Raw genomic sequence first — 527,263 nt, 5'->3', positions numbered from 1 at the left:
AGACTCCCAAGGAATCTCCCTCGAGGTATCCATGGATCACTCAGCAGCCGTCAGCGTCGTATTTTCCCCCGTACGACAAAAAAAGAACGCCAGGAGCGTCCTAGAGAGTAAACCCTGATTTTCTCGCATGGAGGGTGTGAATCGTCCGCACGAGTTTCCTTACCTCCTTGGTCCCGGTTTTCAAGACGTGGAAGCTCCATTAATATCGAATCTATTTGCACGGCGGCGCCGACTGGAATATTTAAGTTTACACTTTAAATCACACCCCCGAGCGAGTGGTGGAGTCGCGGCCTCGGAAGCTAGGGAGACGGGAGAAAAAGACGGATGAGGGTAATACCGCGAGAAAGGTAGACACAGTGTCGTGAGACAGAAAGTATGAGGGGAAGAAGAAGAGGGGGGAGGTCAACGTGGGCTGGGGGAGAGAGAAAAGAGGGAAAGGAGAGAACGAAGCCACCTGTCGCTCCCGTCGCCCTAGCTGAGACAGTCTCGACAAACACTCGACAGGTGCCGCAGCGATTACGTACCTTTATTCCGCGAAGAACTCGCTTCGTTATCTTTAAAGCGGAACTCGTCGAGACGCCAAGCCGAACGAGTGCTTCGTTTAGTCGCTTTAGTCCAGGTCGCATCGCGTGCCATTTCGTTTCGACCTTTTCTCAGCCCCTTTTTTCCCCCCTTTACTGTCCCTTTTTTCTTCTAGCAGTAACTTTACCGTCCCGTTTCTTCGCGACATTACGTCGCGTCGTCTACTTGTCTCTCGACGCGTTTCTTTCTCCTCCCTTCGTTCCTATTAATATTTCACGTATGCTTACGCAGATGCCATCTTTCCCTTCGCTCGAACCCTCAGGAATTCTCGTTTAGCTTGTCGACTTCGATTTTTATAAGTAGCCTTCGAAACTCGGCCAGAAGAAACGACGACGACCGTGGGAGTTGCTTTCCATCGAAATAAAAGACCGCTCCCTAGCTCGGTTCACAGGATCTCCGTTTCTTTTTGCTCGAGTCACGCCGCCCGCCCCTTTCCTAGTTTCTTTCTCTCGGTTCCCTCCTCTCGTTCTTCGCTTAAATGTCATTGATTTTTAGCCGCGAGCTCGTCGGTAAGACAATTTAGGGTGGAATGTCTCGTGCGCCGTTTCGTTTCTCTCCCTGTGAACGCGCCCTTTTATTCTTCCACCTCTTCGAACCGTGTCCCAAGTTTCTTGCGATCCTCGTCCTTTCTCCACCCTCTTGTGAAACGTGTCACGCCGTTGTTTCTTCTCTCGACACGCCTCCACCGCCTCAGACCCGACGTACCCGCTTTGCTTACAGATTAAACGTATCGTTCTTTCGTTTTTCTCCTCGCTACTCCACCGGTCCTGCCCGACCATGGTAATTCTTATAATTAGTCACAGTCGGCCATGGTTTAGCTCGCACCGTTTTTTTTTCATCTACTTTATTCTAAAAACGAAAAACCTCTCTCGAATTAAAACTATGCAAAACTCACCCACGCAACGCTCAAAATTATGAAATCCACGGAAAATTTATCTTTCATCTCTTCCTATCCTTCTAGTCTCCGAATTTTTATATCTCATTCTTATTTCAATAAACAGAAAGACTTAATATTTTAAAAGAATCTTTACGAATCGAGTAGAGTAACGATACATTCCTCGGTATTTTTGTTGTTTTTATCACGAGTTTGATAAAATCAAGAAATTTTATTCTCGATAGAAATATGCGATTGCTTCGAAAGTAATGCAAAAGGGAATAGCACGGCTACGATAAAATATTATTCTACTTTCAATATTATAGAGCAACTCCCATAATCTTCAACAGTTCCACTAGATCTGGAAGACAAATTTCGCTGTTTCTCTTCGGCAGTCATAGTACCTTTCTCCGGGAACATTCCGTTTCCAAGATCCAGCGGCGCCTCATCCGCGATTATTCCACCGTCGAGCATCCCCTTCTATTTTTCACGAACTTCGACGTTCCCGTTTGTCTACCTCCCGGTTCCCTTATTGACATTCCTCCCTGTACGCTGCTTCGTCTCGCGCTTCTTTCTTCGCGAACGCGGCGCAATAAGAGCTTGGGGTAGCAGGACAGGCGGACATTTATTACGCCAGGAGAGTCCCCCAGGAATGAGCCGACCTCCCGATACAAAGGCGACGTGAAACACAAGGACCACGTTCTTCTCGAAGACAGTAAAAAAGTCGCCGAGTTGCGGCGTCGTTAATGGTCTCGTTCTCGAAACGTCGCTGAAGATACCGTTGCCGAGATAGAGGCTACGGATCTAGCATGCGAAGGGGAGGAATATTTCGTCCTTGAACAATGAGAAGCTCGAAATCCGCTCGTTCCTTCCTATTTTATCGCGGAATCTTTGCGAGATGGAACTTACCAAGCATGAAAATTAACCAGTATTCAAAGGCAGTCGAGCTGGATTGGATTAAAGTTGATATGCGTATTTAGGATTATTCTACTTGGAGGCGTCCAGAGAAATGGAAATTGGTTCACGTTCTCTTTTCAAACGAGAAGTTTGCATTCATAAGTACACATTGATAAGTGTAACTTTCCGCACATAATTATAAAAGTAGAGATTTGCAAATTTTCCTTGTTAGTTAAAAGTGTCATGTCTGCAAATTAGAAAGAAAAGAAAAATAAGTAGAATATAGCAAAATCAGTGATTGAAGCAAAATCTCCACCACTCGCCTATCGGCTCTGACTACCTCAATTATACAGATTAATGCAAATATAGATAACGACGTAGCTTAACGAAGTTGTTTAAAATGGACTTTTTTAAGGAGACACGTTAACTGAGAAAATCGCGTTCCTGATCTTGCCTGAAAAATCTCCCTTGATTACCCAACGGAAAAATAACAAAATCACGGTTCGCTTGATCCCTGAAGTACGTCACAGCTACGACGTAAACGTCGTGACTGATCCTATTGCACGATCGATAAGTAATTAGGAGAAGTCGCTCAGAGCTTAATGAAATAGTGTCGCGCCGGCTGGCGGGCGAGAATGAAACAATGGAGGAAAGAGGGTAAATGAATGACAGAATGATCGAGAGTAAGTGCGCAGGTTGAAATCGACCCAACGAAATAGAATAAACTGTGATAGAAATAAAATGTACATGACTTTAGAGATGGAATTACTCGATGAAAATATCGCCAAAGTTTCACATATCGTCAGAATCACTCGTTCAACCATAGAGAATTTACGAGGTAAGAAAAAACGACGTTGGAAAATGATTTCAGGCCCAGATGCAAGCAGGTAGGTAAGATTTCATTTGCCCGAAAATGGGCAGGCAGCAGCAGGTGCAGCTGCGATGAAATATTCCATAGGGTCGTGTCGTTTGAGGCAGCAAGGTCGCATAGCGTGAAACGCCGGAAGGTCAAGTGCCACTTTCCGCTGCCTGTCCCGTACGTTCCCCCTTCTGACCTTTCCTGATTTATTCTTCGAGCTTGGGGGACGCTGAAAAACAGCCGTTGCAAGATTCAACGGTCTGTCTGCTTCTGGTTCGCGAACAAACCAACTCCCTACATAATTTACCTTCGAATTGTGGTCTGGTAATCGATGCCGTTTCTGCCCCTTAACGATCATCGCGCAACAACCGCCGGAAACGGACACGACGATGGATGGCCCCTCGAAGAATCATGGTCTCCGTACCACGAGCTCTCGAGTTTCCTCGAGAAGATTTTTAGATTTTCCGAGCAAATTGATCGTGAATCGAGTGTTGGACGCGTTACATCCGTGTTTTATTTTTCACAGAAGATAGATCGCGTGACAAGAAAAAGTATTTCCGTTTTATTTGTCGTAACATCGAGATGAAAATTCAAACGCGCGACGATCACAAGTTTTGCACGATGCATGGCTTATCGACGGTGGCGTTGGATCGATCCTTCCACCGATGGAAAAGCGCCGGCTGCGAGTTTTATTGCGCGTAACGAGGCCACCGAAAACTGCGTACCATAAAGGGATAACATGCAGATAAAAACTGAGCGCGAAAGATCGTCGTTTGTACGCGCCTCGATCAATCAACCTTTCCCTTTGCCCCTCCACGTCGATCGTCGTCGTTCCTTTATCTAGACTAGCTTTCAACGATGGAATCCGCTTCCACCTCGCGAAACTCGACGAGAATGTCGATGAACAAAATCCAGACAACGATAATCGTTTACTGCAGTGTTGTTGTTGCGCAACAACAACGACCCAACCTAACCCTCGTCCGACGTTCTGATCCTTCATCGTTAACAACGTGGACGATTAAACGAACGTTAGCCAGCGCCGACGAGAACGTTCCGCGCGAGCGGAGCCTGCGAGCTGATTAATGAACCGGTCTTATCGTTGCGGTGGATTATTCCCACCTGCGAGCTGCGCTTTAAAGGCAGTGATAAAATGAGAGAAGTCGACTAACTTGGTTACTTACACACGATTCAATTTGTACCAATAATGTCTTTGCCCCTTTTGTTTGGTCCAAGTTAATTACACTGTGCTGAGTAATGATATGCAGAGTGTTTGATCTCGAGGGCTGATTATTCACTTACGCGACCTCCTCGCGAGTGGATGTACATGGCTACGTATCACGAGTTTTCAAGGTGAAATAAAATCACGGTAAATTGAGTACTCCAAAGCTAACGCATACGAACATTTGAGAGCATCGACTACTAGAGTGCACTTTTAAGATTTCATAAAGATATAGAAGAGCAATCCTCGTGTATAAATAAAATTCGAATGGCTCGCGCTCTTTAATGTGTCCGCGCACTTGGTACGAAACTTAATAAAACACGAGAACAACTTTGTAATAAATCTGAAAATAGCACTCCTTTAATACTTCGTGAACGAAACAAGCATCTTTATATAAAAATTTGCATATCGAGACAACACACAATATTTTACTATACTTAAACACCTTCGCTTCTATTTAATAAAAACTAGCAGATTCTCAGCCCTTCAAATGTCTTAATAAATATACAAATCTAACCCGAACCACATAATATTCCACTCAATATCCCATCCTTAGTCCTCAAAACTCGATCACCCTCGCAAACTATGCCTCGACGAAAGCCACCCCACGCACATATCCTCAGGGGACGTTTGTTCCGCGCAATTAAGGCCGGAGAAATGTCACAAACAACGAATTTACCGGTTAAGCGGCATCGTACTTCGTCCTCGTTGGCGTCGAAAGAACATCGAAAGCTCGTCGAGGCGTGTCGTGGCATAGCGTTATTAACGTGGACGATTAACGTGACGCCATGGCGGGACAGTCCGCGTCGTCCGCTCGTAGCTTTGTTCGTCTCAACGTTAATCGAGTACACGCGGCGCGTGGTCGTAGTGGCCAGAGAGACGAAAATAGGACGTATATTCCATGCGGTAGAAGCGCAATGTCAGTCGCCGGAAGTAGCTTGCTACGGTGCACGTCCGACTGAAATATTCCGGCTAAACTAACATCCGCGCTCCGCTGAAGCGCCTTCGGTACCTGCTGGCCATCCGCCGAGACCGCGTCCAGTTGCCTGAAAATTAATACACGAAACGCGGAAAAGGATGCACCGAGCTAGCCGCTGACCGCTATGGATTTATATATCAGCCCCTCATTTCTAGCTAAATCCGCACGTACTTTCTACACGTCAGCCTCGCCAAGGATCGACTCTGAATTGAATTCGCCGCGAAGTGGATCCGGTTTCAACCTCGTCCAGCTTAGACTCTGGCAAAACGCGAAAAATTTCGCCGTGGCCATTCAACCGTACGAGTGGCTTTTAAACGTGCGTGGAACTAAAGAAGCTTATATGAATGGAGTATTCGATTTAATCCATAGCTATGGTAAGGGAAGGTTATCTCGAATTCGGCATAGAACTTGTCTTTTTCAAGGCGGAAGAAAATGCAAATTACTTAGCTTCGTTCAAATAACCCTATCTTATCCAGGACATGTGGTAGATGACGTAAGCGATTTTTGAAAAATCCATAGAATTTATGGCGAAGAAAAGGAGAAACCAGTTCGCAGACTATCGGGAAAGAAATTTTTCCAAAGAAATAATTCGATAGAGAAATTGGAGAAATTACATAATGCTAAAGGGTGCGATTCGTAATAATTCCAAGCTCCGTGAAATGGACACGGGTTTTCATTAGGGAATGTCGAAAGAAATGGGGAATTTGAATGGAGCAAACGATGATAGAGATTGTTCGCAGCAAGACCGGCTAATTACCAAGACATTAATTAAGCCAGATAGCGTTGATACTGAGTCGCATTGAATATTATTCGCTGTGGAACAATTACATTCCCCTGATAATACTTGTCAACACGGTTACGGGTAAATTGCCTAAACATACGAACGATAAACGGTACCTGTCAGTGTGTACCAAGCTTCCTATCGTAGGTGAAAAGGCTGATTCACGAGTCGGGATTTAATAAAAACGAAGTGACTAGATAAAGATAGACGAGGTCGGAAAGCGGCGACTTCAAAAGCGAAATTGCGCTAAACAAGATTCGATTGTGTATCTGATGGAATAAAGGCAGGGTAATTTACTTTGCACGGCCAGAAGCAAATCAAACAGCTAGCGCAGGATACCTGTCGCGAACGGCTGCAACAATTAAGTTAAAAAAGTAATGGAAAAACGATAGAAGCACGCGGACCAAGCAAATCTAGTTTCGTTGTGTCCGGGCAGCCGCGCCGGAAATCGTGTGCCGCCGAAAAATCGGTCAATCGAATTGAAACACCCTATGTATATCGATACAAACCCTCCCTGCTGTTATTCCTTGCTCATTTCTAATTTATACGTTAAAAGCCGAAATGAAACGCGTAGATAGCCTGGAATCGACAAACAGAGGCGACTAGGTTTCAAGAGAGAATATAGAACCGGTAATTCATTAATTCGCCCTTCGCGATAGTAACACGCGGTCGCCATTCAAAAGGACGTGCTTGAATTACCAGCTGGATAGATAGCGCATTAACCACCAGCCGTGGTATTAATAACCACGCTGAGGAACGTTTCAAAGTTTCAACCAATGCGAGAAGCAGCTCGCGGGTCTGGCTCGTCGCGAGCGTGTTTCTGTAAGCACACCGAACCCGTTCTCCCTCCAGCTAGATAAAGCTCACCGGTGCGCAGATTAGATAAATTCACGGACAGGGGGAGACGCGGATGATTAAAGGATGGCTGCTGCCGAAAGGATCGCAGCCGGGATTAGTAATTACTAAACAGCTCTGCCAGCTAAACGGGGTCACGGCTTTGTGAGAGCTTCTTCGCGTTCCGAAAGTTCCCTTACACCTTGCTCGGATGCTTGTCTCGCGAGATCTTCGGATTACGAGAGCTTCAGCCAGAGGAGAACAACGACGATGCCGGAGAACGCGGATGGAAAATCGACGACTACGACACTACATGCCGTTCGTTCGTGAAGAAAGAGGAAAAATACGTAGAGAAAAAAAAGAGCGCGCGGAAAAATAGTCGAAGAAAAAATTACTTAACCCAGGAACAGAATTGGAACAGCGATCCCTCCAAGTTGATCGATCGATGGAATTATAATTAAGCTGTCGTTCTAAATTCGCGGCGAATTCTCACGGTAGAACTGTCAGGTGGAATATCGTTTCTGGCAAAAGACAAAGCTAGGCGTGTGTCGCGCGAAATCTCGAGAATTAATTAAAACGCGACGAGACCTGACGTTAGCGGCAGAAGTGGGGAGAGTGCTGACGAATGTAGGGGATACGGTAGTGAGAAGAAAGGAGCTAAAGACTCGCGATGCCTCTCGGCTGATGCGAAGCCGCCCGAGTCGAAAAGTGGACGACGACGCGGAATTTCACGCTCGTGACGAGGTTTATAATTAAACGGGGAGGCCGGCTCGCTAATGAAAACAGGCCCGTGCGCCGTGTCGACGTCGGTATTCTTTTCATAAATCATGTCGGCCGGAAATCCGCGGCCGAGCCTGCGAGAACCGAGCACCGTGTGCCGCGAAAGTCGCCGGTTAAGTGTTCCTTAAGATCGTTTTTGCCTCGAGACGAAAAGAGTAAAGTTTCGTACGCGTTGAAAAGTCGGAAGATGGAATTTGCCACGTTTGTTTCGATTGCGTTATCCTTGGCAGATGGGGGAACAAAGAAGAGGGAGGAAAAGTCCGCGGAATAAAATAGAAAAACTTGGAGTTTGAACAAAGTTTTAATTGGGTCCAAATATTGCAGTATAACGAAAGCAACGCGATTTCAAACAATTCCATGGAATCACAATCAGAATCGCGAACGCTCTATGTGTCTCTGGAAACTGGTCCAAAGAGACGCAAGGGTTTTAACGATCGTAACCCCTGCACCGTTACAAATTCCAGAGAGGAAGCCGTAGCAGATGAAACGAACGATTCACAATCGGCCGTGCCGAATCATTCGATTTTCATAGCTCGTTTCGAAGAGAACAATTCCTATCGGTGGCCGTTCGTACCGGCCAGCATCGCCACGGTAAACGGAATTCAAACTAAACCGCCATTCTCATTCGATATTTTCATTCGCCGATGGAAAGAAGATTAATACGACGGGTAATTAATTAGTGCCGTTTTTCACCTGTCACCACAGTGTCTGCCATAAAGAAGAGGAACGTCAGACACATCTCTCATATCCTTTAACGTATTACCTTCTTCCTTTCGGGATAACCGTTCGCTTAAAATGCTGACTTATTCTTGAATTTCCTAGTTAAAAACGTACCATCAATTTCAAAGAGAAAAGAAACCTTCCCTATATACATAGCTTCTTGCTTCCTGCTGCTGATTAGATTACAACGATAGGAAAATAAACTCTTGTAATAGAAATATCAAAAGTGGTTTAAACATTGATCAACTGGCGTATCTCTGAACGTAGTAGATACACTGTATTAAATATTAAGTTCTTTCGCGATGTTGAGGTTCTAAACAAAGCAGTAAAATATACATGAAAATGTCACCGACGACACAAGATCATCGAATCGTAAAACAACGCCCGAACTATCATGCAAAACGTATTCTCGAAGAAACATAATTTCCTGGATCATGGAGTATCGCGATAACCAGTCGAACATCTCGTTGCTTCCAAGGTCGGTCGTCGAACGCTCCAATAGCGTTCCCGTGATCCGGATATCGAGTGGAAATGAATTTTCCCGTTTTACTTGGCCACGCCGAATGAAACGCGTTCCCTTTGATCCTGACGACCGCCACTTTCGATCCACTCGTGAAGCACCAATCCTTCCGCATCGCGTGACAATGAGCCGACGACAACTTGCTCCAGAATCTAGAAATTGCCGCCTTTATACCTCCCATTCCTTTCTTCTATTCCCTGCTGACCACTACCGCGGTCGTTCAATTTCTGCCAAAGCTACATTCATACACGTACATATATACAATATATATATTTCCCTGTACACAGGAAAATTTGCAAAGGATTATTAGCATCTTTCAAGTTAAGGATGCTATTCTGTTTCCATTTTATAATTTCGCAATTTTGCGTCGATCAGCATAATCGGATAACCTGCAGTTTATAGAATTTCATACATTTATTACTGTTATATAAGCGAATTTATTAGTAGTTGTAGTATCTAAATTGTAACATTAGCATCTTCAACCCCTACATTAAATCTTCGACATAACCATCGAGTTAAACCGATACTTTTAAATAATATTACAAACTCGCTGCCCATCGCATCAACGTCGTAGGGCGAAGGGCATCCAAGCTTAATGTGAGATATCACGTAACGCGTAAACACAAGCGTGCATGGCTAATTAACCATAAAATGCGAGATTCTTCCGGTTGACACGGGCGGTGACGCAATGTTAAATGCGTAACTCGCCGCCTGTGGCGGATTCGCCACCTCGTCGGCGAAATTGTTTGGCGTAGCCTTCGTCAAAAGAAAAGTTTCATTAGCCTAATGAAACGAGTAGAGTGACTCGGGGGAAAAGCTAGACCGCGGCCACGGCCCGCATCCGGGACACGACGCGACGAAGAGAGGAGCGGTACGAGATGTACCGGCTACGCCAGCACTTTAATTAGAGAAATTAAATTTTCAAACGAAACACATGAGGGCCCGACCTAACCGGCCTCCCACCCTCGTCTCTGTATGTGGCTCCAACGCCGCCCTCGCTACCTGGCGGTTCCCCTTTTTCTACAGGAGTGGTAAACTGCGAAACGATTGTTGTCGACCAAAACTATGCCTTTGACCTAATTTTTTTGGAAAGGCCAGCTCATAAATTGGGTCGTTGTTTGTTAACTGGCTCCTATATACGTGTAGAATGTTTGAAAAAGCTGGGCTGAAATTTCAGGAGCATGTAGTATACATCAAAACAGCAGAAGTAAATATTTCATGGACACAATGAAATTTTCATGAAAAAGCAAAAGTTTCAATGCGGAGTATGTTATATGGGGTTCATATTTTTATTGTAGCAAAATTTTGGCAGATTCATTCTTCTCTGCTATCCCTTATGATATTTCAGTACTCGACATTAACATTTAATGAAATTTAACGTTGCAGAAACGAAATATACGGGGTTCACAAGCGGAATAGGATTATTGCACCATCATACAACGTGTACATCGTTGTACCGTCATACCAACACCCTGTACTTTCACATTTCTCACACACGCGTGAATTTAATTTGCGAGAATATTAATTTCCAATATGTACTTACGTACGAAGTGTAATTTTGCAAACAAGAGAATTAGGTCATCGACTTGACGAAGGTTGGAAGAAACAATAGAAGAATGAATGGCGAAACTTAAGAAAAGCGATACCATTGGAATCTCAATTGGCGTTATTATCGTTTCCGGGCAGGTCGTGTTCATCGTCGAGGCATGATTTCGTTTGGAGTCTCGCGGAGAAAAGTAGCTCCGAATCGAGTTTGTTCCCTGGACGATCGCTCGCGCCTCTTTTGCTGGCCGGTGTCTCGGAACGACGGCTGAATTATTAAACGTAACCGTATCGACTGCTAGAGTTTCCAACGTAAATTGCACGCTTTTAAACGGTAAATCGTACACTGGCTAGCTGTTTTGCCGCTCCCCTTTCCTCTGGTCTGCCTGGTAGCTCGTCTGTCCATTCATCGGTAAAACGGAATCCAGTCGAACCTGCCTTGTTTTCTATTCGTCCCCCGTTCTTTAGCGATAAAACTGGATAAAGCAGAATTCTGTAGGAGAACAGAACGGTCTAGGACTCGAGGTTTGCACGAAAATACGCGGCTGCTTCGATGAACGCGATATCGCGACCCATGGGAATTCCGGCCACACCTCGGGTAATCCATTTTGCGCCTAGCACGTGACACTAAATAGGGTTATCATCGTCTTTGTATCTAGCCTTTCTTTTACTTCTCCCTTCGCTCCTACACTCAGTTAGCAGAGTTAGTTTCTTACTACTTTTATCGCGTCCGGTTGCCAGCCCTTTCGCAGGGTATCTGGATTTATTTTGTAGATCGAATTCGAGATTAACGAGAAAATGACGTTATAAGAAACGGACGGAGTTAATGCAAATTATAAGAGTGAAACTATAGAACCGGAGGTTCCATAGGATGACGGCGAATACAAAAAATGAACCTCTCGGAGGCCAAACTGATCGACTCTATTTTTGATTAATTTCTTAATTTCGTTACATATGTAGCGGCACTCGACAGCAAAAATACTATCACTCGACACTAACTAGTGTCGGATGATGGCAGCGCAGTGGTTACCGCCTTAGGTTACGAGCGTTCGGAACCCGGGTTTCAAATCCCGGCGACCGGAGTCCGATTTTTCTTCCACGCATCTAAATTAGAAGAAAAATGCAGCAGTACCCCAGCAGCGACACCGGCGACCCGCAGCAGAACCTGTCTCACACTACACACGAGCAGTAGCGTGTCACGAGTCAAATTCTACTTACCATGTGTTACATCGCGTGTGATGGTCGGTGGCAGGTCCCTCACGGTCTAGCCGCCAAGACCTACACATCGTTACACTGACCCGCAATAAACCTAAGGAAACACCATAAACCGAATTTTTTTAGCTTAATCTCTATTCATATAAGTATTTTCGGTTTATGGATGGTCCTTAAAACAGTCCTTATGTTTATTGCACGCTCTTACAAATTACGGAGAAAGCGGGTGTTGTCTAGCGAAATAGCAGGATTTTCCCATGAACAAGGACACCCATGAGCTACATCTGCAGGAGACTTTCTCCTCATAATTTTATTTATTAACGTTGGCTATAACCAATGGGCATCGCGAATCATTACCATCACTTTTCTACAGAAAAGTGTGAACAACGAATCCGCGTTCTTAGTTCAAAAAGGCACACCCACACCGAGCTTTCCTCCTTAATAGTACGAGACGGGTCTACTACTGTTCTTCTAATCTTTGTGTAGTCAAGTCAACGGTCTTACCCTTAGAGCAGTCATCTACTAAAGTCAGACAACTCCTGATTCAATAACAGGATATCGTCATCACTACAATTTATGCGACAAGCGCGCTATCACCACAACTATATAGGCCAGACAGCAACAAACAAACATGTACTACCTCACATAAGTACTGTTACGTCCGGTGACTCTTTACAAAAAAGCAGGCAAGGTGGCAGCCAGATGTCCACACACCCTTATTGCGTACCCTCGATAGTTTTAAGGACCCACCATAAATCTTGGCATTTTCATAGTTAAGGTCCTTCACACCAAACAAGTATCTTTATTTCTAGTGTTTCTTAAATTTATTGTCTACTAGGGGAAAGTTCGTTTTTCTCACATATGGTATCTTCCGCTAGTAACTTTCTCTCGGGGGTGGCTAAGACCCTTCCTAGTCCACCCACCTTTTTATTATCCAATCAGAAACTATTGCTCTCACTTTCCCAGCAAAATTATCGTCAACAAATCCGATGGTCCCGTGCGCTAGACACACCCATCACTAGCTTTCCTCCGCCACAGCATCGTCACCGAATTTCACTAATTCTCCAACCTTAGAATAGTCAACATCTCTTTACTCCGGTTTTCATCCGTCAATCATTCACCTACTTAACTTATATTTACACACCAACGTAACTGGCTTCTATATAAAGTTGTTGGAAATATATAATATTATAACCTGTTAAACTCAGTGTTATACTTATTAAATCCCTATTATCCTAACAGAAATAAGGGGATCGATCATTTCGTGGCGTCGATTGTCTAATCGTAACGGGAATTTACGACTCCCGTTGACGTGCTTCCACGCGATCGCGTCTCTCCGCGAGTGGTCGTAACAAGTACACGAATGATATTCGATTCTCAAGAAACAGAAGACTGACTTCCATCGATCGACGTAATTTCAACAAGTGTATCAAATACGAGTGTAAAGGGGCACTCAAGATTTCCTCGAAATATACTTGATAACTGGTTAGATTAGCCAGTTAACGAATCATTGGTATGGTCACTAGATTTATCCCAGATTTATATCCGCGATCAAATCCTGAACCAATAAGGAAATGAAGTTATAGGATGCAACGAGGGCGAAGTTAATCTAATATAAATGGAATTATATCCCATATCGATTCTATAGATCGAACCGCAAGACAATAATAATAGGGAGAGTAAAATTATGCGACAGTTAAAAGAATCCCGATGGGATTTCTGGCAGGAAGTCAGCGTGTAATAATCAATCTAACTTGGACAGCCGGAGGTGCCGATACCGAGCGCGACCGGTTCGCAAATTATTTAACGCGGCGTAGCAAATACTTTCGCAAAGTCCATCTCCATTACCGGACTTACCTCGAACTCCACTCACACCGGCGCTCCCAGTCGGTGCTAACCTCATAAAACTTCGCCTCGGCCTTGGTGATACCTTATTCAATGAACCGTACGTTGACCAGATCACAGCCGTCCCTCGGTGTTCCATCAATCCAGCCAGCTACGGGGAAGCACAGAAAAAGAGAGAAAAAGAAAGAAGAGGATGATAAAAGAAAAAAGAGGAACAAGTGGGAACAAGGAGAAAGCGAAACGCCAAAGAATCAGAGAGAGAGAGAGAGAGAGAGAAGAGAAGAAAAACCGATGGATGGTGGAGTATGGCGGAAGGAAAAAGTCGAAAGGATAATTGACGAACAGCCTACGTATCTATGGAACGTGATATCGCCATTGATGGAAGCTCAAGCACCGGTACTCGCACCGCCTAACGAGCTGGCAACTCGTTTTACTTACGATCTCGAACACTAAACAGGGTTAGTGTTCCTGACTCGACTTCCATTCTGTCAAATCGCGTCCTCTCTCGCTCTATTCTCTGTTTCGCTGTTCGCCCATCGGGTTTCCATTTCTACTGTCGATCGTCGATGGTGGATTGTTCGAGAGGCGATCCGATGGTCCCGAGGAAACCGGCACGGAAAGTAAAGAAAAGAAGCTGGTAACTACGACTGGCGAAGCTGTAGTTGGAGTTGTTCGAGGATAGGGAATAGGAAGGAAGGAAGGAAGGAAGGAAAAGAAGGCTGCCAAGACTCTTTGGTCTTGGCTCTTGGGCGGTAACTCGATTTGTCGCCCGTCTTGAGCCAGATGGATCGGAAGTAGACGCGAACGCCGGCCGCATTTCAAGCAGGCTATATCCTCGGCCTTCTTGTACGTTTCGCGTGTTTTGTCGGCCACTCGTCCTCTCAACCGACCGACTACATAGATCCATTCGGCGGAGCAACAATCGCTACTTGTTCGCTCCACTAGTTAGTCCTTCTAGTTTACCGATTCAACTACGCTGCATCACTGTAGCGTACATATATCTGGATCCAAGTTTGGATTAACTTTGGATTAGTTGGACGTTTAAATATTACGCGGAGGAACTCGTGGCGCTACGCTGGAACAAAAGAAGATGGAGATTTAGAAAAGACGTCGCGCGATCTCGCGAAAGTTAAATTAATGCCTGTTTCTTGCCGGACCTTCGTCGTGGTGAAATAATGGAGTTGGTCGTTTCAGGTCGGAAACGTGGACGTTTCCAAGCGAATGGAGAAAGGACGAGAGAAGAATCGAGGGGTGAAAGGAATTCTCGATCGAATCGTGCGAAGTGAAAGAGAGCACGCGAGAGCCAGTGTTCACAAGGTTGAACTTCGAACGAGACTGCAACGCTTCGCCCCGATTTCACCGAAAAGACTGCGGCTAAACACCGGAAGCTACGAAACTTTGAACGGGGAGGAAGGGGACAAGACGGGCACCTACCCTGAGCTGGTCTCGTTCTCGAATAAGCATCTGTCCGAGAACAACATTCAAACTTTGTAACAAGTATCCCTCGTAACGACGGAACCAGTATTACCTCGGATTTTCCTCGAATCCGACAGCCAGCTTGCCTCGATATTAAGTCGCTGAATGTTTGAATTCCACGAACGGAACTTGCAGACTTCTCGCGCTCGCGGAAGCTTTCTGTCGCTTTCTCCGTACCGATCTGTGAGATCTGATTTTCCAAGAAATAAATAAATATAAATTTTGTCGTATACTTTGACGCATATCGTTCGCGGTATAACGCGTGAAAGCAAAGAGCAAATGCAAACAGAGAGACTTCCGGCGGAACGCATCAAGGGTGGAGAGAACCCTCGAGGTTGGCCAGAAAAGCGAACCGCTGAATTTCACGCACCCTCCGACACATACTCGAGACCGTTTTATCGGCGTGGCCGACTTTCTAACGAATCGTTCTCTCGATACAACAGCCCTCGAGCCGTGCTGCGATATAAAAGACGCGGAGAACCGGAAACGGAATTAAAAAGACAGTAAGTTGAAGCGAGAGCGATAAAAAAAAGGGACGGGTTGGGGTGAAAGGGCAACAAGCCTGAAGGAAAGCGAGACGGACGTTGCCGAAGAGACGAAAAGAGGAAACGTGAAACAGAGAAAGTATAAGGCTTGAAACAGACAAGAAGCGGGAAAAGGAGAAACAAAAAGAGAAAGAGAAAGGAAGAAAGAAAGAAAGGAAGGTCGAGTATCAGGGAGTCGAGAGTAGGAAGAGCAGGAGCAAGGCTGTAGTAGCGACTGAACCGGATGAGAGGTAGAGAGGGTGAGTGTTGCTGGATAGGTAGGTGGTATATAGAGGGCTGCAGGGTGCGGGTATCACGAGTAGAAAGTGCCGGGGGTGCCATTAGCGGGGTGTGTTTTGCGCCCGGGTCGCGCGATCAACTGCGAACCTCTCTCTGGTGAGGGTTGCGAACGGGCAGGGACGAGGAACCCTCTATTGTTACCGCTTTACCCGGCATGCATATTTAACGCCCGCGTTCCTCTTCCCTCTCTCTAATTCCGTTTCGCTCGCACCCTTCGCTCTATCTCTCTGTTTCTCTGGCCAACACAGCCTGCGTTCTCCAGCGAATCTCACTACCGCGCTTCCCTTTTCCTATATCCCTCTGTCTACCAGCTGCATTGCATCTACCTATCTATCGCGCTTTAATTTCCATGCTTCGATTCACGCCATCGTAACGTACGCAGTCACACGCGAGACCAACTATATAGACAGTCACGATCCCGAAAGAATGCGATTGGATAGGGGATGTTGAGGGCCCGCAGCACCCCTATTCAGAGGCAAGCCAAGAACCTGTAATACCGGGGCAACGAGGGTTCACCTTGCTACCTATCGATGAACCGTAATTTCAGTTTTTCGCCCTGATACCAGAGAATCGATTAATTATCAGGAATTATGCATGTGGGCCGGGATTACGGTAATTCGAAGGGATAATTGACGACGCGACTTAAGTCCCGTGGTTCTAGTAATTATCGTTCCAACATTTTGCTATATACCTACGCAATCTGTTCCACTTCGATAGTTCGGTTAGTCAGATTTTTACGTAGCAGCGATTGGAATCGAACGACTCGGGAAAATTCCGCTTTTACGTAAGGAAAGCGTCGTCCCGTGTTTCCACGTTCAACCGTATCGATTCCGGTTTGCTAATCGAGTGACCGTTACGCTGTTTCCGCTGGAACAAACGTTATTTTCCGGCTACGGTTCCGCGCGACGTACCGTAATCGCGTTATCGTTACCCAGCTACGTTTTCAGCGGCAGAAATTCCTGAAATTTCGCCGCTGTGCCTGGGAAAACGCAGTCGCGAACGCGAAACGAAAGACGTACGGGGATGCTGGCATGCAGATGCATATACACGTGCAGCCGATCGCATATTATCGCAATATGCGCGTACACGACCAACCGTGCGAACACGAAGGGACGCATAACAATTTTTATCACGGTTTTTAGCTTCCAACGGCCGAATACACGTGTGCGTTCGTCACGCTCTCTCTCCTTTATACCGCGTCGAACGCGGCATTTTTCCACAGTTTATATTAACTGGCTTTGGAGCTTCAAACAGGCTACCGTGACGAATAATAAACGCGACGATCGGTCCTGATAAATTTTGATGAATTAGCGTTCGTTTAGCTGCAACGCAGTTTCATCGATAAAGAAACTGTTCCGATTTCCATACATCGTTTTTCTGATATTAATGGATTACAATTACGTCGTGTCCACGAAAAATAAGAATTTATTTTTTCATGTACAGGCGGCCACTCGTTAAAAGTTCTCATCGCGACTATGGTGTTACGATATATCCGTAATAACAGTTTCGATCAAGGTTTTAAATGAATGTCAATCGATCTCTCAATTTATCCTCTAGTTATATATAACATATTCGATATTTCTTTTACCAACATGGGAAATTTTGATTCTGGAGGAACAACGCATCCATTATTTCAATTTCTGTACTGGAACAACGTACATCATTGAGGAAGAAAATATGATAGACGATAACCAGAAACTGTGGCAGCCACACAAGACGAATACGAGAGGAAAAAATTTCGATGGGCCTTTTGTGACGACGAAGCGATGCTGGATAATTTATTTTCGCCGCAATCGCGATGATAAATATTGCTCGGACAATAGTCGACGTCCGCGTCAAAAACGTCGATACGAACATCGCCGGACAAAACGGCGCAACAGCGAGTTACGAGTCCGGACTTTCTACCCGACGATTAATTGTTATCATTCCACGCGGTCCTCTCTATTGTCAAGTCAGGATGAAAACGCCAAGCTAACAATAATAGCCCTAGAACTAACGTGCCGATGATGAACGTACACTTTTGGGATGGCGTCGGCACAGCTCTCTGGACCACTTCTCATCTCGGATAGTTTCGTTCCGACGTTTAACACGGTCCATGACGCGTGTACGTCCGATCGCAAATAGAACAATTTCGACGAAACGTCGATATTTATGAAAATAAATATATCGGCGATAAATAAACAAAAGAAAAGTGCAAACAAACGAAACGAGAGTACAAACAAACAAATCGAATTATCTAATTTATACCCAAAAACCGATCGCCCCGTTTCTCCACTTTTCATGTATTAACAAGATACATCGTTGCACGTTTCAACCGTAGAGGGTACTAGAATAGATACTCGATCAAATATTTCTAACGATGTTCAAATTCCATCGAGTTGTGATCCATCGAGAAAAATCGTGTGTCCAGCGTCGCGTATCATAATATCGTTGAACGATAATGAAACAGGGAGTCAGCGATGGACGATCGTTAGCTATCAAACGGTGGAATTCAATATATTGCTGCGGCTAACGTACAATTAATTATCGAGCAGCGTATAGGTGGACACGGCGAATGATCATAGAGTGAATAGACCGGGACTCATATTGTTTGATCATTAGCCTCGTTAATTATTGCCTCCGCTACATTCCTCCTCCTAGCCACCCCCTTTGTCACGTTGCGCTCGCAGCACACCCTGACAAGGGAGCATCTGTCATTGTCGTTGTCGTTGTCAAACGTAACGCCCCAGTTAACGAGCGTATGCACATGGAAAAACTCGGAGCATGCGGTACGATCGCCTGAAAAGCTACTACGAAACAATAAGCATGAAAAACGCCGGACAAAACGCATTGTTTGCCCAATGCGTATATCGGTACCACGGAAATGCGTTCCTCGATACCGTGACACGGTAACCCGTCGCGAGCAACATATCGAACGGTACGATCGGTTGTTATCGAATCTCCTGTGTTCTACAACAAATTATACCCATGTACGGAGTGTAACATTTATCAAACGAACGTCGCAAACTAACAAAGATATTGCGAAATATTATTAACACGTCGTGAATCGTAGCTTCGCGAAGACGAGATTTTTTCACTTGTTTTAAGTATGTCAAAAATTAGTATCGAATCGCTGTACTACTGTCGCTCGGTATGCTGATTATATGATTCAATAATCTAGCTGCTAAATATTATCGAAAATTCAGTTATCAATTCTAGTTATCCTAACTCTGGCACGGAGAATTTCAGCTAAGTGGAAGGCCTGTTCCAGCCAAACCCACTCGCTTCATCGCCATATGGTGCTGTCTGCAATTCAAGGCGATACTCTCGGGATACCATAGAATACAGCACTGCATTTCTAACTGCGTTAGCCTACGTATATATTTCCCAAAACAGAGTGGTAAGAAAAATTCCTCGTGCCAAAATAATCAAATCTATATTCTTTGTACCAAGTACGAAGCCAAACTGTTTACGAGGCGATAGTGCAATTTCTCTTGCTCGTCACTTCCTATTAACTGTAAGTTGCAAGTGGCAAACTGCAGGTTAGATCGTCGAAATCCTAACTGCGAATCGAATCAATTCGAAAGGCAGAAACGTACGTGGTAAACAAAAAGACGAAAGAAGAAAAAACATTTTCGTTACAGGAGGTATCTCGACAGCAAACGAGGAAACGCTCTCGTATCGTGGTTATAGCACGAGTCTGGTCCAGCAATCGTATCGTCGCACATCGTAACTGGTTGCAATGTCTATCTAGATGATCCTGCACATCTGAACACCACGGTCTATCCCATACACACCTGTGGTCACCGTATAACACACCTGTATAAGAAAATATAGCTGCATCTAAATTCGAAGCGGTCTGCGGGCAAAAGACGTCACCAATTTAAACATAGACGTGCTACGAGCTCCATAAACTTTTAACGAGTAACCATGCTCGCACAGGCGGTCATATAGCCGGACTATTGAAAAATGCTCGTTACTGTTCGTTACGAATGTTCACCGAGAAAAAGTCTGTACGTCGAATTGGTTTCGTGTAAAATGAAGTAGAATGTGGTTTAGCGAGTACTTTTGCATCCAGACAATGCGTTCATCGACAATGAAGGTACGGAAGTTCCGGGTAAACGACTACCGTAACTAGGTGCAACGCGAGGAAATAGCAACGCGAGTATCAGTCGAGGGTTAATGCGGAACACCATAGTCAAGTGAGCTTAGTTAGGCTTAAGTTACATTGTACGGTGTGTTTAGTTCCTGCGGAAATTGTGTGCGCAATTACGTAGAATGGAGGAAAGCGAGTATTTAGGGAGGCACCCTTGCGAGTACGAGAAGATTAAAAGTAAATTTTAAAAAATAAACGACGTCTACTCGCGGTTTCCTCCGTTAAGAAGCCTAACTGGTTAAGTATGAAATAAATAGATGGTAAAAAAGGAAGAATAAAAAGTCGCGCGACCAAGTAGAATTCCAATAGAACATTTTTCAAAATTCAAGGGTCGTGAAAGTTTGCACGCAACGGCACTCCATCCACCGCAAAGTTTGCACGGCGAACTACGTGAACATTTAACGAAAAAAATTTCGGAAAACCGCCGGCCCGCATCGCGAGAGCGACACCGCCGCTAACGAGGTCAAGCTAAACGCGTTATTTAGTGGGCAACGAGCGTTTTAGAGAAATATCGCTCCACCAACGAAGCAGTTTAACTCCGTGACACAACGTACGTTGTCGTCTCGCGCGGATATTTCCCTGCTGAACTCGATCGAATTAGAAGAAACTTCGTCGAACATGAGATAGAGAGAGAGAAGACCATGAACGAAATTCGGTAAAATTACCGAAACAACTTTTCCCATTCGCAATCTTCGTCCTTCGTGCGCACGACAAACAGGTTCAGCAAGGCCAAAATTCATTAACGGAAGTTGGGGAAATTCAATGACTGAGCGCGTGCATGGTGCAGGATGAAAACGCCGTTACACCCTAAGTCTGTCGGTGAATTATTTAACGGTGAGGGCGAGCAGTCGGACAACCAAGCCGAATTCGTCTCGTTAACGGTTGCAACGGCGCGTCATTAAGGCTGGACGATGTTTATAGCGAAACGAGAGACCAGACTGGTCCCGACGAAATTAAACGTACCTGGATGGTTACGACACAACGGATTCGTAAAAATTCCGGTTGAATTACGATCGATACACGTCCACGGTAGAACGTGGGAAGCGCGCGACTTTACGATTTCCCTGGGAACTTTTTCGGTTTTCCAGCGGAACGATTGGGATATACCGGTTATAGCGTCGCTATTCATCGTAACCGCGAATAATTTACTACATTGACGACTCACGCTGTTCGTGCTTGATTTCTCTGAATCGAAACAGTCCACCGGATTTATTTCAATTTATTCGATCAGTCGAACAATCTCTGTCCATTTGATATTACTTCGTTCCGCTCCCCCTAAACCTGTTTCCTCTTCCTCGTCATTTTTAATAGGACACGATTAAAATCGGAATTCGTTTGCTTTCATCCGCGGTTCCGTGTTCCATCGTTCCTGATAATTTACAAACTGTACTGGTGAAAATGATGGGCGAATTTCCCACGCAGCGCGACTTTTGTCCGAACCGTGAGATAGAAGTCGACTCGTCGTGTTTCGTTTGAAAAGCACGAAGCAAGCGAATGGAAAATATTAATCGTAATCTGTTTACAAGATATTCAAAGTTACAACCAGCGTAGCCGTGAAATAACAGCTTCCGACTGATTATAAATTGCCAGCTAACTACTCGGCCTCTCCTCGTTTCTCTTCCTCCTACGCGAACAGCTTCCTACTAATGTTTTCGTCGAGCGTCGAAAATCGGATTAACGAAATGTTATCTTTAGACCACGATGAGATTATCTTCCGTCGACGCCATGATAGGATCGTCCTTTGACAAATATTAAATTTCATCGAGGCGAATCGTGTTACCGTAGCGGGGAAATTAATTCGATCGCGATCACGCGAATTTCTACCAATGAGATTTTCTCAACAGCTCCGTATAACCTCCGTGCTTGTTCATTTTCGAAAAAAGATTTTGTCCTGGTCCGGTTTCAAGAAGAGAAAAGAGGGTGCACGATGACGCTTTTTGTCACTTTTAGCCTCGGAAGCATCGGTTTCGTGGAGACGTTCGTTCTTTAATTAAATTTTGATTCGCAACGTCCCTGTATGCTCTTGGTGCACTCCGCTTTTAATAATCCGCCGTTTTACATGTTCCTCGTTGGCCCGATATTTTCCTCCGTGGCCTTCTTTCTTCCGCACGGTTTAATTAAATTCCCGGCAATTTGTGAACGCTTCCACGACCGAGACGCGCTCTTTTAGCCCTGATTTTCTACCAATAAATCGACATCGGGGTCGACGTAGAGCCGAACATCACCAGCTATTTTCACGCCCGGTTCCACACCCTCGCATCCCATGGACATACGTCAACAATAACGTTTTTCTTTCCGTTTCAACAACTACGCTCGTTGTGTTGACTTTACCCCTACCGATTCCTGCCACCACTTTCCTACCCTCTTTCATGCCGCTTGTGTCATTCCCACCGGTGTACATCGATACCTTGCGCCCTCTTTGGCTCGCTGTGTGCCCTTCTCTCGTCGTCGAGCCGCTTTTAATTAGATTTTCAATTAGATTTTAAAATGTACGCCGACCGTCGCCAGCAGCCGGCTTTGTCAACGACACGCGTGCGAGTAAATTACTTTCAGCGACGATTACCTGCCGCGTCGATTAGACCGACTCCAGCCTATGTGTGTATGTACTCGCGCGGCTGCGTATGCCTGCAATAGCTTCGTGCTACCTCTCCTCTCGTCCGTGTACTCCATCTCCTTTCCGCCCTTACACGATCCTACGCGCACCATCTCTTTTCTTTCGTTCTCGTTCCCCGACCATTTCCGTCCCGCCAACCCCCGATTTTCTGTCCTCGTCGACGCGGCTTCCGTTCTCCGTCTGGTTTCCGTCGACGCTCGTCGACGAGAGCTCTTCACGAATGCACGCGATTACCGGAAGTTCGTCGGCGCAGCGGCGGGATTGCGCGCTTCCTGAAAGAAAACGGGAATAGGCGCGTTCTCAGCGAAACAGTGTTCCGCGAATCGACGATCTCGAACGACGAACTTCCACCATTTTTTCTACTTCCCTTTCTTTCCATTTTTGTCCATCGGTCTCGGTTTCTTTCTCCCCTTTCGATCTATCCGTCGCGCCGAATACAGTAGCTGGCAGCTGTAATTTTTACCTATGAAGGTTTGGCTTTCGCTTTTCGATTGCTATCCATACGATCGATCACGATTGGTTTCAGTTTTCAGCTTTTTTCCAATTTCTTTGGTTTTTTCGCGGTTTCAATTCCTTTCACCTTTACCGATACATTCGTCGCGCCGGATATAGTAGCTGACTGCTGTAATTATTACGCGCGGAGCTTTCGCTCTCGTTCTTCGATCAAAATCGATATGATCGGTCGCGATCTGTCGATGATCGACATTGAGATGACAGTGACAGAGTCGAGTGACTTTGAACTGACCTCAAACTAACTTTGGTAGTATAATATATAATAGTCTCCAAACTCTCGATCTCTTCTCGATTTCTTAAAGACGACCACGAATTGACTTTCAAATAATCTCGAGACACGTTTCATGATCTTCCGACGATGTCCAAACAACTTTCCATGTAGTCTTGATATTGAATGTGTTTGTAATATTCTATACACAACTGTATAATAACTATACATATAACAACAAAATGACAACTATACATAATTTCTCTAATTTCTTCATGGAACAGACGTCACGATGTAATTGATGGCAAAGTTTTGAATTAATAATCCACGAAAGATATGGGCAGCCCTTCGGTTCCATCCTTCAAACGCCAGGGTGACGTCACCTTAACTCGCAGTTGTTGATCCTGCAGAGGCTGCAGGCCGGGTTCCTTGATATTTTCTACCCCCGCTGATTTCAATAAGATGCCTCAGGGCTTCTCGTAAAGCTTGACTCGCACCAGCCAACTTGGCGAGTTAATGTCTTTATGAAACGATAAGACGGAGGGATAATGAAACCAACGAAAGGGTCGCATGATTAAGTACCCTACCGTCTCGCGATAAATGAATTCTAGCTGCTAGCGGACCATTCGCGAGCCCCTTTCTTTACTTCCCTCCATCCGCTGACTAAGGTGTTAAATATTTTGAGGAAATGACTAGTTCCATCATTTCAAAGCCGTCAACTTTTCAATTATCTTTCACGTCCTCGATTCGCCATTGTTCGATCGAGATACAGACATGACAGGGCTGTTTAAAATGTTTAAACGGGAAACGACGAAGTTGCACCCATACGACAGGTCTGGAAAAGACAAAGACCAGGATTCCAAGATCGGAAGCGTTAAGTTACTTTAAGCACGAGCTAGTACATCGACCGATACACGTATGAGAGAAACGAAATGTTCAACTTTTAACGAGATTCTCTGGCAAGGGAAGTTTCTCACCAGGTTACGTCCTACGGAGAGATTGTTTCACGAAGGTCTATTTTGTTTTAGCCGGGCCATTAATTCGTTTTCCCTTCGAGAACACCCGGATCGTTGAAGGTTTCCTTCTTGCAAGGAGGGATGAAATGCGAGGATCCTCTGACACGGTTTTATGAACTCTGCGCGAATACGCGAACGCTTCAATTGCTCGTTTTACGATGAAAATCAACATTGGCAAACCGGACCGAACGCGAGCAAATATCATCCAAATTACCCTCCGCCCAAAACTCTCTGTTATTCGTTCCTTTTTTACACCGACCATATAAAAAGGACAGTGAGAAGGGAACGAACACACCGGGTACCTTTATGAGCGTAGGCTACGATTATTTGACGTACGTCAACGTTGCCCGTTCCGGTTGGCAGTTGCCGCATCTATCCTTTTTCCTTTTTCTCGTGTCTCTACCCTCGGTTTTTTCTTTCTTGTCATTTTTTCTGTTGTACCGTTGCCTGCAAAGTGCTCTCTGCGAAAACGTACACGCGTAAGCTGATTAAACGCACGCGTTCGCGTGCCCGGTGAAAGCACCGGTACACGCAAATCTTGGAGTAGTTACGACGAAACTCGAAATATCGTCACGAAGTCGAGTAAAAAATAATTTCGCAAATTACACGGTCAACGCAATGAAAGTCAAGGGATTAATCAACTAGTAATTACTCGCTTGATAATAATCTCTAATATGCTAATAATCTCTCGGTTATTTCTCTAGAGTGCTTCAATATCAATAGACATCGCTCAAACGAGAATCATATTCAAGAAGCATATTCAACATTCATATCAGATACATATTCAAAGTAGAGGAGTTTCTGTATTTTGTAGTATTTAGCGCGTAAAATTTCTTCCTCTTCTTGATTATATTCATCAAAATTACCTGTACATTTCCGGATTTCTTTCAAACTTTGTCTTAGTACGATACATACAGTATATTTGCAATTAGTTTTTGCAAGTGTCCGAATACTTTCGTCAACCTGTGTACGTTTATGCAGAGAAACAAAGGAAGAACGAAGGAAGAGAAGAGCATCTCACAGGGTATATCGATCGCAAGTGTTCAGATTCGATGAAAGAGAGGCCCAGGGCAAATTGGTGCTGAGATTATATCAACGCGGGTCGCGGCAGCAACCGTTTAATTCGGCGCCTCATTTGGACTCGAGCTGCCGGAGAAAATTCGGTTCAAAGACCGCACGAGGCTGGCAGCGAGCAATGAATCTTTCAACGGTGGCTCCGTTCTATCCTCTGCGTTTTATTACAGCCCTGTCTGTCGGTCTCGTGCCGCTCCAAAGTGCCAATTACGCAACCGAGGGCTCGAGAGGGCCCTTTCCGTGCTCGCGACCTGGCAAGAAGTTCGGCTTCTGGTCTGGGATTCTTTTAATCCTGGAAACAGGATCTCCTGCAACTGATTGGAAGAGCGAAGGAGCCAAAGGTTAAACGGAGATACGAATCGGCACAATGGAAAGAATAGATCGAAGGTGTACCATTCGCTTATCGCGATTTAGGAGAAAACGATAGATATTCGTCGATAATTTTTCCAAACGATAAGTCTCGTTGCTCTGTTAAAGGAACGTCGTAAAGTCAGATCGTACCGTTTTGTTGGATTAAAAAGTTTGCAAACGTCATCTGAATATTACTTACAGTGCTGTTACATTTGAGAATGCGTCTATTTGACAAATGCTTCTTTACATTAAATGTATTACTCGTATCTAACGAATGTTAAAAACGATCAGTTGATATCTCATCGGATTATTTTCGTCGTAGAAAGAAAAGAAAACTGGAACATGGAAAAAGATTTGCTCTATATTTTGATTCGTTGGTTGAATTATGCAAACGGTTATGGTGGAGCGTGGGTCGAGTGTTTTCGAAAGACCGTGTCAAAACTGAATTTTCAATGAAACTTGCTACGGTTATATAGAATCTTTCGGTCGTGGACTGTTGCGAAACACGCTTATCCCGGAGGGAAAGAAACCAGGGGATTGGGGAAGACATTGAAAGAGAAGCGGACAATGGAGGAGACGTATGAATATGGAGAACTCGTAACTTTCAAGCCACCCCCTGACGTGTCTAACGCTGACGTTCTACTATTCCGCCCGAAGGAAGATGCGAACTATATCGAGCAAGATCGAACGCTGTTTTCCCTCGACCGTGTACGGCTCCTTTATACACGTGTGAAACGTGTAATGGCCGGATGTTTGGTGAAAATCTTATTCCTCTGAAGATAGAATGGAAACTCTAAAACGGGGAAAATTTTTAACTCTCGTACGCGAACAACGTGTTCTCCTTGCTCGCCTTATTGATTCTCTAGACATAGATTTATAACATCTTTTATTCACAACGTTCTCGCAGACCTCTGAAAGAAACCTTTTCACGTGGAAGATCTACAAATTGCGTTTCTAATTTAAGTTTCTCCGACAAAAGAACCGAAACGACGCGATGAGAAACTGCCTGAATCCAAGACACAGAGAAACATATGCGAGCCAAGAAGGAGGAAGGAAATTCGACTTGGCAAACGGGAATCGAGTACGGTTTCTAAACGAAAACAGGAAACGCTAGGCGTTTTGCAAAGCGCGTCAAAGGACTAGCATTTTTACGGCACGATTGTCTCCGACGATTCAACGTCGGGATTAAAGCCGCATAAATCAGCCGAGTTGGCGGTCTCTAATCGGCCAGAAAACGCAGTCGGAATTGAAGAGTGAGACGTAGAAACAGTCGATCGTGCCAGAGAGTAAAGACTAGTGTGGAGAAGCTCTTGAAGGAACGGAGAGGAGAAAGAGACAGAGAGAGAGAAGGCTGGCTCGATAAATCTGCCGAAGGCCATAGAACAATTCGGTGCTTCGTACGAGTCCGCCACATCCGGCGTTTACCGCACGATAGAAAGTATCCGGCTGAACAAACTATGGCGCCAAAGAAGCAACCCCATTCGGTGGCCGCCTTTACTTCTTCTTCTTGCGCGCTGTCTCTGAAAAATAACGAGAAGGAGGCCGCAGGGAGCGCTGCCAAACATCGCGGTTGCATCCATGAAAATTGAATGCGGGGGTCGAAGAACAACTGGAAAAAAGAAGCGGAGAAACAAGTGGAGAAAGAGAGGATCGGCGAACGAGACACCGCGAAAAGGGGAATGCAATCTGTTCTCATGGACCCGGAGGAAACGCGAGATCTCTGGAACGCGACGTTTCCTCGATTCACTGAAACACTTCTGTCCCCGTTCCCCCAACTCTTTCTCGGAAACGTATCGTCGAGAGACATTACGCGCACCGCGGAAACTAATATCGGTGAAATTTCCCTCGACCAGACCGGTCGGAGAAGCGACTGAAACGACAATGACAACGCCAGACCGAGACACGGGAGACGCATACTTGAAATAACCTCTCGAAAACGGAACCGTCCCGCTGCCTGGCGTAGATAGAACGTGCGTAGGTAAACGACGAGTGTCGGACGAAGTCCCGTCCTGGTTCCTGCGGAATCCCATTGAGGGGAAACAAACCTAGCTTCGCAGCTATCCTGCCTACGTGGAATGTAATAATTGCATGCCCGTAGAGGTTGCTTCGTTCGTAACGAAATCTCTTCGACCTCGATATATTCTTCCATGCTGTTTACACGACGTATTACAGTATATTGTAGTATCGGGAATATGCTAATAATTAATGATGGTTTATTTACGAATATATGGATTGTACAGATGTTGATTAGACAGGAAACGATGGTTATTTAACATTAACTAATCACAATAATGTAGTATACTTTAGACAACGCAATAGTTAATTTGCAACTCTCGTCACAACTCTCTCTCTCTCTCTCTCTCTCTCTCTTTGACATTGACTGTGAATTTATCTTTCTGCCTTAACATCCCTTTTGTCCCTTTGTCTTAGTCTCATCACGCACGTGTTACGCAACCGCTCGTGGCCAGAGTCACCCAGACTTTTTTTCTATGAAATTCTTCAACTGAAGGACCGACGACACATTGATAGGCCTGTCGGCACCTCGGCTCGCGACAAAATTTATGGTTTACCCGATATGTTTTAGGGCCTTTTGTCCACGATACTACAATATAAAATGAAATAATTTGCGCTTCTGTAATAATGAATTGGCGTGTTTGTTTCATGCGAGTGTTAATTAGAGGACCAGAGAAAGAGAGAACACGAAGAGAAGATACTTGTCTTTGACCCTTCCGGAGATGTTATAATAAAAATTCCTAGGACAACAAACTCGTTAAACGCAGAGAAAACTGGAAAGAAGCTGCTTCTGTTTCCTATTGCTCGTTCGCAGAGGACAGCCGAGTACTTTAATCGGTTGTTTATCTCGGTAATTTTTCCAAGCACGCCGCAAATTGAACAATCCGGTAGTCCAAGTAATCCTGTCGGAACCTAAACACACTCTTATCCGCTCTTATCGCGCGCAGCGTTCCCCGTCCTTCCCTTTCGCCTCGGTTTGGCAACCAAGGACGTGGAATTTCCCCGGGAGACGATATCGATGGTGGAAGCGGATGGTGGAAAAGCACCGTGCTGGAATTCCCCGTGGAGAATATTCGATACCGCGCCACATAGGAAACGAAGACAGAAAATCACATACCGAAACATTACTCTCTCAACTGTCACAGTGCGTTCTTTGGTCGAACGATCTCCTATGTATCTTGAAGAAAGCAGAACGCCGATACAGAGAAGAAATCGATCGTCTTAATTCTCCATCCCATCGACCAAAACAAACAATCTTCTTGTCTCTTTAGACTCGACTGGACCACGTTTCCTACGTTGAAGAAATCATCGAACAGACTAGTTGAATTTTCTCCGGGAAAACAAGCGGGACAATCTCGAAACTCTTGATTATATAAATAAGAAGTCTCGAGGGTGCGACGCGTATGGACGTCCAGTGGAAAGACATTTTCAAAGTTTGCCAGTGTCCAGGCAGCGAAACTGGTCTCGCGAGGACACGAGAAGCACACGAGCATGGCAATTCCGAGTTCCTTTCTAGTTTTTCAACCGGCCGGCCTCGGGAAGACTGACCTGTTTCTCGTCTGGAATCGACTACAAACGGCTAAGAAACGATCGATGGAACCGTTCGATGGAAAAGGGAAAAATAAAGGAACGCGCGAGTCTCCCGAGAGAAAGCGTGTAATTAAATCAAGCTTGAAGAAAGGCGAATGCCCGGTTGAAGCAGCGAGGGGACCAGGGCGAGAAAATCGATTCATATTGCAATCAATTTACCCTCCTCCAAAGAACATTAATTACATTAAATCGGATCGCATAAAGTCATCGTGAGCTGCGCGTCGTTAACGATTCTCTGCGATATAATACAAGCCCCGGAATCCCTAAAAGAGTTCTATTCAGCAACGGCGGACAGACGAAAGAGGAATCGAATTAAGGAACGTCTCGGTGCTCGTTTACCCGCAGCAAATTCCGATAAGGTCGATGCCCGAAACAAATCGTCCCTATTTCGTAATTACGCGACTGGCCGAGGACGAAAATCGACGAAAGAGTCCGGAAAGTCGGACGCTCAGACGTAGAGCGAGGGCACGAGGGAAGCAGCTTGACAGCCGGGGAAAACCCCAGGGTACATAAGCGCCGTATAACCGACTCGAATAAGAGCCAATATTTGCTCGCCTGCGTCGCGAAGTAATCTCGCTCGCTTCTCGCGTACGCGAAACGAGCAGATTGAAGCATGTCGACGAATACGTCGAGACCGATACCGGATTTTCGTATGCATCATCACACCGACGAAACCTTTGCATACTTATTCCTTCTTGCCCTATTTTTCATAGATATTATCGAGTGTTTAATGAGTTTAGATACGTGCAACGGACACGAAGAACTCGGCAAATCATTTATAAAAGATCTCTGGTTTCGAATCGGTAAGACGTGAAATCAATCAGCGTGTAATATATCGTTTGCAATCTTTTTCGTTTAGTTCGCGACTCAATTCGAGTCTCAATAACACAGTTTGACGTCAAATTCAAAACTAAAATCTATCACGGTGGAAAATCGATCGGAAAAATATGGCGATAGGAAAGGTGAACTACGATAGCTTAAGGACATCTTTATCGTAAGAATACATTTACGACGTGAATAGAACGGGATTTAAGAGATTCTCGTACTCTTGACGGCCACATCGCTGGAAATTAAAGACAATCGTAACAAAAACCTAGCGTTATATCGATTCGGCACGATATTGGTTGGCCGATGAACGCCAACCGATATTTCCATTGGCCAGCCGCTACTAAACGATTACTTTTAATCTCGCATTAGATATAAAGGACCATTTGCAATTCTAATTACGCGAACCTTATCTACGCTAGCGCACTCCGCCGATGGCTTCCACGTCCATGTCCCGTCGTTTACTTTCACCTTCCCCTTTCGTCTCTTGCTCGTTTCTTTTTCCCGTGGAACGACGAGGATGCCACGACAATCACGATATTAAAGAGAATATCGCGTACGGCGGAGGAGAAAGAACAGGGCGGAACAAATTAAAAGGGATTTCTACCGTGAAAGAGATCCACGATGTTCTTTCAAATGATGCCTGGGAATTCTTGGATGGCGAAAGGACGCTGCTCCCGGATGCCTTTCTCTCATCCGTGCAACGCGAATGTGGATCAAACATTGTTTCCTATGGAACAATATTACCGAGTACCGTGGTAGATATTAACGTATCGATGGAACGCAGGAAATTTAATATTCAGTTAATACATATTGAACAGCACGACAGCGGGGGGAGGGGGATGGTCGCTGTTCGGTATCGCGACCGGGGTGAAGGAACTCATTTTCATTTATCTCCATTGAAAATGTCTCGCGCAAGTTTGTAAGTGGCCTGAAGTCCGGAAAAGCTCTTCGGGTTATGCCACTGGCTGGTACAGGGGCACGTTCGTGCAATAACGGTAATCGCCTCGATAAGTATCTGCCCTCTCTCCGGAAAACACATACTTCGAACTGGATCACGCTCTCTTGTTCCATGGGCGAAAAAGTCACGACACCGAAAGAATACAACGTATTAACGACGATTACCCGAAACGACAAACAGCCGGACGATTTCGCCAAAGAAAGAAACAATTCCACCTACATACGTTTTCTGATCGCTGAAGTAATAACAGGGACATACGTTTCGGACGTGTATATATGTATTTTCAGATTTATTTGAAATTCAACCGATTTTATCGCGATAGTCGAATCTCGTAGCGGTGCTAATGCAATTGTAAAATGTTTCGTATAACACGCGTGATATATTCATAGAAGGTTTCTACAAGCGTTTGCATACATTCGCGAGCCTGTGTATACGTCCAGCGCTATTGTATTTTCGGATTGAAATCCTTTCGCAGCCTTAGCTTTTCATCCATGCAAAAATGCTTTAATAAAAATGCCTGTTCACCACTGTAGTAAAAGGAGAATTAATAATAAGAGGGAGGAGAAGGATACGCAAGGCGCTTGAAGGGGAGGAAATGAAAATACGATTAAAAGGCATCCTCTGGTCGACGCTAGCCGTTGATACGACAGGCTATAATGCGTGCCGCGTAATTGAATAGACAATTAAACAGATTCAAGCTGGCTTCTGATGCCGCGCGTTAATTAAGTGCGGAGGGAAGTGAACTTTAAATGAGAAAACCGCTCCGGCATTCGTAATCTCAACCGACCGCGACGGAGTAGCAGAGGAACGATGCGGAGAACGGCGAAACGAGACAGAGAGAAAAGCAGAGAGAAAGGGAAAATCGGTTTGACAAAGATAGGTAGAAAGAGATTTTTTAACGGATGCGTCCTCGAAAAGAGCAGAAATCGAGGAGAACTGTGTTGGAAAGAGCGGCGGAAATTTTCAGCGTGCCTTCGGATGCCTCGCGTGAAACATCATTATATTTTCCCCGAGCACAAAAGCATGCCTTTTAATTAATCGAATCCAGCTTGATATCGGATATCAAAGAGACGTTTTCATTTCCGTAACGAGTTTTCCAGATATTTCGTTCTATAAACGTGAATTTTCGCCGGCATTTCGCTTAGCTTTCGCTCGGTGTTTCGCAACCGAGGCCAGTTGGGAGATGAGATCCTACACAGCGTAAATTCTAATTCAAATAAAAATCGTCAGCATAAATTTTCATACGGCCGCGAAAGGATTGCCGTCTCGGGAATGGGCCGTAATGTTGGCCAAACATTAACACGCGACGAGGAGGAGGCGCTACGGAGGTGGAGCGAGAGATCTTAACAAATTAATTTATATTCCGCGGCGACGGCAATTTCACGCTCCCTCCGCGGTGTATCGTCGTTGTCGTCGTCGTCGTCGCCGACGACGATGCGATGGTACCGCGCGTCTCCATGGAATACCTCGACGCGTGAAAACTCGCCTGTAAGTGTTCCATGGATCCGGAGGCCGTATTCCTATCGCGTAAAAATATCGTAAAAAAAGAAAGGAGAAAAAACGATTACTCGTAAAGTATACGGAATGGACGAGGAAAGAATGTTTAACGAACAGATGTAATTTCGTCAGCGAGCGTCCCACCATTTAATTCGCCGTGAATACGACTTCCCGATCGACGTGCGCGTTATTTGTAACAGCAGCCAGTCGCACCGACATACGTATGTTATACCATGTCGAAAACTTAACGCGTCCGGTCCCGGTTAACGTTCGTTATTTTACCACCAACTCGCATAGTAATATCTCAGATACGACATTGCGAACATTTCTATCCGCAGCTGCTGTAAAGCGGGATTTTCTCGTCCGCTTTATGATCCGATGATGGAACACGCTGTTTCCCTTGGCGTACTGGAGAAAAACAGTTCAAACAAATGCCAGCGACGAACAGCGCGATTAAAACACCTGCGCCAATCGGTTGCGAGGGGTTAGGACAATCCCACGGTACGCACGATATCGCTTCTCTTCGTAAACCTTTTTTACGACCACACCACCTCGACGCGCATAGTTGGGAAAGGAATAGAGGGGAAGAAAGTGGAAGACTTCCTCTAAGTTGTCCTGGAAACGGAACGCAGCCGGCTATAAAACTTTTCCGAGGAGTGTAACCAGCTAAGTTGCGTTTTACAACGAACCAAGAGGCTGGAACGTAAGTCCGTGTTGTCGTGATTTACGCGGCGGAATGTTACGGTGGTGAAGACATAATAGCCCGTTATTCCTCGATGAAGGTAGACTGCAGGTCTTCCGATATAAGGTACCGAAGAACCGAGTAAACGATTTCTGGTAGGCATCTAGAAAGATCACGATACTACTGGTTTACCAGGGGTGGTTCGGAAAGGACGTCGTCGAAGGACGCAAAACGACGAGAAGTACACGCGTTATTACGTCTACTATACCATGAGAGAAATAACGGGCGAAGCAGGAAACGGGGTAAGAGGGTGTCCTGGATCGGGGGAAGGCCGGAGCCGTAGCGGGCAATATGTTCCGAAATTGTTTTACTCCGGCCGGAGCAAAGAGAAGATAAAAATGTTCCGTCGTAGCTACGTCGCGCTGCTTTCTGCCCTGCCGAGCGCCGCGGAGTAACTTTTGCGGGATGTGATGTGGAAAATTGGATTCAAGTTTGGGGCGGAGTGTAGCCAGAAAGGGACAGCGTAGTTCGACGAGAGGAGAACGGTGGCGTGGGCGGTGAAGAGGACGAAGAAAGTAGGATATAGGTAAGAAGGAAGAAAAAGAGCGTAGAGGATGAGAGGAGGATCGAACGGAACGATGAAGAAGAAGAGACGAGCAAGAGAACGCGAGGAGGGGAAAAGTCTGAGAAAGGAATAGAAGAGCCAGAAGGGCAAAGACACGAGAAAGAGGTTAGCTCCGGAGCAAGGACACGCTCCTTTTATTGTATCCTCGCCCTCTTACCCTTCTGCCTTTTCTCTGCAACACCACCCCCGGCTCTCCTCCAACCCCTTCTCGCGAGTGTGTTTCCTTCGTTCTTCTCTTCGTTTCGTGCGTCCTCCTCTCTCGTTTCTACCGATACACACGCGACTCCCGGTTCCCCGTCAGCCACTACATCCCCTTCACGTACACGTAAGAGAGTACGCTTCGCGGCTCGGCCTTACTTCTCGTGTCTCGTCTACGATTTTCAACTCGACGAAGCGGTTCGACCGAGTAATTCCCTGGTGGCCGGAAGCAGAATCTCTCTTTTTCCACCTTCTCCGCTGCCGCGTACAGCTGCCGCGTACTGCCTCTTCCACCATCGTCATCCAGCGCACCACCGACGTTTCTAGACGCGTCTCTCACCGCACTATGCCACGCCGCCTCTGCTCTCTCTTTCTTTCTCTTCTCTTTGTCTTACCTCGCGCGACCGTTTCTACTCAACGAGCATTCGCCGATGTCTTGTTTTTGTTTCCTCGCCAGGGAAAAGAGACTCTCTGGGAATGTTGTAGATATTAATTGGGACGGAAATGGCCGTGGGCATTCTCGAACCGATCAGCCATTTGAGGTTCGACCTAACTGCCAGACGCAATTCGCCTGGTAATTTTTCTGAAAATCGATCGGTTCAATCGCCGCATCCACTCGCTAGAAACGTTGTGACGTTCTACTTCGTTTGAACAAGAGTAATTATTTTCCGATGCATCGCGGCTCGTTTCACCATCTTAACTCGTCGACAAATTTCTCCCTCCTCTCTATCCGTGCCAGAAAAACGTCCGCAATTTGTGCGACCTTTTTTTCCAGGCCAGAGAACAATAGTCTCTCGTTGAACGATCCCCCAAACCACTGACTAGCTGGAAGACCAAACACCGGCTCCTCTGAAGCGTCAATTATCCCTGGTCAGAGGCTGTTCAAGGTCAACAAAGTGACAGCACGAAATCGATAAACGTCCCGGTCGCATTAAGAACCATTCTCGCTCATTGATCATCGAGCAACGGATAAAAACAACGAGAGGCTCTCCTTGAAAAAAAAACATCAACCAACCAATAACGGTGACTGATATATTTTTATCGATCATCCAACGAAACAACCAATCAGATTCTAAAACGCTCAAGTGAACAGTTCAAAAAAAAAACAGAAATACAGAGAGAGAGAGAGAGAGAGAGAGAAGCAAAACAGTTACGAAAACTGACGGATCGACGAGCATGTGTAACGAGCAGCGCAACTTGCCCAATTCGAAGGCACTTTATAACCGATGAAAAACATCGATAAGCGATGGTCAATAACAGCGGAGAATATTTTATTTAGAGGTGCACATGGCCTCTCCCGGCCGAGATCCCAGTTATCGGAATACGTCTCTCGGTGTAATACACTGACCGGGAGAGACCGAAGAAGAATTTACTGACTGACCGATAAAATAGCGATACGTCCAGCGGCCCGTAGATGGGACGTGCGACAAGCCGGTAACGCTGGGATCAATGGACCACAGAATTTTTCGAAATGTCGTTAAATCCCCTGTGTCAGCAGGGCTCTGAAATCGATTCTTTGGACTCGAGCCCGCGGCTATTTCTGGTATCGAAGATATCGAGCTAGTCGCTGGCCGAAGTAAGCGTCTTAGACGCCTATAAGCGCTGAAACGCATCGCCCTCTTACCATTTTCTTTTCGCCCGGCTTTTCTAGATCTTTTACTCCCTGGATTTTCTCCATGGATCACGTCGATGTGAGATGCCTTCTGGTTAACCCATTGCTGTATATTTTATAGCAGCGGTCAAAAGTTTAAGACGACCACCCTTCCGATAAATCATCGCGCTGTATTATACAGATAATAAATAAACAACAGCTATGGAATAAATATAGTTAAAAATTAAACAAAATTAAATAAATAATGAATATTAAATTTCTCTCTGTTACACCCTATTAAATTTCGATTCATCAGAAAACAACACTTTTCACAGATCTGGTACTGTCCAGTGCACGCGTGCTCCAACGAAAGCAATTCCCAGCTTTCGATTTTTACAGCTGAGTATTAGATTCTTCCAAAAAATCAATAGCAATTCGAAAATGATCCTTTTCGAATAAATGGTGCATGCACTGGTTGTTTCTTGGTTCGTCGTAATAGCGTCCATTTCGTCCTAAACTTATAGGTAACATGTCTGCTTACAAGCTGTTTCAGATCTTCCAATAATTGCTATATTTCGACAAATGTCTTTTTCTTCTTGCATAGTGATTCTCCTATCTTCTGGACGTAGATCACTGATCATTGTACTCATGATTATCATTTAAATTTAGCAACCGTTATTATAAATTTAATATGTCACGTTCAATAAACTAATTATTGTTCGATTGATTCGAAACACTACCGTGTTTGAGTGCTCGTCTTAGTGTTCGCAGCAAATATAGCATCGAATCGTTTCATACTCGACCTCCTAAGTATTGTTCATGTTTTAAATATCTCGTGGTCGTTCGTAGATAAAGTGTGAGTGTATGTGCAATTGGTATATGTTCTATATATAATATGGTGCGATGTCAGAAAGATAGTTATCTTAAACTTTTCTCCGCTACTGCATATGTTTGGTACAAACATTAAGCTCGAACAAAGTAAATTTTCTTCTGCAAGTGAATTGAATCGTGTTGTAAATACGAGAGAAACTTCAGGGAACACTTTTCACGTTTCATACTACGTCATACTTTTAGTCGGTCAGTCTTCTGGTCCAGGCTTAGGTCGACGATGAATCCGACTTTACAGTTTCGAGGGTGGTCGAGTCATTTGGAGACCTTCCTGAGCTCTCTGAGCTCTCCCTCGACAGCCCCATAGCTTCAATCGTTAAATGACTACCCCAACCTTTCATCTTTCTACATATATATATATATATATATACCTTAGCTAAGAAAACTTAAATTCCAATCTCTTGAAACATTAAAGAATTGAGAATTATGCGAAGATCATTGAAAAGTTGAAATTGCGAAGTCGAAAGTTAGACGTTGCCAACAGGGAGAATCCTGCATTCGTAGAAATATCGCGAGAACGAGGAGCACCGTCTCGCGTTATTATTCGCGGCAGGGATCAGCCAAGTATAAACATCGCGGAGAAAGTCATACTCCTCTCCAATGACGATCGTTTGTCCCGCGTCTCACGAAGGAAGGCAAAATAAAGGGCCGAATGGCAGAATTTCGCTTGGCAAGCTGGAGCAGCTAATCTACCGACATAAAGTTGCTCCATAGAGTGAGAAGCAGAGGTGCTTTAACGCGTACCGCAAATTATACCCTAACCAGGAGAATTGGAGGATGAAACAGCAGCCAACCAAAGACGGAAGAATACGGAATGAAAAGAGAGGAAAGAAACGAGAGGGTGAGGAGTTTGCACGCGACTCTTTCCAAGGCAATCTGTAACTTCTCCATTCGACGCTAACAACCAACCAACACGAAGAGAAAGGCGAACACGAAGAGGGAGTTCTTCACACAGAGTCCGACTGCTCGACCTCTAATACCGTCTCCTTCGTCCCCTCATTTTGGCCACCATCTCCTTTCGGGAAAGTACGCTCCTCCGCCCCCTTGTTCCTTTGGTCTCGTTCCGAAGTGCCGTTTCTCGAATAAACAGTCTCGATGGAAAGGGAGCCGGTGGCCTGCTGTGGGTCGTCGAGGAAACGGGCTTGAAGGTAGGGGAATAGGGTGAAAACGACCAAGTCCTTTTCGAGGAGCCATGAGTAACGTGTGGTCTCGGTCTCGCTGGCCGCAGTAGCTTACTCGCTCTACAAACGTTCCTTGATGAGATCGACGTGAGTACTTGGAACTCTGTCTGGCTCTCGAACGAGGCTCCTCGAAAGTGTGGCTCGGTCGAGAGTCGTTCGGCCTCCGGTTAACGAACTAAATTTCCACGAGACGTTGTCTCTAATACCTTTAAGAAACGTTTGCGGCCCTTGCTGTACCACTCCCTTATTCACGCCAACTATTTTCGCAAATTATTTGTGAACGTGACCCAAAGTTTGGACGATCATCGCCACATACGCGGCTTTCGAGTCTCACCTTCTTTTCCTTTATCCTTATGTACGGGCACGTCGGAAACGAATCGCATTCGATGATCTCTGCGTCGAAAGGCACCTGTTGCCACTAGCCAGGCGGCTAATTCCTCGACGGGAAATCATCCGCTCAGCGATCTCTCCATTCGATAATTTCTTGAAAACTGACCAAATCGAACCCCTAGTTTTGAATAAATCGTACAAATTTTTTCTATGTAGACGTTGTTGCTAGCCGAAGAATAATCACCGATTAGAAGGAAATTGAAGTTGCGAAGAAACAATGATATATCAATGACGGCTATCGACTTGGTTCTGTTATATAGCGCGCGCTAGGTATACCTCCCATGGAATAAAGATTTACATTTCAATAGACAAGAAAAAAGCATCTTGAAAGCCCGGCAGGCTTCTTGTCTGGCTTTCTGGTCATTAAGAAAATGGATTCGTTCTTCTTCGAAATGGAGAAGCAACGTAGACGTCGTAAGATGATTTTCTAAGAAAAATAGAAGACGATGTACATCGGCTGCAAAGACGACACAGTCAATCAGCGAAATTAAAGGAAAACGTTGGCCTAATTGAAAAAGTTTTCTACGTGGATGGAAGATGAACTAGGCTCCAGGGGTTCACCAAACAGTTCAGCAAACAGGAAGTAAATGTTTAAACTGGGACGTAAAGCTCGGAAGGAATTACATTTAAATTAGATTACCGGTCCCGTAAATATTGGAATTCTACTCTAGCCGCCGCGCCGCTCGGGTGGAATCGTATTAAAAAATATGAATAAATATCACTCTCTCCCTCGAATATTATACCGTTCTATTGTCCCGCGAATGGAAACGCCCTTTGCTTCCGGTTAATTTCGTTGATACGTATTATTCACGCTGACCCACGGTAGCAGCAAAGTAGAACGCACGCGCATCTGGAATTTAATTAGCTTAATTAAATCCGGATTCTTGCTGAATCTTGCGCATTTCCACGAAATGCACACTGCACACCCATCCACACGTGCGCACACAACACGCACGGATCTAGACACACGCACACAGAGCAGATCGCCTGACCTGAAATAACGATGAAAGAATATGTTTGAACTGTGACTTAACTGGTAAAATATGCAACCCAATTTTGTAGTCCGGGAACGAAAACGCCAGCAGACGTCAAGCGCATTCGAATGCCAGCATTTTAAACGCAGTCCCATTCGAAAGGCGGAAAATACAGAAACTTTTAAAAAAAAATGCTCCCAGCCCGCGAGGGATAGATACTGAAACTCAAAAACGCGCATCACGGCGCGCTTCCCATGTTCATCGCATGGCAGCTCTTTCTCGTGAATTTTCACGAATTTCAGACGTTTCCTCGGTGGGAAACATCGATACTCTGAAATTTTGCGGCGACGGATAAAAAATGAAGTAGATTTCGAGAGCTCGCTAATGAAGCCGGTTTATAGCATGGAAATATCAAGCCGGGAGAAATAATTTTTAACATTTCCATATAATTTCATCAGATTCTTTTGAATATTCCTCCTGACTAAATAACAACAATGCTTATCCTATTCACTTCTTAAAAATCTTTATCGATTCTCTTAATATCTCAGCGACTATAATTATATCTTTGTTGCTCTGTCGTCCATTTAGTAACGAGCACAACCGGATCAAAATTACGTACGGCCTATTTACGTTCACGAGCAACAGTCAAATTCTGTTCCATTTGACCTGCTCTCGTGTTCTAGCCTGTGCGGGAGAGGATATCCTTCGAAGGAAGACTCGATGCAAGGAATGGGGCGGGACCCGTTCATGATTCAATCAACGAAGTTAAAGCGAGCGCGAAATGACGCGACACAAACTCGGGGCTTACCCCCGAGTTTTCATCCCCTTGAACGCATTACAGGAACGCACCATCCTTTCTTCGAATTCCATTCATACGAGCATCGTGCTCGCGTTTCGACGCTTCAATCCCAGACCAGAGTGTTTTAACGTATTTCGTGTACCATAGATGGTACACCGAACTTCCCAGTGCTGGATGTTGTAATAAAAAACACAAAAATATAAGTAAACAAATCTGAAATATTAACAATTATAAGTATAACAAGATAACAAATAGAAAGTCACACACACAAACTGTAATCAATGCATCCAAGATAGATCGTTCAAAGGCTACGAGACAGAGGAACCATTGAACTTCTCCCGTGAATCATCGTAGTACGGAACGATCGTATTTCGATGATAAAATAACTTTTCTATATTTTCTATTGCTATTTTCTATAGCAACATGTCTCGCAGGGAAACGATCCCGTTTTCCCGTTGTGTTTCGAACGGTTAATGGATTTTTTAAGTTCGCGAACAACGCCGATGGTGGATCGACTGAAGACACGGTGCCAACGATATTGCTCGGTTACTTTGGCTATATTTTCACAAAAAATATCTCACTGGTGAGGATCGCTTAAAGACGCAATTTAATCGGGAACTTTACATTCCATTACGCCGCGCCGTAGAAAAAGTACCGTATCGCCGGAAGTACGTTTTCGCGCCCCCTTCGACCCTCGGTCCACGTCTGGAATCGCTTTTTTAAAAGCTTCCTATCCGTCCAAAGAGCCTGCTCCAAGAAAAGTTCCCCTTTGAAACTGATTCGTCGAACTTTCATCGCAACGGACCCGGTCTCGTCATCAATAAATATTATCGTCTGACCGAGCACACTACCGACAGCGAAACGCCGAGTTTTCCTTTTCACTCTTTAAACACTGGAATTTTTGACCACTGAAAAATAACGACCGCGATCGAGCATAGCCATGCAAGGAATTTTATTTCTTCGCGCGAAACGAAGTTTCAATCCTCAACATCCATTGACAATCGTTTCGTTTCGTTCGGTTTCTGGGTCGCTTTTCGACTATAAAAGCTTACGAAACGTGGGACAACGATGAGAAAAAAGAAGCTACACAACGCGAAAGCCGCAACGACTGGGAATACACGCGTATTTTCTATCTCCCGATCTGTTCTTTTTCAAACTCATCTCGACAAACTGTAGGTCACCCTGTAGGAATCCGCGTATACACTTTTCAGTGGAATAATGTTTCGCGACGCATTTTGCGGCTGTGCCCGCGCAAACTTTGTCAAGTAAATATTTGACACAATCTGGCGCAAGTACGAAACAATCCGTCCTCCCCGTTGAAACAGGGGATCCGGTTGCGGCTGAAAGCACCACAGAACTCTGTTCCGATGCATTAGTAGCTTCCAGAGATGGACAGAGAGAAAGCATTTAACGATCTATTATAATATTCCTCGATAATCTGGCCAACAATCCACGTAACTACAAAATTCCATTCACGATATAGTCGCTATCCGAATAATCTGCCTATTGTTTTGTCCTTCCTAAAATTCTTCTTAAAATTTTATTTTCTAACAAAAGCAAACAAATGAGAAACAGTTTGTCAAAAGCTGTTTTAAAGAGATACATTTTTATCGAATATCTCGATAAGAGTTAGGAACTGGCACGATCACGACGTCGACTTATCCAGACGCTTATCTCGTAAAAGACGAGAGAGAACCTCTTCGCGTTTATCGTCTCGTTTGTATCTTCATGAGCCGATCCCACGTGTCTTATGCTGCTCGGGCACTCATGCGAAAATCCGCGACGTGGAAAGAGGCTGAAACCGGTGAAGGGAAAACTGAGACGCGGGCGAATAGAAGCGAACATCCATCCAGTCCCGTTTAATCCGCCGATGTTAGACGTGATCCATCTTTGTTGTCCTCACTGACTCGTCCTCCTTCTTCTTTAAGCAAGCTCGTCTAACGTCGAGCTGTATATTCCGCGTAGTCGAGTACACCGTTGGTTCCCCGGGACTGTTGCCTCCATCCGTGAACGCGCAGCTTCAACCGTCCTCTTCGTCGCAGTAAAGCCTCGTCGTTCTCCTTGCGTTGTTCCCTTTGCCGTTGTTGCGAGAGCCAAAGCCAGTTGACGCAGTCAGTGACTCGGCCACCTGGGAAATACCCAGTAATGCCCGCAAAGCTGGTTTCCTTTCTCGCTCTCCTCCTTCTTTCCTCTCTTACTTATTTCCCCGAATTCTTCCGGGTTTCTCCTTAAGGTCGCCTTTTTTTCGTAACACTGTCTGTCTTTAGTCACAGCCTTCTATTTCTACTATCCTCGGTCCTTGTTTCAATAGCTAGAGTTGTTCAAGTAAGAAGAGCACAGGGAGCCGAGCGTCTGCGAAAATTGCTACAGACTTCCGCTTCTCGAGCGATGTAATCAGAATTACGAACACGCGCTCTCGGACGTTGATGATTTAATTTATCGACCGACGGCAGCTCGAATAAAAAGACTCTGTGATTGGCTATTGTCGGTACACCATGTCGGAATTCGCTTCAGACATAATTGACCCGTTGTTTTAACGAAAACTGCAGGAAAATTTTGCGATGCAACATTCCAAGCCGCGTTAAATCAAGGGTATATGGATGCGAGGTATGTTTGTATATGTCTCGTGAACTTCGTCATCTCTTTGTTCCATTCTACACTTTCTAAAACATGGGTCGTATCTTATTCATTTTTTACGCTATTCATCGTCTTAGAAATTCCAACGGTACCGCCATCAATCTCTCTTCTTCGATATTGCTCCGTTCTTCTGCTCCTGTCTCTTCGTGCCTCTGGTCAGAATGCATTTCAATACTCTGTATGAAACATAGAGACTGAGCAAGGCAAGGACTGCTAATGTAACCATGACATCGATGAGATTGCGTTGACACCAGGACATGTTCGCTGCCTCGCTCCTGATGTATGGAGAAGCATTTCCCCGACCAACGTATTCTGTCCACCATACTGCTGTTTCTAACGGAGTATTTGGTCGATCTTTGAAAGCTTTCGAAAGCTTCTTGGCATTTTCACTGTACCTGTAACAGAAACGGGTCATAGCGATTAACATCGAATAGATTAAGATTTATAACAATTGGAAAATTTAACTTTAGTTATCATCGACGCATTGTTACGTTGCATCGATCACGCTACTGGCGCAATTGTTCTGCTTTTTATTTTCATTGAACATTCGTTGTTGATTCCTGTTTTGTTTTTGTTTGCTTAAACACCGATTGGAAAAAATTCCTATCGTTCTTCGGTAAAATGAAATTTCAGCAGCGGCGGAAAAGTATGAAATAACAGAGGCAATAAATGAATAACACTAACGGAATAGACGAAATGACGTAAATTTTTCAGGCAGAAAGGACAAGATCGTAATAACCCGGTCGCATCAGATTATACAACCAAACGACTTTCCACTTCCTGCACGTTTACTTGCTCGTGTTTCCATTTACCACGGCACAGCAAGTCACCGGTGACGCAGAACGTTCGGTGTTTTTTCTATCCTCAACTTTAACAACCGTGCCCGATACAATAGCCAGCGACTCGATGAATAATTCATGCAATATACCGATCGATCCGCTACTCGATATCGCGGCGAACGGGAAAAGATGCCGCGGGATACTTTATAAATATCTCCGAGAGCTTTTAACGGTACGCTTATCGTTCACCCGGAAACAACTGCGACCCCAGTATCGATGACAACCCATTGCAACCGTTTCGACAAAAGCAAAAAGAATCGTCGTTGGTTCGAGTTGAAACGCGTGTCCGTTCGAAACGTGCGCTGTCCGCACTGTCTGCGTACCTGGAGATACCATACGTGGACCATGTCGGGTTCACCAATCGAGAAACATAGACGTAAAAAAAAAAATTAGAGAGAAGAGTAGGAAAAAAGAGAGAAAAAGGTTACAACGATGGAGTAAACGAGGGATGAAGAGGAATAACAGAGGCCAGAGAAACGCTAGTGGATAGACGAAACGGATGAAGAGGAAGAGAGTGAGGGAGCGGGAGAGAGAGAGGGAGAGAGTGGGTTGCGCGCTCGCAACCAGCCCTGACGACCCGGAGCACACAATTTACCAATCGGTACTCTCCATTATTCGTGTTTACAGCTGCAGGCCGCGAATCAACCTGGTCCCCCTGTTATTTGCCTCGGTCAAATTCAGTCGCAGCCCTGCGGTGGTTTTGAATTAACCATCAATTTTAAGCGCGTTCGACGTCCCTTCCGTCAACGCAGCGCACAATCCATCCACCAGCGGGGACAGGCTACGATGTTTCGCAGGGTGTCGGACAGACGTTGCGCGAAGGGAATTAATTTATTGCCGGCAGAAAGCGGTGAGGAGGGGATAGGAAGGAGGATTTTCATGCGGGGGAAAGCGGAGTGAATGAAAACTAGCACCAAGTTGGAAAAAGAACGCAAACCTGAAAACGCGCTCGCTATAAGCCGACTAATTCGACAGAGACACGGTAATCGAAGATCGATGATTCGCTGTCGGCTCAGTGTCACTTTCGAGCTGAATATAATGCAACGTAATACCATCAGGAGTCGTTGAAGATGTATCGCGTACGATATTTCGAAAAATCGAGTCTGATTATAATCCTCGGGATATTACCATTTTCACTTCATCCAGAGAAAAAGTTGTGCAATATTGTAGAAATTTCTATCATAATATCCCGCGAGATGTGAAAAGGTAAGAGTATGAATGTAGTTAATTCGATGTTTTATTTATCGATGTGTTTCTAACAAGTTTTAGAACTAAAGGAAACTACGAACAAGCAAAGCTACACGAAGAAAATATTTAGAGATTCGTTTCAATGCACTAACACTATGTGGAAATATTTCCCAAGGGTGTAGTTATGAAATTACACGAGATAGTCTCTCGGACTTTTGCACAATTGATATATATTCTCCCTGAATAAACTACGCGGACACCCTCATACCCATTTTTCATCCCTTAATCTCAATCACTCGGTCCTTCCACGTATCTCGCAATGAACAATCTTGCCAAAGTCTCGTTCCGATGATAAAGACTTATATACCGAATAAACTAAATCTCTCTTTTATTTAACCTATATGTAATTGATCGTACGCTCCAATGATTCTCCGCGCATAGAGATCGAGGGACAGTTCGAAAGAGGATAGGTTTCGCGTTATCGGAAAACGAGCGAATTTATTTAGCCGGGAAAGTCCGAAGGCAGATGTCGCGAAAGTTACGCGAGAAACCATTTCTATCCCCATTTCTGAGGCCGACTCGTATCTCCGGGGGATCATAATTCCCGCGATATCTCGGGGATCGTTGTCGCTCCGGCTGGAGCGGCCCCGACACGTTACGAACTTACTTTCCGACTTGTAACGTTATCGCAGGGACTCGGGGAGGCCTGTGCTCGGCTCCCTCGATGCGACTTCGCCGTTCCGAAACTCGTGCACCCGCAACTCATCCACACGAACCACCCTGCGCGGGCAGAATTACTCGGTTTGGGGATTCTAATTGCAAACGGAGAAAGAAAGATGTTCCTCCATGTTCTACTACTGTGTTCCATCGCCGTAGAAACGGCTGCTGCAGCCGTTGTCCTACCTACGGCTGAATTACTTTGTTCCACCCTATTCGTGCTAGTATTTCGTGGAATACGTGAAATTTGCCCTCTTGCTCGGCATAATGTTTAAGCGTTTACAAGTATCGGTAAATGCGATTGTTTCTCACGTATACGCGTTGATTTCTCTACTTCTACGACGAGATAAAGTAACATCGAGTAACACGCTACCACGTTCGTAGCTTGAAATAGCACGGGCACAGAATTAAGGGATGATATTTCGAGAACACGAATTAACCAAGTAGAAGGAAAAAAAAAGAGAGGGAAAAGATAAAATTGTCTACGACCAGGAGCGAGCGTTGCACTCTAATTAACCATGTATAAACCATGGAAGGAGGTGGACGAATGTAAAGCAAAAAAGGGCCAGTTTATTTTGCCCAGGCTTTACTAACGTATTCGTGATGTGACTAGGTGTGAAAACAGGCTAAAACAGAGGTTGCTCGAGCGTGGCGGAAAAATTCGCTGTTGGCGAGAAACACGAAAGGTGCAGAGGCACGTAATAAATGAGACTTCCGGTTATCGGGATCTCACTAGGGTCCTTTGTCGGTTGCAAGTTCTCTGGGAACGAGTTACGAATAAACCACAGCCACCAACGTAGCGTCGAGCGTCGCTGAATATGCAATCGCATACGCGCAATTAAAATATTCGTCGACGCGACCGTCGATCTCGTGCAATTTTCACGCCAGGGAGGAAAACTAATTTTCCCTGTTAAATTTTTTTAAAGTTTGTTCCTGTTGAGTCGATAATTTACTGCGTTGGAGTTTAACGACACAAACTATAACTAGAACCAAAACTAGATCGAAAAGTTGGTCTGCTTTTGTTCAATAATAAAATACTAAAAGTACCTAATCGTCAATCTCTTGACATTCTCTACACACGTTTTGCTATATCTGTCCTGGTGTAATTCTACTGCATCATCATTGAGCGAAATGATCTACGAAAATTCCAGTAGTTCCTTCGTTCCTACGTTGACGCGTTATATCAGACACCCCCGTGAAATTCGTGGCGGACGGCAGCAAGTCCGCGCGAAAAGTAATTTTCGTCCCCTCGTAATTCCTTCGAAGTTACTTTACGATTCCAGGGTTCGTTGTCGCACATCGCCACTCTACTACGACCACTACGTCGCCACCACTATTCTGCCACTACCACTAGCTTCCTCGACACCTTACCAACTTACTTTCCGACTTGTAACGTTATCGCGGCGAACCGAGAAGCCTGCTCTCCTTCTCGAGCGGCCAATTAGCCGGCGTAACCGAACTCGCGCACGTACACCTATCTTCCGGCGCATTATTCAGGATTCTTGCGGTGCCGTCTTCTAAATTATAAAGCATAAATTTCGGATTGCGTTACAAATCGCGACGCAATTACACCGTGAAATTTCTGCACGGTCATTAAGTTACCACACGGATACATGACACGGACGAGCGACGCCACGTCATTTTGTCGATTTCACGCTGTCAATGGCGTGCGAATTTATATTTCTAATGGCGAGAGATCCAACAGTGCGCATATTGCGGAAATTTTTACTGTGGTCTAATACGCGGATAAAGATTTATTTCTTTTTTTGCAAATCTTCCGTAATTTCTTTGCTGCACATTTTAGCCGTTAGCGGTCCTAGTGTTTTTCCAATGTGAATCTACTGAATCATTTTTACAAAATCGCTACAAAACGCGGTGCTACATTGGAAGAATCGTTGATAATCGAATTACCGCATAACGGCAAACCAAAGGGAAAATCGCTTCAGACGATCGTGAAGCACGAAGGTTAGCTCAAGTTTGGCGAATAATCGTGTTATTTCGTCCGCGAAACGGGATACAGCTGTAACGTGGACCGCGAAACGCTTAACAAACAACCGCGGGAATGATTCGACGCGCATGGCCTACGGCACCCCAACTAATTGGGCCAGAAACAGAAAAGTCCGACACTGGGTATGTTTCATTCGCACCTGACACAAACAACGTTTAAATCCTCAATTACAGTCGCTGGCGCGTTACGCGGACAGGATATCCGTTTGACATACGTGGCCGTTAATTTTCGAACGCGCGGTTTCTGCGAATGAGCACAGCAGCGGGACACGAATAAATCACCTACTGGACCACTCTCGTAAAAATGGCCTTTTCTTACCTTGTTTACGATCTAATCGCATTAAATGATGGAACTACAAATTGTAGGATGATGTTACTCAATATGGAACAACACTTAACACGAGACACTGCGATATCTCGATAAGTAACAACAAACTCAATCGGCGACAGTGTAAAATATTTCGTTAAAAGCAAAAATCAAGCACAGGTTCACATTTGAGTTTCCCTTGGAAACCTGTGATTGAACGCAGTTAATCGTTGTGTTTGAAAACGTATAAGCGTTATTGAGAGGCGAGTTAAATAGAGATATTTTTTAGTGGAAGCAAGTTAAAAAATATTACTTTTGCATGATTTAGCATTAAAAATGTTTGTTTTCGAGAGTTCAGTACAATTTTACCTACAAATTTACTTTCATCTTAGCGTAAGTATTATTTCTTCGTCGAAATACGTACCTACCCAATGTGGAACACATTGAGTGTACGTATAATATGAAATATGTCAATAATGCTGCTACGATGATAGTGAGACGGAATTATATTTACTTTGCGGGGGTATTTACAAAAGAGACAATAATAATGAAAAATCAGTCCAATATATTCGCTGCACCATTCGCAAGTTCAACGTGTAGAAGACAAAGAAAATTGATATGATACGATATAAGTGGAAAGAATGGAAAATTTCAATTCATGAGATTGATCAATGTGACTTTTAAACGGGTTAAATGTCGAAAGAAATTGAATGTAACAAAAGTATTTCCAACTACTCGATCAATAATATAGAAACTTCGAAGCATATTTCAAATCAAGTAAATATCGAACTTACACTGGTAAACGAGTTTCAAGTTACTTGATCTCAACTACTTTAAAGGACTACAACTAGTTTTAAAGGAAGTTTAATTCTTAGAAGATGCACGTAGATATTAAAATGTGGAAAAGTTTCAACGATCGTGTGATAATTTCACGAGGTTAGAAATGAAACAGCAGAGCAAACACATTCTCGTTTAGACGCGTACTTATCGAGGCGCGTAGCACGCCGGAAGAAGAAAGAACAGGGGGAATATCCAGTGAAATGCCCTCAGGCCTCGAGCTCCGATCCAATTAGATTTTTAATAAAAGTTTACCCATCCCGCTGTCTCCTCCCGCGAATCACGTTCTCAGTTTGCGTCTCTGTGGGCTAAGAAAAAGATTAACTAGTTCTCAGGCTAACCTTTCTGATGCCCTGCCTCCGGATGATCTACAGTCAGTGGTGTATTTAAAGGCTCGTAAGCCTGTCTCTTATTTAAAAACGATACAAGGAAATCCTTAATTTCCTACGCGAAAAACTTTTCATCTATCCCCTCAGGCTTCTCTGTCATGAACGCTTCATTGAGTACTAAATTGATTGCAAATATTTGGTCGACCCCGTTACTCGCAGTGGATGTATTGTTGTTTACGCAGGTGTAACTTGATGACCGATCTATTTATGGTTGCTGACTAATGACTGAATAATTAACTTTCTCTAGCTATCGTACTCTTTTTAATTATGCATTACGTATTATGTAATTTATTATCGATCGATATTACAAGTGCTGCTAAAAGAACCAATAGGCTAGCTTTCTGATACACCAAATCTTGATGTATCTTTTTGTCGTTTCGTAAATTTCTTAAATTGTAAACCACCTGCGAGTCTTAGTAAAAGTTTACTTGTCAAATACCAGTCATTTTGTTTGATTCCTCATTTGCAAGTATGTATCATAAAGTCATATCCCAGAGGGTCTTAACAGTTTGAACCTCGGTAACAGCCGTTGGTAATTCCAAGTGTCGATCCTTAATCTAGGGGGACCACCCTCCTGCCGACTTCACAATCCCCGCTCTAAGGAAGTATCGCGCCACTGGCGCACTGGGAGGCAATGACTCGAGGTTGGTCACTTTCCAAAAATAAGTTCGTTAAGGGACGTCCTCTCAAGCTTCACTCATGGTACAAATTGAAATTCTAAGAAGCAGAAGGGGAGCGAGGCATCGGAGCAACTATAGTAGTGTTTTACTTAGTGTTTTAGCATCGCCAAAAATAGTTTATTTCTCATAGCGATCAGTTCTCGGAGGCTTGACAATCATAGTCCCTAGACGTCCTTCAAACGTGTATGAACATTTGGAACTGAAGATAAGTAGTCCTGAGCTCACTGTTAATTAAAGAATATTCACCAGTACACTCGATTCAACAGTTATTTCTCACAACAATAGATAGTCGTTCGAGTTATTTTTTTATTAATCGAAGCACACTTGTGCAAATCGCGAACGATTAACATTTTCATCGATCACAGAAACAGACGACTGTTAACGTTGCAGTATTAATTATTCGGTAACTTCCGCGCGATTGTTGTACTCATTTATCAAGAGATTTACCAAAATATTTACCAGAAGATTTATTAAGGAACACATCGAAAAGGATAATCGTAAAAGGGAAGAAGGAAAGAGAAGAAAAGATTCATATTTCCTGGAGTATAATTTCGCGACGGTGAAAATGGCAGACGAATCTGATTGCACGAACGAGATATTCGAGTAATTTCGTGAATCAGAGCTATCCGCTGAACGCGAGTTCCATTTGGATCGAGCTGGTATATCCTGGCTCTTCTCGTTTTAAGTAAACGAGTGCACAAGGAGGAGTCTGACCAACGGCGATCCTCAGAACCGGAAGGACCGATCCGGGTGAAGACGTGTTCCAGACGATTACTCTTCCAAATAAGTATTTCGAGTTCGAAAGGTGGGCGGTACCGTTGGCAAGCAACGTAGATGCATAAAGTTGTGCCTGTCTGTGGCAACGATTCTAAATTATCGCGTAGCAGTGAAGCAGAGATGTAAAATCTACGTATTCGTACTTGCTCGCCATCTCGTGCTATCGAAATTCCTTGGCAGATTTCACAGCAATAAGACCGGAAAAATACTCCAGTAAAACATGTACTGGAAAATATACGAGTTGTTGGCAAGAAATATTCTCCCGCGGGAGAGAGACAAAGAGAATAACGCGGAATCACCGACTCGATTTTATCACCGGCATCAATTAATCAGAGTCGATACGGGAACGTTTCATATTAACTCTGTAGGGAAGCGTGAGGATGGTATTATATAAGAATTTTAAAGGCAGGAATTTACGAGACATGGAAATTGCTCGTTTCCCGATATTTTCATTTCCAATGATATATGTATTTCCGCCATGACCATGTTCAACGCATGACGTTTGTCCAATCAACGAATGAAATTGGTCACGCATTCAGTTAACTTATTAAGGATCGAACATTAAAACGATACATGAAAGTTGCTTAAATGTATCATTATTAAAAAAATATAAAAGATATATTAGTAGAGTAATAGATACTTTGCAGCAGCTCAACACGATAAATCAGAGATTTTTCCCAGAAAGAACTTCACCGATTTAAAGGACGGTAATTTATCAGAGTGCTATAAATACTTCAATTTCTCCAAACTATATAAAATCGTAGAGAATCGTGGAAAAAAAAGTAGCGAGGAAAATGATAAACTATAACGATAAAAAAATGTGAACAAATTTGCAAATGACCGTGACACTTAACGAATGAAACTTCGAATCGAATCGGAAGTTACTAAATATTTATTTCAGACAACAAAAGCATCACCGTCCTGTCGCTGAGCCCGTTAAAAGGAACGAACATTTTGGTGGAAAATAATTAAAATAAGTAGAAACACGGCTGGATTACTCGCCAGCTATGAAACAGAAATTACAGCGAAGCAAGGTCGGTTTTAATAACGGCCGGGTCGCTTAATGCAGGCCGTCTTTCGATTCCGCTGATTCTGTCGATCCACGAACTCCTCCCCGGAGCCTCGTCCCATATATAACCTTGTAAAATCAAGCTTGCCGCGCGTCGACTCGATTGAAATTCACTCCGTCATCGCTAACTTACGTTGATTAAAGCGAACCAGAAACTTCTCCTTTTTCTCGGTCGATTCCCTATCGACTACCACGACCCTTCGCTACATCACCGTAATAATAACACGCGAGCGCGCCATATCATCCCAACTAATCGCAGCGAGAGCCGATAATTCTTGGCTTCGCGTTTCCGGCACGACAGCGATCCGATTTCGATACAGCAACACCGCTCACCAGTTGCTTGAAGAATGTGTCTCGCGAAAATGAAACACCCTATACAAAACGCCGTGTACATTCGTGTATGCACAAAGACAAGTTTACAGGTCTACACATGTAGAGACACGTGGATATGTGCGTGTATATAAAACCCTGATCTCGTTCCCCAGAGGCTTCTTCGTCGGGTGCTAGACGGTGGTTGGGAAAATCCAATCGCTTCCCGACGATATACGTCTTTGTAACTCGATAAGTCGAGCCGAGTAACGCGAGGAGGGGGATGGTCTCGGGAAGAAAATTTCGACGGCCAGCGGGGGCGACAGAGGGTGCAGAAAGGAGCATGATAAAACTAGATCCAAATCCGGAAATCTTATTCTTTTCTCGGATATTTCGATGCGTTTTTACTGGTTTTGGTCGCTACACGAGCTACGGTAATTTTCCATATTCCTTCGATAGTTTCGTCTGTTTTGGAAAAATCTAATTTTTACGTAGTCCAACAGATAAAATATTGGTATATAAAATAATATTAGTAATAATTTATGAATGCAAAACCGAAGAGATAAATAAACAAACAAATAAAGATTTAAGAAAACAAACTGAGAATACATCGGCAGGTTGATAACGTTTTCCATTTCCATATAACATCAATGGTACATATGCAATTCTGAATACGTGAGACCGACATGACACAGAACGTTATTAAACGAAAATATATTCCATAGAAGGGTGGAAAATTGCGGTTCTCTACCAAAAGAGAGGGCAACACTCGTTGAACGTTTGGAGAAGAAAAGTTGCTCGTTTGACACGATGTCGGGCCAAATACAGTTTAATTTCGCTCGATTCTCGGCAACGTACTTCTCGCAGCGATGGCGAATCGTTCGAGAAGACGAATTTCACCAAAGCATGTTCATTCAGCGAAGTAAATCCTGCTCTCGGTCGAACGAGACGAGGAGGAGAGGGGGAGAGAGCAAGAAACTCTCGCGGGAGAATTGAATTCGTCTCAGAAGTTTCGATTATTACAAGATCAAAGGCGTCTGTCAAGATTAGCTGTGTATATGGAGCTTAATAAATCGGTCGAATGCTAGAACGCGACGAAGAAAATGGAAGGCGGTATTCAACGAACGGAAGCGAAATGGTGACCGAACGAAAAAGAAACTCGCTGCGAAACAAGATCAGAGTCTTAGCGTATCTACTTGGAGATTTTCGATACGCCTTCGTTCGAAGTTGTGAGATGCTACGAGAAAGCTTTATCCTTAATGAGAGACTTCGATTAGCACGCTCCTTTCCTTCCTTTTGCCCTCAAGGGAATTTAAGAACCTCGTTTGTAATTTTTCACCGAAGAAGATTAAAAAGAATTTAAATTGTAGTTTTAACTGTCTTTATTCGACGATTTTTATTCCACTAAAAATACAAGTGATTTCAACTATACTTACTTAACAAAAATATATTTTCTAATTAAAATTGCAGAAGATTTTGAAGACGTATTATATAAATTCTGAATTGAATTCATCTTGTTCGTCAAGCTTGAAAATATCGCCTAAAATAATTACCATGCATCGGTAAAAATAAACCAAACCAACGACACAGTTTTAACATCAATTACTATCGAAGTAACGTTCGATTGTTGAAGGAGACTGGGTATAAAGATGTTAGGTTGACGTTCGCGAATGTCTGTATTAGGGTGGTTTCTAAATGCGGCTTTCGTGTACATCGAGCCAAATGCATTATTCAAACACTTGTACCCGTACACGTAACTTAAATAATGAAATTCAGCGGATCCGAGAAAGCCGGCTTTTTGCCCCGGGACTTCCTATAACTCCACAACGAAATATATTCCCGGTAAATGCAATACCAAAGACGTGAAAATTCCATTTGCAAATAAGCAACTTTTTAATCCGACACGGAGACTACCTACGGGGGGAAACGATACCCTGAAACTTCGTGCCTAAGTCGAGTTAACTATCGAATTCGCAGTGAAACCTGCCTCTCACAGAAACAAAACTAACATCCTGCATTGCCAAATCCTTCCATCTCGTGCTCAGCGAGCACGTAATTTCAACGAAAAACGAAGATTCCCGCAATTACAAAGCATTGTGCTTGATCCTTGGAGCCGTTCTCTCATTCGATACAGCAAACTCGTCGAGTCTATTCAACGTTGATCTAGTTTCCGGGATTGGAGAACGTATTCTTTGACGCCATTGCGGGAGACGCAAGTCGTTTAGATCGTTCAATGGGCGTAGTTCCTTTACAAACCTCCACTCTACAGTTTAAGAAACATCAATCAGAAGCAAAGTTTCTGGGTGCTCTCCGGTTACTCGCAGACTGACGCAGACTATCGAACGTTACCTCATTCATCAAAGCGGCACACCGAGACGGAACAGTTATCCCCGGCAAGCGTCCAATTACTTTCTCGTCCGGGGACGTTCCACGCGTCATTACGCAGCGTCTCCGGCCTTGTTCATTTCCAGCCCTTCTCGACCCTTCTCTTTATTATACACTTCCCTCGCGATTCTCGCTTTCTCTCTTGACCGATTTTTCCTTCTCTAATCCGTTCTGTGCTCTCGCTCGACCATTACGCGTCCCTTACGAGCAAGCAGGTGCGGCAAAGCACTCGTCGAAGCCACAGAGAGTCTCGCAAAGAAGAAGATACCCAACCTCTAGCGCGCGACGAATAAGAATCTCCGACTATACTTCGCCTCTCGAATAAATCCGAGCGAAAGGACGGTCGGTAAACGAGCCGCGGGGACTGGCATCCATGCCGATCGGACCGTCATAGTCGAGGAGCTAAGACTCGTCTAGCGAAAGGGTTACGCTCCGGGGAGAATAAGAACGAGAACAACAGGGCAATAAAGAACACGAGGTGAGGCGATGCTCGGTTGAGAGATAGGGGAGATCGAAAGAGAGGGAAGAGTAAACGGAGAAGAAAGATAGTCAAATAGGGAGCGCGAACTAAGCGAAAAATCAGAGGACAAAGCGTCGCTGGGAGAATGGAAAGAAGATGAGAGAGGCAAGGGGTTGAAAAGGAAAGGGGAGCGAATCGGGTGTCGGGCTAACTTGACGACGGAGCTGTACTATGTTATCCCTCAGCCGTAACCGAAGAAGAAGCGGAGGAACAGGGGCGTGCCTCGTACCTCCTTACAAACTGTCGAAACTTTGACTACCACCCTACCACCCTTCCGACTACTGGCTTTACGTGGCAGCTTGCTCGCCTTGCCGTACATAGACCGCACATACACACGCGAACATACGTAAGTATACCTTCACACGTATATAGTAAGTATACTGTCTTCTTTGACTGCAAAGTACATGTTTGCGTGCGCGTGTAGATTTTGGAGAACATACGGTACCCTCGAATGATGCCTGCGAGAAGTCCTCGTACGAGCAGTCGGACGAATTCGATAGTACCGTTTAATATCACCCTCGAACTTCGTTCATCAACGGAAGAGAACGAAGGGCGAGGAAGAAGTGGTTTTCGTGCAGCTAGTAATACGAGGACACGTGATTAAATACGACTTTGTGACGCTTCTTCTTCTTTGGCTGGAGGGAAATTAACGAGGAGACACAAAGTAGCTACGCTAATTATATAAAAAAAACCGTGTTCCCTCGTCCATAATTCGAGACCACGAGGAAGAAAAAGAGAGGGAGGAGAGGCAAACAGACAGTAAGAGAGACAGAGAGAAAGAGAGCGACTTTTTCATGGGAAAAGGTGGCACGGCAAAGGTGAGAAGAACGTATTATCGTATGGTAGTGTGTAAGTGGAAACACGAGCTGCGACGAAGAACGCCGTGAATGTCTCTAGGGCTCGATAAATTCGACGAAATTTCCGCGACGTTTATGTCCAACCTAAGACCCTGGAATCGTTACGATCTCACAGTTAGTGCTCTACAACTACAAGCTGAATATGATCGCCCCTGGTACACGATAGAGGAGAGGGGAAAGACCCACGGACAACAGAGACCATCACTGACATCGACTACATCCAGTAGCCGTGTATGCTGTTTGATCTCAATAGGAATGGTTGTAACTCGAAGTTGGCTTACAAGCGCAATCATGCGCAGAGATCTTTGGGAATTGAATGACCAGTTCGCATCGCCTCGCGGTATCCAAAAGGAGAACTGGAAATCGAACAAGCTGCACGTCGGTGACACGGGTCACGAGCCACCCTCTCTCTTTCTCATCCTGTCTCTCCTTTCCGAGAAGTCGCGAACCACAGACAATAATATAACTTTGGTTATAACGTTTAAAGATCGCATCTATCATCCGAAGTACCAAAGGACGATGTATTTCGCGATCTATGAAACAACTTGATCATTGCTACTTTGACTTTGTCGACCTTCGAATTTCACGATTCTGGTCGGTCTTTAGTGGCTCCATGGACGTTCAAACGAATCCTACAGCATCAAAGATTCTCAATGATAAACCGATATGGTATCTCTTTCCAGGAAGCAGAGTTTCCTCTATCGGAATTACATCGTTTAACGTAGCATTATTACGTTTATCCGCGACGACTTTCTTACATCGGACTTCAGGTTGCTCTAAAGTACAAGAACCGTGGCCGTAAATCACCGAGAAGTAGTGATTACGCGAGCACAACGGCAACCGGCACGGCACGACAACGAGCAACCCCGGCTAACACTGTTTCCAAATCGTTCGTTAATTTTATATCACTCGTGCATGAGACGTTGCGCTTAACAATTGCGCGGCGGCACGCGAACCATGGAAGAACAACGTTCGGTTAACGCCAGTACTCCTCTCGCATTTCATTGTGTCGTTACCTTTAACCTCTGTTCTACGCGACGAACATATTCGATCGACGCCGACTCGCGCATCGACGACGATCATTCAATCGAAAGGTAAATCCCGCAAACGACTGTCTGCACGGTCGGGAATTTGCATTGCGACGACGATAAAAATTCTGGCCAATGAAATATCAGAAAAAGACAAAGTCTCACGATGAATTCAGAATTCTCGAAGCATGTCGAAGCGAATCGCGTTCCATGTTCGATTCTCGACCGAACGACGTCGGATCGAGATGCTGTGGGCAACCGTCAAACGTCCGATTAACCGAGCCCCATATTTCGATCACGTAACAACCATGCAAATCGCGATCATCCAATTACGCGGCTCGAATCTATTTATTAATTAATATTCAAGGCGTTGCATAACGAGGATACAATCGCACCTGCATTGTCACAGCGCTGCGTAGGATAGCGACCATCTCTCTGTTTCAATCCTCCCTTTACCTCCCTGTCGAAGGTCCAAGACAGCGAGCTCGTAAATCCAGACGGTTGTAATTACCGGGACAGTAGCCGGGCTCCGTTGATCGCGAAGCTGCCAACGCTTTCATATCCGTACTGATTTATTAAACCGCTTTCATCCTCCGACGCGAGACTCGCATGCCAAGACCACGTAGTTAAATCGTGGTTCACCGAGTTTCCCATTCCCGTTCTAATCGATGCCTCCGATTTCTTCTTCTCGCGAAGGTCGAGAAAACACATTTCTATATTTTATTCCTTCAACCGATCCTCGAGCGCACACGACGAATCACAGTTAATATTGTAACATCGTAGCGGTGAAATTACGTCACTGTAAATACGACAAATTTACTATTCCATCAAACCCCTCCCACCTGCGATGGAAAGAGAGTACACACCGAGACAAAGCATACCATTATCCCGTTCCATTCCATTCCGTGAAGGATGGGAGAAGCTTGGGTTGGAAAAATCATTGGTAGACGAGGCGTAGCGAGGTAGACAGGTTCGTTTCACAGCGACACGGTGTCACGGGTGTACCGCAACCGGTTGAAAAATTCAACGTCAACCAATTATTCGGACGGGGGAAAACGGTCGGGGCGTCGCGTCGTGACGTCCGTAAACGCGAACGCGAGCGGCGTGGCGCGCGACTCGACCCGTGCGGTTAACAAGTTATTCGAGGGGCAGCCATTGAATAATGTAGAATTTAATTTCATCTCGGCTGCCGCTGTCCTCATCGACGCAGCGGGCACCAAGCGTTGATTCGCGCCGTGAAACATTTAGCGGCCGTGAAATTTCCCATGCGACCGGTCGGATACGGCCCGGCTGCACGACCAGCCCGGGTATTTGTCGATGGACGAGAACCATCCGGAGAACACGTCCGCTCTTTCCGCAATTCGTGCCTTGAATTTAGGACCGGGGCCGGCCAACGACGTGGAGAAAGGAAGAAAAAATGGGATGCCTGCCGGCTAGGGATGGCACGGCCGAAAGTGTGGGAGCAGGAGTGAAGGGAGGAAGGGGCGGACGAAAAGAAAGACGAGATATAAAGCGTCGGTGAAAAGACAAGGGCAGAGGGTTTTGGGCGAGATCGGTAGCAGGCTGAAAGAGGGAACGAGAAGGGTGGAAAAACGCCAGTGAGCCGCGTTACGGATTAACGGGGGCGCCTGTGCTACAACGACGATGCACTTCCCGGATATCCGAGCGTCCGGACAGCTCGTGAGATATTCAACGGACCGAATATCCGGACAGATTATACGATTTTCCTTTTTGTCACGAGTCTCACCCCCTCCCTCCACCGCTGTGTCTACATTTTCGTTGTTTTCTACCTCCTTTGTCCCCTTTCGTTTCTATTTCTTTCTCCGTATATTCCCTATCTTATCTCTACATCTCTGACACATCGACGGTATTCGATATAACCGAAATTTCACGTGAGAATTTCATAGCTGACACTTTGGGCGAGGCTGAATTCGTAAGAGAAATTGATTCGTGTATTTATCAGAAGAGGAAAATGTGTGGCCGGGATTCGACTTCCTTGTCATCGCGATCAACCGGTCTGTTATCGTGCCAACGTAGCATTAAATATTCGTATCGATATCATTCGCAGTCTCGACGTTCTAAATTCATCGCATCGCTTACCGGATATCCGTGTCTCCTCGACCGCGGGACGTGCTGACGAAGGTGAAACTAATTACGTCTATTCCACCCATTCATAGCCGCGATTATTGTGACGCGATGATTTAAATAGCTCAACGATCTTTTAGAAGAAATGTTCTCATACTCTTCGTGAAACCTTAAAGTGATCTGCGATTTTACGTATTGTTGAAGTGATCGCCACTTGTAAGAAAACTCTACATTTGGTCTTCGGTTTTCTTAAGCGCAAAGGTCATCGATAGCGCATAGACAAAAGAATGCGTCGATGACAGACCATAAGCGGTACACGTGCGACGTTGGCTTCAGGGTTCTTTTAGTCTCAGGGTAACATTGCTATCGTGAGGATCTGGACCAGCTTACATTGTATTTCACACTTTGTACTTTAATATTCACAATATATATATACTTACAATACCTTACAATTTACCCACGCGTTTCTTTAATTCCACATACACCGAATAACCTTAACACGTATAAAACTCTACACTTTTTTCCCCCCTCTGATAAATATTATACGCAATCGGACGATATGGACGAATAAACGAGATGGAGAAACGTACCTGGTATTGTTAAATATTTCATCCAAAGCGTGCTTCAAGGTTTGTTCATTCAGTTTGGTGAAATCCACCAGCAAAGCGACGCCTCTAGCTTGAGCCGCGATCGCATTCTGGTATTGATCACCGTAGAAAGGCATGAGAACCATTGGAACTCCGCTCTGAACTCCTTCCGACAAACCGAGAAGACCACCGTGTCCAAAGTAACACTTAACGTTTGGATGATCTGTAAAATAAATAAAAACCTGCTTCAGTTTCGTTCGGTGTATTCGGTCGATCCATTTATAAAACGAGCCATTCAAACTCGCACTTAATGAATCGATCGAAGGGAAACTAAATCGTTTCTCATGACTGTAAAAGCTGAGCGTCAAAACCAAACCGAAATCAAGCCATACGTCCGTAGAAATCGATTCTCGATATCGGAAATCCATGCCTCGAATTCACCGCGACACGTATATGTATTCTACCTCTTTCTTGTTTCACGATGAAAAGAGGAAGCGTGACGTGTCCCTATTCATAAATATCAAACGTTAGATTTCATTCGATCGCTGTGTAAAATGTAAAATATGAATGATCTCATAGAAAGGAAATCGCTTGGATAACGTTGAGAATACGCGATACAAATGATTAGAGTAGTATGAGCATTTTGGCAGAAATCGGTATAATAAGGCAGAGGTGTACGAGCCCTCGGGAATCTCTCGACTTTAAATAAATCCCAGTGTCGAGTATTCGGCTGAAAAATTCCTGTCGTCCTCGTTTATCGCGAGGAGTCACCCTCTATAAGAGGGCGGTTGCCACATCCCCGTTGCCATACAGGATTCCATACCACCTCCGGCGTCGATCCTAATGTCAAATTCCATTACCACACGACACCTCCCACCGTCTTCTCCCCGTTGTAGCAACCCTTCGGTCCCCCGACGCCTAAGTATCCCTTCCCCCTCGCTCTCGATTTGGGTACAGATGTAGACGAGCTGTAGGAGTTACGTTCGCCTTGCAGAACCGTAAGGGTGGTTCAGAGGGGCGAAGGTTCCACGGCAGAGCACCTCTCGAGGTTTCGCGCTCGCTCGATACATCGTCGCATCGGCGCGCGTCGATACGTGACAGAGGATATCTATCGGGGGCTGGTCTGAATTTTTGCGAGCGACATCGGGAATACGACAACCGGAGACCGAGAGAAAATCGGTCGGGCGTTCGCGCGATTTGCTCGAGATTTCCGTCAGCCGCGAGATACATTTTTACGGCGTCGCTGTAACGAGAAAATAACGCCACGGTATTTCCTCGACGATGCTAGCTAGCATCGTCTTTTACGACCGTCGGCAAGCCCACCCCTCCTGAGAATTGATATTTGGCCGTCTATGGGCTGAGCTAGTCGTAAGACCAATATAATGAGAGCAACGTGCTGTTTCTTATTGTAGAAGCGTACGTGTTGTAATATATCTTGTATCAGGTTGATTACGTTATAAACGATATTGTAAAATAAGAAACATATAAAATAAAAAAGGGTATTTCATTCGTTCAATTTGAACGATTTGATCATTCGTTAGACGGAAAATTACTGACCTATTAATGGGCTATGTGGATATCTTATAAAAGAATGTATATCTAAACTTAAATAGCCTTTAAGAAGCTTTATGAATGAAACTGAAAAACTTTAAGGAAACTGGCGAATCTTTAAAGGCGTTAAGACTGAAAGGTCAAATCTAAATGACCTACAAAACGATAGTTTACGATGGTAACCTTTCACTATGACAAACCATACTCGAGGAATAATGTACGTCGTCTTCTACGAATATCAAATATACGCAAACCTAGAACAGTATCTAGTAGTATCGAGATAAGATAAAAATTGATAATTTTCCCATTTTGATAAAGTTATCTGAACCGTTGACTCACCCAATTTCCCGAGAAGATAAGTTTATGGGACAAATTAAATAGCGATTGGTATTGGTATTGGTATTTGGAATTTCAGCGGTATATCACCAAAGAGTTAGCATTGCCAGACGGTGCGACGGCCTGACCAGTTTAATCCAGTAAAATCGTACAAGTAGCAAAGAAGTATACCCTATTCCTTAATGGAAAGCAAGAGGAATAAAGTAGATCTCGATAGAATGATTCCGCTCCTTGTTCCTCGGAGTAATGTAATCTATCGTTTCATCCCTGTCGTTATATCGTTAAATGCGATACTCGAGGGCATTGCGTGTCAACACATCTCCCATACCATCGATATCGTTGCCTCTAAAGTCAATTACATTAGCGAGTTCTATGCGAATTGACAAGATCGATGGCAAACAGGACACAGAACTGTTCCACGATCTAGAATCTAGAACAAGCCTTTGAGTTAATGTATCGATGGTACCAGATCCTATTTATTCGAATGATCTTCTCCGATTAAACTATCCCGATCTTCGAAAAGGATAAAATTCGCCGATAGCGAGTTTCCTAGTTCGAAAGTATAGCTAAATTTGCACGATACTTTCGCCCGATAGTTCTCCTATCTGTCGTTACAAACTTGCCCGATAAAAGTGTAGTTACCATGGTCGAACGGGGGAGGCTACGTGGCGCCAATTAAAGGACAAGGATTAACGATTTCCACGGTTTTATAAGAACGACCCTTACCGTAAGTTACGAGCGGACTCGTGCACCATTTCGCGTGCACCGTTTAAAGCGTGCGAAGCAGCAGGGGTAGGAGCAAAGCGTAGCCACAGATCTTATCAAGATCACGAAGACCGTGGGGGATAGCCACTGGCCACGCTTGCAAGGAGACGAAGGAAACGAGACCGGGATACACCGATCACGAAGAGAGATAATAAAATTAAAGCTATCGATCCCAGCCTCCGGTCGAGTTGCCGCTAGTTTTAGCTAGATTATCTGACCATCAAGGCTGCCCATCTTGTGCAATCGTCCAGCCATCGAAAAACTCGATCGTTACAGTCTTGACACCGATCTCTAAAACAACGTTCGACAACCAACCTTCGATTAATGATCGTAAATAAGCATCTCGACGATGTACAGTCGTCTCGGAACGAAACAAACATTTGTGATATCACGAAAAATGCAAGAAAAATTACAAATATTTGTATAAATGCATCAAAATCAGGATGGCACAGCACAAACGTGAATCTTACAAGCATATTAAATTTGAGCATAATAAAACGTTTTAAAGCAGTAGTCGAAGCGAAAGGATTTCGTACACGATATTCATTTGATCGAAATTTGTAATATTTCACGTTGAAAATTTGTAACATAATATCAATATCAAAGGTTTAACTTATTTTCCGATACTGCCATAATAAACGATATAGACATACCTTACTTGTTTTCCTCTATTTAATAATATAAGATCAAATTATTGTTTTGTTTCTTTTTGTAATGTAGGTAAATAAAAGAATATGTTACTAAAATTCACGTTGTTACTAAACATGTATTATCTTCATTTACCCATATATGTCAATCGTTAACTTATTTTCCGGGCAGACTGTACGTGTAATATTGTACGATCGTATAGCGTTAAACAAAACTTACATAATACGCCGATCTATCCATATCCTCAAGGAAGGTTTGATCAGAAGGCAGGGCGGTGTAACGTAACGTAATGTGACGACTAGATGTATGAAAAGGAGGCATGAATGACATTTCGTAATACACATCTACGTCACGAATGATGTCGCAGATATCGTGGTTATTTAAATTGTACATTTACGACATACGACGAACCCGTTCTACAATTAATAGGAAGGTGTACAAGCATATTAGGCACATTATCCCAGTGTTGTGCACCTGTCATTATTCGTGAGAATAAAATCCCAATATACATAGTCATCTCAATCGCGTATGTCGTAATTGTACCCATGACATGACTAACACAAATTATTTAAAATACAGACAATGGATGAAGATGACTAAGCTTATCTCTGTCGCGCAAGATTATTCGGTGAAATATGACCAACGCACGTGATGTAATTCCACTACGTAAGGAATTTCATAATCGAACAACAACATCGGACAACGTGTGGTTTTTGCACTATCAGAGAAGAAGGTTCACGAGCATGTGTGCGTGATCAAGTAGAGATCGATGCCACAAGGCTGACCACGTTAGTATCCAAGTTACAGGATAAAGTTCCATCGCGGAAGAGGATGGAAGAACCGACATGAACAATGCGACACGAAGGTATCCTTCGCCGGAGGTTTTAACGGTGATTTATGTTGCCAGCAGGTCGTTAGCGAGTTGCCTAATTAATGTCATTTCACTCGACAGTGGCCAAGAGCTGCGAAACTACTTACTGTTAGAGTTTCGATGGTCCCGTGTCTCCGTTCTTAGCCAACCAATTCGTCGAAAGATCATCCGCGCCAGGGTCTGCTGTATTTGAGACTGACAGGACAGTATGACGTCCTTTAAACGGATCTTCTTTGACAACCACATCGATTCCAGGAAGAAATTATTTAAGACTGCCCTTTCGATGCGATAATTACCGCACCCTCGACGAAATAACTACCTTTTAGAAGAAAGCCAAAAAGGAAGACGATCTGAGAACGTGAATGTTCGAAATCGTTTCCTTCGATGTTCAGGACTGCGTCACACGGTACGAAATATCATGGATGGTGAAATATTTCATGGAATATTGCATATCACGAGAAACCGATAATTGCTCGAGAGAACGTTATATCAAACGGTAATCACGATTAATCGAATACAGAGAGTCGATCAGGGCCGCGTCGAAAGCGATGTCATCCTACGCGCCGAAATAATTTCGAGATCGAAAAATAATTTGATGTCCAATCATCGACGATGACGCGTATACGCATAACACATAGGGCATCGATGACGCGATATCATTTCGAGGCAACGAAAGCTCCTCCTTTATGCATACCGTTTTGAAAGTTTCAAAACTGTTTGATGCTCGGCATCGCGGCCGCCGCGCTATGGCAAATATCGGTGCGTTGCCTCAGCCAAAATACGCTTCCTATATTTCGCCGCGATTTCCAAGGGCCGTTTCGATTAGCTCGATCCAGCGGCATGGAATTTCAATTTCGATTCCTAGTACCGATCCATTTCTCGCGCAACGTCGCGTCGTTGCATGATCTGTACGCCGCACCGTTGAGCAAACCGATTCCAACACGATTTATAACGCGATCTATAAGCTTGCTATATCCAACGCACCGTGTAAAAGGCAATGCTCTAGCTCCGATGAGAAGAAAGTGGAAGAAGAAAAATGAAGTAACAGTCTAAATAGAAGCGATCGAGAGAAGAAACAACGCGTTCACGTGACCCACTCGACCGTTCATAATGGCACAAGTGGCAATGCTGACTCGCAAAATTCCCAATGGAGCAAACGTTTATAAACAGTTTAAATCTTTTGACTGTACCAGGCGCATAAAGATAAATCGACCTTGTAATTCGTTGAATCTAATTTATTTATTGACCACATATGAACGACGACGGCAAAAGGTTCATAAACAAGACGTTTCTATTTTAATATATGCAATCGCCGTCAAACTGCTGACTGTAATTATGCATATCATTTCAGAGCTGTCGAACGAGTTGAAAATGAAAATTAACGTGCACGCGATGAAAAATTTGAAGGAGACACTTGGATTTATTAGCGTGCCGATACAGTTCGGAAAACGCAAGCATGCGAATACCGGACGATTTTAATGGAACAAACAATGATTCATTGTTTATCTCGTTCAACGACAAGTAACTTGTATATTGTTACGTAACGACGAAACGTCGTATTGTAAAACCTATATCTGATAACGATCATATAGAAGCTTCTTTTGTATTGGAATAAAATGGAAAATGTGGATAAACCCTTTATAAGCGAAAGCTCTCTACAGTTTTTGTAAAATTATACCGTTCCAGTAAGGGGCAAGCTATTAGAAAACGTAGAGGCCTATCGATGAAACATGATTCTAATGCGTATCAGCGAAACGAGCATCGCGTACGCTCGCATCGAACACCACGCTACAAGTCATTACTTTCACATAATACTAGGCTGACTTTTGCCGCTCTATTATCCCGCTATAGGTTACTCCAAATACCATTTCCAAATATCGTAGTAACGCGTAATAATATGAAACTATCAGTCAAGACTAGAAAAACATAGCAAAAAAAGATAATAAGGGAATAAAGTATCATACTTACTCAATATGTCGTACTGAGGCAGCCACTTCTCTATAAGGACGTTATTGGAATTATCCAATCCGGAATTATCCGGTATGCCATCCACTTCCCATTTCCAAATCACTTTTCGAGGTATAGAGGTGAAAACTTTGATAAACACTTTCAGTTTGTCCTCTGGCATGGAAGCTGTCTTTACCATCGAGCCCAGATTAAAATACAACACACCCTCGTGAGCTTCGTCCAAAAACTTTTTAATTTTCGGTGGCAAGGGTTTCACTTTCGGTGAGATGTGAATTCCACCTACCTCGATCACATTCGGTGGGAACGAGATAGCACCGTGAACAGAATAATGCGTGTTGACGAACATGAGTGATGCGTTGTTACTGATCGATTTCAAATCCGGAATTCCCGGACCGTAAAATTCGTTTGCCACGGAGTAATCGCGCCAATTGAACACTGTGCGAAATACCATCGTTGTTATAAATGCCGATACCGCGTTTATCATTCTTTGGAAGAAGTTCATTGGCCTTGGCAATCGAGTAAACATCGACGGTATGTAACTGGCCTCGTTGGATACTCCTAAATCATCGATGGCCCATGTCATCAACTGATGAGTGGATATTTGTATAAAAGGCACGTTAAACTTGTGTACGAGCGCCATGAAACAGTTGGTATTGAAGCTCTCGACAAGCATCAGATCGAACTTCTTCCCAGAGTCGACCAACTGTTTTACTTCTGGATTCTTCAGGGCAATATCGCAAACCAGTCCCGACATAGTGTACAGCATGTATAAGTCAGTAAATATTTGGAAGTAAGGACTTTCAATCGCATGTAGATCGACCACGTTTACAAACACACCGAGTTCTTCATTTCGCAGACTAATATCCTTGTAAGTGGGCAAAGGTTCTTCCGCGATCGCCTTCTCAGTTCTTGGAAAATGAGAAATTACCGTCAGGTCGTGACCTCGACGGCTTAGCTGCTCAAGAAGCGGTTTGAACACGTCGAAATGACTCTTACCGAGGTGAGCGAAGACTGCCAAGATTTTCAGCCGATTCTTTGGTACCGTGGAATTATTAGCGCCTGAACAAGACGTTAGAACCACCAGGAAAAGTACAAAAATAATTCGGTTTCCAGTAATCCACATGATTGAACAGTTTCCAGTTCTCGGTAGGACTCAGACACACACACACACTAACTTTCTCCTTCTTCGAAAGATGATCGGTACTCTGACGGACTACTATTCGAAGTCTGGCTATATGTATATCCCTCCTCTTCTACCAACGTCGGATTCGCCGCTGAATCCACGAATCCCACTACAAAACGTGTGTCACTTCGAACAGTTCTATTTCTTTAACGCGACTTCTAATTTAATGTAACCATGACCTTGGATTATCTACAAAAGAAATTAACGAGCATCACCTGCTTGTTAACTGGATATGACATTTCATTCTTTTATTTTTTTTTTTCCTTTACTTTAAGTGAAGTAAACACTTTAATGTACAATTCGATTAGAAATTGTTTATGCGTAACAACGTTTTATTAATATCATAGATATTTGAAGGAGGATTGTGAACAAAAAAGTCTATCGAATGACGAAATTTATTGACGTTTACTATTATGCGGATAACTACTATTACTTCCGAATAACGTTAACGTTTCTAATTTAAAAAGAGACAGTATTTTGGGACACGCGGCGATATTCAATATTTTATCTACTTATAGTAAATCAAAAGTAATTTGTACATGATCAAAAAATAAATAAATTTAATTTACTTTTTATGTCCAAAAAATTGTAATTACATATTGCTGATATCATGATATATCATGATGATATCGTATAATGCTGATATAAAGATCAAACATGTGAAGGTGTACACATAAACAATATAGAATTTTCAATTTATTAATAACTTTAAAAAATCTAGAAGCTCTATTAAATAAATCCAAAGTTTTAAATGCACTGCTATTTGGTTACGGTTTAACGAAACGTCGATACCAGTATCATGAATATTATCTGCTCTAAACATTAACATTAAAAACATTTTATGTTGTAGTTAAAACATAATAAGCATAATAATTTTATAACTGCAGTTGTTATTTGCATAGATAAAGCTATCCATGTGACTTATTGTAAAAAGCGATATTTTCGTTATCGATTTTTTCACAGTCTAAATTCCAAATATATATATGTACTTGTTATTGACAGAATTAAAATTATGGTTCACTTTGCCGTCCCACATATAAAAAATCGAAAATCGATTAGATATCGATATGATAAGGAATGCAACAGTGGACTGGGAAGTGATTACTTGTCACACTGTTCGTACGCGCCTGACATTTACGTAATAGATCAGGCTTATGACGCAATCTGTAACGACTAACGATGATTCGCTATTCCGGGCTTACCGCTGCAGTTGGAATTAGAAGCTTAAAAGAGTTCATGGTATCACGTATCTCGATTGTGTATTGATAAATGACGGTGTGCATGTTCTCTAACGTTTCCCTGTTACACGCTTGCTATTGTGACCCTCGTGTTAACGCGATAAAAATGTTGAAACTTGCACAAAGTTTCGAAAGTTTACAGTGTTACGAGAAAACTCTGAGGTCATTCGAATAACTTGAAAGAATTATCTCTCCTCAGAATAGCAGTGACATCCATCGAAATAAAGATGATTTGCGGAAATAAAGATATTGTAGCGGTAGATACGCTCAATTGGAAAAAATAACTTATCAGTTAGCTTTAACTACTTCTTTGATATATATACATATTCGGAAAATTACTCCGAAGAAATACGAGCAAACAATCATAGCGTTCTGCTTGTCATATGTCTTAATCGTAAAAATATTTTTCCAAGGTAAACATAAATAAAATTCCAAGATTATGATTCTATAACTGCGACGCTTCGAGTACTTTATATAGCCAGTGCACCGACTGTGACAGTTCTACGAGACGTAGGGATCAAACTACAACGAACGCGTACGAAAGATCAATGTTTGCCAGTGGACTAACTATGTTCGACTTACCTCGACAATTGATCAATCTCTACTAGCACAACCGACGTAACGCACGCCGCTCACGAAGAGTATTTATAGAGATGGACATTGAACATTAACCAAAATGACATTGTAACGTTTAGACCATCAGTTCACAATGCAAAACTCGACGCGCATTTTCAAAGGCACCACGGTGGATTCTCTAAAAAAAGATATTTATAATAAGATCTCGCATATATCTAGTAAATGAACCACGACTCTGCCGTATTAAAAGCCTCCATTCATTGTTGGATATTTTCTCGTGGAATTTCAACCTGTTCGGTACGCCGCAATAGCTATCCGACTTCGTTTGTCCTTCGCTCGCGACGCGAATAAATTCGTTGGATCGCGGAACAACAGGTAGAGGTTCGTTAAAATGTACATCGTGGCTGATGGTTTTATTAAATTAGCGACGAACGGTTTCTTCGTCGATTCGATTTAAAAGCAGAGGCAACAACACGCGCTAGCCGCAGTCGCGAGGCAAAGTAAAGCATGCGAAGGCAGAGACGACTCGATTCCCTTGATCCAACGGCACAGCGTTCTCTGTGTCACGTGCTTCTGTATTTTACTTTTTCCCGCTTTTTCGGCTTTCTCGCTCGACTGTATTACGTTGTAACGGCACTTTAGTTAATTACCTTGGAGCACCAATGGAACCAACCCTCCACTGTACGCCCACTCTTTATGCATATCCCTCTCTACTTCGTTTTTCCTTCGAGTGGTTTTCGATACTCTTCACTTTGTACTGTCCCCGATAATTCCACTCCGTGAAGCACGATTCCAGACAGGTAAATACGAAATACGAGAAAAGAAAAATATATGTATATAAATATAAAATACATATATGTATAAAAATATAGATTTTTCTTTTGTATTTTTCCCAAAGGTCTTACCTCTATCTCCCTCTCTTCGGGCCTTATCGTTCCGGTGACTCGCTTTCTTTAATTTTCCATTTGTCGTTCCACTTTCTGCTTTCTTTGTTCCATCCTAGTAGCAATCTAAAATAAACTTCTTGGATGCTGCACAGTTTGCCGATAATCGATCGAATGTTTGTATAACCATAGTAAACTGGCGACTTGGAAAAATCCATCGAAACGTTGTAACAATCTGAGAAAACAATTTAAAATACCGGATATTTTTCGACTGTTTCGTTTATTTTACATTAAGCTCCGTTCACACGAGCCACTGATTCATAATACTGAATGCTCAATGTAATTTCACGCCTTTGGCATAATTCTGTTTCGCTACGAGCGATTCGACAAAATCAACGAACTCGGTTTCAATTTCTAATTTTCTTCGGTTTCAAGAGGAAAATAACGTCGTGTCGGTGGAATATTTGCGATTACCTGGATCGTTGACAAGGAAGGCGCGCTGCACGCCAACCGACTCCTACATATTCCACAGAGAACTCAAAATTCGCTGACGCCCGTGGTGACACAAAATCACACGCGAGACATATATCCAGAACCAGGCCAAAGACTCGCAAGCTCGACATAATATTCCCCGAATCTCGAAATTCGCGTATCGAAACGGCTTTTATCATCTCAATGATTTGGAAGAGCGATTCTATTGATTCCTCCTCTCCTACCAATAAACTATCACAAAATACAAAGACATTAAAGTAACAAGAAAATATTTTACACCAGTTGCTCTGACTAAGAAAAGAACTGGAACTAACGACAGCGAAACGAATGTCCGATCTGCGAAGCAGGGTTGTGTTCCCAACTACCTAGCGTTGTATTTATGAAGTCCTAGTAGCGAAGAAGCCCGCGCCATAAATTCCCCATCGAAATCTCTTAATCCCAGGCACTGAACACCCTCGTCGCAAACGGGGGCAGTCGATAACGAATCCAGCAAATCAAAATAAACGATACCGTGCCACGAATATCCGTCGTGGAGCGTGCCTCGAAATTGATGCCTACCGCTCTGTCCTGCTACACGGGCCAAAACGCGATAAACCTCTCGATTCAGTTTGTTCCCGCGACGTACAAATTTTCTAGAAACTCGTGATGGCCAGTGGCCTTCGTTGTGGTCGTCGGTACAAGAATAGAGAAAATTGCAACCTCTCAAATGGACCAACCATGCCAATGGTTTGCCAGAGGATGTAGGTAATTGGCTGAACCCCATCGTTCCTTCGTCCCATTCTTTATCCTTTCTTCCGTCCTTTTCTTCTTATTTTTTCTCCTTTTTTTCCCCCGTTTGTCTCTTTCCCGGCCTTTTTGTGGCCATTTTCTCATGAGGAGAAACCGTCGATGCGCACTGGAAGAAATGAAAAGGAATAGTCAGAAAGTCAGGTATTTTTTAGCTACGCACAGCGAATACAAACAAAGAGAATCCGAGCGTCGGTCGGTTTGCGTTGTTTAATTCATGAATTCGCCAGCGGCAACCCGGCTGCAGTCAGGTGGGGAAAATTATCTACAAATTACCGGCAAGAGCGGTGCCAAAAGCGAGGCCACGAAACGTGCTAATCTACGAACGTTTCATCGGCTCGAAACAATCTCTTTCAAAAAAGTAGAGGATGAGAGAAAAAGAGAGCGAGAAAAACGAAGTATTGCGTTAATCCGATGCGGAAATTTCCGAGATCTGCGTTCATAATGCGCGCACGAATTGATCGGATATCCGTGATGCGAACGAACTAGCGAACCGACGCTCATATTGACTTTTAATTTAGAAGCGCGATCGCGTCGATACGATTCGGCAGATTTTATCGGGACTCGTTGCTAACTACTGTTTATCAAACACTAACGAAATCGTTCGCCTGAATACCTAACATAATTGGAGATCTCTCGGCTGGAATCGAAACACGCGTGAATTTTAACGAGAATGGCTTCCACGTGGGTTCATATTCCGCGTGCAACCTTCGCCGACGCGAGGGAGAAAAAAATAATAACACGCGAAACAAAGACCGTTTGTGTCTCAAGTAAAAAAGCTAACGCATCGCTGGATACGTTTCCACAGGTCGTTTCGAGTGAAAAATGTCGCGTCAATGCGTATCCAATTCGCGATAATATAGGAACGAAGGATAGGCAAAGAATCGACTCGATATTACGACTCACACGGACAGGTTCGGCGTTACACAAAGCTCGATGGCATCAGACTTTTTCCTTTGCAACTCCAACTTTTTCGTGCACTTCCCTTTGCCTTTCCTTTCTCATTCATTCCTGCGCATTTTCATTCCCTTCCCCGATGCATTTCGACCTATCTTCTTACATTTCGCACCTGTTTTGTCAAACATCTTTCATCTCGTGCTCGAGAGACTAGAACGATTACTGGAAGATTGAAGTATCAAATCATTAAAACAGTCGCTCAGAAAGAATTCCGATATTACGTACACGTCTCCCATCGAAACATGTGTTTCACATACAAATATTTAGCGTATTGTTTTCTCTGATATATCCTGTAGGGGCACCTGTAGCCTGAATCGAGCTAACGTAAAGAAATTAATAACCCTCTGTGTATTCCGTTGAGAAAAGGGTGCCGGAATATTTTTGCGAACTGCGAATGGCGCTCGGTGGCTTCTTTTTCAACGCGGTGCTTCCCTCCGTGGCGTTCCTTCTATCCTTTTCTCACTCGTCCGCCTGGTGTTCCCTCATAAAAGTTAATAAGCCGGCTGGCTGGGTTCGTCGATCCCGTGGAAATTGCGGGAGACCAAACACGCCTTCCTCGCGACATTTTATACCCCTATTCTATTCGTCGTTACGAACAACCTTCTCTCCCTGTTGCACTGTTTTTCACCCCCTTTCCTTGTCGCTTCTCCCTTTCTTCGCGAGTGTTTCTTCTGCTGCCCTTCCCTGTGTGCACGCACATCTACACGCTGACACACGATCGACCCTTCCTCCTCCCCTGGAAAGGATGACACGCGCAAAAGTAGACAAACTCGAGTTGCAAAATCCACTCTAGCGGCGAGAACGAGCGGCTAAGCTACTTGCCGTTAATGACACTCGAACAGAACGAAATATCTGCGGTAAAATCTCGCGAAAGTAGAGATCCTCTGTTTTTAAAAGCAGTCTATCGACGAACCAAAGTTCATCAACATTGTGCAACACGAAGCTAATGTTCTCTTAATTGTCTCTCCCGTTGCAACTGCGACTGTCTTAATTTACTCGCGTTAAGTGGTTAACAGTTGTACTTGTATAATTATATTTAGAGCGCGTGTATACGGCGTAGCTAACGCAATGTTTATGCTCAAGATACTTGGAACTTGTTAGTAGACAGAAAAGTTAAAATTCGTCTCATAGTTCATTACAACTTAGTTTTCTTACTACTTGGCTGGATATTTTTTAAGAAACATAAAATATTATTCTGACGATGGGCGTCACTGCGTCAATAGGCTCAATTACATGTTTTAATTCGTAACTTTGCGATATAAAGGAGACTGTTCTAATTTTAACAGACAATAAAACTTTATTACTCTTTAAGAGACTCTCGGTCTGTTACGATCAGGGCTGGAAATTTCTTCGTAAAACTATTCCATGAGATTAGTGGTACGTGACGAAATGAGCTTAATGCGTACCATCCTTTGACTCTTCCTTTCTCGTTTCTTTGATTTCACTCAGCAACGGTAACTACATCCATTCAAAAATTTAATCCACGGGTCGCGCTTTGATCATACGACGGAATCGATGAGCATCGCCAACATCGAATCACGTCGCCCCGCACCACCCTGGCTCGCTTTAATCATTTAAAGGAGCTTGATTCGCTCCTTCCACTAATTCGACTAACCCTTGCGGCCGCCAGCTGCTCGTTTCCTGGCTACCATCGAATTAATCGTTTCAATTTACCAAATACAAATGTGATAAGCTTTTAATTTATTATTTAAATCATTCTCTATTGAACGTCGCGGTACGGTAACTGCAAAAGTCATTACGGAATGAAATGCAAGTTTGCGCCGCTTATACCGCTTGTTTCTCTGTTTATACCATTTTCTCGACAAAATATCCGACGATATCACGTTGGGTTATTAAAAGCTTCGCGGCGGTAGATGGCAATTTCAATAATACCGCTTTAAGCTCGTCGCGAACATGCCTCGAAGAAGCGTCGCTTCTGGCACAGAACGGTCGCCAGCCAATTTATTATTCCGGAGGTATACAACGCACGCCCAGCTAGCCAGATGTGGCCCATCGACGCAAATTACGCGAGCCACGACGATATTTCTCCAAAAATTGCAACGGCCATGTCGTCGTTCTACGCTCCATCTTTCGCCACCCTCAACTGCGGCGGTATCGTGCGTTTTATTAGACATTACAATAACGTATGCATGAAAATTTCAGTAAGAAGACGCATTTCCACAAAAATTGCGCGCAACGTTGGAACGTCCTGCTTGGATGCACGATAACAAGCGAAAGGGGAGGGAGTAGTTTTTATTAAAAACGCGCGACACGAGGAAAGGATAGGATCAACGCGATATAGCTTTATTATCGCGGCTTTTAATATCTCTCGAGAACGAGACGCGTTTAATCCGCCTGATGCTACCAGGTCGCGTAGAACGCGATCGTTGACCGGCCTTGATTTCGTTGGACTAAGTGCAATTGTGCAAAGCCGTTGAAAATCAGACTAACGCATTGATAGAAACCGACTAATATTTTTTCGTGGTTCAAGCGTAATCTCCTAGACCAATTACATTATTAATAACTCTAAAAATAATATTTGAATGTATATTTATGTCGTTGTCTTAATTACTGGAGCTCGTGGCTTCCTATTTTAACAGTTTTGTAAAATTACCCGCGAATGTGTTGAAATAGGCATCGATCGAATTTTTACTCACAATTTTACTCTTACTACTCTTGTAATTGCAAATCTTCCATCTTATTGGTAAATGGACGGAAAATCAAAAAGGAAATCTTGTAACGATAGCTTGTAATGAAATCGCGTCGTATCTGCGGATTTGGCAGACGAGAGGAAAGAGATTGAAATACGAAGTAAGAGAAATCGTAACGACACCCAGACGGAATCTGTCCCCGTTCAATTATTTTAATGTATACGCTCGGTCGCGAACCAAGAAAGCGCTTTTTTTTTCTTCACAGCCAGGCCCAACGTTTGATCTTTGGTTCTCGGTAAACGTTCGAGAGTTATGCGTTCAAGAGAGAGAAGAGGAAAAACGAAAGGCAAGATCGCTGTTGAAGAAGGAAAGATGCAAAAGGAGGAAGAGAAAATCGTCACGAAGATCGAGCGGGAAAGAAAAAGAGGAGGCTAGAAACACAGGAAAATAGAGAGGGTTGCCGAGAGGCCGAAGAGACGTATGACTCCCAGGGGAAATTTAGGTGCGACCTCCATGTATCACGGAAGCTACCGTAAGTAGCTACGTAACCGACGTACGTACACAGCATACCCTCGCGATCCTACATGTACGCGGGTTGTACACGCGTGGGTAGAGACCACGGTTGCACGCGGCAGTCACCCTAAGTGTGCTACCAGCGATTTGCCCAATCGGGAAATCGCCGCGTAAACTGTAAACGACGCACAAAACGTTCGAGTTAGCAAATTGCTCGGCACAAAAGCGAGATTTACAGAAACCACCAAGCTACCTGGATGACAGAGAGATCGCTACACGGGGTCTAGTCTCCCCGAGGATCATACAATGTCCTTGCATCGCGTGTTTACCGAAGGTGGAAATTGCTCGTGTCTCTCGTATTTGCTTAATGTTATGGTTTAACATGGTGTCAGAGTATCATTGAATACTTAATGCTTGGAAGAAAGGATTTCTAAAGGAGAAAATGAGCTAGTGCTGGCTACCACGTAAAAGAGATGGAAATGGAATTGCACGATTACGCCAGCAAAAACGATGACTCGCCTGGAAAGTGCATTTCTCGAAAAAATTTCCATCGGTGTAAAAGAATAGATCACGTGGCGTTGAAAAGCTCTCTTGGCGCGCTATAAAAATCCGCTATCAGATCGCTTTCCACTCGAGGGGCGTGAAGCACGTATAATGGCGGGTAGCCGCGTTTTCCACGGATGCAAACCGGTGAACGGTCTACAGCCACGCGTGCGAGTAGGTGTAAAACCGAGCAATGACTACACCCCTACACCTCCGCTGTTACTAGGAAATTCTCTCCATCTCTCTCTCTCTCTCTCTCTCTCTCTCCTCTTTTTATCTCTGCCATGAAACACGAATACCTTCAACGATTTCGTTAATTTTAAACGCGCAACCAGATTTTCGGTATTCCACTCGATTTTAGATAAAATTAACCAAAGAGACGAATTTCTCCTTTTCACCCGATAAATTATTCATGAATTTCGTTTTAACTCGATACCCTCTCGAACGCCTGAGATGACCCTACAAAAAAAAAGTGTATATAAAATACTGTTTGCAGTTTACACCGCGTGTGTGACAGCAATGAATAATACTCGACCTCCAATGACGATAATCGGTTTTATCAGATACAAAAAGAGAAAATTGGAACATCAAACGAACAGTGAACACAAAGTGAACCTCAACTCCATCGTTGGGGATAGTCTTCTTTCTTCGTCGAGCATCGAACACGAAGATTTCGTGGCTGCGAGAGAAGAGGAGAAATGGTAATAAAATCGATGCCCTGGATCTGTCGTCGGTTTGTAATTGAATCAAATTAATCACCCTCGTCGACCTCGAGTCCACACTCTTCTCATCGTTGTAGGAGCGCGCCGCTTACCATCTCCAATTAATAGCAGAAAGCTGCACGTTTCGTTGGAACTTTATAAAACGAATCCAATTACGAGCGACCGTTTGTCAAAGGCTCAAAGCCACGGAAAGTTTCACCTCGGTTCGGAAATGACGTCGCCCGCCTGTTTTTCTTCCCTCCGTCTCTGTCAATAGGAATAAACGAGAAGCCGACGGACGCGGCCGACCCGCCATTAGCTTTAAAAGATACTCAGAAAATCGTATAATCAAGTGTACCGTCTGTTTACCACGTCTGGCTACAGTCGATCGTGTATTTCATAAATATTCGGCTTGTATTGATAGAAGTTGCAAAATAAATTGATAGGATTCGTGTTAATCGGAGAAAGTCTGTTGGTGGCAAGTGTCCCCCTTCCTTGATTAAATACAAGAAAATAAATAAACGTCCTATCAAGGATCGTCCTACATTTCGATACGGTGAACTCCTAGAGCCTCTCACCGATTCCCTAAACTAACACGTATCACGAATCTGACCGCGAGCAATAGGGCAGCAATTCTACCTGTTTAGGTAAACATCTCGACTGCTAAATTAATTATGCTTTCTGAAAGTACATGTTATGTCCTTGATGATCCTTTAAAAGGTTCCTGGCTTTCAGAATACACTCTTATGATACCGTAAGTAGAAAAGTGCCATCTATACACAGACAACGCGGTATTACAAGTTGTATAAGATGCTGTTTGTTTTTTAAACTAAACATTGATTTAATTTTTTAAATTACGAACTTTCTCATAATGAACGAACGTCAAAATTTAACAAGAAACTATCTATTTAATCTATTTTCCCTATGCTCTTTACTAAACAAACTGAATGGATTTCATACAATGGTTAAAGTTTACTCGTGCTTCGTGTAGGGAAACATGTAGATTGAACACCAAAGCAAATACGAGACGCCTCTACTTCAAGGTAAATAACAATTCCCTAATTGCTGCTGAATTTATATAATAGATAGACTGAGAAACGCTGGATGTTTAATTAATAAATCAACATTTGTATTCCAAAATCATTTAGCATTAAAGTAATAAATGAAATTACAATGAAAATCGATGCAACTATTCTTATCCATCCCCATTACAACAATAAAAATACGTCACACGTACTTTCAAGAGAAAAACTAATTTATTAACGTATAACAGATCAAAGATATTAACTGGATAAATACCTTACTATGAAAATTAGTTTCTAAATATTAAAAAATATTCTTTTACCAGAATATCCCCCGATCTTTTATTATAATTAGAATGACTATATGAAATTGTAACTGATAATTATTACAGTCCTATGATACATTACAATCTTATAAACATTACATACTTTGGTTCGATATTGCCTACAAAATTATCAGAATACATAACACTGCATGTCTTAGAATGCAATCCGTTCTTTTAACTAGGGATTGTGGCATTTACACATTATAAACAATCGTTAAGATTGTATTACTTGTTAAAACCTGCTTTTTTTCATTAAAAGATGTATTAATTTATTACTAACTTCGCTCCGATTTTGCTTACATTACAAATGCATATATATTACATGCCATCAGGCACCTGCAATAAACAGAATTTCAAATAGTGTATATTGCAGGTAATCTATGGACGGTAGATACTAAATGCTATATGCGAATTGATTTTATATATGAGAAAATGTTACTCAAAAATCTCTTTACAATACTTTACTACATTTTTTAAAACATGTCAAACTAAGTGAAGAAGGAATGAGTAGTATTCCTTACACTTTATTCTACTTGAAAATGCGAGAGCATTAACAATATCTCAATTAGAGATATCAACTACACTCTTAATCTATATATATATGTATATATATATGTACATCAATAAGAACACATTTGCCCCATTTCACTACATTTACCTCATTTGTAATATTAGAACTACGATTTCTGGAACATAAAAATGCGAGAATACATACGTAAAGCTAGATTTTACAAATCTAAATATTGGATTGCCCTGTAGCTTTTTCAAACGAACGTGTTAATACTTTATGATACGAAAATGTAATAAAAACTTAGATGGTGAAAAATAATAAGAAATTTGTAACGCTTCTCAGCTTAGAAATATTATATAATATATGCTACCTGAACTTAAAAAATTTTTTAAAGTAGCTTAGGTTTATCCACGTATTGTTTGCCGTGATGGATAATAGTTGCAAATGTACCAGCTACCATAGCACCCCAAAATAGCATATACAACAAAATTTCAGTAGTATATCTCGAAGGTAAAATTACGTGAGCAACCAACATGGATGATGCAACAAGGAGTACCAAAGGGAACGTAGCATAACGCCAATTCCTTTCCGATTCTAAAGGACATTGAAGTAACGTACATTCACCATCTTGTACGATGTACCGACCCAAGAATAAGTCCAATGAGTCCTGTTAAATGAATATATTGTAACTTATCATATGCAAACAATAACGAGAAATCTTTGAAAAAAAAAAGTTACATACTTGTCTATAACCGTCGGTGAAATTATTTTTATAGTATCTTGTTAAAGAATTCAAACCATCTCTGATTGCACCTAATTTAGTTCGTTTTCCAGTTCGAGTAAAATCTGTCTTCAATGCACCAGTACCTGAGTATTGAACACTTATAACGTCTGCATTGTCAGTCCAAATCTAGAACCAATGTTTTATATGAAATAAGAAATTTGAAATAGAAAAAAGAGCACAATTAAAGTTATACTCCTACCCGTTTGAATTGTTCTTCGACGCTAGGATGATCTTCAATCTTTCTAAGGACCTGCAACCTTGGTAACACATCATTAAGAACTTTCTTTGCAATCATACTTTGAACAACATTAGTTCTATCAAGACAATCGATGCAATTGGTACGGAAAACGCCGTCTTGCGTCGATAACAGTGTCCCATCTTCCAACAATAAAAAGTAACCCATCTGTTCTAATTCGGGAGCTAATCGATCGAGTAATACATTTAACCGGTCCCATCTCAATCTTCTACATTCAGCATGAAAATCAAAACTTTCGTACCGAACGTTCTGATTATTAATTCGTTGTACTACATTGCCGTATGCTTTTTCAAGTACAGCTTCTGGACCACGTTGGTCAATCTGTATTAAAATTACGATATTGGAATTAGAGTAGCCGTGATAAAAATTTAATTTCCTTCAATTCTGTTTATCAACTTACTAAATTTATCAATATTTGCTTCCCATAATGAAATATTTGAGTTTCAAAATGCCGTGCACAGGCAGTTTGATGATCCTCATGAGTACTCAATTGAGGTTTAGGTTTATATTTCAAATTTGGTGCCTGATACCAGAATAAAGGAATAGACCCTCGCGTTTGTACAAAAGACATGCGATGTCCATTAAATTCAACTAGTTGCTCTGTTTCTACATAATTAGAAACATTACCAGTAGTGTCTATGCCACGTGAAAACAACCTTGTTCCTGCACGATGCACACTTCGTCTAGATACTACACCCAAATTAAATGATGTACTACCAGTTACAGTAATAGTATTTAATGATACAACTAAAGAAACATTAAGGAAGATATATATATATGTGTATGTATATATCTATATAGTGTATTCTTTTCTTTTCTTTTGCTTGCAAGGATACATCCATGAATAATAGGCAGACAAAATTTATATTGCTCAGGCCTTGATGTTAGGTCTTGCAGGAGATAAGCATTCCATACAAATCTAAGGTCTGCCCTATCATGAAGTGGCATCTGTTTGATAAGAAAAGACATACTCCATCATTAGATAGCAACAACAATATAGAGTGATAAAAGTGATAAAAATAATAATAACCTGTAAAAATTCAGGAGGGGTGTTTTGAAGTCTTTGCATTGTATGACTGAGATCGTATGTGTAACTAAAATAAAAATAAGGTGTATTTAATACAGATTTAATCATTTCTACATATGTCGAATTGTTTTGCACTTGTTTTTCACTAAGATGTAATGAAGATTTAGTATAGGGTATAATATCTGTCGAAACTAGTTTAAAAATTTGATGACCAGCTATTGTTCCAACTTCTGCAGCATCTGTTATCACTATAAGATATCGGCACGCTAATAGTCTTATAGTTCCTACTATACCCCATATCTTTCTACGACTTGCAGTTGATGGAATTTGACTAGCTGTACCAGCTGAAATATGAATAAAGTGCTTAGGAAATTTATCTTACAATAATATCAAATGCAATCTACATGTCATTAATTACCTTGCATATAAATTTGCTGACTCACTCTATCAACTACAAGCAACACTTTAGTTCCAATAGGTTCTACATAAAACTTTTCAGGTGTTATGTATCTGAAAAAACAATCAATTATCAATATAGTTAAGGAGTCACCACATGATCCTTCACTCTGACTAGCTATTAATTACTTAATTTCACTAAAACAGCATATAAGAATGATACTCACAAATATAATTTGTCATATACATCTGTGTGTAACTTCATATTGTTACCAAGTATTTTCTACAATGCGTATTACGAGAATACAAATTAACAAAAAGATTAAATACAACACAAGAGAAAAAATAATCTATAATGACAATAAAAATTATGATCTGTACATATACGCGAAGTAGATTACGATGTAAACTTAGCTAGACATTAATTATCAAACTGTTGTCAACTTAATCTTTGAATTAGCATGTTCGAAATTTGGCAAAATCGGAGTAACCTCCGCACTTATCTAGTCTCTCTTATTCTTCACGACACGATTCACTATACACTATACTTCACTATACAGTGCTGCTATTCCATGAGCGTAGCAGATGTTGAAATTTTAGGTTGTCATAGTAGCCAACATTTTCTTGTTCATGTTATCAATAATATCATCTCAATGAATAAATATGTATTTAACATTCTGCTTCAGTAATAATATCTTGGTCAAATAAAGTAGTAACTCTTAATATATATGTGCATATCAATGTATATAGATCTGCAATTAATCAAAATGAAATTTTTGAACAAAAAGTATAAAAATTCATGTATAAAATTCCAATATCATGTTGAAATTATATACCATGGTATCCGTGTATACCCAATACTTAGATGGGGAACTCACGCCACTAACTTGAATTGATTATTGACTCTGTAATACTGCTAAATAGATGGAAACATATTAAATTCTGATTGGATACTGCGCTGAAATAAATTTTTGAACTTCTACGTGATACCTGTAAATATTATGCAACAAAATTTTACATATGAAGTATAACATTGAAATAAAACGAAAATAAATGTTTATTCCACATTTCTTATTAATAGGTCTCTAATTTACTAGGCACGCACAAAGCCCTAAGTATATTCACATATACGGAAATAAAAGCAGTGAAAATTTAGTTTGTATATTATTTCTAATAAAATATTAACATTTTTGGATAATAATGTTATATTAATTATGTAAAAGATTGCGTCTTTTTATATACATTATATATTTTATAAATTAAATATTGTAACGTTCTTGTCGATTGAAATATGGAATAACATAATTAGAATACTTGGCCTCCAGTACTATCAGTCGAATTGAAATCTATTCTCCAGTTCAGTCGTCACTACACCAATCATTTTAATTGACCAGTTCTGTTCTGGAGAGTTCGATAAGTGTCTTCAGTTCTGTAATTTGAGAACAATATTGTTATAGGAAATCAGCATAAAAGATGGTAAGTCTTAAGAAATATGTTAATTGTTTTGTATTGTAAAAGTAATGAAAGATGTTTTAGAACTTAATATTCTATGTAACATAATTGCTTAACCTACATTCGACCTTCAACATGTTTTCAAAGCATCATTGCTTTCAATTTACTATTTATCAATTATTGTAGCATGCTATACTGAATGAAACCACCTGTATTAAGGGAACTATTATTTAATAGTGATATGAGTTCAAAATGAAATACTATATAGAAACTTATTATTATATTTATGATTGGAAATTGAAAATATTATTAGTTAAATTTTTAAAAATATATGTCCATGCGAATAATCTATGTTTTCTTAAATTTTTTAGAGCGAGCCAATAAATGTGGTGGTTACGGGAGCTGCAGGGCAAATTGCATATTCTTTATTGTACCAGCTTGCTGCTGGTTCAGTTTTTGGTCCAAATCAACCAATAAATCTTCGTTTATTAGATATTCCTGTTATGATGAAAGTATTGGATGGAGTAGTTATGGAATTAGAAGACTTAGCTCTTCCACTTCTGAAAGGTAAAATTATATAAATTTAATAAATATAAATTTATGATTAAGCATTTTAGATAATTTAAAGCATTTTAGAAAAAATATATAAATATATATATTCTTTAATTGCATGTCTTAGGAAAATTGTTGCACATCCAATAAATAGAAGCCACAAAATTATATATTAAATATAATACAAAAATATAAAAATAACATATAGAGTATATAAATCATAAGATTATGATACAGAAGTAAATTTATAAGATTTCTTTCTCATGATTCATTTTATATGATAAATAGGAACATATAAATTCATAAGATCATATAATTTATAATGTAATTATGGACAGAAAACATTATGTAACATCAGTGTTATGTAAGAAACTAAATCATATTTTTAAGTCACTTTCTTATTTTAATAAAAATGCATTATACATGTATACACAAATATATCGTTTTTTATATTTTATTTACTATATGAACTTTTTATTTGTAGAAGTTGTTCCTACAGCTGATCCAAATGTAGCCTTCAAAAACGTAGCTGCAGCCTTTCTTGTTGGAGCAATGCCCCGAAAAGAAGGAATGGAGAGGAAAGATCTCCTAGCTGCTAATGTAGAAATTTTTAAAGTTCAAGGAGAAGCTCTAGACAAACATGCTCGAAAAGATGTTAAGGTCTTAGTTGTTGGCAATCCTGCTAATACAAATGCCTTAATTTGTTCTCATTATGCACCTTCTATTCCAAAGCAAAATTTTACTGCTATGACTAGATTGGATCAAAATCGTGCTCAAGCAGCTTTAGCAGCACGACTAAATGTACAGGTAATTAGTTTCAACGTTATATTAAGCATAAATATACTTCTACTTGAAAAGTAAATGAATAATTTCATATTTCTAAACAGGTTGATAAAGTAAAAAATGTTATTATCTGGGGCAATCACAGTTCAACTCAATATCCTGATGCAGCTCATGCTACTGTATCCCTTCAAGATTCCACTAAGCCAGTGCTTTCAACCATAAACAATGATAACTGGTTAAATACTACTTTCGTGGAAACGATTCAAAAACGTGGTGCAGCTGTGATAGCTGCTAGAAAAATGTCATCTGCAATGTCAGCTGCTAAAGCAGCTGGAGATCACATGAGAGATTGGTGGTTGGGTACCAAACCAGGAGAATGGGTTAGCATGGGGGTGCTGTCTGATGGCAGTTATGGAATTCCAAGAGATGTTGTGTTCTCTTTCCCAGTTACTATAGAAAATGGACAATACAAAATTGTTCAGGTAAATATTTTTTTATATCATCTTTTATATTTATACATACTTTGGAAACAAAACAATTACTTACACTGATTCTTTTCAGGGACTTCCAATCAGTGACTTTGCTAGATCAAAATTAAATATTACAGCCAAAGAATTAGAAGAGGAACGTGCAGAAGCAAATAATGTGCTACACAAAAAGTGACTAAGATCAGTAAAGTATGATACTGAGAGTGACTTACTTGTTTCAGCAAAATTATGAAAAATAAAATAAAATTTTTTAATGATATGAGTTGTGATATGTATTATACTATGGTTATGACCCTATGGAATTCATGTTTTTAAGACACAATATGTTAGTAGTATATATTAGTGATACATGATGTGGGATCTAATGAAATATCTATACATCTTTTCTAACTAGTACAGGAATTGTTAAATACATATGTTTATATTCATAAACTGTATAAAACATATAACAAATTATATTGAAAAACATGTTATACTTTATAACGTTTTTTTCTTTTATTCTTTCCCCAAGAATCAATAATAATTTATATTACAGTAATAGTAACTATTCCTCATATCGATATCGTTAATCAATCTTTTCACATTTATATTATTTTCATATCTTCTTCTAGACACTATTATTACAAGTATACTGATTTCCGCCTATAATTATAATTATTGAGTGAGCATTAAGTAGCATATTGTACAAAGATGCAGAGTGCTCAGCTTGCCAAGTCTTTATAACATTTTCATCAAAATGCTTTCAAACATTTTATATCTTCTTTTTCGTGTATTATATTTAGACACTCGCGCGTCTTTATAAACATGGTGATGCATTGATATTTAGTTAAAAGAACAAATATTTGAAGCTGTGAAAATTGGTCTAGATGCTAAAAAACATCGTTTTCATTGTGATTGATAAAAACTTAGCACTTTGCACAAGTAAATTTTGATTCACATCTTATAAGTTTTTATAACGCTGTATACATATATGTGAGAGGCATTCTGATAAAGAAAATAAAACTTTCATTAAAGATAACCCCTTTTCTTTTTTACATATGAATTACTTTCCAAACATGACAATATTCCATAAAGAAGACAATACGAACATTCGTTTTAAAATGAGGAACTGTAAAGTTTTTGTTCCACAAGAATAGCAAATATACTTGAAAACACTCGCATAAATTACATTTGCTGAGAAAATACAATTTCTATTGTATCTGGACAATTTATAATATAATTGTAGCCAATACCTGGAACGGATAACCTATGTTATTAAATTGTAAGTTAACTTTTTACATTAAATAAGCATTTGATATCATACTACAGTGCATATCACAATATTAATTTAAAGATCAGTTTACTCTATAAAAAACTAATATCAGTTCAAACAATACAACTTAAACGCATAACATAAAGTAATAAAGAAATAATTTGTTATCTTTTAAATTATAGATATTTATCAAAATAGACAAATTTAAACATATCAACAATAACATTAAATATTTAAATATTTATGATACATTATGAATTCTTATTAATTTCTTTTAAATAATTTTGGATATTGTAAATATTTCCGTTCCAGGATGCACTAAATTGTTTTTGTAAACCTATACTGATTCTTATTAAACAATTATTTTAGCTTTTTGTAGATAACATCAAGACCAAACTCGACTTTTGCGTATAGATTACACAATATAATCTGTGGAGCAAAGTTCGATTCGCTCATTTTAAGAGCGAATATTTCTTACTGCGTTATCGTAGCAGTTCTTTGCCTGAGAAGAAACGAGATTAATTTAAGTGAAATCCTCTCTCTCTAGTTGCTGCCAAGAGTCTTTCTTTAAGTATTTCTTCAGTGGGATATTCTGGTAATTTTAAATAATGAACACAGGTGTTAACAGAGGGATAACCACCTGAACCAGCATCTACTTTCCGCACAACAGTCAATCTGGGATGTAAATTACATAATCCCCCGGGAGGTAAAGCTGAACATCCAGTAGCAAATTGTAAGAAAGCCTTCCTTTCGGGACCAGTCAATGAAAGTAGAACATTGACAAATCTTTGGAAACCAGGACTGAAGCAGTAAAAAAGTATATTCTATTTAGTAAATTAGATTATGCAATAGTTAGTTATCTACATGTATTTCAAATATCCTTACCTTTCTCTTGTGTAACCTAGTTTTGGCTCAGTATAATTTAGCAGGTCCTCTCTGGTCCATTGTGGGTTTTGTTCTCCACAAAGCATAGCCCTTACTTCTTCCGGACTGAAAGCATGAAGTTTTTCCATTGGGAAGACTTTTGAAAAACCAGATTTAAACGATTCTAGTTGTCTTGAAATTCCTCGATCAAGACAGAAATTAATTGTCGTCTCAGCGTATTCTCTTGCATTTTCCATAGTAACTGAAATCTCCGCACCTCCTTCTATTAATTCTACCTGATTATATGCAAAGATTTTGGAACTTGGAGAATATGTCATTGTTAAAGACAAATCTTCAATAGGCACTGACATTCCGGATGAATGAGTAATATTTAATGTCGTTTCTTCGTCGGTAGAATTACGACCATCGGAAAGCGTTCTATCACGTTTAGCAATTGCCGTTTGTACCTCTTTCAAGAATTCACCTCTTACTGGATCGACAAGTACTAGATCTTCAATATCCAATAATCCAGCATACCAAGAAGGTGGTTCTAACGAGGAGTATGCTGTATCTGCTTCACCCTCTTCGGATATAAAGCTACTCGACATACTTGAAGATATACTTTCTTGTGTTACACCACTAAGACCAATCTTTTCATTTACATTGTTTGTGATGTCTCCGTGACACATTAATTTTAAGAAAGGACGGGATAATGGTAAATCTACTAATCTATTATCCTGCAAAACTTTTGCCAAAAAGACGCCCAAAAACCAGAAATGTCGAATAGCACGATCACAAGCTGCAGAATCTTGTGGTAAAGGAGCAGGAAACAGTCCACTCGGTCGAGTTACATAATATCCAGGAGGTCGAACCTGATCTCCAGAAACTCGTGATTGATCCGTATCAGGCGAATTTTCATCATCACATAACCATAAACCTAAGTCTTTACGTTGTAGTTCAGCAGCAACTAGTGCAAAGAACTCTAATGTTGGTCCAAGACCAGTTCCTTCTTCGCCGACAAATTCCACTTCTAGTATGCTCTTCCGACTTGCATGTACCTATTATATACATAATATAATACATATAATATATATACTTATACCTATAATACAATACAGTTTTTCTATCTTTTCTTGCACTAGAAATAATATATTATACTGTAAACACTAAATTTAATTATTAAATTATTAACTTACCTTCATTACTTGTTCTGCCCAGTCTAATAGTTTCTCTCCCCTAGGTACACTAACTCTTTCGTGTTTAAGTCTCCCAACGCGGAACTCATGAATGTCATCACGTCGTGGGCTTAAACCTGGTGCTCTTTGTCTTTCAAGAACAGCATCTCTTTGTGTTTGAAGCCACACAATGGATCGCGAGGCTCCGAAGGCAGTACAACTAAAGTACAATCGTCTAGTTTCAAAGGGTAATAAAAATGGACAACTTCTTGCTAGTTCTTCGCACCAATTCGGTAAAGCCCCGGCAGCTAATGCTAGAGGATCTTGAATTTGTTGTACTATCTTGTTTGTAATTTTCTTTGAAGTAAAGTCATCGGGATGAACCCAACATGTTGATTCCTCAAGTTCTTCATAATCGATGTGTTTACCATCATCATTAGTAGTGCTTAATACATAAACATGCCTCAATAGTTGCAATACATCCTCTACACTACATACTGAAGAATTTTGTGCTGTATTACGAGAATATAATGTAACAACTGGTGTTGCTCTTCCAGATGATTCTTCGTCCTTTGCTTCTTTATATATTATACTATAAAAAAGCATAGTCGTAATTTATTATTATTATTATTATTATTATATATTTATGTAGTATGTAAATATTTAATTTTTATAATACATTAAAGAATAAATATATTACGTGTAAGTTGGTTCCCATATTCTTCTTAATTTTTCTTGTCGACTACCCAATTCTGTCAGTTGCATTAATTCTTGTACTTGTTGGAAAATGCTGGCGTGTGGTTCTGTAAGAGCTAGTTCAACATCTGATACTCCAGGAAGGCCTGGTCCTTTTAGTGTTAAAGAAAGTTTCGGCATTGGCAATGAGCCTGAGCGTGTATTTGACTGAGTTTCACTACCAGGTGGTGGAATCTCCAAATCAGTGGTCTATAAAATATTTCATAATATAAATAAAATTATTATTATTATCATCATTTAAGTCTCTTAAATTTTTTTACTCAATTAACCTGATTAATATTAGTTCGTCCAGGTCGTGGATCAAAGGCAGGAATCAGAGCAGAGAATTGCCGTTTCAAAACAAACTCATCATCCCATGCACGTCTCTTGCTATTTTGAGGAGTTTCTTCTTCCACAAACGCTGCTAGAAGATTACGACTTACCATTACATCTTCATAATCACCATCACAACCCTCTCCTTCTTCTTCATTTTCTTCATCATCTTCCTATAAAAATAGGACACAAAAAATAAATATTCATTCCTCTACATTAAAATAAAATAATCTTTCCTAACGTACTTCTTGATCATTTTCATCGTTGTCTTCTTCTTCTTCAAGAACGCCATCTTCATCGTCTTCTAATTCAGTCAAAAGAGTTGGTCCACCTGTTGTTCTACCTCCACTAGCACTAGAACTTGCAATACCGCCGCAAGATTCCAAAAAATCTTCAAGACTAACCTGTAGCCATAACTGCTTATTACATTATATAGAATCATGTACTTTACTTTAAATTTTATATTCATGGCATATAATAAATATTATTTCACAACAAAAACATTTTTTATATTATTTCTTGGGTACTAAGCTTTACCTGTTCACTATCACTACTTGTACTAGTCAATGACATTGTAAGTGCTTGTCCTAGGCCGGGTCCAGTCGTTGTCGTAACACCACTACCAGCTACTTGACCACTGCTGGTTAAACTTGGATAACTTTGAGCAGTACTAAGTAAACCTCCAGGAAAATTAGGACTCAAGGCAAGTCGAACTAAACTCGATACAGAATTAGGTCCACGTGAATTTGAACCAGCATTAGAATTGGAAGCAATATGTTGTCCACCTGTGGGTCCTAAAACATTTTATTAGTAACTTATATCGTTAATTTATTAAAAAATACAAGCATTACATAAAATACAATTAAGAAAATTAAATTATTAATATGCAAATACTATTAAGCAACAATACATAGACACAAACCCAATGTTCGTCTTCGCGCCATTGCAGTGAAGGTTTCTAATAAACCAGATGCAGTTGTTGGTTCCAAAGTATTGTTAGCATCAGAACAAGCAAGGTTAGGAACAGACACAGACATAGGATTGGTAACAACAACAGGACATCCACCTGCCGTATTTTGTGTAGATGAGCTAGCTTCTTTGTCCCGACTACATTCTTTGGCAGCTAGTTTAGAGGAAACATGATTGTAAATAACAAAAAAGAAGCACAAATAGTACATTTCTTCATAAGTGAGTTATAAAGACTTTAGTGTAGGATTAGAATCTTTACATTATTTTATTTTAAAGTTATTTTATATTAAAAGAAAGAAACAGGAAATGGGGTATATAAACCAAGATTAATAATAATTATCATACCATCAGTAATCCCGGAGTGATGCCTCTGAACAGATTTAATCCTTAATGAATTCTCTTCTAATTCACCTGACACACTGATTCTAACAGGCACTAAACTAAGTAATTCTCCACTCAAAAAGCTATTAGTATTATTGCGTAATCTGTCGGCTCCTTCTCTGACACGATCCAACACTTCAGTAGCTTCAAGACTCAATAGGCCTGACCCTGGCTGTAAAAATATTTTAAATTTGAATGAATTGTAAACATTAGACAATTATCTTAATAAGTATGAGGGTGTCACACCTTATTTCCTCGCACAGTTGCAAAAAATGGTTTTGAGCTACTAGATGCTCGATTGCTGTTACTATTGGCAGGACAATCAGTGTTAAGGGCAAGACTCTCAACAATTGTTGCCAGATCACTTGTCACAGTAGTGTCAGGCCTGGGATGTAATACAACGGACAATTCGCTCGTTGAATTTGCCCCACCTTCACCGGTTACAGCAACAACCGCTTCAGCGCGAGCAACCGACAACACATTTTCAGCTATCGACTCAACGGCTTGCTGTTTATTATAAATACAAAATTGGCACTAGATTAGGCGAATTATTTTTTACTCTAATTAATAGTAGCATGTCTTAATGCTTTATGTCAAATGTAATTAAATCACGCATAAATCACGTATACTGCGGAGCTGGAAAGATGACTACCGAAACGATACGTCATGCGTTGCTATATATTGTATGTGTAACACTTTTAGCCAATAGACGTTAATTACCTTAACGTTTGTGTTGAGTCTATACAAAATAACTAATCAGACCCACATTCTTTACGCTAGTCTTCTTTCCAGCTCCGCATTATATATAAATGACATAAAATGATAAATATTTTAAATACCTTAACTGCTAAATTATCCGCACTTGCTGCTTGATCTGTAGAAGCTACTGAACCACGCATTGCAGTATCAGTACAATCTGGTAAACTAGGAGTACTACTGGATTTTCGTCCTGTTAAAACTCCGCCACCATTTTTACTTTTTGCTCCACTATCTGTATCAAGACCAGTACCAACTAATCTTAAATCGTATTTTCCTTCTGCACCCATTCTATAAGAATTAGAACCACCGTGATCCCATGTTACATCTATCCAACCATTGTGTAATTCCCCTGTTACTGTGCCTTCGCCTGAAATAATAAAGAAAATCTATTAATTCAAATACTAATTGAATAAAAACAATATTTGATCAATAAATTTCATTTTGCTATAAACATACCAGGCGGGACACCATCTTGATCTCTCCATTTCCAATCCAAACCTCTAGCCACTCTAGCACCAGCGACTAGATGACGGAGAACTTGAGCTTTAATTAATCTTCGTTGTTTTCGAACTCCAGCTTCAGCTTCTCTAGCTGCACGTCCCAAATCTTCGCAAACTCCAGTAACTTCCCCATAAACTTCAAATCCAGATACAGATAAATAATGTGTTTGACCAGAAGCATTCTTTCCAATTTGTTGTAATCTTAAATGACGCCAGCCCTGTGTTTCATCAGCTGGTGGCTCTAATGTCCAACTAGCTGTACTACCAGGCTCATTTAATGATGAATCATCTACATGAGCGTATAATGTTGTCCAAATAACACCATCCTTTGATGCTTGAAACATCCAATTCCGCAAGGCACTCCTACCATAGCCTCTTGCGTGCCTCAATGTGTAAGCGCTTGGAATAATCCAAACTCCTAAATCAATCGAAAACCATGCACGCCTATCATCGTTTGTATGACAGTTTAATGCTGATGGATCTCGACTTAAGATATCTTCAAGGTGGCCATATGGAAGATTTCTTCCATTACTCGATGTAACGACGACTAAACCATATTGACCGGGATTAACCCATTCGGTACAAGTTTTTGCATTTGTACCAATCCAATACAACAATCCATTTTCATCAAAATCATACTGATATTTAAAAGTTATCCTATTTCTATCTTTTAATTTCTTAACAAATGTAAAGGTTGACCTATCGTGATCATGCCATTGCTTTGCTACCATTTTCAATAAATGGTTTTCCAATTGTTGTATAGTACTTAATGGTTCCATTTTTAAACTTCGACCAGACCTATCAATTAAAGAACTTTCACCAGTTGCCTTTTCCAATCGAAAACGCAATCTTCTTGTTAAAATTTGTAAGCCATAACCTGAACCTGGTGTATCATACAAGTAAACAGGTAATTTTTCAATAGATTCTAAAACTGAAACCAATTTATGGACTAGAATTTTAGCAGAATTATGCTCTTTGTTAGCGTCTTTTGAGTGAAAACAGTTTTTAAATATTGCTATTCTTTGCATCCTGAGTTTTGTTGCTCGTAATGTAGGTGGTTGTGGTCCTGGTGGAGCTGCTAATAATGAAAGTAAAGTTTGCACAAGCCCGCTAGAATGAAGTTCGTATGCAGAAACTCTCCCTTCCTCGTTTAATAAATCTTTAAGTTCTTCCAGTGCACTTTGTAGTATATTACGCCACTCTCGATTTCCCGATTGTTGTTTTTGGCAAGCTTTTTCTATTTGACTAACAATAGTTCCTAGTTTAGCAACTACTCCACGTGGCTGTGCTTGGGCAGCCTTAAAATAACATTCATAAATATCCTGAGCTTGTACTTTAACTTTTTGTTTAATAGCTTCAATTTTAGATCTCAATCTTTTTCCTCTTTTACCAGCCCAACCTGCTGCAAATTCTGGACCTAAAAATAAAAGATAATAAAATATTTATTTTCTTTAATAAAGTACTAAATATTAACATTAATATCAATTTATTCATATTAGTATATAAATAAAAACTGAATACTTACCCAAACTTGTTTCTGCTGTAAAGGAATGCTTAGTACCACGATTTGATTCAAAAATAAATCCTGGTAAGTCTTCTCGTAAAATTGTTGCTTGTTGTTGACCATCGCTATTATGTATGCACAATTCACTTTCTTTTCTACTGGATAATGCCCAATTTCCTACCACTAGGCGGGTCGTACCAGGACGTGAAAGTACAGGTTGACTCACAGAATTTGGTTTAACTTGACTTCGTGCTCTTTGTAATTTTTCCAAAAACTCGCCACGGTTTTCTGCAAAGTATACGTTCTAGTAATTGATACAGTTAGTAAAACTGCGAGTGGTGTAAAGATTTTTAATGAACCGAATAATGTTGTGGCAGAGAATGTTTAAGTCATGCAGAAATAAAGGAATCTCCATGCAACTGATGATGTACACTGAAAGATAGGATAGCGTGCACAACTAGGAAAGTTGAACATGTGTGTACCTACCTTCAGTTGTAAGCGACTCTGTGTTCCTCCCCTTTCCTGTAGGCAGTTAGTAAAACCAGTTATTTACTAAACTATTCCCCTTGCGGAAGTTAATCACAAATGAAAACGATATAACATAAAAATGTGGTTCCAACAGAGTCAGTTCATCTGTCGCGAAGGGTGTGTGAGGGTGAAAAGAATACTTCAACAAGAAAGATAGTGGCAAGATGGACGAGACATAGGTGATGAATTTTGTGTTGATATTAAAAAAGGGAAGAACTCACCTGATGTGTCTGTCCCGCCTTCTGGACTGCCGCTAGAATACATCGTTGCTAATTTTCCATCGAGTATAAATCTAAACCATCCATTACTTCCATTTGATAGTTCTAAAGCTGCTGCATCAGACCAGACATATAAGCAATCACGACCTCTACAAATACACCAATCTCTCCAATGATAAGCTCTTCCAATTAAAAGTTCTCTCGCATCTTCCATTCTTTGTTCTTCAGATTGATTTGATTCTGCTTCTGGTTCTGGAACAGCCTCTTGTGGTCCAGCCAATGCAGCAACTTTTGAAAAGACTCCCAAACGAGCAAAATGTTCTAGAAATTCATCTTTGCCTTTTATCATCAAATCTTGTATCATTTGCAAAACCACTAAGTGTCCATCCTCATCCTCCTATTAAGATTAAAATAAAGATGTTGTAAATACAATGCTTTATAAATATTGAAAGTCCAATTAAGTCAAACAAAGATTTCTGGTCCATTTTTTCTTAGTTTAATACAAAATAAATATTGCACAATTTCTTATAGAACATATCTATAGTCCTTTTATTCAGTCATACTTTGTATGGCACGAATATAACAGCACAAATTTATTTATGAGCAAAATGATTACGCGATCCATTGAAATCACAAGCAAATGCCCATTAATCCCATCAGCAGCAGGCAGACAGTCAATAGAAGTGGACAACCAGCTTCGTGTCTAATCTATCATAATTAACACCTGTTTAGAGCAATTTCACTGGCCATTCACTGAAAGATCTGTGTGTCCTTCACTGTTATTATTTACAAAATTTGTACCTTAATGATCTTCTTACATCACATTTTATGCTAAAGAACAAATTGCACGTTGACTCTATATATTAATGCACATGGCACTTTTTGGTACTTATATGCGATGTAAAAAAAATTTTCTCAGCAAAGGAATATAAAACATGCGCATATTTGTTAGATCTCACCCTTTATACGAATTGTGTCATAAATACATTATGTTAATAGTAAATGAAATCTTTGCATAATTATTAATGAGATCAGTAAAAAGATAGTGGGATTTACGAATAGCATGTAAGGGGCACAAAGGACGTTTCAACTAGAGACTGGCAAATATACAACAGACGTTACCGTCTTATCAACAATGTAGTTCAGGGAACTGGAAGACTTGCGCGATGCGAGACAACGCAATTTTGGGCCAATTATCGGCTTGAGAGGCGGAGGTGGTGGTGATGGTGCTTTTATCTCAAGCTCCTGTGAACAATCTTAACTAAATCACTAGCATTGTCTGTCTTGCTGCCTGTCTGCCTGCATGAATACTAAAGATTTTAAAACATTGATTATACTATCTTATATGAATCTCGCAGGGCCTTAAAAAGTTTGTATAAACTAAAAAAGAAGAAATAAATTTATATAAAAAATATTGTATGTTTACCTCATTGTCCAGTACATTGGCAATTACTTCTACAAGCATAGCACCACAGCTTCCCATTCTATCAGAACCACATGTTTCAATAAGTAATTCTGGTTGAATATAATGCACCATCTTCCTGATTAAACTTAAACTGGCTTTCCTAATGCTTGGCAACATAGATGATTGAAATGTTGCACAGAATACTGGCAATAATCTTTTTAAGTATACTGGAGCCATTTCAGGATCACCTTTTGGTTCTGTGAATTCTGCTTCTGTTTCTGGTTTCCTATGTTCTTGATTTGGCAACATCCATTCTCCAGGAGATTGTAATATAGCTGCAACTTCTCTATGACCTTCGTCTACACGTTCTCTAGCTTTATCCAATGGCGTTTTCCCATCTTCATCTCGCAAATCAGGGTTTGCCCCATGTCTAAGTAATACTTTAGCAATAGCTGGTCTTCCAAAACAAGCAGCATAATGCAGACTAGAAGATCTTTGACCTTTATTAACATCTGCTCCTCTATCACACAAGAATTCAACCATTTCTTGAGTTCCGAATGCGGATGCCCAATTAAGCAATGTTTGTCCAACATCATCCATAAAATTAACTCCAATGCCTCCAGAATCTATGGCTTCTATTAACGCATCTGTGTCCTTTGACCGAATGCAATCAATCAACTGTCTATGAGATTTTTCACCAGCGCTTTCTGGACGCCTAAATCGTGGTAACACGGGACCGGATGGACCACCGCTTGTATTGCGGCCTAATGCTGACCTTCCTTCGAATAATAAAACTAACAATAAATCAACTAATCTCATGGAATCAAGTGCACATCGTTCATCTCCTTTTAAAGCTTTCTCAATCGCGTCTGGTAGTTCAGAACGTAAAAGGTCATGAGTTATAGATGGTGATCCCCTGCAAAGTGTTGATAGAAGACTAATTATAGTAGAAACAGATGCGCAAGAATTCGCTTCAGGAGTAGGAAGTGTTGTAGCTGTACTAGATGGTGGAGGTGTTTTTGGATTTCCAGAAGTAGTTGCTATTGATGTACCAGGCCCTGCTGCATTTGATAACCTATTTATAAACAGAAATAAAAGGATTATTTTGATACTTCTGAAATAAATATTTGTACAAGATTTATCATAAAATAATACCTATACAAAAGTTCAGAAACTAATCCATGGGAGGCTAATGGTGCAGGATCCGTGTTTCTTCTTGAAAATCTATCAGCCAATGATGCAAAACAACGGAGTGCTCCATCAGCAACATGTGCATCTTCATGTCTAAGTAACATTGATAAAGCTTCAACACAATCTGGCAAAGATTTATCTTGAGGTTCTACTTTCCCACATAAACGGGTCACCACAGCCATTGCTGAATGTAGTGTATCCCTGTGAACAAGAGCTCCATGCTCCCGAATAAAGCATAAAGCACATGGGAGACCACCAGCTTCGAGCACAGCACCCGCTTCCCTTGCACAGACAAGTTCTAATGCCTACAATAACATATATGTTGAATGTTTTTTAATATTATATTTGAGAACAATCAAATAATATAATACCTTTATGCATTGTTCAGCTAGGTCCCTACTAGTTCTAGAACCTAATCCAGCTCCAGATAAACGACTGCAAATAGCTTTCACAGCACCTTCCATGGCTATTACTCTGCGTATACATTCTGGTGAAAGATCAAAGTAATATGTAATAGCTCTAGCTGTCACTTCTAAAACACTATCTGGTGCAAGTTCATCCAAAAAAATTCTACATAATGCAGGAAGAAATGTGCGTGGAGGACAGCTAAAATAAAGTACATTTTATTATATTTTATTCAGTTAAAATAATAAACATTACCAATGTTTTCAACATACCATTCAAAGCATCGATCAACATTATCAGACATGAGCAATAACATGCACAATTGCTCTAAAGCAATTAACTGCATGTCTCTTTCATCTCCTTGGCCCATACTGAGCCATTCCAATAAAGTTTCAGGATCAACATCAGCCATCTTAATATAAATTATAAAGAAAATGATGAGTATATGGAAAGTACAAGTCTTAATATACTCCTATATAAATAATATTAAGGAATATGTTTAACACGTTCGTCGTCATGTCGCACATATCTATGCAACAGATATACTTCTGTGGGGGCCCCGTCACTAAATGATGGTGACGCTCTTCTTGTTCGAGTTAATTAATTAAATATACAATATTATATACAATATACAATATTATATACAATATACAATATTATATACAATATACAATATTAAAAACACATTATACCATACTCTTTATTAATTTATATTCTGGATAATATATTATATTATCCTATATCGTATGGTATTCGTTAAAATATTCCAAACACATTTGGGATGATTTTGGGTACTTCGAAAAATAGTTAGACTCCGTTATGACTATTCTCCTTACTTTCAAATATATTTTCAAGCTGTTTACTGAACATTTTTAGGAGGAAAAAATCACTGATGTACGTCTCACAAGTATGCTTCTCGACTAAATGAAAGATCTGAGATATCTAACATGAGATCCCTCGGAATACTCTAGCTGGATAGCTTATCGCTTTCTCCATTTCAGAAATAAATAATCTTTTCTTTACAATGAATCGAAGGCAATAAACAATGAATCGAAGGTGATAAACGATGAATTTCTGCTTGTCGCTCTATTTACATTCTGTGTACCTGCAATCGGATTTGGGCCCCACAGGAAACTTAGCCGAATCACGTAGAGCGACGAACGTGTTAATACTTATATAATTACAAAGAAATGATATAAAAAATATATATATATTTTGTAAATTTTTTTGTTGTATAACAGAACTTACCTTGTAAGTTTTATAGCACCAATTACCTAAGTATACCTCAAACTGACAATCTGAAAACAAAACAAATATATGTCAGAATAACTTAAGATATATTTACATTAAATATTAACATAATATTAATCCTACTTAAAAATGCAAAATTAATAAATGTCATTGGAAAATACCTAAAGCACACTATATTTAATTCACAAAAGACCAATAAGAAATACAAAAAAGAAACAAAAATAAATGTATAAAACTTCTTATGGTACGTCTATATTAAGAATTACATTGACAGCATTCTCCTTTCTCAGTTTCTTTATGGATAATGAAACGTAGCTTCTAAAAAAATTCAGCTATGTAAATACCAACGCAAATCATCGATGGATTATGGTTGAAGAAATTACGTATATTACAAATAATAACACGTAGTTATAAATTTGATATCGCAAAATTATGCTTGTCGATGAAGTACAAAGAAAGGTGAAAAAAGTTTGTCATGACGACGGCTGTAAGCGTGACACTATTTTAATAACACTGTGTAACCTTCAGGGAATTCAGAGAAGCAGTTGCTGTGCAGGTGCACATTATGAATTCAATATGCCTAAGAAATAATTATCTATAGTTTGGTAAATACGACCTGCTTACACAGGGAAACGTACCGTTGTGCACAGTATTCCATTATTCGGAAGGGGTCAGGTCGCCATCCTTCTAAAGACGTGTCGTTCTTCACTGCGAAAAACAACGTAACAATATCGTCGCGCTTGGTCCGTCAGTGACACGAAAAGTTTATCGCACTAACGGACCAATAAAGCACTCCTCCGCTCAAAAAGATCTCACTTTACCCTAATGTCGTAGTATATATTTCGCCATTTACGCGACGTTCAGTATAGTTAGTATATAGTAACTCGCAACTCTCTAAAAGTCGTGTTTTCAAAAGTGCGTACGAAGACGAGCGATTACTGGCAGATTTTCATGAAATCACACACAATTATACCTGTGTTGTACAAATGACTGTACCCGTATGACTGTACCCGTATGACTGTACGTTGTATATGCATACAACCGTTTATATACATGGTGATAGATAGGCATTTAACACGTTGAACACTCACCTTAACTGTGGCGCTGTGGGGCTCACCGGTGACCGGCGCTCCAAAATTTGTAAAAATACATAATTTGAACAAATGTTAATAGTTATAAATTTTTTATTATTACCATCGTTACTACAATGGCGTGACGAAATTAATGCAGTATAAGACATATAAAAATAATTTTATTTATACACGAAATATGCATCTATTACGCATACCCTCCCCCCCAGTGGCTATCCAATATGGTAAAAATCCCCATTTCCCGAGTTTTACCTCAATGAACAATAACTCTAAGGAACGTTTCGACTTGAAAGATGTTTAATGGCAATTAAAGGTCTTGACAATAAAGTAAAAAATGCTAAATCTTTGATAGTTCTTTAGGATTATTGCGGGTCAGAATAAATATTACCGAGGGATGGGTTATGATTTATGGTAGGTCCCAGGACGTAACAACATAGAACAATTATTTAACAACGCGAAGAAACAATATGAGATAATTGATAACCGCAAAAAATAAGTGAATCGCGCAAAATCGCACTTCAGCGCCACTGGGTCAACGGTGACCTCAGTGAGATAAATTCATCATGATTATACACCGTAACATATCTCTTGTAGATAATATTTCAACATTATATGTATCACATAATAAAAAATTCATCGTGGCGCCACGGACAATCTCTGTAAAACTAGCGTGGCATTCAACGTGTTAATACTACATCTCAAAAAGGCGTCACTTTTTCTTAATAATGTTCTTTTCATAAATATAGTCAAATTATTAATAATAAGAAATTTTGCTTTTAAAAAAATTTATAACAAAAATAAATCATATATTTTTTACACAACTTCACTGCTATACCTCACTTTTATAATATTAACATTTAAAGGATTTTAATACAATTATTCCTTTGTAAAAGTTAGTTGTAAAATACTATATATTAACATAACAGTATTAATGAAATAATATATCAAACTAAATTTTATTTTCTTCTCACAGCAGTTTTGCAATGATCTTTTCTCTTGCGCTCCAATGCTAAAACATTTTCAGTTATTTAAAAAATATTCTTTTATACATTTAAACATTACCTATATATATATACCTTGTCTTTCATTTATAATGCTTGTTCTTCTTTCTTTCAATTGAGTAGATAAATTTTGTAAAATACTTTCAATAAAATTATCTATAGCTATTGATATATTCATTGATGATATTGGTGCTCTACACACTGGACATTCTTTTTTCTTTTTGATCCATAGGTGTATACAATGGTGACAAAATGTATGCATACAATTTAATGTTGTTGCTTTCACAAATAATTCCGAACATATACTACAAGTTAGTTGTTCATCCATTATATCATTAACTTTATTAAGTACACTTTCTTCTTCTTCAGTCTTTATAGTAAGCTGAGTAGTATTTGTTAAATCTATTGTATCTATAATTTGATATTCTGAAGGATTATCCATAATTTCTAAACATATACAACTATCACTGAAATTTTTGGAAGACCCTGCAACTATACATAACAAAGCAATGAGTTTATTATAACTTAATAAAGTATTTAGTATTTTTATTATAAAAAGAATGTACCATCATTTTCTACTGTTCCTACTTTAGCTTCTTGTTCTCTTAAAGCCTTTTCTGCTATTTTTAATTTCTCCTCTAAAACTAACTTTTCATTTAACAGATGAGCTTGTATACTTTTTTCTTCTTTAACTCTATTCTCCATCATATTTTTCCATTCAGTTTGTTGTTCTTCTCTCCACTTTTCCATTTGCTCTTTCATTTTCATTTCCAACATTCCTTTTTCAAGCTTACTTACACTTAATGCTTTTTGCCACTTTTGTTTCTCTTCATTCAATTTTTTTTCAAATTCAACTCGTTCATTTTCCAATTTTTCTAATAATTCAGTATACCTGTATTTTAAATATTTTTCTTGATCATCACCATATTCTATTTTCTTTTTTAATGTTGTAATTTGTTTTGTAAGATCTTCAGCATTCTTTTCCGTAAAATTTTGCTGCTTTAAAAATTGCTCTAATTGCTGTTTTAGTTTATCTTGTTGCTTTTGTTCTATTTGTAATTTGTCTCTAAGAACTTTTTTTTGACATTCTTGATTTTCTACAAATGTTTTCTGTTCTACAAGAACATTGTCTAATACCTGTTTGTCTAGCTTAGGCTTTTTAACTAGAACATTGTCTAATACCTGTTCATCTAGCTTAGGTTTTTTAACTGTGTGTTTATATTTAATATCAAAGGTAAATAGATATTTAAATTCTTCAGATTCACTAAATTGTATAACATCCCCTTCATAGATTCTTTGACTCTGACCAGATACTACCGGAACAGCATTAACAAATGTAGCAGAAGAACTTACGTCTTTAATAGTCCACTCGTTTTCTTCACATCTTAAAATACAATGCTTTCTAGATATTACTGCATCCAAAATGATTTCATCATTATCTCTTGCACGACCTATTCTAAACTGTGAAGAAAATTTTTAATCAATGTTATTAAGAAAAAGAAATTGATTAAGGAAGTTTATTAAATAAGATAGTTTAAGATTCATGTTTGTCAAAATACCTCATTTTTATCAATGTGAATACTATGAGGAATGTAATTCTGATTATTAATTCTTATTAAAGTAGGTACATGCAGATCTTCAGTTGAATCATCCAATGTTGTCCTTTTTCCTACTTTCGAACCTTCCATCGTCCAAAGTTATTCTTTCATAAAAAAAACAAATTAAGAAGGATTGAATAATGCATTTGCTTTTTTAATTATATTTACTTTTTTATTGTTTACAGCGCTTTGCTTTACATTGTCAATAAGTGCAGGAAGATAATAAACAATAAAGTCACGCGATATAGAAACCAGTCCGAAATTCTTAACTGAATTTTCTGATTTCCATAAAAATAAACTATACATAAACACATAGAAACGACATCTCGCGGTAAATTTTGAACAGCACAAAGGGATAGATGCATAGAACTTTTAAGGATGATGTAGAAGTAGAGTATTTTCGTCCAAAGCCTACTAGAGGGCTCATCAGGCTTTATCTAGCAAGTTCCTGCTTTAGACATCAGGATAGGATAAGATTTTTTTTTTTTCTAGTTTATTTTTGGTTTTTACAACTTGTCCAGAAGGACATTTGGTAAAGTATTATATCTTAATGATTAGGAAAAAAAAAATAAAAATATGTGGGTGGCTACCCCCAACGGGGTGCCATCTTCGTGTTTACTAGGTTATATCTTTTATGAATAGGATAAGATGTTCAGAAATTGTACTTGTAGATGGTGCTTGTTGCTAGAGCATTAATGAGAGAGTTCTTTTGTCATCGAATCAGCAACCATCTGGCGGCAAAGTGGGGAGTGTCCCTACAAACTTATACAGATCATGGCATGATATAAAGATATAGTATGCACACAAACACACACACACACACACACACACACACAGAGTCTGTCCAATGAGACAAGATAGTAAACGTAAACAAAATTTGATTACGTATATATATACATATACACATACATATATATATGTGCCGGAGATGAAAGGATAACGGAAGCCCCCGTTAGAATCATTCGTGAAAAACCCCAATGCTGTGGTGTTTACAAAACGACCCAAACACAATCATTCGAAACTTGAGACAATGGACTTAGGCTCGGGGCAACAGTCACGGGATAAACGTTCTACCTGACAGAGATGTGGAATTGCATAGCTCGCCTTAAAGAATCGGCCGTACCGATACTTGACAATGAACATACCCGACAATAAACGGCCCCGTAGCTCGTCACCAAATGTTGATACATCATTCACAGTATGTTAGGATTTAGTGAACTAATGTCCCTCAGATTGGCAAGCGGTCTTTGTTTTATCAGCCCGTAGATCTGTCGCCTGTTACGGGAGGTCTGCTTTCCTCACATACGACGCTTCCTGCTAAGAGTTTTCTGTCAAGAGCGGCTAATATGCTTTTACAACCGCCAATATAGCAATTAACCGATTAACAGTAACGTCCATTTTTCTCACTCTCCGAGCGGAGGCTTTCTTCGATGAATCCGATGACCTCGTGCCCGTGGGCATACCCCATGATAATTTTCCTCTGCAGCGTCGTTGTGACGGAAGGTTATTCTCTTTCTGGCAGTCTCATGAGCCAGAGACCTGGTGTGTCTGTACGATCGGTGAAGAGTGAATCGAGCTACGAGTATATCACGAGGAGTGAGTCGAGTCCGACTTAGACTTTGAATCAAAGTATATTCGAAATCCCGTGGACCGTGGATTCGTCATATCGAATCTAAGGTCATTGTCATTAACGTCTAGTTACCGTGGTCAATTGTCGACCTTATACTGTCTATATCTGTAATAATAAACGTTATCTCGATTGTACAACGACGATGAACAACCCAGGCGCAGATTCATTACACGCCCCTAATCCAAGTCCTAACGCCAACACGACACATATATAAATTGAAATTATTAAGTAAAATGTAATATATGGAAATATTTGGTACATAAAATATTCTATTTGTGGTAAGAAATAGGTTTGTTTAGTATATATAAAAAATCTAAACAGAGACTCAAAGAACGATCTTCAAGTATTTAGAAGTTAAATATCAAATAAGAGACAGAAATGACACTGATAAAATTTGCTTTAATTCAGATAGTATTTATTTGATAGGTATATAATACATTGAATTTGTCAGCACAAGTGAGAGAAAACACACTTCTCGGCGACTAATACTTGCTTGCTCTTATATTCCTACACTACTGTAACCGAATGTACTTTTCTTCTTGTCCATGGAACGGAGTTTCTTTTTTCTCTTTTTTTTTTTTTGCTTTAAATATCAACTTTTTATCCAACCGACTATCTTTTCATATAGTAGTTGGTTAACAAGTCGCACCTGAAACAGCATAGTCTCTGGTAGATTTGATGTTGTACGTAAAAGGGAATACAGATAAATGTATCAATTCATCAGTATTTGGCAATTAAAACATGTGACGTTAAGAATATTATTAATTTCTTCTTTTTATGTCGAAGATGTATTATGAATATATAATACATTCCTTTGCGTAAGCGCATTACAACAAAATGAAATTTCAATGTTACAAAAGTTGCAATTTTAACGATAATTGGTATTATGTCTTAAAAGATTGGCAAGTAATTGATTTAATGCAACGAACCATAATAATCGTACTGTTCGGTAAGCTGCATATCAATGAAGAATAGCATTCTTCGGTAAACACAGCGAATGGCTCATCGACATTTTTTTCGAGGACAGGATCGATTTGACGGTCGTTGTCTATTTACAATATTTGCGATAAAGACTAATTAATTTATAAACATCGTTGTTATTTATGTACAGACGTAATATAAACGCATCATACCTTATAAAATGGACATGTGTAAAAGTGTCGCGAATCAAAGAAATAGTGACCCGATTCGACTTGGTTTTGAAAAATACATGGCTTATAATTGCCAATAGCCCACAACATCTACATCAAAACTAACAAACAATTTTCAAACGAAATTAATCGAACTTCTACGCGCAATTTTTCTATCTAAAAGATACAGTGACAATGACGTACAAAAGATGAAAATATACTTTGATTTCGCTCTATTCATCTCTTACATAAAACAAACGCAAAAAAACATAACAAAATTCTTAGTATGTACCTAAGATCGCAAAATATATATGCATGTATATACATATATGTATATATTTAAAACATAATTACTATAACGCATATGTAGCGAACGATTTCTCATTGTGCGATCTCGCGTACCAAAGTTTCTAACAACTAAAGAGCAGAGTTGATGTGAAGATAGAGAAGTTGGTATAGTAATCGTGATATTACAAAGAGTCATAATTTGAAAAAATATCGTAACACCATAAAAACACCGTTTCTAATCTAAATACCTAAGTAAGAATCAACTTCTTTATCTTCAACCGATTTTACCAATATATATAATCGTGACAAAACATCATCGAAACTGTCTCATTGGTTTGGTAAAATATATATCTCCCATCTGTTTGCAATCGAACGTATAAGTTACAGGTACAGAAGTAATAGAAAAAGTGCGCGTACAGTGTTTGAAATAACCATGTGAACGTTCATTTGCGTAAAAGGACATCATATTATCCTCGGAAATACTTGGAGTAATTGCCACAAAATTATTATGGAATCACCGAATGAACTTGCTCCAATCGAATTATTAGATTGAGTAATAAGTTCGTTCGTCTCAACCGCGTACGCATTTCGAGAAAATAAATGTAACAAAAATAAAAAAAATATTTGTAATGTGTATGTTACTAGAGTTAATAAACATATGGCTCAAAAATGAATTAAAAGATTTAATAGGGCAGAATGACTAATGAAGATTAATGTTGATGAAATAGCAATATCATTAATTGAACAAAACCCACGATACACAACTCGAGACATTACTAACAGTTTTAATATTCATAGAAATCAGTTTCATTACATTTAAACAAACTTGGAATTACAAATAAGCCGATGTTTGTATCTCGCACAAATTAATCGAGAAAAATTTACTAGAATAAATCTGAATATACGATTCTTTGTTGAAACGACACAAAAACAATTAAAATTTTTTAATAAAAAAAAAATGAGAAGTTTTGCAGTGAGGGAATAAATAAATCCCTAAAATATGGCAAAAGATCGTGGAGCAAAATAGTGCATGCATCAATTAGGTGTGTGTTATATAAATATTTTTGTAAAGAAAAGCGAACTTATTACTTAATCTAATACATTAGCCTGATCTAATACATTGAAGAGGATCGTGAGAACGTTACTTGATTTGAACGTTACCCCAAGCAAATTGTATTGGCAATGGAGGAATATCGCTACTCGTGGATGATTCGTCTTCACTGCTCGTGGCAGACGTTTCTTCTGAAATCATTGCTTCGCCACCTGCTTCTTGAGGCCTTTGACCTGCGCCACAATCTTCAGCCGCTGCAGCAGCTGCAGCCGCAGCAGCAACGGCAACGGCCATTGCAGAATTCGTAGTGACTGCTGTCGCAGAAGAAGAGGATGACGAAGAAGTAGACGAGGCTGAAGAAGACGGGTCGCTTCTGGGTCTTCGTCGAGCATTCGGTGTAGAATTAAACGTAGGCGCCCATCCAGATTCCTCGACTCGTGTGGAATCCGTAACGGAAATACTTTTGGATCTCGCTCTCATATCTACGGAAGCCCTTCTAGGCGTCAATCTAAGCGATCCTTGTCTCGACACTGTTGTCGTTGTTTCCGATCTACCCATTTTGGGTGGTGTTCCCAATGACGACCCATCGCATCCTCCTTTGAATTCGTCATCGATTTCCAACGTCCACGAAACTGAGTCACCTTTCTCCACCATAAACTTTACCATGGATTGCGAAGATTGCGGACCGTTCTTGTCGGGTGAGAGAGAATTTTCGACGTGCTCCGGGCCTAAAGAACGCGAAAGCCTAGGCGTCAAGTTCGCAAGAACGGTCACTACTTCGTTTTTTTGACGCAATCTCCATTGCAATTCCTCGTTACGTTGTGCCAAACGCTTGTTCTGCTTGGATATTTGATGAATCGATTCATGCAGTACCTCGTTATCGTGAGATATTTGCCTCTCCACAGCCTCTTTACATTGAAGCTGTGCTTTTAAATCTTCGCATCTGGCCTCAAGAGTGTCTACACGCTGTTGCAAAGCTTCCTTGTCCTCGATCTCTCGTTTAATATTATCGAGATCCGATCTCAAAGAAGCGTTCTCTTGGCTTTTAATTTCTAGCACCGATCTTAAAGATTCGACTTCTGCTGTCAGCGCAGCCCCCTGATCGTGAACGACAGATCTCCTCTTAAACTCCGTTTCTCTTCGTATAAGTTCAGCTTCTTGTTCAGTTCGCAATTTCACGATTACGGCACGATGTTCCTTTGCGACCTCATTTAAAGAATCTCGCAATCTGACCTCGCACCTGCGCCTTTCCTCCTGTAGGGCTGCTTCCAAGGTGGCAATTTGTTCTGCATGTCGAGCTTCCACTAAAAAAATCGGATACAAATTTTTTTCTTAGTATGATTGACGTCATAGAAGATAAATTGAAAAACGGAAGAAAAACAAAGTTAGGAGACGAGAGAACGGATTAAGTCCGTCGAACGTGCCAACCTATAATTAACTACGATGAACGTTACGTGGGCACTAAATTGAGCGTTTGTGAAGTTCCTGCGTGTGTCCACTTTTGAAAATTCTATCTCTGAATTATTTAACACTACCCGAGGTGCGCGTAGGCACATCAGCCTCGCAGATTTTAATTAACAATTGCTCTACTTTAAGGCTCTACTATTCAGCACGGCGTCAGGATCATTATGCTCGTTACCAAGAGAATATCATTATCATATGATGCATTGTGTCAGGCACAGAGTATGTAAAATATAAAATATACTTCACATATATGCTCTATTTGAAAAAACAAAATTAATCGACGTTATCGTTGAAATAAAGATATTGGAATCACAATGTAATAAAAATAAGGATGTCAAATTTTAGAAACTGCGCGTTACGATATATACGCACAATGCATTATATCGGTTTCTCACTTTCTCTAAGTAAAAGAAACACAAATAATTCTTGGCAAGACTTACGATCTTCACGAAGATGGTCCAAGGCTTTTCGATGATTCTCTCTCTCCGACTCTAATCTATCTTCAATGTCGAGGTTTCTAGCTGTTAATTTTTCGATTTCCGTACACGAAGATATCCATTCTTTTTTCATATTCTCATAATCTTTCTTTAGTTTTGGGGTAGAAAAGGCGTCCAACTGAACATTAGATTGTAAAAGAGAATATAAGGTCAAATTGGATGATATATGTTTAGACAGTAAAATAAGACATAATAAAAAATCAAAAGAAAGAGAAAACTACGTACCTCATAGGCCAAATATTGTATGGTGATAGAAAGGGCTTGTATAACTTGTTCCGCCGGTTTTACGCGAAGTGCATCATAAGGTATGTCGGTTTGTGCGGCCTGATCTCGCGTCTCTAAAGACGCTCTTGTCACCACATAGCTATTATTGTGCTCCTTAGTTTCGCGATCTGCAACCAATGCCACCGGTCCCATCACCATTACGATTCTTTGTTAAAATCGTAGCAGAAGTTATTTGTTATCTGTCAAACTGGTACACCACTTCGATTTGATAGATTTATTCCTTTGAGCTATTGATCGTACAATTCATATCGCTTCTTAAGTAATTCCGTCGTTATCTATATGAATAATAGCTTTGACCACACTCATTCTTCGACTTCGGACAACTCATCACGATGAAAGTTGAAGCAGATATCGTGGTAGATATAATACCGATACCTTATAAAATTGACTACGTCCAGACATTTTATACGAATAAATTTAGATGGTAGAATGAAGAAAGTTGTGCGGAAAACTTGTTTTAGGAGAAAAAACCGTATATTCCAGTCTTGGAAAGTCGAGCTACCTGTTTTTCAGGATATTTCAGCTATTCGGCTTGACGTACTGACCCCGCAGATGCGGAGGTATTTTGGAGAAAACGCAATTATCGCTGTGACACGCGGAAAATTCACATGCACAGATCATTAAATCGTAACGACAATTTGGCCTGGCTACGTCATTTGAGCTTCATCCTCCCATTATTACTGATGTACGTGAAAGCACGCGGATACGTCCGTAGCCCCGCACCACCACAGCTTTGATTCTATTGAGCACCTTGGACCAAGCTAAAAAAAGTGCAACTGGTAGATCGATCGAATTTAATCCAACAGTCAACCCCAGTGGAAAACGTTCAAGAGCACGGGCCAGTCAATGAAGACGCACTGGGTTAAGGTCAACTATACGATAGTCGTGCTGTGAACACGGAAAATCCAAGAAGTTAATGGTACCTAATGACCATTCTTAATGGAAACATCCAAATCGCTTATTACCCGAGTTTCCCCGAAATTGATCGGCTTATTTTCGACACAGGACTACGGAGTATCGAATATTTGTCACTTTCACAGTTGTTTATACATAGTTGTAAATCTACACATATTGCCATTCAACCTATTTTTCTAAAGTTTCTGCGATCCATCAACGTTCTTGGTTGAAAAAATATCTCAGATTACGTTACACTTTTTTTCCAATAAAAAAAGTATGTGTTCTCCATCTATATGAATCAAGTCTATTTGCACAATGAGCTCTTTTTATTCGATTTACACCAGTGATTCAGCTGAAAAATGCAAGTGAACTCGATCACGTCGGAATCATTGAATAACAATAATCGAGCAACAGACATGAGAGAAACCTAATCGGGATCGTCATTTGTAACGATTTGCTGGCCAAGTCCGCACTTCGACTGAATTAGCACGAGCCACAGGCTGCCTCGCGGAGCGATATATCCCTCCTTCCTTCTTGTCGACCACTCCTACCACCTTGAAATGAGGTGCAACCTCGAAGAATACGAAGACGATGGACACGCGGAAAGCTGTGTCTGGCCGGACACGCGCTCTACGCACTTCGAACGCACGACTTGAATATGACCCACAATATCTGAATATGTTTCCATAATTGCTTTAATGTGGCTCGTTTTCTTTCTACTTTACAAAAGGGAATCCAAGAAGCGTAATTTACGCCATACCGCCTTACTAAGAAATTAACATACAGAATGCTGAGGAGTATCAGTAGCAACTACCTATTGGTTTATTTATCATTCAGTTGTTCAAGTTTATGGATCATGAAAACGAGGACGATTTAAAATTCCGTTTCAACGGTATAACTCGTTCTAGTAATAAGGAAAGGTGAGGTTGTAGAAGATGAAAATCGGTAGGTGAACGGGCGATGAATTATTACAAAACGTCGTGCTCCGAATAAATTCGCTTTTCCATTTGGAATTAGTTACCCTTACATGGTAGTAAGTGGCCGTATTCGTATGGAACGGAGATACCTTCATGTCTATGGATATAGTGATTCGAAGATAATGAATCGAATGATCGACGATCGATAGCTCTCTTCCGCCAAGAAGACTTTGCAAACAATTGTTAATTCTACTCACCATTATCTGTTTCGTCACATCGTAACGTGAATGTAATGATATATTAGAACTATATTTTGGCTGATGGCAACGAAACACGTTTTTCTTCTACTGCGGTACTCTTATTTTCGATTAACCAGATGCTAATAAAATTATGTATAAATTCACAACAAAACTTTCTTGAAAGTATAATACTTCATAATGCCCTTAAAAAACACAGCGGATTGGACGATACAATTTACTGAGATCTTAGGATTACTTACTTAGTCTTACTTAGGTAAGCATTTCCCTAATTTATACTACTTATCGATATATTTTCCTGTGAGTGCTTCATAAATGATTAATAAAACAATAAATTAAAATGAAATGAAGTACAAGACCGTGACTCGTAGAAATTCAACTCGTAATTCAATGTTTTCTAGGACATGGACTGTCATTGATAATAATTTCTAATTCTAGCAATTTGTTCCACATAAGCGTACATGTCGAGTAAAAAAACTGATCCACTGGAAGTAACAATTAATAATGAATCGAAGTCAGCGAAATCGAGGATGAAACATTGATAAGAAAATCATCTTGAAAGCAGAAATGCGACTCTCTCGAAACTATCACCGAAACTGCCGGTTTAAAGAATTACTTTCGCTCGACTATTCCTGGTCCTTACTTGCTCTGATACTTTATTCTCTGCTATTGCCCTGCGGGTTTTTCAGCATCTTCCAACGAGGATAGGGAGCAGGATTTAGTCCCGAGGACTAGTGAAAGCTATAACTTTCTTCGAAACGACGAACAGTACAGAGTGATACGCACGTGTGCGTCCCCGTGCATGCGGAGAAACGGTCGTACGCACCGCAAAATGACCGTGGGACTTTTTTAGAAACTAGCTGCTGCCGGAGTAGCGCGGTCAATGAATTAGAAAGCACGACCTGCTGATGTTTCCTTACGGTGTTATCTTTTTCAGAAGACAACATTGAGAACAACATTCTTTTCTACTCCATAAAAATCAATAATCTATTAAAACAAGTTGTTTAAAATGATTGAGGTGTCTGTTGTAAAGTTCAATATATATATGTTACATGGATGGAGAACTTGGTAAAAACAAAACAGTTACAAAAATAGCATGAAGAATTGTTTCCAAATATTTTGTGAAATTGTACCTTTTATCGATATCGTTGAATTATGCTGCTTCGCTGGGACAGTAGTTAATCTCCTGGTTATTGTCGGCTTTCGCGTGGCTGATGGGCTCTTCTCTAGAAACAGAATTCGCTATGTTAACGAGAGCATGGTACATACACACCGGTAGTGCCTTAAATGATGTGTTATCGAGTTTGCAAGTACCGTACGCTGTAAACCGTTTTACTGTCCGCGTCAGATACCATACGCGAGAGCGCAAGAAACACACTCACTCATATAAGATAACTCGGACACGAAGTAATATTTTAAAATGATATTTACTGCAGTATATGGAGACCATGATTGCCATGATTCTCTTACAGCACAATCTATGCGCCATCTGAACTACCTATTCTATTCGTAATCATTGTCTACTATAGCAAACTATATTCGGAAGTCGCGTTACCGCTAAGAATGCCGATCACGAAGTTATATCATAAACAAGTTGTTCACAAATCACGTTCCTCTAGTGGAATATTTCAACGGTGTACACAAAACCCGCCAAACAATCAGACTGGGTGGCACGCCAAAGCTTCCTGTTTAAAATTGATGAAGGACTACTAGGACATCAACAGTGTTCGGTACGATCGGGGAGTTAAACCGCTTAGACGGTCGAGGCAAGGGATGCATACCGTTACAATTCTGATATATCATAAACAAAGTGATCGTGGATTTACACCTGTGACTAATTGTCGCCAAAGGCATACAGTGAAACACGGAAATAAATCGCGAAATTTAAAGATTTGGCATAAGTGCTGTCATAAACGTCCCAAGATCATTAATTTTTTACTCCGGGGAAAAGATCATTAATAACGTATAAATAAGTCTAACATATTATTATTTTTTTTATTAGTTTATAAGATAAGACAACTAAATTAGAAGATTTGAAGACTTGAAATTATCAAGAATTCGTAAGAATATCAATGTATAATACATCAACATTGATGATACAACGTATTGAGCGAATCGAACATGGCCACTTGCCAATGTTTTCAATGCTACGCCTGGATCAGAATAGATCTACTCTGATAGCCGAGTGTCGACATAACGTTGAACGCGTTTTTATATTTTTGTTCGTTAATATAAACGACTAGAGAGTGAGAGAGTGTTGCATGGAAGCAGGCGTCCGAAAAAAATCGTTCTCGTCGCATTAACGTCTCCAACCGGAAGCACGCAGCGGTGCCCTCGACCTTTCGCTTCCTCCGTTCAATCAGTGAATAGCAGGCATTTATGTATATACATATGTATATACGCACATATGCTGGACTACGATATGTGCAAACTCGTCTGACAATTTAGGGCGCGCAAACCGGACCCTCCATAACTCACCGAGATTGATAGGCGAAATTTCTACACAGTTCTTCTTCGTGTCGAAACTGTTGACACGATTCTGTTGATTACCACGACCGTTTGCTACCAGTCTTCTAGGTGGGTTTACCGATGTCGGTGATCTCTCTGAAAATACAAACATAAAAGTGAATTTCTTCATTATCATATAAGCGATGGAATAATAATAGTTTCATCTTTCTCTGTTCTTGCGTGTCTATTTATAACAGGGAATTACGAAAACAAGTAGTTTCCATAACACGTAGGATTACGTGTCGGATAGTTCATCGACCGTGGAATTTTGTTTTGCTCGTCAGTCGTAGTTACTTTAATAACATTTTGCGCATCATCGGAATTCGTGCTTGACGAGGCAATATAGCGGGACGAGCCCGACACGAAGAGCTAAGTTTGAACCATGCTCGTCGATTAAACCAACGAGGAAAAGAAAACGTTTATTATGTATACCAGGCTGCACGTAGCCGTTGCCTACGAGCTTCTGCATATAACGGCCTATACGAGCTCTCGTGTGCATAATATCTCGAACCGATCTTACACATGAAAGAAACTAGCCGCGCAAATATTCAAGACACGCGTTTAAAATAATCAACGACAGGTAGTTAAGTAATATTTCCACACCAATCCTTAATGACGATATTAATTGTACCTACAATCAAACGCATCAGCTACAAAATAATGCATTTTTATTTTCTTTAAGCGTATCCAGTAAACCATTACGATTCTATTTTAAGAATCGGAAAGTTTACCCTCTCTAATTGTTATTTTTTCGATATTATTTCACGATAAGCCGTTCATTGAAACGAGCCACGATTATGTAGTATTTTTGCACGTTTCTTATGCCTATGAAATATCATAAATCACTCGCGTTTCGCCAGCTACCGGTGAACGAGTGTGATATAATGAGGCGAACTACTTTCTGAAAGATTCCTCAAAATAACAGTAATCGATGGCCAGGGTAAAAGAGAAATCACGCGACAAGGTGTGTAAGTAGGGTACCTTTGATCCTCGGCCGTAACGTTTTAGACTTGTTTAAGAGAAACCGTTCGATCCGTCTACCTTTTCGAATGCCTATGCAACACATCGGGAGTCAGTCTCGCTTGTACTCGCGTCGCTTCAACTTTCTAGCGTTAAATGAACCACGAAGGAAAAGACAGCTGGTGGATAGTCACGGACATCCTTTTTCCTTTCTTTTTATGGAACGTGATTAAACGATTGACTAAAAGAAGAAGAGGCTTGATGGACTATTCGCATTTCCGTTGTGTAGATTAAAATCTGAACGTGATGAAAATCGTTCTAGGAGGTGAGTGTACGTCGGCAGTACCTTTTATTTATATGACCATACCTCGCTTGAAACTGCCGAGTCGCATTTTCGCCGAATCTCTGACGAAATCCGTCCGAAGAGCTGGCCTACCCTTCGATCCTTGCTGTCCCATTTTCAAACCTCTACTTTCACCGTCGCTTCACCGTCGTTTCATCCTCAATAAAATCATTATGTGGAACTGTGGCCAGGCAAATGTGCGCCTTCATCCCGTCGTATCTTCCGAGGCCATGGCGAGGCTTGTTAATCGGGTGGATTCCGTGACGATAACTAAACACTGACATCGTGAACGTTCACGATTATCCGGCAGCATCCTCCAATGTTATCCCAGAAAACGTTCAAATTGCAAAATTTTTTCTTTCTGGTCGCGGTTACGGTTGACACCAATTAGTACAATTCGCACAAGCAGCCTCACTTTCGCTCCATCGACGTTACTCTCGTAATGTCGCGCATGTTCTTTCGCGCTCCCTCGAAGAATCCGATTCCTTCGTGAGAAATCACGCGGACGAAAGTACGATCGACAGGTTCGATCATGGATTGCGCGTTCCTTCGGCGACCTGAATCGCAGAGTGTAACGACTGTCTTTCACCGGCGCGATCGACGATGTCTACAACCATGTGGGTTTAACATCCGACTCTGATGGCGATTGCGTAAGTGGTAGATCTGAACCGGGTGCGTACCGGTGGTCGTCGGCCTTGGGAACGCACGTGGTCGCCGGGTGCACCTGTCTAAAAGGGTGGGGACATACCGAGAGAACCACCGGCGTCGAGCGAAGGACGTGTACGCACAAGTATAAAGTGGCCAGTTGAAGAAAGGCAATGCCGGAAATAAACCACTAGTGCCGTTGACCTGTAAGCTTGACGTGAAGCTGCTAATGTACAACGAAGAGTTAGACCGAGTGGCTGATCGCCTTGAATCCCTCTATTCTTGCGTATAGCTCTGTCCAAGTACAAACAGGAACGTAGCCAAAGATTCCTTCCGTAACGGTATCTTGCGAAACTTTCATTGGAGTGTCCCAGAGAGGGGATGGTAAAATCCAGTCTTAAAGCATTCAGTCTTACGGCTCAGATTCCTCTGGCGATCGATGCGAAATGTGCCATAACATATTGTAGGCGTACACAGCAGGGTTGCTGGTTCAAGATACCGTATTCTTATTGATATTCGCCCAGACTCAACGTTGTCTTCGATCGTTCTTTCTATATCGGGTGAGAAAAAACGCGAACACTCTTGTGACATGGGTAGAAAATCAGGTCACGTCGAGCGCGTTCGTGAATACGATTGACACATTATATATATGTTGTAGTACAGCGTTTAAAGGGTGTCGAAAACACCCTACCCTAACACGAGAAACAAATAATACCAGGAGAAATTTACAGAGATTAGTGCTTAGCTCGAAGCTCGAGGTTGTACGAGCACAACTTTGATGCACTTTGCACCGTCACCTTGCGGCATTCACTGACGACGATACACCGGCTGTTCGTTCTTGCGCTCGCTCCTGTTCTTTTTGTCGCACACACGTAGCCTCTACCGTATACCCCCGATAAAACTGCTGACCCGAATGGGGTAGAGTATAGAGTAAGAGATCGTGAGAAAGGGGAATAGAGAGAACGAGAGTGAGAGAAGGACAGAAGATGTAGCAGCACCAGAAAACCAAAGGGGCGAAAGAGCGAGGAAGATGGAAGACCGGAAATGCAACACGCGTGCATAAACAGCGTCCGAGCGAGCACGAGGTCCGCCGAGGACTGCCGACTGGATGCTGCTGCTGCGACTGCTCACGGCCTGTCTCGATCCAATGGAAGCGAAACTGTCCAGTGGCGCCGGAAGAGGGGCATCGGCGCCCTCGCTCTTTTTCCTATCTAAGTTTCGCGCGCCTAGGACGGGTCGATACAAAACACCCTCCTACGCCCTCTTTTACGACTACTCCCACCCTTCTTTGCGGAACGAACCACCTACGCGTTATGTCTGCACCGGAAGGTTTCAGCGACGAATCAACGGCACACGTGTATTTAAACACCAAAATTGATCCATTCTGTCTCGGCAGCTTCAAGGATATTTTGGCTTTGAATTAAAGCCAGTAGAGGGAATGAAATACTTGAAAATCTACCTTGCACCTGTGCTTTTCAATGTAAAATCTACTTTCTAGGCTTTAGTCGTCAAGCTCGAATTTTTATGACTTTTGTTGCTCGTAGTGTATTCTTCTAGTCTATCATAAGAACGAACGAGTAATCTCTGTAGGTCAGACGATATTACCGATATCTTTTTATTGAAAAGATGCGCACGAAATTACTAGTTTGTATAAATGGGTGTTAATATTTTTCAAACGGTAAAATGTTTCTCATTTCAAGCTCTACTTTCTATATTGACATAAAGAAAAAGTATAGCACACTGAAGTGTTTTTAATATCATGCAAAACGGTTACTGGTTTTCTTGACCTTTGCGGTTCTGAGTTTTTTCTTTCTTTTTGTAAAATGGTATGCGGTCAAACATAATTCGATATCGCAAAATCAGCTGGTGTTGTATTTATTCAAGCTCCACTGATCTACACAAGGTCTCGCTTCAGACTACTACTATTCCATAACCTACCTCACTATCAATCATACATTGAAATATATAAATTGAAATATATAAATGAAGCAGTTACAAATAAAACGCTAATTAAAATTAAATTGCAGCACGTGTTACAGGCATTCTGTTAAACATTCAAGCATCATTAACACACACACATGAAGTGATAGATATACTATATTTTAATTTAATTTGCAATCATTTAAAAATATATATTAATTTGACTTACTTGGTGCGTCTTTGTTAGGTCCGGTGCTGAGATCACTCAAGGAGCTACGAACGGAGCTTCTGGCAGTTTCTTCGATTGGCGATTTTATTTCTTGTCGGCCACGTATTCTCCTGATAATTTGTAACTTCTTATCAAGGCTATATCAATAGAAACTTTTAGAAACAAAGATCTCGACAATTAATATCTCACCTTTTATCCTTATTATTGTTATTATTTGCATCACCAGATTTCTTTTGAGTTGATCCCGTAGGAGATGGTTGATTAAGGCTCTGGAGTACCCTTGATTTTACTTCCTTCCTGATCGATCTAGTCCTTTGTTCGCTTTTCCCAGCCTCGATTTTGCTCATAACGGCGTCCCATCGCCCACTCTTTCTAGCAGATCTCGGTAAACGTCGAGCTTCTTTCTCGGTTTCATCTTTCGGTCCAGACTCGATCATAGCCTTGATTTTCGAAACAACGTTCCTCTTAGGCATCTTGTATTTTTTTAATGGGACTGAATCAGCTTTGTTCTGCGTTTTCGATCTCATATTATCATTGCTTCTTTCCACTTCGATTATCGTAATATCAGTGGGATTCATCGAGCCGCTGGAGTCAGCCGATCCATCCAGAGGATTTACAGGAGCCTAAATATTATCCGTTAGGCGAACTATTTGAACAAATATATACAAACATATACCAAATAAACAAAACTATCGACTCGCCTGCAAATAATCCATAATAACATCCGCTTTGATCGGTGTCGGCTGGCTCCTCTGTGAGACCTCCGTATCAATAGTATCGGGAGTGTGATCCTCGTGTTCCACAACTGCCTCCTCAGGAACATGAAGTTCATCCTGTCTTTTATCGAGATCCGAATAAATCCCACTCGAATCCATTTCTTCTCCTGTAAAACTCGGACATCTTCGACCACCAGGCGCGCAGAAGAGGGTACCGTCGATCACTTGAGCTTTCCTATCGCCACGTACGATTTCCTCATATGCGTCAGCATCACTTTCCGTAAAGAAATCCGAATCCGTCATCGGATCTTGCCTGCAAGGAGCCGGTAGATTTGGCGGTGGTGCGACGGATGGTGGATCAGCCCCACGACTCGCTGGCCTCGAGTTCTCACCGTCACCTTGATAACCAGCCTCGAGACTAGTGATACTCGTTACCGATGTAACGAAACTGATAGGAACAGTGCCCCTAACAGGCTCCGTTGGCTTAGGATCGAGCGGTAACTCTTCCGGAGATGGTGTTCTCTCGCTTGAAGCTTCTTCGGTTGGCTCAACATCCGCTGACGGTCTCGATGCAGATGCTCGCGTTAACGCCAATCTAGAGCCTGCTGATCCCGTAAGATTTTCGCAGGATGGTGTCCTGGAGCACTCTAGTGCAACTGTGAAGTCGGTCATTTGGTCGGGGGTCAATATGCCGAGGCTTTCGTCGTGTTCAAAGGAATTCTGCTTATTGAGCATCAAATAGTGTGGTGTATTTACTGCGTTATCATTATAATTGCCTAGGGACGTTTCCAAGAGGCAGCTCTCACCAGCGTCCTCGATCATATTCAACTGAGAATTTTCGAGCAAACTGTACAAATGATAATAAAGAAATTTTTATTAAATGAAGAATAATAATTGATAAAAAAGTGCCATTGTGCCATTTTTTTTTTTTTTTTTTTTTTTTTTTGATCGATAGAACAAAAGTTTTTCTTTAAATAATCTGGTTTATGAGGAGGTTCATAAACGACTGTTCTAATACCTGACTCTCGTGGGTACTAGCGTTTTACATTTAAAATTTACCCTCTATTATTCTACAACAGATTTACAATTTTCAAAATGTATTGTCATAAAAATCATCCTAACATTTTTACTAGATGAAAGATTAAATTAATGCTGAAAGCAAACATTTTCGCCGTAAATAAACAGCGACATTTATAGAATTTGTACTCAAGCAGATAAGCATTTGGTCAAAGAGGTGCGATAGAATTAATAAAATCTTATGGTGTACCTGAAAAAGCTGCTCTTTTCTTCGGCAAAGTGAACCAACTGTTGCACGTCATCTTTGTCAATATCCCATACAGGTGATATCGTGAACGTCTTATGTCCCGAATCTGTTGATCAAGTAAGAAAATACATAATAACTAAATTTTCTCATTTAACTATTTCTGTCGTAAGTACGTAAATAATTACTGTCACCTTCGATCGACGGTGTAGACACAGCTCGCGTCCCGCACTTTGTTTTAGGAGCGCTGGTCTCGTCCTCGGCATCGACGAATGATAAACATCCCGGGAGTACCAATGAACGTCGATGTCCAGATACAAGCGTCGGCGTACCAAGTACTCTCGATTTCGGGAAAAAAGACGGCCGTGCCGCGCGTGGTACTGGTATCCGACTTTCCCCGACGTTCTGCAATCACACAGACAAAATGATAAATTCGCGTGCGTAAACTAGGTTACCATAAAACTATTTCACGCATTCGCTTAGCCAGTCAACAGACATACATACATTCCACCGAGAGAGTTACAAATTCCTTCATTTATCCTCTAATTAGTTGAATCGTTCCATAGCCTGAAGCTTCAGTTAACTGAATATAGACAGACTTAATCGCATTGTAGTGATCGTCGCAATGACGTAGTAGGTTCACACTGGTGTCTTTAGATCGCGTCAAAGGTTAAGACGACATTCAATTAGATTATTGGTAGGCAAAAGAATCTAAAAAATGCCTGATTTTTCAAGGTTAAGATAAATTCTTGACCCGAAGATGAAGACGAAGAGTCCGTTGCCCTTGGCCCATCTCCAAATAAAACCCTTCGTCCCGAGGTGAATCAGAAGTGTCTCTCTGGCAGTTGGCTAATTTAATTTTAGCCCTGGTCAACCACGTTACTTCTGTCTTGTGACTACCTTTACCCAGTGCCTCCTGTTTCTCCTCATCTTCGTACGTAAGAACACGCGTAACACGTTCCCCTTTAGCCTATTTAATGATCAACGAAAACATTACTCGGTGGTCGATTAGCTTTATCGTTCGACCGCGAATCCGCTCGTATAATATGTACCCGTCTATCTAGTATCGTACAAATATCAAGCTGGCCGAAGCGTTTCTATCAAAGTTCGAATATCAGACACTTGGAGTATTTGTTCGTGATCCGACTGATAAAATCGACCACAAACAAGATTTAGCTATGCAGCTTTGTAATAGTCCAGAACGAAAAGCTACGTTAGCTTGTTACTAATAATAGTATTACCAATAGCTAGCTGAAAGTGAGGAACCGACTACCAGAGTAACAGAGTGCGTTCACCGACGATCCTGTTGAACGACGTCGTCGGCTGAGAACTGGGTTACAGCTCGCGAGTTTATTTACTACGAATCGGTTCTCGTCGATCCATACACTGCGTGCAAATTCTTTTGCTGAAACGCTATTTTATTTTTTATATTCACATTCACATCGAACGCTAATATTTCGTCCAATAACTTTTCACAGAAAAGCAATAAATTATTCAAGAATCATGCATTATTGCATTACACACACGTATACATACATATACATAGTATACATATATAGCTATCTACGTACAATATATGACGTATCAATCTTTTTCTAGTGGTTACAACACAACATCAATATTGCGACTCGGTAGCTTCTAAATCAATCGATATTCGCAAAACGCTTGTTATCGATCTAGGAAAATGTCAAGGCCAGACAGGGCAACGAGTAGATATCAAACAAAACGAATAGTATGTTAAATATTGCGCTGGCTTTGTGACGGCGCGAAGGAAACGTGGCAAGAATCGGAATCAACGTGTGTACACGCGTTGACAAGCCGATGACGAGCAAAGGCCAGGCCCTGAGCATAACTTTATTCCATTAGGCCTTAATTTGTGTCAATTCGAGCCGCCTACCCGGTCGTTATCTCTTGCTACGCGAGACGAAGCAACTGTGTTAATTAAGAGCACATTCGTTTAGATTTTTGTCGATCTAACGGAATCACAGCAAATCCTTGAAATCTCACCGACAACACAATGCTATCATTCAACGGAGAAGAAGAAAGAAAAAAGAAGAAGAATAGGAAGCGGAAAAAGAAATATTCACACGATTTAACTAGCGGTCCAATTCGCTATTTGAAATCGTTACACTTTGCTTTGGCATAAATGTCATTTTTTCCGATCAGCGAAATCAGCATCGAGATGAAAAATGCCTGAAACGCTTTCTACGAACAGAAAGACTTTCTAAAAGGCCGCCGCGTTTAGAGTTATAAATTGCGACGCATTTGCGCATTCAGTTGTTTTTGCTTGCCGGATGTCGTCATTAATTCAAATTAAACAGCGAAAAGAAAAAAAAAGAAGGAAAAGAAACTGGGTGAGGAAATAAAAAAGTTGCTGCAGTTTTGCATAATTTCACTAGCCGGCAGGCATAAGTTGCGAATAGCGTTTGGCAACGTTGGTCTACGATTTACTCGATCCACTGTGCGCGACCACGTAAGTGACAAGCACACGTGACGCGTGTTATGATTCCATAGCTACATAATTCCGGCTTGTCGTAATTTAAATAGAATTAATTACTGCACCTGTGCGAACTTCACTGTGCTCTCGACTGCGATCGTCTACGCCGACACGTTTATATTCCGTGTACACGTAACAGCTTTGATAAGATTATAAGTGAAGGTCCATCGGACCTGGCCACGTATCAAACACGGAAAAATACTTGTTATTGCCCAATAACATTTACACAGGTATCGTCAAATAACGACCGAACATTGTTAAAGCAGAACACAATCGAAACACATCAGCATATGACCGTTACTTAGCGCATCTTTGCTTGCGTAATCACCGATCTTTGGAACACCGAATTCAACACGCGAACGAAACCACACAACAAAACTATCCCTCTCCGATTTCCATTCGTTTACCTATCCATACGAAATAAAACAAGAATAAAAGCGAGAACATGAAGAGTCACGCGAAAAGAGAAGCTCAACTCACGATCGCCTCAACGTTCCTCTTCACGGTTATTTGGTCGCCTCATAATTTGATTCGACGCCACTTTCCCTGGCTGCACAAAAACACTTCGGTTGGATAGTCCTCGCTAGAGGACTATTAATAAAGCCAACTTTCCGTGTACTGAGTCACGGGACGAGGATTCACCCCGTTCCAGTAATTCGTAAATACGACGCATTTGCGACACGCATTTTATTACGTACGTATGCGAGACAATAAAACGGAGTCCCGTTGCGGACGAGTTCAACTCGAGAACCGAAATTTCCCTCCGCAGGGAAACGCGGGAAAGTTTTCCAACTACGAAAGAGAAGCGACCGGATCGATAGCGACAGCACGATCGCGATGCGCCCGCCGCGTGTACGACAATGAGACGTTCCGGATTCGCTCGGTGATCCCCTGGTACTACCTATGCCACCACCGCGAGCATCCGCACACCGATACACAACCATACAACCAAACAGATAGATATACGCTATACACGCGTGCCCTCCTCATATACACCTTCACCACGCGAACGACGTGGACTGACACTCCGCAACAACGATTACTATTCTTCAGAAACACACGGTTTCTGCATTCACCGGCCCGTGAATCCGTATACGAGCACACACGGTGCCGATGTACACGAAGACTGTACAGTGAACGTCATCAACCGAAGAACAAGGCTACGTTTAACTTGCGAGCTTGACTCCACGTTTTTTCCTGCATACGATCGTAATTAGCGGTACGTTCTCATAGAATTCCTTCTATCGAGGTTGAAGTAAACTTCGTTCTATCTATCGATAAGTGCAAGTGCAGATGTAAAAAGAGAAAATGAGCAATTCTTATTCGTAGAAATCGAGGACCGCTATTGAAAATATTTCTACGTTCTCTTTTTCATCTTTTCTTTTCCCTCGTATAGAAGAATATAACGTAGGAAAGTAAAGAACGAGATAAACGTAAGAGACAACTTTCACCGACGATTATCTACACTGTACGCACGATAAAATCGAGTCGCTGATACTTGATAAGCCTAACAAGCGAAGTTACGTGTTATATGCATAATCATAGGTTACAAAGAGGCATTGTAATATGTAAAAACCGCTCAGACGTGGAGGCATAAATGAATAGTAGTTATTTCACGGGAAATATAGTGATGCGATACAACACTATGTTAAACGTCCGGAAGAAAATCAACCTTCGATCGGCCGGAATACACCGAACACGACACGTTTCGCAAGCCTGGAATTTCACAGTGCTCTATAGTACAAATGTTTTACATGCCGGCGAACGGTCCCTTTGTATCTGACATGTTTATCGATTTTAGGATCGAATTCGTTCTATAGCTATACGACCGGTCCTCGTCGACCTTTATATACATCCGTTCCTACTTCCCGCCGTATAAAAATCCCCGAGGACCTTGAAAGGCCTCTCCCTAACCTCGACATGCCGACTGGCCAAGTCGGCACATTTTCATGCAATGTCGCATATACGCGAGAAATTTGCGTCTAGCTAAATGATTGTCTTTTTCACAAAAATACTTGCAGTTTCACACAGTCTTTCGTTTCGGTTACATCACAAACGATATCGTAACGAAATGTCTGGTAAATACATTGCGGAAGTTCATGCATTTATGGAAAATTTAAACGTGCAGAAATGTACAATGTGAGGTGCTCGTTATAATATTTAGAGAGTGAAACAAATTTCTATTTTGATTCTATTAACAAATAATCCTTTACATAATAATTCTCAATTACGCTTAAAAAATAATTCACGTTGTAAATTTCCTTTGAAAAGTATTGGTGTACCATTAAAAATTATTTTACGCATTACTTATGTACCTTTACGACACGTGAAAGAATTATCAACGGCGATGAAACAGTTGAAATAAAAAACATTTCGACGATCATTATCGGTTCACCTACCCCGATATCATCTATGAACGTTCTCTCTTCTAGACAGAAATATAATACAGTTGACCGCAATTCACTGCGTTTTCGTGCCAACTATTATATATACACACAGGTCCACTCGAAAGCGCTAAATGCAGTTGTCTAACAAATTTGTGGATGCATCGCCCACATTCACGAGATTTAGTTCGTACGACTTTTGTACGGATGCGATCTCGATATAACTGCCTAATTTGCAGTCGGTGCACGTTAGAAAAAGTCTATTTGCACATGTACCGGTTCGTATAAACGAGCACGTCTCCAAAGGACCGTTAAACACGGTGAAAATTTTATGAAGAAAGCACCTGGTCGTATAATGGGTCAGTCAGTAAACACCGCTTTTACAACCAGTTCGCGTGTCTTTTCTCTTCTATCTATGCATCTGACGTGTTTGATGATAGTTACATGACGTCCAATGATTGACGCGAATGATTATGGCGTTCGATTGATGATGCGAAATAAATCATCCTGAATATCGCGAAATATTAAGTACAAGTATATTATATCGCACGATGAATTTATAAATTTATTCTAATCATCGAAAATAATCATTGTATACTATTCCAAACTTCTTACATATATTTCACTTAAACCTCTTATTTTTCTTTTTCTTACAACGTGCATGATCTTTTTACAATGTTTTTCAGTTCAACATACTATAAGAATCAACTCGGTGTTGACTATACGAGGCACGTATGCACTGTTCATCGATCACAAAAATTCATGACATAGCTTATATGAACGTCCGTGCATTGTATAAACGTAACATGGAGATATATATTCTGCATTGTGTCGAAACTGATGGCATCGAATAAAAAAGAAGAAAACATAATGATAGTCGGAGCTCAAGCATTAGCCGAAGTTATGGAATCAAGATAATCCTGCTCTATTCGTTTGTAAATGGGTTACTGCTAAGAAATTTCTTCAATGCACAAATAAATGTTTATATCAGATCGTCACGGTTTCCGCACTACTGCGAATAAATAACTGTTTACGGTTCTTACCATTTTGTACTTAACTAACAATAAAACTCTTTTTCTAGAATTAGTACATTTTTTTACAATTAAACCTGTTTTTATACATTGTGGATATATAAACACACATGTATATATAGCGCGACACTTGAATCTATTGATAAATCAGTATCCGGATACTGTTAATTGAATAAAATTAACTGCCCATTAGCCCCACGTGTATCTGAAGTAGGTACTGTATTTATAGTATGCGTCGAATAATACATCAAATGTTTATATATGAATAAAAAATTTAATTAATAGCAAAAAATTGTTAACGAAAATATATATAATCATTAAAGTAATCATGCAAATATTTTGATTATTATCGCCATATCAGTAGCCCTTCCCTCATACTCCAACAGCAATGTCGACTATGTGCCCGCAGTCCGGCTGATCATGACGGCGCCAAACTACTTTTTCTGCCGAGATAGACCACGACTACTGTGCATAGTCGATACATCGCAAAACGTACCGATAGCATTTTAATTCAGAAATTAATTAAAATAAAGTCACTAGCTCAAAGAGGTATAATTGCCAATTGAATTGGTTATCCTACCGGAAACGATCTTCTCTAAGAATCAGCAACAGTTGTTGACAGATTAGCAATAGCACGTTCTTGGTGCAATGTCTTAAGCATAAATCAATTAAAAGTAGGTAAAATACATACAATTACTAGAAATATATAATACACCATACTTGAGTGACACAATAAATTATTTTAATCCTTTATTTTGACCAAAACTCACCTTAGCCATCGTGTCGTGGGTGGGTCCTAAAGATTGTTCGAATCCGAAAAAATCTGATTCCGGCTCCGGATATGGCTGGTACTTTTCGTTGACATAAGTCTTGTTATGCAAAACAGCAGTAAATGCAGGGGTCGCATTCCTAATCGTTTCTTTTTTTCACGCGACTCTCCTTTTCGATCGCACCCGTGTACAAGTTTTCGTAGCGACACGTCGATTGCTTGCGAGTGCCTTCACGCAGCGACGCTCCCGACGCCGGCGTCGCCGAGAACGACGTTATTGATCGGCGCTGTGCGGAGGCGTCGCTACCCGCGAAATGGAGAAGGGGATGGAATTACCGGTGACGGAGATAGTACTCGAGTTGACGGTGGCTCCGATGGAGATGGAAATGACAACTGAAGCGCCACCGTCGAAAATCATTTTGCGATTGTCATAGACTCCTTTAATTCTCTCCTCCTCCCCTTCCCCTTTACCATACCAAAACTGGACTGGGCATATTTTTGGTAAAACAGAGAAATGTATGGGAAAAATGTGAAATGTATGATAATTATAGAAAAACTGCTAACGATGAAAAAATAAAGGATAATTACACATTTTAACCTTTTTCCAATTCTGCAACCTTCAATAGATGACTCTTGTAGATTTTTGTAAACTAAACATGAATTTGAAAACCATTTTTCCCTAGAATCCACAGTTTTCAAAATAATTAATTTTAGAAATGATTACAAATTTTCAGCTTTGGAAATGTTTCGTGCTTTTACAGTAGCAACTATCGAATCGCTGTGCACTTTTCCGAATAAAATGATATGTATTGTTATTACATTATAAACATTCAAATGTGTTTAAATAATGATCAAAGAGAAGGATACTTAAGACGCACGATTTTTTATTTACGTTTTTCAATTTATTTCAAAAATTTAATGTTTGGAAGATAATCTAACCATAGCATACGATAAAGCTGATATTTCTGTTAAGGGAAACAGCAAGGAAAACTACAGAATCATGTTTTGATTCCAATGTAAAAATGAAAAAGTTTGACGGAACATGCAACGGCGGCACTGGTACTCAATGCCGACTGGTAACAGTCGCACACATTTAGCGGTTCCGTTATGCCGAGTAGCAGGTAAGACAACTACTAACATTGAGTACCACTATCGCCGCCGCGTGTTTTGTTAAACTGTTTCGCTTTTATATTGGAAACAGTACATAGTTCTTTTTCATGTTTTCCTTAGCAGAAATATCTGCTCTATCATGTGATTAGATTTTCTACTAGATCATTAGTTTTTGAAATAAATAAAGAAAATAAGTAAAAATAGTGCATTTTATGTGTCTTTTCTACTTTGATCATTATTTAAACATAATTAAATATTTATGATGTAATAACAATACATATCATTTAATTCGAGAGTGTCCACAGAATCTATTTTGCCCAACAACAACTCGACATCTGCTATTTTAAAAGCACAAAATATCTCCAAAATCGAAAATGTACAATTTCTTTTTCAAAATTGTTGTTTTCGAAAATTGTGAATTCTGAAAAAACGATTTGCAAATTCATGTTTAGCTCATAAAAATCTACAAGTGTTACCTGTTGGAGATTGCAGAGTTAGATCGTGCTAAACAACATTATCAATGATTTAATGACCTTTCCTCTCAAATATGCTACCCCATTCACATTTGCAGAATGAATACTACATATTTATACATACACATGATTCAAAAATACATACTTCTAACGACAAACAAGCGTAAAATTGTATTTCGCAAGCTTACCAGATCAAAATCATCCATTTGGGTTATTTGGCTTAAACTGGTTGGCTTAATTCAAATAATAGGTTAATACGAGAGCACTGAAATAGAAAATACATAACAATATCCGTTAATACTTTCGAACTATTCTTCCTACGAAAAACAGCGAATCGGATTACACGCTCTTTGTAAACAGACCAATGACTTTCGCGTACGAACTGGCCTATAATAACACTAGTCACTAGTGTAAAAGTTCTGCTCTTCCTTTTCTTATTCAAATCTGAAATATATTTAATTTAATAGTTATCATTTACAAATGTTCCAATCTTTATAAAATTATAATATACAAAAATACAGCATCGTATAAGAAAATTTGGGGAATAATACAGGGTATTACGGATTGTGTTGATCGATTATAAGATTAATAAAACTACCGTGTTTTCGTTGCATATAGATACACAGATAGGAAACATTTTTTATTTATACTCGGTAACTGCACAACACAGTAATTACCAGAAATGCAGATACAGTAGCACAAATGAAAATTTTTGAATCGTCGAACGAAGTCTGACTTCGTTTCGAAAGATTGACAGAGGAAACAAGAGTACATTTTTTCTGATAATATTCTAATATGTACGAAGTCTCTCTTGAAGAATTTCATAATTTTAATAACGATAGCAGAGCTGTACGATATCGTAATGTTGATTGCTACAACAAATCAGCATCTGCTGTTACATCATCGAAAGTATGAAGATTTCTATATGTGCGAATGATATCAGTTTCAAGGATAAAGAAATTTATGCAGCTTTAATTATGTTTAGCTATATCTGATCGATATTTCTGTTGATAATCTTTATGATTCTGCAACAGAATTTATTTGATATCGTACTTTCGATTATGATAAATGGCTGTGTTTTTTATTATCACGATCATCGTCTAGAATAATATACAATGATACCGACACTCTAAAAGACGTAAAGAAAATATTAAAGAGAAAGCCCGTAGCTATCGGATCTACATGATAAATGTGGAATGGATTTTGTAAATGTTTTTTTACAGCTAAAAGAATTTATTTACACTGACTGACATCTAAAATAATCACAAATCTTTCCCAAATCACCAATCATGATAATCTATATACATTTCTTGCTATAAAACTATTGTATCTTTAAATATATCTTTATGCATTTAGGAATCTCATTATAGGCAGTGGACTTTGCACATAATATACGATCAAAATATATGTAAGCACTATTTGACAAACAATACATTTGTTTCACTACACATCGTAGCAAATTTTCATTTCATATTTGTATATTTATTTGAAATATATTGTGTAAAAGATATCCAAGGCACAACTTGGGCGGCACATAATTAAGTGTATAAATTGTAGCATGATAATGTTGTTGCAATACTCACTAAGCTTTTATCCAGTTTTGTAAAACTTAGGAATTAGAAAGCAATGTCAGGTGATTTGGAAATGAGATTTGCAATATATGGTGCATCAATTAACAGTAAAAAAATTGAAAACGATACCAACAAAGAATAGAAGCTCTAAATATAGTTATTACATATGTAGCTATTCATACATACATATTGCGATAAAGCATTGTGCTCGTTACGAGTGCTACAAGCTCGATATACCTAAAACATTAATTCACATTTCTGTTAACAGGTTTACATTATTTTAAGACATTATCTATACCAATTACAGCGTCGTTTCAATGAAAAATACTTTTCTCTTATTATTATTATCTTTCTTTTTTTCAACTAAATGGGTATTACAGGTGATCACGAAAAAACAGTACGTGGTACGATAAATGTTCCTTTGATTGAATATTTTTATTCGTCGTATATTTTTTTAAGGCGTTATTGTCATATTTCCTTGTACGATTATGCTTTTAAATTCAAATACATATCTTCATCTTTATTGATTCAATAAAGCAAATACTTTTACCATCGTTGATCACCCATACGTAATTTGCTAAATTTGGTAGCAAACAATCACAGCTAGGTACATCGACAAATAAGTAACAGCAAGCGGCAGTGACTTCTGTTCCAGTTCTCAAGTACTCTCCGTTAAAGTTATATGATCCGTATACTTTCTTCATTCACTTACAATTGAAATATTCATAAGATATACATAAAAATAATTTGAATGATAATCGTAAGTTTATCAGCAAGCCAGAAGATCATTCGAATATACATTATGGGTATTTCCAATAGTAACATTAAGTTGAGATTTGTGCTTCTTCAGTAATACCTGCGTACCTTAATGTAAAATTAAGATGAGAATCGATGTATACAATAAATGTCTACATCATGAAGCTAATGTTCTGTTATAAATATGTAAAGACACAGACATGAGTGTTGATTGTAATGAAATTTCAATACATAACGCTTTCCATTGATTTAATTTTATTTAATCTCAACTAAGTATTCATATGACCTTCCCAGCTCATTATTGAATGTGTATGTGATATATAATTCTTATGCTCACTATTATAATGTTCTTATAAAATTTGCATGTCATTCAGTAAAATATATAAAACAAGCAATATCTTTTGTAACCAAATATTTTCTAAGTAAATCTTTCTCCATTGGCTTAAGTTTTCTATTAATGATCAACAAAAATAGTTTTCGACATGATTTAAATGAAAGGCATTATATACATACACTTTTGGCACTTTTCAGAATTCAATTCACAGAATTTTCATATGGTTTGTATCGAATGTAATGCCAATTTTTGGAATTGCATATATCATCATATAATAGTATATTTTTTATATGTACATATGTCAAAGCCTAAAATTTGTAAACACTTCTGAAAAGTGCAAAGCTAACACATAAGTCTTATATTACTCTCAATTCGACAAGTAAGTAGATGACTTTATGTTAGTTGTCACATTAATTTCTTATAAGGCTACATCCAAAGGCTTACATTTCTCGAATATTAGGAAACGTTGCGCAAAAAATATTTTTATATGCATTATCAAAGTTAATATTCCAATATGTCATCAGATACAGTTAACTTTCAAATGTTAACGTGAGATCAGCATCTGATGTTTATATTAAAATATTAATTGTATTACAATTAGTAAAATTGAAATTAATTACACTTAGATTATAATCTTAATAGTAATAAATTTAAATATTCTAAGACTTGTTTAGGCATAAATCAAATGCTTCAGAAGCATGCATATTGTATTCAAAACTATAAATGTTAAAATGTTATTTGATGTAATTCTGAATCATTCTCGTAGATTATTATTCAGTAATCGTCTTTTGTTTAATTACAGTTGATTTGCTCTTTAACTACGCATATGTAGATTTCAGTATAAGTCTTGAAACAATTTAATGAAGCATTCGTGATATAGCATTAGGACATATTTTCATAACAATTTTCCATATAAAATAACGTATTATATATAAGTGTAATTGAATATATTTGAAAAATATGATTCTTCATATATAACACATATTTTTTCTGCTATAATTCTTCTCCTATTTAACAGCCAAAAAATTGTACAGCTTTTACGTGTACACTGTAATCTCCGAAATTTCTTTAACACGTTGACTGCCACGCGTGTTTTCAAGAAAATCTCAGTCAGGCCATGCGTGCCACAGTACCAAGCGTTCTCTGCTAGATACTCCCATCGATATTTTAGTAATGCGAGTCGCTCAAGTGGTGGTCTCAAGAATGATCTTTCGTTTCGTTTGTTTGCAATATTCACACCACTAGCTGTTGCTGAATATAATGAAGGAAAGTGTGGTATAGATTATTCCGACCAAATGGTTTCTTATGCCACCATAATTAGAAAAGGAATCAAATGGTACAGAAAACTTGGCGTCCAACTTTTTCTGGAAATTTCTATTGAAAACGCTTTGACGGTTTACAAAATTGTAACAAAGAAGAATTTATACTTATATATTAGAATATTTAGAGAATTATTAGCTGTAAAATTATTAGGGTTGTCTGAAAATACAAAAAACCCTTGTCTTCGATGGAGTCAGCATAATATCGTCGTTCGGAAAAATGATTCCGGAAGAAACATTAGACGCGCATACAAATAAAATATATTATGCAAATAAAAGACATCAAATGGACCGAACAAAGACACAAAAAATTTAGAGGAAACAACAACTTATTGTCCAAATTATCCCGGTTAACCTCAGCTATGTATAGAATACTTTAAAGTTTTACATTCTAAATAATTTTTTTAATAATTTTTTGTATTACTTTTGTAACAATTCAACAGTTTTATTATTATGGAATATCTTCTCAAATACCTACGATGATCCTTTGCAAGTAGTCAAATAAACGACACCCGAATATATATTACGCGGCCAGACTAGAAACTTTGCTGACACCCGAATACGGGTGTCGTGGCAGTCAACGTGTTAATAAGGATCACTTTCAATTATTACGAACTTTCGTAACCCTTTATTTTCATGATCATATTAGCTTCAGTTTACTCACATGAGAAAAATCTCATTAGGCAGTTTTTCATTTACCACTTTCTCTGATACTTTCATAAATCTCTTACAATAACTAGTTAAAATATTATATGATAATATTAAAAACTGTTCTTGAATCATCAGATTTTCCTACAGTTCACTATTTTCTCCCTTTACTATTAAATTTGATGCACAAATTATGATACAGAACTTATAGCATTATGAGGAGAGCCCATTTGTGTTAACACTTTATCTAACCACTGTAAGGGTCCATGTAAATGTGCTTCAATCCAACAAGGAGTAGATGTAACATCTTGTCTGTGATACTCAGCACCCCACCCTTTAACGAATGACATTCTGCAACAAATATATATTTATTGTAACTTACATATTGCTGCTTACGCTACTTAACATTAATTTTTAAATCCTACATTTTACCTTATAGTGCACATCTTTGTTAATTCATAAACTGCTTCAAAACCATGATTAACACTTTGTGAAAGTAACTGGGCAAACTCTTGATTATTAAATATTTTCAATGAACATCCTGGTGGAATCTTACAAACAGTACTAGGATGAAATCCATGATGATGATTACAATTTCTAGATTGTACAAATATAGCAGAGTCAGAGAGACATTCTGCATAAACTTCACCACCTACATAATATAAATGTACTCCTTTGCCTATATGTCTTCTTGTATTTTCAATAGTAGAATTACGATTTACATTGGACAATTGTCCAAGGCAAAAACGATCAGAATTGTTGCTTGGATTTGTAAAACCATCCACAATAACAGAGTGAGAATGACAATGAAAAACTTCACCCACTCTACAATTTAATTCATAATATGCAATGGAGGCCCAATAAGGTGGTTCCTGATAACATACTGGAGCTACTTCAGCTGATCCACTTGTATCCATTGCTACTGGATCAGGTGGTGGTGATTGTCCAGGTTGTGAACCATCTTCAGGTGGAGAATATGCTGGAGGAGGAGTTTCTGGTAGCCCATTAGTACCATATGGACTTTGTGGATTTGGTGATGTTGTGCTTCCTGGACTGGGAACAGATCCAACAGAAGACATAGGTGATGTTGGATTTACACCACCAGTAGATCCAGCATTAAATCCACTAGAGGAGTAGGACACATTATGCGGCATTGTTGGTTCTGCTATTTGTTGAAATGGTAACAATGAATGTCCAGGAGCATATTCTGAATGTCTAGGAACTAATACAGGTGGGAGCACTGGACTCTCCACTCTTTTATAGTGGTAAGGATTGATGCAAACTTCTTTTTGTTTAGCAGAAAAAGGGTACTGACATAACTCTAATGGTTTTAATTCATGATGTGACTGCAAATCTGGCCATCTCCATACTCTACAATAAATTACATGTGGCAAACCTTTACGATGTGAAACTTGCAATCTACCATCTAAACTTCTTGGAATTGTTACACATTTACTAGGTGTGCCTGGACAGCTTAAAGCACGTTCTAATTCTTCTATTGCACCCTTACGTTTTTTTAATTTTTTTACTAATGAATCAACTGCTTTTTCTGCCCATTTTTCTTCTTCATCACCCTGTTTCCAGCCAAGTAACTTTTTTACAGCAGGACTAGTAAATGAAAACAAACTGTTCAATGAAGACATAGGTCCAGAACTTGATGATCCTTCTTCATCGTCCATGTTAAAAATACTGTAATATGTAAACTATATGTATGAATTTTTTATAGTTTCCGTTTTGTAGCAACCTGTAATTTAATATCATTTGATTAATTTTGACATTTATTCAAAATTTTCTGATGTCGTTTACAGAAGTATTTTTCTCCAATACATATTATTTTTTAAATTAATATTCTGTATATCAGGAAGATATTGTGGCATTTTTAAGGTCCACTTAATTCATACTAAAGAAATGTTAACGCTGGTTAAATGAAAAAATAAATATTACGTTAGATGTGAGGTTAGACATGTAAGAAATCTGATATACAGAACACACAAAATATAAAACGAAATAATATGATATTAAATATCGCAAATATAAAGAATGTGCATGAAAAAAATATAAAATAACTAATAATAAATTACATGTATATATATACTCACGCAGAACTTGCTTAGCGATCCAGCATTGTTTTTACTACAATCTCCCACTCCTGTTACTACATTCTTGACGCCAACCTCTCGCCATCACAATCAAATAAAAATATCTATGAATTTATCGATTTTCACCTTGAGTTTATCGTATTCTTAATGACAACAATTCTACGAACACGATAAATATCTGAGCAAATTTTCTTGTAATACAGTACAGCCACTCGTAGCGTACATAATATTTCTCTCTCTTTTTCCCTTCCACTACGACTTTTCTCTGTCTTCCAATCTCTATCTTTTTCACTCCTTTTCGTGGTAGAATGAGGGTATTTGCAATAAGCAATAGTACCGAGAACTTTCAGAATTTTAGGAAGAACTCACTAACTTTTACACGTACTCACCAAAATCAGATAGCCAAAGATTATTACGATGTAAAAAAGTACACAAAAAGTAACTGATTTCGTTCGTATCTTACATGCAGTTTTAATTATAAATATTTATCATAGAAAGAACGAAACGTCGTATAACAGTATTATGGCGTTGCAAGAACATCATGGCGCCTTGTTTACGAAGGCAGTTCTATGAGAATTGTGTTTTAACAATGTTATGCACGTCACCTACAATTTGTTAAATTGCTCAATTTATTATAATCTTTCATCCGAAACTAACTCTTTTTGCACACTTCATTTCCAACGTATAAACATAATTTATGTATACGTTTACGTACAGCAATAATATGCACTCATCGCACTACGCAACGACAATGTATTCAACGATAAGGGCTGATCGTAGATGACTCATATGAAAAAGATGATATGCTATAAAGTGTTAAAAACTCTTTATTATAATAAACAAATAATCACTTATATTTTAAAAAATATTTTTTCGTGATGTTAATTTAACAAAATATTTCATGTAATAAAATAATTCTATCAATTCCGTGTTTCATTAGATCGATTAGAGTAAAAAACAAAAAGCTGTGATTGGTACGAGTTGAACGCGGTAAAGGAGGGAGATTTGATTGTTTTAATTATCAATTCAGACTATAAATATAAAAATCATTATATTTAAATTGTATAAAGTTATTATATAATCATACAAAATTTTATATACATTTTTATTAATAAACATACTGTTTTGCTAATGCTCTTAAAAATTTTGCTTTCCGAATGTTCGCTGCTTCCCTTTGTATTTCTTCATTATTATTGGAATTCAGTTCCAATAAACCAATTACCTTAATCTTAAAATATAATTAAATATAAATATATGTACATATTTAAAATGAATTATATATAATTACTAACCGCTAATTGTTTTCTATGGTGTTCACCACGTTTTGTATGTAAATGAATGAGATACTCAAGTATTGTAGTATCCCAAATACAATGATAGTACGCGTCCATAGCGTCTGCTGGTGCGCAACTTTTTTGATCGCTGGCTGCCATTTTAAAAGCTAAAGTATAATCTACTTCCTCCAAAAATTGACACAGTACAGCAGCTTGGGTATAACATTGTAAATGAGCACAACATTTAATCATACGCCAATAAACGAGATCATCAATCTGCGATCTTGGTACTGGTTGACTGAACAAATCACTGGCTACCATAATAGCTTCTAAATAATATTTTATTGCACTTTCATAGTATCCTAAAACTAAAAATATTATGTTTTATTTAGTTTCGAAATTAATCTTTTTTTTTTTTCATACATACCATAATTAAGGTCTCCCATCAATCTCAACCAAGGAACATTACTTGGATAATATTTCAAAGCTTGTGTTAACAATTGAAACAGCAATTCTCCAATACTTCTAATATTATAGGAATTAGCGCTGCAAAATTACATTTATATATTATTATAGAACATTATACATTTTGTGTTATGTGAAAACTTACTTTGGTACACCAGCAGGCCAAAGAGAAAGATATTGTGTATGTAATTCAAGACCAGATTCATCACGTAAAACATTTCGTAAACGTGCTAATAATGAAATAACGACAGTAAGAACCATAGGTTCGCGTAATCTACTAAGTGTACCTCCAATGCTAGCAATAACATCTCTTGAAGCACTACCAGTACTTGTTCCACTATTACCACTGTTGCTTCGTTTCTGTGGTTGATCTCTACTCGGTCCAAAGGCAGTCAATACTAAAAATATAATTTCATATTATATTTTAACGCAGAAATTTTTATTTGGCGCTCTGAAAACTAACCCATATCCCATGCTTCTCTTGGAAATTTCCTTGCACCTTTGTATTTAACAATATCTTGACAAACGCTACTGATGGCTGCTGCAAACTCTGAGTAACTCCAACGTTTCTCTAAACTTGTTAAATAATCCCACTCAGTCATATTTAAAAGAAAAACAGTGCAATATTCAATAATTTCTTGTCTTGGTATAACTTGATCTGTTGCTTGTAATGCTCCAAGACATTGTTTACATCTTGTGACTAAACTTTGCGTATCACCTACAAAATTTTTGTTTAATTATCTAAATCATAATAGATTATGAAATCAAATGTACATACATATACCCGTTGCCGGCCATAAGTGAAGACATCTCCAAATTTCTACAAGAAGGCATTCCCAGTTTACTAATTTACACAATTTAAATATTAATGTGTTTCCACTTTGTGAATGTTGCTGTACTTCTTTCTCCAATACATTTAATATCTCAATTGCCCCTTCAAAATCTTTAGACATTACTAATTCCCTACTTTTTGCTAATAATACATATGAATAATCTTGAAGGAATCCTCTGGGAAGAGACATTACAACACTTTGTAATGGTATAGGTAGTTCCCAACAACTATTTACATTCCATAATGGTTTCATTCGATGTTTACCATCTAAGTGTATCAATATTTCGTGAATTTCATTAGTATCATATGACTGTATTAATCTTTGTTCTAATTCAAATATTTCTATCCTTGAGCTTTCTATAATTTAAATAATTTATTATTGCAATAACGCTTAATGACCAATATTTTATGCTATATAATTAATACTTATGTATATATTTATACTGACGAGTATATGTTATTAGCGGAGTACCCCAATCATTTTTCAATAATAAATCCGGTATTTCAAGTTCTTCAACAATAGCTGATTTTCTGATTTCTTCTAATTCTTCCTCGTTAAATAATGTCATATACAATGGATCGCTGAGTATTTTAGAAGCAAACCTATAAATATTAGTGGTATGTACGAAATAAAGAAGATAGCGAGAAATACGTCCTTTGTCTGTATCAGTAGCTTGTTCCAAAAAATTTCCAAGAGCCTAAAAAAGTTTTCATGTAATATGAACAATAAAATAACAAATAATTTAAAACAATAAAGAATTTACCTTACCGAAAGAAATATATCCATTCCTTTGCTACCAGCTGCTTCTATTTCTGCTATATAATCACCAAGAATTATACTACCATCTACAATTTTTCTAACTAAATTTAAACATTGAATTTGGAGCAAAAGATCGCGAGCAACTACAACTTTTCTATTAACAGATCCTCCTTGCACATCAAGTTCCAAATTATCTCTATAAACTTGAGGAATTTCTCTTGTAATGTTATCTGCTTGTAGAATTTGCAATATATTCTGAAGCAAATAACCATTATTAACATCTTATATAGAATTCAATTTCTTATATTATGTTCAGATACATACAGTATATTGATCTTTAATTGATGCTTGTAATTGTTGGGTAAGACTGGAAGTAACTCCTTCTATAGGTACTTCACATGCTAAGGAACAACCATCTAAATATTCTTTTTGAACTTTACAATATAACTTCCCTTCTGAATTATCGAAATTGTAAAATAATTCTTTGGCTTGTATAATGTGACGCTTTGCTTCTTGATATTCTTCTTTTAACAAATGAAATCTTGCCAAATCGTAGTGTATCTAAACATGTTACAATAAATAATAAAATACAAGAAATATTACATAACAATAGCAAACATATAAACATGTCATACCTGACATTTAAATTCTTCTAAATTTATAGAATACATATTCTCCCAATTTTGTTTAATCTCTGTACTATCTTCAGATAGCATTTGGAAAGTATCAAAGGATAACATTTTTGGATTTATATCTTTACTTTCAAGAACATTATTTAGGACGGTTATACTATTAGACACTTGAGTTTCTAATTTTCTAATTATGTCATCTATTACCCCAGGTGGTACATAGGTTGATTCTTGTATACCTGGACTGTTATATATAGTAAATTAAGAAAGAAGTTATGCACAAGATATTACAATTAATCACGTGAATATTTAAAGTCTTACATATGAAGAAATTGTTGCTTTGACTGTTTGTTATTTAAGGCTCTATAAAGAATTGCTCTTATATGCCATCTATGGTATAAAACAATTGTAAATAGTAGTTGATCAGAAATTGGATGCATTACAAATTCAGGTATAGTTGGTATTTCAACTGTTAAATCTGATGTTATATAAAGAAGGTCTTGGAGTAGTGTTAACTGTATTGGTAATGGTAATTTTTTTTCTAATATATCCAAATCCCATTTTAAATGAGCTGCTACTTTTAAAGAAAGAATTTTCAGAGCAAGATTTCTGTGACTCCATTTAACTGCGGTGTTAGGTTTTGTATCATTTATTTCTGTATCAACAATTTTCACTTCATTTTCCTTTTGTTCTGAATTTATTGTCATAAACTTGATTATTAAATCCGTCGCTGAAGGATCTAGAATAATTTTATGACAGTGTGATTAGCATAATAATTTTATTAATTACTTTATTCTATTTGCATCAAATAATTGAGGTTAGATTGTCATTTACCGGGAGAAGGTTTGGATAAATGTTGTTGTAATAAAGATGGATTTAATAAAAATTCAAACCAAAGAATTGTATCAGGAGATATAGGCACAGTGCCTGGTCTCAATAAATCCACATCCATCATCGCATTATTTTCAACTTATACAAACATTTAAGGCCGGAGAAGTTGTAATTTTCATATGTATCTGTGTCTTTATCAAAGATTCAAGTTCATCTTCTACCATTTAAAGCTTAGTTTGAAAATGATTGTAGGTGTCGCTAAAATAAAGAGTAGCCAGTTCATGAAGAAATATATAGATGTCACGTTTACAAGGCGCGTCATTCCAACAAATGTTTGATCAATTACGACTAAACCACTCAATTTTTTATATATTTACGCTTATTATATTTGATAAAATTTTACAATCATGGTGAGATTAACCGCCGAATATATCGAGAGAAAATGTTCACAAATGCAATTAAGTAAATCTCTTAGCAAGAAAGTAAAAAAGGACGAATTATATAGTCTAACTCATTTACGCATGAACAATATGTTTATCAGTAGCATCGTAAGTTAATTTTGTTAAAATAATAACGAGGTATAATCTATACATATAATCATGTTGTTTTAGGGTAATTTTGTTAATTATAGAAATCTTAAAGTAATATATTTACAAAATAATAATATTTCGAAAATAGAAAATTTGCACTTTGCATCTAACTTAACGCATTTATATTTGCAACATAACGCAATAAGTAAAATAGAAAATTTAAATTTTCTTGAGAAATTGCAAACACTTTATTTAGGATATAATAAAATACTGATAGTGGAGGGTCTTGAATGCTTAAAAAATTTAACTATTTTGCAAGTAGAAAATCAAAAGTTATCTGTTGGAGAATCATTATGCTTTGATCCACGGAGTGTACTCACTTTATCTGTAAGTTTGAATTGATTATTACCTTTTAATTATATTCTTTCTTATACAATATTTTTCAGGCTTGTCTGAAAGTACTCAACATTTCGGGTAATAAAATGACATCTCTAAAAAGCATTAAAGAATTACATAAATTAGAGGTTTTAGATGCCACAAATAATTTTATTGATGATATCAACGATTTAACAGAAAGTATAAGTGTTTTGACTTCTTTAATAGATCTATCTTTACAAGGCAATCCTGTAACTCAATATTATAGGTGCAAAGAAAATCTTATCGCAAATAATGACACAATAAGTATGTTAGTTTATTTGGATTTCTTCTTCTTACCATTTACATTTTGCTCTCTAAATAATGCTAACTTACAGAAACTATTGACGGAAAAATGGTTACAGATGTATGTAAATGTTTCATGAAAAGATTTAAGATAAATAAACATCTTTATCACACAAGGAAATTATTGAATACCACACTAGATGAAGATATTACAAGTATGATTATTGACAATTTTTTCATAACAAACATAAACTTTTAATGAATATTTTCATATCATAGGTTCGCTAAATTTACCGCCTTCATTAAAAGAATCAATATCCAGAGCGATATTTCAACATCCTGATGCAAAATTGTCTACTGCATCTGCGATGAATAAAACACAATCGTACATATTTCCATCATGGAAAATAGGTAACTTGATACAAAAAGCTATTTAAATAATTTTTAATACACGTAAAAATGTTAATATTTAATCATCTTTTATAATTACATTAGGTATAAATATTGTAAAGAATGGTCATGTTACCACAAAACCATTTTGGAGTAATGTAATTAAGACTAAGAACTTTCCTAATGTACAACCTTTGTTAAACAGTGAAATTATTAAATTGCCACCTATTTGAATCTAGGAACATATTAATGAAATAATACACTGCATATAAGAAAACAAACTTTTTGGATGAGAGGTATTCTTCTTGTTTATTAATATTTTTTTTAGAAAATTATTTATAATTCATTGTATATTTCTCATTTGCATTAAATTTTTTTATAATTATGTATTAAATAATTTCTATATGAACCATTAATTATTGCCTGCATGCTGGAAAGTCGTGTATGAGATAAAAATAAAATCTATGATCAAATCGCGCTGAAAAAAAGTGTATGGCAAATTATCTTAAAAAGCTGGAGGCAAACTAATTACAATTATTTTGTACAACTTTCTAGCACTAAGGCGACATTTATATTATATGTGCATTAACATAACATTTTCATAACTAAAATAAAGTACATTGAAATTCATGCGTGTCAAACAATAATACAATTTAATAATAACAAAACGTGCATAGTTAAACAGTTATGACGTTCTTACACATAAAATACTATTATATAATTATATTATATAGCTATAATATTAAGTATATAATATTATAATCATCGTGTTATCACTAAATGAACCACAGAAGTATTAAAGTACAAAATACTATTAACTACATTTGTACACTGCTTGAAGATTTGTATCTTATCTTTATAGCTTAACTTTGTGAGTAACAACTGAAACACAAGAAGCACATGAATTGAATGTAATGAAAAACCTCTTCAAGCAGAGCTAATATAAAATTGCGATAAATAGAATAGTACGAATAAACGAATAAATAAGTTTTAAATGACACAGGCTTTTATGATACATATTTGTTAGTCATTATAAGCATGGAATGTTAGATACAATAAAAACAAATATATAAATTATGGAATTACATGATGTAAAAGGTACAAGTAGGAAATCAATTTCTTCTTCAACATAATTTTACTGCCTTTTATAATATCGAGACATAAAACTCGATTTACGAAATTTCTAAAACTGTTCATAAATAAAAAGATAAGAACTAATATACTTGTTGAGCATATTTGAAATATAAACTAATACTATAAAGTAAAATGAGATTACGATCAATATATTTTATAAAATTTGAACAATTCATTAGCTGCCAGCGTATAACAAAATGTGACACATAAGACGAAATGCAACTCGCACGTAGACGGTCTATGATTATCCTTTGTTCCATAGAAATTTTAATGTTTTTTATTTATACGTATAAAATGACATAATACAATACAACAATACTAACTGGTACTGTACATGGACAAAGTTCACAATCACTAAGAAAAGATATAATAAATATAAACAGCTATTAAACTAATGTGTATGTAAATATTTCTTTCACTTTATTATGTATTATGTAAAAAGTAGAAAAGTAAAAAACATTTTTTTATTATTAACATGTGAAACATATTGTTTAGTACCATAAAATAAATGCTTTGTGCAAAATGCAAACGTAATATATAGTGACATTTTTTAATCAACACTTGAAAGAACAAAGGTATAAACAAGCCTCCTACAGTGTGACATGCATATTTTAATGTTGCTTCATAATTGTCGCATGTATAAATAATATATACGTATATATTATTCACACATAAATATATGAAGCAGCGGTATGTATTAATATTTATAACATTATATATTTATATAGCTTTATTTTTGCAAAGTATAACTTGCATCTTAATAATTTTATTGTAAATTCAGGTTATCAGCCTTTCCTCCTTCTTAGCAATACCTATGTGTTGTCCATACAAAAATTAAATAACCTATTAAACAAATAAAATCTTATATGAAATTGTAGTCTTAAAACTACAAAAGTTATAGCTAAATTTAGACATATACGCTGACCAATGCATCATAGCTCTTGGTATGAAGTTACATACATGTGAATTTTTATCTTAATATTACTAATAAATCTTATAATCTTTGAAGTATATTTTGAAAATCTACATAGTTTCCAAATACATATTTTTAAATTATTAAATAAAAGATGTATACAATAGCAATGTTAACAATGTGTATCTCCTTTCAATTTACATTGCTGGATAATAATACTATAAGTTACAGGAAACTTTGTAGATTTCTATTTTCTTTTCAAAATAATCATAAATGTTTGTGTACATGTACATATATATAATATATATATATGTATTTACTTTAATGTATATATTAATATTTCATAGTTAGAGAAATCTGACTTTGTCATACGGTAAACATTATGTAATATCCACTTTGAAAAAAATATGTCACAAATAATTAACATATACAAAAGAATTATTGCAGAAAAGCTACATTTAAATCATACGAAGCCTTCTAAAAAAATTTTGTATGTCTCTTACTTAGATATTATAAGTCTTCCACTGTTACTTTCTATATATTCTTCTCCAAGTGACATATATATATATATATATAATATATAATATATAATATATTATATATATATATTATAATGTTCATATAATTTAAACGCATATTACAGTTACATATTCTTGACTTGTCAAAACGTTTTTTAAGATGTTTTTAATTGTTATGTTTTTTATTATATTAGGCTCATAGACGAAGTCTTAAAATTAGAAATTTAAATTACAACAGAAAATCTGCAAAAGATTTTAAAAAATTAAGCTTTTGAATATTCCTCTAATATTGTTGAACAAGATTTGACCATTATTTAAACGAACTTTATATGAGTAGCTTAATATGCTTATTACATGAGACATCGCGTGAATATCATGATTTTGTTCGCTGTGAAGCAGTGATGTAAGTTTGTGGGCACTCTGTCATATTTTTATAGTTATAAACAAATTAGCTTTTGTTTACATATATATATATAGCTATGTATACATAATATGTTTAATATATATTTATGTTTTTGAGTATGTAAATAATACATACTTTGAATATGAACACTGCTGTTTATGGTACAACGTACCGTGACATCTTTTTGTAAGAACTTGATTTTTAATCAAGTTGAAGCTCGTAGCATTGAACAACATTTGTTATAAGAAATGTTTCTTATATGTTAAATGATAAATGTTGCTTTAATTAGCCTTTTATATGATAAAATAGTTAATTAAATGTTGGCAATAGCAAAAACTGAGTCAAATAATTTGCCATTCATTGTATATCCAAGATATACATAATATATATATATATCAATTTAATTTTTTATTTTATCTTTTTTAAAATTACGAGCATTATATTTTTTAGACAAGGAGTGCCCTTCTTACAAAGGTGATTTTTGATGCATTACAAGTTACTGCGCTGTTTGCTGTTGAATTTCTATCTTTTCTACTGTCATATCAGGGTTCATTGCCGTTGCCTCTTGAATTGCTTCTGCCAAAGCTCGATCATGATCAATTGGATCGCCATCTGATTGTATCGTAATTTTTTGTTCTACACGAGTTTCTACAACTCCATCTCTTTCAGTTTTATACTAAAAATTCAATCACGTATGCATTTAACAGATACTAACAATTAAAAATTAAAAAATTCTGAATCTTACCGTTATCGTTTCAACAGTGCGAGTTTTACTAGATATTGTCTGAGAACTAACTATTTCCCCAGTTGCACTGTACATACCATCTTCACTTTCAACAGCTACCTTTCTAGTTTCAGTTGCTACTAGTGGAACTGTGGTAGTTGTTGTTACGTTATTCTCTGGCTCTCCTTTGTAAATATGCGTTTCTGTTTCAACAACACCAGCTGGATCACCCTGAATTAAATTTATAAAATGATATTTCTTTCTCTCTCTCTCTCTCTTTCTTCTCAGAAAGAAGAGTTCAAAAATATATCTAATGCAAAAATAATATACTGAACAGTTATATTGCAGTATATTACTGTACAATTATATTAATATATTACAAGTATAGATACATTAAATAATACAAAGAACCAAAGCATTATTAAAGTATAGAATTTATGTTACTTTTATTGATTAATGATTAATACCTTAAAACCAGTGCCTTTGAATTAATGAGTAGATTAGGTATTTTACTATGATTTTATGAATATCATTTTTATGTTTCCATGGATATCAACAAATGAGTATCAGTGTAAAATGAATATTGATTAAAGGTATATGATGTATCTGTGTATAATCTAAATAATATATAATCTATATGAAAAAATTGGCGCTAATAGTTTACTAATTATTCTAAGAATTTTTATCCATTACAGGACATATTTCTTGTACAGTAAACATATTTAAGTATGTACCTTTGTGAAGATTCATCCTCAGAACTAAATTTTCTAAATTCTCAAAAAATCTTGTTTCTAAAAGAATATAATTTTTTAGTGATTTTCAATCCTAAAAATTTACCTGATAATATTGGTTGTAGAAAGCCTGTTGATCATCTTCAAGGTCAATTGGAGTACCTGAATCATCACTGCTTGAACTGGATGTACTGAGCCTTCGTGAGAACAGCTACACCATGCAATGTGTTAACCAAGCCGGCAAAATTAATTACAAAAATAAAAAAATAATTAAATAAAAAATAGCACTGATTAAACTTTATTAGTCAACCAATATCCTGAATGAATTAAGTATTATTGATATACTAAACTTATGATCCCTTTGTTTAAACATATGATACCGTGATATGCTTACTGAATGTGCATGATTCTTATTTATCAATATGTATATTACATAAAAAATTAATATTATACACTTAAAATTAAGTATATGTTATAAAAACCAAAAAGCTTCATGATATTACCCGAATTTCCGTAAATATTAAACAAAATTATTTAAATATATATGTGCAATGACCATATTACTAACATGGAACATATCTAAATGATTTAATGTTAGGATCAATCAAAACACGGTATGTGATTATTATCACTTACATAAATGCTTACATGCTTCATCCATTAGTGGTGAGCTTGATATATTTAGCATTTTAAGCTGTTAATGAATCATTACCTGTTCACCAGAAAGTACATGACTTGTTGTTCGAACTTCTTGAGTTACTACTCTCTGTTCTTGTCTTGTTGCACTGGTTGCTGTTGTATGTGCTACAGTTTTTTCCTCTACCTAATATAAAAAAAATATAAAAAAATAATTCTAGCTTTATAGAAAAATATATCATGAAATATATTTAAATGAGTTAAAAATATTTGCATATGAACAAGTAGAGTAAAATTGCAATCAAATAAGCAGATCATTTAAAACTTTTTAAGAACGTGAATAATAACATTACAAACCTGACTGGTTTTCTGATTTTTTTCAAGATCTTCATGCATTGTAGCAGTGCGTGTAGTAACAGCAGTTGCTGTCATGTATGGAGCCCTACCATCATCTGATGTCTCTGCCTAAATACAACTACAAGGTAACTAATGTCTTATAATAAAGCAGCAATATGTATGTACATATAAAATTATAGTAAATAGAAGAATATTAATAAGTTACATCTTTATATATGTTTTCAAGATAATAAAAAATTTCTTTGTTCAAAAATCACATTTGCTACTTATATTAATGACATATATTTCTTACATGCAGTATTTAAATACTTAATATCTAAAAATGTAACAATGTCTACAGTCTATCTATATCATAAGACTACTCACAATATACCATAATATATCATTCAATAAATATCATTCAAACAGTTCAATAAGCTGGGATCAATAGAAATTTAATCAAGGGATATGGATACTATAAATTGTTTTAAAATCATAAGAAGAAGCTAAATAAAAAGTACAAAAAAAAAGAGAGAAAAAATGAAAGGATCTAATTTTTTGACAATATCTTTCCCTTTACTTTATATATCTTAATATCATGGGTAGTTTTAAAAGTTTCATCACCTTATTAATTTGTGTAGAAACAGTTACTTGGCCTGTGCCTCCAGGTGTGAGATCTTCTACTTTTTCTTCTATGTTTTGTGTCACACCTTCTTGATCCTTCACTACAGATTGTTTAGTTGTGGTTTTCACTATTGTTGGGGTAGTGCTTGAAGTTAAAATTTTCTTCGTTTTTGAAGAAAATGGTTTTATTACATCCCGTATATCCTTTAAAATAGTATAGTATAATGTACAACTAGAAGAGTCAAGGGACGAAGATGACACAGAAGAATCTATGTCAGAAAAGTAAATAGGACACTTCTTGAATCAAAAATCAAGTATGGAAGAGATGAAAAATACCTCAGAGTTGCCACAATTACAAAGAAATCGAAATTTCTCCAATTAGAAGATCGTTTACTTAAACTTTCGTATGACAGAAACAGAATTGTATCTGAAGTTCGCAATTAGCAACTACTAACTACTGCAGGTGGGGAAGATTTGGCTTTAATTATGTGCCTGACGAAGAGAAGAAAGTACTAAGTAGTATTAACAGAAAAAAGAAAATCCAAAGAATCTGAAACTCCTCTTTCAGATCTCCTAGTCTCAATTATGTGGAATCTGTAGAATCGAGCGAACAGCAAATACTAAACATTGATAAGAACGCACCAGTAATGTTTATTGCACATTATGTCTGTTGCACACTAATAAGAAAGTGTTAATTATCAATCAAGTATGGTGTTTATTAATACTTTAAATTTTATGAAGGAACTTTGACATTTTATTGCCTCCAGATGGTTTGAAAGTAAATGTTATTCATACCGAAAATGATAAACCATTAGATCAAAATAACCTCAAATTAAAAAATCAATAGGGATATATTAGAACTAAAATTGACAAACTCGTAAATCAAGAAATTAGGGGCATAAAAAAGAATTCATTGAAGATGAGATATATAATATAGTTCTAATACTCAATCAACATTTAGTGAAAATACATACTAATAAAGGAAGGACAAATTTTAGGGAAAAATGGAACAGCAATACAATGTGGCAAATTAAATACTCTAAATTGTTTATGCAAATATCATACAGTGCAAATAGAACCTATAGCGAAATTCATTCATCTGAACCCATTAAAGGGAACCAACAGTTCACATAATTGGATTATTCATTATAACATTTCAAAACTTCATTTATTGGAACAAAACTTTAGGTAATGTCCAATGAACACATTGAATACTAAGTAAATTTTGTATGTTTTGTTCATAGCGCTAAAATATTATGACATACTTTATTAGAAAATAAAATTATTTAAGTACTTTATGATGTATTTAATACTTTGTATATCAGTTGCGTATCAGATAATCTTTATAGCATTCAACATTAATTATCTTACATTATTTTACATTTATCATTAATAGAACACCATGTTAATTATCTACAATTAATTATCTAGACTACTTCCGAGTGCTACTCCAATTATATAAACATCTATAACAATTCGATTATTTGAATGAAAAATCATAAGTAGTGAAAATAATCAATAAAAAAGAATCCTATTATTCCTATTATATGAAGTTTATCCCGCAACGTGTTCAGATAAATGAAATTCTACTGTACTTACCTTCATTTTGTCTTTTTTTTCTTTATCTTTCTTTTCTGACGTTTCCTTGTCTTTCTTTTCTAACGATTCCTTATCTTTTTTTTCTAGCATTTCCTTATCTCTTTTTTCTGGCGTTTCCTTGCCTTTCTTTTCTAACATTTCCTTGCTTTTCTTTTCTGGCGTTTCACTGTCTTTCTTTTCAGACATATCCTTGTCTTTCTTTTCCAACAGTTCCTTATCTTTCTTTTCAGACAGATCCTTGTCTTTCTTTTCTGACATTTCTTTGTCGTTCTTTTCTGAAATTTCCTTGTCTTTCTTTTCTGAAATTTCCTTGTCTTTCTTTTCTGACATTTCCTTATCTTTCTTTTCTGACATTTCCTTATCTTTTTTTTCTAACATTTCCTTCTCTTTTTTTTTCAATTCCTTTTTACTGAGTGGCTTTATTTCGTTGTTGTCAAGAGCAGCACTTTTTTCCAGCATTTCCTTATCTTTCTTTTTTAAATCTCTCTTAGTGAGTGACTTTAATTCATCAATAAAAGCGCTTCTTTCTGGTGTTTCCTTTTCTTTCTTTTTCAATTCTTTTTTACTAGGTGACTTTATTTCGTTCTTATCACTTTTTTCTAGTGTTTCCTTATCTTTCTTTTTCGATTCTTTTTTATTGGGTGACTTCACGTCGTTGTTATCAATAATAGCACTTTCATTTATTAAATCAGAATTGTTGAGATCATTATGATTTTCCTTTTCGTTTTCGTTTTTCTTATCCTTCTTCTTCTTAAATAGACCACCGGGCGGTAGGACCGCAATTCCTCCGACCGGTTTCTATAAGTAAATTTATAGTCACACATCGCTTCATGCAATAAGCACGATTCAGTTCTATCGATAAGCTATTATAAACTACGTGTTTCACATTCTCTTAGCATATATTTCATGCTGGATAACTAATTACGGTCTGCGCTCTCAAAAAAATATCGGTTCTTAATTTTTTTAGGTGAATATACTTTCCTGAAGAATTTACTTGTATCTATGGTACATTTCTTTGCTTGAATGTTTCTTGACATAAATCATTATATAAAGTGATCGTTAAGTGCATGCTAACATAAGCATTAGCGCAGTTTAATAGTTTATTAAAATATTTGCTCATGTGATGTATGATAAAAGAAATTTGAAAAAATTTGAGAAATTCAACTTTGAGGCGATGGCCGTATAATGTTTACAAAAAATAAATAAAAGATAGCAACATGCACCGAAAAAAAAGGAAAACACCAAATGGTCACATACATTAATATAGATAAAAGTATGTTGGTTAATGCATGACAGTATGTTCCAGGTGAAATTTTATACCTTTTTGCCACGATCTGCATCATATTCTCCTTCCAGACTACTGGTACTGCTAGCTGATGTTGTTCCAGCACTTGTTTTGCGTGAGAGCTACCGGTGTTAGTTAGGTGTCAGTTAGTTTTTATGGTTGAAGCACTAGGATGTGAATATTGAATTCAAATTTGTGAAATTAAATTATTACATACAAATGCCATGTGTTCAATTTCCGATAATAATTGTAAGATAAAACTTTATAAAATCTACACATTTCTAAGTTTCTTGCATAAAAGTATTTCAAGTCCGTATGAATATATACAAGTTAATTAACTTAATATTATGTAGAATGGATAGAAACAATATTAAGTTTGGCTTTCCCATCAAATTTTTAACTTAACATGTGCAATTTTTAATTCAAGTTAATTAACTTGCATGTGCATTATTCAACTTGTTTTGATAATTTTGGAGTAAACGTATTAGATATCTAATGCATTCAACTATCTCTAATACATGGCATACAAAAACTTATCAACATGCCATGTCTACAGATATTATCCGTTTGACTTAAAAACAATAGTGCATAATGATTAATTCCAACTTTTTATGAAATATGTTATCTCTTGTTTATACGTGAACCAATTGATGTTCTACAATTTCTCCGTTGTATAATGTAATTAGGATTTCAATAGTACTTAAAAAGAATGATTATATATGATAACAATAAAGGTAATTAATTAGTTAAATTTATTATTATACCATCAAACTCTTTAGAAAAAAGCTTTGTTTGAAAGCGTAGACCGCAGAAATATTGCCTTTAAAAGAATTTCTCATGGAATAATTTTCAATTTGCATGACGATTCCATGCATCCTCTACTAACTATTACTATGTTTGATATATTTAAATGTATTCTTTTTTACCTTTTCTTTCTGTTTTTTTATTGGACTAGGCCGTTGATCTATATGCTCCATGTCAGGAATCATTTCAGGTTCATAGCTCATTGTATGCCTCTTACTTGGTTCTGAACCATAAGATTCAACTTGTTTAGGACCCCCTAATGCTGTATAATGCACACATACCTTTCAAAATCTTAAAGTGATAACTTTGCGACAAAAGTGTCAAAACGGCACTGGCTGCATATTGCGTCTAAAGTTAATAAGTATCAGAAGTCTTTTTACCATCCATACTACGAGATGTAGGACGACGACCACTTAAAGATCTTTCGAATTGTGGAGGTTGTCTATCAATGGGAGTCTTCTTTGTCTCGTAGTGAGTTCTTCCTGAATATCGGAAACGAGAACCCAGATGTGGTATCAAACCGACTTTCTTTACAGGCTCAGGACTCATGAGTCTAAAAAATGTGCATATTACTTTATCTTATGCTTTACCTTTATTCATATATTTTATACTACTTAAAATCATTATTAGATAATTATTCACCTGAAGAAAGTATGGTGTTCTACACATACTTTCCATAACTTTTTCGCAGCTCTATGGTTAGCTAATTTGAAACCAATCGTCGATTCAAATTGCTCAAATTCACCCGGCCTAATCTTTATGTAGAAGTTATGCCTTTTGTACGAGATTTTTAGTATCTTTGGCCAAGCAAACCTATTGATTCTTAATCGATCCCTATAGACGAGAAGACCCGATGAACATACACCTAACATTATATCCACGCCCTCAGAATCTTTAGCAGGATGAAGATCAACTCCATACATCGCTAACTTTTTTGCATTTTCGAGATAATGGAGTTCTGCTTCTGCGGGTGTTTGACCTCTAAAAATTGGTGAAATTTTCTTTATTATTAACTGTACCATCATTTGGATAAATGGCCGATCATTAAACGAGACTAACTTATGCGTTTTATGAAGGTCCATTACTTTCTCCACTAACTCTGGAGTTTGATTAGGGGCAAATTTGAAATCCTTTAAATATGTACGGCCATGCTCGTCTGGGTCGTAATCTCCGACTTCTGACTGAACTAAATATGAACCTAGAAGAGCATGAGTTACAAACGAACACGGCAATCGGCCTGTGATAATATCGTTTCTGATTTGAAGGCATAATTGATAACGAGTTATATCTTCTTGTAATTGGGCTGGGTCTGGAGGATAAAACTTCACCTCGAAATTAAATTTCCACGGTTCGTCTGCAGAATAAAACCAATTGCTTCCAACAATGATATCACATAATATACGAGGAAAAAAAAAGAGAAAAGAAGACTACGTACTTTTCACAAATTTTGCGATTCTTTTATCCAGATCTAACCAGTTTCGCAAATCGTGTCTGTCCTCGTAAATAAGGCCAAAATAATCCTTCTCCATCAAGTTCATACTCTGACATATCATGTCAAGTAATTCTTGGCCTTTCGCCTTCCTCTGGAACAAAATCAATTTCTCATACGGTTTTCGTCAACGTCGAGAAAACTCATCCTTCTGGAAGGATGAAAGAAAAATTTGATAGCTTACATCTATGTGGAAGTCTTTCACGGTTCCATCTAGCAAAGTGATTCTTGCAAGAGCTGTTTTGCCTTTGCTCACAGGACTTTTGGTCGGCGAGTTTGTTCCAGTCCCATTTTCTGCAGTTACCTCTGGTTGACTACCAGCGGACTTCTGTTCCTCCGGCATATTTCAATCCTGTGCTAAGAAGATTTGTGCATGTTAATCCATGTTATATAGCAGGTTCCTTACTTTGCTACCAACGACGCATGAATTAATCCTCTAAATAGATCTGCATTTTTAATCGTCAACTACATTGAAGAAATAATATTGCGTGCTGATTCAGTGTATTCGAGTATAGATCCCGTCTAGACCAGAGGGTGCCATGTAGAGAAATAATCAATATTTGCCGGAGCTCTTCGAGTTACACATACCCCGGTCTATAAAACAACCCAACTCCTATCTCGTTAATTATAAGGAAAATACCAGGAAAAAAAAAAATAACATTAAAAACAACGAAATATGTATTTTGAAATTATTTACTATTTTATACAAGCGTATGATATGAATGAAATCTTCCGCAATAAAAACTCATTTCTTTCTTGTAACGATCTGAACGTTTGCTCATTTTATCATCTAATGCATATACGCAACATGCTCGCTTCTATCTTCGAGGTCTCCAGACAGTAAGAGGAAAACATTGTAGATAGAATGTACTGTTACATCGAGTACCTAGATCCCAATGGTACGAGTTTCTACAACGTCTAGAATCCGCTAATATCGACATACGCTAAAGAAAAATACTACTAGACAAATGATTTTGTAAAAAGTTTGAGAACAAGTTGCAGTTACGTGCAACAGAGACACGTGTGCGCATTTGTCACAGGTCGTTCGCCTTCTGAGTGAGATAGATAGAAGGTAACACACGTCCGCGCAAGATATCTCGATACAAAGCCAATAAAGTCGGCGATATTTATAACACCAAGCCTACCAAAATACACAATCCAGGTATTGTTAGACGTGATAAAGTTGCTATAAAAATACCGCGTCTGTTCAACAATCAACCGAAGAGAATGTGTTTCGAACGTGGTAAAGGGTTTCGAATAAATAAGCATCGAACGTAAAAATCCTTCGAAATCCAGAATTGATGTTTTCCAAGTAAAAAGTAGCCATGAAACTAATGTGCAACACGACCCTGACCGACACGGTCTGCTGAGACCATGTACATAGTATTCAAATCGACGAGCACAGGTCTGTAGCTCTGAGCATAGTCCCTTATGCAATGCCGGAGAGCAAATAGTAATTCAACCTCAATTACATGGAATCAGAGACATACTAGGACGTCGTTTGTCGTTGCAAATACCATTAGTGCAGCCTTGCTGCAAGAGAGCGAGCGGAAAAATGCACTCGCAGTGATTCCTCGAAGTTTTCGCGATAGTTTGAGGAGCCGAGAGCGGCCCATGAGTCACGCACGAGCAAATACACAAAGGGAGAGACCCGCGTGCATTATCATTAAAACGGAAATCACGGTTTAACGTTCAATTCTGTCCGAATATCTCGTTACACAGACACGCAACCATCGATCCCAACAAAAGAGTAATTACATAAATCTGAACTCTGTTACGTTGTTGCGTAACGTTACAAGCGAGCAAAAAAAAGAAAAAAAATGAAAGAAAGAAAGAGTAAACTCCTTTGGTAACTATACTCTGACATAAAATAGAACAAACTTCCTGCATCACAGATTTTATTAGACAAATGATAAAATTAGTCGTGTGGTATAGAGACAGGTGCGATGCATTGAATATCTATGATTCAACGGTATTCAACTTTTAAATACAACACATAGAGATCACAGAAATCGTGCTGGAATTCATAGAAATAGAGATACGTGGCGGTGCAAGTTCGACAAGCCTGATGTCGTCATCGCTGGAAGCAGACGTCCTTTACAGTACTCTTCACTCTTTACTGCACGATGAAGTAATACCTCGGTTAACAGGCACAATGACGCGTTGACCAATATTATACGTATATACGTATACATATATACTCTAATACGATCGACCAGGTTAAAGCCTTGACTAAGTGAATCAACGATATTCCAGAAATGCTAGGTAAGAGACATGGTCTTCAACCGTCTGCGCAGACCACTCTTTCAGGTCGTGATAGATACCAAAGAAACATTGGAAACTTAAAACGTGCAACATGGATTCACGAGACACGTAGAAGAAACCGGTCGATCGTCTCGTTTTGCTAACGGGTCAGCTGAAAGTTTAAAGGCCTGTTGAATGGAGCGAGCCGGTTTCAAAGAATTCGGTTTTTTCGTCGACGTCGCGAAGAGATCCTTTCAAGAAACGCGTGGGTTTCATTTGGCCGTGTATGTCAAAGAGTTTTATTGTAAACGAGGGTCGCGTGATCCACGACACACGCCCACAACTATCGTGTACACACGTTCAGTGAGACTGAGTGAACAACCGTCTCATCCTCCATAAGCATTAAAGAGCTATCGTCTTTAATGAATGAATTCATACCTCTCGAGATACGGCGGCGCAGAATTACTTTCGAGACGCGTTGCTCCACCTTGATAAAAATAGATGAGATCGAAGTTCTGACCGGTTGCACGGAATTATTTATTCCATTTCCGAGACTGAAATTTATTAAAGTTTGCGCAAATTCCTAAATGATGCAGTAATGGAAGAAAATACGAGATAGAAAGTTAGTATATCTGATTGAAAAAATAAATTACTATTCAAACGACAAGTAAACATGCAAAAACTCTTCTATGAAATTAGAGTCAAGAAATAGCTTTTTAATGCTCGGTTGCGACCTTCACCTTTACCTATAGATATTCGCAGCCTTGTTACTATTTTACTAGCCACTACTTTGCTATTTCATTAAATCACTAGTATGTTTAAATTTGCCTTTGCAAATTTTTCTCACTTTTGCTCTAAACTTCTCGTGTATTTATTTGTTGAAGTTTCTCTACAATCGAAGATACTTAAATGCTAAAGCTTCCAAAATTCTCCGTTGAATTGCATTAATGAAATAAAAATTCAAACTCCTCTCAGAAACGAATTTTCCATAATTAAGGTTCTAAGGTTAATAAAACTCGAGTTACGAGAAATAAAAGGATAACCATATGCATTGTATCATAATTCACAATTAACGAAACTTTAACGGAAGGTAATACATCGTTTTAGTAATTTAACTATCGAGGTGTACCACATCGAATACCGAGACACGCAGTTAACGAATCGACGAAATCATACCGCAAACCGTACTCACGGAAGAGCACGAAGCGCAGAGGATGTCATTAGAAAACACGTCAGCTTTGCATATGCATGCACCACAGAGTTTATTAACCCAATGGTGGTGGTACTTTGCAACTGTACGTGAATGAATACACGGTGCTGCAACTCGAGCACAAGTGGACCCGATCGTTTCGAATGCCGGCATTTAAATCCCTTGTGTCGACGTCGACTTCTACCTAATACGAATCTCCGGTTCACGTGCGAGACATTGTGTTCTCGGCGAATCGATAAAAATGCACGTGGTTCTTCCAGAGACACGAGAGGCGAATATCAACCTCCGTTAAGGGATGTTTGATCGATCGACGTTTCAACGAGAAGCGATATTTAAATCATATGGAAGCCGAATCTCTGATTATTTCTATCATGACAAATCGCTTGGTTCCTATAAATTTATATTTTAATCTTAATACTCTGATAAAATTCAGAAATTTATGTTGAAAGGCGTCGAGTTGATCATTGCGACTTGGGAGTAGCTCATTTGCCAGCTCACAATTTTCCGGTCGGTAGGTGGTAACATACGACTGCTGAAGTGTGGCCAAACTTATGGCTACTAACCATGCAACTGGTACGACTAGAAAGAGAAAAGGGAACTCTGCTTGTTCTCCCGCCAACCACCTGACCTTCCAGGAGGTAAAAAGATTCGATGCGTTACGAAAATACACCACTTGTTAGTACACTGCGAATATTTTAAACTGCTCTTAATACACAAACATATAGATATAAAATATCTAACGTGAAACAAATCTCTGCTTAGGAACCACCTCGTTCATTTTGTTCATAAAAATGTAAATTTACATAAACGTTCGCACTCTGCTACCCTTCGTCAGCTACGATTCTCTTCCAAGAAAGTTTTTAGGAACATTTTTTACGACATCTCTAAGAAATTTAGATCTCAACCAGAAAGCAGAGCTGCTGCTCGCCTCAGGAGAATCTGACGTCGAGGGAGATTAACGAGTAGAACGAATCTCTCGCGCGTGAAAATTATGGTGAAGGGGAAGAAAGAATCAGAGCTCGTTTTCGCGAGAAACGATGGAGTGGCGGTGACTTTTCATAGTGATAGAGACAGGCGCAGATTTAACCGTAGAGTCGATTCATTCGCGAGGGTGCGTACACAATTTAAGAGAATTTTTATCGGTGTCGTGCAGACGCGTCCCGCTTCACCGATCGAAAACAACGGGGTTCCCCGTGCATTTATCTCCTTCTCTCGTTCAACCCTTTCTTTCATCGCGTTCGCAGCGGCATTCATCGTAGGTCTTCCTCTGTCGCGAGTTTTAATGGTAGGAATCGCAGGGGTGAGAAGACAAGAGCAGGGGAAACAGACACAGAGGGCGAGGAAGATTCTTTGATGCGTGAAATTAAAGGTCTGAAAGCTGTAAAAACGTCGTCGAAAATTTTACCAACCAGAATATACCGATTCTTCTCTCCTTCTCTCGTTCGTTCAAATCAGACCTACGAATTTTACCCTACGCTCTTTTCCGCTGGTTGCACGTAGATTTATTCAGTCGAAGGAGCAAGCAAACGCCTCACCTCGTAATTTCAACTGGCGAAATTAACCAGCAATTACGTTCACGAGCTAAAGAATAAGCGATCTCGTGTGTGTTAGATTGGAGAATGAGTGAAAGGTTCGAACTTTAATTAAACATCGCGCTACGACTCCCTCGTGTATTTTTACACGAGGATTCGTTCACAAGTGTTCAAAGAGGAGCCTGTTACGTGTGCGTAGAATTAAAAGATCGAGAGCTCGTTCACAACGAAAACATATAATACAGCCTCGATCGCGTGTTGCACACCATGCCGCATGAGTCATCTTTAATTTTGATCACTCTACAATTTTAGAAGAATTTCAAGAACATTAGTACAAATATTATATATGTCAATATGCCACTTATGTTTCAGTATGTGTAAAGAACAACCAGTTTTTGCTGAATTTTCACGAGGACAATAGAATTTCTTTGTACAAACATAAACGCAATCATAAACGAGCAGTCTTTCCGTTTTGTTTCTCTGGATTCACAGTGATTTGGTGCCAGCAATGACAATGGCTTTTTTTTACAGCCACTTTTTCCCCGCGTAAACTGAGATAATTGGCCGTGTCCTACCACAACGCTACGATGCTGTTATTCTGCATCGTTATTGTGCTCTGCTTTTTCATGGTTAAATCGTTCCCTGTTCCCAGTGCGCGCCTTCACTCGCGGAATATTTATTCCAAGTTCCCCGTTAGTGAAAACTTTTCCGATCTCCAAATCTCTCACGACCTTAATTCCATGCCCTTTCTTCGTGGAAACGCAGAAGTGTTCCATCCTTGAAAAACTGTGCACGTCTCGCGTGCTAGAAATTTTTCAGCTTTAATAAAATTCGACATACATACGTATAATAATCTTATCTTCATATTACTTAAGTTTATTACTAATATTATACATGTGAATCTTCCGGAAGCTAATCCAATCGATCCCATTCAATTTTTCTAATCAATTCTAATCAATTTTTATCAATTTCATTTAATTAGGCTTCTAGAGCAGTTTTTTGTTTCATATCATATTGTAAAGTTGGAAAAGTACGATAATCTATACGCAAGATACGACGAGGCAAAAGCTATTTTAAATTGCTTATTAAATTGCTTAAATTCTTATAACTTATACTGATCCAAAGGCTTTAGATATCGTAAGTAAGGTTGCTTGAATGCGAACGATTCCAACTCGACTATCCGAACTCGTATGGTCATAAACTTGAAGTGAACTTATTAAATTCACATCTTCAATTCAAGTAACTTGACTAACTGAACGAGGCTTTACGTACCACGGGGATTCGCCGAAGAGAAAATATTCTCAACGATTAGATGCGCCAAGCGGCCATGACGGAAATGGAAAAAGCAAAAAAAAGAAAGCACGTATCTCGTTGATTATTACATGCGCGATTTAATCGAGGGATACAAGCGTTGGTAAAACGTATGGTAGATATATTCTGTGAACATGGTGTAACCCATAAAATACCCGACAGAATATACATATAAGAATATAAATCGGTGGTGAATATACAAACTAAGAATACGATGTGTTTTAAGCCTACGTTGTTGCTCTACATGTTGCTTTGAATGTCGTATATGAAGGATTACACGAGCGACTATTTAAGTTGATCACAAATTACAGTGCCAATCATAGTACAGCGGAGCACGTGACGATCGTAGATCGTAGCCACGCCTTGTTCGCATTTATCTTTCGTGTTTCTTTCGCGCGGGGAACGCCAATACTTCCGGCGATTGCTTTACGGAAGACAGATATACACATAGTACGCGAGTGCCAGCCAGCCGTACAATTAAATTTTACGTGAATCGGCCAACCACGCGGAGTATATACGCTACTATGCTAACAGGTGTGATACGCCTGAAACTGTTAGATACTATTATTATATCATACGAACTAATATGGATCCACGCGTTTCAATTTTTATTGAATTTATGGAAATTCTTGATAAGAATACCGACTGAGTGTCAATAGACTGATAAAAGTGTCTGATAATAGCACCGATTATCGCTCGCGATGAATGCTACTCATTCTCTGATGTACCGGTCGACCAACGAATCGCGTGTTATTTATTTACTTGATATAACAGCAAATTGATATATGAATTTTTATGAGTGCGTCGGTCTTTTCCGAATGGTTTTTCCTTCTGTTCATACTGAATCTTTCGAACTAATCGTGTTTTAAATTCAAATGATTTTAATTAACTGAAATTATATAACCATATAAGCTTGAAGTTATTTGAGTTCATCAAACACTTTCGATTCGAATAACTTGACTAATCTGAACTAAATTTCGTATACTTTCTACACCTGAACTACCTAATCCTTTTACACAATTACAAAGTAGATCATTCTTCTTATATTTACATTTCTTTAACAAACATTTTATTTTGAACAAGCTGTACAAACCGCAATGCGTCTCATTTTAATAATGTTTTGCAAGGTATATAACTAAAACTCTATCTATCTATTTACTATCATTTTGAGAATTTGAATAGTCAAGACATTTGAACGGGATTTGTGTCATAGTTCACGTGCACGCAGCTCCATGTGTATGGGAGAAAGCCACATTATACGGTGTATTTCACCAGTGTGTAAGCTCAGTTCCCCCAAGTTCATTGTAACTTTTGTCGTGTCGTGTATCACCTCCTATCAACGTCACACCTCCCTACACGCATCGCTCGTGAATATACTTCCTTGCTCTGGTTAACGGGTATGTATCGTTTGAGGCAATAATCCTAAATACACGCTGGAATCTATACTTACATTGGTTAATCTACGTGTTAGCTAGTCTCCACTTCTATGTATAATTTGAACCGATTAAAATGATTGAAATATTTCTTTGATTTCATGTTGTCACATAAAATGGAATAATCTGTATCACATATGATGAAAATTTTATAACGCGAAGAATAGTTGTCGTTGCAGAGAGTTTTAAGAACGTATGCATATATGTATGTATGTGGATTGAAATACAGAAAATAAAACTCTGATCGATCATTGGCAAGAGCTAGAAACGCAACCGGGCTAATGGATGTTTCGAAAAGCTAGCATTTCTGTGACAAAGTACATAATTGACCTAATTGATCGTAACAAGCGTTCGCCGGCAAAATGACGAAATCCCAAACCTTGAACAAAAAGTCTCGTAGAAGGTAAAATCATATGAGTCATCGATATCATCTAAAACAACAAAATTCTTCCGTACTATCTGACGATTTATATGTAGATATTAATTTTGTTATTTGTATCAATTTTTAGAAATTAATTCTATCATACCATGCTATTCTACAGTATGTAGCTCTAATAGCAATAAAATCATTTGTTAAAAATATTCATAGTTTTAGAATAATTTGAGTGACAATCTATGTACACCTAACATATAATTTTAAATCATAGATTCCAAAGACTATAGATTTTCGATAAAAGAACTAGTAGATAATTCAAAAATTTATCAAGTTCGACAAATCACTGGAAATTTCCTTGTTTGATTGAATCTACAGTATAAAGTAAGAGAGAGAAAGAGAGAGTGTGCATGGCAAAGTACCAAGCGTGTGGCACACTTCGGGAAAGCACTTTAGCCTCAGGGTCGCACATGAAAGCGGGAATGATACGATAATGGAAATAAATTGCACGGTGTTATTTAAAATTTGTCAATTATTCTCGGTTTAGTGACAGCGTAATTTTCTTAATTTTCGCTCAACACCGATTTCCAACGGATTCTGCGCGTCTCGTATCACGACTCACAAAAGAATGGATGATACATAGTCTTTCTGACGAAATACGATACATGGCACACAAAGAATGTATTCAATTTTGACTCTATCGATTCCATTTGTCTGTCAGAATTCTTAGATTACATTAATCGAATAGTTTCTGGTAAACAGCGATATATCATTATACAACCTAACAAATTTTGTTACAAATTTAGCACTAGAGATAACAAACTTGTTGAAATGGTAAGACTATGGTCTTTGCAATTACTAAAAATATACAGGTGTATTTGGTAAAGTATACATATTGAATTTTACTAAGATAGAAACAGAATTGTGACTATATGCTTATTTATTTTCATTAAATCGTCTCGATCTAAATTGTATCTGTGTAGTATATCTTTTGTAGTATACAGATCAATAGTTTTAGTTTAGTTTTTAAACACTGCTTCACATGCTGCACGATGTAATAATATTCATGCAATTTAAGAAAAACACTACGATAGTAGATATAAACGTTGTATCGGAAATTTCTACCAACCGGACCAAGCAGATGTTTCCGTATACTGTTGATTGAAACATATATATATATGTAGAGTACGAAATATTTACGTATCAATATCCTCGACATTTTTAGTAACATGTATAACAGTGGATAAATGGTTATTCTTTCCATTATATACTTTGACATCACTGGAGATTATGTGAATAATACATATTCTTTTTACAATATCAACTTTTATACAAAAATTCAATGAGACATTCATAATAAAATGACAGAAATTTAATCACTATGTAACAGTCGGTATATACATATGTACTTCTGTAAAATGATAGTAAACATTGGTATTTAAAAACATGCATTCTAGTTCATCGGCATTAAGTGGAAAACTATATAAATTTGTTACTAATTTCATGTCTAATATCTTAAAATGATTTAATACTGTCGAAGAAAACCTTGTTACAGTGTGTCACGAAAGTAATAAGTGAAATCTGAAAATTAATAAACTTACCTATAGGATACAGACGCGATCTTTTCTTAAATAATGCACCACGATGAGAAAATCGGAGATAAAGATATAATAAGAAAAAATGTACACAGGGTTGAAGCACTAATTGTTTTTTTCCCCAGCAGATAACGGATTACTTCCTACCATAAGCACATAAACAACTCTTGTTCCAATTCCACCGACGGCTACGAATACGAAACAGGTCCGTCGAATCGCGGGGCGACGCTGGATGCGGCCACGGCCCATACTCGCACCATTTTCAAATAGTCCCCTCACGAGTACAAATATTTATTGCTTACGTACCTTGATATTTTCCAATTCTTCGCACAGCGAGCAATCACAGTTCATAGAAAATGCAACTGAGTTAGAAAATTTCCGTGATAACAACACACTATTTAATTCAAACCGTGAGCACAACGAATATGGAACTGCTTTCAATGTCCTTACGCGCGAGTCAATATGGCTGACTACGTAGGAAAATCAGTTTCTCTTATGACGCAATCAAGCGAGTACGCCCCAGCTTAAACACATTTTCTCCACTAGATAGCAGCAGCTGGGCTGTAATCTTGACGGCCGGTAAAAAATTCCAACAGTCGATAAATAGAGAAATCATTTTCTCATTTTTGTGTCAGATGCCTGATATTACCTATTCGATGTAGAATAAGATTATGACGTTAGTAGCGATTGGAATTAAAATTAAGAACTATCCTACAATTGTTTAACGATTTTATAACGATATTCTACCGGTAACATGGAAAGAATCATTGAAAGCGAAACTAAACCACTAACTACTAATAAAAGAATTGGAAATTCCCTAAATTGTATGATACAAAATACATTGAATATTAGATCTATCGTATATACATCGTCTGTGTTATAATGAAGCACATGTTGAATTCACATACATAGGAATTGATTACGTGGCTTATCGATAGAGCAGTAGAGTATATACTTGCTTACTTGAATTATAGTGACTACACGATTCAAAAAGGTATCGATAGATAGAAACACAAGATAGATGTTAAAGTCGTTATCGTTGACGATCTACTCATTATTTCGTCTCAGATATTGGAACGAGAGTGTAAGTACAATCGAATAGAATTCTTTCAACTACATGACGTTTCTGTGAGTAACGAATTGAACTATCGGGGGCGTTCGCTGACCATTACTGCATACTACTTGACGGTTTTCGTATGTGGTATGTGTCCAGCATTGTAAGAAGAAAACATTGTTTTGGATCTGTGTGCAGGAAAACCTCGTCACTGTATAGAAATGACGTCCCGCCTGGAAAAGGAACGTTCCAAGCAAATACAAGAGAAATGTCAAAATCTTTTGATACAAATGCTACGTGATGAGGATAATAAGTATTGTGTCGACTGCGATGCGAAAGGTTCGTGCGTCAATTATATATTTTCTAGCGATGTCTTGTTTCTGTTCGACCGATGAACCCCCATTATTCTATCCACTCCCTGCAAATATTACAAAATTGTATTTTTATATGTAACGGTTCATCTAAGTCATCGATATTGATTTGAAAACGACCTAGTTCCGCCTAGTAAGACATTATAGATTTTTAATTCCTCTGTGACAAAACCTTAGATGACAGCGATTACGAGTGAACGTCACCGTGGTTTCCTCGTTATTCATTCTTTATTCGTATACTTACTTGTTCCTCTTTTTTCTGTGAATCTCTAATAAAGAACTTTTCAGACAAGTGACACCATTCCTTATCATTTCCTTATTTCGTGTATTTTATATGTCAATAAACCTTTAAATAACCTGAATCTTTAATTGCTTCATTTTATGTAAAATTTCTGTTAAATTGTACTCTTCTTATGGTATATACGCTCTGTACAAATAAAATTTTATGGCACTGTATTTCTTTATCTATATTGTTAAATATTGTTTAAAAATCAAGTACAAATATGTTCTTTTATTGTATGCACTAGTTCCACATTTATGTATGTTTCATAGGACCAAGATGGGCTAGTTGGAATCTAGGTATATTCTTATGTATTCGTTGTGCTGGAATACATAGAAATCTTGGAGTTCATATAAGTAAAGTAAAATCTGTTAACTTAGATACATGGACACCAGAACAAGTAGTGGTATGTTTATAGCTATATCTTTATTTCAAAAGTTCTAATTATGAATATTATTTATAACACAAGTGTAACATATGATAAATGTAACACATTTTTATTTTTAGAGTTTACAACAAATGGGTAACTCCCGTGCAAGAGCAGTTTATGAAGCAAATCTTCCAGATAGTTTTCGAAGACCTCAAACAGTTTGTAGTCTTGAAAGTTTTATTCGTGCAAAGTATGAACATAAAAAATATATAGCCAGGGAATGGGTACCACCTCCTTTACCAAAGGTAACACTATCATACTTAAAAAAAATCAACTGCTCTTAAAGTATAATAAAAATTCAAATACAAATAAATTCATTAATAAATGTGTAGGTCAATTGGGATAAAGAGCTTGACGAAGAAGCAGAAAGACAACGTAGGAGGAAAAAGGAAAATTCTAAAACCTCAAATAATCAAGCTATACTTCCACCTGTAAAAAAACCAGAAGTAGTGCCTCAGTTGCCAAAACCTAAAAGTTCTGTTAGTCCTAAACCTAATAGAGCAAATAATTCTGCAACTCTAGACCTATTGGGCTTAGGTATATATTTCTTCCTTTAGATTTCAATAATAATATTAAATGTAACTTATATTATCTAAAGATACACAAATTTTTAATAGATGCTCCGGCACAAAATCAAACAAGTGTAAATGGTGCTGGAGATGATATATTTTCCTCTTTTTTATCTGCACCTCCAGCTTCAGTAGCTTCAACAAGTAATAGTACTTCTAATACAACTACAAATGCATCAACAACAATCAGTAAAAATGAAGAAGAAAGCTTTTTTGATCAACCAGCACCATCACCTCAAGAAAAAAATAAAATGTCCAAAGACAGTATTTTAGCCTTGTATGGTACACCAAGTAATCAACAATCAGCAATGTTTGCAGTTCCTGGTATACATACATTTGCTAATTTAAATACACTGCTAAGTTTGAAATATGGATACAATTTTTATTTTGTATTTTTTGTAATTGCATTTCACGTTTTAGGTGGAATGTATGCTCAACAATCTACCGTTCAGTATAATCAAATACCAACTGTAGTACCATTTGGTCAACAAACTAATTTTCCAAATCAACAAAGTTCCTTGACTCAAATTCCCACCCAGATATCTGTTACACCTAATCAACTACCTATCACTCAGAATCAAATTACAGTGAATTCTACTTCATTAGGACCAGTGGCATCAAATACTTTAGGAAACTGTTTACATGTAGGCCAGATAAATCAGATGAATGGTGTACCTAACCCTGCCATTACAATGCAATCCCAGATGGTACATAAATTTGTGTGTGGAAAGCTACACATATTGAAGTTATTTGTCGATAAACTAATTGTTTTGTGTATTACTAGGTGATGCAATTAGGACAGTCTAATATTAATAGTAATAATGGTTGGAGTGGAATGTTAACACAAAATCTTCAACCAGCTCCTGGTAGCAATCCTTTTTTCAATTTAACGTCTCAACAACAGCAACAATCTGTTACATTTGGCCCACAGGTATATAAATTTGTTACTTATATATAATATATATTCTTGTAATGACAACGATGACTATATTTACATTTCAGTTACCACAACAAATGGCACAACTTTCCTTAGGTGGCACGAATTTTTCAAGTACCCCAGGGAAATCTACTGCTACAACTGCACTTTCTGGACAAACGCTTTCCACCAATTTATGGCAGTAAAAGTCTTATGGATATTATTAGTTGATTGATTATTCCATTCAGTGTTGTACACTAGTGTCGAATGTTTGTTATCCAACATGATTAAATTTCCATATTAGTTTGGAAATCTCTGGGATATAACACAAGAAAGACACAAATGAAGAGTACTCGAATACTGTCATTTTTGAAAAGTAATTCGTGAATGCATACAGTATTTTGAGCCTAAAAGGTTTTTCTTCTAAAGCTTTGCTAGCTTTCAACGTTATTGTTGGAAAAGTGGGAACTACAAATAAAAACGAATTTTTGACTGATTATAAAGAGTTGTTCATGACGTACAGTATATATGTATTTGACAATGTAATTGTATTATTTGCAAAAAATGGGTGCTTTTGTATTCACGATGAATGTATGTCAGGGTCCACTTTCATTATAGCAAACGATTTCATTACACTTAAACAAGTACAAGCATCTTTAGTACAATAAGCATAGTTTGCGACATAGTTCATTTTTACCCCAAAACATAAAAGAAAATCAGGTATATAACAGTTTTCACGGACAATTAAAGTTCTTTGATAAATTATATATCAAAGGCTAATTTACTTAAACAGTGACCTTTCTTGTTTCAAAAGCAAATTTATTTTCTAGTATAACGTTGCAATGTTTGTATGTACTCAAAATGTATTGAATGTTTTAAAGTTTATTTGCTACCTTTATCTCCTATTAATACTGATTTATGTAAAAACTGGAAAAACTATGTCTTGTGTTTTAAAGAGTTAGTGATATTGTTACTATTTCAGTAGTGTGTTGCTTGGAGCGCTAAACTGCAACGTTGATTGTAGATTAAAGAACATTTTAGACCTTAATATTCTTGAGCAAGTATTATTAATACATCTTGTCAAAATGTATTTAGTGTTTTTGTTAATATCTAATGGCAGAGACTTAACAAACTAAACATATTATCTATACTTTGATTCTTATAGCATACATGAAATACTACAAAAACTTATGATTTTAAATTTTATGCATTTAGAACTAAATTTTAATTACGATTGATTGTTTGATGAGAATTAAAATTCTATGTAAAACAGGTTTGGATGTTTGCCTGTTGAAAAATTATGTAATTTATTACCGTATAATATGATAAATATTGAAACTTGACAATAAGTTCTAAACATATTATCCGTCACAGTCATGTTTTATTGAATTGAATTTTTATCTTATTAAGTAATATGTACTTGATCATGTAGTTGAAGAAAAGATGCATGATACAAATGTAAAAAGATTTTTTTATGTAATTTTATAAATAATTATGAACTGTCATACAATCTAAATTAATTAGGACTTGTGACTTGCTGTTGCATCGAGAAAAATTAACATATTGTAAAACTGATATAAGTACAAATACACGTTGTCAAAATATTAAAAAAAATGTATAATGTATAATTTATAAAACTTCAATAACAATTGAGCAATCAATCAATCTTTAAATGTTTTTAATCCTGTGATAACTAAATGAAATAATAATATTAAGGAATAGTTATAACATTTTCGTTATTACTTTTAAATTACATGAGGAAACATTGAAAACACGTTTAAATTCAAAACGCCATCTACGTATTATACATTAGTAGATAGATGACTTTAATAATTTATGTTTACGACAATCAAATAATTCTTATCTTTATAAAATATACGTTCTATATCACTAACTATATAGTTATATTTTTTACATTAACCAGTATCATTTAAAATTTTCTAAATTAAATTCAATGATACTACTGGAGAATCTCGCCGGAAGTTGTCATCGTTCCTGGACTGCTAGCGAGAAAAATTCCTTCTTTTGCTTACAACATCTCTTTGCTATCACATCAAAGCCACGTGAAACAATAATGGATAAACCAGTAGTTTTGGCTCGTGTTATAAAAGTTCTAGGAAGAACTGGATCACAAGGACAGTGCACCCAAGTAAAAGTTGAATTTCTGGGCGAACAAAACAGACAGATTATCAGGAATGTAAAAGGCCCGGTACGAGAAGGTGATCTTCTAACCTTACTGGAATCTGAACGTGAAGCAAGAAGACTTCGATAAGTACATAAGGAGAATTAACTGCCAGCACATGAAAATTACCAATAATGTCTGGACTCTGCCGATATAATTCATTCCATCAACAAAAATGGGGACTATCCAACTATTCCAATAGCACGAGCCTCCTTGGTTCAAAAAATCTATGTCAATGAAGATGTTTACAACTTTTGTAATAAATACTGGCTAATATTTGATTGAATATTTAATTTTGTTTTATTTTTCATATTTTCACACATATGATTCTACAAATATGACATTGTAAACAGCAAGTTATTTAATAAATTGTATTGGTTCTAATTAATATGCTTGTGTCTTTTATGAAAAAATTATATGTACATAAGTTTTCATACATTTAATACTTTCTTCTCTTGTGTTGATTACAGAATATGTTATATTTACAATGATCTAGTGTACATTCTTTTTATAAAATTGGATTTCAAGATAGTCTTTTATATAAGACCTAATGTGATTCGTGTATAGAAAAATGCATGATTCACATTTTCTTCATACATTAAAATGCAATATTTATACACAATGTAAGGTACAAGAAAAATAATTTTATATAAATTGTTATATCCTCCTTCGTTTTGGTGGAGGTGTATCACGTGGACTGGAAGATGCTTTAGATGTACTATCCATACTTTGTCTAGTTGGTCGTTTTGGACCTCTTTTCAAACTTTCACGACCAGAATCAGAATCCTTACGTTCCTTTTTGCCATTTGAAGCTAGAAAAAGAAATTATGTAATGTTTTAAATGCACTTAAAAATATTGAAGACAAATATACATATACCTGTTTCTTCAAGATCATCCTTTCCCTTTGACCGGCCCTTAGAAGATTTGTATTCTTTCCTAACATCTTTTATTTCTCTAAGCTTATCCTTTTTTAATTCTATATCTTTAACATATTTCTTAAATTCTTCTTTTTTTTTATCAATGTCTTTACTTCCTTTAAGATCGCGAAGAATAGTTTCTTTTTTTGTAGTATCTTTACTTTCTTTATCTTTCTTAAGCTCCCTAAATTTTTCCCTTTGATCTTTTAGCTTTAATTCTGGTTCCTCTCTTTTTCTAGATTTAAGAGGTCCCAAAAATTCTTCTGGTAAAGAGAAATCTATCTCTTGACTAGGAAATGGTAAATCCTCCATATCATCCTGATATATTTTGAATACATTATCAATATTATTTTAAACGATTATAAGTAATTTTTTAAAACATAATAGTAAGTACCAGAGCCATTAGATCATACATTGACTCCAAATGTTCCCAAATTATTTTTAATGACACATCCTTGTGTATGGCAGTACGAAATTTTTCCCATATGCAGACCATGTGAAAATATTTATTAATACCTTAGAAAGCAAATATTTAATAAAATCTTTTGTATAAACTTACATATATCACATAAAATTATGAATACTATTTTTGTTATTAATGTAAATATAACCTAAATAGCGTCATCGTGTGAATTGAAATCTTACCAACAGGTTTATGTCCATTCATAGCAAAGAATAATTGAATTTCATTTTCAACATTCCATTCTATTTCATCAGTAGAAGCGTCTATTTGTTTCTCTTTAACTGCCATTGTTAATTTTCATAAAATTACAGGATATACCAATTTTATAACAGTTCCATTCTTTATCAATGGCGGTGCAAACAGTGGCGCCAAATGCTATAACCTTGTTAGCTCTAAAAAATTGTGTACCGTATTATTGTTCTAAAAATCTAATATATATGAATCGTAATTACATATAAAATTATCGAAATAATAGATTTCATAAAATTAGGAACAATTACTTATGAAAAAAATATCAATTTGTTATCAAGTTATCATCTATAAAAAGAAATAATTTTCATATTTGGTATGTACTAAATAAAAAAATGTATGAATCTAATGGATAAATATTATTGTCATTAACAAAATGATAATGAAGAGCATATAACATTGCATTATGATATATATAAATATGCATTATATTTTTATTTGTATATTTTAGGTACTATTCCATAATATTATACATTGTAATCAGGTATTACTATTTTGTGTTAATAGTATTTGATAGTACACAATATGCATGAAAGCATAGATGACATATGTAAAGCTATTGATGAAAATTTATTGCGTAATTTGGAGTTAATGCAAGAAAAGATTGATATTGATGTCCAAATGGAGAAAATATTACGCGATGGTTACATTGAATTAGCTAAGGCTAAATACATACGAGGCAAAGAAAGTATAAGTGTTTTGCAGATTCCCGTTGACAATGAGAGAGTAGTCACACTATTTGAATTGGAGACAAAGTTAACTGAGGAAACTGGCAAAATAATTCCAAATTTTGACATAAGCTTAAGGAGATTGGATAAAAGTGAAGATGAAATACAAGATCCTATAAAATGGTTTGGAGTATTAGTCCCACAGAGTTTACGAATTGCACAAAAACGTTTTCAAGAATCTCTTTATCTTATTGTGAGAGCAGCAAATATACAAGCAGAAATTGCTTCTGTAGTAGATAAATTAAAATCTTTATATTTTTTAAAACATACTTCTTGTTCAACAAATGACACTAAAATATAAAAATTACATAAGTTTTGTCATTTTGTCTTGTTATATTATCTTATTAACTATTTTTTACAAAAAAATTTTATGTTTGTAATTGTAAATATTTCTTTGTATGAATAAAATTTATATCAAAACAATTGTAATTAATAAAAATACATGTGATAATACCAATACGATAATACGATTTAAGAATTTCATTTATTACCTACGAAGAACTTTTACTATTGATGTTATGATTCATAGTGATGATTCATAGTTATTTGTGAAGAATTGTTGGCATGACAAAAAAGTATCCCTAAATGAAATTCCCGCCAATTCCTACCTTTTGGTTTGAGTCTTACAACTGAAAAAGTGATACTTCAAATCTACCTTACATTTTTATTCAAAAATTTATTTTACTGTCATCCCGATTCTTTTAATACAAGCGTAATGGTAAAATATTAGGAATAAAAATCCTGTAAAAAAAATTAAATTTCTTTCTAATATATTCTTTTCATTATATCCTATTACTTTTGATATCATTTTCCTAAATCTTCGAATTAATTTATTTTTTACTCTGTTTTATATATTTTTTAGGATTCTAGTAGCCCAGCACGCTCTGATAGATATACAGAGGCAATGACATCTCCTGCACCAGAAATAGATGAGCCATTTGAAGATGAAGCAGATTTACTTGGTAACGACAATGATGTTAATCAGGAAGAAGAAGAAGAAGAAGGAGAAGAATTATTTGGAGATAATATGGAAGCGTAAAGTTTTTTTCATTTTTTTCATATACTAGATAAGATATATGTGATATTGGATTTTGGACGATATATTTTTATTTCAGTGATTATCGTCCAATGCCAGCATTAGATAGATATGATCCAGATGTAGTGGATGATGAAGAGTACTCAGAAATGTCTCAAGGAGAACGTGCAGTTGCTGAAGCCATTATGCTTAAAAGAGACAGAGCCGCAGGAATTATCAGAGATGATAGATATTTACTTTATGGTATATTTTAGTATTGTAATAATTTAATTAATATATACTTTGCAAATATATCATACAACATAGATTTTAAATATTCAAGATGAGAGTGATGAAGAAGAAACACATGCCCGTAAAAGGCGTATGGCTGAAAAAGCAGCAGTAGGTGATATAGAAGACACAGAGGTAAGTATCTTGCTTGCTTTTTGTTCTATTGCACAATTTATTTAATTATGTTATATAACTATATGTATTTTCATTCTAGATGATTGAATCTATTGAGAATTTGGAAGATACAAAAGGTCATTCAGTTAAAGAGTGGGTGTCTATGTTAGGACCAAAAACTGAAATCTCCAATCGTTTCAAAAGCTTTCTTCGTACACATACTAATTCAAAAGGGCAATATATGTACAAAGAACGAATTCGTCACATGTGCGAGAGTAATCAAGTAATATTTTTGTATTATTAATTGTAATAATGCTCATATAAGACATAAAAGATATTTATATTATTTTTTAATAGTCTAGCTTTGTTGTGGAGTTCCCTATCCTTGCTAGTAAAGAACATGTTTTGGCTTATTTTCTACCAGAAGCTCCATTTCAAATGTTAGAAATATTTGATGAAGTTGCAAAGGAACTAGTACTAAATATATTTCCCAGCTATGAAAGAGTCACTGGTGAAATTCATGTCAGAATATCAGAACTGCCATTAATAGAAGAAATTCGTACATTTAGGTAAAATGTAATTATATATCAATAAAAATGTTTCACTCTTCAAAAATATAACATAATATTTATGGTGAAAATTAGGAAATTACATTTGAATCAATTAGTACGTACTCTAGGAGTTGTTACTGCAACCACAGGAGTACTGCCACAATTGTCTGTTGTAAAATATGACTGTACAAAGTGTGGATATGTACTTGGTCCTTTTGTACAACATCAAAACACTGAAGTTAAGCCTGGCTCATGCCCTGAATGTCAAAGCATTGGACCTTTTATGGTAAGTTCAAATATTAAATATAATCTTATTTATATATAAACAATATATTCATTCTATAAATATAGTAATACTAATTACAGATTAACATGGAACAAACAATATACAGAAACTATCAAAAAATTACAATTCAAGAATCACCAGGCAAAATTTCTGCAGGAAGAATACCCAGAAGCAAAGAATGTATTCTTTTATCAGATCTCTGCGATCGCTGTAAACCTGGAGATGAAGTAGACGTTACCGCTATTTATACGAATAATTACGATGGTTCCTTGAACACAGAACAGGTAAAAGATATTTGCGTATGATTATTTAAAAATTTTATATTAATTAATTATTATTAATTTTGTATTTAAGGGTTTTCCTGTATTTGCAACGGTCCTTCTTGCTAATCATTTACAAGTAAAAGATTCGAAAGAAATTGTAGAATCCTTAACTGAAGAAGATATTTCTAGTATCATTAATTTAAGTAAAGATCATCGAATTTTTGATCGCATTGTCGCAAGTATTGCGCCTTCAATTTATGGTCACGAATATATAAAAAGAGCTTTAGCTTTAGCAATATTTGGAGGCGAATCAAAAAATCCTGGTATTTTCATTTCTAACATCATTTTGAATGTATTTGAAGAGTATTCAAACTATTCAATAAAAGTTTTATATTTACATAGGTAACAAACATAAAGTAAGAGGAGATATTAATGTGTTATTATGTGGAGATCCAGGAACAGCTAAATCTCAATTTTTGAAGTATGTTGAAAAAATTGCACCAAGATCAGTATTTGCAACAGGTCAAGGAGCTTCAGCTGTGGGATTGACTGCTTTTGTAAGAAGGTCGCCAACTACTCGAGAATGGACATTAGAAGCTGGTGCCTTAGTCCTTGCCGACAATGGAATCTGTCTTATTGATGAATTCGATAAGGTACATTTTATATGAAATGCTTGTGATAAAATATAATTATTATTCTATTTCTAGATGAATGATCAAGATAGAACATCTATTCATGAAGCTATGGAACAACAAAGTATTTCTATTTCAAAAGTGGGAATTGTTACATCACTTAATGCTAGATGTTCAGTAATAGCTGCATCCAATCCCATTGGAGGCAGATATGATGCTAGTATGACATTTTCAGAAAATGTAGGATATAATATAAGATGAGGAAGTATATTTTTATTTTATGTATTATATATCATAAGTTATATTTATATAATTTTTTTACATAGGTGGATTTATCAGAACCGATTTTGTCTCGTTTCGATATTCTCTGCGTAGTAAAAGATGAAATAGATCCTATGCAAGACCGGCATTTGGCTAAATTTGTTGTGAATTCTCATATCAGACATCATCCATCAAATACAGGAAAAGTAACATCAACACAAGAAAAGACAAATGATATATCTATTCCACAAGATCTTTTAAAAAAATACATAGTTTATGTGCGACAAAACATTCATCCTAAATTAACAAACATTGATCAAGATAAGGTAGCAAAATTATACAGCCAATTAAGACAAGAAAGTTTGGTAAGTTAAAAACATTCATAAATTTTTACAAAAATTTTCTAAGTATAATACTATATACTTCATCCTAATAGGCCACTGGAAGTTTACCAATTACCGTACGACATATAGAAAGTATTATACGTATGGCCGAAGCAAGTGCTAAAATGCATTTACGTGATCACGTTCAAGAAGGTGATATTAATCTTGCTATCAGAATGATGCTTGATAGTTTTGTTGATACACAGAAATATTCGGTAATGAAAAGTATGCGCCAGGTATGATCGTGAATATAATTATGAATACATATGTGTACACAATGATTCTATTGAAACTATAATAAATGTTCTATTATTTTCTAGACATTCCAGAAATATCTGTCATATAACAAAGATCACAGTGAACTTCTGTATTATATACTTAGGCAGCTTACATTAGATACTTTAGCGTTTCAAAAAGCGATACACGGAAATCGTATTACAACGATTGAAGTTTCAGAAAAAGACTTATTGGATCGGGTATGGATTATTTCATTTCTTCTCCTATAAATCCACAAACCTCGTACTAAAATCACTATTTTATTTTAGGCTAGACAAATTGATATATGCAATCTTCATCCATTCTATGAAAGTGAGATTTTCAAATCAAATAATTTCCTTTATGATGCAAAGAGAAAAGTAATAATACAAACACTTCCTGAAGGAATTGATGACTAATGAAACACAAAAATTGTCAGAATAAAATCATAATTTTATTTACAGTATGATATTTGTTATATAAACATAAACTTTTACAGTGAATTATAATTTGATGTGATAGTTCAATAAAAAATTATTTTTTTTTTATTTCTTAACATTTATATTTCGCGCTTTTAATTTTATAATAAATATTTCTTAATTTATGAAAAAGTCATTAGTACAAAATTATGATCTTTTTTACTTACAAGTATCTGATATAATTAGAAGGGTATTGGTATTATAATATAAATAATAAAATTCTATTACAAGGCGCGATATATAAATTATCATTTAAAATATATGTTACATATAAGTACTTTAGATGTCTCAATTTTTTACAATGAAGTTATTGTACATACATTTATTATATGTGAATCGACAAAGAAAAAAAGAGTAATTCATAAATATTAAAAAAATGAATATACTTATCATAAGGTTTTTTATTTTTTATCTAAAATTGTTTATTTAGAATGTCTTTTTGAAAATAGAAAATTGTTAGAATGATTGCTATTTTTACTACTGCTACTATTGCTGCTGCTACTACTACTGCTGCTGCTGCCACTGCTACTGGAAACGCTATCACTAGAATCTGATTCACTGTCTGAAGATGAACTACTACTGCTGCTGTCGTTACTACTACTGGAACTACTGCTATCAGCACTAGAATTTGTATTACTAGAACTACTAGGTTCTTCTTTCATTTTTTTTTGTAAACGACTTTTCTTCACTTCTTTTTTCTGCTCTTCACTGTAAATGTGATATACGATTCCCATTAGCATTAAGATTTTTTGTCTTGAAACTTAATAATTTAATCATGTTTTTACAAATTTACCCATTAGATTCTTGCTGTTTCTGTAAGGCTCTCTTCAATTGCGATGTACGTGAAGATCTATGTAAATATTTTCGTTTTCCCTTACATTCATAACTCCAATGTCCCATTTCCAAACATTTTTGGCATCGTACCTTTTGTGGGCAAGAATTACTGTAAATGTTATAAAACGGTTTAAATCAATTATAATTATATACTGTTATGCATCCATTATTCTTCCATTATAACATTTTCATGAGAAACATATTACTAAAATAATTGAGGAGTACAGAAATCATAAAAATATTTTAACTTTATACTAACTTTTTCTTTAACACTTTCAAGCCGCTTGAACTCATATTATATTTATATTCATACTTTGTTATATTTAATCCGTTAATAATTTATATTCGATGACCAATACAATTTTTAACGAAGTTTGTTTACATGCAAAATAGGTTACTTTACTGAATAAGCTTCCAACACGCCATAACACAAAATGTAATTGCTTTTGGTAGGTTATTTGGAAATGTTTTAACGGAAATTACCAATCACGAGTCATATATAGTAAGTATCATAAAGTGAAAAAAAAATATATATAAAACTTTTTAATTTTATATATTTAATATTAGTCAGTGACTTCTTATAGATTTAATAAATAAATTATAGTAAGCAAGTATTTTTAAATATATTTTTTAAGAAAAATAATATTCTTAATCGATGGTTGTAAATCCTTAGAAGAATATGGACAATATTCTAAAGGAAATTATATAAAAAATTTAATGACTGTTAATGTATTTGTCTTATGAATTAATATGTATATGTATATATACATATTCATGAAAATCATGATGTCTCCAAATAATGAAAAACATGATTTACATTTAATGAAATATGTTAATAAGAGTACAGAACTAAAGATTATTAGAGCTACTTTAAATACAAAAACTAATACGTTACGACTTAAAAAAGAAATACTCAAAGAAAGATATAAAGACTTGGTAAATTATTAATAAATTTAGAACTGTTTGTTAAATATGTATATATACATCATATATCTTCTACATTTATTTTAACATTGCTTTACTTTAAAGGATAATATAAATTGCAAAGTATGGGTTACAGAAGATGAATTTTGTAACGAAATTTGGAATTTTTCTTTAATGCATAATTTTAATTCTATTTTTAATCAAAATTCTCGTGTTACAAAAGTAGATGAACTTCACAAATGTAAATATAACACTGTAATTGGTGAAAATTTAAACAAAGTTGATATGTGTAATAAAGTATTAAAATTAAAAAATGAAATTGATATTACCAATAAGGAAATAATACTCATTCGTAACAAAAATACAGAAACCGATTTAAAATATTGTGAATCTACTTTAGATGATCTAAAATCTTTTTCAGAAGAGATATTACAACTTATAAGGTATTATTATTAATATTTATAGATATTACTTTTACTATGTTCAGTAAAAAAAGAGTTACTTATATTGATGTATATTAATTTTAGATTAATAATTACTTCAGGGAAAAATGTATACAATACAATGATAAATCGGAACTTAAGTACAAGTATGATGGAAGAATTTACGAGTGCAAGAAAATTGTTCCAAAAATCTAATTTTTGCGGTAGTGCTTTAACTGAAAATATTGTTTCTCCATCTAAAATTATTGAAGAATCTAAAGAAGTATATAATATAGTTATTACTTATTATATGGAATTATATTTTTCATTGTATCATATTTAAAATTGCAGTGTCATAACATTAAACATAATGTAAAGTTCGGAAGATTTATTATGAAAACACGAAGTCTTATTTCTCTTAAATATGAAAAAAAAAAAAAAAATGTAAGAAATTCAGGATGAGAGAAATGAATTAATGTATTCGTAGAAATACTTCATTTCGTACAAATAATGTAGTGTAATTGTAATATTGCGGAAGTTACTAATATATATAATAAAGTATTTTATAAGTTAATTTCAGTATTAAACAATAATTTGAATAAAATCAGAATCCCAAAATGTTTGTTATATTTATATATTTAGAAATATACAGCTTCCTATATATTCATATACATTGAATTACATTAATATCATTTTAAAATTATATATACGTAATGATTCGCACTTGATAGACTATTCAACAAGATTATAATTTGAGAAGTAATTTATTTCATTTTCATACAAATTTAATCATTTTTCAATCATACTATAGTATTACTTATGTATTTTAAAACTGTTGAACAGTTTATCACAACAATTTGTATTATAGCAATCTTTTTGGCAACTCTTAGATATACTCTGATATTCATTTAATATTTCACTGTGTGTTAAACATACACAAGTATATACTGTTAAAAGAAAATGAAATTTCAATTGCAACATTTTATGTTTTTTTAGTAAGGAAGATGAATATATATATTTTGTAAATTATATACACAACTATTATTGTTTATAACACAAAGATAAGCAATTTGACATGAAATTTATAAATTTACATTAATATTTAATTAATTTCACTTAATTTGAAAGTTATTCATAGCATAAAACTTATTGTTGATATAATCTAAAAAATTTGTTATTGCATAAAGAAAAATTTTTTAACATGAAGTTAGGTAAAGTCTTATTTATACAATATTATTATCGGTCTTTATTTTATGGACAAATTGTAGAAGTTTGAAAGACAAAGTTTAATGCAAATACATTACATTATATTATAGTTGAAACATAACTAGTGTAGAAAAATTGTGTAAATAGACACATAACAAATCATACATTTATGTCAACGAGTAGTTACAGAATAGACATACTTTCTCTTAATTATAATTAAAAGTTTGCTAAGTTCCATTTTATGTTTTATATGTTTCCATAATTCCCAAGATTAATAATTTTACATTTTCATTTACAAAATATTATAACTTAAAAAAATTGAAGTAGAATCTATGAATACTACTGTTTACTTACATCATACACAACAATGTTTCAATACCTATAATCTTTGTTTACTAACAAGCATATAGTCAATGTTTTCGATATATTGAAATAACACTAACTAAAGAATAAAAAATATCTGTTTGCTATATATATAACTTACAATATATTAATATAATATTATTTAGAGTTATACAATTAATACAAGTAAAATTGTGCTAATTATTTAATTTCTTATTGCACAGCCATTGCATAGTAAAATGGATTATAAATCAAATTTTTATGATTGCATTTATTAGTTTCTAAGAAAAACAGGTAGTATCAGGTGTATGAGTGTAAGAATCTGTAACATGTTTTAAAAATCAATATATTGTTGGCTATAAATAAAATCCAATCAACTGTTACAGTTATGAATCCAATATAAAACATACATATATACATATACATATAAGTTTGTATACAATTGACCATATTCAATAATGCGATCAATTATGATATAATTATTTGTAATTGATATTGGCATTATATTTCAGTGCAGAAAAAATACGAAAATTTTACTAATAATAAAAATACTTGCCTTTTTAAATGACATCAGAAGCACATATGGAACTTAGCAAAAACTGATCTTACAATAATACAATATTAAAACTAGATAATAGTATGCTTGTTTGGCAACTCCTTCATCTGATGAGAGCATACTAATGACTCAATTAAAAATCATAATTGCACTAATTATTACAGTTGATTAATTTAAAACATCGCAATTTTTAACTTTTCTGTAAACATATACAAGTATAAGTAAATGTATATTATAATTGCCACTGAATATTGCAACTTATTTAACAAATGTGAAAAAATTATTTTTTTATAATTATTTAGAATATTTAAATATGAGATTGTTTACATTTAGTCTTAGAAATAAAAAAATAATCCGTTATTCATTACAGTATGTTAAATGATATATAAATAGATTTTTTTGCCTTTTGGAAGAGTGTTTTCTTATGAAACCTCTCAAAATTGAAGCTCCTGTGGTATAACATAAAATAATTAATACAATATCTACTTTCACGCTATAATACATGGTAAACTTATCATTAAAAATAATTTTAATTCTTTCATCAAAATATCTTGTTTGTATGGCAATGGATAGCAGTAACTGAAATATAAAATCATTGATGCCGATTCTTAATTGTATTTCTTCAATTGAATAATATTATCTCACTCGATTGTAGTTTACTATATAGCAAATCTTGAAAATAATAATTATGTCTCCAAAAATGATATTCATGTACCTGTCTATAAGAAACTGTGAACTTAATGTATCTTTGAAGTTACAAGATAACTGTAATGCATAATATAATGTAAAACAATATATTGCATGCAAATTAAAATACATTATATTTTATAATATTGATAAATAATATACATAAAATGAACAAAATAAATGAATGAAATATAAACTATATATATTAATAAAGTATGAGTACAATTTATGTCATTACTATATCTAAAATATTTCATCATGAATTTATTTTCTTATAGCTTCATTAGCGGTTGTGCATATTTCCAAGTCAGCACCAATTTCATAATTTATTTATATATGTTTTTTTCTTTCATATTGAGAATGTATCGCAGACGTGTGATTAGTTATTAATCATGTTATGAGAATACAAATATATGCACATTTTCATATATTATATATCCATAATTGCAGACATGTGATTAGTTATTATTCATTTTATGAGAATACAAATATATGCACATTTTCATATATTATATATCCATAATTGCAGACATGTGATTAGTTATTATTCATTTTATGAGAATACAAATATATGCACATTTTCATATATTATATATCCATAATTTATATAATTTTTATTGATGTGAGATCATTACAGTGAGAATGTAGTATTAATAGATATTAGTATCAAATATCATTTGTATCATTCTTATTAAGAATCGACATCTAAATCATATCAGAAATAATTTTTTTAATTTTGTTACATGGATCTATAAGGTCCTTGCATTTTTAAAAACTGAATAACTAAAGAAGGTCCCCCTGCTACTATTTCTGGTGGTATTTGAGAAAGTGGACAATTTTCAATTGACATAATACTGAGATTTGTGCACAAAGCTAATTCAAATGGTAAATTGTGTAAGTTAGCGTTATCATTTACATAAAGTGAATCTAAATTTTCTAGTGTACCAATTTCTTCAGGTAAATAATTTAGATTGTTTTCTCCAACGCTTAAATATGTTAAATTTGTTAAATGACCAATTGCTCTTGGCAAAGAAGTTACCTGATTAGACTGTAAGATTAGCTTCTGCAAGTCCCTTAGGAAACCAATTTCACTAGGTAAAGATTCAATTTTATTTTCTTCAAGATCTAACACCCTGAGTTTACGCAAGTTTGCTATGCTGGCAGGAATACGTTTTAATAAGTTATTAGAAAGTATTAAGACTTCTAAATTTTGAAGGCATTGGATATCATCAGGAATTTTTGTAAGTTGATTTGTACCCAAATTTAATTCAACCATATTAACCCATGTCCCAATATCTAATGGCAAAGCAGTCAATTGATTTTCTTTCATGTTTAACTTTGCAAGGTTCTTTGCTCTAGAAAAAATACCATATGGTATTTTATCTATTTTGTTGTGTTCCAGATTGATGGAATAAACGTTTGTAAACTGAGCTGGTCCTCCAGATGGATATGCAGTAAAAGCATTCCTGGACAATGTGATTGTTGTCAAGTCTGAAAGACTTGCAAGCAGTCCATCTGGTAATTGAGATACTTGGTTTCCTTCTACACTAAATTCATCCATTAATTTACAATTTGCCAAGGACTTTGGAATACTATTTAATCTATTATATCTAAGTCCTAATCTTGTTAATAAGACTAATCTTCCGATTGTATCTGGAATATCCAAAAGCTCATTGTGTTGCAAATCAAGTGTAGACAACTGGACACAGTTTCCAATTTCTTCAGGTAAATGCTCCAAATGATTATGGGAAACATCAAATGTTATCAAATTGACTAATTTACCAATACCAGCAGGAAGTTCTCTGATCTTATTTTCTCTCAGGCTCAGCATCGTCAAATTTGTCAAATTTCGTATATTATCACTTACATATCGGACTCGATTGAAACGTAAAAATAATGTTGTGAGATTCGTCAGTTTATATACGACATCGGGTATTTCGCTCAGTTTGTTGTGCCTTAAATCAAGGACTCTTAAAGACTTCAAATTCTCTAACGTATTTGGTAAACTTGTCAAAGAATTTTCACTCAAAGCTAATGTTTCCAAATTTCCAAGGCAACCAATTTCTGGCGGTAATGTAACGAGTTTATTACCGTAGAGATAAAATTCGACTAAATGCGTCAAGTCCCGTACCGTACTAGGTAGATGAGTAATATTCGATTTACTTAAATCCAGCCGCTCTAAGCATTCTTCTTTACATCTGGTAAATTCTTTAGAAACATCTAAATCGGCTTGTATCGGTTTCCCTTTCTTTGTAGTTGGCTTCGGTTTATTCGATTCCGGGTGTTTGACAGTTACTGTTTTTTTAGTGTCTGGTCCTGCTATGGACGCGGACGATAATTTTTTTTCTTTCGTTTGCTCTTTATTATCCCGTAGGACATCCACATCCTCAGGCATGTCGCCGGCTGTACAGGTGGTTAAACCACAGCCTTCCAAATATTCAGGAATATCTTGTTCCTTCATGTAAAAGTTCGGAACACTGTCTTCGAGGTCCTCACGGTCCCTCTTCACCTCGGACAAACACACTGTTGAAATGTTACCCACACCTGTCCAATATTTGTTCGACTTTTTCATAACCTAATCACTATACGTAACTATAATTATTTTCTGAGTATCTCCTATTTTTACGACATCATACTCTTTTTCAAGATTTCGTACTTTACAAGTATTGACATATCGATGTCATCCACTGCAAGTAGCGCAAACGCGAAACGGCTGTCCGAGGATTAGACGAACGAATACCTGAACACCGTTCCAAAAATCAGCTAAACATTATCTTTCGATATATCATATGTGTTATATATATTTTTCTCAAATGCATCATGTTCTGAATAATAATTATATTTATAATAGATAGACATCACATATTTAAAATTATTCGAATATCAAGTTTTACAAATTGAAATTTGGGATTTTTAGTATCCAATGTACAATAACACATAGAAATATAGCTTAAATGATATTAAATCATGATGTCTTCTTGGACACAATATTTCAAACGTTTAAAATTGCAATTCAAATATTTTTGGAACGATTTTATGAGACAAAGTTGAATAAACTGTAGTTCAAATCTGAATTACAAATAATTATCACAATGTTTGAACTTGAATTATTGCGAAAAAAGTTAGATCCTCTTATAAAAATAGATAAAATTTGTTTGTCATATGTAAATCGTATTTTTCCAGAGTTTAAAGACATGCCGTATTTTATTCTGTATAAAGAAGTATGTTGCACAATTGTTACCATTTTAGAAAAAGGATTATTTTAGTAAATATATTCTCTGTTATTTTATCAGGCTTTTGAATTCATCAATAATCATTCAGAATGTACTGATATTGATGAAACACGTAAGTTATTTATACAATAAAATTTTTTTATTCGTGTTATAGAAGCTACTTGATTATTTTAGAATTTGACCTTACTGGATCGCCTTTGAAGTATTCATTTGGAGGAGAAGATGATTTTGAGGATAGCACAATTTTGATAAAGCAAAATTGGTATAAAGAGGAAGAAAAATACCTACCACTAAGTAGAACAGAAGCATGGTAAACTTATAAGAATTGCATAAAAGATATTTTTTGTGGTAAATATAATTAGTAATAGTAACAGCATGATTTTATTTTAGTATTGCATTGAATATATGTATTGAATTTATAAATGATTCTTTTCCACCAATATTTGCACTTTGTGATGGCAAGGATCCTAAGAAAAGCAGGTTGTTAGGTACAACAATCGAAGGAGAATGGTTTACCACCATAGAAGCTTGTTTTGATGGTATTGAAACTTTTGAAACTGTTAAAAATTCTTCTTCTAAAATGTTTCAGAATCATTTGGAGCTATCAGATGCATCTAAACAAGATGTTAGTATTATTGTCCTTTTTAATAATCTATACATAATATTTATAGTATAATTTTGTTCATGTATTTAGATTGCTGTCTCTGCATTTAGTACTTTTGATTTATTTGGAACAAAAGAGGAAATGATTGACAAACATAATACCATAAAAAGTAACTTCGAAGGGAGTCTAAGTGTAGAAATACATACTTGTAGTTTATCATGTACACCTACAAGAACATCCAAAAATAATTTGGTAACATTAATCAATTATAATGAATTGAACATATTTCTTTTTTAATTAGTTCATGTTTTATTTAGATTGTTCAAGTTACTACAAATTCAAATAATACTCCTTTAAAAGAATTATGGAAACAATTATTATTGTTAAATCAATATTTGTGTATGATAGAAGATCATACAAAGAATATAGATTCTCATTATAATTCAATTCCCTTGGAATTTCCACATAATTTTATAAATCCATATAAGGAGGTATCCAAAAATTTTTGTATCTGAGATATTTATGTACTATTCCAAAAGATTTAGTAATGTCATTTTGATGATTATTTAAAATAGGAGCATGATAATATATTGAAAAATTTAAATCTTTTGCTAAATGGAGATTATAGCTTTAGACATTCTAGTGATATTGAGAAACACAAAATTAATTTTTCAAATGAAGAAAATTTAGAAAATGATACAAAACTTCATCAGTATATTCAGAGTCTTCCATTTAGACACAATTTGGATTTTACAGACTTTTTATGGGAACTATTAATAAGTGAGTATATGTTATCTTTGTAGTAATATAAAAGTAAATTTGTACCTGTGTATTTAAAATAATATTAATGCTTACAGAGAATTCAAGTTATTTTGAAATGATAAAATGCATCCATATAGTGCTTGATAAAATTCTAGTAAATGATTGTTTGCCACAGGTAATACTAATATTTAAAAAGAAAATTAATTTTACTTTTTGTATTAAATATGATCAAGAAATTATGTTTGTAATTATGAAATTGATATATATATATTGATTATATATAATATATATATTAGGTTAATTATACAAATTCAACAAGGCTAGCGAAGATTATTACCAATCCACATCAGGAGAAAGTAATTTCACATTTATTATCAGGTAGTTTACCATTAGAATATGTTATAGACATGGGCTTTGAAAAGCTGTGCAGAGATTACGTATACATTTTAGCAAATGCAAGATTTGGTGAATTGCATGATATTCAACAAAAATTAAAAAAGATATCTTGTAATGAGTTTACAATTGATACCTATAGGTATGTATAATGAAATTATTTATATTGCATTACATTATATATATTACAATCTGTTTTCTCAGAAACCGTAGCAGATATTGACTAATACTTTTTTTTTAAATTACACGAGTACTGATTATTTGAGGAACAATAGATTTTTTTTTAAAGGTGGCATGCCATATTAATATTTTTTCCATTTACATATCTCTTATGAAACTAAATAGCATTTACTTGAAGTATTTAATTAAAGAGTTATGACAGAAAAAATCCTCTTGTACCATTGAAATAAAAAAAAAAAAGAAATTAGTCAATATCTGTTAAGGTTTCCGAGAAAACAGCTTGAACACTCTATGTAGGCGACCAACACAAATATGTGTTATGTGTGTTTTTAGAAAAAGATTATTATATTTGGTACAAATTCACATATCCTTGGAATTTATATTACTAATACAAAATAATTTAGAATGTTCAAGTGATGATTTAAGAATTTTATTTAGTTGTGTATTCAAACAGTATGTCAGTGAAAAATCGCCAATACAAAGTTGTGATTTACATCAAAACAAAGTTTATACTTTAACAGCTCCCCTTCCCATCTCAGCAGTGCATCATTTAGATGAGTAAGTTTAGTAATAATTTAGTAAATCATATCGTTTTCATATAACGAATTTAATATATATTTATATTAATATAATAATACATATTATAAATTTAAATTTTATATAAATATATATTATATGTTGCTTTCAGAATTCCGAGTGTGAGAAGAATTTCACTTTCATCTCAGTCTAAATTGAGAAAACTAAAGACAATTAAATACTATAGTCAGTTACCGATTTTTCCAACAAGTATATATCCATTAGGTAAAATTCTTATAAATAATATAATATTTAAGATAATACTTACATGCATGAAATTGTTCCTATCATCTTTTTAGACGATTCAAGTATAATAGGTGAAGGATATTATGTGCTCAAAACAATGTTTTCATCTAATAAAATTAAATAAAATAATGATTTCACGATCAAATAATGATACTTTAACAAAATAAAACAAGCAAGAATCAGAACTTTATTTGGTCAGGTATTAAAAGTAATCCAATTATATTGCGAGGTAATTATATGTTTAATTTATAATTAATAAAATAAAAGTTATAAAAGCATTCTTCAAATACATTAAATGTATTCAGTGTATAAATATAACTAGATTTATGAGTGTTTGTACTCTCAGTCATTGATAATGTACACTCCAATTTACTATTAGACAATACTTTCACTGACCTAAACCTTGTTAAATATATATATATATATAGTATGAATTATACTTTTAATTCAAACTAGTCTTCAATGTACAAATATATATGCAAAGTATGTTATATTCGTTAAAATATCTGGTCAAATTTTTTATGAACTTTATAGCCATCATTAAAAAGATATATACTGTTACATATAATGTAAATCTTCTATATTATAGAAATAGACCGTTTAATGCTTTGAATCCATTTAACATACTTTGGTTGTCTTTATGAGTATCAGTACTATTAATGATAAAAATTATATCAACTCTAAGCCATTAATTAAAGCATGACCTTCCATGCAATAAGTACATAACATAAACAATTTTAATACTGAGAAGTTTCTACATCATCTACTCCAGAAATACTAGCTTGTTCAAGTACTTCAAGAAGCTTCTGCATTTCCATAGAATCCGATGAATTGTCAAGCGTTCTTTCGAGTGCTCGTACATACGACATACACGTACGTCCTTCGTGGTCTAAGTTTTGTGGATTTGCTTTATGCTGTAATTATTCAATAATATGCAAGTACTTATATGATTCTTATAACATATGTATATATACTTTAATCGGTCAAGAGTAAATACACACCCATATTAGAAGTTGTGCCATAGCTAAATTTCCTGTGGCACAAGCCAAATGCAAAGGCGTTCTTAAATCTTCCATACTGACAGGCATATTGATATCTTCATAACTACATCTGGCTAAGCATAATGTAAATGCTCTCATATCACCCCTACATTACATTTAATACAACAAATCATCCAACAATAATTTATAACAATACAACTCGTCCGAAAGTCTAAAAATATTTACCGGCAAACCGAATCAATAAGTAGCTTTCCTAAAGAAATGTTCGGATTAATCGGTGGTAAAAAGAGTTTGTCTTCATATTTCCATCTGATCCATTGTTCCTTCTCTTCTCTAGGAGAATCTGAATTTGGTTTCTGTTTCCCATTTAGACAATATTCCCAAACATTATTTGCTATATCATTACCAAGGGCTAACATTACACTTAACTGACCTGCGCTAAAATTAATGTCAAGGCTATTTTATGCTGTATATACATGCATAGTTCACATGCAATATTAATAATATACACTTGTATAATTATATGTTCAAGAACAAATCATTTATTAATAAAATTATTATTTTTGCTGTATTCATTATTACATAGATCGAAAAATTGAAACGATAAAATAAGTAGCTATCGCACTTACGACCAATCATCCAAGTCTAAGGATCTAACTTTTGATATGTGTGAACCTAAATTTCTGTGTATTCCTGAGCATTCAATGCACATTAATACACCTAAGTTTAAACTAGCCCAGTCCGGATCTAAAATACGATTATAAATTGAATATAAGAAATAAAATCAAATGACTTCTCTAATAAATTCAGAAGTGAACTACTTACTAGGTACACCACAATCTACACAAGCATCATTTCCTGATACTTTGTTCTTTATACAATGCATTTTGAAAGCATCAGTTTCGTTTTTTTTATCACCATCGCTATTTTGTAAACTCGATAATATCTGTTGTTCTATAGCAGAAATCCAACTATCTCTGTCTTCAGCATTATTTGCTTCAAAATGCCATGTCTTATTTTCTAGTGAAATGATAGAAAATTCAAAACTATCTTCTGCAAATTAAGATGCACATAAAATGAAATCAATTTGTTAACAATATAAAATGTAGGATAATTCAAATAAATATTTAAGCACCTTGAGCATTGGATGATTTAGAACCTTTAGGCGTTTTTCCAGGCACTTTTACAGTCACATATTGTAATAATATTTCTTTACCATTAGTATCATTCATATAATCCTGGAAACATATGTAAATCTCTTAAACATAATGCATAATGTTTATAAAAATATTAAATTACGATACAATTACATGTAAGCTGGAATGATAAGTTAAACGACCATCTTCCAATAATGTTACGTATTTCTTTTTCCATTCTTTTAAAGATTTACTACTGCGTTTAAATAAATATCCTTGTTTAACAGGTATTTCCCTACCAACACCCATCTCACCCATGTTATATTTTTCCTTTTTTGATGGGGTAAATATATTAGACTTTCTTCTAAATTTCCTATATCATAAAACTTGAGTAAGACAAATCTTTTCCGTAATTAAAAAAATTATATATTACAAAAATTAAACCTGATAGTGGTTGGTGTTAATATTGAGGATCTAAAATCTCCATGTTGATTCTGTGCATTATGAAAATTGTCACCCATTATTGCAGAATCATTTTGGGTAGAACTATGATGAAATGATCTACTAGAATCTTCATCTTTATCAGATACCTGGACAAATATAAATTGTTAAACAAATTTTTAAATTCAGTACATTGAAAGAAGAGAATAACTCACGTTTAATTTTGACGAATTTGTTGCTTCCATTTCTTTGGTCAGAAGTTGTGTATTTTTGGCAATCATTGGAACAGGATACTTTGTTTCATTATCTATTGCTTGTTGTCCATTACATCGATAATGTTTTGCAGATATATGTTGTATAATTTTTTGACACACTGTAATATTCAGAATACCCTCAAAATATTTATCAAAGTCACTGCAGTATAATAGTAATGATGTAAGAAAGAATACAATAAAAATGAATGATATTTATACATATTGTGAATTTAGTACAAACAAACTATTACATTATAAACAATTTTGTAATGAAACTAAATTTGCATGCAACATTGGGAATTGTTCTAAACTATTTACCATCTTGAAATACCCTTTCAACATTCAAACCATAAATAGCACATGTTTCATAATAAGGACACCTCAAGTCACATGCCAATTTTCGTGGTCTACCATCCTTTATAACCCGGGGATTAGAATCATTAATTGAATCTAAATAATGTAATAAACATGATTTAATACAAAATACATTAGTGTACATTGTAATATGTAAGAAATTCATGTAATAAGAAATATTTTTATAATTATGTGTAAGTATTACCTTGAACTCCTACTAGTATTTTTGGTACTTCTGACATATTTCGAAATGAACACATTCTATTATAAAAACTGCAAACTATTGAGAAACTTTCCTCACTCTCTAAACTAAATACAAGTAATAAAGCATCTATCCAAGCAGAAAACTGAAACAAGTGATGCCTATGTTAAATGTTATTAAGTAAAGAATATTATCACAATAATATGCATAATATGTTTTTTAACATATGTATACATAAATACACATATGTACATCTATATGATAATTATATATATAATATATTGTTGTATACTTGTGACTCTGGTACACCACCCTCATCTCTAATTAGCAAGAGATAACTCTGATCATTGATAAAGACTTCCTTTTTAAAGCGACCACCTTCTGGAGATTCTTCATGCATAAATGAACCAGTTAAATATCTATGAACTAAAGCAGATTTCCCTGAGTCAGATGAACCAATAATTCCCAAATGTAATTCTGGAACATCTCTAGCCAATGTCCACTCATGACTATTGACAAATGAATCTATTAACAAAAAATTTTAATTCATAGTAATTAAAGAAAATAATAACTTGCTTATTGTTATATAAAAAAATATATTTAGAAATATTAAAATAAAAAAAAAATATATATTACTTTTTTTCGCAATAAGTATCATACCTTCAATTGCAACAACATGTTCGCGGATTTGTTTTGCAATGTGTGTATCAGATATCAAATCTATTAAGTCATAAATAGCGTAAATTGATGGATGAACACTTTCGAAACGTTGTATTTCTTGTCTAATTGCAAGGGAATGATCGTGCGCACTTTGCTCAGTTGTCATTTTCTTAAAATTTCTTAAAATTACTTTTCGAAATCACATTACTGATACAGCCTCGAACTGTATTGTATTCGAGTCAACGATTAAAATATTTCCACATGATTTCAAGAATTGAAACTTATCTGTTATCATGTAACACATGTCAAATTTGGCTATTTATCAACATTATTGGATGAACAAAACAGGTTATTTGGCACTCTGCATAAAGCAACCCCACCTTTTTGGGAAACAAATACAGAACGTACTGTCAAATTGCCAAGATAAAGTTATTAGATTTAATACTTGTAAATCAACTATATTGCAAGATTTGGCTTCTTTTATAAAAAAATGTTATACGTTGTTAAAATATTCTTTTTACGTAAAGCTTATATGAGACTTCATTACGTTCATGGTTTTATAGATCTGTCGTCTAAAAAGTGTATGAAGGCCTACATTGCCAACCAATAAATGTTAGGTACCGTTGCAGAATGCAATTGAATGTAATTACAGTGTAGTCTATTTTTATTTACAAGAAAAACCGTACAATCTGATATCTATTAATGATCATTGCTATTAAAAGTTATGTTTACTCAATTAATTACAATAAAACTATAATCTATAATAATATAAGAGCAACCTAAATCTGTTGACATTTCCAACATAGATGTAACTAGATAAGGTTTGTTTGTACTGCAGCGCATGAATCAGGCATGAATCAATTATAGCGTCTCTTATGACACTTATTGTTCGTTTTTCAAAGTACTTTTTATAAAGGTAAAATGATAAAAACTATCACAAAATATTAATTGTATCGTGAGAATTAATAAATCTATTCAACTATTTTGCCTAAAATACATTTTTATAAATTTGCTTTGTAGAAGAGTAAAATACGCTTAAAAAATATAATTTACAAAAATATCCGCAATGTCTAATGTACAAATTGATGATGATATTTATGATGGATATAATGATTATCCATCAATATATAGTATCAAAGATCTTGAACAAGATGAATTAATTCAAGAAACACTGCATACAAGTTATGCAAAAAGATCAATTGTAAGTGATAATGAATACATGTACAATAAAACAGAATAGTTGGACTGAATAATAAAATATTTTGACTCTTTAATTATGCAGTTTACACCAAAAATACCAGGAAGTGCTATGCGTTTGGGTACTTCAACTGGGGTAAATGAATATATTATCTTGTATTGTATTTCATAATATTGTTTTAATATGCAATTTAATATTTTTAGTTTCACAGAAGTGGTACTGGTATACCAGTGCGTCCTAATACTAGTGGACTAAGACCAATGACTGCAGTCAGAGGAGCTGGTTATACTAGTAGTAATCGTCAACCATTTGATCCATTGAATATGAATAGTTCTATCAAAGGGCCTGCACCACCTTTAGAAAGCGGAAAGGAAGACACGTAAGATTATAGTGATTGATAATAAAATAAAATTAAATTGTATTAAGTTTTTGAAGAGCATTATTTTAATATTTTATAAAGGCCCGAAGAAAAAATAAAAGTGGCTGAAAGAAAAATTATGGAACTAATAGAAAGTTCAGTACAAGCATCATATGAAAACAATACAAGAGTTGCTTTAGAGAGAGCCAGAGAAGCTTCTTCGAGGGAAAGAGCTCTTATTAGACTACAAGAACAAGCTGGGCTTAGTGACAATCATAATGTAGATTTAACATTTGCTGTAAGAATTAAATTTTGTCTTTGAAATATGTTTTACCAAAAATACTGAAGATTGTTAATGTTTTATCATTTTTCAGGTCATTTTTAATTTGGCAACTCAATATACTAACAATAATATGTTTACTGAAGCTATAGCAACTTACCAAGCTATAACAAGAAATAGGATGTTCAACAATAGTGCCAGATTAAAAGTGAATATGGGAAATATATATGTCAAAATGGGACAATTGTCTCAAGCAATTAAAATGTACAGAATGGCATTTGATCAGGCTCCAGCAGCTCATAAAGATTTAAGGTAATGAGATGATTGAGAATTATTATGAGAACTTGTTGGGCTATTAATATTAAATTTTTATGTTCGCCATTTTTATATTAACTTACTAAATAATTCGCAGAATAAAAATAATGCATAACATTGGAATGTTATTTGTACAAATGGGTCGTTTGGAAGAAGCAGCTAATAGTTTTGAATGGGTCATGAAAGAAAGAGCTGAATTTAAAGCAGGCTTGCATGCTGTTTTATGCCATTTTGCATTATCTCATAGGGATAAAATGAAAAGGTCATTTTTAGAGTTATTAGAGGTTCAACTTAACATAGATCAGGAGGACAGATATAATATAAGTACAGTGAGTTGGGCACGTTTCTAAATATCACTATGCAAAGTGTTTTTCTGAGCATTGCCCACACTCAATAGCTATATAAGTATTTAGTCTTGTGCTTCAAATCATATTGGGAAACACATTTTTGAAAAATGATTATGATTTTATGCACTAATGTTTTTGTGTAGCAATTTTAAGTTTATTGATAATATTGTACCCACTAAGCACAATGTAAATACATTGCTAGTTCTCAATAAAATATTTGTTCTAGTTTTATTTTTAAATTTTTGTATTTTATTTTATAGGATGATGTTGCTTTTAATATATTGAATGAAATTTTAAAAAATGACGATTTGTCTAAGTTAGAGAAAGAGCTAAAATTGGAAGCAGAGAAAACTATTCTTTGTGCTGCAAAACTCATTGCACCTGTAATTGAAGATACACTCACAGCTGGTTTTGCTTGGTAAGATTAAAATACTACTTAAATTAAACACTGCTAAATTTTTTTGTGTATTAATTACAATCAAATTTTTTATAGGTGTGTGGATACTATAAAGTCTTCAGCTTATGGACCATTAGCTGCTGATTTGGAAATAAGTAAAGCTATGGTATTTTTATATAATCGAGAAACGCAGTTGGCTATTGATACCTTAAAAATGTTTGAAAATCGTGAAAGTAAAGCTAATAGTTCCGCTGCGACAATGCTTTCATTTATTTACTTTCTTGTAAGAAATGATATTTGTTTTCGTCGATTATGAATAAAATATCGATAAAATAATTTTTATATCATTTTCAGCAAGGAGATTACGAACAAGCGGAAAGATGCGGAGAAATTGCTCGAAATGCGGACAGCTACAATGCAGCAGCTTATGTTAATTTATCAGCTTGTGCAATCAGAAAGGGTGAATTAAATATTGCTAGAGAACTTCTTTTATGCTCATTAGATACGGATGCTAGTCACGTGCAAGCTCTTTATAATTTGGGTAATTATTACTACTAACGTGGAAGTATAAATATCAAATATTTTATGAAATCTCATTTAATAGGGTTAGTATATAAGAAGCAAAATATGTATGAAGAAGCATTGGAATGTTTTTGGAAAGTTCGTAACATTGTTAGACATGATCCACAAACAGTATATCAAATTGGTCAATTATATCAACTTATGAACGATGCAGACCAAGCAACAGAATGGTATTATGATTTTATATGCATCTCGAAATTGATTTTAATTTGAGTAATTAATATTTGAATTTATATTAGGTACAATCAATTACTTGGTATAATACCATGTGATCCTGGAGTTTTGCAAAAAGTGGGCGAAATGTATGATGCTGGTGGAGATAAACAACAAGCCTATCAATTTTATAGCGATGTAAACTTCTTTACTATACACATATTTTATTTCATTCTGCTATATTTTATTATTAAAGTTTATATCTGTCCAGTCTTATAGATTTTTTCCCGCCAATTTTGAGGTAATCGATTGGCTTGGATCATATTTCGTATCAATGCAACTTGCCGAGAAAGCGTTAGTTTATTTTAAGAAAGCAGTAGAACTTGCTCCTGATGAGCCAAGATGGCGATTACTTGTCGCTGCATGTTTAAGACGAATTGGTCAATTTCACAAAGCAGTGTTGGAGTATCAAGATATTCATAATAAGTTTCCTGAGAATATTGAATGCTTGAAATTTTTGGTTCGTTTATGTAGTGATCTCGGCTTAAAAGAAGCACAATTATATGCAACAGAATTAAAACGCGCCGAGAAAGCGAAAGAATTGAAGGATAGACAAGGATCAGCAAGACCAGGTACAGACGGTGTATATCTTTAACTGTATGAAACATGGTATTATTACTATATTTAATACTTATATATAGGCTCAAGAAGGAGTAATAGTGGGACATCATCACGAACTGGTTCTGGAATGAGCGTATTATCAGACCAGAGGTCAAGTCCCACATTTAATAGAAGAGAAAATCAAGGTTTAAGCAGTGCTGGTATCACGCGAGCTAATCGAGTTTCTGCAACTGAAAATATTACGGACGTGGCGAACGATGCCACTGATCAAACAGGTACGCACTCTTTTACGTTGAAATCGTTACAAAAAAATAAATTTTATGATTGGTATAAATTTGCAAAATAGTAGATACACGAATGCTTAGTACAGTTATCAAAGTATCGGGAATACGTAGCTTTATTTGAAATGAACATTAACAAGGATGATTTACCGATGATAGTTGAACTACGCTAATGGATTGAATAGATGATAGATGAGTCTAGCTATTTTGAACAGTCTATTTTCGATCTTTGTATACAATAATGAATCCCAAACTTGTACGGCATCCTATTGTTTATTATCGACTTTTTAAACAATTTAAAAAAAAATACTATACAAAGAGGTGTTACAAGTGCATGTAAAGTATTTTCTGTAGGTATTCCTTATGTTGATCCTATTGGCCCGTTACCTGTTCGTCCTATGACGTCTGCCGGAAAAAGAGATGATGATTTTGGCGATGAAGAACTCGGGGATGATCTATTACCGGAATAGTATGAATTTGTTATATTTATCATTTTTATATTTTATCTTATTGTTTTTATAAACGTAATGCTAGTTAAAAGTACAAAGCAAAATATCTCACATGTTTTAATTTTATGGCAACGAATAAATGAAAATAGAGACATAAGTTTATACATCTTTTTCACTTGAGTTAATCTCGTTTGATATCAGTCATTAGGCTTACATGGAAAACCTCACGTGCGCGTTTATCTACTTCATCAATGTCGTAAAGTTTAACTTCAGAAATGGAGTTATTACCGCTCCTTTACACGTTCTCATCAGGTTTTCAAAGTCAAGTCTGAATATACTGGAGTCTTAATATCGTGGTTTTATTAATTATCATTTCGAAGTGCAAGTTGCTTGTCTATAGAATGATACTATACATTACGAAATCACGAGGGTCGAGCAATTGTAACGATCTAAATTTAAACACACTGACCACTTTAATCAAACTCCATTCAGCCTATGTAGCTTAGGAGACGGATGTTATTTTATTGCAGCTATGTTCAAACTCCATTCAACTGACATAATGCAAACCTGTAAGGACATTGGGAACGTGCTGTTATAAACTTCTATACCTTTATCACATTTGCGTTAAATAAATTCCTATCGTTATGTATAGTAGTTATATATATATATATATTTTACGTAGTCTCGATTCCTCTCATCTTTTATCAAGTTCATCACGAGACTATCGAAGGAATTGAGGATCGATGGATCTATCGAAAAGATCGTGGGAAAAAGGCGAGAGGTATCAGATGCCGTGACGCTTGAGAAATCTTTAGGTTTATGCGCGTGTTACGTGGTTTTGCATCGCGAGTACAATATCACGTGGTCTCAATGCGTGCGATATCCTAGAACGCGTGTGTGTATCCGCATTGACGCGATACATCAGAGAGACTGTCACGAGTTAAGACTGTCTGTGCACGAAAAGAGACAAGCGTAGGATAGATGTAGTGGTCGCGTGTATGAAACGCGTAAGCGCGTGTATGGGCACGAAGTCGCGCGCACGTAATACGCGCCGATGTGGTTTTAAAGTTCGAGCAGTGGGGAAAGCGACGATCTGGAGGCTCGACTAGTTGCTACTCTGAGGCGGAGTACATTTCACGGTATCCCACCCACGTGCTTGTACGTGTGAGTGAGCTCTGTCACGTCTCGAGAAGCTTACAGTCACTGACCGGTAACTGGACCGAGCGAAGGATAGAAAAGGATCAAGAAGCTGGGGCAATCGCGCGAGTCGACAGTCATACGTAGAAAGTATTAGGGTGAGTTTGTATTTCGTTTTCCTAGAACGGAGCGCACGCGCTAGTAACACCATCAAGCTTGATCCTTGACAACAAGAGTATGTTTGATTTATTCAAACGACGTCTATGTCATCGTAATATCATGTATTGCTTCCGAGTCCTCGATTAACGGAGACTTATTATTTCTCTAACCGGTTTCAAACGTTGATATTGTTGTCGCGGCATGAGAAATTCAATGTGAAGGCATCTATTTCTAGTGTTTACTTTGTTGACGAGACCACGTGGGTCCTTGAAATGTTACACTGCAGGTGTTGTCATCGTACTTTAACGTATTCCTATGATTTTACTCGAGTACAGTTTTGACTTTACGCTCATCGAACTGTTCAAAATTCAAACGTTATCATCGTCACATCTCGTACATATTCACGCTGCATTTTCTTTGCACTTTATTAGACTTTGTCATTGACGATTCATGTATTATGTTGCGGGTATTACCGTTTGTCAAACATCGACTATTTCTAATAAATATCTTATCATCTGGTCCGATCGTTATCTATGAAATTAATTTTGTAAAATACAATGTGTTGAGAGACATATGAGCTTATCGCAGGATTTTTAATACCTTTTGAAATTAAAGTCATGTACTTTATCTTCGCCGTGATATTCTAAATGTATTATATATATCTAAATAGTCACTTTCACATTTTCCTTGGCGCATAAACGCGACCAATCAACACGAAATATTGACAGCTATTTAAGCAACACGTGTTTGTGAACGTGTTTCGGATTTAGTGATTTCACCAATAACTAAAATGCCTCCAAAAATAACGCGTTGATGGCGTAAACCATAAGACATTATCACGAATTTATCGTCTAATTGCAAAATTTTAATATATTAATTATGTCATCTATTACTCGTGTATTACTACGATACGGTATCGCTAAAATAGATAAAGATTTTTTCATTAGTAGCAGATAAATAATTTCGAGGTTTAAATTCGTCGCCCGATACTTTGCTTAAGTTTTTGGAAAAAGAAAGAAAAGAAGAAATCCAATATTTCGGAACGTAAAATGAGCCGCTGCATTATCAAGGGAATTCTATTCGATTAAGATTTATTCGAGACCTTGGTAATAATGGTCCCGTAATTCACGGAAGCTCTATAATTCAAGCGGTAAAGATCATACATAATAACTGGGCACGCTCTTAACGAAAGGGCAGTACGTTATCGTGAATGTAAAGTGCGTTTCGTCAAAAGCTGCTCATGAGTTCAATTTTACAACAAGTTGATTGAATAAACACTGCGCTCAACGTACGTTTTGCACGCACAATATTCGTACGTCGAACTCTCGTGTCATTCTACTTACGTCATATTTGTTAATCTGATAAATCGAACGTGGTAACGATAAATTAACGATAAATTAACGATAAAAGAAAAAAAAAAAGATACAGTGAAGATTTTTAATCGCGATAGGTAAAAAGTTCGTATATCTCAATGGGACTATCATACGCAGAAGAAGGTGCTGTGGCGATTGACATGGTCCCTGTGACGAGTGTGCGTATTGCACTATGGATTAGAATCATCGCGTCAAGTCAAGTGGCTAAATTATCCTGGTTGATGCTTTGCACCTTCCAATTGATTTTAATGGAGCTTCGTTCAGAAGCGACTTTGCTGCCTCGAAGAACGTTCTGGTGACATTTCACGATTTCTTCTCCCATTGGTAATCGACCGTGAAAAATCTATCGCGAATTGACCAACTTAAATGATCATCGATCAAATTAACCGACTCATCAGACAGAAACCGTTGCGGTTCGAAGCTAAGAACACAGTAATCGAGCTTGCTTCTATACGGTTACAGTGCGGATTCTAACGTTTAGGTACAATTTACGACGAGTACATAGCAATTCCTTCGTTCGTACTTTATAAGTACGTTTTTTCTTGCGTCTCTTTTTCTTACTTGTGGACTGTTAATTCGGAAGTTAGTCAGCGTCTTTTCTCTCATTTCATTCTTTTACGTTCAATTTTTTCTTATCTGCCCATAAATAATTGTAAATTAATTAACATTAACAATGGAAATATCAGGGAAAAGCCGTGGAGGGGAAGTAACTAAGAAACGGGTAAAGAGATAATAAAAGAAATATGTGTGTCATTGATATGCGAGGAACACGACATGCAGCTCGAACGATCTTGCTCACCAAACGGGTTCTTCAACTTTTATGTCCTTAATATCGACGTCAAAACTGGAATTGATCTTCTTTTTTAATGCACCGAACGCTTTATTCTCGAGAGATGAATATTCTCCATTTCATTTCAGTATTTAAACAACTCGATAACGGAGCAGATAATATTTTAAAATTCAATTAAGTTTTTCAGTTCGGTGAACTACTCGATCGATTCAAATGGTCAGTTTATGCATAAGACTGTATGCACTTGTAATATGTAAGTACGCGCAAGCGCGACGCGTATATTCTGATTCTCGCATACGCGTGTATTTATTGTGTACCGACGACATGCATCTACAGAGACATTCAACACACAAAAAGTTCGGATAAAGAATCGCGTCCATAAATTGCAGCGAGTGATTCTATACGGTGTACTTCTTTCGCATCGAATTTAAAGAATGTCGCAACCTCGACAGGGTGTGATTAGTGAACGGTGAATTTCTTGCTTGATGGATCTCCTTTAAATTTTGTGATCAGTATTATCACTTGTCTGCCACTGTTGCAATATATTTACGAGTTCACATGATTGACTCCTCATTATCATTAAGGTTTTCTATTTGGTCGATAAGACTGTTTGTAAGAGCAAAATATTTTGGCCAATGTATCATGGCTATCGCGAAATTGTCAGAAGAAATATTCGTACGAGTTACATCAAGTAACCGTATATTTCCGTTTTATCAATTAGTGACGAGATAATGTTACGATGGTTGATGACCTGTGGAACAAAGAGTGCCTGTCTGGTAATGATATCGGTCAAGCAATTCTGTCTTCCTATAAGTTTTAGATAAAATGTTTTTTTCCTTCCCATTGTGGTCGATATAGTTGCAAGCGCACGATATATGATTGTTTGTTAAATTTTCTTCAAGCTTACCAAATAGATGAACCGCCATCACATATTCACATCCGAAAAACTTATGCTGTGCCTCATTTACTTGGCTTGTAGAATTATCATTATATCCGGTATTAATTAATTTAAGCAATGTAATCGAACGGTGTAGAATTAATTGTTATTTGCGTCATAGTTAATAGCGAACTAGTTCAAAGGAAATGCTAAACGTAACGTCTGATTGCTGTTTCTTGAGAACGCGATGTTATAATTCACGTGACTCGATTACGGTGTTATCAAATGCTATAAAACATCATGGACTTTCAACTTTTCGTTTAACAGCAATTCTCTCGTGTTATCATCTAGCCGAAAGTCAAGGAAAAGAGTGGAAGTAGGGAAAATAAATAAGCGTAATAGTAAACGCAGTGATCTCTTTAACTCGACATCAGAAAGTCTCTCGTGCTCGTGAAGAACCACGCGCCAACTCGTTTCGTCGCACACCTACCTTGTCAGCTGTCACAGGAAATTCATTCACGTTGTAGCATCGCTTCTCTCATTCAAGAAGCTTCTATCTAAAGATAACGTTTGTGACAATCAGGTGAGCACGGGATATGTATGTATGTCTTTTTTATTTTTATTTTTTTTCTAATGACTCTATTGTCATTGATCTCCTAAAGCTTGTTGCACATTAGACCAAAGATTGTACCAGAACTCTTATTATGCGTTGTTCGTTCTTTTCGTGTTTCTCTAGTCGATTTCCATAAATATTCTATATTGGCTGATGATTTTCTTATTTTCCAGATAAATAAAAACTTCCAAACATGGTCGTCCCTACGGAACATGCTCTTAACGAGGCGATACAAGTAGCGCCGTTGGTACTTTCGGACGATGTAAAGAGACATAAAGTGAGTAGATATAATGCTTTTGCATTTTACACTCCATGTTGTTATTTAGAAAATTTTTTGTCTGCTTTGAACTTTTATCCTTTGGACTTACACGAATCAGAGGAAACTCGTAGTTCTGTCGTAATCGGGCGGGTACGAACGCTCGATAAGGATGTCATTGAAAGAAACAAGACGAAGTTATGAAAATCATGGATTTAAACATCCATTATACTTACTGCTTACGAATGTTATTTGATCGCGCCCTGCTATTTCAAGAATTTGTCGAGCGATACGTCATCGGATCGCTAAAAAAACATCCGTGCTCCGATGTTGTATCCATGTATTTATATGTTTTTTTCCCAGCTAGTCTATACGCTTCTTGCATAATTGATCGATATCTGACCGATCAATGTCAACTAGATTGAATCATTTCCGATGTAAGAAATGGCGAACACCGAGTCCTTAACCTTACGACATTCTCGTTAAGAGTTTACTGGCACCGATCGATCCTGCACACATACTTTCACTTTTGTTCCCGTCGATCTCTGTAGCAATGCCCACTAAGAGCAATTTATTCCGTCTGGTATATGCACCTTTCTTGAACGTGTATGATTACTTACGTAACCGTTTGTCGTTTATATAGAAACCGTTTAATTCGTGACAATATGCGTGCTGTGTCTTAACGAGAATTCAAGGGAATTTTTCTTCTGCGAAGCAAATATCTTGTAATTTGATAATAAAAAAATTCAGCACAAAATGAGCAATTATCGATATACGATGTGATCAATATTTTTCTATAAGATACTACAATTAGGATGGATTAAACTGAATTCGACCAGTTATCATTCGTTTAGTCTCAAACCAGTCGTAAGTCATTTGCTTATCACGAGTCGGGGCATAGGGTTATCAGAGGGAATTTTTACTACAAAGAGTTCAAGATTTTCAAATAAGTTATCGACGAAGATACGTTGCTTCATGCGATGATAAAACGGATAGAAAGAGAATAATTAATAGTTCTATTGATCCGCTGTAACAATTGGTTGGAGATCAAAAAATAACAAAGCTTTCGTGTTTCCTTTAATTGAATAGGATTTCGTAACAATCGACAATGCAAACGTCCGTGTGGGCTCGTACGATAAATATTTTCATAGAGAATGTTACACAACTAGAAACAAGTTACCCACGCGTTCTTTTTGTATTTGATTAAAGTAGACCCAGCAATGTCATGGTTAATTTCTGTTTATTCTTATTTCTCCATGACTTGAGTTCCTTCCTTGATCTTTTTCGAATCGATATAAAGCAGATAAGCGTCACGAGAACAAGACATGGTAATAATTTCATCTACCGCTATCACTGCATATCGCGTTGACAATTCAATCCATGAAACAAGCAATAAATTTCTTTCCACTTAAACTGTCATGTCGCTTAATACCTTTTGTCTCGTGCATTACCGGAGATTGTTTACGTATGAATACAGAACAGTACGCGGATATTTTCTTTCCTAGCGACGAGCTCGTAATTTCCACAACAAGATGGCATTATTTGATCAAGACATTTTCTTGTCTTTCATTCGTTGGTTTAATATCGATTTTCAGAATTTGTATGTTCTGCTTTGGTAGTGCTGTTTGCGTGAATGCAACTGGTTTGCCTTTGAGGAAGTGAAATATTAGTATTATCTTGTTTATGAGAAGTCTGCTTTCGATATTCTACTTGCATACGTACGTTGAACTCCGAAATAGAAAATAATCGAGATACGCTATTAAAAATTTGTTGATTTAATCCGTGTATAATGTACAGGCGAAAATATCCAACGGAAATATACAATGTACAAATAGTGTGCATTTGTTGCGATAGCACTACATTTCTTACATAAACTCGAACGTAAAGACTATTTTATCGCATGTGTTAAGTATTCTATTGTTCGATTAGAACTTCCGTCAAGTAGCAAATGCTCTATTGTCGCAAAATTTAACCATTTTATCATCGCGATTTGCCATCTGATTAGTATGAACGTAGATTCTATCTCTAGTGTGTCTATTAGAATCCCATTACAGATCACGTAACAGAGAGCAAGGTAAATACGAAAATTCTCATAATCTTTATCAAAGGATTATGAAGATTTATAACTCGCGGAAAATTTCTCGATGATATTGTGCCGATCAAATAATTTCAATTACGATCATGCGGATCATATAACGATGGCTTAAAAGATTTTATTTATAGATCGAAACAAGACTGGCACGGCTACGGTTTTCAGCCGCCACTGTAAGGAAGATCCAGGATGTTTTTGTGTCGGAAATGAATAAAGGAATTCACCAGCAGCCGTCGTCACTGCAGATGGAGAATACCTATGTCCCGGAACTTCTCGATGGCACAGGTTCTTATAATTCAAATTTTTGATACGATTTTTTCCCAGTTTGATAAGTATTATTATCCGGCATGTGATCGGCAGGAATTTTATGCGATTATACAATAGTTATTACGATATCTGGTGTATATATGTTGTAATCTAATAATACGAGTGGAACAATTGTAGCTTCTAACTTTGTTAGTTTTGTCTAGTTAGTCACAATGTTGAAGGATCGATGCAAAATATTTTCAGAGGAGGGCTTGTATTTGGCGCTGGACCTTGGAGGCACGAATTTCCGAGTGCTTCTTTTAGAATTGCTTCATGGTACACCTATACGCGAAGAAGTGAAGAAATATCACATTAGCTCTGATTTGAGAGTAGGCTCGGGGATTCGTCTGTTTGATTACCTAGCAGAATGCGTCAGTGATTTCGTCATTTCACAGGGTCTTCAGGATGTAGAGCTTCCTCTTGGTAAATTGGAATCAATATACATCACGTTTGAGGCATCGGGAGAATCACGTGTGAGGTTTTTAATTGCTCTGTCTGTGGTCCGTAGTTTCTAAGAAATAACTTTTTGTAATTCCAGGATAATTGTAATTGTTTCGAGTTCGAGCAAAAATTCTATCTGAGAGTGTCAATATTATGTTTTCAAGCACTTCTTACTATCAGCTCTTAAGTATTGTGTCTTACATTGATTTTACGAATCCAAGTGGATGATACTTGTTGTCGATTAGACATAGATTATCCTGATTTCATACGTGATCGATGATTCTCTAAACGGGATGATTAATGTACAACATGAATATATGCATCGAGTATACATTTGAGTATATATTTCAGGATTTACGTTCTCTTTCCCAATAATTCAACATTCGTTGGATATTGGAGTACTGGTGACTTGGACTAAAACCTTCAATTGTCCCGACGTTGTTAACGAAGATGCCGTGAAATTGCTTCACGAAGCTTTGGATCGTCGAGGAGATACTAAAGTAAAAGTGGTGGCGATTCTGAACGACACTACAGGAACATTGGTGCAAGGATCGACGTTAGATCATAATACTGCAATTGGACTTATACTAGGAACCGGTAGCAATGCCTGTTATCTTGAACGAGCTGACAGAGTCGAACATTGGGAAACTGAGAGACACGGAGAACGCGAAGTACTTTTTTTAAATATTTTGTTTTGATATAGGACAAACATTTGTCCTTGAATATTAAGTTGCTCATTGTTATTGCAGGTTATTATCGACATTGAATGGGGTGCATTTGGAGATAATGGTGTCCTGGACTTCATTAAAACAGATTACGATCGTGAAAATGATGCGAATTCGCTTATTGTAAATTCATTTACGTGAGTATCAATTTTCCCTTGAAAAATGTGGAACATAAAAGCTCTACTTTTGGTAAATTTACTACACTACGATTTTTTAAATTACCAGATTCGAGAAGTATATTAGTGGAAAATACTTAGGCGAGATTGTGCGGGTAGTGCTCGCAAAATTAACCAAAGAAGGCCTTCTATTTATAGGGGATCACACGCCCGGATCCCTTTTAGTCCCGGGCAATCTCACAAGCGATTTGGTATCTGATATCGAACAGTATGTTGTTCTCAATTAAAAAACTTTATAGTATATCTTTATTCTATAAATTTCCAATACTATACGTAAATATTAAAATGTAGAGACTCTGTGGACGGCGGTGATAGCAGTACGAGGGAAATTTTAATGAAGTTTGGTATCATTCCGGACGAAGAGGACGTGAAAATAGTACAATACGTTTGCGAAGTGGTATCTAATCGTGCAGCTCTTCTCGTTTCGATATGTAAGTTCAAGTATGTAATAGAACTAGTAGTATTAAATAATATTAGTTTGTTAACCAAATTTATTTCTTTAGGCTTAGCAGTCTTGTTAAAACGAATCGATAAGAAGTGCGTCACAATTGCTGTAGATGGATCTCTTTACAAACATCATCCTAGACTAGAGACATGGATAAAACGATACATTCCACTGTTAGCTCCTGATCATAAAGTATGCTTTCATATAATATTTTTTATTGTTTTATTTTGGTCCACGAAATTAATTGATTAATCGTGTATATATAGTTCAAGATGATCCATGCCGAGGACGGAAGCGGAAAAGGTGCTGCGTTGATTGCTGCAATCGCACAAAGACTTCAGAAAAGATTAGATTAGTACTAGCTAAAAGTTTTAAGTACGCTGGCATATAAGTTTCTTGTTAGTGGCGTAAGTAATTTGCATCGGATCTCTAGTTAAACAAATTGTTCAGAGTATAGAATAATTTTAACAATCATGTACAGTCACATTCCCTATGTTAATAATCATCATTCACATTTCTGATCTTCCACGTTCAAAGGTTTTATATATATTTTTGTTTATACCTTTGAAGCGATAGTATATACAAATTATTGTACTGTTGTAATAGAAAGCATTCTGTTGTTACTTATTTTGTATCACAGAGTGATATTCGGAGGAAAAAGTTAGATTTATGCATTGTATATTTTTACCAGAAAAAGATTTAAAAAGCACGTTACTCATAAAAGGAATGTAACGCCGTTTTATCACGCGTCATCGAATGTTTGTGTACTTCGCTTAGAATTTACATTTTACAGCGTTTTTGGGAACTACGTATCTTCCTGAATACTTATGTTTAAATACTTTATTTTTCTTATATTGTTCAAAATATTCGTGATGTTATTTGTTATTTGTTGTTAATTGGGTTTCGTTTTATTATCGTTACGTAAGGTTAGTTCGATCTTACTTGTTAAAGATTTTTCTCGCAATTTAAAAAATGAAAATATGTGGTATGTGTGAGGTGTAATTGTGTATCGTGAAGAAAATGGTACACTCACGATTGATATTGCGAATATTTCTTGAGTATTGTGAGCAGTTTGTACTCCCATCTTAAGAATATGAGACAATTGTGATATGAACCACTGAACAAAGGTATTGGAACAAAGTGATAGGAGAGTTAAGTACAAAGTAAGAAAAAAATCGCGTAAACATTCTAGAACACAAATGTTTGTATAAAATGTTATATCTTGTAAATGATTGCGGGGACGTCCGGTTTTTTGTACTAGCGGAACGAGATTGTTATAATAAATCTACAAATGAAAATCGAGCAATTATCCAGTTATTCTACCTCATTACAATTCTTCAGTTTTAAAAAGATATAGAACTTTGTACCGTTGAACCCTTGGAGGTCAGGTGTAAGATTTAAAACAGTACCGGAAGTCAGTGCTGTGCTATATTGTAGCAGTTAATGATCAACGATTACAATTATTGATGACTACAATTATAAGTGGCTGATTATCAGTCACAATTAATGATTAGAGTTTATTTCAATCGAAGTACAGTTGGAATTACCGATCAGAATAAGTACATAATTATCAGTTGCGATTTTCGAGGATTAAAAACTAATCAATCAATCGAATGAAATATTTTAATCGATTGTTATTCAACACCGTGGGAAGTGCTCGATTAAAACAGCAACACAAAAAGTAAATAAAGTTCTACGTTCACTAATTTACCCTTAGTTAAATAATTAATTAAATCATTAATAGATACATTGGTTATTGCTCGACTTGCTGTAACTTAGTCTATTGATCTTGTTGCTAGGTGATCTGAGCGCGGTTCTTTCAAACGCATCAATGTCTAATGGCAGCGTCATCAGATGGCGGCACGTACGCGGTCGTCAAAAAGTGACAGCTCGAACTGTCAGCGGTATGCATACCGCCGCGTTTCTGCTGCAAATAAGCACTTTATAACTGATCGAAACGAGGGCTAAACCTTATCATTGAGCCTTCCGCTGTTTTAAAAGTCGAAACGGTTCACGAAAGAAGGATTAACGGTGTAAAACGTGAGACAGTGCGTGAAACGGTGGGTGAGCACGCAAAAGAGAACGGCTTGCCGGCTCGGCTAGTCTACTGGAAGATTCCATTGTGAGTGGGCTTTCAAAAAGTTTTATCTCTGAAAATCCAGTGTTTTCGTGCATTCCGTCGTTCGCCCGTAGATGAAACTCGAATGACAGGTATTTTAGCTTAATCTGTATTTAGAGGACTCGCAGACATTGAGGGTTAATCGTTTTTCATGCGATACAGCCTATTAGAAAGGTTGAGGTTACAGCGGCCGCTGGGTTCAGCTGGGCTCTCAGCTGATGAACGGACGCACCGACCGGTTCACCGTCTTTCTTTTAAAAACTCTAATTCCTTTCCTTTGCTTTCGTTTCACGTTCAAATTATGTATAGCCATCGCGATAACTCTTCAAGAGTCTCGTTTCGTGTAAATACGTGTAGTTTTCTTACGATACCGAGAGGTGCTCCGATCCCTATCTTGTAACCTCTTTCACCTTTAATTGTAACAGTCCGCGAGAGCCTTTTATTTCTTCCGATTGTTTCATCGATTTGAACTTTAATATATAGATTGTGAGTGAATTGGAAATCAGTTGTCAAATCGGTTAAATCGGTATATCTGATATACGTTCGTGACGAGTCATCTTGTCAGTTCGATGTTATACATTATAGATGGAATTATATATTATGTTTCTGTACATTTTTTTTCAAGTGTATATTAAGATCAAATGTGATGAACGACTTACGACGCTTAGTAAACAGACACGTTAGTGGATCTTACGTTCGTTATACAAATTGTGAGTGAACTGAAAATTCTTAACTGTTTATATCATGGACATGTTTAGTTAAGGATAAAATCATACATGTTTCTATATATCTTTTTTAAGTGTAGATCAAAATCGGGAGTGATGGAAAAAATCTTTGTTAAACACAGCCGAATTGAATATCCTATTAATTAAGTAACGTGGATCGTTTCGGGAAACCCGAATGATTTCGCGATTCGTTGAAGTCGAGATCTCTTGGATTTAAGGCGTGATCGATATCGATAGGAGCGTTTACACAAAGTATGTAAAGGGAAACGCGTTTTTCCGTACAGTGGTAAAGACGAATGTCGTTGAACTGTCAGTCGGTCGGGGGTACTGTCGATCACCTGTAAAGCGACCGATGACCGTGTTTCCGCGGAATGTCGGCGGGTCACTCGATCGAAAGGAACTCACCGATCTATCGATATATGTATATGTACTGTTCAAAAGTAACAAATTTAACAAAAAAAAAAAAAAAAAAGAAACAAAAACAAAAGAAAAAATTGAGAGAAAAAAGAAAGTGGAGGAACACGAATGTGTAATGGTAATTTCGTGTGTATAAAAGATACAAAAGCTCGTTAAATCAGCGATGAAAAGTACGCGCGGTATGACACCGTTATTGCTTGCAAATTGACTCGGTTTTCCGTGAAGCTCCGTCGAGGTCACCGCGCCCGGCTGCAGCTGAGCTCCCAGCTGACGAATGGAGGCTGCGACCGGTTCGCCATGTTCCTTCGTTGTTTTTTTTAAAGGCCACCTCCTTCTTTTTCCCTTTAAATCGCCTTTCACGTGCTCCGCGACCCTCCGTGCCTGTTTCTCTTTTTCCCTCTTCCTCCTTCTTCTCCTTCTCCTCCTGTGTATAACACCACCACCTCCTCTCGGCCGCTTCTTCTGCACCGTTTCCTCCTAGAAAATCGTATTGTTCGTAGTGTACGCCGTGCGCACCCGAGAACGCTCGACTTCGCCGAACCAGTTCCGAACCTTTTCTTTTATGTGTTTCTTCTTCGCGGCACGTTCAACACCGTGCGCTCTTCTCCGAGTCAACTATATTCTACTAGTCGGTCTCTCTGTGTCTCAAGGTGACACGTCACGGTGCAACGCGCGCGATATTTCGAGGATGTAACGTGTTACTTGGGAAATTAGTCGGATTTCGAGGGACAGTGTCGCTACGCGGTATATAGCGATACGGTCAGCCGATGTTGTTCACGAGAATCAACTCGATTCGGGGAATTCAATGTTATTCAGAGGTCGACGTTAGTCACTTGACAATAGTGATTCATTACTCGTTTCTGAAATAATAATGAGTAGGTAGTGTTATTTATGTATCTCTATATCGGTTTAAATTTCGTTTGAGCCGTGTATCGAAAGTTACAAGTTGCTTTCCTATTATGTGACATTACCGACAGTAATAGCACGTTAAATGACTGGATTTTACTTCGTTAAGTGATTGCTATCCTCATCGGTTCTTGGAATCGACTTCGAGAAGTGTACCTCTTGTGTCACGTATGTAAAATAAACAAATGTGTCAGGTATCTATAGTTTACCTCCGTTTGATGAAGAATAGAGATACTCAGGATTCCCTAGAAATTTACCTATTTCGATAATTGACTAGATAAGGTCGTGACCCGTGGCAAGTTAGCGAAGTACTACCGTACCATGGTCACGATGAATTATTCGTGAAGAAAGTTTCACGCAAGCTCGATACCGGAACTGTTTAGAATAGAATACAGTGAGAAAAGAAAAACAAGAGGAGGTAAAAAAGGAGAAAAAAAGTTCCTCGTTTGCAATTTACAAATGTTCACTTGCGTTTAGCATGCAAGCATATAGAAGGCTATAATTTATCGGTCGGCGAGCGTGGACCTTCCTCGCATATAATATGCATCGCTATTTAAAAGCAATCGGGTCTCGCGTGCTCGGTACGCAGCGTGAGTCACCTGGCTACGGACTCCTGGTTACGGGCTTGCTATTTCTTATTGTGCACGATTGGCTAATGAAGCAAGAGCGACACGCGGCTATTACCGCTTCTCATTTTTTTTTTCTTTTTTATCGACGAATCCCTGTCCCGTTGTAATAAAATTCATGTTTATATAGCGTGGCGGGGTTGCGGAGATCGCACCGACATGGCACCGCGTTTATCGTTTTAAACCGATTGTACGACGAGCCGGTTAATTGCAAACGTTGTAGTACGTCCGATAATACGGAACCCGTAGAACAATGCGACGATAATTGGTGGTAAACTGTAATGTAATTACACGAAGCTGCTGCACACCGCTCAAAATAATTAAAGGATCACCTGTTCAAATAGTGTCCAATAATGAATATACGTAATTCATCTAGTTCTGTCATATTTAATTCATTCCGTAGAGTATTCCACTTTTTTCTGAATAAATTTATCGTGGGATGTAAATATAAATAAGAAAACAATTTTATTACACTATTAAATATGGGTAATTTAAAGCTTTACTAAAAAGTAATAAGAGATTATTGCTAGGATTCCAGATAATTGTAATGTTTATGTTGATTGTTGTTTACGTTTGCGATTGCATTGTTACGATCGTGAAAGTATCGAGAACTACGAACGATGGAAATGCGATTTGTCGTGTTCCCGTCGCTTCTAGCGCTACCGGTACACTATTCTTTTGGAAATAGTGCTTTCGGTGTATAATGGATATTTGTCGAAATTCAATCGATCGAATTCATCGATTCGACGCGGATAGTCACGCTGCCGGTATTTAGTAACGCAGGAAATCGTGGAAAAAAGTGGGCTGCAGAGAACGGGATTGAATTGTCCTCTGGGCTGAACGCTGGTCTGGAACAATACGCTCGTCCAGGAGAGTCGATTGCATTTTATTCACGAGGGACCTATTCGCGACAAAGTTTTTGTCGAACGCAATCGCCTTTATTTCTATCTTCATCTCGTGGAGGATTGATACAGACGCATATACAGAATGATTGCAAGTTTCCCTATCTCTTAGGGAATAGAAACCGAATCGACGAATTCTACTTATGTTGATCAGAGAACTATATTCCAATCGAATTAAGTTGGGCCAATTCAAGTTAGCTAGTAAAATTAAAACTGGGGGACTAATCGGAAGAACCAGTGCAATTTTTCATCAATTAACACAACAGATTCATCTTGCCACAGACTCTTAAGCTTCATAGTTTTCCGATCGATTAAACTCGAATTCATTAGTTCTACTATAATAAATTAAGATCTCAATGGAAAAGTAGTATAAGTGTACTTTTGTAAAAATAAGATAAATACAAAAAGTGATACATAATATCCTCATTTATCTGGTGAATTTTGTTACGAATTTACAAATCTTTACGATCGAGTATAGCAACATATTTTAATGCTTCGAAACATACAGATTTAACTTTACATTCAGTTTTCTCAGAGTTCAAGATTTTATCATCGGTCATGAATCGATTTTAGCTCCGATTTTAGCGATAGATGAAAGTTCAGGTTCATCGGAGACTCGCTATCGATCGCGTTATCGGTTATCAAGTCCGCGGACTCACGCAGCGATATCGATTGCGCTTTTCGAGTCGTGAAACGCGATTATTCAATCTCAAATGACACACTATTGCGCGAACGTCTCTTGTGCGCCTCGCTGTCTGCGAGTGGCCGTAGTAACCCCAGTGTTTCTCAATTGGAGGGGACGTTCACATTGGCAAGTTCCTCGGTGGTAAATTATTACGGTCCACTCGAGCCTTTGGGCTTCCACCATCCTCGATATACATAGTTGAGATTCGATATCACATACAGCCGGCAACGAGATTGATTTACGCTGGTGACCATAGGTAGGTAGCTTCGGGACCACTTTCATTTATCCTTCGATCGGATCGTGAGCCTTCGGTTATTTGTGAATACTTTTTTATATAACGATATTGAATTTATTTATCTAATGAGTTGAAGCTTTGGAGTACCTAAACCTTTAGTGTACATAAAACTTAGAAATATACACAAAAAAGGATATTGCCTGGAGATAGTATTGGAACTGAAAATCAACTCGTAGAATTTATTAATAATAATACGATTAATAAAATTATATTAACTGCCCAAAATCTTGTGACTTGCTGAAAAAAGATGATATCCTAAATTAGACAAAAATGTAAATAAATTACAATATTATACAATTTCGGGGCTTACAGTATGATGAAATTACATAAAGCTCAAAGTAGAAGCATCGCGGCAAGATAACGAGTAATGCCGATAAAGAGGCTAAGAATCTTATAAAAGATCTAGCGTACGAATCAATCAAATGGAATTCGTTCGATCGATATCGTGCAAGTATGTTTCTTTTCATTGACTCGTATCTAAAGTCAGACCCGTTAGGTTTGCTTAAGCAAATCACGGTCCCTTTATACGGTCCCCGGTGGCTCGTCGATACACGCGTTAAAGTCATGTCAAGTGAAGATCGGGTCTACACTCACTCGGTTATAGGAGTTAGGCTTCGAGGTACTTGGATTTTCGTAAATAAAATTTACGGTCGTTGAACTTGATCGACGAACAGGTATAACAGTGTTACGTTAGCCGACTAGCATTTTGCTTCGTTAACTGCCCGTTTATATCCCCATCACCTCTTAGAACTAACCATTAGTGTTACGTATGTATAATGTATAATACTATTCTTCTAAATAGCAAAAGATAGCAAACAAAGATCGTATCCTTAATTAATGAAATTTATTGAAGCAATTACTGTTTCCCGCGTTTAATAATCTTTAAGATATAACTGCAAAATTTAAATAGATACGTGATACTTGTTATCCTTTTACGCATTTCTTAAAGTAACACAGTTTTGTTTGACAGGTGATCTATGAAGTTTATATGACAGTATTGTGTGTAAAATAAATGGTCGTAAATGCGTCAGATTTTCCTATCTACCTAGAATTACATCTTCTACAATTGACCGGATAAAATTCTCGTAATACTGATGGCCAGTTAACGCGGCATGACCGTAGAACATTGACAATGCATACGGCAGGATATCGCGATGGTTGGGCCGATTATTTTCGCTTGAAATACGAATAACACGCCCGTTCCATTCGAATTCGTTTCGTTCGAGTTGCCTGGAAAGACTATTTTTCGCTAGTCGGGAGCTCGGTTTGCTCGTCGTTTCCGATTCCTGTCTCATCCGCCCCTTGGAAATTTCGTTCCGTTCGAACGACGATCGGTCTCGCGTCTTTGAACGCGAAAACGCGTTCCGTTCGGTGCTTCGGAAAGTCGGAGGACCTTCGCCGGTCGTTCGGGTCATTTCATTCTCTCCCCTCTCTCGCTGGAAACACGTGGATACGAATTACAGCAGGGTCTCGATTGACTGGCTTAATCGGGACCGAGGTAGCCCGGTTAAATTGAGGCTCGCGAAATTACCTAACTCAGGCCTAGGGTGGATTAAAAATTGTTATCTGATACGCGCCCCTTTATTGTCGTGCGTTCAACTTTTTTATTTGTTCCAGTTTTTATTACTTAACGCGTGGGCTGCGACAAGAATTCTTTTTTAATTACAGGGCCTTGTTTTATACATAGAACGAACGCACAACAGTGTTTACGTAATTTAAATGTTTCATCATACAGCATTTCTGGTAAATCCAATATCGATCACGAATGACGATTACTCATGACGGTCAACATGTTACGCAAAAATAAAAAAAGAAATAAGGAAGAAAAATATTATCGGTTACTTGAAAAATTGCATTGTCATGTACGTTTTATTACCGTATAAAAAAGACCGACCTTGAGATGACATCGGTGACTTCATCCGAAAAACGACCATCACTTTGTCATTTACCGTATAAGTATAATTGGGTAACGATGTTCTTGGATAACGATGCCGAGATTTAAATTAGTAGGAACGACAAAGGAAAGAGAGAATCGAGCGACGTGTACCTTTTCCAAAACGCGCACATCTTTTTAATCACGCGTCCTCTACGTATGCGCATGGAAAGGTCGTTAAAAGAAACGCTGTTCGCTCGTTGTTTCTCGTTTTAACGAGCAAAAAACGAAAAAAAGAGAGAGGAAAACTAGGAAAGATCGCACAAGCCTTGACATTGACGTTTTTCCATATTTTTTTGTGTAGTCTGCCTCGTCATAATGAGTTTACAATTGTAGCCAATTGAACTGGTTGATGGCAGAGAGGAGCGGCCGTAATAAATGTTAACTCTTTGTTTGCGTTAAAATTAGACTCGCTTTTAAATCGCATGCTCGCAAGGTAGAAATTTTCGGAGGCTGTTGGCGTGTCCGAGCTACCGGCGCCATTAAACGATTTCCGGGGTACCTCCGATGTTTTTTGTTCTACAGACCGCCGGGTAGATGCATTCCCGTTGCATATTTATTAGACGTCACGCCCGATAACAATCGGTCGATTGTTTAATTCCTCGTATACGACGCCGGCTTCTCTTTGTGCAGCGGTGTATGATTGTTCGCTCAAATACACGTACTTTTCTTTTTTCTTCCTTTTTCTAAAATTCAGAATACACACTCGCGTACACATACAGTGGTTTACGAAAATATTCGAACGTAGGAAACTTTACCGTATATACTTCATCGTATATTTGTCATATAAAACATTTTTAAATTTCATTGGCGCTATAATGAGATACTATATTGTTGAGAAGCTATGTAGAAGTTACAAGATATTTGTTATACGATAATATAAATAGTTATCTTATGTATAGTATGTTAAGGATATTTTCACTAAATATTTTGTAGCTTCAAAGTGATAGTCGAGCCTTATTACAATGCTAATTAAATTGCAAAATGTTTCGCAAACGCATAATATATTCATAACAGATTTCTACAAATGTTGGAATATTTTTATGAACTATTGTATGAAGACCGCGATCATATAAGAGCTCGTGTGAATTTCTTTCTACTATAGGTACGCGGGCTTTTGAAGTGCAAGAAAAATAGCCTCAGTTACAATGGGTAATTTTCGTGCCACGGGTTCATTTAGATGAAGAGATTGCGCTCTTAAGTGCTCTCTTTCTCTCTCTGCTCTCTGGCGATACTCCAACTACGGGATTTAGCTAAGTTGAATCTATCCTAGATCAACTGTGGAGAAACCATCTCGTAAACAGCTAGAATATTTCCTCGTTCCTCTTCTTCCGCGGAGAAACCATCTCGTAAACAACTGGAATATTTCCTCGTTCCTCTTCTTCCGTCTACGCTCATGACCTATCCCCATGTGAATATTCTAGTACCTATAGATCATCTTGATCACGAACTACCGCAGGGTCATGATATAATTTATGACGTTCGAGACGTTGACCGCGTACACAAAGTCGAGCACGCGAGTTTCTGATTACTAGACGCGTATGTACCAAGCGTCGTGAACTTACGCCGCGACTTTTGCGAGATTCGAATCATTCCCGGTTGGTACGCAATCTTACCACGACACGTTTAGCCGTGGCAAGAACTTGGAATAGGGCTTGTTACCCTATTCGTGCTCGCGACAGCCTGAAAATACCGTCGCTCAAAGTTTCCCTCTAAGCCTTTAACGAAGTTAAACTTCGTTCAACTTCGCTGCTCTTCTGCTGCTGCTGCAGCACCTTTTTTTCTATGTTCAACGAATATAGGGTGTTTCACACTTTTTCTAGTCAAACTATATTTTATAGGTACGAATGATATAAAAATATTCTATGAAAATGGCAGATTCGAAGCTTCATTACCAAGTTGTAATACATTAATATTGTAATATAAAAATGAAGGACGTGTTAACAAAGCTGTAGTTTTTATGTTACGGTAAAATCCTTTGATAGGCTGACAATCGACGTAATTACTAATCATTAGTTAGACCTTCATTGACAGAAGATTGATAGTGGTAAGAAATAATATTTATTATTCGACGAAGATGGATTTAACTTCATCTCAAATGATCAATGGATTCTCCGTATTAACTCATCGCAATAACGAAGATTAAGGTTTTATTTTTGCTATAATTTCTTGATAAAGCCTTAAACGACCTACGTCCGTGTAATATTCTTTTCTCGTTTATACTCCTAAAATGTCCCGACAAAGTTCAGTCGGAAAAAACTGGAACACCCTATATTAGCGTACAGGTTTCTCTCTAGCGTAGAATTCGCGAGCTCGACGTATGGAAACGGAACAACGGTTAAGAAAAAAGAATCGTACGTATGGATGGTACGTGGGCGCGGTACGGATCACGTGCACAGTCGGCTCGTAAAATATCAGGGTCGTGCGAAAATTTCCGCAACTCTTCTCGATGTTTACAAGCGATCGTCGATCTTCCGTGTCCTTTCTCACGGGTTCGCGGCGAGAATAGGTGCACCGCAGGTTTCTATGCGAGTATTATGCGCGGAACGGGAGCGATGTTACACGAACGAAGAAATGGTGAACTGTGAAAAACCTGTTCTCCTCGAAAGCTCGAGTCGATCTACGTTTTTATATGGTTGACCCTTTACTAACGCCAAACTGACCTTCTCCTCCGACGCGTCTATCCATTAGCAACGGGACCGTTTTGCGAATAACCATCCTGTTACTTCTTGATACTCGTATAACATGTACTTCCTTCGTTCGCTACAACTTGGATGGAGTTTGTTCTGCAAGTGGTTTTTAGCGTAGGCGTCTAGTCTCGAAAGACGTTTCGAAAGATGACTGCTTGTTTTCGATGCTGTAGCTTGAGTAATTGCTTCGTGCTTTAACCTATTAGAGCACGTTACTCGTGTGCCTCAAGTTTTACTCGACGTTTCCCAAACTTTGATGTATGTATCGGGAAACGAGATTGTTTGTAAGAATTTCTAACGCTTCGTTCAAATTAATCAAGTTGGTTGAATTGAAGTGTCTTGAAATTACTATAGTAGCGAATGTATCGTTTTGCTATGTACGAAATACGAACCTGTTACTTGTTTGTGTTGCAGGTTTTCATCTTCGTCATAAGCTCGTTCTTATTAGTCAAGTCACTCGACTTCGAGTTATCTGAAACCGTTTTACAAACGTGAATCTGTTCTTTCAATTGTTTTGGAATACCTAATTTCTAAAGCCTTAAGCGAAGTTGAAGTATTTCATTTACATTGAAACGACTTCAAAGCAACTTGACTTATATGTACAGAAACTTGAAGTAGAGTTATTGAACTCAAACGTCTTGAATTCGAAAGCGACTTGTCTAATCCGAACGAGACTAGAAGGTGAGTCATATTCCGGAGAGCGCGGAAGTAGAAAAAGTCGGCCTGACCGTCTGATCGCTTCGTAGCCAATTTACTGTGCCTTCAACTTTGATCGTCTTTACGATCGGTCCGGTTGAATTGGCAACAAAATTGGCAGAACGATCGAGCTGCGTTACCGTTATCGAAATGAAGCGGTCGCTACTGAACGCAAAATAGGAAAGTGGATGGTGTATGTTCGCGTGGCGTACAGAAGCTGCAGGCGTAGTCGGTGAACTACGAGGTTGTTGCACGGCCAACCTCTGTATCGTACTCTACACAGTGGTATCACACACTGTTACCTAGCACCCTTTTTGCAAACATATCACCGATCGTTTGTTTTCTTCGGGGCCGCGCGTACTAACTTTCGCGTTATTATATCCCCTTTGCGCACTATGCAGCACGCTTTCTTATTTTAAATTTTGTTCGTTCGTTTTATTTATCATTTCGAAACCGTACGGGATGTTAACTCTTCTTACGAGTTTCTTTTTTGCGCTCCTCTGACCATGGTCGAAAGATCGCGCTTGAAATCCTCTTTTTCCTCTCCGGGGATAACGTCGCGATCGCGCGCATTGACCTCTCTATTTTCTCGTTTTGCAATAGCGCGAATCGCGCAACGTGTCGCAGGTTTATAATGGTTGCGCATCTCCCACCTTTTCGTCGAGAGCTATCCGTTGAGTGCCGAGTTTTCTTCGACTTTGCCCCCGCCTTCTTTTTTATCCCGGCGAGTTTCTCGGTCAGCCAACGAGCACAGCTGATGGCGGGAAGATACTATATAATTAGAAAGTATACGCGTAGCCATGTGGCTCGGTTTAAGGTGGAGTCTGCAAATACGTCTTGCAAATCTGCCGAGAGAAGCGACTAGGCAGAGTCGTTAGCGGTTTACTTATTTGCACTTTTAGCTCGCTTCTTCCGTTTACATTTTTCCCTCGTTCTCCCTAGTCATCGTAACTGGCTACAGAACTACGGCCTGCGCCCGTTTCTTTCCGTCGTTGATTCACAGTCTAACGATACCGGTCCCCGTGCAACACGTGCGTTCGAGATCTCTCTCGCGTGTAATTTAAAACGTCGAGAGATTGATATTTTAACACCCTGTGTAGTTTGCGTTTACCAGGCCGTTTTGCAACGTACACACACGTTTTACCTGCGCAGGGATAGAAAGATTCGCGTCTCGATTACAGGGGCCGATGAGCACGTTCGGTCGATTTGACTTAGCTAGGCGAAAAAGGGGTGTCTCGAGGAGTCTGGCAGAAGCTTAGGTAGGGGAGGCTTTCGATGCGGTTTGATCCTCTCTGTCTACCACGAAAGTTGCGCAGGTTCGTCCCGCAGGACCGTTAGTTACTTAACGTTGTGAAGACCGAACGAAAATGAGAAGGGACAAAATCAGTGCGTAATTAGACATCGACAGACGGTTCGTCTACTCTCGGTGGTTCCTCTCGATGGTTGGATGTCAGCAGGCTCGTCGAACATCATCGTAATTCGATCATTCATCGGGTTGATTACGAATCGCATTCGATCGGATTCTTCGTGTTCCTTGATCGTTGAGAGTGAAATAGGTGAGTTTCTTTTAACCGAGATACTTTCCGGGCTGATTCGAGGAGATTAGAGAGGAAAATAATTCTGTTTCGGGAAAATACCGGTGCTGTGTCGCGAACGAGGACAAATAGTTTACGGTAATTCAGGTAACGCACAGATGGTCGGGCAATAAAAGTAATGGACTACCTCTCTTAAATGGCGCTGCACAAAGAAAAACATAAATTTCTTTCAAAAAGTGTTTTAGAGATAATAATGTCAAATCAAAAGTATGCTTTCTTATCTTATGTACGATGACTCGCGAAACAATTTGAACACTTACCATAATAAATTTTTATGAATTTATTTATATCCTTTGTACAGAACTTTTCAGAATTCCATTAGCATTGTAAAGTGAATTTTCGATGGTATGGAGCGTGTCTTTTTATCTCCTTATTTACGATTCTACGATAAGTAAATAGTTGTTCGTCATGATTTACGATTAAGTATACTTCGGTTTGGTCGACCGTTGCGCGAGTGCATCGGCTCGGTGTGTTCCTCGCGCGCGTTATACAACGAAACGCACTATTCACGCGTGTAACACTCGACACTCCTCCACTCTCTTTCTCTCCTTCCGTCTCTCCTCTTTGCTCGATCTCTGGTCCCCCGATGAACCACGTTTTCGCTTTTCAAACATGCTTCGAGCATTACCGCTCCGTCGTTGCGTGCACATTGCGCCAAGAAAATAGGGAGGAGCCATCTTGTCTCGATGATTTACATGAGATCTTGGCGACTCCTCCGCGCCCGCGGAATTGATATGCACGCGTGCACGCCCGCGTGGTACGCGAGTTGCACCATGCACCAAACGTTCCGCATCGTCTTTGCTTGCTCGCTTGTTCGCTCGCTTTCGCGTAGGTGACCCGCGTGTAACACCGCGTGTCCCAGGTCATTGTGCCATTTTCTTTTTTAGCAACGTTACTGCACCAACACGAAAAAGGAATTGCTGTTTACACGGTTTGCTGCCGGCAAATGTTGTTCCTCTTCGCTTCTAGTCTTCATCGTTCGTTGTCTAGATTTCAAGTGCAGATTGTACGCGCCCGAGGTGCCGTAACACTCTGCGATTTCTATTAATCCCATCGCAGATTTTACCGTTGCTATATACCGAATTCCATATGGCACACCTTTCTTCCCTCGCATCGTTCTTTTTTTCTTCTTTGGCTCTACGTCTGGTTTTCTCAGGCTATCGTTAATCATTTTGTTCGTAGTCGGTGGTTATCGGACTTTGGAGAAGCAACGTTTGACCTCGCGATCACCTGTGCGGAACACGCGATCATTAAGCGCGTTCCTTTCCCTCTCTCCTGTGATCTCCGCTGTTTCTTCCTTCCCATTGCTCTCTTTGTTGTTAGGTGAAACGAAAATGTAACCTTGTAGTCGTAATTTGTAAACCAAAGAGGACTTTGAATTTTTTGTGTATAAGGAATATAAGGACTGTTCATTGGGTTTGTGGTTTGGGATTGTTCCTTGGGGTCGCGGTGTTGGACGAGATACACGGTCGAACATCGGAACCCATACGGTCGATAATCGTAGCCGGTCCCTACGTGCCATTGTCTCCGGATCCTTCTCTGCTCACAGACTGATTAAAATTCATAGAAAGTGCAAATTAACCGTGACGCTTACGGCCAGGTGTTCCTGTGTGCGAGGCAAGGATTCCATACGGATCCGATAGCCCGGTCGAATGCGTGACTAAACCTTCGTCCCCGTGCACGTTCGCCAGCTCGACCGTACGTGTTATGACTCTATTCGCCCACTTACTGGTCAGTGACGTTCGCGAGTCGTAAGATCGCGGCCAGTTCTGGCACGATTTACGAATGTTATATAACCAGGCTGGTCGAGACGCGTCAGTACCGCTGTCACGAATAATTATCTATAATTAAATGACGTAGCCAGCGCTGGATCGGTGAATTTATTTCGAATCCATTTGCCCGTCCATCAATGGCCACAGCCAGATGCCTGTAATTTCGTTCCGAATGGTTTCGTTTTTATTGGAACGTGCAACGTGTTTATCGAGATCCGCAGTATATTCTTGCTGATCGTGCAAGCGTTCCACTTAACGCCTTCTTTTATTCCTTCGGAACTTTGCTCGTGTTTCGAGCCGTGTAAAATCATATTAGCCAGGTTTAAACGTTTCGGTACACCTTTTGAATACGCGTAGACCATCAGCATTACCAGCAGCAAGGTTTCTTCCTGTTTTTTATATTCCTTTTTTAATCTCTAACCCACATTGCCGCAGCGTTAGCTGGCTGACTTCGTAAACTAGCTACAACCTTGCACAAAGAACGGATCGGTATAGTAATCTTTCCTTGGGACAACAATGGCGTAACCATGTTCTCTTAGCTACGCTCATTTCGACAAAGGGTTCGTTAGTTTCGTAAGCAAATATTTTCTCAGGTTTATCTGCGACAGCGTTAGTTCTATGATAACGCAGAGACTCGTCGTGTAAAGCGACTGCTACTTAAGGAATATCCTATTCTCGTTGCTGAGGTGATCTCTTTATTGCGAACGAGTGGATTAAGCAAACGAATGACGACTCCTTTCGGCTGGTTGGTAACGACGAATATATCCACCGATAAGGATGTATCAAGATCGTTCTTAATATGTAACAACTTTTATATTCGAACTCGAGTCTCGTCGTTCTCCTTTTCTTCTTCTCGCGTGCGGCATGAAACGAAGACAACACGTTATTCCACGGTTGTAGCTCGTGCGAGATCACGCTGCAGATTTCTCCTTGGCAATCAGGGTCGTATTCCGCCTCCTTCTACGTGACTATCTCGAGCGAAGTAGCCTTGTTTCCGCCTCGTCCCTCTCGCCGCGTATTATACTATTACCTATCTCGCTAGCTGTTATGCAGACTCGACGTTAGACCGGTCAGTGGCGTGTTCGATCCGTGAAATTTCGTCCGCCGACTCAAAGGAGAAGCGTTCAACAAGTGTTGCACGCAAGGAATGGAGCACGGCATGTCATATTGTTACGGAGCAATGTCGTTGCACGGATTACTCGATGTTTCGAACGCCAGACGAGATCTGGCCTTGCCTTTCGGATAGATAGATAGATAGAGAGAGAGCAAACTTAGTCAAACTTTATCTAACGATGTAACCTTCGCTTAACCTAGGTTGTATATCCTATACGAAGAAGAAAACGAGGTCCGTAAATTTTCCGAATATTCTAATTCGTTTTGTGAAAAGTTCGAGACTGTAAATTAGATCTCGACATCTTGGAGATTTTCATTAGACTTCTAATCCTGGACATCTTTCTTTGTTAATTTGCATGTTCGTTTATAATGGAAATCATTATTATATTTAAATCATAATTATATATTATAATTAAATGGTTTATTAATATAAACTTTAATACATCTATTGTGACACGATTAATTGGAACAGCAGCGTAGGAGTCTGCAAGAAATTTCTGTCATTGTCAAGGTATTAATATCGATTAGAAGTTTTGGAGTATTTTTGTCCCTTCCGCGAAAGTTTAAAGATTCAATGCGACATTTGTGGCGTACTTAAGAGGATCAACGACGTCGAGTCTACAAAATTCTCAAGCAGAATGAGACTAATGTTCAACAAGTGTTGCATACATAGCTTGGAAAGCATACGTTACAATGGTACGCGGCCCATTAGTATCCCGTACATCTGTTCTGTTCCGAATGGAGGGCGTATAGCCGGGAAATGGAAGGCAGCGATATTAAGTACATTATTTTAGGTCCCGTTTCTCTTACTTGTTATGCCGGTGCCGTGCGACCGACACTCGGTATATGTATACTTCAGTTGCATTTACTACGAACACGCTCGAAACACCCATGGTCATCCACATGGCGTTAAATCCATAAAATTCAATTTACCTCCCCCTCTGATTCGGGAATAACGTTCAACAAGTATCGCGTGCAAGAATATCGTATGTTCAGCATCGCGACGCGGATGTAATTTTAGGTTAATGAAAAGTGGGAATAGGTGGTTATATTAAGGACATTATTTCGAGTCTCGTTCGCGTTGCCTCGTTTGCCATATCTGTGTGCTACGCACAGGAACATTAGTATTTAATTTACAAGACATTGAATACTATGGCTATTAAAACTATGAAACTTGTACGAAAGAAATCAAAATGAAGTTTGGCGTTTTAATTTGCCATAATTTATTGCAACTATTTTAATAATAACATTAATAATAGAGCTATCGATTATTGAAGTATGAAACTCGTATCGAAAAGATCAAAAGGAAAGTTAGTGTTTTAATTTATGATAAGCTCAACATCAGAGCTAGCAGTTTCTGGAGTATGGAACTTATACCAAAAAGATCAAAGTGAAAGTCGACGTTTTAATTATTCGCGAGAGGTTCAACACTAAAAGTATAAAACTTGCATCAAAGGAATTCAAATGCAAGGTGTACGGAAAAATATATGATTCAAGCTAAGCCATATACTGTAACAAACATTCCGCAAGATTCTAAACCCCTGTATGTATATTTATAAAATTTTTACGATAAATTACGAGTCTGGTAGCCCGGATATTAAATACGATTCTTAACGTTAAATCTATCAAATCATACAAGCATTACGTTCTCGTGAAAATCTCAGAGAGTAATCGAAATAGCAATGAATTATCGAGTTTCTCCGATCGTCGATAGTGGAAAGCATCTAGCAAAGGAAAACGTTGGGTGAAATCGTTAGGCAAATTATTAGGAATCCTGCTGCGAGGTTTCTTATCGACTCTTCATTATGAGAATCTTGTGTAGCATGTAGCAACGATACAACGCGAATGAGAAACATTGTAGCCACTGATAGAAATTACTCGATACCTGATCTACGTGTAACTTCAGCCATGTTATTTTCAAATGGTGTAGTAAGCAAGTTTTATGTTATATTGCAACAACTGTACAACGTTTCGGGTCATCTTGAACGATCCGCGATGCGCGTTGATTAACATAAGTGTTGCATGGTTGGTATGTTTTACGGCGTTTGTGAACGAACATGTCGATCGATTCGAACCGCGTGTTGTTTCGTGATGTTCAGAAAAACCTATTTGTATTGCGCAATCTGGTAAGATGGAAGGTTCGTTTGACTCGACGTCTTTAAATCAATAACGTCGTTTGCAATACCTCGTAGATCGCCTACTGGATAATTAAAGTTTAAGTATCGTAATTAAGTTATATGAACCTTAATTTGTTTAATTAAATTAAATCTCTGTACTGTCGTAGCTATGTTTTAATACGGTTATTATATTTATCGCAAAGGAAACTATCAAACTTTATCTGGCAATTGTCATCCACAAAGGACGACAACATTCGTTTATATTAATCTACAATTTTATCAATTCCATCACAGTAATCGAATTATCCGATAACGATCATTCAGGCCGTCTGATTAATGGTGTATTTATGAATCATCGAAACGAGAGTGATTAATTTGGTGAGGAAAGGGGCTCGTCGTGAGTGTGATTCTCGGTTTAGCGTTGGTAACCGGGTGTTATCGCGGGTGTCTCGCGTGTCGCAAGGTCGTAACGCCGACTCGGCAGTTTTGCAATTTGCGTTAAGCACGATGGCGAGCGAGCGTAACAACGCCTCGCATTTAGCAAGCTTTTTGTCGTGAACCATTATCGGCTGGATCGATCCGTCGGACACATTGTGATTAGTTTCGTTCAAGTATCCACAGGTGAACTCTGCTTCGGGCTCTGAATTGACAATACATGTATCGGGCGATTTTAGTAACACAGTTCCACTTGTATAATACATATAATACATATAATAACGATTTCTTCTAATCTCGGTTTCAAAAGCGACCGTAAACCGGCTTGGTTGTTGTAAATTTAGCGATGCATCAGTTAATCGGCTTCGGCTTCTCTCGGTTGGATATATGTTTGTTATACCGCAAGAAATTACCACTGGAAAGGACTATCCCTGCTCCTTTGACCGTGTTCAGGCTGCTACATGCTACGATTCTATCCAGAATCCACATAGAATTACGTAACAAGGAAATTAGATAGCACATCGACAAGATACAGCCGCCGTGTGCTGGTTCGCTTATTGGTTTCGAGAAGCGAAACGGGTCTCGTTAATACGAGAAACCCATTACGCTGTAACTTATTTACCTGAACAACGAGGCCTGGTTGGAGGAATATTCCACGTGAAACGCCGCGACCAGCGATGTATAATGTTTTCCCACAATCCGACGAGGGCCCCTGCTGTCCGATCCAACTGCACGATACATTTCGGTGTCGAGGATCGTCGAACGCGTCAAGGTGGATCACGCGATCCATAATTTGCTCAAAATCCCATCTCTTTTTCTCGTCCTTCTTTTCTTTCTTTTTCAATCTGTTTTAATGCAGGAGAATTATCCGTGAATTTTGTTTATCGCATTATCGAAGGCCAGATACATATGTAGCTACGATGTGCTGGTTAAAGCGGACGATTGAGTGCAACGCGATCGAATGTCGAAACCTGTGATACCGGGCGGCAGTTTATAAATATGCGATCAGAGAAATTGCATTTTCTTCGTTGCGTCACGATGCATCAAGCGAGCATCTTAACGAGCCGCCACAGTGATCCGCGATAATTCTTTACGGTGCATGATAATTACATGCGACGAAGATGATAATAAGCACGGTTAATAAAAAATATTATCTTGGATTCTTCGTATGAAAAAATTTCGAAAATAAAAAGAAGAGATAGTTGGACATCGGTACTCGGCTCTTACATCACGAATAACTCTCAGGTGTTGGTAGACAAAACGGTGCATGTATTTCAATCGTGAGTCCCGTGGCGAACCCGATCGTTTTGATTTATCCTGATTTCATTAAATTCTAATGGCCGCTGGCACGTGAGACGATCATTTTATCGCCCCTTATATCCGCGAGGCCCTGACCATCCTTATATCTCGAAGACAAAGTACACGTATCAGAAATGCATAGCAACGTGCACCGGCATACGGTAGCACGGCACGACATTAATAATTCATAGCGGTGCGAACGGGGTAGAGTTAGGCTTTGGGGAATTATAAATATTTAGATCGTTCTGGAGATCGCCGCGAAGAAATGCTGAAACGCCGTTTTCTGCCCTTTCTTCCGTGCTTTCCTTTTCTCTCTCTCCTTGCCTCTTTCGTTTCCATGCCCGATAAACCCCGCCGTTATGCCGTGGATACATTGTGCGTGCGTGACTGTACTCCTTCTTACTCTCTTATATCCTGATTATCGATCTTCTTCTTCCTCTCGTAAGAACGTCGAGCTGCAGCCGGATTTTTACTCGTTAAATGTAAAATCATATAAAATGCCCGGAGATTACACAGGAAGGACACGATAAGTCATATTTCTTATCTTTTGCAAGAAAGTTTATTGAAAATTCAGTAAGTGTGACGTCCGTCGATCACATGCCATGAAAATTGTTTTTACATTTGGTTTTTAAATTATAGTCGTATTATAATCTATTTTTCGTTACGCGGTTCTGTTCATGAATTTTGCCCCGCGAACGATCTCTCGAAATGGCATCGGCCTACCGAGAATCGAGAAAGGACGCGCGCATATTAAAAATCGGAAACGATGAACGCGGCCGTTGTTTGGCGTATCGAGTACCAACGATCGATGGTTCGGGGGAAAAGGCTTTCGAGTGGATCTCGGAAAGGAGGGGACCAGGAAGTGAAAAAAAAAAAAAAGGAAAAAATGGGCATTGTGCGGGGGAATTTCAGCGGGACAGAATTACCGAGTCGTGTACCGGGAAATGATCCGCCACAGGCGTTCTCCGCACTTTACGCAATAGGAAAACGCGCGTTACTGGCGCGTTTCGGTGCGTGGGATCGAATTCTTTGCTGTGGGAGCTTTTTATTACTCGACTAATGCCGCGACTAGAACCCGGCGATTTACGCAATTCCGCTTTGTACAAAGTGGAACGCATCTTATCTGCTTAGAAACTACTACTATATTGTTGCATCGTGCCTGAACACATGTTTAGGGTAGAGTAAAGTTATTCGAGGTAGGATATTTAAGTCGCGCTATGTAATTTGCCGTGTAAGTCGCGAATTTTAAAATACTATCTTTTCTTGTTTCGTTATATTATCCTTAAGATGTTGCGACTGATCCTTTCGCTTCTCTTTGCTTTTTTTTCCACTTATTTGTTATTCATCCACCGTATATCGATTAACGACAAGCTGCAGCCATACCTCGACCTTACGCTATAATCATTTCGTCTTACTTCGCTACTTTTTCACGACGTATTTTATTTAAGTCATTGTAATGAAGACCCGTAATTATTGGGATTTTCAATCCATCCTGACATTATATACAATATTCAGTAATATACACGTTCCCGATTACCAGGGGTGTGTTCAAACTATTATCTTTATTAGATATTAAAGAAATTACCTGACAGGTGATTACACGGTAGGAGAACAGGTTTTATTGTTGGATCAGCATTTTTTCGATATCGGGCTATTCCACATTGACGTGTTCCAATCACAGCTGTAATGCGGTGAAATCGACGTCGACTTTCTTCCGTCGAGAACAGCGAATGCACCCCTTTTTATCCTCTCCACGACACCAATGGGCTCGTTCTCTCCCCTTCTCGATAAGTTGCAGCGTTCACGCGACCTCTCTTATTTCCTGACCCCGGTAGCCTTGACCTAGACCTTCTCTCGTGGGGGTCGATCAATCAATGAGAAGACTGGCGCAGCCTGACATCGACTAATTGCGTAAATGGTCCGATAGCAATGTTTGTTCCAAGTATTTCCAAGCTGAATCGTGCAAGTCTATGAAACTGTTTTGCCTCATGAAATTTTTACGTTGGCGAAGTCACGATCAGAATGGTTGGATCGATCGACGTTTACAACAGCGATGTTCCATCGACATTTACAACGACGATGTAAATCGACGTGTAAATGACGATCGATTCGTAGCGTTGAAACGAAAGCTACGTCGAACGAGTAGCATCGAGATCTAAACGGTAACAAACGATTCGAGCAGGAATTAACCGATACAATGCGACGCTGATTACGCGGTTGAAGTTTAGTACTTCTCGGTAGGGTTACCGGCTTTCAATTGTTCGTTACGTAATGATTCGATCGACGATAATCTACTCGCAGCTCCGCGGCCGCGAGGAGAAGTGCTTCCCTATTAGCTTTCGGTTACGTTGCGAGCGCGTTACCTTTGCCTCCGATGGATATTAAGTCGATCGATGACGATTAAGCTGCCGGGTAAATTGAAATTCAATAAGCGGCCACCGTCAAATCAATAGTGGAATGGGAAGCTTTCGTTGTTCCGATTCATTTGCATTTTGTTCAACTTCTCTGCCGTTCCTATTTAAATATCCATTAACACGTTCTGTGTTTCGTGGGTCACTCGTGATCCATGATCTTTTTCCCGAGTTGTTTGATCATTTGCTTGTGAGACGAAACTAAATTACGTTAATTATTGCGATATTTTGTACATTAACGTTTTTCTTTGCAATAATTACACTGCGTTTGTACCAATTTATATTATTCTAAACACGAATAAAAAATTGCAACATAAATAAAGATTTATTGATTTATTGGTCGATTAAATAAAAGTTCATAAGGTAATTTGCGCTCTAAATATTATAACGAGTAGTTTGAACGATTTACTCGTTATGCGCCTTCTATGCATATTTGCGCGTTGAAATTTTTCCTAAAAGTACGAACATCCGCGATGTAATAGCAAGTTATGCCACTTGTGATCTACGCGACTTGAAGAATAAATTACGTAATTGGTGCAGCAGAGACTATGTTAATGTAACGTAATTTTCGTTGATCTTTTTTCAGACGTCCAATGGATTAGTGTCACTACGTCGGTGAACAGAGGTGGAATCGAGGACAGTCCATTCCAATTGGAATTTCGAAGACGTTTCAACGGCTAGAGATCGTTTGCAACGATGTAAAGAACAATGTAACACCGTTGCCGTTTAGTTAACCGCGACACACGTGTGGAACGAGAAAAAACGAGGGAGAAAAAAGATTGGGAACGAATTGGGAAGTTTTGGTTCCTCAAAAACAAGGCGCCCTATCGATCGTTTCCTTTCGAAGGTGCGCTCGCTGGGATCACCCGGCTTTCTTTTTCTTTCTTCTCCCTGGAAACGAACCTCAATCGTGCTAGATCGCCACACGATCGCTCGACAGTCGACACCGCCTACTTTCTATCGCCCTGGAACGACTCCCGAGGTGCACCGCTAGTAAAATCCTCGAGAAACGAGTTTTACGGCCGATTCTCACAGCGAAACGCGACGAAACGACCGTAATTACCCGAGGATAGTACAGTGAGTCTCTCCATCGACTTCTTTCCACTCTTTTTCCTTTTTTCTTTTTTCCTTGTTTCTTCGTTTCCTTTGTTCAACCGTAGTCGGTTCTACGAAAGAACTGGAATACGCTTGATAATCGATTAACCGTAAACGGATCGATCGGATTGGTAACCGAGGCAAAAGAGATTCGGACGGAACAGTCAGTCAGTCAGTGACTCTAAACAACGAGCTCGTGTGGCGAACTTATGCGAATCTTGTTTCAAAGCTCGTTACAAAACGAGTTTTCTTGTTTTCAGCTTTATTACACAGTCTTTATCGTGAAAGCTCGTAACAAGAGGATAATATCGAGAGTGAACAAGGACACGGCGGTGATCTGAGGGAAGCTAGACGGGTTCACGCTTGTATCATAAGCAGATTAGATTAGATTAAATTAAATATCGAACGCTTTTGATTTGTCGTCGGGATCAAGGCGAACGTACTTTTACCAATATCGTGCATACGTGGTATAGCCTGAGATACGTGCGTTAACAGCCGCGTATAAAGTGAGAGAATTCGAGTAGACAGAGGGAAGTACATATATATACAAATATATATACACATATAGGAGTAGAATCGACGAAAGAAAGTAAGACGAGATGTACAGAGATCCGAACAGTTCTTCGGGAAGCGGCACCTCCACAAAGGATGACGAGGTCGAGATCGTTAGCAGATTTTTAGCGCCTTTGTGTGCGAGAGATGAAACTGCCAGAAACATCGCCCTGGCGGCGGCTAGGAACACGGTCGAGGGATGGCTTGGAGGGGTTGGTAGTCCAAATCACTGGGACGACACCGGTGAGATGGAGGATCCGGAGAACGTAGGGGGAAAGTTCAAGAGCCAAGATGGAAGGTGAGCCCGCATGTTACATATATACATATGTATTTTGCACCGATATGCCTCGATAAAACTTTGCGTGTCGATATTCAGAATATCTCTGATTTCTACGTACGTGTGTTCCGTGTGATATATAGTAATAATATATCATCGTATCGAATAGAACGATATAACGTCGTCCATAAATTTTAGATACTGTAATAAAACAGTGTATGAATTACATATAATATAATTCAGTTCTTTTAAATAGAATCTTATACTCGAGGCAGTTCTAGGAAAATAGAAATCAAACGATAATATTATAGTACATAGCGTGTTCATAAGTTTCGAACGTCTACATGGTAAGAAAGATTTATTATCCAATATAATATAACGAGTCAGGATTCATTAAACGGCCAGAGAAAACTCACGAGTCACCCGAGGCTCACCCATTCACTTCCGCGCGAATTTTTCTCCGCTGTATCTAAGCTTCGTGGCGCGCTAATAGAAACTTCATAACCTTTCACGCGAAGATACGACATGAACATCGAGCGCTCCCCGACCAAATCGGCTCCGAAGAATGTCCAGCCCTCTCTGCAGCAGCCGCTGCTTCAAGATTCCTTCAGGACGGAGGGTTTCTTCCCTCAGAGCGTCACGGAGAATCCCGCGTTCCTGGAGGACAACAGTCTCGAATGCTCCGAGAGATATCCATCGGGTTCGTTCGATTGCGTCGACGGCCGACTTGGGAACGAAACGGGCTACGGTACGCCGAACGAGAGGAGAAGATACGGGGGTGACGTGGAGAGTTATAGGTCCGGGCATTCGACGTCGTCCGACGAAGGGAAGGGTTTCAAGATCGAGCCTCACGACAGATTTCTAAGGTTTAAGGATAATTCAGAGACCCGATTGGGATCGAGCAGCGAAAGCGAGAGAAAATACCTTGGCTCGTCATCGAACGAGAGGTTGAACGAAGTGAGTCTAGAGGATAGACCAAGAACGAAGAACTACGTGAAGGTGAAAGGCGCGAAACAAAAGCAATTGGAGGATGACGAGTTGGATTCCGACATCAGGATTTACGGGAAGAGCCCGAAATTCGACGAGAACTTGGGCGCGAATTTCGACCGCAGGAATTTGAACTTCCGCCCGAAGGGTGACATTCTGCCGCGCGATCGCCGGTGTTATGACAGCGTGGACGACGTTTCTTTCGACGAGACGGAGATGACGATCAGGAATCGCGACGGAGTAGTTTTCAATACTCTGGATGGTTTCGAGAATGAAAACGCCAATGAAATTTATCACAGACAAGACGATAATCGTACGGAGGATACGAAGTTGAAGAATTTCGAAATTTACGCAGACGAATCTTTGGACGACGGTCGACATCGTTGCACGCGTGCAGAGTTACCGCAAGAGTACTTGCGTAAGAACGAAGAACGGAAGTTTAGCGCGGGTCAGATCAAAAGACCGCTCTCGCAGGACGAAGATGTCTCTTCGAAGAGCGGCAGGGTATTGGAGAGTCCCGACGTCACTCCCGGGGACGTTGGCAGGATGCTTAATCTGGGAAATGCTCTGGATGGTCCGAGGCAAGCTCAGGCGAATAAGTACTTGAGCCTGGTGACGCTACATCTACCGGTAATATTGAGGCTCAGCGTGAACTGCCCCTTCCAGAATGTTAGGATCAAATGCGCCGAGATCCTGGAGATGGTTAAGGTGAGCGTATATTAAATCTTTAATCACGTAGCCTCTAGTAATCGAGTATGATCGGTATTCTGTATAGCGATAATAATTTCGCCAAGCTTACGAACTTTCGAAACGATGAAGCTAAATAAAGCCGAGATAAAATTAAAGATGGAAACTTATTTAGGATAAGTTGGATTTAGGATATTCTTTCTTTCTCCAAACTAAACGATGAGTCATTCGTTTTATGAGTACCCATCCGAACGTCTCGTTATAATCATTTAGAAACGGTATACGTGGAACAATATGTATTACGTTTCTTAGAGTCTCTTGTAAATAAACGTCCGATATGGTCACTTCATTTTGAGAAAGGGTTATTTTTATTTTCTCGAACGTCGAAAATAGTAGGTATGTTCGCTTTCGCGCAAACTTTGCCAATGTTATACTCCTTGGACCGCGAATCGGCAAGAACTGATACGTTGCGTTAATGGAGTTATTTTAACTGTCTATTTATGGAACAGCGTCGAACCGTGGCCTAAAAATATGTCAGCCATTTTGACTTGCTCGTTGCATGGGGCTAAACATGTGTAAGTCGGCTATGCTATTTGTAGTCACGGCTTTTTGGAAGTCCTTTTTACAATCAATATAGCAAGCCTACTGTGTAAAGCCTGATCGATAGTTTCGTATGACTCATATAAAATACATGCAGATCATAAAAGAAAGTTTAGCGACGTGAAACATACTCTTTAGTCAAATTCCAAAACGTACGATAATTTTTTTTTTCTAAGAATATATTGTTTAATATATTTTCTATAAAATGCAATTAAGCGTATCGTGGTTAAATATCTTTTTATTTTTTAAATGCGAAAACAGAAAAAAAAGTTTCGCCCAACGTGGGGCTCGAACCCACGACCCTGAGATTAAGAGTCTCATGCTCTACCGACTGAGCTAGCCGGGCGTTCGAGAAACAGTTTCAATTTACTGCAAGCTTAGTCGTTTTTTTGAAATTTCAAATAATTAAAATATTTATTACAGGATAGAGGACTTCCAGTACCGGTGCCGGCTTTCGACGGACCTAGTGCCTTCGTCCCTACGTCCGAGGTAAGTACTTTTATAAAGTGTTCTTTGCATCGTTTCGTTCTTTCAATATTTTGTCAACTATTTTTATTTTCATAACATTGCAACGAAATTGATCGATCAACGATGGTATCAGATGTATGAAATGTTCGAAGGTTCGAACTTATGAAATATGCAAGAGGTTCGTTGAGAATTTAAAAAACGATTGATACGTAGCTATGCGGTTTTTTTAATGAAATTTACATATGAAATATTAGGGCAAGAAAAACAAAACCATTATAGTCAGTTTAATCTGGGACATCGAATTGGCGCTCGTAGCGCCGATAAGTTTTGCCTTATGATTGGTAGTTGTCGGTAAAAACGAGTCTCACGATTGGTTGAGAGGAAGACGATGCCACGGGCTGGTTCACGTTTACTTGTCCCCTGGTAACCTTCAATTTAGTCTAATTAAGAGCAATTAGGTACTTAGTCTCGGTGCTTAAATTGCAATTCTCTGCAACATGTCAGTTAAAGGAACCTTCTTTATCAACCAATCTATAAGTATTTAATTCAATTAATTTTATGAAAATAACACGGAATTATTGACATTTATATCAAGATCTTTATATTAAAGTAATTATCAAATTTCCGTATTTTTTATATTGTTAATTAAATGTACTTCGATAATCTATTTAACTTTTCGTTTCCATAATACGAATTCATTTTATTGTTCGAACATATTTTGCATGTTGACCAATGTATTAACGATTGTTTAAACTACTTATTTAAAGGTTGTTCAAACTGTTTCCTGCGGTAACCGATAGATGGCGTTATGCGCGGGTGTTCATTGCGTGCAAATTGTCGAGCCAATTAAATTCATTTAGCGGGATAAATTACAAAATTGAATATGCTTTAAACGATCCCGGTTATGTTTTCAAATATTTTTATTCTTATCTATCTGAAAGTGGATTTGAATTAATCTTCTTATATGTGTATTGTTAAAATCACCGTGTACATAACTAATACGTGATTAGATAATAGAAAGAATAATATTTTCGGTATGTAGTTCTGATAAGAACTATTTGTCTGAATAATAGAAACATGCGCGTGAATTTGTAAAGGGAGAATACACGAATGGAATCGTAGCTTTGCAGGTGTTCCCAATGACGAATCTTACGATCTATACATCTGATAAATCATGTTTATCATAACGTATCAAATAATTTTGCGCCTGGATGGAACATTATGACATGTTATTACGTACGTTGTTATTATTATACAATTTATTTTCGCCAATTGCATCGAATGTACGTTCTTCGATGTCGTGTCACGATTCAAATCCCTTTCTTACGGTATTTCGCATGAAAGTGAATTTTTACTTCGCGTCATTTAATATTTTTGTTACCTATGTTTTGTGCGTTTGTCACTGAAGAGAAATAAAAAATATAAAGCAGGTAAGTGTAAAATAAAGTATCTTACAATATTTACGAATACCATAAGTTCCAACTTAATGTTAATGTTATTTTCCATCTTTTTTATCTTTCGATATTCGAAAATGTAAATTTCCGGCATTACAAAGTTCTCTGTTTTTTTGACGTTTTCGAATATGCTAATATACAAATGCATCATTGCGTTTTTTACATACTGTATTATACATATGTATAGGCATGATATTTGCAACTTTGAAATTATTAATGTTTTACGTAAGTCTGCCTCTAGGTTACGTGTATAAACCTTTCCGATACTCGCGTGGTAACGCAGCCCTCATTATTCAGTGCGTTGAAACGAATATATAAGCTGTATCCTGCAGACATTGGCTCAAATCGAAAAGTCAGACGTTTCTTTCTATTTGCTTTGCTTTTCATCGCTATATTTGCACTTACTGTAATTACAGCCATAAACGTTAATCCTGACTTTATGGTTTCTTTTATGGCTACATTCATCAAACTTAACAGTCGCTCTTCAAACATTTTGATTACATACCGTATAACGTAAGATTCATTCACACCAATATCATACATAATTTGAAATTAATCGCAATATTCGACTCGAATATGGTCCTTGTTCGTTCCGGATCTTCTACACTTTGTCACCTGGTTGATTCGATATCGTAAGACAAGCGGTAAAAGGTAAGACACGCAGCTTTGCACGTTTCTTCTCACGTGGTAATCGATAACACGTCTTCCGGTTCGCACGACTCCACAGCTTCGTTCACCGATCGAGTTCCTCGGATCGAAAAATTCTGGAGGAAAAGCGTGCACACGAATTCCGGATCGCTCCCTCGGAGTTAGCCAATCTCACGTGCTTGTGCAGCGGAATTCAGCTAGTGGTGCATCGAGCCAAGTTCAAACCGCCCTGAATTTCTAACATGGTATGCGATTTCTGCGGTATCTTGGAGAGATGCCCAAAGTTTGGTAAGAGAAAGAGGCAACGAACGGGTGTCGGAAGGTAGGATAGAGAGGAAAGGAGCGATGGGGGCTCAGAGGAATCCTGGTCAGGTCATTGCAAGTCGTAACTCGGTCCAGCAACCGCAAGTGGCTGCAAGTGTCTCGTATACAAGCTCCATTAAGGATCTAATTGAATCTCTTTCTTGCCGCTTTATTTTTCGGCCTTCTCTCCGCTCACTCTGCTATCTGCTCGCTTGAATTCACCATTCTGAACGGTATTCCTATTGAAAACCGATGTTTGCGCTCCCGTCTACCCCCTTTTCTCTACCGGAAATCGTATTACGATCACGCGAAACTAGAATCTTCGAATTTGTGTAATTGCATTAACACCGCTTTTTCACTCGACTTCTGGGGTCGCGTATAAACGATCGGGGTCACTGACTTCTTCGTATACGTCTTTCAATTGTCTGACCACTATTCAACGTTGATGATCTGATATATGTCTATTGCAAATGATGCGTGTTACAGCTATGATATGTTACGTATACACCGCGTTGAAAAATCTTAAAACTTATAACTCTGTTAAATGAAAATTTGCCACTTTTGTGAAATAATATCTCAATACCATTTGTTGTCCAAGAATAAGCGATTGCTTGTGTTTCGACTGGGGGAGGCGTAAATTCCCGTTACGATTCGAATAATCGACGCTACGAATCGTTCGATCCCCTATTTCGATTAAGATAATAGGGGTGGTTGAATGAGTATAACGCTGATATTAACAGATTATAATATATATTTGCAATAACTTCATATAATCCAATAACTTCAATATTTGATACAATTATGCGTATTTTATCTGTCAAACTACGACTGAGTACGGCCTGGAACTCGTTTCGTGTTGGCGATTGTGATGAATGATTTTGATTCGATTGACTGTTTGTTACTCTGTCGATTGACTGTCTTCAACTTGGCGTCTCTGATGACTTGACTTCTTACTCCTTCTGTTACTCGAACTGTTTTTTGACTGTGGAACCAGTCTAGAGATGTGGTGACTGTTCTATAGTTGTAGCTCAAGTCCAGAGAACAAGAAAAGTTCGTTCTCGTGTTATTACGGAGGAAAGTTCGGGGAGGTTGTGTTTGTTGTATTCGTTGCTCACACTTTTCGTTAGGAAAGTGAGGGTAACGACCCGCGATGCCCATTGGTTATGACTAACTTTAATGAATAAAAATAGGAGGGGGAAGCCTCTTACCAACGTGGCTCATGGGTGACATTGTTCATGAGAAAAACCAGCTTTTCCCGTTAGGTAACTACTCGCTTTCTCCGTGATTTTTAAGAGTGAATGATAAACCTAAGGACTGTTCTAAGGACAAACCGAAAGTACTTGTAGGATTAAAGTTTCCGTTAAAAAGATTCTGTTTATGGTAGTTCCTTAGGTTTATTGAGGATTTGTATAACGGTGCGTGGGCCTTGGCGGCCAGACATGAAGGACGTTGCACCATCTCATGCGACGTAACAGCTTGAATCAGCTTGAATCGCGTGATTACAAGTAATTGATATTTCGAGAGATATTTTAAGTTATTACTTGAGTAGCAATAGTATATTTGGAAATGTTAGCGAAAATTGTTTGACATATCCTGTTCGTATATTCGCCGCTATTCTTTATTCATTTCGCAAAACTGATTCCCGTTTCTCATCTCCAGTTCTCTATATAACCTTATACATATTCTACAACATTTATTATTAAATCAGAGCTCTATTTATTGCAGCATCTTCAAAAATTTATGAGCCAAGAGAAACCATAAATAAGCAATACTATAAGGGGAGTATATCCTAAAAGCATGTTTAGTTGATCTTAGCATTTGCACAGTACTTCGCTTACATATTCATTTATACGTTTCAAAGAAACGGAGAAGATTGTGATATTTAGTTGATTTACTCTGATTACTCGGAATTTTCCTTCCTCTTTTTTAAATACGTAATCATTGCCACGTTGACGCGTTGGCCATTTATCCTCTTAGCTTTGTTAAAAACAAACTTCAATAATTAAAGATGCATTCTTACGTCATGGAAGTTACTGTAGTGCGAGAGATCGTTCAGGCGAACTTCTACTCGATTGCTTCAAATTGCAACTTAATGCGATCGAGTCTCTTTAAAGCGTACGGATAGTTCGGAGAGACTGAGCATAAGCGCGTAGACTTGTAGAGAAAATGCGCATGTACTAAAAAAAAAAAAAAAAAAAAAAATGTATAGAACGATAGAAATGATGTTAATGTTAGGCAAATTGCTGGGGGTGGACACAGGAATTTCTTGATTTGGGAAAGAAGTAATTGATGAGTGCGTGTTTCAAAGAGTTCACAAGTAGCAACAGATGACCTCGCGCATCGTTAGGAGTGTCCGACTAATTATTGCGCTGAGTTTAATGAAAGGAATAGAAGTACGCTAATTCTAAAAAATTCCACGTCGTTGGGTTGTTCTTGGTTATAAAGAATAGTTATTTCCTTAAACTATTATAGTGATTTGTTTATTTTATAAATTTATTTATAATGATAGATTTATTTATAATGATGGAACAGGAAACCATGATTATTTAACTAGAGCTATTTCTTAATGTATTAGTATAATACAACTAGTCAACTTTTGAATGACAACTCACAACTCACAACTCATGATCTACTCCAACTAACTCCAACTTGTGACTAACGACTAACTAACTTTCTCCATCAAAACGTTCTTTTCTACCAATTATAATACTTCTACCACGCACACGTGTTTCACAGCTGTTGATGATCCAAGATGATCACGTGCACCTGTTTCAATTCCCTATTGTCTTAAAGGGCCACGGGCATATTGCTTGGCAATATGGCTCATTAGGATTTCTCATCTTTTCCGATCCGTCAGCATTTCCACTTTTCCCTGCACTGTAGTTCATCGGGGTTTTCCTAAATAATACTTCCGCGATACTACGCTATTCTTAAATGACTCGATGACTTTATAACTGCATCGCTGCGCTGCAACATGAGTGCATTAGTGCGTATGATGTAGATCATTAAGAAAAAGGCCATTGTGAAAGTTCAATTGTGAAGCGAACGGGTGGACGATCGTAAAATATAGATCCGACGCGAGAGAAAGCCATAAAACGGTGGATAGGGATAGAAATAGCGAAATTTCTCATGTAAATCCTCTGCCACCCACGTAGTCCACGCTCGGTTTGTAAGCCTTCGCGTAAATAACCAGCTGCTGCCTCTGAAATACCTATGGGAATATTATTCCAGAAATATTTTCAGAGACGAATTGAAAATGGGTGCGATATTTGATCCAATCTGTCTTTTCGACAGAACGTTCCGAATTTTGTTCGATTTCCAGTTTGTAACTGGTTGCGCGCTAAATGTTTATTGTTCGCTGTTGTTGGGCTCGTGTCAAACTCGCATATAAATTCTGACATGATAAACGTGGCACTAATTTTCACGTATTTTATGATATACCCCATGTCACTTCGTTTTGTTTAACAGTATCAAGTTATTTATCGAACGTATTCTCGTCAGATAAAACATTCGTTATATTTCCCCTCTTCCTCTGCTTATATTTTTCGTCGACGTAGATAAAACATTTCCCAAATATTGCTCATTGTACTCTAATTGTTACGCCAATAATTCGATATTAGAGTCGATATCGCCGGTGGCAACAAATGACCGCGATATCGACATTGTTCCGTGATAAGGAATTTTTCATTTAGTTACCACACGTTCCACTCTGGATATCGATATAACCTTGAGTTAGGTTATCTCCACTTATTACACAATACCGCGTAACGAGCATAAAGATATTACACTAGGAAGTTGTCTAAAGTATAAACACGTGGCATAAATATACATACGCTGTGTAAGAATTAGATTAAGACAGAGGTAGATTAAATGAACGAATGCGGTAGCTTAAATAAGAAAAAAAGGATAGAGACGAGGTGAAAATAGATGGAAGGGTCAGGGAGAGAAATTGGGAGATCTCTTATCCTTGAGAAGGGTCGAGCAAAAACTGGTAATCAGTGGCCGCGACGAATCGTTATATGTACGTATGCTCTCTCGGCGAGTTGTCATAAATAAAATCCATTTTTTGCTTAGGTCATTCGATATCCTTAGTGAACTTAGATTTATGTCAATTATTTCTGACGAATTAGTTTTTCATATTTTCTAGCATTTTCTATTCGTTGCTTTTATCGTACTCGGTCTCTCGCTGTTATTAGTTTTGTGCGCAGGGTGAGCTAATTCCACGAGAATTGTATCTTCGATTTTCTTTGACATTATCGTTGCAGAGCTTCTCGGTAACTTGCGTTTCATAGCCATTGGTCGTTATGACCGACACGCCTTCCACTGTACACGCATTAGTTCCTCCTAATCTATAACAAGATGCCTAGGTTGGTCTTACTGGGTATCAGCTTGACATACTCGCAGCTAATTACGATCTGCGGTCATGGTAAGGGTTATTTCCACCTCAGCTTGAACTGCACCTTCGTAGGTCTTTACCTACCAACGAATTATCATTTGTGATATATGACGAGCCACTGTTTAATGAGATAAACGCGAAAGAAAGTTTTATCGATTATATCCGGCCAAGTTTTATTTTTCCATCGAATAAAATAATCTGCGTATGTGTAGTTTAAATATTTTATACTCTGAACGCTTCTCTATCTGTTCTTAAACAATCGATAGAGATTATGATGGATACAGAATGATATGTCGTGGTTTCTCTGATTGTCGTGAAAACACGAGAATTTAGGTTACCGGAAATCAGGTTCACACGATTGCTAAGGTTCTCCATGGCACGCGAGTGGTTTCTCGAGTTCGCAAATCCACGGCTTACAGTATGAAGAAACTTCTCGCTGTATCGTTCATCTGGTCTACGCTTAAGACTCCCCGAATGTGTGTTGGTTGTTTGCAGGAAGCAGCTTATCTTCAAACGAGAGAAATAGAAGAAAGAGAGATAACTAGGAAGTGTGATATTTGTTCCATTCGAAATTTCGAAATCGATAATATGACCATAATGCGTCAGACACTTTGTTTCATTCAGTGGATCACGAATGTGGTTAATTGTTTACCTAACGATACGATGGATGTAAAACGATATGGTTGACTTTCAAATTGGAAGTATCTTTTTGAAAGAGACAAAAACCATTTCATTCAAATATAGAACAATAAAACACCTTTATAATTATCGTCGTATTTCTTTTATGAAACTCATACGATACAAGGCTTCGTGTTGTTTACGATTTTCCTCGATATTCCTCAACGTAGAAATTAAAACACATACTATTCCCAGATCTGCTTTATTTTATGTATATTTTTCAATATCAAACTAGATAAGATAAGATTAGACATTTCGATCGCCAATTCGTGACCATAAACATATTACGAAGAATATAACTACATTGTAAAACAAATTTATCGCGCTACTTAGTACTTTTCCCCAATACTACAAAATATAGCCATCGTATTAAATTTCCAACACACCTGCTGCAAGTGATCTTCGATTTACGCAATACAAAATCACGATTGCCTGGACCAAGGCATCAATCATGGTTAGCCTGGTCTACTGTTGGAAAATAGCTTTCTTCGATACCGTTATCGTAGCTTGCGTTCCATCGAGAAACACCGTCAGCTGTCGTGAAATTCGCCGATGGTTCGATTAGCGAGAGGCTGTAGAGGCAAAAGCGGCCACCCGTTTCGTACACGTCGCCGTACTCGTGGACCAATCGAGCCTCGCCTCGAGGAGAAACGACGAATCACGAGGGTCGTATAGGCGGCGGGGATAGCAAACGGTATAGGGTCCCCGGTTCTCGCGTCTGTTGCGCGTTCACTAGCTTCCTCCCCTTGCTGGCTCCCGTCGCGACATCGCTCTTCGCGGGTGTTCATTCGCGTGTCAGACGTGCTCGAGGTAGGACGCGCGTCTCTACGTTCCACCTCGTACAATCTTCTCTCTCTTTCCCTCTCTGTCGAGGTTGAAGAAGGCCAACGTGTCCGTTCCACGTGCGCGACGCATCGACACGACGCGCCTTCGCTTCTTCAGCCCGTTTCCGTATTAGCGAAGACTCACGTGTGACGATCGCGTCTATCTCGTTCATTTTGCTGCTTTGCATCACAGGTACGTGTCAACAGGAACGTGTATGAAACATACGTGCTTTTTTTTAACCTCTTCAGGGATTCGTTTACGTTCGCAGGATTTGTTTGTCTTTGGTCCGCGAGGATAGTTGAGAAATTGAAGTGGGAATGATGTAAGTGACAAGTAGAGACGTTTAGGTAAACAGAGGGACGTTGGGGCGAAGTTGACGCTTATAAATTGTTTTTTACATTTACATTTACAGCATTTGACGGTATATTCGGCACGAAATTATTCGCCACTTATATCGTTTACTGTTTCAATTCTTCAGTAACGAAAGATTTAATAAATATGGTATCAAATAAATATTTCTCAATGTGCAAAATACCTTCAACAAATCTTAAAAGCTCAATGATCATCGTACATTTTTTGAGACCAGTGAAATATAATTATCAGTTTCGTTCTTGAAGAGGTTAATCAAACTGACAATGTTTTGTATGGTTTTGTTGTCGTGATCGATATTCGTGTGACGTTTAGGTCACGATCGGGAAATTTGTATGCTCTGTTCTTTCATGATACCACATTTAGCTTGGAATGCGTAGGTTTGAATAGTACGCAATGGCGCATTGTTTTTACGGGTCAAACGTGAGACCTTGTAGATTCGCGCGTGCCACCAGCCACGAGTCGGCGTGACTTCCGCAATGTCGTAAATTCGGAACGATGTGTACGCGTGTGTTATAGTATGACAGTCGCTATTTGTCATCGTGGCAATGATCGGGTTAATCGTATGATATATCGTTGATCGTTATTATTCGATCAAAATTAATTCTCTCTTTGCTCGTTAGATGTTCGCTACTCGAATACTCGTTTCGTGTAACGTCCCCTTGGACTTTTACCTCTTCGTTCGACGTTGAGAATGACTCTAGTTGCTTACTTCCTCTTGGCGACGATATCGCGTCGCGCATGCCGTAAAAGTCGCCTGGGCAGTCGTTCCATAAATTTGCGATGCTAATATCGTATGCTAAGAGTGTATTGTATAAGTCGCACGCAAGCGTGAATCTCGTTGCGACAATGTTTTCCCACGGAAGCGTATCCGGTCTTTATGCCCCAAGTTCTGGCGAATTTACACTAGGATCTGATCCCTCGACTGCGAACACACCACCCGGACAATCGAGCGAATTCCACAATTCCACGCAAAATGTCTGCTGCAAATTTTCCGATAATGGGACCGCCTGAATGAGAAAAACGTTCTGCTTGCGCGGTATTACAAAGCGTGCAAGCGTATCTGACTGTGAACCATTCGGAGTAAGACGTAGAACTCATTACGAGTTTGGTCGATCGTATATTCAGTCCTCTCTCTGTTCGTATTCCTGTGAATTATCGTTAGCATGCGTCATATCGCCATGAAGATTCGACGAAAAAAAGCTATCGTTCAGATATGACCAACGTTTTGTTTGTACTATGCAGGAGCATTTCGAATTCTCAAGGATTTATCAATAATACAATTGGTTAGTTTATGCGCATGGAATTATCGAAGCGTAGACGAAAACGTTGCTTACGCGTTGTCAAATTTTACATTTGTTTTACGCGGTCGTAAATTATTCGCAAAGGCAGTTTCGTATGTCACGTGAGTAATGGTGAACGAAAACAGTGGCGAGGATGAACGTGAATTGATAACACGTGACGAATTTACCAGCGAGCGTAAGCAAGGCGATTCGTGCCGAATTACTAATGCCACTACCATGATACCTGTAATAGGATTATTTGCTATTGTGGTTCAAGGCTTTCAGATTTATCCCGTCAAAGTGACAAGCCAACGTAAAATACCTTATGTATGCGAATTATGACACGAAGCTGAAATATTTCTCCTCGATACGAATTTTACGTATGAATTGAAAGTTGCTCGGTTTCGTTCAAAGTTACTCTATCAGCGTGTACTTTAACGATATCGATATTACTTATCGCGAGACAGTACTTCATTTTGAGACATTTATTTCTGTAATATTTCGTTCGTTATCGTCCCGTAATGCAATTCCGCTCAACGTTTGCTCACTTTTTCTGGCATCGTAATCGTGCGTTTATTGTGCAAAGTAAAGAGTCGCGATAATTTCTTTCGATCTCGTCAATTCGACGCGTCAACTTTTCTCGCGCTCCTTTTCTCTCTGCATCTTGGCGAAATTCTCGAATGCGAAGTTTCACATTGTTGGCCACGTCAGACTTGAGCCGCGTGCATTTAAACGCGCGTAAATACGTTTTATGCACTCGTTTACTAGGAAAATTGTGTCGCCATCGCTGAAACGTCCGGTGTAGACGTTCGTTGGCGGAACGAACAAAAGACCTCCGGGCGTTCGTTTCAAAGCTTTTGCGAGAGCGATACACAATCCGCGCGCGTCCTCGAAAACCCCGCTAGATTCAAATTCCATACGTACCCATTCGACGAATATTCGTCAGCGATAAAAAGGAAAAGCCAAAGTTCGTACTAAAGCGCGTAATCTGAAAGCCCGTTGCCACGGCAAAGCTGTATTGTATACTTTTATGAAATGTTCGCGTGATACGCTGATGTAAATTCAGTTTCTTTCTCTCTTCTTCCAGTTCTTTTTTTTTTTTTATAGCCGTAAATGGTCATTCTCGGGTCGTCCTTAAATGACATTTTAAAATAATGTCACGCTTAAAAACCTCTCGAGCAGCTTGCAGAAAGGAAACTTTAGGTGCATACGGGTCTGGCGGTTTCACGTTTCTTTTACGACGCGCGCACTGATATGCAAATGATGTGCAAATTTCCTCGTTCTAAAACATGCTAAAAAGTCCCATCGCACCCGAGCAATTTGCTCACGTCGCTCTTCACAACTTAAATAATACCGTCTTCCCAAGCTCGTCGAAACGATTTTAAAATGAAATCTTCGCCGATTTCACCATCGGAACAATCCAATTAATTAGCATCCATCTTCCGGTCTCATCTTTCGTGTATCTCGATTCGACGTATTCTCGAAGAACTCGAGCGTATAACTGAAATGGAATAACTGACTCGGAAGATTCGACGGATACGACGAGTTAGGAAGGTTACGACGTGGAACTAACATAAGCAAACAGTGTCATCTCTTTCCTAATTCGCTAAATTGCAACGTTTTACCTGAATGTTTTCGCGCGAATATTCAAGTGGAAAGGTTTGCCATGACTCGGACACGACTGAATATCGTTGCCTTCTTATTAGGCCGTCTTTAAAGCTGAATCAGCTTCGTTGCATCCTCCTGCTACGAATCTCCAATGAAATTAACTCGATGCACCCGGTAACGATTGCCATTCCGTTTCTCCGATCTAATAATGTGCTGATTGTATATTCAAACACAGCGGAAAGCAATTTCTTGCACCTGTCGTGCATTCATTCGACGCTCGAAAAGCCGAACAATGTAATTATAAGTTGTTTATCGTGAAAACGCACGTTTTTCTTATAATCGTGTGCTTCCTCGTTCTATTTTCTTTTTTTTTTTTCTTCTTCTTCTTCTTTTGGTTGTATCGAGTGATACGGTGATAGAAACTCGTTTCAAGAATCTTGTTTCTTTTAACAGGAAACCATTAGTTGACTGGATAAAAGCTTGCGAAACTACTGTCACTGAACCGCCAATTTGGGTTAATTTGACAGAGAATTGCCATTAAAGACTTAGGGAATTAAGACGTGTCGAATATAATGGCCGAGTTCTCGCAGTGGACTTTCCAAACGTTTCATTTTCTCGCTTATGTTTCTTTCGTTTGAAAATTAAATTCTTTTTTTTCGTTTCCTTAGTATCATGATTTTTGTGTTGGAAATGTATGGGATGAGATTCATTTGGGTATTTGTAGACAGTTTAGTTCGGAACTCGGTTTCCTGTTTTAGCCGTGAACTAGTTCAACGATCCTCGTGGTGAAATCGTTAGAAGCTCCAGGTATTAACTCAATTTGGAAAACTTTTTACCGATTTTATATTTTTACGACGATTTCTCGAGAAAATCGAAAGTAGCTATAAATTTTTAGGAAATCGTTGTGTGCTCCAGACAAAAACAGAACATCCATTTTAGTGATAAAAAAGAAAACTACGGCCTAGAAAAAAAGAACGCGCGACTCTCGCTTGTACTTTCTAGAACGTCCTCTTTCGCGCAACACATTTTTATCGCAATATTCTGTAACGAGAGAGCGGTGGAACCGCTTGCAAAGTGTTTAACCCGAAATTACCACAATTAATGGAACGACACATTTCTCGAGTCGCTCTTTGAAGGAAAAGTAAGTCTCGTATATTTAAGTGGTTCAAACGTTATGTATATGACTGTAGGATTTAACGTCAGAGTCTACTACTGAAAAAACTCTGATTACATCATTGAAACTTCGTGATTGAATTACAGATGTTTATGCAGTTCTAAGAAATTTAAATATGCAAAACTGTGTAACATATTCAAAGTTGTAAAACATTCGTTAGAATATTTACGAGGCGAAGTAAATGATTTTTCAATTTTTATTTCGTTTAGCGTATTCTCATAAAAATAGAAGTCGCACAAAGATCCATAATGTAATTATAACATTTGCAAGTTTCCACTGCAGATTGTAAGCGTTCCTAGAGTCTTAGAGTTTGACTAGTGTCGTAGTATTATGCAAGTTGGCACGACTCGTTCGTTGCCTTAGTTTGCTGTATAAATGAGAAGAACCGTTGTTCCATTTATTCTCCGACGGATTAAAATACTCTAAAGGGACAGTCGGCCGAAAAGTGTCTGACCACCGAACGCCCGTTTCTACTTAATTCCGCTGTACTGATCCTCGATTCGCGTCCTCGTTTTTATTATCTCAGTTTTATCGTTCAAACATTTGCCGAGATAAGATGAATCACTTAACACGCATATACGTACACGGAGTATAGATTGTTTTAGCTTAGTCGATTATTTCGTCCATTGATCTTCGTGGATTCAAGCTACGACAGCTTGCATACTAAAATATCTACCATTTGATAAACTGATTACAGGTATTTATGGAAATTTATATTTTTATGAATATAACACGAGAAATGGAACCTAACTAGAAATTTCTTTCACTTATTAAATATTACAATATCTACGTTGAATATTTCATATAATTTTGAATGCTTCGTGCATTCTTTATATTCTTGCATTTTTGAATTCCTTAAATAAAATACATAAATATCCGCACGCAATTTATGAAAGATGTGCATCCATTTTCGTCGTTAATTATTCTCTATTTAAATATATTAATATATATATATATATTTAATTTATATTTATATATATTATATTATATTATATATATAATATATTATATATTATATTATATATTATATAATATATTATATTATATTATATATAATATTTATATATATATTTAATATATATATATATATATATATATATATATATAACTTTCCGCGTTAAGAGGTTGAAACGCAGCTTCCGAAAAGATCTATCGATGTTACAAAGTACCTTTACGATTCAGCAATTTTCGCGTTATATGAATTCGCAACGATGCATCGAATTATGAATTTTGCGTAGCTGTTAATAACTCTCGTATCGCGGTGGTTCGATTTTAAAACCGATATTCGATAATCTTATCGGATTAAAGCTTGAAATGCACACGTGCACCGGCAGAGAGGCGTTCCTGTATTGTGTTTTCGAATAATTACCGCTCACGTTTGTAATCAGCCCGCGTGTACTCTCCTTTTTCTCCTTTCTTTCTTTCCTCCATGGAGCTGCATCGAGAGCTGGCAAGGTGATGTAACTGGCCGCGTATGCCCACTTGGGTACGGTCAAGCGTGTTGTTGTTCCTGAATCTCATTACATCCTTCAGCGAGCAATGAACAAAAGCAGACTGAGATAAAGTACCGCGAACTGCATCCCTCTGAGCATTTGCTCTAGCTCGGTCTGGTGATAGTCGCGTGTAATGGAATTTTTTATATCTTTTCCCTATGCTTGTTCGTTTTTCGATTTTTCCACCGATGCGATAACGTTTCGTTGCTTTTGCCAAACCTCATGGGACTTCCGTGATGCAGCTTTATATTTTCGTTGCATCGCTAGAAACGAAGATTACAGAATAACATGATAAGTCACAATCCCTAGTTTTTACAAGGAAGCATTTTTACAATTTTGTACTAAATAGGATTTTCGATTCGGCCAAAAATTTTGCACGATTATCGACCTGTATTTATTAAAGATAGGGCAACGATTTATAACGATATGAGCCGACCGATTTACCGAGCAAAGTTCACTGCTACGTCTATTATTAAAGTCGACCGGAATCTGAATCGCCGTCGTAGTTAAGTCAGCAGCCCATTGTATTATGTGGCATGTGATCGTTGCGTAGCGTTCTCGGCAGAGATTTATTATAAGCGACGTTGATTAGGTATCGCACTAGATTTAATTAAGTGGCTACATTCGTTTAATTTATCGGCAAGAAAAGCAAAAAGAAGAAAGAAACACTTCCCTCTTGCCTAGTTTTCTACTTGATAATGCCTTAAACTTGGTCTAATCGGTACTAATAGTCGTCGAAGAAGCGAAACTAGGGCAAAGCCCGATGCAGAACGTGGCAGAAAGGCCGTACCGATGAAAGTTCTCCGTTTCCGAACTTAATGCCTCTTGACCAGTTTTCACAGCTTATTATTGATGATTCGTTTCTCCTGAGAAACGGCCGACTCGCTCGATCACGTACTCTGAACGGTCTTATTTTTTCGCTGAAAGATTTATTACTTGCTCGAATCTGTCAGACTCTTAAGATTCTTCCTTTCTACCGTCTTACTCATCTTCATGTAGGAATTTCTCAATTGCGTACTATCTATCGTTCGATTAGCTTCTTAACGTGTTACGTACTAAATACTTGCTTCCTCAAGAGATTTGTAATTATGATTAGTTATTTACTCTACTCATAGCATACGTACATATCGTAATTAGGTATAATATAGCGTTATAAACTTGAGTAATTAAAATGCTATTTAAATGCTACGAATCTTGTCACTTTGTACCGTTTTTCTCGAGAGGAAAAAGCAATCTTTAACTTCCGCGTTACTAGATTTCAATATCTCTGTACAAAGTATTCGTCGTATTACATAATTGTTTACATTGTAGAAATATTGTAACGATTTGCTCGCGGTTAACTTATTTATGATGAAACAAGATTTCATAATTGGATTTATATGAAGAATTGAATTTATAAAACCTCGATAAAACGCAAATCTGACTGTTTTCTTCTTGTGATGTTTTCACATGTGTCCTAAACTGTGTACCCTAACGTGAATCGAATATTCCTTATCACGCAAATGTTTCTTGTATAGTGTTTACTGAGAACTGTATCATAAAATTTTATTTTCCCGATTCAGGCGGTAAGAGGCTACGTAAGATAAAACGACGAATAAAAACGTTTGTGAATGTCACGTAAAATTAATGATAAAAAAGGAGTAGCTGAGCAATAACTTATCTTGACTGTGCTTTTATAATGTTGAGGTTATCAGATGTATGTGAATACCAAGGAACGCGTGGATAAATTGTAAGGTAGAAAATATATATTTTAAATACTGAAGTGTAAATAAAATTTCGAAATATAATTGAATTGATCCAGATCCGCACGCTAGCAGTGTTACCCTATGACTGAAAACCCTGAAGTCAACGTCGTCTATCTACTGTTTATGGTTTGCCTTCGACCCAATCTTTTGTCTATAGGCTGTCGATGGTTTCAGTGCTTGAGAAAATTAAAAGGCCAGGTGTAGAATTTTCTTAGAAGTGGTGACCACTTCAACATATAATTTTGTAGGCCTTTATTCACGAAAATGATTAAGTATAATATTACAATGCAGTAGCGAAATTAAAATCATTGTCAAACTGTACACAAGACTAGTCTCGTGGTCCAATGCTTGTAATTTTTATATGTTGCGTTTGTAGATGTTGAGGGGCAAGGGAAGGATCCTGATTGCCCTACGTAATGGAGAAAGTGTAATGTTGGGTCATGTGCAAAGGTCAGGTCAAAACCTAATGGTTCGCTGTCAGGTAGTATGGAATGGCGTGGGTTTGGGTATGGTCGTTGTCACATGAACGTCGTCGACGCTGATCTACCGAATTTCTTATTAACAGGTTAACGATATCTTTGAACCGAATGTTGTTTGCGTTGTAATCGTATGGTATCACTTGCAGTGAATCGCGGCTAAAGTTTCGTGGACCAAGCCTGCGAGTTTCGGTTGGTTTAGCAGTCAACTTGGCTCGGTGTTCGCTGAAGCTATGGTGGAATAGCTGAAGTTGCTTCGATTAATTCTCGTTTCTGGCCGCGCGGGAAGTTGATGGAGCGCCCACGGCATCAGTGTCTGCGTATTAAATGCTCATAAATCCGAAGCACCTGCTAGCTAAATCTCCAGTCGCGAGTTGAATTTCGTAGCTTCGTTTCCCGCTTAATGGCCGCATTAAGCCTGGCGAAAGCTGGCATATTGTGTTTTCCTATTTTCCACGTGTAACGAGAGCTTAACATTTTCAATGAATTTCTACCGGAGAAGTTTTAAATTCTCGCTGTAATTACTATTGCAGTATCGTGGACAAAAGGCCTAAGAGATATCGGGCGAACCATAAACAATGTCACGAAAAAACCTAAGTGCCGACAGGCCCAACAATGTATCGTCGGTTCCTCAATCGAATAGTTACGCGGAAAAGGTTTGTCTGACCTTGGCCACGAGCGGTTCCTGAACACGGTGATGAGGCTAAGACAAAAGACAAAAGGATGCTAAGGGACAAGGACGAGTTAACAGGCAGTGTTAGTTGAGAAGTCAGAGAGTGTGGTTCGCGTGAGCGAGAGCGTTGGTGACCAGCGAAATAGCAGGTTTTTCCCATAAACAAGGACGCCCATAAGCCACATCTGCAGGAGGCTTTTTCCTCGTATTTTATTTATTAACATTTTATTTTATTTATAATCAATGGGCATCGCGGATCGTTACCCTCGCTTTTCTACCGAAAAGTATGAACAACAAATCTGCGTTCTTAGTTTAAAAAGTGTACACCCACACTGAGCTTTCCTCCTAAATAGTACGAGACGGGTCTGTTACTGTTCTATCAATTCTCGGAGCTGTCAAGGCTACTTAATCTTCAAATCTTCAGATCTTCAAATCGTCAGGTATTCAAGTTAACTCAAGAAAACTGTTCTTCCTATCTTCGGGTAGTTGAGTCAAACCTTGTTCTTCAGCATATCAAACATATCAAATAAACATTCGAATAATCCACTACTGTACTTTCCGGCACGACAAAGTCAATCAATTCCTATCTACGCAACAAGTATTGTAAGTTACTGTAAATATATGTTATATAACTGTAGACTACAGTTGTATCACAAAACAAACACCCCTATTATCCTACAAGAAATAAGGGGATCGACCTGTTCGTGGTGTTGATTATTATAATCGTAACGGGAATTTACGACTCCCGTTGACGAGCTTCAACGCGAACGCGTCTCCTCGCGACTGGACGAAAAAACAATATTTCATTACATATTCTCAGTAACGAAGAGACAATATAATTTAGTACATAATTCTTCGAGAATCGTTTTTTTTTGTTTATCGATCTTAGGTCGGTTTTTATGGACCGCCGTCTGCTAATCAAGCTTGCAGTTCACTAGCACGTGAATAAAAATATCTGGAACTCGGTTTATATACGGTGTACCTTCTATACTTCTCTTCCTCGTATTTTCACTTCGTTTGGAAGCAATTAGCGTCGGTCAACATATTCTTCCTCAATGAATTGATATAATGCTTATAGAGAAGATATTCTATCGTCGTCGATAAGCTGATAAGTGTTGCATGTTTTTCGGTGAATCACTGCCTCGAGTCAGTTAGATTAGATTATTTGTATCTTTTATGAAAATTAGAACGGTGGAAGATAAGATTAAGCAACGTCTCATCTATCAACTCGACTATTGTTCGCGTAATTGACGTCCAAACAATCTATACCAGTGTCCTCTTGATTAACTCTGTATTGTCTTACAGGTAGCGGAACACGTCGGTGGTCTCAGCCTTGAGAACGTCCAAACACGCAACCTGACTCTACAAATAAGACACCGGTGAACAACAAGCAGTGACTTTTTCGAAAGAAACCGGATGCTCCAGTTCGCCTGGAAAACGTCAAAACAACAGCAAACGAATAGAAACAAAGAATTCTGTCAAAGCATACGGTGAAGAACGAAGGATCAAACATGATGACTCGTATGCTGCTGCAAGAACCTGGATGGAAGATCGAGCGTAAAGGTTCAGCGTTGTTGCTTCGAAGGGACAGCTCGCATCTAAAGAGCGGTCGAGTCTATTTCCGGTGCGACGTCGAAGTCCATGAATTCGAGCGTGACGAGGATTACACGATCGAGGCGGAACCGGAGGCAGCTGCCAGTCCGTTGGCAATGTGTGCCAGTTGCTTGGCGGCTCTTTGCGTGACCGTGATTCTACCGTGGCTGTTGATCGGTGGTTAAACATGCCTCTACGAACTGACGATTTTGGGGGGGGGGGACGATCGTATAACCTCTGGCAACGGAAGTCGTCTCGAGGATTCCTCAAAGAGGATCCAACAATTGCTTGACGCGTAGGTCGAACACAGAGAGATCGTTGACTACGAAAAGTCTGTTGGAGTAGCTGATAGATGGAAGACGAAGAGGATCAGGTGGATCTCAGCATTCGTTGAAGAGATTCCCATCGAGAGACTCGACATGGAAATGGATAAAGTTCCTAAATGTGGTAGTTTTGTTAAAACGAGAGTTCCCAGTTTATACATTGACGATGCATGTAATTATTTATACGATGGGTATGACTTGAAACGAAAGAAACACGAAGGAATTTCTGAATCGTGAAATATCTTTGGCGTTTCTTTCTCCGAAATAAAAAAGTATTTTTGAGCGAGAGCGACTAAACCTCGTCTCTAAAACACTCTAGGACCTTATGTTTATTCGTTGATTTTTGTCGTTTGCTTTAAGTTTCCGTTCCGTAGCGAGAAACACGATGCCACGACAGAAACGCGGCCTTTAGATGGACTCGCGGTTCAAGTAGATTTTGTGCAAGTCGAGAGAAAGAAAACTGTTCGGTATGGACGTTCTGCATAGATGCGGAAAACGAGATGAAAAAAAAAAAACACATCAAAGGGAGAAGGGTGTATCCGAGCGTACATTAAACCTCCTTACTCGTTTGATGGTATCGACAAATCCTCCATGTAGTCTCTGAAACGAAGGCGATCTTGTGCCAAACGAGAGTAGAATACTCGAGATATTCGTTGAAACCTTTCGTGATTCGCAGTCCGCTTACTTTTGCACACGCAAACACACGTTCTTTTCTCAATACTAGCTGCATCGTGGCCTGAACGCGCGTGCATTCGTGTACACGTATATCTTCCTTTTCTTCTTCTATCGATGTTCCGTGTAATAATCGAGTCGTTACATTTCATTCGAACGGGAAAATATAATGCACGATACACATCGGCCTTGTTCTCCTCCTTCGATATCGTTTCGAAACAATAATCTTACCGTTGCGTTGTTCGGATTCCGGTTCTATTCCGACGTCCGCGTTCGATTCTCCCGATCAATTACATATTTTTCGCGGGCACAGTCCGAAGACTTGGTAAAACTTACAAAGTTCTGCACAGTGCCAAGTCAGCAAATGGAAAAGTTGGAGAACGACGAAGCGGCGTCGAATTGAGAAATCGAGCGAAGTTTCGAACCCGTCGACTATCGATAACGGTACAGTCCGTTGCCTGCCGAACAAATTTCGAGAAGCCAGAGAATCAACGGTACGTCGAATAAATTTCGGCTGGACGTCATATTGGATCCTTGGATCTGGAAAGATTTTTGTTACGATAATAACGCGATTTTAAATGACACATTGTATATATTAAAGTATCTACAGCTGAATTTGAAATTGTGAATTTGTATTTGCGAAGATCTTTAATTGTTTCTAAGATCGTTGGAACCATTAGTGTTTTCGATTAAGTTAAACGCAGACTGTGGCGGTGTTCTCGTGAACAATTTACACGAACAATTTACACGAACCCCGAATCTGGTAATACCCAGATTATCACGCAGAGCGTCTTCGATAAATCATCTGTGCGTACGGGTGCGGAAATTTGAGAGTGAGAAAGAGAGCAAGAGATTTCTAAATATAAACCGATGATTGATCGTACGTGTATAAAAGAGGTGTGTTCGGAGAGAACACGAAGATACGAACGTCTGGGATAACGTGTGAGGTTCTATCGAACGATTCCAATCAATCAGTGTAAAATACTATTTGTTTATATTTCTAATAAAACCCTGAACGAGTTGTATGTTGCTGATTCGTGTATATTACACCTTTGACCTTACTCTTTGCGGATATTAATCATCGTTACTCTCTTTGCATTTGTACATCCTATTTCTACGTCGACGAGCACGCATTTCGTATTTCATATATATAACACGCATAGTTTTCGGAATGAGAACAGGCAATGCTTCCATTCTTTAATCCCATCATCGATCGATTTCGATTGCTTTGCAATTGTAGCGTAGCCGGAGCCAATTTGCAGGGTGAAAATTCCACGTTTAGATTTTCTTTTCAAGCGAAATAACTTGGCTAATGGTTTTAATACGTTGCCGGTGATAACAGCCGCGTTGTCAAGGTAAAGAGTGTCCGTTTGTATCGATGCGATGCCTCGAATATTCGCTTCTTTTCCCACTTTCTGTTCCCTTTTGTTGAAAATTTCTCTTGAAATCGTTTTAAAGATCAAAGAGACTATAGACGTAGGACATGATAAATACACACGTTGATAAATCACCGTTAGGACTTTACGCATTACCCTCGCTGGGTTCGTAAGTCAAAAGAAGTGCCTTTGCTTTTAATGGATCGCATCCTATCGATACATCGGTATTTTAATCATTTCCAGGGATATTGCCGCAAAAAACCAATAAACGTCACTTGGAACGAGGACAAAGTCACCGAAGTGAAAAGAAAAGAGGTCGTGTAAATTTTGTCCAAACCCTGCTTGCTCTTTGACGTCTGACCGTGAAATTCTCGCACCACCTCGTAAACCTCGATGAAATGCGCGAGAATTTAATTTCCCAGTTAACGTGATCGCATAAATATACATCGCGGTTCTCGTTGCTTCTCTTTTATTCGTTTGTGAATACGCGCGAGATCAGGGCAGATTTCGGTGATCGTACTTTTATCCAGCAATTTCCGGAAGGCGGCCACGTTATCTCTATTTTATGGAAACAATCAGTGATAATAATAACGATCAATGTTTCTTTAACATTGACTGTACAGGAAACAAGTTAAAAAAAGAAACGTTTCGGTAGAATTATCAAAGTCCTGTAAAGATCATTGACAATGGTCAACTTCGATTTCGTAGAACTAGATGCCATTGTTTGATGATGTACTATGTAGAGTATCGCTCGATACACAGCTGTAAACGTCGTGTTATTTTCTCGGTACACGTTGAAAGTAGTATCAGACAAAGACGGGTAAATAACGCATCGATTGTAGCGTAAATGTTTGAACAGATTTCACTGATATGCATTCCTTCCTACCATTTATAAGACTCGAATAGCTAAAGCCATCTTCAAGGCGAAATATGCACTTGATATTCTTCCTCGGTTTCAGTTAAAATATCATCGTGGAAATATATACTTGACCTTGAAATGACCTTCAGAGACCTCCGAAATATCTTTCAAGTCTCAACTCATCGATTCTCATTTCTGACGTTCTAATACGACTTTTCTTTTGTGGTCTTTCTTTTCGTTATCAAGTATTATTACGATCAAATAATTACGATAGAGTTAAAAATTCTCGAATATTGGAGGTGTGAGCTGAAAGACAAAGTCGAAGTATAAGTATAATTTAAAGACGTTCTCGTCTCACTTACGTAACGTCTTTCCCTAGTTCGAAGAGAGTTATCATGTTTCAACGGCGGGCAAGGTTATTAAATATATTATTTAGTGTCAGTTATTTCCATATCGAAGTGAATCACTGGTTTGGTCGGCTACGGATAATCTGGATCGAGGTGAACCAGAAATTTGAACGCGCGAAAGAATATGATAGCCGTGATCGGTCTCTTAGCGCGTGTATCTTGACATTTAAACAGTGTCCCGACGGGATTCAGCAACGATCTCATAATTAAATCGAGTCTTCGCTGAAGTCTCGCTTTTCAGCGATATTACGATAATTTATTTTCGAATTAGAAAACAAGTCGTGAGACTATAACCGTTGCTGCATGACGAAGGAATTCATGAATTTCAAATGTAGAGAGAATGTTTTATTCGTTTCAATACTGTTGAAATTTGCATGAAGTTTCTTTGAGCTAGTCATCGCTGTAAAACAATTTATTTAAATGTCTCACGGAAGGAAATTTCTCCTTCTTCTTCGCTTTCACGTTATTTCGTTCTGTTCGGGACACGTACGAGAATAATGAAGGTTAATTAGATGGGTTGACGTATCAAGCGTTAAATTAATCCTTGCACGTTATCTACAGTCTCTTGCAGAATATATTCAAGCATGACAGCTGATTGCTACAAATTGGCTTCAATTTCCTTCAATTTGCAAGCGACTAAAAAAAAGAAAAAAATTCATGTACCGTGGGCGGCATCTGCCGACCGACCAAACTCGTGCGTAGATAAAGTAGGCACTTACGTAGGTAACGTAGCCTTTCGTCTTGTTTTTCACGGAAACGTTAGTACAGAATTCGTCGATAGATGGCAGGATGACGCTTGCTCGTGTGAATTTCAATTCGTTCTCCAGTTCACGGTCATATGTGTGTCAGCTTGTTGTTGTGCTCGCATCGCGATTAAAATTAATTAGTATGCACATACATAATTCGTTAATGTTTGCTAATCAACATGTGAACCCACAACATTCATATCACCTACTAAGGTAACGCTTCTCTCCCGCTCGTCTACTCTACGATCCTTAATATTATTATTGTAGAAGAATTTCAAACGATGGAACGTTAACCCTCTTTCGTAATAACCATTGCAAAATGGTGTCGATTGTAGGACTAACTCGAGTCGATTGTTTTTGTTTCAGTTACCGGATCTGAACAACCTCGATGAAAAGGTGAGTGCTACCAACGAATTCCCGTTCACCTATCTCACATTAATCGCGATATCTTCAGGGTAAGTGAAATCTGAGATCTTTTCGTTTTTAATATGATGAATATCTCTGTAATTGCTCGAACGTATTTGAGTAATTTCATATCGTGCTAACTATCGAATCTGGATATTCATCTCGCCTCAAAATTCGCCTGTTCCTTTTAATATCGTATAATATCGTATATAAATCTAGCGATATCACGTTCGAGGGGAGACCGTGTTAATTGTTAGATACAAGATTTTATGGTGGCTTAAATATTCGAGGCAGAATTAAAGTGCTACGTGACTGGAATCACGAATGAGTCGTTCGTGAATGAATTAAGCTCACGCAAAGAGACTTATGTAATCTCTGTGAAAAAGATACACGTGGAACCATTAAGAACGTCTCGAGGCAGAAGTATGCGACTTACGATCGTCGTTAATGCTGGTAAACATCTTTGAAAGCTATTCTCGCGCCTCTTGACCTGCGCGCGCATGCCCCTGAATTTGTCTCGTGGATTATTTTCGGCGCGCTATTAGAAATGGGATTGTATTTTTTGTATCAAAATGATACACTGGTACTTATATTACCGTGTAAGAGATTAAGGATTATTGTGTTAGATGGCAGTACAGTTTATAGCTTTCTTTTTCTTAAGATAGTGCATGTTATATTTGAATTTTTAGTTATTCAATATTTATGTTTTTAATTCATGAATATATCTTATTGTAAAATTTGTAATTAACCTTAATCGAAGAATAATTCTGGAAAATCATCGACATACAGGTTCCGTTCTAACATTTTTTCACCCTAATAATCATCCATTATGGAGTGAAGGTTGCTTGCATTTGAGACGTAGCAATCACAGGATTTAAATAGGTCCATTGAATCTCCATAGCATCGTTTTGTTCGGTTTTGCTGAGTTTTGTTCCGACAGTATTAGAGCGAAAGGATGGTATTAGGAGCAATTACTCTAATGCAAACTTGCACGAGAGCCAATCGCTCCTGCCTCGTCTTCCTGTGTACGAACTTAATACCCGTTTCATCATTCGCGAGTTAGAGCATGGAATGTAGCCTATCTCGATGCACCGCTTCTCGAGTCATTTAATCGGCTATTACACAGAACACCGAACCCCGTTCTTAAGCATCCTCGAACGCACAGTAATTCTAGTCATCAAGCAATCGATAAGATCGATCTTATAATTTCGATTTATTGACATGGACTCATTAATTTGTTTACGACGCGTTTATGAACTTAAAAACAGGAATAAAACTGAAAGTCTTTTCTTATCGGGGCTACTTATTTGGACTTGTAATCGCACCTGCTTTGTCTTTTCAATCGTCCATCAACTTTGGTAAAGCGCAGGTGTTTTTTCATTAATACATTAATCCTTAGTCGATACGTTCCATTTATTAATACGTAGTTTATTGTTGACAATATTTATAGCGAACAGTTGCAAATATAGTGCGTTCAAGTAGAATTGACTTTCCGTACGCACATATATTCTTTTATATCTACTTGATAGCTGTTTATATTCAAGCGTAATTTCTTACTGTTATACGCTTCCAACAAATCTAAAAATATTCGGAGAAATTTATCAACGTCTCCTGCGTATTATATAATCCTTCCTTCAGTCAAATGTTAGGGAAGACAATTTTTTTTTTTTTTAACGAAAGTAAGAGTTCGGTGGTGAGAAATTCAAGAGTGTAATTTTGCTTGAGTCATTCGTAATTTAATTTATCTACATGTGATCGTATCGTAGCACGATTTGTTAGAAGGTCAATGGCCTAATATTGTATTACAACGATCAAGCTGTCTTTCATCAATTTGATTGTTTAGTGGATACAGCTTGCCATTCGTTCGGATAGTTCTCTCACAAATGCTACAATTTCCAGAAGTGTTTTAAAATTGACCGATTACCGAGGAAACTAGCCTGGCGTCGTGCGCGCCGAATCGACAGAACATAGGTGGAACCATGCGGAAACGAATCATTAAGATAATTGATTGTGAAACTACATGCGCTCCTTCGATCGGCGAGCTACACGTGAGAAAAGACACGGTTTATTATTTGATTTAAGCGTTGTTCCTATCTTCTATACTATACCTATTACATCACCGATATTTCGTGTTTTTTTTCATTCGAAATGCAATTACATTGACGAGAGCAGAGAGCAGTTTAAACAGTATTTCGATGAAATAGCTACGTGACTATTGTCACGTTAATACCATTAATGAGATGCCATACAAAAAGTGTAAATGATTCTGCTATGACAGTTATCTCTTTTTTCTTTCATATGAATATGTATCGTGATCTTCTCGGTGATTTCCATACTTACCTGTTATGTATATGTTCTTCGGTTAATCGAAACGAATTCGATCGAAGTTCTATTAAAATGAAATAACGTTCTCGATCGAGAAACGTACGTACATACATTATCTCTTGTTTGTTTTCCGTGTCGTCGTTTCCAAGCATCGTTGGTGTTCGATTACTTGGAAAACACCGTTTGACGGAAACCGAATTAGTTTCGTAGAACAACGAGACCACCGTTCTTCCTCCGGAAACGAGTTCTACGAACGTTTCCAATTATACATGTTTCGAGAGCTTGGAGAAATTGGACTGTGACGTGAACGTGACAAATTCTTCCGCTGTTCCGTGAATTGTTCGAATCTTACATTTGGTAGGAATATTTTCATCCGCATACATATACGTATACACATATATATATCATATGTATATATAGTAAAAGTATAATTCAGTTTTCATTTTTCCAACTGCACCATCAAATTATTCAAGCGATATTTTATTCATACTGTTACTATGGGATTCTGGAATATCTCGAACGTTATAGACATTATTGTAATATTATTTTTAGGTAACTTGCGAAGGAGTCCTGGACCGTAGATCTTTATGCAATTTCATATTTTTACGAGAAATTGAAGAGAAATAAAAGCCTCAAGTATCTTCGATTATAATTTGCAAGTTCAGATTAAAATTTGTAATCTGAAGATTTCAACCGACTGTGAAAGTTGACGTATAGCGCTGTAACTGATTAAGAGTTAAGGTCGAAATTTATGAAGATCGTTGTAATAAACTGATTCGTATTAAGCTGAAAACTTATAAGAACAGTTTACCACATCGATCGTAATCTTCCTAAATGATTAACGTCCTCGCGGTTGCGTGCGTTTACCTAGCCTGCGCAACACCACGCGTAATCGTCCTCACTGCGTTATGCAATTCAGCTCGCGGAATAATTCCCTCCAATTCCACGGCGACTTTACTCATTATCTACTTAACTCGGTCATCGAACTCTCCGCTGCTTTTTATCGCTGTTCCCGCGTTTCTTCTGCGCTGCGTTTTCTTCGAAATTACAGGAAGGAAAAATAGAAAGAAAAACAAGATCCACGTTCGCCAGCTGTTTCGCGTAACGATCGCTTGATTGCGAACTTCACGCGATTTTCACGCGATTTTCGCGTAACAAGTTTCCCGGTATTCGGGTTAATGCGTTTTGGCAGCCCAGAATCGGTCGTTGAGCTCGAGGAAATTTAGAAGAAATGATGAAATTTATTCCAAAATTTCGGTTTTGCAACGGTGTTTCGAAACAGGGCGCCTTCGTACGATGTAAATAGGAAGGAAACCGTGTTTCCTTTAATCAGTTTATAATTCTGAGGCAAGATTTCAAATTTAACCCGTTCGTCAAGGAAGGTAAATTAGCTCGTCACCTATTATTAGATTATCTTCCGATTAGATCCGATTAACATTAGTACCTTAATATTATGTATCTAGGTGTGCTATATATAATTAATTGGCAAATCAATATGATAAAAATAAATAAGTATATGCAATCGTATTTCTATCTCGATGGAAGTAAACATCGGTACTGGCAAAAACACTTACCCTTACCACCTAGTAATTGCAAAGTAATTGCAAACAGAAAAGTAATTACAATTCTAATACCAGGCGTTTCGATGTGTTCTAGTTTTACCGTTAATGGGTTAAGCATTCACCTACTAAGTTATGGAAAATCTTTAGTACTTGCGATTAATTATTTTCAATTTTTGCGGTTACGCGAAAATATTTCGAAATTTTCAGATAAACATAACGTAGGCGCCAGGAAAGAATTTTTCTTGGTGTTTACGCTCATTTCCGAGACGGACAATTTCTCGTAAACAACAATAGCCGTCATGATAAGCTGGCACTTAGTAAAGTAAACCAGACAGAAATCAGCAAACATTGTCGCTAATTATATCGAATTTAGAAGTAGCCCTAGTTTTCGTGCCAACGGACGCGACAGTTGCTCGCCCCAGCAAGCTACGCCGTAGGCCTGAACGACCATCCTGAATTTGTCAATTCGATGTTTTCTTCGTTCTTTTTGGATCCAACGTTGGACGAACCTCCCTTCCCACGGATTATCCGCAATTCAAACCCACGCGTAGAAAACGTGCGAAATAGCTCGATGACCCCGCTCCGAATCGCTAGACGGGAATCAGCCTCGACGCGTGAAACGGTCATAACTACGAAGTCATAATACGCAGTGGTTGGTGGAACAGATATAGTCAGGACGTAAATTCAAGCATTCAGTGGTGATACCCAGTTTCATAATCGTATTTAGGTTTATGTGTGGTATACAGCCCTTTCAACTTTATAATCGAAGGGCTTTCCGCAATAAGAAATCACTTCTTTCCACTTGCTTTGAGTAATTTGAGCAAACCTATAAAAACTAACAAAACATCGATCAAAATCGAATCAAGTTGGAATCGCTTAAAACCTGCCTCTATATATTTTCATATTTAGCAGTAGAATCGCAAAATTAAGATCGTAGATACGAAAAATAAATCTTCTATTCTATATTCGATCTAAAGATTAGAATGCTCGCATTAGGAAGAAAGTCTTGAACTACATATATGTATTGTATATGTAAGTTCTCACAGCCTCATATCTCAGGCTATTTATTTCAATCATCGAAATACATCGATTCTAACTTATACAATTTTTTGTCATCTAATATTTTGTATTATTCATCGGCCAAAGTATATGCAGCGATACAAAGACACCGAAGATACTGTGCGTGTCCCTTGAAAGTTAAATCGCGCGCGCGTTCTTGCATAATCGTTTCACGCTAGCGAGAGATCCGTCGCGGAGAACAGCCGCGTTTGCATATGTACGCGAGCGGTGTTGCGCGCGACTGGCTACGCTCAGAACCGGCCGTAGGTGCCTTTAGAGGTTAAGAAAATATCTGTGTCACCCGTACCGATTGGCCGACCGGTTGCCAGATAGTCGTTATATACAGGATGGAATTTGCATGCATATTCAAGCGACTGTCGGCGCCTGCTGCAGCGAAGCATCGAGGTCGTGGTTCGATCGAGGAGCTCGAACTTCTACTTTGCGTCAAAGTCTGAGAGAGGAACGACCACTTTTCGGTGAAAGTAAATGTCTGAACTGAACGATCGAAAGAAGTTGTTATGTACATTTCTTCTTTCCTTTTCGTCGGCTCTGTAAGGAAGTTTCGTATCTTCGAGATAGAGAGATCGGTTTTGATAGGTTTCATCGATGATTAAATTCTGATCTTACGAGTATAATAATATTAAATCACAATCGCGAAACGGGTTATGATTAGGACACGAGAAGAATATGTTTGCGACGAAGTTTAGAGTTTCGACTTCAACTTTAGCTACAATTCTTCGGTAAGAATTAGATAGAACAGGTACAAAGGAAGAGTTTAATAATTAGTAGAAATTACGTATAATTTTCATTTCAATTTGACGCAGTGTCATACCAGTGAACAGATGAAACTTAAATATTCGGTAAAAGAAGAGATAAACGCAAGGGTGTCAATATCACTTACTCAAGAGATATTTCTTAGCAACCGATTCTTAATAAAGATACGCGCAAAGCATGGTCTATTTATATTCCATTAAGTACGCTTAAGTCCTCTTGGAAATTCTCACAGAGTTAGCAAGTATCTCTTCAAATTATAAACATGCTCCTTAGAAAGTTTATGTAACTTCACTGTACCACTCCTTGTATTCCTAATCGTCTCCAGTCCTTAAGCTTGATCCTCGAAATTCCTAATTAATTCCTCTGAATAATTATCACGCGAAACGAAACATCCGTCTTTTATAATTCTCCCTTATTTCCAACAATTCTTTGACCTGGATCTTGTGGCTCCGTTCAAATCGGAGCGGTTGGTCGCGACGCCTCGATTTTGCGCATTGTGTGCAAATTGAAGAAGAACGCGTGTACGAACAAACGCGACTAAAGATCGGCATAAACAACCCCACGCGGTGCTCACCTATTAATCGTGTAATAACACGACACACACACGAACGACCCGTATACGGTTGGTCTTGATAGGTAACAGTGGTTGCCAAATCGCGATTGCTATTAATAAGTATGTAAGATAATCATTTGCGTAACGATGGTCGCGAATTTTCACGACCAATCGGTCTTTGGTCTTTGATCAGGAGAAATTTTCAGTAGTTTTGTTAAAAATTGATGGCTCGAAAGGATGATGACGATCGAAGGATAGAATTATAAAAAAGTAGCGATTTTTATCATTCATCAGATACAGTGTCTTTTTCTGGAAAATCATAGTAAATTGGTCACACGTGGTTTACCCAAGCGCCAAGCAATATCTGTTCGAGCGATCGTCAATCGTTGTCTGAAAAGTTAAAAAAAAAAATCGTAGGTTGTTCATAAAGGGCATTGTTACATACTCTATCGTTTGTACGGTCGATATATCATTATATAATTATAGAATGATCGTGAATCATGTATGACAAGCGTCTCATTGATGTGATCGAATTAAGCGGTTATAAATAGATGTTTGTTGGTTACTTGTAGCAGTCTACTGCTTTAATATCGCTACCTACGATCGATCAGATACCTCTGCCGATTATTATTGAATGACGCGATGCCCTGGTATATAGATCGTTTCTCTTAGTACCTGTTCACGGTTAGCCGTTTCGTGCTTACGCAAAACGAATGTTTGCTCGGATGCAGACGGTGTTCACTTGTTTGCGGTTTTCTCAGGTTGCCCACGTGTCTTTTAGCCGGCGATAAATATAGACGATTATTAGGTACACCTCGAGGAAAACTGACCTCGGACTAGAGGCAAAATGGTAAACACTATGCGGGTCTATTAGGTGAACGCAACATTAATTGAACAGCCGATAAATGTAACACAAGCTATACGGGACACTTGTGTTCAATGAACCACTTCTGCGTCGTTTTATTATCTTGTCTCGCGTCTTTGCTCGCTCAAGGAACAATCGGCCGAGTTCCTGGGCGACCAAGGGTGAAAATGTGAGAAAATAAGACGAGTATATACAATGTTAGATTTTATTGTTTATCAATAACACAATACTATGCGCAATATTGCAGTCTACAAGTGTGGAGTAAAATTTGTTCATTGAAGGCCTCGTTCTCACGAAAATCGTGTTTGAAGATGTCTCAAAATGTGGGCATAGTCAATAGACTTCTTCAATTCGATGATCAGGTTTTGCCAACACTTCCTGTAGATCGTATTCGAACGATCTTTCTTCAATGATCGCTAGATGAATAAATATACTAAGATCCACGGATGAAATGAATAACAGTAGAAGCCCATTTATTCGAATTCTATTTATTGGGACAAAATCGTATTTACAATTAGCATCCGATTAAATGGAATCTTATCGAATCCATTTTATCCGAACTTTCTGAAATTTCTAACATGTACATATACGAATTCCTACGTGTGAACGTATGAACGAGCGTCGTTGAAGGGTGTCGTTCTATAAACTGTGGCAGGGGAAATTTTTCGAGTACGATTATGATACGGTGTTGCACATCTGGAACGATATTCGATCGCCTTACGTCCAGACTGCTCGCAACGATACACTGTGACGAGCGCACTGGAAGTTGGTGCAAGGAAACGCTAATAAAGTCGATCGTTCTATCTCTGCGTATTCTCGCTATGTATGTATGTATGTATACCGTGTAGCATACGCATGATAATTACTAGTGGTTGGATTCAGATTGAAACTATCAGGTTATTGCGGCTCGCTTTAGTGCTTATTACACGCGCAATATAGGCGTCGAATAATATTCCATCGTTGACATATCGAATAATTTACCTGTTCTATTAACCTCTTGAACGATACTGGTAAACACGTCGATTTAAATATCGTTCAAATACTCTGTTTATACCATGCTCTGTACATACAAGACGTCAGAATGTCGCGCTATTTAAAGAAGAAAGGAGCGGGGGCAAGCAAAGCATTATAGCTAGTGCGAGATGTGGGAACGTAGAAGAGGGGAATAGATATTGGAGGCCGGAAAAGGAAAGAATCTGCGAGAGGAATAGCGGCAAGTTGAAACATCTGGTGGAGGATTGCACAGGAGCAGAAAGAATAAAAAAAAGCGTGAAAAAGATTCTGAAGGATAAGATAGAGGAACAGGTGGAGAAATAGTTAAGGAAAATAGAAAGAGTAAGTAAGGAAAAAGATGGAGAAAAAAGTGGTAGAAGGAAATAGCAGAGATTAAAACATGCAATAAGCAGACGGTTAACAGCAGAGGTGGTTGGTAGAAATAATAATTGTAGAATAGGAAGAATTTCTAGCGTTGATTCTTAGTACGTAGTAACTAGGTTAAGGATAGCATAAGAATAAAGTATGATAGGATGAGTGAGAAAATCCGACGAGGAAGTGGGTGGTTTAGAAAATTGTAACTAAGTCGCATTTCTTGGCTACAAGTATGGCTGGATAATTTATTAACGTGTTGTGCGCCGTATCGCTTGTTTATGAGTGATGTTTTCCTTCGTCTAAGTAGAATTTCACGAATAATTCACTGGAATTTACACAAAGTTAACGAGAGGTTTGTAACAGACGGAAATATATAGAAATTTGTTATAATTACTAGACATATCAAATTCATACTAGTTATGAGTAGTCTGTAACAGAATCATATGATATGAAAGAATAATTAGAGCGAATATCTGATGTGCAGAACAATGGATATGTTAATGCCTGGTTTAAGCATGATTTGACGAAAAATAATGAAAATTATCGTAAATAATGTATACCGAGTCGTTTCACGAATAATTAACCTCGATGCTTTATGGCGATATTCATGTAGAATACGCGATATTTCTCAGAGAAATAAGAAAAACATTTATCTTCTGATCTTAATAAATTCGACCCTGAAGAGGTTAAGTAATTCCTCTTCCGTTGCATAGGTCGTATTAGAATCGAGACAAGTTAACCGTGCATTCTTTCGCAGATGTACCATAAGTAGGGATTTTCACGGCACGTTTGTTATTATCAACATCTAAATGAAAACGTTAAAATTATACGCGTGACTTCAGGTTCAGCGAATTCATTTTCGAATTCTAGCTGACGCATCTATCGAAAATGATTTCGTTGCCGTGCAATCTCGTTACATGCGATTACATTATACTTGGAGAAGCATCTTCCAATGCAACTGACTCTCACGTTAATTTTGGTCATCGTACGGTTAGGAATACGTTTTGCAACATTCGTTGTTCGATAATTTATTTACTCGAGCACTCGTAACTCGATTTATTTACAAAAGGAACACGTGGTATCAATATAATTCATCAAACTCGAAATACATTGCCAATGTTGCCGCATAGCTCTGTTAATAGCTTCGATATTTTGTTATTCCGAAACCTGTTCGTTCGATGCTCGAGCTAAATCTGCTTTCGATCCTCTTCTTCCCTGCCTCGAGAGACACGTGTCTGCTTTATTACAAAAATAAGCCATCTCTCACTCCAACTGCTTTCTGCTTTCTCTTGTTTACCAGAAATTGAGATAAGAGAAGTATGTTAATGGTATTGACGAGGACACCAAACCATCTCATCTTGATCGAATGAATTATATTTCAAAATACATGGGAGTGAGTATAATAGTAAAGAATCAAAACTTTTTCTGACGTCAAACGAGTATATACACATGTATGAAACAAACAAGTACATAAAGCGAAATATTATTTATTTATCGAAACTTCATTTGTTTGAACGAAATTTTAGTTAGTAACCAATTAACCTCCTGTCTCGTGACTTTGTTTTTTGAATATACACGTCAACGTTATTTACGGCTTCGTTACAATGTTTGAGGAAAAGTATTGAAATATTGTATCCATAAACTTGCTATCTCAGTGATCCGTAACACTTGTAACTGGAATTAAACTCAAAGCTAAGATTAAACTTTGTGTTTGGTTCTGAATCATTACCACGAGTATGGCGAGATATTTATTATAAAGGTAAAGCGTTGATTGAATTCGCTTGTCTAAATGTAAAATCTTTTCCCATGAAAGAGAGAATCATGAGGAAGAGAAATATAGTTTGAACAGAAGACACAGAGAAATCTCGTCGAATTTCAGTTAAACGAATTGTTTATGTCCGATGGATACAAGTAAATGAGTTCTGCAATGAAACGCTCTCGTTCTCGTCCAATTAACACCCGTGAAAACACGAAATGTCGCGATCGAAGGTGTGAACGCCGGCGCCCAGACAAGAGAAATTTTGAAATCTCGCCGCGTTTTTCGTGTTCCGCATCGAAATTCGATAAAGAGCCTCTTGTTGAGTCCCCACCCGTTCGCCTGCCTTTTTCTTGGACGCCTTGTTCTGTTCGTGGCGCGTGCTTCTGTTTGTAACGAGTGGCGCCAAACCGGCATGACAGTAGGACTCTCTGCGTCCCAGATCGAGTTATTCTATTTGTCGAGATCACGCAATCGGCCACGGCCCGTTCACGTTCTTCTCTGTATATACTGCTATATACATATGCGTGGGTACGAGGAAGAGGGCCATCACCGTTCGAGAAAACGAATGTGGAACTTTTAATAGCCGGTTTCGCGAGTCGTGCGAAGGACACAATATTCTCTTTTGAGGAGGATCCGTTTTTTTATGACAAGAGAGAAAAACGACGTTAAAGCCTGGCTGAAATTAGTCAAATTATTTAAATTTAAGCATCGTCCAAGTTTCCTACCGTGGACCTTTATTTAACGCTTCATCTGGATACTAAGTCGTTTTCGACCAGTAATTTTAAGTAATTTTTCATCCTCTTTCGTATTTTATATAAATTTCGTCTTACTGAAAAAGGTTAAAATGACATATATCAATTTAATAAATTATTATGATGATATTCTAGAAAGTTGGAAGAGTTTCGAAGAATTTTTTGGAATTTATGAAAACACAAAAACCTGAAAGAAGGTGCATGAACCTAAATCAGCGTATAGACGACGCCAGTAAAAATAAGGTTGCAGACGATGTGTTAATTAAGATTGAAAGGAACAGCAGTTGCTAATCTGATATTATTGCTGGTTTCGTGTCATTTTTCATGTCCCCTCTCGATCGAAATAAAAAGTTTCTTCGATCATTTCGTAACATTTTATTAACTGCTTCATATTAAATCTTATTTATTTCGAGATCATCCGTGTTGGCTAATAAGTAGAATAAATTAAACAAATTGATACAAAGATCACCCAAGGAACTGGTTTAATCTGAATAACGCACAACATCAGGATCCTCGACCTCTTCTTCCGCTTGCCTTTCAAGTCTACAATTTATCTATCGTTCACCGAAGCTCTCGAAGAGATATCTTTTTTTTTCGTCGTAGCATTATGTTGTTTGCATTGAATTATGCGAGACAGCCATATGATGCAACAGTGCAAAACAATGATATCATCAGACGCCACGCGATACGCAGGTGGTGCGTTGTATTTTCGATTTTGGTTTCGCGATGGGGTGACTTTCTGTGCCGATTGTCGACATCGTTTCACGTCGTTCGAAAGATAATACGCCACTCGAGCGATGTATTCGATGGTAGATTTCGTTGAAACGCAATTTCGTTGGGATCGATGAACATAACTGGTTTCTGACAGCGCGACAATTTCCATTTACACGTTGGTTATGTATATTTATGTTGATAGGTGTTGGTGCAAAAAATTAGCAATTAACCAAGAATATCCTTTTCTTTTTATTTTTTACATTTATTTTGCCGATGATAAACTGTGTGAGTTTAGGTTACAACGTACGTACGTTTATCGTACGTTGAGGTGTTAAGCTCGCAGTGACAGAGCGTAGAATTGTTATTAGGTTTTCAAGGATTTTATAGATGGCCACGTTAATTTAATTTTATGGTTCTTCGTCGGTTGATATCAGAGTCAAGGAAGCATCCGAGTTTCGATCGAGTTTGGTGCGCGTATCGAGACGTTACGCGACATATTAATCGCGGCCTCGATAATCTATAATTGCATCAATCTCATCTTTCGCATACGTTATCGCCTAATTACTAACCGATTGTGAACAAAAATAGCGCAGGATAATGGCCAGTGACGTATGCATCGGCTCGAACGCTTTTCGAGTTCTTTTATTCTTTTGCTTCCTCGTTTGCTCGGTGAAAATGTAATTCACATTCGTATGACAACCTTAATATTCGATATACAACGAATGCAAATATCGATATGCAAATTTCAAGGTGACGATCGTCGCGTGCCACCTCCATTTCCGATTATCTTCGAAGATAGAAACATCGAACTTCAAGATTTTCTTATTTCTCGCGTACAGCCTTTGATTTCTTAATTAGTTGGCGATTAATCGATTTCATCACGTCGTCTCGTCGCCATTCGCGTCTCTTAGCTCCTCGCGTATTTACGCGTAACGCCGCCCACGCAATGCGTTTTGTCGCACGCTATCTCTTTTCCGCTCCATCTCTTCCTTCCTTCTTCTCCGCATCTACCCTTTGAACTGCGAGGTTTATCTTCATTTTATTTATAATTAGCCACGCGAGGACGACGCACACGAGCAAACGAAACGGCATATCTTTCCTTGAACGTGAGGTTGTTCACGCGTCGATTGTTATGCAAAGCTTGGTCGGCCATCCATCCATGCTGTCTGTGATCTCGATCATACCGTTTTTCGACGATCACATTCCGTTATATAGAGTATCCTGTAGCTAATGATACAATCAACGGATAGATAATTTTACACGAGAAGAAAGAAGTTTTGTAGAAAATATGGAATACAATTTTTTCACCTGGGGTTTTGTTTTCAAGTAAATGGACTCCTAACATTCACCAAAATACTCTCGGCTTGAAGAATTTCACAGTAGACTAACGTTTCTGCTGACTTGTGTCTTTATTGTATTTGACAATGGAAAACACACGGTGCAACAGAATATTCGTGGATGATACATTTGATTTCGTCAGAAAACATTGAACATTTTTCCTATTCTTTTTGGATACACAATTCTCTTTTCATTCTGGGAAAAGGAGAACTTTCTTTCAGTTCTCAATCTTTTCTTCTAATATTCTATAACATATATATATATATATATATATATATATATATATATATTTTTATATTTTTTAGGATACACAGATAGAGCATTGATTTTATGTGATACGAATAAAAACCTTCAGAGTTATTCTAAGTTTTACATTATTTTCTTCTGTGGAATCTTCTATACACGTTAACTCAACTGAGTCGAGTAGTAATCTAGACAAGGTTTAAGATGCAACGTGTTACATCGTTTTATCTCGTATTATGATAATATTGCTGCGTTATTTTCTGCGCAGGTCACGAGTGACTTTTGTGATCGCATTTACTGAAACCTCCACCATGATGTGTCGTTCGAATAAAGGACAGTCGGTTGATTGGATTTATTAAGTGGCCTCTATCAGAGCAAGACATGTCTCATCGTTGTCGCGCTACTTAGAATAAACAATTGCGCGTTCAGATTCGAAACGACACACGAAGCAAAAACCTCGAGTCAAACGTCGTTTCGTAATGTCTCATACACATATCATCACATTGTGACAAACTCTGCACTCTAGCTATCTTTGGATGTAGTGGTATGTAACTTGAAGAAAATGCGTCTTTCCCTCGTTGTCGCATGACCGTCGAACCCGCCTCAATTATGTTACACTAGCCGCCAAAAGTTTAGATTCATTGCATACAATTATACAATTCAAAAGGAAATGTCTATTTAGTATTCCGCTGCTTTCGTAAAGTCTTTGAATATAGATTAATCAATGTAAGGGAAATTTCGATTAACATCTACGAGTCTTAGAAGTTTGTAGTTTTTGGTAAAATCTTTCGACAAGGGTTTATCAAATTAAAGAAAATTTCTGTATATATCTGCAATCCTAGAATTTCTGCTACCTTCAAGAATATCTTCAGACAAAGATCTATCAAACTAAAAGAGGATTTCATTGATATCTGCAATTTTAAATTAATAATAAAATTAAGAGTTAAACTTTATTTTGGAATTCTTTTATCGATCTGTAAAAATAGCAATTTTAAATTTAAGAAACTTCCCGAATCTAATCCAAACTTAAATTTAGCCGTAATCTAATCCGCTCTAATCAAATCCTTCGTTTTGGTACTTTAAAAGAAAGTTAGTCCATTGACTGTCGATATAATTCGAAACTTTTGCCAGATATTGTATATTTGCAAAGATGCAGTCGCATGCCAGCGATTTTTTCATCGAGTTGTTTATCATTGGAAGAGGGTTCGACGATTTATTGACGAGCGTGTTGATAAAAGCGTTACGAGCTGCGTGCAGAATGGTACCGCGAGCGTATCGATGCAGGAAAAAGAAAGTATCGCGAATTCTAGGGGAAGAGAGACGGGAAAGAGGGTCGTTTCATCGACGTATGTAGGAAAAATTCGATAAGACCTCGTGAAAGGGGCACTTAATCGTTCGATTGACCCTCTGCTCTGACGGCTCGGCTAAACTGGCAATCAGTAATTGTGTCAGACAACCGGCTGCCCTTGTTGACAGTTCTCGATGTCAGCGTACATCCCACGAGAATCGTCGAATATTGTCGCTTGACTTTCCAAGATACTCTTTAGTTCGTGTCGCGTCAACGTTTCTTAATCTACTCATGGAGAACACAAGTTTATTTTTGGAGTGGAAGTATCGTTTATGATAGAAACTAATTCACTTAAATTCCTCTTTTGTTTATCTTGTTATTAAAACGTTCGTGACTGGTAATTTTATCGAGAGCATCTCGAGTATCTTATCTTAAAATACAAAATCATAAAATTCAGAAATACACATTTTATCGGAATCTTAAAGAATAAAATTATAATTAATCAGAAGTTGAAATACGCGACTAAATGTGAATTTATAAAGTCCTGTCTTGAACCACTATGATTATCATACTGCCAATTACATATTCAAAAGATTGAATATTTAAATATTTGAACATTTTTATCTATATTAATATCTCAAGTCGTTTATATTTTGTTGAAATCACACGTTATTAATGCAAAAAATCAAGAACTATGGATTTTAAGTGTTCGACGATCGTCCTCGATGATTCGACCATCTCGCGATTAGAAGCGAACGATATTCGGTGATTTGTTCGTGGATGGAATCCAGGCGACGACACTGCGCGCATAATTGCATTGATCTTCGTGAAGTCCGGCTGAAACGATGGTCGGATATCACCAATTACCCATGCCAGTCATCGTCACATGTTCAACTGTGTCCCCTATTCGTTATCAAGCGTTGAGATTTTTTTTAGACGCCGGGTACAGGCTGCACTCGCTGAGTGTGTACGGTATGCGCGTAAATCCGCTCCGCACACAATACTCGTTGCACGACCAGCGTTTTACTGTAATACCAAACTACGTCACATAGTGGATTATAGTCCAGCCGCGATACACCGGGGTCAAACGCCCTGTTATCGCAATTTCTTCGCATGAGAATACGTGAACGCGTAAATACATCGTAACTTTAATCGATCTTTGCTAATTGACGTTCACCAACCGATTATTTGTACGGAGATCAAAGTATCTTCGTGAAAGATGCTTCTCGAGCTTGTCTATCGATCATCTTACGTCGAGTTCAAATTTCTTCGTTCTTAAGCTGTCGAAGATTGGACAGATTTAATAATCTTCATGGCGATTGAATATTTTTCACAGGAGAAATTTAGATGAACAATACTTGTTTGATTGACCAATCGCGGGGAGACACGATCGCGAGGAAACGTGTCAACGGGAGTAAATTCCCGTTACGATTAGAATAATCGACACCTCGATCAGATCGATCCCCTATTTCGATTAGGATTATAGAGGTAGTTTAATGAGTATAATGCTTGATTAACAGTTCACAGATAGTATATATTTTCAACAACTTTGTAGAAAAGATAGTTACGTTGGTGCGTAAGCTACAAGTAAAGTAGGTAAATGATCTAAGGATGTAAAGTCGATAAAGAGATGTTGACTGTTCTAAAGATGATGAACCAGTAAAGTTCGGTGACGATACTGTTGCAAAGGAAAATTCTTGTTCAGTGGTGATCTTGTTCGGTGGAATCCTGGGAAACATGGGAAAAGCCACGTTTTCAATTTTTAACTGATGGAGCAATAACCACTAGAAATCTCTTCACTCGAAAATGTTTTATGCCAATTGACGGCTTTAACAATAAATCGAAAAGCCTCGTTTTATGACAGTTCCTTAGGATCATTGCTTAATTGTGTTGACGTGGCGAGTGGCCACCTCTACCGAGGGATAGATTTCGGGCTACGCGAGGATTCATTCGACGAAATAATACTATTGCACGATATTACTGGTTATCGAACGATACCGTTGGTACTCAAATTTCTCTGCAATGATTCTGATATTTATTCTACTTTAATTAAATATCTAGCTTAACATTGAAACTATTACGGTGATCAAAATGATCAATTCGTGATTTTTAATTGAGATTTTTCAGGCTCATTGAAGTGCATTTTTGAAGAATCGAACGACTCTTTCTAAAATGCACCCGTATATTTCCGTACAGCTTTCATTTAGTTATACCTGTTTGGTCTAACCTGTCGTTTCATTTGTCATACCTTCCCTGGAGGGGTAAACCGGTTCACCCTCTGAGTTTGACTATTACTAACGTTAAATCCGGTAGAATAGGACATTTACTGGTCATTGGGCTGGGTTTAGAAATTTAGCTATTCTATCGTACATTTCTAATAATATAAGCTTCTACACAAACCAGTGCGTCAGTTTTGATTTTTTCTATTGTTGTTCCAACGCGCTACGTTATTAAGTTTTAACAGGTTAGATAACCTTTCAGTCAGAAACCTTGAAGTCAATGATAAACGGGCAAACTACAAGAAAAATACCTGCTGCAGTTGAACCAGAAAAAGCCAATCAACTCGCAAAATTGATTAGGAGGTGCAATAAAGCGCTTCGAGTTACGATAAGCTCATCATGTTCGCATAGACATCGTTTACTTATCGTCGTACGTTCTATCTGTGCCCCTAGGTCTTTAACTGGGCGTATCGTACAAAAACAAGAGAAGTAGGTCAGTCGAAAGTATAGTACGTTCCGGTTTTATATGCGTTACATCGCGATTGCTGCTAATCAAATCGCAGCTCGTCTCGCATTTTTCCGCGTGCACGCGGCCACGCACGCGCTCGGTGAATACCACAATAGTGTTACCGATAGCGAACGATAACAATAATCGTTTACGCGATTTTCTGCTCATTCGATCGTCCAAATATATTCGAATTCATGGGATCTCTCTCTCTCTCTTTCAGTGACTCACGTGGAGAATGTACAGGTTGCAAGTTTACGTAATAATTAATTATGCGTGCTCGCCGTTCGAACATCTCGATCCTTTTTCTGTTGTTAATCGACACTGCTTGTTTTTTTTTTTTTATAGATAATGAATATAAACGATTAATAGTCGCTTGTCAGAAATCACGTGGATCACAAATAAGTTGGATAAGAAGGAGATAAATCGTCGGGTTTGCAAAAAGAGATTCTTGTGTTTGTATTATAGTTTGTAAATGTAGTGGTGGATAGAAGAAGGTTCAGATTTAATAGATACCTGTGTGCATGAATAATATAGTTACTTTTTATGAGGGTAATGGTTATCTATTCCGGGATATGTATTATATCTGTACCGCGGATGTGTATGCAAATTTAAATTATTATAAATTCAAATGAAGAGTTAGTATCTAGATTCTCTAAATATTGTTGGATAATGTTATGTGCATTTAGTACAATTTTGTTCGTCTAGATTTCCCAAACTGCATAAAATCTCCGATTTAGTTGATCTTATTCCTTGTTCTTGTTAAACGTACATAATTTTCTTTTATAAAATTATAGTGTCTCGTATCGGTTACCTTTTTAGATCTTCTTTCTCTCACACTGTATCGAACGTAGGCACATACATATCTAACAAACATACGCCACGTATCTACATAGAACAAGGATTGTTTATTTCTAGGTCAGCGCCAAACAATTTCAGATATCTTTAGGATCTCGTTAACGACTCGACTAGCAAATACACCGACCGAAATTGAAATCTATCAACAAATAAACTACGCCAAGTGTGGGGACGGGTGTACGGTAGTGTACACGCGGCGTATGTATGATAGATCCGTGTTCTGATCTTGTTCGCATTCGGCGAACAACATTACACGTGTCGAGATATTGCGCCGTTCCCCACCGCTACAAAATTATTACATCGATTAGCACTCATCCAAGATGCTTATATTTTTAAGGTAATTTGCGAGATGTATTGGCGATTTGAAATCATGCGCGAGTGAACGCTCGATGTATAATTTTACGAGCTGACAGTGCTCATCGAGAGAAGGAAATATTTCTAATCGATATATTATGTTGTAACGTAAATGCATCCTCTTTCTATTTTTATATGCAAACGGAAAAAGCAGGACAAATATATGTTACAACTTAATAAATATAAAAATGAATTCTTTCGTTTCACGAACACGTGAAATCAACAATAATTTATTTTCATGTTTGAAAAAAATGTTCAATGTATTCTCATTTCGATGTAAGAGTGTTATTTGCATATCCTGAATCGATGTTACTTTTTCATGTATTCTTACTGTGTCTCGTGCTATACATTACACATTCTTTATTCGTTGTAAATGCATTACGTTATTTATCGGTATGTTTTCTGTTCGTTGTAAGTCCACTATGTTATTTATCGACGTGTTTCCTATTCGTTGTACGTCTACCACGTTATTTATCGATGATGAGTACCAGCGGATTCAAGTTAAGTAATTGATTAGACTTAGGCCATAGTATCAAACTTTCTCGCTCACCTCTGTTTCAAAAGCTTCGTTTAAATATTATCTCACGTTAATTGGACAAAAAGTTTGATCTTAGAATCTGTGTTGACTAAACATTTCTTTATCTTCTTATTGAGTATTGCAAGCTCATAAAATTTAGATCCTTAATTGGCCATTCAATGTCGTTCACATATCATTATGATTTTTTGGACATGCGTAGTCAGTTAAATTTTTGGCCTCTTGAATTATATTTGACTCGCTAATGGCGCATAAAATATTAAATGATACTATCTTATACTCTGAAATATTATCTCTTTTTAAGTTAAATACGTCAATGCTATTCAGAAGAACTCCTAATTTACTGCATGAAGGAGCTCCCCGTATGAGTTTTCGCCAACTTAACCATGTTGATCGTATAATAATTAACGCCAATAAATTTTGTGATTCGATTAACTTTTTCTTTTTGCAATTCTCCTTCAAATATAATATCAATAGAGTACTGTCACGTACAAAAAATTTTCGATCGAATTTGTATGTTAAAGGATTATATAACCGTGAATAATAATAACAATAATAATGATAATTTTGTTACAATATTCTGTACTTTGTAGTTCGAGTCTCGACAAAATTTTGTCTTGCGATCGAGTCACCGACATTGTTGCAGAAATGTGTAAAGGAGATTGCAGTTCGTTCACAATGACCGGTTACGATAACCATTTTGCAATACGAAGAGTCGATTACATAATCTTGTTTTACGGAATTCTTGCCCGTCGTCAGAAACTTTGTTTCACCCACGCGGTCCTCCGCGTAATCCTTCGCGACAACAGGCACGCGCGTATGCGTCGAATAAAACGAGAGAGAACGCGTAACAACGTAAGATATAACATCATACGAACCGCTGCGATAAACTAGCCGGGCATTCCGCCAAATGCGAATCTAACTTACCTCGACCGTCGCATATCGCGTCTCCTCCACGTGGAACACGTCCTGTATACACGCACGTTGTATTCTATGATTCGTAAACAATGATGCGTCATAAACAATAGCGGAATTCTTAGATGAGAATTATGGTAAATCGTAGGATCTGACCAAGGTCCCACAGATTTATTTTTCGTTGTTAGTGCTCTTATGTTTTAGACGTGATATATCGCATAGTATGTACTTAAGTTGTCTCGATCGAATCGGTAAAATTCCGGTCGCGAAATTAGTGGTCGAACCAGGGATAAACGTGACTCGAAAATAGTTAGCCGTTGGGCCGTTGCTATCCACCGTGTGTGTTTATTTTTCATCGAATAAATCTGCATACGATCTTTGGCCAACTATTTAGTGTCCAAACAGAAGAAGTCTGTACGAATCGATAAATGGCCAGCGTGACGCTCTAGCAATTCTCAACGTCCTCTGTAATTTTGTCTTATTAGTGATAATATTTGTCTTTCTAACGTACGACGTTGTTTGTCAACGATTATCTTACGACGAAAAAACGTAAAGTTAGATCAAAGAAAAATTGGGTTTTTTATATATGGATCACGAGATTCTTCGAAAAATAAAGAACGATCTTCTTTCTACTAAGAGGATCTAAATTCCAGGAATTTCAACTTGCTGAGCACAGACTTCGCGTAAACGTTAGAAGTATTAGAATAATTCGACTTCAAACCAGCAATTCATACCAAGAATCCTCTACTCGTGGCGTTTACTTTACGTACCATTTCAACTCTTCAATTATCTGTTTAACACAAAAATTGCAATCGTATCGTTAGCGGTTTATCTGCAGCTAGCGAATCGTGGTGATTCTGCTGGCGGCGCGTTCCCCAACATCGTCTTGCTCTTTTTATCGGCTCGACCGACAAAAAGCCTGTTCTTTTTGCATTGTTTATCATGCTGCAGCACTGTACAGTTTTATCTTACGACCGGTTACCACGAGTTTTATGCGTTTTATCAAAGCCGTTTCGCTTCCCTTCCTCACGATTACGCCATGTTCGCGTTCCGACTAATTATCTGTGCTCGTTTTATACTTTATTGCATCCCGATGCCCGCTATGCTTCGTCCTAACGGGGAAATTGCCAGACGAAAACCGGAAAAAATCGAACGGTCGATCCTTGGATACTTTCCGAAAAATTCATCAGTATTTTATTTTCTCTCTCGAAGATCACAGTTCGCGGAATTGACAAAGAATTTATGGCTGCGAAAAGAGATTGGTAGATGCAAAGATCGGACGTTGAAAACGTGATAGTGGTCAGCGTGTTTACGAAGGGAAATAAATTTCGGTTCTTCGGGACGTCGTTCGTACAGGCAGATCCGAGAAACTGGTTACAATGCGTTCAAACAGTGTATTCTTGGAACGCTCTCCTCTACGAACGCTCATAACAACCATCGTGGAATTTGAGTGTTCGTGTTACAGTTCTGTTATAGATCTTCTCGTACGTTCGATTAGATGTCCCCGACAATAATAAAACCATCGGACGAAAATTCAAAAAATGAAGATTTGAAAGTTTCAGAGTGAAATTGAATATGTACATAGAAATTACAAGACATGTATTGAAGTTATACATTTTATAGAGACGAAGAAAATATTTGATACAGCATAAATAATGAAATTTTAATGCATACAAATCGTCTCCTTCGACCTTTTACCACTCCCTGTCGTGATCGTCAGCTTGTTCGCGTAATGTTACGCCTACGATGATCAGAATGCGCGTGGATGGCCGTTGTTTACCGTTTCACGATGGATTTGTACTCGGCACGGCGATCGCCTCGAAACTTGCTTCCTCCGTCGCGATACACGCGCTCGTCCACACGCTGAATTTACAGAGCTTTATGGTTGTCTGATGAATTTTATAGCAGGCCTTGAAGAGCCCCGACGCTGTTCTGGCGAGCGTGGAAGCCACGATTGACGGAGCAATCCGCCGCTGAGTGATGTCACGTATCAAAAGTACTTACGCGTGTGCACCGGGGAACACGTGCAAACTAACGATCGGCTTATCGTTCGCATGCTGAACACACGTAGGAAATGCATACACGTAGACCTCAAGGAGACGGGAACGAGTGATTTTTATTAATAGGTTCGCCCGTTTCTATCGCTTCCATTTTCATTCGAATAGAGCTAGCAGTTTATTCGAGTAATCGTTTCCTTGATAGAAATCGAAGAGTTTAGAAAATCGTAAAAAAGATTCTTCCATGAAGATTTGTCCGATTTTTCTATGTGATCCGTGTGCTTATCTGTAGGTATCTTATAGGTAAGTAATTTTTCTATAATGAAAAGCAATGAAAGACGACGACAGTTTTATTTTTATTGTATATCTCAATCGTTTATAATTCATATAGTGTAGTGTTTGACCTTTAAAACGTAATCTCGTTACTATTTTTAACAGTTAAAGGACGGATTAGCTTCCTTCTTGACATCTTGGAATTTATTTATTTTTTATTTTTTATTAAGGTATAATATGTAAGTACAGAACGCATGAAGACATTAGAACGGAGGAAGGAAACTTTGCAAAGACCATAAACCTACCTACTACCTGAATAATGGTCTATCTTTCAAGTATTATCGTAACATCGAAGAAATATTCGTACCTACAAATTCTACATTGACACAAACTCGAAACGATCATTAGAAATTACATTAGAAATTAATCGGTATGTTGTCAAGTACATGCGTGTTTACGTCTCGACTCGACACCACAACTTTCTAACGCATCTTTTACGTGATACGCTTAACGATAACGCGTGGCATAATAAAAGGCGCGATGTTACAAATAGCTACATTTAATTTGTCGAATCCGTTCTGTACATTATTCCAGTTACATAAGTCGAATGTCTGCGTGTGGTTTCATCAATTCGTCTTTCCGCTGTAAAATTGAAATTGCTCGACATGCTTCGTCGTTGATTTTCCATCGGCGAACTGTTCGTTGAAGATAACCGAGAGGATCCGCGATCGACTGTCATTCGTTCGATTATCCTTAATCTGACAAGGGATCGGAATGTCGAGTCGTTCAGATAGAAATGCGACTGGTTTTCTCGCGGGTTAGTCGAACTGCGCACACGAGTGTCTACCACAAAGTATAGTAACTGGGTCAACGAGTCGACGATTCGTTTATCTGTTTGTTTGCTCGCAGGTTTAATACAACAGTTATCGGACCGAACGATTTGTGGTTTCTTTCAACCCGGTATAGTGGGTGGGTGGTACTGAATTCTAGCGCAAAATTCCATCGCTTCCAACTCGACTGATATAACTTGTTTGAATGTTTAAAATCGTTCCTAGACATTCTGTGATTTAAAATCTACGTATTTATATATCTATATTTTTAATTATTACTTCATACACTTACTACTACGATAATTTTTATTATTATGCTATTACATCGTTATCTGCCAATCTGTTTCTAACAATTACTAATCCTTCTTCTTCCCAATAGACTCGGAAATGAAAATCTTCACGAGTAAAAAATAAATCCTTATTACACAATGATGATAAGTATCATATATATATACTTACATCGATAAATGATTAGTACGGAATGTCAAAGTCAAAGAACGAATCGCTGTTTCCCATCACATTCGCGGCAGCTTAGCCAAGTCGTAATTACTTCACGAATTACTATAAACTACACGGTTATCGTCGCTATCTCACTGAAGAATTTTTTTCCCGATTTTCGAACCAAGGAAGTCAGGTATGTATCATCGGTTAACGAGGGAATTCTCAGAACGGTGAACGATCGGCCAAACGTACCAGGAAACGTTTTGCATGAAATTTAAACATCCACGGGTTCGCCGTTCTCGTTCGCTCAAATCATCCCTCTCGCCTCGTAAAACACGACCGTAACCAGTGGCAATAGTACAAAGTCCTTTAAATATCTTCGGCTTGGCCACGGGTTACGTAAAAAGATAATCTTTCACGAGCAAAGTAGGTTGCTCGCACCCGTTATCTTTTATGTAATAACATCTCTAGCAGCGTTTCTCTATCGCGGGAGACTAAATTCCATCGCACGGTGCGTTTCATTTCGCTTTACCGCCGTATTTACCTTACGTTCGCGCGAAGGGCATATACTCGTCGGATCCTGTCGATCGAACGCGTCGAATCTTCTCAAAGACGCCGTTGTTCTTGACGACACAGCGTGACGATACTGTTTGCTAGATCTAGGCGCGGTCTCCTTGATTTTCGACCGAGAAAAAAAAACGCTGATACCTTTGGAACGACCATGATATTTAGATAATGATAGCAGAATATTTGGAAGAGCTACGAAATTAAGGATTCCTTGGAAAGGATTTAAGACTTTAGACTTGGAAAGGATTTAAGACTTTAGACTTGGAAAGGATTTAAGAATTTGAGATTAAAATGTGTTCCGATATATACGTTGTAATATATGATATAGGTAGTCTGGTATCGACTAGAGTGGAATAGAAAACACGTGCAAAGTGTTCCACGGCGGTTTGCAATCTGTCATCGATAAGATACGTTCTAGAAAAACAAGGAGCGGTCTTCGAAACCGGTGAAGTCTTTCGCGGAAGGAACGACACGTTTGCCGCTCCGCAAGACACTTGTTGCATCAAGCGAGACGCCAGAGATTCTCTCGATTGCATAATATCCGCGAGTACACTGCCTTTTCTCAGTAACGTGTCGATAAACCTCAGCACCCCTTCGTCTTACTCTATTCGATCGAGCAATTCGACGTGTTTGTCGATAGTTGAAATATTTACGACAATATCTGAATTTGATTTATTGGGACTGAAAATAAGGATATAGGTATCGAAAAGTAGACAAATTTGTTATTATTACAAATATCAATCGACTATGACTTTAAAGCACCTTTGAAAACAACGATTTGATTTTGATCGATTTTTAATTGATCTTTGTTGGTTTACTCAATTTACTGGAAACTGGAGCTGCCTCTTTATTGCGACAATCCCTTCTATTCTGTTCAGATCGTAACGAGAATCAACGACATCAGATTACGGATAATTATAGAGTAATTTGCCTTTGTTCTCCTCTTTAATTTTTGTTCTTCACGCGACGGTTACCGGCTTTCGATACGTAACGACGATATCGAACGAGAATCGGCCTTTTACGCGAACGTTAACAATTACTCTGTTTATCAACGCATCGATCGCTCGGTTTTATTCCTCCCCTGTGCGTTCCTCCCTTTATTTCACTTTTCATTTCTACACTGATTAATATACGAGCTGGTTTGGAAAATTGCGCGCAATTTGTATCCCCTTAACGATGATTTAGTAACGGAACACGTACATCTGTTGAACGTCACTGGCATCAGATCAAAGGGATAGATAGCGCGTTTCTCGCCGGATAAACGATGTGTCATTTTAAACGAGCCGATCGATACAATGAAGGATTGTTCGCTTTATATAGGCATCGTATTAAAACTGTCCGATTTCTAACATGCAAATTTGTCAGGTTCAACATTCGAATCGTTATTGTTTCCAAATCGTGGCATATAAAACGCAAAACGTTGCATGAAAAATCTGTGATGAAAATTTGAATTTCAGTCAACGTTGGCGTCTCTTTGTCATCGTCGTCGTGTACAGCTTGGTTGGTTCGGCTATTCCTTTTTTCTTTCTTCGTATCAAAAATTAAATAAGAAGGAACGAGTGTATTTGTCTTAGCACTTGGAAACAAAACATGGTGTACTCGTCTCCTGTTTGGCATGTCGTAAAGTTTGTACAGCGATTGCAGAACACTCCTCTGTCAAATATTATTCTGTATACGCGCACGCCTTTCTGCTCCAATAATGATTTCCCTTCGCTTCGAAAAAGAAAAAGAAAAAAAAAAAATAAATAAACGTAACAAACGAATAAATTAACGCTCGAGTTATCGGCGATCAATGCGTGAAATTTGCATCATAGGAAGCCACATGGAAAATACACGAAAGGATACATAATGCGAGGAAAAAATAAGCCTTTGGCTATTATTATACAGTACCACTCTTAATTACTCGAACTATGCTCCTTCTATACTTTACTCCGCTTCTATTATAAAAGCTAAGACTTCCTTTCTATTGTTAACACGTACGATTCTTTATTGGAACAATGAACACTGTTTTGTATATATTAGTGGTTAGAAATTGTACGTGCCTTAAATGTCCATCAACGATTATCTCTCTATAAGTTCTTATAAAATATGATCAATTCGCAATGTTAGTATTATTGCAATATAAACAGTAACGTAACGATTACGAAAAGTGGTGTTTCGCGTTAAAAATTCCAAATATTTCGCGGAGAACAGATCCAGATGGAACACAGCTGTAAACAAAGTTGCACGAGTCGCAAAGTTATACGAATATTACAGCATGAAGATTTACTGCACTCGGCCAAAACGGAAATGTCTTTGGAATTGTTCCAATAAACAGGAGAGATCCGCGATGGCCCGTTTCGATCGACGCGACGCGACTGTTTATCGACGATGTCGATGATGTCGAGATTTTACGAGAAACAGTCGATGATCGGCTGCATCGAATTGCTTTGGTTGGTTTCTCTTCGCGGCATCCACCCGGTGTTCCAAAATAAGACACCTTTGCCACTTATTACACAGTCGCGAACGATGCAAACGCGAAACGAGGAGGTTCTATCTTTACCTTCGCGTATGAGCTAACGTCGGACGATATCTTTGGCTTGTTTATGCCCACGTGTTGCGAAACAATTTCGAGAATCATTAGATTCGTCAGGATGACGGCAAATTATAATTACCCACTGCCCGAGTTTAGGATCTCGCGTGATCCTCTGCACATTTTTCATCTGTCTCCTGATATTTCGATCTATGACGCTTCTATAATGCTGTAACTCGAAAGTTACGTGTTTTTTAATTTTTATTATATTTTCTTATCGATATATCGCCTTATTGATATACGTAGGCGTTCTTATTGCATTTCAAATTCCATGTCAAGTTAAAAAAAGGTTGCATCCATATGGGAACGATATAAATCATAGAGATATACAATCGCATACATTTACATGTACAGAAATTATTCGCATCGTCGAGAAAATAATGGAAATGTATAAAATAGCGAAACAATGCAAAGAAGCTTTTAACGTGTTTTATTCAGAGATACACAGCAAAGATTCTGATTTAATAAAATCGTAAAAGAAACTTGAGACCTTATTACGTGATTTGTAATTACGAACGAAACATGTTATGGTAATTTTTTTATCTTGTTTACATGAATCGATGATAAAAAAGACTGGCTGCAATTATGAAACGAAAAAGGAAATATTACAGCACATATTGGCTATTGTACCAGAATAATAATCTATAAATCTTCTAAACTTTACGAGGCGTTCGAAAGTATAGATATTATGTTTGAAATCTTGAGTCAAGTGGAATGTATTTTGAAGCGCTTAAATGGGTCGTATTTTCAAACAGTCTCTTGACGTCAGACACACGCTATACGAAAACAACAACGTACACATCAAGTTGCATCGGCGAAATCGAACAATTACGGTTAAAATAGTGCTAATTTCTGAGTACTCGAACTATCTTAGCCAACAGTTCGCTTTAGATTGCCAACAAACTCGAAGTAAACACAAGTCGTGATGTATCGCAAATTAACAACTTGTTTCTAAAAGAGCATTTAAGCGACGCGACGCTTCTTGATCAATTAAATTGCTCAAAATAAGTAGAACATCGTATATTGTAACAGTTGTATGTATACTTGTGCAATTTTGTGTTTGTACATTTTTAACGATTGTCTTAAGATTAAGAATCGTACATACAGTGAATTACACGGAAGTATTTGAACTCTTGAAAAATTTTTATCAATGTCATATCGACTTAACGAACGAATTTCTATAGTGTTTCGATCGTTCGTGAGATTCGCGTAAAATTTCTTCAACGTGGCAGAAAAACTCGCGTGAAGAATGGCAACGAAGGACCGTGGAGAGATCGATTCGTCGACCGGCTTTTCCCAATTAAAAGTGACTCAGATGGATTTTTTTTTTTGCAGCCGCACACGAAGCGCGGCCGGTCGACGCTGGCGTGGTTAATTAACAATTGCATCGAGCGATACGCATCACGTTAATAGCACTTTCACTCCTATCATTTCGCTCGGTCGACGCTGAAATAACATTGCGCGAAGAAGAGTTGTTGCCGATGAGTCACTCGGTCGCTGGTAGCCAACCGAGTACCGCTCCTCCTTCTTTCCTCTGTGAATCTCTTATTTTTCATTTTTTTTTTTTTTTTCGACATGTTTCGTTTTATAGCCGCGATTAGAAGAGCGTGAAACAACCGCAACTATGATTCATACGCTGCTGCATTATGACTAATCGAATTTTCGACCACGTGCAGTAATGTCGAATCTATGCAAGAGTATCTTTTGGTCAGCGTAGGAAGTTTTTGTGAATATACGAGCCGTTCAGAAGACGATCGAGCAATTTCATAAATTGAAAAGCAAGAACAAGTGATGATTCCGCAAACGCAATTTTCTAAATTTGATATTATATAATGAACAAAATAATTTTTTGTTGAAGTGGTCATCACTTTTAAGAAAACTCTACATCTGGTCTTTTAGTTTTCTCAAGCACTGAAACCATCGACAGCGTATAGACAAAAGACTGGGACGAAGGCACACCATGAACAGTACACAGGCAACGTTGGCTTCAGGGTTTTCAGTCATAGGGTAACACTGCTAGCGTGTGGATCTGGATCAACTCATATTATATTCCGACTTGTATTTACACTTCAGTATTTAAAAAATATATTTTCTACCTTACAATTTATCCACGTGTTCCTTTGTATTCACATACATCTAATAACTTCAACATTTTTGAAGCAAGTAATTTGCTCTTTGAGAATTGAACATTATTCGTGTACTTGTTGACTTTAGAGAAGCTCTTGTAATATAATATATAGATATATAATATGTAGTATAATATATTACATATAATATATTACATATAATAAATTACATATAATAATTATAATAAATTACATATAATATATTACATATATTACATATAATGTAATATATAGGTTCAGAAAAAGTCTTGGTAATGGTTGAAATACTTTCGTGAGTTGCTGTATATCGATTTATGGCACCGACAGGTCTCTAAACGAGTCGAAAATTAATCAATCTTCCTCGGTTCTATTATTACGCAGCGTGTTTTGCTCGCTGTCGGTAGTCACGTATGCGTGTGACGCGATGCTTTTTGAGAGTATACGCGAATACGCGCGAATTCGAGTTTTGGAAACGTGCCGTGTAATATTTCAGCAGCACAATTTCTCAGACGGCAAGGGCCGAATATACGCGACAATGGAGTCCATCCAACAGGATCACGGAACGGAAAGCCCTCGTTACGTTAGTGACCGGGCGCTATACAGACTTATTCGAATAACATATCGACTATTTTCAGGCTGCGTTCTATTTAAAACAAATACCGAAGATTCCACGAATCATTCAGCCCCGTGGTTAAATCTTGCGGGTGAATTCGCGAGCTGTCCTCAAAAGTAGACATCTTGCGAATTTATTACCGTCCCCTGAGTTACTCGACTGTTTTCAAGCTTGTTGGCAGCCAGTTCTTGGTTGTTCAGGTGGATGCTTTTACTACGTTATTTATTTTGTTCAAACATTGAAATTTAAGATTGTTTGTGTTACTACCATTAGCTTGGACTGGTTGTTGTTTACAAACTACTTAATGGATCTACTTCTATTGAATAAATATTTTTAGGCAATTTTGTAAGTTAGTAATTGTACGAGTTAGCTGCGGTAAGAAATTGTTGTACGTAATAGGGAAAAGTTTGATAATACAACAAGTCAAGTTCTGTACAAAATTTTAAAAAATGTGATCATGTTAACTAGACATTTCTCTTCTTCGACGTAAGGTAGTAAAAGCTGCTTACGTGATAAAACTCTATAGTCTGCAATCTATCTCGTATTAGCCTTTCAATTATTAGTTAGCAAGTTGTTGTATTTGTAGATAAATACAAAAGTGACGGAACTGAAATTGTAAATGTAACGTAGAATTATTCTACGACTGTATATATTATGTAGATAGATAGACATTTATCCGAATTTAATTCGACGAAAATCCGACGGCAAACAGTCTCCCACGTCAGAATTAGGCCAGTCGCAAAATAGCTGTACTCGGACGCGTTTATAACGCGTCTCACTACTTTGGATCCCGAGTTCTCGCCGCTCGTCTTTGCGTGTCGCACGTGCGTTTACCTACACTCCCTGTTGGCATTATCACGTGTCCATTCCGTGGTGGCCCCCATTGGCACTCACCCGCCAGGTTTCTCTCACCTATGAAATCTGCCAATCCGCGATAAATCCAGTATAAAGTACGTCAACACTCTTTATCGAAACAAAATCATTTTTTACTCCAACATACTCTTGATATTCTATCTTCTGTGTCTCTTAGAGCGATCGAACGAAACACACGCGTGAAATTTTTCTTCTCTGGCAGATCGTCTTCTCTGTTTCCTTCTCTTTCGCTTTTCGAATTCATCCGCTTCATATCGTAAACATAGCTGTCCCACTTCATAGACAATTTCGTCTTGTTCTATCAATCGAACTATAAACCGAAATATCCGCGAGTTTTCTTCTTACGTGTATAGTATGAAAGTTATAACTGCTCGAGTTATGTATAGATCACGAGCATTATTAGCTAAACTACTTAATCGCGACGGTGTTCGAGTTAATCTTAGACTGTTACTTTGTACTCTCATAATCGGTGCATGACAAGAAAACAGCGTTATCAAGGTGGCTATTAAGGTGATGATTACGTATTGTAATCAATAACAGACTTGGGTAAACAACGATTAGAAATGTACATTGTATATAGATACATATTCGGAGTTTGTATCAATCATTTGGTTAGTAAATGGCCGTTCTGTTTCCCAAACTATAAGAATCGAACATATCGGTATAGTCAGCATGCAATTGGAGTACTCCACACTTTTATTTCCAATCTCGACTAATTATTCATGAATATTTCTTTAGCATTTTAAATTCATCCATCATCATCTTATTCATTTTATTTTCTTTCTTCCAAATGTAATAATCAACTATTCAACTAATCAATTATATTCCATAGCACATCCCTCGCGTTCTCCAACCGATACAGTCGGAATCGGCAATTAGAGTCACGCGTTCCCAGCTAGATTGACGTTATTACAGAGACAGAGAGTGGTGATCGGAAACGGAAGGAACCACGGGCTATTAATTACGCATTGTCTCCCGTACGTGTCCCGTAAACCGATCTACTTTCGCTAGCCAGGGACGAAAGGCTGTGGTGCCGGCTGCGATCTACCGTGTCGTTCGATAAACACTTTATTTCGGGTCGTGTCGAAACGTTGCGGTGGTGTGCCGCATGCCGTGCACCACCTAAAAATACACGACTCCGCGGACCAGCCCTATCCCCCTCTGCACTCTCATCGAAACTGCACTCGAAAATAACTTTCAGAAACACCTGGCACCTCGGCCTGTCTATTCTGCACGCTTCGATCTCGCCTCCTCCTCTCCGCGTTATCCTCTTCTTCTCTCTTTGCCCTCGCAACGATTTTTCCACCAACGAGCGCACCTGTTCGACGAATTTTACTTGCCTCAAATCCCCACCACGGGCAACAGGCCTTTGAAAACTTGAATTCACCCTGAAATTCTAATAGAAGGGTCTGTCGGATAACATGCAGGCACAGGACCAAGGGAGCCATTTAAAGGAAGCAACGAATTTGACGCGCATCGTCGTCGTTCTACGAACTTGTCTGTGGTTTCGTCTACACGAAGGTGACGTTACGTCACGTCATCGTGTCTGGTTATTTCGTTCGAACGAAATCGGATTTGTCACAGCGTGATGTATCTGACGTGCTTCTCCCTCTTTCTCTGTCTCTCTTTCTCTCCTCTTTATCCCTCTCTTCTTCTCCTCTCCTCCCTTCTAAGTCACTCTCTCTCTCTCTCTCTCTCTCGTAGCTTTGCGAATCCATTAGTCTGTTGATTCTGATAAGATTACGCGAAGATTTCGATTATTTACATTCCTCGAGCGACTTGTACCTTGAAACGGGAAAAATTTCCGACACGATTTTGGTTTCGTGCGCGTGCAAAAGTCCCACGACCATTATCGGATGCTTAATTCTTTCGAGATAGACTTGTGGAGTTAAATCTCGAGTATACATGTCGTTAGGTTTGTGTGTTTTTGAGAAAAAGAAAAAAAAAAAGACTGGTATCGCCCAACGTGGGGCTCGAACCTACGACCCTGAGATTAAGAGTCTCATGCTCTACCGATTGAGCTAGCCGGGTTACCTTGAGAATTGCAAGCACGTTCAATCGGAAATTGTTGGCGAATTTATCTGCAACTTGGAATTACTCGTCGAATTTTATAGTCTTGATAATTAATACTTGATGTGTTTACGGAGGTTTACGCGAGGAATTAAGGAATTAATAAGGGTAGAGATATCGATGGTAATTAGACAAATCGTTGGAGCAAGATTCAATACATTCTACACACGCGGATATATAATTACGACTAATTATATCTATTCTCTTATCGCCCGACAAATAATTAAATGAATAATCTCTACAAAATAGAGATATTAGAGAATCGATAGTATTGCTCTTATCACGATCAATTGAAAGAATCATTATTCCTTACTTAATATCGTTTAAAGGTTGCTTCTTATTGTTAACGTTAGAATTAACAACGACTAAAATACAAAAAATTATCTGTCGAAGATATCGAGACAAAAGATGCACGACAGAATACTTAAGAAAGGATTTCAAAATGGAGAAATCAAAAGATTTAGGGACATCTCTGTAAAATGAATTTTCTCACGCAAAATTGAAGAGATTCGGTGTGAAGCCAGCATTAACTACCTATATTTGCGATAGGTTGATACTGGCAAGCTTCCAAGGGATGCTTGCTAGCACGTTGGGATTCTTAGAAACAGGCTGCTTCCCCTTCTTCTTCCTCTCTGTGTCTCGCTCTTTCCCCGTCTTTTGCCGCGAGTACATTCGCAGGTCGATGCACGATCATCGGGTTTTCTAGGTTAATCACCGAGCTTTTCGACGTACACGCAGACGTAGCTCGTATTTACGAGCTTCTAATAGATCTTCGATACGATTCACGATCGATAAGATCTCGCCACGTCACGCGAATTTTGCTGGTGGTCGATGAGCGATAGATATCCAGTTCGCGATATGATGAGCTGCCAGGTAAGAAAAAGAGATTTCCTAAATTAATAATATTATCTGCAAATGATTAAAAATTCGAGCGACGATTTAACTCACCAGTTAACAGATGAAATTTTTAAGTTTCATGAAATTCATAGTAGTTCAAGCCTCTTGATCGATAGTATGTGTACATTAATTTGTACTCGTGTGTGAGAGGTCGTCGATGCTCATCGATCAATTGTTAATATCGCTATTGTGAATGATTGTTGCGGACGTGTTCAGACACACGTATACATGACGACAGCGGAAAATTGTCGGCTTCGACGATTGATTCGATGTTTCAATGATCTAGTCATCCTTCCCACGGCCACGATTGATAAACTTGATGTCCTGTGTGTTGCATAAACAGTAATAAATTAACGAATCGCGGTGCATCGTGCGCTATCGGCCTCCTCTGTTGTTATGGCTGGGAAATCGTTGTTTAAAGCGACGATGAGCCAACGCGAGAACGAGTTTGCAACGTTCCTTGATGAAATGCACTGCTGACGTAATACCGTACGCAACAACGATATAATCCCGACAATATATGTATAATATATAGCACGCGTCACATCATCGTAGGCGTCGCAGCCAGATTATTGGAACATTGTTGCTTTATTCGATTGCAACAGTGACGAGTTACGCTAAACGGAAATTACACGTGTAATCGAAATTTTGTCATTTCAAGTTCTCGGAAAGAGATTAACGATTTTACATTCATTCAGATACTACATATCTCCTTTCGACGAATGACGCAGTTAGAGAAACAATATATTTTTTGGAATTAATTATCACGAATTTGTGATAAATGTAATTCTTCGTTTATGGAATTTTCATGTGAGTTTTTTAATATTAGAATCTTTTATTACGTCAACGTTAAAAAAAAATACATCATTGTTAAAAAAATAATAGGTTAAGAAATAAGCGCTTAGTATATTCTATACAGGTAATCGTAAAATCTTAGATTTTAAAGCCATTTGATTTTAAAGTCATTGCAGTTTGTTTCGAATAAATATGCGGTTAGAATAGACTTCGTACTATAATCGTATATTTAAAAATCGTTGTTCATGTGCTTGATGTCTTGCCTTATTTCAATTTTACGCTAAAGATTGTCTCAACCCTCTGTTATAACGTCGTTTATCTGTCGGTTTGCCAAAACAAAGTCAGAGATTAAGATTAAGACAGAAGCTTGAGAAAAGCAGGCTTAAGAAATGACGATTCTATTTTAGATGCGAGTGTAACTGTGATTGCATGCGCGCTTTCTCGAGGCGCGTAGGAAAGCAAATTTCAAGCGAAGTCGTCAATCGTCACGAAACAAAGGTGGTCCGTTGGTCCGCGCGTAACTTCTAATATTGAGAACTTGACACATCGGGAAGTTAATGGCTCCAAGCCAAGAGGCCGTACTCTTCGAGAAACCTCCTCGTCTCCGCTGGACGACGACCCTGAATCGTCGCACAACTATATCACACATGTATTCCAGAAATGACACACACAACTTAAACGAGTTCTTCGGGAAATACGAGGAACTATTTTTTAGAAGCTTTCAGTTTTCAAACAAGCTTTAAATTTTACCAAGGTAATCACAACAGTCGTATCTGGTTACGATGTTGTTAATTAAATACAATATGTTTTATAAATATCGAATAGGAAATAAAAGTTTCCCATGGTGAGGCTTGAGATATTTTCACGAACCACTGTACCTATGAAACGTCCTTTAACGTTTTGACGATTCAATTCTCCATCAATTTCGTTGAAATCATCCGCGCGAATCTTTAAAAATTCGCTGGAATCGATACAACCACCTGAACCGTGACGCGTTTCCTGGATGATTAGTTTGGCCCTCGTTGCAAAGCTCTGGTCAACGGTTGGTGAGGAAATTCGTTTTTGTAAAGTCTAAAAAGGTTCGTCGTGATGGCAGTTGTTAAAGCTTGTAGGAACAACGAGATGGAAGAAAAAAAGCATGGGTTTCGAAGTATGTAATCGGTTCACTGCTGCGAACAAAGTCAATTACACGAAACAACATTGCAACAACGAACCGGTCGCTACACCGGTCACACTCTGTCGTGTTTTTTATGCACCGGTGGCCAGTTTCCTTGAATACTTCGAGTTTACTGTCTGGTTGCTACAAAGTAACAGGAATGAAAGTTCTGGATCACAATCTAGAACCTAGAGGTTTTGTTGCTTGTTAGACGAGTTGATGGATGGTGGTATAATAGTGGTGTGTATAGATGCGTTATACATGTTTGACGATGCAGATTCTTCCACTCATTCTTAGCTCTTTTAGATTCAATTTCCTTTCTCTCTGCGAAACGATCTTTTCCCTATCGCAATAATAGAAACATATTTTTCCTGATGTTTTCGTAAAAGGAATATAATATCATGCCAGTGTTCGTATCTTTGTTATCAGGATACAGATTGTGGTATCGTAATGTCTTTCCAACTGTATGTGCGCGAAAACAAAAATACTAAAAACAAGGGCAATGATAATCAGTAAAGTCGAGGCTAAAATAAGTAATTTGTTAGGAATCATACATCAATTACAGTGATTACGACGTGACGTTCTGCAAACTTTCCTTGTCGAAACGAGCGACGATTAGGAGAATCCAACGTTAACATAGTGGGGAGAAATGTCGCGGAAAACTTATGAAGCAGTTTATGGAAAAATGTCTATGGAAAGTTAAGTCGTAGACAGTTAGTTAATAGATAACAAACACTGATACAACAAACGAGCTTCAATTTCGTCCTGGTATCCCAAGATTGAATACAACAAGTACTAATAATTTAATCTTATTACTACTTTATGGTTAACAATAAAGGTTAAGAATTATTGTTTCAACGAACGAAATTTTCAATGGTGTAATTTACAAGAAGAAACGAAGAGCAAAAGATCGATTATTCGTTGCGTTTATCGTGGACCAAGATTTTTTGGTCGACGGATTTTCCACTCCGTGGGACTGGCGTTAGCAATTTTCTCGATACTATCTGTTCGATCAAATTAATTTCGCCTCTTTGATCGGCTGCCACAGGTAACCGATATTATTATGTCGTCACTAGGTGGTTCGTTAATATTCGTTTGGTTAACCCTTTACACTTCATTGGCATTGTTATAGAGGAATTGATAATGCAAAGAACTAAATTTCATACTATTTTTGTTGATATAAAATGTAAAAGAAAGAAGAGAGGTATTGTACAATTATTAAATCGACAAACATTTATAACCCTGATTACAACAAATTTTCTATGTGTAAAGTTGTTGACTGGTTGATTTTTATCATTTATTTTCCAGGAAAGAGACTACAATATAAGAGTAATGGAACTCGGTAGGCGGTTAATTATCTCGACATGAATCGCCCAATCCTTACAAAGAATCTTTTGTTTGCTAAGAAAACAGGTATACGGACGCATCTGTCACGATCCTCGACTCGCTTTTTCCTTATCGGCGCGCGTAGAGAAAGATAAAGTTCTGCAAGATGTGCGTTAATATTTTGTCACGATTGCGCCGCAATTAGTTTCATCGTCTCTCTAACTGCTAACTACATCGTAAAGCGGAATAATAGTCCATCGTGAGCAATTACACGTGTGGAAAAATGTTCCTTATTTTTATTTCCTTTCCATTTTTACTCGTCAGCAAGTGAGCGTTTGTTCGAGTCGAAGGGGTAAAATAATATTATCTTGCTTGGTTTATAATTATCCTCCGCAAAGTGACGTTTTTTTCTGATATCTAGACCTTTCGATTTATATTCCAGCACCGATCAATGCATCGTGATAAATCATGACGCTATAAATATTAAGTCAGTCGACGTTGATTCAGCTATTAAAATTGTAACATTTTATTTTACCTGGAAGGATGACTAATGTTTGTCTATATGATTTCATACGAAGAAAAATATTTTTGGTTGAAAAAAAAGTTAATGAAAATTTTATAATTATTAAAATAAGATTATTATAGGGGTTGGTTTGAAAGGAGTTGTATTTAAAATACTGTAGGAAATCTTGCTTTCAGCGCCTGGATAGCTCAGTCGGTAGAGCATCAGACTTTTAATCTGAGGGTCCAGGGTTCGAGTCCCTGTTCGGGCGAAAATTCTTTTATACTTTTGTACCACCGAGATATCGAACCGTCATAATACGACTCGAAGAACGTGTTCTTTTCATAACTACGGTTCTTCCAGCGCGCCCGGATAGCTCAGTCGGTAGAGCATCAGACTTTTAATCTGAGGGTCCAGGGTTCGAGTCCCTGTTCGGGCGATTTTTTTTTTTCACTCAGTTATTCACTTAATAACGCCTCAAATCAATCAAATAATGTAATATAATCGTTTATTATAGTTTATGTAATTAATTAAACATAGGTTTCATCGAGCGTATCAAAATAATAACCACTGTTTGCTGACAGTGTAACGCTAATAGTGCGAGTATTTCCGTGGCGTTCCTCTCTCGTATTTGCTACCGTAGAATGGAACATGTTTGCACACTGCTTTCCAATCGCATATCCAACATGTAAATATTATAGTGGCCGCAGTGTAATTCAATACCGATATTTTCCTGCAAGAGGGGAAAAAATGTGAAGAATCGAGGTCATTGAAAACACGTTTGCTTTATTCTTAGGAAACGCTATAATTTACCATACTTTAGCCTGCTCCCAAATAACCGACCAGTTGGTAAGGGTTGATGGAGTTAGAAGAGAATAACGTGGCATTTTTACATCGACACAATCGACATTAACATAACATGAAATAAGTGGTCGTCTGTAAATACGATCTTCAGTTTCTTCGCGCAACGTTCACTCTATTTAAATACTTGAAAAAAATATCTCAGTCAATTCGATCGACGTTAACTCGAGAATAGTTCGAATTTCAAGTTTTTGCAAAATAACATATTTATGTCCGACGATTTTTTCAGCGACTGCCATCGGATCACGTTGAATCGTGGTTATCTAATCTGACGCGAGGGGAGGCAGATCTTTTTTATGGTGTCGAATAATAAAGAAAACGACGAAACGGTGAAACGATATGCTTTTTTACTGTTGCGAATATAAAACGATGGTGCAGGAATACGATCTGTATAGTACAAATGCAAATGACAGACACACGTGTGTTCGTATACGTTTGCACGACGATGTTCGTCGCCTACGATGTTTTATTTTTCGAATTGCATATACGACCGATAGCATATAACCGATGGCGAACTGAACTCATCCGTGTACATGTACGTGATTGGACAGAAGGACAAACTGTTTCAAGGCGAAAATGGTCGTGTTCGTTCTTATCTAGTTCGAAATGCGAACGAAGCTGAAAAACAAGAGAAATTGTGCAAGAATCGTGTCTGTCTCTTCTCCGCCCTCCCGTATCTAGTGGAAAAGTTGATTACACGGGAACACGTAAATCGTCGAAAAATTTCATCAGAATGTTTATTATAATATTGTTTACATGGCCACGGTTACGGCTCTAACTGCCGTGTATTTATGCAGATAGCAGATGTCACGATAAATTGTACACAATGAGATCGCGAGTCTCGATGATACTTCCTGTGGATGCGTTATCGTCCGAGTCTTTCTTTATCGATTCTTTTCTGTCACTTCTATCGTTTCGTCATCATCAAAAATACAGCTAAACAAGAAATAATTACTGTTAATTCAATGTCTTATCTCCGGCTTGTCTCGATCGTGACTTTCCTTTTGCAATCTATTTATATTGCATATAGGATTTCAGCGTGTGCATCGTACCAGATGTACATAAAAAAAGTTATTTACAATTGAAGACTGGTGCTATTATTGAAAAATAAACTGGGAACTAGCACCACTATGAATAAATACTGCAGCTTTCGTAGAATGCATTTATTTGTTCTTCCACGAATTTAATGGTCGAGCTCTGTATTTGTACGGATAGTTTCAGTTTATTATTCCGTCAGCTGGTTATTTTTTTCCTAGACGTTCTTTAACGATGTCGTATCCCCGCGAGTTCTTTTGTCTCTGGCATCGAGTCCGTGTACACTATGCACTGTACACATACCATGGGTGTTGACGGTGCTCCCACGTTTTTCCACCCTTCTCTCTGGTTCCCTATACTTCCATCGAAAGAAAGCTTCGCGCGCACATGTCTCTCCTCGACCCTCGTAAATTTCGTTTCTGTGAACGCGTTCTTTTACACGATACGACTCCCCAACGATGTGCATCACGCGTGTTACCACGTGGCATTACGTCAAACGGAGAGTTTGTTTTTCATTTTACCTCGTCCAACTATATATTTACGCTTTTCACCGGGATCTCCTGGCTTACGAGAAACAAAGCCCTCTTCTCTTGAAATACCAGATCCTGCTCACAATTTTCTTTTCGCCTGTAGCTTTACCGGTGAAAGTTTTGTCTTCCTTGCGAGTCAAAATAGATCTTGAACTGTTATGTGTCTCGCATGTTTCTTGGGATTCTCATTATCTAAGAGTTTCTCTGTTAAACATAGACAGAGAGATAATGCGTTTTATTTACGATAATAATATTTTTCAACGAATACGATGTAGAAGGGAAACTAAATGATACTGATCGTAAGTCGTAAATGGTATCTGCGTCACGATCAGAAAAAGTATACTCTAATACATAGTACGTATCTAATGCATGCAGCACTGTAGGGTGTGCTACTGTTCTATCAGACCAGGATGAATGTCTTTATTTCATTCTTCTTTGAAGTTTCACCCCTGGCATTTAAAAGTTAAACAAAATTTACGACTTTCTTTAAACCTACATCCTGTTACTCCCCTATCTTGCGCAAACACATGAAAAGTCTACGAGCCACATCGCACTATCCTTTAAGTTCATGCATTAATCACATAGAACACCGATTCTATTCGCTGTTATCATATTGATTTTTCTTTTATATAATAGGAATTCGCGTTCAAATAACCGAAATAAAAAGTTCCTTCCTACAAATAGAATTCTGTAAATTTCCAACATTCGTCTGTTCCGTTGATGAAACCCTCAACGCATTCAGCCTTTCAGAGAAAAGATGCTCGAGGCTCGCGTATTTTTCCATGTTTCTCGCGAAAGTTCCTCGTCAGACATCGCGATGAACCATGCAGGTGCGAGGATTATGATGCAATCCTATTCAAAGGTACGCTGGCAATCGTGTCCTTGGCAAAGACCCGCGAAACGCTTCAAGGCATTATCCTTGAAACTGCACGATTATGATCGATCAGAGGCAGCCGCCTGTCATTATTGTCCCTCGTTGCCTGACAAGTATTATCGATTACTCAGCACAGCCACTTCTCTATTCGTCTCACGGCCGTGGCAACGTGACGATCTCGCTTTTTTTCCGGTATCGCGAATCACCGGATGCAACTATTCGCCTCTCTTGCTCCGCTACTTTTGTCCACTTTTTCTTAGACGATTAAGCCTCAGGTCGGTTCTGTCATCGTAAATCACTTGAGTTAAGAACATTTTTTGGGGGAGATACGTATTGTATTTATTCATGAAACCTAGAAAATCCCGTTATCAAGAGAGAACGCTGATACGTGTAAATTGATTCGTAGAAAAACCAGAGGACTTTTACTAATCGTATTCGTGGAATTACTTTGAACAAACTCAGTAGCTATTAACGTTAAACAGGTGGAGCTAATTAGCATTGAAAATGTTAGAATATCTGGCTTTTTTCTACTTCCTTTACGTAAATATATATCTCTGTTGAAGCTTAAAAATAATGGCCAGAGAATAACCTATTATTACCATACTCGTTATTATTTTGAACGAAAAATGAAAAAAAAAAGACAATTTTCGTTTAAAAGCGATAAAATTGCAAATATGCTTGTTAGTAAAATAACGGTTGGTTAAAACAATAATTAAAAATTAAAACAATTCAACGGGTCTTCCATGCGTAATATTTCCATAAAGTAATACAAGTAAGAATATCGTATACATTTAAAGATTCATAGAGTGTTGGAGAAAAAGCAAATGCAATTAAACGAGTAATTATCAACGGGCGAATGCACGTCATAAAACGGAAGCGATCGCGGCATTCAAATGCAAAAATCATATCGGCCGGACGATCGGTATTCAACCGGCGGCCTGTTTATTTGACCAGGGGCATTTAAATGCATCCGAGTACTTCCGAGAAGACACTCCCGGCGATTGAATCTATTCAAGAGCTTACAGCATGCTTTTGTCGATCCTTTAAAGCTCGGTTCACACCGAGTTGTCCAACCTATTTGGAATACTCTAGAGCACAGTCTAAACTCTAGGGATACGTGATTGCGGTCACGTACAAATTTGTAATGTTCTTAGAATTGGGATTGGGGTCCTCGATTCTTTTTCATTGTGACTTTTGGATACATGTGATCGTGAAATGGAATATCGCACACGAATAGTATTTTGTAATTTAGATGTTCTTAATTTAAAAATCAAGTGCACTTTTGCACATCATAGGCAAATTAGCTTGTTTACATTCGAACCTGATCTTCTTTTATTATTACGTAAAAACACTGCGATATTTCTGTGTGGAATAATATCCGTAAATACTACCTTATACAGATACTTGAAACTCTTTTTTCCAATATGAACAAAAGATGCGAGAAATGAAATTCTCATTTTTAATAAAAAGAAGATGAAACAACAATTTTTGCATCGTAAATGTCACTTTTTTTCTATATAACTTTGGTTATGTCACAGACGCTTCTAGTAAAAATTGATCGAGACGTATAAATAATAAGTACTGTTCGATGGGCACCGTCATGTGTAGCGTGTATTCAGTTTCCTCCGGCCCGTGACGAAGGTCGTACTCCGATTTACGTTTCCGTTCGCTCGTAAAACGACTTCCGGCGACACCTGCGCTCCTCCGATTCAAAGTTATGACCCGTGGCGATCCAGAGTTGCACGTAAACCGTTAACATCGTGTACATCTATCCGCGTTGCAGTGTCTGTATCATGTTCGTACCATGTTTTACTCGATGCATCCAGGAACCCTGTGTTAATAGACGCGTTAAAAAAACATCTCCCTTTATGACTATTATGGACGAGGAACATCGTTACGACTATCGGAACCTTGCAGTTTTATCGCAACGTCAGAGCTATCTCGCGAATACATGAATCACGATAGCCCTGGAACTCGGTGTGGAAAGTTTGCGCCACGTTTGTCTCTCTAATCTTTGGCGTGGCTCCAATTAACGTTCGTCACGTATTACATTCGATTTGATGGATTCTAAATAATATTTTTTTAGGCTCAGGTTAGTCCCAAGTGCGTCAAACGGAAGCTTGAAAGTTAAACGAAGTCGAGAGATAAGAAATTTATCGAGATAAGCGTTAGAAAGTTAGTCGATGAATGGGGAAATAGTCCCCTCTCAGGAATCGATGTTGGGGAAATTAAATTTAAAGAAAATTCCAATTATGTAAATAAATATGTACGAAATTTTTACGGTAAGGTTCTTGTCAGGAAGTGGAAGGCAACGGTACATATTCAAGGCAAACGTATTCAAGGTAAGTTTCCTATTAGAATATTTTGAAGATAACAAATTTCTATTACCTCACACTGCTCGTAAACGTATAATTTTCATAAATGTATACGGTTTAGTTATATTACTGCTATTATCTTTTCATTGAAATGGGTTTCCGAAACGACATTACTTCCGAGGTATGACCTAACGCGTTTAACTGGCAAGCAGAAAAGAGCAGGCTACAGTAGTTAGTCGTGGAACAACGTAAACAGGAAGGGAATTAGAACGAGTCGTATATACAGGCGGTCCATTGCAAACAATGAACGGTCTGTTCGAGTACACCTTGCCCCTCTACACTGGCTTTTTCTCTGCGTAACTGCCAGAGTTCTTCCCAACTCGTGTGTCTGCATTTCTCTCGTGGTTCAACCAAATTTAGAATCGAGCCGTATCTTGGCGTTCCGTTCGGTCTAAGCTGTCTCTACTTACTTTTCCCACGTACTGTCTTCTTTTATTCCAGCTTTTCCCGTTTCGTTATATTTCATGCTGCCACGAGCATGAATTTCTTGACATATCATTGATTTTTGCTCGATATCAACGGATTTATTTTCGGAAGTATATGCAAGACTGATCGTTGCAATCGTTTGCATCTCTCCTCTTTTGTCAGAAATTTCTCGCGCGATATTTCGGCTTCTGTCGTATTCAACGCGTCTGACGTCATTGTTCGTACGATTCCTCCGAGGAATATGAATAATCCATAGAGCTGTCAAATGAAATTTCGTGGTGGATATCGCGAAGGGTATGATTTCGCGAGTGCAACTGCTCAAGGACGCGTGATATACTCGCTCGATAAGAACGAGATAAAGCTTATTACTGAATTTTAATATCTAGATACGTATTAAACCGAAGGCGTATTCGAACTTTTTCAAGATAACGCAGTTTTCCATTTATTTGGCATACAAATTAAATCGCATTGACGATATTTGTTATTATTACCGTATGATCATAATACGTTATATCATAAACGTTACTTTATACGAACATTGCGTCAGAAATAAAAATATAAAATTATCTATTTTGCAATAGTTCTTTTAAAAATACGATAAACGGTGTTTACATTAGTTCAAGAATTTATCAACTTTTTTTACAAATACAGAACACCAATCAAACGAAGGAAACCTGAATCATAAAAAAGGAAGAAAGGAAAAGTCTTTGCTTTTTTATTTTTCTCGAAATTATCTAGTTTTTCTGAGTAGTCATATAAAATACGGTTCTTCGTGGATCGCATAAAAGGGACAGTTTTCTTGAAAGGAACTGTGACTGTGGGGTGCTCGGGAATAAACACGTGTTCCACAAAAGGAGTTCGAATATTTGTGAGTTGGACTGTGATGGACGACTCTTCTCTCTCCGGGGCAACTGGCCGTCGCATCGCAGTCGGTGTACACGTCGATGCACGCTCAAACGTGTTCGTACGTGTTCGTGAATGTTCGTGAACGCGAGTCAAGTACCGAGCAGCAATCTCGGGCTGGCATTGCTTGCGGGAATAGCGAGGAGAGCGGAGCAGACTGCTTGGTGCCAGCAGTCATACGTATCCCTCTCTTTTGCCTTCTATCTCGCTTACTCGTTCGGTTCTTCTTCTTTTTCTTTTGCACTATACCTCATCTTCCCTCTTCCTTCTTCCCTCTTTCGTCTTCCCGTTTCTTCCAACCCGGTTCTCCTCGTGTTCTTCTTCTCTCTTCGACGTTCATGCCCGGCGTCTCTCCATCTCTTTGTACCGTTTTTCCCTCGTCGCCGTTCCTTTTTTTTCTTTGTTACATCTATTTCCTTCTCTTCTGGTCGCTTGTAAGCTCGGAGGTCAAACTAAAGCAGCCAAACCCGCGCTTTTACGTAATCTTATCTGTTGGTGTATAATTGCAGCAATCGTTGCACTCGCCGCGTGCACCAAGGGCGATGTGTTCTGTGTTATGTTAATCTGTGTGTAGGGGTAGTCTTCACTCTCTCGTGTATTCGAGGGTGGAAAGAAAATTTCTTTGATATTATCAGCGGAGAATTCTTTGTGCCGTTGAACGCATGGGAAGCAACGTATGTAGATGCTCTTCTCCGTATTTTCTTTATTCCTGTTGAGTGTCTTTAAATCGCTGTAAATAGAAATTTCCTTCTCATTCAGAATACATCTTATACGTATCCCGTATTTGAATCTATTATTTTCCTATTTGCTGACGTCAGACAAACTAATTGACCGAGTGTCGTTCGCGTAATCGTGGAGATGAAGAACATGGATTTTCACTAATAGTCGTTATTGGTTATAATGGCTTATTTATAATTTTCCTATATCGACTTTGAACGTTCTGGCTGCGACTCTGTACGTGCCGCAAAAGTTTGCAATCTACATATCAGAGTAGCGTTGAATCAACGTTAGTACATGTGTACACGTGTTAGTCTGCATTACGTAAATTTCCTGTGGAACTTTTCCACGGTATGTTGCCGGGTCGACGAATGCCACCCGTTCTGTATGGCCGATTATTTCTACTCGAACGTGGACGTTCATTCGTCAAGAGTATTCGATTCCAATATGTTGTGAAACTTTTGGCAGAATTTTGAGACGAATAAGAGGCAAAGTGTAAAAGAATTCTTTTCCATGAGATACAATTGACGTTAAAGAAGATGCGCGTGACGCGAAGATCAGTTCCAAGAACTGCTAAGAATCGCGATGGCCAGATATCGAGGCGAAATCTCGGTCAGTTAACGTGGCGATGCGGTGCCTCGTAACTCGGCAGCGGAAGTTGGAAGAAGCCCTCGCGGGGGAGATTCGGTAGTCTCGCGCCTGGTAACAGAACGAAAGACAGAACTGGGAGCTAATTTTGCAGCGGCGTGCATACACACCGGCAGAGATACCGGGCCCAACCTAAATGCATGTGCATACATCTGCAGTTGCATGTGCAACGTGTACACAATGCGGCACATGGCTGTGCATAGCATGAATACGGGAGTAGCCGGGTTGGCAGGACGATCTTGATGCCACGCGGATCGCATGAGTGCCAATAAACGTAAACCCTTCCTATATGTCATCCTGATGATTTACGAGCCGATAGTTTCACTTATCGCTCGGCCAGTTTCACGCGTTTGCCACACTTCCGTTCATTATCTCTTGTCTCTCACTTTTTGTTAGATATATCTCGATAATTCCGCGAATTCAATCACTTCGACCTGTCTGGCGATATTTTCTTGCTTATTTATTATTTTCACCTTTCTTGTTGCACATTAACGTTTGTTCATTTTTCATGTGAAAGTCATACTTGAAAGTAGTTGATCACTGTAATGTCAATGATAGATGCTTGTCAAGTACTAAAAAATGCTATTTTCAGGAACATGGAAAAACGTGGAGATAGATGCTCTCGTGGATGGAATATTTGTTTCGTTAATTTTGTCTTTTCGTTTTACTGTTCAGAAATAGTCAGCGTTTAACCGTCAAGGTGAATCGCAATTTCTAGATGTTCCAGGATTTTAGCCAGAATCTAAATAAATACAAAAATTTCTGTTTCCTCGTTCTTGCCAATTTTTTGCTATCTTTCTTTCTTCTGGTTCTCCTCGCTCACGTGCCTTTCTGTTCGTTGCCATGCCGCTTCCGGTGAAAGAACGTCGGTCCTTTGTATTCAATCGAGTTATGCAGTTCGGTGACATATTACCGTATGGAAATTCCCGTCTTCGGTGCCTCGATCGTCGCAGAAGAATTCATTTTTCGTTCGTCGACCTGGATGAATATTTTTACGAACGACGGCCGCGACCGTGTCGTCGTTACAGGTGTGTCTGAATTGCATTTCGCGATGCAACGCAGGCATGATGGCCTCTCATTGTCCCTTCACGTCTTTTCTTTCTTTTTTTTTTTTTTTTTTTTGCTTCTTTGCTTCTCTTTTGATTTCGGAACTCGTGCTCTCTGTTCTTCCGGATTCGCCTAAATATATAGTATAAATATTAATGTTGGTTCAGACACGGCCGGTAGTTTAAGTCAAGTAGCAAGCAAAGCCAAATATACACTGTGCACTGGAAGTTCGCTGCAGATTAAACGAGGATGAAAACGAACGTTTGTCGATGAATTAACAGTGTCAATTCGGTTTTACTTGCTAACTTGTCTAAACTATGTATCTGAAGCAGACTATAGATTCAAAGGAAATGTAAGAAAGAAAACGACAATTCAACTTAAGAAGACCGTGGATAAAAATACTATAGTATAATTACAATATATTATATCGTCTCATATTTAATTCATGTATGTGAAACAATGTACTTGTGCCACTTTCCCACTGCGCTCTTTATATAATGAATTTATTCAAGCGGATTGCTTTATTAAACGATCTGATTATGTCCAAAATGTGTTACGCTTATAAAAGTCGATAGGACGTTTACGTAAAGTCCATGTCTGTCGTCCTCCGGCTGAGTAACGATCGATGAGATGCACGGAAGCTTGACAACCGAACGACAAACAACAGATGGCAGTGAGCAAGTGTTTTCGATACATTCTTCGTAGAATTTTTAGTCGACGGTATAAGTACCAGCACCGTGGTTCTTTAAAAGTTTTGTTTTCTTATTGTTTAATTTGTACTTTATTTATTTAATTTGTCCAGCTGGATATTTGGTAAATTTTTCTAACTTAATTGCTAAGTAACATGTGGATGGCTACTCCCAGCGGGATACCATCCTCGAGTTTGACTATTTTATTTCTTTAGTGAGACCAGTGGAGTGTTTTCTTTTTAGTCTACTTTCTATGAGAGTTTTGCTCGCTTCAGCAGCCAGCTGGTTTTGATGTGTTGCTGTTCTTCACTTGTATTTTCTATTTTTTTTTTTTTTTTTTTTATTTGGAGGAATTTTACAACCAATTCTCATTAAGAATTATAAGTAAATTATTCTGACGTGGTACGTATTTTCTTTAAAAATGAGAGAAACACGTTCAGAGTGATTCTGCCTGTTTGTAAATTTTAGCGTCTTTAACATCTGTACATTTGTCTCTGGGTTAGAAATAAATTGTCATTCTTGACGTAATATCTATCTCACTTTTTTTTTTATTTAGGAGACTTTTATAATCAATTCTCATTGAGAATTATAAGTAAAATCTATCTCACTTGACGTAATATCTCTTTTTATTCACCATATACGTAAATAAAAATGGTAGTCATCGGTCATTTAAAAAAAGAGAATGAGAAAAAACATATGTAGAGAACGCTGTATTACAATTTATTTTCATTTATCAATCGCGAGAATATTAATTACTCGCCTGATTCTCCGAGCGAAAGAAGAGTTATTTCCTTCTCTTTTATTTTTACAACACGCAACGTTTATAAAAGAATGAACGGAAAGAAAAACGAACAAGGAGAGCCTGATTTCGAATTAAGTCATCGCGGATCGCCTTTGTACCGGGTTACGAGTAACCTTGCCGATGTTATCGACAATTCATGACTAATTAAACGGGAACGCGCGGAAAAAACATATTTCTCTTCAAGCCAGTGGAAAAGTTTCGAATCAGGTAATCGAATTGTGAATCGCGCCACTATTTTCGTATCGCGCTTCCTTTAAATAATTCATTATCTTGGAATTGCCTTGTTCACCGAATCTCCCTACTTCTCAACACGGATTCGCTCCTTTTGTTATTTCTCTCTTTCTCTCTTTTTACGCTCTCATCGTTTTAGATGAATATTCGAGGAATAACGAACCCGTGTTCGTATTCCGTTGACAAATATTATTTACAATTCCAATATAGTGGAAATAACACAATTACGTAAGAATCTGTAATTTATTCCCAATAAAATTTACTTTCAATAAGTCGTTATATCGTTATATCCTTTGTGTGCGTTCATATCCTATCAATCTTAAAAGATATTTCTACTCGAGATAGAATATCCGATCAATTTTTAAATGTCATAGAACGAAAATTACATTAAAGAAGAGGGATAACGATTTAAATGAGGCAAGTAAGATTTGTCGATCGAAAGATGATTGGTTCGCATGGTATACACGTGCGCAGCTTTTGCTTTTAATTAACGGCTCATCTAATGAAAAAGCAGCCGTCGAATGAATATAATACCTCGGTGTTACGGTGCATGGCTTAATTGTATGCGACCGCTTAAAAATAATCGAATTATATGAACAGAAGTGCGGGGCGTAACGAGGGCAATATAATATTTGCATTAATCGAGGCAGTTCGCTTCGGTAGAGAACACGTGCTCAGCTAAACGTCCCGTGAAGGCGTGAACGACGTTATTCCACCAGGGAATCGAATCCAAGCACGTTATCATTATTCTGTTTCGTTTTTTTAAATAGAAACTTTGCTACGATGATAGATTTCTATTTACAATTCCATTTTGTTTATAAAATATTTTTAAGTGTCCAGATATTCAATGTTCTTTCACATACTTACGATTTTTTAATCAAAAGTTTTATTAATCTCATTTCATTTTTTAACTCGAAATTTACTAGCGTGTTAAGGACGAAGAGGATGTAATTTCTACTGTTAAAAACTAAGAAAATAAACTTCCACTACTGGTTGTGATTACGTAACTAATGTTCATTCTACCGATCTGTTGTTGACTCCGCTCTCTTTCGCTCTCTTTTTCTCTCTCTCTCACTCATTCGCCGTTAATCACGCGTTCTTCCCACTATCCGCATTGGAGGCTCATTTGCGAAATACTAACAATGTATTTAAATGGCTAACAAATGTCAATATTCCAATTAAAACAGTGGCTCGAATACCTTGCACTGTCTACGCTAACTATTGCGCAACACGTGCAAGGGGTTTCGCCAAGAAAACGAAACGTTCAACCACCGTTGCACCACGTTGATGGAGACGCGATAAAATAAATGAATCATTTACGATTCGTTTCGTTATCTTGCATTTCATATCACCAATATTCGAAATTTCCACACGATTCACTGTATTCTTCTCGAATATCGTACAAATCGTTGTTTCATTTGTCTGCAAATGATTGCACAATTTGCGACTAAGGATATTCTCTATCTTTTAACGCGTGTGTCGTAAAGAAAATATAAAATCTGTACAGTTCCAAGTTCGTATTTTGTCCATCGTCGTTCAGTATTTCGAAAGTTCTAAACGAAACTCGTGGCTACCTGTATTTTTAATCTCGAATTGACGATGAAGAGGGTCGTTTATGTATAGTTGGGTCCCTTCTGAAGGAAGCATCTATAGTTCGGTGTTGTGAGCACAAAAGATTAGTGGAATTTTCCAAGACGGTTTTACCAAGAGTAGAAATTAAGTTGGGTAGGCGGTCCGAGTAGACGAACACGTTTACTCTCAGCCACGTCCCTCTACAATACGTGATGGCTGAAAGAAAAATACCTACCATGTTTTCGAGTCGTTCCTCGCCAAAATTTCCTTGCTCTATTTCTTCGTTTCCCTGCCAATGTATTTCTGTACTTAGACTAATGTTTTCTTTCTTTTCATGGTACTTTCAAATTTTACGAGAGATGTACCATTAATATTATTGTCTGTTTCTTTGATCAGTGTTAGGAAAATTTTGGAAGAATTTTTCCTCTCTTCGGTATTGTTTCAATCGTCAAAACATTTACTTAAAAAGAAAGAAGAAAGACTTTCTTTTCTTCTCTTTTTCCATAGGATCACGATTAAACGTTTTTGGTTTTAATTGGGTATCCACTTTCTTCGGCTGTCTTTTCTCACCGACACACTTCTGTTCTCGCGTGACGACGGATTTTCAACAACGATGATTCCGTTCGCTCGTTTATTCGACGTCTAATTTGCATGAATTTTCATGAAGCACAACCTGAATGTGTTAGAGAAGGAGGAACGTTATGGTGTTCTTAAATCAGCCGTAACTGTTTCGAGAAGGGTCAACAGATGGGAACAGGTATAACTGAAAGGAAACCCTCGGAACAGCTTCTTTCCATTACCAGGTCTCCCTTTTCACCGTACGGCTCGCTTAGAAGAAATCTTAACGATGATTCAGCCCAGAAAATGGCTCCAATGGAAAGTTTCACTTCGTCATTTCACCCTGTAATTTCGTCGACGAAGCGGACGCGTACTAATGTTGCGCAACGAGGTTAAATAATTTCCAGATTATTTTAGTCTGAACTATGGTAACCTTTCGAAAGTGTAACCATTTCAAAACAGCTCGTAACGAAAGAAGAATGAACTTAATTTCGAACATCTTCGAAATAAAAAAGACAGATGAAAAAAAGTTTCATCAATCACGTCTGTCCAGAAGAGACGACGAATTTTTCTACGTATGCTGATAGGAACGCGAAGGCTGTGTAACGAATTCTCTTGTCGAGGAGACGTCTCGTAGATTCGATCGCTGCGTATTAATCATCGTTTACAAGCTTGGTAGGTAGCGGAGATGGGGAAACCAAAACTACTTGCTCTTTCGTCGTCAACCGACACGTGGATACAATTGCCTGGTAATTTTATTGCATTCTTCGATCGGTAAGGCTACTGTATGCAAGACCGGTTTTGCAAAGTGACTTTAACGCCTCGCTTATAATCTCGGATCACGGCTACTGGATCGAGCTTCACAGAGAGTCTCTTTGTTCCACGTAAACGCGACCACAGTGTGGCAGCGACTGCTACATATGTATGACTGAATTTAGTCTCCAATTTAATTAGCAAATATAGATTCTCATTTGCGCGTGAATCGATCGAGTTTAATAGCCTTTCTCTCTCTCTCCTCCTCCTCTTATTGTTAATGTTTTAGCTGCCGTCAAGGTAAACCCCAAAGATGGCACCAAATTTCGCTCTTCGTAACTTTGTTAAATGTAACGGAGAGCGAACAACCATTGATTTCTCCTATTTCGTCTTCTGTATATTTCAATACGTTTCTTTTTTTTACTCGAGCGTGCGCGACTCGACGTGTCAATATGAAATTAAAAATACTTGATACCGAGCATACTTGGAAATTGGGTTAACGAGTGGAAACAAAAGCTACGCTCTTGCCTCGTGGATAAAACCAAATCGGTGTACGCGTACATGGTCAGTCACAAAGGACTATGTACGTCTATCGAATCTCGCGTGTTTGATTTATCAGAGGGAAGCAAGTAAGAGTAGACTTTGTCACGGAATCTGTTACATGCACGTATTGATGCAAAAGGACTTGGGATTTATGCAGTACATTAACATATTCCTCGAATGATGTATTATTAGTTTTATTTCTCGCTGGACACGAAGATTCATGTAACTGATATCCACCGGATACTGTAGATTCGCCAGCGATCATGTATGGCGAATGTGTTTTTCTCTCGTAATAAAAAACAAACTCGACGAGAATAATTGTTGCAACTATTATGCACGAGTCATTAATCACATCGTCACTATCAGGACGTTTATTTCTACGAGATAAGGTAGGTGGTTGGGCTCCAAACAATGCATAGGATTTGGGAAACGTATGCAAAGTACAACTGAGACACCCTTGGTGGGCAAGGGAAATGAATCCTTGAAGGGGAAGAGATTTCGTGAGGATTCTCAAGAGGCAGAGAAGTCTCATCCTTCCGTCTTTGGAGAGAAACGAGCGAATATAGCTGTGAACGAAGAAAAAGCACGGACCGACCGTGTAGAGAGTAATTTAAATTCTCGGGCACGTATAGCCGCTCGAAGGGTTCCTGTAAAGGATCATAAATTCTCAAAATAACCCTCATTTCTCGAAATATCCGACGAAATCTTCGATTCGCAGCAGTCGATAATAAAATCATGTGTTCGTGGTTGATCGTTGCATTACGCGTGGAGAGGTAACGCGGCTACTTTTTTTTTTTTTATTTTTTTTAAATAGTTTATTTAGCCAATATTTGATTTTTTGTACATTTTTGAGATTCACAATAAACAATGAATTTGAGTATAGTGTGTTTAGGCAAAAGTACCGATACGCGTCGGTACGACGTAGCCATGGTCTAATATGTGTCGTGGATTTTCGGTTTTTGCGTTTATTTTTTTGTTTTTTGGGTTTAAGTCGCATTGGTGCGTGATTTTTGTGTATTCTTGTGTGTGTTGTATTTTGTCCTGAAACTTGGCCGCAAAACAGGACTCCTCGGTGTATTACTTGTAACGCGGCTACTTGCGTAGCAATTACGCGTGTATACATTTTTAATGTATGTACGTACGTTTCAGCGATCGGCTGTGTCGCTGTGATGAAGCGTTAAACGCTATTTTGAAACGATAGAGTTAGTCATATTGTTACGAGGTCTGGTGAAGAGAATGTTAGTGATTTGAATGCAAGGAATCAACGGCTCTTTAAATCCTCTCTTTCGTGATAATATGAACTTGCGTGCTCAAATCTACCGATTTACAGATCTGTAATCACGCGCCGTACTTTCCGTAGCCACTGTATGCTGACTGAACTTTCAAATTATCTCGAAACGTAAAAAACGATGTTCCACAGAGAATATTTGTTCTGCTGTGTATCGAAGATGAAATGGTAGAACCTTTGAAGTTTCAATATTTGCTTTAGCCCGATGTGTCACTGTGATAGTGTGAGAGAAATTGTGTTTCGAAACGACAGAAATCGTAAACGATGATTTTGTAAGCCGCGGGACCGTTCGTTCGTGCGTGAAAGTTTCCTCGTCGGAAAACAGCGGGTGACAAATTATCCATGAATTTTGTTATGACGCGTTCCGAATAAAGGGGTGAACCTTGGAGTAGATGGAAGAAAGAAAAATACGTTTCGATTCGAATCACGCGGTACCCTCGAATGCAACAATGGCCTGTTCTTTGAACGAACAACGAGGAGGGAAAAAATCAAGGGGAAATAATCACCCTTCGTACAAATATAGGTCACGATAGAAGCGGTGAATAAGCGTGTGTATTGACCAATGACGTGTACATATACAACGGAGCCACTCGTGCAGATTTATCTACAGGCTGTAGAACAAATTCCCAGATAAATGTCTGTATACCGAGAGTTTCTCGGCTCTCGCGTTAGCCAGCATCCCCAATCAATGGTTTGCACTGTCTTCTTCGCTTCTGGAAGGTTCTTTTAAATTCTAGATAAAAGTATCGATTAATGTCGATTAATCAGCTGGTTATATGTGACGACTTGAGAACTTTTGAAGATAAACCTTATTCGGTAAATACGAAAAAAAAAGGAATAGATTAAAGTTATCAGCTTTTTGTTTGCTCCTAATTCACTCTCTATCGCGAGGAGAAAGTTTCGATATATTAATAAGAGTAAATTGAATTTTCTCTTTGACGTTCTTATGAATCATCGTGGTTCGTTCCCCTAAGAACAAAGGATACGTCGAGCGTGTTTCTATCGGATTGCTGTCAGGCTTATACGATCGTTATCCGAGGAAAAATGCACAATTACGACCGATTAAGTCTATCTATAGTCCCTCGTAGTCTATTTGCAGTAGCTGACGAAACTCGTTTCCGTGTTGCATCAGTCGTCCGATAACCGACTTTGTTGTTTACCGATCGTCGATAATTATGCTGTGTTTCTTTCGTTCGATCTATCTTTGCTCCTTCCTCTCTCGTGATCTGTTCCACAAAGTCAAATCTCTCTTGTCAAAACACCGATACCCTCGATTACGAGCCAAGAATCCCTCTTGTCTCATCTCGAATATTCATCCAATCCCAATCCGCGCTTCACGTAAACCGATCGATTATTTCGTCATATACCGTTTCATCCACCGAAAGTTACGCATTGCCATAAATATTAGAACGGCATTGTAGCACCCTAATGCGTTCGCAGAGTTCCCCAAAACCATTCCTGCTCTGCGACCGTAACACGAAACAGCTTCTCCTCCCAGAGATCCAGGACGATCCTACGGCTCTGGAAACAGCTGATCACTCTCACCAATCCCGTCGTGCGCACACTTAAAATCACCAACCCCATACTCACCTTCCTGTTTGTAAATAATTTGACCATGTCTTTAATTTTTCATGGAAATCTCGTCCCGTGTCAGTCACCGGATCCAGTTGAAATTTGGTAGGGTCGTAAGCGGCCTTCCATGCGTTCCACGAATACCGTGGTTTTAATACAACCTCGATCACCCTGTACGAAACGCCGGAAACGAAGGGTGCAATATTTATTCGACTACTCGATTTATTTTCACCCTATCAATTGGCACGAATGGCGATTGCCAGAAAAACGCATTTTCACGTGGAGGTTGGTTATTTCGACGATGAACACAGTGCATTTTGCGTTCGTCGTCGAAGGAGGCAGTTATCGTAGATGGAATGCAATAATTATTTTTCGTAGATCTAAAGTTTCGAAAGTTTCGAAAGTTTCATATTATACAAATAAAATCGTATATCTATTATTTGACAGCAGGAAATGCGTATCTTTTTTTCTTTTACTCACATGCTATTCTCTGAGCAACGAGCTCTAACGTTTCTTCGAGTGTGACGACCCCACATTCTCCGATTTTTCAATTTTAATCTCGTATTAGATCACTGAACGAGCGTCGAGGATTTGACGAGCAGATTAAAAGAACGAGATCCATGTTTCCTTTCAACGAGCCTGTTCTCGTTACACCGGAAACGAAACGTGTTTCTGTTTCTTCAGAGTCTGGAATCAGTCAATTTCTCTTTTCGAGGATCATAAAAGGTCCGCCACGAGACCGGCTGCAAGATCTTTTCTTCCGAGCTATCGCGTTGCGCCGCGTTCGGGCATTATTACTCGTGAGGCACTCAATTTCAAACGAACCACGAGACGGGGTCCTTTTATTATTCCGTTGACACATGGCCTGCAATCACTTCTGCACCCTTCCGCAGTCACGGCTCACTTCGTGACGGGGGAACTCGTAAGGGATTCTCGTACTTTGCGTCTAATCCACAGTCGCTTTCACCTATCTTTGCCTATCGGTTCATCGAGATAGAAATGTTGCTTTATTTCTATCTTCCTCCATATCGTCGTTTTTCGTGGAATTATTTAAGATATGGTGGGAAGATCGAATCGCGCTGCATGAGAGTTATTGTAAAGTTAAATTATCAGTCGGAAATCTAATCTTACGCTTGCTGCAATTCAATGTTTCTACACTACTGATGGCTACCCTGATCCGCTGTTAATGGCGGTTCTCAGAACGGTCGATCGACCTCGGTATTTTACGATCGTAGGAAAATGGGCAAGGATATGATATATACTATTCGTCATGGTTTTATATCTCGATCGTAAAATGCATCACGCATGCGTTCCTCGATCCTCCGTGACCCTATAGATTATAGATTATAGGTCGTATCAAACGAAGAACGTCAGACGAGACGCGCAAAATCAACGGCTAAATGTGTCTAGTATGACTCATGAAAGTATTTGAACGTTTTATAGAAAAATCTCTTATGTAGATATACTTTATGTAGGTTATAGAAATCATTTTAAAGGTCGCAGGAAATATTCATTGTTTCAGTCTAGGTGGAAAATATCGGGCGTATCCTTAGAATCTTCTTTCGTATTTGCGATGCTAAAAGAACAGAGTTGGACGATGTAAATTCTAATGTAAATTTCGATGCAGAGAAATTGCGAATGAAATGTTGCGTTAAAGCAACGTTGGTCCGTGATGGGTAAACTAAGGTAAGGCAACAGTATATTAATTTCTTGCGAAGTGAAATTATGTATCGTGCCTGCAATAAATGTCTTACATCTTCTATATATATTGTCGGATTTGTTGCAAACTTTCCCAATATGTTAGAATAATTTTGTCCGGTTACGATGTTAACAAAGTTCCAAAAAGTTTTCTCTAACGCGCATAATATATCCGTGAAAGTTTTGTATGGCAAGCGGCCCAACACTTTGTGAATCACCTTACGTCATGAGATTTTATGCCCGGACAGGCAAGTTTTTCGCCATCATGGCACGCTTTCCCGCGTTTCCTCTGCGAGCTTCGGTTAATTTACTATCGCATAAAAGTCGACTGCTCCGGTGAAGGGTGCTCATCGATTTGGCAGAGTCCGCGACAAAAGGAACCATGTTGCGTCAAGGGACGTTGCTGTCCTTTGATCTTATTGTAATACAATGTAACTTGATAAATTTATTTCAACATAAAAGCCACCCTTGCGGCGTACGTGGGAACGCTTCGAAGTTCTACAAGACACTGATAACGGTAATAACAATGGCAACAGCTACCTTCGTCGCTTCGATTCAAATATAAATCGGTAGACTGGAGATGTTTACGCATTTGTAGAAAATTTCATCTTCCTCGCTCAATGTTTCATACGAGCGAGAAAGAGTAAGTTTTATTTGCTTCATGGTATTTATGGAAACGTTTACATAAAAATTCGCGGTCTAGCGATAGAATAGAAACGAGATAAGAAAGAGTAATTCTAGCGAATTCTTCGAACCCGAAGAACTATAAACATGTGGAATTTTGTAATAACTTTATGAAATTCTTAAGAATCTCTGGAGTAACGTATGCTTCAATTTAATTTTGTCTTTCTCCCGTTGCAACATAGTCTTCTTTCAATGAAATCTATTTACGACTAACTCATCGTTTATTAAGTTTCGTCAAAGCCAAAGCAGAGATAAATCCGCGACAATATGGTGAAAAATAAGTACGTGAAAGGAACAAGATGGACAGATAAAAGAAAACATATTTTATCGATATTAACCGATTTTACTTAGTTTGCTCGTTTCGAGAGGAAGCTTCAATTAGAATATAATATTCGATCTGTCTATTTCAGAAGAACAAATTAAATCAGTCAGAATGTATAAATGAGATACAAACGAAAGAAAAAAAAAAAAGAAATGACATGACAATGAATAATGAAAGTGGAGAGAAAAGGAAATCGATATCGAAATTTTGAAATGATATCGTTGCACGAATTTTCAAAGCAATCTAAGAAAATATCAAGGCTATTTGCTGTTTGATAGCGCTGTTTATGAAATTTTCATCCGGTGTTTGCGTCGAACGAGCGTCGATACGCGGAAAGGCTTGAAAACGTTGAAGATAATTTTTTGCTTACGTCATCTTAAGGTGGGGGCGGTTATTTTTTTCTGATATTTCGAGTATCCAATTCGTTCGATCTTTTATATAACACCTATACGGTCCTCCTTAGTCAGAACGTTCCAGTTAGCATTTCTTCATTTTTCCAGATATGTTGAAATATTTGACGCTTCTGGTATTTTTTACCTTTCAAATATTAATTATACTTCCTAGCCAGTTAATATTTTTGATCGAACGAAGAAAGATAAAGATGACATAGAAAAAATGACTTAATTTCTGTCTCCTTCTGTTACAAAGTGATAGATAGGACATTTCAGCCAACAGTGACAGTACGTATACCTAAAAGTATACTTAATATCAATTATGTCAATATACTTAATATTTGAGCATCAAATATACCATCTCAAACTTCTACAAATACGATCGGTTTTTTTTTTCTCGAGTTAAATTAATCGTTTTCCGATTATCATTCAACAAATAACACCAGTCTTCTGAATAAAACTTCTAAAAACAGCTCCTTAACCGTTTTTCTTGTATTTACAACGTTAATAGGATACCGCGACGAAATTCCGGTACTCAGGGACTACTCTTAATAGGAAGTATTATGGCAGTCGTTCTTTCGATATTCTTGATGAGTGGTTCGATTCTCGTTCAAACGGTCAAATCGATAGATTAGCTTGTTATGAACGAGTAAGCAGCGAACTGAACGCGATTATAAATGAAGGGTAACATTAATCTTTCTGTACTTCGATCAAAGTTCAAGCGATTAAGAGGTAGAGTGTACATGGTTCCATAGTCATTCAAGACGTAAGGTGACCTATGGCAGAATTCATTTTCCTTTTTAACCCCAGAATATGACGTTCATAATTCTTATGACTAACAAAGACTTCGTTTGGAGTAGATAATATGTTCGATCGTAGATTATAGATTAAATGTACGGTGATTATTAGACGAATAAATCATTCATCAGATCGATTATGAGCAAAATAATATCGAGATTGTAATCAATGTGAAACAATATTAGCAGTGACTATAGATATTTTTTTAGAAATTCACAATGATTTTTGAAACCTTCATCGCTGGAATTGTTATTAATTATGTTATTTAACTCTGGTAATTATTCTAACATGATATTATAGTATATGGATAACGTCCTATAACGCGTTGAAAAAAGGTACGAAACTATGTGAAGATATATATTATGTTATCATCGGAATGATTGGAAACATTTATATTTCGTTAATAATTAATGATTTATGATCCTGTTCCCGATGACTGATCGAAGTTATCAGGTGTTACAGTTGACTGTCTTTATCGCGCGAAAGTGCAGCAATTAAATGACTCTGGCGATAATCAGTAAACAGATTATGTACGGGTCAACACTTATGTACTTGGTTGATGTACCATGCAAATTATGCAAGATTGTTATTTCATGCTGACCGTAAGTGGAAAAGTTGCTTGTAAGTGTCGATTATGCTGACTGTAAGATGGAGCAAAACAATCGAATATTTTTCACAGTGGCAATCAGATATCATCCAGACTTTGTCTTTCTGACTTCGCCATTTCGAGTCCTTATTTTTCATTTTTCTTCCATTTACTTCCATTTACGTTTCTTTAATCAAAGAATTCTAGTTCAGAGGAGAAGCGGAACAGTTGACGAAATCTTTAATATGAAGAAACTTGGAGCAAAGTTAAATCGTAATAGAAAAGTTTATACGACTTTAAGTCTTAAATCATATCGCTATAGATACTCATAAAAGCATGAAACTCTATTATAAAATCCCGTAAATAAATAGAAATTACATGCATCATTTCTTGTATTTATCTGGTTTTCGATAAAAAAGAATGCACGCATCTAACCTTTGTATAATTACATTTTATTTATCGCATCGAACGTTTCACGTCGTGTCGCAATAGCGAGATTTGACCAACGATTGGTGAAAGAAGAATCGTCACAGCAGCGATTGGCCGGGAGTATCGATCGTTCGACCGATACCGCTTTATTGTCTTCCGACCAATAAGAAGAGCGTGCATTTTCGTCTTCTATTATTGATATTTCGTTGTCAATAGACTCACAGATAATACGCTCGCGTATTCACCAGTCCCTGATAATGTTCAGCACGATGTTTTCGTGAAATGAGAAACGAGAAACGAAACGAACGGTCGACTAACGCGTGTCGGGATGACACGGATATCTGTACTTTATCAGCCTCGTGCATTGTTATTGCAAAATTCTGCTGCATGAAATCACGTCGATGAATCGTACTTGACAATACCGCTATGTATTGGTCGCTTCAGCCATGTCCCATAATTTTGTTCGAACGATCGATTACCACAGCGTTATTAATTTCTCTTTTCCATTAGTCAAAGGACGTTTGGTGATTGTTATTCGGTATTATTTATCGAGTCAGCCGATATCGTTGATCAGGAAAAAAAAAATGATCTAATCTTCTTATCTAGATACATCACGTTTCACTCCTTGATTGTACTTCGTTCCATATTCACGTTTTAATTTTGCAATGTTTGAAGAAGACATGTGTATCGCTCGACATTCCTTTGCCTTTACACATTTGCTGTGATCAACTATTTTCCAGACGAATCTATTAACCTCTTCAAGGGGGAATTTTTAAGGAAAATATAATTGCTCGTTATTGTTTTATTTAAATATACAGATACATAAAGCGTGACAGCTAAACATCGAAAATATTGGCGTTAGAATAGAACGTTGTTAGGAAAATTTTTAATATTCTAGTGCACGACTTGTCGCGTAATTGAATTCTTTGTACATGAAGGAATCAAGGATATCTCAAGGTCACTTCTATTTCTCTAAATAGAACTATACATTTTTTTATAAATCGCTTGATGCACTTTTTAATTCTTTATAAACAAGTAATAAGGTAAATCGAAAAGCGATTAGATAAAAAGATACATTAGCCTTAATGTATTTAAAACTTATCGTATGAAAGACATGAAAAACAAAAACAAAAAAATACTACATTGTTTTTCCCTGTCTTTCGTATTGCATCACCAATATTTTCCACAATACTCAACTGTCACACTTTAATTTCATAGCCTTGTATATCTGTGAATACTAAATAGGAGATACAATATTCGAGAAATATATTGATACGTCTAAGAAACATGGTTTCTTTTTTTTTATTTAATTTGTACTTTACAATTTGTCCAGCTGAACAATTTGGTAAATTTTTCTGGCTTAATTGCTGAATAACACGATTACCAGAAACATAGTGTACACATATATGATCATATCTTCCAGAATTATACTTCAATTACACAAAAAGTAAACCTACACATACGTATCGATATCTTTCAAGAGGTTAACACTAGAAACAGATAATAATCTTCTATTTCTTTTTTTCTAATGCATTATATATATATGGTATTGAACCTCGTCAGCTACTTATAAGATAATTTATCTCAGGAATGTAAGTCAATTTTAAGGGAATATAATTTATTATTGATATAAAACGTATCCCGATTTATCCCAGAGGCTACTTTTATTCAGGATGGTAGGAACGTGTAAAATAGTCAGTTCCATTCGTCCTTGTCGGCGATTCTACAAAGAATAAATCGAACATACTAGACGTCGCAGTCGCAAAATATCAGGATCCGCTAGTTTACGACACCGTACGGGCGAGGGTTTAAAATTTATGCCACCCTCAAGTGTCGACGCTCTTTCTTCCTACAGCCGAGGGTAAGGATGGTCACACATTCGGAGTTGACATTTTCTTACAGGAATATTCACGTCTGGTAATCCTAATTGTATTTTTTGGAATGAAGCCTAAATTACAGAAAAACAAAATATACATTCACGTGCAGCGATTACAGTAAGTTAGCCTGATCGACCAGAGAGCTTTTTGCCAAATGATGGAGCATCGGGTAACCAAGCCACTGGTTTCTGCCCATTGTATCCCTTTCCCCTCCGAACCTCTTCGTCCAAATTAGCCATTGCTAACGATCTATAGCAATAGCAAAACCACGTTTCAGAGTAACTTCGAATATGGAACAACGCGATACGTTTTGCGTCATAGTATTATTTTACGATGGAGTAGAGGAGCGTTTATACGCCATAGCGAGCGTTTGTGTATCTGTGAAACAGACAATTCGTGTGCGTGTTATTAGAGAAAATCTTTGTACCGCAGCTGTTTGGTATGATAATGCAGCAAACTTGCGAACAGCTACTACTTGTCACTGCTAAAATCGGATTGATTCGAGGGGCAAATAATACGTATCGCGTTGTTTAACTGGACTTAGTATCGATATTGTAGCGTGACAGATGCATGGACAACGTGTTGATAAACGTGGCTGTCCTTCTTATTCAATAAATCTTATTAAATAAATCTCCTATCGAAATTTAGATGACGATCTAATCTATATTTGCGATGACTATTTATGTAGACGTTTCATGGTTCCCGTGTAAACACAGATGCGATTATTTTTGTGTGCGTAGATGATCTAATCGTGTCGATAAAAAATGATAGATATGTAATCGCTGATTTAGTTACTTTATAAAGTAGATATTTTTCGCGTACATACAGCGTGCGTCAATGTCAATCTTCAAATTTCATTAACGCTAAACTGAGACGAGATAACAATAACTGTATTAGTAAAATTCGAAACCATTCCGAAAATGTATACGGAGGTTACAACGTATTTATTAATACTAAATGTAGACATAGTTCTCAAGTATCCACGACATCGTCACATGTACGTGACTTATCAGGAGTTGTCAAACTACCCGGCTGTGATAGACACAAGGGTAGCGAACATATTCGTCTATGACAAATGTTCGATACGATTCTCATTCATTAGAGTTCGCTTTATGGAGTACCACACGTGCTCAAATATTCTGCGCCTTTCCCTTGCTACTCGACATCGGGTTTCAATTTGTGGCTCCGATTCTCGTAACGTAGTAACTGGTGTATCAAGTAGCACATTTTTTATGTAACCTATCACGTTGGCCTATAACTCATACATATTCCTTTTTTACGTAAAAAATTAAGTAGTAGAGCGAAGTATCGCAATATATGAAGACTGTAGAGGAAGAACATGACAAGTCTATCTTTTACAGAGAAGCAGTTTCTCAACCAATCCCATGTTTCCAAAATCTATTTTCGAAGCTAAACATGTGTTCTTTCATCCCGTCCAAAATTTATAAAATATCTTGGCTTCCACAAAACTTCGTCAATTTGTCAGCTATTTTTAAAATACACGTCTTTGGAGCTAGCAGATGCTCATTTCGATTACGTCACGTTCAAATTCTCCTCCCCTGATCGCATAATGACACTGGAACCAGGAAGTGTACTTGTCATGTTTCTCCGCAGTAATCTTCATATTTCATATCGTATAAAATTGTCCATTCGTTTGAAAACGATACTCGCATTTAAAAACGAAATTCGTACACGCTTAATGGAATTATAAAATCGTTGAAAATGACTCGTTTAATGATAATTTTGACAGGAAAAAAAAAAACCAACTTGGAGGCGCCGGGCATCGATCCCGGTACCTCTCGCATGCTAAGCGAGCGCTCTACCATCTGAGCTACGCCCCCTGATAACAGGCGCTGGAATTCCGCGAAACTTCCGGAGCAAAGCTCCGATAGCGTGACACAATTTCTTCTAATTGATTTTTCGCTGACTAGGCAGCGTTAATTGACAGCCGGTTAATTAAGAAGTCGATGCAACCGATTAGACGCAAGAATCGAACTATTGTCCTTCGAGGAATTCGTTTATCGAGGGTCTCCTCTGTATTGGTCATTGTTGAGTCATCGTCAGTGTATGTCAGATCGTTGCACTCTATCGTTTAACTAAATGGCAATGATACAATATTACGAACATAATTACTGAATCGAAAATTATATCAAAAAATTCGAACGATATACGAGCCTCTGCTAATTACTTCGAAAGCTGCTGCCATCTTGGATTTCCAATTGGCAGCAATTGATTCTATATAGGTTCTGCTACACGTGTAACCACCGCTCGGTCTTAGTTCTCGAGATATAGGCAAAAATCTGTCGGTACTACTACTACACTGAATTCTGCCTATAATTGTGCGTATGCGTTGGCATCGGTTATCGGCCGCCTTGCAGCGCGGCTGCGGCGCTCCAATTTAAAAAGCTAACCCAAACCCAACTCTTATCTTTTGTTTATACGTAGTGCATGTAAACGGGGACTGGGTGAGCTTGAGTATTCTGGGATCGATTCAGGTTACAATTCTGTATACAACTGCGTATTAAAAGTGATTACCATCTGTTTCTTCACGACGGATCAGATCCACAGGCTAAAAAGACATTACCCTCTAAATTTAAACATTTGGTTTAGCTAGAATCAAACATACGATAATCACTTATTATTCACGTTATAGTATCACGCCAGAATAATTTACTTATAATTCTCAATGAGAATTTATTGTAAAATACTCCCCAATAAAAAAAAAAAAAGAAAAAAAGAATTGTTTCTTCGACCGTTCACGAGGAAGCGCGTCAACGGGAGTTGCAAATTCCCATTACGATTAGACAATCGATGCCACGAACTGATCGATCCCCTATTTAGATTAGGATAATACAGATGGTTTAATGAGTAGAATGCTTGGTTAACAGTTCAAAGATAATATATATTTCCAACAACTTTGTAGAAAAGATAGTTACGCTGGTGCGTAAGCTACAAGTAAAGTAGGTAAACAATCTAAAGATGTAAAGCTGATAAAGAGATGGTGACTGTTCTAAAGATGATGAATCAGTGAAGTTGGGTGACGATACTGTTGCAAAAGAAAACTCTTGCTCGATGATCATCGGCCCACTATTTGTCGTTTGCGTGTAGAATCCAAGCAAATATGGGAAAAGCTTATTTACCCAATTTTTACCCGATGGAGCAATAACAATAAGGAATCTTTTGACTCAAAGATGTTTTCTACTGATTGACGACCTTAACGGTAAATCAAAAAGTCTCTTTTTATGACAGTTCCTTGGGATTATTGCTATCTACTTAATTCTATTTGCACATTTGTTGGCCGCCTAGATCATAGGGTCACCGGACGTAACACCATCAATGGCCCGGATTAGGTTTGGATTAGTCATTTATATCCGGCCGATGTGGGACAGCCGGTCATAAATTTGAGTGATAAACAATAATATAATTACAATTCATGTTATGTTTTATATTTTATTGTTATCATCTGAAATTGGAAATATTCCAGTCAAAATTGTGTTGTCGTTCGAAGAAATTTTCAAAGATGTTTCTTGCTGTCTCGCATATGCGATTGTGAATGACTATTTAGATTCGTAAAGTATAGAACGAAGATAAAGGATATCAGTGGCTGACGGATGTAAACAGATCGCCAAGCAACGAACTTGCAAATGTCACAGACACGCACACATACGGGCAAAATTCATTGTAGCGGCACCGTCAATTTTTACAAATTTATATCTCGAAAACTAGAAGAGTCTGGCGGTAACACGCAAAGGAAAAAGTTCAAAATATTGATTTCTACAACATATTAAAAATCATCGAAATGGAAGAAAGCTGCAGCTTTCTAAATTAATTAGCAAGTTTCTTAGAAGCTAAAGTGATCGACTCCATTTTTTGTTAATTTCTTAGTTCCATTGCCTAAGTACACGGTTAATGTTCAGTTCTCGATAAACAAATGAAATATTTCTATTAATTATTTATCGTAAGAAATGACATAAAGGGCAATAGTAGTAAATTCTAATTTGTGGAGCCGATACAAATGGCTCCTGAATGGCTCCTATGTATATAAAATGAAAAAATTTGTTTGAATTTTAAAGTATTATACACACGATTCGGCAGTAAAATTTGGTAATGGTCTTTCGTGTCATTAAAATTCATGGATTTCGGTCTTCTGCTTCATTGTGGCTTCTTGCTCCACTTCGACCGATAATAACGTCTCCATTGTTTCGAAGGCTTTTATGTACAATAATGCGTCATTAGCAAAGATAAAGATGATCCACTAATGCCACGTGGTCCAAAAGCGTGGCTCGTGCCATAAAAACGTTTTACACAGTCCGATAACACACTAGCCAAAGAAAATGTCGGCGACTTGACTCGAGTAGTGAGTCATGGTTAGAACAAAGGTATCTTTAATCGGTCGAAATGTCTGTACACAAGTTCGTTGGTACATATTTGCACCTTTGAACTTCTTTAGAAAAACATGCTAATACCACATGTGTAGATTATTCGGTTCTTACACTTTACATCGATAAGCAATCGACAGCAGCTACAAAGTTTAGATTTAGATATATTTTACTTAAATATCAAAGACCAGAGATTATGAATTATCAAGACGAAAGAGAAGAATTCATTAAAAGATCTCTTAAAAAATATTACGCAATTTACTTTAATAATTGTTAATCCTTTGCAGTCATATATTGAATTAAATTTGATATTGTGTCTCATTCGATTATTCTCAGCGTCGACGTATGTATGTATGAAACATATTGCTCTCTGTGTTGGAATTTAATTCAAGAAAGACACCTGCGGATACATTATTAATATTTATGCAAATTTATGTTTTTGCGAACTAAAGAAACTGAAGAAATAGCAGCTGAAAAGAGATTTCCTCCAACTATTATAATTATTATATAAGTACTTGTAATACTTTAAAAATAGCTTATTGAATATATAAAATTTTATTTTGCTCTTTGATATAACAGATTAATATAGGTGATAGAAAAGTAAATATAGAAATAAAAAAAAATGGATGAAAGAGATAAGCAGAAACAGAGGATGCATATGTACGAAGAAAATAAAAGGATTGAGAATAGACCTGTAAAAAGCGATAAGACACTGATACGATATAGGAATATAAAGGAAAGTTATAGCATAACATCGTTATAGAAAACGCTCAAGATTACAGAAAAAGGATAAAAAAGAACGTTCTAGTTCCACTAGTTCCAACATGGAAGGGAGAAAGTGTCAGGCTGTGCGTGTTCGCAACTTTTACGATCCTCCGGAGTTCTCGGTCCGTAAGGCATTATTGCGCAACACGAACGACAAAGAAAAAAGGAAAACGAAGGAGAGCCAAGAGAGTTGAACAGAACTTCCCTCTTGATTTACTCGCTATTCTGGAAACAGCCCTCTTGACTTCCGCGCTGGTTCTTTTCCAATGTTGCAGTTGTGTTTCTTTCCGTGGTTATGACAGTTCGCGTGTCTTCGGCACGTGCTCGTCCATCGTCTACAACCTCGACGCCTGTTTGCTCGTTCCCTGATCAACTAATTCGTGACCATTTTTTATCTTGCAACAAGCACTGTAACGCCGCTTATCGGACGTCGTTTTAGTGTAGGACATTATGATGACTCATTCCCTCGTGACTCAAAGCTACATCGACGTCCTTCGCGTTCCGTCGCGCAATTTCTCACAAACTATCAAAACTTATTATTGTTAATGTATTTTGTCGATTTTATTAAAACTCTGACGACAAGAAGTCATCGTAAAACGTGTCAATAATTTTTCTGCTGGTCAATTGTTTTTATCTTAACTGAAATGTGACCTGTTAAAGCGAGACCGAATAACAGGGAATTCACTGTAAGATGAGTTTATGTAGAAAAGACAGACCAGATAATCTCCTATCGATAAAGCGTCTGCATAATTATAAAATTCCCAATGTTAATACGAAGAAAAAAAAAAGAGAAAAGAGAAGCTTGATATACGTATAAGACAGGGGTGACGAGAAAGGAATTCCCGCGGATAGATAAGTCTATTTTGCAAGCGGAGATGAACGCGATCTGTTAATCTACACCGGCGAGTTGCAGTTCGTCACAATGTAATGGAACGATAGTTCGTAACGTTACAGCTGAAACGTTTCATTGCCACGTAATACCTTGCCGGGTTCGCAATGTGACTCATCGCCGCGAAAGGATTCTAAAGTGTTTTTGCATCGGCGGCCTTGATCCGCCAGTTCGATGAGAGTTCGCTCAGAGCAAGAGGGAGAAAAAAGGAAGAACGAGCACTTCGGTTAAGTCATGGCGGCCGATTAGACGCGTCGATCAATCATTCCGCTATTTTCCTTCGCGTCTATCGTGCTCCTGTTCTTGCTGCGACACACTTCTTTTTTTTTATTATCATGATACAGTTCGTTACGTAGCTTTAACAACGAGATCGGATGATCGTGTACGTTGCATCATTGAGAATATAAATCTGTCTAGTTACAAAGACTTCATATTGCTCTTCTGTACTTGTTGACCGCGGATTTTTATAGACATTCATATTTTTATGAACATGCAAAGAGATAGAACTTAATACCGACTCGAAATTGAACTACACTATACTTTAAAGATTTTATATATCTTTACATGTTGTGCGCGCTCTTTGCACTCTTATATCTTTAAATTTTTCATTAATACGCAAACATCCGCGGCTTATTTATTATCCATTACTTCGGATGCTTGTATGCACTTAAAGGCACTTACAGGAACCTATATAAAGAGTATAATGATTTCGATAACGTGACTCAGCGTTCTACGATCCCACCGATGGTTTTTCTCGATCAAACATCAACCTAGCAGTCCGTGTCGTCTAGTGGCAGCTGACGAGACCATTTCGATGATTTTGCTAGCAACAGCTGACCGTTGCAACGCATAGAGAGTAGTCCTCTCTTCCGTTATAACGGCACAATGCGTGCGACCGGCTGAAAGCTATTGCACGCTAGGAAAGAACGAGTAAGAGAAAGAAACGAAGGAAAAGAGAAAGGGATAGATAGATCGGTCACGGGTTAGACGGTGACGCGTGGTTATAATATAGTGGAGGGGTGGTTGGAAAAAAAGCGGAAAAGCGGAGAAAGCAAGAACAAAACGAAGCTACCGAGAGTGTTGCTCGGTCGTTTGGTGTAGGGAGATGTAGGGAGGAGGCGGGGGATGCACATAAACGAGACAGACTGGATAAAGAGCAAGAGAAGAAATAGGGGATTAAAGCGGAATGAGAAAGACGGATGGATGTTGGAGGAGGGCGTGGAAACGGAGAAAAGAGGCACGGTGGAATATCGCGATGTAGGGAATGAACAAGAGAAAGACGCGAGAAAGAGACACGGCGAAAGAGTGCACGGCATGGTGGGGGAGGAGAATAAAAAGAGACGGAAAAAGATATAGAAGCTATACATATACGAGGAAGAAGGAAAAGGAGAGGAAAACGGGCATCGAGGAAAAGAGATAGTAGGAGTTGTTGGTGAAAGAAGGACAGAGAGCGAAGTAGGAGTGTACGGGACGGTGGTGGATTGGGAGAAGGGGATTTCCGAGCGACGGGGCCTATAATATCGTATGGCAGTGCCGTAACGAGAGGCGCTTTCCCGAACGTTGACCTCTTCGCGCTTCCAATACTAACCTCGCCCAAATGCCCGCTCCCGGGAATACGAAATACATAATATGTATGTAGAAACTTTGGTGTCTCTCATCGCAACGGCATAGTTCGAGCTGAGAGATCGTCGGCCTTCCTGGAAACCGATTGACCGAGAACATCTCGAAACCTCGATTGCGCTTTAAAAGACCTTCCTTTCCCTCTATATTGTACATTAGGATTTATTATATTTTACACCAAACGCACAGAAGTGAGGTTCTGCAGCTGTTTCCGGGAGCAGGCTGCTCCGGCCCTTTAAACCGGCCTTTTCTCGGAACTCGCCTCTAAGCGGGCTTTCCTTTTCTTCGTATTTTAAAATTTAAAAGGAAATATTAAAATCCATAGGGTATTTATTGAAACAATGGAAAAATTGTAATACATTTCCTGAGCGAATTTCCCTCTAGAGGTTTCATTAGCCTTGCATTAACACATCGACCGTGATGCTGGTACGTTCTTCTCGGTTTCGAAAACCGAGAACGGTTTCGTTCCTGGCTCTGGAACAATTTCAAACGCAGTTCGATTAATGGTTCGTCATCATCGATCGTCATCGAAAAGCCGAGTGACTAGACGCAATCAGCGTCATTGTGCTAGACGTCGAGGCTGCTGACACGGTGCTTCTATTCTTACAATGAGGAGACGTCTAGTTAGACCACGCGACTCGGTACGAGGGATTTTTTTGGGCTCGTTCGCATGAAAAATTCCGTGATGCGGTGGCATCGTGACGTTTCGTACTCGTGACAAAGGGTCGCAGGTATTTTGCGGAAATGAAAAGGGGAAAGAGCCCTTCTTCCTTTCCGGCCGAGTCATTATTTCATGTTGTCCTTGGAAGACAAAGGAACCTTAAAAGCCCTGAAATGTTCTTCATCATCCCTTCCCTGCATACAAAGAGACCGGATAGTTTCATTGATCCGAACAGTTACGAGGAATATTCACGAATCATAGCGTCCTCCTATGTACATACATCCGTCGCGATAAGGTAGCCTCTTCACTGAGAAAGAGCCTGTTCATTAACGCTGATAAACAGCGAACGTTCCACCTTCTCGAGGATTATATACTTTTCAGTTATGCAAGGGGAGATTACCGGTTGTTGTTTCGCGAGAACGGTGACAAACTACTAGGTAACGACAATGAAAGTGTATTCAGAGTAGAGATATACAAATCGGACAGCAACCGGTGTAGATTCTGCTACTTTCGTGCTCGTACGCAGCAACACGCGTTTCAAACCCATGATTTTGACTTTCTCCCGACATTTTAAGCCGAGAAGTCAAGGGAAGTACGAAACAGGCCGGCGTTCTTCGTTTACTTTTACACTTTTACCAGTGGACCGCATAACACGTTACAACTTACATCGTGCTGATAATCAGATGGGATCGATATTTTTAGCACAGTTCGTACTCCTGTTGCTAAGGCATCAGCTGATCAAGCCGGCTGCCTGCGTGCACCAGCCCCGTATCTATAGCTACCTACACTAACGTCCCCACCAATGGTCCCCTCTCCCCTATTGCCCGTTGACTTTAACCGAACGCATAACCAAGTTAGATATTCACGAAACGTTGCAATGAATCACGAATTATCTGAAAGCAAAACCCTCGTCTTTTTATGCGCTTTATCAGAATTTCGCTTTAACGACCCTGGCATGGTACGCGCTGTTGCTACGGCACTGTCGACCAATGGCAGGTCCGGGGAACCGGCAAGTCTCCCCACCAGCTGTTCATTCCCCACCACGCCACCTCGACCAGATGATCGCAGCTCGTAGCTTAGCTTGACTATCGAAGCATCAGTTATCGTCAGTTAGCAACCGGCTCTCCTTCCGTATACATCGTTCTCCGTAGCAAACCCCCAGCACGTAATGTCCAGTGTAACCTGATTCTTGTGCTCTTCCTAATTATGTGTCGGTGTTGTGAACGATCGTAGTCTTTTCTACCTTCTCTTTTCTATTACATTTACTGCTTTTGTACCGTTCGATCGTACTTTTATAAAAAATTGTGCAGCCGTACGAGAAGATCGAATAGAGCCTGTCGCATACATAATACCCAACGCCAGGGTACGAGCAATATTTCTGTGATATTTATTATGATTGGTAATTTCTCACCGGTGTTCCTCGCGTGTGATAACTCACGGACGTTCTATCTCAAAGGAAAACCTACCGTTAAGACTTACCGGTGAAAACGATTCTTTTAAATTTCGCGACGTCACGTATATACGTATATACCCGTCGTTTTTTTTACCAAAAGAGCTTTAGATCGTCAAGGGACTGAAGAGAGACCTTTTCCTTTTTTTATTACGTACAACATATACGCGTACGTTTTTACGTTATTATATACGTCTGCCGAAGTCTTTCGTGTAATATCTCTTTCATACGTATAATATATATACATATATATAGTGTATTTATTAAAATCGTCCAAAATTCCTGTGGCTAACGTGACCGAGTCTTACCCCAAGGCGGATACGATCGCGAATTGTGGTGGTGCCGCCAGCATGGGTCAGATTGGAAATGACGTGAGTTTTTTACACATTTTTTTTCATTTTTCTCTTTGATTTGTTTAAATTTTAAATCTCGGCTCAGGAAGCTGACCTGCTGGTCGCTTTCGAGACGAATGCGCCTGTCGCTGCCTACCGGGTTTTTTATTTTTCTTTTTCGCTTGGTAACAGCGAGGGGGAGGATCGACCGGCTTTTCGGGCTTCTTCGTGTTTCTCGTAATTACAGCCTATATAGACGTATCTGCGTGTACCGGCATTCATCATATGCGTGTATCTTTCTATTCGCTCACGCATGCGACCGGCGCATTCGGAAAGTCACCGAGACCTTACGATTCATCGAGTAAAGACAGAGTGTAATACGAAGTAAGGGAAAAGATGGTCGGTCGAAAGGGTTGAAAGGAGACAAAAGGGATCGAGGAATGTCGCTTGAATATCGCGACATTTCTTGTAATACCGTCGAATTAATATTCCGAATTAATTCCGAATTTTGAAGCATGTTCAATTCCTATTTAAAATGTAATCTGTCATGTGCTCATTTTTAATATTTAGCTTTGTATTATTGTATTTGAATCGCTATGTATGTATATACGATGCTTCGGTCGATCTCTTCGATCGATGTAAGTATCCATTTTTTTTCATCATCTATACTCGAATAGATCGAATCGCACATCGTTAAATTGACGAAAAATAGAGACCTCTCTCGATATATTCGATTCGATAACATAGATGAGACCGGGTAATTGATTCTATTTAGACGAAAGCGTAACCATTTGATTCACGTGTATGGTTCGTTAAATTGTAGTTCGTTCGAAGAGAAGCTGCGTGAGACCGATATATCGCGCGTGAGGATCGGACTCCAGCTCATTTTTTACGTGGATTTGTACGTATGCGTTACGCTCGTTCGATAACGAATAAAGGGTTGATTGTCTGGAAATAACGCTTCCATAAAAGAAGATCCGTGAAACATTACTCTTTTCTCGTGCTGGTCGTATCTCTAATCGGAGCAGGTCGATCGAATTTTCGCCGATGGCCGGACCGTCGTAACTTTCAAGTTTCTGAAGATTTAAGCTTTTAAAATTTTTATTTTTAAATTTGCAAAATTCTCTTTTAAATTTAGACTTACAAATTTCTATATTGAATTTTCCAAAATTCGATATTGACCTAATCCCTATCGATTCATGACAATCTTGGCAGATTCTTCGATTTATTCTCGCGGACAGATCAGAAATCTCGAACATAATTTCATTATGCTACGAAATATTCTGTTTACAGTATTTACCATTTCCTTCATTGGAAGATAGCAGGTGAACCTGGCTCGTGGATGACTCGCAGTAGTCTCTGTTCTTGCATCAGACATTTATCCCTCCCTTACTTAACCGCGGCCCTGTGTCACTTTGCCAATTTTATTGACGTGTTTCATCATCCTGAGCGTTCACCCAAAATCGACCTAGCTTTGCTCGGCTACTGTGGATATCAGTTTGTTGATTTCACAGTAACCATCCACTTCCCACTCATAAATTTCATACCTTTTTAACATTGCAAGCCAACGACGTGAGCATTTCGAAATCGATTATTGTTTCCTATACCTTTGTAAAAGTTTTCCTGTCGATAGCTCGTCCATTAATAAATACCAAGGCACTTGCAATAATTTCTACTATTTATATCGTCACCTTCCTCGTCACGTTTTGTCATTTTTTATCACAGTTCCTTAAATTCCGAAACTTTTGTTTTTCTTCCTCTTATACTACATAACGTTCAATATTAACACTCGTTAAATACTTTAATTTTACCAGAAACTTTCATTTTTCAACCTGTTTAGCCACATCGGGTGTTAATACGTTCGCCCATTCAAGTAGAGCCACGTTGTTAATTTTCGTTCTGTATATTGATCGTTTCATTGACGCATTTCGATCTTCGTCATAGAAATTTATCGCTGTTTTATCATTGTTACTTCAGCAAACGAGTCGGTATTTTCGTGCAACGTGCGAGTTATCTAATGAATATGGCAACAAAGGCCACCCTATCGTTAATTATTTCTGTCAGACATCGTATATTTTTTCACATATGGACAACGTGACTTTCATATATTGTACAAACGCATTTATGAATATCAAAGCTCGTTTTGAAATAAATTCGACTCGTGAGTTGTACGTGTTTGTCTTGTTATCACATATCGAACGTTTACCTATGGAATTCCTTCACTGTCGTCAACGGACGATAATTGAACGACGCTTTGTTCGAGTCGATCACCCGAACGCGTGTAGCATTTCGAATAATTAGAGGGTTTTGCGCCTCGACAGAAACGGATCGAACGAGAGGGAAAAAATCATCGATGTTTGCTCGACGTTTAGCCAGTGTAACACGGGTAGCTTCGAAAATAATCGCTAACCCGTTTGAAAGGCCCTTCCTCTAATCAGCACGAACAATCTAAATAAGGCTGGTCTAATCATTTTGAGCGATCTACGGGAGAGAGAGAAACTATTCAGCAGTCAGCTTCTAAGGAGTTTCTTTTCGGACGTAACGCCATGTTTGGCGTTTCCTGCTTTTCCTCTGGGAGCATTTTTCTTGCGAAACCGTTTGAATGGCTTCGAGCCCTCTTGTATCCAATTTATATCCACACATAGATCCCAGTACACTGCCGTATATTGTAAATAGAAATATAATATTTTAAACGAGGAGCCTCTAACAGATTATAAATTTTACCTTTGTGCTAAGAAAGTAGATACTAAAATAAAGTAGTAAACTTTGGAAAATACAGAAAAGGCGGAGCAGATGTTAGAATAAGAAAAAAAGAAGGGACGGTTTACGGCTAAATCGGCAAAGATCAATAAGGATTTTAGCCGGTCAAGTTGGCCAGTCTGCCAGGCACGTCATTTACATGTAAATTTCCACATTTCGCTATAATTTCATTCCATATTTATTTGTCATAGCTTCATTCATAAACGTGTGTGGCTGGTTAAACACGTCTCGTGTATTGCCCTTTACCTCCTGATTTATATAAATCCTCGATAGCCTCTCTGAAAAGACGTCCGTATTTCAATTTCATATGGAGACTGTGACACGAGATCGGCACAGGAATAATAGAAGGTTGAACCGTTCGCCTGGAGCGAGTTCGTTACGAGACAAGTTCCGTCGAGTCCGAGCGCAGTTTTGCATTTCTAATGTTTTCCTCTGCGCCGGAGTCGTGTTATGCAATCGTGTCGGGAAACTGTACGAACGTTCCTCACGACCCTCTTTGAAGTATACTGCAAATTGGTCGTGGAATTAACAGAGAGAGAGAGAGAGAGAGAGAGAGAAGGGATGGTGTGCGTAGCTTTGAAGACTACCCTGGTTTCAAACGATTATTTTTATCCTACGACTCCTCTTTACTTCCCTCCTTTCGTTTTTTTCCTTTTCTTTTTTACTTCTCTCGTTTTTTTCGTTTCACCCTCTTTTTCTTCCTTTGTAAAGCGTGACGAGCGTGCACGTTCCATCTGGGCATGGTGGCCCGTTGAGACAGGCTCTCATCGAATTTCTCCATTTTTTCTTTTCTCTTCGCTTGTTCTCTTCCCTTTTCCCATATAGATATACATATGTTCTTTCCTCCTCGTCGAGCTCCCCCGAGATCGTAAAATTGTTTTCCAAGCGTAAACCGGTTCTAGAGATCTGGGTTCTGGTTTTCAATGTTGTTGCGCGCGGTCATAGGCCGCCTTCGCTTCTCGAAGACCTCGAAGAACGGGTCCGGGCCCGTTCGGGCCAACAGGTTTTCTTGCTTTTTGTTTTCTCGTGTCATCGACAGTCGCACCATAACCACCGCTCAATGAACCAGCATTTTGCTACCACCTTCTTTTTCCCTCGTCCCATGAAATCCTCTGAATTCGATGTTGTGTTTTTCGTCGTCGTTTTAGAAGCTAATGGCGTTCAATCCCCTTGGTAGAGGAAACATTATGAAACACTCTTATAACACGTCGAAAAATAATTCACCGTTTATTGAACTGGACAAGCTTATGCATCTTTTTCCTGAATAATGTGCGGAATTTTTAGAAAATTGCCACTTTAACGTAAAATCGGAATAGATATAGCGATCATACATAGTTCAAGTACGATATTTTTCAAATAGAAAAGGAAGACAATGGCTTCGTTAAAAGAAAATCCACGTGATGCACCTTTTACAAATTTTTGTTCCGTTATTTCCAAGTTTCAAGCATTGTCGTTACATAATTAACGAGGCAGGAATAATTCAGGACACGACATGTAATTTACACTTTAGTTACGTCCTTCGGTAGATCTATAGCCAAGCGAATGGATTTGAAATGGTCCCATTGTTATTCTATTCAGTATAAATCTCGTCTACAATTACGAATCTATTATGATCCGGATGGATCATTCCGGCAGAAACGAATCAACTCATCCTCTATTTACATATAAAGTGCTTACCGCTGACGTAATGCACCGCTTTTTTAAAAATTCAACTCAAATGCCTTGTATTTCGAATGGAAGTTGTTTACCTCAAGGTTTGAACGAAATTCTGCAATCCTTGAATAGAACTAACTGTAAAAGATACGAACGATAATTAACCGATCTAATGTACATGTTCAACCAGGTAACGAAGAGGTGTTTATACATAGGGTGGGTTGTTTTCGCTTATCGTCGCGCCGGCTCTTATGTAAATGTTAAAATTTTAACGTAATCCGCCATTGGTAAACATGTTTGCCGGTAATGTTCGCGGATAAACATGGACTCTAGTGCCCTGATCAGCGTTTATCTTCCTCGATTTTACGTTTTTGGGTTTCTTAACTCTGCCGAAGAAAAGATATCGTATCTAAAATTGGTGAAATTGGATAGAAACATCGTATCTGGTTAATATTCTCTACAAAATATTTAATAATAGAGATATTGCAGTTTTCTTTTCCTCATATTTTTCAATTAACTTGGATACGTTAATTTTTGTATGTTTCGGAAATAAATTATTTAACAATGCGGCCAGAAATAGAAAGTAATATAATTAGTGCAGCCAGAAACAGAATTATTTAGAAATAGATACATTCAAACTAAATATACCTTTATATCGAGAAAAAAAATAGTTGTTAAAGAAAACTGCATTATTATTTTCATACAAAACACGGAAAGCCTTTTATCTTGTTTTAGAAAATAAAAAGTTGCTGATAATTATACTTGCTAGTGTAGATAACTATCTGTATCGATTCGTTAATGGCCAAAATAATCTGGTTGTTCCTTTTACATAGTCTTAAACGATTGTTAATCCATGAGATTAACATTATGTATTCCACTAATTTGTCTTAGTTACTCTGTCTAATCGATAACTCGATATTCCACGACTTTCCAATAAATCGCCTAAAAAGTATTTGTCTTGTCATAATTTCGTAACCGGCTATTAGTGCTAAATAAGGAAAAGCAAATGAGCGTACTGTTATCGGTTGTTGGTTAACGTCTTCGGTTAATTTCATGGCAAAACAATGAACGAATACACCGATATATACTCAGAGTTCAAGTGCTATCCGTTAAGGACAGAGATATATCTGCGAAACCAATGAAGGACGACACGGAAGAAAAGATAGTTCAGTTACTGGTAATTTCACAATGCACCCGTATTCCCGGTTCCCACTATGATGGTAAGCGACATCTTTATTCTCTTGATCTGATCCATATTTCATGGACCCGTTACACCAGCATCCAACGGCGTCTGGAATCTATCAGTCAGTCAACGTATATAACTCTCGCGATGTTTTCTGGTTCTGTGCGGCCGTCCATCCTGGTTAGAAAGTCATTGTTTATGGTCCCACTCGCTGACCGGTTTTTCTACCAAGGGAGTCCCTGCGGTGGCGCCCATAAGCTTGTCCTCGATCGGTGTAATTGCTCTCCAAGGGGTTCCTCTATTATTTTGTGGCTCTTTCTTGCGGCCGTTTTTCTTCTTCTCCGCTATTCTCCCGGGATATTTTATTAATTTCAGTTCTATCAAATATTTCTTACGAGGAAACGTTTCTTTCGACCTTTCCCTGAATTTTGATCAATCTCTTGCTCGATATTTACAAAGCTTCCGACCATCTTGAAATTTATTTGTGATTCTCTTTTATCATCAACTTTTTCTTATCGAATGTTTTTTACATTGTGTTAATCAAAAATCGAAAGTTTTGCGTCGTTGTTTCACATTTCCTGGTATTCGGTCTTCGTCACCGGCGTCGTCGAGCCAGCTATTGAGACAGACACGGCGAGGTACGTTGAAAAAAGATGCGAGGAGCAAACGATAGAGGCGGAGACACGTTTGCTATCACGTGTCGTATTCACAATCGATACGATGACGTCGAAGCCGAGCAGACCAATCAAACCACGGTCTAGCTTAGCTGCAACAGTCTCATCCGCTGATAAGAAAGGAGCATCGAACTCGCAAAAGCTCCTTTGTTTCCCAGACTACGTTCCCCCGTTTTTCTCGGCCTCGTCCCATTCGCGTTTCCATATTTTCCAGCCGAGTATGTTTTTCTTTCGCAAAGCCTCGTGTCTTTTTGTTATTTTCTTTCCTTTCTGTCTATTTCCTCCTCATTTTACAACGTGTTGTTTTGCAAATGAGAGGTTAGAAGGTCGTAGACGATCGTCTGAAAGGGTATTATCGGATTTTACAAGGCGCGACCTTGACTACACGTTTCGTCTCGATACGATACAGCGATACGGTATATCGATACGTCAGCCAAGCGAACCCGTGTGCTCGCGTGACTCGAAATTCGCGGTAAGTCGAATCTAATTTATTTACTTCCAGCATCCTTTTTCTTATACTACTCAGAGCTTTGTGGGTTCATCTATAAATTCTACTTTTTGCGATTTCACTGTGAAACTAATTTTTAATCCTTGAAAGCAATTGTCAAGGAAAATTTCATTTATGTCATCAAATATATTTTTTTAAGCGTGATATTCCCTCAAGAGCGTCGAATAATAAAGAGTGGGAAATAAATGGTCAGTTAAAGAGTTTAATCATTTTCAAGCCGGCCATTAGGATCCCTATTTTTCTCTCGAACACAAGAAGCTGAATTTCGAAAGAATATGGAACCAGATCTTGCGTCCTTCGAATCCTATAAGAGGCATGGCCGATTTTAATCACAGTTTTGTGCTCCGTTTTGTTCGAAGTCTATTTGCTTTCTTTTATTCAATTAAAAATATTTTATTCACCGTGTCGAGAAAAGTTGAATAACAAAAACATCGTTTAAATTCCTTGGATCGGAGCTTGGTGTATCGCTAACAGGTTGCGTCATCGAGTCTCAGAGTATCGGAAACGAGAACCTGTTTTCAAAGGTTTTGACCGACTGTTTCGCCGGATTTTTAGATACGGAATAGCCGGGTTTGTTTTATATGTTCGCGAATTCTCGTCGCTTCACACGCGCGATACGACCAGTGACATTCGTGGCGTATGCTGGGCGATGTTGTTTTAAGCCAAGCAAACAAATGCTCTGGACCGACAGACCACGCTTTGTACTCCGCTCTTGTAATGATAAACGGTTCAGAAAATTACGAAATCTAACATGCCTTTCGAATGCCAATCTTGTTTAAATTTCTTTTTCAAGATATCTTCCTACCGGTGCTGAATGGTCTTTTTAAGTACGTGGTTACTTACTTATTTATTTATTTGACTGTTGCTGCGTTAAGGTAATTGACCGTGCAAGTTTTACGTTGTTCAGAAACTCCAAGCGCGTAGGGTGTTGAGAATATTAAAAAAATTCATCTGGAAAGCCGTTAATAAAACGACTCGTATAGACAGCTCGGTTGCCTTGTTTCATTTAATATACATCCGCTTGTAGAACAGCAAACAACAGCGATGGAGTAGAGAGAATCGTGAGAAATACGAAAACAAGCAGCGTGCAGTTGTTGTCGCATACGGAATGGCTACGGTGCAGCGTTAATCGTCGATGTTAATTAAGCCGTATCTCTGTAAACGATTGCGATTAACGTTGGCCGTGGGTGGCGCGTCAACGATATTATTCTATCGTCCCCTTCCGTTCCTTCAGACCGGGTCCGTTTCGCGTCCATTTAGTCACGTACAGATCGTAAAACGTATAACCTCTTTTAACGCTCTACCCTAATTCTTCGTTTATATGTCGCCTTGATAATTGACGTGTTAACTCACTCCTGCGATAAAGTTATTTCTCTCTCTTTCTCCCTCGCCCGGTTGTTTTCACGAGTCAACGACTGCCTAAATCCACCAATAAAAGACTACGAAACGTGACGAACGTTTTTTTATTTGCATCCAAAGGTAAATCGCGTCACATCGATCAACTTTGTTGAAGTTAATTTTCGAATACACATGCTTATAATTATTACGAGTTGACGAAACTTTTATTCGCTGAAAATGACGTTTGTATTTTATGATTAATCGTATGCTTTCTGAGAAATTAAATATTGATCACGTATCGTAAAATGGCGTTAATTAGTTGTTTCTGAGTGACTCAATCATATGATAATTAATAATGATAATTAATAACTTCCAGTAATTCACTTTTTATATTCCCAATATTTACAGGCTTTTTTTATCATACCGACATCAGATTGAAGTAATTCTCAAACACTTACATCTTCGATAAACATCTTCATCGTACAAATTCTATTTTCTTTTCTTCTTCCTTGCACATGTTGTATCTCGTAGCCCTGACGAAAAAGCAGTATCTTTGTTCGTTTATTGACAGAAGACACCGAGGAGCGCCCGTTGCCAGTTTTATTGGGTATCTTTCAAAGGTGCATGGTCGCTGTTAAGATTCAACCGGAGGAATGGCGTGGCTTGCGACCATGCTGCTCGCGCGTGGGAGTGATATACACGGAATAATATGGTACAAGGTTTCTTATAATCAACGCCTCCGAGTGTATTACCCCGGCACTCTGGTCTCTGGTCGAGCGTTGTTTGTCAGTCGATCGGTTTTCTTTATTTTATTCGTGTCTCTTATTTCTGCCGCATTCGCTTTTACCAACGCGGAGAGACAACCATAACGACGACCGAGTCGCCGCCTCAGGTTCTTCATTTTTCCTATTATTCTATCGTGACCCTGGTGTTTTGAATTCCTTTCCGCACGTTGTTCGAGTTTATTCGCTGAACATGGTAACAGTGGTTCGATCGCTCGATTCCTTCAAGCATAACAATACTGATTGACTTGCAAAAATAGCAAATAAATTCTCAAGTTCTTATTGAAAGAATTCTCTGCATTTTGAAGCTTACTTCGTATAGTATCGATGAGATTCGAAGTTTCAGTTTGATTCATAAAAGTTTCGTAGCGAAAAATGCGAAGAAAGGAGGAACAGTCGTTCGCAGTCAAACACGCGAGACGCGAGTATCATTAATTTGATATCGGCGTGTTTACACATTCTTCGGTATGGTATCACCTTCGGTCCTCCAACTCTCAATTCATATATTATTTCTGGCGCGAATATTGCCAGATAAAGAACATTGAAACTGTTTATCAGTTTCAATTTTCCGACTCAGTCCTTCCCACTAATCCGCAAGAATATCGCTACTGATTTATCCAGCACGTTTCATACGTGCAGCGAACATCTGACATCAAACGGTATCGCTGACTCATATTGTCAGTGTCGAAATTGAAGCAGTCGTCACAAGCGTAAAATTAGGTCGAATTTTTTTGATCTTCCCTACCATCGTCACTCGGAGAGAACTTAAATTCCATTTCTGTCCGCACCGCAGCAATTTTACGAGCTTCTTCGCAGTCTCCTTCCGAACTGTCCTCTGTTCCACATCTGTTTCTAATGACGCAATTCTCCTCGAATCTGTCTTTTATGTGGCATACCGGAAACGCCCATTTCGACCATTTTTCTACATTTTAAAGCATGTTGTAGATGCAACACGCGACTCGGTTATTTGGCGGCGGCGACGCTCCACCATTTGGCAGATTTATGTTTCTAATGATGTAATGCGCAATAAGTGCGACTCCGCTATTAGCAGGATAAAGTTGATAAGTCGTGTAGCGTCATCGCTACAAAATCACAGCGGCGTTATATCACTCATCGTTAAAATTTATTGCATGCGATTTTTTGCCAAATAATATTCGATAAAATTAATGGGATGACTGCAAGAAATTATCAACGATATTCGTGAAGATGTACGCGTTCGATGTAATATTAGTGGAGCGCAACGTAAACAAAAGATGCAACGTTCTTGCGTCTTTGTAGCAGTCGTAATTTCGCTATTGGAACTTTAGAAAATACCACTAATACATAGAATAGAATTGTGCCTTTGGGCTTAGCCATTACGAACAACTCGATTATTTAGATATCAGACCAACCGATGACTGACAGATATGTTTTAGCCTACTCCGAATAATTTATTTTGACATTATCTAACAATAAATCACTATTCTGAATCAAAGTTAGCGGACAGCTAGTGAACATGTTTACGTTTTCTGTCATGCAATGTCCTACACAGACGCCCACAGTTCAGCTACCGAAAATATAGAACAAATTGTTTTTATTATCATTATTAATATTATTTAATTTGTACTTTACAATTTGTCCAGCTGGACATTTGGTAAATTTGTCTAACTTAATTGCTAAATAACATGTGGATGGCTATATATAGAACAAATGAATCGTATCTGCAGCATCATAGCTACAAAATTGCATCGAAGTCACACCTGCACCAGATCTAAACTGGACCATTTTAAAAAGTCCTCGGCTGTTTTTCCATGAGTACACAGCGGCCGTTTTGGGAACGACTGTTCGTTACCTCGATGGAAACGGGGATGAATAATGCAAGCGTAGAACAATATCCATTCCCCGGCACGTGGTATTTCCTCTAACGGAATCCTGACAGTATTCGGAACAAAATCAATTACCGGGCGCTCACACAAAGCAGCGACGGGCTGTACAAAACGACGTGTGCCCGAGCTAATGGCCCCTTTGTTTCTTTGTGTTAGCTGGAGCATCGCGAGCGCGAATCGCTAATAAACTGAACAACCGACACAACAAGTTTCTCTCTCCCACGCGGTTTTAGCGCACTTAATAACTTCACGGATCAGTGAACCGCGATACTCTAATCGTAATTTAATATTCGAACAGTGGTCCGGCGTGCGGAATTGCCGATTAAAAAGTTGGCGAGCCAAAGAACGAAAGAGAAATAGTATTATCTTGGCCGTTTTTATCTCGTCGATGAGAAACCAGCAGAAAAATATTGAAATAACATATTCCATCTCTCTTCGTTCGTTCAATTGCGAAAACGCGCGTGTATTAAAAGATAAATTGGACGATACTGCACGAGTTACGCATAATCGTTAATCGTGCACGCTTTTGAAATTATTACGTGGAAAGGAAGAAACTGAATCGTCGATAAACGTGACGTTGAGTTATTAAGTGGCCCGTTTTCGGATCTGTGCATAAATACAAGCTCAACGGGAATTACAGAGCTTTTTCTAATTACAGTTCTGCTGTGTCTGCAACGTTATTTGCCTTGAATGTATAGCGCACGGTAAACATTTGTCCGAGTAGTCTAAACTCAGCCTCAATCGAGATTGATCTATTCAGCTCGAACGTGTACGTGATGTCCATAAGTTTCGTCTGTTTATGTTCGCCATGAATTTAGGGCGAGATGTTGGTTTAATCGCTCGAAATCGACGCGCGATGAAACAATTATTTCCCTTCGGTTATGTTTGGTTTGATTTGTGAATATTGTTGTTTCTTAAAGTGTATCGTTCCACTTTTCCATTTCTCTTCTTCTTCGTTTGATTATCGTTGATTTTATATCAATAAAGAATTAATCTTTACGATGTTTACGCAAATTTATGCTTTCAAAGATACAGAAGTAAAGCCTAAATACATCTTTACGCGTTTAGATTTCCTGTTATACACGTCAACGTTATAATTTGTTTAAAAATTCGCTTGAAAATATCAATGATTCTAAGAAAAGCAGATTAAAACGAACTTAATACAAAATACCAGCAAGTTGTGTGAAGCGAATCGCCAACTCCATTCACCAGTCGATTCAGTAGTGTTCAGATAGTAAGCCCGCTTTAATTCCCTCGTTTTTCAAGCAACGTCACCGACAGATAATGTCGGCCAGTTCGATGCTCGACGTTTCGTAACTTGGCGTTAATTTTATCGTTCTCGTCGCGAATCATCCCATTATGCGTGCCCGTGGGAACGTCGAGATTCGCGCATAATCTCGCCGTCATTTTGCTAATCCCCCCTCGAGTTGCTACATCACGTGATTTATCACCGTTGCACAAGTTTCCTACACTTGTTTAAATGCTGTGCACCAACTGTAGAAATTCTTATACAGAGAAAATTTCGTTGATAGCCATTGGTAAACTTCGTTTCACAGATTAATCAGCCATAATAACGTAGCGAAAGATTATCATGTAAATACTTGTAAATCAAAATTATCGCGTTCCTCCCCACAGAGCCAATCATTATACTATTCTTTCTTGTTTAATTTAATTTATTTTATATTTCTTCCATTGTACAATTTCTTTTGCTCCATATAAGTCGTCTATCAAGGTCATCGCAGTTTTTCTCTTCGTTTACTTCGAAGACACGTGCCGCGGAAGCAAGACCGGTCCCGCGATTATAATTAGAAGCTCACGGCATATCCACGATCACTGCATCGCTATTTATGCCATATTTACGAGCCTGCCTATTTACGTGGCGCATCTAATGAGCTTTCGTTCCGATTGTCAACGCGAGCGAACGTCTTCTTTATAATCTACTTCCGAAGAACCTAGTATTTTGTTAAACAGAAACATCGAAACATTCACGTCATCGTGAATGTATCACAAAGAAGAAATGTGTGTCAGCGGTCGTTAAGGTAAGCCACTCGAGTCGAGCTACATTTAGGTTGCAGATAAGGTCTCAGGACGTCATTAGTTAAAAACCTCCGAATTATGGTATCTCGAGAAAAGTGGCCGGAAACCGCTTGAGTCTAGCGAGACGTTTAAAATGGGCACGGTGGCCGGATTATATCAGAATTTTAGAAAGTTTCCAGATACGAGTTAAATGTGATAGAGCGTTAATGGGTGCTTAAAGTACTTAAAAATTCATTGTGCTTTGTTCTTTCTTCTGGAAAAACATTCCCTTGGATTACATTCCATGTATTCTAGCCTATAATTAGGGTTAAGCATCCAGAAGAACATCTGCTACGAGATCTTCGAAATTTAAGGTCAGGTCTCCACGAAGAGAAATATCGCTCGAGTGATTCAGTGATAAATACAACTCTTAGACAACGATACATTCACACTATTTTTCCCTTGAATGTTCCAATTAAGAAACTATTAAAAGTACTACAAAGATTCATTGAAAAATCGTTGAACGTGAAATCGGCTACACGAGCAGGACGTACCTCGTTTTCGCGAAAAAGCAGTGCCAAAAATATCTGCGAAAGGGAAGTGATAGTTTGTTTGGGAATCAAGAGTTGAAAACGAACCCTGGGGAGATTCCTGCGCAGCGGAAGGAAAATTCCATATGATTTGAAGCCTGTGGCTGGATGGCGCGAGGCAAAAGAAGAAGAGGAAGAGGAAGAAAGAACAGAGCAGAATACTGTAGAAATACAGGAGAACCGAGACACACACGGTCGAAGAGGCTCGCCACCAAGTCTCAGGGAGCTGTGCGTGGGCTCGATGCCAGGGGCTTCTGCCAAAAGAAAAAGAGTTCTCGGAAGAGAGCAGCAGGTTCTCCTCTCGCTCGCGTGTGTGAGCTGGTTGCAGCTTTCGAGGGCTTCGCTGGGGACAATCCGCCACGGGATCTTGCCAAATCTCGCGTACGGGTTAATTGAGTAATACTTTTGACGCTGATGACGCAGGCGACTATTTTTAATTGGCCAGCAGCTGATTACCTTCGATTCCTCCTCGTCTTATAAGCAACGTTACCTCTTCATCGTTGATTAAACTCATTGACAACGAGGTTGCTTGTTACTTTTCGTCGTTTCACCACCAAAAAGATTTTCTAGAAAAAATAAACGATGGTGTTTCAGAAATTCGCTTTCAAATATTATATTAATTTTCCTCTGTAGTAATTCTCTTTTTTCGCGGAATTATCGGTATCGTCGGTACCATGTTGAAATTTATTTATCTGTTCCGTGTTATCATCTATCTTTTTTGATATTTTCACGAGTCGATGTTATTTACTTCGAGTTCGATATCAAAACAGTTTGTCGAAGTTGAGGTGTCGCGAAGGTGCCACGTTTTGTCACGTTATCAAGATTTTCTCGAACATTGCTGCTCGTAAATTGGTTGAAAATCGCGAAAATAAGTCAACTAATTTCGATGACTAATTGTAAGGTCATCAGGTGTAAGTACGGCTTCTTCTTATCGTACCTCTTTTCTGTTATTTTCATCGCAAACGGTAAACACTCGACAACTTCGACTATCGAGAGTCGCATTTTTAATTGTCGTAAATGCAACAGTCTTTTTTTTATCAGACTAGCTAGAGATATTGTAGTTTCAATCGCGTATTAATTTTTTATTTCCCTTAAAGAATAACAACTATGTTGCAAATTGTTAGATTTTATGGTCTACTGATTTATAGCACGATATTACAGAAGTAAAAGCGTGTTACATAAGACAAAATGCGTAATACGGAAACATGCGATGCAAAATATCTGTATATTTCCCATAAATACAGTAAGAACCGCTGTATAATATACGTATTGTTAGTGGGCTTTGTGTAGGAGTGAAGAAACAAAATTAAAACAGGTATATTAACGTGGGTTGATGCGATGCTCACCACTTAACGGCTACATTCGTAGCGTTATCTTCCACCTTGCAAATTATTATAAATGGTAGAGCTCATGTTTCAATATGGTTTCTTACCTCGTCCTGCAATACCCTTCGCATGAATCGTAAACCTATTGGTAGCACCATTTGTACTTACATATATACATATTTCGTAATCCAACAACTGCTCAAGATCGTTATCATTTAATGATCGATATTGATCCTGTAGTTTAAACAAAACCACTTCTTTGCTATTTCGTAACACGCCACTAGACAAATAGCTTTGTTGTTTCCATTCGAATCTAGATCTCTGATAATAATTATCGATAATAATCCAAATTTAACGACGTCACGCGTATAAGTTACGATTTCACGAATCAACGCGTTAGCACGTTACCTTCGTTTTATTTTGAAACGTTAAACCTGTTTTAAACGTTGAGGCATTAACGCGTGTCGTGAAACTTCTTCGCTGACAAGATTAACGCCCGTTGGACTGTTATAAGGTTTCGTCGCATCGTCCCTTTGATATTTTTGATCATGCGAAAGAAGCTCGATGGTAAGTAGTCTTCTAGCGTTCGAGCACGCCCACATAGCGATCCTCCCTCGATCCTCTGTGACCGATCAACGACACACGTCGAAATTGATATTCCTCGCGTGACGAAAGCCCGCGTATCCCCAGTGAAATGCCTTTCCCGTTTAATTTGTTCAAGCGGGTCATCGACCCTCTGCAAGGACGGTAGTAACCGTTCGCATTAATATATCGCGCTCGTACGACCACCGATCGTGTCTGAATGTCCACTGTTTTTGCCTTTGGTCGCCTCGCGGTGGAAAACAATCGATAGAGGACTTCGATATCGGCCTGGTCAATAGAACTTAAGATACAGCCACGATGAGGTCTCTCGTATCTCTATTCTCGAGTATGTTATAAGATATGTAATATAAAATGCAGGATGTTGTAGATTTGCTATTTTAGGTTTTCGATACTGGTAGACTTCTTTGTTCTGTCTTCAAATATTATAGAATAAAGTAATTTAGTATTCTTGTAGGTTATTCAACACATAGTCAGTTAATGTGACTAAGTTGAACTGAAGTGGGTAATTTAAATATTTCGCCCTATAATGATATATTTTTGCAAGCAGAATGTTAAAACCTACGTGTTCCAAATTTCAACTAAGTCAGTAACTCTTGCACTTTCTCCCCATTATGAGAGTCCATAAATCTACCCACGTAGCGCTAGTTGGACGTCGAAGAAGTTCGTCATCGTTATGTCTCTCGAGTTAACTTTCCCATACGAATTACCAATTATCAAAGGACTCTAACCTTCAAGTAAAAAGAAAAATAAAAAGAAAAAAAAAGGAGAAAAACACTTGCATGGAGCTGTAGGAAAATTAAGAGTATCCCCTTGCCGGGGAGTAAAAGGATGTTCCAAACGACTCGATGCGTAAGATCTAAGTTTAGAGGTTGCATCTGCGTGTCGAGAAGCCAGTAGTCAACACTGTCGCGCCTATAAGTTTCATGACTTTTCATTGTGTAGTATCGTGTTAATATGAGTGCATGTTACAAACTTACGTGTGTGCAAAGTGCAATGGTTATACAGGTGATATCAGGTACAAAGACGAGCATGCCACGTCGTTGATGATGTAAGCTGAACGCTCGATTTCGAGGTTTGCTTCCGAGTAACCCGGTTTTCTTGTTCCGGGCTCTGAGACAAACACGATTATGTCATTAATGCGACTATGCGAGCACCGCTTATGTACGTTACGTCGATTTTCACGATATAGCGTATCATTAGGTCAAGCGAAATATATAGTAGTAGAACGTGATCAAAAGAATTTCAGTTATCGTTTGATAAATATATCCGACGTTTGTTCTGTTTTTCCAAACGAATTAAAATTATTGCGATCTAATCTTATTACACTTTTGCCACACTGTTATGCTTTGCTAAATAAGAAGGAGATAACATTATGTAAAAAACTTGGCAAAAAGTTTAGGCTTATCTGAGTTAATGATAATTGGCCACGTTTGATCATAAATATAAACTTTCTAATCCAGAGAAACGAAATATATTAATCCATACGTGTCTCTTAACTGTCCAATAATTTTGTCCGCTGATTTCTTATTTTTCCCTTTTGTTTCTTTTTTATTAAGCAACCGACTAAGCTTTTTTTTTCATTCCTTTAATTACAGACTCATATTCTGTTGATGGATGCATTCCTCCAGAACAACAGGCTGGATCATGTCTCCAGGGTGATGGCCTCGCATCCTTCGTACTTGGAACATTTCCTTCGTACTCAACATTTCATTCTAAGGGGTGACGGACCGCTTCCTTACGACTACAGGCATCTCATCGCCATTATGGTAAGTGCACTACTGGTTTTTCTCTTTATCTAATTCATCGTAATGGCGGCAACTTTTTTCCACGCGGTGATAACACGCCATCTGGCGAACGTAGTGCGGGCGGAAGACGGGAAAATTCTTCTCGCGAACGCTAGATTTTTATTTCGTTTCCTCGTAAAATCGAGAAAACGCCGACTGCTTGGAGGAACAAGAATGGCCGCGATGCTTATTAACATAAAGCCGTCGCCTCGGGAAGTGACATTAACGGTGCAATTATTCGCGGTGGGGAAGTGTTTTGAACGCTGGAAGACCGTTCAAACGGATTACGTAAGATTGGCCAGGAAAAGCTCGTTATTGTATACACGAACGGCAATATTAACGGGGTCAACGTTGAGAAGATCAGTTTTCAATGTTGAATTCGAATCAAACATTAGAGACACGCATGATATAATAGTTTACGTTGTGAAACCCTGTCTATAACTCCGTTACGAAGTACCTGAGTTCACGATAAGATTTTTTGAGAGATATATTCTCTATGGTCCATAAATTTCAACCGCTGCAAGGTCGAATTTGTTGACGAAAGCCCGAGAAAAATTATTTTCTTTCTTTCCTCGGACTTATCGTATATTTATTTCATCCTGTTATTCTCTTCCTTTATTCTTCACGTTCGTATCTCTCCAGGGATTCTCTTTTACTTGAATGGATAAAGGAAAGTTGTTTAAGATGAAACAAGACGAGGAGGTTAAATATTTCTTAGAGCGAACAGTTACTGCGTGCGTATAATTATTAGCGTTAATCAGTTGTTAAAGAATGCTCTTTCATCCTATTATTATCGATTACGATAGTCGCGTGAAGAAATTGAAATACATTGTCAGTTAGATCGACAGAGTTGTGTTTGTTCACGTGTTGGCGATTATTTTTGCGCGTTATTTTTATGCGCGACAAACAAAGCCGGTAATATGATTGTCGTGGAACGGGTCGGCGCCGCGACGCTGCGTTCTTTTCAAGCGTCACCGTGTGCCCGTTTTCCGAGCTATTCCACGGTCGTCCCTCGCCCAACGGGTCGTGCTTTGGGCCAAAGATTATCAAGAAACCGAGCAAGTGCAACGGGTTTCGTAACGTTATGTATTCTTCGCCGCTCGAACTAGTCGTAATTACATTACTTACGTTCCTTAATTATATTTCTTAATTTTTCTTTCGACGAAGAATAACTTTGCACGTTAATCCTTCTATTTGTACGCAGCAGTCGGTCATTTACGACTCATTTTACGTTTATTACTTTCTAAGGTATACTATCTAAATCGTTGTTATTCGATCATTTTATTCGAACTATAAAGAATTGTACTTTTTGAGAGCATGTTAGTGTCATATCTGGTGCTTGTCTTTCGTCGCTATAGAATTAAACAATCGATTCACGCAACGACAGTTGTTCGTTCACCGATTCAACAACAGCCTAATTGTCACTTACGGTCGTAGCTATGTTTTCTGATAGCCCTACAACTTATTACCTTCTTCGAAGCTTAAGAAACGATATTTCTTAGTAGGAAAAGTTGTAAATTCCGCGCGGAATACAGTTAGAAGTTCTTTTTTGTCACTTACCCCGTTTATCATCTCAACTTTTCAATTCCTAATCTAACTCGTAGATGGTCGCAGCTTGCTCGTTTCGTGACATGCGATCCAATCTGTCTGAGCGGTTGAATGTCACAGCATACGTGATAACGCGATAACTACCGGCTCGCAACATGCCAGTACGTAGTCGTAGACGAAATATCGTTTCTTTAAACTTTAAACGATCAACCGAAAACGCTTTATCGCGCGATAAAACGTCGACGTTCCTTGACACGGGCTGAGGGGAGGAAGAGATTCTTGAAAGTTGCAGGGTAAGAGGAGAGTTGCGATTGTAGTCGCTACACGGAGGAGAATGATAAAATGATAAGATATCTGAAAAACAGCTTTTCTACCGCTAAACATTCTATCACGTGACACTCTCGCGCGAGATTCGCGTAATTCGCGCAATTTGGCAGCGTTCAAGGTCGTTGGAAAAACCATTCAGAAGTTTGGGATTATCTGCAGGGATGTTCTGCGACATAAAGTATTTTTATTCGATTGAATTATTTCGAAATAGAAGTAAAAAAAAAAAAAAAAAAAGAACAAATACGCACGCACATACATATAACAGAGATTGTAGATTTTACAGGAATTTGTTAGGGAATAATTTATGGAGGAACGTATAATCAAAATATGCTGCATGTTCGTCGGTATATAAACCAGGTTTTAGAGAGAACAATGCCATACGAAGGAAAACAAACGGATATCTCGCCTGCCTGACGCTGTATCAATTTTTAACGAGGATACACGTGGCTGGTATCGTCGTCTTCTGTTACACTGGAATTCCAAATTATCTCGCGCATTTCGTCGACTTTATCATCCATTCCCGAGATTGTTGTACCATTTTTGTACAATAATTTATCATTCGAGAGCTAAAAGAAAAAAATTCTTCAAAATATTTCGTAAAAACTTTGCTTATGAAAAGAACAAAAAACATTTGTAACTTCGTAGAAAGCAGAAAGCATCGGGTTTCATTCCTTTAACAGCGTCCCGCTGCCATAAAATGAATTCAAGGAAAATTGCTTTTTCACTCGTCACTTCAACTCGTTCTCTTTGATTGTCTCATGGTTGTTCGATGGACAATGTTTTTCCAAGGTCTGCAGGGGGTCGACGCGAAAAATTTCAGAGTCATCATGCTATTTGTAGACTTCTCTTATCGCTTATCGTGGCTCTTGAGTCGATCGATCCGCGGCCCTGCATGGTAAACACGTGTTTTGTTTACGCGCTTCATCATCCTGCGTCCTCTTCCCTTTTCCTCGACGTTCGTCCACCTACCTATTCTTCTTTGTCGACGTCTCCGCGTTCCCGATACTCGTTCTACGACCGGTCATTTGAATTTCTGATGTAATTCCAGCGCGATCAAAACAAACCAATAAGAAGACCCCGATCGTGTCGCGTTCCCTCGAAGTCGCCTCCTCCCTTTTCGCCATAATGTTTTTCATCGTAGTAAGAGAAGCGAGGTCACGATGGCGATTAAATTTTTGCAAAGTTCGTTGCAAAGTTTTGCAACGTTTTTGCAAAATTGAATTTACAGATACAAAATGTTATTTATGTACTGAGATGCACTGAAAGATGGAAATTTTCTCCTAATAAATAAAGTATCAAGCATCGTATGTCGAAGAATGTCAAGGCAGTAAACGCAATTATTATATTTGTAGGTGTACATTATATCGAATTTATGTTAAATTCATTATGTTAGATTGGTGAAGAAGTTGGCGTGACACGATGAACAGTCACTCGAGGGTTGAACATTCTTTCTTCCTTGTTCATTGTGGCCTTATGTTTTATATCGTGTCGGAGAACGTTATAGGGAACCCAATGTATACGATGGACGTGCTCTTGCTCAATTTCGCGCCTCGATACGTCGCGTCGTCGGCAATTTGTCTCTTCTCCAGCATCCCTCGACGGTATTTTTTTCGTAGATCCCTCTACCTTCTTTCTCCACGCTCGAGGACTTTTTTTTTTAAGGGATTTCTTTGGAACTTTACCGCCTCACGCGGATGAAAGTGCTACTCTATAGTCTCTTGTAGACTTCAGTTCTAAAAAAAAGTCTTCTCTTTGGAGAATGCCTAATTTTATTCGAAAGACAAAATTTAAAAATGGCAGCTGGTTGCTGTTGAAACGAAGTTATTCTGGAATTAATTTTTATATAAATTTATATTATTTGTTTATATAAATTTTTGATAGAGTGGCAAATAAAATTGTGGGTTTCTTTTCTTTTTTAGGCTGCTGGAAGGCATCAGTGCAGCTATCTCATAAATCTGCAGAAAGGAGAATTCATCCTTCAAGGCGGTGATCCATCGTGGCTTCGAGGTCTGAAGTCAATCCCAGGAAAATTACAAGATCTCTATGACATTAACAAGATTCTAGCTCATAGGCCATGGTTGTTGAACAAAACGCACATAGAGGTTGGTTCGAACAAGATTAGTCTTAACTTTAGAACTACTAAATATGTATTTGCTTTTACAATCGCGTTCAAACACCCAAACGCCTTTACATAATTAATCCTCACCATCGTTCAAATTGAAATATCATTTTATATTTTCTACTTAATTGTAATCGTTCATGTACTATATAATGGACTATTCTGATGTTAAATACAATCGTTGGTAAAATTCCATAAAATAAAAGAAAGGAGAAAGTGTTGAGAATAATTGATGGTCTTCTATTTACAGAAACTGACCAAAGGTGCGGACAGCTGGTCTTTAGCCGAGGTGGTTCACGCGATAGTTCTTCTGGCCCACTTTCACTCCCTGTCGTCTTTCGTATTTTCCTGTGGGATTAACGAAGAGCTGGACAACGTAGCCGGTCACCACTACAAAGAGAATGTCCAGGATAATAGCAATAATGTACCAACTGCCAAAGATAAACTTTCCAGTAGTCCCAAGAAGATTCCCAATGGCGATGGCAAGACTGGTAAGTCGGTCACCGATCGTTTAAAATCCTGTTCCTAATCCCGTAAAACCCAAACAACATGTAATTCATTCTCTTACGAACACTGAATATCATTAACTACATTCTACCGCATACCATTATCGTTTCATTACAGATATGAATTGCTAAAGTAGTATTTATAATATCAATCTATGCTATAAATCACAGATTTTTATTTAATTTTTTGTTTTCTCTTTATGCGTATAAAAACAAGTAGTTCCGTTCTCCAAGTTCAACGACATTTAACGGTCTTTCAACCGCGCCCTTCAACCGTTAGATCGTGCAAGATTATCATTGCTAATGACCAACAAGTGTTTGTGATAACAAGATATCGTTCAAATCTGCACAGAGAACATGCCGTCGCCGCCATCCTCGCCGAGCATAGTGGGTGAACAGGAAGTCGGCGTCGAAGCACTCATGGAACGTATGAAACGTCTTGAGAAATCCAAATCCTACCAGATCACGCAAGAGGAGCTGTCCAAAAGATTTGAGACCGTAGAAACACAATCTGCGGAATTGGCTGCAGCGCCTCAGAGGAGTAGTTCGGTTCTCGACTCTGATATCGGTCATTTCATCGAAGATCCTACGTTCATTTATCAAGACTTCGCCAAGGTAGATTTTATTTCATTGACTCGTTAGTAGTTTATCAATGTGTAGACTCGGTTGGAATAACATGGTCATGTAGATCGAGCGATAACTAATAACTATGTAAATACGGAACGCGGTTGAAGTCTAGACTAAAATCAGTCTCGTATATAACTTTCATAAAGCGTCAGAATTAACATTGTGGTCAAAATATCGTTATATATGTCGTCGTAGTGGATATAAATTCGCCGGACCAATTCGAAAGTACGTTTCAAGGCGACACGAAGCTCGCCGATGAATATTTAAGTTCCGTCGATTCGATCACCGTTTCCACTGTTTTATCATGAATATTTACGACACGTGTGTCTTGTCGAAATCGAGTAGTTTAACTTTAAATGGTGGTGCGATCGAATTCAACAACAAAGGAAAGAAAAACGTTATTCCGTGTCGCTATCTAATCACATGGTAATTACGTAAATTGCTATTGTAAATTATAGTGTAACTTATCGTTATTTATATATATACGTTATTATACGTTATTTATATATATATATATATTATATTTTTGTTAGTATTATTTTAATTATATTATTGATCAATATGATTTAGTAACGTATATATGTAATATGTATATATGTATAATATGTATTTATATACGTATGTATATATATATATCTTCTTTTTTTTATTTTATTTTGGTTTTTACAATTTGTCCTGAAGGACATTTGGTAAAGTGTTATATCTCATTGGTAAATAAAAAAAAAAAAAAAATAAATAAAATAAAATAAATATAGAATGTGGGTGGCTACCCCCAGCGGGGTGCTAGCTTCGTGTTTCCTAAGTTATATCTTTTATGACTATATATATAATGAACGTAACATATATATAATACGAACATCTATATATATATAGAATATGTTACGTATTATATATATTAAAGATACGTGTAATTTATAATTAAACGATTTTTCGTTTCAGCGTGGTCAACTGAACGATAGACCAACGTTTCGCGTGCAAGACTACTCCTGGGATGATCACGGTTACTCGCTGGTGAACCGTCTGTACAATGACGTCGGTAATCTGCTAGACGAAAAATTCAAGACAACTTATAATCTCACCTACTTTACCATGGGCACGCACAGCAGTGTGGATACGTCCCGTTTTCGACGAGCGATCTGGAATTATATTCAATGTATGTTTGGCATCAGGCATGACGATTACGATTACAACGAGGTGAACCAGCTGCTCGAGCGTAGCCTGAAGACGTTTATCAAGAACGCCGTTTGTTACCCGGAACTCGTAACAAAAAGGGACTACGATCGCGTGATGAGAGAGTTCAAGCACAGCGAGAAGGTTGGTTGCCTTTTACCTCGAGCCTGTTTATCGCTTTGCTCGTGTCTGTTTGTAGATTTTGAACTGGTACGAGTTTACGTAAGAAGATATGTGCATAATTCTATTTACATATGATTTCCGTGACATACGCACGCATTTCGGTTTCACGTGTCACCGTAATGACTTAGGAATCGTCTATTTATTTGTTCGGTTTTAACAGTGTTTGAGCTCTATTAACGCTTCATATTTTGTTATGTTTTATTAAAAGTGTATTTTTCGTTTTTTTCAGGTTCATGTAAACCTGATGATTCTGGAAGCACGAATGCAAGCGGAGCTGTTGTACGCGCTCCGCGCGGTGATGCAATATATGACCTAAGCGAGGCATCGTCGCTGCTCCTTCGTCTACTTGCTGTCTGTCAGTTTGTCGTCGGTTTATTTTATCGTCTCTGCGAGGCGTCTTTGCGGACTCTGCACACGGCACAGTAAGGAACGAGCAAACGCGACACTGTTTCTCACGCAGTATATAACAATGTACCTTCACACAGTGACAAAACACATTCATTTACACACAGCTATATTATTCATCCATATGTACACATAGCAAAGAACAGAGAGGAGTTCACGTTATAATAAACTCACCATACACACGCAGACGTACAGAATTGAAAACAAAAACATAATGAAACACGCGTGTGAGCAAAGAAAAAAAAGCGGAACCCCGAAATTCGAGTGTCCATTGTGAGACGGCGTTACCAGGGTGTCCGTCGTTTGCTCGTCGCTCGTAACCTTAAACGACAAAGATTTCTTCGATGAGTCAGTGCTGAACCGAAGGAGAGAATCGACCTGAAAGAAAAGCTCCGCGAGGCGCGTGGAAGAAGAAATGAAAATTTCGATGTAGTCGATATCGATGCTGACAAATGTTGATCGGTCACCGCGATAGAAGATATCCGACCCTCGAGTCGGCAAGTTAGAAGATATCGATGGTTTCGTCTCTGAATCGGAGGCGTATCATCCAAAGCGATCTTTCTGTGTTTGACGCGCTACCGTTTCCGCTCTGTAAACCGGAAACGTGGATGCGTTCTTATTTTCTGCTCGGTTTAATTTTTGGATTTTAGATACCCCTTATGGGGTTTAAGGAGAAGAGGATACACGCAAGAGAGAAAGAGAGATTTTATGATTCGTTTTGTAAATAGACACTCGTATTTTTCTATGTTTGCCAAGATATATCGTATAGTAGACTGTTATTTGCGCGTTTCGTTATAAGCATTTCAGATCTGTTGAAGCTTTTGCCCCTTCCCCGATCGTCGCGTTTATCCTTTTGGTAAAATTTCCGTGCACATTTTTAAATTGTACTCTTTCCCGCTTTTAGTTTTACACAATTCCCAGCTGTAGGTACGACAGACGATAGCGATTATTATAGTACGTTCGCGGTTCTTTCTTTCTTTATCCGCCTTTCCGTTTTCTTTTTTGCATGTTTTATTACTAACGATCGCTTTTAGGAAACGAAATAAAAAAGAAGTTTGAAAAGAGGGGAAGGAGAGGAGCATCGCGCGTCCGGTTTTTTCCAAATTAATCAACTACTCGCGGCTCTTTATATATATATCGAGAAGATTTGCTAATACAGCACTGCAGTTAATTGTAAGGATAAATTAAGAAGTCTATTAAAACACTGTTTCCAATTCGAATTGACCAATTTGAAATGGTCCCGTTTTTGCGTCTCTACGTCGAGACACTCGCCCCTCCGTCGCCTTTGTATCGATTCGTCAATTCATTGATCGAATAGACGAACAAAGACGACGATGGAACGCGACGAACAGAAGAAACAAGTGAAATAGACATGGAAAGAAATTAAACAATTTGTCTTTCGCGCTATGACCGCGATTCGCGTTGTACATATTATATACGTTTTAACCTCGTTTATTTCACTGACTATCGTATAACGAGAAAGCTATTAATATAAAAATGACAAAAAAGTGTACCTTCGTTTTCGTCGTATCCGTGTGTGTCGAGAACACAGGTGATAAATGAAGTCTTTAGATCGTAGGACGATCTGCGCGCAGGCGCATGCGCGGCTTGGACGCGCGGTCTTTTTTAAATTCGTCGCTCGGGTAGCCATGAGCGCGCGCGCAGAGACAAGCAATGCCTATCGGCTGTGTTTATTTACGATGGTTTATGGCGCTACTGTCACCAACCAGAAATATACGGCAATGTATTACTATCTCGAGCAAAAATCGAACGAAGAAGAAGGAGAAAAAGAGCGAAGAAAATCGAGGGCGAAGAGTCGCGCGCGCCGCACCAAATCTACGACAAATTTTTTCGTCCTTGTTGTTCGAAGGCTAGGCGTCTTCGAACGAACATAAATCGCGTAGCTATTGTATTGGAAGCTGTGCGAAACTTTTTGGCATTAATACGGTGCAGCGTGCGCGAACCGCTCCGATTTTTTAATGGCGAAAGTGAAAGAAAAAATCGGCAAGGACCAAGCGAAGGGGCGAACGATCGCGAAACAAAAAGAGAGAACGAAGACTCGAAATGATTGACCGCATATGCGCGTGCGTTTTATCAACGAATTTTCATGCCTTTCGCGTAACGTCGTTTTACTATAACGACGTAGGAAACAAAGAGAAGATGAAAAATAATTTAAAAGGAACGTGCGAATAATAAGTTCGCCCCTTCTGACCATCGAACGGTTGGCAACAGTAGAACGCACGCGCGGCGTTAGTGTGCGAGCAGGACAGAGAGAGGCTGTTTAAACAAATCAAATCCAATATTAAGTCGTTAAGGTACACGGGAGAGAGAAAGTGCGGCACAAAAAGAAAAGGAGATAAAAAGAAAAAAAATTAGTACTCTATACACGCGAATTACACGTGTCTGTGATCGCATATTATATATATATATACACATATATATATATATATGTATATATATAATAGATATATATTATATAGATCGCATATTATATATATATATATATATATATATATATATATATATATATAATAGATATATAACACATATACGCATTATCGAGATGAAAAACAAACAAAAAAAGGACCGATATATTATATATATGAATATTATATATATTATATATTTGTATGTACGCATACGGGTACATACGAAAAGCGTCTATACGTTTTACGACAAAGAGGAAAGAGGAGCGCGGGCGGTGTATTATCGATATTGCACGAGAGCCGAGAGAAAGCAAAACGATTAAAAGATAAGAAAAATCCATCAGAGATGTAAGTGTAGCGTTTGTAATTAACGGTGTCTCTTTATTATGTAATTGTGTATATGCGCGCTCTGGAATTATCGTATATTCGTGTATATGATTCCGAGTAATTGCGTTTTCATGGAGAGCGCCGTCTGTTCTCTCGATCGTGAATCGAGTTCGGGGAGTATCGCGAAACTGATTCGACGTATCTGTCCAATCGTAGATTTACTCTCCTCTGACCGTTCCCTTTTATTTTTCTGTTTTTAACCTTGTAGACTCTTTCCCTGGAATGATTCACGAGCGAGAGAGACAGAAGAGCAGAGGTGGATAAGCGAATATACGGCGCATGACCCGAAGAATTAAGAAATTAATTATTACGATTGAAGCAGCGAACAAACACACACATCTTAGACTTTTCGACCAACAGCGACGCGTTCACATGGAGTGGACGACGTCCTCACATATCACATGAAGAGTTTATTCAGGACGAGTCTCTCGCGCGATCTTAGCCGTAGACAGGATTTAGAGCGGCGCCGTCGAGCGTTTCCTTCGTTCGTCTTTCGCTTTACACGTTCTCCAGAGTTTTCTAACAATTTCTGATCAAAATTCTCATCCTCCGAAGGAGAAATCTTGATGTTCCACCAACACGCACTATCGAGCCAAGCATCAATATCGAGCATCATGATTCATCGGAAGAGTAGAATTCTCACCAGGAATTTTCAAATAATAATTATTCAGGCTCCGAGAGTGAAAAAAAAGATCCTTCGATCAGCCATGTCGTAACAGCTGAGCAACCGAAAACACGAGGGAAGTGACGAGTTACTCGATCACAGTATTCCGTAGTTTTTTTAACGATTTATTTTTCTCAATAACTCTCTTTCTTTTCCATCATCTTCTTTGTCTTCGCGCGTCTCGATTTTTTCGTATTTCTCTTCTCCATTCGTATGATTCTCCTCTTCTTGCACCTGATGACGGAACACGCGCACACACACATACACACACACACACAAGCGCGCTCGCGCGCGAAATAGAGTCGTTTACCTGTGCACGATCAGAGAACGCAGAAGAAAGTTAACCGTTTACAGGGCCACCATTCTTGACGCGATCGTTCTCGACTTTTTCTCTTCTTCTCGGTTCCGCGCGTTCCAGGAACGAGAGACCTTTGATGTATTTTTTCGTAAACCGGTTCGAAGATCGCGTTTGTATTTAAGGACGTCCGTTTGTCAGTCCTAAACGATATTTAATAACGTAGATTGTACAAAAGGAATTATTTAACGCGTATATATGTATATGTATTTAATGTTTTTGATACGGCGCGTCGACACACGGCGTGTAAACGGTTAAACAGGAAAAAACAAGGAATGAAATAAATGAAAAAGGAGCAGATCTCTCCGACCAAAGAAAACTTTTAATATCGAGGCTTTTCGAGGCAACTTTAAAACCGTCATTCGATCATCAACCATTTTTATACGCCAGTCCTCATCGTTACACGAAATCGTTCCTGATCGAGATCGATCGCGAAGGGTACTTTATTTTCCATCGTTCGAACAGAGTGATCAAAAGCTAAAGAAAAAAGAAAAGAAAGAAGTTCGTCTTCGAGCTACACACTCACTATTTCTTCCATCTATCTCTTGCTTTCTTCTTCCGTTTCCACTTTTCTTCGTCTACCTTTCTCTTTTTCTGTTTCTTTGTTTCGTCCAATGACTAGTTCGTACGAACAACATTTGTAAATTAGAAGAAATTCGTGGATCGCGAACGAGCGAGAGAACTCGACAGAGATCGCCTCGAGGATGGGAAAAAACGGATGAAGTTGCGGTGTTCGCGGCGCGATTTAACGCCAGGACTGATCTCATAAAATAAATAAGCATTCTAATAGTTGGGAGAGAGAAAAAGTGGAAGGAAGAACGAGCTTCGTGATTGCTAGATTTAAAGAAAAAGAGGAAACGACCGTTTGTTAACGGAAATAGAAGGTTGAGCGAGGAGACAACGATCTTCATTGATAATTTTCTTTCCTCTCCGCCTAGATTTCCTGACGTGATCAAGTTTTGCGAAACAGCCAACGCGTGTTTTTACCTTTTTGTCTTCACTTTTCCTTTCTGTATCGGTGAAAGAAGCGCGCTTGCGATAGAAATGGTAAAATATAGTTTCAGGTTTTCCGTTTTATGTGTTTATTTTAAAATAAACGGTGGATACCATCCCGTCAGGATATCGGGTGAAGTTGGACACCTCGATAAAAAGCGCGCAAGTGAGAGAAAAAAAAAATAAGAGTATGGAGGTGGACGAGAGAAAAAAAAGACCCGGAGAGTAGTCGATCGAATGAAAGAACGAGGCATTTGTTCTACATGCATAGACACACCATACATGCATCATACATAACACGCGTACGTGTATCGTTTCTTTGCTTTCTTCTTCGTACTATTATTATTATTATTATTATTATTTTTATTATTATTATTAATACTACTACTACTACTACTACTACTACTACTACTACTACTACTACTACTACTACTACTACTACTACTACTTTTACTATTACTACTACTACTACTACTACTACTACTACTACTACTATTACTACTACTACTACTACTACTACTACTACTACTACTACTACTACTACTACTACTACTACTACTACTACTACTACTACTATTACTACTACTACTACTACTACTACTACTACTACCACTATTACTACTACTATTATTCTACTTCGTTTCATTGTTTTTTTCTTTCTTTTTTTTCAATTTCGACGATAGATCGACACACAGCTATAAAGCGTTACACAAACACGATACCCCATACATTTACATAGAGACAGACAACACACTCTTATATAAAGTATGAACGCGTATTATCAAGAAGAAATATTGTTTATTGGTCGCGAATGAACGTATATGTTCGCATCGCGAACTCGAGCCACCTCCGAAAGTCACAAAAACATATATAAAAATAAAAAAAAAAGAAAAAAACAAGCATATTACAATAGAAAAAAAGGTGAAAACCGCAAAAAAAAAATATTACGAAAAAAGAAGAATAACGGAGCAACAAAACATTTACATGCCACCGTGTCGAGTATGATCGTGTGATAATTACAAGTGATTTGACTAGGCCCTTCCAAAATGGATTCAGTCGGTTATATTATTATTATTGTATCGTATCAGAAGAAATCGTAGGGCACGCTGGTGTCTGCTCGAATCCGCTCGATCTGCCGCGATCGTAAATTCCCTCGGGTTTTATACGTTTATACATTTTTTCTCGCGTTTTCCTTTTTTCCCTTTTTTTTTTTTTTCTTTATTTAAGTAGAGATGATTTCTCATCCCCGTAAACTCGGAGAATTCCATTCATGCGACTCCGCCTGAAACATCACGGTTACGTTGATTCGATTAAGCGACGCGGTCGAAGCCTAATCTTATCATGAACCGTAGCGTGAGACGCTATAATTGTAGTACTTCATGGAATTATTCCGGGGACAAAGCACGTTGTGATTGTTTCGCGAGATCTATTCTTCGTTGTCCATTTCGTCCGTCGATCGATTCGATGTTGATCGTGTATTTTATATTATTCGCGGTAAAAAGATTTCCAAGTTTCGAACGATAGGGAAAGAGAGAGAGAGAGAGAGTGAGAAAGAGAGAGAGTGAGAAAGAGAGAGAGAGAAAGTGAGAGAGGGGAGGAAATCGCGCGCGATGGAATAGCGCGTGAATCGAGCCGACACGAGCGTGTAAGCGTTACGTGGAGGGTCGTATGTGATGTGATTTCTTTTATATCATAACGAATGATGAACACTAAGAAATGTTATAGTTTCATATAAGTGATATGTTATTTGTCATTTATTTTATCCCTTAATAAATGATGTTATATAAAAAAAAAGATATACCATCGATCTTAACTTTGTACCTTTTCTTAACTTCCTTTAATCCTGCGATATTTTTTTAATTATTTGTTAAGAGATGATAATTGTATTTTCGTCCAGTCGCGGGGAGATGCGATCGCGTTGAAGCGCGTCAACGGGAGTCGTAAATTCCCGTTATGATTATAACAACCGACACCACGAACAGATCGATCCTCTTATTTCTTGTGAGATAATAGGGGTATCTGTTGTGTAATAAAGCTGTAATCAACAGTTCTACAATGTATATATTTTTAATAACTTGTAGCACTTGATATTACGTCGTCTAAGTACATAATATTAACTTGATGTCGCGTAGATTGTAGTGATATCCTGTTATTAGATCAGGAGTTGACTGACTTCTTGAGTTGACTACGTCGAGATGGAAAGAACAGTAGATGACTGCTCTAAGGATAAGACCCTTAACTTGTCTATACGAAGATTGGAAGAACAGTAGTTGCCTGTTTTAAGGATAAGATAGTTGTCTTGATTACCCGAAGATTTGAAGAACAGTAGTAGACCCGTCTCGTACTATTAAGGAGGAAAACTCTGTGTGGGTGTGTCTTTTTGAACTAAGAACGCGGATTCGGTAGAAAAGTGAGGGTAACGATTCGCGATGCCCATTGGTTATAGCCAATGTTAATAAATAAAATATGAGGACAAAGTATCCTGCAGACGTGGGTCATGGGTGTCCTTATTCACGGGAAAAGCCTGCTATTTCGCTAGACGAACATCCGCTCTCTCCGTAATTAGTAAGAGCGTGCAATAAACATAAGGATTGTTTTAAGGACCATTCATAAATCGAAAATACTTATATGACTAGAGATTAAGCTAAAAAGATTCGGTTTATTGCGGGTCAGTGTAACGATGTGTAGGCCTTGGCAGCCAGACCGTGAGGGACGTCGCAGGGACCATCTCACGCGACAATATAATTGTTAAGTGATAACTCTTGGTTGATAAGTTTCATTCCTATCTCCATTTCATTTTGTACCAATTCTATTTCATCTTCTACGTCTTATATCTGACATCTTATATGCTATATCACGTATCCCACAACTAACTCTTCATTCTGCACACTTAAACCTCAAATGTTGCATATCAGAACCCACACATCACACCATCGCACGTTACACCTGCTCACACACGCATACAATTCTATTTTCTATATTCGACATATAATACTCACTACCCCATGTTCATTACCTTAAGACCATCTTACAGTTTCCATACCACATTTCACTTCATATATCTTATTCTATATTCCATAGCAAGTAGTCCCAATTCATACCTTTTATTTTGTAGGTCCCTATTTCCCGCATTTCACGTCTCAATTCTATATCTTGTATTAAGCATTCCATTTCTCGTGTTCTATATATTACATACAGTATTTCCAGGGAATATCCTTTGTCCTTACTTTCGTAGCACACGTATATTCATCCTGCATCTAACTTTTTATATTCCCTGTCTCTTCTCTTATATCTCATACCCGGTATATCGTATCCATAGCCCATATCTTCCAGCCTAATTTCTACAGCGCATACATACCACCATACCACATTTCATATTTCTTATTTACATATTTTTCATCTTCTAGCACATTTTTTACATGTCCTTTCTCACATACCAGATCCAATATTTTGGTTCAACCATATGTCACACTCTCTGTATACGCCTCTATATGCCACATCCTACGCTCTATTTTCTTTTTCCTATATCAGCGATCAAATTACCAATTCTTCCAAAACCATGTCCAATGTTCTATATTCTAAGACACCTAAGACTTAAACGCAATGGAAAGTACAGTCCAAAAAAAAAAAAAAAAAAAATAAATAGATATATTTTCCAACAAACAAAAACGAATTTCACTTTGTAGGATAAGAAATTTCGTTTATGGGAGGAAGTGAAGATTTGCAATACCGAACCGACATGTTCGAATGAAGTTTGATCACGGGACTGACATGACTGGGGAAAACAAATTTAATTTTATGGGACAACGAGCTTCGTTTGTGGAACGTGACGAATTCTCGTGAGCAATTCAAGAGCTGTATTTTACACCTTACTGGCATTTTCAGTGTTGTTTCTAACACCTAATTTTAAAGGACCGAATTGTTCAATTAGGATGTGGAGAACGGGCTCTATCCTGAGATTCAGGATAGAGAATGCTGAACATAAGAAGATGGTAATGGGTAGGGAATACTGGATGTCGGGTGTTAATATTGACTTGTCTATATTAGATATAGAGTAACAATCGAAAAATGAAATAAGGAATATGAAGTGCAATAATGCGGGAAATACTTACTTTTATCATCTTTTATTTCAAATGGAAAATTATCTGCTTTCCGGTTCTACTAAGATTTCAGGAATACCCTGTATAGTCCTGTACAACGTAGTGTTTACGTAGATGTAATATATCAGGGATAACACTAACCATACAACGATCAGTGCTTTGTAACTGTAACGCCATTCAATTTCAATATTACATTTTATTACTTTTATCGATTTCAAAATAAATCAACAACTGTTCAACTCCACATATTAAAAAGAAGAAAGAAGTGAGGACGTTACAAACACTGTTCTGGAAATTTGTTTTCGAAATCGTCGTCATTTTCCTATGATAAATGAACTTGCAAAAAATGAGTCTTTTACTTATTGAGAATTGAATATTATTTCCAAAATTATAACATTCAAAATTGTCTGCTTATGTAATGAAATTAGGAAGTTAATAGAAAATGGAGTTGGACTAGGATCGTCAATCTCAAAAGGAATCTGAGGAAAATGAGGGGAAGGTAAACGAGAAAACGATCCATCCTGTCCATCATCATGTCTTACGTTTATTCGCCGTCTGCATATACACACGTGAAATGACATCAAACGTCTACTTGGTTGTACTCGTTTTTTTTTTCTTTAACTCTAGACAATTAGTCGCTTGCCTTCTGTGTTTTACTTTAAAATACTTGCAAATTGTATCGTCTACATTCGCGCGTGCCGCCGCGGTAGTTACACGAATCTGTATCTGCGTGAGTGTGTTATGTGAGTTAATGTGCCTCCGGTGGTCGTTTACGTATGCAAGAATCGTTTACGGTGCAGTTCGTTTACGTGGACGCAAAAGGGTAAAAAAGGAACGGCCTGATCGACAGATAGTTTCACCGCCTTTCTCGGCCGTTCCGATTTCTACGATCGATCGCGTGTCGTATTCTCGCGTGTAAAAATACAGGAAGAGCCGAATCGAGCCTGGCATCAGTCGCAACGACATCTCGTCTTGCCGAAAACGGAAGAAAAATCGCGTGGTAAGTGTCGTTCCTGTTTAATCTCGGGCTCGATCGTTCCTCGAACACGAATGTTCTCCTAACGCGACGTGGAATGTACTGAAATCGGTTGTTCGATCCTTTTCGTTAGCGCAAAGTAAAAAGAAACTTCGATATTCTTCTTTGTACTTCGGCTCGACGATTCCATCAAATGGATCAAAATCTAGTCGTGCTAAATAATACTCGAGGATCGTATTTCGAGATACACAGCTCTTGTCAATGTATCTTGTGATTAACTTCAATAATATCTAATAATTTTTCGATTTATTAGATTGCCACGATTTCTTTTGGGTCGAGAGAAATCGCTACGAGATTTGAAATATCCTTCTCTGTTCGATTAATCGAGGGAAATGTTGCGTGTGGGTCATCGAAACGCAAGTTCCTCGAGTTTTTGGATTTGATCGTATGACAAATACCATGATATTTCTACGCGATGCAAGTGAGAAACAGTGAGAGGATGAAATAGTGGCCGGGACGAGAATTGAGAAATGGCAGGTCTTGTTGGATTTTCGCCACGGGTTATGCGAGTCCTCCACGATCGATCCCTCCGCTCCGCGTTAGCCAACGTACGCGAACAATCGTCTCTTGGTGCAGATTCTATGGTAGAAAGTAAAACGAGACCGTGTTCTTGGTGAAAAAAGGAAGGCGAGATTCGCGGGAACACAAGAGCCTTTTTTTTCTCCTCTCTCGTTCGTGTTCGACGACGAACACACGCTCTTCATAGAAATTGTGCAACGTTGGTTCTCGGTGATTCTCGACGTATGTGATACTCGCGGCGGTATTCTACTTTGTTCTCTAGGAAAAAAGGAAAGGAACGAACTGGTCGATCTGTCCGTTCGGTGCTACTTGATGCGTTTTTGTACTTTCTTCTCGGTCTTTTCGATCTTGTCCCCTCCCTTTTCTTTTCGAAGCTTTCTCGTCCATAATCGTACCGCTTCTTTTTCCTGTTAGTACGTTCTTCTCGTTCGTTAGGCCCCAAGAAGTGACCGCAAAAGGTGTAAAAAGATTCGTGAGTTTAAGTTCCGTCATAGTCGTGTGGCGGTGGTGCGTGATGATGCAGGTGGACATGTGGCGGCAGTTCCACTGTGGGAACACCCAGGCTGCTTCTCTGTAACAACAAAATTGTGTACGATATAGTATCGTGTCTTTTGCTTTATCTCTTTATCTAGTTGGAAAAGATCGTGATACGAATTTAAGATCGACCATACAAGATCCTTTGAAGGATAATTAGTGTATCAATCGGCATTTGAAGAAAAGAAGACTTGTCTTTGTAAAAGCAACGAACCTGCGATCTCATCCCATTCAAGGGGGTGGCAGTGGGGTTGTCCGGTGTATAGCCGAGCACGTGCGTTGAGCATTTCTCGCAGGCGCGACGCCGTCGCGAGGACGCGTGGCAGCGCAACGCGCGGCACAGTTCCCGCGCCATTTCCGAGCACAGGGATTCCTGATGCTGATTCGGTTGTTGCGGCTGCTGTTGTTGCTGCTGTTGCGTCTGCTGTTGTTGCTGTTGCTGCACGGATTGCGAGATCCCTTGCAAAGAATCCGTGCAGATCGGCGTCGATACCGGAGCTCTCTGCGTTCCGAATTTAGCAAAGCAGAGAAGAAAACGATAAAGTTAAAGTGATTTTAAGGGGACACCTCGTGAAATCGATCAATGATCGATTCAGATAGTTCTGCTCGTTGATACGCGACACGGGTAACAGAAGCGGAAAGGAAAAAACACGACGAACGTACGTAATCAAAGCGAATCGGTAATTTAAGCGAACGAGCAGGTTCGTTCCTCGATACTGCGCTGGCTGTCGAACGGAAGGCGAGCAAAAAATGTTGCCAACAGCGCGCGCAATTACGAGCAGACGTTGAAAAAGAGAACGGACAAAAGGGGAATCGAATTAAACGGAAATAACGAAGTTTTCAACTGGAAAAAATGCAAAAATAACGGACCTTGGTCGTGGACTGAGCTTCGTGCGTTTGCAGTCGGCCGGCATGCTTCAATGAAGGATGAGTTCATGCTGCTTCGCGGAAAAATCCACGGTGGGCCACACAAAATGGAAAACAAAAGTGACACAAAATTTCATGCAATCCTAAAGTTCATGCATCGCGCGTGTTCGTCGCCTGGAAAAAAGTCTCTGTTTTCTCGCCATCTGTCCACGAATTGTTTTTTTATTAATACAATCCGTGGCAGAGCGGAGAAAATTGATCTAATTTATGATCGTAGAACGATATCCCGTGGAATATCAATGTCCACGATATTCTTATTCATTTCCTCTTGTTTCTAATATTCGTAGCAGAAGAGAGATACTTACCCGTTCCGCCGGCATGTTTCTCCTGGTACTGTAGCAGAACTCAAAAATCGCGATCAACACGGCGAACGCCAGGCCGCACAGCAGTACAACGAATACTCCACCTATAAGACAGCAAAAGAAGTTCAACTTCCAGCAAATGTAAAAATTCATCGGTCCTGGTCGCGTACAGGACGCTGTTTCTTCGAATTGTTCGCTAACCCAAGAGGTTCGACGCGATTCGACTGAAGGAGGCATCGATAGCAAGTCGAAACAGAGGAACAACGAGTTAGGAACATTGATATTCGGTGTTATGGAATATTAATCTTCAAATTCTACCAAAATATATAGGGTGTCTCAGAAGGAAACTGAATAAGTTTACAGATCTGTTTGACAGATTATTCTGAAACGAAACTCGTAATGCACATATTGTACTTGATATCTTTGAAAAGGTATGAATGTTACGTCGGACGACTCTCTACCTAATCCAGGACACTCATCGCGGACAAGATGGAATCCACACGTCCTTATTGCGTACCCTCAATAGTCTTAAGGACCGACCATAAATTTCAGGGATTTTCTGGCTAAAGTCCTTCAGACCGAACAAAGATCTTTTTACTAAAGCGTTTTCTAAAGTTTATTGTTTACTACGAGAAGACACGGGAAAGTTTGTTTTTCTCACGTACAATGCTTCCCATTAGCAACGTTCTATCGAGGGCGGTTAAGACCCTTCCTAGTCCACCAACCTTCTTATTATCCAATCAGAAGCAATGTCTACTGCTCTCACTTTCCCAACCAAAAATGTCATCAACAAATTCGATACATAAAAGATATTTTTTTTTTTATATTTTATTTTGGTTATTTTACAATTTGTCCTTATGGACATTTGGTAAAGTGTTATATCTTGTTGGTGAAGAAAAAAAAAAAAAATAAAAAATAAATATAGCATGTGGGCGGCTACCCCCAGCGGGGTGCCAGCTTCGTTTTTTCTAAGTTATATCTTTTATGAGGTCTATTGGGTGTTTCCTTTTTAGTCTTCTTGCGATATTTGTTGTGTTGCACGTTTCAACTGCCAGCTGGTTTCTATTCTTACTCTGTATCTTGTTGCGATAAAAGATATAACTTAGAAAAAACGAAGCTGGCACCCTGCTGGGGGTAGCCACCCACATGCTATATTTATTTTTATTTTATTTTTTTTTTCACCAATAAGATATAACAGTTTACCAAATGTCCTTCAGGACAAATTGTAGAAAAAAAACCAAAATAAAAAAAAAACAAATTCGATGATCTCGTGCGCTAGACACACCCATCACTAGCTTTCCTCCGACACAAAACTTCACTTATTCTTCATCGTTAGAATAGCCAACACATATCTGTAACGGGTCTCTACCCTTAAATCAATCACTTACTTAACTTGTACCTACGCAACAGCGTAACTATCCTCTTTTACAAAGTTGTTGGAATAAACATTATTTTATACGTGTTAATTCAGTGTAAACTCAATTGAACCACCCTTATTATCCTAATAGAAATAAGGGGATCGATCAGTTCGTGGCGTCGATTATCTGATCGTAACGGAAATTTACGGAAATTTACAAAAATTTCATGTATTGGTAGATGCTATAGTAATGCCGTGATAATACTATTTATAGCCGTTGTAAATAAAATTCTTTCAAAAATTACCTATATTGTCCACTCCCAAGGAATTCGCCTTGCTCTCCTTGCCCTTCTCAGTCCTCATACAGGTATCACCGGGACTCTTCCACCATTTGTCGTACAGCATTTGGATTTCTCCCTTTTCCTGAAGCTCGAGGATTGCCAGAGATATCTTATCTCGCCATGGTGAGCCTACAAACAATACGAACCGTTACAATCATAGAAAATCTATTCTATAAACAATGGAAGAAGATAAAATTCACCCATTGGGGTAGCGATGCCGTATCCTTTGCTATCCAGAAGTCCGCCAATTTGGGTGAGATTGCAGTCCCTTTGCACGATGTAATCCAACATGGTCGACTCCATTAAGAAAGCGTAATCGCCTTGAAGAACCCTCTGGATCCCTTCTTCGTAAGTGGGCACGAACACGGATGGTTTCTTGTTCTCCATGAACCGCCACATCTTCTTGTACGTCTCGATCATCGAATCCTTTAGATTGTTCGCATTACTTACGCTTCGTACTATTAAAGATAATTATGGGAAATAACTGGAGAGATTGCTGCGATAAGGAGGCGCTCCATTTTCAAGTAACTTGGATAAAGTAACAAAAAGTAACTAAAAATTAATCGAAATCAAATTATTTTTTCATACGTACTATAAGTTCATAGTCTACTAATACTCGTAGCAATCAATTTTTGCACATTTGCATATTAAACCTGTATCTTTCTCTCTCTTCCAATAAATATAATTGAAATACCGGAGCTGTCCTTCTTATTGCTGCAAAGTATTCAATTAACCCGAACGAGACTGATCTCTAACTAAAAGATTATTTCTAGTAATTGTCATCTTCGTGGGCGCATCTCTTTTTTATCTCGAAACCAATAACATTTTTTAATCTCAATTCTCCTTGGCATATTTCTTTTTATGTAATCTCATTTCCTTGACTGCCATTCCAATATTGGCTGACATCAATATTAAATTGCTAATATCGACTGTTCCGCTACTTCTAATTAAGGATGAACGATAAAGAAGATTACCCTGAAGAAAGTCATGGTACTTCCGCTATCCAAGGTACCATAAGCGATGTCCGTTTGACCAGCGAGATCCTCCGCATTTTCAATGGGAGTGATCATCCTCTCGACCGTAAGGAACGCCGCCAGGTTGGCAGTATACGATGATATGATGATCAGCGTGAAGAACCACCATATGCCACCCACGATCCGCGTGCTCGTTGCCTGATCAAATTTATCAACTGCAATATCTTCAAGAAGCTATCAGCCAGGTTTTACACCGGTTTAGTTAAGTTTATACCGTTTCGCGTTGAAAGTAGTAAAAACAGAATATCGCCAAGTATTCCGGCGCTTTAAGTTTTATGAAAAGGCAAAGTAAAGTCGTGCATAGTGGCGTGATAAAAATTTTACGCCACTGCGCCGCGTGGATATTCGAGCAAAGCAACCTTCATCGATAAACTAGAGTCATCGTGGTTTCACCGCTGAGATTCTATTATCTCTGTGGCGTAATTTCGCTTCTCTAAGTCTGTAAGCGAAGGCTCGAAGCCCGGTTAATTCACTCCGCTTAATGAAACGGACCGATCGCCATCGTTCCACGTCACGGTTAACCGAACAACGCAATGAGACTTCTTCGAGCTTCCTCCCCGGTGGACAGCTCGAAGATCGTTTTGGAATTCGAGGTTTTAGATGTATTTTCTCTTCTTGGTCAGCATCGTAGAAGTAAAAGGAAATTTCTGTAGAAAATTCGCTCGCGATATAAAGTTGACAAAGTGCAATGAGAGGTTTGAATACTTTTCTTACGTGAGTCTACCACGTTAATCTTTATTTGAAATAAAGTTATGTCATTTGAATGTAATCTTAATTACTCTGAGTACGAACGTCCATGTAAATCTAGGTTTTTAGGATAGCTATTAAAGAAACGCGTTAATTCGCCTAAAAATGTTGTTTTATCGCCTTAACGCGTAACAAGAACTTTGTAAAACGAAACGCATAGTAATGAAAAGTTTGTAATATCATTTAAAATTCTAAATGTTCTAAACGTTACGACGAAACTATTGGAAATGACAAATTTTCTTATCTATTCTGATGTTGAACAAAAATTATTGTTAGCACTGTTGTTACAGGACGATAATATTACAACAAAATTCGTATGTTAACAGCGTCATTTTTGAAATAGTAATTACGGAGCCTTGGACAAAGTTTTATTTCGCTCGACCATCACAGCCCATCGATTGGAACAGCGCGACAAAGTCAGCGGAACGCATCAGATATGTCGCATATTATGTTTTCTGGTCATCGACTCGATATTTGCGAGTGGTTTTTTTTCGTACGAACAGGTTTCACTAAAATAACATAAAACAGATCGTCGATTCGATAATATTTTCGTCGATCGATCCGTCCGTTTTCCCCTTGCGGCTATTCGTCAATGTTTTTCCACTCTATTAATATGCATGGGCATTTGAAAGAGCTGGCGCAAATATATAGCCAGAGAAGAGCTTAATAATCTGTTTAATTTAAATTGAGTTATTTGCACTGTAAATTTGGTAATTACGATTGTCAATACCTTTGAAATAAAATTATTGAAACTGTTCACGGTAGAATCTCCCTTCATATACATGTCTACGTATGGAGATATATTTGCGTGTTGTTTTTAAGAAAAGAATATGTCGTATTACGTTTATCGAAATAAATAAATGTATCGTAATGTATTTTTCAAAAAATTCTGTTGCATCAATCAAATGAATATTATTCGTGTGCAATGTTATGTTTTAACAAGCTGTTAATGAATCGAACGACGAATGTATTTCTTAGGTCATCCCAAAAGTTTCTTTCGTGTTATAAGAAAATAATACATGCACAACATTTTTCGTTTTATATTTGTTCTATTACTACTTTTGTTCTGTTACTACAAAATGGGTCATACATAATTCAATAAAATAATATAACATAAGAAATGTTGTGCATCTATTATTTTTTTCATAAAACTAAAGAAACTTTTGGGACAATCTAATATTTCCAGTAAAATTGGCCTCAAATAATCTATTGTGCCTTCTTGATGAAACTTGAAGGAGTTAAAAGATTATCATTAAACGAAGAAACATACAGACGCAAGATATAGATATAAAAATGAAAATAACCCGAAGAACGATCTTCTAAAATCGTATCGAACAGAGTGTGTTAATTTTGCATGAAATTACAGTGACATACCTTAGGGTTCAGATCGCTACCCTGCTGCATCAGAGTGCCAATGGTGAACCAAAAACTATTGGCCAGCGAGAATTGATTCTCGACAAGTTCTGACTCTGTATGACAGGGATGAGGGTTGTTCCACTCGTACGGGCTGATCCTGGCAACCACGAACATCATCACCGAGACAAGGACGTACGCAGCCAGCACATACAGCCAGATTTGAATAGCCAGCGGGTTCATAAAGGAGAATAGTCGAGCTGGATGACTGGTCGGTACCTGTAAACGAACTTCATCTATCGTTTCGAATCGGATTATCAATCGAATCGAATCAAAAATTTACTGTACCCTCGAGCATGAATATCTTAAAGAATTATCTTTTGATTTATTTCTATTCCTTTTTATTTATTACACAATCTTGCAACTTCTGAAAAAGCTCTGTGCATGCATCTTGAAACGCTACATATTTTTATATTTCTGCTCGTTTTTATATATTTTCATTTGTTTTATACTTATCATAAATGTATAAACATCCGCAATTTAGTCATAATATGCTCAACGGTAACTTATCTTCCAGATTCAAAGTCCATTACATTATATCATAATTTGCGATTGATAATATCTCTGGAAGATCTTCGCTAGATGATAACGAAGATATTATGGATTAACCGTACAGATTACCAAGGAACTATATTACATTGTTATTAAACGTGAAAGTGCATGCATATCGATTTTCATTTCAATTGCTAGCCGGCAGGCCTAGCTCATAACGTCGCTGTAAATTCTGCCTAACTGGCGAGTTCATTATCGACCGAATGTGTAAACGTGTACCGTTTGCGAGGTCGAAATTGAAGAGCGTGGTATGTTTGTCGCTTCGCGTTTAATCTCGAGCAGTTTACCGGCTACTATTCTACAAAGAGCGATGAAAAAGTACGGCCGAATGTCACGAAACAGGGTTTTAGCATTCTAGAATTTTATTATGGTTCTTTGAATGTTGAAGTGCAGTGTAAATTTAACAGAAACCATTTTTAATTAAAACCACGTAAAAGTAAGGAAGATTTCAGTTTGATCAAAGTTTCGAATTTAAATTTGCATCCAGAACAATTTTATAATGATACTTTAAGCATCGAAATCGCAATTTCTATCCGCTTCAAGTCTTTCCATCTCGTATCGTGCACGTTCCACCGGTTCTTCTTTCGATTTTCTACGAACTATTGAAGGAGACACTTTGTTCGATCCTTCGACAACTGTTCGATTTTAAAACGGTTAATTCCGCTTACGAAACTGTAAGAGCTGTAACGAGCGTTCCACAGACTGGCTTCTATTCTTTCTCCGATCTGGTAGAATGACAAAGCAGGGAAGATCGTCGTCTCAGAGAATAATCTACTCTCCTTAGTCTTCGTTCATCTCGTTTGCTTTATGTTTAGTGCTTTCTTTTCATTGATGAATTGTTTTAGTTAACTCGAATCTCTATTGCTTTCCACATGAACTCTTTCCTTCCCATTTACTTTTTAAACTTCCATTCTTTCCCTTTGACAAGCGATAAAAAATTTGTATCTTGTTTTACCTAATGCTTGAACGTTCAAAGTACAAAGGGAAGTTTCAACTTGGACGAAATGCTTTGACGAAAATTAATTGAATTTTTCATGTTTTTCTAGTACAATGGTACAGTATGGGCCCGTTTGATTCGCGAAGCTGTAACGCATGGTGAAATTCTACTGTCACACGATTTTTTCCGCGTACCAAGTAGGATTTACGAAGTCTCGTACATTTATGCTTGCAACTGTATTTGTTGAACTCGCTATGTTTGGCAGAAATCCAGAAAAAAGACATAGTTTTGAAAATAGATCGTAGATGACTGATTGGATTATCGTGATTTCTAGACACGTGGCATTATCTGTTGTTCGATTTATGACTTTTAAATGTAGTCAGACGTGTATTGTAGAAATATATCGTAGAAAATACCAAATATAGTTATAAAGAATTTATCCGAGGATTAAGAAGAAGGTGTAGGAAGATTGACATTAAAGTTTCAATGAAAGTTAAAAAACTCTTGCATCGTCACGTAGCAATAAAATATTATTAAGTTAATGGCGCGAACGTCGAATCGATAAAGGTTCCGTTGGACTACGATGTCCTACCTTCTTTTCTTCGTTAAACGGTTTGGGAATAGACCGCAAGGAATTGTGCAACGCGCGTCTGCGGCAACAACAGATTGCAGTATCGTGGTAAGCGCTTTGACGCCGGAATCGCGGACCGTAGACGATCAATTACGATATCGAATAATTAAAGGACACCTCGACTGGGCACGCCGGCGACGCTGATTGCAATTAAGCGGTCGCATTACACTAATTAGAGAAGCTTCCTTCGTTCTACGTTGATTACATCTCGATATTGCGAAGATTCCCAAACCCCTTCTTCTCTTTGTTCCTCAATTGAAAAGAAACGAATGGTTCGACGTTTAAAAGTTTAAACGAGACCCGTGGATCGTTCCGTTGTTTCCTTCCGTTCAATGAGAAAATTCTCGATAGAGTCGTTTTCAGTGATTGCGCGATAAAAATGTGCACAATCGAAGAAATATTTCGAGTCACTCGGTCGTATGCATAATAATAAGCAAATGGCTGTAAGTATTAAGTGCAAATACTAGATTTCCTGTGCACAATCTTCCGCTGCTACTAGTTAATAAATAGTGGTAAATCTTAAGTATTAGGTTGATGGACAATTGTTAGAATTTAATCTTAAAGTTAAGATTAATAATCTGTGGAAGACACAATGTTTGTGTTAAAATAATGTTCAGTGATATTTATTAAACAGAACTACAAAACCAAATGTATATAAGCTAGTGATATAATTAACAATATATGCAAGAATTGTTGATTGTTGGCCAGTTACTCTCAGACTAGACGTAGGTAGTGATCCATGATCCCTTAAATATTTTGAACCCCACTCTCTATACAGTAACGAGTATGACCTGTGTAAGTGTCCTGTTCAAATGCCTGTGTGGGTGTCTGTGTAAGAGTATTTGTGCCTATGCGTGAAATATCGTTGTATTCCAACAATAACAATTTCCGTTTTATATTATTTTATTGAATTTGAGGTGCGATAGTAATTGTGGTGATAGTACTACTGTTATCGCACTTTAAATTGGTGACCCCGACGTGATTTACAGTAAAAGAGGTGATCGTGATAGTGCCACTGAGATTTCAATCACTGCGATTCTAAGTGTGTTTGCAAAATGGAAAATAATAACCAAGGAAGTTCAGTCAGTCAGATGGTCAGCATGCCTCCACTGCAGTCCACGAACGCGACGGCATGGTTCGCTCTATTGGAGAGGAAATTCCAGGCAGCGGAGATCACGAACAACAAAATAAAGTTTGTGACACTTGCCAAACGTCTCGACAGTCGGCACCTACAGGACATCGAAGACATAATGACGAATCCCCCAGCCACGGGGCGATACGAGAAACTGAAATGTGAGCTCATTTGCATATTAACTGATACAGACAGTGCTCGAGTGAAGAAGTTGGTGGAAAGCGAAGAGATGGGCGATAGGAAGCCATCTCAATTTTATCAGCACCTTAGAAAACTCACTAGCCCCTTCACGCCCGATGATTTCATCCTCACGCTGTGGAGGAACCGATTACCCGCCCGCATCAGGCGTATCCTTGCCGCAGTCGACGACACTAACCCGGAAAAGTTAATGCGGTCAGCGGACCTTATAGCAGAGAAATTTGGAGATCACCACCAGCATACTACTGCCCGAATAACGACGATAATTGATCCACCAGCTTGAACGAATCAAACAAAGGCTCGCGCCTTTCAACGCGTTAAGTGACCAAGTGAACACCAACTGAGGGCCCAGATGAGTGCGCTGAGTTTCGTAGGCCTCCGTTCTTTTTTAGTATGACGTGCACAGGTGATGTCCAATGCACTTTTCATTGGCTGCATCACTCCTGACTCGATCATTGTCTCGTATCCTGTCACCTGCTTGCGTCGGTCGGAAGTTAGGCGCCGAGATTTGCTGAAGGTAGAAGGGCCGTTCCGTGTTCGTCGTAGCGGTAAGTCCAGATTTCACAGTCTTATAGATTCGCAGTGATCGAAGTCCCGGGTAGTGCTATCACGGTCACATTCTTTCGCTGTAGATCACATCAAGGTCACCAATTTGAGGTGCGGTAGTAGTTGGTACTAGTGCTGATGCTGGTGTAGAAGATGCCGTTGATGTGTTACTGCTGCTTTTTCTTCTCATTTAGATGTCGTGGGAGAAAAATCGGAATACGGGCGCCAGGATTCGAATCCGGGTCCAGAACGTTCGTAACCTAAGGCGCTAATCACTGCGCTACCGTCGTTCGGTGTAGTTGCCGTTAAGTGCCGCCATAAATTAGGTATGATCCATTTCGTTCTATTTCTATTATTATGTTCGTGCATAATTCAATAAACTGATATAAAACAAAAAACATTGTGCGTGTATTGTTTCCTTATAAAACGAAAGAAGCCTTTCGGACAACCTAATATTTAAATACTACTTCTGGTAAATACTCCGTCCCTTATGCATACAGATTCGAGTATTTAGTTGAAAAGTCACTAACGGAAGTTTTCATTTGCCTTTGTGCATTCCCAATGTCATCCTTGCAAGTTAAGAATTTAATAAGGAATCAACTTGGAAATTCTCTATTTTAGAATATCCTTTACCTTTTACCTTTTATTATCCTTTACCGTGTATATCTGCTAATTGTTATAGAATTATAAAGAAAATGAAACAGAGAAGAAGAAATGGAAAAAGTTGTCGAAAATACCTGAACATTACCTTAGGCGACATGACCACACACAATGGGCTATCTTGGTTATAATACGATCTAAGAAATTCTATACAAATGAGAACCGCTATTCCAGAACAGCTTGTTTTCCACAATAAGCGAGAAAAGAATAGCCTTCGTTCTCGATCTATTTGCTCGATGGGGAAAATAATTCGAAGGGAGAAAATTTGCTGGCAATTAACGTGGTTGCGCTATGAATTAGCAAGAACAACGGCAACAACAAAAACCGTGCGAATAACGATTTCATTCGTGATTCGAATACTACCAGTGGCGTATACCGTGTTATTTACGAGCAACGAGTTTATACCGAGCTAAAAAGGAGGAAAAAAAAAAAAGGAAGGTATCTTCACTTTGCTTTGAAACAAGCAAACACAGCGGTGAAATTGGAACAAGCTGCAGTAAAATATTAATTTCCATGGCGAACGTGAAAGGAAATTAATTAAATTTCCTATCATTTAGAAATCTGGCAAAGTTAAGCGATTAAGCATGCTGTTTATGGCGTTCGAGAATTGGAAATAAATGCTTTCTTTTATTTCCTCGTTTTTTGTTATCTGATAACGTCTCTTAATATGAAATTTATATGAACATGAAATAAAATGTTAACAAAGACAAGTTCATTTTTGGTAAGTTTACTTTGCAAATGTACATATGGTATAATTCATTTTTGAAAAAGACTAAACAACATGTAAAAAATAAGGATTTGCAGCGGCACTTTTTTTTTATTTGCGTTTATTTTAATTCTCGTTAGATAATTTTAAGTAAATTTATCTGACGTGGTACTATGACATGATTAATAGGTGTTTATAGTATGTTTGATTCTATTTGAATTTAGTGCTTAGATCTAAGGTGTAATGTCTTTTTAGCCTGCGGACCTGTTCCGACGTGTCGAGTAGTTGAGTAATTAGAGGGTTTTGGTGGTTGTTAACTCTTGTGCTGTGTCTATTGCTGAATTTGGATAATTCTTCTTTGACTGTGGGTGTCTTGAGGTCGTGATAAATCGTTTCGTTGATGACGTACCAAGATACACATCTATTAGGGATCTTAAGGTTTTCTATTGGCATCGTTGAAGAAGTAGCGACAATTGACAGGAAATTTTCCAACGGTTTCTGTCCCGTGGCTCGCTACACAAAGACCCTATTCTTCGGATAAGATGATTGCTAGATGTAGATACATCTTTACGGTATATTTTCAGCTAGCCTAAGGACTATAGATCTTAGGATTTATTTAGCTAAGGTTCTTCAAACGAACAAATAGTCTTTGTCCTAACAGTCCCTAAATCTATCGCCTACTACGGGAAGATGCGGGAAATCTGCTTTTCTCATGTATGATTCTTCCCGCTAGGAATTTCCTCTCGAGGGCGGTTAGCAACCTTCTTCAACCACCAACATAGAAATTAACCAATTAACAGCAACGTCAATTCCCCTCACTTTCCGAACGAAGGCTTTCCTCGACGAATCCGATGATCTCGTATCCTTAGACACACCCTCATAGTGTTCCTCTGCAGCATCATCGTGACGGAAAGTCAGTCGTTAGACGATAGTTGGTAGTTGGCAGTAATAGTTGACCCGAGTTCCTCGGCATCGTAAGCAATCATCATCTGAACTTGTGTCGTGCATCGTAATGCATCGCCTAGAAGTCGAACTTGTAATCGCGAACCGCTAATAGTAATTGCGAGTTCTACGCCAAGTGTACATATAGAGTATCTGTTAATAAATATATCTTGTTAACTATACTCGAGTGTTTCTATCACGATCTATCTACCTCAGATTTATGAATAAAGTAAAAAATATTTACACTCAACATAAATTTTGGTATATTATACAAAAGAGTCATTTTTATGAAAATAATATTCTACAAAATATTGTTGTAAAATTAGTGCGTTGTATGCGAAGATGAATAAGAATTATTTTAATTATTGCTCTACACGTTAAGAAATCGTTATTTAACTAAAAATGATTTATATATCTTGGAAGCTGTATAAACATTTTTTCTATGTAACTGTAAATGTCAAAAAGGTTCCCAATTCGAGCAACGAATTAACTTGTCCTTCAAAGTGAACACGATAAAAAACTTCTTCATTTTAAGTTCAAATCAATCATGGATATCTAATGAATCATAAATATAGATCAAATATTGTGGATAATTGTATGTTATTTGATTTTGGTGATGAAATAAAAAAGGAAAAATACGATAGAAAAAGAAAAGAGGTGAAAGATCGAGAAGCGAGAAGTGGAACTGACACGGTCGTTCTGTAAATTTGGCCCAATTGAGAAACGGCCGATTGGGTTTTCCATCGTTAGCCGGCAAATAAAAGACAAAACGTGGAACGAGGCTGAAACAGAACGAAACACGATCGTCTAGAAAATTTTATATAGGAGTCGCAACGGTCGTTTTTCTTTCTTGCTGTCGTTATTGTCGTTGTTGTTCTTCCATGGTACGCACACTAAAAAGCTGGCTTTACATCAGTTCAGTCGTTGAGCCAAGCGATTACATTCCAGTTGTTTGACTGGAAATCGATCAATGTCTATGTTATTCCAAATGTTTTTTATCGTTTAAAGTGATAGATTGTAATGACAATAGATACACTGTACTACGTGTCAATTAGTATTGAATATCGAGATGTTTAGATGACTCCAGTAATGCTGGAGTTTCCAGTAATACTAATGTTCTCGATGATGGGAGTAAACACCGGATAGTAAAATAGACTTTCGAATCATCGAGTTGTTGGGCTGGTTTGCTTATTGGAATGACGTCCCTGTAATGGCACGAGAACATTGTTTTCATCATTCCAACAACGACCCTGAGCTGGATTGGATCACCGGACTGGAATGCCACTAGAACAATGTAAACCCAGCTTAACATTGTTCGCTGAACTACTGTTGTGAATTTCTAACATCGTTCCTGCGAGAATTTTGCGGTTTATCAAAGTGCTTGATTTATTTCCCGATTTATTATGAGGCAAATGATGGTTTCTTCGTTAAGAATGCTTTGGAAGTGGAATTTTTTTTATGAAGAATCAGTAATAAAATACGAGGAGCAGAAATCTAATAATAATTCCTACAAACTTCTATTCATTCAGCTCACAAATAACGCTGTTTTCGTTGGCAGATGCATTAGGTGAAGATAATCAACCATCTGTCAGTAATTAATCAGTGATGAATTTCTTCACACAAATAGAGGTTTTTACCATCTTTTCATTAAATTTCCTACCTCTGTTTCATAAAATTTTCATCACGTACACTTTCACCATCACTCAACTGTAATTTAAAAGTACATTCGACACATTTTATTCGCAAACTGGATCACCCATCATTCGCAAAAAACCAACTCAACAAAAGAAATATCGTTCCAAACGATCGACTTAACAGAAAAGGCCATGGAATCGGCTGGTCAAACGGAAATCGAATTTCTCGCTCGATCGGATCTCCGGCTAATCGAATGTTTCGAGCGCCATCATCTGCGGGTCTAATTAGCACGTCGCACTGCGTGGTGTGACCTGTCACGCCAATTTCTCACGCGTCGCGAAATAATAATCGTCGCTTGAACACGCACCACGTGAATATTTATTCATTTGGGACGCGTTTACGAGGAGTTCAATTCGATCGCGCCGATTTGATCAGCGATTCTTTCCAGCTGTATGAATCATATCTATGTATGTGCATTGTACACGTATGAGTGTAGATCGATTTGAAACGTGGCTCGAGCCGGACGACGTATCGCCGGAAACGATACACGTTACGTTTTGGTCGATTGACGCGGTCTCTGTTCCGTGTCGCGAGTAAAATTGAAAAGCGTGTTAAGGCTGCTCCGTAGACTCATTGAAATCGATCGATCGTTCAAGGTCGTTTTCTCCAACAATACTACAGTTTAATTTTGAGAGTATTTTAAGGATATAATCTGGTTTTAGCGGTGATTTGTACTACAAATTTCTGAAATTCATAACGCAAACGAAAAAAGGTAACGTGGAAGACTAGTTGAAAATTAAGATATGGTTTGGCCAATTAATTGTAGATAAACAACGTGGAGATTGGAGAATAACGTTGTTTAAAAAATGCAATTTATAACTTTCCATGAAAACACAAGTATTTTAATACGTTCACAGTAACGAAAGGTGAACCGAAAAAGTAGAAAAAAGGGAGGGTGAATTACAAGGTATTTTAATGTACTGATATAACTTTCAGGTTGTCGTACTGCAACTGGCGAAGCAATAAAAGGTTCACGCAAGTTTACTTTTGTCGTTCGTTCTCGTTCCCAAGTTATGGCTGTTTCTGCGTTTTAGTAGCCCTTTCGTGACGATGTCGCCTCTTAGCGACTATTCGTTCTTCAATCAAAAGAACAAACTAATACAGATGTTACAAATTTTCAACTTTATATGATGAAAAGGTAAAAAAAAAAAAAAAAGAAAAATCACAAATACAAAAATTAAAAGATATTTAATTAAATGGTCAGAGCAACGTAAATATTATAGCTAGTCGCGAGACCAATTTAAACAGCCAAAGATATAAAGGCATGCAGAAAAAAGTAGATTAACCAGTGAATGGTAGTAAGTGGTAGAATCGGAAATATGAATTTCCGGATGAGAATGAACGCGGTATCGAATCGAGCCGGATTAAACGAGTGTTTTATTTGGACCAGCGATTCTTTTAAGCGCGTTCGATCCCTTGTTTCCTCCAAAAAGATAGATGGTATTTACAGATTAGGTAAATTGCAGATATTTACACATTTAAATACATTTTTATCTTTTCTTCTCTTTTTTTACTTTTACATAAAATAGAACAAAATTCTTAAAGAATCTTACCTTGAAGAGAATCGAGATGCCAAGGTTCATGAACGGTTTCGTAAAGTCGATCACGCTTTCGCGGGCGTAATTGATGGTCATCGAGCCGACTGCCAAGTCTGCTTTCTGCGAATAGAGACGAATACATTCGATTAGTCGACGGAAATAAAGGAAACGACGTTGCTTCGGCAAAACCGAGGATATAATGTTTCGTAAATGCAATGCGGTTAGATACATGGATCTAAACATTCTTTAAAAGAAAAATAAGTATGAGACATGGTATATAGCATGTAGAAGTACGAAGGATAATCACGAGAAGACGTAGATCAAAGTATCTAACCGTAATTCACGAAAATGTGATGGAATATATGGATTCATTTGCTGGCGGTTGTATCTGGTGGTTGTGTATCTCCTACCTTTCTCCATGTTCTTTCACGTTTCTGCATGTATCTGTATCTCCTAAATCTAATTTCCTATGTCTAATCTAAAGCAGCGAGAGTGGCGGTGTTCTTGTGAAATGACGTGCAGTTGGTGCAGGATTTTTAAGACTTGCTACGGAAGCAAGGGTAAAACGCTAGGAAATCTACTCGCTTTTTAAATGTACATCATTTCAAATTCTACGTCTACGTTAAAATCACCTCGTGTGGACATTACGTAGGTACAGTGAAATTTCTACAGGGATCCTTATTTTTTACTTCCTATCTTTAGAACGATATCCCATTGAGGTACTTGAAAACTGGTAAAGAAATCGAATGTCGTTAGTGCGTGGACGAATCGTACGATTCGAATTCATTGAAAAATCCATTCGATCTGTGTCCAGGTTTCGCAAAAACCGAAGAATCGCTCGAGGACTTGATAGAAGGGAAAAGATTTGGCCGAGAAAACGGTTTTCGGGACTACGATGCAAAACGCGGTATGCATACGCAGCTGAGATACGTTATCTCGCTGCTTTTTCAGCGTCTGGAAAAGCACTTGCTGTGCCATAGGGCACGCCATGAGACTAGGCAGATTTATTTCTGGCTGCGGCTGCTTGGAAACCGTATATGTGGTCACGACCGATAAGGCTGGCTGAAAGAAACCGCTCAGCTCGCCCCTTCGCGTGTCTTTCCTCCATTTCTTCCTTTGTTCTTCTATCTTGTTCGATAAAACGATCGTTCTAACAACCGTTTTATCAAATACTTAATAATTATCCTTGTATCTCGTGGTATTTTAAATATGATTTAAATAGAATGGTCGAAATGTTAAAACTTTCTATCGACAGTGTACATTGCCTATACTTGTTTCATTCTTGATTTTTCTTCGTACAAGTTTTACACTCGAGTCGTCGTCGGTACTTCTAGCGTTGATGGTATTAGAATATATTCCAGAGGTGAAAAAGATCGAAGAGATTCAGCCTGCAGCGAATAGAGAGCGGCAGAGAGGTAAAGAGAAAAATTAAAGTAAAAAAACAGTTCTCCACGAACATCGTGGCTCTCATTGAGATGGCCTGTTTTTCATGGAAACGCATCGAGAACGTAACGTAACGCAACGCAACGTAAAAAACGATCAGTTAAATCAATTTGCCGAGCCATCGACAGAGCCGGCCGTCGAACCAGACTTTTCGAACACAGTTCCTCGCGCAGAATCACCGATGATTGAGCCAGAATTTTCTTCCTTTCTTTTTTAATCCAGTCCTACGAGGAGTTGGCGAGAGTTTCGTCAGCGTTCCACCTTGCTTTTCTTTTTTTTTTTTTACCAGCCATTCGGATCGTTTCGATCGTGCTGCCGTAACTTCGTTCGAAAACTGCATTCCTGAATCGGCAGAGAGGTTAGACGTAGGGAAAATAAGCCTCTCGTAATATCGAAGGAATTTTCAAATGGAACGTTTTAATTATTTCCTATTGATCGAATATTTCTGCAGTGAACGCATTTACGCGATATCGGCGCGCTATTTATTTACCTATGTGTACCTATGTAAAAGAGAAGAAAAAGAAAGGAGAGGCTCGTTCATTAATCACGGGACTCGCGTAAATTATATACACATCTATCGCTATTAGAGAGCGAAAGGGAATTCTAAGTAGAGCCACTTATTCAAGCCGAGTTCCCCTTCTTCTTTATTACAGAAAAATCGTGGCGATTAAGTCGCACTTTTCCGTTGGCGCGCCACTGCCTAGACACGAGAATTATTAATGATCATCTGACAAAATTAATAACAGCAACCTCGGGTGATTTAGCGCCGTCCGCTTTGTGCCAGCTGTCGTGCTAGGTACACGGTGGGAAAAACTCCTAGCCGCAGGAAATTTCTCTTCGTTCTCAGTCCTTTGCAATCGCGCACCCCTTTAAGCTGGTTTTCGTTTAATCGTTAATTATCTTTTGCTCCGACTAATTCTCCAACCAAGTTTCTGTTAATTCCATTTGTCGAGGAATTCCGCTGTGATTTTAAGTTCGAATACATGGCGCGCGCGCGCGCGCGCTCGATTTCCCCTAACGTTTCGCAATTGCGCGGGCGTCTGTGTTTTTGCTCGACTAGACTGTAAACGCGAGAAAATTATTGCCGCGCTAATTTCTCCGAAACCGCGATATTAATTTGTTCTACGGACGCAAAGATCCGCGAACCCCGGATTCATCCATTATGCATCGCGCAGGAAAGTACACATTCGACTTGAGCTTTCTAGAATACCGAATAGCTCGACTCCGACGTTCGAGATTTATTGCGAAAGTAGTTTCTGGAATTTCCCTGTTAAGAGAGGAGAGAGGGAGGGAGGGAGAGAGAGAGAGAGAGAGAGAGAGAGAGAGAGAGAGAGAGAGAGAGTTGGACGGACACATCTACCATTATACGCGCGAGCTTTATATTTTTTACGACACGACGGTTTTAATCTCGTTTGCTCTTTTTTCTTTTTGCCAGAATATGATACTGAAACAAACGAAGCGTTGCTATATTTTACAGATTCATTTCGAAGTAACGCATACGGGACGTTGGTCGAATGAATTTTCATCTCTTTTAATGCAATTTTCATCTCTCCCAAGGGCTGCACAGAGTGTGCAAGAGGAACGTTCCGTCAAGTTGTTGGTAACGCGCTAATTTGCTAACTTTGTCGCTGATAGTATTTGATTCCCGGTTGGCAGAGATCTGCTAGACGTAATCCGCACTTAATCAATCGACTGTGCGCGTATTAACTGCTACCTAGGTCTCATTTGGTTGACGGTTGAAGCTACCATACACGGAACCATGGTTTCGCACCTCTCACACGAACCAGTAGGGAACACGGTGCACGCATTTCCATCGTTCCGTTGCATCGGCTCGCGATTTGCATTGCAAATTGTTTGCCCGGAATGTGTTGTCGCACCCACCGTATCTTTGTTGACGGTAGTTAGCCGAGAACTTGCACTTGGAACTCGGAGTTTCGAATTCGCTAGGGAATTAACGAAGGGAAATTCATTATCTTCGTTTTATCGTTTTTTTTTTTAACTTGTATACAAGTTAAACAATTTTTTATCACGATGGATATCGAGAAGCTTATTTTAGTTTCAAGTACTACGACAGTGTACTGGAGATATAATTTATTTAATTTAAAAAGAAGTTTAAATAATAAATCGAATTTATTGATAATGAAACTCTCAAGTTTGCAAGACAAGTATCTTAACAACCGCGCTAAAGATTTTCTAAGTTCTTTTTATTTGATATATTACAGCTACGTGTGTAATGTACGGAATAGACATTTCATAATGCAATCATCAATTCATTGGTACATTATTCATTCTTCCTCCAGGATATTCATTAACATTTTAACGAACTTTTAACAAACTTTTAACCAATTTTTATTAAATTGTATACTCTTCTTCTCTCGCTCCATCATCATTGAACGATGAAGCATGTGCAAAGATATATCTTCATATTTGTTATGTTTTCAATTAGTTTCTGTCAGGTGGTTTTGTCAATAACGTAGATTTTTATTTCAATACTGAAACTATCGACAAAACTACCCAATTTATAATTGGCTGTGACAATTTTTACGAAACTGCGACTCTCAGTCAATTTCAATTCATTCGTAATCAAATTGCGTGTTTGTAATTAATCGAAGACAACATGGGAAAAATATAAATCCATTCCTGTTGATTTCTCAACTTTGATGCCAGTTAGTGGATAATGCAAAGATAAAAGCACATTCATCTCTATAATTGCTCTTTTGTAAAAGACAGGAAACATATGACTTTTTTATGTTTTTCACTTGTGATCCGCGGTTCTATTGTAAATCGATATTAATTTACTTTGTGCTGTTTTAAAACGCGTGTAAATGCATCCGTGACATACAAAATCCTATAAATAAAGCAACATTCCCAGGGTGTACTGAACCCGCGCTTCATCGTCGATGCTTCAGTATCCTCGTCTATGGGGACACTTGCTTCAACTATCCGAAATGTACTTACGAGCAAACGTAATGTGTACTCTCCAGAGCGTGATCGTGACGAGGTTGCGGCGCGGCAGCGCGGTTACATGTAAATTTCCACGAGCGTAGACGCTTCGAGAATAGACATACTCACCTTGTCTATCAGCTGGCGAACTATTCCGTTCCACTCGCCAGTCTCGTAATCGTAAACGCCGTACTTGCCATCCGGCACGAGCTCGATCCTGTAGGCGAAGCCCACCATGTGAGCTATCTCCTTGAGTAGGTCGATGCAGAAGCCCTCGTAACGTGCGTTCCCGCTGAAATTCCCTCTGCTCTTCAGCATTACGTACGGCTGCTCCTACGGGGACCATAAAAAGGAGCTACTACCTTTTGTCCTCTTCTTCTTCCTCTTCTCTTTTCTGACCTCACTTTCCCGACCTTTTTTTGCTTTCTCTTTATCCGTACGTATCTGTAAGACTCTTTTTTCCCCATCCTATAGTACCTTGCTTCTACCACATCATTCATATGTTTTCTCTTCTACTTTTGTTTTATTAACCTTCCCTTTTTCATTAAGATCCCCTGTTCCTTTCTCATTTTTCGAGCATTTCTACTTGAATATTAATCATGTTTTCTCTACTCTATCCCTTCGTAGCTTCTCTAATTTCCTTTCAGTTTCCTTTTATCTTTGTCAGAAAATTTTCTACCCAGTCTTTGTAAGAATAATCGGTTACACAAATGGGAAGCTAGCCTTTTTCTTCTTTCTAACATTTCAGCTTATACTACTAACGTTCCTCAAGGCATTTAACTGTAAGATAGCTGCTACTTTGTACCAATCTACAGTTCGACTTATAAATTATCCCAATTATTCTTCGCATATAGTGTCTCCTACTCGAAAGTAGCCGAAAAATGAAAAAGAGGGAGACGACGTTTGTCGACGATCGAGCCTCCATTGTTCCACGTGCCTCGAACGAATCTGATCGATATTTACCGCAAATGCACGACGCGTAGTCTCGTACTGGACGGCGTTCGATGCTGATTACCGGCTAAATGGATTACCAGTCGATAGACTATTACCACGAACGTTCCCTCGGGATAATGTAGCCACGCGTACAAGGCAACTCAGCTGCAAGAACGTAGAAGAGGCAAACGAAACGACGAAAGAGAGTGTTTCTACCTGCGCTTTCTCTCCCGTATGGGAATTTTCGACGCGACAGTATAATTCATTTTGAAAGTAAAAGTCTCGAATGAACGCGACACTCTGGATGGGTAAAATGACTCGAAAATTCACATAGTTGGATTTTAAACACTCTCTGTGTACAATTCAGCGCAAAATATTACCTACATTCTCCATTTGCTTATAATTTATAATTCTAATAATTTTAATAATCCTTTTATTAATTTTCCTATTTTAATCTTCACATTTTGTATTTTAGTTTTATAAGAATTTCCTGCTAACTTTCATAACAAATGAACTCCTGGAAGTAATTTGTTTTTTGAAAATTGCACATCAAACGCGTGCTTATGTAATGAAATTGGGAAATTTTACAAAGCAACAATCGTATAAAACATTCAAGGAATCGATCAGTTTGTCTTTTGAGAGGCTCGAATAAGACAAACGAAAACTCATTTGAACTCGTAAATGAACTTTGCCACCTACTTTGTGACACGCGGTACAATTGTGGGAGGGGAATGAAAAGATCTTGTTTTCCAAATACACATGTGTTCGCTGAACACAGAAGAGATTCGTGCAATTTGCGGTGATGGAGTGGTTTGTGGTCGAGTAATTGGAAAATCGAATTCATTTAAGTTTAATTTAAGTTCCGCCAGCGGGGCGGGGTGTTTCGGTAAATGGGGAAATTCAGAGGCGTGCTCGCACATCGAACCTTCGGTATTCCCCCGAATTGCAAATTAGGCATGTGTGTTCGCGAGTTCCGTTAATCACGTCAACTTTACCCGGAAACGAACAGATTCCCGAAGAGGAAGACAGAGAAGTTCCGAAATTTCTGCGGTATGACAAGAATCCCTATCCGTGATTAACTTTTCATCCTAATCGAATCGTTTGTGTAACCATCAGGTGATTAGAAATTATTTTATAGCACAGTATAAAATCTTCTAAACATTATCTATACATATACTTAATATTTCCTCAACGAATAAGTAATTTCACGAATCAAGATTTACAAGAAATATCAGTTTTAAAGTTAGAAAATTCTTGGAATCTAGTTATCATAGTTCCTTCCTTTACAGTCTCTTTAAATAATAATAATAATAATAATTTTTAAAGAAATTTACACAGCAGCTTCCCCAAATTTAAGCTCACATAGGAACTAGAATGGACATTTTGATTAATTATCTACGACGATCAGTAACGAGGTTTTAATACTTCTACTATAACATAATACGTATAGTATACTATGATATAATTATAATATAATAGGCGGAAATTTATATGAGATGATAGTAGCCTTTGAAATTCAACCTTCGTAGAAATACAACAATTCATATACAATAATTTAATATGTGTATCTGTATTTAAATAATTTGTTGGAAATTCTTATATCGTGTTATTTTATCATGAAAGAAATTTGAAACTTGGTTCGCGTTGACTAATGTCAATTAACAGCTTCTGATCCATGCTCGATTTATGGGCTTTATTAGGCGATGCGGCGACAGTCGGTGATTTAGCTTCGACTCCTCGGTCAGACGAGGCGAGACAAGTTGCGCGAATGATCGATTACGATGATTTAGAAGGTGGACAGGTCTGAATAAACGACGAGTTGAGAGACGTCCAAACGTCTAATAATCAGTGCGAGTAGAGAAGTGTCTTGTGAACGGAGGTGGGTTCGGCTTTTTATGTTGCTCTGTATCATCCTGGTGAGAGGTGATTTTAATCGAAATGGAGTGATCAAAAAATCCTTTTCGTACGTTGTGTTGCAACTTTCGCCTTCGATTTATGCAGCAAATCTTCCTGGTGTAACAAGTATTTCACCCTTGAATCCTATCGAGAGTCGGTGTTTCGCGCTTATTCAAAGTATTCCCGAGGGATTGTCTATTACCTACACATGTCCTTTATCTATGTTTATCTATGTATCTGTGTTTACAGCAACCACCTAATTCATTGACACTAAGAGTGCATTGTACGTTAACGCTTTAGTTATGGAACACGGCAATTGATATGCGAACTAAAAGTTACGTTATCTACATTAAACGTAGAAGATATTAATTGATATCTCGACATTTAGTAGTATTCAATATCACATAATATTATTTCATTATTAGGATAGTAATGTCCCTCGATAGATAATGTAATTTTTAATTACGATACTAATTGACGCATTCCATATTGAAGCGATAATATTTCAATTTGTTAAACGTTAAATTCGAGTGTCTAGGCTAATGTAACTATCAGGTGCGTATGAGACTATTCACAAGTGTAAGGAAACATGAAATCGTTATGTAAACTTGTATCGACTAAAAGATGTGAAAAGAGTGATCTAATATTGGAAAGAGACAAAGACAGTCTAGAGAATGTTAACTGTGTAAGATTGGTTAAAGTGTGTATCTATAGTTACCTAGGTGGAAATCACGCGCGTGGGAGAGAAAGGTGTGAGAACCAAGTGAGATGAGAGAAATTAAACAAACCAAATCATACATGTCGCATGAGTTCTCTGACGATGCCGTTCCACTCCCCGGTTTCCGGGTCTTTCGCGCCGTACTTCCTGTCCGGTACCAGCTCCAATCTGTATGAGAAGCCGACCTCCCTTGCCACCGCCTCCAGTAGGTCCACGCAAAAACCGTAAAACCGCGCGTTCCCCGTGTAGTTTTTTTCGTAGTGCATCATCACGTACGGAATTTCCTGTGTCGCAACAGGGGGTCCATGCAAACAACGGAACACGCTATCAGATCTGGACGATACACGAGCCTACACAGGACGATACATGTTTCACGTTCGTACGGTTCCCTAATCGCTCCCGAGAGGCTTTCCCAAATGGGAGAAATTCGCATCGCTAGCTATTTTCAACGTCATCGATCGAATAATTATCGATTTATCGTGTAGAAACTATCGGTGTCTTCTAAACGCTAAAAAAGTCGATAGCGTACGATTTATTGTAGCTCGAGCTGCTTTACACAATTGTAACAATTAAAATTTTTAATTTGAAATTTCTCACGTCACAAGTTAATATATTTCGCTGTGTAATAATAAAAGAAATGAAATTTTATAAATGGCAAGTCGTTTGATAGTTCTACTTAGGGTAAAATTGTGAAAATGAAAAGTCTATAACTAGTCTAGAACTTGTAACTTGATAGTTTACTGCTATTGTTGTGCAAAAGGGTCCTGGAATGCGATACAACAATTTCATGTTCCTATATTCGTTTTTTGAAAACTTCAGAAATATTTTAAAAGGAAAATTAAACAAAGATTGCATACAATTTGCCATAATCCGAACCAGAATACCTACGACAATTTTGCGTTTCTACGTTTACCCTATTTGGGCGGAGGAAAATGGCCCTACCTCTGGAAATCTTCGAGCCAGACTATAGCAACTCTATATTGGTTCGATTGTTAGCGATTTCACGACTCGTCGATGCAGTCGATTTTATCCCCGGGAAACGTAGAAATTTTATACCACTTTAGCCTCTATCCTTCGATCGGAATGACGCGTTAGGTAGTACGGATACCGGACATAAAGTACGAGGTTCCGTTACGCGGACTTCGCCACAGTGGCTCGTAAATATCCTTCCTATGGATCATTGACAATGAACACTCTATTTCTCGAATCTTCGTGTCGAAGTCTTTCAGGTGACGTGTTATTGCTCGTGTGCCTGAAACGTCACCTAACATGATCAATTCAAGTCAATGGTTCCTCAACTTTTTACGATGCGATCGTTCGATGGCATTCCATTGATTTCTCCATTCTTATCAAATTTTCCTACACTTGTTGCTTCGATATTATCCACGTATTAGAAAGTTCTACTTCGAGTTTATTTCGGGTACGTTTCATTTTCGATTAACAGTACGAAAACGTGGTTTGTGATTCGCGCGAAGCTTAAAACGATAGACGCGAAAACGTATCGAATTAGTCCTTCTGCGATTTATTCAAATGGGAGAGATTGCCTTTCCGTGATTTTAAATAGGAATGAATGACACTTGAAAGAGAAAAATTCAGTGGTTAAGACTCACCAATATAGTGATGACGAGCAGAGTGACATTCGCTGATCCTGGCTCGAAAAATGCCGCGGTGTCCGTCACGTTGACGCCGGCGCCTGGACGCCATTCACCGACCTATTTCATTCTCATGTGATTTTTTATGATGTCTGTGAAAACATTTGAAGCAATGGTTAAACAGAGAGTGTACCTTGACAAGCGAATGTTGCTTCAGTTTCAGCAGGTCCAGCTTGAATTGAATTCTGCGCCCTTCTTTGAACTCGATGGGACCGGAAATACCCTTCATCTCGACCTGAAAGAACAAGATATGGTGGTTACTTATTTGAGAATTGTATTTTGCGTATGTAAGAATTATCGTGGAAGGAATAGTTTGTCAATCTTCAATATCTTGGTTACTATTAACACGTTGACTGCCACGCCGAAATCACATGCTTCGCTCAGGACGCCACGGGAGTATTTTTATTATTCAAAGCATATAATGGCAAAATAATAATAAATTGATGATGTAAGACAACATTCTTCCCCGATGGACCGTTTATCTTATTGGTGGTCACGGGTGACCACTCTGGCGCCTTGATAACAATTGATAGCGACATATTACAACAAGGCTTCGTTTATTTCAACAAACCATTCGCATTCGTTATTTCTTCGTAAGTAAAATGTCCAGAATATCTTGTTGAAACGTGTAGAAGATATTAGTAAACAGTATTTGCTCATTCTATATATAATAGTAAGGTATGTGTACACTTCCAACTTCAATTATATGATTATAAAGCAGCATTTACAATTATTTTTTAAGGCGTGTTTATAATGATATTCATAGATTACCTTTCAAAGATATGAATGCAAACACAATGCACCGTTTGGTGCAAGGTTTGTTCTCATTTTTTTTTCTTGATGTTCTAATAAAAATATTTAATCGTTCAATGGAGCACTTTTTATTCCAAAGTATCTTCTATTTATCGGTTATATTCAAAATGCCCTAACTGTCAATTTTCATACAATTTTTACAATTATAAGAAATTCAAGCACTCCGGTCACCAATGACCATTGTGACATCACATGAGAAACCGTGGCCGGTCATATATGACCAACGTGGCAGTCAAAGAGTTAACTGAGGAAAGAAATAGGACATTAATCGCACACATATTTTCATATACCTTACACACACACACAACTGACTCTGTCTCTCTCTTTTATATACACATATAAGATATATATAGATCTAGATAACAAAAGGTAACTTTTAATACAATTTAAACCGAACAATGTGTACCAACTATAACAGTTTTCAACTTCCAAAAGTCTCAGATGTTAAAGAGACCAAACTTGCAAGAAAATCTCTCGGAAACTCATGAGCTAAAATAAAATAAAAGGCGTCTCTCTATTGTCTGTCCGCAAAGATAACTTCGAAAAAATCTTTTCACGATCGTTGAATCATAATTGCGCATTTGCACCAGAGTCAGTGGCCGTCGAGGAGAAAAACGGAAAGGTAACGTGGAACTAAAGACACGACGAGGAGATTAAAAAGTCCGTCGGGGTCAAAGCTACCCTGTCCGTTTCTCAAATTTATGCGGTCCACGATCTTCTGGACGACGGGACACGAGCTAGGGACGCGTCATCCGGCACGTTCTCAAAATATTTTCGCGCGGTATAGCCAGGGGAGGGAGGAAGCGTGGATCAAGCGTCTCGGCCAGCTTCCGCTTGGACTTCTTCGCGCGACGAAAGCCAGCCTAACGACTTCCGTCGTCGAAGGATTCGCCGCAATAACGACTTTTTAAGAGTGGTAACTCTTAACTGGTGTAAGAAAGCGCCTCTGATCCCATGGAACGATGTCATGCAAGTTAAGGATGAATAAAATGCACGATAATCGTAGTTTTCAAGAAGTTCCAGGTTCTTGTATAATTTTTGTTGCTTCATTTCTTGGCGAATGTATAGTTTGGGTTCTTTTGGGGGAAAGTTGCGTTAATTTGCGTCTGCAGGGCGCTAATTCGAGGGGGGTAAGAAACGACGAGAGGAAAGACACGATGATGTATAACTGTAATTTAACAGTTTTGCCAGCGGTGTATTGTCGAGACGGGAAATACGGGCAGATAAAGAACCGGTGACGAGCACGTTAATTAACACGTTCCGTGTCATGTTTCTTTCGCGTGAAGATCGTATGGGTGATAGTGGAAATTATGGCAAGTTTGTTATACAGAGTACCTCGTTCAAACTGAACGTCTATGTCACTTTAATAAAAAGTGTATAACAATAAAAGGCGTTTAAGGTTTATAATAATAAAAAAATACAAAATCAAAGAGAACACCACTAAGACTACTTTGCGGGAATTTTATTGTCAGTACATATACGCTTCTTGAAATAGCATAAACATCGTTTAATCATCTCTTACTACTCTAAATAGCAGCAGAAGTAATTTATATATTCGCAAGTTAAAACGCTCTTTATATGTTCACTTTAATTTACATTCTAGATACGTGCGTTTATTTTTATGCATAAAAATTTTCAATTTACACTTCGTTTATCTTTTAATTTATTTATGCCTTGTTTATTTCAAAACTAGTTACCGGAGATACAGCAGCGTTTTATCTTCAGACTACGTTTAATCTTTATTAAAACATTTTGAATGCCAGGAAACGGAGAATATTACTCTAGCTATGGCCTTGTGAAAAAACTTACGAGGCAACGGGGGATTCGTTCACTCGCGAGTCTCAGTCCGAACCCGCGCGTACCTACTTGCGTTTATGGGCTGTGTAAAGGGAAATAGATTTCTCCTTTTACTTTCTTTCTCTCTCTTGTCCCCTCTAGATCCCTTCTAGATCGTGGAATAAGCGGCAGAACAGTCTCAACCGATGGAAAAAGAACCGGAGGAACTTCTTAATATCGTGGAACTAACAGAAGCGAATAAATAAAAGCAACGGAAAGAAGGGGCAATACATCCGCGAGAGATAAGTCCCACGGGACAATAATTCCGTGGAATTTCTTCGGGGATTACCGTCAACTTCCTCCTGTCCCGTTACCCGGCAACGAGTATTATTAGATTCTGATTTTTATGGAGTCCTTTCGCGGTGAAATGACCGACACCGTCGAATCCAGGCAAGGAAACGAGCCGAGAACAATTCCATTCTATCGGACACGGGGAATTTACCGCAGCATCGAATTCTTTTTCATCCCCTACTAGACGAGCAAAATAATCTCGCCCAATACACACGAACCTCTATTTTATCGGAGGATCGTGGAAACCAGTGATTCTCTCTTTATTTCCCCTTCGTTGAGTCGCAGGATAAAGAAAAAAAATGTTGGACGAACTGAAGAAAGAAGTTGGGGAGCTGTCGATCATTTTATTCTTTGTTAATGTGGTTATCTTATCTGGTAGGGTAAGATTCGTCGAAGATTTGTAAGCTATGACTGTAAAATCGTAAATGGTTCCCCTTTGATATATCGAAACCTTTGTGGATGCCAATACGATAGGGAAGGCTCGGAAAGTTTCACTGCTCCTGCAGCTGACGTTTGTTCGTCGGAGATAGCTGATACTTCTGTCAACTTCAAGGAACCGTGAAATACCGAAACCAGGAGGAATGTATAAAGAAAAAAAGAAAAAAGCATAAGTTTTCTTTGAAACGGTTGAGAAAATGTTTGAACGGAGGCTTACGCCGAAACTTTTCCTTCTTTTATATATTCTATTCCGCAAAGAACGACTTGCACGAAAGTTCGCCGCTAATTAATCCACAGAAAAGGAAATTAAATTGACTTTGCCGAAGTGTAATTAAAATGAGAAGATCAACATCTAAAGAATTGTGAATTATTTTTTGTTCATTCTCTGGCAGATTTTTATAGGCAAAGGTTAGATCATAATTATCACGATCATATCTCGTGGGATTAATACACAGGACATAATCATAAATATACAGTTATTTCAACGTTTCAATTTCGAATCACAAGCGAATTCCCTCATGATCCATTTGTTTATTAATAACAATTCTATGTGTACTGAATATCCTGCAATGCATCGTTTTTAATTGTTGGAATACACGCATAGGCACAAATACTCTTACATAGACACCCGCACAGGCATTTGAACAGGACACTTACACAGGTCATACTCATTACTGTATAGAGAGTGGGGTTCAAAATATTTAAGGGATCATGGGTCACTACCTACCTCTAGTCTGAGAATAACTGGCCAACAGTCAACAATTCTTGCATACTTTGTTAATTATATCAATCGCTTATATACATTTGGTTCTGTAGTTCTGTTTAAATTAATAAAATATCACTGAATATTATTTTAACATAAACATTGTGTCTTCCACAGATTATTAATCTTAACTTTAAGATTCAATTCTAACATTATTTAATAAAAACACATACGAAGAAGCATTTTCCAATATCTGTGGCCAGTTTTATTATGTATTACATCTAAGACAAAGGCGAATAAGAATGAGACAAACGGGGGATTAAAGGAAAAGGTATATTTTGCTTGGCCAAGTAGGAGCAAGGCTCTTTAAATCGAGGAAGTTGGAAGCGAGTTTGCGGCATGAAACAGCGGTCGAGACAACACACCACGCCGCGTTCGTAAATTAATGGATGGTCTCTGTTCCAGTTTAAAGCGTGCAAGTTGGATCTAAGTTGCGCTCCAACGACGGATAACTTCTGGCATTTCGGCCAAGAGTGCTCGTTAAGTTTCGCTGGCATAAGCGTCGGATTAAAAGGGCAATAACTGGACCATGGCAAGCGGATTATCTTTACGTGATAAATTAATTTCTTTTATTTTGCGATACGCTGGATAGATATCTACTTCCCATCGCTCTTAACAAAAAGTACGATAGTATTAAGTTCTGGTAAATTTCGACATAAATGAATACATTTAACATTAATTTAAATTTTCTCATAACATTGTTTAAGTAAATGATTTTATATGAATTTCTACCAGTGATTTTATAAATTTTCCTACAGAACAGGAAATGTTTATATACGAGACATATATGATGAAAATATCGTGGACAGATGTTAACTCCATATTGCCTTCGAGCTACTTTTATCTACTAAAAATTTCCTTATGCTGGAGTAAACCACGCGACTCTTTTGTTTTTGCTCGTCTATTCCTCGTCCTTTTTACTTTGCTTCCTTCTTCAACGTAATCGTATGTTACGAGTTACACACAACTTTTACACATGTTTGGAATTGTAATATAAATTTGTCGAGAATGCTGTAGTTTGCGATGGATAACTTTTAGCTATGTTACGTAACTCTCAATGGTATGTAACAAAAAAGGACAAAAAGAAGAAAACAAATTTAAAATCCTGTTAGCCAGTGAATTAACGTTTTTGCAACTGTTTCGAAATTTCCACATTTTGGCACATGTTTGTCGGCCATATACGACCGCCACGACAGTTTACCAGGCTTTAGAGGCTTTTCTCGCTACGTTAACTCTCGGTTTCTTTTAGTTTCAACGATATCACGTAACCGTACGACAAAGTGTTCAATGAGCAAACGTCATCAACTTTACCGTTGCGTCGTCTCGTAACTTCATCATCCAATAGACGTATTACGATTCATGTTTGTGTTTATGTGCATTGTTATGGCAGATTTTGATGAGAAGGTTTATGGCGAATGTAACAGGCGACGTATAGTCCGAGGTAGGGTTTATGCATACTTTATACTCCATTTTAACATGATTATCGTATGAAAGATGAAGCATCTGGTTTAAGACTCATGAAAATTTTATTAGAATTGATATTACGTCATTAGAAGTTTGATATGAAAATTGTAATTCTTGATAAAGTGAACGAGAAATTTCTAGATTATGTCATAGGTAAATAGTTCATAAATTGTATAATTATACAATTTATAATTATCAATTTCGATAGAAAGGTATGATAAATTTGGAGGAAAACACAATTATTGAGGTATAGACGCGTAAGTAGAAGCAGACGTTAGTAATCGGACAGAGCGATGAGTAGAAAAGGCTGCGTCTGATCAGGCAGTTTGCCTGACCGCTTTATCACGTAATCACAGGTTAATCACGCATTGTTCGACCGTTCGTGGAGAGACGCGATCACGAGGAAGCGCGCTAACGGGAGTCGTAAATTCCCGTTACGATTAGATAATCGATGCCACGAAGTGATCGATCCTCTATCTCGTTTAGGATAATAGAGGTGGTTGAACTGATTACAACACTGAAGTAACAGATTACAATATACACTTTATTCCAACAACTTTATAGACATAAACAGTTACGCTCGGTACGTATAGATTTAAGTTAAATAAATGACTGATCTAAGGGTGGAAGAATCAATCAAGAGATGTTGGCTGATCTAAAGATGGAAAATCAGTGAAGCTCGGTGACCATGCTGTGGCGGAGGAAAGTTATTGATGGGTGTGTCTAGCGTACGGGACCATCAGATTTGTAGATGACAATTTTGGTTAGGAAAGTGAAGACAGTAGTTATTGCTTTTGATTGGATAAGAAAAAGGTTGGTGGGCAAGGAAGGGTTCCAGCCACCTCCGAGAAAAAGTTGCTAGCGGGAGACACTGTACCTTCCCGGAATGGACAATAAATTTAAGGAACACTTGAAGTAAAAAGATACTTGTTTGGTTTGAAGGACCTTAACTATGAAAATGCCAAGATTTATGGTAGGTCCTTAAGATTATTGAGGGTACGCAATAAGAATACGTAGACATCTGGCAGCCGTCTTGCCCGCGGCGTGGGGCCTGGTTTGTGTAGAGAGTCACTAGACGTAACATGTATCAAGAATCAACGATTTTTCTTGTACATAAATTAAATTGAAAATCGTTTAGTTACGTACTAGAAAATATTTTGTAAGGTGAATAATTCAGGTAAAAATGAAAAGTACGAAAAAGATATGGAAAACCTATAGGAGCGCACAAGCAACGAGATAGAGTAGCTTAAGTAGAAAGAGGACTTTAGTGATCAGACGTCGCGTTTCTCCGCGAAATCCTTGTTTAAATAGACAAAGGCCGTATATGGTCGGACAATCTATACGATTTACTTATCGCAGAGGTCGCAACTAATTAGGGTCTAAGAATCAACAATTCTACTTGAGTATTCATTCGACATTTCATATTCTGAACTCGACTCGCGAAGCAGTTTCTGAAGTCCTAAGTATTGCACGACTTGAGCAAACAATTAGGACCGCTGTAGACGAGCAGTTGCATGGTTTATACGTGAGTACGTAATTAACGGGAATCGTCGAGGGCTCTTTGTTACTCAATCGTATCCCTCGTGACTCTGTAAACGTTATGTAGCAAGCGAGTCGACGAAACACCATTTAACAAACTACATCTCTGGAATGAGTTGCATCACTGCGAGTTTTTTCGCCGACCCGAGTGGAAGGATACCTCGTTTACACGTATCCATATTTCATGATGACGGAGCACCCACGAACCGGATGATTGCAATTAAGTCGTTAATTACGAGCCGACCGGCTTCGTTAATCGTTGGAACTGTGAATGTTCGCATTTATTTGCACTTCTAAACGCGTTGTTCAGCATCGATTACGTGCAAACGGTGCCGTGTTTCAAAATAGAAGTTAATTTGTAAGAACCTTTGCAATAAATTAAGCTTCGTAATGGTTAAATTTTTATTATTTTCCTGTTCCTGGATTTCTTTCTCTTTCGCAATACCTTTTTTAAACGACGTAAAAATTTCTAGCAATGGAACTGGTTGCGAATCCGGGGAACAGATGTACGATAGTATCTACAATCCATAGTCGCAGAATTATAGGTTATTCGTGGCAATTATTTCTCGTTCGGTTCAATTAAACCGTGCTGGAAGGACGATAATATCACGGGCCAGGATTTAGGATCGTACCGAAATGCCCCATTAGAGAACAGAAACTAACTTAGTTATATCGTCGACAATTCAGAGGCCAGGCTATCTGTGTGCTACTTGAAGGAGCGTCGCTCTTACGCCGAGAATGCATCATCAATCTCAAGTATTGCATCCTTAAAGGGAGCTGTCTTAGCCAAAAATACACGTATCAAACGAAAAAGAAATAGATCCGAGTTTATCTCTTTCTCCGGCTATTTCATATAAAAATTCTTTTTTTCAGTTACCAACTGACATAAAAGAACAAAAATGGGTTTATTATATTTTTCTACCCCGTATGGTCTTCAATTGTTAATATATCTATATTTTTGCATTTATGTAAGTGCGTTCGTTCCATTTAATAGGATCCACAAATCTTGCAATATGAGAATATATCAAAAATAGATTTGCGAAAAAATTGGTACGCTGGAATTGACAGAAATGTATAAAAATTCATAGGAATCCGGTCATATTATAACTATATTCCGCGGGCCATTAGTCGTCCCAATGTCGTGTTATCCGCAATCCATCGAGAGAGTCTCGCGCGCTTTGCAATGCTAATGACAGCCGGTTGGCATTTAGCCGGCATTTGGAAATATGCCAAAGCGTGCGTGCAGCTTATCGACGTGCATCGACCACGTATTCCGGCTCGATATTCAATTCCATTACGCCGAAGAGAAAACGTTCACTGTTTGGGTCACGTATGTGGCTCTTCCACGTATCTTCGTCACGTGCTTCGATCGGTTCGATCGGTCGGAACAATCGAGACGATTATCGCCACGATCTTTGGATCGTCAAAGGGATTCGAACAACGTGATCGTTCTCTGGTATTACGAACATAGTTTTCAAATATGAAAAGGTTTTCACGGTTCTATATAAAAGATAGTGGACTAGGCTGTACGTGTGTAATGGTTATAGACTTTCTGTTCCTAGAGCACAGTTCACAGTACACGTATTTCGACGTTTTACGATCATGGAGTCTTTTTTGATGGTTCCAATGTTGACATTTTTTAGTTGTAAACGAATGTTTGCGAAATAGCTTAGGACAACTTCTAAAAGTTTAGGACCAATGTATAATCAGGAATAATTAGTAATGTTTCGAAATAACATATAAACGAAATCAAAAACGCTTTAGTGTAGCTTGATTACAACTAGATCGAACTGGCCGTGTTCAAGGATCGTTCATCCAACAACAAGAACGGAGATTGCAGGTGGGAGACAAGAAGGGCTATTAATCAGAATCTCAATTACGCGTGAAAGTGGCTAGTTATGATTTTGGGATATGTAACAATATACCATATGCAGGTAAAGAGCTTCTATTTCGTTGAAATATTTATTTTGCCATAAATCTCGTTAAAACATTCTCAACTAGCAATTGTTTACGCATTAACGCGTAAGTTAAAAATGCGCAAACAGGAAAACACATAAAATATAAAAATTAATTAAATTAAAGTATTTATTACGATTTCCAAAAAAATATGAATTTGAAACACTCATAGTGCATTCATAACAAACCTAGAGATCTTTCTGTAATCACAAATATGGTAGAAACAGAGAAACGATCTGGACAACGAAAGAAAAAAAAGGGTTGTGAACGAGCGAGGTAATAGAGGGATAGGAACAATAGAAGATAAAAAATAGGAGGGGTGGTTACGGATACAGAGAACAGAGGAAGAAATATGCGTGGCTAGGGTACAAAAAGATGTAATAGGCAGCAATTTCGGTAAGCGTTCATCCAAAACATTGCGCTTTCCAGTGGCGACGATGATGGTTTGGTGAAGATAACGGGGAAAGCGGAGACACGCGGGTTGCCATGATAAAAGAGCGCCGTGTACAATTTTAACGCTCGGTAGTCCGATTACTTGCACCACCGAGTTTCCATGACTCGCGCCGGATCTCGGGGAGTCCCCCTGCCATAGCGAATTTTTTCTTTGTCGAGTCATTCTTTCGCGAAAAATCGACCGAAACCACTATGTAACACGACCTGATTTACTTTGCTTAACTCTAGTACATTTAATACTCTTCTTTGTGCTTCCAGTTAATCAGTTAGTCCTTGCGAATTATCGAGTCAAAAGACATCATTCTTCCTCACTTCTTCAGGTTTTTATTTGCAAATAACTGATACGTTCTACATCAGAATACATTTTAGCAAGGTTTCGTTATTTCTACTAAAACGTTTGAACGTCATCGTACTGTAAAAGTGTGGCAAAGGCAGAAAAATTGGGACGCTTGCTCTTTTGTTGGCGAATTTTTGTTCCTCCTTTTCGTTTGCAAGCAAGTCGACGATTCGGTGCACGCTTCCGAATACTTTGAGAAATGTATTTTCGCGCGTGGAATAAATACCTGGCGAAAACGGGCAAGTCGTCCGAAATGAAAACGACCCGTAGACGAAGCACAGTGTGGGAAACAATTCCGGTAAACGAACTCCCGAAGCGACGAGCAAGAGGACAGCGAGGCTCATAATAAAAGAGCGCCGTCTACGCGAATATTTTCCAAAGCTCCTGTGATAATCTGTATCCACTCGCGAAATGTTTGCTTCTCCGGAAGTTTGGGACGTGATACCTTTTAGATAATTAGAACGCATCGTCTTGTGATTTGTATCTGAAATATTATACAGTGGCTCATGAAATTGAACATTTACCATTGAGAACTTTCACGTTTATATTGCATGCGTTATATAAATATCTAAGATTCCATTTTTTTATGTGGACTCGTGAAAATATGAATTTCCGTAAATTGTCAAACAATCTAATAACAAACTATGATACAAGAATTCGATGACTACATTTGCTTTGAACTCCCGATAGGAGAGGAATAAAAAGTATCAATTATGAAAAATGTTAAGGTTATTCGATGTATGTGGAATTAAAGAAACGCGTGGGTAAATTGTAAGGTATTGTAAGTATATATATATATTGTGAATATTAAAGTACAAAGTGTGGAATACAATGTAAGCTGGTTCAGATCCGCACAATGTTACCCTGAGACTAAAAGAACCCTGAAACCAATGTCGCACGTGTACCGCTTATGGTCTGTCATCGACGCATTCCCTTGTCCACGCGCTATCGATAACCTCAGCGCTTGAGAAAACCGAAGACCAGATGTAGAGTTTTCTTAGAAGTGGCGATCACTTCAACAAAAAAGAACATTTGAATATATTTAAATTAGGTAATATTCTCGAGTAATATCTATGAAACACGAGAAGTTGGAAAATAACGTCGCGACATTGGAAGAATCGCGTTATTGCAAGAAAGAAGAAAAGGGCTGATAGGTAGCGAGCTCGAGCGCAAAAAAGTAGAAATGTTTAAAGCAAGAGCTTTAAACTTCAAGAAGAAATAAGCTGGTAAATCTGGCAAATGAAATGTCCCGAGAGGAAGCATCGGAGAGACCAAGAAGTGTGACGTTTAAATACAGAACAGTCTCATGAAAAATGAAAATCCACTTCCCTATGGTATTTTCGAAGGAAGAAGAGCGAGGAATTGAATTTATATCGTTTGTTGTGTTACGAGCCTGGGCTCCGAGCAGCGCCAGATGCTGGCGAATGCACTTTTAAGGAATACGCTTGCAGCGTGTTAGCAGGTATGCGGATGCACCTGACGCGTAATCAGAGAACCTGTAGGATGGGGTCACCTGAGGATGAACCTGCCATAAAAGCAAGAAGCTGCAAGAAGGATTCAGTTTGTGTAGATGAAACCGATGCGAAATCGGGAAGCCACTAGCTTGGAAAGGCTTCTTTTGGATATTGAGACGCGCAAACGAGCCTGGAACGAAATCAGGAAATCACCGGGAAGATTAGTACAGAAATCCTAACTTTGATTAATAATACAATTCGAACGGATTGCTGGCTTGAATGTTAGTTTCAAATAATTAGACTCGAACTTATACGAGGAACACAGATATGCGTTAAGGTTATAGTCAAAAGATTGTTACAAGCGTGTTTGTCGCGAATAAATGGGTGTAGCTTAGTGTGTTACGTTATAGTTTGGTTGCTCAGGTTTGGCGCACTAGCAATGCGCGGGCTAACTTTTTCTCCAACTTTTGCCTGATCTCACTATAGTGCTTCTTCATGAATACGACGCGAAGTTACAAAGCGACTTTTCATAACGTTTCGTCCGAGGAGCATGATTTCTCGGCTACTTATATATCATAAAAATCCGACAATTTCATGGTAGGATAGGTCATGAGTTTATCTTTTATCATATGCATTTGCACGCGGGAAAGGATTAATTTGTTTAAAATTTCTAGAAAGCGGTGCTCACCGGACGTTCTCACGAAGCTCAGTTCCATCGCAGCTGTGTCTCCAGATAAGGAATGTTTATGCTAAAAGACACTTCTGTTTTCTATTTTTTGAAGAAGTTTCAGGAGCGCGAGGACGCGTCCTCTACGTGGAGAAAGATATTCTCCATCCGTAACAGTTGTACAAGTTTCTCAACACACTGTATGTAGCGTTCGTACGGTTATATAGTGTACGGAATTTCCGGACGGTTATTGATACGACGCGACGTATCGACATTTGAGCGATAAGGAGACCGTTGTTCGATTTATCGCGAAATTGGTTTGATTTATGTGTCGAGGATTTCGACTGGTAATTGTGTGGTTGTTCACTTATGTCGTATGCAAGAGATTAGACGCGTAATCGTGTATCTTCTGTCCCGGAAGGTGAGAATTGAATCATGTCGTGAGAAAAGGGGATGAATCGGAAGAACGGGGGGAAGTGAAGAGGAATTGAGAGAATAGGGGAAGTACGCGTGAGAATTAATGGCGACCCTCGATACTCGCCGACAAAACATAGATGAAATATTGCTGTGGCAAAGTAAATCATCGATTGCACTTTTTTCACCGGCATTATGAATTACCTGGTCCTTTCGACGTTGCGGTAAAGAATCACCAACGAATTCATTGTCGTCATATTTCACCACAGAAAACATATTGTGGCAAATTCTTCTGAGCTTCTTTCAATGATATTTTAACCTTAATAATAGCAGTATAACATGTTGCTCTGAATAAGTATATTGTTTCTTTCCATTCCAAGATTATTTCGCGCACGGTAAATATATGAAACTAATTTTAACGATACTTGTTATTCAACTGTTACAAGTTACGGATGTTTGTGAAGTTATCGAGTAATGTTTGATGCACATATAGAGAAATGTTGCTAATCATCATATCACATATTGCACGCTCTAATTTCCATTTTCTATACACACAGCTGTCTCTCCTTTAACATATGTCCGATATTTGCTTTAGATGACAGATCACATACGATATTGACATGACGTTATCGCTATGATGCCACTGCATTCGAGTTAACTAATGAACTGATCCTGTATAATAAAGTATACTAACACAAACATGTTACAAAAAATGAAAGAATTTTTTCGCCAACTCATCCATTTGAATTAATCATGTTTCGTATTTGAGACTTTTGTTATTCACTTGAGACTCAGGCACATGGGTTCGTGTACTATGTTTTCGAGTTCACAATCGAAAAAGTTTCATGCAATGCATCTTGTATGAAGATATCGAGCGAAGTTGCAGTAGTTTTCGAACGACTCCATTAGTACGGGTGAAGAACAGCGTTTCGTAACCGAACCCTAATGACCCATTTTCCCCGATTCACTAACGGCAAAGTACGCATTTCTAAATTGAGAAAAGAAACCAGCTGCACGGTGCCAATGGGTATAAACAGGGGAAGGCTTGGCGCGTGCCAAAATTTGGTCGAAAGATGCTCGGAAAAGCGTACGGACAAACAACGCGGAATAGCTAATCCCGCGATAAACGCGTTTGGAGTGGCGCCAAGTAGTTTTATGGCTTGACGTTATCACGCGACGCTTTTCAAATGGCGGAAAAAAGCATCGTTTATGAACGCTCCAGCTCGTTACCGGCCGTTAAAACCGTAAACACTGACCGCGTTTAAAATCGTTACGAATTCCTTATGCGGTGTACTTCTCATAAACACGAAACTGTCAAACTGTGGTTAAGATCAGTTTTGTTAAGAGTCTTTGTAATTTCGATCTCATTAAGACTGGTCCAAATTAAGCCGTAAATTATTTGAATTCAAAGTTGAATTCAAGTATATTGTTCATTTTCAATTTTGAAATTTGTAACTTGAACAAATACGTTCCAATTCGAATCGAATTAATCGAACGATCGTTTAACGATTGAAGGAAAATGCAGCGTAATATATTTTCTTATACATATTCTGCGGGAGGTTGGCAAATGTTCGCAGATTGTTAAGCGACCATCGATATCGGAATTTAGCCACTTCACTGTTAAATTAATAGCGGACCATAAGTGCTCCTCGAGGGGATACTGGCGAACGTGGAACCTCTTGATTGTGTCCAGATTACGAACCAACCTGATTTTCTGTCCGTTGAAATTACGGAACGTTGCTCAAGGTGTAAGGGAAAATCTCATTATTCATGATTAATTCATAAATTCATTATTAATTATTCGTTACGTGAAGCGTTAATTCAATGTATCACGATACTGTGTGATAACGTGTAATGTCTAGCCGTAATATATAACGCGTAATATTTATCCATAATACGTACACGCAATTTCAACAGTTCGCTATTAACAAACGGGGATCGTTTTATCTCACAAAGAATGTACATGTAATACTACTCATTACAATAAACCAAAAACACGCGAAGCCTTCGAACGATGTGTGGCCGATGCGCCTGACAGACTGGAAACCTGCTCGATATTTCATAAAATTTATCCGTGTCTGGTGTTCATAAAATTCCTATTGAAATTCATAGAAACAACCTTCCGACGTGTCGACGCTCGAATACAAAGCGGTCGAATATTGGCGAATGTACATGACGATGTTTTAAAGGCCACGATCGTAAATCATCGACATGAGCCGATGTCGATACTCATCGATACGTCGATAGTTGTGTGTAATTTTTGTTGTACACGAACAGAGGCTAAACGAAATCAATTGTCGAGACTGTTATTAGTCAGGTGATCGTGTTAACTTATTATTACATTACTTACGATATAGTCACAATTAGGCAAACCATCATAACCGTTCTTTTTATTCGTTTCCAATTTTAATAATTCTGTTCGATATCGAAACTGTCCAGAAACTTAAAAAAGTTTCATTAAGCGGAATCGAAATTTCACAAATTACGCTTCAATGAAACCCGTTGAATGTAATGAAATTCGCTAAATGTAATGAAACGATATTACTATAACAACACAATGTAATCGTTCCGCAGTGTTTTCTCGTTAACTGAAAGCGTTCACGCCTCGATTTCTCGCGAGTTTGTAAAACCGCCATTCGTCCTCGCGAAAGGGTTTGCAATTATCCGGAATACAGTTGTTCTTGGCAGCAGTCCAGTCTCTTTGCATCCGTAATTCATCGTAAATTGTCGGTTAACTTTCTTCGTGAGTGTAACAAACGTCGCTGCTTGTTGACAACTGAAAATGGATCGGACAAGCGCTCGACAGAAATGAACACCCTTTTCTTCGCGATTTTCATTTTACAAAATACGTCCATGGAACTTCCCATGGCGTTTCCAGGAGCATTCCGCTCATTCAGCCAGACATTTTACGAATAACGCGGGTCGCTAATGCGATGAAACATTAAATTCCGTTTTGAGGAACGTTTCGTGTCCAAATACTTCCTCAAGATATACGAAATACCTAGCATGTCCTAGCACGTTAATCTCCTAGCCATTCAGGCGACACATCTTATTCGAAGCGAGACGACGCGACGCGAGATTATTCGATTAGACGCTAGAACTTTTTTTATCGCTACCGTGGTAATTAAAACCTGTTATTTGAATATGAAATGGAAAATATTTAACGAAATCTCACAGATGTAACGCAACTGGAATTAAATATCACGCCTAGATTGCGGACGTTTAATAAATTTATACTTCTTGAAATATAATCAACGATTTAAATAAACTTGCTTCGCTCAACTAAAAAACTTTAACGAGCATTTTATTATCTATAAATATTTTATTTTTTTATATCGTGCATCTTTATAAATTTTTATTCAGATGCTTAAAAATCTGTAGTTTAATCATCATATTTACATTATAATCAGTTGCATACAACTTTACGTTACATTCGAAATTCAGGAGATTTAATAATTCTAGGAGAATCTAGCAGTCTTAGGAATAGACTTCGAACGTAGAGCTTCAAATACATACGTGAAATACTACTTTACCATGTCTTTTCTTTTTGTTTCAAAGAACACGCACACGTGTAAAAGTAGTAAAACTCACCGAGTTGATGTAGTTGATGAGGGACAACCCTCCGTCCCAGGGGTGTTCCATTTCGCAGGAGATGTTGGCGGGCCTGAGCGCGTGCGATTGTTCCAGGGTTCTTAATCCTACGGCGAACACCTGCACGCTATCGTACATGAGCGCTGGCTCCGCCTGAAAAAGGCACGTCTTCCCTCAGTATAGATCATTCACAGAACGTCGCGATGCTCCTCGCCGCGTTAAATATTCTCGTAAGCTGCTGTTCTTTTTTTGCTTGGCGACCGTCCACAGATCATCTAAATTATGCAGCTGGGTAAAATCACTTCCACCAGCCACCAGAAGAAAGAGAGTCGCCTTTGAAAATTATTTAACGTGCGCCGCGGCGGAAGCATCGCAAACTTTTGTAGATATTTAAACGAGGATCTGGTTAAACGAATTATCTCTCCGGAATTTTTCTATGAAGTTTCAAGTTTGCGCGTTTTGAAGAAAAACATCTCAATGGCGCTACGATAAATGTTATAGTGAAAGAAATAGAAACGGAGAGCGTTCCAATTGACTTGAAACAACAATCTCTGATTATGTATTATCTCTGAGGGAAAGAGTGATAGACAATTTCTTGGAGAAAGAAAGGATAGAGTTGATTGTAATTAATTTAGAAGAATTAATTCCCGGTTATTTTTCACGTTGTTGGCAGTGAGCTTTATAAACGAGACTGCACGCCTTGCGCTGTTATGGAAATTATCCGCACTACCGTCAGAATCGTTGAAAAGAGACGCGGGAGCGTGACATTAGCACCGTGGCGCCAACCTGGAAACGCGTTTTATATTCATTTCAATTTTATTGCACTTTGACGAAATTAAAGAAGTATTTGTCGCTTGCACGAAGTTCCATTAATTCGTGATTTTGTCAGCTTTTCCAAGAGCTCTGTTCATTATCGATTGCTTCATAAAGTTGTTACAAGCGATTCGTTTAAACAGCTACGATATTAGATTTAATAGTTAAACTCGACTAAACGAAATTACAGCGTTGTTTCTGCGATAAATCTAACTCAACCGTAGGCGACAGCCATTTGAGACTTAGAAGTTCAGCAGAAAGCATTCGTCGACGGCCTGGGTAGCTTAATTAGGAAAACACCCTGCCAGCAGGCGGAAGATCCGAGTTTGAATTCGGGTCTAACAACCCGATGGGTTGAACATTTTACTTCTTACGATTCTTAGAAGTAGGATGTGTTTCGACGTTAGTAAATTATGATTTACGTATCTAGTTGACCGACAGTGATGAGTTTAGACTGGTATCTATATGTTTTGTGTATTAGGAGTGACCGAGGACGCTTACATTGTCAGGTGGCAAATGCTTGAGACTTAGGAGTGTGGTAGAAAATATTCATCGACCGCCTGGGTAGGTAATTGGGAAAGCACTTTGCTGGCAAACGAAAGATCCTGGTTCGAATCCCAATTACGAACCCCTCTACGATACTAAACAATCGGTGTAAAATAAAATTAGAAACGAACACGTTCCTCCGTTCAGACAATGACACTGTATTGAAAATAACAATAATTAAAAGAATAATGATTGAACTTATACGACTAGTATACATACAGTCGAACATTCGAGGTATTGGAAACTGATACGAACAACAAAGCCATTTCAATTGGCGATCTAATTATTTCGACGAGAATATTTTCGAATTCATGCACATCCAAGCCCCGAAGGCTCATTAATCAGATTGCATTCGTTCTGTTTCAGTGCGTGAAATTTTCTATTTTTGCCGCATTCCTCGTAACTTTGTTTGACGAGAAAAACAACGTCGCGCTAATGAACCCTTCACACAATTCGATAAGTTATTTTTTAACAAACAAATTTTGAATAGTTGTTTATGCAACAAATTAGCCATAACACAAAAGGTTCAAAGCGTAGCGAGTTCGAATCAATTTCCTGCTCGGCTTATTTTCGTATCCCTCTGGACGCGAATCAACTGGAATTTCCTTCGTTGCTTGCACGGCGCTAATTTTCCATGTAAATATACACGTACTATGTGTTTGATTACAGCAAATACCAGGGTAAAGCTACTATGAGACCCGTGTTGCATGATCTTTGGTGAACTTGCCAGGTTTTCGGTAGTTGAGGCAGGTTCTCGACAAATGTCTTGGTAATTTTCAGGTTGCTTAATTTCTAAAGGATCTTTTAAACCGATTCAAACACTATTATAATGTTACTTTGAGCAGTGATGTCTAAAATCGCTAAAAAGAAAGAAATATATATATATATACATAGTATTATCGAGTTCCTTACAGATAATTTTTATTTATAATTTTCTGATTCCACAATTACTAATTTTAATTAATTTTCCACTAAAATCCCTATCTTGTGTTATCGGAAATGTACTACAGCGTCAGAGTACTTATGAACTTATATTATGTTCATTATCTTCATAATGCTCAAGGAACCCTATTAATTAACGATAAAGCGATAATCAGCGAAGCGATGAAATCGAGAAGATGATGTATCTTCAATAAAATATCAGGGGTTTCGTAGCAACTTCCTTTGGACGTCTTAAGTAATATCAAGAAAACGAATTTAAGGATTACGTGTATCGAAATTACCTCCATACTCTTCTTAATGTTCAACGACGGATCATATCGACAGAAAAGTAAACGGATACTTTAATTTCTCCACTTCTCAAAAATTAATCTTCCATTTTCTCGACCGACCAACCATATTTCGACAACACAAACATAGGAATATGTTCAATTTCTCGAAACATCCGGCATTAGCCTTTCTCCAATTACGTATCGAATGCTGCGTTACAAGTTATCCGAAAAAGTATTGGCTGTACATGGACAGGAGGCAATTTTCGCCGATATTTATCGGCCATTTCTCCTCCACCCATTAATAAGCGAATCGACCGATCGAGCAGACGTATCCAAGCTCATTGATTCACGTTAACCAATACATCGTTACGTAGATGTTTCAGCGTGAAACGCGATGACGTGGAACAACGCGCGTTATTCCACGCGTTCCTACTGAGCTATCGGGAAATTCGATGGAAATGCAAAGATCACGCGACGGAAAGTTGGTATCGTGGAAAATAATCAGCGATAACTGCGTTCCTGTGCACTATCATCGTTGCTCCTGCGATGAAAACAACTGGAAATTTTCTCGGTCTCAGTGAATTTCCACTCGATAAAAGCGAACAAGGAAATCGTATATATCGTAGAGGAAGCAAGGGACCAAGTTTTGAGAGAATTTTAAATTACGATCTCCGAGAAAATTGTAGAAGCAGAGTGGATCGCGAAAGCATTCGTACGCTTGCAGATACTTTCTTTTTTACGAATATATTTTGCGTATTATACGAAACATTCTGAAACATCATTAGCGCCATCACTTATGAGATTAGACTATATTGGTAACATTTGAAAGCGATCTGAAAATTTACATAGACGTTGCAAAACGCTTTTCCTGAAAAAGGTTGTTTAAGTTGCACACTTTTGAAATACACATGCGAAATGATTAAAATTGGAATTCTCTGTTTCAATAAATTGGAACGATTTAGGATAATTTTCCTTTGCAATAAAAACAGATATTTTGACGTGAATGGAATTCAACATGCCGCGTTACGTTTAAAACGAATTTGTCATAAAAAAAAGAAACTAAAGAATGAAAGAGATGAAACATATGATTTCAAACAGAAGCGAAATCGATAAATATTGTGACGGTAAAAAAATGTAATAACGACTCAATCTCCGAGGCTCGTAGATTTATAATAGAAAATCGATTTGCAGATAGATCGCCGTCAAAGCTAGTGAAGAATGATTTGCAATTTTGTTAACAAGATCGTTCGCCATTGCTCGCGGCTACATTGGAAAATACACGGCTGAAAAAGAGCTCGCTCTTCGCTATCAGAAATTTCGTAGCTGGATAGAGTTTTCACGCTGCCTCGTTATTTTGGCTTAATTGGAGCGTGTTTTTAATTAGCCCAAGGCTGAGAGACATCTCGCGACTAACTTACGACGCCTCTACCCTGTTAAACATTAAATGAGTTTCTCTATTATCATTCAGAATAAGATTAACTAAGTATCTTAGATAATTTGTCTTGAATTATACATTAATTTCTCATTTAATAATACATTAATTTGTCTTTAATAATACAATTTACAAATCTTTTTTCCTAAATTTTCTGTTAGTAGAAGAAAGGGTTGTTTAAAATATTAAATTAGTTGAGAAAGAAATCTGTTGTTAGTCTGGCTAGCTTAATTAGTCGAGGTAATCTCTTTGGCGGAGGTAAGATCAGGATTTTCAAGGATCTGGAGATTATTAAGCTCTTTCTCCTTACAGTTTTTGAACAAAGGGATTTAAGGTTCCTTTCTTTTCTCAGTTTCTCTGTGATTCTCCATAAAAAAATTGAAGTTTTAAAATAGGTAGGAGATGTTATGGTATTTGTTAGAGTACGTAAAGTATATTATATCTAGAGGTAGAGGAACTTCGCTTTGAATTTCGTTATATTTATATCTGCTCTATATAATACGCGTGGTATAATATACGTTACTGCGCTTAATTAATGCGAACTAATTGTAGTTACGTTAATCTTGTAGCTCGTGTTCAAATTCTGTTAAGAGTCATGTGAATTCTCTAATTCCTATTTCCGTCCTATGATAATTCCCATAAAAATGTTTAAACAACTCTCCAAATTCTATTCATGTTTCCTCTTATGAATCCAGACACTCTGTCCACTTTTATATTTTTCAAAATGCCATTTGCTACTATTAATTTGAATATATTGACCAAATTTTCGTTCCACTTATTGTACATTATCTATGCACTATTCCGATAGCAAAAATAAATACCCTTAATAAGGAATAAATAAATAAGAAATAAATACCCTTTACATAGGATAACAGATATATCTGGATTAATCTATTCTTCCCTAAATCGTCGTAATTTATTCCAAGCAAAATCTGCGCGACGCTCACGACGATTCCATATTTCCTATGTCGGATATTACATTCGTAATATCGTAGTTCGACGCCTCGGTTTATCCGCTCTAAATTAGACAGATTGTCAGTTAGTTAGCAAACATTCGTCGCGCACCGCAAATTTTGCGAGTTCCTTTCGAGCATGGAGATTGCGAAATCAAGGGTGTAGAAGGGAGAAGAACTTCCGCTGGGTCTTAATCCTTGTCCCAACCTTCATACCGGAGTAATCGTCGCGTGGGTGGAAATTAATTTGCTCGTCCTGTCATTTTTCCTAGCTAGATCACGAGGAGAGCCAAGGCAATTGTACGGGACAGTCTGTTTTTGAGGGTGCGGATCAGATTGTTCATTAGCATTTAAAGCGAATCTCGAGCAATCGTCGACCACGAAATTTTTGTCCACGACAGGACAGTCTTTTATACTCGGAAGAACAGAGACGCGGTAATATGAGATTTTTATGATGTACAGTGATGATAAAAGGAAATTTTGAAGGATAAACAGTACAAAAATGTTACGGTTTTAGAAAAAGGAGTTGTAATTGACAAAAAGAATTAAATCATGAATATGTGGACATAATAGAGATGACTTTTATCAACACAGTAAGAAATGTTTAATACAACAATATTATTGTGAATATAGTGTAGTTATCATATTTACATAACTATGAATCGCACACTATCTTTCGCCTGTAATTGTATATTTTATTATCGAGGAAGGACAAGTATTTGCACTGGTTGTGAATTCGTTTCCAATTAAATGAATTATGCCAACTGCATTGTCGTGTATTAATTAACGATTCGAATTTATTGGAACGCATCCATGTGGGAAATGCAAATGGGAAGCACGAGGAGGAGAAACAGTATCGATCGTTACAAAGAGGAACGGTATTCGTTCTAACGATCGATAGATACGAGGTAGGTAGAAGAATTTGCGAAAGATCGCGTGGAATGTTCCAGACAAGTTGGAAATGTCGCGATAGGGCCGCGGAAGATCTAGCTACAATGGCGTGAAATTTAAAATCTAATAAGCGGTCTTTAGGATGCGCGTCAGATTCACAGCTGCCAGGGTAGCAGCTGGACGAGAAAGGAAAGTCAACTGCCATGCCAACGGTGGAATCTCGTCATCGTAAGACCGGTTACCGGATGAAATAATAAAACCCTTCGAGCACGAGATAGTCTGATTTATGGCGGTAAAAGCCCAGGTTATTCCGCCTCGCGAGCTGCATTCGGTGATTCATTGGATGGTTGGGACATAACAGGTAAAAAGAATGGAAAAAATACTATTTCTCTTGGATTATTTTCGACAAGGGGCAAGCTTCTCTCATTAGCTTATCAAAATTCAACGTTACGTCAATCTAACATTTTATTGCATTCTTATGCAATCAATTTTTTTAAATTGCAGCTACGGAAAGAAATTTCAAAGATTTAATATTCTTATTAATATTCTTTTCGTCGCTATTTTTTCTTTCATTTACATTCTACAATTTTAGAAATTCTGAACGCAGTAAAGTATTTATAGTATTACGATCGCTTATTTCTGTTTAGCACAGATTTATTACGTTCACGTAATTTTTAAGTATTATTTCGCTGCCTGATCATTGATAGGTTCATAGATTCAGACAAATTCGCAGTCACACGAAATTGCCAAATCCGTGTCTTTAGAAAATAATAGCGCTGATTGCGAAAGTAAATTCCAAAGAGCTGCCGATCTCTAACAAATTTAAAAAATAGATCGCCGAATGCAACGCGTTAAAATTCAATTCATTCACTCGATACCTTCAATCGGCAGCGAGACCCAGCCACCTTGATTACTACGAGACTGATACTCTACACTATAAAAGGAACTAGATCAGTATGCAAGGACCGTCCACCGTGTAACAAGCTCTCGTCGAAAAAGAGACCCGCAGACACACACGTATAGGTACGCGTTTATTTTTCCAGACGAGCCTCGTTTGTTCGTCCTATACTTTCTTCACAAGAAGATCGGTCTAACAGGTGTACAGCCTTATTTCGAGCCAGCTTGTGCCCTTTGGCAAGGTGGTTAGCTCACAATGCATCTTCAAAAGCTTCGACCTTCTTTCAACTCACTCTTTTCCTTCTTTTCATGGCACTTTCAACTAAGGCTGATTGTGGCTGTGTTTTCTTTTTTCTTTAGAACTTTTTGTTGGCTAACTCGATCGTTTAACGGTGAGAAATAAGAGGAAAATCGAGGAAGATAAAAGGGTGAACCGAAGCTTCGAGCAATCGAAGAAAAATCGTATCGAGGAAGGACACGAGTAACCTTGGTGAAAGTAGACAGTAGATTTTACGGTTGTGACATCGTACCCGTGGGAAGTCTGGAAACAACGGCTGTCCAAGGTAATTTCAGCCTGACAATTCGGAAAATCGTAAGGTGACTGAGGACAAGTGACAGGGAGGAGAACTGAGATTATGTAGGATAGAACTGTTCTTGTAAACTCGTTATATAGGGTTATACAAATACTATGTATAGATGGACATTATTTTTGGAAATACGCGTATTGTAAAAGTAAGCATTCGTATGACAGACGAATGATTGAGGATCGAGAGAATTGTTATGCTAGTATTGGTCTGTAGCAGAGGGTGTAGATGTGTTCGAAGAATACACGTGGAGATTTGACATGCATGCTACATGAGGAGATCTACCTGCACGTGACAAGAATATACGATGTGTGTAATTTCTTTAAGAGTGTCACATAGAAGCAGGAGAGTTCTATGTGAATTATTGGAAAATTATAGGAATAAATTCTTATAATTTTACAATTTCATTCTATATCTAACGATTACGAGCCTACCTACTCAACATTCGATACCACGTCTAAACTGAGATACTTCGTATGAAAAGTACAAAGAAGAGCGTCAGTTTAAGAAACGACAGAAGACGTCTATCGTTAAGAACAACAGTTAGTTTAAACGAAAAGTATTTAACTACTGTACGTACAATTTCCTTTGTTCTGAAGTTCAGTTTAGAAAGGGAGGCACGCTACTTTGCTGGCAGCAAGAAGCTTTTGAAACAATAAAGTTTCAGAAAGCGAGAACGAGTGCCCTGCAATTAGAGTGCTTTTTGAGTGAAATAATTTCGACGAAAATTACCGAAAATTAGGAGACGTTATGGGATTTCATTGAAAATGGTCGCGTTCATTTAATCAGTGAGATGAGCCATGGCCGAAGCTTCTAATCGCTTGGTTGATCGGGGCTGAAACAGGCACATGGACGAACCTTGAGATGCGATTTCTTTCTTCGTTCGCTGTCTTTGTGCCGAGGATAATCTCGCTGAAAAGCGAAAGGAAGCCATACGAGCTTAATCACGTGACGGCCGACTGCTGCGCTCATTTCACTAATTGGGTAAAACTAATAATAGCCAGCAGTCACTGTTTCTTTACCCCCTTTCGTATCGTCTGTAACTTTGGCCGCGCGCTATGCAAAAACTTGCCCTCTTCGGTTAACGAACTTGCTCTCTTCGTTTGTACTTGCCCCCGATCTAATTGAAATTTACGGTCCTCTTGTCGATTTGCAAATTCAATCTCGCCCCTTCTACAGTACGATAGGAAAATCGTTTGTTTAAATCCGTGGAGCAAAATTAAAGATCGCTGTTGATTCTTTTTAACGCGAAAAACAAACACAGCAAGGGAATTTTTATACAATACAAACGAAACAGTAATATTTCAATTTAGGTCACGTTCGTGATACGATGAGAGCAGGACTTTTCTCTATTTGCCACTGTGTAACAGTGGCTCGATATTTTTATGTTTTATACCAATGGAAAAACCTAGGTATTTTTATTCAAATTCCCAGTATTGCGGAATCTTTATCAATGGGGAAACACGCGTACGCCACTTTGCAAGCGTATATTTATTGAGGCTTTTTTTCTTTTTATAATTGATTAATCGATGAAAATATGTTTTAATAAATAATTTTTATTAATTTATATCTCTCCCAAAATTGTTTCGTTAAAGAGAATGTATATGTAGGTCAAATTGCGTCCATAATAATTATAACATTTTCTTTTGACTTGTTAAATCTATCCAAACGAGAGAATTCGAAATTTTTGTTTTCGCAATTGAGACAGATCGATGCTTTTGATATCGTGAAGTATTAGAATTAAAAAAAAAATGTTTCATTTTCTATGCAGCGCTATATATTTTACCATCGTGCAAAAGTCAAGCTATAACAAAAGTTCAGCCATCGCGCTATTATTAGAAAACTCTTTCTTTACGCCGCCATTAAGGCGAATCATTAATCTAGCTGCCCTTTTCCACAAAGTATTTCCTCGTTCCTCTGCATATACCTCATTCACCATTTTCCTCGAAATAAAACACGGACTAGCGGAACGACTCTGTCACCATACAAAAGATGGCGGATCGAACAGAGACCATAATCTCGTTTCGCCTGCAACCATCATTCGATTAAACCTTCAGACATATCTATTTCCCTTTTTCCTTTCTCGAATTTCCGGACATTGTTTCGTACCTTCGAAGGAAAATCTTCGGTATTAATTCAATTTTCCCCCTCCTTTTCTCTTTCTCCTTTTCTTTTCTTCCTTTTCTACTAGACACATTTCTCCTGGACGCAATTGTCGATTCAAACGAGTCGTTCGAGGGCACTTTAAGCGACCGTCTACTTTAAAAGCCAGCGAATTAAGTTGCCCGACTCGGCGAGAAATGCGGTTTCTTTTGTGACAGCCATTCCTCCAACTCCGTCTCGTTTTCCTTGGTGCTGTGTTTTATAAAAGTAGTTACGTTTGACGGGCCTGGAAAAATCTATTTACCAAACCAGCCTATGCCTAACTATTCTATGTAGAAATATCGCGCTTTTCGTGTCGGTTCATTACAGTGTAGAGAGAATAACATATTTAAATTTTATTAACGTTATAATGAAAATCGACTATGACGGCTATACTGATAATGATATATAATAATATAACATAATATAATATAACATAATATGGTATAAATATGTTGTAGATATATGTAAAAATTTTGTATGGTAAATGTTCGAATATTTCTACAAGCCACTGTAGATCAATTGAAGCAGAAGCTACACACATATGTGATTTATAGCCACTATATAAAACAGCGTTCGAAAATGGCTCGAATAACAGCCAAGCCGAAGGGTTGCATTCCCGGAAAGGAAACCTTCTAAGGAAACCCTGGAAATATTGAAACATCTACAGTAACATAAATAAAGCCACTAGGATTATATATACTATCTAAACCTATTTATTAATTAGTTAGTTGGTTAATTAAGATTTGGAACTAGTTTTAAGTCTATTCGTTCTCCGAAGAAATCACTAACAATGTCCGAGTTTATCCTTTTTATTACATATAGAATAAAATGGCCAGAAGTTACTCCTAGAAATTTTTGATATTATTGCAGACGTATGATCTTGTTTGTACCAATATTTCTTCGTCGCTTTTTTTTATTAACTCGTAGATTTTGTTTGCATGAAAAACAGTGGCCACAAAAGAACGCGGTGTTTCGGACAAACAAAACGTAGAAAATTTGATTATCTTGACGAACTGTGTCGGCTAGAATAATAAGAGAATGTGAACCAGATGGCCCCTGTATATAGTATGCCTTGCTAAGCCCTGACAGACGTTTGCATTTTCAGCACCGCAACTTCACGTTATTAAGGTAAAGAATTCTTATGGAATTTCATCAAGTTTTTAAAATGAGATCAAAACTCAAGTGTAACACAACATCGAGTAATTGATAAGAGAGACGATGTACGACATACGCCAATAAAATTTGGAATATTGAATTTTGGAGAAATTTTTTAAACGAGGTAAGATATATTTGTAATATAGACGTTAGCTTTAAGATCAATTTAGGGATTTTTAAATCCTCAATCGAGAAGGAAGATAATGACGAACAGGTAGCAACCAAATAAGTTGGAATAAGTTTGTAGAACAACAAGTTTCTCTCTACCAAATTTCATATTTTTCTAATGCTTATATGTATTAGGTTCTCTGTTTCCAAATGAAAAAAAAAAAAAAAAGAAAAAGGGGGACAGAATTCCCCAGAGATGCGACAACACAGGCGTTTCGAAATTTCGTTTCGTTACGAGAGGTGACAGGACAGTTAACTGATGCCAGGCCAGACACACTAATCTGAATGCAAATCGAGGAAAAGTAGGAAGATCCGCGTGTTCCAAGTACAAACGTCACTATTCTGCAGCCTTCCAAAACGTCACATCGCCAACGAGATTTGATTGAACGTGCCAGGTTAACACGAATTATTTCCATAGTTCTTTATTAAGGTTTAACGAACTTGTTTGACTCGCTTTGTCAGGCAATGATCGCTTTCAAATTATTTTACTAGCGTGCGAAACGTCCGCTGTGGCATCGAACAGGCTACTTTCTATGAAGTTTTTCTCCTCGTATTGTTTTACATCCAACAGTCGATACGTGTTTTCCAGTTTCTGTCCTATCTTTCTCATCGGTCTCGTTTTTGCGCTGCTACGTACTTTGCGATCAATAAAGTATCACGACGGTGGACAGAAGCGGGATTTTCCGTGATTACTATAAATTGTCCAAAATAACTTGTCCTCGTAATTTTTGATTCGCTGAACTTTGCTTTTGTCCCGAAAAATTGCGAGTCAATTCACTAGGGTCTCGATTATCAGAATATCCATTAACAGAACGATCGATTATTGATCGGTGGAGATTTGAGGATGGTCTTTTGTAAAAGGAGAAAAGAAAAATTGGAAGCTTATAATAGAAACCGAAAGCAATTGTTACATTTTTATTCAAAAGCTTCCGACTCTGATTATAAAAACTGATACTGTAGCGCGAGTACTTGGTGTAATCGCAATGATACTAATTTTCGTCATCGTCAGAACTACTGATAAATTAACCGTTTATAGAAATTACCATCTTATCCAAAGTATCCATCTATATTAACGTTCTTTATAATTCCGAAAAGAATTTCGAATCCCTTTAGAAGCCTTCCAACATCGTACAATCGTGACTATTGACTTGGCACATCCATTTAACGGAGCAAACAGTCACGTAGCCGGATAAAAATCAATCCGTCGCATGTGCACGAAGCGAATATCGAAGAGCGGTGCGATAACAGATCGCGCAAACATCCTGAGAACGCAGACATAGATATTTGGCATGATCGGGTTTCGGGTCACATGGAACTTTTACCTGTATAACTCTCGATTTGTTGAGGATCGTATTCCCGGACGGTTGGTATCGTTCCATGTCCCTCAAGATGCCCCGCACTCCGACATCCTCCGCGTCGACCAGACGGAAGGCAGTGATATTGACGAAATTGTACTTGAAGTCCTCGAGGTCGAAGGTCTCGATATCCTGGAACAGGGACGGATAGATCGCGTTTCCGAACCGTTTAGAAGACCCGCCTCGGGGCTGTCTGCCTCTTCTTCGAAGCTGAGTGTACTTACGAAAGTTGTGAAGAGATAGTGGTACTTGTAGTCGTTCATTTGCAGCTGCAAGATCTGAAAGTAGACACGTGCATCGATTTATTTTCCATGGCGATGATTTATTGCTTGATCGATTATTGATTCGACTTCAATTGATATTTATTGAGCGATTATTAATTTACGTATTGTTATAATTTACTAGTAGAATGTAAGTTCACATATCATAAGAAATTGTGACCGTGACCTCCCTTAAAATGAAATAATTCAGTGGACTACGAATTTGTTTAACTTGTTTCTAAATTATACTTTATGCCGCAGAAGGAAATACCACGCAACTAAGAGCAACTTCTCCGTAAACATATAGAAATGAAATTCAATTTCTAGTAGGATTTATATTACTTTCAATTTCTGAAAAATCACTTGAGGTACAAGGCAGCGAATGTTGCGTTACATGATTTAGATGTCAAAAGAGAGAGAGAGAGAAAAAAAAGGAATGGTGTTACGAAATCAATATCGCATAAAAGCAAACGCGGAGAAAGATCAGAATGCCTGCAAGATATTTACATTGGGGACGCGTTGGGATTATCGAAGCCACGGGCACAGGAAATCGATACAGGAATATGTATTTACCATTCGTAGAAAATGATGCATATGCTCCGGTCTGGTATCTACGATGAGATTCCGTATTTCCTTGCTTTTCATCTCGGAGAGAACCTGCCTGTAGGAATCCGGGTCGGCCTGCCTGAGGTTAACCTCGATCTCTCGAGACTTCGGCGACCTGACGAGTTCTCGTAGCTTCACCAGTCCTGAAACACGCGATTAATTTACTTGTCACATCGATTAGAGTCAGAACCAATCAACTCGAAACTGCTCGCGCTTCTTGTAACTGTGTTCTCGCGTCAACGATCATCAATTTTACGAGCTTTGATAATCACGCGATGGCAAACGTTATCAAATGTGTGAAAATTTTCTTACTGAATTTTTGGAATAACTGGCTTGTTGCAACCAGTTGATTATCAAATGCACACAGATTTCTCTATTACAGTACAACTTATATTAAGTTGTTCGAAAAGTTTCTTTCGTTTCATAAGGTGATAATAGATGAACAACAATTTCTGTTTCATATTATTTTCTTGAATTAGGTATGATCCATTTTGTTGTATTTCTATTATTATGTTCGAGCATAATTCAATAAATTAATATAAAACAAAAAACATTATGTGTCTATTATTTCCTTACAGAACGAAAGAAACTTTTCGGACAACCTAATATTTCATCCGCAGTTTCTAGTTAATATTTCCGAAAGTTTATTCAAATTAGTCGTGCCACTTTTCCTCGAAAACCTTCAATTCTTAATTTTCTTTCGATCGAAATAGCTCAATGGTGCTGAGCTAAAGTTGATAATTGCTACAGTAGATATGTTCCAAGAATTTGGCGCAACTTCACAAGAAAATATTCTCGAATACGAGTGACCCCGATCGTTTCAATAATTGCGAGATCGCCGAAATATGTAGTTCCTTCGCGGATCTTCTTAGATATTATTAGAGTGGCCGTTTAATGGGTCGGAAACCCGTGAATCGCGTCGCCCGATGAAATCAATACTTCCCACCGCCTGAGTAATCAAGGTATCATCTCGACTTGCGGGTCTTCCGAGGTTCGAGTTCGTTCCCTTTCAAGTTTTCAGTCGGAACTTGAACGTCCGGGATTCCCCGTCTGGTGGACTAACGTTTCGTCCATTCTCTTAGGTCGACCGAGTCCTTCGAACGACGAGAATCAACAAACTTTCACGAATTCGATCATTTGGAATTGATTATTCCAAAATGTAACATTGAAATATTTTGTTGTTTTATAGATGTATATTAATAATCAACGACCCTTGTATCGGATATCGTCATGGAATTATTTAACAGCACGACTAGGATTTAATAATGAAATCATCGACGATGAAATCACAAATAAATGAAAATGAAAAACATGTGAAAATATAGATAATTCACTTTTACCCATGTACTTTGCAAAAATTCAAATTACCAAAAATGTACCGTTGCAAAATCCATAAAATCGCTCTGAAAAATTACTAATTCATTTGGAACACCCTGGTCCAAACTGTCGATAAGCTATATATTTTGAAAAGCTGTACCAAATTTGAATGTAGCTTAATATTTTTCTAAACAATAATCTATCCACGTTGACATATTTCTATTTAATTGAGGTATAATACATAGGAACATGTTTTATGTATTAAAATCGAAAACAAAATCGAGTGAAATAGAGTGAAATCGGAAAGGGTTAATATTTCATTGTTCGATCAAGTTAAACGAGTGATTCGTCGCAGCAAACAGGACGAATAGATTTTTCATTCGTGATTTTGCTCGCGGAGAAATCGCCAGATTTTCCTGTTGCAGACCCGTTAATTAACGCGGGCAAATCCGTAGACAGGCTAACTAATCCCCTAGCAAGAAACGGAATTTAATTGTCGCTGATATAGCAAACAAGCTGGTCTAGCGTTCGCAGTATTTGTAAGCATTGAGTTTCCTTTGGAGGTGGAGATTGTTTGCTTGTCCATCGTTAAGGAAGATACATCGTTAGGGTAGCAACGTAAAAATGGAAGTACAATATATTCCCGAACTAATGAGTTGGAATTTTTTTTATCTTGGTTTTTAATGGAAATTATATTTTTTATAGGAAACTTTTTTTGGATACTTCGATGAACGGTTGAATAATTTTCTTTCGTTACGGATCGCTAATAAGACAAAAAGACCAATTAATTCTTTCGTGGTAAACAGAGATTAATACGATAACTCAATTCAATATTACAAATGAGCGGATTTTACGCGAATGAAGCAATTCCATTGCAAGTTAAATGAACTGGCACAATTCGTCGTTTCAAATTCAATACGAACAGCATCTGCTCTCGACACGCTTCGAAAGTTCTTCGTGTTGAAATTCAAATGACTCGAGTACGTGGCGACAATAACAACATAAATCATCGAATCTTCCTTTTTTCTTCATGAGCAAAGTATTTTATGATTGCTAAAAGTCTACAGTTGGTCTTAGAATAAAAGGGAGAAATCAAAAGCGAGAGACTGTTTATAAATCTTCGCCTGCGACCAAATGAGAAGTCCAGACTTGAGCAAACTGTTCCAACTACATGGCTGATTCGAGGGGGTAAAAACGCGAGAAGAAAAAGGAGAACATCGCTTCAAGGTAGTGGATGATTTCTCTTGGGGCGTTCAAGACCGCTCGAGACACGAAACAAATTATTATATCGGCATTTACTTACTTTAATGACAAGCACTTACGGTCGTGCCTCGAATGCCGATAACCGCTGTCGGATGAAATATTGCGCCGGCACGGTGCGAGGAAGGAAGTCATTCATTTTTTCCACCTCGATCGGGAACGGCTGGTATTCCGGAGGAATTGAATTGTTCGCGTCTTTTCGGTTTACATATTTTATCGAAACAAGCGAATCGATCACGATGATTAATGGCCCGTGACATCCTGTTACTTTATCGTTGTTCGCTAATAGAAAGAAATTAATGTCCGCGATTTCCGACATTTTTGTGATAGATGAGAATGCAATAGTGAGAATTCACGCGGATCACGAGTGAATGTGAATGTTTATGCCGGAGTATTGGTAAGGAATGAGGGTCGATTTAGAAGAATGCACGAGGAAATTTGGATGTACGTGGAAATTAATATCGGTAATTGATCTGTAGATCATACGGGCTACGCAAGATTGGCACATGATTTGGCAATTTAGTATGAATTCGTTCTGCACGCGCAGACGTACGATTCTGTTGCCACAAAGTAATTCTTGAGGTTGTAAATACTGGCTTTGACAGAGGAAAAGATCAAACAATGGAGATCAAAAAATTCACAATAATAATAGTGTCAAGTGTTCGTAAATCTGAGCAGCTGAATTTATCTGTAGAGATTTAACATTATGCGTGTGAGATCTATATAATTGAGAAATAACAAGGATAGTGTGTGAATAATTGAAAAGTTGTGCTAAACTTTTGAGAATTTCAAGTTTACTTATTTCATTACCAACGTTGGGTTTATTGAAACAATTAAAATGACTAATATGAAATGTTCTCTTTTCACAATTTTTTATCATGTTATTTTATTTTATAAACTGACTATTATCAAATTTTCAGTTTTTACCATTCTATATCATTTTATTTTATATCTATCGAATAGAATTCTGTGATTTATCACTCCCATACGTCGATATATCACGTAACCCTTAATCATTATAATACACACCTTAGGGCGACATGCTATAAATCCGACACCGCACTGACGAGCTTTCCCCTAAATACGTTGTTAAAGCTCTCGTTACATACACTGATATTTACATATTTCCTAGAAGACATTTTGTCGTCCTTTACGATAATGACTGGGTTTATTGCGCCCGTCTTCAGCTCCGCGTTTTTCTCAGATAACGAGGTACCTTGCGATCCTTCGTTATGTTGTGACAACGAATGGTCCGGTGTCTCTAGTCACGGGACTCCTTAATCTCGGTGTCTGACACAAAGATGGCGTTAAACACCCTAGGATCCTTTCTTCTGGCTGTAAATCCGCGAAATCTCCACCTCTCGAGCCCGTTTCGCACTTTCCTTCTTATCTTTTCCTCTTTGCTCCATCAAACACGCTCTCCGCTTCTATCTGCTTCTTCTTTCAAACAATTCTCCTTTTTCTCTTCCTCCTCCTTCATTCTGTTTCTTTCGAGACTTTACCTCCTTATCCCTTTCCTAATCTTTGTAGCTTCTCACGTGACGCAATTCTGAATTTTCCCACAGTCATTCGGGATCGTCTGGCAGAGCAGCGTGTCATCTTTCAGCTTCTACTGCAGCATTGAATTCCGAGTAATAGAATCGTAGGAAACCCTTTTCAACTTTGCGCATATTACGACTTGAAATTTTATTAACAAGGTCAAAGAATACCGAAAGTTTTGAATGGCGGTAATTTTTTGACCTACGGTGTAATCCGCCAAGATTTCATCTACAGGCAAACCATCTATACGAAATCTCTAATAGTGCAAAGTCTTTTTAGGGATATCCAAGGAAGCATCCAATTCCTTCAATCCTGAACACTGGATTCCGTTTCCTCGCGTCTGGAGAATCAACGATGAACCATAGTCCTGGACCTTTCACCATCTATTGTGGAAATTCTCGCCACCGCCGCCATAGCCTCTTTCGATCCTTTCTCTCGATCCTCCTTATTCTACGCTCTGTGTTCGCTCTTCTCAGGAAACATCCTGGACAATGGAAAGGTGCAATGCCGCATTTTAAGCTGCAACGGAAGGAATGCCTTTTATCCCTTCCTTGTACTCGAACAGACTTATAATATTTCCAATAGCCTGGCAATTGAAGTCACGAAACCTCGTGAAATCCACTTCGGCGAGAGTTTATTTTGGCAAACGCAATTTCGAAGATTCTTCAGCAACCAGTCCATGACACTTCGAAACTGCAGTTCTTTGAGTTATACAGCCATACACGAAACCACTCTATGAGTATTTTTGTCACGGAAGACGAAAATCGCTTCGAAACGTTCGCGTCACCGACAGACGTACGCGATATTGGCAGGCGCGTTGAAGATTCTCGGAACATGCCGGAAAAAGTGGCGAATGACGTTCGTCTCCTGTCGAGGTAGAGATAGGGGATTTGGACATCGGAGAAATATGTATCTAGTCTGCCACGTACTTGCTACTCTAAATCACCGGAAACTAGAGCTGACATTGTCTCTCAGCTTCAGTGGTCGTTTTTCTTTCAGTTGCGTGGAAAAATTATTAAGCGTGGTAAATAACGAAATAGTTCATTGAATATCACAATGGAACCTAGGTAATGCGAATTTCAAGGAAAAAGTTAGATTCTTCGAGCTATGCAGATCTTGTCTTACCGAGTTTTTCGAAGAGTAAAAAAGTCTTAACTGTTGAGGTTATTAGATGTATGTGACTACAAAGGAACGCGTGGATAAATTGTAAGATAGAAAATATATATTTTAAATACTAAAGCGTAAATACAAGTCGGAATATAATATGAGCTGATTCAGATCCGCACGCTAGCAGTGTTACCCTATGACTGAAAACCCTGAAGCCATCTACTGTTTATGGTTTGTCTTCGACGCAGTCTTTTGTCTATACGCTGTCGATGGTTTCAGTGCTTGAGAAAGCTAAAAGACCAGATGTAGAGTTTTCTTTGGTGACCACTTCAACATTAAATGACCTCAAGACACTTTGTGCGAAGATGAACAGTTTTCGAACTGAGAAAGACAAATTCATATTTTGGACAAGTTATTGGCTCATACGAATAAATTACACTTTACGTTACATAGCTTGGACGTGGGAAACACGCGCTTGGTGCAAGTATCCAAGAACATTCTGTCATTTGTGATATAGCGTTCACAGTTACATGAAAGAAAGTTTTGTGTACGACAAGAATTTGATTGAAGAGGTGTTTGTAAGTTATCTATTTCATCTATTTTATTGGCGTCCTTCTGGTGCTTTTTGAGCAATTTGAGTATGTATCTAGAAATTTACTGACTTCGTTAACGCGTCTTTTGTGGCTACGTAGTTTTTATTTGTTAAAGCGCTCGCATTTTTGATTTAAATATACTTGTCGTCTTTTTCCCGGCGACCAGAGCTACGGGTGATCTCCTGTCGTGTTGCACGAAGGAGAACCGCGAAAGTGAGTGAGAAAGTGGAGGATTTAGAAGAAAAAAGAAGGTGCTGTAGATTCAAGAATTTAAATCGAAATCCGATCGTGGAAACCTCCCAAATAGAAATTCAAGACTTTCCGGCGTGTAACTTCGCCCACGAATAGAAATTCAAGACTTTCCACCGTTTGTCGTGTAACTTCACCCGCGAGCAGCTCCCTTAAGTTGAATTAAACGCAGATTCCTATCGAGGAACTTACGCTGTGCCGAAGAATGTGTCCACGATGCAAAGCAGCGTCTAAGTTTCTAAATTTTCGCGACGAATCTCGCGAAGGATTCCCTGGAGGCTTTTAGGAACGAGGGTGGAAACTTTTTAAGGCGCGTTCACGTGGCTCCTTAATAAGGCGCAAACGATCAAAGACGTGAAATTAACACGTGCGTTAAACGCCGGTAGAGTCTAGAAATTTCCCACGAGCACGTGAATCCTCCCTTCCGGTTCTTGCAACTCGATGGAAGACGCCGCCTGCAGCTTGAGTAACGACGGTTAACGCTGACAGCGAAATAACGAAGGGCGGGGTCATGTTAAAGCGTTATTAGGATCGTTGAAAATCTTGCTGGTAAACCTGTCACGATCTTTACCATGAAATCCATGAACTTCGTCTCGAATTATTGAGCTCATGCGTGCAATAACTGTCGTTAAATTATAAATATCGAATTGAGGACGAATAGTACCGTTCTTCCTATTTCTGCAGAAAACATTCAGGAAAAATTCGCTATTCTGTTAAATGAGAATTAAATATTCAATATCGTAACATTGTATTAAGTTAAGAAGATATATGATTTGTATACAATAATTGTCACTCTCAAAAATTAGGATTAGAACAATCTGTCTCCATAAAAATTGCGTCACGTTGTCACGCGTGTGAATGGATATTGCTCGACAAAAAACGAAGAAAGAAATTAAGAAATGTCAACGTTTAATAGTCCTGTTACATTAAAGAATAAAATTTAAATTATCCAAGATGAAGAAAACCCGAGCACTTTATCTAGTTTCAAGCGAATGTAACTCTCGGCAAAATTCGAGCACTAAATCACGCATAGTTTATCAGTGGTTAAGTTGGAATCGCCTTGGTAGAAACGGATTAAAGTTCGTCAGAGAATCGTCTGGCGGTAGTTCCGCTTTCACTCCAGAAAATTGGGAAGTTAAGACGAACAGAGAATCGGCAGGTCGGTAGCTTTGAGCCACGATCCGGACGTGTTCTATTCCGATGGGGGACCAGGATTCGTTACTTTCTGGCGGCAACATCGTCGACTATATTTGAAAGTGAAGGAAACACGGAAATTCCGGGGCTTCGGTAAATCTCTGTTGGGAATCAGTTTGGTAACGGATAGGGAATGGTTTGTGTCTCGAGTTGGTGACGGTTGTGGTGGTAGGCGATGAGTGTGAGTTGTAGGTTACAGGGGTGTTCTAATCGGCTTGTACGTATAACTTTCGTGCACCTCTGCAAATAGATAAGCTCGCTAGCCGAGATGGTTAAGCTCGAGGCGTGTTTTCATCGGCACCTGGTTAAGTTCGCGCAAATCCCATGGAGTCTTCGAAAGGAAAGTGTTTAAAGAAACTTTGCGCGTATTAGCCGCGCTTCGTGTCCTGACTTCGGTTTTCTTAAAAGTCTCTCGATTGAATCGTTTCAAATATAAAATGAAGTTTGCATTACATTCATGGAAGGGAGTTGTGGTTTGTTTATTTATAGAAATTTAGATCATCGTTTTATACGGCATATAATCTGATGCATTTATAATTCGAAATGGGCAACGAGAGGCCTGTCTGACGACGAATGTGCCATTTCCCCTTCGGTGACAGCGAAGTCCTCGATCTCGCCCAGGGAAGAGTCACGTTTCACTGCGCACGAAATGCGGTGGTGACGCACGTGTTGTAACAATCTGTCACGGGAATATTCCAACGCCCGAGCATGTAGTCGATGCTTACAGCGGATAAATTTACGCGCTTCTATCGTAATCCAGGTTGGACCTGGCTTATCAGTTACTGAGAAATCTATATAGAATCAGATAATAATAATATTATCCATCTAATTGAGGGATCTTATTAATGTTACTAACTACAGTTGTTCAAAATCGTCAAGAATGAGAAGGAATATTTATAAATATAAAAAATTAACGATTAAATAAATTAACAAATACATAGCACATAAATAAAATAAAAGAAATTTAGTCTCTCCTTTCTTTATCCTTTCCTCACTTTAGTTCTTCATTTTTCTGTTAAAGTTTGCTATTCCTGTTAAAGTTTCCTTAGTAGACTGGCTTGCAGCTCACACGTGGCACTTGGTAAAAATTCATCCTGTTAGATGTCGGTCATTGTTCCCTTGCTTGCTATAAAAGTATTATAACGTCATATCCCAAAGGATCTTCTGACATCCAGATGCTCGGTACCGGATCTAATAGTCCTTGGTACTTTGTAATGCTGGGCTACTTTGTATGTCTCGCTACAGACCCATTGGAGGTGGTAACTGCAAAATTGGTTACCTTAGAAATAAGTAATTCGTTGCCAATCACCACCCTTAGTTGCTAATTGTTCCTCTTAGTCGTCGCTTATGAGAGTGTCTTCATTCGTAGTCGTCACTTGCCCTAGCTAATAGTTGCTTGTGGTCTCTAATTAGATGTCGCCTTTGCTATTTTATTTGGTATCTCTTTGTCTGTAGCAATCGTTCCGGTAATTATTTTCCACATTATTAGATGTTCCTTCGAGCTAAATAGTTAATTTTTACTTAGTCGGCACACCACGAACGATTGCAATATTCGATAAATTTATATTAATTAATATAAATACCTTCCTCTTTATAAAAGTTTGATAATACAACAGACCTGGTCTTGGCTAAATTATACAGCAAAGTGCTATATATTTATCAATTACAGCAACTGCAGCAGTGGACCAAACATTTCATTTTACCACGTGATCATAGAACAAACGAATCTTGTGTCCGCTCAATTTAGCCCGCAACAGCGCGGATCGTCGTTTCTTTGACGCCTCAAAGGGGAACCGCGAAACTTGGAAAATGTTAATTAGAATTCCGCGCGGAGAAACGGGTCGAAATGAAGCCGAGCACGATGTCTGATAGCGCGCACGTGCACCTTACATAATTCTATTCAGCCCCTTACATTATTCATCGTCGAAGATCAGGAGACCCAAAGAATGGCGATGAAACGGGGAAACTGAGGCGTAACCGGTTGAAAGCGCTGCAAGGAATCCTCGTGCAGTTCAAAACCGCCATTTCGCAAATTAATTAGACGCGATTCGGCTTCAACCAGGTGGACGCTTCCTTCAACGAACGCGGGACGTTTTCTCATTATGAATGAATTTCATTATCTCGGTTTTTGCACTACGCGGGCGAGTGTTATTAATCGATGTTATTTCATTACCGTAGATCTTAAGTGTTCCTAATAGGTCTGGTAATTGGGAGAGGCTTCCCTCCGTCGGCTGTTAAGCAAATTGATAATCTAACGGAGTAAACCCACCGAGACTATCGGCGCAATTAACGTTCCTCGTCTCAATCAGCTCGATTCACTCAGACCTCGTTTAAATCGAAACTTTTATTCAGTTTCGGATACAACGACTTCCATTCGTCAGAGATGGAACCGAATTAATATTCAGACAGACCGTTCGAACTCTCTCGCGTTTCTTTATTATACCTCAGTCGAATAGTAACGAAGGAGGAATTGGAAGAATCGTAGGGATTTCCAGGTTGGATCGTTTGAGTTTTAAAATCCGTGTGTTGGTCGATATCGGAATCGTATTGGATTGCCAGATTATAAATATGCATTTCGTTTAACGCTCATTATAGAACGCTTGAAAACGATCTGTGAGACTTGATATATATCTCTGTCAATATTCTGTCTTGAAAAGAGTTACGAATTCGTCAGTATTCCAGAACGTACTAGAATGATATAATTATCAAGTACTTAAGACGACTCAAGATGTTTGTTTTGTCAGTGTTATCTCTGGAAATTCATTCTCGTTCTTGAATTCACGAAAGAAAACTAATTAAACTTTCAGCGTAGTTCGAAACTAACCCTTATCAAGACAACTTTGTTTGTTTCTAGTTTCCGTATCGACATCGATGTCGCGATTACATTGGGAGAAACCCTAACCGGTAGCCGAGAGTAGTACAAGACACTTTTCGTCAGACACAAGAATCGGACGACAATCGACAAGATTCATAATTTTCAAAATTTGTAAAGGAATGAAGGAGTAAAAAAAGGAAAGAAAAAAAGGAAATGAAGGAATTACTCACCATAGTCGTCCTCGTAGATAATGGCGACCTTGGTCCAGTTGAGAAACTCCATGATGTCCTGATAAGCGGCGTTGAGCAAACTTTGTGCGGGATAGAGGTTGATGCTGAACTCTTTCGCCTCCGTGTCCAGGTCCAGCCTGGCTTCCAAATGTGGAATGTCCAGTGCGTCGCAGATGCTATGGATGTGTTGGCCCAGGATGGGATCCGATGGGCCAAATACTGCCTGCACCCCGTATTTGACCTGTTGACACGCTGCAACAAACGTAGATCTCGACTATTCATTTTCCACTTGGTATTTTGCGATGCAATATCATTTATACGTTGCTAGAAACTAGATATCACGCGTGGTTTTTTATTCGAAATTTTTTCATTAAATTTTTTGATAACTTTTTTTATATTATATATAATATTGGACGTTCGGAAAAACGTAAAATTGGGAAATATTTCATGTGCGGATGCGCAGAGATTAAGGGTGATAAAGTATACACTGCATTTTTGCAAGTAAATTTTATAGTAACATGTATAAATATCTAACAACAAATGTACGTAATGTGTGTAACAACGCATATTGTTGTTAATATGTATATATTAATGACAGTGTAGTGGAAGTAGAGAAGAGAAGTGAAAACTCAAGATAGATGATTGGATATTAAGTAAAGTTCGTAATGGAAGGAAACGAAAGCGGAAGTGGTCTTTCAAACTAGAGAAAAGAATCCAGACAGGGGGAAAGGAAATGGGAATAAAGTAGAGCAATCAATTTGTAGGATTTTTAGAAGCTCAAGTTTTCCTTCATTTCTACAAATAGTTTTACAATGTTTTACCGTTGTAAAAAGTTAAGCTATACATGAGATTATTATGAAACAAAATATAGACGAGCTTGTTAGTTGATTGCCTCATTTGATGATCGTTAGAGAAATTCGCATATCTACTTGGCGATCTGTTGGTAATTTCGGCACGCTTGTTCGTTCCATGAATCATTACAGAGAGAAATCGGCGAGATGAGGAGCGCCAGCGACCCATTAAGATCGGGAACGTGTAGATGACCGGGGAACGATGTTAATGCGGCGTTAACGACTCGCTAAGCCGAACACATGACCGTGGTATTCGTTTATGGCTATTGGAAATTGTTCCACGGACACCAGGAATGTCGATTATTACCGATAATGACGTTACTCTCCCTCTCGCTCATATCCCAAATTGAATCAAATATTCTTTATACGTAGAACTAATGTTACGTAATTAGTTGAAGCGAAAGTTACACAAAAATTACAAAAAGTTTGAAATCGCTATATGTTGTGTATAAAATTCAAGATTTTAAGGAAAAGCTAGCTTAGAATTGTGTTATCGTAGAAAATTTTTTGGTAAATGATTGATTGGTTTGCAAATTAATAATTAAATTAACAGATGATTCAATATATGTAAGTACAATTGAAAAAAAAGATACCTTGGATTCCAGTAGGCGTAACATTGCTAAATACGTATTAATTAAAGCATCTGGTTATTATCAAATTAACAGCCGGCTAAACCTAGTACTGGAGATCGTAGTGCTTGTAAAATCATTCTGTGTCTGGCTCTTGGAGCACGATGCACAAAGAGGAGAAGTACGCGTAGGGTAGCCGAATGGCATACTCCAGGTGTTATCTTGCCTCAATTGCAACGAGTTGTTACAGACTGTCCGGGTGCTATTCAGATCCTAAGTTAGCCAACTACAGTGCCTTTCAAACCTCAATCGGTGTGCGAGTTACTTTACCTTATGCCTGCGAGTTAATAGAATACACAGGGCAAGAATTTGGATTCGTGTGTCTCGCTGAGAACAGGCAGCTATCACCTGGCCTACATTGCGGTTCGAATTGTGTAGGACACGTGTTGTATAACTGAGATTGGAACCGGTTTCGGAATTCAATCTTGCTCGTGACTTTACGACCTTAGAACCAATCGTTGTAACGTGCAATTTACACCGGCTTACTGATTTTATGTACACTTTCAGATTTGTTTCAAACTTTACCAATGTAACGATGATAATCGAATCTCAGAACAGTGCTAACGAAATTTTGGAACGTTTCGCGTAACAGATCTAAATAGATGAAACAACGTGTTCAGTGAATTCTTCCAGTAGTAAAATATGAGAAGAGCGCGACACGAGGCCATTATAAGTAGTACAAATTAGGTATTATAATCGTGTTGTGCCAGATATAAAGGATTGGAAAATTATATCAACGAGGAGAGTATGGAAGTTCGTAAAAACTTGAAACGATTGGAACGAGGGGAAAAATAATATTAATAAAAAAGAAATAAAGAAGTCTGATGCATTAAAACGGCCGAAGAAGATGTAAGTCCAAGGAAAAAGGAAGAAATAATCCTTTCAACGAGTTCCTCACTGATTTTTCTACGAAGCTAAAGCAATTCTTGCGCCGTTTTGAGCGTCTGGCTATAAAGGACTTATCTACTTGCTGTGGCATCCGGTCTTGACTTTTAGTGCGCCGCCTCATCGGTAAAACGATCCGATGTCCATTATCGTTTTCCGGCCTGACGACATATTACCCACGCGGAATATCTCGTCGACAATGTTACGTTGCGTGCCTTTCCGTGAAACTAGTTACATCGTACGAATCACAACGGCGTCGGGATTTATGAAGCTTTCTGTCTGGATGTTACTTCGATTACTTACGACTCGGAGAAAAAGATCAGCGAGAATGGAAACCAACGGGTAATGAATTCTCCGTGGACGAGATAATGCGCTCACGTTCGAGACGCAATCGCGGTCATTATATTTGAATTATGCCGGTATCGAGCAATTTCTTTCTACTCGAAGCTTGTTGTATATTATATGAATACAAACATCCAAATACGTTATGTATCTGTAACAAATTTAATGCAGATGGTTTTGAAAAAGTTACAGAATAAATATAACGATGGATTTATTGGTGCGTTAAAACGTTGGCCAATATTTTAACTCGGCCGTACAATTCTTGCATATAAACGTTAATGTCCAGTATCCCGAAATCTACGCGTCAATGATTATTCGTATGACCATCAAAGCCATTATGGTTTTTGAAATTTTATAGTATCGGGAATATACTAATAATTAATGATGGTTTATTTACGAGTGAATGGATTGTACAGATGTTGATGGTTGTTTAACTAATCGTAATAATGTACTATACTTTAGACAACTCAATAGTTAATTTGCAACTCTCATCACAACGGATCCAACGCTCTCTCTCTCTCTCTCTCTCACGTGGACCACATTCTCTTGACAACGCAACTCACACTCTCTGATTTCTCGATTCACACCCTTTGACTTCTCTACTGATACTGACTGTGAATTTGTCTTTCTGCCTTAGCATCCCTTCTGTCCCTTTGTCTTAGTTTCATCACACACGTGTTACGCAACCATTCGTGACCAGAGTCACCAGAGGCCATTTTTCTACGAAACTATTCAACTGAAGGACCGACGACATATTGATGGGCTTGTCAGCACCTCGGCTCGCGACAATGTTTATGGTTTACCCGATATCTTTTAGGTCTTTTATCCACGATACTACAATATGGTATAATAATACCTTATTATATATGTCGGGTTAACATTAGGGTTAGGGGCGTGTAATGAATCTTTCTTTGGATTAGACATAGTTGTTATGCAAGAACGAAAATATTTACTAGTACAATTATGATTGTGACAGAATTTGACAAGTAACCGTGATAATTAGATACTCGGGATGTGAATGGCAATGATCTTAGACTCAATAACGAATCCAATCAACGAGATGACGAATACGATTTCTTCCACAGTCTAAGTCGAACTCAACTTACTGATCCTTACTGATCCATTCGGGTGTGACTCAACGTACTTGTCCACAGTACAAGTAGAACTTATGTGACTGCCTCTCAGTCCAAGTAGAATTGCCCTTATATACTCCTCTCCCTACCTCTCTGTACCCCTCCGATCAATCTTTGTTTTTAAGGAGAGCTATTTAATTACTCCATACCTCTGTTAGGTACACGTCCCTCCCGTGACCATGGCTACGTTCAGCGACCCATTATGTCATTTCGAGCCTAAGCCCACTGTCATAAATCTCGGGCACCCATACTCGGATTAAATCATAAACAATTATTTCTCAGTTTTATTATCTAAATACAGCTATAATAAAAAGTCTGGATTAAAGTTGTTGCGACCGTTCGCGGAGAGACGCGGTCGCGAGGAAACGCGTCAGCGAGAGTCGTAAATTCTCGCTACGATTTGGTTAATCGACGCCGCGAAATGGTCGCTCCCCGCGTTTCGTTTAGGATAACCGGGATGATTCAATGAGTGCAACTTATTCTACTATTGTAGAATAAATATATATATTTATATCAGAATCACTTACAATGTATATAAGAGATCGGTTTAGATGGTGTCGGAGGTTACCACTAGAGTGTTCGAGTTAGATATTATACAATGTGATTAATTTGGACGCGACCGTACAGAGAGTTTTCGACTGCGATTGATCGGTTCGAATGTTGGATTGCGACCTTACGGTGTAGACGTAGTGACTGATTTGAGGACGAAGACGAACTGACTTGATCGTGACGATGCTGTGTCGGAGGTGAGCTAAGGAAGGGTGTGTCTAACGCACGGAATCATCTGATTTGTTGATGACAGTTTTTGGTTGGAGAAGTGAGGGTAATAGAAATTGTTTCTATTGGTTAGTAAGACTATCGATAGACTAGGAAGGGTATTAGCCACCCTCGATGGAAAGTTGGGAGTAGGAGGCATCGCACGTGTGAACACTTAGCGTTCACGTGTTTTCAAGACGTTAACCAGAAACCTTAGAAAACGCTTTCGTGGAAAAGTCCTTGTTTGCGATGAAAGACTTTCGCCAGAGTTGTCTGAGATTTATAGTCAGGCTGCGAGTGTTTTCAAGAGTATGCGATAAGGATGTGCGGGCATCTGGCTGCCATCCGTCCGCGCTGTGAGGTCCGGCTCAGGTAGAGAGTCGGTCGACGTAACAAAAGTATTGGGACCTTCCCAAACATTCCAAAAGAAAGGCCCCGATGTCTTTTCATCTCCAACATATATATACGGTTATAACTTTTCGTATAAATTTTGTAACTAGATTCTTCGCTTCGATAGATTTCCTTTTCATTTTTTTTTAATTTTTGGTTTCTATAAAATACCTGATAATTCTAAATTTCTGACCAGTGATATACGCGTGATGTCTGTTTTGCTAAAATGTAATTCCCTTCCTACATTTTCCAGGAAAACTGTGACAACAGAAGGGAAAATTTGTCAAACAAACAGGAACTTACAATAAGAAAAATGAACAGCTGGCTTGAAGAATTAATGAACTGGTTGGCTTGTTGGGGCTAATGTTTGGTTTAATCACGTAATCGTCGTTAGGACTTGGCGGAGAAGAAAACTCAAATCGCGAGGCCTGTGGCTGTTTTCATTTCCGAGGTAGATATATTCCGTTTATTTTTTAATATCCGTTCCATTAGCGTATCCTTTGAAGTGGCGATTGTGCCGCAAGCAGTGAATAAGTGAAAACGACTGACAGAGAAATGTCTGGCGATGAATAAAGGTAGCGACGAGCAGAGGTTCGACCAAGAATAAAAAGTGAGTAATAGTGAAATACTTAAAACCTACCATTTCTTGTTTAGTACAGTAATGGGCAAGATAACTGTTGTTAAAATATGAAAAGAACAACGAAGTCCATAAAAGAAAGAGAGATATAAAGAATGAGGTTGTTGTAAGGTAATCGTATAGATATTGCGGAAATCTTATCAGATCTGGTGATTGCTGAAAATTTAAAGATGACAACGAATACAATAGAATAAACGAGATATAAACGAGACACGAAGATGATGAGACACCAAATTTTCAATTCTCTCGTACATCTTATGACTATTTCTAATCATACTTCTAATCACTTTAATTTAAAAACACTATGCATTTTGCTCCAAGCAGAATAAAATTCACCACATGATAATGTTATTAAGGATAATGGTTCTCTTAACGAGGAGCGATACAAAATGATGGTTCTCGTAACGAGGGACGCTACAAGACGATAGTTGCCGAAATGGCGAACTTTATTCCCCAATAAAGAGAACATTTACCGGTTTCCTAGATAAGTATGCCTGTTTCGGTGCACTTTGTGTAGAGCTAACTTATACAACGTATTAAGGAAAAGCGGAAAGGAATTCGCGTGAGATACGGAGTAGAAATTACGCGAGTTGAGATGAAAACGGACCGCCTTCAAGCGGCGTGGAGACTTTTAAAAATAGGTTTTAACGCTGTTTAAAAGTAGCGAGATCGCCATTGTTCCCGCTGCAAAGCGGAAGCTCTACGTAGCACCATCCTTAGGTACTCCCATGATACGCGAAAATTATATCGCCATTTATATTGCCATTTCCGTATACGCTGGAATCTGATAGCAATTCGTAGCCTTTGGTCCATACGTTTTATGTTTTCATTTTTAAAACAACGAAGTTTACTTCATTTATTTTGGAGGAAAGAGAATCGCGCGCGTTACGCGAAACACGTTGCATTAACCGTGGAAAATTCGACGTTGGATGGAAAATTAATATCCTACGTTGAACGCGAACATTGACTGCATTAATTTAAAAAATTCATGGGCCAGTAGCCGTCCATATTTTCAAAATAGCGATTTGTCGTATGAACGATCCAAGTATTTCAGGATACGAGGGGGTAGACTCTTTAGAGACTTGGACCAGGGAGCGGGTTTAATTAAAGTTTTTAATTAAATCTCGATTTTTTTGCCTGGAACTTCATTGTCGTGGTTGATATTCTTGATAGCATCGATTTTGTCACACGTTAAGTTTTTTTTCTCTTTTATATAAAATATTTGAGGAAGAAGTTTTCGAAATGTGACACCGAAGAATAGCGAAAGAAAGAATGTGTCGGAGACTGTTTTTGAAGGCGAGAAATGTGGTTTTTCTTACGAGTACGACTGGTCGACCAAAAGGCTGCCATTGTAGAGGTTCAAGTGCGAGTACTTAGGGAGCTTCACATTTATGAACAAGTTTATAGACCCGCTTGAAGTTTAAAATACCTGTTTGGCGGGTCGTGGTTGCTTCAGGCGACTTCGTTGGGCGACTATCTCTCCTATAAATATCGAATAGTCAACAAGAACGTAGATGCCGTGTATAATTGTTTATTACGCTACAAACTACCTAGCAGATTCGATGGATCTTGTATTCCGATATTATATTTCTATCATAAATTGTTGTTGAGAATTGTGGATCTTTGGTGCCGAAATAATGTTATAGGAATACTGAATATACACTGGGGATTAATATTAAAATAATAATGTATTTATTTCATGGACGATTTCTCATATATTCATCGATTCACACTTGCACGCTTCTCAGTACTTTCTCTACACTCGACTGCTAACCGACTCTTCCAGATGCTTCTATATCACTGCCAATCGTCTTTTGTCCTAACAAAGGTCTGGACGCCCTCTGACGCTTACACACATGTATCCACACACTGATACTCACATACAAGTAACTCTAATACGCATTTAACCCAGTCCAGCACAGAAAATTATACATATCTCAACAATTGTATTATCACAATTATTATGGTTGCTCCGCTATTTTTCCAAATCACATTAAAATGAATTACACATAAATAAGTGACGTGAATTGAATACTGTCCTTCAACATTCATTGCAAAATTTTATTAAAAGCGCCGAATAATACTTGGTGCAGTCATTCCCCGAAGTCTCTTACATTTGATATATTTTTCTCAAGGTACGGATCCACTCAGTCGTCTCTTAATTCGGACCAGCTAATTAACCCGCAGGGCTTAGGGTCAGAGGATAAACTTCCGGTTAATTTGCCTTTAACCGCTGCCCCTGGTAATTACATTATCGACGACAGGTTCAGGTCACCTTGGAGGGTAGAAACGACGCAGGGATAGTTAAGGGGGCCGGCAATTTAATGGCATGAGCATCGATCTCCTCAGTCACCAAGGATTGGGTAGTCACGTCTTTTGGCAAGACGACTTGATATTAAAACTATTCAATTTTTTATTTTTTATCTGCCAGATAAACGGGGTCGAAAACCACGTGAGAATAAAAATGCGGTGCACTTGTATTACATGGTCGAATTATTTATTCTCTGACAGAGAGCAGTTCACGAAAACGTTCGAGTACTGAGCACAGAAAATTTTTGTGAATCTGAAGGCCACAGGTGAAAGATACGGTAAGTATATCCTGTCTCCTATGAAAATATAATTTTAAACTCCAATATGTTGTTGATTTCAATATGCTGCAATTTGAAGTATATAGAGCGAGAAATTTTGGCAGAAGCCAAAAATGAACAAAGCGGAATGATTCTTTAAAAGCTTCTAGGTTAATGATAAATTTAATAAAATTAAAAAATGAAAGCTTTATGGATTTAGAGCAAAAAAAGTCCGAAAGGAATAACATCATATGTATAGATATTTCTGTTATTAATATTGGGAAAGCAGTCGAAGAAATAAAATCGTGTAAAAAGAAAAGGTAATATTACTTTCAAGGTAAAGTATTGAAAGGGAATAGAAGAAGTTAAAAATCTGAAAACTTCTGTACGACGACCCGATAAACGACGAAAGGAAAAGACCTTAATCTCCTTAACAAATCGCGTCATGCGTGCGCCGTTGGTATCGACAAATGTTCACCCGTGTTTCGTCGGAGCTTCGTTTTCCATTCGTTGACCTTCTAACTTTCTCTTTGAACCGAATAAAACCATCAGAAAGTAGCATGCTGTGGGAAATTCAACGTCTCAAAGGTTACGCTTAACCCGAAGAATTTACGAGGTTTTAGGTGGAAAATAGAAGCTGAGATAGTCTTTCCTTCTTGGAGGTTGAACTTTACTCGTCTGATCAATTCAAGTTTATTCTACTGCGCTTTACATCTTCTCGTCCTTATTGTATATATGAATACAAAACAATTGAAATCAGATCAACGATCGTAAATTCCTTTCAAAATAAGTGAATACATTCGAGGTTTAGCGAATTTATGTTTGGCTGAGGTATAAAAAAGAAAGAAGCATCATATAGTCTGGAAAAACTCAGACGCTATGCTTGGTTACTGGCTATCGGTTATATTCCCTTCTTTTTCCCAGTAACGTCGGTACAACTTGCAAAATCGACAGTCGTATTTTACCACGAGAACCACAAGAATATCGAAACTTTCAAGTTTCCAACGTTTCTCGGACGTTGCACCCGCTTCTTTTTTCCTCTCTTCTTTCTTTTCGACGAACAGCGTCGTTGATTTTCTACTACGAAGAAAATTCGCACTGCGTCAGAAGCTCGCGGCCAGTTTGATTGAACAGGAATGAAGGTTAAGCGATAAATCCACGCTCGATATTATTCGTAGCGTAACAGGTGACTCGTGGCTATTGACGAGGATCGATTTACGATTGGTTGATACCAGACGCGCTACGCATTTCGAGCTAGTTCAATTTTTAAAAACATGACAGACTCGAATATACAATTAATTCTGGAATTTTAAAATGATACCCCATCTGTTCCTTGTCAAGAAATCTGTATAAAATCCGGAAGAATATAGGAAATTGTGGCGGAATACTTCACAGAAATATTTTCTTAAAGAAATGTTTGTCAAACAAAATTGCACCCATAGCAAACATTGTCCGTTTGTTAGAGAATACTTTAACTAACCTTTACGTAATTATGAATTCCAAGGTTCTTAGAATAGAGCTCGTTAGGAATTTTTGAAAACGATACTTTAGAATTTTTATTCAAAATACGGTATATACGAATTGAATACGAGAAATTGCTTGAAAATAACTTCGAAAATATACGAAGAGATTGTAATTAGCACGAAATGAGTGTCTATCACACTCAGTGTCAGTCGCTTGTTATTCTATGGTTAAAATTACATGCCAGTTTCACAAAGGAAGATTCATTAAAATGTCGATGTACAATCTTTTTCACTGAATTTCCTCGAGCGTTAATCGGTTACAATCGACTATTCAGTCTGTTCCGGCCTAGTCGTTGCGTGAATGAGAATCACTTCCCATTCTTTGTTTGAAAGTAAGAATAGCCTCAGTTGAAAATCGATGCGAATTATAACAAACTGTCTTTGGGTGAACCTTGCAGTAGGTTATTATTTAAACGATAACAGTTATGCTCAATGCTTCTTATAGTCTTATAATAGAAACATTTTTAATTTGCAAGTAAAATCATCTGCATAGCGAGTGCCATGTAACTTTAAAATTAACAAACTTTGCAAGTAATTTCTGAGTTTTATTATGCGATACCATAGCAAAATGATTATTTTCTCTTTTTACTACAAACGTATCGTGTCGTATCGTGTTATATCTTGTTGCATCATGCTCTTATATTTTTAAATTGTTTCAATATACCCAATTACACCGCTCGCTGTCTCAAACCGGTCATTCAGAAACACCGCGGTAAGAATCCCTAAAACACCGTTAAATTCAATCAAGAATGAGACGTATTTGAAGTAACAATTTGCTCGTAATGCTCAGTTTCACCAAGATGAAACGTAGTTGGCCGATAGAGAGGAGAACGTTCACTTCGAAGCGGACGAACCGGCGAGAAATACTGGAAGCAGATAACAATGACTCGCGGTCGTTGCAGACGCACATGGAACCGTGTATCCTTTCCGTGGATGTGTCCAGCCCTTGTTGGCTCTCCTTTCAACTCCCTTAACGAGGTGGCGAGTGCCAGTTTGTCCTTTGATGTCGCCAATTCTCCAGACCAACCCCCGACCACTAGAGCAACCTCGTTCAATCAGAGTAATTGTGCGTTAAATCTCTTCGCCTGCCGTGAAATCAATATTACACCATCTGAGAACTTCCTACTCTACTTTCCCAATGTTATATCAATGTCTCTGTAACGTTTGTCTTTCAACTTTATGGAGTTACTTATTGTTTTCAATCCTGGTTCCCCTTCAGGTATCTTCATCCTGGCTCTTTAAAATTTTCTTTTTAGTACTCGTATAGTATGTTATTAATTGTTGATGTTATTTACCTGCTATTCTTATTATGCTTCTTCTAAGCGTTGAAATTCTTTTCTCTGTGCGTTCGTACTGCTATTTCCATCGTCGGAATTTTCTTCTATTACTTCCTACATCACATCGTATTTTTTCTTTTTTTTCTTTTTGCTGTGTAGCGGCAATCGACAACAATGTATATCGCCGAAGCGAAGTGACTAATGAGCCATCAATATCCCAAAAGTCCTTCCGCCGAATGTTCGAGAAGAAGGCGCGCGTGGCAACGGTCGCGGACGTCCAACAAACGCGTGGATAATGGAGATATTGAGGGGCGACAAAAAGAAAAGAATCGAATGCGATCAACAGTTAAGTTTGAACCAGGAAGCGATAAGGTTGAGTTGTAACCGCGCAGCCAGATCGACTAACGAAACCGACGCGATCAAAAGAAGACACTTGTTAATAAATATAATATTGACCTAAACACCGAGTGATTATTTAACGCACTACACCCCATATCACCTCAGCTGTAACTTGTCATTTCTCTATTAACACTAGAACTACCATACCCGTCAAATTGACTGGTTTTACAATTTTATTTTAAAATTCCTACTTCATGTTATATCTTTTTTTCGCAATGATGTAATATGTAATGACTTTCGTAACGATAACTAAAAGAATAATATAATGAATTTTACTTTGTTTTTTATGTATTCAAACTGAAAATAATTTTGTATCAAGGCCATTTATAATTCAAAATGACTGGTACTTGTCGAAATGTAAAAGGGTCCTGTTTTTTGTATTACGTTTATTATTATTGTTTTGTATTATGTATTTGTTGTATTATGTTTATCGAATCCCAATTAACCAATTTCCTCGTTTCCTACAACTTCCCACATGTTTTTAAAATTTCCACTAACGGTATCAATTATTAGGAAAATTCCGGATCGATCGCTAGATCGCTAGATGCTATCACTAGAAATAGCACACCAGACAAAACGACTGGTTCTACAATTTTATAAATGTGTCAACCCTCGTTTAGGGATCATGGTTCCAGCTAGATTAATAATACCAAAATGTACTACATAATATGGAATTCCTCTTGTAAGAAAGTAATAAATCGAAAAATATAAAAATATTCTACGTATTTTTAAAGACCAGCTATTTTGACCGATTGTGGTAGAAACAGCTTCGTGTTAACTATCAGTAGTTCTAGTCTTAAAATGTTCAATTCAAATTTCAATACAGTTGTTATTAAAAGTACTACGATTAAGGTATAAAGTTTGTACCAGAGGAATCACAATGAGAACTATATGAAAATATCACTTAAATCTCCAAAAATGTGAAAATATCTTAAAGTATTACAAATCTAGAAAAATGCTACGAAAACTTAAAAATCGGTGATTTTCATTACGCTAGAAGAAGAATTTATTTGCCACAGCCTGAAAACACACGGGTGAATTGGTGCAAAGAGCAAACATTCCCTTCCTTTTGTACCTGCTCTGCAAGTTCGCACTGTTCATCCTTTCTTCGCCCTCTGCTTACCTTCTTGTATACCCAGTGAAATCAACTGACGAAAGAGACGTATCCATTCGGAGCAAGAGTGCACACAAGATGAATTCGAAAATTGTCGATAAAGCGATTTCTCCATGCACGTCGTCGAGTGCCATAGCGGAAGTAAATTTTGATAACAAGAATGCTAGATGCCAAGACTGTCGAAGTCACAAATCCAAATCGAACTAGTTCAATCGGAATTTGATATCAATGGACTTGACTTTATTGGAGCCTTATTTCTAATATTGATTCTCCAAGACATAAAATCAGATTATCAATCTAGTTTTGCAATATCGTTAGTTACAAATTTCTTGGAAAGATTCGAAAGAAAATTGTAATTAATCAAAAAGAAAAGAATTGAGAAATCGATATCGACTTTCGGTAAAAATCTTCGCAAAGGAAAAAGAAACGAAAATAGCGTTTTTTGTGATGTCTAAGTTAAGTTTGCTGATAAAAGGAAAGGAAACAAAATCCAAAGAAAAACGATACTATAGTCGTCCGTTCGTTCTCTGTGGTTTGCGTTACGATAAAAGGGCAACATTGCGGTAACGTGAGGAAACGAAAAGCATTTTCCTTCTAAAATCTCCCGCTTTTTTTTGGTAAACATGTCACGAATTACAAGTTACAGAAAAGATTGAAGCTAAAAATCGTTGTTAAACAAAATGAAACTTGTTAAAATATAAAATTCACTGATCTGTTCTCGATACTGTACCTTTCACACCCTTCGTTTAACATCGTACAAACTTATATTAATGTGAAGCTAAAACTGTTGAAATCTATAGAAATCGTTGGCCGAACTACAGGATTCAGGTGTTGATTTTCGATTAACCAGTATATGTAGAGAATTACGAAGCGGAATAGCATTGGCGATAGCACGATTCCGCCGCGACAGGGTCGCAGATGCTGTTCAGAGCGAAGCTTAAATCGCGAAAAGAGCAGCGGTTGCACGAACGTCGTTGACCCGGCTTTGAAATACGATCGCCAAATCCGCTCGGTTTAATCCCAGCCTCAAACCTTTGAGAGTAGCCGTAGGCTCCATTATTTGCAGATTTCGCGGTGGCGCGACTGCTAGCTTCCGGTCGTGAAATGCCTCTGCCTCTAACCAACGAGAGAACAGTCGAAGGTATATTTTTCACGAGGAAACGAAACAGAAGAAAAGTTAATTACTCGACTATTTCAACGTTATAGAAAGAACAAAATATGTTCTTCATTTAAGCGGTGGTTTAACAGAGATTACCAATGTTTATAAGATTCTACATACGGCTATGCTCGTTGTTGACTTTTATCGAGCTTTGTGGCATATTTGCCGACTAATATACCGATTAATAAAAACCTTCTCGAGGGACCATTTCATACAAGAGGAAGAATACTAAATGATTGTGTTCGACTGAATTATTTATACTAAATTCGCGGTTGTTTCGAGGTTTACTTAGCCTCGCTATGCGTTCACGGCGAAGGTTGTTTGACAACAGTGAAAATTTAAAAGTGTTGGAATACAACGATATTTCACGCATAGGCATAAGTACCTTTATACAGACACCCACACAGGCATTTGAACAGGGCACTTACGCAGGTGGGGTTGAAAGTATTTAAGGGATCATGGGTTACTATCTAAGTCTAGTCTGAGAGTAACTGGCCAACAATCAACAATTCTTGTATACGTTGTTAATTATATCACTCGCTTATATACATTTGGTTCTGCAGTTCTGTTTAATAAATATCACTGAATATTATTTTAACATAAACATTGTATCTTCTACAGATTATTGATCTTAACTTCAAGATTAAATTCTAACAAAAAGCGATGGTTTCGCACTTCCATTCCATTTCGTCCTCGGCGCCTTCTTTTTTTTTTTTTTTTTTGAAATGGGCGTGCGAACGTGACCGGGGAACATTGGTAACTGTACGGGATCTTCCCTACAGGCGCTGTCAACTTGTGTGCGGACGAGTTGCCGACAAGATATAATCGCCCCTGAAAGTAAGGTAACGTTCCTGGTAAAAGTTTAAATGAAAGATAATTAACGTACTTTCCGGGTCGACTGTATGTGACTCTTGGAAAATGTGCCTGGGCTTGTAACATCTGTTTAGTATCGAGCGTAAAACGTCTCGCGAAAGGAAAGAGAAAGTGAAAGTTAAAAAATATTCCTTTGCAATATACGAGAGCTCCTCAAAGAGGAAATTACATGCGCGCCAGAAACTCAGTTCTCCACGGTTCCAACGGCATATTTATAAGACACTATAGATGCGCATAAGTTACGTAAAATGGTTCACGGTCGAGTTTCTCTTAGAAGAAGATGCGAATATACATGTTCACGGCCGAGAAGGCTCCGTGCGGAAGATTGAAGATTGAGAAGCAACCGTGGAGGGTCTTTATTCGTGCAAGGCATCGAGAACAGAGACCTCAAGAGATGCTCTCGAACACGTGACAAGACGTGACGTTGTACCAAGTCCCGCTTTCTTCTGCCTATCCAACCGTTCATTGTACTACGTTCGTTACCATTTGTCTGTGTACAGCGTACGTAATTTCATCTTCGTATCAAAATCTAATTGTGCGTTTACAATCTGAGAGCTTATTTCAAGAAAAGATACTCGTCTCTTGTAAAATGTGAAATGGTCCTATCTAACCCTATTGTCAAAATGTTTCTTATTAATTTATCTTATTCGAGACTTGTCGGTAAGTCAACTTAGCAATCTTGTGTCCTGTTTTATTTGAACCCTTCTGGTAGGTCCTTTAAATTTCTTCTTTCGAACTATATTTTCCTCGTCACCCAAAATCTTAAATATTGAAATATTGGAGGCCAGATAAGAAATTGTATTGTATGTATCACACATATTGAAATAAGACGAGTACTTGCGGAAAATTCGTTTCAATAAAAATTCCTCCAGTGTTTGAGAACAGCTATAGTAGTATAAGTACATAGCCAGCAGATTTCTCTTTCTTAAATCGATTGATTTGTTAAATCTCCTTCTAATGGTATTCGTTTCTCATAATGATCATCAATTTCACGCGTATTCCTCGAGCTACTTGAAATTCGTTGTGCGAGACTCGATTTTCTGTAATTTTCTAATAACACCGCCACCGAGGCACGACAATCGAATAGACCAGCGAATTCGACTCGTTCTCAGTGCGAAGTGTATCGGTTCTGCTACCGATAACCGGTCACCGTTTACCGGCACGTATGCACATAACCGTAAAAACATAAAAACGCCCACGGCCAGGAGCAGATAACGCTTTACGCGAAACAAACGGTTCTACAAGGTTCATCTAGGCGGCAGGTGTGCGCATTTGCATGCATACAACCATGGCCGTAGCAGGTCGGCGCGGCGTTGTTCGCTTGTTCTCGAGAGCCTTACAAGCGGTTTTGTGGAAAACCGTATCTCCAGGCCTGTCTTTAGCGATACCAAGCTCGAAGTGATGTCGTTTAAAAGAGGCGGATGAAACGATAAAAGACCTCGTAAGCGGAAGAGCTCGAACCCGGTGAATGGAAAACCAACTGTCGGGGGAATCTTCGAGCAGTAACTTCGAATATGACACCGTTTCGTTTCGACAGATTTCTCACGTGAGAAGGTTTTAACCTCGATACCGTTTCCAATGATGTTCGGATTTCGCATTAAGTTAAAGAGAATATGTGTTTATCGTTATCGAAAACAGATTGGCGATGGCGATTTTGTAAAGTTACTGGAAAGGAGGAATTTTGTGAGAGGACTCATTGTCAACAGTAAAGAAAGACTCATAAACCTGGGTGAATAGGAAACCAACTGTCGAACAATAACTCACCGAGCATGGCACTGTTTGGAAACATTTTTACATGCTAATCGGATTTAGCTTTGATAACGAATTTTTTCAGACTGATAATTGAAAGATAAAATTTGGACAAGAAAATTATATTTTTATCGTCATCAAAAACAGACTGATGATACGACAGAATCGAAGGTATTTCGTGATGTTGCCAAAGTTGAAAAGTGATTAGAATCTATGATGCTGAAAGAGGGCTTCTGCAACAGTCATTGTCGACGTCGAAAGAAAAGTCACGGCTACTGTGGAACAAGCGTTTGCTGGCTTGTGGCCATGGACCAACTGGTACTTTGTACAGATAAGATTTGTATGTTAGATTTTCTGGTTGACCGAGGAAGTCCGGAATTGCTTTGTCAACGATTTTCAATTTTAGCGAATCTGTGATATAGAAACAGCGAATGTTTCATTTTTCACATTTCAAAATTCAATTTTTAAAGAAACAAGAGGGAAAATGCACAGGATACTAATCAATGGCTACTATTTTGTTACACAAAGGAAAATCAGAATGAAATAATTCGGCTAGAGTGAAATCGAGTCAATAGTGGGCAGGATACGTTGAGTACATCGATCTGGAACTTGATCCATCTGTTTGCTGCACGGAACGGTAGACGATTTAGCAGAAAGAAAAAGAGTAAATCCACTGATCTGATTTTCTACAGAGACTACATTTACGTGGGACACGTAGCGTGATGAAAACGGCACAGCTGACGGATTACCCGGTAAATACTAAATTTCACCGTGGATTTTCCAAAGGGTTACAACGACGGAATGTCCCTTTTATTTGATCTATCACGTTTTATACCCTGATTTATTGATACCTTGATATTTATCAGTGCAACAAAATCACAGATAACATCTTCTTTCTGGAAAAGACAAGACTCAGAGGATGTAAATCCGATGACATCATAAACCAAGATTGAATAGATGCATGTATCGTCGCAATAATTACGTGAAATAGGGCTATATATCTTACAATTCCTTTTTACTGCTATGCTCCAACATGATTTCGACTTTCGTTTTTATTACATGAATCACAATCGGAAAAAAGTTAAATAGTTGAAAAAGATAAAGTTTGTTTTAAAAGAAACATTGTTCTATAAAATATACTATAAAATTAATTATCGATAATGTAAATTTTCCAGTCGATAAGAGTGAAATAACTTGCATGCGACGTTAATAACGACGCCACGACCAAAGCTATTACCTTTGGTCAACTTATTATAACGCCGTGGTGATAAATTTTCCTGAAGGCATCGGCTTACGCTTGGAAACAATTTTCACGTTACCTTTAATATCTCCTATCCATTCCTCCGGCGTTTTGAATTTTGTCGTCCTTAAGTAACGAGATACAAAGCAATGCCGACGAGTAGGAGGATCAACGTGGCAGTGGATATTAAATTTTACTATGGAAAAATGTATACTACAAGTTGAATAAGATAATCCGTAATGGGCAGAGCATTTCAACGAAAAGTGACATAAGCCGTTTTATTTCAGATCCTGAAATATTCTAATTACTTACAAAGTAACTACTTACTAATGAATTACAAAGAAACATAAGCACACATTACTCTGTGGTTTAGAAACTTACAATTTAGAAATCAGAGAGAATTAAAAAGATATTTAATCGATGGATCACTCACCCTTCTTCGACGCGTGGAAGGAGTCATCTTTTGGCACGTATTGTATATCGTACTCCAGCGTCGTCTTCGGCAGGATAAGCCTTTCCTTGTTGATCTTGTACACGGCATACTTGAAGGCCAACTCTGTACTGCTATCCTTTTGGTCATGAGTGAATATAGCACCTGGAAATCAATCGACGTTCAATGTGTCAGACACGATCGGTCAGAGCAGAGTGGTTCGTTAAATATCGATTTCGCCACGGTGGGCGGAATTCGCGATCAAGATTCACCTTTCCATGCCAATATACTTAGAAACTGCTGACCCTGCTATTCTTTTCGTACGAAGGACAAGTGCCCTCCTATTATATCGGCAAACCAATCTTTTACGTCTCCTATTAAATCCCACAAAATAATCCTAATTAATTATCGAAATATATCTTTCGTCCTTTTTCCCGACATATACTTTAAATCACAGCACAATAATTATTAAATCATACCATTTGTTATAGCGCGATAAAGTGATAGAAGCGGTTTTGGATGGCTCGACACGGGCAATTTGCATCCTGAGAGTCCATCGTACGCCTAACAGCGAATTCTTCGAGTTCTCTTGCGAACCGAGAGGAGAAGCAAACTCGTTTACTAATTGCTGATCGATGCTTCCAAACTAAGAGAGGCCGCATGTAGGACCATGTCAAGGGCTAGCAACATGTATATAAATGCACGTGTACTGTGCATATTGGTTACAGCTAGGAAGTTTCGTTTAGAAGTCTGGGAGTTAGTACGAAGGATTTAACCCGGCTCTGCATCTGATACCATTCGTACTTTGAGTGAAATTAACGCTGCTTCTTGTCGAGGAAGAAAATGTCTCGTGCTATCCCAGGCTGTAATAAAACTTAGTGTTTCTCCCTCTGCGTACGAAAGTCGATTCTCTTGTTCGTAAACCTGATCAAACGGCAAACAAAGGCATCTCGCCTAAACCGGCTATGCCTCCATGAAATGAAAATAAGATTTCAAGGAGTACAATCGTGACGAGACATCCCGGAAAGTTTTATTTCTCTATAGTCAACACACTCGCAGAGAAATCGAACGACCACAGTCAGCCTTCAGTTTTGTCCGTGTGCCTTAGACAAGAAAATCCAATTGAGATTTTCAATTTTCTTTTTCTTAGGAAATAACACGAAAGAGCCGTAATCTAGGGAAATTCAAATAGTATGTATCGAAAAAATACATCGGGCGTAAAGAAAAACACTATCCTCCATGTATCTTCATTTCACGAACAATTTCCACCAAATCCACCCTTTTCCCGTTACTTCGAACCGCTCGTTCCTTTCGAGTGTTATTTATAGGGTTTCAAGAATCCAGGTCGCTACTATCCATCTCCGTTTCATTCTTTTGCATAATTAATTAGAAGGAACGCGAGCATTAATCGGCAGCCGCGCAAGGACGGTAGGCGAGATACTGTCCTCTTGTCGTTGAAAAATCGCCGCGTCCAGTGCAACGGGGAGTTATCAATTTCCTCAAGGAAGGAAACTCCTCCAGGGGCGTTGCTATCTGCAATCCGGACGTTTACGGTTGCGACAGGCGAGACCAAGGTAATAGAAACGTCGCCGCTTTCGTGTCAACGTGTGGCTTTGCTATCAACGAGCAGCTCATTCATCGCTTTTGGTCGTTAATTGATCCAACTATTAATCGTGTATCGCAAATAACCCGCAGTTCTGGGTCAGGAACGTTTTAGAAATCACCCTTTTTAACCCCAACCATACTTGCCTCTAGTTAAAGTACACGACCGGAGGGGAATTTCGAGCGAACTATGAATAGTTAAAAAGACTATCAAATGTCCTTCGGTGGGCTTACCCCGAGAAGTGGAAAAGCTTCTATTTCTGGATATTTTTATGCCAAGTTTTATTCCAGACTAAGTTCAGATCTGAAAGAGGATGACCTCTATCAAAAATCGAGGCCATCTACGAGATTGTAAGAGATACTTTTCCTTCGAGCACTCACGTAGCACGTTTCCTTTAGAATTTTCTTCAACTCGAAAGCTTCGACCATCTTTGTATAGTCATCGAATGGTGAACGCCTTCGAGCTACGCTTGGGGTTAATTTGATGCAAAGATAGCAATATTGGAAGTATCATTGGAAGTATCTTTAACCAAAAGATTCTGCTAAATGTTAGAATTCTAATCTTCCTGTTTCCTTTAAGCGATATCCGTTGCTTTGAAACACGAGGATCGGAGTATTCTCTCCTGTCCTCGACACCTTTTCCTCTCTTAGAAATTCTAGCGTATGTGTTTGGTACAAAAGCGAGCTAGGAAAAACATTCGCGAAACGTAATGGCGGTAATCCCAGGCGGAAGTGCGCGAAACAAAAATCCTACAAATCGACTAACTAGCGCGGAAGGGAAAAAGCGAGTACGACCAGCTTTGCAACGCTTCTGAAACATTTTCTGGCCTTATTTTTTACTTTTTTTCTCGCCTAAACCTTTAACTCTTCCGACGCTGATGTTTTGCGTAGTTTTGTTTCGTTCGTCGCCCACCCAGCTAATCCATTTATCGGCAAATAACTCGACTCTTTCGTCGGCACGACGTTTATCCCTCGGTCTACAGCTTGTTGTGGTGTAACTGTTTTTTGGTTCGTCGACAAACGGCGATAAGTACTCGGGAGAATCGGTGAAAACGGAGACCGTTTCTTTTAGCGGTTTCTTTCGAGGCCCCGAGAGAACTATCCTCTTAACAGCTTCGTTTTATCATTCGTCGTTTAAATGTAGAGCAAAGGGCTTTTCTCGGGATAAAGATTGTTTCCTCCGGGAGTTCGTTGCAGGCGAGAGTTATTGCCACCAAGTAGAACACCTTCAGCTTCTCCGGAAAAACATCGACGTCGAACCCTCCGAGATACTCTCGATATTGAATCACCTTGATTTCTTCTAGATATTAGTTTAATTTTTTATTCGATTGGTGTGTATACAGTAGTTTACAAAAGTATTCGAACGCCTGTAGAAATCTCTTCTGAAGGTTTGGTTGATCAGACAATTTTTTCTCAGACTTTTCTTGTATTTATTTATTTATTTATTGACAATTTCATGCGACAAATTGCTAGATGACTGTCATTCCAATGATAATGTGATAAATATAACATTTCAGCGATAAAAATAGAAAATTCAACAGTGGTGAGATACATGAAAAATGAATATCATGCGTATTGAATATTAGTGAATAGAAATTTCAAGTAAAACAATTGGTTCGCAAACACAACTTAACGAATTACAACCGATCCTGAATTATTTTGCCTGACAAAGGAATATTTTATCTTCCGTGTAACAATTTTTCAATTTCACGTTAGGCAATACATTAGAGGACTCGATCAATTCACGAAGGATCTTGCACGTTACAGGGAAAATTCTGCATGAACTCGAGTCTATTCATGAGGCGAATCCCGCGTATCCCGCGTTAAGGATCAATTGGATGAACGTGAGTTAAAGGAACGTTGCTAATGGAACGTGATTCATTGGCGATGTATTTTACGGAACGTGTTCCACTGAATATTGGAAATATAACAGTGGTTCGGCTATACGTTTCTCGATAAATCAATTTTCAAAGGGAATGTACTTCTTTTTTTACCTATATCTCCAGAAAGAATCGAACATTACGGTACAAAATAAACTCGCTGAAAAATACTCGATGTTTCTTAACGGGGAGGAAACTTGGAGGAGTATCTCCGATTTATCGCTAAAGTTCAAGGAAAAATAAAAGAATATTAGTTTCAGAGTTCGAAATAATCGTAAAATCCTCAGCTCTTCCGTATTTCTTTTCCATCAAGTTTTTATCGAATAAACAGATTATCAATTGAAGTGGATTTAGCCGTACGTAGTCAGACATTTAAATTAATCGAATCAATTTTGTTCAAGCCTAATCTTTTTGCTGTTGTAAAAGTGATCGATGATCAAAAATTTTGTAAAAATTTTGTAATACGACAAAAGATTCTGTGATTCACACAAAACTGTTCTTTGAGTCAAATATTAGAATGTTTGTTCAAGAGAAATAAAAATTTGCACATGAAACATCCACTTAGTTTTTCTATGAGAAGTTAATAAAACGAATCTCGATATAAGTACTAGGCAATAGTGTCTCGTGTTGTAGAGGTTACCGATGCTATACCACATTCATTTTCGGCGTAATCTTCGTGAATCCCACGAGCTTAGGATAACGTGGTCGGAATTTCTGCAAATTAATCTCTATTTCTACGGAATTACAATCACGATAGACGCTGCGACGCGGCGCGCCGGAGCGCGCCAGTGTGAATGCTGCTAAGTAAATCTGAAATATCGTAAGAAACTCAGATAACTTAATAACGCGAACGCGGAATCCTGAATTTTCTCCTGCCGAAGTGCAAGATACCTAGGTATTTCGAGGAAGCTTTACAATTTAAAAAGACCATATTTGTTAAATGTCGTCTTTAAATAAGATTCATGACATGATCAAAAACGACAGCAATTTCGATCAAACGATAGTGTAGTATCATGAAATACTGATAACTCAGTGATTTATTTACGAATGAATGCATTGTACAGACGCTGATTAAACAGGAAACGATGGTTGTTTAACATGAACTAATCGCAATAACATATTATACTTCAGACATCTCAATAGTTAATTTGCAACTCTCGTCATAATGGATCTAACGTTCTCTCTCTTTCTCTCTCTCTCTCTCTCTCTCTCTCTCTCTCTCTCTCACGTGGACCACACTCTCTCGACAACGCAACTCGCACTCTCTGACTTCTCGATTTACACCCTCTGACTTCTCTACTGATAGTGACCGTAAATTTGTCTTTCTGTCTTAGCATCCCTTTTGTCCCTTTGTCTTAGTCTCACCACGCACGTGTTACGCAACCGTTCGTGGCCAGTCACTTAGGTCATTTTTCTACGAAACTATTCAACTGAAGGACCGACGACACATTGATGGGCCTGTTGGCACTTCTACTCGCGACAATGTTTATGGTTTACCTTTTGTCCACGATACTACAATAGCAATACAAAAATTTCGAACTTTCGCATATACATTTCGAGCAATATATATTGTACATATTTGTACGGATAAATAAACTTATAAAAGTTCGAAATTTTTGTTGCAAAGCAGAATGTAAAGTACCCTTGAAATATCTAAGAGCTTTTCACTTCGATGCATTCTTTCAACAGATATCGACTTAATGTTGCATCTTTGAATGAAGTTTTCTTTTCTCTTCAACAATAAAGAAAAGATTTTCTTCCGATTGTTTATACAAATAGATCAAACAAGCAATTGCAATTTCTTTCCTGATATTCCTGTATTCGGTTATAGTAAAATGGAGTGAATCGAAGGATTCTTATCGCAGGGATTACCCAACTTTTCATTAGGATTTTCATCAAGGAACCGCTATCGCTAGAAATTATCTTGCAAGTAAAAGAAGCCGCATAAGCCAGATGGAAGAGAAGTAAAAAAGAAACAAGTATTATATGGCACGGTTCTCCACACAGGACAAGAATCACTTGATTTAGCATAATGCACTAGAATGTATTAAAGGGAGTTTTAAACTTTCGCTCTTGATTCATCTCGCCAATTTCGTGCCTCCGTTGGAAGAAACGCAACAATGCGGAAAATTAATCATATTTCTTCGGCAAACAACGATAATGAAGTTGAAATTTACAAAGGGAACTACGCTAAGAGAAACGCTATGCAACGCTAAAACTTTCGCGGCGTAAAATTTTACAACTTTCCTAACCCCCGTATTTTACCTCGCGCCACTTTCAACGCTGGCAAGTAATTGCGTTTCCAGGAAACAACGATACCTCGTATCTAACTTTGATTTGATCCGGAAGGGGAAAAACGAAAGGGCAAGGGATTTTCCGTCTAAAGATAATCGAATGAAAGAACTTCATCGTAACAACGCGACGTGAAAAGCAGTGATTCGCGAATTATTTTCACGCCACCACCTGAGAATTATTTATTGAGTAAACAGCTGCCTGCGGCTCACTGCTTCTATAATCTTTTTCTGTCTTCTACTGTGTACTCAACAAGTTTACAATGCGTCCTACCAGAGGAAAGAAGAACTGCTCGAAGCAATGGCCAGACATAAATTTGGAAAGTATCTCAGCCAGGAAATAATATTTCCGCGGATAACAAATGAGATAGAGAGGCACTCGAAAAGAGACAAAAGGGGAAGAACAATGGGAATTTTCTGAAATTCAAATCGACTATCCTATTTCGTACAGAGTGTACGTCGTTATAGATAACGAGGGAATCTTGGGTAGTTCGCGATCTTTGCTTTTAGAAGGAAGCTCGAAGAATTTTTCCGTCGATGCAACGACGTACAAATCGATCAGGCAAACTTTTACCGTGCTCACAGGAGATGCGTGCGGAACGCGAAAAGACTTTTACGTTAAGTTCCTCCTTATCCCTTCATACCGTAGATACTCGAGATGAGCGCTACTTGCTTGTAGTTTCCAGTCGCCGATATTGCGATTTTTATTTTTCGTTTCGCTGATACAATTATTATAAATTGAATCTCGCGGTTTATGCAATTTTGCCGCAACAGTAAATCTATTTTACATCTTCTTCTACCCGAAAATCTCCCGTCAGTTTGTGAAAACGAATTAAGATATTTACCGAAAAATCCTTTAAGAACAACATTTGTTAGAAAAAACTTTTCAAATGCAATGTCACAGGGATTCCCACGAATGTGGACGGCTATTCCGGTCCGATAAAAAATCTCTGATTCACGTTCGGCAACGTCCATGTGGATTAGGGAGAGGGACGCGTGTGACAGCACTAACGCGCAATAATTTTCAGGATTACGGACGATCTCGATTCGAGCCGCGGTTCTCGCTACGTACACGATGAATGAGCCAGTTTTCCAGTGGACCGTGAGATCCCGCGAACTTTCCATCGTTTTGCCAGCCGGACGGCGTGCAACGCTGACGACACACTTTGCTACCGCTGTTTCCGTGCACCCTGCGAACTCCTAGTCTAGCTTTCATGAATTATTACGGAGATTGTCGGACGCCCCGTGCGGCGAGCGTATCGTTGAAGCCGTGGTCCTTTTGCGGCTAACTTTGGTTAATCGGAGATTTGTTGGACAAAGAAATTCATGTGTTCTTGGTCTCTGTTTGCAACTGTTTGATCTTTAGATATAAATAGAAGCTTTATGTTTGCAAGAAAGTTGATCATCTTGAATTACAAAATATTTGAAGTCTCTTAATTACCGTAGTATACCGTAGCATTCAACAGATATTTGAAATGTCCCAATGAATGTATAGTTTCGAGAATGAAGTTGAACATCTTAAATAAAAGGAATATTAAATTTCTTAGTTGTTTCGATATACCACGTGCCATATTCTTTCAGTCGACTACATGTACAAATTTTTAGCAGAATTTAACATTTGTTGATTATTTTAAGCCAAGGAGTACTTGAAATTTCTCACTCAATGTGTAGTTTTAAAGTTTCGGGAACCAACTTGATCGTCTTAAATTTCAAAAATGTTCGAAATTTCTGAATAATTTCGGGAATCAGGCCGATCACTTCAAACGAACAAATATTTGACATTTCATAATTGCCATGGTAACTGGCATGGTGCATCTCCACACATTCGACGAGGAATTTTTAGCAAAAATCTACGTGTTGTTCATAATCGTGAGACACAGGGGAGACTAGGAATTACACGAACGCGTCGTGTCTCCTTTTGCTTCCCTCCTCGGCATTGTGAACCTAAATTCCTATTGGCCTTCTTTCTTTGTGCTAGGGTGCCGCGGCGAGCGAAAAAGAGGAAAGCCCTCGTCGCAAGCCCTCTTCACGGACGAGACTGGAATTCCATCGAGTGAAACGACCCTTGAAGAAGATAAGGACGATGGAGACACACGAGGAATGGAGTAAGAAGAGCACAGTCGAAGGGAAAAATAGAATAGCCGAGAGAAAGGGAAAAACGCGAGACTGTCGCGTGGTCTCCGAGGTATTTCGAAAATCACTCTGTGCAACGAAACACTCTCCCCTTTACTGCTATTTCTCTCCTCGTCGCATTTTACTTCTTTTCCCTCGAGAAATGGCCGAAGAAGGAAAAAAAGAATGGAATCCGCGTGAAAGTCAGCCGGAGACACGTAGATGCGGCTAACAAGGCACAGGCGAAAATGTACGAAGAAACGAGTGGATAAGAGAACGAAGATGAGAGGCTGGGTACTTGGGAAGTCGAGTGAAACTTTTCGCAGAACTTTTCCATTCGTCGGAGACATTATACCGAATGAAGTATTCCATCTTCTGGAAAGTTGCGGTATCTTCGAGCAGAGATGTGTGGATAAATGAGATTGACTGGAAAGAAGGAATATTGAGCGAGTTAGACTATGTACATACTAGCGACAATTTGTCGCACGACAATTTTGTTGCTTACGGCATTTGTTTTTACGGACGTGCACGTATTTGGCGACACGACTGCAGGACGACCTTTTTGTTCTCAGAAGAAGAAGAAATTGGAACTTTTGATTGATGCGAGCGAGAACGACAAAATTGTCGCTAGTACGAACATAGCGGAATTGTTCGTGTAACATTTATCGATCTACTGATTCGATAATAGAAATCTCTTTTCTTTATGATGTTGACTTATCAGAAGCAAAAATTATTTTTTAACATATCACGTATTATACTTGACAAATCGAAGGTGTGAATATTTTGAGTGTGTTAATGTCGATACGTAAATAGAGAAGAAATCACGTCGATCGAAGAGGATCTACATAATTATTGAAACAGATTCGTGAATTGTGTATTCGAGCTGATCGAAACCATAGTGGTGTGAATTGTCAGCGGGTGATTTCTGCGTTGAATACCCACGGTATAGCTTTGTAGTTCAACAAACTCGACGTGGCTTTTGGCGATATACGAACGATAATGCGAGTCATTAAAGCGAACCGCCATCCTCTTTCCCCAATTAACCCGATTTTCCCGTCTTTCGCCAATGGCCTATTTGTTGTTCGTTGTCTCCCAGATCACTGAATTTACCGCAGTATATCGATAACGGGTTAACTAAGTATCATCGTATTTACCCGGCCGAGAGTAATGTTTAACGACGTAACTGACGCTTTGTTATCGATATTTAATGTCATTAAGTTACGTGATAATCTATGTTGCATTCCTTCGAAAGAGTATTAAGGATTGCCATTTTGTGTAAGATCAATTTAATCAACATTGTTGATTAAATTAATCAACAAAACTCTTTCTAAATTAATCACATAAGTAACTTAAAATTTCGTAACTTCTAAATTTTGGATCTCAATATCCAATTGTCAATTTTTCAAGGAATGTTAATCAATGAAATCTTGATATCCTCAATGTTTCATCTCCAATGTTTCCACCATTATTCATTAATTAACTCTTGAAATATCTCAATATCCCTCCCTTTCGGCATAAAAAAATCTGTGTTCCACAAAAACGATAATCAATCCTCAAAGATAAAACACGGAACATGGCGCATGGTTAGCCCCTAATGGCGGCAAATTCGAGGCGGCGCGGTAGATATAAACTCGGAAGGGATTTCTACGACACGATGGCGTAAATACACATAGCATCCCTTCAAGTTGGTCCGGTGGAAGGCTGCAAGAACGAAATTCGGAGCAGCGGTAATTAATGGCCGGCTAGCGGGTGATTAATAGTTTGCGCGGGCTGCATCGTAGCCGACGCGTCGTAGTTCATCGTCGAGCATGACGAAGAGCGTCTCTTCTCGCCGCGATGCTCGCAGAGTTATTAAACTAATGCGACTCGTTAGCGGTTTCGTCATGCCCCACCGGTCATCGAGCAAATTTCCACGTGGAAAATTCGGCTGTTCGAGAACGAGAGTGTTCGACTTACTATTCAGGCAATATGTAGGTAGCTTTAAGCCAGCTTATGACGCGGACGCAATTTTCCTTTTGCTTTTTTTAACACTAGAACTACCACACCAGTCAAATTGACTAGGTTTACAATTTCTACTTCATGTTATATTTTTTTCCTGCAATCATGTAATGACTTTCGCAACGATAACTAGGAGAATAATATAATGAATTTTATTTTGTTTTTTATGTGTTCAAACTCAAAATAATTTTGTATCAAGGCTACTTATACCAATACCAGTCAAAATGACTAGTACTTGTCAAAGTGTAAAAGGGTCCTGCAATCTGTTTATCGAACCCCAATTAACCAGTTTCCTCATTTCCTACAACTTCCCACACGTTTTTAAAATTTTTACTGGGTATCATTCGATATGACGATATCAATTATCAGGAAAATTCCGGATCCATCGCTAAATCGCTAGATGCTATCGCTAGAAATACCACACCAGTCGAAATGACTGTTTCTACAATTTTATAAATGTGTCAACCCTCGTTTAGGGATCATGATCCCAGCTAAATTAATAATACCAAAAATGTACTATATAACATGGAATTCTTTCCGTAAGAAAGTAATAAATCAATTGTTGAAGTCGCCACTTCTAAGAAAACTCACATCTGGTCTTTAATTTTCTCAAGCACTGAAGCCATCGACAGCGCATAGACAAAAGACTGCGTCGAAGGCAAACCATAAGCGGTACACGTGCAACGTTGGCTTCAGGGCTTTTCAGTCATAGGGTAACGCTGCCAGCGTGCGGATCTGGACCAGCTCATATTGTATTCCAAACTTTGTACTTACCTTTAATATTCAAAATATAAATATATATATTTTTTCCACCTTACAATTTATCCACGCGTTCCTTTGTATTCACATACATCCAATAACCTTAACATCAATAAATATAAAAATATTCTACTATTACGTATTTTTTAAAGACCAGTCATTTCGACTTGTTTTGGTAGATATAGCTTCGTGTTAGCTATCGGTAGTTCTAGTGTTAAGCATCTGTCTTTCTATAGACATCTTACCATATTTCGTTCTAGTTTCGTTTACAGCCAGGAGACTTCTAATTTTTTAGAATTTTAACGGTGAATTCGGCGAGTCTTCCCGCGCCTCAATAACGATCAACCCATCATAAACTCGCGAACACTCGAATACACGCGTCGAGGTTGTTCTCGTTCACGCGCTCGTCTCATTTTTCACCGAGAAATGAGCCTCTTTGTACTTGAAAACTCGCTGAAATTTCGCAGTAGGGGTTTTCGATTTTCGGCAGCGTTGGGAAATCGAGGTGGTCAATGGAAATTGATTCGCCTGGGAGATTCACTGAAAATGGACTGGGAAAGATTTAGATCGAACGCTTGCAGGGATGCATGTGGCGATTTTAATCAAAGATTACATTTTTTCGACAGAGCGCTGCATTCTCTGTGCTGATCTCTCTTACTCGCTCTGTCTATTCCCTTTACCGGGTTCATGAATATTAAAAAATAAAAAAATCCGGGCGAAATTGAATTTTTCCCGCCACCAACGCCTATGTCCTGATAACGCTGATACGCTTTCAGTGTTAAACATTTATCGGTCTGGTGTCGAATACGACCGCGATTTATTTTTAAGTACCATTCAAATGCCATGTTTCATTGTGGTAAGCGCTGGTTTTATAGTCGACAGGCAGTATTTCTCCTGTTATGCCCGAAATTAATGCGAATGTATTTATAGAGCAACTAGGAAAATTGAAGAATTGTTTCCAGGATAAATTTTCCTTCGTATTACTCTCAAACAATGGAAACATGTTAATATACTGCTGTAGTAAGAATTTACTACATAAGAATGCTGTAGTAAGCTACTGAATTTATATTATACTTTATTTTACTATTTTGTTTAGTCGACCATTCGCGGAGAGACGCGATCGCAAGAAAGCACGTCAACGGGAGTCGTAAATTCCCGTTACGATTAGATAATCGACGCCACGAACTGATCTATCCCCTTATTTCTATTAGAATAATAAGGGTGATTCAATTGAGTTTTACACTGAATTAACATATTTATTTTACTTATTTATATTATAATTTATCATTTATATATATAATTTATAATTTGTATAATATTTATTTACAATTTATAATATTATAATATTTTATAATTTATATAATTATAAATTATATGTATAATTTATAATTTTTATGTATATATATAATGAAGTAATAATATGATAAGTCTACTTTTGTAGCATTAATGTTTCACGAGACAAAATATTTATATTGCACTGCAATTATATTCGATTTATTCTTCGCTGCTGTGTATTTATCATTACGTTTAACAGGGAATAAGAATGGTTTAAGGTTGGATTTAAAATAAAGAATATATAAATTATTAATCATTGAAAACATAAATTAACAGTATTATACATATTAACAATACAAACGAATGAATAAATCATAAGAAATTACAGCGGACAAATTGCTTTCTGCGATATTAACGTCGAGAGTACATGTAAATATGTCTGTATATTGTCGCGAGATCTTTCGTAGAGATCGTTGTGGATATAAACTTGCAATTGCCTGAACCTAATTTACCCTGTTTTGATTTCGTATGAAAGAGATTGCGATATTACCTACTTGAAGTTTGTAATTACGTAAAGAAAATTAAATCACATAAATGGAAAGAATCATCATATAAGCAATATTTTATAGAATCAAACAGAATTCTTGAGTATCAGAATTTCAGCTCCAACGTTCTCCGCTTTAATATGTCCGTTATTACAATTTATCAAGTGACTCCATTTTGAATTTTTAAGACAGAATCTGAAATTTAACAGTCAGTAGCATTAATACAAAAATGATCAATACTTATGATCAAAGAGGAATCTTGCTTCATCATGAAAATATTTACAGCGTACTTCGTTACATTTTTCCTACATTATCCGTTCGAAATAATTTTACAAATGAAAATGGGTATCGCGTTGAAAATCGAGAATGTATCTGGCGTCCGTACGTAATCGCTCGAAATTGGAGTCATTAATGCGCCTCATTGTTCCACCGTGAACAGAACGTGGCAGCAACTCTGTCACAGCCAGAAACGGGGCTGGTCGCGCGCAAAATTCGTCAACTGGTACCGCCATTAAGCGTACGATCGACTTTCATTCGCACCACTGGCCACGTAATTAGTAAACGACCATTATATTTGATTGCGTTACATTCGCGTGGGCCAGCCTGTCGAGAAATGAACGCTGAACACTCGAAACTTTTACTCGATTGTAATGAGGTATTGGATGAAAAATACCCTTCGAATCGCTAATACAGAATCGGAATTAAACTACATTTTGTTGGTGAAAAACTTATAAAGTAACGCGTACGATCTTTAGAGGCTTAAAACCCATCGTCTCAAATGGCATACACCAATGTATATACCAATCAAATAGTATATATATATATTTTATATTATATATATTTTGTATATTTTATATTTATTATAATCCACGCCTTTCGATATAATATGCTTTCCGGTTTACCACAGTGATATATTTTATATTGAAAATCAACGTTTGGATGGTTTCAAAAGCGGTGGAACATCAAAGGGAATTTTTAATTCGATTAAATAGGGTTTTATGACAATACCACTGTAACGAGCAATAAATTCAAAGCAACGTTAAAGAATAAATATCTTGCTAGTACAATTTTTATACAACGTCCTACATTCTATATTTTTATATAACGCCTCTTTTGCAAAAATCCGTTGAATAATATCTCAAAGCAGATTTGTGTAAACGAAAAATGGCTCGGGTGAAGGCTTTACATGAATAAACGTAAATAATCGAGCGTTTACGCGGACGACGGATCCTGGAGCATTCATAAATTGCATGAAATCGGACATAAAAAAACGCGCATATATTTGCCGTCGTGTCTGTCAGTCAACGTTACAGACGAAAAATTCCGTAAATTTCTCATCGCGGTGGAACAAGGCAGTATAGAATCAACGCGTGACACGAACCATCTAAATATCCCAACGTTGACCAATGATTCCCATTCAAAGATTAAAAGCTAATCGTCACCCCTCAAATAAAACAGCAAAAAAAGAAAAAAAGAAAAAGAAAAAGACAATGCAAGGCATCTAAAAAATTTGAGTCACATTCAATAAGTTGAAACGAAATCACTGTGGAAATTTAAAATATCATCGATTTAGCGTGGCAATATTGTCATCATTAATCACCGAAAGGTTGGACAATTCGTGTCAATCTAATAGCACCTTTCACCGCTCGAACACTCCCATCGTAATCCGATATTAAACGATCAAATTCGTCAACGTCAAACCCTTCCAGTCTGTATTGCCTCGAAATTCGTACGATCAGTTAAAAGAGCAATGAATTACACAAAATTAATAAACGCGTAGAAAAATCCCCTTTGATTGATCCACCTTCGCGAAAAATTAAATTGCTGGTACATGCGAAGAGCTGACTCGTAGGTTTCCAGCTTTATCCAGTTGTTACGAGCGGGATAAAGGAATCGATTCACAGGATTGTCAGGACGTTGTCGGTAACATTAAGATAGAAACGGTGCCGAGGTATTTGCCAGGCAATCCAATAGAGACCCAATAACCGGGGAGATGTATCTTCCGCGTTCGATCGGCCTTCTCGTTTGCCCGTCAGGCCGAGATTCAGTCGCGAGTATTCTGTACCGCAAGCTGCGTCGACTTCGAACGAATACTCATGATGCTTTCCATGAATACGAAATCAGCCTTCTCGTAAACTTTCAGTCTGTTATTCGTCCTACTGTATCTAAACGCACGGTCGAATGTAGGTTGCGTGAAGTTACGAAGAAGACGAAGAGGAAGATGCAGAAGCGTGGAAATTGAGTTCGCCGCCTGCTCGTTGATCGAATTTTACAAGGAAAAAGGAAATACATTTGGAACGAGTGTGCTTTTTTATCACACTGTTCGAACGAGTATATCATTATGAAGGAGGGGAGAAAGGAGGAGGGAGCGAATAGTGTTAACATTTGTCAGGAGTCGCGGAATGAAACAGATGGGAAAAAGATTGGAAGGTAGGTCTACAGGATTCATGGGAACACTTTCGCTTTTTGCTGGGAACTCGACGATAAATTGAAGGGGAATGGAAGAAGTCGATTTCATAGACGGGAGCAACGAAGCGTTTGAATTAATGGTCGATAATCGACGTTTCTGTTAAGGTCTTCGTAGTAACACCCCATTCCCGTAATTCATTTATAGGGACTGTCGTCCTTTCATGTGCTGTCGTAAAATCGAGCCCTTTGCCAAGATGGTTGTAATCGATTTCTCAGATGTTCGAGACCGTTTCGTGTAAAGAGAGAAAATTGCGTGCATATATAACGCGAGTCCAAGAGATCATTAAGCTTTCAGTTCTGTTTTAAGTCCTCTGTACGTAAAAACTCGACTTTTCCATTATGTTACGACATCTTCGTTTTATGTCGACGAGCGTCATTTCATTTGAGAATTTAATAATACCATAAGATGTAGATTCGTTGTAGAAGTTTCTGGATCGAAGTTTTTCAACTTCCGCATCGGGAAGTTCTAAATCAAAATTGTATGATGGTAAGCTCGAACAAGGATTGTTGGAAAATAAGATTCTGCCTCCGAGTTTTCATATTTGTGGAGCACTTTCCTATCAGATTATACGTGCTAGGACTGCGGTAATAAAACATTCAGCCTCCGGTTTTCAACACGGACACGATAACCGAATAAATCGATGCTATGAATAAAGGAAATTCGACGAAGGAAACAAAGAAAATTAATTCCATTCTGCATGAATATCTAAGTTATCTGATCCAAGAAGCTTCAATTCTTCAATATTTTTGGCTCGCTGAGAGAATTTTAAGGAACCAGACAACGAACGCGAAGGAACAAGAATCGAACTTTCATGAGGATTAATAAATACTACCTACGAATGAATTTGCAATTTTATCCTGCGTAAGGGAACAGACTAGAAACATCGATCAGACAGACTCAAACTAATACCACGATTATCACAGGCTGTAGTCAGATATTATGCAGGATGCACCTGCAAACTACCACGACGAATGTATTGAATAATGCAACAGCGTACGGAATCTAAATTGACACGACCGCGGTTACGTGTAAAGATAAATGTCTCGAATGTACGAAGGTAACGGTGACGATAATGTTATTCAATTCGTAAACTGGCTTTCTCCGGAGAAGGCTGGGTTAGAATGCGACCAAATTTCGCCAAGTCCCTGCGGGGTTGCTTAGAGCTAACTTTTGCGTGTGATCTATAACGGCAGTGGAAATATCGTCAGAAACTTTATACTAAATCAACCACTTTTCTCGCTGGAGGAAATTTTAATATTATTGTTAATATGTTTAGCACGGTTTAAGGTAGTCACAATTATTGTTGGGACGATAATTTTCTTATGGAAACTGTATAAATTTATTGTGTTATATATATATATATATATATATATATATATATATATATAATAATTTGTCCATTCTAAACTATAATAATTCTAAACATATATATATATATATATATGTATATATGTTTAGAATTATTATAGTTTAGAATGGACAAATTATTATTGTTAATAATTCTAGGATTAACCGAGTCCCATACATTCTGTTCGATATATAATTTTGATCGAACGATCAAATACGAACGATCACGTTTTAGCGGCTATTTCCTGAACTGGTCGACATCAGTTTCGGATTTTCCCGACAACAAATGCGGTCGTTTACCAAAATCGTTGTTGAATTAATAGCGACGTAAAGTTTAAACAACGGGAAACAAGAATCCACATTATTTTGCCGAGCTTAACGGTGTATACGAGCGACCAAGATACCGACAGATTTGGACTAAATCCATTTGAGGAGTAATTTTAGAAGGAAGTCGAGCCGAAAATTTCCAGAGTCCGGCCATCCGTAGCCGATCACACTTTGAAACAATTGGCCACGATTACTCGACTTTTATTCCAATTACGCTAAGTCTGGATTAGGACTATGGTTTATTGGATCTGAGATAATGAGGCTTAGTTTGCGTGGTTACCGTGTAACGTAGTTTCTGGATAAGGGATTTGGAAAAGGGAAACAAAGGGATGGACCGACAAAATCCAGAGGTTATTGCTTTCGGAACAGCCTTATAGGATTTTCATGGACATCCGTTGTATCACATAATCGATATTTTTCGACACCATAGTCATTTCATCGATTTTTTGAAAGAATGTCAATTTAGAGATATTTGTAAAAATTTATTTCATTAGAGAGTTGGTTAATAAGATGACGGTATAATTACTTAATACAATTACACCACTAGTAATCATAAAAATATTACCAACCAAAATGAGACAGATAAACAATATTTTATTGCAGATTCTTACCCAAACGCTATTACGTAAATTTTGAAGGGGAAGAAACTGTTTATAGTTGAGTAATTGACCTAAACAGTTGAATAAATAATAATTTTATATTTCGAATTGATTTTCGGAAAAAATTATTGTACTTAGATTGTGAGTCGACGACATGATCGCGAAAATCCAAACAAAGTCACGTCTATATTGTAAATCCAGCATCCACGACGCGCTTACCGGTCGGAAAGAGGGTAGAAATCGATGGAAGCATAATTCATAGGATCAGAGAATAAAGAAGGCGCTCTACTTTCCCAAATTGCGAACAATATTCGTCGTCCAACGGCTGGAAATTAATTGTCAGTCTGTTCCAATCGAAAAACGTATCTCTTCAAGGAGCATATGCGATAATTGTAATTTATTGAGGGAGACGTATTAGTGCGGCAAGTTGAAAAAACTACGGATTCGAAAATGCGGACGGCATAACAGAAAGTGAACGATACCATCTCGTGAAACTATAACCCATCTTCGACGAGATGTGCAAGGGTCAACGTTCTTGGTTCGCGACTGGCAAGAATCCAATGTTATTCGATGTGTGCGATGTATCTCCCGGAAAATATTTATCGTTTCCTACCGACCTCTCAACAGGAAAAGATACCGATGAAGCGTCAAACTGTAACATGTCTCACGATATGTGTTTTTACTGTTTTTATAGTAGAGAGTTCGCAAAATACATACATTGCAATTTTCATTAATAATGGCGCTTGGGAAGCTATTATAAAACTTGAAGATAATTATGCCTGTTTTGTGATGTTTCTCAATTTTGACAATTTGACTGCTTTTTGAAGTTTCATCTCGTTACTGAAGCAAAAATTCAGATGGGAGAGATCTAGGAGTTAATGTACTTTTTATTATTTTAAAGCATCTGAAAAAGTGTCGAACTATAGAATTTTTCTTATTTCGGAAATTGGCAAATGCATCCAGTTTTCTAACTTTATAATTTATATATATAATAATTATAAAATAATTGTTATATATATTCAATAAACAACGAATTATATATAAGTGCCGGTACATATCTAAACTGGATCCGTACATGTAATCAATGAGCAACATAGTCAATGGAATTTTCATTAAGAGTGGGAATCATGTAATAGAGTTAGCAGGAATAATTGATGAATAGTTTTACCATCGCTGCGATTCCGCGGCGGCGTTCCTCTAATGCTTCTATCGATTCTTCGAACCGCAACAGTTAAACAGAAATTCAATTAGGCTCTTGTCAATAAATAACTAACTTCTACTCTAACTGCTTTTACGATCTTTAATATTCTAATCTTTTTTCCCCGTATATCATCAAAATTCAGTTTCACCGTTTAGCCGCAAAAGAGAATCAAATTAAAGTTCAATAAACGTATAATAACAGCTAACTCGATGATCTTTCGTTTACTGAAAAATGCATTATACTCAGAAATCGAATCCACGAAGTAACCGCTAGACGAAGCAATTTAATTGCTTAGTTTAAAAAATTCAGAGGGGAAATTTCAGCCTGAGGGTCGTCAACTTTTCGCGCAAGCCAATCGTAGAGATGTTTAGCTGGGACAGAGCAATAGCTAGAAATCCGACGAGTTCAGGGGTAGTTGGCTGAAGCCCTCGAGGGTAATCGCATTACGGCTCTCGTGTATAGCTCTCATTACGTCCCCGCCGACGTTCCATCACCCCTTCCCTTTTGTCACGCTGGACGAGTCCGCTGAAACGAAGCTTCCTACGCGGAGTTGACAACTTTCTGACTTCGTGCGCTCGCGTTGCTGTTTTCTGTCGAGATATCAGGATAGTTTTTCGGTTTCTTTGAAGACCATTCGGTTTCTTTGAATTATGCACGAAACTATCTATGCGATTCGGTTTTTTTGAGAAAATGAACGAGACGAAGTCAAAGAGGATAAAGTATAACCCTATAAACGTCGTAACCGTGCTTCCTGAAACAATGCGGCTTTCCTCTTCAAATCGACCAAGAACTTTCCATCGCTTTCTGTTACGAAAGTGCTCTTTCACCTTTCTTCTCTCTACACGAGTTACTCTAATCGTACGCGTAGAAGGTACCGGGTTAGCATTAGTCGAGAAACTAGGTGACGGTCAGTGGTTGTACTATAGCTCTACTCATTGAACTTTGAAACACTAGAAGCTATGTTCTGCAAGCTTCTGCTTTAAAACTGAAAATCGACCACTGTGATTATGGTTGAGATAGTTCGCTGTGAGCGAGTTATCTCGATACACAGTCGCTTATACGACACTATGAACAAAATATATTCCGTCTACATTCATCGATAGAATATCTTGAAAAATAGAAAAAAACTTAGGATATTTTTAGTAAGAAGAGCAGTATAGTCAAGAAAACATGCACAGTTGATTATTTATCTCAAATTTTTTGCTGAGAAATTTCACATTCTAATAAAAGACATCCGGGACACTTCATCTATAGCATTGTACAAACGACATCGTGTTAGTGAGATGTCTCGTCTCGGGAAGAGTTAAGGCGCGTTTCTATCGTGTATCAGATCAATAGACCTGTAGATTAACTTGGACAATGATTATTGTTCGTGGAAATATACGAGACGCCCTTGAACAATATTCGATCTTCGTTCCGGAACTGACTGGCATAATCATATTGATTGAAGTCGGTAAATTTTTTGAAATTGTTTGGGAATCTATAGCCTATACCTAGAATCTGTTGGGAGCGAACTCGAACAGGGAGAGAACATCGAATTACTTCGAGAACCTTGAGAACTTCACAATCAACTCGGGTAATCTGGGAAACGAGAGGGAAAGGAGTCATCGAACTTTCAGGAGTTCGTTGTTGCTAATAGTACCGATATATAGTTTCGTGTAAATTTACAACTTATTAACTTTCGACAACTTCTTTCTGCTCTGTTTAAGTTAACCAGTTCAGGTTTAGGGGATACTCAATCTCGCGTAAAACGACTAGATTAACATTCGATAACTTTTCTTCGCTCTCAATGAGTTAATCCCCTACGCACCAAGTGAAATAATGTGTAAAACAAAGGTTAAACAAAGGTAAATAAAGTAAGTTGTTTTGTCCAGGTGCAAAATATGTATTAGAATAATAAATACACTATAAAAATTAACTATAAATTCGAGAAACAAGAAAAAGTGGTAGAATTTAAAAGAAAAAATTTATCAAGCTGAGGTTAAAGTCGAGGTAAAAGAGAATCATCGTGGTACTATAAAACACTTGAATTTCTTCAAACTTCATAATATTGTACTACTTAAGTGAAAGAAATAGTAACGAAACTTGTCACTTCATTTCGTAATTACAATATGGAAACTTAATGAATTTTATTCATATTTTTAAATTTAATGTAACTTTAATCAATGGCTCGATATAGTTATGGAATCTTTTATCTTTAATATGGAGGAAGATCGTGAAGAAGGTGTGACATGGTGTAGACGTGTAATTCTGTACGAATTTGTGATAATGCCATTATCTGACACGGGATTAACCAGCTATCGGTATTCACTGCCACGCGTTGGGGATACGTACATCGATCTAGCCAAGGTGCATTCTGCATACAGGCTGTTCCGTTATTATAGTCGTTAACACGCTGATAAGCGGCGCAAGCGTTCAATGCTCCTCTCCTGAGAAGTTACCTAATAGCCTGGCGGATTGACTTTGGACAATGGCAATTGTTTCTCCAAGTACCCGAGGCTTGTTCAATTGTTCCATCCATGAATCTTCGTAGCAAATAGAAGAAGGACTATGAAATACAACTTCGTCTTAGAACAATGAGAAAAGAAGACAGGGTGGAAAAAGTAGATTAGAGCGTTAAATCGATCCTTAAACGATGAAACCATTATCGTATCTTAAAATTTTATGGACGATAGCAGATGCTTGTTGCATAGCTTTTTCAAAATAATGAGGGAAAATGAAGACACGCCACCAGAGAACGTTATCGTATATTTTTATTGCAAATATATTTCGTTTAAGAAGATTGCAAAAATTAAATATTCCAATTATTTGTATTTAAACTATTCTTGATTTACACTCCATGAATTTACAGAGATACCTATAATTAATTTTTATGTATCCAGGGTAAACTACCCTCTTAACTGAATCAATCGGAAAACGATCCACGAGTCATGAAATTAAACGATAAAATTCAAACGATAATCGTGCAAGAAATACAGGATTGAATAAAAAAACGAAGGATTTCCATACCGATATTCAATGATCGTATTAAATATTAAAACTCAGCGATATATTTCGTGGATAAATGTCCACCTCGTATACGTATTTTAAACGATGCAAATAAGTTGCAGGATCTTTAATCTTCCCCATATTTGTGAGCACTTTTTTCTACCAGCATTTCTTTCGAGCCATCCCGGAAATCACGGTAGGAACGAGAAATGGATGGTAACGACCTCATTTCAGAATAACGCTCGCAATTTTCCTTCTCCGGAAAACAATTAACGTTCTTTTTATACGATGTACTCTCTGTGATTAGAATGCGATACTGACGAACGCGTTAGCGAGCTTTGTACATTTGTCACGCCAATTCTACTACGTTTGTCGAAAGATGTGCGCCAGGAAATTCGGTCTGGTTCATAGGTGGCACAAGGACATAGCCGCCGGGAGACAATGAGAGGGTCAGGTTGAATAACACGTCAAGCCAAAGTGAATTAGGGTCGTTGATAACCCTGGAAAACATATTTAGCTGTCCGCCAAGGCTCGCCGCTGTGGGGATATCTCAAAAGGTATTATTACGGCGGGTAAAAAAAGGGTTGAAACCTGGCTTCTCGTGAAACAGAATGGAACGTGATAAGCTTGAATTGTCGTTGGATTCCACCATGATTCATATGACCGGCATGTAAATGGAAAAGTAGATTACAAATTCGCAGCTTTGCAGCTATATATTTGACAAGGTACATGTTTTAATCTTGTTTACTTTCGTGTATAGTTCTTGTGACGATAAAATTTGGGTTAAATAGTTCAATGTGTATGAAATATTGACTACTTTTGAAAGACGTACATATGCAGTGAATAAATACAGCTTCAGAGTTTATTACTCGAATTCCTTGCAACATTACAATTTATTTCTACGCGAGTTGTTTGCGGCAGTCAGGTCAAAGTACCAGAGTTCAGAGGAACGAGCCGGTTGAAACGTGGAAATGAATTTAAACGCGGTACGTTTATCTAGACTCTTGGATTTCCACGAGAATCACGTGAACAATTCGCGACCAAGAAACAAGAAATTTCCTTCCACTCATAGGGTGTATAGTTAAAGGTTTAAGGATGTCTGAAACTATGACAAAGACGAGGGGTTGATCGTTATTGTGTTCCACTTTGTAGGAACAGATCTCTCGAGTGAGAAAGGAGGATTAAACGTCGCCTTTTATTAATTGGACAAAGTTGATTGGATAAAGTCTAATGGGAAAATCCAAAAAGGATTTGAAAGAAGAGATAAATGGTTGACTTGTTGCGGTTTCAAAGATACGCATAAGCAATGTTACGATGTCGCCAGCCGTATGTTTCCTGAATACAGAAATACATGTAGTGCTGGCGAAGAACGACATGTCGCGTGAGATCGATGTTCCTGCCACTGAATCATTTCCCTCGGCGTTCTGGGTTTTCATCTTTGGCTGGCTGCACATTTCTCCAACAAGTAATCCAGTTAAGTCGTTGCGGTTCTGTTAATTTTGTGGACACGAGGTGAGCATCCGTGTTGCTTAGAATTCCACTCGTGTTACGCGGAAACCGAAGCTTCCGGTTACCGTTACGAGTGTCTTATACGATACGTTTGGGGTAACAGCGTGTGCTTAGCTGGTTGGACGTGACGATGGAGTGAATTTCCTCTTTCAGTTCAACCTTACCAAGTTTCCAACACGATGTAAGTTATTATTATTTTTCTGGCGGTACATTTTTACTAGGAATAATAATTTTCGTTAAATTGTATGTTTCAAATTAATCAAAATGTTGATACGAAAATTTAAGGATATGTTAAAGAAATTTTTAATTGGATCCAAGTATATTACATTTTATATCATTTCTTATGGCTACAAGAATTTAACATGTACTATGAAAATGAAATGTAAAAACGCTTGTGAAAAACGCTTCACTCGTATATCATTAAAATATCAATGGAGCAAAATGGAAGATTAAATAGAAAGCGAAGCATAAATGAAAATTTGTCTTTCATTGAAGAATCTGCCAGTAATATTATATTACAAATAGTCGAGAACTTATCTTCGCCTATCCTTTATAAGAGTTCTATTAACAGACATGAAGGGAAAGGAATGACGCGTCAAGAAGGGGACGAAGAAGCCATAACCCGTCAACCCGTCGCAATCTCCATCTCTATCACGACTTGCTAAACTAATGGCAATAATCCATCATCTCTATCGACGACTTGTAGATGACAGGAGGTCGATGATTTCTTCTGGATTCCCTGCTCCAATTTCAAAGTCAACTCGTGTAACTCGATACTAGCTAGGAAAAAAGTCGGTCCCTCACCTCGCAGAGGTTAATTCGTTCGACCCTTTAGACGAGAACTGTCAGCTTTTATTCAACTTTACTTCCAAACACATTGCGGAAGTAAGAACTTTATAAAAAGTAGAGCTGATCGTCCTATTACAAGAGGCGACAGTGTTATATAAAGCTTCAAATGTTCAAAATATGTATAGGTGTCATACTCGAAACTTCACCAAGATAACTTCCCTGGAAATTCCGTATAAGCATCATGTACAGACCATCCATGAATACATATTTTTGCTCGAAGATTTACACATTCTGTTCATTCAAATGCAAAAAATCTTCGCCTCCGCTCGAGTTCGACCACGTCTGGAATATCCGGCGAGGCTTGTCTCTTTTATGGGCGACACGAACAATTTCAAAATTTTTCCGCAAGCTCGACCAAGGCGAGACGGTAACCCACTTACATGCAAAATCGTTCTTCCGCTCGGTTTATCTCGTCGTTTTCTACTTCCCAAGCGTTCCGATCTCTTTCCTGTCGTCTGCCAGCCTCCCAAGCCGTCTACTACGCGTCGTCCATCCCTATCCCTATTCTATTTCGACCGAGACGGCGAGCGTCTATGAACGACGAGACGCAATCGACCAAGGAACCAACGTCGTGACGCTTTCTCACTTTCACGGAAAAGACTTGCGTGAAAGTTGAACGGTTCATTCTCCTGTGAAAACGCCACTTAACAACTGATAGCTTCTTCGACACGATTGTTCAAGGACATTTTTGACCATTTAATCCACGTTCCCATCCAGAATTAATTTTAATTGGATGCATCGATTTAACCCTTACATTGACGAACAAAATATTTACGCTTATTTCTAAGAGTTATCACGCGTATTTTTCCTTTCATGCTTTTAAACTCGATGATATTGTTCCTCTTAATCGATTGCTTCACGCAGTTTAGGAATACGAAAAGAAAATATGCGATGCCTTTTGGAAAATGTAAAGTATTTTTTTTTTTTATTTTATTTTGGTTTTTTACAATTTGTCCTTATGGACATTTGGTAAAGTGTTATATCTCATTGGTAATAAATAAAATAAAATAAAAATAAATATAGCATGTGGGTGGCTACCCCCAGCGGGGTGCCAACTTCGTTTTTTCTAAGTTATATCTTTTATGCAAAATGTAAAGTGACCAACTTTTTAATCGAGAGATATTTACTTTTTTTTAAAAATTAGATTCTTCATTTAATACTAATTAACTTTCGTTCGTGAAACTTTTGTTAAATCTTGTAATCGTAAATTATAAGGAAAAAAAGATTATACGTAGAATTATCAAATTGTAAATAAATTATAGGTGGTAATCTGTCAAAGTGTATGGTGGATAAACATTGTCAAAACATAAGTCAGTGTAGTTTGAATATCCACAGGACGTCCGATCAAAAAGAGATCACCTTTCCAGCGGATAATTTACGAACGTTGATCGTCCGAGAGTTCCAGCAAATATTTACACGGGACACCGTGCTGTTTGCAAACCCATCGGGCCAAGTTCGGGTTGCCTGATCCCCCGCGAGAAAGCTCGCCTCGTGGTCCGTGTAGAGAAGCTTGCGAGGCTACTATCGACCAGTCGAGAGAATAATCGTGCCGACCGGTCATTTGACGTTATTTATGGATGTGCAGAAGGGAGGAGGTAAACATCGTTTATTGTTCTCTGCGATAGAGATAATATTCAACGTGGAATCACAGAGGAAAAACAAAGATAATTTCCTTAAGAAGCGCCTTGGAAATTCTCGACAAGTAGATTTCAGTTCCAGTCAGTTTCTCTGAGAAGTTAATAGCTGAAATTAATCGATCGTACTCCCGTGTAGCGAGAGTCGCTTCGCCAAGTTCACGAGGGTTCTCGAGAAAGAGAACCGCAAATAAATACGGGCCATTAGTCTACCGGATGAAGATAATATCGAACAGGGAAAAAGGTAACTGTGAGTGAAAAGGGAGATTGAAAGGATACACTTATGAGAGTCTGGAAAGTTCGTGGCCACTCATCTGAGTTCCAGTCGAAGGTCCATTTACGAAGATCGGGCCGCAGAAGGAAAGATTTTATGTAGCGCAAAATTCGATAATATTATACAAAGATTTAATGTAAGAAAGAGAAACATTTAATCAGTTGAGAGCGTTATCGTTTCAGAAATAACGCTAAGAATTGAAACTAAGATTCATTCGAGTTTGTCAAATTGAACCGTGGAAGTGTAATTCGATACTACAAGCCGAGTTAGTACTACGAAAACCAGTAGTATGAGACACGGAATATTGATGTTTCGAGAGTACTATTTGATATTTATGAAAGATTACACCTTATCGATGTCCATATGACGTTTTACATTTATATTTCAATATTTCAGCAAACACAGCTTTAAATCTCTAGGAACGGCTATGCGGTTAAATTCTTGTGCACTAGATAGAATGTAGTCTATCGATCCTAACTACAGAAGCAGTCGATAATGCTGCCGCGGACCGAGAAATAATATATCAATCGTCCATAAATTATCCCGTGGAAATCCTGGTAGAGACGGTGGTGCGCTGATGTTTCGGGCGCCACGTAGTCGTAACTACCCTCCGTGTTGTCTTCGTCTTCCGGTTCCACCCAGTCTTGATTCCCAAAGCCCGTCTTTCTCTTTACTCCACTCCTTGCGTGCTTTCTTTCTTTTCCATTCTGCCACCCCATTATATTATCCTGGGCTCTACGTTGTTAGGGACACAAGGGGACAACGAAAGCCCATCAAGAGGATCTCAACGCGAGGCAGGAAGTCGACGGGAAAATGGAGAAGCTGCTGTTCCGGCATTTACATACCGTTCCAACGTTGTCCTCTTTGCAATTCCTGTCGCTTTCTTGCGCCCTCTAATATTGTGGCCAACCCATACTACACTCTCAAATGCAGAAAGAAAGTCGAGAAACAGAGACGATTGTTTCACCTCGCGAATATATACGAGACTATGGCGTTCGTTCTCGAAATCGACCACCGCTTTTTTGTTTAATGGTTCTTGCGGAATAGGGGAAACGTTTGGTCTCTGCTCTGTAAATTTTAACGTCGAATAATCGCCCGTGGTTCGTAGCATTTTAAGAGCAAGAAAGGTGGAAACTATAATAAATGGTACGAAATTTTGTGATGCGTGAACAAGTTAAATGAGAGAAAACAGTTGTAGGGAACATGATAAGATTTCGAAATAAGAATTCGTTGGATCGTGTATGGCACAGGTGTTGTCTCTATCAATCTTTTCTCGACGACCCAGGCCACACTGTGGAAAAGTACACAAAAGCAGGGACAATAAAAGTCGTAGAACGTGGAAGATTTGGGAACGAGTAGCCGAACAAGTGGGAGTTAACCGCGTCTCCCCTTTGTTGCCGAACTTAGTCCATTTATTCACCCTCTTCGCTCGTCACTCGTCACAAGGCAGGATGAAAACAGCACAAGGAAGGATCTTGAGAGGAAAGACGGCGGATATCCAGGGTGATTCTCTCGGCGAGTGACAAATGTGATCTTTCGAAATGTCCTCACCTCGATCTCGTTGAATGTGCAAAGTAGAATCTCGTAGATGTGAAAAAACGGTTCGACGTCGAACGGTTGTTTTTCTTTCTTTTGTCGTCTCCACTACCGTGGTATTCCTTCCTGTACGAACCAACAGCCTTGTTCTGCGATTCTTTACGCTCGTAGCACGTTTCGAGAGAGGAAACCGTAAAAAGGGAAACATCGTAGCTCGTTTAACGCGGCGGACAGAGACGAAGCGAGATTTTTATGTAACAAATGAGAACGAACGCGAGTCTGAAAAAGTGGAAACGGAACGAGGAAATATGAACGGGCAACGGGCCTTGTATACCGGTTTTTCATTGTATTTAATTATCGAGCGATGCTTTTGAGGAATATCCCTATCTGTAGAAAAGCAGGGCTTGACTCAAAAGATAAACAAGGCGGAGCAGCTCGTTTAAAATACATAAGTCAATGGGATGAAAGACGTTAAGACGTTCTATTTAATTCTTCTCTCTGGCTATTACATTACCACGGCAAGATAAAAAGCCACCTTCGTGGAAGAGTCAGCTCTTTCCCCATCGAAAAAGGATACCGCATCATTTGTAATAATAAGTAAACAGACCAGGGGAGGAAACACAAGGAAGTAAAATGTTTAACCATCCGCGTCTTCTTATTCTTTCCGCAAATCCTCCGTGAGTTTTTTAGCCTCTAAAGGCGAAATCTTTTCGAGGGTACGGGAGAACAAAGAAAGAGACTGCTTGTTCACTATTCATTTGCAGTGAGTTTCGTCCAGAAGACAGAGACTCGGGAAGACTAAGAAAAGGGAATCGTCTGGTCTTACGCGTCGCTGTATTGCCAGCTACGTTGCTGCTCCGCTAAAACTTCTCTGAGCCCGGTAATGTCATTTCGAAGTAGTTGGAAGTTACCATACCGTGGCTGTTCTTCCTATCTAACGTCGCCAGAAAATGTTTAAACCTGAGGCTCATTTTTGGTAGTTAACAGCACTTTCGCCATAAATCGTTTCGTTATAAATCATTTCGCGAAAAATCACCAATGAGTCAACGACATCCGACGAGATGAAATGTCATTAATTTTTTTCGAGTACGGAAAAAAAATTCCCTTCCAGAAAAATTTCCGAGAAGGATTAATTGGATATTCAAATGCAAAGGAAATATGTAATATTCCTTGAATGCTAACGACCACTTTTTTTTACGAGAAAAGAGAGACGGATGTTAATTTTGCACGAGATGGTTAATTAAAGCGGAATGAAGTAGACATTGCTGGTACAGGCCGCGGAATAATGTTCATTATTAAATGATTTATGACGGTCCATTAACCGAGCCTCTCGTTGACCTATGAATTTCGACGTTGTTGCGGCAAATGTCGATCCTTTTAAACACTATGTGTTTTAAGCGTGCTTGTTGTTGTCCGATGTACTTGATCGAGCAAAATTGCTCGAGCAAGATTGCGCGACCAATTTGGCAAGGCTACAAGCTAACATAGAATTGATACAATCGTTCGTAAAAACGAGTGTGCCTCTGTAAAAATTCACGAGTGATTTAAAAAAGAAATAAAATGTCTAAATATCGATATAATTGTGTGAATCTAGCCAAAATAATCAACGAAACTTTATTAAGATTCATCGAGCTTCACTGAGCTCCGCTGAAAGCTCCCATTCAATGAAAAGTATCGATCGTGTCTAATTAATTGACTTTAACCCCTTTCTTTGCGATACCTAAGTGCGCCCCCGTATAGGATCGTTTCTGATGCCTAAAGGACCCCTGCGTACCAAACTTGGATGTCTCCAGGGGCATCCAGCAGTGGAAATTCAATTTCACTGGAAACGCGAGGCGAAACAAGATTTAGCGAGACGCACGATAGGTGACACGAGACACGGTGCATCATACTGTAAGACAAATATCGAACATTTCATGGCGTGTGACTTCCAGATCGATGATATCTACTGAAATCTAAATGTTTTATCGGTATCATACGGAATCAGAATGTTTGATATTTCTTGAAAACGACACCCGAATTTCCGGAGAACGAGCCAGGAACGTAGAATTTTGTGCTGAATTACCACGATATAAGTCGAAGAAATATACGCTTGTTGACATCTAAAAATACCTAGCTACACGAAAATGGATTGTGCTGGAGTTTATCATGGCTATATAGATGAAATATAGATCGAATTTACGAAGCGTTCAATTTTAAGAATACGACGTCCATTTTTACGAATTCCAATGCCCCTAATCTAGAACGTATGATCTGTAATACTCTGTAAACTTCGACCAAGTTGGCATTTCTATCTAAAAGCTCTTACTGGGATATACACAGACACTTTTATTCGAACCACAGTAGCACATCAGCTATAGCATTATACAGCAGCAGCTGCAATATGCAGCAAATTTGATTCAAATTTGACCAACACAATTGCGATAGACGTATCCCATTACAGTGCTAATGAAATTTCAAAATGTTTTGTATAACAAGTATCCAATTCATAAAGGAATACTTTCGTAAACCATTGTATACGGCAGAAATATAGTAACTGGGAACTATCCGAGCTGCATTTCGCTCGAACAACGTGGTCACGTACATATTACTAAGTGGAACGAAGGAGCTGTCCCGGTTGCAACTTCGTCGAATTGCATTAAGAAGTTCAATTTATCGAGTTACATCCTCAACTTTAAGATCGCTGGAATACTAACGACTCGGCAAGTCGCATTTTATTTCTCGCCTTCTCGTTTTGCGTTAACGAGCTGCTCGGCCCTTTCCTCCATCCATCGAACTTCGATCGTTTGAAAATGCGTTCGATAACGAACTTCGACAAAATTCTGAATATTTAAGCAAGACGTAAATTATGAAAGAAACGAAGCGTGCATGAACACGGGTAATTTTTCGCCAACAGAGTTAGTTGTCAGGAGGGAAAAGGAAGTCAGTAAAGTTTGCGGGCAAAAGGACGTCACTCGAAGAAACGAGACCGTCACAACCTTTCGCTAATTCTTCGCTTAAAATGTAAGACCTTTCCACTCCACTTTGTTGCCCTGTACTTTTCTGGGGATTACAGATGGCGTTCTTGCTTATTTTGCTCCTGTCGACATGTTCCTTGATTGCTCTGTTGCATAACATAGCTTTTTGCTTGACCACGTTTTGTTAGCTAATTTTATATCATAGAGTTTCATAAATAAAGAACCTCTTTCTGAGGCTTTTACTATCGCTAAACACCTTTTAAAAAATTCTGCATTTAAAGCAATAATAAGTAACGTGGGCGCGATTCTTAATTACTACAGTGGCAAATTCTAACAAGGAATTTCCATTATAAATTTAATATCTATATAAAATAAGTAATCATTAAATATTATATTCTCCCTTATTTTATTATTATATTTTCCCAACTTTTAATTCCTACTCTTAATTCCATATTCAAGTTGGTGCCGTGCATGAAAGTACGTGTCATACGCAATGAACGTATTAAGAAAAAGCATTGACGTAAAATTGAAATCGGAAATGACGGTACGTTCATATTTACCTCAAACTTCAGAAATTTTCCAAAGAAATAGAAAATAGAAAATAGAAGAGCACAACTGAATTAAAAATAATACAAAGAACCGAACGGAATTATGAATTAAATTTATTTCCTCTGACGTTTGAAACAACGACGGTATTAGCACTAATTCAAAGTTCGCGATTATCCTGTTGAAATTGTTAATTCAAACGAATAAAAAATCATAAATTAAATTGACTCACCAATCTTGACGACTGAGGGTAGCGCTGTGACGTTGAACAGCAGCTGAAGCACGAAGACGGTGGCTACCAGGCAGCCTAAATTCATAGCTCATCTCGAATGCTCACCGTTGCGGCCTCTCTTGTTGGCCCTTTACACGCACACCACCTCACCAATCACGTCCGAGAGCTGGCACACACGACGCTCCTGTGCATTTACCTGAAAGCAAGTTAACAAAGCTCGGATGAGCTTGCAGGTTCTCTGGTGCATTTCGCTGCGGCGACCACAACGCGACAATCGCCGGAGAAAACGCTTCGTACTGCGTGCACCGTACACCCAGCGATGACGCTAATGTATAAACTTCGCGTAATAATAATACGAGTTCCCTTAAACTCGCTTTCAGCGAATAGTCCATACTAAATCTTTCTTTGCTCCATACCCTGTTGTTCTTTAAATTTATTAATCTATTCTTTCTTGGATTTTAAATATATATCTTTATCGAAGGATTTTTTTGGAGGATTTTGCATGTAAGTAAGGAATTTCATTTTTACAACCATTCTGGATATTTAATTAAGGATTTAATTCTCGGCTTTTCATAATTCCCTCTCCATATTTCCCTCTTTAGTCTCTCATTAGTGCAGCTAATTTTCTACTTTTTCCACGAAACGATATTCGTTTCAAACAAACACGCTTTTTTCTACTAAATTGAAAATATATCAAAGTAATTTGACATACTACAATATTACAAGAAAAGTGATATTTTTCGAGCATATTTAAGCTCTTCTGGGTACAGTGCAATGTTAGCATCTCTCTATGGAATATCTCCAAGATTTAAGATTCCAGATCTTTTGTTAAATTATTCACGCGTTTATGAAACAAGGGTGATTGCCAATCCTACGATCGTAAATAATCACTACGACACAAAATTGGCGGAATAAGCATTGGCTCAATATGGCAGTCATATCGCTTTATGCTTTATTACAAGTCGGCTTGGTAATTACCGTAAATTAATGTGAGCAGATGTGCGAGCACGGTGGAACAGAATTACTGATTGTCGAATTATTCGTGCTCAACCATTTATTCGATATTCCGGATAGATCGTAGCAAATTACATGGACCAGGAAAATCTTTGTCGACATAATAAGAACCGTTTTCATTCAGTTTTTAATCCTGTCCAATTAACGCGTTAAAATACGTTTTTCATCTCCTCCATATAAATAGCTCATTCACGTTTATTCCTCCAAGCAGTTGCAATTATATTTAATAAAGATATTTAAAGTACTTAGTTCAAAGTACGAATTCATTCAGTAAAATATGTACGCGTTTCATTGACCCAACAGGATCATTAAATTCAGGGTTAAGATAGCGCTTCAAAATTTTTTACTTTTCCACGTACTAAACCTGAACTCGTACACTTTTTTATCCGGGAGCTGATATTTCTTGGCCAATTGAAAACTTCGTATTACAAGTTATACATTAGAAAGTCCACATTGGTACCACAGCGACTGAAAACGTGCCAAATTTCTTTCAACGGTACAGCTATATTTACGTAAATGCAGAATGAAAGAAGAGACTGCCCCGGCATGAAATACCGGAATATTTTCACTTTGCTCTGAATACGCTACAGTGACCTGTATTGCGTGCCTCAAACCAGACGCAATGTTTCTCATTGATCGTAGAAAGAGAAGCCGCGCGGCGATTCTACAAGCATTGTCGCAGAATTTACATTTTGCACACGACACCCAGAGCACCCTCCAGGTCGGAATTTATTGTTGCAAACATTCTCATTCGCGCTTACGTGTATTCCTGGCCTCGAGCGTAACGCCAGCCTTGTAAAATTGAAATTTATTCGCCGAATTTCAGCATTTTCGAAATCATTTGCAGCGGGGCACCACGCCACGCCTGGCACAAATGAAACGCATGAGAATTGGTTAACGCGATATTTGAACTGGCTCGATGGTGATTAGTAGCTCTTTTTTCAATCGTTTCTATTTGCGCGTTTTTGTATTATCCGTTGATTGATTTTATTCATTTAGCATTTTTGTCGTTATTAAAATTTAAATTTCCTCTAAAAATTATTATTGGAAATGTTTTTGCGCCGACTTGTTTCATTATTTTTATCAATCCAAAAATATTACCGAACATGAACAAATTTCGTTTGTTGTGTTATCAAAGATATCGCTATTATACAAGAAAAGTCAGTAACAATAATTTACGATTTCTAATTTGAGATTATTAAAGCTTTGCTAATAATATTAATTAAATTAGCAAAGAGCACCTAGTTCATTATCAACGCATCTTCTATGAAACGTGGTGAAACAAGACAACAACGAGTAATCGATAAAAGCAAAATGCAACAGTTGGCGATACACACCGAGCGCATCAATATCACCACGAATGTTAATGGACAAACGATATTTCGATATAAGTTTATCGACATTTTTCTGCAATTTCAATGTCACTTATCTAGCCGTAAAAAAGAAATGGACGATCGCTCTCTGTTTTAGCGGCAACTCGATAAATGGTTAGTCCGTTGGCTACCGTGCGACTCGTAGATAGCAGGGTCGAAGAATTTGTCTTAGGGATTTCGTCCAATTTATTTCACTCTGTGTCTCGGCCATTGGCCACCGTGTAAACTCGACCTCGTGTTAGTCACAAATCCTCCTACGACAATCACCAAGTACTTGTTACCTATTAGGAAGTAACAATTTCTTCTCTGAATAGATATAATCCATATCAAACGTACAGTGGCGCACGTCATTAAAAACGATATCCTTTCCTTATATTTTTCTCAATCATTTTATTTTCCAAATCTCAAGCGTATAAATTGCGAATTCCAGATTCCAGCTACACGGCGGTTCAATCGATGCGGAAGTACCTCATTAAACGTTATTCGGTGTCTCGAAAATAAAGCCGCGAAATTGCGTCATTGTCTGGCCGCGTCTATCGATAGTTGGTCCGGCTGATAGACTTTTTATTTGACTTTAATTCAATGTAACGATTGTTTCACGGGTTAGAAGGAATTCTAGGAAGTTGCGTGGCTTCTTACTGTCGTTTCAGAAGAAACAATGCAACGACTTTCGGCCGGCGATAACGCAACTTGGTGTATTCGAAGATTGTTTCAGACTCGTAGACTCGTTGGCGACTATCTTTGGGCTCGCTCCATTTTCGCGTTCGAGCTACGTTTTTACAACGCGAATTCGATGTCTACACCCACAATTTTTCTCCCCTGAATAATACTGGTTACATGTTAAACGAAAATAACATTTTCTCTGAAGAAAAATATGGGATGGTGGAATTGAAGCGTGTGTTGTTTGAAAAATTATCGCCGGTCGCGGAGAGGGAAGTATTATCACGTTATACAGTGATTTTTATGTCTTTCCCATGGTGTTTAAATCTCTCGTCTATTTGTGCTAACTTAGAAACGTAAGTATATTAGTTGATTTAACCGAGGTTATTTACACTGCCGACTATGGAAGAATATTTTGGTAGAATATTTTAATAGAAATGGGAATTTAAACAAACACCAGACGAAGACAGTGAAAGGGCAAAGGCGTAAATTTCGTGGTGAACCTTTGCAATTTCAACATCCCGGATTGTTTCACTGGAAAATAAACGAGCGGCAATTAGGCAACCCGTAATTAGAACAGTTCAGCCGAGAAAGTTGCACGTTACCGATAAATAACGTCTTCCTTTCTTCGAATGCTAACTGCGCTTCCAGGTGAAAATAATATGACCGTTAAACAAAAGGGATCCGAATCTTATATTTCTTCGATTCAATTTCATCGTGTCGCTTCATCCGGCCATAATTCGTATCCGCTATAAAAACGTTCTAATCGCATCGAGAAAGAGAAGAAAATAACCGATATGGAAGATAAGAAAAGTTTAGGAAAGAAAAGAAGAAGGACTGATCCATCCCACGCCACGCTTTGAATATCTCTTCTCTTCTTTCTTCTTTTATCTATCTGGACCCTTCTATCTCATCCCCTTGCTCAACACCTTTGTCAGCCACCCTTTCTTTTGTGATTTATGATTGCTCGAAGCATCTTGCCGAGATCATCTAGAAAGCCTCGGGATAAGGAGATAGAGGAAATGTTGGATCGACAGTTCTCTATCTTTCCTCTTCATCGAATAGAAACATGGTTATTTCTTTGGGGAAAAAATATACACTGTCTCACGAAAGTATTTGTATAGTTACTAGGGAAAACATCTATATCTACGTTGTATGTGTATTATAAAACATTTAGAAATTTCAATAGCACTGTAGTAAGACACGACCATTGGGATTATATCGGTCAAACTCGAAACTAATCTGAAAATATATACAAAAATTACAAGACATACAATTATAGTTTATTTTTTAAATTAGAAAATTGCTAATCTGCAATCGGAAATGGATGAGGAAAAATTCTCATTATAAAATGCAATGTTACGCGAATCAATTGTGAAGCAAGATATACACGCATCAAAGGGCCAGGAATTTTGCAATATTTCGCATGACGATCGACGGGAACTGATTTTCGCTTATGCGGGCGATTCCACAAAAGGTTCGACAGTAGATGGTTACGTCAGCTCTTACAATAGCTTCATCGATTGCGAGCATTGTCCTTTTTTTATCGATCGTGTTATCTAGTCACGTGCCATTGAAAGATTCGTGGAATTAGGCAGCGAGTCGTACAAAATAAGCGGGTAAAATATTTAAATACGTCGCCTGACTGAATATCAAATCCGGTCTGTGCTCGACGTTCAAAATTTATATTTGCTGCTTGTTGTTCTCTCTCTCTCTTTCTCTCTCTCTTTCTCTCTCTCTCTTTCTATTTTTTTTATTTCGGCGCAGTGCACCTCTGCCGTCATAAATCTAGAACTCGTGGAAAATTACGAGGCTAATATTTCGAGTCTAGTTTTATCATTATTCTGTCTCAACGTTACTTCGATTTCGTGACTTGGAATAAAAATATAGTTTAATAAATTCGGACAGGAAAAGGCTGGCAATGTTTCGCTGCGTCGCGAAATTTAATAAAGAAACCCGCCATGTTCCCTTCGTGTTTTCTTGTAACCTTCGTTTAAAAATTTGACGTCGCACTGATTACGGGGAAGCGCGATTCGTGGATCGAATTTAATTCGACTGGCAGTTCTACGGACTGTCGGCAGCTGATAGAGTACGTTTCCGTTTTGATCCACGTAGAAAAAGGAAAGAAAGAAAAATGATCAACAGGCTAAAGAATAGTGAAAACAATGTGAATGAAATATCTCTTGTATCTAAAATTATTTTTTGATAAATTCCTAAATCACACCATTTAAAAAAATTAAAAGCTCTTTCACTGTCTTTTCAAAAACATCTCAATAAAACGTGTAACTAATTATCAAGCAATCAGCAACTACGAGTATCTGATACAAATGGCGAAAATTCCAAACGTAATAAATGTCGCAATGAATCAACAGCGCTGGCTGCTTCAAATAAATTACATGGAGTAAACTACGTGCGAGTTGCTTGGTAGGCGTCATTTGTACCGGTTCGCCAGGCATAATTTATTCGCGAATTACGCGTCAATGCATCTGCCGTGCAGGAAAGCGCGACGAATAGTCAATTGTAAAATTGTTATTGGTGGTCCAAGTCTAAAATACGTCCTGCTACCGTAATTTACCTCGGCCCATACCCTTCGTCGCGACTCTCTCGCCGGGTAGAAGCGGTCGAACGACATTAAAGCTCGTACCATTGTTCCGACGTGTATTCACTCCGAACTTCAACCACGACCGATGTCAGTTGGCACAGGGTTGGCTGGGATAACCGACCAACCTATCACGCGTCAAAATAAACCTTGTTTCGCCGAATGCGCGGCAAGTCACGTGGAAAAAATATCGCGGATGAATACAGACAGCGTGAAAAAATACGGTGTCAGGATAGTTCACGTCATGTGAGCCACGGTTCTCCGATATTTACCGACGAACAAATCAAGTGTGGACACGTTCGTTTTACCAAGAAATTGGGCCAGATATGTTACGAGGTTCTGCGTGTGTTACGCTATTTCTCGTTCGTACATTTCGAGGGGTTCGTATTTCGATGATTATTAAAGTGTATATACTTTAACCTCTTACCTTGTTTGGAAGTTGTTTGGAAGAAAAATTCAGTCCTGCATTTCAATTTTCAGGTCGAAGAGTGTTAAATATAAATTACAGGAATATTCCGATGTTCGAAATAAAAATAACGAACACTCATATATGCAGGTTACTACTAAAAGAAGCATAGAGATCGAAACGAATTTAAGTGTGAGAAACAGGTTAGATATTATTGGCTTCGTCTTATTTAAGAACTCGAATCGGAGCATTCTATTGGATGTTCGAAGATATTCCGACCCAGATATTTAGTACCGCGAATAGCAATATCGCGTAAATAATTCGTATGTTCGACTGTTATATTTAATTGGTCGATTCTGTCGCCATATTTAATTTCGGTTTCTAACGGTCACTCAAGATCGACACTGACACTATGTGCTTTTTAGTTTTCACAAGTTTGCGTTTATTCAAATAGTTACGCAGTTTTAAACGATCTAAAACGTAGTAGGGAACAGGTTAAATGTACTCACGAAGCTTTATTGCGTGTGTCAAGTGTTGCCAATCTGCTGCGTAGGCCGAGGGACGCGGTGTCGTGGGAAATCGATGGATTTATCGATGGACACGTGACGATCGGTGGAGGATTTTCGAAAAGGTGGACGCAGAAGGGCATGCGTGGTCGGTTTCGTTCCCGCGGCACGCGTAAACATAACCTCTATGGCGGTCGAATTTTCATCGCGACGACGTAAACACAAACACCCTATCGAGGCAGCGGCCGGCGCGCGACTGCCACTGGTCCTTCGGCCGTCGACTCACGAAACTACCCGAAATCAACCGATCCGCGTTTCGAGCCGGCCACGTGCTCCTGCCTCTGTTACACATGCGCCTTCCCACGTGCTCCGTTTGTCCTATAAGGATACCGCTAAAGTACTAGTCAGACGCAACATTTTCTGTCTTCCTTTAATGGACTTTTAATTAAAATTTCTGAAATTGAAAGCATTATAACGCTTTTTAACCATTATGTTTATTGGTCTAACCGCGAAAAACTATGTTTCAATTTACAGCTGCATAGATTATTAAAGATAAATTAGATTTTTTATATTTTTGAAAGTATATACTATATAAATTCGAAATATTTAAAACAAAAACTGGATTACATAAGTAAAAAACTGATAACATATATCAATATAAAAATAAATACAGAAAATGAATAACATTTATCGAAAAATGTTATCGTTATTAGTATCAGTAAGACAGCTACTCGTATGTATATTTACCTATATCTACAGTTTTTAACAAAGCTAACGTTTCCTCTGGGAGCTGTCCACTACTTTTACATTTTAGATCCTTAAGCTACTTATTACGGGATATGAAGACACCAAGAGCAGATCCTCCATACATTCCTTCCTTAAACATTTTCTTGTATCATACTGCCTATAATATTTTATAGTTTTGTTTGTTGAAGCATGTGACAAACAATCAATGCTTATGAAACAATTGCTATTCTACTACAATAACTGATTTCTTTTTTTGGTCTGTTCTGCATTGTAATTCTCCACAGAACGTTCGCGAATTCGACTGTTTGATTTTAAAATTAAATTATACAGGAAGTTACAAAATGTAACATTAGATTTTTACAAAAACCAAAGGACTGAATGTGTAGTATAAGACGGACATGAAATTTTGACCAAATGTTACCAAACCACATAGTTTTACTTAAAACATCAAAATACATTTATTAGAAAATTGGCTATTAGGTATTAACTGAGTCTGTTCGTTCGTCTAATCAAATTTTTTCAAACTGTCTGTTGCAAAGTCTAAGTATGGATGTTTCTTTACAACATTTGTGATACATGAAGTAATTCATTGTAAATAACATCACTTACTAGAAGAAGAAATATCGATCGTTAAATGGTATTCTTGAAGACGGTAGAAATTGCTTAGTTTCGTTTGTATATTACCCTACTTAAACAATTTTCATAAGTAAATAGCAACCTAATTAAGGATTTAGGAACTTAATAATACTGAGCATTCTGTAATAAAAAATGACAATTTTCGATAAATATTTCAATTTAAATGTTTGAAATCTTAAATAAAATAACGGTTTCCGACGAATTTTTTAATTTAAATATCTGAAATTTAAAACAATATGTTTTTATACGATTTTCTAAATTTTAATATTTAAAAATTAGAACGATATTACGTTATTCAATGAATATTTCAATATAAATATTTGAAGATTTTGGAACAGTATAAATATAACTTTTTTATTAGCTTGAAGAAGAAAAAAAACAGAAATGAGTTCTGATTTATTTTTCGCCTATTTAGAATTTCATTTTATTATTTTATTTTTAAAATATTAATAATTAAATACGCGATGATATTCTATGAATATTAGATCAAAGTGTTATACAGCTTGCACACCATGTAGAGATTTATTGATTTCAACTATAGAACAAAGTTAACAACTTCTCTTTCTTACTTCCTTCTTCCGCCACAACTTGGCCACAGGAAACGGTAACGACTTTTCAAGTAACGTTAAAGTAAAATTCATTTTTCGGAGTGGCGAACGGTATTCGACAGTAAGCAGAAATGAAATTGGCATGACTTACAACTTTTACCATTGGGTACCGTTATACAAACTTCTTTCTATTTTTTTCCACCGCAAATTTAAATTGACTTTTTGCTCTGCTGCGTATAATTCGGCTTGTTAAATATTTAACGAAATCCAGAGCCAGGCATCTGTAAATAATCTTATCTCTGACTAGATGAAAATTTCATAATAATTTCCCATTATTTACGCTAAAGATTTATAAGGCGAAAGTGGTTGCAGAAGTTCATGAGAGTTTTAAGGAAACCTAGCAGTCGCCCAGATTAATTAGGACCAGACAAACAGAATTTTATATCCGTCTTTAAAACTTTCTACTCTTCCTCCGCGAAGTTGATGCAATTCGAATCTCAGAACTCCTTGCATTAATGTATGTGCCCGTTATACTGATCGACAAGGCTCCACGAAATCGATCAACGTCTCCACTGACACCACAGTAGAGTGCATCAATTTGATGTACGTTCATCTATATCCTACGTCATAATAAAATGAAAGTAATATTAAAAACACAAACTCCCTATGAGTCGCTCGGTACATCCTCACTACGCGCATCGGCACAACCTTTTTTAAAAGTAAACGCTACAAATCGATTTAGAATCGTCGTAGCACACGATCTGTTGGGACGTGGTGATGACATATCCGCATATGTTCGATTTTGTCAATCGGATATGGAATTTTAGACGAGAAAATTAGTTTGTATTATCGACAAAAAATGGTCGTGCTTATAAATGGAAAAATTATTGCACGCCGATTTTCCTTTTTTAAGATCAAAGGGAAGGTTAAAAAAGAGATGGTTCAGGGACGTCAAGATTTTATGAGAAAATACACGCGAGAAGCTTATACGAAAGTCTACTAGTTATTACCTTTTTTACCATCTATCTCTCCGAACACATGCAGGAATAAGGAACACGTGTCGTAAACTAAAAGCAGATTTCAGCAACTTGCATATCATAACGTACGACCTATATATAAGACGTCTGATTACCTGTAATAAATATTTGGATATTTGCCTCTATCTTATAACAACTTTTACTCCATTACTATTAGCAATTTAAAAAAGATAACAACATTCTATAAAAACAAAATGCAAACTGGACCAGAAGTGACGAATGACTTTCACATTTAAAAGTCTAATTAGACCAGAAGTGACCAATGACTTTTATATTAAAAAGTCTAATTAGAAGAGAAGCGTGAAAGGAAGCTAATTATAAGAACAGAAATATTTAAATTCTTAAAGACATTCATGCCGATTATTCGAAAATTTTATAGAGAAGAGAATTACGTACAGTTTTGAACATATTCGATGACTTAGGCAGCGATCGTTAGAGGTGAGATTTTCAGGATGTCGCCAAAGTTCTCCGTGGGGTAACTGCACCCCTAACTTTGCCTGGTTGTGTAACACCGACGGTGTGCAAACAGAGCAAGCACTGGGCGCAACAGGTCGCATGACATTTATATTTCCGTGTAGATCAGGACTACAGTTTAGCCGGGACACAAACCCGTTGATAAAACGTAGGAATCGTGCTTTCGAACTGTTAGCTACAATCCCGAGTGAACGAGATAGTTGCTTGTATATCCGAAGGATGGCGACGCGCTCGAACTCGGCAAATGCTTCCTCCGCGACTTTCACCGATTCTTTTACGGCCACATCGGCATATGGAATTCCATTTTTTCTTGTTTATCTATACGACCTATAGAAACGCGCTACGGAATTTCATAGCTTTAAAATTCGCTTTCCATACACTTAAATATTGTTCTACATGTTGAATTCCAATCCTCAACGACCACTTCCGGTTCTGCAGCTGTATGTCGCTATAAACTTCTATATGAATGTTAATATTTTGTTTTTTTATGGTAGAAGTTTATTACAATTTCGTTACTTTAAAAATTGTTTCTTTTCAAATCAAACAAGTATACCCAGTAGAATCGGATAATGTTAAGATGAGATCGAAGATTTTAAAACGGAGGTCGAGTAGAAGGAAGAAACTGAAGTAAGAAAGTGGGGTGACGAGAAGATGACATTGCGGTAGGAGAGTTGTTGGCATGAGACACGGTTATCTCACTGCTTCAAAGCGAAAGCAAACTGCAGGCTTATTTAAAGCGGTGACTTCCGTATCCGACTTCCGTTCTTGCCCAGATTCCGCAGAATATCCGCAGGAAATTCCTGGTGCTTTCCGGCTACAATCCTGAAAGAATTTCATCACCACTAAAGAATACATTTTCTAGAAACAGATATTAGAAAGTGAACGTTGATTCTCATAAATTTATCGCTTCCTTCATCGACGTTCCACCGTTTCTTTCGTGCGATTAATTAACCAGTCGACTGGTTTTACACATTGTAATATGACAAGTTCGCTGAGAGGTTTGCACGGTAACTGATTAACACGACGAAGTACAATTCTGTGTTATATGTGTAATAGAAAGCACTGCAAGCCGGGCATAATGGGGAACAAATTGCCATCGCGTACAACATATCGTGTTATGAGACGAATATACCATAATATGGCCGATATAATTTATAACCGGCTTCAGGACGAAACCGTTCGTCCATTAAATACCATTTCCACGATCGACGCGCTAACACGATGACCGTTCTTCAGCTCGCAATGGCTAAACAGATGCGACCCACGAAACGGAATTACTAATTACCGGCCCGCAATTACGCGTAATTGCCCGGGCTCGATGGGAGGGAGTCAGCTTTTAATAATGGTCATATTCATAAAACGCATACTACACAACGTATATAACACAGCGTGAAAGTTTTGGAAACGGATCAAAGAAACTCTGAACGTTTTGCTGTAGGTACGTTGCGATAATCGTATTAGAATAATATTTACGCAGTTCGAAATAATAATCTGTCGAAACCCTTGAATCAACTGATACGTTGCGTACATGCATTAAACGTTTCATTCGCACGTATTTCAATCTTTCAACGAATTTTTCCAAGTTTCCTCTTTTTGAATCATCTATTTCCGGCGCTTTTTCAAACGCGTCATCGTATCGTTAGTTGCGTTGAGAGTAACAAGCTGAAGCCGACATCCCTGAAAACATCGATCAATCGAGCAAACAGACGTGCGAATTATTTGTTCATATTTCTTTTGCACTATGTTCGCAGTAAAATTTTCCTGGTGTTTTATTTAATTAGCATATCCTTCGAAGTGTCTTGGTCTTCTGGAAACGCCCGCATTCTCACACTTGATCTCGTATATGGTAGAAGTTACACGGTTCTTCTCGGGTAAATACTGATCACTCGATACGGATTTTCTCTCCACTGCTTTTACTATAAATTAAAAAATATTACTATCATCATAGATACATCGAACCAAAATATGATTCCTCCGTGTATCGGTATTGATAGGAAAAGCGATCTTGAAAAACGATAACGGTAACGAAAAATCCTGCAATGAAACCGATGCTCCTGAAAAACCGTCCGTTTTAAATGAAACCAAATTTATTTATTTATTTAACGGGCGTAGGTCGTTTGCTGTCGGATATTACATGAATTAAACTACAAAAGAGTACCATTTTTAAGTTACGATTTATACAATCTCATATAAGTTAAGCGAAATGCAAGGCAAATTACAATCGCGCAAGATATAGGTAAACATATGCATTACGATGCGATATAGTAATTACTCTCACAGTTTGACTTACAGTTTACCGTAGAAGAGAAGGAACATTTATGACAGTTAAAAAAATACGAAATTATGGTAGTTCAAAATGATTTTCTCTCGTTCTTTTATATAGAAATATGAATCATTTCGTGGATATTTATGAGAAATTCAAAGAAATTTATACAAAGATACAAAATATGTAAATTACCTATAGTATATCATTTCAATATAAATTAAATTAAAATAAATAAATTAAACAAATCTTTGATTACGAGACTAAATAATACTAAATAATACAATACGTTCTTTGTCGATAATTTCGTAAAAAAAAAAAAAAAATGTATGATTTATCGTTATTTATCAAGATTTGCGTAGGCTTTATTGGTCAGGGCACTAATAAAGGCGGTGATCGGCAAAGCGGGGCGGCATCGGTGCTGGTTAATTTGGCTTGGTGCCCTTGATTAAACGTCTGTCCCTTATCGGGATTCGAGTACGCCGTCCGCCTATAACCCTTCCGGTATGCTGGCTGAAAATTTATCGGCCGGACGGTGGCAAGGGTGTCGCCCTGGTATTGTTTTTCCGTTATCTTCAGTATGGTTTAGATTACTCGTGCTTCCGTAGTCGGTGCTCGCGACGAGGTTGCCGACCGGAACAATCACGGGCGGCAACGATGTCTGCCGTGTGCCAAACGATAAGCCGCCAGTTAAGCTCGACACAAAAGCGCTCGCTACTGTGTAATAGCAAAGTACTCTGCCCTTGGAAATATTATACTGATGAAAAAAGAACTAATCAATCAACTTCGAGGTCGATTTATTTGAAAATGATTCCTCAAGCAGTAAAGAATTTCGATATAACTTGAGATTTAAAAAATTATACAAGATCAAGATGTGGAAGAGTAAGAATTAAAGATACTTCCTGTTTCGTTTCTTTTTAATTGAACTACTGCAGACTTTGATCGATCGATTCTTCGACGAGGAAGGAAGTGATATAAAATCAGAAGTTAACGTTTATTTAATGGAGGTGGGATTCGACGGTTGCCATGCTATTTGAAAGTCAAATTAAACGAGTAAAGAAAGGGTAGAGACGATCGTAACGAGAATGAATGGGAAACCGATGGTTGGAATCGCTGAAGATCGATAAGAAGTGCTGAAAACGACGCTGAGGACTCGTAAAACGAAGAAAGGGAAGAATGCTATATAGCAGATAGGATCTGTCATACTTTCACTCGCAAGAGATTCGATTTGTCTCGTTCATCTACCATTCATTACTCGAGTAACGAACATTTCCTCGTACTGAAAGTTTACATTAATTCGTCCCGATTTCAAAACAATCACGAAACTCGTCGATTTAAAGGACTCAACGACACCGAAACGAAGAAAGTCCAATTAACAAGATAGATCGCGTCTTGCATATTACAACGCGTCGTACGGCGTGCGAAAATCTGGTTAAACGCGTGTACACCCCATTTCCGCTGACATCCTACTCACGGACTTCCGTTGTTATCAGATTCCGAGCGTAAAGTCGACGCGTTATCCGCGATGCTGGCAGAGTCACGAACTTCCTATGAATCTGTGTTTCTGACTGGCCCGGCCGCGTTACGTATCGCTACCACGTCGAAAGCTTCTGTTTTCCGATCGAGACGTCGAAATATCACGCAACGACTGGGTTTCTTCCTCGAAAGTAACTACTTTTGACAAATTTCGCTCGTTCTCAGACTCTAGCTGTATTTCTACGAGCTAACAAACACACGTCACGCATACCTGATATCTTTCTTCTTTTATCATTTCCTTTCTTCCCTGTCTTTCGTCTTCTGTTCGTTTTAAAGGCAATCTTTTCCAAGACAACGACGACATTCCATGCAATCTACCGTAACGACCTTTGATGTCGAATCTCCTCGTGGCCAATGAAGATAATGTTCGTGTCTCCTGTCCGTGAACTGAGTCGATAGTATCTCATGATAACGAGAGAAAAGAATTCGTTAACGAGCCCCACGAGCACGAGTCAAAGGGTGGGTGGAGTTTTGCGTGCGTGGTCGGCCAAGGTGTCAATGTTAATTGCGTCCAAGAACTTTCACGTCTTGAACAATTCCGAGCTGTCCCGTCGTTACGTCCATTCGTTTCAGATATTCGACAGCATCGACGTTGATCTGTTTCAACAAGTTCTCTAGGATATGAGCGCGGCGGTGCTGTCAGCCACGAAGAATAGTTCAGCTTCCCTTTTCGCTGAGAACAATGATATTTAAAGGCATTTCTCGTAGCCAATTCGACAGCGATTTATTATCTAACCGCGAGAGAGAGAGACTTACAAATTCAGCGCATTCACCGCGGGCCACCTTGTCAGGCGAAAATCACGTTTCTCCTTCAAATTCACCTCAGAAATTCGCATCCATCAAAGTCTTCCTTTCCGCTTCCAAATTTATTCTGCTCGTCCATTTCGAAAACTTCGTCCATTAATATCGCTTGTTGTCCCGTTAAATATCAAACCTAGAATTTTAATTGTTCATGTGGTGCCGGGACTGAGTCCGACTGGCATATCAAAGTGTACACCACGAAAATTATGAAAATGTGTTATTATTCGCATACTGGTTGATTTCAGCGTATGATAAAATTGTCATTTTGGCCGTGATATCATTTTCGAGAATTCTAGGACCTACGTTGTCGTAGATAGCGCATTAGCGCAAAGTGAATTCAACCTCCCTCGGAGCGCGTTACGCCATTACGAGAATTACCAACGCGACTGCATTGCCTCTCTCTGTTTTTCTCCGTGTTACCGTAAAATTGCCCCGTTTATTGGGATTCATTGTTGTCCTCGTTCGGCGGCGCGCTCTGCCGTATTTACACGAGCTGCAACACACCAATCGGACGAAGAACGGGATGAGTGTCGGCTGCCAGTGTCGAATTAATTTCCGTCGTGCAGCATCATTGTCGCGCCCCCTCGGCCCGATAAACGTTTTCGAGAGACGTTACCGTTTCAATCCCACGTCATAGTCGGCGTTTTACCGAATAATAGCTTCTCAATAAGCTGAAAATATTGTCGAGCTCTTTGTTCGCGATCATAATTAAAGTTTCAATTTCTTTTGTAAATAGTAACTCATTATCGATGAATGCGAAACACGCTCCGTGCGTGATTTATGTGTGAAAGGAGAGAAGGACGCAACTTCCACGCAAAATACTCCGCTGCAAAGAGTCTCTTTTGTTACGTTTTCAACGGCGTTTCATTAAACGACGCCATTCTGCTAGGGATGTTTATGTCGTTCGTTGAATCAGGTATTGTTCACTTAACTGGCACGATCCTAGGTGTAACATTCATTTAATGGGCACGATGGGGGCAAAATTGCAGCGAATCATGATTTCGTCGGGTTCCATAGAATTTCACCCCGGGGCCAGGATAATCGGATTCTCGTTGGGAGTGCTTTCATGCGATTCATTAGAGCGCCATTTATATTTCTCGACGGTGAAAAACGAATCAATCGGGCAAAGTATGTTTAATGGCAGCCGACCTCACACGATCTTCTGTCAAATACCAGTTCTAGCGATCGAATTTTCTACATAACATATAAACGAGAAACTAAATAAAATCGAGAGGAAAAAATGGTAGAAGAATTATGTTATATCGTATACTTAAAACGATAAAGACGAAACGACGTCGCGTAACGAGTTTTTGTCGCAACTGTACCTGGCAACGTGCTCCAACTTTTTCGTAAAAAGTTGTTGTTCCACGATAAAACGATACGCCAGTTAACATTGTTTACGGCTCGTTCGATTCCATAAAATCAATAGACCAGTACGACGCGTCGATTAAAAAATATTCCAACATCGCGACCATTTTACCGCGATTCAACGAGCCTATCATTTTTATTCGTTCGATTGAATTACGATCGGTTGCTTATTCTCGAAAAGTACGAACGCGTGTCCTTTCTCATCGACAATCTTAAATGTTATGAAAGCACACTGTCAGCACGTGACAATATCCACTCGTAAAGCCGTCCTTTATCTTTCTCTTATTCAGAGTTTCTCGTAATCTTACGGAAGTTTCATTTCAGGAATATTCAGGTGTTCAACAATCGTGTTGTTCAACTATAATCAAACTATACTTGTTTCTATTTCTTTTAATAAATTAATAAAAGCCGTGAGAATAATGCATCGTGCTCATCGCGTTATCGTTATCCACGTACAAAGATAAAAATTATGCATTTACGCGAAAATATTTACGAGTTAATTAAATATATAAGTGGAACCTTTGAGAATAGCAGCTCAAGACGTTTCAATTCACTTGCTGCCGTGTTGGTCGCTTAATAGAATCAGAAGAATTTCTCCGCAGTATTCGCCATGAACGGAAGAAAATTTACTTTTTCATGTTTATTGCTTGTCGTTTTACTGCAGGTATGTAAATTCGCATTTCCAAGTTGCCTGAATCGCAATGCATGTAGCTTGCTTTTGAGAGAGAAAGAGAGAAAAAATGAACGACGATTTTGATAACCGAGAATGAAGCATCAAAGGTTTAAACTGAAATAAACGAGACATAATGTTCATGCAAGAAATGCTGAACGTATCGCGAGCGCACGAGAAACTTTGCAATTTAAACGAGTTAACTTGTTTTTAATTTACGTCACTCCAATGTCCATGACATGATTCTCAACGATAAAATATATAATTCATCTTCGATCGTTACTCATGCGTCTCTTAACGGTGATATGAAAAAAGGAAACAGCAGTAAAATATCAATATTAAATGAAAAATAATTAAAGTACTCGTATTTATTTTTCAGATGACCGAATCTGTTACTGAAAATGTTTCAATCAACAAAATTCTATCGGTATTTAAGGATGTAATTTTACCGCAATTACGGTCAACATCCAGTAAAATCGCGAAGGAGTTAAACATTCAACAGACGTACGAATCAAAAACTACTACAATGCCACCACCACTTTTTATGCAATCCAACACACCTTTGGCAACTAGTAACTCGGTAAATGATATTAATTACATATCAGATGGTATAAGTATGAATAAAATAAATATAAATAGTTCTCTGAATTGTTTACTCTTGAAATAAACTATGTAAAACACGGTGATGATTTAAATGCAAGTTGATAATTAAGTGTATGGAATATTAATAAGTTCACGGACAGTAAAGAATACATATTATAACTTTTTAAAATTCTATCTATTAACATATTTAATAATGAGTTAGAATTGAATTCAGGACGGAAATTGTTTTCGAATGATTACTTTCATCTTGTGGACACAAAGAAATATAGAATGATCGAGAAGAGTTTGAAACATAGAACAGATACGCGAACGTTTGCAATCTAACATAGAGTAAAAGTTTATAGTGACTTGTTTCCACAAAGTTCGTTTGCCTAGTGAAAGCCGCCTGGTAATAATTGAGTTTCAAGCTTAATCGTACAGTTTAGGTTCGGCTTGTTTGCCATGATTTAACCCAAACTACAGGTTGCGCCATACGCCAGATCGCTCCAATCGCAAGTCGACTAACTAGATAAACATGATAAATATAACTTCGTTAAATCGCTGCGCTGTTGTTTGTAACAATACAGAAATTCATCGACGTCGTAATTATAGGATAACATGCTTAGGATAACACGAAATAGATTGTGCCAAAGCTCGAAAGTACGTCGTGCATGCAATGATTCACGGAACTATCTGCAATTACTATACAATACTACTATACTTGTATACTATAAGTATACAAAAACGTCTCATATTTGTGCGTTGTGCAAAACATTTGAAAATTTAATTAGAATCTTAAAGAGACGCGATTATATCGATGAAGTTCGGAACAAGCCTGAAGATGAAAATAGAAGTTGCAAGATATTTATTCCAAATATACTCTCCGCAGAGATTATAAAAATAATTATATAAAAGTTTCATGTATACAGATTTTCGGATTTATTCCAAATTTTACTAACAAAGCCGTAACCGTGTCTCATTTCAATGCTAATGAGGTTCCAAGAGATTTTCCATATATATCGATCAATTCAACAAAACTGGTTTATAAACAATTCAACGAAACTGGTAGAAATTGCAATTGCAGTTTAAAGTTGCATCAACGTGTCCCCGTTTCTATTACGTTATCGAGTATCGTTGCGAAAAGAACAAGTTAGCGGGGTGGAAAACAGTCAGGAAGGAAAACAGATAGAACTGGCTCCTTACTTATGCACGGTTTTATTAAATACAAAAATCGAGGTACTCAAACAGATATAGAAAAGTGGTAGCTATTGTATTCAATGATTGTACACAGGCAAATAACGCAGCGGCCATCAATGCCAACCGCTTGCAGCGTTGGTCCCAGTGGTTGTCCTTGCACAACTTTTCCCTTCCTTGTCTCGTGTCGGCGCGATCGCCAACGCAATGTCAACGAATGCGCTTGTCTAGCCACGTTAGCTCGTGTAAAACCCACCTTAGAAAGGCCCGATTCGCCAATCAACTGTCTCTATGGCCGCATGGCATCGACCGGTTTCTCACAAGCGATTTGATTTTTCTTTTACAGAAACAACAAGCGACGAGTAAAGAAACGGACGTACAAGGGAATAAGCAGTTTGATCTACAAATGGTACAGAGGAACCTTAAGCAGCAATGGGGATGCGCTACCGGTAGAGACGGACCCCGAGGGACCGGAAACTATCGCGGGCGGTGCTGTTCCTGTTGATACGACAACGTTACTTAAGGGAGTCTCGCCGAGTGCGATCGTACCTAGAGGTGAAATCAAATTAATTCTCGCTGATGCGAAGGCCGTCGAACTTCCGGAAGTACTCGTCACCGTACTCGAGCTCGATGCTGAACCCTCGATCCTTGTTGGCTCTGTAGTATCTGCAAATAAATTTCGTTACATTGGAATAGAGCATATGTAAATAGTATCGATGTCACACGGTCCCAGTAACATAATTACTGTTGATCTTCCAGGTTCTAGATGAGGTTGATTTAGTGGGTTGTTTACAGCTCGAAGCTTTAATCAATTCGAAGGCAGATTCCTATCACAAAACGATCTCTAGCAGCTAGTATCTTTTCCATTTTGTATCGTGGAACAGGACAGGTGACAAAGTTCGTTCAACATAACGCGCCCCTAAATATTACTCTCTATCGTATGAAATGTCTAATATCGTTTTATCGACTTTTTACTCCTTCTTTTTCAACAAATATCCTTTGTCTTTATAGATAAATATATGTATCAATTACTATATATAATATATGTATCAAGACTGGGAATTTTCTCTTTTTAATTGTTACGTACATATAGACGTATAGATACATTTTTTTAAGGATTTAGAAATAAATCTTACCTGACGCTAAACCAGATACATCACTGGTTTGTTCAGCACTTATGTTGCTTGAAACCGACACATTGGCGACCGCACTGGAAGACACGCTGGCAGATTCAACGGTTGCCGAAGCAGCAACACTAGCAGCAGTCACTGCTTCAAGTGTGGAAGCTTCAGCGCCAGCCGGCACCGGTACCGGTGGAACGGTTGGACCAGCGATGATTATAGGCCCGGTGGAGGGACCTATTACGGCGTTCGCTGACGCTATGCCTATTGTTTCACTAATTGCCGTGGCCGTGACGTTCGTCGATGCTTTCGTGGTCGATGATTCTTCTGCGCTTTCGATTGCAACAACCGCCTTCGCTGACGCTGCAACGGCGCCTTTCTTTGTTTCTGCTTCGGCTGACGCTGCGTTATTGGTGTCTGCGATAGCGACTGAATTGTCGGATGGCGCTACTAGCGTCACCGCGCCAGCCGAAGCTCCTTTAACGAGGACTGTATCTTCTGGCACAGCTGAGGCAATGGTTGGTTCTAAAAAAGAAAGAAAAGGAAATGAAAAGAAATACAAAATAATAACTTTAGCAACTTTTCATAACGATAGCAACTTTTATCTACTTTTCTCGTAATCGTTTTCCTGAATACGTTCAAATTTATGGATGTATTAAATTTGTAATGTGCTAAAGGAACGTGGTACAGATAAATTCTTGGCTTTATGTATCTCGTAAAATGTTCATGTTAATAGTAAGAGCCGGTACTGTTTGTTTATGTAAGTCGAATAGTTTTAAATATAGCCTTCAATTGATGGCGCCATAAATATTCAGATTGAATTGAAAATCCTTCTGAACAACCCTGGCTATTTCGTTACCTCTCTAAACTTTCTAAACCCCGAAGAACAATCGTGCCTTAACTTTTATCCCAAATGATAAATTACTTAGCGTCGTTGGAGATGGAGAGCTGGTTGCGAGAGTTCCTGGAGACACGATGGTCACTGGTCCGGAAGACGATCCCTCGACAACAGTTTTTGTTACGGGGCCAGCAACTATGGTTTGAGCTTTCTTGGCCGGTTCCGCGGGTAACAGGCTTACCGCAGGTGCGACTCCATAAACTGGTGCAACGAGCAATGGTCCCGCCGATTGTCCGACGCCCACTATTTCATGATAAGGCCAGCTGCTTGCGCGAACGGACGTTAAGAAAATCGATGCCACAAACCGTAACTGAAAACGGATAAGGCGTGATTTATTAAGACGAGCGTCAGAAACTATCACGTGGGACGCTGCGACACAATAGTTGAAATGCTTTCTTGTAATCTTACTCGTAAATATCTCTCCCAGGTATTAACTCAAACCTAAAAACACCTTCGCATCAACTCCAGTGAATATTACGATAATCAAGCGCATACCCTCCTGTATTACCCAACACCATGGAGAGAGAGAGAGAGTCTATCATTTGATTTAACGAATCAGGATTTGAACTTTGACCTTTGCCGAGCTCGATTCTATCGAGTATATGTACTTAGGTCCTAAATGCACGGTTTCTCTCCAAGTCTAACGCTCGAACGTCAGCTATTCACAACCACGTTGAGAACTTTCGAAATTACCATTCGAATCTGCGTTATCTCGTGCCAAATGGAAGCTATGTTTTGTTAACGAATGTCAGCTATTTCTTCTCGAGGATTTAACAAACGTCGACTGTAATAAGGATAACTAGATTGATCATAGTTTAAACATGATCTGCTGCCGTGAGTCGTGTTAACGAGACGGCTGATTCGAGAACAATATCCGACACGCATATACACGATTCAGTGGCCACGGATAGAATCACATACGCATCGCGAATTTGCATAACTCGGTTTTCCGGCAGACGTGCCGCGCATGAACACGTCATCGCTGCACCCATCGTTGCATCTACGTGGACAGCATTAGGCCAAATTTTTTTAACGCCACGAGCGCTTCCTCAGAGAAAGAATTCGCTCCCTTGATCATAGGTATTAAGTAACGATCGAAACTGATCGATGATTGGACTTGCGATGCAATTATAGAATTCGTAATGATGAGAAAATTTTGAAAAATATTGCGTCGATACGGTTCTATTATTAGATTCTAGGAAATCGTAATGATAAAAAAAGTTTGAAGATCGATCTTTCATAGCAGAGATTACAATTAGGAGAATAAATTGTTACGCGTTATTATATTTCCGTACTTTAACGTGACGAAATTTCACCGTCATAACTGTCAGACCATTATCACTGTAACGCGACAATTATGCGACGTATTTAAACGGAATCAATGGATTACCCATCTTAATCAAAGTTATAGAACGCGGCCATACGTTTCAATTATCCGACTGTCAGCTAACACCGCGGCGCTCTATATATCAATGAAACATTGGTCAGAGACGGGGACCCGTTCATATTTCACTGACGACACGAAAGTGCATTACGAGCTAACAGATTAAAGTTTTCTCATCAGGAACTGCTGCACGGATTCCCTCTATTTTCGTAACAATTTCTTCTTCGACTTGCTCGATGAGCTACGACAAAGTTTCTCAGCTTACCAGCAACTTCATGGCTCGGTCCGTTCGACAAATCCGTTTTTCTTTTCTCTTATTATCTCTGTATCCCGCGGAATTTTCCCGCCAGTATACCGTTGTCTACTGAACCATTTCGAACCGGCTTGAACCGTTATATAGTCCATTACGTATAACCTCCGATGATGAGTAAGGAAAAATGGTCACCGCGCCCTGTTTCCCTCGCAAAGATACAGACTCTTTGGAATTCCGTGCGCAGAAAAGCAGAACAAAGACGCTGGCCTGCACGGTCTATGCACGGAGTGCACAATTGCTATGACTTGTTGCAGACCAGTTCCCTGCCGACTACCACTTTCCACTATTAAGATGCGAATCGTATTTTGGAATGTTTTGCAATTTGCTTGCTTGGTGAGGAGTAAAAGTTACTCCTTTGTACTTTGATTCTTCTCTTGCGCGAGACGGCGAGCTTTGATTACGATGCAGCTACGTTTATTGAAGCGAAACTGTAGTTAGCGCCCGTTTAAATGAACACTTGTCGATTGAATCCACTTATCTGAACGCGAACTGCTATTATGCGAGGAATTATAGGCAGTGGAGAGAATGAGTGGACTTCTATTATAGAGTCTGCAATTATGCGAAGTGTTTGTTCCACCGATGGGATCAGATAAGTGGAATTCTACGATATACAGTGTACTTTTATCATTAAACAATGAAGACAGAATGAACAGATGCACTATCCATTACACAGAAAGCAAAGATTTAGATGTCCACGAACGTTGAAGATTTTCCTAGGATGAAGGAATCCTTTCCAAGAATTCTTAACTCTATATTTATCTCGTATCCAAGTAGTATCTTAGTAAAAAAAAATCAAGAACACGATGTGATGATTTACATCTTAGATGCAGATGTATTCTCATCCGGCACCTTGGAAGATGAAAGCTCACGAGAGCAGTCCTTGCAATCTGTTTCGCAAACGGATAATAAAATTATATTATCGAGTAGCGCGCGCACGTGGAATAAATAGCGTTCGGGGAGGAAAAATAGAGGCCACGTGAAAAAATGGAATTGGTGGCGCGTAGATACGGTCAATTGCTTTTGTATGTTGTAACATTTGACTAGACTTTCAAGGCAGCATTTCCTGCTTTCCTATATCGGTGATCGAACATTTTAGTCCATTGACCGCCGCGTATTCAAGGCCGTCTCACGCAAAATCGAAAGTCAGTTTCGCAACATCTCGCGCGAATTGCATCTTATAATCGAACCCTAAATTCAACCGCAGCTGATCTTTCTTTCTCCCTCTTTCGACCGAAACCTTGGGGTCGATCGTTAGACGTAACGAGGCGAGTATATGAACAACTAAAAGAAACATGTGGAATAAAAAAAGAAAAAAAGATCTATACGTAGCTGCTGTAAAATATGCAAATATATCCGTGGCCCCGTTCTCGGCGCGAAACTTCTGCAACATTCGCGCGCCGTTGCGTGCGCAACCCGCGCCATCGAGATTTCTGATGCAACATTGGCGCTGTACGAGTTCATCGTTTTAGATCGCTGTCTTGATTTACGGATTCAAGTCCCCGACCACGCCCGCTCGCGACAAGCCGCGATAGCCTGGCCACTATGAAACCGACTGACACGCGTTCGTACGGGGTGGATGACGTACACGGCGTAGATATAGGTTGGAAAATAAGAGTATAAAAGACAAAGTCGAAGCTGGGATTTTCATCAGTCGCTTGCTATTTCGAGTTCGAAAGAAGCTCAAGAAACCCAACAAAATGAAATCCCTGGTAAGATTGATTTGCAAACTCGGTTGTAAATACCAACTGTAATCGTTTGTAATCCTTGATAATCACGATGGTTCACGATATTAATGATTATTATTGAGTGTCATGTATAAGTATAATATGCTAACAAGAGGATTTAATTGTGTTTGAAGTTGATCCTTTTCGCCATCGTTGCCGTCGTTGTGGCCTTCCCTGAACCAGAACGAGAACGCCGTGGAATCCTTGCGGCTCCAGCCCTCGCAGCCCCAGCATGGGTTGCTGCTCCCAAAATCGCTGCTGCCCCCGTTGCCATCGCTGCTCCTAAACTCCTTGCGGCTCGTAAGTATCTTCGCTTTTTACCAATTTAGAAAAATTTGAATATCGTGTACAGTAGACAATACAATAGATTCGTATAATAAAGGAAAATGCACAACTGATTATTTCTTGCTATGGACAGGTCGATATCCAGGGTTTTCTAAGGAAATAACATTTCGATAGATTTTATTACTCTTTTTTTATTTATGTACCGTCAATATATTTTGATTTATGTATTGATTCGAAAATATGTTTTCATGGAAGTTTGGTTACTCCGTAGTGTTGCCATGAATAATTACAACGTTGCACGAAACAGTACAAATTAAATGTAAATTTTCTATTCTTTTTTTCAGCAGCAGTTGTAGCTGCTCCCGCCCTAGCCGCCCCCGCGTGGGGACTGAAAGGATGGTAAATCACTATTTAATATCCCGGCGTAACTGGACCTGAAGTATTACAGTGAACATCGACGATGGGAATTTTTTCTCATCGTGAAAAATTCGAATTTGGCGATTGGTCACACCCGACACCCCTTTTCGGCCGCAACTCCGATCGATCCCCTATAATCGGCGCCATGGAAAATTATACATTTCCCCCTTCCCATTGTAATTTAAATTTTTCTATCAGATAATAAACTTATTTTAAAAACCACAAAAATACCTGCCTGCGTTGTTTTTCTTCGAAAACATTAAACCCTGTAATTTGTGAGGCTAGTAAAATACGACAAATGAAAAGAAGCATAATCGAAATATATCGACGGTGTAATCGCTCGTAAACAATTTAATTGAAATGTGTATTATCCAGAAAATTTCCAACGATTCAGAATGTCTGGCATTATTCGGTCTTCCGATTTATATATTAATTATCGTAGTTATATATGCTACGCGTTAATAACGTATTCACCGTTTAAACACTCAAATGGTATGATTAATCAGTTAATTATAAATGTATGACATTAATGCAACAGTTGGTGTTGTCGCTTAGCTAAAGAATCGATTTGATAATTATCTCATGCCAGAAGTAATTGAACTGTGATAATTAAGTATGTTTCCTCGTTGTAATACAATGTACGCCTGTTGGCATATTCTCTATAACGTCTGATTCGGTCATTTGCGTTCCAAAATCTGTAATCTACGTTTGCAAATGACGAAATGTGGCCAATTATTTATGATTAATTGAAACATTTGATATGTATCATTCAATTTTAAAGCGTTGCTGTTCATTATTAACTCTATTGCAATTTTCAAACTTTTGTGTCTCAATTTTCCTCTCGTGTCAATGAACGAACAGATGTTTAATTTTTCAATAAAATGTGGAAATGTAAAAATCAATTCTTTGCAATGTAGAATTAAAATTCTCAAAATTTGTATGCGAGAATATAAAAAATATCCTATCATTACATTATTATATATTATTTATAATTATAGGAAGATTCGATTTGCTTGAAAATGATTCAAAGAACATAGCACAGACTTAAGTAATATAATGGTACTCGTTAAAGTACTCGTTTATTAAATTTACTTCGAAGAATTCCCTCGTCTACAATTTACAGTCGCTTTTACGCGGTTTACAAGCCAAGTCATAATCAAGGAAAGTAGTTGTACTTTAAATTGCAGTTTCTAAGTTGCAGCTTCTTGGCCATTGGTAGGCCTTCCAAGTTGCGCCGGATTCATTATTTCACGTGTCCTTTCATTGGCAGCGGTCACAGCCGAGGAACAGCGGTAATGCGTTTAACAATCTAATTAGAAACTGGAACAACTGGTCTTCGGAGGACGACGAGTGGTAGATAACTTTTATGGCTAGTTAAATTGTATTAAACTTCACTTAAACGAGTCGTTGTCTCGGTTCGGCTATTGGGATTATACTTGAAATTGAAAGTATTGTAGAAACAAGTGACTGTACAGTGGAGCTTCATTTATTAATGTACAAAAGCGTAATAAGAATATGGCTAGTTACAAGGAGAAAAATTCGCGAAAGAACCTCGTAGAAACTCGAACGCGTTGTTCGTGTAACTCTTATCGAACAGATTTAATTTATGAATAAAAAAGAGTTGTCGTTGTTTCATCGTTCTCGATATTAGGAGATGTGTTCTGTTATCGAACAACGCTGAGCTTGGATCGAAGTCCCGCGGATGGAGATCGATGAGTAGCCGCTTTCAGGTTCACGAGAGAGATCGTTCGAGTTGTCTTGGAGAATCCAGGGTTACGGTTGACGTTCTACCACAGTAGACCGGCTCCTGGCGCCACCACTGTTCCTGCGGGACCAGCGACCACCGCCGAACCTTCAAAAGAAACAATTTATTTTACATTTCTATTTCCATGTAATTTTTCTCGCTACTCTAATAAATCCATACTTTAGTATTATCCTTTACAATGAAGTTTGATATAATATAACGAAACAGTAATGTATTGTATACTGTACTTCGCCGTTGTATTTAAAATGTTCACTACCAAATTGAATTTCGTTAATCTTCAGAATTAGTCAGAATTATTAACCGAAATGATTTCGAAGTTTCAATAACCAGTATTACCATACTTCGCTGGTCAATCTGCTTTAATTACCAAACTTCACGTACAAGTTTAGTACTACGTTTAGTCAAAGCAGTTCAAAGCGATAGAACGTATCGGTTACCGGCAGCCGGTCCCACGACGGCGGCAGAGCCAGCAGCAGGCCCAACTACTGCGGCAGCACCTGCAGCAGGCCCAACCACGGCTGCTGGTGCAGCGACGGGTCCGATAACCGCAGCCGAAGGAGCCACTGGTCCAGCTACTGCCACTCCAGGTAACACACCACCCAACACCACTGCTCCATTGTGTCCCCAACCTAGGGAACGACGTTCACGCTCAGGGCTGGCTGAGGCGACGGCCAGGGCAGCGACAAGGACGACCTGCGATGTGGTTGATATAGATTTGAGTTATGCAGTTCTAGTTCGGTATAGATTATTTAGATAAAGTCTCAGAGTTTCGTTCAACTTGTTTAAATCGTTTAGATTTCAGTATTTCACCCAACTTGTTCAGAGCTTTAAATTATTTAGACAAGATCTACGTAAAGATCAAGATCAATCTGAACAGATATGAAGATATCAAGGTAAATGTAAATTGTGGTAAAAAATCTCATGCAATTATCTAATGCTACTGTAATAGTCTAAGACAGGTAACTATTGTTCGATCAAGAGATTGTATAAAAAAAGAGTGATACAAAAAGTGATATGATTTGATGTTTCTGTGATACTTCGAGACAGGTAGCTACTGTCTGATCGCAAGATTACACAGAAAGAGTGTGATAAGATCAGATAATCAAATCAATCTAGTTGAACTTTTGATACAAGTGAGAAGCTTCGAAGAAGAATATATCTCACCAAGTATTTCATGTTGATTGCTGTATCTGTCTTCAGCTGACTGGTGACTGATGCTCAACCCTCTTGACACGCCGCCTTATATACGCGATCGATGATCCTGGATATCGTCGATGCAACCTTCAACCCCGCATGAAAGTGGGAATAACAAACGAGACAGGGCGCGGTCACAGACAGCCGGGATTAGAGTAGGCGACATAGCGGAGTTCCGGGTCCAACGTCACACGGACGAGTGCTGTTATCACGCGGAGACGTGTTTCAGCCTCGAAACGTGTGCGCGCGGCCTGTTACCACAATAACGGTTTGGCGCGAGGGGAATAGAATTTTCGCGTTGGTCAGCAACGTACGGTGTGGCAAATTCGCTGATCACCTCGTTCCAAGCTCATTTTCGCCACGAAATTCTCACCATGTATTTCAGCCACTTTGATAAACGTTAATAACTGCTGCACGCAGGTGTAATTGTTAAAATCCGGGACCAAGCCAGGGAAATTCTGTTCTGTCCGAATTATCCGTGGTTTACCAGCGGATAATCAGAGCAACGATGTTTTTCGTGGGAATAACCAGCGATTTTAATAGATCCCTTACACGCTCCGGGTATTAAGGGACGTGTTTATATTCGCGATGTGTTGCGAGTTGAAATTTCAACAAGCTGAGCGGTTGTCTAACGAGCTTGAAAAAGCTATAGGGGAATAACGAGCCCATTGTGTTTTCAAAATGCAATGTAGTTATTTTTACGTTTAGTGTATTGTTTTTAAGTTACTTGTTTACTGTAGATGCACACATTGATTTGGGAAATCCTTCAAAAAGGATCAAGTGTAATACACCGTACAACCGTTTCTGTAAAAGTATTAGATATCACACAGTATGCTGATGAGCTTATAATGGCAATTAATCATATTTTTAGGAAATCAAATATTTCTACATGACGTTATTTACATTTATTATTTATGTTTTCTATTTCTGGCTTTCCTGATGCATAACCTTTTCAGAAATGCTTCAATAAAGATTCAATAGATCCCTGAATTAGATTTTATAATGTGCATACATATGTATACAGAATAATTGAGTTACTTTTATTTTTATTAGTAGAAATAGGCATTTATTAAACATCAATAAGAATAAGCATTTGGTGCAAGACTTTTGCACAGTACTGTACATCACGAGGATATCAAATCACATTTCTCTTTTTTCATTACAACGACAGCTAGCAGCACAATATACGACTCAATACATGTTAAGGGAAAAGGGAAAACGAAATGGGATAAATCAATTTCCAGCTACAAATTCTGGAAAACGTGGGCACAACGAGTCGATTGTTCGCAAAGAATCCGCATGGTAAAGAATAAACGAGCGTCGATGGCGTGCGAATAAAACAACGGAGAGGGTGGTTGGCCGTTTCGCGTGCGCCCTTTTATTTCGTCCGTACCGTGCCGAGCAGTTTTTTCGTGATGACCATGGGTGATCCGTCCTTTGAATCCGCGTTGGCTGGCACCGGTCTGGAACGGTGTAATTGCGCGTGTCAGATTTGTCAAGTTGGAAATCGCGGTGACTTGCGAGCCTTTACGTCGTCCCCGTTTGAATTTATGGCGAGCCACGTTTCCACGAAACGTTGCACTTCCACCAAACTTGGGAAGAGTTCTCTCCGTTGATAGAATAATTGGGGAAACTTGGAGGAAGAGAACGCGTCCCAGTATAAGTTGCTTCCGCTGTTTAGGTGGAAAGTTAGGAGGAAGAGATGGCGAGTCGACGTTGGTCACGTTTAGAGTTCTCGAATAATCGAAGAAGCAGGAGTTGTTACGGCAATGCAAACTTCATGCATTAATATTTGTTATCGTATTAACCACGTCTGCCAATATTATCGTGTGAATGTTCTCTGTAACTCGACATTCAATCGATTCTAAACCAATAACAATTTCAACTTCTAAACCAGTGTTAATGAGTCGCAAAGCCGCCGAACAATTCGCCACTGAACAATGTCGCATTTTCCAACGATGGCACGACACGCTATTGGCCTACTATTGTCATTTTATTATTCTATTACATGGCAGTTGCCAGCGGACGGAAGTGAAATCCGGCCATCGACGTCCATTTCTCGTTCTATTTGCGATTGGCCCGTTTACGTGACCTTTCGGTTAGAGATCGACTAAAAAACTAGAATTCACGGCTAGCGACGAATTTCGCGTGGTTCCAGGGTAACAGAGGATTCCCAGGGGGTGCGCTGAAAATCGCAATCTGAGGCTAGGCGAGAATATATCGAAAAGTCAAAGTCTTTGTGACGAGAGTTGGCGAGGCCGCATTCCTTTTCAAGAATATTCCGTTTGATTCGCAGACGTCATCTTTTCAATGGTTTTCCCGGTCTTTGTGTCAAAGGCTATCGATTATCGGGAAGTTTCTGGCCCTGTTTGCGTGACGTTACATCTCGTTCCCTTCCATCGATCGTTTCTCTGTGCGCCAATATCGCTCGTGTCACTCCTTTCGTGGAAGATACGCGATTATTAGTGGAAACGTGGGATTCCGATTAATATTTCTGAGATTGGGAGTAGGTCGAGTGAAAATAGTCGCAAATGCATCGTCGGGACCGGATTTATCGATGAGGGGACTCCGTTTCAGTCGAAACAGTTCGGTCGTCTGAATTCTTCTTGACCTTTCGATAGAACAATGAATTTTTTAAACTTTTCCTTGCTATTTAAAATACCTCAAGCTGACTACAGATCTGATATGTTCTATTCTTCATTTCCAGTAAAAATAAACCATAAATCTAATTTCTAGATTATACAGTATGGTATATTTGTCGTTATGTCGTATATATCATCGTATACTCGTGACAAAGAAACAAAGAATTCGCAATCGACATCAAACGATTTCACGAGACATTTACAACCATCCCTGATTTATCCGAATGAATGCTTCAAATCAACCAATTTCGATTTCATTATCGTCGCGTGTTAATCGCGTTCTGTCAACTTACACAGCCAATATCGTGTCTTCCCAAACTAATTAGTTCGTTTCAAATGTAATCGCTTAACGATCGGGCCCGCGTCATATTTTTTTTTTCGCTCGACATAACAACGATAACAGTGGCAAACCATAATTAGGTGGTCCGAACAATTAACGTTATTAACATAGACGATAGCTGTGACAGCAAATGAACCCGGACAAACAGGCCTTGGATCGATGAAACGTGTGTACTAACATGCGAACGGAGAATTAAACGCGAATAGCGCGTTGTTCATGTTGGTAGGCTCGCACGAGTACACGACATCGTGGCCGATATTGCGCTAAGCCGCCGGATAGTTCTATGCATCTCATTGTGTCGCGTTACTAGGTCTAGAATATACCGTTAAGTCTTTGCATTTGAAGGACAAAGGCATCTAATTAATTCGACAGTCTTGTGAAACCTGTTATGATCTCTGTCCACTGTTTCTAATGTGTCGGAGTCGTATTCGTAATTCAATTCTAGCAGCGAAGATTGACAGAGTTGAAAGGACATTTGTAATCCGCCGACCATCTGACAAAAATATTGAAATTGATTTTGGTTGTGTCAAACTTGAACTTCAGATGATTTATTTGTATTTAATGATGCATTACCACTTTTTATGTGTTACTACATTTAATACGTACTACTACATTTAACTCTGAGGAAAGAAAAATTTCCTACATTAATTTCAATGAATAATAACAATGAATTAATAAATAACGAATTAAATAATTTACGAACATAACACTTAAAAGCTAACTTCAAGTTCTTATCCTCCTTGTAATTACTCAAACAACTTTGCAGCATTCTACTTTAAAATCCGGTTAAAATTACTCTGGTGGCGAAACTAATTGAGAATAAACTAAAAGAGAACACGTATATATTTACTAATTACTTTTATACGTTGAAGTTGGACGATCTCGTAATCTGTACTAATTACAACAGAAAAACAATTTATTAATTAAACCTTCTGTTTCTCTCTTCTCCTTTATTCCATTAGTTTCCACCCACCACCTGCAAGGAACTCGAATGCGTATCTCCATTTTTTCAGAACGATAATGTCAGTCGGTGTATATCTCACGTTGCGACATTGTTTATCATATTTGACATCACGAGCTCCATAAATCCATCGTATACTCGCGGACGACCGTTACAGGTCCTTGAAGAGAAAATCCGTTCCAGTCTCGTAACCGCGACAACAGCCACGCTACCGTGTCTCGATAAGCGCGACGAGAGGAAAAATAGCGGGCGGCCGATCAGTCGGCTGACTTGTCGATTGCCGTACTTGACAGTGAATCGATTATGACTACATAATTCCATGGATCGAGCGGTATGTATTGTTATCCCGGTCTGGGCTTTCGTTTTGACATTCTGCGATGATTTTTCGCATCGGCATTAGCCCACTATGGTGCACAGGTGCAAGCTTTGCCTTTCCCTCCCCGTTACTGTGATCCCAACGGTGGCACGGCAGAGGTGTACGTTGAAATATTCATGATGGGGATGCCAGGTGGAGATCTAGCCGAGAGTTGTCTCTAAGCGCGTTCTGAATCGCGCGCGCAGTTACAAAATTATTCGTACGTGCCTTTTTGTGTAGAAGCCAGGGCTGGATTGCCATTGCGCAGCTGACGTATCGATCGTCCGACGCGTCGATTCAAATTCCCGGATTTGCTGCGGCTTTTCAGGGTATTTAAAGCGATTAACCACGTGGAAAAAGGTATTTCGAATACCTGAAATTTTACAAGAGGCAAGCCTTTGAGCGGAAATTTGCTTTTGATTAGCAAACTATTTTGCAACCACAAAGGAAAATAGTTTGCTTCGGATGGAGGAAATTAGATACTCCTCTAGAATTCCAGATGTAGTATAGTTTATTTTATATAATTAAACAGATACATTTGTATAAGCGTATACGTAGCCGAACACGTAGGCAGTGATCTTGCCGTAGTTAGGAATGATTTATAAGTGGTCTGTATAGTTTTGAGTAAGGTACGAGGTACGTTGTATATCTATGAGGCTCGTTTTTATTTGACTACCAGGCGTGACCTCCGGCGATAACCGCGGAGGATGAAGCTCCGATTACTGCAGTTTTGGTAACGGGGCCAGCGACGACTGTGGATGCTGCTGGTCCAGCGACAACCGCGGCTGCTGGAGCTGCCGCTACCACTGCATGTCCAGCCAGTGCAGGGGCAACGAGTGCATTACCTAAAAATTAATTTATTTATTATAATTCCTATCTAAATCTCCTGTGATATAAAGGAAATAAACTTGATTTAAGAAGATGGTCACTTACTAACGACAACGCCAAGTCCCGGTTCAGAAACGACAGTAGGTCCAGCAACCGAACCAACAACAGCACTCGGGCCGGCTACGGCTCCAGTGACTACTGCAGGTCCAGCAACTGGCCCAGCTACTTTAACTGCTCCAGCTGCGGGACCAGCAACGACCGCTGATCCTACATGAGGACCAGCAACGACCGCTGATCCTACATGAGCACCAGCTAAACTTACAGCACCGACGAGTGGGCTGACAAGACTCGGCGCGGCTGAGCAAACCGACACGATTGATACCAGAACAGCCTAATAGAAAAATGATTAAAGAATTATTTTAAAAAGTAATCAACACATGTCGATACCGTGAAGTTACTATTGGTGCAAATAAAATATAATCGAGAAGCTTACCAAGTATTTCATGATTGCTGCTTTATTCTTCAGCGTTGTCTATCGCTTTAATTGTAAGACTGCCAATTAATCCCGCGATAGCTGCTTTTATACTCGGTTCTGACCCTGAATCTATAGCTTTCCCGACATTTTTCCATTAGGAAATGTCACACCATTACCATTGCCGGCCCGACCTATTTCTGTATGGAAGAATGTCTTTGTCGCGTGTCTGTGTAAGCTATTAAACTCCGCGTCGAAGAGACACTTCCAGGCAGTCCCATCGTGCGACGCGGATTAATTGCACCCATCCCGTAATATCGGGAACGGAACTCGAGCGCCATAAGTTTGAGGAATTCGCCAGAATCGACGTTACCTCGTTATCTTTATGCTGTTCTGGTTTTGTCGGAATTCATCCCACTTAGACTACTTGACGTAAGTACTCGAACTTGTTGCGCATCGTTCTGATTTCGTAGTCGGAAACGCCGCTTTGTCACGGTAATTCGCTTCTGGGGTGTGCCCGTCCGTCTTGCGAATTCATCGTGACATAGAGTCGAGTGCTGTTCGAGAATTTGGATAGTGTCTTTTCATATCTTTTTGGTGGTTAACGACACCGTAGGATCGAGACAAATTTATGTCTAAATGCTAACCGAAAATCGCATCTATCGAATCTTAAATGAATTATTGGTTAAACGTTTGAAACCACTGTGTGCTTTTTGTTATTGTTTTGGACGTCTGCTTTATTTTGACAGAAGAAAATTTCTTTAAACACTGTTCTTGTTGAAGGACAGTGTTTCCTTCTCTAGACTTTTACATTACTTGAACAATTCTCCACGTTCTTTAAATCAACTTTTGGTATTGTATCTCTTCTCGATTCTGAGATTTTGCCAATATTCATTTAGCAGCCACTGTAAGTGTTCCTTAAACGAAAAACAGTACTCGCAAATATTTCAAGCTCTCCCCATACAAAATTCACTCGTCGACAGACGCAGTGGCTACAATTCACACCCTCCAAAATATTTACCAACATTCTGTTTCAATGCTTAAACTCCAAAGCTCGAAAACCTCAAGTAATCTCAGCATCTTGACGGATCACACGAAATCACAGACCTCACGTTGGAAGCAAGTAAACGTTTGTTAACGCAAGCGTTGAAAGTCATCGAGGTACTCTTCGCTTTTCGACTACTTGAATTTCATGTCCGCCGTATGGAATCCACGTCTGTGTTAAACGACTGTCGTTTTGTTCATGCATAAACCGTGGGACGTAACGACTGGCCCGGTACTTGTTGCTGTTCGCTCGTGGACGTGCCTTTGAAATGGTAATGCGCGTGGCGCTAATAATTTCCTTCAGCTTCCCACAGGAACTAGAAGCCAGCAGAGTTTCGTAAAAAAGACGCCGTAAAGCATCTTCGTCGTGGCATTTCCCAGAGGCTGGCGCGAATGAAAACAGAGATTAAAGCAGAACCATGAAGTAGGATGGTAATTGTACTCAATATGGAACACTGCAATATCTCGGCAAGTAATTATAATACAAAATCAATCGGCAACGGTGTAAAATATTTCGTTAGAAGCAAAAGACAAGCGTATTCACATTTGAGATTCGCTTGGTAATCCATCGATCGTTGCATTTGAAAACGTATAACTGTTCTCGAGAGGAGAGTTAAATAGTAAAATTTTTTAGTTGAAGCAAATAAAAATATATTATCTTTCCATGATTTCTCATTAAACGTATTTGGCTTCGAGTGTCGGAAAGAAATTTACCGTTAAATTTATTTCATTTTTAATGTGACAATTATTTTTCTGTCGTAATATATACTTTTGTACCCAATGTTAAACACGTTGAGTGTACGTCATATAGAACATGCCAATGATGCTGCTATCGACGAATATGATACAGAATTATATTTATTTTGTGGTTGCATTTCCCAAAGAGACAATAATGGTGAGATATAGATGCAATGTATTCGCTGTTTTCATTGGGATTACAATCTGGGATATGCTTTAGGCGTTTCATGTGTGAAAGACAGAGAAAATTAACATAATATAATACAATATAATACAGCTTAATGTAAAATAAGCTTAAAAAATAGAATATATTTGATTACTTGTTTTCTTTATTTAAATAAATATTCATTTTTCATAGCAAAAATAGAATTTTTCAAAATTTCTTAACAAATTATTTTCACAATTTATTACATTTCTTTACAAATATTAACAGCCATTTTTTTAACTCGCCGTATTTGATCTCTTTCTCATTTTTTACCATGACTTCAGCACACTTAAACTTTTGCATAGTTAACTATTAACAAACAAATATCTATTAATTCTATCGTGTTTTGAAGTTGGTTTTATTGACAAGAAACATGTTTCTCGTTTTGACAAGTTTTTAAAATCAGGTGTTCCATATTGCAATTGCCCTATAGATGGAGAGAGAGAGGTTCATTACCAAAGCTATGTTCGGATATCATTAGAGTACGGTTCAAATGGGGAGAATACTCGGCTGATTGGAGTGGCGTTCAAGCAATTTCCTATAATTACCGGCAAAGGTGGATAGGTATCATCCCACGACACACTGTCAACGGTATAATAGACCGCGAAATGGAGGCTGGCCACGCCACGATGTCGACGATAATATTCCGGGACTAGAACAATGCTCTGCCGACGGGTGTCATTTTAATCGTGGATCGCATGTCACAATCATTACGCAATAAGTGCCTTTGCTTTGACTCTTCGAGTGTGAAATTCTTAGAAGGATTTAGAGATATTCGATAAAGACTTTGATGAAATTCTTGCTGTGGTAGATTCGTGGCGGTTGATCGTCTTGGACGTTTAGTATATTGCGAGTAACTGTTGTGGTGTACAGAATTGTTTCTCTAAATATTTTTCTTTCCACGTCAGCTTACACATTACGCTTGCTAATTGTTTGCTGAACAAAGACAATACTAAAAGTTTCACGTTAATCTCGTGCACCAGTCGCAATTACACTGTAACATTTCCGCACTTGAAACTTCGAGGAACGCCATTGTCCTCATTACAACATTTGGTCTTTTGTTTTGGCCGGACTCGAGGACATGTTAAACGAACTTATTTACCTGGAACAATTGAAATTTACGAAACAATGGTTGCCTGTTGCCGAACACGGGCCATCTATTCCCCATTTACTTCTCATTTAAATCCTCCGGTTAGATAATTATTCTGATTATTCTCGTCGAATAATTGAGTTAATATTACACTGTATGTAATCAAAACAAAGTATGGTTGCAAACGTTACAGCCAAGGCAATAATGACAGAAACGAGAAGTGCAATTCCTCTCCAAAGTGGTATGCGTTTATTATTACATAATATAAACATATAAACGATACATTATTATGTACACGAAATATATATAAAAGATACAATGACGGAGGTACTAGCGGTAAATGACGGAGATCGTGGCGCGGTCGGTTTCAAAATGGTAGGCATCGGAGGAGATCAGTCGAAGATGTCATTATGTGTATGGGTGTCCAGCGTGAGCTAAGAATTACCAGTGGCCATCAGCACGAAGGATGCTTCCAACTCCAGCTGGTCCAGCTGCTATGCTACCGGATGGTCCTGCAATAAGAGCTGGAGCGGTGATGGGACCGGCAAGAGCTGCAGGATGTGCTGCAGGTCCAGCCAAGACGGTTCCTGAAAAAGGATAATATAAAATTAGTACGAACACACCTACACATATTCCAGAAAGAGACAACAGAACCATATACCGTGTTCGATAAAACGAATAAGGAAGACATTGCGATAGAGACGCGATAAAACGTGACAATTCGAAACAAATAAACGTCGCTAGATGAGTAAAGATCGGTCTACTACGCATGGTTGAATTTATCGTCCATTGTGTGTATCGTATTCATAATATATGGATCGTTGCACGTTCAAAGATTAAGTACCCTAGTTTCTCGACAAGGATATATGGAACGCGACTGGTTTGCAACGACAATATCCAATCAACATTACGAAAAAAAGCACATCGATTCAAACGCCGTTGTACGTTTATCTTTGGGTACCATTCTAAGACATCCTCTTATCAACGTAATCTATCTACAAGGTCTATATTATGGATAAATATACCGGCGAGTGTCAGTTCGTGGAATATAGGAATCTACTTTACTTACCCCATGGTGCACCCCAAGGAGCGGCTACGGCTGGCCAGGGTGCAGCTGCACCAGCAACACTACCGGAAACTAGAGAGGGACCAGCAACAGCTCCAGTCACTATGGCGCCACCATCTACAGCTCCTGAGAGGCGAGCAGGTCCGGTAGCTGGTCCTGCAAGGGCAGCGGGTCCCACGATCGGTCCACTAAGGGCAGCAGGGCCTAGGAGAGGACCAGCCAGAGCTGCTCCAGGTGCCAAAATCGCCGAAGGAGCCGCAGTCGCTACCGAAAGAGCAGCGACGAGGAAGACTGCTACGAGGGTGCACATGTTGAAAGGTTTGTCGAAGGGCTTGCTCGTTGCTAAACTACTGGAATAGTTTGCCTCGATGGCTGGAGTGGATGTGCTGGCATCTGGCTGGCTCGATGGTGCTTTTATAGGGGCATTGTGTACACTCTGGCCACCTAGTTGCTCCCGCCAACCCCAAGGGCGGGGCACAGGACACGCCAAACATTCTCTGCGGGCTGGGCGCGTGGCCGTTTCCTCGGCTTATCAGCATTAAGGCAGTCATCGAGTAGCAGCGACACACGGCTAATACTTAACGCCTCGCAGCCCACCCGTGCCCCTGGAGGTCGCCCGCTCCAATTCAACATGCCCGTTGCATCCGTTTCAGCGACGGTTTTTACGATTGTTTCTGGCCTTGCGTATAGAACACGGTACTCTATCGACCAGAAAGATCGGCACGCCGATACCACAAAGTTTGAGTGTTTAATGGCTTCAACGTGGGTCTAGGTAGTCACGGTCCGGGGCTTTTCAAAAATGTTGAATTGAATTTCTGAAGAAATTAAACTACATTGCAAAAAAGCTTAACCAAAGTGTCTACGTACTTAGAATCGAACAAGATTTAAGATTTCCAATTTAATTCCGTTGATACCAAGTGCAGACTCTATCGATCGATCAACGCTAACTGTAAACTCGATTCAAATTAAAGATCGATATCATTCGTATCGAACCCATTAGTTCGTATTGAAGTCGTAGTACAGGTAGCATGTTCCATTGACGAGATCATCCTTTCCTGTGAAAGATCCTGCAATTTCAGGGTCATAGAAACCTGTCATCACGACCTTCACGGTCGAAGAAGATTCGTTTCATCTTCTTCTTGTCGATTTTCTAAACAAAGAGATAGATCTGAACGAGCACGCGTCGACAGCCGTGTCACTATGCGTCCGCATTGTGCATTGTACATCCGTTTAGGCGAGGCACTGGGTTGCGTAGCCCACGCGTCGTCCCCAAGTTGCGATTGTCGCCTGGAATGACTGTCTCATTGTAGTCGGATACGCGTGTGTTACGGTGGCACCAGCCTCGCAATGCATCACCGAGCCTCGCGCCACGGATCGTTTCGAATATCATTGTTGGGCGTAGCGCGCGCTTTCGAAGGTGGCAAAGGTGACCGGCGACGCGATTGTTCGAATAATTGTTCCCCGCCACGGCGAAGTCCTTCGAGGGGCGGCTTTAATGGTACGCCTCGTTTCAGAGAACAAGAGAAGATCGCGAAGTCTACTTTTTCTTAGAACGTTCACGCAGGGCTTAAAAAGCAACTCGCTTTTTCCTTACTCGGTCGAAAAATATTCCGGGAATTTCTCTCCTCTTGGAGTTTGAAACGACTTTCATTTGGAAAGTGGCTTCGTAATCTCTCCTTGATCATTTTTTATTACTCTTATATATTGCTGGTTGAGAATAAAATATCGTATACAGTAAATATCATATAAAGTAAATATCGTAGATATTTGAAAATTCATAAGAGAGAAACCACCTTTATCAATTCGTATATCTTTTTGGAATAACATAAAATGCATCCGTACTTTCAATATTTATTCAATACGTTCCCATTATTTTTACTCGTTGATTTATTTCAGCATCGACTCGTGGCCGTCCATAGTATTTCTATTTCTCCAACAACATATTTGTAATATTGTATAATCCCTGTGGATATAATTTCCAATTATATCGTACAGTTTAAAGATCTATATCTAATTAAATTATATTTGCTCCACCATATTGTAAATTATACTTCTAATTACTAGAATGTACTGTTACATAAAGAAATCAAAAGGGTTGAGTGGTTATGAGCGTTTGATTTAAACGACCCAGTTAGGATTGAAACAGAAGGTCGCAGTTAGGATCAGATATCGAAGATCACGCGATGGCCAATCGTTCACGAAGAAAATCGAGAACAGGAATAGATTTCTTGTCGCGACAGGTGCATAAAGGAACGTCGGATCAAGAATGACAGAGTATTTGATTTACGATCCAGGGCGATTTTGACACAAAGCTATGCGCCATTTTTAGAGTCTTGAATAGAGCTGGTGAAAGATAATGGAACACTGACGTATATGTCATGGTAAGATTTCGATGTGTAGGTGTTTTTGTCTACGGTAATTGTAATGCGCATCGTCTATTGCGTGTGACTGGTTTACCATTACAAAGCACGAAATGGGAATAGAGGAGGATTATCAGTTTAGAAACACGATCCGCATGGTCTCGTTGTTCGTTGCTTCGATAACGTTTATCAATGTCCACGATATTATTTCTTTATCTCGTCTGATTTCTTAATTATAGAAGAATTAGAAAATAAAGAAAATTAAAAACTGATATGAAAGGGAAATAAAAAATTCGCAACATCAAATCTCGAAAATACGAACGGAAGACTACATTTTAATAAATAGATTCGCACAAAGGAATCTTGCGCAAGGAGATGGTATGTAGGTCGTTATTTCGATGCATTCCTTACGCAAATCCAACGCATAGATCATTTTTCTTTCATTTCTAGGCGTGGTGTCTCCAATTCGATTCAATATTGCGTCACCTTATTTACAGGTTTTTGTCCGACCGGCCGAGCTTTTTCACCCCGTCACGGTCTAACAGACCGCTGCTACCAGCCCCGCCTTTACCCCCGATAAGTTCACCGACCCACGTGTTCGCGTGTGTCGCCTATAAAAGCTCACTTAGCATCAACATGTACGGCAATGTTCCTCCGTGATGGCTGATGGAAAGTCGCTGCATGGAATCTCGGTGGCCTCTGTCATCTACGAGGGGACATTTCACGATCGTCGACCTAACTAGGGAATAGAAGGGTCGAGAAACACCACAGGCGGCATCGATGGATCCTTCGATTAAAATTTCATCAACATCATCATCTTCGGGTTTCTCAGTCTACAAAATTGGTATTGGTTTCTACAGTGGCCGTTATGAGCGTGCACCACGAAACCACGACGCCAAGGATGGCGTCGCACGGTAGCCATCAACTTTCAGGTAAGAAACTTCCATATTTATGTTGTTTTGTTTCGAGTCAAGTTGCCGGAGATATCGAGGATATGTTCGTATTTTCCTTCTTTGGGATAGAGAAATTAGACTACGACGCGAACGAAACAAACACGTTTCTCAATTTCCGCGGGTGGTACACGGGCGAAGCGAATCGCGATGTGAATAACGATCAAGCTAAGGAGAGCACAGAACGTACGCGTAAGATTTATTTTCCCGTTCCTAGACCGATTTTCTGACCCCGGAACACGCCGTTACGTACCACACATATATATATCCCGCTCGTCCTGTTGAAAAATAACGAGTTATTTTTCCAACTGGCGAACGACCCTCCACGAGATCGTGTCTCGAGTCGATGTTTAAATATCTACGGATCTACGATCACGTTCGATCCATATCCTTTCGATGTGGACGTGTCATCCATACGAAAATCATCTTTTGAACGTAACGAATCTTCAGATACTCTATTGCCTCTCCACAATTTTTGTATTCTTAGGACATTCAGTATACCATCGAGGGCGTAAAAGCAGCAGCGCGTCGAAGGATCCATCGATCGGCCTTCCTCGATCTCCGGCAACTTACGAGACACTAACGACCCAGCCACAACCATATCTACCTCGTTATCGGCCACACCTTTCGTCTGTCTTGTCCGTAACGACGTTGGGCTTCGCGAAAACAATTCGACCTTCTTGCTTTATGCCAGAGCGAGGTCGATCCGCTGGAATGTCCACGGTAGTCAACCATCTGTCCAACTTATAATTCCTGTTCGAGACAGCTTAACTGATTTACCGCAATTTGCCGCGTTCGTTGATGAAATACAGGCCAGGGTGTCTCACGGGTGGGTGGAGAGGGTGGAGTTACGTGTTGATGTTTCCTCTAGTAAATTTCTTTGTTTTGTAACTTGTATATTGTGTATATAGCGTGGGGTGCTAATCTTCGTCGTATGAAATGTAAAAACAATTGAGGATCTTGTGATTCACTGTTGTATTATATATCTTTTTATTGAAACTGTTTAAAAATAAACGTATACTTATGAGCAAAACTAAATATATATTTGTTTTATTTTTCATATTGTTGGTGTGCAATTTAGAATTTTTTGGCGATAATATTCGGTATCTGATATGTTGATACTGGCTGTAATCGACACTGCCATGTACCAAACTGATTAATTCCATTTTTTGTGTTTTTTTCAACTTCATTACCTAAGCACGTAATTAGTAGGTATATGACTTATACAATCAACCATTGAAGTCGTAAAACGTACAATATCTTCAACTATATTTACTTATTTCGTTTTACCTCATTTTCCATTTTACGACTTCGAGATAAAGTATAGGAATAACGAATAACAACTCATCGTCCATATCGAAGTCTAAATTAGGGCGCATCATTTATTTCCTTTAATTCCGTGCTACCATTGTGAGCACAGCAAAATCGCAATAAATAACCCGCGCTTCGCGTAATTTAAATCAACGTCCTGTGAAATGATCCCGTTTAAAAAGTGAAAAAATTTCTCTCACTGAAAGCATCAATTCACGATTTATATTTCGTGAAAACTCATTATATAATAATGAAATAAAAATTATAGGACGGTAGAAATGTACTTTTGATACTTTTTTTATAATTGTTCCAATATCGAGTAATTTTAATTTAAAACATTGTTCAACTATTTCTAACCAGTAATTAAAACAATTTTTCATTGTATTAGTAAAAAGTCATATGATTTAACAATAGAAAGGACTGCTTACGCTCCACAATAGAAGTGAGGTATAATTATACTGTCGGAATAATTATGAATGATACTGCACACACGTCATGCACAAACAGAAGAAATAAAGAAAAGCAGAGGAAAATAACAAGAGTACGATGCATTTAATCTTCCTTTTCAGTGATCACAAAACTACCATTGATGATCTATATTTCTAGAAGAATCGCATAGGCTATTGATTTTTAAACCTAATGGAAAACTTTATTTTAATTGTATTTCATTTAATTACAATGATCTGATTGAATATCGTAAATTTTTTCGTTGCCGTGTTGCCTCCACAGAATGATTGGTCGAACGGAATCTAGTAACCTTTTAGAATTCGTGCAGGTTCGATGCACTCTGGTCGGTGGCGAAACGATCGATTGATGCATCACGGCGCTGCCACGATTTTCTCACGAAGACGGAACTCTCGTTCTTCGAATTCGTACCTCGATATTAGCTAAGTCTCGTAGCTATCGTGAAATGGTTGTCTCTGAAAATAAATCTTTCCGTAGAAGCAAAAGATGTAGGTTTACGCGATTAAGTGGAGATAGTTCTCACGATTGTGCACGAATCTCGTGATAAATTCTCTCGCCCGTCAGCTCTGCTTTACATTCAGTTTTTAATGTAACCGTATTATTTCAATCTTGTAGCAGATATTTAAAAATTTGGATGTTCGGGGTTATTCATGCGAATTGAAGCACTCGTGCTTTTAATATATTAAATTATCAAGTGCGCGCGAACTTATTAGGTACTTTAATTCACAATGGATTTATCGTGTATTTCGCTGAAATTTTACCCGATTATCGGTGTAATATGATCAAGTGGTTTGAACTCGTATTATGGAGAATCGGTAGCTCGAAATAAGCCACTTAAATGGCAATTGTTCAATCGTAAAAACCGAATGAAACGGCTTACAGGCGAAAAATATCGCTGTGGCTACGATCTGTGACGAGGTTCAAGTCGACCTTAAAAAAGCAGGCGGTAATTGTCGTGTACAGATTCCGCGATAGAGTCAGCGCTTGAAAGAACGACTTAGGAGATAACACAGAACTCGTGTACGACCTTCGGTGAATTATGCGCGCGTGGTTCGTTAGTCTGGCTTTATTCGCACTAGACTGTGGTGCCAGCACACTTGTGTTCGCTCTGATCGATCTACACACAGGTCGATTATTTTTTAAACGATGTCGCGAAATCGAGGCAATCGTCGCGTTTGTTCGAAGATCGTCGAACCGTGTCGCGAATCATACATCTAACGACATTAACCTTTACCACAACTATCGATATGTTATTCCAACGTGTCGATATCCGTGTCAACGGTTCAACTTGGCTTCGGTTCTATCTACCCTCTGATTGTGGCCCCTTGTAGTCGGTGTCGAACAATTCCACGAACGGTTACGATGAACTAACGAAACTTCCAGAACTACACACCAGAATGATAAAGATCGATAGTGGATCGCGTAAAACGCTTTTGTGATCTGTTTCGATTCGTTGCGCGGTAGCACGATCGAAGAATTTAATACGAATGTCAGCTTGCTTATGTAGAGGAGCCGTAAATTTTATTCTTCTTGGCAATAAAAGAGGAATAAAAAATGAACGGGTTAGATACTGACACTGAGAGCAGCAAATTTGGAACGTGGAATAAATAAACGTGGAGGTTCCTTTTTGCAAAGACAAAACTAGAGCGTGCATGGAATCGATGCATAATTATTTTACAGCTCGTTAAAATGGGACGCATAACGAATTTAAAGCGACGTAAAGGTTGACGACGTGTAACGATATAACTTCATTAAAGCATCGCGTGTGAGAATTTCGAGTACATAGTTAACAACATGATTAAACGTGTGTAACTAAATCGTGTATTAGCGTAAGAGATCAGTTAAAGTTACACGATAAATAGCGAGCGATCTACGAATATCCATGTTACAAATTATTTATTATCTATTTAAAAAAAAGTAAGAGTATATCAACTGTATAAAAAATTCTTATTCGTATTGCATTATCGTTATAAAATCATAGTATCAAATGTATCGCTAACGGGGATCGTCGTGAGACAAATCTAACGATATAACGATCAGATATCGTATTGTAGTTTAACTCCGCTGATAATTCATAGAAGTGGATACGATCGAGAGATTTTTAAAGTTTTTGTTCTGCCAACAGCTGTCATTCGTTACCAATGACCGTGTCCAGTGTGGATCCCACCAAAACCAGTTCCGTGGGTAGTAATTTTACCAGAGGGTCCAGCGATTACCACGGAACCAGCATTAGGTCCGGATACAGCAGCGCTTCCAGAGTGAGGACCAGAAAGGACGGCGCCATGGGACGCTGGTCCTGCGAGAACGGCTCCATGCGAAGCTGGTCCTGCTATTACCACTCCGTGACTACCGGCTCCCGCGTATCCAGAGTATCCAGCATATCCCGGATACCCGGTATAACTATAGGCTGGACCGGTGTATCCCAAACCTAGAACGAAGTCGGATCTTTTTATATGCGATAGGTAAATATTTACTATATTGTGTGTTAGTAAAAATTTTAGGCAAGTTTGAGTTTGAGTTTGAGTTTGAGTTTGAGTTTGAGTTTGAGTTTGAGTTTTAGTTTGAGCTTAAGCTTGAGCTAGAGTTTGAGTTTGAGTTTGAGTTTGAGTTTGAGTTTGAGTTTGAGTTTGAGTTTGAGTTTCAGTTTCAGTTTGAGCACTCACCGACTCCACCGTCATAGGGGCCGCTGTAACCCTCCACGTGAGCAGGTCCGGCGACAGAAGCAGTAACAACAGCGGATCCAGCAACAGCACCAGAAACTTGAACCGGCCCAGCAACGGATCCAGAGAGCTTAGCTGGTCCTATAGATGGAGCAGCCACCATGGTCGCTCCAAGGTGAGGTCCAGCAACACTAGTTGGTCCCAAGGCGGGTCCAGCGATTGCCACTCCATGAGAATATCCAAGGTGTCCTCCGTAAAGTCCGCCATGGTATCCACCATAAATAGCCTCTCGGCGCAGCCGCGGGGCAGCTGCGACGAACGCGAAGAGGGCTGTCAGAATTAACTAAAAATTGCAAAATTAATGGTAAGTATCGCCAAATTTATACTTAGTCAATCAGTAAATTATTTTGATGTTTCAAATTGGCGCTAAAGTCACTAGACTAGACTAGACGGGAATGTACTAACATTCCCGTCCATGCTACGAGTTCACAGAAAGTTTCTTAAATAATCACTAAAATATTAATCTCTAATTTAACGTAATTTCGAGCTAGAGAAGCCAACCGAAATAAAACACACTTAATATAGAGTATGAGCAAACCGTTAGTCTACATAAATTCTTAAATTATTCTATTAAGATTTAGTGTTTAAAACTACCACACAACTGAAAGTAATGGTGTCCAATTTAGAACTTTTTCATCCACTCTAAAATTCCACAAAGAGTTGTTAAACAATCAATAGAATATTAATTTCCAAACAGAAACAATTTCGCAGCGCGAGGGTACTCAAAGGGAAAAAACACCGAGAATATAAAATCACGTTCACCAAACTGAAAGAGACTGAACTTCTGCGGTAGCGTGCCTCGTGACGAGAAATTCACTGTTGCAATATTCCGATGTTCCGGAGAATACTTACGAAGGCCTTCATCTTGCCGACCGACCGATTGCTTAGTGTGCTCACGGACGACTTGGTCGGACTTTATATACTGCTCCAGGATCCCGACCGCGCCCCTAGTTGATCCCTTCAAATCATATCCGCTGATGGTACAGTCTGAGCCATTGTGCAAGAAGGTCAGCATCCGGCACACCCACCCTCGGGATGCTGAGTCCCTTGACTGACCTTCAACGACCATTCATTGTGAAACGATCGTTTCCACTGGGGAAGCATATCGTCGGATTTTTTTCTCCTTTGTCCTTCTTGAAACAAAACTGCTACTTCGTTGAATTCTTTTCTTTGTTGCCTTTCATCGATTCTCTGTTTCATCAAACGATTCAATTCCATGAAGAAAGCATCCGTTTCTTCGCTTTTTTAGGTTATGGTTACAGTGGATACGTATTCTAACGAATTGTCGTTCTAATGAATGAATCATCTGCAGATTGAGATGAATCTATTCATGAGAATCTATAGAATTTCAAGCAGAAAGCATCCATTTTCTCGTTTCTTTTGGTTGCGGTTACAGTGGGTGCGTGTGCTGAAATGTCTCAAAAATGCATATACTCATAGGAATCTATATATGCATTTGATTGTTTTGAAGAATGAAACACTCAAAAACCAAGATGTATCTTTATTGGCGACAGAAGTCGGTCACGACGTTAAACACGAAATAGATTTATCGTGTTCGCGTCATGATTCCTTTTTACGGAGCGGAACTTGGTAACTAAAAGGACCGTCTTTCGACGAACGGAACTTTTGATATTCACCCGGGGTCTCCTTTGTGTCGACGAGGCAAAGTTCGATCGTTTCGTTGCACGTTGTAATGGGATCGGGCGTTTCGTGCGGCGATTCGTGAGAACCTTTCGTCTTCGGGAATCTCGGGGTCATTCGACTTGTTCGACTAGTAAAATACTTGCTCCATTAAACGGTATGGTTTAGAATGAATCGACATAATTTTTTGGTGAGGAATTGTTTTATATAGATGAACCTTTGTATGAGATGAAAGTATGTCTGCTCCTTTGGGAAGACGAATGGTCGTGGTTGATATCGACGCACGTTCGGGAACAAAGGAATCGATTAGGCGAACGCGAAAGCGCTGTAATTAGCGTAATTTGCGATTTCTCCAGCGATAAAGGGGACGAATGGCAGGTAACCGTTGGCGAACAGGCGTGATCTTCAACCTACGGTGTAATTGGCCTGAATGTTTCAAGCGTACTAACATCGCTCCTCGTAATTATCGTCTTATATACTGCGTCAATTAGTCCTTTGGTCTCCCATGTTACACCCTGTCACAAGAACTTACGGTATAAATTAAGGCTTAACATAAAGCTTACGAAAGACCGGTATTTATCCGATTTTATATCTCCTCTTCGAATTCTTCGAATAATTTGTGTAATTCATCGATTAACTCTTGACCTTAGACTCGTATCGATCTCATCTAATCGTATGTTTCCCAGCGGAAAATTAGTGGGCGATTAGTCGCGTCAATTGGCTCTTTTGTCTCCTATTTTCCATCATGCCACAAGTCCTACGCTACAAATTAAGAAATAACACAGAAATTACGAAAGATTCTGTCACATTTATCAGAATTGAATTGCCTCTTTGAATTCCTCGAATAACTTGTGTAATTCTTTGATCAAACTCTCGATCTCAAGCGTGTATCTTCTAATCGTATGTTTTGTAGTCGAAAAATGGTAGGCGGTTAGCCGCATCATCCTCGCCGATGAAGTAACCGATCGGTTTGCGGCAACAAGTCGAACCCTCACATTATGGGTGGGAAAGAGTCACGTTCTCAGGGATTAATACGGTTTTCTGTGGTATGTACCGCCTGCAGACGAAGCTTCGGAGCATGAGCGTGTCGAGTCGAACGTGACCTTTATGCCTCCGTGGTCGCGGAAAAAGGTGCGATCTTCGTTGCTCCAATTATCGCGCGCCGATCGATATACGGTTTTGTTCCTCTCGAATTGGTCCACGCTCGAGTAATCCATGCAAACCACGATACTTGTGTATCGCCGCACGGCAAACAGTCGTTTCACGCTCGAATCTTCGATTACATTATTCCCGTTCCATTATTCTCGAGCTTCCTGCGGAGAATCGTGTGAACCGTGGTTCTTTTGTTTATCGTCCTAAGATTCGTTAAATTAGGAGATATATAAAATAAAATGATATCACTTGATTTTTTTTTAATTTTATTTAATATGCCGGAAATTCTTTTATTATTCGGAATTTTTGTTTTTTGGCCATATATTGAAATAGATAATATGTATACAATACTATTGACAAAGTAGCGAAATACATCACTTATTGATCTTTGTATTCACTCCATGTCACGTGGAAAGTTTCCATAGAGAGCTCATCACTCATTCTCTGTAGCAATTACGTCGTCTCGCATCTCTTCCCATTGGGGTGAGTACCCTAATTCTCATGAAACTTATTGCTAAATTTTAAATGATACGTATAGAATGATCTTTGTGATTTCGATCGTCTAAATTCAAGTTAGAAACTTCTTTAATTTGCCAAAAGCCTATTTTAACGTTTATTCAGCAAAATAGCTTGCAAACAGATTATTTTGTTACCTTGTCCTACATTGTCATAAACATTCTTTTTGATGCAAAAAGTATCCTATGATTTCAATATTTACATTTGCTGTCACTACAAAAATATTGCCACGTAACAGAGTATTGGTACTATTACATTACATGGTGCATTACTATGGTAACAGTATGTAGGAGCATGTAATCGATTTTGATATTGGTCACGGGACGATTTGCGTGGTAGCGCGGTTCTTGAAATTTGTAGCCCCGCGATGCGATCGAGGAGGAACGGCAGAGATTGAACGTGATCAATGCTAATGGTGAGACTGACATTTGCAGTCATTGTCTGTGCCACGATGTAGACGCAATGCATCGGAATTCTTATGAGAGCAGAGCAGTCTACTGGCGGCCGATTCTCGCGTCGTTCCGCTTCAAGTGGATACGTGTCCGAATCGTTTCCAATTTAGGGTCGTTCCATATATAATGAAATATCAGACACGAAAGGTTATCTAATGGCAACGAAACAAAATTCTTACATCTTACTTAGTTTTAGTTCTTACAGTACCAGTTTCTAATAATAGAAACTATTACAATAGCACTTTGCTTATCAGACGTTCGATCAGAAGTTCATCTCGTAGATCTACGAGCAACAATTAGAACAGAGGATCGTTTGATGAAGTCGTTGGATAAAACCGTCTTAAGAAATTAATCTATGAAATTAGAAGAAGTTGCTGTTCGAGTTTGATCTCGAGTGCAATCAAATGACAGACACTTAAAGCGCAGGTACCTAAGAAGCATCATAGAAATCGTGATTTCGTTCAATGAGACTGTCAGAATCTCATCAGAGGCTCAATGACGAAATGACCTTGGCCGCAAAACCCGAGCTCTCGAGCCTCGAGTTAGCAGATTCTTCTGGGAACTTGTGTAGGAATCGCACACCCCCGAGAGTGAAAGGACCACGCCTGATCGCGCTTAACGATTCGTGCTGCATCAGCGTCTTCGTCCCTATCCTGTTGGCGGGAATTACGAAACCTGTGATTTAACAGTCTTTCCACTTCTTACCCACTTTCTACTTCTTTCCATTTCAACTTGAACTAAAGTCGTGTGAAATATGACGTTTATCTGTTGGTTTTGAATTTAGGGATTTTATATAATAAAAGTCTTGGTGATCTGGTTTGAGTTTGAAATATGATTCTAGTTTTATCTGGTAGTTCTAAAAGATTTTTAATGGGGCGATTCACTAAACGGAGATCTCGGTTAAATGAATAGTTCCAGTGCATGGTGCGCTCAGAATACTTGTCTCGGTAGTCGTAATCTTGACGTTTCGTCTTGAAGAAGATAAAACGGCCGCTTTATCGACTTCATTCTACGGACCACAGTTTATGCCCATTCTACCATTTTAATAAATACTTCATAGCACGTTTCTGTATTTCGTTCTTTGCCTTGTCCATTTTTCTCTGTTTCATTTTCTTTTCTTTTCGCAACACAACAAATACGTTTAATTTTTATCAATAACATTATCAACATGTAGCTTGCAACATTGTTCGTTTCTTAAGAATAATAACAAAGTTAATTTTATTTAAATAATTAAAAAATAAAATTAATTAAAGAACAAGTATAATAAAAAATCTTATCAATTATCAGGTTAATATATATGTAAGCGAAGTGTCGTAGAACATATACATTATATAAATATAAATCTCTGATAAAAATTCATTTTCGTATCTGAGGAATCGCAGAAAATACCCTACAACAAAAGATTTGATAAGAGAGACTGTTCATGACCTATACAAATGTTTCATTTCGAAGAAATGTTCCCACTTGATCTGAGCACATTTTAACGCAAATAAAACGATCGATAGAGATGCTTAAACTGTCAGCACGGTGTCGAAAGTAGTCTTCGCTTAGCCTAATCTAGCTAACTAGATTAAGATCACAATTTCCTCTTGATTTTATCTCATTTTATCTCTTCAAAAAATCGGTCATCCTTTCATGTTAGCCAAATTGAATGCAAAGGAAACATTGTAAAGCTTCTTAAAAATCCCATCTTCTTCTTCCACTTCTTCTTTAGAAATATGAGCCACGTGCTCATGCTCGAGACGGTTATGGGCAGTGGATGAGAAGATATTTCCCCATCTATAAGAGAAACGAATAGAAGAACCGAGTAGAAAAGATTATGGAGTAGTTACCTCGCGTTTTGCTTTCTTCGCCAGATCGACGTCCGACTTTTTCGTCCCCAGAGCAGATTTTACTGGATTCCGCGGGTTAGCACGCACCCAATGGCTTTTATTTTATTCACGGTCAACTGCAGACCACTGGAAGCTTCACCCACCGAGTCCCGTGCCGCTTGCGAATCTGGAAGAGATTTAAAGACTTTTCAGTCGCGGTTAAAGCCGTATTTGTGGCCAAATCGACCTGAAAAGTCCGAACCTCTTCGCCGAATATGATGGGTCAGCACCGGTCGATCAGCTTGAATGCCTGCTTGATCTAGATCGACCCTTGATCCCGAAACGTGGATTCCTAAGTTCTCTTCAACTACGTGAACCGCTTCTTTCGGCGGTCTTCTACGAAATTTCGTTTCTTCAGCGTATATTCTAACCACAATGGAAATGAAGAGCCTCGATTGATCGTCTAAAAGGCCGTAACTGCAAAAAAGGGGGTAGAAAACTGTGTTGAATTCTGATATATCGGGGGATTTCTCAAACCTTTCGTTGGATTCGAGCGACCTATTTCGATTTCAAAGCTCAGTAGTTTGTTCGTATTAATGACAAACTTTCTTCTTTTTCGTTTTTTTTAAATTGACAATAGAAAAAACTTAGAACTAACTCACCTTCTCAACTTTGAGCCTTTATGGTGTATGGTTATCTCGTTCACCATATTTTCTAGACATTTACCTATGAGAATATTTGAAAGGTATGATGCACAGTGAATCAATGACATCGTTATTATATTTCGACTAACGTTTTTCACGAAATTCCTACTTGTTTCGATAAGTAGCATCTGGAGAGTACTTCGGTTCCAATTTTCAGAAACATTCTGGATTTCCAATCATTTTAACGTCAAAGTTTGTTCGAGAGACTGTCTTCCTTCATCTCCTCGAAATTTTGTTTGCAGTATCGCCGCTGGCTGGATATCGTGCTACAAAGCGCGTCTTATCCTTTTGTACCACCTAATGATTCGTGCACAGTTCACGAGTGGAATGATCTCTGTAATAAACTAACCAAATTGCTGTATGCCAAGTGTCATAGCGTTACAAAGGCGATCGTCGCAGTTTAGAGTTACCTTTCTGACACCGGTGTAACGAGGTTGCAAGGTAATTGGTCCGTTTTCGCTACGACCACAGAAACTGATGGCGAGTTCAACACTCCCTTTCAAAGTCCTCGTAGCCAATTTACGTATACGGAATTTGAAGTTCTGTTTTTTGAATATTTAGAAAGTTATATATTATATTGCTTATGCTTATATATTTAGGAACTCTTTAGAAATTAAAAATTGGAATATTTGATAACTATGTAATAAATACCTGTGATAGGTGAAGTTTCGAAGTTGTAGTGTTTGGTAACAGCCTTGGAAGAGTCCGAAGTTCCACGTAGAGCTCGCAATGCAAACTAAAGACATCAAATGAAGATTAGCACCATAAAATTCGCCCCATACACGATGTCTATTATTCACAGCTGTCAGCGCGTCATTAAACTACCATTACGTACCGTTGACGCTGTCCATTCTTACATCACGTCGGCAAAGTCATTTGTTCCACGCGAATTAACTTAAGCGCAATCATCGGCGGTAACATACAGTTTTTTTCGTGTTTTGCTTTGCAGATGCGGTAAATACGAAAACAAATATACATACACGAGGATGAAGATTTCGTTGACACGCGATGTCATTAACTAACGTAAAACGAGCAATTTCGATTCGAACGTTGAACTTTCTAACGAGTGGACGACTCTTGACAAATCCATCGTTAGCAAACCGTAGTCGAACGATCGGTAAACGATGGCAGCAGCAACAGGCGGTCGATTCGGAATTTAGTGTTTCGTTGGAACCTACTTCCTTTAACATTCCGACGGAAACGAGGAACATAAAAAAAGGGAATCAACTTCAGCTCGATTCTTAGAAGAGTATTTAGATATCTTGCGAATTACAGAAGGGATTGAATCGTTAGACTAAATACTTAATCTTATCATACTCGGTGGCAATGTCTTGATAGCAGTCGGTTTTTAGATTCTTGCTTCCTTTGATTTCTTTATATCTATGCAGAGATGTTTCTTTATTCCAAGACTAGAACGAGGCAAATAATTTTGATTGCACCAAATCATGATCAGATGCTCAATCTATCCAAGAGATTCAAAGTTGAATTGAAATTCGTTGTCTTTACTCTTTATTCAACGCTGTTGATATCGAGCTATTTACTTTAGCGAGGAATGGAACGATCGCTAAAGGGGGTGATTTAAGGGATGATCGAAGGAAATAATCAAGAGTGAGTTTTAAATACTGATGCTTTATTTTATATAAAGTATTGTATAAATGTATAAACGCTATAAATATGTGGTATCTATCTATGGTGGTGGTGGGGTGCTAGTCGTGATCGCAAAGAAAGGGTATGACGAGGGCGGGCGGGGTCGGGGGCCGGCAGCGGCGCGCCATCTATTTACATTCATTCACTCACGGGAAGGGCTGACCTACCATAATCTACCGGTCTCTCTCTTTCACTAACATATAACACGATTATATAATATATGTGTAGTGTGTGTATATATACGAGTACACATATAGCAATAGTGTGTGTGCGCGCGTGTGGCAATGTGTTCATATATATATATACGCGAAGGAAGTAGTAGTAATAGTATGTATACATGTATATATATATAAAGAGAAAACATATATGCGCATGGACGAGTAATGTAATAATAATATGTATGCTTGAGTGCGGCAGTGAGTATAACAACTTGTGAGATCGTGACGCGATCATATGATCGTGCACGGCTCATCGGAAGAGAGAGAAAAAAAGACAGAGTAGTAAATATGTGTGAAGAGCGGCGGCCTTACGGATGGTGGAAGACGTAAGAGAGAAAAAAAATACAAAGAGAGTACTGCCGGAGCAACGGTGGGTGTTCAGAAAACAGAACAGACCCAGTTGGTCCAACGACGAAGCGCCAAAGCTTGTCCACTTGCTGGGTCCATGACGGAGCAGCCGGGTTCAACGTGCTTGCGTTGACTCTGTGTTCTGGCGCGGTGGTTCAGGTGATGTCAACTAGAAAACTTGGACGTGGCTTGATGCGTTGCCGATCGTATGATACGGGCTCGTCGTGTAGATCGCGACCAAGATGTCCAGATGTCGCGGTGTTGTTGCAACCGTGGCTGGCAATCACGGCTTCGTTCGACTTCCTCCGTCGCGTTACGCGGATTTGATGAAAGAAGAAATTGACTAAATTTTACCCGTGCCTCGTCTTACGATGGGGACGAGTCGCGTTGTCGACGAGATGGGGATGAGACGAGACGAGAACCGCGGATCACGAATGGCCGTGGCCACGGTGTGCACTTTACCGAGATCTGAACCCGTGATCCTTGATGGCTGAGACCAGCGTGCCGAGCTTTCAACTCGCGCTTTTCACCGTGTTTCGATATATACCGACTGGATTTGTGATTAGAATATTCTGACTATATACCGACTACACCACTAACGCCGGCGCTATAACCATGTTCCTAGATTGGACGAAGCTTTGGGAAGAAGACGTTGAGCGCGTTTGAGGATCGTTTGAGACCGGTAAGTGACTGTGGTGGGTATGCCGCCGTCGCCGAGCCGAGATCGCTGGGGCTTTAGAACGTCTAGTACTTGCCAAGTGCCGCGGGGATGATGGCTCCGTGAGAGCCGAGTCCAGCGTGGATGGCGCCAGATGGTCCGTTGATCACAGCAACACCACCGTCGTGTCCGCCAATTCCAGCGCCGATTCCGGCACCACCACCCACAACAGCGATGGCACCTGAAAATACCAAATAGCTTGGTAAAATATATGTTCCAACTCCTTCGCTCCTTTATCATATGTCAATGTTGCTTCTTAATGTCGATCATTCGACCGGAATACAGACCAGCACCACCG

At 38.4% G+C, this 527,263-nt stretch overlaps 32 protein-coding genes, 3 long non-coding RNA genes and 5 other non-coding genes across 71 annotated transcripts in view; 17 read left to right on the top strand and 23 right to left on the bottom strand.

The window, feature by feature from the left end:
- Positions 1-40,267: 40,267 nt before the first annotated feature.
- On the bottom strand, positions 40,268-68,607 carry LOC132909440 (UDP-glucosyltransferase 2-like). Its single transcript, XM_060964292.1, has 4 exons — positions 68,430-68,607; positions 65,427-66,798; positions 59,291-59,510; positions 40,268-43,101 (listed from the first exon to the last, which is right to left on the bottom strand). Exons 2-4 carry the CDS (start codon positions 66,547-66,549, stop codon positions 42,804-42,806), a joined length of 1,641 nt encoding a protein of 546 aa, XP_060820275.1. The 5' UTR covers positions 66,550-66,798; positions 68,430-68,607; the 3' UTR covers positions 40,268-42,803.
- On the top strand, positions 67,730-69,294 carry LOC132909452 (uncharacterized). Its single transcript, XR_009658542.1, has 2 exons — positions 67,730-68,260; positions 68,330-69,294. It is a non-coding gene; the product is annotated as an uncharacterized LOC132909452 (long non-coding RNA).
- A 7,763-nt stretch (positions 69,295-77,057) lies between these two features.
- LOC132909439 (phosphatidylinositol-3-phosphatase SAC1) lies at positions 77,058-81,122 on the bottom strand. The gene is made up of 8 exons (XM_060964291.1): positions 80,500-81,122; positions 80,295-80,386; positions 79,880-80,220; positions 79,686-79,797; positions 79,250-79,596; positions 78,793-79,170; positions 78,552-78,719; positions 77,058-78,476 (listed from the first exon to the last, which is right to left on the bottom strand). The coding sequence occupies exons 1-8, from the start codon at positions 80,535-80,537 to the stop codon at positions 78,198-78,200; spliced, it is 1,755 nt and encodes a 584-aa protein (XP_060820274.1). The 5' UTR covers positions 80,538-81,122; the 3' UTR covers positions 77,058-78,197.
- Positions 81,123-81,526: 404 nt separating this feature from the next.
- On the top strand, positions 81,527-84,565 carry LOC132909446 (malate dehydrogenase, cytoplasmic). Its single transcript, XM_060964300.1, has 5 exons — positions 81,527-81,748; positions 82,096-82,291; positions 82,761-83,083; positions 83,164-83,541; positions 83,621-84,565. The coding sequence occupies exons 1-5, from the start codon at positions 81,746-81,748 to the stop codon at positions 83,720-83,722; spliced, it is 1,002 nt and encodes a 333-aa protein (XP_060820283.1). The 5' UTR covers positions 81,527-81,745; the 3' UTR covers positions 83,723-84,565.
- LOC132909430 (E3 ubiquitin-protein ligase HECTD1) lies at positions 84,018-97,960 on the bottom strand. 4 transcript variants are annotated; one of them, XM_060964214.1, is made up of 21 exons: positions 97,656-97,960; positions 97,015-97,064; positions 96,039-96,178; positions 95,733-95,967; positions 95,326-95,666; positions 94,192-95,245; positions 92,769-93,162; positions 92,506-92,541; positions 92,041-92,307; positions 90,472-91,932; positions 90,096-90,382; positions 89,503-89,763; positions 89,221-89,428; positions 88,829-89,029; positions 88,444-88,700; positions 88,152-88,322; positions 87,864-88,079; positions 87,539-87,783; positions 86,860-87,430; positions 85,685-86,721; positions 84,018-85,600 (listed from the first exon to the last, which is right to left on the bottom strand). In XM_060964214.1, the coding sequence occupies exons 3-21, from the start codon at positions 96,176-96,178 to the stop codon at positions 85,318-85,320; spliced, it is 7,665 nt and encodes a 2,554-aa protein (XP_060820197.1). In that variant the 5' UTR covers positions 97,015-97,064; positions 97,656-97,960; the 3' UTR covers positions 84,018-85,317. The 4 variants fall into 4 exon arrangements, with proteins under 4 accessions (XP_060820197.1, XP_060820198.1, XP_060820200.1 ...); XM_060964215.1 differs by having other exon boundaries at positions 88,152-88,310; XM_060964217.1 differs by lacking the exon at positions 88,829-89,029.
- Positions 97,961-98,876: 916 nt separating this feature from the next.
- On the bottom strand, positions 98,877-101,155 carry LOC132909441 (E3 ubiquitin-protein ligase RNF8-like). Of its 2 annotated transcripts, XM_060964295.1 has the most exons (5): positions 100,669-101,155; positions 100,292-100,570; positions 99,676-100,246; positions 99,185-99,601; positions 98,877-99,117 (listed from the first exon to the last, which is right to left on the bottom strand). In XM_060964295.1, exons 1-5 carry the CDS (start codon positions 100,795-100,797, stop codon positions 99,065-99,067), a joined length of 1,449 nt encoding a protein of 482 aa, XP_060820278.1. In that variant the 5' UTR covers positions 100,798-101,155; the 3' UTR covers positions 98,877-99,064. The 2 variants fall into 2 exon arrangements, with proteins under 2 accessions (XP_060820278.1, XP_060820277.1); XM_060964294.1 differs by having other exon boundaries at positions 99,676-100,570; positions 100,669-101,153.
- A 1,575-nt stretch (positions 101,156-102,730) lies between these two features.
- On the bottom strand, positions 102,731-124,682 carry LOC132909432 (uncharacterized). The gene is made up of 11 exons (XM_060964274.1): positions 124,388-124,682; positions 117,900-118,110; positions 117,712-117,814; positions 116,430-117,291; positions 115,918-116,351; positions 115,729-115,838; positions 111,602-111,727; positions 110,257-110,349; positions 106,993-107,159; positions 106,711-106,885; positions 102,731-106,110 (listed from the first exon to the last, which is right to left on the bottom strand). The coding sequence occupies exons 1-11, from the start codon at positions 124,394-124,396 to the stop codon at positions 104,897-104,899; spliced, it is 3,504 nt and encodes a 1,167-aa protein (XP_060820257.1). The 5' UTR covers positions 124,397-124,682; the 3' UTR covers positions 102,731-104,896.
- On the top strand, positions 120,978-123,669 carry LOC132909453 (uncharacterized). The gene is made up of 2 exons (XR_009658543.1): positions 120,978-121,421; positions 123,273-123,669. It is a non-coding gene; the product is annotated as an uncharacterized LOC132909453 (long non-coding RNA).
- A 1,889-nt stretch (positions 124,683-126,571) lies between the features above and the next one.
- On the bottom strand, positions 126,572-133,540 carry LOC132909443 (protein mothers against dpp). Its single transcript, XM_060964298.1, has 3 exons — positions 132,697-133,540; positions 131,030-132,341; positions 126,572-130,948 (listed from the first exon to the last, which is right to left on the bottom strand). Exons 2-3 carry the CDS (start codon positions 132,274-132,276, stop codon positions 130,789-130,791), a joined length of 1,407 nt encoding a protein of 468 aa, XP_060820281.1. The 5' UTR covers positions 132,277-132,341; positions 132,697-133,540; the 3' UTR covers positions 126,572-130,788.
- A 190-nt stretch (positions 133,541-133,730) lies between these two features.
- Positions 133,731-137,622, bottom strand: LOC132909435 (integrator complex subunit 8). Its single transcript, XM_060964284.1, has 12 exons — positions 137,491-137,622; positions 136,978-137,395; positions 136,663-136,900; positions 136,352-136,588; positions 136,037-136,282; positions 135,716-135,965; positions 135,214-135,624; positions 134,899-135,153; positions 134,581-134,833; positions 134,398-134,516; positions 133,989-134,338; positions 133,731-133,924 (listed from the first exon to the last, which is right to left on the bottom strand). The coding sequence occupies exons 1-12, from the start codon at positions 137,609-137,611 to the stop codon at positions 133,805-133,807; spliced, it is 3,018 nt and encodes a 1,005-aa protein (XP_060820267.1). The 5' UTR covers positions 137,612-137,622; the 3' UTR covers positions 133,731-133,804.
- Positions 137,623-137,758: 136 nt separating this feature from the next.
- LOC132909445 (protein phosphatase 1 regulatory subunit 42-like) lies at positions 137,759-139,357 on the top strand. Its single transcript, XM_060964299.1, has 6 exons — positions 137,759-138,035; positions 138,099-138,404; positions 138,464-138,698; positions 138,770-138,892; positions 138,957-139,088; positions 139,173-139,357. The coding sequence occupies exons 1-6, from the start codon at positions 137,895-137,897 to the stop codon at positions 139,298-139,300; spliced, it is 1,065 nt and encodes a 354-aa protein (XP_060820282.1). The 5' UTR covers positions 137,759-137,894; the 3' UTR covers positions 139,301-139,357.
- Positions 139,358-140,183: 826 nt separating this feature from the next.
- LOC132909433 (protein 4.1 homolog) lies at positions 140,184-160,435 on the bottom strand. Of its 9 annotated transcripts, none has more exons than XM_060964277.1 (15): positions 160,268-160,435; positions 150,448-150,620; positions 150,210-150,357; positions 149,834-150,128; positions 149,417-149,755; positions 149,155-149,327; positions 148,897-149,036; positions 148,006-148,092; positions 146,686-147,483; positions 145,087-145,290; positions 144,484-144,591; positions 144,203-144,313; positions 143,597-143,701; positions 142,781-142,990; positions 140,184-142,711 (listed from the first exon to the last, which is right to left on the bottom strand). In XM_060964277.1, the coding sequence occupies exons 2-15, from the start codon at positions 150,604-150,606 to the stop codon at positions 142,532-142,534; spliced, it is 3,057 nt and encodes a 1,018-aa protein (XP_060820260.1). In that variant the 5' UTR covers positions 150,607-150,620; positions 160,268-160,435; the 3' UTR covers positions 140,184-142,531. The 9 variants fall into 9 exon arrangements, with proteins under 9 accessions (XP_060820260.1, XP_060820261.1, XP_060820258.1 ...); XM_060964278.1 differs by having other exon boundaries at positions 150,448-150,615; XM_060964275.1 differs by lacking the exon at positions 160,268-160,435 and adding an exon at positions 159,968-160,214.
- Positions 160,436-160,876: 441 nt separating this feature from the next.
- On the top strand, positions 160,877-165,246 carry LOC132909442 (stromal membrane-associated protein 1). 2 transcript variants are annotated; one of them, XM_060964297.1, is made up of 10 exons: positions 160,877-160,955; positions 161,030-161,045; positions 161,214-161,354; positions 161,939-162,072; positions 162,174-162,341; positions 162,429-162,633; positions 162,714-162,989; positions 163,086-163,372; positions 163,450-163,596; positions 163,668-165,246. In XM_060964297.1, exons 3-10 carry the CDS (start codon positions 161,237-161,239, stop codon positions 163,785-163,787), a joined length of 1,455 nt encoding a protein of 484 aa, XP_060820280.1. In that variant the 5' UTR covers positions 160,877-160,955; positions 161,030-161,045; positions 161,214-161,236; the 3' UTR covers positions 163,788-165,246. The 2 variants fall into 2 exon arrangements, with proteins under 2 accessions (XP_060820280.1, XP_060820279.1); XM_060964296.1 differs by lacking the exons at positions 160,877-160,955; positions 161,030-161,045 and having other exon boundaries at positions 161,052-161,354.
- Positions 165,247-165,588: 342 nt separating this feature from the next.
- On the top strand, positions 165,589-166,051 carry LOC132909451 (small ribosomal subunit protein eS28). The gene has a single exon (XM_060964307.1). It carries the CDS (start codon positions 165,656-165,658, stop codon positions 165,851-165,853), a length of 198 nt encoding a protein of 65 aa, XP_060820290.1. The 5' UTR covers positions 165,589-165,655; the 3' UTR covers positions 165,854-166,051.
- Positions 166,052-166,187: 136 nt separating this feature from the next.
- On the bottom strand, positions 166,188-167,554 carry LOC132909448 (MRG/MORF4L-binding protein). The gene is made up of 4 exons (XM_060964303.1): positions 167,327-167,554; positions 167,076-167,197; positions 166,642-166,999; positions 166,188-166,575 (listed from the first exon to the last, which is right to left on the bottom strand). Exons 1-4 carry the CDS (start codon positions 167,430-167,432, stop codon positions 166,421-166,423), a joined length of 741 nt encoding a protein of 246 aa, XP_060820286.1. The 5' UTR covers positions 167,433-167,554; the 3' UTR covers positions 166,188-166,420.
- A 15-nt stretch (positions 167,555-167,569) lies between these two features.
- Positions 167,570-168,572, top strand: LOC132909449 (coiled-coil domain-containing protein 115-like). The gene is made up of 2 exons (XM_060964304.1): positions 167,570-167,709; positions 167,845-168,572. Exon 2 carries the CDS (start codon positions 167,919-167,921, stop codon positions 168,420-168,422), a length of 504 nt encoding a protein of 167 aa, XP_060820287.1. The 5' UTR covers positions 167,570-167,709; positions 167,845-167,918; the 3' UTR covers positions 168,423-168,572.
- A 95-nt stretch (positions 168,573-168,667) lies between these two features.
- Positions 168,668-172,719, top strand: LOC132910111 (DNA replication licensing factor Mcm2). The gene is made up of 15 exons (XM_060965586.1): positions 168,668-168,839; positions 168,984-169,156; positions 169,237-169,400; positions 169,480-169,562; positions 169,642-169,824; positions 169,899-170,110; positions 170,186-170,378; positions 170,459-170,662; positions 170,733-170,964; positions 171,044-171,294; positions 171,349-171,513; positions 171,600-171,899; positions 171,971-172,153; positions 172,238-172,393; positions 172,463-172,719. The coding sequence occupies exons 1-15, from the start codon at positions 168,837-168,839 to the stop codon at positions 172,589-172,591; spliced, it is 2,631 nt and encodes an 876-aa protein (XP_060821569.1). The 5' UTR covers positions 168,668-168,836; the 3' UTR covers positions 172,592-172,719.
- Positions 172,605-174,447, bottom strand: LOC132910136 (zinc finger CCHC domain-containing protein 10-like). Of its 4 annotated transcripts, none has more exons than XM_060965638.1 (3): positions 174,254-174,447; positions 173,445-173,575; positions 172,605-173,359 (listed from the first exon to the last, which is right to left on the bottom strand). In XM_060965638.1, the coding sequence occupies exons 1-3, from the start codon at positions 174,293-174,295 to the stop codon at positions 173,074-173,076; spliced, it is 459 nt and encodes a 152-aa protein (XP_060821621.1). In that variant the 5' UTR covers positions 174,296-174,447; the 3' UTR covers positions 172,605-173,073. The 4 variants fall into 4 exon arrangements, with proteins under 4 accessions (XP_060821621.1, XP_060821622.1, XP_060821623.1 ...); XM_060965639.1 differs by having other exon boundaries at positions 173,445-173,594; positions 174,254-174,443; XM_060965640.1 differs by lacking the exon at positions 174,254-174,447 and adding an exon at positions 173,745-174,149.
- Positions 174,257-175,405, top strand: LOC132910134 (uncharacterized). Of its 3 annotated transcripts, none has more exons than XR_009658686.1 (4): positions 174,257-174,421; positions 174,515-174,852; positions 174,954-175,114; positions 175,183-175,405. XR_009658686.1 is itself a non-coding variant. In XM_060965631.1 (4 exons), exons 1-4 carry the CDS (start codon positions 174,260-174,262, stop codon positions 175,291-175,293), a joined length of 789 nt encoding a protein of 262 aa, XP_060821614.1. In that variant the 5' UTR covers positions 174,257-174,259; the 3' UTR covers positions 175,294-175,405. The 3 variants fall into 3 exon arrangements, 2 of the variants coding, with proteins under 2 accessions (XP_060821614.1, XP_060821615.1); XM_060965631.1 differs by having other exon boundaries at positions 174,937-175,114; XM_060965632.1 differs by having other exon boundaries at positions 174,954-175,405.
- A 2,073-nt stretch (positions 175,406-177,478) lies between these two features.
- Positions 177,479-180,331, bottom strand: LOC132910120 (leucine-rich repeat protein soc-2 homolog). The gene has a single exon (XM_060965604.1). The coding sequence runs from the start codon at positions 180,192-180,194 to the stop codon at positions 178,362-178,364; it is 1,833 nt and encodes a 610-aa protein (XP_060821587.1). The 5' UTR covers positions 180,195-180,331; the 3' UTR covers positions 177,479-178,361.
- A 27-nt stretch (positions 180,332-180,358) lies between these two features.
- On the top strand, positions 180,359-183,948 carry LOC132910121 (protein zwilch homolog). Of its 2 annotated transcripts, XM_060965607.1 has the most exons (12): positions 180,359-180,843; positions 180,916-180,967; positions 181,030-181,165; positions 181,246-181,480; positions 181,550-181,711; positions 181,777-181,950; positions 182,035-182,239; positions 182,317-182,396; positions 182,518-182,756; positions 183,128-183,352; positions 183,483-183,595; positions 183,670-183,948. In XM_060965607.1, the coding sequence occupies exons 1-12, from the start codon at positions 180,715-180,717 to the stop codon at positions 183,738-183,740; spliced, it is 1,821 nt and encodes a 606-aa protein (XP_060821590.1). In that variant the 5' UTR covers positions 180,359-180,714; the 3' UTR covers positions 183,741-183,948. The 2 variants fall into 2 exon arrangements, with proteins under 2 accessions (XP_060821590.1, XP_060821588.1); XM_060965605.1 differs by having other exon boundaries at positions 183,483-183,948.
- LOC132910115 (centaurin-gamma-1A) lies at positions 183,834-187,848 on the bottom strand. Its single transcript, XM_060965594.1, has 13 exons — positions 187,665-187,848; positions 187,297-187,529; positions 187,008-187,149; positions 186,767-186,898; positions 186,410-186,567; positions 186,198-186,343; positions 185,928-186,126; positions 185,753-185,855; positions 185,443-185,670; positions 185,247-185,364; positions 184,843-185,055; positions 184,618-184,762; positions 183,834-184,530 (listed from the first exon to the last, which is right to left on the bottom strand). The coding sequence occupies exons 1-13, from the start codon at positions 187,828-187,830 to the stop codon at positions 184,354-184,356; spliced, it is 2,160 nt and encodes a 719-aa protein (XP_060821577.1). The 5' UTR covers positions 187,831-187,848; the 3' UTR covers positions 183,834-184,353.
- A 738-nt stretch (positions 187,849-188,586) lies between these two features.
- LOC132910112 (intraflagellar transport protein 88 homolog) lies at positions 188,587-193,940 on the top strand. Its single transcript, XM_060965587.1, has 15 exons — positions 188,587-188,865; positions 188,947-188,997; positions 189,066-189,241; positions 189,323-189,518; positions 189,595-189,812; positions 189,913-190,144; positions 190,423-190,580; positions 190,656-190,842; positions 190,914-191,100; positions 191,164-191,311; positions 191,381-191,492; positions 191,566-191,926; positions 191,996-192,190; positions 192,551-192,665; positions 193,376-193,940. Coding segments are annotated over exons 1-15 (2,472 nt in total). The 5' UTR covers positions 188,587-188,730; the 3' UTR covers positions 193,377-193,940.
- Positions 193,783-203,337, top strand: LOC132910127 (hexokinase type 2-like). Of its 3 annotated transcripts, none has more exons than XM_060965618.1 (10): positions 193,783-193,940; positions 197,768-197,871; positions 200,074-200,227; positions 200,453-200,671; positions 201,041-201,360; positions 201,439-201,551; positions 201,640-201,798; positions 201,882-202,021; positions 202,094-202,227; positions 202,302-203,337. In XM_060965618.1, the coding sequence occupies exons 2-10, from the start codon at positions 197,788-197,790 to the stop codon at positions 202,389-202,391; spliced, it is 1,413 nt and encodes a 470-aa protein (XP_060821601.1). In that variant the 5' UTR covers positions 193,783-193,940; positions 197,768-197,787; the 3' UTR covers positions 202,392-203,337. The 3 variants fall into 3 exon arrangements, with proteins under 3 accessions (XP_060821601.1, XP_060821603.1, XP_060821604.1); XM_060965620.1 differs by lacking the exon at positions 193,783-193,940 and adding an exon at positions 197,081-197,564; XM_060965621.1 differs by lacking the exons at positions 193,783-193,940; positions 197,768-197,871 and adding an exon at positions 199,357-199,924.
- A 579-nt stretch (positions 203,338-203,916) lies between these two features.
- LOC132910108 (sestrin-1) lies at positions 203,917-354,856 on the top strand. 2 transcript variants are annotated; one of them, XM_060965580.1, is made up of 12 exons: positions 203,917-204,157; positions 225,358-225,618; positions 226,127-226,716; positions 227,214-228,390; positions 229,393-229,458; positions 252,905-252,934; positions 341,145-341,315; positions 345,128-345,310; positions 345,578-345,818; positions 346,186-346,448; positions 347,400-347,774; positions 348,043-354,856. In XM_060965580.1, the coding sequence occupies exons 3-12, from the start codon at positions 226,466-226,468 to the stop codon at positions 348,127-348,129; spliced, it is 2,844 nt and encodes a 947-aa protein (XP_060821563.1). In that variant the 5' UTR covers positions 203,917-204,157; positions 225,358-225,618; positions 226,127-226,465; the 3' UTR covers positions 348,130-354,856. The 2 variants fall into 2 exon arrangements, with proteins under 2 accessions (XP_060821563.1, XP_060821562.1); XM_060965579.1 differs by having other exon boundaries at positions 203,917-204,246.
- On the bottom strand, positions 229,243-229,315 carry Trnak-cuu (transfer RNA lysine (anticodon CUU)). The gene has a single exon. It is a non-coding gene; the product is annotated as a tRNA-Lys (tRNA).
- LOC132910096 (uncharacterized) lies at positions 237,678-250,175 on the top strand. The gene is made up of 2 exons (XM_060965552.1): positions 237,678-237,933; positions 247,868-250,175. The coding sequence occupies exon 2, from the start codon at positions 248,074-248,076 to the stop codon at positions 248,338-248,340; it is 267 nt and encodes an 88-aa protein (XP_060821535.1). The 5' UTR covers positions 237,678-237,933; positions 247,868-248,073; the 3' UTR covers positions 248,341-250,175.
- Positions 285,159-285,231, bottom strand: Trnak-cuu (transfer RNA lysine (anticodon CUU)). Its single transcript has one exon. It is a non-coding gene; the product is annotated as a tRNA-Lys (tRNA).
- Trnak-uuu (transfer RNA lysine (anticodon UUU)) lies at positions 290,145-290,217 on the top strand. The gene has a single exon. It is a non-coding gene; the product is annotated as a tRNA-Lys (tRNA).
- Positions 290,313-290,385, top strand: Trnak-uuu (transfer RNA lysine (anticodon UUU)). Its single transcript has one exon. It is a non-coding gene; the product is annotated as a tRNA-Lys (tRNA).
- On the bottom strand, positions 294,486-343,276 carry LOC132910148 (uncharacterized). Of its 2 annotated transcripts, XR_009658697.1 has the most exons (3): positions 342,894-343,276; positions 299,229-299,494; positions 294,486-295,077 (listed from the first exon to the last, which is right to left on the bottom strand). It is a non-coding gene; the product is annotated as an uncharacterized LOC132910148 (long non-coding RNA). The 2 variants fall into 2 exon arrangements; XR_009658696.1 differs by lacking the exons at positions 299,229-299,494; positions 342,894-343,276 and adding an exon at positions 295,635-296,461.
- Positions 315,925-315,997, bottom strand: Trnaa-agc (transfer RNA alanine (anticodon AGC)). Its single transcript has one exon. It is a non-coding gene; the product is annotated as a tRNA-Ala (tRNA).
- Positions 354,857-357,667: 2,811 nt separating the features above from the next.
- LOC132910106 (glutamate receptor ionotropic, kainate 2-like) lies at positions 357,668-479,540 on the bottom strand. 7 transcript variants are annotated; one of them, XM_060965565.1, is made up of 20 exons: positions 479,258-479,540; positions 472,697-472,892; positions 441,769-441,930; positions 423,812-424,063; positions 413,475-413,650; positions 412,866-412,919; positions 412,609-412,773; positions 400,492-400,644; positions 384,609-384,710; positions 384,434-384,535; positions 382,904-383,173; positions 379,406-379,609; positions 374,906-375,010; positions 365,315-365,572; positions 363,134-363,331; positions 362,360-362,585; positions 362,124-362,288; positions 360,465-360,565; positions 359,447-359,734; positions 357,668-359,269 (listed from the first exon to the last, which is right to left on the bottom strand). In XM_060965565.1, the coding sequence occupies exons 2-20, from the start codon at positions 472,779-472,781 to the stop codon at positions 359,177-359,179; spliced, it is 3,159 nt and encodes a 1,052-aa protein (XP_060821548.1). In that variant the 5' UTR covers positions 472,782-472,892; positions 479,258-479,540; the 3' UTR covers positions 357,668-359,176. The 7 variants fall into 7 exon arrangements, with proteins under 7 accessions (XP_060821548.1, XP_060821549.1, XP_060821550.1 ...); XM_060965566.1 differs by having other exon boundaries at positions 382,904-383,107; XM_060965571.1 differs by lacking the exon at positions 357,668-359,269 and adding an exon at positions 360,103-360,170 and having other exon boundaries at positions 359,618-359,734.
- An 11,572-nt stretch (positions 479,541-491,112) lies between these two features.
- Positions 491,113-495,281, bottom strand: LOC132909458 (uncharacterized). The gene is made up of 4 exons (XM_060964310.1): positions 494,779-495,281; positions 493,157-493,439; positions 492,247-492,756; positions 491,113-491,776 (listed from the first exon to the last, which is right to left on the bottom strand). The coding sequence occupies exons 1-4, from the start codon at positions 494,788-494,790 to the stop codon at positions 491,511-491,513; spliced, it is 1,071 nt and encodes a 356-aa protein (XP_060820293.1). The 5' UTR covers positions 494,791-495,281; the 3' UTR covers positions 491,113-491,510.
- Positions 495,282-496,377: 1,096 nt separating this feature from the next.
- On the top strand, positions 496,378-497,480 carry LOC132910141 (apidermin 2-like). Of its 2 annotated transcripts, none has more exons than XM_060965648.1 (3): positions 496,378-496,535; positions 496,685-496,850; positions 497,183-497,480. In XM_060965648.1, the coding sequence occupies exons 1-3, from the start codon at positions 496,524-496,526 to the stop codon at positions 497,236-497,238; spliced, it is 234 nt and encodes a 77-aa protein (XP_060821631.1). In that variant the 5' UTR covers positions 496,378-496,523; the 3' UTR covers positions 497,239-497,480. The 2 variants fall into 2 exon arrangements, with proteins under 2 accessions (XP_060821631.1, XP_060821630.1); XM_060965647.1 differs by having other exon boundaries at positions 497,180-497,480.
- A 1,236-nt stretch (positions 497,481-498,716) lies between these two features.
- LOC132909491 (apidermin 2-like) lies at positions 498,717-500,289 on the bottom strand. Its single transcript, XM_060964349.1, has 3 exons — positions 500,182-500,289; positions 499,455-499,710; positions 498,717-499,104 (listed from the first exon to the last, which is right to left on the bottom strand). The coding sequence occupies exons 1-3, from the start codon at positions 500,191-500,193 to the stop codon at positions 499,040-499,042; spliced, it is 333 nt and encodes a 110-aa protein (XP_060820332.1). The 5' UTR covers positions 500,194-500,289; the 3' UTR covers positions 498,717-499,039.
- Positions 500,290-505,002: 4,713 nt separating this feature from the next.
- LOC132910167 (uncharacterized) lies at positions 505,003-505,894 on the bottom strand. 2 transcript variants are annotated; one of them, XM_060965676.1, is made up of 4 exons: positions 505,831-505,894; positions 505,665-505,728; positions 505,443-505,634; positions 505,003-505,354 (listed from the first exon to the last, which is right to left on the bottom strand). In XM_060965676.1, the coding sequence occupies exons 1-4, from the start codon at positions 505,840-505,842 to the stop codon at positions 505,182-505,184; spliced, it is 441 nt and encodes a 146-aa protein (XP_060821659.1). In that variant the 5' UTR covers positions 505,843-505,894; the 3' UTR covers positions 505,003-505,181. The 2 variants fall into 2 exon arrangements, with proteins under 2 accessions (XP_060821659.1, XP_060821658.1); XM_060965675.1 differs by having other exon boundaries at positions 505,443-505,728.
- Positions 505,895-509,112: 3,218 nt separating this feature from the next.
- On the bottom strand, positions 509,113-510,361 carry LOC132909635 (tetra-peptide repeat homeobox protein 1-like). The gene is made up of 2 exons (XM_060964563.1): positions 509,956-510,361; positions 509,113-509,473 (listed from the first exon to the last, which is right to left on the bottom strand). Exons 1-2 carry the CDS (start codon positions 510,260-510,262, stop codon positions 509,328-509,330), a joined length of 453 nt encoding a protein of 150 aa, XP_060820546.1. The 5' UTR covers positions 510,263-510,361; the 3' UTR covers positions 509,113-509,327.
- Positions 510,362-516,632: 6,271 nt separating this feature from the next.
- On the bottom strand, positions 516,633-518,622 carry LOC132909929 (cuticle protein 64-like). Its single transcript, XM_060965159.1, has 3 exons — positions 518,611-518,622; positions 517,702-518,041; positions 516,633-517,466 (listed from the first exon to the last, which is right to left on the bottom strand). The coding sequence occupies exons 1-3, from the start codon at positions 518,620-518,622 to the stop codon at positions 517,174-517,176; spliced, it is 645 nt and encodes a 214-aa protein (XP_060821142.1). The 3' UTR covers positions 516,633-517,173.
- Positions 518,623-525,643: 7,021 nt separating this feature from the next.
- Positions 525,644-527,263, bottom strand: part of LOC132909497 (uncharacterized) — a 4,761-nt gene continuing 3,141 nt past the window's right edge. The window contains exons 3-4 of the mRNA XM_060964354.1: positions 527,253-527,263; positions 525,644-527,146 (exon numbers count right to left, since the gene is read on the bottom strand). The exon at positions 527,253-527,263 is cut by the window's right edge and continues 358 nt beyond it. Coding sequence (XP_060820337.1) covers positions 526,992-527,146; positions 527,253-527,263 — 166 coding nt within the window. The 3' untranslated portion in view covers positions 525,644-526,991. The remainder of the gene's footprint in view (positions 527,147-527,252) is intronic.

The sequence above is a fragment of the Bombus pascuorum genome, chromosome 8 (genome assembly GCF_905332965.1).
Source record: "Bombus pascuorum chromosome 8, iyBomPasc1.1, whole genome shotgun sequence".
Taxonomy (NCBI): Eukaryota; Metazoa; Arthropoda; class Insecta; order Hymenoptera; family Apidae; genus Bombus; species Bombus pascuorum.
The sequence above is the reverse complement of the archived record's forward strand: the minus strand, read 5'-3'. Positions and strand labels throughout refer to the sequence as shown.

Bases quoted from the DNA above. Each gene is read 5' to 3' on its own strand.
- LOC132909440 (XM_060964292.1), bottom strand. From the start codon at position 66,549: ATGTGGATTACTGGAAACCGAATTATTTTTGTACTTTTCCTGGTGGTT. The intron at 59,511-65,426 runs GTAAGTATGATA...TTTATTTTACAG, and splicing joins GCCTCAGTACGACATATTGA to ATCATCCAAACGTTAAGTGT. The intron at 43,102-59,290 runs GTACGTTTCTCC...TTTCTGTTACAG, and splicing joins GAAATATTTAACAATACCAG to GTACAGTGAAAATGCCAAGA.
- LOC132909439 (XM_060964291.1), bottom strand. From the start codon at position 80,537: ATGAAGTTACACACAGATGTATATGACAAATTATATTT. The intron at 80,221-80,294 runs GTAATTAATGAC...TTCATATTTCAG, and splicing joins TCAGCAAATTTATATGCAAG to CTGGTACAGCTAGTCAAATT. The intron at 78,720-78,792 runs GTAGGAGTATAA...CATTGGTTCTAG, and splicing joins TCGAAGAACAATTCAAACGG to ATTTGGACTGACAATGCAGA.
- LOC132909446 (XM_060964300.1), top strand. The intron at 82,292-82,760 runs GTAAAATTATAT...TTTTATTTGTAG, and splicing joins AGCTCTTCCACTTCTGAAAG to AAGTTGTTCCTACAGCTGAT. The intron at 83,084-83,163 runs GTAATTAGTTTC...ATTTCTAAACAG, and splicing joins CAGCACGACTAAATGTACAG to GTTGATAAAGTAAAAAATGT.
- LOC132909430 (XM_060964214.1), bottom strand. From the start codon at position 96,178: ATGGCTGATGTTGATCCTGAAACTTTATTGGAATGGCTCAGTATGGGC. The intron at 95,246-95,325 runs GTATTATTTTAT...GTTTATAAATAG, and splicing joins GTTTCTGAACTTTTGTATAG to GTTATCAAATGCAGCAGGGC. The intron at 92,308-92,505 runs GTAGGTACACAC...TATACTTTGCAG, and splicing joins AGAGTCGCTTACAACTGAAG to AAAACCGTGGCGAGTTTTTG.
- LOC132909441 (XM_060964294.1), bottom strand. From the start codon at position 100,797: ATGGAAGGTTCGAAAGTAGGAAAAAGGACAACATTGGATGATTCAACT. The intron at 100,571-100,668 runs GTATTTTGACAA...TTTTCTTCACAG, and splicing joins TTCACATTGATAAAAATGAG to TTTAGAATAGGTCGTGCAAG. The intron at 99,602-99,675 runs GTACATTCTTTT...TGTTATGTATAG, and splicing joins AGGAACAGTAGAAAATGATG to TTGCAGGGTCTTCCAAAAAT.
- LOC132909432 (XM_060964274.1), bottom strand. The intron at 116,352-116,429 runs GCGAGTCGATAG...GATAATATTTAG, and splicing joins TTATTATGGATTATTTGCAG to GCTCCTGTAAATCCTCTGGA. The intron at 111,728-115,728 runs GTAAGTCAAATT...TTGTATTTTCAG, and splicing joins ACCTAACAAAGACGCACCAA to AGAGATCACCGACATCGGTA.
- LOC132909443 (XM_060964298.1), bottom strand. From the start codon at position 132,276: ATGGACGATGAAGAAGGATCATCAAGTTCTGGACCTATGTCTTCATTG. The intron at 130,949-131,029 runs GTAAAATGTAGG...TATTTGTTGCAG, and splicing joins ACAAAGATGTGCACTATAAG to AATGTCATTCGTTAAAGGGT.
- LOC132909435 (XM_060964284.1), bottom strand. From the start codon at position 137,611: ATGATGGATGTGGATTTATTGAGACCAGGCACTGTGCCTATATCTCCT. The intron at 136,589-136,662 runs GTATGACATGTT...TAACATGTTTAG, and splicing joins TAGAAGAATTTAAATGTCAG to ATACACTACGATTTGGCAAG. The intron at 133,925-133,988 runs GTTAGTAATTAT...TTATATTTTAAG, and splicing joins ACCATAGAAAACAATTAGCG to ATTAAGGTAATTGGTTTATT.
- LOC132909445 (XM_060964299.1), top strand. From the start codon at position 137,895: ATGGTGAGATTAACCGCCGAATATATCGAGAGAAAATGTTCACAAATG. The intron at 138,699-138,769 runs GTATGTTAGTTT...GCTAACTTACAG, and splicing joins CGCAAATAATGACACAATAA to AAACTATTGACGGAAAAATG. The intron at 138,893-138,956 runs GTATGATTATTG...TTCATATCATAG, and splicing joins ACTAGATGAAGATATTACAA to GTTCGCTAAATTTACCGCCT.
- LOC132909433 (XM_060964277.1), bottom strand. From the start codon at position 150,606: ATGCCGGAGGAACAGAAGTCCGCTGGTAGTCAACCAGAGGTAACTGCA. The intron at 150,129-150,209 runs GTACGTAGTCTT...TTTATTCTGCAG, and splicing joins AATCGCAAAATTTGTGAAAA to ACGAACCGTGGAAATTTAAT. The intron at 149,756-149,833 runs GTTAGTCTCGTT...ACCAATTTTTAG, and splicing joins GACCTTCATAAAACGCATAA to AGGTCAAACACCCGCAGAAG.
- LOC132909442 (XM_060964297.1), top strand. From the start codon at position 161,237: ATGACGTCCCGCCTGGAAAAGGAACGTTCCAAGCAAATACAAGAGAAA. The intron at 162,634-162,713 runs GTATATATTTCT...AATTTTTAATAG, and splicing joins TCTAGACCTATTGGGCTTAG to ATGCTCCGGCACAAAATCAA. The intron at 162,990-163,085 runs GTATACATACAT...TTCACGTTTTAG, and splicing joins AGCAATGTTTGCAGTTCCTG to GTGGAATGTATGCTCAACAA.
- LOC132909451 (XM_060964307.1), top strand. From the start codon at position 165,656: ATGGATAAACCAGTAGTTTTGGCTCGTGTTATAAAAGTTCTAGGAAGA.
- LOC132909448 (XM_060964303.1), bottom strand. From the start codon at position 167,432: ATGGCAGTTAAAGAGAAACAAATAGACGCTTCTACTGATGAAATAGAA. The intron at 167,198-167,326 runs GTAAGATTTCAA...TTGCTTTCTAAG, and splicing joins GAATGGACATAAACCTGTTG to GTATTAATAAATATTTTCAC. The intron at 167,000-167,075 runs GTACTTACTATT...AAAATATATCAG, and splicing joins TGTATGATCTAATGGCTCTG to GATGATATGGAGGATTTACC.
- LOC132909449 (XM_060964304.1), top strand. From the start codon at position 167,919: ATGCATGAAAGCATAGATGACATATGTAAAGCTATTGATGAAAATTTA.
- LOC132910111 (XM_060965586.1), top strand. The intron at 169,401-169,479 runs GTATATTTTAGT...TAAATATTCAAG, and splicing joins TGATAGATATTTACTTTATG to ATGAGAGTGATGAAGAAGAA. The intron at 172,154-172,237 runs GTATGATCGTGA...ATTATTTTCTAG, and splicing joins TAATGAAAAGTATGCGCCAG to ACATTCCAGAAATATCTGTC.
- LOC132910136 (XM_060965637.1), bottom strand. From the start codon at position 173,779: ATGAGTTCAAGCGGCTTGAAAGTGTTAAAGAAAAA. The intron at 173,595-173,744 runs GTTAGTATAAAG...TAACATTTACAG, and splicing joins TTGAAAGTGTTAAAGAAAAA to TAATTCTTGCCCACAAAAGG. The intron at 173,360-173,444 runs GTAAATTTGTAA...TCACATTTACAG, and splicing joins AAACAGCAAGAATCTAATGG to TGAAGAGCAGAAAAAAGAAG.
- LOC132910134 (XM_060965631.1), top strand. From the start codon at position 174,260: ATGAAAATCATGATGTCTCCAAATAATGAAAAACATGATTTACATTTA. The intron at 174,422-174,514 runs GTAAATTATTAA...TTTACTTTAAAG, and splicing joins AAGAAAGATATAAAGACTTG to GATAATATAAATTGCAAAGT. The intron at 174,853-174,936 runs GTATTATTATTA...TATTAATTTTAG, and splicing joins GAGATATTACAACTTATAAG to ATTAATAATTACTTCAGGGA.
- LOC132910120 (XM_060965604.1), bottom strand. From the start codon at position 180,194: ATGAAAAAGTCGAACAAATATTGGACAGGTGTGGGTAACATTTCAACA.
- LOC132910121 (XM_060965605.1), top strand. From the start codon at position 180,715: ATGTTTGAACTTGAATTATTGCGAAAAAAGTTAGATCCTCTTATAAAA. The intron at 181,481-181,549 runs GTTAGTATTATT...TCATGTATTTAG, and splicing joins CAGATGCATCTAAACAAGAT to ATTGCTGTCTCTGCATTTAG. The intron at 182,397-182,517 runs GTAATACTAATA...TATATATATTAG, and splicing joins TAAATGATTGTTTGCCACAG to GTTAATTATACAAATTCAAC.
- LOC132910115 (XM_060965594.1), bottom strand. From the start codon at position 187,830: ATGACAACTGAGCAAAGTGCGCACGATCATTCCCTTGCAATTAGACAA. The intron at 186,899-187,007 runs GTAATACTTACA...TACATTATTTAG, and splicing joins AATACTAGTAGGAGTTCAAG to ATTCAATTAATGATTCTAAT. The intron at 186,127-186,197 runs GTTTAATTTTTG...TTTATGATATAG, and splicing joins TTAACACCAACCACTATCAG to GAAATTTAGAAGAAAGTCTA.
- LOC132910112 (XM_060965587.1), top strand. From the start codon at position 188,731: ATGTCTAATGTACAAATTGATGATGATATTTATGATGGATATAATGAT. The intron at 189,242-189,322 runs GTAAGATTATAG...TATTTTATAAAG, and splicing joins GAAAGCGGAAAGGAAGACAC to GCCCGAAGAAAAAATAAAAG. The intron at 192,191-192,550 runs GTACGCACTCTT...TATTTTCTGTAG, and splicing joins CGATGCCACTGATCAAACAG to GTATTCCTTATGTTGATCCT.
- LOC132910127 (XM_060965618.1), top strand. From the start codon at position 197,788: ATGGTCGTCCCTACGGAACATGCTCTTAACGAGGCGATACAAGTAGCG. The intron at 200,228-200,452 runs GTTCTTATAATT...AAATATTTTCAG, and splicing joins GGAACTTCTCGATGGCACAG to AGGAGGGCTTGTATTTGGCG. The intron at 201,799-201,881 runs GTATGTTGTTCT...ATTAAAATGTAG, and splicing joins TTGGTATCTGATATCGAACA to AGACTCTGTGGACGGCGGTG.
- LOC132910108 (XM_060965580.1), top strand. From the start codon at position 226,466: ATGTACAGAGATCCGAACAGTTCTTCGGGAAGCGGCACCTCCACAAAG. The intron at 229,459-252,904 runs GTAAGTACTTTT...TTTTTGTTTCAG, and splicing joins CCTTCGTCCCTACGTCCGAG to TTACCGGATCTGAACAACCT. The intron at 347,775-348,042 runs GTTGGTTGCCTT...CGTTTTTTTCAG, and splicing joins AGTTCAAGCACAGCGAGAAG to GTTCATGTAAACCTGATGAT.
- LOC132910096 (XM_060965552.1), top strand. From the start codon at position 248,074: ATGATGACTCGTATGCTGCTGCAAGAACCTGGATGGAAGATCGAGCGT.
- LOC132910106 (XM_060965565.1), bottom strand. From the start codon at position 472,781: ATGAATTTAGGCTGCCTGGTAGCCACCGTCTTCGTGCTTCAGCTGCTG. The intron at 384,711-400,491 runs GTGAGTTTTACT...TTGTTCTTTCAG, and splicing joins TCATCAACTACATCAACTCG to GTCGAGATGAAGGGTATTTC. The intron at 363,332-365,314 runs GTATGTCACTGT...AAATTTGATCAG, and splicing joins GTAGCGATCTGAACCCTAAG to GCAACGAGCACGCGGATCGT.
- LOC132909458 (XM_060964310.1), bottom strand. The intron at 492,757-493,156 runs GTAATTTATCAT...TTTCTTTTTTAG, and splicing joins TCCATCTCCAACGACGCTAA to AACCAACCATTGCCTCAGCT. The intron at 491,777-492,246 runs GTAAGATTTATT...ATTTATTTGCAG, and splicing joins TGTATCTGGTTTAGCGTCAG to ATACTACAGAGCCAACAAGG.
- LOC132910141 (XM_060965647.1), top strand. The intron at 496,851-497,179 runs GTAAGTATCTTC...TCTTTTTTTCAG, and splicing joins TCCTAAACTCCTTGCGGCTC to CAGCAGTTGTAGCTGCTCCC.
- LOC132909491 (XM_060964349.1), bottom strand. The intron at 499,105-499,454 runs GTAACCGATACG...TTTCTTTTGAAG, and splicing joins CGTCGTGGGACCGGCTGCCG to GTTCGGCGGTGGTCGCTGGT.
- LOC132910167 (XM_060965675.1), bottom strand. The intron at 505,355-505,442 runs GTAAGTGACCAT...ATTAATTTTTAG, and splicing joins GGGACTTGGCGTTGTCGTTA to GTAATGCACTCGTTGCCCCT.
- LOC132909635 (XM_060964563.1), bottom strand. From the start codon at position 510,262: ATGTGCACCCTCGTAGCAGTCTTCCTCGTCGCTGCTCTTTCGGTAGCG. The intron at 509,474-509,955 runs GTAAGTAAAGTA...ATCCTTTTTCAG, and splicing joins TCCTTGGGGTGCACCATGGG to GAACCGTCTTGGCTGGACCT.
- LOC132909929 (XM_060965159.1), bottom strand. The intron at 517,467-517,701 runs GTGAGTGCTCAA...ACTTCGTTCTAG, and splicing joins CCCCTATGACGGTGGAGTCG to GTTTGGGATACACCGGTCCA.